At 39.1% G+C, this 566,466-nt stretch overlaps 4 protein-coding genes, 1 non-coding gene and 2 pseudogenes across 11 annotated transcripts; 4 read left to right on the top strand and 3 right to left on the bottom strand.

Annotated features, from left to right (window-relative positions):
• Positions 1-42,891: 42,891 nt before the first annotated feature.
• On the top strand, positions 42,892-147,219 carry SENP6 (SUMO specific peptidase 6). Of its 2 annotated transcripts, XM_070418218.1 has the most exons (24): positions 42,892-43,319; positions 70,159-70,252; positions 72,230-72,290; positions 83,335-83,477; positions 84,379-84,483; positions 88,873-88,893; positions 98,027-98,097; positions 99,481-99,623; positions 102,411-102,702; positions 108,055-108,284; positions 113,113-113,283; positions 116,926-116,959; positions 117,579-117,773; positions 119,282-119,508; positions 120,955-121,061; positions 121,184-121,300; positions 131,270-131,392; positions 132,874-132,966; positions 138,536-138,966; positions 140,591-140,694; positions 142,668-142,756; positions 144,246-144,314; positions 144,406-144,556; positions 146,715-147,219. In XM_070418218.1, exons 1-24 carry the CDS (start codon positions 43,268-43,270, stop codon positions 146,922-146,924), a joined length of 3,333 nt encoding a protein of 1,110 aa, XP_070274319.1. In that variant the 5' UTR covers positions 42,892-43,267; the 3' UTR covers positions 146,925-147,219. The 2 variants fall into 2 exon arrangements, with proteins under 2 accessions (XP_070274319.1, XP_070274320.1); XM_070418219.1 differs by lacking the exon at positions 88,873-88,893 and having other exon boundaries at positions 42,893-43,319.
• On the bottom strand, positions 80,603-82,054 carry LOC139012786 (heterogeneous nuclear ribonucleoprotein A1-like; annotated as a pseudogene).
• On the top strand, positions 93,341-93,443 carry LOC139013335 (U6 spliceosomal RNA). The gene has a single exon (XR_011471989.1). It is a non-coding gene; the product is annotated as a U6 spliceosomal RNA (small nuclear RNA).
• Positions 147,220-172,571: 25,352 nt separating the features above from the next.
• Positions 172,572-319,333, top strand: MYO6 (myosin VI). 6 transcript variants are annotated; one of them, XM_070418211.1, is made up of 36 exons: positions 172,572-172,754; positions 234,528-234,670; positions 239,492-239,561; positions 243,532-243,605; positions 246,838-246,967; positions 248,857-248,962; positions 251,386-251,441; positions 253,701-253,798; positions 254,131-254,295; positions 258,701-258,781; positions 261,367-261,547; positions 270,135-270,279; positions 272,348-272,505; positions 273,674-273,765; positions 274,897-274,969; positions 277,194-277,321; positions 278,752-278,847; positions 279,158-279,331; positions 282,448-282,486; positions 283,870-283,963; positions 291,430-291,560; positions 291,655-291,732; positions 293,450-293,579; positions 295,832-295,922; positions 296,712-296,862; positions 298,392-298,600; positions 299,723-299,801; positions 300,696-300,856; positions 303,221-303,247; positions 303,655-303,684; positions 306,640-306,678; positions 309,859-309,962; positions 311,174-311,305; positions 314,285-314,311; positions 316,797-317,015; positions 317,541-319,333. In XM_070418211.1, exons 2-36 carry the CDS (start codon positions 234,554-234,556, stop codon positions 317,738-317,740), a joined length of 3,885 nt encoding a protein of 1,294 aa, XP_070274312.1. In that variant the 5' UTR covers positions 172,572-172,754; positions 234,528-234,553; the 3' UTR covers positions 317,741-319,333. The 6 variants fall into 6 exon arrangements, with proteins under 6 accessions (XP_070274312.1, XP_070274315.1, XP_070274313.1 ...); XM_070418214.1 differs by lacking the exon at positions 303,221-303,247; XM_070418212.1 differs by lacking the exon at positions 314,285-314,311.
• A 5,049-nt stretch (positions 319,334-324,382) lies between these two features.
• IMPG1 (interphotoreceptor matrix proteoglycan 1) lies at positions 324,383-451,325 on the bottom strand. Its single transcript, XM_070419095.1, is given in 20 exon segments — positions 324,383-324,460; positions 325,865-325,904; positions 332,394-332,435; positions 332,437-332,572; positions 333,067-333,075; positions 352,215-352,434; positions 354,836-355,349; positions 391,328-391,410; positions 392,336-392,412; positions 394,036-394,152; positions 394,155-394,279; positions 395,424-395,444; positions 399,593-399,651; positions 405,480-405,632; positions 409,421-409,500; positions 410,094-410,158; positions 416,632-416,660; positions 416,929-417,095; positions 423,603-423,836; positions 451,259-451,325. Coding segments are annotated over 20 exon segments (2,316 nt in total).
• Positions 451,326-460,577: 9,252 nt separating this feature from the next.
• On the bottom strand, positions 460,578-489,531 carry LOC139012868 (E3 ubiquitin-protein ligase TRAF7-like; annotated as a pseudogene).
• A 14,023-nt stretch (positions 489,532-503,554) lies between these two features.
• BCL2L10 (BCL2 like 10) lies at positions 503,555-504,166 on the top strand. Its single transcript, XM_070419094.1, has one exon. The coding sequence runs from the start codon at positions 503,555-503,557 to the stop codon at positions 504,164-504,166; it is 612 nt and encodes a 203-aa protein (XP_070275195.1).
• Positions 504,167-566,466: the final 62,300 nt, after the last annotated feature.

Here is a 566,466-nt window from a genome sequence, read left to right as displayed (position 1 = left end):
ATTCATTCCCATTTCACTTCTTTGTTTGCAATTAATTAAGCAGTAGAAGTTATTCAGTAATAGGTAGAAGAGAGGCAAAAAAAAAAAAAGAATAGAGCAAGCAAGTCTCAATTTGAATATATATTAATGAAAAATCAAGACACTGAAGTATACTAATGTGCAAAAACATAAGGGAGAGCATAAATAGTTCTAAGGAAGTCTATGGTTGGATAAATAAGAGAGATGTGGTGAAATCCAAGCCCTTGTCATTAGTATGTAAATAGCTCTGTGAGTCAATTTCACTGAAAGATAACTAGGTAGGTTGACAGGTTTATATCCTGCTCTCTTTCTGTGATTAATGAGATTTACAAGAAGCTGAATCAAGCCTAAAATAGATCCTATACTACCAAGATGTGGCTGAGAGGGCTGGTTGTCTACAAAAACCCATTCTCCCTTTTCCCATAATAATTAATTACTGATTACCAGCTCCCAGTATTTCCCAAATTCCCTTGCATTCATACGTGGCCTCGTGACCAAGTTCTTTTCACATGAGCAGGAATGTTGTGTGCCAGTTCTCCATCTGGGCCTAAGACAATGGGCATACATCCCTCCCACTCGTGTCCTTTTCCCACTGGTTGGAACCTAAATGTGGAGCATTTTAGTTTGACCATCCAAACAAAAACATTAGGCTCATAGATCATGGGGCAACCAGGTAACACGATCCTGAATCCTGAATCTGAGTGGTGTAGATCTGTCCCCTGAATTCTGGACTATTTATTATGTGAGAAAGAACGTTCTCTCTCTTTTTTTAAAAAACCACTATATTTTGGGGTCTCTTTTTTACCGAAGTTTAGCCATACACTAATTCAGGAGACAAAGTATGCTATAAGGGGAAGGGTATACACTGAGTGGCCAGATTATTATCACCACCTGACGTTTGTAGGCAAATTAGCTATACTTTCGTGCTGGAGTTGCTAGGCCAGACCATTATAAATAGGGAGGCAGGTTGTTTACCACGACAGTAGAAATGATTTTTTTTCTGAAGATATGGGTAAACCATGTGATTTAATAGCCTTTGAATGTGGGATATATATATATATGTGTGTGTGTGTGTGTGTGTGTATATACATATATATATACTGTATATATATGTAGTGTTCAATAACAATGTATTCTAGTGCGAGGTAAAATTAACTTTTTAATTTTGGGGTCTCTTTTTTTTTTTAATATATTTTTATTGATTTTTTACAGAGAGGAAGGGAGAGGATAGAGAGTTAGAAACATCGATGAGAGAGAAACATCGACCAGCCGCCTCCTGCACACTCCCTACTGGGGATGTGCCCTCAACCAAGGCACATGCCCTTGACCGGAATCGAACCCGGGACCCTTCAGTCCGCAGGCCGACGCTTTATCCACTGAGCCAAACCGGTTAGGGCTTGGGGTCTCTTTTTTACAGAAGTTTAGCCATACACTAATTCAGGGGACAAAGTATGCTATTAGGGGAAGGGAATAGTATTCAATAACAATGTATTCTAGTGAGGGGTAAAATTAACTTTTTAATTTTCCTAGCTATCTTTTATTGAACCCTGGGCAGACAGTGCACTAGGGTAGAAGCCACACTAGTGCTCATCCCCCATTCTGTGAACTTTTCAGTGTACGCTGTTGAAATTCCAGCTGTCAGTACCTGCATCCCTGTGCTTCAGTGCTCCTCTTCCAGCTCTGGGCAGGCACAGATTAAAGTGCTAAGGAGTTTCCATCCCAGGAGCAGCCCTCAACCAATGACCTACCAGGAGTTGGTGTATTAATATCCCAGCTCTCTAGCCCCGTGGGCCAAATAATTCTAAGGTGAATACACCATTTTTCTGAGGTTTCCCTACAGAATTGAGCTCCAGGTTCCCTTTGTGGTAGCTGGCTCACCCATGTACCCTTTATTAGTTGCCTCCCTGTCACTCAATCACATCCTCTACTTCCCTACCATCATTCTCTGAACTTCCCAAATAAACTAATTTCACTCAAATTTTTGCCATGGGGTCTGTTTCTAGGAGAACCCAAATTAAGACCATCAGCTACTTCATAGTCACATCTCAGCCAAAATAATTATCCAGCATTGCCATTATTATTAGGTAGTACTGTGCTATTTTTGTGCCTAAAGAAATCAAATTTCTAAGAAGTAAGTAACTTGACCAAGGACAGTGTCAGAACTAGAATTAGAACCCAGGACTCTGATTCGAAAGTTTTTGCATCTTCCAATAAACTAGACTCCACCAGAAGTGAAATTTTTCCAATTATCTATTGATGCAACTTTCAGTAGATGATAAGATTGATTTTATGGTTAGAAGATATATTTCAGGTAAATTAGACAAAATAGATTCTACATCAGCCTATATAATATTTTGTGTTAAACAAAACACTTTTGATAACACTTTTTGTTAAACAGATTTTTTTTAGCTTAAACAGGAAAAAAAGGCAGTTTTCAACTACTTGCTAACATAAATTTATTTAGCATTTTTAAAATTAGTTAAATCCTGACTAGAGCTAATTCTGTTGAACAAATCTGCTTCTTAATATGGTGTGCAACCTCGTTCTACTTGCTTCACTATCAAGACTGGCATAGAGAAAAGGATAGTAGGTGAATGAATACACATCAAGGTGTAAATAACTCATTAGGCTTAGGGCTCAGGAAATTTTTTATTTGACCCAAGAATTCAACCTATCTACCTATGGAATTCATAGAATTTTGGTTTTAGAATTTCAGATGTCAAAATCAGAGAAAATAAGTTTCTTTATCCTTTTATTGTATTAGCAATTTGATCCATGTTTTCTTTTAGATTTTAAGTTAATCGTCTGTCAAGAAAACCCCTGTGAAGTTGTCACACACAGGCAACACATTGGGTTAATATAATGTTGTAAATAGTGTGGAAGTATTATAAGATCTTAGAGAAAAAAGGCTGTCTGCTTATTCTTCACTGCCACTAGATATAATCTAAACATTACATTCCTAAAAGGATATGCAATATCATTTACATTCAGTCTAGGCAATGGCATTCCTCTCTCCCGGTCTTAGCTGAACTCTGCGGCATGATCTTAAGCTTTGGATATTTGAGGTAAACAAACCCTGTGGTCATGCCTACTTCAACTGAAGCTAATGTCAATATGGACGGGCATGGAAGAGTATACTAACAGCCTAAACACACTGATTATCTTCAGAAAATGTAATGAGTCAGTTCCTACCCTTATTGATGTCAGGTTTTTAGAGGGAACATTACATCACATAAAGTCTGAGGAAGAATGGAAGCCAGAATAAACAGACATGCATGTTAGGAAGTCTTAGTCTCACAGCAGACCCAGTTTAGCTAATGGAGTCATATTCATATAAGTTTTACCCAGACTTACTATGGTACTAAAACAGAAATATGCACATTGGAACTTACTTATCTAACTTATAAAAGTGTAAAAATATTTATGTACACATAAAAATAAAGGGACTTTGCCTGTCTCCAGAAATGTACATGCTTTCTCACTTGTCCAATGACCACACAGGAGATTATATAAAATTGAATTAAATGATGAAATGTTTAATGTATATATACATTAGATATGTAATTCATATACATAAGATGAAATGTATTTCATCTTAAAGATGTTTTGCCTATTTAACAAACTCAATATTTATTCAACATTCTACAGCATCTGTAATTTTAAGCCCTGAAGACTTAAATCTTATTTCATTGAGGATGTCATACTGCCTGATTGAGGTTTAAAATAAAGTTACACATCAAAAACTATAATAATGGGATAGTGGTATTGTGAGTATGTGGTGTGTTTTTTTAAGTTCTTATTTCTTGATTGTACAAACAAGTATTTATAGGTAAAATGATACAATTTCTTAGATTTACTTCAAAAATACTTCAGAAAAATAAAGGTTGGAGGGTATAGATGAAACAATGCAGAATGTTGATAATTACTGAAGTTTGATGAGTATAGAAGGGCTCGTTATATTCTTCTTCCTCTTCTGTATATGTTTAAAATTTCCATTATAGCCCTGGTCTGTGTGACTCGGTTGTTTGTTTGTCATCGTATGCACTGAAAGGTTGCCGGTTCAATTTCTGGTCAGAGCATATGCCAAGGTTGTAGGTTCGATCCCCGGCAAGGGGTGTGCAGGAGGCAGCCAATCGATATTGTGCTCTCACATCCATGTTTCTCTCTCCCCTCCTCTTTCTCAAAAAACCAATTTAAAATCTTTTTTTAGATTTCCATAATGAAAGCATAAAATATCAATGATATTCTAACTAAATAAAAATCATATAGTCTCAACTTAAAAGTTAGGAACAATAACTGTGAGATACATCAATATATACAGTATCAGTAAGAATGATACAATTTTAACTGGTATGTTTAAAATTACTACATTAGTTAACATCTGTGATGGTATTAATTTAGCAAATTTTTCTTTAATATGTTCAAATTATATCTTAAAGTATTTATAGAAAGTTAACTTTTGGAATAAAAATAGAACCTTTTTAGGAAGCTAGCTTACAGTACTCTCCTGTTGATCATTTTCCATATTTTTGGAGGCGGCTTAGAACCTTGGACATTCTGGGTGAAAAGGCAGCCATTCCAGAGAAATCCCAGACAGAGATGCCTCCAGCAGCTCAGTAACGCCCCCTGCAGTTTCTCTTTGCACAGGAGACGTTCTGGACATTTTTCTGACAGAAGGTTTTTAGGCACTAATCATGGATACATATTTTCAAGTACCTGGGCAATAATAGCATAACCACTAAACCACATCTCTTTGTTTTGTAGTATGGAAGAGAAACAACACTATGAACTCATTGCAGATAGGGAATAACATTTTCCTAGTTTAGATGGATTTGGATAATGGGGTTTGGTGGTTCTATATTAGAGTTCACCCACAAATTAGTAAAAATAAATAAATAAAATCTTAAATCTAAGTACATTTGTTTTTTTCAACAGCACCAGTTGCTTCCCTACCTTCCACTAACCTGACTTCCGCCGCTTGTTCTTCCACAGATGAACGCTACCTGAGTGCCACCTGGTGGCTCTCCCCTTCCCTGCAGCGTGATCTTCCTCCGACCCTCTGGCAGGAGGGAACTCATCCCAACCTAGCACTGCAAATGCTAAGTTAGACTAAGACATTAAATATCGGGGGATAAAAGGTGACGGAAAAAATAATGCCACATTATCTTGAGTTTTAGAGCCAAAATCAAGGTTAAACATATACTATTTTCTAAAAATAGAATAAGACATTATTTGCCAGATAGATTATCTACTCAAACACTGTAGAATTCTGAACCTCATAACGCAATTAAAAAATAAAATAAAATAAAATAAATAACACAATAAAATCCATATTTTGAAGTATACAAATGGCTCTGTTCTGTTAGTCAAATACTTTCTAATACAAAAATTGAAAGGAAAAACAATTAATAGTATTTATTATTTTAAAATAACCTGTCATATTTTAACATCTTAATTTAGTAACATGAGTCATTAAAGTATCATGAGATTTGGGACTCAAAAACCCGGTATTGCATGTTCAGTGTGATCTTTGGGTGAATGGATAAAATTGTCCCTGTTTGGAATAGAAGAAGATGACTTTGAAATATTCACTGTCTTTTTTTTTTTTTTTCCTATAGACTTTCTCGTATCTTCCTTTAGTCAGCAAGAAAGTTCTTAAGTCAAAGAACAAGAAGGGGAAAGTCAATATTTAGTAAAGTTTTGGTTTGTTCAACAACTTACAAAATGGGTTTTCAGGGGAGCAGCACATAAAGTCTACCCATATCAACCCATTGGGGGGAAAAGAGTAGAAGGAGCCAAACAACTTCCTCTGCCCAAGAAAGAGGAGATGGTGTCACCAGGACTCTAAGGGGGCGGGCATGAGCTTGGGGAGGAGGAGGGCCTGGAGAAGTGTGGCTCACGCTCAGTGGACCACATGGACAGGAGCAGAGTTAATATTTTTAATTGTGGTGAAACACACATAACATAAAATTTACCTTTTAACCCTTTTTAAGTGTACACTTCAGTGGCGTTAGGTACGTGCACATTGTTGTGCAACTGTCATCACCATCCATCTCCGGAACTCTTTTCATTTTGCAAAACTGTAACTGTACCCATTAAACATTAACTTCTCAGGTAAATGACAATGTAATATTTTGAAACTTTAATTCAAAAAAATACTTTATTATATTTATTAGACTCTAAAAAGAGGAGTTTTAGGTTCACAGCATAATTGAGAGGAAGGTACAGAGATTTCTCATGTGCACCCTGGCCCCGCACATGCACAGCCTCCACCATTAACAACACCCCCACCAGTGGTAGTTGTTATAATTAATGAACCTACATTAACACATCATCACCCAAAATCCACTCTTGGTGTTGTACATTCTATGAGTTTGTAAAAATGCACAATAGCATAGACCTAGCATTATAGTATCATTCACAGTATTTTCACTGCTTTAAAAATCTACTGTGTTCTGTCTATTCACCTCTCCCTCCCCTCTACCCTCTAGCAACCACTCATCTTTTCACTATCTCCTTTTCTAGGATGTCATACAGTGGGAATCATACAGTATTAAGTCATTTTTCACTTAGTAATATGCATTAAGTTTCCTAATGCAATATTTTTTAAAGGTCAAAATTAATGCCAAAAAATATCCAGGATAAATAAAATGTCAGATTTAAGAACCAGATCAGTATTAGTGGCCAGGCCAACCATCTTCACACTTGCAATCTGATCATACAACAGACTCTGTCCTCTAGTATAGATCAGAAATTTTAATAGGGGGATTAGGACCTCTTATCTTGTTAGATCATTGCTTTCTCCTTCTGAAACTCTGAACAGGTTTTCTGATGCCCATTTCTTTCCCGGAGCCATCATCTTGCCAATATTTTCTATTACTCTAAGTACCCAAGGGGCCACAGGCATCTTCTATCTTCCTTTTTCACCAAATACTCCATCCTGCATCAGACACAACTTGTTGCTCTTCTCATTTCTACATCTCCCTGTTCTCAAAGTCATGTACATCTCTTAGGACCAGCTCAAACCCTGTATGTTCCATGAGCCCAAATGTTCCCAGTTTGAGAGGTTCTTTCCATCACCCACATACTCTTCACACTTTTTTTAAAAATATATTTTATTGATTTTTTACAGAGAGGAAGGGAGAGGGATAGAGAGTTAGAAACATCGATGAGAGAGAAGCATCGATCAGCTGCCTCCTGTACATCCCCCACTGGGGATGTGCCCACAACCAAGGTACATGCCCTTGACCGGAATCGAACCTGGGACCCTTCAGTCCCCAGGCCGACGCTCTATCCAGTGAGCCAAACCAGCCAGGCATCTCTTCACACTTTTTGAGGTCTACCTTGTTATTACAAGTATGATCACATCTGCCTCTAGATTAGTTCTTCTGAACCTTGACTGCAATTAGAATCACACTGAGAGTTGTTGTTGTTGTTGTTGCTTAAATGCTAGGGACCCAACTCCCAGAGAATCTGATTTAATATATCTGGAATACGGCAACATAGATTAGTAACTTTGTAAAACTCTCCAAGTGATTCTAATTTAAGCCAGGTTGCAAACTTTGGGACAGATTGTCAATTCCTGAACGGTGACTATGTCTTCTCCATCCCTAAGAAAGCATGTTGTGCTGGACATACTATGATCTCAGTGTATGTGGCAAAAATAAAGCAACTCAAGAATCTACACATTCCTTATTAAATGAGGCAAGAATTGGTCCAATTGCCGCAACTTATAAATACATTCCCATGGTCTGCTAAGAGTATGCCATTGCCCCATTCCTCAGGAGACTAGCTAGGGTGCAAACAGCTCCTTTCCTGCACAGTTCTATGCAACTCAGTAAAAGAGTTCAGCATACCCGTATTTTTTAAAATAGAGAACTACATTGTGGTATACGCACATATATAAAACAACACGTGTAAAGTTAGAAATTACAGGATTATTTATAATAGAAAAGTAATGGAAATAAGCCAAGGCCTACTTATTTACTATGCAAACAAAAAAATAAGAGAAATCTCTATGAATTGATATGGAGTGATTTCCAGGACATGTTTTTCAGTAAGCACATTAAAGTTTTAAAAGTCTATTATGTATTACCTGTTATGTAAAAAAGAAAGGGATGTCCTAGCTAGTTTGGCTCAGTGGTTGGAGTGTTGGCCCACAGACTGAAGGGTCCAGGGTTCGATTCCGGTCAAGGGTAGCAGGTTCAATCTCTACGCCACTGGGGTCTGTGCGGGAGGCAACCAATATATGTGCCTCTTTCACATTGATGTTTCTTTCTCTCTCTTTCTCTCTCTCTCTTTCTCTCTCTCTTTCTCTCCCTCCCTTCCACTCTCTCTAAAAATCAATGGAAAAAATATCTTCAGGTGAGGATTAACAACAACAACAAAAAAAGAAAGGCAAATATATGTTTGTTTGTTCTGGAAAAAAGAGGAAGGAAGTGTAAACAACAACGTTTATCTATAAAGGATGGGTGGGAATGGAATGGAAGAAATAAGGTTAGGAATGACACTTCCATGAGCATACTTACACAGTTTCAACCTTTGAATCATGTAAATATTTTTGCATAGTTAAAAATTAAATTAAGTGAGACTGTAAAAATAAATCATCAAATTGAACACAATGTGCCCCATATGTGCCCTGATGGGGGATCGAACCTGCAACCTTGGAGTATCAAGATGATGCTCCAACCAACTGAGCTACCCAACCAGGGCTCAATGTGCTTTTCAATTTAATTAAGTTTAAGCATTGTCTTCTATTACAGTGAAATGGAAAATTGAAAACAACCTAAATTTTAAATAACATAGGCAGGGTTTCATGAATAATAATATATCCACCTAGTGGAATAGCTAATACAATTGTTTTTTCAATAAGTAAATATTTTTAAGTGCCAACTTGTAAATTTAATTCCTTGGTTTATGGTATTCATTCAATATTTTTAATATGAACTTCTGAAAATCATGATCACTGATGTATAGACCATCCATTAACTAAAATATATATTCCAGATTCTATGTGGAATCTGTGTCCCATCACCACAGGATGAGGAAGTAAGAGGACAGGGCAAGTGGAGACACGGAGCAGGAGGCTGGACTTTAGGGTCGAACCCGCAGTTGAGCACCAGCCTTACTCGCTACAAGCTGTGAGGTCTCGAGCAGTTTCCCTCACCTTTCAGAGCCCGAGTTTCCTCATTTGTAAAATAGGGGTAATTATAGCAACTGCTTTATAGAGTTACTGCCACAATCAGTGAATAAAGCACTCAATGCAGGGCCTGGCATGAGGAAAAGCTAAATGCCACTCCCAAAGATTGCAGGTGTTTATCTATATTTTAAAGTGTTGTGCTACCTAGTTTCAATATCATGCTAATTACAAAATAATGTAGCCCAATAGATGTGAAAGAGGCTCTTAATTTTTAGGTGACTGGTGTAAGTGTTGATAAATACAAGCATTTGGGTTTTTCTTCCTACTTAACTAAGTCATAAATCTAATTTTGCAAATCAAACAACCTCATTCAGACCTCTTTACTAATTTTCAGATCCAGAATAGAGCAACAAATATTTATCATGGGTCATTAATAAACCAAAAACGACAACACATAGAAAAATAATGGGTTACTAATAAGCCAGCAACAACAAATATAAAAATAATGGAATAAAATAATAGGTGGAACCTCTTACCACAGCCACTGTCACTGCTTTCCAGAAGCTTCTGGGCATTGTATTTTGCTAAGAAATTCAAAGACGGAAAATATTAGAAACCGTTTCTCTTTTAAGTGCACAACAGAAAGCTGTTCGAATGGTCTTTCCCTGGTGAGTTCAAAAACAAAACAAAATGAGAGCACACAAACATTTTCCTCCAGTCTGCCATGTTTCACTGTATATCCAGCACATCTGGTAATGTTACTTTAATTACGTTTGATTATGTTTTTTGTGTGGGAAGTATTGTCTCTTACCAAAGCATGCTCTTTATTTGGTCAGACAGGAGACTCAGAGAAAAACAAGTAAGACAATTTTCATTTTCTTACTAGTGGGAGTCAAGTCTGCATTGAGGAAATATTTGTCATGCCCACCACATTTTTGTCATGTCTCACAGAGCCAGTGTACAGCTTTGAAGAAAGAAGAATGACTGCTATGTATAATGCTGGAGAAATACTCTCTGCCACCCGTCTTCCCTCCTACAAGACAGCCAAGCCAATCTTTCTAAAACATAACTCTTCAATTCTGATTCTTGCTCAAAATTTCCTAAGGTCTCCCTTTACCTCCTGCCTGAAATCCATGCTTTCCAACTTGCCTCCTGTGATACCCTTCCGAAGGCACCCCAATAATAAGGCCAAGCTAGTTCACCTCTGGAACTTTTGTCATCCTGTTACAGCAGCTTAGAATGACTTTTATCCAAATTCTAATCATCTCTCAAGACTCAGTTCAAGCCCTCTCTCATTTATAAAACCTTTACCACTCCTGTGACTCACACATTAACTCTCTCTAGATGCCCATAGCAGCTCTAGTCTGAATTTTTTTTTTCTTTTGACATTTAATGAAATACTCCCTTGCACCCTTGCCTTTTTTACGAGCCAACTGTTGGAAATAGTAACTGTATACCATGGAAGCAAAAATGATTACTATACTGTGGTAGATTATATTATTGTTCAGAATTATTCACTCCCTCCTTTTTTGCGTCTAAGATATTTCCCCATGCCCATTGACTTTGGGCTTGAACATTTGACTTGCTTTGGCCAACAGAATATTTGCTATATATCACTTCCAAACAGAAGCTTTTAATGAAATTGCAACATTGCCAAAGCCTCCTCGCTCTGTGCTCTCTGCCAACAGAAAAGCATGTTGAGCAGAAGGCTTTCTTCTTTAGCTTCGATTCCAGAATAGGGAGATCTGTGGAGCCTCAGCCTGCAGTCTGGAGTAGGATTACAACATCCAGCCAGTGGCTGACAATATGAACCTGAACAAGAAATACAAATTTGCCTCTGTAAATCACTGAGAATTTGAGATTGTCATATAGTGAAAGCTGATTGAGATAATACCTAATGTTTTGTAGCCACAATATCTCATTTAACTGACACAATAATCCTGCTACATGCATTTTTATCCTCATTGAACATATGAGAAAACAAGGATAAGAAAAATAAAGTAACTAATCTAAAATACACAATGCTATTAGATTTTTAGAACCAGACACATCTAGCTTTGAAGTTAGATTCTGCCACTTATCAAATATAGTATCATAGGCATGATGCAATCTCACTAAAATTCGGTACTATGTCAAATAGAGATAATACTTAAGTTCCCACAGTGCACTTCTGAGGGCTATTGGAATGATTAAATTAAATAATGTGTGTGAATGAGCAAATGATTTAATAAATGAGTGAATCTCAACTTATATCACCCTTAAATTAGGCCCTAAGATAAAGGCTCAGTGTGGGTAGGTTAGAAAGCATGTATGGAAAGAATGAAAAGTGAGATAAAAAATGAGAAAAGTCTCCAGCTGGTGAGGCTCAGTGGATTGAATGTTGTCCCATGCACCAGGAGCTCACTGGTTCCATTCCCATTCAGGGCACATGCCTGAGTTGCAGACTCTATTCCCAGTGGGGGGCATGCAGGAGGCAGCTGGTCAATAGTATTTGGTTGAGGTTTCTCTCTCATCGATGTTTCTATATTTCTCAATAAAATCAATAAAAACCTATTTTTTTAATGAGAAAAGTCAATAAGATGATCAGGTTATGATTCGGAAAAACAGGCTTAATTCCACTAAGGTAACATGTGAACTATGTCTCCAGTGGCCAAGTAAGATTCTGTCAGGCCCAACCATCACAAATAACAACTACAAAATCCAAACCAAAAAATAAAAAATAAGCAAAAACTGAAAAGTGAACCAAAAAAAAAATGCAAAGATTCAGGAAGAATCAAAACTTAGAGTTTCCCATCATAGATTTTACCCTGAGGGCAGGCTAAAGTTGGTAATCCATAGTATGCCTAAAACTCTAACAGAAAACAGTCTTTCTGGCCTGAAGAATCAAAGAATGGAAGCTGAGCAACCACTGATCCTGGAAAGTTGGGAGGGTGGAATTTGAGAAAAAAATTGAGCCAGAATGAGAGAGCCTTAAATTCTGTTTATAAACTCTTCCCAAGTCTCTGAACCTTACATGAACCAGGCAGACTCCAATACCTCAGCTAAGGACAAAAGGAATGAACAGAGATTTGAGGCTGCCCGTGAAAAAGTGTTTACAGTTCAAGTATGGCCAAGGTAATTTCCCACTTAAAAAACAACAACAAAAAACATACAGCTGGCGTGGCTCAGTGGTTGAGCATCAGCCTATGAACTAGGAGGTCACAGCACATGGCCGGGCTGCGAGCTCGATCCCCAGTAGGGGGCGAGCAGGAAGCAGCTGATCAATGATTCTCTCCCATCATTGATGTTTATATCTCTCTCTCCCTCTCCTTTCCTCTCTGAAATCAATAAAAATACATATTTTAAAAAATAACACTCTTTGGAGAAATATAATCACATCTTCACTATGTAACATTCCACAGTGTCCAGATACAATACAAAATTGCTTGACTTAAAGAACCAGGGAAAGGTGACCCATTTTCAAAAGACAAGATGGTGAGTGTGTCTGAGCAGCATGACAAGTGTACCTTACAAACCTCCAGTCCCCCAACCTTCTCTGATCTACAGGCAAGCTTTTCCATCTATGCTAGAGAGGCTCCCAAGAGACTTGTACATTCTCTGGCTAGAGTGCTTAAAGGTGGCACCTCTTGGCTACAGATTAAGCTCCTCTTTGTATCTTTTCTTCCTTTTTCTTTTCTAAAATAATACAAATTCAAATTCATCAACTCTTTACTCTTCTAAGGATCCTTTACACAAACAGTATCAACCTCTTTTCACATTCCACCTCCCTTTGGCTACTATACTATGTGCTGGTTCCCCAAGTTCCTGTCCATCTCTTCTCTCTGACAGAATGCATTTTGAGAACAAGGGCTCTGCTCAGTTTATCTTGATTTTATTACTATTTAATTACTATCCCCAACAAAAAGTCTCAAAAGAGTATGCTATCTTTCCTTCTCTTTCAAACCTTAGATGTGATGTTGTATAGGATCCAGATGACCATGAGCACAAATAGTACAAGAATTTGTAATGTTTTCTTAACTGGTAGCCAACTTTAATTCTTTCAAGAATCTCTTCCCCCGAGCCCCCACCTTCTCACCCCCGCCCCCACTCCCACCCAGCAATAGTTCTATGTGCCTTTTGTTTAGTTAAAATTCCTCTGTAAGGAAACATTCCTGCTTGGTAACTACTAATCTCCCTCTTTTACCAGAAGAATGTAAATAATCTCCTACCACACATTTTCTTGCATCTTACATCTTCTGAGTCATAGCCTAATTCATCAAATGTATGTGAGTATGTAAGTTTGTCTAGAATGACATGTCTATGCTGGCCATCACTAGATCAACTCAAGGTCTCAAAAATGCTCCCAGTGAGAATATTCCACCTGCTGATTTAAACAGGCAAAGTGTACCAAACTGCACCTTACTCCAAGTTAATACCAGCATGGTTATATCTTATGTCTCAGAAGTTGCCTTGTGCCCAGGTCTTGGTGTCTATTGTCACGGGTACAGGTGACACTTCCCTCCTCCAGCATTGCCAGGTAATTCCCACTGAAGTCATTCCTTGGGGTGAACTTCTACCAGCACAGAGCACACAATTCCCAAATGAAATTTTCCAAAATGAACTGTTAAGAGAAACATTTTCTGATTCATCGTCCCAACATATTCTGACAAAGTTAAAAATCATGACACTTGTACAAATATACAATAAATATGTCAAATATTTTACTTAATGCATTAATTAATGAGAGAACAATTAAGGTGTTAAAACCAGTTCAAAAAAGAAGCCAAAGAGCAGACACATATAAGCAATCAAGAATGTTGAAACGAATTTACTAGTAGATGCAAAACTGGCCTCCACCACACAAAACTCACTTGAAGTACAATAGGCTCCCCCCTTATCAGCAGTTTCACTTTCTGCAGTATCTGTTATCCATGGTCAACTGAAGTTCAAAGATGTTTATGTCACTCACCTCATTTTATCTCATCATGTAGGCATTGTGTCATCTCATACCATCACAAGAAGGGTGAGTACAGTACAATAAGATATTTTGAGAGATCACATTTACATAACATTACAGTATCTACACTAATAAAAGAGAAAGATGCAAATTGACCATACCTCCGTGACACCCACCAGCCAATCAAGGGTGAGTATGCAAATTAACCCAACAAAGATGGCAGGTTACTTTGCATACGCAGGTGCCAAGCGGCCTGGGACAGGCGCCATGCCCGCAGGCTCCCAGGACCATCGTGGTCAAGCCACACCCTCAGGCTCCCAGGACCATTTCCAGCTGGGAGGCGAGGGCGGCCGCGCAGCTTGACAGCAGACAGCAGGGCCTGCTTGGCTGTTGCCATGGTGACCCACGAGCAGGCAAGCGCGGCCCACAGACAGCTCCCAGCACAGCCTGCTTGGCCATTGCCACAGTGTGGAGCAGGCAGGCCCTGCAGAAAGCAGAGAACCACGGGGAGCTGGCCTAAGCTGTCAGTAGGACATCCCCTGAGGGCTCCCGGTTTGGAGAGGGTGCAGGTCAGGCTGAGGGACACACACACACACACACACACACACACACACACACACCCGTGCACGAATTTTGTCCACCGGGCCTCTAGTATTGTTATAATTTTTCTATTTTATTATTATTTATTGTTAATTTTTTATGTTGCTTAATTTATAAATTAAACTTTACCATAGGTATGTTTGTTTAGAACAAGACATAGTGAAGGAGAATATAGGGGGCAAACTGGGGGGAAGGGGGACTAGCAATCGGGATCTGTGCCAGTGACCTGTGTCCTAGTGCACATTCTTGTTAGCCTATAATTAATTCACTGCCCCTTCCTTAGGCAATAATTTGTTTTCCTAAACACTCCCAGTTTACAAAGACCACAAACCAATAATTTACCAGCTTAGCCAGAGGGGAGGTCACTAGTACCACCCAGACCAGGCCTTTAGCTGTAATCTTACTTCCCCATTCTAACTAACTTAGGTAGGGCTGCAGAAGCCCAGAAGCAAGAAAACAAAGAATTTAGAAATATATATAAGGAGTAATTTCATTGTATAAGTTTTTCAGGCTTTGGATCTTCAAATTCCCTGAGCCAGCAGCACTGCTTTTTTTTTTTTTTTTTTAATATATTTTATTGATTTTTTACAGAGAGGAAGGTAGAGAGATAGAGTTAGAAACATCGATGAGAGAGAAACATTGATCAGCTGCCTCCTGCACATCTCCTACTGGGGATGTGCCCGCAACCCAGGTACATGCCCTTGACTGGAATTGAACCTGGGACCTTTCAGTCCGCAAGCTGACGCTCTATCCACTGAGCCAAACCGGTTTCGGCTAGCACTGCTTTAAATAAAGGGTTTTTCCTGAATTTCCAAGCACTCATTGTGTATTTTCCAGGCACCTGGTAAATTCTGCAACAATCCTACATAATAAAAGCCTAATAGGCTAAGTGTCCAGTTGTCCAGTTGGCCGTTCAACCAATCAAAGCATAATATGCTAATGATATGCTAAAGCCGCTCAACTGCTCGCTATGATGAGCACTGACCACCAGGGGGCAGATGCCCCTACCGGTAGGTTAGCTTGCTGCTGGGGTCCAGGCAATTGGGACTGAGCAAGATGGGCTGGACATGCCCTGGAGCCCTCCTGCAGTCCCTCCCCGGCTGGCCAACCTCCACATCCCTCCCTGGCCCTGATCATGCACCAATGGGGTCCCTCAGCCTGGCCTGCGCCCTCTCGCAATCTGGGACCCCTCGAGGGATGTCAGAGAGCCAGTTTTGGCCTGACAGTGGAATGACCAGTCGCTATGACGTGCACTGACCACCAGGGGACAGACACTCAATGCAGGAGCTGCCCCCTGATGGTCAGTGTGCTCTCACAGGGGAAGTGCCACTCAGCCAGAAGCGAGGCTCACGGCTGGCGAGCTAAGCAGTGGTGGCAGGAGCCTCTCTCGCCTCCGCATCAGTCAGACATCCCCCGAGGGCTCCTGGACTATGAGAAGGCGCATGCTGGGCTGAGGGACACACACCCACCAAGTGCACGAATTTTGTGCACCAGGCCTCTAGCAATATATATAGGGTTTGGTTCTACCCACAGTTTCAGGCATCACTAGGGATCTTTTGAACATATCCCCTGTGGATAAGAGAGGACTGCTATATTGTTTCTCCAATTACAGAATGTAGAATAGATTAGTTTAAAAAAAAAAAAAAGAGGTACCAATAGACATAAGACACTGGGGGGTAGGGGAGGCCAGGGGAATGTCAAGGGGGGAGGGAGGAGACATATGTAATACTCTTCGTAATACTTTAAGCAATAAAACAAAATTTAAAAAAAAAGAGGTGAAAAACCCTGTAGAAAAAGATAACTTGGGAGATAATACCTAGTGTTCATTGAAAATAAACCCAGTAATCTTTTTTAGCTCGTTTCAAAGATTTTCTGTAACAATCTCTCTGTCCCCCACTTGTGATAATAATCTCAAAAATTATTTCTGCTTACATAAGAAAGGACTAGCCTCATTATGTTTGGCCTAATTATTTACATATGTGCAGCAGGTATTAAGATTGCTCTGAGATTGCTTTGAAAATCTAGAGTAATATGACTTTGAACAAATACTAAAGCCACAATATTAACTTCTATCTGGAAATTTTCATAAGGAATCTTGAACTAGATTTCTAAAAAGCCTCTCTTTTGCTATCCTGAGGTTTTGAAATGAACCCCAGAAAATTCTCTTCACCATATTACACCTGCAATATAAACAAATTCTTGAGGTCCCTAAAATTCTCTTAGGTTCCTGGCCTAAGTAACCTTTCTTACCTACTGTGAAGCTGGGATCCTCTAAACTAGGCACCTTAGAAGATTTTATAGGCATTCTTCCATATAGTAAAGTCAATTTTTTTCTTAAAGTGGCTTATCATACTTGATTAAATAAGCATCATTCTCAAATAAGGCACTCCAACTGGGGCCTTGGTTTCACAATCGATTTGTTTAATTATATCTGGTAAAAAAGAATACAGGTTCAGAAAGAGAGAGAGAGAGAGAGAGAGAGAGAGATTTATTGTTCCACTTATTTATCCATTCATTGTTTGATTTTTGTATGTGTCCTGACTGGGGATCAAACCAACAACCTTGGCATATTGGGACAAATCTCTAACCAACTGAGCTATCTGACCAGGGCTAGAAAAGGACAGATTCTTATTGAACACTTGCAATTACTTTGCTATAAAATGTAAGGAGACTCAGAAATGTTGTTATTGCATTTTTTTTATCTTTTTTTGGAGATATAATTCCTTTTTTAAAAGTAGATGATTCAACAGCTTTGGGCATTCACAAAATTATGCAAGCATCACCACTATATTCCAGAACACTTTCATCACTGCAAAAAAAAAACACTCCATATCTATTTACAGTCACTCTCCATTTCTCCCACCACCAGTCCCTGGCAAAAATTTATTTCTGTTTGGGGAAATTTGCCTTTTCTGAAAATGTTATATAAAATTAATCATACAGTATGAGGTCTGTTGTGTCTGACTTTTTCCACTTACCATAATATTTTCAAGGTTTATCCTTGTAGTAGAATGAATCCGTACTTTATTTTTTGTATGTGTGGCTAAATAAGATACCATTATTTTTGTATCCATTTAATACACTTTGTTTACCCACTCATCAATTGATGGCCATTTGGGTTGTTTTCAATTTTCTGCTGTTATGAATAACTCTTCTATAAACATTTGTGCCTAAGTTTTTGTGTGTACAGATATCTTCATTTCTTTTGTGTATATACCTAGGGGTGGAATTACTGGGTCACATGATAGATAACTCTATGTTTAGTTTTTTTTTAGGAACTTCCAAATTATTTCCCAGTGATGCACCATTTCACATTACCACCAGCAATATATGGTTCCAATTCTCTACGTCTTCACCCGCACTTGTCATGTTCTGTCTTTTTTATTCAGTGAGTGTAAAGTGGCATCTCATTCTAAGTTTGATTTGCATTTTCCCTATTGACTAATAATGTTAAGCATCTTTTCATGAACTTATTTGCCATTTGTACATTTCCCTTGGAAATTAAAAATGGTTGTACATCTGAGAACCCAAGGAAGTGAAAAGACAACCAACAGAATGGGAGTAAATATAATATAAAATATAATATTTGCAAATCATACATCTGTAAAGGTCTAGCACCCAGAATATGTAAAAAGGTATTATAATTCAACAATAAAAACCAAATAACCCAATTTAAAATGTGCAAAGGATCCTAGTAGGCAAATTCTTAAGAATATCTTGATGGCTGAAATGGTAAAGTTTATATTATGTGTATTTAACAACAATGTTTCAAAAGAGAAAGAATAATATCTTGAGTTTTCTGGGAACCAAGATGATCCTTTCCCCTGTAATCTGTCTGAACTGCGTCTCTCCATAACAGGTATTTTCTCCATGTGTTTGTTAAACCCAGGATGTGAGAAGAATGTAGGTACAGATGGAAGGCCAGGGTGAGCTGGAGAGAGAAGTAAGCATATCAGAAAATCTTCTCAAACCAAAGCCTAGCACAGTGTAACATATAAATAAATACTTGTTGAATGAACTAATGAACTACTGCTCATCACCATTTATCACTGTTTTCATAGTTGAAACACTGATCCTTTCATCCAGTATTTATCCTGCTTCTCTGATCCATCAATCAGGGATCAATCTGTCATAAGCCTTGAGAGAGAAATTTTCTTGGTTTCCATTTGGGAGGAAAAGTATTCAACTAGTTCCTATATGAAAGATTAATCTGAGAGACTGACTTACTCCCATCTCCTGCAAAGATTAGAAAAATTTGTTTGAGCCTCCAGGAATTCTCTCGTAAATTCTGTGGGCACTTCTCATGGCTGCAACCTTCCCTCCCAATCTGACAACAAATACAGTTTAACCTAAAAATTTCAGAGGAAGACAAAGGGAACATGTTCTATCCTCAGTGACTCTATAAAAAACACAGTTATAAGAAATTCTGAAAACAGAGAGCAAAAAAGCTTAAAACTCACAAATAAACCCCAAAAGATTTCCCAAATGTACTAACATATTTAAGTAATGCAAATCTGACACCAAGTGGTAAAAAAAGGTATAAGCTCTTGGACTAAAAAATTCTATAGCCTCCAAAATATATGTAATCAGTATTACGTTACTAAGACTCAACGTCAATACCATCTTCCCTGTAATCATTTCTTTAAAAAAAGAACACTAGTATTGCTTCCTACATTGCATTGCTGTGAGGATTAAATAAGTTAATAAAAGAACATTTTAATACCCAGCACACCGTAAGTGCGACTAGTAAGTAAGTCTTATTACCTAATTTCATGGCTAGGTGACAGTGACACTAAGCAAGCAGTCCTTGTCCTAAAGATGCAGCAGTGGGGAAAGATAACAAAGAGAAAAACAAGTAAAACAAAGTATGATCAGGTGCGGTGACAGACATGTTCAGGAAAGGCACACAAAAACGGAGAAATCGATTCCTTCTTTAAAAATCGACCCTTCCTCAGATACAGACCTTGAACAACAATATTAGTCATTTGTGACCCTCTCACTGGCCATGCGTAATTGGCCTGGATTGGACAACCTGTCTCAGGAAAGGCCCATCAAAGGCCCTTCTTCTAGAAATTTGTATTTGAAATTTTGATGCATTCATTAGTGTAAGATGTCCCCTTGAGCTGAGGATATAAAGTGTTGCGTGGTAAGGTTGCCATGTGCACAGAGAACTGGAAAAAGCCCGCCCACAGAGAAAAACAAACCAGAAGCACAGAGAGAGGCAGAGATGAGAGTCCATGTGTCTCTAGAGAAACTGAAGGTTCTTCTTTTGAAGAAGAAGCTGTTCATGTCCTAATGGTTTTCCAACACTTGGTTCAAGATCTAAACGTACGCTGTACTGCAACCTGCTATGACTTTTAAGGAATAACCCTATGTCGATAAATTTGTCCTCCTTGCTAAATATTACCTTAAGGTGTTTGTTATTTTTCACTAAAAAAGTCTTAGCTTAGTCACTGGAGAAGCTGAAATATTAACTTCCCATCCAATATGTTCTCCGATAATTCACATTTTATTATTTTAATATTTGGCTACCACTGTTACATAATGTAATTTTATACTATGGGTCAGATTTGTTTTTCACCATAGAAATGGCTGTATGTAGTAGGATGTAAAAGGTTATTAATCTTGATTCTTTGATTGAGAGGGAAACCAATTTATGCAAACCTACATTTTACTTTTAACATTTTAAATATATAAATAATCACTTTGCAGCATATGTGTGTATCAATCATCACATTACACCCAGCCAGTGTAGCTCAGTGGTTGAACGTCAAGGTATAAACCAGGAGGTCATGGTTTGATTCCTGATCAGGGCACATGCCCAGGTTGTGGGCTCCATCCCCAGTAGCGCCTGTGAATGAGGCAGCAGATCAATAATTCTCATCATTGATGTTTCTATCTCTCTCTACCTCTCCCTTCCTCACTGAAGTCAATAAAAATATTTTTAATCATTACATTGTACACCTTAAAGTTACACAATGCTATATGTCAATTTTGTCTTTTCTATTTCTTTAAAAAAAGAAATTTGTATTTGAAATTTTGATGCATTCATTAGTGTAAGATGTCCCCTTAAAAAAATGTATATTTTTTTCAAGTATAGTTGGCATTCAATATTATACAGCATTAGTTTCAGGTGTACAGCATTTATATAACTTACTAAGTGATTTCCCCCTCAAATAAGTTTAGTACCCACCTTATGTCAATTTTATCTTATTAAGCTGGACAAAATTTCATAATTAAAAAACACCCTAAAAATAAATATATGAAAATAAATAAAAATTTACAACTATTTAACTTGAACACTTTTAGTTTATTAAATTAATATATGGGCAAAATATGCAAGTAAGTCTTACAACACAAATATATTAAAGTGCCATTGACAGAAAAGAAAAAACTCATCTAGCGTAGACATCAAATAAGAAAGAGTGTTAAATTCCTGGCAACCAGCTCTCCAGCTTATGCATGAGTACTATGGTCATTATGCTTAAGAAAAAAATATATAAATCAAAATTTGTAGGTAATTTTAAATTCAGAATGCACAGAAAGTTTTAAGAAAGAAATCATCTAAAACACCACCACCAAAAGAGATTTCCTTTGTCTATTTTTATGCTGAAATATATTTTTTACACAGATCATTATAAATTTACAATTTGCCCTGCCTGCTCTTTTCCTAATAATTTCTGAACATTTTCCTCATTATTAAGCAATCCCCCAAATATCACTTTTGATTATTTAAAGATGAGGGGTGATAGGAAAAAGAGAGAAGTTGACCATATAATCTGAGCCTCGTTCAGCTCCCACAAGTACCCCATTTTTAAGATGCTCTCATGCTTTATAAAAACTTTTAGAGACATAAGTCTCTAAGCCAGGTATGGTAACTTTCCACATACACCCACATTCCCTTGTGACATGCATCAGTAGGGATAGCATGCAGGGTCACAGGGGTGGAAGAGAAGGACAAATGAAAAGAATCAGGAAGCAACATGGCTGATAACTTCTACTGTAACTACAATACCTTCAAAATCAATGGAGATTCATCTCTATAGACTTTCAAAAAATATGTTTTTATTGATTTCAGAGAGAGGAAGGAAGAGGAAGAGATAAAAACATCAATGATGAGAATCATCGATCAGCTACCCTCCAACCCAGACATGTGCCCTGACCAGGAATCGAACCGTAATCTCTGGTTCATGGGTCAACGCTCAACCACTGAGCCACACCAGCCAGGCAGGAAGATTCATTTCTACCCTAGAATTCCATACCCAGCCAAACTTCCAAACAAGTATGAGGATAAACAAATGCATGTTTAGACATTTGATATCTAAAGAAACTGATCTCCCAATCACTCTTTGTATTAGTTATCTACTGGTACATAATAAATTCCCCTAAAGCTTAGGAGTTTACAGCAATAAACATTTACTATCTCCCCATTTCTGTGGCTCAGCAATCCACAGGTGGCTGGGAGTTCAATTCAACTTTAAAGTAAGCACTAAGTTAAAGAGAAATATTTTCTATTTACCCACATTAAAGTAAGTTTAATGCTATATAAATAGATTAGGGACCCAGTGTCGAGTAACACTCCCTCCACGTTCTGCGTGGAGTAGGGTTCGGTATCTGAAAGAGGAGCCACACAACAAATGAGAGAGAAATGACACAAGATAATTTTGCAATATCGGGGGACCAGGCAGGCAAGTCCCGAAGGACTTCCACCTAAGCTCAGGCCGCTCCAATCTTTTATTGAGGTCGGGGTAGCCTTAGGTAAGGAGGTTTCAATGACACACAGATCAGCAATTTCCAGGAATAGACAAAGTATCTGATTAGCTCATCAGTAGATGATTTCCAGGAATAGGCAGAGTATCTGATCAACAATAATCAACAAGGATCTACATAAGTATCTAAGGAATTAAAGGAATTAAGGTGGGGATGATGCTTCAACTATTATTACCTAAATTAACTGGGTGGTTCCTAGATTAACTGGGTGGTGCACAGTTCTGACCTTTGCTAGGACTTCAAAGGTTACTAGCTTTTGGGGGTCTCTGTCTAAACTCAGCTAGTGAAGACAATGAATGGACTCCGGCAACCCAGTGCATGAATTCGTGCACCTTGAAAGAACTGTAGGCTGTGAGGTTACAGTGGGCACTGGGGTGGGTCTCGGCCCCTCCCACCTTGACCCCCAGTCCCCTGTCTGCCGGCAGCTCTGCTCCCACCACCGCTGCTCAACTTGCTGACGTGCTGACGGCACCGGCCCTGCTCACACCCGCTGACAGCACAGAGCGATTGGGGCTGGCGCCAGCAGTGGGTGCAAACAGGGCCAATGCTGTCAGTGTGAGTGGCAGCTGCTGCCCCAATCGTCCCTCAGAAGCAGGGGGAGGTGGAGAAGCCCTGAGAGGTAGTCGGGGCAGCAGCTGCCGCTCGCACCCACTGATGGTGCCGAGTGATCAGGGCAGCAGGTGTGAGTGAAAGGGCGAGGGCTAGGCCCTCCACCTTGGCCCAGGGTAAGGGCTACGCCCTCCACCTTGCCCCAGGGTAAGGGCTACGCCCTCCATCTTGCCCCAGGGTAAGTGCTCCATCTTACCTTGGCCACGTGCTTGGCAAGGAGCTTCTTCCCAGAAGTCTAAGCCTCTGCTAGCCACACCCAGGAACAAGACACCGACTTGTTCCTGGCCAATAGGCAGAGCACAGTCCTTTCTCCTCCCCTTACTCCAACTCCCCCTATATAACCCGTCTCCACACAGAGTTATCTCTCTCTCTGCTTCCTGCTGCTGTGTCGGCAAGGTGGGGGAGCCGAGCTAGCTCGAATAAAGACTCTTATGCTTTTGCATCGGACATGGCTGGCTCCCTGATGTGGTTTTTTGGGGATCCTGAAATCTGGGCATAACAGTGAGCACGGGGCAGGACTGCGGAGTGCAGAAGCAAAGAATTTTTAGTAACCACCAGAGGTTCACCCTGATGACAGAGACTGGCACCACACCTTGGTCTGGTGCCCCCGCTCACCTGCTCCACCATCCCGCTGTGGCCAATGCCCACCATGTTCCATACTCTGACACCTGCTGTTGACACCCGCCATGTTCTGCATGCGCCTCCTGGTGGTCAGCACACGCCTTAGCGACTGTTTGTTAGGTTGTTTTGTTGTTCAGTTGTTCTGCTGTTCAGTCTATTTGCATATTAGGGTTTTCCATTTCAACTCCTTCCCTGCGCAGGGTAATCAGAGGTGAAAGGGATGTTGTGTAAAGGTACATCAGAGTCGGTGCCCAAGGAGACAGGATGCAAAGCAGGGAAGGGAGGCCAGGACGAGGCTCACCAGTGGGGTGAACATTGGCACCAAAAGATGCAGGACAGGGTGGGGGGTTGCATGGAGATGGTGGGTGAAGGAGACAATGAGATTGGGAGATGGACACAGTGATAAAATAATAAATCGATGGAGACAATCAGCATAATATTGAAAATAATGAGAGCCTGATCTCTCACTGTTGGAGAAGGTACTTAAATACATGGAAAGAGGGAAGATCAGAAAAGATCTTGATGTGTTGAACTGGAATAGGAGGTATCAGTCTAAATGTTAGGGTTTTTCTTCAGTGGAGCTATAGTGAGACTATTCCTTCCTCAGTGGGCACCTGAGCCAGTTGGCACTTATGATAGTGCCTAGAAAAAATCTTAGTAACAGTAGAAAAGGGTAAAAAATATTTTTCTCTTGTAAAAGAAAAAAAACAACCCTCAAGTAGAAATTGAATTAAGAAGAAAATAAAATAAAAAGATAAAACACTGTGCTCATTTGCATTAAAATTACCCAGAGAGAATAAAAATCAATACAAATATAGCTTACTTTAGTGTAATAATTCAGTATATATGCAGTGTGTTATACAATATAATTCAGTGTACATGTCATGCTGGTAAAAATTATAGGAAAAAGAGTGTGCACATAGACCACAAGAAAAATCCTCCAGTGGAAGTTGAAAGCAACATTTTGTCTGGCAGTAAAACTGCACAGCTGGTGCCTTTGGAGGAATAAAAAAGAAAAATATTTTTAAAGCCTAGTGATTTTTTGAAGGCTCTCAAACAACTCCAGTTTTTAAAAGACATTTTTTGTGAACTTAAAACCACATATTCTCCATTTTCCTCATATATTTAAGAATTCCAGCCAATATTCCAATAGGATTTTTATTTTAGAATTTTAAAAAATATGATACTGAAATCATATATTATGAGTAGGGAAATATAAAGAGCAATGTGGGAGGGAAAGAGCTATGCCAATAATTCAAATATATTACAGAATAACAATAATTTTAGAAATGTAATATCCTTAGAATAAAAGACCATTAATGGGATAAAATGGAGAGCACAAAAATAGACTTTATTATAGAATCTATATATATAAAAGCCAAGTGACCGAAACGCCGGAATGACTGGAATGACCGGTCGCTATGATGTGCACTGCAGCGGCCAACCAGCCCAATTGGGGCCCCAATTACCCCCCCCCCCAACTTCCCACGGCCCATTCTCCAGGCTGGCCTGGCCCCTGATCAGGGGTGGGGCCAGCCAGCCAACCTTCCCTGGTCCCTCCCCTAGGACAGCCTGGCCCCCAATCGCCCCCCCCACCCTGATTGGGGGCAGCTGACCTCCCATGGCATCATGAGTGGGGCCAGCTGACCTCCCATGGCTCCTCCTCCGCTGCTGGTCCGGTCCCCACCCTGAATTCGTTCACGGACCTCTAGTTCAATATAAGATAAAGGAGGAGTTATAAATCAATGAGAGAGAATATTTTAAAAATATGTCAATTTGTGAATTTTAAAAAAATGTGAATGTAACTTACTCTATATTTCCAAATAAAATTCAAACAGATGAAACACTAGAACCTTAAAAAATCAAAACCAAAGAAGAAAAAAAATCCAGAAAATAAAAGTAAACATTTGTCAAACATCTGGTGGCACTCATTAAAAACATAAGCAACATAATATTGACAATATAAAAACATTACACATATGCACCTAGAAATATTAACTGAAATGTAAAAGAAATTAACAAACTGGAAACATAATTTTTAACTGCAAAGATGACAAAAAAGGGGCTATTTCTTTACAAAAATTTCATACAAATCATAATAAAACCACATAGCACATCAGCATTTATGGAGACATAAAAATACCCAATAAAAAGTCAGAAAAATATCCTCACAATTAGCCAAAGAAATTCATTAATTTAAAAGGCAACAGTTCCATATTAAGAAAATAATAATAATAAGCCAATATTTATGGCACACTCTATTTGGAACCCCTCAATAAACGTGCCTTGCTATATTCATGCCCTTGTAGAGTCCTCTCTTACATTGACTCTCGCTTCAGCCATGTGACTTGTTTTGACCAATGAGATATTAGCAAGAGTGATGCAATCAGAGGCATGATTTTAAAAAAAACAAACAACTTGCATATTGGAACTTGTTTTCTTGAAACACTCCCTCTTGGAAGTCATCTGCCATCCTAGAAAGAAAATTAAGCTGGACCACTGAGAGATTAGAGGCTATATTGAGACCCTAGGCCTAGGCAGTGGTTCTCAACCTTCTGGCCCTTTAAATACAGTTCCTCATGTTGTGACCCAACCATAAAATTATTTTCGTTGCTACTTCATAACTGTAATGTTGCTACTGTTATGAATCGTAATGTAAATATCTGATATGCAGGATGGTCTTAGGCGACCCCTGTGAAAGGATCGTTCAACCGCCAAAGGGGTCACGACCCTCAGGTTGAGAACCACTGCTAGAGGATGAGAGGTCATCTTGGACATTTCATCATGTGCTAAGCTCCCAGCTCAATGAAGCTGCATAAGGAACCTCAGCTATACTATGTACAATAGAACCTCCTAGTCAGGCCACGGAATTTTAAGAAATAAGAAACCAACCCTGGCTAGGTAGCTCAGTTAGAGCATCATCCCAATATGCCAGGTTGTGAGTTTGATCCCCTGTCAGGGCACAACAAGTTGATTTTCTCTCTCTCTCTCTCTCTCTCTCTCATCAATCAATAAAAATTTTGTATAGGAAATAAGAAATCATCATTGTTTTAAGCCACTAAGTTTGGGGGTCATTTGTCACAGAGCAGTAAATAACTGATACAATTTTTTTCATATCACCAAACAAATTTTTTAAAAGATACTATACATTAAACTAAAAAGCTTCCACACAGCAAAGGAAATCACCAACAAAATGAAAAGGCAACCAACCAAATGGTAGAAAATATTTACAAATCATATATCTGATAAGGGTTAATATCCAAAATATATTTTTAAAACTCATACAATAGCCAAAAAAACCCAACAAAAACAATTTAATTTAAAAATGGGCAGAAGATCTAAATCAGGGGTCCTCAAACTATAGCCCGCGGGCCACATGCAAATACAAATATTGTATTTGTTCCCGTTTTGTTTTTTTTACTTCAAAATAAGATATGTGCAGTGTGCATAGGAATTTGTTCATAGTTTTTTTTTAAACTATAGTCAGGCCCTCCAACGGTCTGAGGTACAGTGAACTGGCCCCCTGTTTAAAAAGTATGAGGACCCCTGATCTAAATAGACATTTTTCCAAAAGGACATATACAGGGTATTCCCCCAAAAAATGTATATCAGTACACACATTTGAGCTGACAGTTCAATTCTTTCTTTTTTAGATTTAACCCATTGGAATTAATAATTATTCAAAAGTGTATATAAATTTTTGGGGACACCCTGTAGATCACTGACAGGTACATGAAAAGGTGCTCAACATCACTAATTATGAAGGAAATGCAAGTTAAAACCATAACCAGATATCACTACAGGCCTGTTAGAATGGCTATTATCAAAAAGACAAGAAATAACAAGTGTTGGTGAGGATGAGTAGAAAAAGGGAACACTTATGCACTGTTGATGGGAATGTAAATTGGAACAGCCACTATGGAAAACATGACAAAGTTTCCTCAAAAAAAATAAAAATAGACCTATCATATGATCCAGTAATTCCACTTCTGGGTATTTATCTGAAGGAAATGAATACACTAACTCAAAAAGATATCCTCACCCCCATGTTCATTGCAGCATCACTTACAATAGCCAAGACATGGAAACAACCTAAATGTCCAACAATGGATGAAGAGATAAAGAAAATTGTGACACTCATTAAAATTCTCTATAAGTTTGGGTGTTTCTTATGTCGACAGTACCAGCAAATGGGTGCGAGATAATACACACAAGTAATCCTGCTGATGAAAATATTGATCTTTTAAAAATTAATAAGGTTGCCGAACCGGTTTGGCTCAGTGGATAGAGCGTCGGCCTGCGGACTCAAGGGTCCCAGGTTCGATTCCGGTCAAGGGCATGTACCTTGGTTGCGGGCACATCCCCAGTAGGGGACGTGCAGGAGGCAGCTGATCGATCTCTTTCATCGATGTTTCTAACTCTCTGTCCCTCTTCCTTCTTCTCTGTAAAAAATCAATAAAATATATTAAAAAAAAAAAATTAATAAGGTGATCTTCTACTAAGTGCATACACACACACACACACACACACACACACACACACACGAGTCTGTTATGTGCTTGGCTAGAGTATTTTGAGAGCTGCAATTATTAAATTTCCAGAATTCTAGAGAAGAGAGACCACATCCTGGCCTGTGGTAATTTAACAGAATTTGTGCCGGTCAGTGTGGGGGAAACATTGCTGCAGCTCTATTAAAACAAAATGTAACAAAAGGAAAAAACCTCTGATGCTTTTGTGATCATTAAGAAACTATTGAGCCCTGTTGGGCTGGCTCAGTGGGTAAGCATCAACCTATGAACCAGGAGGTCACGATTTGATTCCCAGTCAGGGCACATGCCTCCGATCCCCAGTGGCAGTCATGCAGGAGGCAGCCGGTCAATGATTCTCTCTCATCATTGATATTTCTCTCTCTCTCTCCCTCTCCCTTTCTGAAATCAATAAAAATATTTTTTAAAAAGAAACTACTCAGTATTATTGATTTAAAATTCACAGAAGTACTGTAAAATGTTAGTCAATGAAAATTTAAAATCCCAATTAAGATGTTAGCAACCAGTAAGATTATTTCTCTGAAGAAATGTTGTATGTTGGGTGAGGTAATGCTGGTGTCTGCCAACCAAAGCACATTTTTCCTCTATTGAAGACTGATCTCTATTAGTTTAAGCAGCCATGAATACTTGGGAGAACAATCACATTAAGATTGATCACATTAATCACATCAGTAATAAAAAACAAACAAACATCGGTATTAGTAATAATAATCCCAACAGCTAGGAGTCTGAAGAATATTTGGAGTTTGTTTCTACATGCATATGTGTATTTATGACTCATCCTATCACATGACACATTACAGAATGGACTCAACCATATAAGGCTGTAACTTCAAACCACCTAAATGGGCTTGTTTTTCAAAATACCAAAAGACCTTGTAATACTACTATGTCATCTCTGATACTTTGGTAAGAATATAGGAAAGTTTCCTAAAGGATTCCAACATTTTTGTTCATTTAAAGCACTTGGGTAACACATATTAAATAAGAAGTAGAGCTGAATTAAAAAAACAAAACAAAACACAAAGATTGAATTCCAATAAATACAATCTTACCTAATAATAGACAAACATGCAAATTGACTGTACTTTTGCTACACCTTCAGCCACGCCCACCAGCCAATCAGAGCAACTATATGCAAATTAACCCGACCAAGATGGCGGCTGGCAGCCATGGAGCTGGAGCGAGCAGGAGGCTTGCTTGCTCCAGTGATGGAGGAAGCCAGCCTGCCACCGGCTCTGAGCTCCACTCAAAAGCAACAAAGTTTCAATTATAGAAGGTAAATAAACCCCAGATACCTGCTTCCAGTTGCCATGGCCACAGAGCTGGAGCGAATAAAAAACAAAAACAAAAAAAGGAAAAGCTGGGAGCTTCAGTCGCCAGGGGGCTTGGTCAGTCTGAAAACAGCCATCAGCCCCTCACCCAGGCTGGCCAGGCACCCCAGTGAGGACCCCCACCCTGAAGGGGGTTTGGGCAGCCTGCAAACAGCCATCAGCTCCTCACCCAGGCTGGCCAGGCACCCAAGCGAGATCCCCACCCTGATCCAGAACACCCTTCAGGGCAAACCAGTCGGCCCCCACCCATGCACCAGGCCTCTATCCTATATAATAAAAGGGTAATATGCAAATTGACCCTAACAGCAGAATGACTGGGAATGACTGGTCACTATGACACACACTGACCACCAGGGGGCAGATGCTCAATGCAGGAGCTGCCCCCTGGAGGTCAGTGCGCTCCCACAGGGGGAGCTCTGCTCAGCCACAAGCCAGGCTGATGGCTGCCAGTACAGCGGTGGTGGTGGGAGCCTCTCCCACCTCCTCAGCAGCGCTAAGGATGTCCGACTGCAGCTTAGGCCTGCTCCCCGCTGGCAAGTGGACATACCCCGAGGGCTGCCGGGCTGCCAGAGGGATGTCTGACTGCCAGCTTGGCCTGATCCCCCAGGGAGCGGGCCTAAGCCAGCAGGCGGACATCCTCCGAGGGGTCCCAGACTGCAAGAGGGCAGAGGCCGGACTGAGGGACCCCCCCACCCCTGAGTGCACAAATTTTTGTACACTGGGCCTCTAGTATAAACATAAATACAAATATTAACACAAGAAGTTAAGCAGGCAGCATGGTTAGTACTTTAAGTCAGTATGATTTAGGATTCCTTTGAGTTTGTTCCATGGACACATCATATAGTATTTAAAATAATTTTTTGGCTAAGAATTTAATTTTGGTGACTAAAGGTTAAAGGAATATAACCAAAGATGTTAGAAATATCTGAAAAATATAAGAATACTCATTGAATTGTTTTGGTCATACTAAGTAGCAAAGAAAAGTTTATCTGAGCTGTATATTAAACATTACAATGTCATCTCTTTTTTCCCCCCCATTACTTTTCAGAGAGAGTGGAAGGGAGGGAGAGGGAGAGAGAGAAACACATCAACTGGTTGCCTCTCCCCCACATGCTCCGACTAGGGGCAGGGAATGAATTCACAACCCAGATTGGATGAAACTTGCACAGCAGCCCTTGGGTACATAGGGACCCATGCTCTAAACACTTAACAACATGGGTTAGGGTGCAACATCTTTAGTAACAGCAAGATTACCTAAAAATAAAATGAGTATTGAGATTCCTCTAGTGTTTTTATGCTAGAACTAGGGGCCCAGTGCACAAATTTATGCACCTTGAAAGGAACTGTGGGTTGCGAGGTTGCAGTGGGCACAGGGGCAGGTCTCGGCACATCCTCTGCTCCCCTGCCGGGCCCCTCCTTCCATGGTCCCCAGTACCCTGTCTGCCAGCAGCCCCACTCCCACCCCCACCACTCCCATGCACTGATGGTGCAGGCCCTGCTCACACCTGCCAACGGTGCAGAGCGATTGGGGCCAGCGCCAGCAGCGGGTGGCTGGCACCGTCAGCAGGTGCGAGCTGCGGCTGCTGCCCCGATTGCCCCTCAGGAGCAGGGAAGGTGGAAAAGCCCTCAGGGGCAATTGGGGCCGGCAGCCGCTGCTCGCACCTGCTGACGGTGCCGAACTATCAGGTCTGGCGCCGGGCACTGGCAGCGGGTGCAAGAGCCAGGCAGGACTGCAGCGCGGGAGCAAAGAATTTTCAGTAACCACCAGAGGCTCGCCCCGATGACAGAGACCGGGGCTCTGCCTTGGTCTGGCACCCCCATTCACCTGTTCCACCATCCCACTGCGGCCACACCTGCCATGTTCCACACACACCTCCTGGTGGTCAGTGCACATCATAGTGACTGGTTGTTCAGTTGTTCTGCCGTTGAGTCTATTTGCATATTAGGGTTTTATATAGAGATTTTTGGATCTTCAAGTCCAATGAACTACTATTAAATATCTTCTATGTTCAAGATACTGTACTGTGAAAGACATAAAGAAATCTTTAAAAATATTTTCTGTCCTTAAGAAACTTACAATTTATTTATTTGTTTATTTATTTATTTTTTGCTTAAAGTATTACAAAGAGTATTACATATGTCTCCCCCCCCCCTTGACAATCCCCCAACCTCCCCTACCCCCCAGTGTCTTATGTCCATTGGTTATGCTTATATGCATGCATACAAGTCCTTCCGTTGATCTCTTACCCCACCCCTTCCCACACCCCAACCCCTCCCCCCGCCAGCCTCCGGCTGTAGTTTGACAGTCTGTTCGAGGCTGCGCTGATTCCAAATTGAAGCTATTTGATGTCAGTTGATCATATCTTCATTGTTTTTATTATTCTTTCAGAATAAAATATGGATTCAAAAAAATAAAATATAATGTTAATCATTTTAGCATCAACTATGCTTCAGTCAATAGTTGAGATGTGACATTCAAAAAATAATGTCAAAAAGTATTTTTGGAGAGTGTACTCTAAATAGTAGAATTAAGATATAAGTTTTAAAAAAATAGAGGCACAAGTATAATTTTGAATGTGAGAATTTTATTGATTTTTTTACAGAGAGGAAGGAAGAGGAATAGAGAGTTAGAAACATCGATGAGAGAGAAACATCAATCAGCTGCCTCCTGCACACTCCCTACTGGGTATGTTCCCGCAACCAAGGTACATGCCCTTGACCGGAATCGAACCTGGGACCCTTCAGTCCGCAAGGCTGAATGTGAGAATTGATGCTGGTTTTTTTATTGTTAGTCACAAGAAGAAAAGGCAATGTGCATGCATCATTACAAATATATTACAGCAAACTGACAACTGAAATAAGTAAACACCTAGGGGCAATGGCTCAGCAACATTATTATTACGTATGCAGTGCATCAATTTGAAGGAGGCGAGAACTACAGAAGTGCCCGGGGAACTTTTCAGATGACTATGACACCATCAATTCAAAATTACTTTTTATTAGATAACATGTATACACAACATACAAAAACCAAAAAGTGTAAAAGGCTACACAGTACAGAGTACATCTCCCACCTTAGTTCCCTTATCAGAAGGATTAACCAGTTTTTTATAGCTAAAACAATATTCTTCTATATGACTTTTCTTCTCCAAAACTTTTTTCTCTTTCTGCACTTATATTTCTGTTGGCTCCAGCCTTTTTAAAAAATATATGTTTTTATTGCCTTAACCGGTTTGGCTCAGTGGATAGAGCGTCGGTCTGCGGACTCAAGGGTCCCAGGTTCGATTCCAGTCAAGGGCATGTACCTTGGTTGCAGGCACATACCCAGCTTCTTCTTATTAAAGACAACAAAGGCAGCCTGACCTATCCACATGATTTAAAAGAAATGGATCAAGTACTTAAAACTTTTTCCAATTAGGCTGATTTCATGATAATAGCCGGTAAGAAGGAAATAGCACCCACATCCTGTTGGGGAACTTTTTCATGCCTGGCCTCAGGGTAGAATACTCTCACAGTCCAAACAGCTTTACCTTTTCAGGGTAGATATGACTGGCAACTGACATGGTTCTTAATGGCTCCTCCAGGACTCATCTCCATAGTCCCCTCCTAGGAAAGCAGCTAAAGAGACAAGGTAATCTCACACCAGTAGCTATAGGTCAGATTTTACAGAATGCTCTCTAGCTTTTTCTATCAGAAGCAGGCGCTTGATCTACTCTGCCAAGTTGGTTACATAACAGGCAAGGGCCGTTGCAGAGTGACAACACATTCAACACCAAATACCCGAATGCTTTATCTTACTTAGGATGACAAAGTTCAGTAAAATGTCAAAGTTCATGAAATACTTTCATGGGCATGAAGTGCTTGACCAGTACAAATGTTCTCTCACTCACTATGTAATACACTCCAATCCAAAGCATTTCAAACTAAATTATGACTTTTTCTCAAGAGGAGAGCATCATAAACATTTTTAAAGTAATTTCTCATCAAAGGCCTGACACATCTTCCCTTTTATCTACCCAAATGAGACAATTTCATAAGAACCTATGTCTCCAATTTACCACTTTATGGATAACTGCTGGTATCTGTTCTTAACATAATACTGTTTTCTTTTATAATACAACTAGAGGCCCAAAGCATGAAATTCGTGCAAGGGGCTCAGCCCTTGCAGCCACAACGGCTTGCCTCAGCCCTCACAGGCCCAGCTTCGTCCGGAATGTCGTCTGGTCTAATTAGCATAGTACGCTTTTATTATTATAGATGAAACCAAGACTGTAGTACATGCTAGTGTTATAGGCTTAATAGTCACCATGTAAGTTCTACACCTTTAATAAACCAGGTTTCCAATATTATCTTTTCATGTACATGTAATACAATATTGAGGTAAATCTAATTTTTCCACAATTATTTTCTAGGTAAAGAACATGACTTAATTCAAGATAGCTGTTATTACTAGGTAGATCCATATGAAATACCAACATCTGACTTTTTCTTTTAACCTACAAAAACAGCAATTTAATTTGATTCCACCTAATTCCATGATGGTTTTAAGAATAATGTATATATCCCTAACTGGTATGGCTCATTGGATAAAGTGTTGACCCACGACTGAAGGGTCCCGGGTTCAATTCTGGTCAAGGGCATGTACTTTAGTTGCAGGCTCGATCCCCAGTAGGGGCATACAGTATGCAGCTGATTAATTTTTCTTTCTCATTGATGTTTCTAACTCTCTATCCCTCTCCCTTCCTCTCTGTAAAAAAAATCAATAAAAAATATTTTTTTAAAAAGAATAATGTATATAGACCTAATAAACATCATAATAATGGAGAAATAGGAAATAGAGGTATCAACTGCAATAATCTCAAATTCCATTCTGATCAATGTATAAAATACATAAAATTGTTTTCCCACATCTAAGATTATCAAAATTATATGGTTTTTGTATCTAAAATTTTAAACACTTAACAATGGATCATCTAAAGGGCTAACACATCCATTAGGCATAAGGAGCCACAGTGCCTGGGGCCCATGGTACGTTTAAGGTCTTATGGAAAAAAACATTTTAGTGTTATTTCTTTTAAAATCAGAAGAAAAATTAACTTGATGATAATAATAAATATATAATAATGAATCCAACCTGTATTGTATCTTTATACCAAAACAGCTTTAAAATTAATGTAAAAATAAAAAATATAGTTTATATGTCTAAAAATTATTTAACATATTTCTTGTGGAAGAAGGGCACCATGATGGCAAAAATGCCCAGGGCACAGGAAAGTCATAATTGAGCGCTGATCACCTGAAAACTTGACTGTAAATGAATAAATGTTGACATTGGAGGTGTCTGGTAGGAACTATTGTAAGAGATGTGTACTATTTTGAGGACATATTCATTTACAATTTAAAAAATATTAGCTTGAGTTGCACTTAATCAAAAGTTTTAAATGTTCAACATTAGAATTTTAGTTACTGAACTGCCTGATAAAATATTACAGAAAAAAAAAATTGAAATGAAAGAGAAACAGAAAGCATTGACTAAAAGAAGTGAAAATAAAAAAACAAGCATAAAGCATTATAGTATTAAATAACAAAAACAAGGTAATCAAGAAATTGAAAGTTAATTGCAATATTATAATGTAAAAATTATGTTAAAACAGAAACATATACAGCACTTATAACAGAAACTTATACATTATTCTCATATAACTCTTGTTAAAGAACAAAAATAAAACCTAGTAAATTTTTTTAAAAATATATTTTATTGATTTTAGAGAGGAAGGGAGAGGAGATAGAATGATGAGAGAGAATCATTGATTGGCTGCCTCCTGCATGCCCCTACTGGGGATCAAGCCCGCAACCCAGGCATGTGCCCTTGGCCAGACTCGAACCTGGGACCCTTCAGTCCACAGGCTGACACTCTATCCACTGAGCCAAACCAGCCAGGGCAAACCTAGTAAATTTCAAGGTCTAATTGGCTTTATTGAAGAATTCATGAATTAGGTAGCATCCCATCTAATACATAAAATGGTGCTCTGAGCAGCTATACAAAACAGAAGACTTTTATAGGTAGAAATAGGGCAGAAAAAAGAAGGAAAAGAAAAAAAGAAAGAAATAGGGCAGAAAAGAAAATTAAAAGAGTGGATTATTTCAGGCAAGGTTACGTTCCTTTCATGGAAAGCAGTGGGTCTTATCTGGCAGATCACCTCACAAATGCTGACCAGGAAATTCCAGATTGATTGGTTTAAATTTTAAAATAACAATCCTGGCCCTGGCCAGGGTGGTTCAGTGGTTGAAATATCCTCCAGTACACTGAAAGGTTTCAGGTTTAATACCTGGCCAGAGAGTATATGGGAATGTAAGGGGGAGTCGGGAGGGGGGGGGGGGCGGTGTGAGTTAATAGATGTCTCTCTCAATTCAATACAAACATATTCTTGGTGAAAATCAAAAATAAGTAAATAAAAACAATCCTGGGAAGGCTGAACCTGAAATTAGGTTAGGTATTACGTTTTGATGGAGCTTACCACTCCGTTTCGGGTCTATTCTTTCTCTTTAACACTCATTGTTTATTTCCCCTTACACAAATGCACTTAGCCCTTCAAACACTATCAACCAGACATAACTTGCAGAACCTGCTATTGTCTTCTGAAATTTGCATTTAGCCATGGCCTAACTATATGCTGCTTCTAATGGTAGTGTTGAAAAGAACATAATTGATAATTGTGTTTTCAAAGAAATATATGTATTAAACTGGGTCACTGGTTACATAAGCAATTTTATATACAACATTTTAAATCTGGCTGAAATAGAGGAAACAATAGCTGTGATAACAAAAGAAATATTGTAGCCATAAACAGAGAGGAAGCTTTGTTATTATGTATCTATTACCAACTCAAGACTTCCTCCTGGTCTCCTCAAACAGCTCAAGTTGTTTCAGCATTGTGAACTTCAAAGCCAAACTAGCTCGACCTCTGGATTGCTGATCCTTTTTAGGGTGTCTTTCCTAGATTTCTATCACAATGTCACTTGGGGCAAAGACATTTTCTGGACCTCTCAGAAGATTGGTATTAAATGGTCTCTAAGAAGTCTGAGCTCTAGAATTCTGGGATTCTGAATTTTCCTTGGGAAAGATTATTTTAAATATGTTGTATTCATTTGTTTATTAATCCAGCAGATAAGTATTAATCTACTGATGCAAGACTCTAGTCTAGACAAAAAGTGCATTGAAGATGGAGGGTAAAACACATTCAAAGGCTCTGAAGTAGAAAAAATGGCAAAGGATTTGAGGAACTGGAAGAAATAAAAAGTGGTTGGAGCTTAATTAAGGTGAAAATGCTGCAAGATGAGGTTAGTGAAGTAGATAGCAGGGCCTAGTAGATCAATTTAGGATTTACGACTTTTTTCCTAAGAGCCAGGGAAATTTGAATGGTTTTAAACAAGTGCTTTGATATGTAATTTTTTATTGTGGCTTTTGTATGCGAAATCACAGAGAATAAGAAATGACTCATTTAAACCTGTTATTATAGTAGTTTGGCTGAGAAGTGACAGTGGCTAAGGCTAAATTGGGGTCATTGGAATTGAGAAACAAAATGAATAAACTCAAGATATAGTCATAAAGTAAAATTAATTTAAAAAGAGAATCAAGAGTAATTCCTAGTTTTCTGGTTTGTGAATTAGTGTCAAAACTATTCCCTGAGCCCAGCCGGCTTGGCTCAGTGGTTGAGTGCCGACCTATGAACCAAGAGGTCATGGTTCGATTCCTGATCAGGCACATGCCCGGGTTGTGGACTAGATCCCCAGTAGGGGGCGTGCAGGAGGCAGCCAGTCAATGATTCTCTCTCATCATTGACGTTTCTATCTCTTTCTCCCTCTCCCTTCCTCTCTGAAATCAATAAAAATATATTAAAAAACCACCACCACCACAAACTATTCACTGAGTGAAGAGTGCCAGGAGCAAAGTAGTTTTGGGAAGGGTCTCATGCTCTTAGATAGTTTCAAAGGATCTTGTACATTGTCTCAGTCCTGTTTTCTTTGAATTCCGCTTGCATGGGATGCTTGCGTAGCCTAAAAAAGGTTGTCATCACCATTGATCTTTCTTTTTTGTGGGACTCAGACTACACAGAAAACTGAGGTGATTCTTTTTTTTTTTTTTTTAATATATTTTATTGATTTTTTACAGAGAGGAAGGGAGAGAGATAGAGAGTTAGAAACATCAATGAGAGAGAAACATCGATTCAGCTGTCTCCTGCACACTCCCCACTGGGGATGTGCCTGCAACCAAGGTACATGCCCTTGACCGGAATCGAACCTGGGACCCTTCAGTCCGCAGGCCGACGCTCTATCCACTGAGCCAAACTGGTTTCGGCCTGAGGTGATTCTTAATATGGATATTTCTGAATACATGTTTTTGATGCAACTTAAACAGGGCACAGCTATATATTGCCTGCAAAGCTCTCAAATGTATGGTATGGTCAAACATCCTAAAAATTATAAAGAGTAAGATCCACTTTCTGTTGCAAAGAAGACAAATTCTAGTGGATTGAGGAGAGTGGGGATCTTGAGAAGGCGAGAAGGTATGAGAGCAGCGATTTTCAACCTTTTTCACCTCAGGGCACACAAACAAATTACTAAAATTCTGTGGCACATCAGAAAATATGTTTTATGCCAATATGACAAAAAATAGGTATAATTTTGATTCCTTCACACTGGATGGCTATTGTTTTGTTGGCTGTTGTCATTTTTTATTTTGACGATCTAAGGAAAAAGAGATCAGTGCTCCTTACTAAACAGGCAGGTATTGCATGTTTTAAAAATTATTGTGGCACGCAGGTTGAAAATCACCCCTGGTTTCTGGCAAAAGAGTGCCTAAAACCCTTGTAATTACCTGAGTGAATGTGTGAAAGGCACATCTCTTGTTATTCACAACAAGCCCCTTTCAACCACACCTGAGTGCATGCTAATGTGGTGCTCTGAGTGGGCTCCCAGATAGCTTCAGGATGGGGTCTGGTTGCCAGAGGAACCAACCAGGTGATTAGAGGTTTAGAACTTTCCACCCCAGCCCCCTAACCTTTGAGGTGGGGAGTGGGGCTGTGGATTGAGTTAATCATCAATAGCCAATGATTTGATCAATTATGCCTCTGTAAAAACAGGAAATGCAGGGGTTCAGAGTGCTTCAGGGTTGGTCATCACCATTGAATGCATCCACGTGGCAGGAGGGTGGCACATCCCAAACTCCAAAGGGACAGAAACCCCTGCACGTGGGATCCTGTGGGCCTCGCCTTTGTACCTCCCTCTTTATCTGGCAGGTCATTTGTAACCTTTACAATAGCAAGTAAAGTCTTTCCTTGGATTCTGTGAGCCATTGTAGCAAATTATCAAACCTGAAGGGGGAATCAGGGGAACCCCAATTTGTAGCCAAGTAAGAAAAATAAGTGTAGGCAACCTAGAAACCCACTATTTGCCACAGGTGTCTAAAGTAAGCGGCAGACTGTGGGACTGAGCCCGGAACCTGTGAGGTCTGCACGAACTCCAGACAGTAAGTGTCACAGATGAATTTAGAGTACACGAGGGGATTGAGTTAAAAATAATGATGGACTCAGACTCTAATTTTTTTCCTGCCTCTATTTTTAAAAAATCTTTATTGTTGATAGTATTAGAGATGTCCCCCTTTTCTCCCCATTGCCCCCCTCCACCTGGTTCTTGCCCCATCCCAGGCCTTCACCACCCTACTGTGTCCACAGGTAAGATCTTCGGTTAATCTTTTCCTATCCCCTTTCCCCTCTTCCCTCTGAGATTCATCATCTGCTCCATGTTTCCATGCCTCTGATTCTATTTTATTCACCAGTTTATTTTGTTCATTAGATTTCTTGTTCATTTATTTTAATTTTTAGATTCAATGGTTGATAGATATGTATTGTTGCCATTTTATCTCCCTCCCTCTCCTCCCTTCTCCTGCTCCTCCCCTTTAAAGAATAACCTTCATCATGTAATACTGGTTTGGTGGTGGTGAACGTCCTTAGCTTTTTCTTGTTTCCTGCCTCTATTTTAAGAGTAGGGAAGAACAAATAGAATGGGTGAGTACAGATGCAGGTAGTATTGGTAAACAAACAGAATATTCTTTTTTGTGCCTTATATTTCTCTTTGAAGTAGGAAACAAGGAATTCTGATGAAAGTGATGGGGTAAGGATTGGAGAAGTTTGTTATAGTTGCGGACAGCTGGCGAGCATGTTGATTTGAGAATCTGGTAGAAAGGCTGTTCATATTCTGAGAGGTGACAGCCATGATGTTATAGGGAACCAAACTCTCTCTTGCATGACTTTCTTCAGGGATGTTCATCCTCCTATGTATGTCCCAATAGGGGATGTAGATGACAGGGCTTATTCAGGGTGAGGATTTTAGAAGAGGAGAGCAGAAAAGGGCAGAATGGCAAGGAAGTTGAGCATATAATCAAGAAAGAACAAATGTAATAATGTACTATGGAATCTAAACTAGATGGGGAGAAACAAAATTAGATGGGAAGAGAACTAAAGATAAGAAAAAAAATAGAGGAGCCAAGGTTTAGGGATTACAATGAGACTGGAAATAGTCATAGTGGTTGTGTTTGGCAATGGGATGTTTGAATTATTGAGTGTGCAGGAGAAGTAGGTCCAGGGTTTAATCTTGGGACCAGAGTAAGTAAAAAGACATGGGAAAAGATATGACGTTAGGGTTAGAATTTGGTTGGCAGGACCCTGTTTTGTTTTTTCCAAATTTTAATAAAATAATTAGAAAAAATTAAGAAGCTTATTCTATCCACTGTAATTACCCATCCATTCAAATATAAAATAATGAACTTTTCTCCATTATATTTTTTATGCCAGGATTAAATTGTGTTTAATATGACAACTAAAAGTTATCTGATATCTGACTGTAATTTGTTAAACTTAAACAATAAAGACATGATAGACTTTTAATAAAAATTAAACATATAACTCAAATAATTGCTTTTATAATTAGTCATATTACTAAAATTTTAGGGACATTTTCAGTAACATCTCTGAGCTTCAAAAACGTAAGTATAAAGAAGTACTAAGTATTTGTAAATATACTAAATGTGTGTATATAAGTATTTGTAAATATACTAAATGTGTGTGTATATATATACACACACATTTAGTATATTTACAAATACTTAGTACTTCTTTATACTTACGTTTCAGGGACATGTCCTAAATTCAAAGTTTTCTAGGCAAGGCCCTGAATATATGATACTATCAATTCTTAGTTTATCATATTCATATAAAAGGACAGTGGTTTCAGCAAATATGTTTTTTTAGAGAAAAAGCATTATTTTACCGGATAAAAGTATCTTTAATCTTATACTCAAATATGAAAAGTGGTAATTTTGCTTGTAATTGCAAATTTATAGAATAAGTAGAGGCCCGGTGCACGAATTCATGCACTGGTGGAGTCCAACTGCTCCCCCCCCCAAATTGGGGTCGGCCGGGGAGAGGGGCCATTGGGGGGCCAGAACGACAGGGCCAAATCAGGCCTTTAGCCGCTGCAGTGCATGTCATAGCGACCTGTCGTTCCCGTTGTTCCCGTCATTCTGCTGTTCCATTGCTGGGCTTTTATATAGATAATTGAACTGGAAAGGAATTCAGAGATTGTTTAATGTAGTGTTTTTTTTTTTTTTTTAATTCTTTATTGTTGAAAGTATTACGTATGTCCCCATTTCCCCCATTAGCCCCCTCCAATTCCCCCCCCCCCCAACCTAGTGGGTTTGATAGTGTGGTTCCCTGATCAGCAAGTCTCATTTGGATCACCTGGAAACTGAAAAAATGCAAATTCTCAGGCCCACTCAGAACCACTGAAACTCTAGCAGTGGGGCTGAGCAATCTGTTTTAACAAGCCTGCCCGGGCGTTTTGCCATAGGTCAAAGTTTGAGAGCCACTGGTTTGATCCACACTTCTCTTTAAAGCTTAGGATTATGGAGTTCCATTGAGCAGCGGTTCTCAACCTGTGGGTCGCGACCCCTTTGGGGGTCGAACGACCCATGAAAATACATCCTGCATATCAGATATTTACATGACGATTCATAACAGTAATTAAATACAGTTATGAAGTAGCAACGAAAATAATTTTATGGTTGGGGGTCACCACCACGTAAGGAACTGTATTAAAGGGCCGCGGCATTAGGAAGGTTGAGAACCACTGCCATAGAGATGAGGTGAAATTAATAAGCAAAGCCATGACGTTGAAAGACACTAGTTTACATTGCTAAAAATGCATCTTTTATATACCTCCACCTTGTTTCCAGTGCATGCGTATTAGCTGCCTATGGCTGCAGAAACAAATTAGTAACTTAGCGACTTAACGAAAATTATCATGTTACAGTTCCGAGAGGTCGGAAGTGCATCTGCGCCCTCGGGCCATCCCGGCGCCGGCAGCGAGCCGTCTGCTCGCCTGAGGCAGGACGTCTTCCAATCCTGTTGTATTTTCCACATTTTCGTTATTGAACACGTCTTATTTTCATAAATAAGAAATGAAATAAAAAAGCAAGGAAAAGCACCACGAACACGATGCAGTCACCCGGCGTTAATCGCTGGCCTGACTTGTAAGGTAGGTTTTGGAGTCTCGGGGACATGAAACCCAGGCCTTTTTAATTTTTTTTTCAACACTGTCACCCGATGCGCACTGCAGAACCTTCTCTGATCAATTAATCTGAAAAGTCTTTAAAAAGGAGTGCAGACCACCCATCGCTTTCTGAACCGGCGCCTGCAGTGCCCCGCTCCCCTCCCGGGGCCGGTTGCGGCTCCGCGCCCAGGCCCCTCCGCGGAGAGGAACGGACTTGTCTCCTCTCACGGGCGCCGGTGCCGCCGCCGGAGCCGCGCTCCTCGGGCCTGCGCGGGGGAGGCGCCCACGCACCGGGCCGCCGCCGGGCTCACCACTTCCGGGCCGAGCGGGCGCTGGGCTCCACAGTCGGTGCTGAGGGGAGCGGCGCGGGGGCGGGAGCAGGAGGCAGAGGCGGAGGCGGAGGCGGCGGGCGGGCGCGGGAGCGGCGGGCGGGCGCGGGAGCAGGAGGCAGGGGCGGCGGGCGGCAGCCCCGGCGCTCGTGGGGGAGGAGCGGCGGCGGCGGCGGCGGCTCGGCTGCTGTGGCGACGGACGCGAGGCGTGGGCCGAGCCCCACCCGGTCCACATGGACAGTGGCAGCGGCCTCCGCTGATGCCTTCACGCCTGGGCGGGGCGGGCGGGCGGCCGTAGCGGCGGCGGCGGCGGCAGGAGGGGCGAGGCGCGCCGGGGCGCCTGACGGTAGCGGAGACCTCGCCGCCGAGCGCAGCGGGTGCGGCCATTTTTCCGCCCCGGGCCGAGGGGCGGCGTGAGAGGGCCCGCCTGCCCGCCTGCCCGCTCTCTTCCTGGGGCCCGCGGCGGGGGCGACTTCTCGGGCGGCCTCGGGGGCGGTGGATGGGGAGTCGTGGGCCGACAGGAGCCGGGCCTGGGAAGGGCCGCCGTCGTTGTCGCCGCGCTCAGCGCCCCGGAGGCGCCTGAGGAGAAGCCCGGCGCGGCAGGCCCGAGCGCCGGCCTTTGTGTAGGCCCGTCCGGACGCCGAGCGCCGCCCGCCCTGCGGCGGTTACCCCCCTGCGGCGCGGCCCCCCAGCCCGGCGAGCGCGGCGGCCCTGAGGGCTATGGATTAAGGCGGCGGCGCCGTGGGAGGAGGAAGATGGCGGCTGGCAAGAGCGGCGGCAGCTCCGGGGAGCTTGCTTTTCTGGAAGGTACGTCCATGTCTGCCCTGGCGGGACCCCCGGGGTCGGGAAATACGGGAACATGGGGCCCGTGACCCCCGGATATTCGATTGTTCGCGCCGGGTAGGTTCGGAGGGCGGCGGAGGCGCGGGGGTGGGGGCCGCCGGGGCGATGTCGGGGCGGGAATGGGCTGCGAGGGCGCCGGCTCCGAGGCCGTGGGTGCGAGCGGCCGGGGCCGGGCCGGCGAGAGGGTGGGTGGGTCGGCCGCGAGCCCGGGTTGCACGCGTGAGGGTCGCATTTTTGCATGTGGTGGGGGCGGCCTGGAGGGTGAGAGCCGCCCGCGTCCGGGCCTCGGCGGGCGTCCGTGGGCAGTTCCAGTGGCTGCGGTTGGGTGAGGTGGGGTCCGGCCGGGGAGGGGGTCGCCTTCCGGAGCGTGTCCTGCCCTCCGCCGCCTGCCTCCGCCGAGCGGCCCGCTTCCCTGTGCAGCCGGCGTGCCGACTAGGCCCGGCCGCCTCGGGGCTGCTTACCGACTGCGTTTTGCCAAAAATATCTCACCGGGTGGCTTACGTGGAGGAAGAGAATGAGACTCGCAGCCTCAATTTTGGGGCGGCCACCGAAGCTCGTGGGCCCAGTTTGGCTGGTTCCATGTTTGATCGCTGGGGCGGGAGAGGGAAGCAGGGGCTGTGGGTGGACGGACGCGGGTCTTCGGGAAAACTGCGTGTCAGTGATCGGTGGGGATGGTGGGGACCGGGAGCAGTGTTGGCTCTGCCGGTGGAAGGGCCCCCCAAAACACAGCCGGATGCGTTGTGACTGTGGACAAAGAACTGTGGGTTGCTGGCGGCTCCGGGGTTTGCAGGGTAACTGGGCGCACACGGTGTTGAGGGAGATGGATGCATCTGCTGGTGGCCGGGCTTGTTAGGGTCGGGTAATTGGCAAGATGATTTTCATACGCGGTGTAAGTAATACTTTAAAAAAACAACAACAACGAATTAGAAACGTTTTTAAATTAAGAAAGTACTTATCCGTGGTGGTAATAGGTTCTTTAAGAGGGTGTTGGGGGATGGGTATGCCTTGCGTATGGTTTTATGGACGAGGCCTGGAGACAGGAGTAGCTACTCAGCCTTAGTCTAATGAACGAAAAGGGACTAGGACAGTGGTTCTCAACCTTCCTCATGCCGCGACCCTTTAATACAGTTCCTCATGTGGTGGTGACCCCCAACCATAAAATTATTTTCGTTGCTACTTCATAACTGTAATGTTGCTACTGTTATGAATTGTCATGTAAATATCTGATATGCAGGATGTATTTTCATTGTTACAAATTGAACATAATTAAAGCGTAGTTATTAATCACAAAAACAATATGTAATTATATATGTGTTTTCCGATGGTCTTAGGCGACCCCGGTGAAAGGGTCGCTCGACCCCCAGGTTGAGAACCGCTGGACTAGGAGCTGTAGGTGGGAGAAGAAACCTTAATTTACTTAATTCTTCTTCCACGCACGCATGGCAGAGCAAAAGGAATCTTACCTTGCTAGGAAGCCAACCTTTTTCTCTGAAAGTGATGCGAATTTAATATGAAATTTCGAGTAAGAAGATGTGGGAAGCGTGTAAGTTTTTCTGGGTTCATTTAATATTACCTCCATTCTATCTTTGTTCTGTTTTGAGCAGAATAGGTGCCTGTTGGAGGCTGATAGTGATGCAGCTTGCGCTGCATCATTTTTTGTTTCGGTATTGGTACCTCAAAAGATGTCTTACTGTTGCGTATTATATTCTGTATGCAGATGGTTGTACCTTTATGCTGTGTTAAGGTTTGGGCTTCTGTATGCTTCTAATTCAGTTTAAGTTTTTTGTGTTTTTTTTTTAATATATTTTTATTGATTTTTTACAGAGAGGAAGGGAGAGGGATAGAGAGTTAGAAACATCAATGAAAGAGAAACATTGATCAGCTGCCTCCTGCACACTCCCCACTGGGGATGTGCCCGCAACCAAGGTACATGCCCTTGACCAGAATCGAACCCGGGTCTCTTCAGTCCCCAGGCCTACACTCTATCCACTGAGCAACACCGGTTAGGGCTCAGTTTAAGTTTTGACTGTGAACATGGGATAGAAAGAGCACAAATAGCCAGGCCGGTGTGGCTCAGTGGTTGAGCAGTGATCTATGAACCAGGAGGTCACAGTTCAGTTCCCACTCAGGGCACGTGCCCGGGTTGCAAGCTTGATCCCCAGTGTGGGGCGTGCAGGAGGCAGCCAGTCAGTGATTTTTATCACCTCCCTCCCTCCCTCTCCCTTCCTTCTCAAATAAAAAAATATATATATTTTAAAAAGAAATAGCACAAATAAAGCCAACAGATACTGGGCAGATGTGAATTTCAAACTATTGCTTTTAGTTTATTCTAACTTAAAGATATATGAATGTCCAGATGATAAATTTGAGTGTCGTCATGTCTCCTTCAGCATTCTTATAAAGAAAGCAAATGGTTACTTGCTTAGAGAATGAGCTTAAGGGAAAGCAAGGATTTCAGTTTCTTGTTGGATTTTCATATATTGTACTGCATTTTTTGAAATAAAAGAATAATATTCACTAATTGTATTTTTTTATTTAATTCTTTTGGTTTTTTGCACTTTTAATAAGAAAATACTCCACTGTAACTTGCCACACATTTTGTATTCTTCATAGGTCCTTATGTTTTAATATTTAAACATCTCTATATAGTATACTTTTCTTACTCTCCAGTAGACTTCTTGAAAAACGGATGTAGGTTTTCATTCACACATTAAATATTTGGAGCCTCTTCTGTGCTAGACTCTGTACCAAGATGACTATAACAGTGTACAAGATAGTTAAAGCTCTGCTTTCGTAGAACTTACATTTTAGTGTGTGTGTGTGGGGGGGGGGGGGGGCTTAATAAATAAACGGTCCATTTAGAACAGTCTTACCCCAAGTTTTCACATTGGTCCCTTTACTTTATTCAGATCTTCTCAGACCTGACAACCTACTTAAAATGCCATGCTGCCACACACACATACAAACACCTGGTATTCCCTTTACTGTTGTATTTTTCATGTTTTTCAGTCCTAGTAAAAATAAGCTTCATCAGAGCAATGACTTTGTTTCTTCACCGTCATATGTCTTACACCTGGAACATACTTGTTGTTAATGAAATAAAGAAGATAACATGATAAAGGCTGTAAGAGAAATATACTTATAGAACAAGGAAATAATGGTAAAGCCATTTTACACAGTGTTAAAAATTCTGGAAAGGCCTTCCTGAGGAGGTGACACCAGAGTTAAGGTAACACCTTCTCTATGGGCCACTTCCGAGAGGATGATGCCTGTACAGGTTCTGAGAGGATAATATATGGTTTCATTTGTTAAAAAGGTCATGAGTGAAATGCAAGCAGAGTGATGTGAAAGAAGCAGATCTATCATGCAAGATAATAAATTTTTCATTTTGAGAAGTGGGAAGTTACTGAGTTTGGGGCAGAGGGGTGTTATGATATAATTTATCTCAAAAAATCACTGACTGCTCTGGAATGACTTAGAAAAGAGCAAGAGTAAAAGCAGGAACATGAGTTAGAATATTTGTAAAATGTAGTTTAGGGTTGGGATAGGATAGTGGCAGTGTAGATTGAGGAAAAGGAGTGGAGAGACTGCAGATATGTTTGGATGTAGAGCCAACAGGATTGTAATGGATTGTATACCAAGGGTCAGAGTAAGGGAGGAATCAAAGATAACTCCCAGCTTTTATTTGAGATGTTGGGGGTTAATTTCATTTACTGATGTGGAGTAGACTGGTAGAGGACCTAGAAGTTAATAGCTCTGCTTTGGTGAAGTCAGTTTGAGATGTCTATTCTAAATTATGTCTTACATTCTTATACCCACTAAGTAAATGCTATTACCAACCATTTCCTTTTCTGGCTTCATTAAGGAAAAGGAGGTTTACTGTCAACTGTTGTCCATTATTTTGTGCATGAAAATTGTGTGAATTTAATTAGATCACAGCTTGTATTGAATTTTTTTCTTTCTCTTCTTTGACGATTTTTTCTGTTCTATTCATATAGGTTGCCTTATAACCCCCTTTTCAGTTGTGATAGTTTGGCAGGTTTCTCTGTTCATTCATTTAACAGATATTTATTGAGCAACTCTAATGTTGTAGGTATTATGCTGAGAGGCACAATGATGGGGGTGGGAGAGGGGGCGGTGAGAATGGTTTCTTCATGGAGTTTCTAGTCCAGAGAGGAAAGTCAGTGGTCAAATAATCACACTTGTAAATGTAAAATTATAACAAGTGCAGCAAAAGAGGATTATTCATAATAATGAGAATTTGATCTAATCAGGGCAGTTGAAGAAGAAAATGTGGGTAGACAGTGCTTTCCAGGCAGAGGGAATAAAATAGAGGGAGCATGGCATGTTTAGGAAACTAAAAGGAGGACAGTGTGGTGCTAACAAGGAGAGTGGTACAAGATTGGAGGTGCCATTATCAGGTTTGTTTTTTAAAAAAAGGTCACTGGCTACCACATAGAGAAAGCTTTAGAGAGGAGCAAAAGATTATCAGCCAGACTAGTTACGAAACTGTTGCAGTATAGGGCAGAAGTGATGTTAGCTTGTTTTTATAACCTTTCTTTTGATATTTTCCCCTTCTCTCCTCTGTGGAACCTCTTAAGTTTACTTTCTCTCACATTTGTTTCTTCTTTTTTATGCTGCACTTGTTCATATCTAGTTTGCTTTCCCTTTTCCTTTTTTCTTTTACCAAATAATTGCTCAACAATATTTTTTTCCATTTTTTTCTGCCTTCCCTTTTATTCATACACTAGAGGCCCAGTGCACGAAATTCGTGCACAGGGGAGGGGGGAATCCCCCTCAGCCCAGCCTACACCCTCTCTAATCTGGGACCCCTTGGGGGATGTCCGACTACGGTTTTGGGCCTAAACTGGTAGTCGGACATCCCTCTCACAATCCTGGACTGCTGGCTCCTAATCGCTCACCTGCATGCCTGCCTGGTTGCCCCTAACTGCGCCCCCCCCTCCCCCCCCGCCACTGCTGGCCAGGTCACCCCCAACTGCTCCCTCCCTGCCAGCCTGGTCACTCCTAACTGCCCCCCTCCCCCCCACTGGCCTAGTCACCCCTCACTGCGACCCCCGCCCCCCCCACCCCCCCGCCAGCTTAATTGCCCCCAACTACCTCCCCACCAGCCTGGTTGCCCCCAACTGCATCTCCCCCCTGCTGGCCTGGTTGCCCCTCATGGCCCCCCTGCTGTTCAGTCGTTTGGTCATTCCTCACCAACCCCCCTGCCGGCCTGGTCACCCCACGCAGCCTGCTTGTTCAGTTGTTGGGTCGTTCCTCACTAATCCCCTTGCCTGCCTGGTTATAGGCAGCCATCTTTGTGAGGGCGTGAGGGTTAATTTGCATATTACCTCTTTATTATATAAGGCTAGAGGCCTGATGCACAAAATTCATGCAAGGGGCTCGGCCCTCGTGGCCCCATGGCCCTGCCCACTGGTAGTTCTGGGAGGTCGTTTGGAAGGTTGTTCTGCCATCCAGTCTAATTAGCACATTAGCTCTTTATTATGTAGGTAGGATACACACACCCACACCTCTTTGTTTTCCTATTTATTTGGGCTCATCTTCCTTTGTGGACTTTGCCCAGTAGGCTGAAAAGACTGCAATACCAGTATTGTCCTCTTTACCAGCAAAATTGCTTTTATCTCCAAATGAAAAGTGTCTTCCATTTCCCCTAAGCCATACTTAGCCATACTTAATTGGTTGTAAATACATATAATTGTAGTTCAACTCCATTAGTTTGTCAGTTTTACTGGGGACAGTAAATACTTCACAATACCTCTTAACTAAAGCACAATTTCTCCTAGATGATTTGTATTCCATGAATATGTGAATAGTTTTAATTTATCTTTATTGTTGAAAGTATTACACATGTCCTCCTTTTTTCCCCATCATGGACCCCCTCCACTCTTCTCCCGTCTATAAGTTCTTTGGCTAATCTCTTCTTGAGCACTTCCTCCGCCCCCGCCCCCCGCCTTCCCTCTGAAATTCATCAGTCTGTTCCATCGTTCAATGTCTCTGATTACACCACTTTTAAAAACTACGTCATGGTGTCATTCCTTATTTACTCCTTAAGTATATGTATTTCCTGGTTTCATCCCAGTTGAATTTATAAATTCTACTTATCACTTGATTTCTTGTATGCACATGGAACAGTTGAGTAGAAACTCACTTGAAATGGAACTGATTTTCATTAGAAATTCACTAAGAAGATGAACTCAGAGACCAGAATGCTGGAATTAAACATCTAGCTCTACTACTTACTAGATGTGTGATCTTGGATAGATTATTTAACCTCTGTGTTTCCATATGTGTAAAACAAGGATAATAATTGTAGTTACCTCATAAGGTTGCCATGAAGATTACTGGTAAATGTCTTAATATACAGTGGGGCCTTGACTTACAAGTTTAATTCATTCCATGATGGAGCTCGTAACTCAAATTACTCGTATGTCAAATTAATTTTCACCATTACAATGAATTGAATGCTGGGCTGATGTTGTGGCGTTCACTGTGACGTTCGCTGCGCCAACTAGCAGTGGGGTATCTGAAGCTGGCTAATAACCCGAATTTTAGCTCGCAACTCAAAGCAAAAAATCGGCCGAGAGACGGCTCATATCTCGAAAAACTTGTTAGTCGGGACACTCGTAAGTCCAGGCCCCACTGTATATAAAACTAGAGGTCTGGTGCATGAAAATTCATGCACTGGAGGGGGGACCCCTCAGCCCGGCCTGACCCCTCTCACAGTCCAGGAGCCCTCAGGGGCAGAAGGTGACCCAGTGATCAGGGAAAGGCTACGCCCCCATCACACCTCTGCTGCTGCCACGGCTGGGCAGCCGACATCCGAGGCTTACCTGCGCCTCGGGCCGGCCCTGGGGGGCTGAGGGGACTGCGGGACTCTGGAGGCAGGTGTGTGGAGTGGCCCCGGCCTTGCTGTGCACCTGCCACCCCGGCGGGGCTGAGGGGACTGGGCGGCACCATCTTGTGGCTGTGGGCACTGCCATCTTTGAGGGCGTGGCAGTCAGCATATTCCCTCCTTATTGGCTGTGGGCACCACCATCTTTGATGGCGTGGCAGTCGATTAGCATATCCCCTCCTTATTGGCTGTGGGCACCGCCATCTTTGTGACAGCATGAGGGTCAATTAGCATATTCCCTCTTTATTAGATAGGATTCTTAGAACAATTCCAGGCATATAATTCTAAGAACTATATGTTAGTTGGTATTACTATATTTCTTTTCTTAGCAGGTAGGAAAAGAACTTTCTCTTGCCTTCCTTCTCTTCCATCTTGCCGCTTCTTTCATTTGAATTCTAGTTTTATTGTTTTTCTTTAACTTACTACCTTTCTTTTTTCTAAGTATTAGTGGATTCTCTGTTTTGTGACCCATACCAAGTTAGTGGGGAAATTGGAATTGGAACTTGGGACCTGACTTATAGACCTAACCTTCAGCATTTCCTTTCTCTCCCTTCTTTGTCCCTTTGCTTCTACATTCTTTCTCTTATCTACTTTACCTTTGGGAGGAGGGTTGGATAAGAAAAGGCAAAATAACAGGGAATTATGAAAAATTATCATTTATTGATAAACAGAACTCTAAGAAAGCAAAAGCAGATCTCTTAAGGCCAACCCCAAAAGTTATACAGTATTACTTCTGCCATATTCTGTTGGCCAAAATGTCATAGAGCCAGCCCAGATTCAAGGGGAGGGGAATTAGATTCCACCATTCAAGGGGAAGAGTGGCAAAGAATAAAGTCATAGTATTTCTTAAAACTTGAAAATGACATTTCTTATGCAATCCAAAAGTTTCTAATTTCTGGACAGTTTAGGAGGCTAAAAAGAACAAAGTAGGCCACACAATTTGTAATTTGTTTCAAAGGTGTAAATAAGAGCATAAACAGTCATTATTTTTTACTTCCAGTGTTAGAAATTGGGATAGTCCTAGGCAAATTGGGATGTTTAGATATTCTGCCTTGTCCCAAGTTAACAGCTATCTTGAGGCCATCTGAAACTGCAGGCTTAAGTAGCAAAAACAAACAAACAAACAAACAAAATACAAGCCAGCCTGGCTAGTGTTGCCCAGTGGTTGAGCATTGACCTATGAACCAGGAGGTCAAGATTCAATTCCCAGTCAGGCCACATGCCCGGTTGCAGGCTTGGTTTCCAGTAGAGGGCATGCAGGAGGCAGCCAATCCATGATGTTTCTCATCAATATTTCTTTCTCTCCCTCTTCCTTCCTGTCTGAAATCAATAAAAATATATTTTAAAGAAGCACACACAAAAAACCAAGCCATATTCTTATCTTTGGAGTTTTTAAAATTTTTTTTGGAGTTTTTTTGATATTTCAAATAACATTTCATCTTAGTTTTGAATATGGGTTTTTCCCCCTCCAATATTAACTGCTTACAATCTTTGAAACAGAGCAGGGAGAGAAAAGTGCTGGTGTCCACTGTATAATAAATTTCAGTGGTTTGTTTGTGTTCTTTTTTTTTTGCAAAGATTGAGGCCATTTTTTAGGAAATGAAGAGCTAGAAATTCTCCAAGACTTGTTTGTAGACTACATAGTAATCTATTGTCTTGCCTCTATTCAAGAATCTGTAACTTTCTGCCCCCACACTTTGAATGTATGAATCTGCCACTAAATCTTGGGGACATCATGACCATGGTTGACTTTGCCTCTCTGCCTCCATAATTCCAATGAAGCGGGGTTCCACATATTTTGGCATTTAATCTTTTTTCTTCAGTTCACTTTGGGTCTCCATTCTCTATTATAATCACAAGAAATATTAAAGAACTAGAGGCCTGGTGCACGAAATTCGTGTGCTCTGGGGGGGGGGGGGGGGGGCTCCTCAGCCCAGCCTGTGCCCTCTAGCAGTCCAGGAGCCCTCAGTGGATGTCCAACTGATGGCTTAGGCCCGCTCCCTGTGGGTGAGGCTCCTGCCACCACCGCTGCACTTGCCAGCAATGAGCCCAGCTCAGGTCTTCTGGTTGAGCGGCGTTTTCCCGTGGGAGCACACTGACCACCAGGGGCAGCTCCTGCGTTGAGCATCTGCCCCCTGGTGGTCAGTGCATGTCGTAGCAATCGGTTGTTCCGCTGCTTGGTCGATTTGCATATTAGCCTTTTATTATATAGGATCCCATATTACTTTAATGGCTCATTTCCCAATATATGACAGTCACTTTTTAAAGTATGTTTAGGCTGCCTGGCTGGTGTTTCTCAGTGGTTGAGCATCAACCTATGAACCAAGAAGTCACAGTTTGATTCCTGGTCAGGGCACATGCCCGAGTTGCAGGCTAGATCCCCAGTGTGGGGTATGCAGGAGGAAGCTGATCAATGATTCTCTCATCATTGATGTTTCTATCTTCCTCTCCCTCTCCCTTCCTCTCTAAAGTTAACAATAAAAATATATTAAAGTATGTTTAGGCTAAAAATTTAGTCTTTTGGTATTACCCAAACAATTTAAATATTTGTAGAAAACGTAAAAACCTACGTTTTCAATAGTTTATCAATAATACTACTGAGTTCACAAACTATGAGAATAACAAAAGACCTACTCTTTTACTTCCTCTTAAGTTCCAATTATTGAATCATAAATGGTACACCATTTGAGATGATATTTTATGCAGAATATTTGGTGAATTATATTGAATTGTTAGTATGATTTCTTCAGAGTTTTTAATCAGGATAAATCCTCTTTCATTTTTCAGGGTTACTGAGCTGTAGAATTAGGTCTTGATGTCACTGTTTGTCTTCAGATGGTAATATGACATAATGGAGATTAGTATGGTCTCTGAAAGTTGAGGAACCCAAGCTCAAATAATAAGCGACTTGCAGTGCTAGAAAACATTTATATTTAACTCCACCTGTGCATGAAATGTAAATGTAGAGATCAAACTTGTTTACATATGTAACACCCAGTATAAGATGTAGAATCTTTTTCAAGATTTTAGAAGTTTCTTTCATCCCCCCTTTCTGACTACTACCCTCAGAATTTCTTAATTTTCTGACCTTTATAATCATTGATAGTACCATCAGTTCATGAAATTCATATCAATGGATTTATGTGATGTATTCTCATTTGTGTCTCACTTCTTTGCTTAACATAATATCTATGAAAATAACCCTTATTTTTCTTCTTATCAGGATTTTATTCTTTTTTTGTAGGTGTGTGGTATTCTGTTATTTGAATTTACTACCATTCTTCCATTTTCCTGTAGCCATATTTATAAGTTGTTTCTAATTTTAAAATATTATGAATAAAGGTACACTAAACATCCTTTCACATATGATTTTGAGGACCTATATGCTCATGTCTTTTGGATATATAAAAGCAGTAATTTTAATGATGCTATAGGCATATGTTTAGTTTTAGTAGATACAGTTTTGCATCCTTTTATCCAAGTTACACAACCACCTGCAGTGAATGAGAGTTCCAGATCCTGCAGATACTTGCCAATAATTAATATTATAAACCTGTTTAATTTTAGCTATTCCATAAGTAATGGAGGAATAAATTTGAGTTTACCTGGAAAGATGATATTAAATATATTTCACATGTATTTTGAGATTTGGATAATATTTATTAATTCTTGTTTACATTTGTGTTTTCTCTTGCCTTGATTTTCCTCATATTGCTGAAGGATATTTTAATTGGAAATAGGACTCTGTTGACAGTTCTTCTATTTTTTGAACTTTATGGTTTCTAATGGAAAACCTATTGTCATGAGAATTACTTTTTCCTTATAGATACAGTGTTTGTCATTCAGAACTTTCAAGATTTTTTTCTTTGTTTTTATTTTTTAGAAGTTTGACTATGATGTGGGTGTTGCTGTCTTTGGGTTTATCTCATTTTGTATTTCCTCACCTTAAAATTGAGGATTTCTGTCTTTTGACCAATTGGAAGAGTTTTCAGCCATTATTTCTTCAAGTACTCTTTCAGCTCCATCTCCTTTAATTTCTTCCTGGACTCCAAGTGTTACAGTTTTATTTATTTGTTTTTTGTTGTTGTTGTTATGACTCCACTGGTTCCTGTGGTTCTGATCTTTTTCTGTTGTTTTCAAGCCCATGTTCTCCCTATTCTTATTGGATATTTTTATTGTTATATTTTCTAGTTCCCTGAGTGTTTCCTCTGTTCCATCCATTCTGCGTTGAGCCTATTCACTGTGTTATTTATTTGAATTATATTCTGTACTATAATTTTCATTTGGTTCTTCTTTATAGCTTCATTTTCTTTGCTGAGACTTTCTATTTACTTGCCATAACCTTCTTTTTTTCCCATTTAAGCGACTTACAGTGATTTAAGGATGTTCAAAATCACTCATGTAAAGATTGTTTTGATGGCTGCTCTAAACTTATTATCAAATAACTCTGTCATCTCTACTATCTCAGTGTTAGTATCTGTTATCTTTTTTATTCAGTTTTAGATCTTTCTGCTTTTTATGAATAATTTGATAATTGAAACCTAGAAATTTTGAGCATTATGAAACTCTGGATCTTTTTCAACCCTGTGTTATCTGGCTTTGCTTTGATACTGCTCTGGTAAGGGAAGGGTGAGATGCCACCTCATTATTTCAAGAAGAGAGTAGAAGTCCAGGTTCCCTACTTGGCCCAAGGTTTGTAGGTATGTGTGTTGGGGGAGGGGGAAGGGTATTCATTATTGTTATGAGATGGTAGGAGTTCTGACTCCCTGCTATTCTTCTGCCAATATCTCCCCATGTGAAGGGATAGGTCTGCCTTGTTTCTCTTTCTTACGGTTTCCGCTTACATGACCCAGGACTGACTCCCACCAGGCACAGCCAGACCCGGGACTGACTTCCTCTGTACTGGCTCCCACCCTGCCCGGGACTGCCTCCCACCCTGCATAACCCACCACAGCCAGGGCAGCCCAGCACTGACTTCCGGTCTGGTCGAGCCTTAGGTCGTAATGGTCTTACACCCTGGGTCTTTATTATATAGGATGATTTAACTTTGTCACAATAGCAATGAAGTCTGAGAATCTTTTTTGTTGTTTTTGTTAAGTCCGAGAATCTTGAGCATTTCTTTACAATTTGGATATCAATTCCTGAGTCTCCTCTGTCCGCACCATTTCCAGTGTTTACCATTTCTCAAGTTTATCTTTTAAAATAAGTTTATTATAGAACTGTCAGTTTTCTCTGTCATGTTATGCATTTGCACTTTGATAAAGTGTTTTATTGGTCTATCTGATTGAGTGCTGAGTTCCCATGTCATCTTGATAGTCCTCTTCTCCTTTCTTTGTAGCTAAAAGAACATTTGGAGCCACTTGGCTTTAGCAATCATTATGGAGTTGTTAATTTACTGGCTTTGGAACTGTGTGTGCATCAGCTTGAGCTAACTGTATTTTAAAGAAATTGAGCCCAGCCGGCGTGGTTCAGTGGTTGAGCTCAATGGTATGAACCAGCAGGTCACGATTCGATTCCTGGTCAGGGCATATGCCTTGGTTGCGGCCTTGATCCCCAATGTGGGGGTGCAGGAGGCAGCCAATCAATGATTCTCTTTCATCATTGATGTTTCTATCTCTCTCTCCGTCTCCTTTCCTCTCTGAAATCAATAAAAAAAAATTTTTTTTTAAATTGAGAACCAACTCATCACTTTGGGATAAGGTAACACCACTTGATATTCATATTCCATAGAAGATCAGTGAGCTTCCAGCAACACCAATAGCACCAAACTGCTGCCTTATGATGGCCTCAGATAGAACTAACTGCTTATTGGTAAAAGGTCCATAGATATCCACTGGAATGAAGTTCATAAAGCAGAAAACACTGCAGAATAAATAGCTGGATCCTGAGGCAAAAAGAATATTATGGTTTTGGTGACTCACAGAAGTCTAATTTATTTCCTCCCAAGAATATAATATATTCAGACTTCATTATGAGTTAATATTAGACAATCTGTTTGTCTTCTGTACTAAAGGATAAAGGTTTTATAGATTAGGAATTGGAAAAAATCATCTCAGGTGATTTTTTTTTTTTCTTCTTGCTTTATATGACATTCCTGGGAGTCATTTGGTGGTAGCTGGTCTGGTCTGGAGGTTTCAAGATGGCTTTATTTAAATGTCTGACCTCTGGCAAGTATGGAAAATTGTAGCCTAAAGGCCTTTTTATGTCATCTCTACATCAGGGTACTTGTAACATTGTGACTCAGGCCTCCAAAAGACAGCCTTTGGAGAATCTTGACAGATTTTTTAGAAAGAATGGGTCTATAGCGCTGCATTACTACCTAAAATTGCTTTACTGGGGTTTTCTGGTATTTGCATTGAATTCTGTATATTTCCTTTTACTGCTTTTTTATATTCTAAGTTGCAGAAGTTAACTTATGTCTTGGAGATCTTTTTAAAAATTTGTCCTATTTTTCATTATTGTAAAATCTTATCAATAATAGTTTAAAAATTATTAGGATAATATATTTAAATATTCATATTCTAGCCCTAGCTTGTGTGGCTAACCAGCGGTCACCAACCTTTCGGACCTCACACACCACCAGTGGTCCACGGACTACCAGTTGGCGACCACTGGCTTAGTTGATTGAGCTTCATCCAATGCATGAGATGATTCCTACTCAGGGCACAGGCCAAGTTTTTTCAGCTAGATCCCCAGTAGGGGGTGTGCAGGAGGCAGCTAATTCATGTTTCTCATATCAATGTTTCTCCCTTTCTCTCTAAAATCAATAAAAAAACATTTTAAAAAACATCTTACATACTACTTCCTAGCCTAAAGAAAACACCACGAATAAAGTTGAAGCTGGGGTAAACCCTTTCCTTTTGAGATCCTCTTCCAACCTACTTACTCCTCAGGGGTAAACACCATCCTTCATGTGGTAGTTTTCATTCCCATTAATTTCTTTGTACTTCACTCTTTTTAAAAAAATTGATTTTAGAAAGGGAAGAAGGGAAAGAGAAACATTGATGTTGAGAGAGATACAGATTTGCACATGGACTGAGGATTGAACCTGCAAACTAGGTATCTGCCCTGACTGGGAATCGAACACGCAACCAGTGTGCTGGATGACTCCAACCAACTGAGCCCACGGCCAGGGTTCTAGTGCTTTCATTTTTATTATCCTTTAGTTCATAGTATGAATATACTACATTTTTATTTATACATTTCCATTTGTGGATGTATGTTGTATCCAACTTTTTACTGTTTATATATATGTTGTTACTATGAATATCTTACTATATTTCATATTGCTCCTATCAACTTTTTTTTGGGGGGGGTCTTTGTTTTTGTTAATACCCGAGGATATTTTTCATGGATTTTTAGGGAGAGCGGGAGAGAGAGGGAAAGAGAGAGAAACATCGATGTGAGAGAAACACATCGATTGGTTGCCTCCTGCAAGAGCCCCAACCAGGGCCTGGGTGGGGAGGAGCCTGCAACTCAGGTAGGCGCCCTTGACTGGAATCGAACCTGGGACTCTTTGGTCCGCAGGCCAATGTTCTATCTGCTGAGACAAAGCCGCTAGGGCGCCACTTTTTAAAAAGTACATTTTCTGCTCATCTGTATATTTCTCTAGGGTGGAAGTCAGCAATCTTTTTCTGTAAAGAGCCAGATAGTGAATATCTTATATTTTGCAGTCCAAACAGTCTCTGTCACAATAACTCAATGTTGCCATTTTAGCAAGAAAGCAGTAATAGGTAATACATAAATGAGTGTGGCTGTGTGCCAGTTAAACTTTCTGTATACTGAAATTTGAATTTCTTATAACTTTCATGTGTCATAAAACATTCTTATAAAATTTTTTTTCTTTTTAAATAAGCTTTTTGTTAATCTTCACCAGTGGATATTATTTTCCACTAGAAGCCCGTTGCACGAAGATTTGCGCAGTAGGCCTTCCTTCCCCTGGCTGCCGGCACCGGTTTTTCTCCGGCACCCGGGACCCAGGCCTTTGGTCCAGCCGCAGCAGAGAAGCCAAGCCTCTTCAGTCTTCAGTCTTTGCTCTGTGCCTGCCTGTGCAAATTAACCTCCATCTTTGTTGGGTTAATTTGCATAGTCACTCTGATTGGCTGGTGGGCATAGCGAAGTGACACAATTTGCATGTTTCTCTTTTATTAGTGTAGATTACTTCTCAGAGAGAGTGGAAGGGAGGGGAGGGGAGGAAGGGAAGGAGAAGGAGAGAGGCAGACAAACATCGATGTGAGAGAGACACATTGACTGGTTCCCTCCTGCACATACCCTGACCTGGGGCTGGAAGTGAACACACAACCCATTGAACCTGTGACCCTTTGGTGCACAGGCTGATGCTCTAAACACTGAACTACCGACCAGGGCTAATTTTTTTTCTTTAACCATTTAAAAATGTAAAAGCCGCTCTTAGCTCATGGCCTTTATGAAAAGTTATTTAGTAGGCTGTACTTTGCTGACACCGATCTAGTGTTTCTTAGCAATGGAATTACTGGGTCATGTGCAATTTCATCTTCACCTAGGTATTGCTAAATTGATCTCCAAAGTTTTTTTAGCAGTTTTTAAGCTTTCCTGTTTATACACATCATTACAAATTTGATAATATCTGATATTTTAGTTTATGTCAGTTTGATGGGGTTATCAGATAGTTCATTGAGTTTCTAATACTCTGGTTTATAGTGAGGGGAAATACAGAGGGTCCCAAATTTATGATGGTTCAACTTGAATTTTTTTGACTTTACGATGGCATGAAAGTGATTTGCATTCAATAGATACCATAATTTGAACTTTGAATTTTGATTGTTTCCTGGGCTGGTGACATATTCCATATTCTCTGGTGATGCTGGGCAGCAACAGTGAGCACAGCTCCTAGTTGGGCATGCAGTCACAAGAGTAAACAACTGTGTATTGGTTGTTAGATGCTTATGCCCACCTGTGGACTAATATGAGTGTTCTAAGCATGTTAAAGGTAGACTAGGCTAAGCTACAATATTGGTAGGTTAGGTGCATTTTCCACATATTTTCAACTTAGAGTGGGTTTATTTGGGACATAACACCATTGTAAGTTGAGGAACAACTGTACAGCAAGTCTTTGAATAAAATTGTCTCGTTCAGTGTCATTTCATTATTATGTTGTGAAATGCTTTAGGAACTTTTTATTCTTTTTTGTGCATTTATTTGATACATGCTGGGGAGCACAATCTCAAATGTTCCTGAAACTTAACTTTTATTTATATCAGTTTGCCTATGGTAAAATTATACTATGGTTTTGTTCTGACTTTAAGTGAAAAACTTACTATATTTTTATTGCTACATTAAAAATGTTCACTTTTCATTCAGTATTCAAAAAATAGTGAGTGCCAACCTAGAGTTAAACTCTATTCTATGTTCTTGGGATACATGTATAAACTAAACAAAAACCCAATGAGTTGTGTTTTAGGGTTTTGTGTGTGTGTTTCTTCTATTAATTTCTCATTCTTATCTTCTCATTTTGTTTTTCTGGTGGAATGTTGAGATTTTTCATATACTCTGGATAGTAAATTCTGATTAAATTATATGGATTGAACATATGTCTTATGAAATTATTATTTTTTAAATGAATAGAATAAGTTTAAAATATTTTTTATTGATTTTGGAGAGGGAGAGCAAGATAGAAACATCAATGATGGGGGTAGGGCAGATTGGATGGGGTCAATAGGGGGGAAGGGGGATATATGTAATACTTTCAAAATATATATATATATAAAAATCTGGCATGTGCCCTGACCAGGAATCGAACCAGCAACTTTTTGGTGCACAAGATGATGCCCAACCAACTGAGCCACACCGGCCAGGGCTGTTGTTATTTTTTTAAAGTTTTAAAGAAATTACTGGAGAAGTCTTCTGGGTCTGAGTTTCTTTAGGGGAAGATTTGTAAGGATAAATTCCATTTCTTTTATTGATACCACAATGTTCAAATCTTTTTCTTGTGTCAATTTGGTTCTATTTATGCTTTCACGGGCAATTTAGGTTTTCTTTCTCTAGTCAACTAAGTCAACTCTTTCCCATCCATCAAATTTCCATCTTTCATAGATTTAGTTATATCACACATCTGCTGTTTACCTCCATTTCTGGATTCTTTTGTTGTTAAAGGTTTCTGCTTTTCCTTTTATTACTGTCATTTTAGTGAGTGTAGAGAAAAATGTATAAGTTTAATTTGTGATACTTAACTGTGTTCTCTCAAGGTTTATCTTTCTCTTTTCTCAATTTTATAAGTGGGGTAAAGTGCACATAATTTTCTTTTTAAATACATTTTTATTGATTTCAGAGAGGAAGGGAGAGGGGAGAGAGATAGAAACATCAATGATGAGAGAGAATCGTTGATTGGCTTCCTCCTGCATGCCCCACATTGGGTATTGAGCCCACAACCCGGGCATGTGCTCTGACCGGGAATTGAACCAGTGACCTGGTCATAGTTCGATGCTCAACTACTGAGCCACACCTACTGGGCGAGTGCACATAATTTTCCACTCTCATTACGAGTGTCAACCATAGCAGCATGTTGAAATGTGGTGAGATTTTCAGCTTTTGTCCCTGCTGTAAGTCGCTCTAAGCTTATGTTTTTAAATTTGTTTTGCTCTTTATATTTTTTCTCACTGGCAATTACCACTTTCATGAGGTTATGGTCTTTCACTTATTAATTTATAGGTTCTAATCGATTATTGATTAGGAAATCATATGATTAAATTTGTTAGAATTGTGTGTTTAGAACCCCAGTTCTTTTAGTGCATAAAATAACCTTTTCATTGTCTACTGGCTGTTGTGGTGAACTTGTCTTTCTTGTTTTTCAGAGCTTCTCCCATGTCTGCTTAAAGTTAACTAACCTAAAATAATCCGAATGCTAAAGAGACACATTTTGGGGGGTGATAAGTTCTATTCCCCTGCAACTCCTAGGCTATAAACCTATATAGCAGTACTGAATACTGTAGGCAATTGTAACACAATGGTATTTATGTAATGCATTGTACTATGACATTAAGATGGCTATGATATCACTAGGTGATAGGAATATTTTAGCTCCATTCTAATCTGGTATCTATCTATATAAACAGGGAATATGCTAATTAACCGAGCGTAATGACCGCTCAGGAGGAGGCTGCATCATGACCGCTCAGCTGAGCGCAGATGGGCAGGAGGGGACTGCATGCAGCCCCCACCCCAGCGGCTGCGGGAAGGCTGGGGTTGGGGACAGGCCAGATTGGAGACACAACACACAGGAGCACCTGCCCCCACCCCAGGGGACACAACGAGGTGGCTGATGCAACGTGGTGGTCAGGCACGGGTCCGGCCTCCAGTCGGGTTCCTCCTCGCATGATTTCAATTACGCACTGGGCCTCTAGTTTTATATAATCTGAATATATCATATGTGGTCCGTGACTGCATATGTTCTGAATAAAAACATCACTTTTGATGTTAACCTTGGACACCTGGCTGAGATAGTGATTATCAGGTTTCTCATTGTCAATTTACTTTATACCCTTCCTATAGTTAACTCTTTGGAAGTGAGTTACCAATCTAGTGTATATTGAAGGGAAGGTGAATTAAGTTCAATCTCTTAGAGAAGAGAGTTTATACATATATTATTTGGATTCTTCTTGTAAAAAAGACATGTATTTCCTCCCCATTTATTTATTCAATTCTTTATAGCATTATGGACTCATGAGTATTTATTTTATTTGGGGGGTTTGTCACATACTATTATTTATTTTTGCTAAAATTATTTCACTTTTGTTTAGCTATTGGTAAAAGGTGAAAGAACTATATGCTCTGAAGAGAAACCAGAGTATTGTTTAGCTATTGGGAGGCTGTTTCAGATTGGCTACTTTAACCTTTTGACATCTCCCCATCTTATTTTTTTTTAAGCACCTTCTTGCTTTCTGGCACACAAAAAATACTCCAGGATTATCTTATATTTTTCCTGCCTTCTCCCTAGAATAAATCGTTTCTCTTTGCAGCCCTGATTTCTTTTATTGGAGAATGGTATTTATAAAGCAAGATCTGGTTGTAGGTGTATTTGTTGTTATTCTCCTAGACCTCAGAGGACAGAGCCTTAGGTCTGTGTGCTACCACAGTATAATACATAACTACATTTGTTTCTGTATCTGTGTGTGTGTGTGTATATATATATCTATATCTATATATATGTATATATATAAAATAAGTATGAGCTCAGTATAAAATAAATATGATATCAGTATCTCATAGAGTAAGAGATACTGATATCTCTTACTCTATGAGATACTGATATCATATTTATTTTATACTTTAAGAGATACTGATATCTCTTACTCTAATGGACTCTGTTTCTTCTAGATTTCCTCTCACTTATTTATAACCTCTTTCTCTGACAGGGGGAAACCTTGCTTCCCTTATCTATTATTTGTCTAACCCCAACATACAAAGATATTTCAAATTTATTTTTTTACTTTAAAAAATTTTTTTATTGTTGATAGTATTATAGATGTCCTCCTTTTTTCCCCCTATTGCCCCCTTCCACCTGGTTCCCACCCTGCCCTGGGCCTTCACCACCCTATTGTCTGTGTCCATAGGTAATGCATATATGCATATAAGATCTTTGGCTAATCTCTTCCTGCCCTCCCCTCCCCACCCCACTTCGCTCTGAGATTCCTCAGTCTGTTCCATGTTTCTATGCCTCTGGTTCTATTTTATTCATCAGTTTGTTTATTAGATTCCTTGTTTATTTTGATATTTAGATTCAGTTGTTGATATGTATTTGTTTCCATTTTATTCATATATTTTTTTAAAAATATATTTTTGCCCTAACCGGTTTGGCTCAGTGGATAGAGCGTCAGCCTGCGGACTGAAAGGTCCCAGGTTCGATTCCGGTCAAGGGCATGTACCTTGGTTGCGGGGCACATCCCCAGTAGGGAGTGTGCAGGAGGCAGCTGATTGATGTTTCTCTCTCATCGATGTTTCTGGCTCTCTATCCCTCTCCCTTCCTCTCTAAAAAATCAATAAAATATATATTTAAAATATATATATATATTATATATATATATATATTTTTTTTTTCATTGGTTTCAGAGAGGAAGGGAGAGGGAGAGAGATATAGAAACATCAATGATGAGAGAGAAACATCATAGATCAGCTGCCTCCTGCATGCCCCAGACTGGAGATCGAGCCTGAAACCCAGGCATGAGCCCTGACCAGGAATCGAACCATGATCTCCTGGTTCAAAGGTTGATGTTCAACCACTGAGCCATCCTGGCCGGGCTTATTTTTCATATTTTTGATCTTCCTCCTCCTCCTCCTCTCCCTCTTCTTCCTCCTCCCCTTCTACATTTTATGTAATACTGGTTTGGTGGTGATGAACTCCTTTAGCTTTTTCTTGTTCGTGAAGCTCTTTACCTGACCTTCAGTTCTAAATGATAACCTTTGCCGGGTAGAGTAATCTTGGTTGTAGGTCCTTGCTGTACATCACTTTGAATATTTCTTGCCATTCCCTTCTGGCCTGCAAAGTTTCTGTTGAAAAATTAGCTGACAGTCGTATGGGTACTCCCTTGTAGGTAACTGACTTTTTTTCCTCTTGCTGTTTTTAAGATTCTCTCTTTGTCTTTAACCCTTAGCATTTTAATTATGATGTGTCTTGGTGTGGGCCTCTTTGGGTTCCTCTTGTTTAGGCCTCTCTGTGCTTCCTGAATTTGTAAGTCTATTTTTTTCACCAGGTATGGGAAATTTTCTGTTATTATTTATTCAAATAAGTTTTCGATATCTTTTTTTATAAAAAATAATATTCGTATTTAATCCAGGATACTAAAAATATTTTAATTACAGTATGTAATTGATATTGAAAAATTAGCATTGACATATTTTATATTTATTTTTTTATACTAGGTGTTTGAAATCTAATGTATATTTTATACTTAACAGCACATCTCAATTAGGATGCTCAGTTTTCACTAGAAATACTTGGTGTGTATTTTTTTTTTTTTTTAATCTTTATTGTTCAGATTATTACAGATGTTCCTCTTTGCCCCCCATAACTCCCCTCCACCCAGTTCCAACCCCACCCCAGGCCCTCGCCACCCCACTATCCGCGTCCATAGGTATAAGATCTTTGTCCAATCTCTTCCTGTACCCTCCCCACACCCCCTGCCTCCCAAGAATTGTCAGTCCACTCTATTTTCATGCCCCTGATTCTAATACATTCACCTGTTTATTCTGTTCATCAGATTTTTTTATTCATCTGCTTTCTAGATTCACTTGTTGATAGATATGTATTTGTTGTCACTTTGTTGTTCATAATTTTTTATCTTTACCTTTTTCTTCTTAAAGAATACTCTTCAGCATTTCATATAATACTGGTTTGGTGGTGATGAACTCTTTTAGCCCTTTCTTGTCTGTGTAGCTTTCTCTGACCTTTAGTTCTAAATGATAGCTTTGCTGGGTAGAGTAATCTTGGTTGTAGGTTATTGCTATTCATCACTTTGTATATTTCTTGCCACTCCCTTCTGGCCTGCATAGTTTCTGTTGAGAAATCAGCTGACAGTCATATGGGTACTCCCTTGTAGGTAACTGACTTTTTTTCTCTTGCCGCTTTTAAGATTCTCTCTTTGTCTTTTGCCCTTGGCATTTTAATTATATGTCTTGGTATGGTCCTCTTTGGATTCCTTTTGTTTGGGGTTCTCTGTGCTTCCTGGACTTGTAAGTCTATTTCTTTCACTAGGTAGGGGAAGTTTTCTGTCATTATTTCTTCAGATAGGTTTTCAATATTTTGCTCTGTCTCTTCTTCTGGCTCCCCCATAATTCGGAGGTTGGCATGCTTGAAGTTGTCCCAGAGGCTCCTTACACTCTCTTGATATTTTTGGATTCTTTTTGCTTTTCCAGTTGGCTTTTTTTGCTTCCTCATATTTCAAATCTTTGACTTGATTCTTGGGATCCTTTAGTCTACTTTTGAATCTCTGTATATTATTTTTTATTTCAGTCAGTGTATGCTTAATTTCTGACTGGTCCTTTTCCTTTTTTTTTTGGCATTCTCACTAAGATCCTTGAAGGTCTCACTAAGTTCCTCAGAGGTTTCTAGAAGATTCTTGAGTAACTTTATGACTGTGGTTTTGAACTCTATATCCAGTCGTTTGCTTTCTTCCATTTCTTTCATTTGTGACATGTTTCTTTGTCTCTCATTTTGGCTGCTTCCCTGTGTTTGTTTATTTGTATTGGGTAGCTGCTAAGTCTTCTTGAGTTGATAGAGTGCCCTTGTGTAGTAGGTATCCTTAAGGGCACAGTGGCTCAGCTTCCCCAATCACCTGAGGTGGACACCCTTGGTGCACCCCTTTGTGGGCTGTGTGCACAGTATTTGTTGTAGTTGAGCCTTGATTGCTGTGGTATCACTGGGAGGAATTGACCTCCAGGCCAATTGGCTATGAGGACCAGCTGTGTCTACAATGGGAGAGCTGCTGTGCAGGAGACACCCTTATGGGGCAGGACTTGCTTCAGTGGGGCTTTGGTGCTCACTGAGTCTGCCCCTTGAGTGTGTCACTTATGGATATGAAAAGTTGTTATCTAATATGGTCTCGCACTGACCACTGGGTACACTGGCTCTTGGGTCTCCAAGGAGGTGCAAAGTCAGCCACTGTCTTGGGCCACCCAGCGGGAGCTACAGAGAGATCTGCAGATTGCTCCTCTTCGTATCAGGTTTGGAAGTGTCCAGGCAAGGCCCAGCTGTGAAGCAAGGTAGGCTGCTGCTGGTGTTGGCTTTGGGGCTCCCTGACCCAACTGCAGCTTGTTTGACAGGTTTTAGGCTGAGAAAGGACAGGCCATTCATATACAAATGCTGCTGCGCACAGCTTGGATGGGGTTGTAAAATGGGTAGGGTGGGGTCTCGGAATTTTCAGGGGGGAGCAAACAGCAGTGGCTGCCAGTCAGTCCTGCACCAGGGTGGTCCCAGCACAGGAACAATGACCACTGCGAGCACCTTCATCTTGAAGGAAGCTGCCCCCGCATTCCTGCCCTGATGCCAGATAGTCCACTTTCTCCCCGTATGTGTCTGGATCCCCCAGAGTCTCGCCTGGCACTGGAGCTCAGAGCAAGCGGGAGCTTGTATCTCCCGATTAAAAAATTGGCACACTCGGGTGCCATCCTGTTTTGCGCCTCCGCACCTCCTACCAGTCTTTTTTTTTTTTAAATATATTTTATTGATTTTACAGAGAGGAAGGGAGAGGGATAGAGAGTTAGAAACATCGATGAGAGAGAACCATTCATCAGCTGCCTCCTGCACACCTCCTACTGGGGATGTGCCCGCAACCAAGGTACATGCCCTTGACCGGAATTGAACCTGGGACCTTTTAGTCCGCAGGCCGACGCTCTATCCACTGAGCCAAACCGGTTAGGGCAACATGTCTTTAACTGGTTTTGAAGTCTGTGATGGTGTGTCATCATGAAGCAAAATTACTTTGCCGTATCTTCTGTCACATTCTTGTCATTTCACGATCAAAGCGTGGTTCAAATTGATTATTTGTTGTTATTAATGATCAGTATTAATGGTTTCACCTGGTTTTAGAAGCTCATAATAAATACACCACACCTTCCTGATCCTACCAAACGCAGAGCATTGTCTTCTTTCTGAAGTGATTTGGCCTTGCAGTCGATGTTGATGGTTGACCTGGATCAACCCATCATTTTGTGCATTTGGGATTCTTAAAATAAATCCACTTTTCATTGCCAGTCACTGTTCGATGCAAAAAATACTTTTGTGCCGTTGAAGCAACATTTTACTGATGACTTTTTGGTTTTACATTTGTCTTTTGTTCAGTTGATGTGGCACCCATTTTCCTTCCTTTACAGTCTTTCCCATTGTTTGTAAACGATCAGAAATTGTTTGCTGAATAGTGTTTAATCTTTCTGCAAGTTGTTTTTGAGTTTGACATGCATCTTCACCCAATAACGCTTATAATTGTTGGTCTTCAAACTTTTTTAGTTGACCTGTACGTTCTTTGTCTTTCACATAGAAATCCTCACTTTTAAAGCATTTAAACCAGTGTTCACAAGTATCTTGAGATGGAGATGTTCACCATAAGCTTCCTGAAGTATTCAGTAGCATTTTTCTTCAAAATCATGAGTTAAAACTTTCCACAAATGCTCTTTTTTTGGCACGAAATTCGACATTTTTTAGTGTATGAATATCTATGATGTTAACACCTTCAGAAAATTTGACATATGAAGTTTTGAAGTTTGCTGTCAGTACAACAAAGTATCATACATATCAAATCGCATATATATAACATATGTGTAACTCCATCTATTGAAAAAATCTGCATTTTTAACCCGTATACCTAGTATACCTACAAGTGGGGTTGATGGATCATAGGGTAATTTTATGTTTAACTTTTTAGGCAACTGCTAAACTTTTCCCACAGTGGCTGCAGCACTTTACATTCCCACCAGTAGTGCATAAAAGTTTCAATTCCCTCCACATTTTGTCACTACTACTTACTATATTTCATCATTATTAAAAAGCCTTCCTAATGGGTGCGAACCAGTATCTCATTATAGTTTTGATTTGCATTTCTCTTATATTTAGTGAGCATCTTGTGAAACTTTTAAAATTATGGCCTTTACTGGGCCATGTAAGTTATAAAACATTTGGTCCCAAATCTGAGTAATTATGAGTTTATGGTTAGGAATTCTCTAGTCATGGGAGTATACACTTTCTCTACAGTTCAATCCAAAAATCCAGAGGCAAGGACAGGACATTATTATTATTCCCATTGTTGAGTTCTTCAGTGAGTTTCTTTGTTTTACCCTAGTTCACCCAATCAGAGTGTTGCCCTTCAGGTATTCTGGTATTCAACCTGACCCTTCATCTTGCTGTGTCCCCAAACTTTATATATATTGATTTTAGATAGAGATGGAAGGAGGGAGGGAGGGAGGGGGAGAGACAGACACATCGATGTGAGAGAAACATACTCCTGCACACTCCTTATTGGGGATTGGGCCTGAAATGTTGGAATGTACTCTGACCCTAGGAATCACATAGCAATCTTTTGGTGCATGGGACCATGCTCAACCACCTGAACCACACCAGCCAGGGCTCTCGGGCTCTAAACTTGATCTTAAAAACCAGGCTCTAGGCCATCAGAATTTTGTCATATGGCTTCAAATGACAACTTCAGAAGCTTATTTCTCCAGGTTCCCACTTACCAGTTGTTTATGACTTCAGGGGTTTTCAGCCATGCACTTACAAAATTTTTAAAACTCATAATGAGCATGTTTGATGTTCTGATATGGATGGAGGGTTTTTGTTGTTGTTTTTGATAAATCAAGTTCACCATATTGCCAACACAGAAATCTTTTGTTTCTCTTCTGTTAAAAGGCAGAGATGATGGAGGTAAAGAAAAGGTCAGTTAGTGGTCTGGATATGGTTCTCATAAGTAAGGCAAGCAAACTAACAGGCACTGATTTGTAGAATCAGTGATCAATTATGGAGATACAGGGTTGATTTTTTAAAATATCTCACACATATTCATGTGTACCTCCCCCCCCCCGCATTTTCATTGTATTGTACAAATTTGAGCTGCTTTTTCTAGCAAACTCACACATATGGATGACATTAAAGTGTTCTTTCTCTCTTTAGAGGAAATAAGGTGTTCATAAGCAATAATCAAGGCATTCAAATGAAAAGAAAATCTAGACTAAACAAAGAGCTTGGGGAATGCTCAATTTTACTTTATAGTTAACTAGAGGCCCAGTGCACAAAAATTTGTGCACTCGGGGGGGAAGGGGGTCCCTCAGCCCAGCCTGTGCCCTCTCACAGTCTGGGACCCCTCAGGGGAATGACCACCTGCTGGCTTAGGCCTGCTCCCCAGGGGATTGGGCCTAAGCTGTCAGTCAGACATCCCTCTGGCAGCCCGGGAGCCCTCGGGGCATGTCCACTTGCTAGTGGAGAGCAGGCCTAAGCTGCAGTCGGACATCCTTGGCGCTGCTGAGGAGGCAGGAGAGGCTCCCGCCACCACCGCTGTACTGGCAGCCGTCAGCCTGGCATGTGGATGAGCAGAGCTCCCCCTGTGGGAGCGCACTGACCACCAGGAGGCAGCTCCTGCATTGAGTGTCTGCCCCCTGATGGTCAGTGTGCATCATAGTGACCAGTCATTCTGCTGTTAGGGTCAATTTGCATATTACCCTTTTATTATATAGGATAAAGGCCTGGTGCATGGGTGGGGGCCGGCTGGTTTGCCCTGAAGGGTGTCCCGGATTAGGGTGGGGGTGCCTGGCCAGCCTGGGTGAGGGTCTGATGGCTGTTTGCAGGCTGGCCACAGCCCCTTCAGGGTGGGGCTCCCCACTGGGGTGCCTGGCTAGCCTGGGTGAGGGGGTGAGTGCCATTTGCAGGCTGGTCACACCCCCTTCAGGGTGGGGGTCCCCCCTGGGGTGCCCGGCCTGTTTGGGTGAGGGGCTGATGGCTGTTTGCAGGCTGGCCAAGCCCCCCAGCGGGGACCCTCACCCCATGAGGATGTGGCCATCCTGGTTGAGGGGCTGATGGCTGTTTGCAGGCTGGCCAAGCCCTTGGCCACCCAAGCTCCCAGTGGAGGCTGGCTGGAAGCAGGTATCGGGGATTTATTTACCTTCTATAATTGAAACTTTGTTGCCTTGAGCGGACCTCAGGGCCGGCCCGGGCTGGCGGGAAACTTGGCTTCCTCCATCGCCGGGGCAACCAAGCCTCCTGCTTGCTCCAGCTCTGTGGCTGCTGGCCGCCATCTTGGTTGGGTTAATTTGCATGTAATTGCTTTGATTGGCTGATGGGCGTGGCTTGGGGCGTAGTTGAGGTGCGGTCAATTTGTATGTTTCTTTTATTAGATTAGATATCTCTATTAATACTTATCTCTGTTTTTATTTCAGCTTTGACTAGATCCGAATCTAGGAGAGATGGAGGTTTTAAAAATAATTGGAGCTTTGATCATGGAGAAGAAAGTGAAGGAGATACAGATAAAGAGTAAGATTTTTTTTCCCCTCAGATATTTTATAAGAATGAAACTTTTCATTAGAAAAATAATATAAATTGTTTGCTATGGAAATATTTTTAAGAGTATTGTATTCTTAAGGAAATATTGAACTCTTTTATAATTGCATCAATGAAGAAAAAGCAGTTCTTTATTAGTAAATAATTTTATGTTATATTTATCTTTTGAAATGTATAAATAAGTGCATGTAATATGTATAACCATATGATTAAATATCAATCATACTACAGATTTACAACTAAATAATTGTTCCTTAGTAAAAATAAACAAACACGGGATTCTGTTCAGTGATTTGAAAAGCTACCATTTATCTTGAGTAAGTAAGTGAACCTAGATTAAGACCTCACAATTTTGTATGAAAGTTTAGATCCTGTAGTAACTTTCTTCCCAGTTACCCCTCACCATCCGTCCATCTTAGATCAGATTATCATCAGAGAGAGCAGAAATACTATAAATGATAAACACAGGTGTTGACCCAGACAGAAGCTAAGCAAAGTGTTCATTATATTTGTTAATGTACTTGGAATTACTTCTGTGAAAAATTTCAAATACTGGTTTTAATAGAACCTTTTGCATCATGCAGAATTTGTATTACAGATTCAGCATTGCTATAGTTTCTTGGTTTATTGATCTGATTTTTCCCTTAACGAGAACAAATAGCAAATTTATAGAAACACAAATATATACACCAAGTTCTACCAAAACTATAAATATGTTTTAGAAATTTTACACAAGAAGTCTTTCAGAGTATATTGGCTAAATATAGTAGGTGCTTCACTTCTTTTTGGGCAACAGCTCCATTCATCATTGCCATTTTATGTGCCTTCACCTATGTGCTATTGAACTGAAGTGAAGTTTTATTTGAAGGAGAGCTTAGAACTGGTAAGTTTCTCAGTTAAAATTGATATTTTATGGTCTTTTATTTCTGACTATTTTTCAATTTAAAATAGTTTTTGTTACAGACATTTAGTACATAGGTACTGTAACAAAGACAGACATTTTGAAAAATTGGAACTAAATCTGAAATTAAATTGAGTAGAAAGTATATCATTTTAAAAACATTTTTGTAAAGTGTGTGGAAGGAGAGAATTTTTAGCATTAAAAAAGTTGGGACATATATAAGCAGTAATGAAACAAACATTTTACGTTTTTACTATAAATAGTTAGGTTTTTACTGAAAGTAGCTTATAGAGTTGCCTTCACAAGGGTGTATTTTGAGTTCCTCTGTGAAAAGGTTTGTCATGGATATGTAAGAATTTGTCTTTTAAGGTGCTACCTGTCCTGTATGTTTCATTTATGAATCATACTCTTTGGTTCCTCAATATAAGTGGATCCTCAGTGGCTCTTGCTTTTTGAACAAGTTGATATTAACATGAACTGTTTATTAATAGATGTATCAGTCTGATTTTTAAAAATCTCAGGCCAGTGATTCTCAATGAAGAATTGATATTTCTTTCATAGTGGTAGAGATATAGCTATTTTACTGTGGTAATATTGTTTCTTTTCATTAGCTAAAGTTTTCTACCAGTTTGTTTCTCTGTCCTTTCCCCCTAATTTAAATCCAAGACAGAAAGTAAAAATGAGTGACCATATGTGAAATTCGTATATAAGACGACAAATATTTTATTCATTTATGGTGTGGATCAACAAACCATGATGCTTCACAGGCCCAATCTGGCCCACCACTTGATTTTTGTTAATCGTTTTATTGGAACACAACTACACATATACTAGTAATATATGATGGCTTTTATACTATAATGGAAAAAATGAGTGGTTGATATGATGATAGTATGGTCTATAAAGCCTAAAATATTTATTCTATTGCCCTTTACAGAAAAAGTTTGCTGATCCCTGAATTATTAGATGAACAAAGAGGATAAATCTGAATTTAATGTATGGGTCATAATTGCCATTTAAGGTTTCTTCCTCCCTTATTTTATATGCAGTGAGGCAAATCTACTCAGTATAGATGAAGATGAGGATTCTGAAACCTCAAAAGGAAAAAAGGCAAGTGTTGCTTTTTTAATTTAAAAAACATTTTTAGGTTATATACTAAAAATGAATATTTCAAAAGAAAATGTTAACATTTTAAATTAAGTCCCAACCTCTCTCTTTCCTATCCCAGAGGCAAATGATGTTCCCAGTTTCTTGTTTTTCCTATCAGATATTTATGTGTTAAAACAATATTCTTGTCTCACCTCCTTACACTTACATAATTGGTAGTATCCTATACACACTTTTTCTAATCGAAAAATGATTGTATCTGAAGACCATCCATGAGCGTTTATTAAGAGTATCTTCGTTCTTTCTAATGTACCATTTCATTTTATGATGTACTGTTGTTATTCAACTAGAGGCCCGGTGCACGAAATTCGTGCACGGGGCGGGGGGGAGGGAGGTGTTCTTTAGCCTGGACTGCACCCTCTCCATTCCGGGATCCCTCGGGGGATGTCTGACTACTGGTTTAGGCCCAGTCCCACAGGGGTCAGACATCCCTCTCACAATCCAGGACCACTGACTCCTAACCACTCACTTGCCTGCATGCCTAATGCCCCCAACTGCCCTCCCCTGCTGGCCTGGTTTCTCCCAACGACCATCCCCTGCTGGCCTGATCACCCCTAACTGCCTCTGCCTCAGCCCCCTACCACCATGGCTTTGTCTGGAAGGAAGTCAGCTGATCAACCTGATCTAACTAGCATATTACCCTTTCATTAGTATTGATACCACGTGGTATCAATTATGGTGTTATTTACCGCCCTCCCCCAAATAATTTTGAGTAAGTTAGCCTTCTGGGTAATTTTACCCACATACAAGTATATCTGTAGGATGAATATGGAAGGAGAGCTGCTGTATTAGGTCAGATATATTTCTAATTTTCTTATACCTGATTTATACTTAATTTATCAGCAGTGTCTGAGAGTGCCTATTTCTTCAAACTTTTGTTACAGTGTTATCAACCTTTTGATTTTTGCCAGTGAAAAATAGTATCTTATTTCTTTCTTCATGAATGAGGTTGAACACATTTCATATATGTAGTCCATTTATTTTTTTTGGATAACTGTCAATATCCTTTGCCCATTTTTCTATTTGGTCTTTAGGGTATTATTGATTCATAGGAATTCTGTTTATATTGAGTCTGAGATACACATTTTTTCACATTTTGACATCTGAAATTTGTCTAGGTGCGTATTATAATTTCATGACATGGTTTAATTTCAAAAGTTTCTTTGCATATTAGTACATACAATAATTATGCATCTTAGAAGGTCTTAGGTTTGATGATATACTGTTTTTTGGAGATACTGGCTCATTGCTTTGATACTAGTTGCTAATACCTTAAACCAGTTTTTTTCTTTTGTCTTTGCTTTTGGTGGTTATTGCCTTGGAGAAAATGTATTTTCTTATGTTGTTAAATATGTGTCTTGGGTTTAGTGTCTTAGTTCCTAATGATGATAACTTAATTACTTATTTGCTTTATCCTATTAGGTACATTAAATAATTTCACAATACCAATGTATAATAATAAAAGCGTAATATGCTACTTAGACTGGATGTCCTTCCAGATGTCCTTCCGTCCTTCTGGACAAAGCCAGGCTATGAGGGAAGCCCGGGTCCCGGGTATCAGAGGGAAGACGGTGTCAGCAGCTGGTGGAAGGAAGGCCTACGCTTGCACGAATTTCAAGCATCGGGCCTCTAGTTAAAATATAATTACTAATAAAACGACTTAAATTTTTTTTTTTTATCCTGTGCCTTTGTTGTTGTTTGGTGGCACCACCAGGTATATTCCACTAGGAATATATATTTAAATTACTGCTTTGAAATTATTTATTCCTGGTTGGTAATTCCACCAGCTAGATGAGAATGGGTTTTTTTTAAATTTTGTTTTGTTTTTTAAAATATTTTTATTGACTTCGGACAGGAAAGGAGAGGGCGACATAGAAACATCATTGATGAGAGAGAATCATTGATGGACTGCCTCTTGCATGCCCCCCACTGGGGACTGAGCCCACAACCGGCCTGTACTGTCAGTAACTGGGAATCAAACTGTGACTTCCTGGTTTATAGATCGATGCTCAACCACTGAGCCATGCCTTGTTTCATTTTTTAGCTTTGTTTTTTATTTTGAGGAATAGCTTTTTAAAAATAATTAATTTGTTTTATACTTATGAAAAATTATTCACATGGTTCCAAAGTCAAATCTACAAAAGTTTTATTCAGAGAAGTCTAGCTTTTGTCCTGATTTCCTCCATCCTCTCTCTTTCATCTCGAGGTAACCTATTGTAGTTTAACCTTCCATTATTGTTTTGCTTTGGTTTTTTTGTGTGTTTATTATAAGAATATACCACTCTTCTTGGAGAAAGTGGCTACACCGTTTGGCACCTCAATTTTTTGTTTACTTAACATTATGAACTGTAGGTCAGTCTCTACAGGAAAATATTTAGAGATTTCTCATTTATTGCTACCTAATGCTCCAGTGAATGGGTGTAGCATAGATTGATGTACCATCACTTGATAAGCAGAGGTTTTTTCCAATCTTTTGCTATTATAGCTAGTGCTTTAGTAAAGCCTTGAACTTACATCTTTTCATATTTTTACAGTTTATTTTTGGGATAAATTACTGAAATTACAGTGGAGATTTCAGAGGGTAAATTTACAGGTAATTTGGCTAGATATTGCCAAATGCCTCATTCGTAAGAGTTAACACTTGCCATTCAAATAGTAATATATGCAAGTTCCTGTATGGGTAATTTTACCCACACACCAGTATATCTGTAGGATGGATATAGAAGTAGAGCTGCTGTATCAGGTCAGATACAGTTCTAATTTTCTTATACTTGATTTATACTTAATATATGTGAGTTACTGTTTCCTGCAACCTTGGAGAGTATGTGGTCAAACTTAAATTTTTGACAGTCTGGTATAGCACCCTCTTAAATATTTCCCATACTTAGCAGTTGAATAGATTTTAGGAACTTTTAAATTTACTTTCTCCATCTTTGTAGAGGTTTTTCTCCAAAACATGTTTTGTCATGATTTAGGGAATTTAAAATTACGCTGAAAAACTAGAAGGTTTTTCACATTGCAGTTTTCTCTAACTTTTATTTTAACATTGCAATTTCTTAGAATGCTGCTGTTAGATATTCTTCAGGTGGACATTGAAATAGTGAACTTTGGAGAAAAATAAAAGTGTTCCATCACTAACTTCTATGACATTGGTCTTTGATTTTTTATTGCTTGAGATTCCCTTAAGCTTTTAATTAAGTATATGCCTTATTACACATTTTTAAAGATATAAATATTGATATTTTCAAATAAAACTGGTTTGACACATATATATCCAGTGATATCTAAAGATAATTATGAATTCATACTCAGCAACATCTATTTTAAAAATATTTTTTAAAGTGTACTATATCCTCTTTTAGTTGAAAATATTGTGCCTTTTTCTTCATAAATTTATATTTTCTTTCAATTTCTCACAGGATTTTGACTTTACATATCTATTTTAACTTCATATGATATATTTTTATGGGATAGAAAGATTTTAACTTATCCTATTATACTTTAATAAAGAGATAAATGTTAATAAAGAGATAATTTAACTATTATTTAATTTAACATTAAATAATATTCCTGTCACTAAATGACTCGTTTTTTTAATGGATTTAGTTACCTTTATCGTTATTAATAAATATTTAATCCAAAATTATATTACAGATATTAACAATTATTAAACATATTGCGTATAATTATTTTAGAAATACAGTGGGGCCTTGACTTACGAATGTCCTGACTAACGAGTTTTTTGAGATACGAGCTGTCTCTCGGCCGATTTTTTGCTTTGAGTTGCGAGCTAAAATTCAGGTTACGAGCCAGCTTCAGATACCCCACTGCTAGTTGGCGCAGCGAACGTCACAGTGAACGCCACAACATCAGCCCAGCATCACGTGTCTCACTTGTTCACAATTGATTTGACATACGAGTAATTTGAGTTATGAGCTCTGTCATGGAACGAATTAAACTCGTATGTCAAGGCCCCACTGTATATCTCTTAAAACAGATGAACTGATCTGTTTTATTCATTTAGTTCACGTATCCATGAATAAATATTATTTATTGCTAAAATAAAACTTTCAGCCGCAATTTTTTAAACTTTTTTTGTGTGTTTTTTTATATATTTAAGTACTGTGAAATCTTGGTCATTAATGAGTAGGGAAAGAATTATAGTATTATCATTTAGTTCTTTCCTTTTGAGTTAATTACCAAAAATCACCTAACAATCTAACATTTAAAAAGTTAAAACTTGTAATTAAGAGTCATTGTCTTTCTGAATTTGGGTGAAATATACTGAAAAGACTTTTTCAAGACTCAAGAAGTGGCTAGTAATATACTTGTTACTTTTAGATCGTATTTTTAACCAAATACTTTGAGGTCATTGCAAATTTTAATTATTGTTAAATTCAGGGTGCCTTTACTAATACAATATTTTTTGTAAAAATTTTTATAATTTTTGGTTTATGTATTTTCTTTAAAACTTGGACCTGTATATTTAATTCGTTTAGTCCATGCATAGAACTTATTTGACGTCAGTTCACACAGACTAGCCAGTCAATTAAATCATGTAATATTTATCTATAAAAGTCTGTTTTCATTTTTTATTTCAAATACACATGTTATTTTCATCATCATGACAACCATTTCACTTCAGAATCCTAAGGCAGAAAAATATGGCCTTGCTTTTGATCTGAGTTTGTTACCTGGTTATAGTAAGTCAGGCAGATTTCAGTTTTTTTTAATTTAATTTATTTTAAAATTTTCATAGATTTTGAGAGAGAAAGGAAGAGAGAATAGAGAAACATTGATGTGAAAGCCTAACATCCATTGACTGCCTCCTGCAAGCCCTCTACTGGGGACTAAGCCCGAAACCCAGCCTGGAATCCAACCAACCACCTTTCTGTGCACAGGGGCAAGGCCCAATCAGCTGAGATACACAGGCCAGGGCAATTTCAGTCTTTTTTAAAACTTATGCTTTCCTTGAGTTGTTCTCACTTGATATTTTCGTTGGGGCATTGCTTTTCTTGAAAAAGATTGGAGTAGAATATACAAAGATCATAAATGTAAATTTTCATTACTTTTGCTTTTCCATTTTGCAGCATAGCTGAATTAAGAAAATCCTACTTTGGTTCAGAATACCCAGTTTCTAACCCATGGTTCACCTTTAATAGAAATATATATAAAACAGGGAAAGATATGAAGCGCTACTATTTTATGTGCCAAAAGAGATTTCATATACTAATATTTCAAATAGTTGCTCTCTGGAGGTTATTAGATTCTAATACAAGTTGTGAAGATTATGTCTTTGTTTTGTAAAGTGGAAAAAGGTCTATTTTAAAAGGGAAGATGGAGGAAGGAGATAATTGTATGATGCCTCTTTTCTAGATGGGTGTTAAATTAATTTTAAGTGTCAAAATGGAGATTGAGGATTTAGGAGCTGATTTTCTTAAAACTATTCATGCCTATTTATCCTTTCCCAAAGTCTTTTGTTTATTGGGGAGTGGGAAGGGTGTGTTATAAATTCACTGTGGCTTGTACGTCATATATAGGTCCATATGGATCATTGCTTTAAACTAATATAATTCCTTTTCTCCATTTGAAAATGAACGTGGAATTAGGAGAAAGCCTTTATTTTAGTTCAGTGTCTTGGTATTCTTCCCCTTCTCTCTCACAGAATAACCTCTTGGTTGTTGGATTTCTATAGTTTCATTGTGCCTCTTTAGAATGTATGTCTTTTATTAGTTCTAAAAATATTTTAGCTATTATCTTTGTGGCTATTACCTTTCCCCTTTATTCTTTCTGGGACTTTTATTCAACATATTAAGATCATTTTTTTTCCATATTCTTTAACCTGTATTTTACATAGGAAATAAAAAAAGAAAGGATAAAAAGCATAGAAAGAAACCATCCTTGTACAATATTCTAGGTCATTTTCTCAGAGGTATCTTTTTTTTTAATATATTTTATTGATTTTTTACAGAGAGGAAGGGAGAGAGATAGAGAGTTAGAAACATGGATCAGCTGCCTCCTGCACATCTCCCACTGGGGATGTGCCCACAGCCCAGGTACATGCCCCCAACCGGAATCGAACCCGGGACCTCTCAGTCCGCAGGCCGACGCTCTATTCACTGAGCCAAATCGGTTTCGGCGAGGTATCTTCTAATTTACTAACTTTTATATTCAGCTATAATTAATCTGCCATTTAATCTATACATATATGTATTTTAAAACATTTCAATTACATCATTTGTAGAACTTCTATTGGTTCTCTTTCAAATTTTTCTTTTTTAAAATAATTATTTACTGTTTCCCTTTTTGTTTTAAGAACTTAAATGCCACCCAGCTGGCATGGCTCAGTGGCTGAGCATCAACCCATGAACCAGGAGGTCACAGTTTGATTCCCTTTCAGGACACATGCCTGGATTATGGGCTCGATCCCCAGTATGGGGCATGCAGAAAGCAGCCTATCAGTGATTCTCTCTCACCATTGATATTTCTCTCTCTCTCTCCCTCCCTCTCTCTGAAATCATTTAAGAAATATATATATATATATATATATATATATATATTTATATATGAACTTAAATGCCTTTAATGTCTCTAATAATTTAGTAGATTCTTTTAGGTTTTATTACCTGAAGTTCTTAGTTGCTAAATTTCCTGAATACTTGTTTTTTGTTAAATTCACTATGTGGTGTGTGATGATTGTGTCGAGGATACCACATATTGACAATTTTTGCACATTTAGCTGCCCCAATGAAATATTTATTCATGCAGCAGATATGTATTGAGCATAGCATTCTAAATGCTAGGGAGAAAAACAGACAAGCTTCTTGTTCCTGTGGAGCTTAAATTCTAGTAACTGGCTACTCTCATTAGTTACTTAATGATTAAAGTTATAATGTAGGGGTTGGCAAACCAAAGCTCACAGACTATATCCAACCTGTAATCTATGGTCTATGAACTGAAACAGTTTTTACATTTTTTGAATGGTTAAATCAAAAGAATACTATTTCATGACACTATTTCACTATTCCCTGACTGGGAATCGAACCAGTGACCTTTTGGTGCATGGGATGATGTTCAACCAACTGAGCCACACCAGCAGGGCTAGATGAAACAATTCTTTGTGGTTTTTTTTTGTTTTTTTTTTGTCATTCAGGAGGTTATTAAATTGTTTATTGATTACACATGAAAATGGATGATCACAAACTTCATACCCTTCTATAATTTTACCTGGTACTGTAATTCAGTTTCGATATATTCTATAGTCTGTGCCAACAATCATTAATAACCAAATAAACTACATGACTCTGCTTGGGTGACCCTTTTAATGGTGAATTCCAGATCATAGCACAATAACTTGTCAATTCAACTGCACCAAAGTTTCTGAAGACAATGCTCTGTGCCCAAGCAGGTTGTAAATAAATTTCAAATGGAACCCAGCATCACCCTGAAGGAATTCTAACTTCACACTGTTGGGGTAATTTACAAAGATGCTTCAGAGCAGACTAACTTTACACAGCACATTTTATTTTATTTTATTTTATTTTATTTTTTTATTGTCTGTGTCTATTGATTAGGCCTATATGCTTGCATATAAGTTTTTTGGTTGATCTCTCTCCCTTACCCCCACCCTCCCCTACCTTCCCTCTGAGGTTTGAGCACATTTTTTTTTAAAGACACACTTATTCAGCGTCATGATCAGACTATTACATTTAGCAATCAACAGCATGGGTGCAAAAAAATTTATATTAAAATTTTTTGTTGGAATGCTTTACACTCTTTTTTTAGTCATCGCCTGAGGATATTTTCCCATTGATTTTTAGAGTGGAAGGAAGGGGAAGAGACAGAGAGATAGAAACATGGGTGTGAGAGAGAGACGTTAATTTGGTTGCCTTCAGCAAGCACTGCGACCAGCACCAAGGATGAGCATGTAACAGAGGTACACGCCCTTGACCAGAATCGATCCTGGGGTCTTTCAGTCCGCAGGCCGACTCTATCCACTGAGCCAAACTGGCGAGGACTGCTTTACACTTTCTACAGAACAGAAATTAAAATAACCTGTTATACAATTAGTCAAAAATACAGTCCTCTGTTTTTTTTCCCATTCACGTGAGTATTGTCTAACACATGTCTTCTTTATAGCAGCTAGGCCCTATCACCACTATACCTGGTTTAGTTCACAAATCTGCTGTAATCTGTACCTTCCCTGTCACTTCTCTGGCTCTCCTCTCCTGCTAAGCTTTGTTTCCTGGCAGTAATTAAAACCTCCTGCCACTGACGTAGCTACTGCTGTAACCGCCATAGCTACCTTGGTTTTGTGATTTTATGGTATTAGCCTCCACCACAATAGGGGCCACAGCTTCTGCCTCCAAAGTTTCCTCCTTTCATAGGCCCAAAATTTGGAGACTGATTGTTGTAATTGCCAAACTCATTGTAGCTTCCGCCACCTCCCAAATTGCTTCCATCATTACCAAATCTATTATAGTCATCCCCGCTGCCACCATATCCATCACCATCATGGCTGCCACAAAAGCCACCTTAACCACTGAAGTTTCCTCTATGAACAAAATTGTCATTCCCGCTAAAACCACCTCTGTGACCACTTTCAGTGTTTATAGGACAACTTTGAGCTCTGGTTGGATAAAGCGCTGGCCATCTCTTGCTTAGATAGTTCTTTTTTTACTTCACAGTTGTGGCCATTCACAGTGTGGTATTTTTGAGTGACAATCTTGTCTAGAGTCATAGTCATCAAAGGTTACAAAAGCAAAGCCTTTCTTTTTGCCAGTGCCTTGGTCAGTCATGCTTTCAACCACTTCTATTTTCCCATGCTGTTCTAAATAATCTCTTAGGTGATGCTCTTCATTGCGTCTTTAATATCACCGACAAAAATCTTCTTCACAGTTACTAGTAAGTGAGCACCAGGTCTTTAAGAATCTTCTCTTGAGACCACCCTCTTTGGTTTCACAATTTTTCCATTCACCTTGTGAGGCCTTGCATTCATGGATGCATCCACCTCCTCAACAGTGGCATAGGTGACAAACCCAAAGTCTCTGGAGTGCTTGATGTTTGGATCTCTCATCACTACAGTCTGTGAGTGTTCTCCATTGCTCAGAATAGCTCCTCAGACTCTCATCGGTTATTTCAAAGCTGAAACCTCTGATAAATAGTTTCTGCAGCTGCTCCAGCTCTTTGGGAGACTCTGACTTGACGACTTCAGGAGAGGAGACACCAATGATGCTTGCTTTGGGGCATCCACTAGCAGAAAGGTTTTTTTGTTTTTGAATATAAGTTCATTGATTTCCGAAAGGAAGGGAGAGGAAGAGGGAGATAGAAGCATCAATGATGAGAGAATCATTGATCGGCTGCCTCCTGCATGCCCCCACTGGGGATTGAGCCCACAACCCAGGCCTGTGCCCTGACCTGGAATTGAACCATGACCTCCTGAGGCATGCTGGCCCGGGCTAAAAAATTCTTAAGAGGAAGGATTAACTTTCTAAAGGAATTTTTAGTATAGTTCCTTTTGTTTTTTTAGTTAGAGGAAGGGTGAGGAGTGACAGAGAGAGAGAGAGACATCTATTAGTTGCCTCCCACCAGGGATCAAACCTGCCATCTTTGGTGTACAGGACCAACTGAGCCACCTGGCCAAGGCAGTTCCTTTGATTTGAGATGTTCTGCATCCTGATGATTTTCAGTCTTTTGGGGAGTAACATTGCTTGTTTTTGCCTCTTGTTAACAATATTTATATTTCTACAAACAACGCTATAAAAATTTATGCAGTATATTTTGGGAAAGCATAGGCTTTGAAGTTAGATTGGTCTTTTTAAAAAATACTTATTTTTATTTATTTTTTAAATATTTTTATTGGTTTCAGAGAGGGAGAGAAAGATAGAAACATCAGTGATAAGAGATACTCATTGATTGGCTGCCTTCTGCTTGCCTTCTACTGGGGATTGAGCCCTCAACCCTGGCATGTGCCTGACTGGGAATCAAACCATGACTTCCTGGTTCATGGGTCAACACTCAACCACTGAGCCATTCTGTTGGGCCATTGTATTGTCATATTGTGATCTACCCAAATAGTGATATAGATATGTTTATATTATCATTTGAAAGTATGAAAACATCTCTGGTTTTGTGTTTATATAGAAACTTCCATGCTAAAGCCAAAGTCTTTGTCCAAGTTGAAGTAGAAGGCATATTTGGCTGTGCTTTCCTACAGGTATCAGCGAGGCCTGTTATTTAGGGGAAACGTGTATTTTTTGCTCTTGTGGGAAAGAGCTATGCTAAGATCCTTTACCCTTATCCCTTCTGTTTTTGTACTTTTTTTTTTATTATTAGAAGAGAAAGTTTATTTAGAAAGTTACAGAAGTAGTAGAAGTGAGCCAACTGGGCTGCATAGGCTCAGAAAATAAGTTACAGAAGCAAAAGAAGGGCTCTAGGAGTTTAGGAGAGAGAAAGGCAAAGGTAATCTGCCTGGGGCTTGGGGTAAGGAAAGGTGTAGGTGTGCTCTGGAGAGAGCATGCCTATTTTTCTTTTAATCTTCTCAAATATATTTGGAGATATTTAAATGAAAAGAAAATAATATTAGCCCGGCTGGCGTGGCTCAGTGGTTGAGCATCGACCTATGACCCAGGAGGTCATGGTTTGATTTTCGATCAGGGCACATGCCCAGGTTGCAGGCTGTATCTCCAGTGTGGGGCATGCAGGAGGTAACTGATCAATGATACTCTCTCATCTTTGATGTTTCTATCTCTCTCCCTCTCCCTTCCTGTCTGAAATCAATAAAAATATATTTGTAAAAAAGATAATAATTTCATAAATACCCATGTTCCTTTATGTGTGTGTTGTCCTTAGGAAATAAAAGCATAGTTAAATTACTCTTCTATCCATGCCATTGCCATCCTTCCCACCCCTCCGTAGTAGCTAGTACCACCTTTTTATTAAATTAGTTTTCAAATAGTTGTTGATAAATTATGGATTTGTTTTACAGTTAAATCGTCAATCTGAAATTGTTGCTACTGGTTCTGGTGATTCTTGGAAGATATATGCAAGACGAAACAAGTCTGAAAATTTTAAACCTTTAAAGGGCAACCCAATTGGACTTAACATGTTGAGCAACAAAAAGAAGTTGAGGTAAAGGCACTTCAACCTTTCTTAGTGGTTGTCTTAGTGAACCACTGTTACTGATATGACCAGCTGTTACATCTTCAAGAAATAGGGTTGAAAATCACTATTTCATTTCTACTTTGTCAATTTAGAGGCAGGCAGCTGAGGTACATAATAGCTAAGTAACTTTTTAGTCAGTGGCAGAATTAGAAGTAGAATTTAGGACTCATTATTTTCTTTACAATTAACTTTTTATTTTAGCATGTAAGAAAACTAATGCTCATGGTTTAAAAACTTTTTATAATAGTCTCATTTATAAATAGAGAATAAGGACAGAAAACATCTGAATTAATTTACTAGAAATCTTATAATACTAAGCATTTATTTAGAATTCATGATTTCTATTCTAGTGTTCTACTGTTTATCATCTTTCATAAACTGGATTGGAAACATCCTATCCTATATAATAAAAGTCTAAACGTAAATTGTCCCATCGAGTTCAACCAAGAATTCAACCTGGAGTTCGACTAGGGGGCAGGCCAACTGGCCAACAGCCCATGGCCCCTCCCCCTGGCCCGCCCCATCCCCAACCCCCCCCCCCCCCCCCCACACACACACACACACACACACTGATTGGGGGCAGGGCCTTCCCACCAACCGCTTGCGGCTCCTCCCCCCAGCCAGCCTGGCCCAATCTGGATAGGCTGGCCGGACCCCACCCATGCACGAATTCACGCACTGGGCCTCTAGTTCAGAGATAAAGTCAGAAAGTGGAAAACTCTTAATATACAATTTAACATGGCCAATTGGGTTTATACATTTTTTTAAGTGGTTTTCTGCATGCACTCAGATTTTAAAGGATTTATTTTGCATATGTATATGTAATTTTCCCTTGTTCAAATTACTCTTTTTTTTCTTGAATTTGTAGTGAAAATACACAGAATGCATCATTACGTTCTGGAACTGTTATTGATGGTAGATGTTTTCATCATGCTAACGCACAGACACCAGTTGTAAAAACAGCAGCTCAAAGGTACGGATTCTAATTGCCTTTGTTTAGTATACATATACTATGCCCTTTAATAGGAGTTTTTTCACTATTTTTTTAAAACCATTTTTTTAAATTTGTGAAATTTTACTATTGTTTGTAAAAATCATGTCTCTGAAATAACTCATGTCATAGAATTTTATTCTTTTATATTTGTTTTTGAATAAATCACAGAGACCTTTTTTATTATATTTTAATACACTTTTTTTATTGTTGATAGTATTACAGATATCTCCCATTCCCGCCCCCCTCCCAGACCCTACCCACCCTCCTCAGGTCTTCACTACCGTCTTGTCCGTGTCCATGGACTATACATACAAGTATATAAATTCTTTGGTCTATCTCTTCTTGTCCTCCCAACCTCACATTGAAGTATGTCGTATGCGTCCTTTAAATGAAAGCCATTTTATTGCATTATATTCCAGTTAAGTTACACTGATTTTATTACATTGGAACTTACAGTATTTGACAGAGAAGTCTTCAGCTGGTAGTTTAGCTCTGATGAGTAACACTACAGTTATTACCTTACTTTCTTTATAAGGCTCATAGGATTTTATAGTATCAAAGTAAATCACAATATTAGTTTTAAATGTTTTAGAAAATTTTGTGTTTTAGTAGTTTTAATAGATTTTGATGTTCTCATTGGCTGTGAAAGTACTACTTGAATCTTGAAATAATGGGGAAAGCTTGGTGTTTTAAATGCTTTTGAGGTTTTTCATAACCATCCAAAAATGATTATGAAATTTCAATTCTGAGTCAATTTCAGTTTACTAAAAATTCTAGGACACCAACAATTAAATAATCTCTTTAGTTCTTGCATTATGAATTGTTACATAAAAATTTTTATAACTAGTAAAATTTAAAGATTTGGTATATATGCTAGATGCTATTCTTCATTATTTAAAAATACTAATCTAGGCTGCTACTCATTCAGAAAATGTCCTATTACAAACCGTTGTTATGTTTACTATTTACATAGATTTTCTATAACATATTTTTTACTTAAAAATCTTAAATCTTTCTCATGTATTAGGATAGTAAAGAAAACCCGTTTTTACTAAAATATATCAGTTTTTAATCATATTTTTCACATAAAACATTTGGGAAATTCAACTAAAAAGAAAGAGAAGTCACTGCACATACCAAAAATTGGCTTGCTTTATTACAAAGTACACAAACAAATCCAGCTCTCTGGCCTACATGTGGCACAAACAAAAGACTAAATAAGAAAAAGAGAGTAATTAGGGGGAAAGAAGAAGGAGAGGTATAATTTTCTCACACATTCATCACATTGATAGATTCCACTGCTGGTAAAGATCTGTGTTCTTGATATTCTGAAAATGTGCTCTAAGTTGAAATACTAATTTATGATCTAGTGATATGTTCTGCAACCAAAATTATTGCTTTTGAAGTTTGTTAGTTTGGATTTATTTACACTATGACTTCTCCTAATTCCCCTTTTCTCATTGGTTATGTTAAAAAACTGACTTTATTCTGGAAATTGGTTTGTTTTGTTTTATTCCTGGTCTGCACACTTGTTATGCCATGCATGTGTACCATTACTCATGTTCATGAAAGATTAGATTCTGTTAATAGGAACTGATATTCACTAGTAAAATGTTTCTTAAAAATAAAAAAATAAAACTTGAGTTAGTTTATATTTAAAGAAACAATCCTGAGTTAAAGTACTTGACTAGAAAAACTAGAGACAATAAGGAAAACACAAAGTTTTGTCAGCAGGATAGATTCTACTTTTATTCTTATTTATAGAATAAACATTTCTTATACCTCCTATTGCAGCGTAACTATCATTAAAAATATTTTAAAATTCAGACAAGTCATTGAGAGTTTTTCCAATTTTCTTCCTTGAAAAACATTCATTTCATACTACATACCAGGCATAGGTGAGGTACAGAGTAGTCAAAGATGAATATGACAAAGTCCCTGCCTTAAAGCTCAGGTCTGATTAAGGTAGAGGTCAGAAAGCAAGTGAACAAACAATTGCATGGTAATTGCAGTAGTAGAGATTTACAAAGTATGTGTAGTACTATTTACATAAAAGGGAAGGGTAAAAAATTCACAAAGGAAATATTAAAGTAACTTTTGAGTCTACTAGATAAATGAGAACACTGCATGCAGTAGAAACCACATATTCAAAGTCATGAAAAAAAGATAGTTGCTTATTGGTTTTAATTAGTGTAGGCCTCAGCTGAGGGTAGCACACTGGCTTTTATAGCTTCTCCTAATTTTTATTTTTTCAACCCTTAATTTGAAATTAAAGGAAATGCCACCAGTTAGTAATTCACACATACAGTCTATTCTTCTTGGAGTGTGGTAGAACTTATCTCGTAAATAAATCAGACCTGCTTTTTGAATAAGATATGGAAACAAGTATGTCACACCTTTTTAATCTAAAAGAAATGAATGAAGATTGTTAAAGTATCAGATCAAATTAGCTACTCTATGGGAGAATATTACGATTCCAGCCTATATTCTTACTGCTATTTCAAATGTTAATTTAAATCATATTAAAAGATGGGTTCTTGATTTACTAACAGTGATGGAGGAGGAGGGTAGTATTTGGTATGGAAAGAAAAGCCAAAATTAAAAAAATGTATATAACTCGATACCATCTTCACCTCTAGTTTTCATCAGTCTTGCTACAAAAGCACATTTAGTGGTGTATGTTTTATTTACATTTCACTTTTGTTTGTTTGTTTGTTTTTATTAAGGGTAGGTAAAATGACTTGTAAGGCCCATAGGGGAAAATGAATATCTACAAAAGCACTTATACACCATAAATGGGAAAATGGGCTCCTGGAATAAGCAAGATTTTTTTTTTAATATATTTTATTGATTTTTTTTACAGAGAGGAAGGGAGAGAGATAGAGAGTTAGAAACATCGATCAGCTGCCTCCTGCACATCTACTGGGGATGTGCCCGCAACCCAGGTACATGCTCTTGACCGGAATCGAACCTGGGACCTTTCAGTACGCAGGCCGACGCTCTATCCACTGAGCCAAACCGGTTTTGGCAAGCAAGATTTAATTATTAATGAAAAGCACTACTTTGAATGAATTTTTGAAGTCCTAAATCAAGTCATGGACACCAGAATCTATCAGTCAGTCTTCTTTCCTTTCTTTCTTTATTTTTCTTTTAAATTTTAAGAGCACTGATACATCACTAGTTCAAGAATGAGATAGCCCAACAAGAATATAAGTTGACATTTTTACAAAGTCCTACATTACTAATTAGACTTCCTTCCCATTTGTTAAAAGCTTTTTTTTTTTTTAAAGTATGTAAGCTCCTCTAGGGCAGGACTTGATAATAAATACATATTGAGGAAATTATAGATGTTCCATGACTTATAAATTAGATATATTACATATTCCCTCATTTTTCTGTTATTTATAATACAACATAAACTTATTTTATACAGATCATTCCATTTTTTTAAATAGCCAAGGTAAAATTTGAAATATGGCATCATGTAAGTTTATAGTAATGCTTTTCTTACTATTGAAAATATATTTTAAAAATTAGTGTTTCTTTTCAATGTCGATTTTGTAAAACCAAATTACCATATTTCCTTTTTTTTCTTTTTTTTTTTCTATTTTGCCAGGATTAAATTGGTTTTACCTGTGCCACATGATAGGAATACAAGAGTTAATATGGGGACTTAAGGATTTTTCGAACTGTTTTGCTTAGTTCTGAATATTTAGTTCCTTTTATAGTAAAGAGGAATATTTCTAGAATGTGAATTTTATTCTAAATTGAGGGCTTTTATAACTTTACTTTTAAGTAATTGATGTTGATAGCTTTTTATGTTTTCTGTGAACTATGCAGAAAGGTGGATCTTTTATACATTGGGATTTTGATTAGAGGCCATGACCTTATCCCACGCCTTTCCTTGTATCCCAAACCATATACTAAGGCTTTGGTGCAAAAGTTTCAACCTTAAATTTATTTTTCTTGCTCAGAAGCAAATAATCACATCTAATAACAGGGTTGGAACCACTAAATTTTTGTTTAACTTTCAGGAAATTGTGTTGTTTCTTGAATTATTTATATAACTATAAAATAACATATATACTCAAATGGTGGGTGGTTAATTAAAGCTTTCAAGAATTTTTCATATCTTTGTATATCCTTTTTTCTTCTTTAAATATGTTTAGATATAAAGTATTTTCTGTATTGACAAAAATTGAAAAACAATTTATATATCTGACAAGATTCAAAACATAATATATAATGTGTTTAAAACAAATTAATCACATTAGAGTTTTGCCTTATTTTTACAGTTACTAAAACTACAGTGATATATCAAAAATGAGGTCTTGCCTCTTACATTTTTTTTCTTTTTCATGTTTTAAGCAGTCTGGACCAAAAGGAAAGGTAAGCTTAATATCGATGAAATTAGAGCATGGATATAATATTAAATACCAAATGATTTGTATGCTTTGAAAAGTATCCATTGATTCGAATCATCGTTAAAACTTGGTAATTATTTTAATAAAAGGAAATGTATTAATAGAAAAACATGATATTTGGCCATGTTGGTAATGTTTCACCATAATTCTTAGTATAACATTTTTTCATGAACGGTTATATACTTATGCTGATGTGTGACTTCTTTACTTTTAAAACTAGTATGTTCCAGTGCCTTAGTAGTAAAGTTGATTTTAGTTCTATTACTAAAATCTTTCTTATTATATTTTATACTTTGTAGTAGTGTGAGGGGAAAAAGGAATTAGAATACCTGAAGCTTGGCGTTAAAATTCTTAACATCAAATGTATTCCTATTCTGACCCAAAAATTTGTAACAGAACTTTATGATCATTGTTTGTTCCCTATGTAACAATACTGACAAGCGCATTGTTCTTTTGTAGAAATGTTGAATAATGTAAATAACACGGGAACAAATTTTTAAGAACACATTTCTTTTAATAGTGAAATGGCTGTGATTCTTCTAAGGCAAATGTCCATAAGAATAGTTTCTTTGCTCAGTGTATGGATGTAGAATATTTAATGCATGTGCATATTTTTTTCTTGCTTTTCTGAGAGTTCAAAAGCATTTTCTGAACCCTCCACCCAAAAAACAGGTTAACAGCCCTTATATTAAACAAATACTTTCATGATATTGGTGAAGGTCAAAAGAAGAGACAGTCTATGATTTTAACTATATAATTTTAACTCTATAACTTTATTTAAATGTATAGAGAGGGCAAAGAAGATAACGTGCAATATTTTATAAAACATATATTCCATCTTCATGAACACCAAGTTTCTGAAATATAAATTTAAAGATGATCTTGTCAGTAAAAGTTTTGGGCATATTTTATAATTCTGAAATATATCACAAATATATTACTTGCTTTAGATGAATGGATTGTGTAAATATTTTACTATTTACCTTCTGGCAAAGAAAAATTATTTTCCCATTGTGTCTTTTTGTTTTTGAGTTAATCATTATTCTTGTCAGATATAAATGAGTCATTTTATATTTTTAACTCATAAGTGACTATGTTTTGGAAAGCTATTAAGATGTTTTTAATAAAATTGCTAAAGAATGCACATTAAGTAACTCTTAATACAATTATATTGAAACAGTCTCTCATTTTATAAAAATATGTTCTTTCTTGTATGCTATATTATAAGATAGATAAAATATAGTTACTGTTACACTATCAGAATAATATAACAATTTTAGGTTATTTTTTTAATTTATTTTTTGTTATTGACAGTATTACAGATTCCGCCCCCCCCCCCTTTTATTGCCCCCTCCATTCAGCCCCTGGCTTTCCTGGCACTGTTGTCTAAGTCCATGGGATATGCATATATGCATATAAATTCTTTGATTAATCTCTTCCTGCTCCCCCCACCCCCACCCCCTTCACCTATGAGATTAGATTATTCTCTTATTCACAATAGCCTTGGAGGGTTTATATTAATTTTTCTTCCCACTGTTTTGGCTTCTTAGACATATTTCTGTAGAGGAAAGTTAGCATATATTTCCATAGCTATGTGCTAGGCACTCTTCTGGGAGCAGACCAAAATTCCTACTAGCCTCTTAAGCTTATATCCTTCTTTTTTAAAAAAATATTTTTATTGATTTCAGAGAGAGAAAGGGAGAGGGAAGGATAGAAACATCAATGATGAGAGAGAATTATTGATCTGCCTCCTGCATGCCCCCTACTGGGGATCAAGCCCCCCTACTGGGGATCAAGCCCGTAACCCAGGAATGTGCCCTAACTGGATTTGAACAGTGACCTCCTGGTTCATAGATCGATGCTCAGCCACTGAGCCACACTGACCAGGCTTACAGCTCACATTCTTGTTGGAATAATACTGAATAGGAGTCAGATGTAGAATTAAGTAACCTGCATTATCAATAGGTATATAACTTACTCTAAAATGGGTTTGGTAATTTATACCCAATTTTAAAGGAGATTGTGAGAAACAAATCAGATAATTATTTAAAACTTATACACTGTAAAATTTGAAATTGCTGTAATAGTAATAGCTACTGAAATTCTTTCAGTCTTTTATATTAAGATTAATGCCAGGGACTAGATATGCAGCAGCAACTGTTTTTAAAATACTTGTAGGGAAAACACCTGAGTGATTTAATTCAGTCGCTTAGTTACTGTTAAGTTGAATTTTGCCCATTAATCCTTTGGGGCCTTATCTAAAATTATTTTGCATTTAGCTTTGTCAGAGATTAACAGAAGAACTTTTGCATCAGTAGATTTTACTGTGTAAATTTTTTCACATAAGCCTTTCCCCCACTTGTGAACGCTGAGCCACATTTTTTTCTGATCTTTGAGGAGCAATGTCCCTTAACACATGAGGAACTATAAATCTCTGAACTAAATTTTTTATTTATTAAAGAGAATGGTTTATTGAATAAACAAAAAGTTAGGTAGTTGTAGAAGGTAATGTTTTCCCCAGTTTTTTCATTTGTACTGTATACTGGGCACAATGAGGTGTGTTTTACGTGTAAAACCAAGCTGGAATAAATAATAAATAAATAACAAGATTAAGAGCTTACAAACCAAAAATTTGCTGCCAGCTTCTTTGCTGTGGGTGACTTTGACAACTTGGGTGACTCAAATTTCTTTCTGACTCATAGACAAATGGGTTGTGAATACTGTGGCTGTTGCAGTACCAGGAATTTAGAATATTTAATCTATTAGAACTCTTTTGGTTTTGTTTTTTCCCCCTCCGTAGATAAAAAGAATCGTTAACCCATTATTAAATTGAAACATATGGTGATTTTCAAATTTAAACATGGTAGTGAATTTTAAAATAACAATAAGGTCTAAAGTTGAAAACCACAGTAAGAATATATATGAAATACTAGAAATGCTTACTTAAGGGGTGTGTTTGAAAAAGCAAGCATTATAATTAGAGATTTTATAATTTTTAAAACAATTATTATTAGAATCATGATGCATTTCTTTCTAATCATTTTCCCTAATGACCTTTTAACATACATAACACATAATAATAAAATATAACTGTGTATTCTGAATTTTCACCTAACAATATGCCCTACCATTTTTTCCCTACCATTAAGTTGGCTTCTAAAAATGATTTTTAATGATTTCATAATAGTTTGTCCTGTAGATAAATAATCTATTTACCCTTTAGCCCATTTCTGGTTGCTTTTTACTGTTATATATGACACATTGATGAACAGCTTTGTATATAAATCTCTAAATGCATCTAGTAAGATACAGCTCTGGGAAAGGATCCTTGGGGCTAGATTACAAATGTTTTTAATGCTCTTGATAAGTACTGCTGAAATGTTTCGCAGAAAGGCGATACCAATATGTAATAGCATTATAAATTGCAGTCTCATGGTATTTGAGAATAAAATTATATTCAGATGATACTGTCTTTCTTGTAATTATAAGAGTCACCTTGCAAATTACCACTTGTTCCGATCGATGGCACATGCACTTTCTGAACAGCACTTCAAAACATTCAAATAAGTGGAAAATTGGGTCTCTGAATGGTTTGCCTCAAAACAAGAAAAGTTCTATTGCAGTGGTTTCTCAACCTTCCTAATGCCGCGACTCTTTAATGCAGTTCCTCATGTTGTGGTGACCCCCAGCCATAAAATTATCTTCATTGCTACTTCAAACATTGTTAAGCAAATAGAAATATAAAAATTAACAACTAATAAAATGAAAGGAAACCGTGAAGTCTATTATAATAATTATGACCAAATTGAATAAATTTAATAAAAAGACAAACTGATGGGGTTAAATCCAGCTATTTTATGTTGTTACAAGAATGAGACATAAAATAATAATTTGTAAGTAAAGTGGTTTTAAAGTCACAATTATGCAAACAAGAAGAGAGCAGGAGTAGAATTTTAATAACAATGAAATGGTATTAGGGTAAAGAAGCACATTTTATAATGGACAGTCTTTAAGAGTATAATAACTAAATGTCATATAACATTTGAAATAAAATATGCAGGAAGTTTTCGGTTAGAGTACAACTTAGAGATTTTAATACATGTTTTTGAAAATTAGACTATAAGTTTAAAGTGAGTTTGGAATAAGGGATTTTAAATGAAAAATGAATAAATTGATTTATTTCATAGAAATTTATATCTTTTGAAATCAGAGCAATGAAAAGGTTGATAAAAATGAGTTATCATTAACACTAAGCTTCAAAAAAAAGCACCAGATCATGGTTTCTAATACCACTCTAACAAAAGGAATGTGGAGAAATGGCTGATTGTAGCGATGGGTTAAGAAAAACACAGAATGATTGGAGCATCTTAAGTGTCAGAAACTAAGCAAGTATTCAAAAGAAAAACAAAAGGGTACTTGTTTCAACAGCATATATACTAAAATTAGAACAATACAAAGATTTCAATGGCCCCTCTACATGGATGACATGCAGATAGTTAAGCATTCCATATTTCTGTAAATTTTATGTTATTTATATTTTATCAGAATTAAAAAAATAGCACAAAGGAATGAGTTTACATTAAAACAACACAGGAGCCAACTGGAAAACTCCCAAAGGCAGAAACTGAAACAATTGGATTATAAGCTAAAGTATAAAAAATATTTTTGAGTGGTATAAATAATTGAATACATTTATTATTGAACTACCCTAAGATTTTACAAACTGCAATAAAACGAATTGGAGAAGTGGACAGCTGTTTATTACTAAATTCCAAGAAGTAAGTGTAGATAACCCTCCCCTCTTCAGAAGGTGGACCTTAACTATCCTAATCCTTTGATGGGCTAGACTGACTGACTTGCTTCCATATAGAGCATGGAAAGGGAAAAATAGTAACTTCAGAGTGGAGAAACCTGGCAAACAGTCCACTTTTGCCAAATGATCAAGGTTAGCATCAACAGTGATAAAAAATCACATTGATATCATGTACCGCCTGATAGGTGATGAGAAGGGCACTTCACGTCTGTGATACTGTTACCCAAACTCACAGCCTCAGTCTAATCACAAGAAAAACAATCAGGAAGACCCAGGTTGAGGTGCATTCTACAAAATAATTGATCACTTCTTTTCCAGTGTCAGGGTGATGAGAAACAATATAAGACTGGGAAACAAAGAGGAGACTAAGGACACAGACTAAATGCAGTGTATCCTGGATTGGATTCTGGAATGAAAAACATATTAGTGAAATAGCTGATGAAACTGAATAAAATCTGGAGTTAATACTAGTGTGCCTGTATTGGTTTCTTTTTTTGACATGTATGATGGTAATGACGGCATTAACATTAGGAGAAAGACAGTAATGGATATGAGAGAATTGTGAATTGTCTTTTAAACTTTTCTGCAAATCTGAAGTTATTCTAAAATTGTTTAATTTTTAAAACTTGTATTGCTGAGGCCTGTCTAACCTTTAATGAACAGGCATTCTGATATTAATGTAAACAATTTTGCAAACAAAAGCTCTTTCAATTCATTTTATGTCGCTTGTAAAATGCTGCATCCATGAGGTAAGGTTTTCTCTAAAACTTCTACACAAAACACAAATCCTCAGAAGCTCCCCAAATCTCCTACCTTATATGGCATGACAGGGAAGCTTCTCTGCTTCTGCTTGGCTTGAGGTAAAAAAGAAATATCCACTGAGAAATTCAGTCCTAGACTTGAGTTTCAGATCAGTTTGGAGTTTGAAATTTTAGTATCTGTAGAGTGATGGAACCCTTAAACTAAGAAATTAACATAAAATTTGATCTTTTTTTCACCTAGCAAATCGTTTTAAAGAACACAGATAGTTTGTGGCTAGAAAGTTTCATTCTTTTTTCAAGTTAATGCTTTATCCTGAAATTTGTACATTTAAATCTAAGGCATGCTTTTATTTCTGTAAGTTATTCATTATAATTTTTAAAACAACTTAATTTGCCCTGTTCATATATGGAAACATAGCAAATATTGGATATAGAGTGGCCGTAATGTCTGAAATGCCCCGCTACTGAGGATCGAGCCCAAAACTTGGGCACATGCCCTGACTGGGAATAGAACCTGTGACCTCTTGGTTCATGGGTTGATGCTCAAACACTGAGCCACATAGGCCAGGCATAATAGTTTATTAACATTAAATTACAATACATAATAAAGTATGGATATTAAATAAGATATTCAGTGTGTTCCTCATTAGCTATGCAGAGCTCAGGGCACTTGATCAAATTGCAAAGAGCACAGTATATTAATGCAGCGTTTTCATCAATCAGCTATGATTTCATCAATCTATACACATTTGTTGTCTCAGTCACTACTGAATAAACCTGTGCTTATAACATTTCCCAGAATATCTATATTTTCAGATTTTTTGGCTGCTCAAACTTAAGTTGTTGAGAATCCTTAGCATATAAGAAGATCTGTTGCCCTGACCTTTTTTGCTCAGTGGTTAGAATGTTGGCCCACAGACTGAAGGGTCTTGGGTTTAGATTCCTGGTCCAATGGCACATACCCTGGTTGCAGGTTTCCCAGCCCCAGTACGGAGGCTGCAGGAGGTAACCAATCAGTGTGTCTCACATCAATGTTTCTCTCTCCCCTCCTCCTTCCCTTCCATCTAGTGAAAAAAATATCTTCGGGTGAGGAAAAAAAAAAAAAAAAAAGAATATCTGTTCACTGTTTAAAAAAATATATATTATACAGAGTGTCCACAGTTTTAAATAATATGTACTAATAGTGTTTGGAATATCATCATACTTTGCTTTTAAAATCATTGTTTCTGTTGCAATTTAAAATTGGTATTTTTGCCCAGCCAGTGTGGCTCAGTGGTTAAGTATCCCATGCACCAAGAAGTCGCTGGTTTGATTCCTGGTCAAGGCCCATGTGCAGATTACAGGCTCGATCTCCTGTAGAGGATGTGCAAGAAGGCAGCCAATCAAGGATTCTTATTGATGTTCTATCTCCTCCATTCCTCTCTAAAATTTTATATATATATATATATATATATATTTTTTTTTAAGTTGACAGGGTGGAAATTGCCCACTTGTACCAAATGCTGCTCAATAATGAAACAATCATTACTCATTAATATTAATGCAATTTAGCAGTATTCAGATTCTGGCATTGCTATTTAATAGTTGTGTGACCGTGGATGGGCAACTTAATTAACCTCACTGTGCTTCCGTTCCTCACTTATAAAGTGCTAATAATATTATATGTTTTATAAGATTATTGTGAGGATTAAAACATTTAATAGATGGAAAGCACTTAGAACAGTACCTGGCACATGGTAATCACTATTTGCTAACTGCTGTTACAAATATACTACTACCATTACTCTTATTATTTTCTTCCTTATGTCATTTTCATATTTTGTTTTCAATATAGGTAGTTTGACTTTTACAATACAGTATTAAATCTTTACAGGAAACTTTCTTTAGGGTTTTGTCTAATTTGGTATTGTTCACTAGTGTGAATGGATTTACAAATAATAGAATAACCGCTTTAATATCCTGATTAAATAAAATAGAAATAATTTTAGAAGCTTTTCTTTATGATATCAAAGTAGCAATTATAGCTCTCTAGTCAATTGCATTTTGCAAATCTTTAACGCTTTATTTATCCCATAATTAGCTATAGATTTTTTGCTTTGTATTTTAGGACCCTTATTTACTAAGGATTATTTTCAGAATCCTGAAAATCAATTGTATTTATTTTTATGTATTTGTATATATTTATATACAAATGTAATATATTTTAAATATGTTTTAAAAAGTATTAATTATATTCCCATAATGTAGTTATATTACAAGACTAAAATACTTGTATGATTGCTAGTTTTGTATATAACACTTTTTGTACTTATTTTGGGATTCTCCTCAGCCAATATCTTATTTGCCATGTATTCTTTTATTTATAATTAAAACAAGTGACAATGGAGTATTTTGAGTTTTTTTGTAATGTGTTATTTATTTTTTTGAATCCTTACCCGAGGATATTTTTTTCATTGATTTTTAGAGAGAGGGAAAGAGACAAATATTGATGTGAGAGAAACACATTGATTGGTTGCCTCCTGTATGCGCCTGACTAGAGCCTGGGCCAGGGAGGAGCCTGCAATCAAGGTACATGCCCTTGACTGGAATCGAACCCAAGACCCTTTGGTCTGCAAGCTGACACTATCCACTGAGTCAAGCTGGCTAGGGCATGTAATGTGGTTTTATTAACTGACTAGAAGCCTGGTGCACGAAATCGAAGCCTGGGGTCCCTCAGTCCAGTCTGCACCCTCTCCAATCTGGAACCCCTTGGGGGATGTCTGACTGCCTGTTTGGGCCTAACCCGGCAGTCAGACATCCCTCTCACAATCCGGGACCACTGGCTCTTAACTGCTCACCTGCCTGTCTGCCTGATCATCCCTAACTGCCTCTGTGTGCCAGCCCGATCACCCCTTACCACCTCTGCCTGCCGGCCTGATCGCCCCTAACTGCCCTCCCCTTGCCAGCCTTGTCACCCCAAATGCCCCCCAGCTGGACTGGGTCACCCCCAACTTTCCTCCCCCTACCAGCCTGGTCACCCTCAACTGCCCCCCTCTGTTGGCCTGGTCACCCCTAACTGCCCACCCTCCCCACTGGCCTGGTCACCCCACACAGCCTGCTGTTCAGTCGTTTGGTCCCCCTCACTAACCCCCCTGCCGGCCTTGTCACCCCATGCAGCCTGCCAGCCTGCTGTTTGGTTGTTACTGTTACTGTGACAGCGTCCCAGACAATTTGCATATTCCACTATTATTAGTATAGATTAAGAAGGAAATGCCAAAAGAAAAATTCTAATTTATGCATTTGGGGAACTACTTTGAAAGAACAGTAATTTGAATGCCTGCTATGGGGTTTGATAAACAAAAAGTCACTGACTTTAGGGATCTTATATTATTAGTATATTTTTGGGATACAGTTTTGTTATATTGTAGTATCAGTTTTATATGGCAAAGTAGCTATGCTTTTAAAGTATAAGTATTTCCTCATTTTTTTCATTTTGAAAAATATGTTTTTTGTTAGAATCAAACTATGTATATTCCCTTTTATAGGAAAGAATATCCACCTCATGTCCAAAAATTTGAAAATAATCCTGTAAGGTTAAGTTGGCCCCAAGGTGTTGGTAAGTGTGCAGTTTTACCTGTTACATCTGTAAAATGTTTTGAGTAGTTGTCTGAAAGGTAGAAGTAAAGATATGACTTTGGCTATAAAATATTCCCAGTTATAAATATGTAAAAAAACATTTTTTATAACTGACTTGAGAATTTACTTAATTTTGAATGAAATCACCAAGAATTGGTTGCACATTCAGGTGATTACAATTTGAAATCTTTATTATTTTTGGTTAAATTCAAGACTCAAATTCTTTTGGGTTATAGCATCAAAATTGTATTTTTTTTTAACTATATAAAACCATAGTATGCAAATTGACCAAAAGGCGTAAAAACTGGCAGAACGACTGATTGCTATGGTGCGTATTGACCAACAGGGGGCAGATGCTTAACACAGGAGCTGCCCTCCAGGCCCCAGTGGGGGGTGGGGCTGGTGAGTAGGCAGTGCCAGGCCAGCCAAGGCGAGTGTGAGCGGGGACCTCGATCACCCCGCCGGTCACCCCACAGATTGGCCCTGATCACTGGCCAGGCCTAGGGACCCTGCCCATGCACAAATTCTGTGCACCAGGCCTATAATTTTGTAATATTTTGTCATGTAACTAGAGGCCTGGTGCACGAAATTTGTGCACGGGAGGGGGTGTCCCTCAGCCTGGCCTGCGCTCTCACAGTCCAGGACCCCTTGTTTCTTAACTGTCCACCTGCTCCCTGCTCCTTACCACTCGGCTCGCTGCTTCTTAGTGCTGCCACGTGAACCCTGGCTGAGCTGTACCCCTGCGTTGAGTGTCTGCTTTCTGGTGGTCAGTATGCATCATAGTGACCGGTCATTCTGCCATAATGGTCACTTAGGCTTTTATTATATAGATATGCCTGTGGGATCTGGCCGAAATCGGCTCTCCAACATTCTCCGAGTTGTCCTGGATTGCGAGAGAGTGCAGGCCAGGCCAAGGGTCCCCACCGGTGCATGGTCCGGGCCGAGGAGAGATGCAGGAGGTTGGCCAGCCGTGGAGGGGCCGAGGGAGGGCTCCAGGGCATGTCTGGCGCCCATCTCTCTCAGTCCCGATCAGCTGGACCACGGCAGCAAGCTAACCTATCTGTCAGAGTGTCTGTCCCCTGGTGGTCAGTGCACATCATAGCAAGCAGTTGAGTGGCCTTAGCATATCTTTAGCATGTTATGCTTTGATTGAACGACTGACCAGTCGACCAGACTCTTAATATATTAGGCTTTTATTATATAGGATTGTCTGACTTAAAGTTCTGATTATTCTTTATTATGTTGAAACATTATTTTAACTAAAACAATTTGATAACATAAGTTAGTATTTTTTCATAACAAGGATCATGAGGAATTTATAAAATTTCATTTTAGTACTTTTGTTTTTGTCTCCTTCCTTTAGATCATATAATGAAGAAGACAGAAGAATCTGAATCATACTTGGAGTCAGAAATCAAAAGGAAAGTATCACAGAAACGTCACAGTACATATCAATCTACTACTCCTGTGTCTCCTGCCTCAAAAAAATCTTTATCTGATTTAGAGGTGGGTAGAGAAATTATTCTTTGTTGTTAATGAGATGGTATTTTTATTAATACTATTTTTAGTATTTATTGAATTGTAGGTGAACTTTTCTCATACTACTAGAAGAGACACAGAAAAGTTACATCAGTGCCATCCTGCAACATACTCCAAATAACTGCTCTCAACTAGAATTTTTAAAAAATTGATTTGAGAAAGAGTAAAGAAGGGAGAGAGAGATTTGTTCTACTTATTTATGGTTTCATTGATTGCTTCTTGGATATGCACTTACCAGAGATCAAACCCACAGCCTTGGTGTATTGGACAATGTTCTAACCAGCTGAGCTATACCCAGCATGAGCTTCAATCAGAACTTTTTAAAATGTATTTTTATTGATTTCTGAGAAGGGAAAGAGAGAGAGACCTGGAAATATCAATGATGAGAGAGAATAATTGATGGGCTGCCTCCAGCATGCCCCGTACTGGGAACTGAGCCCACAACCTGGTATTGTGCCCTGACCAGGAATGGAACCTCCTGGTTCATAGGTAGATGCTTAACCACTGAACCACACTGGCCAGGCAGGAGTAATGTTTTTAGAGTGGTTAGATCTCCCTTCTCATATATGGATCTGGTAGCATCCAAGTATAATATATCTTGATAATGACCATCTCATTCTATCATTTCATTGTCACAACAAATATTTGTTCACTTAATTTCCTTTGGTATGAGGCTCAAAGAATTAAAATATTTTTCTTTTATACTGAGTATTTCTCTTACAAAAAAAGATCAAATGGATAGTTGCCAGAGTGTAGGGGTAAGGAGGGATGGGTGAAAAAAGTAAAGGGGAATGTAGTTGATAATATTGTGATAAGTTTGCATGTTGACAGATTACTACTAGAATTAGTGTCATGATCACATTGTAAGTATCTCAGTGTCAAATCACTATATTGTACACCTGAAACTAATACAATATTGTATATCAGTTATATTTAAATTTAAAATAACAATCCTATATAATAAAAGCCTAATATGCAAATTGTCCCCTTTGGTGATCGTTCGATCAGGAGTGCAGAACATGACAAGTGTTGGCAACATGGCGCTGGCAGTGGGCACTCAGTTGCTGGGCACCCGCCAGGAGCTCGCCCCGCACCCATGCAGCCTCTTCTGGGTGAGCTGGGCTGAAGCCACTGGGACTGCAGGGGCCAGTTGGGCTCCTGGTGGGTTCACGCAGGAGCTGGTCTGTGAGGCCGGCCGGGAGAGAGCACGCTGCCAGCTTGGCTTCTGGGAGGACCACACTGCACCCTGGTCTGCAGCATCCAACCATGCTCACTGCATCTCTGTGTGGAGACTCTGGAGCTGTGACGCATACAGGTGGGGGCCCAGGAGCCCAGGTGCTGCCCAGGGTCCAGAGGTCAGCAGAGGCCTGCCCTTCTAAGACAGATGCTCGTGCTTTGATCGCCGGCCAGGTCTAGGGACTGCACCTCATGCACTGGGCCTTTAGTACAGTATAAATACATATAATACACAAAAAATAATTATTAATCTAAATTATATGTTGTTACAAAATTTGATAAGTAATTATTTGGCGTAAAGTTATTAGAAATGCATCTTTTAATTAGAGCCATTGACTTTTTCTCAATTACTTCATGTCTCCGTGGATAAATATATGTTATATACTGAGACTTGATTCAACATCTATTCCTGTTTCCTTCTTACAGACGTAAATGCTGAGGTAATAAGTACATAAATAAGTTTCAGAAAAACAAGTACATGACTATGGAAAGAATTATATTATAGTAATATCACTCAATACCTTGAACTTCTAATTTATATGCCCCAAATCACATGATACTCTGTCAGAAAACATTTTTAATGATATCACAATTGTAACATAGATTAAGCCTTCGTTAAAATATTTTTGTAGCACTGACTTAGAAATCAATTGTCTTGCAAATTTTTGTTAAACAGTACTTAAACTTATTTTTTTTTCAACATTTAAAGTTGTCCTTCGGTTTGATTTAATAGTTTTTATACCCCAAGAAATATACCATTTGTGATATTTTAAATGGAAGACAGGTTTAGCATTCTTTTTTTTTTTTAATGTTTTTATTGATTTCCTGCATACCCTCTACTATGGATCAAACCCGCAACCTAGGCATGTGCCCTGAGTGGGAATTGAACCGTGACCACCTGGTTCATGGGTCGATGCTTAACCACTGAGCTACACCGGCTGGGCTAGCATTCTTATTTTGAAGAGAAGAGCAGTTGTGGTAGGAGATTCCTTGACATAGCATAGTCATGTCAGATTTTTGGAAAGGTTATATGTAGAAATTGTGAAACTAGATATTGATCCCCTAAACACATTAAGCAACAAGCCTGTTTTGTCTTTCTTTCCATTTAGCCTGCAATATCCAATTTCACTGATATGCTGGCAGCACCAGTGACTGACCGATCCAGACAGAAAGTATAGTGTCAGTCACCGGTGACTGACATGGAACTTAACATGTTAAGATTATTTATGCCTTGTATGCTGGCATGAAGGGATCAAAAATTCCTTCAGCATTCTGCTGCTAAATTCTAACTAATATGACATATTCAGATTTTTGTGGTAGCCATGGTGATGATCATGGGAAGTGAGAGTTAATTTTGAAATATTGTATATATTTGTTCCATGATTTTGAAATAAAATGCCAAAGTCTTTTATTTTTTTGGAACCTAAGTTTTCTGAACAGTATGAATATTGTCCAACATGTGTCAAGAAAAAGAAATTCAGACCAAATGTCAAAGTTTGTGATATTCTTTTTCCTAAGGATTTGCCCAGAAGTTGCAGACAAGCTATAACTTTGAATGAATCAACTGGTCCATTACTGAGAACATCAAATCATCAGAATTCTGGAGGACAGAAGTCACAAAACACAGCATTAACACCCAACAAGTTTTATGGCAACAGTGTGGGAAAGGTTCCAATTGATATTATTGTAAACTGTGATAGACAGAATTATTTACAGACTAATGGGAAAGTCGTTTTACCTAGGGCAAAAGGAGCCAAGACCACAAATCTAAAAGAAAGGAAAATAAGCCTGTCAGGCCTAAATGATCCAAGTAAGTGTTTTACTCCCTTTGGTATTGCTTATGTCAGTCCAACATTGTAAAGTGAACATGAGTATATTTGAGAAGTATAGTTTTGTGTCAGTTATGTAATATTTTTTGGGTAGACGATTAAAATTGTACTCATAGTTAGCAAATAATAACTCTTCTGAACCTATACATCATAAACTAGAGTCCCGGTGCACGGATTTGTGCACTGGTGGGGTCCCTTGGCCTGGCCTGCGGGTATCAGTGGACCTCCACGCCACCGCAGCCTGGCCTTATGTGCCAGCTTTGTTGGGCTCTAGTCTGCTGTCAGCATCGATCCCGCACAGTATGAAGTAGTGCACGAAGCAACAGGCAGCCATGGAAGACCCCGGGCTGGTCACCATGCTGCTCCCGCTCATCCTGGCCCCGCTATGCTTGCCACTGCCGCTTGGGTATATAGGGGGAGTGTCCGCAGGAGAGGCTTGTGCCACTGCAGCTGTGCTCAACAGCCGTATACCCAGCGTCTGGGATCCATTGGTCAGCTGAGTGGCACGCCCGCTGGGGGAGCACACTGACCACCAGGGTGCAGCTCCTGCATTGAGCATTTGCCCCCTGGTGGTCAGTGCATGTCATAGCTACTGGCTGGTCACTTAAGCTTTTATATATATACTAGAGGCCCGTTGAATGAAGATTCGCGCAATAGGCCTTATTTCCCCTGGCTGCTGGCACCAGTTTTCCTCTGGCACCTGGGACCCAGGCCTTTGGTCTGGCCACAGCAGAGAAGCCAAGCAGCAAGCTCATTTGTGCCTGGCTTCTCCGCTGCGGCCGCAGCAAGGCTTGGCTTCTCTACTCCGGCCACAGTGAGGCTTGGCTTCTCTGCTCCGGCTACAGCGGAGAATCCAAGCCTCTTCAGTCTTCGGTCTTCAGTTGTCTTCAGTCTTCAGTTGTCTTTAGTCTTCAGTCGTCTTCAGTCTTTGCTCCGTGCCTGCATATGCAAATTAACAGCCATCTTTGTTGGGTTAATTTGCATACTCATCCTGATTGACTGGTGGGTGTAGTGGAGTGACACCAATTTGCATGTTTCTCTTTTATTAGTGTAGTCTAGAGACCCTGTGCACAAAATTTGTGCACTTTAGCTGGGGGTCCCTCAGCCCAGCCTGTACCCTCTCACAGCCCAGGAGCCCTCCGGGGATGTCCAACTGCTGTGGAGGTGTCAGGAGAGGCTCCTGCCACTGCTGCTGCACTCGCCAGCTATTATCCCGGCTTCTGGCTGAGTAGCACTCCCCCTGTGGGAGCGCACTGACCACCAGGGGGCAGCTCCTGAGTTAAGCGGGATCAGGCTGAAAACAGCTCTCCGACATCCCCCAAGGGGTCTCGGATTGTGAGAGGGCGCATGCCAGGCCAAGGGACCCCACCAGTGCACAATCGGGGTGGGGAGGGACACGGAAGCTTGGCCAGCTGAGGAGGGGTCACGGGAGGGCTCCAGGGTGTGTCCGGCCCATCTCGCTCAGTCCCGATCGGCTGGACTCCAACAGCAAGCTAACCTACTGGTCGTAGTGTTTGCCTCCTGGTGGTCAGTACACATCATAGCAAGCGGTTGAGCCACTTAGCATATCATTAACATATTACACTTTGGTTGAACAGATGACCAGACACTTAGCATATTAGGCTTTTATTATATAGGATATGTGTGTGTGTGTGTGTGTGTGTGTGTGTGTGTGTGTGTGTATACATATGTGCGCGCGCGCGCACACACACACACACACGTAATAAAAGCTCAGAACTTGGCCAGAGTTCTAGGTCAAATCCAGGTATTCCTAGCTTTCTAACTTCAGCCTGGTTAATTTAATCTCTCTGACCTGTAAATGGATACATTGCCTTGTTAATCTATACATATAAAACCCTAAGCGACCTAACGATCAGTCCACTGGACACTGTGATGCGCACTGACCACCAGGGGCATATGCTCCCACAGCCAGCCTCCCACAGCCAAGCAGCCCCAATTGGCCCCACCAACCTCTCATGGCCCCTCACCCTGGCCAGCCAGTCCTGATGGCCCCGAGCCTCAATCGGGGCAGGAGACAACCCCAATTGGCTCCAATAGCCGGCCAGGCTGTGGGACCCCACCCATGCACAAATTCGTGCACTGGGCCTCTACTACTAAATAAAATGACACATAAAGTACTTAGGATAGCCAAATAAAATATTTGATAGATAGAAAGGACTCAGTGAAAATTAGTTTCTTTACCACTTTTGTTTCTCCCCTAAATCTTTTTTTTCTTACTTCAGACACATGAGCATGAGTGTGTGTGTATATGGAATATAGTCCTGTTATATAATAAATAGCAAAAGAATGGAAACATTCAGACTGGTTGAAAAAACTATAGCATACCTCGTTGTAAGAGGGGAGAAATGACTTAGTATTTTATAAGTGATTTCAAAGTGATTAACCAAATGAATAAGGCAAAGTGAGTATCAATATATAGTATGCTACCCTTTATTTAGGAAGGATGGGAGAATGAATCTAGGTGTTTTGTTTGTTTGTTTTTAATGAAAAGGTATATCAGAAATTGAATTTAAAAGTGGTTGGAAGGGGAGGAAGCAGTCTGGGAATCAGGGATAGATGCTAGATGTCTACATATGTACTTGTTTTATAGATTTGACTTTGGAGCCATGTAAACATTTCACATAATTATAAAAGAAAATTAAATTGCAAATATTTAAAATCAAAACCAAAATGAAATAAATGAATGTCATTATATATCTATTGGTCGCTTGAACACACAGAAGAATTATTTCAGATGAATTTAAATTAAAAATAATATTGTGGTTGTGCATCCTAATGTGAGATATTTTAAGGTCAAACAAAACTATAAGGAAATCCTAAACGCAGTCACAAATATTGTTACTAATATTGGTATTGGGATTTTTAAACACTTGATAAAGCAAATAAGCCATTCATTGTATGATTGTCTCCAGAAAACAAGATTTTCAGTGTTAGAGGAAAAGGAATATAATAGTAAAATCAAAGAAATCAATATCTTGTAACTTCAAATTTGAATCAGAGATAAAGTGAACTTACTGCATATTTTTTCTTAAATAAGGAAATAACTATTTCCTAGCTTTACCCACAGAGAATGCCTAGAAATAGTAAGCAACTCTCATGTAGAAACAAACAACACTAGTTCCCATATTTGCATTTTTGAATATCATTTCCCACCAGAGCTCCTCAGAGAAATTGCCTACTCAAGATCTGGGACACGAATGTATTAATAAACCTAGATCATCTAGTGATATATGGAAGCTGTCAGAAACTACTATAGACACGTCAAAGGACACAAGAGCTAAAATGAAAGAGCTCCCATTGACTAATGAGGGGAATACTAAAAAACTTAATCTGTACCAGTACATTAGCTTCTCTCTCAAGAATATATTTTTAAAAAGATACTGTATGATGGCTATGCAGCCTATATTATGATATTATGATAATGTTGATATTTGATTATTTTATGATACATTTTAGTGTTATGCCAGTGTAATATTAAATACTTTTAATATCATTTGAATCTTTTCTAATGTTAATATGTTTAATAATGGTAAGATATGAAGAAAACTCGCACTTATTAGGCAGTTACTATGTATTACAAAGCCAAACTTTAAATAGGAAATGACATTCTGAGGAAGTTTTCAAGATGAGGGGAACTGGAAATTAATAAGGCTAAGTTGATGTGTGAAAAAATCCAAAATATTTTGTCTTCTTCAATCATGTAGTCTGATAACATAAGGAAATACATTCATGTGGTTCTTAGGTTTATTAAACAGTTTACTTTTTAGAGTTTAACCACAACCATGAATTAATTTCATAAAATATAAATTTGTTCCCTTGTGCCAAAAAAAAGAAAAACTAAGTACTTTCCATGTAAGTATGTGAAAAACAAAGTGTTATATTTTAAGAGCGTTTAATATTAATAATAAAAGATATCATCACATGCTTATATTCCCTGCTTTGTGGTAAAGATTTATATGCTAATTTGTTTAATTTAGTTTTCACAATCAAATGAGGCAACCTAGGCTTAAGGAGATGAAGTAAATAATATATAGAAGTCTATGCATTTTTCAACAGGTGATCTTTGTATGCTTTTTCTGTGCCTGGCACTTTTTTAGACTTTTGGAGTATAGTTGTTGTAAATAAGCAAGTGCTCATGTACTTACTTTAGATTGTGTGGTTGAGCAAAAAGTGATTTTTAATACTTGATGCCAAAAGTGCATCAAATACTGACAGGAACAAGCTTGTGGGTATTTGAGGAACAGAATAAATGGCTAGTTGGTCTGGAGAATAAAGGAAGAAAAGTGGAATAGTATAAGAAAGTCAGAGAAGTAGTCAAGGGCCAGATTATGTACATTTATAAACCAGAGTAAGGAGTTAGGATTTGACACAAGTGCAGTGTGAGTGACTTTGAGGAATTATGATATAGGTTTGGTTTTGATAAGATAGGTAGGTAGGTAGGTAGGTAGGTAGGTAGGTAGATAGATAGATAGATAGATAGATAGATAGATAGATAGATATGCGTAAGCAACTGAACTACCATATGACCAGTTGACTGGTCGCTATGTGTGCTCCCACATTGGGACCGCCGCTCAGCTGACCAGCAGGCACCAGACGTAGGATTCACAGAGAGCGCTGCAGAGTGGCAGCGAGCCTACCGAGCAGGAGCAGCAGGGCCAGAATGAGCAGGAGCGGTAGGCAGCTTAGAAATGCTGGTTTAGGCCCAATCTCCACATACCCCACTAGTGCATGAATCCATGCACCAAACCTCTAATTTAATAATAAGTACAAGGTATAAGAGTAAATTACCTTCATAATGTCTTTTCTTGCCCATGCTCATTTATTCATCAAGATTAATTGAGCATTAGGCACTGGTCCAAGTTCTTCCAAGGACCAATTAGTGATTTCCTGTATGAGATAAAATTATGTGGTCACATAAAGTTTCACACATATTTAAAATTCATGCTATTTGTGAACAATTTGTATGCAGATTATCTTTATACTTTAGCTTTTGGGAACTTTGAAATGGACCTACTGATTAAAAATTTAAACATAGGTGTATGTTTCTTTGTGGGTGATGATGATGGGCTATAGAATTAATTTCATACTTGTATGTTATTTAAAAAAAGATGTCAGTTCCTATGCTTTATTTTTAAGTGTTTTATAAATTTAACTTTTCACCAGATAGAGTGGATTATATCTTCATTTGTTTTTATTAATCTCAGATCTGGAGGAGATCCAAAGCAGATTTGGTATATTCCCCATTTTGGTAATATATTTATATTTTTAACTGCCAGAAATGAAATACATGAAGTATTTAACATTTTTTATAGTCATTTTGTCCAGTGATGATGATGATGACAATGACAGGACTAACAGAAGAGAGAGCATATCTCCTCAACCTGCTGACTCAGCATGTTCTTCCCCAGCACCATCCACTGGAAAAGTAGAAGCAGCACTAAGTGAAAATACCGGTAGAGTAGAGCATGAACTAAGAAGCATTCCAGCAGATTCAGAATTAAATACAGTTCCGTTGCCAAGAAAAGCAAGAATGAAAGATCAGGTACTTTTTACATTTATTGATATTTATATCCAGATTATGTCTCACCTTTGGGATGGATGTATTTATTTGTTCGGAGGGTAATTTGGCAGTGTTAATAGGGGAAAAAGATGAATTATTCATTAAGTGGGGCTTAAAAGGCCACTTGGAAGATTATTTGGAAGAACAACCCTTTAAATCACAGGTTAAAGTGTAAACAATTCAGCAAGAAGAGATGTTACAACAGCAAGTAAGTATTAACAAGTTTTGTATAATTTGGGAACAGGGAGAAATCATTTTTAACTTGGTTGTATTCAACTACATTATTGTTCTACGCTTATAAAATTTTCAAAATGTTCAGATGGGAAAGATAAAAATTATGGCAAATAGACTCAGAGCAATATTTGTAATGCAGATGACATATATTACGTTAATATCTGTAATAGACTAAGAACTCTTAAAGATTGAAGAAAAAAAGAAAGTGAAAAAAAAGGAATAGACAAAGAAAATTCAGATAATAAGCTACCACATGAAAAGTACAAATTAGTAAGTTAAAAATGACTTCTCTCTGTTCCCAAATTATACAAGTATAAAATATATTTATTTATACTTACATGTTGCTGTAACACTAATTTCTTCTTGCTGAATAGATTACACTTTAACATGCGATTTAATGGATTGTTCTTCCAAATAATCTTTCAAATGGCATTTTAAGCCCCACTTAATAATCCTATTTTAGACAAACTTTCAAAATGAATACAAAATCAGTTAATACAAACTTCTGGCAAGAATCTGAGGAAAAGAGTACTTTTGTAATTTGCTGATGGAAAAGAAAGGTGTTAGGATCTTTGGGGGAAGCAGTGTAAAAAATATCTATTGAAAAATTTTAAATGTGTATGGAATGACCAAATAATTCATTCCCTAGACTCAATTTCAAAGGAATCTTCCTCTCCAGTACATAAGAATGTATGTATAAAAATGATTCTTGGCATACAACTGCATATAAAATCATTGCCCATTAATATGGAAATGGATGAAGAATTTATGGTATATCCACACCATGGACTATTGTGCAGTCACTGACAAAAAAAATTAAAACTATATTAATGACTTAAAATTTTTACTTGGTACTGTTAAATGGGAATACCAGGATGCAGAAATATGTACATATTTTCTTATTTTTGTAAATTACTTATAAAAAATATTTTTAAAAACCTGTAAAAAATTATATATGGGGCCCTGATTTGAAGTGTGCTCCTCCTGTACACCAAAAGTATGGCAGGTTCGATCCCCAGTTGGTCAGGGTGTTGGGGGGCGGTTCAGGTTTTGAACAGCTGATCAATGTTTCTCTCTGTCCCTTTCCACTCTCTTTCTCTAAAAATTTTTTTTTAAATCAAAATATATCCTTGGGTAAGGATGAAAAAAATTATACATGGGTTTATATATACATGTCATGGATTACAGGAATATAGATAAAAATATGGGAACATACATATTTGGTTGTTAAGGTGGAAACCATAAGGAATTAAAATAAAGAGCAATTATAAAGATAAAAGAAAAAATAAGGATTAATATTTTTAATATAATCTTGAAGGATGCCTTTCCAAATGTGTCTGCACAAGCAATAATAGCAAATGAAGTGATGAATATATTTGAGTAAATGAGAAATACAGAACAGTGTAGCAAAACATCATAAACATAATTTGATAAGTAAATGCAAATGAAGAAAAAATAAGGAACTGTGCGACAATGTGAGTTGGTCCTTTATATATTTTTAATTTCTTAAAAAAATCAAGAAATAGAAACAAAGTATAGAAAAATGACTAATGGAAATGAGTAGAGTTCAAACTAGTAGTAAAGTATTGAAAATGAAACTAAAACAATATATTTTGTTAACTGTCAGTGCTGAAACACTTTTCAAGTATAATAGTATCTCATTTTGGATAGTGTTTGGAGGAATGGAGTATTGAGTATGTAAATTGGTAACATAATTTCTGGAAGGCAATTTGGCAAAAATCATATATATCTGGATTTAGCTGTGAAAATACTTCTTGGAGAATAATGTGTCATGCAAAAAGTCCAGAAAGAACTCAGATGTCAGCATAGTAGAATTCAATTAAATAAATAATGGATTTCCATGTGATAGAATTTGTGGGTGAGCAGATTTCAGCTGGAACATTGAACAATTAGGGTTCCTCAGAGATCTTTTAGAGCAGGGTTCCTCAAACTACGGCCCGCGGGCCACATGCAAATACAAATATTGTATTTGTTCCCGTTTTGTTTTTTTACTTCAAAATAAGATATGTGCAGTATGCATAGGAATTTGTTCATAGTTTTTTTTAAAACTATAGTCCGGCCCTCCAACGGTCTGAGGGACAGTGAACTAGCCCCCTGTTTAAAAAGTTTGAGGACCCCTGTTTTAGAGGCTCCTTGGAAGGGTATGGACTGCCCTAGTTCTAGACTCAGTCTCTACTATGGATTTAGCTGGAGCACTTCTTAAGTTATTTATCTACTTACTAGAGGCCCGGTGCACGAAATTTGTGCATGGGGTGGGGGTCCCCCTCAGCCTAGCCTGCATCCTCTACAATCTGGGACCCCTTGCGGGATGTTGGACTGCCGATCCCTGTGCGATTGGGCCTAAACCGGCAGTCAGACATCCCTCTCACAATCCGGGCCTCCTGGCTCCTAATGGCTCACCTGCCTGATTGCCCCTAACTGCTTCTGCCTGCCAACCTGATTGCGCCCCTGCCAGCCTGATTGACGCCTAACTGCTCCCCTGCTGGCCTGCTCGCCCCTAACTGCCCTCCCTGCAGGCCTGGTCTCCCTCAACTGCCCTCCCCTGCAACCCTGGTCACACCCAACTGCCCTCCCCTGTCGGCCCAATCGCCCCCAATTGCCCTCCCCTGCCAGCCTGATTGCCCACAACTGCCCTCCCCTGCCAGCCATCGTGTGGCAGCCATTTTGTGACAACGTGATGGTGGCTATCTTGTGGTGCATCACGCATGACGCCACCTAGGCTTTTATTATATGGAATTATTGAGCTAAATAACATGTCATTTGAAGAAATAATTCTAAAGCTAAAAAGAGTTTTTAAATCTATATTATATGTTACTATTAATATGTGGGAAAATATTTATAATAAATCTGTTAATAAGCCTGAAAGAGCAGTTTATAGGAAAAAAATGTGTGTGCATCACATTTTGTTTTATTTTTTTTTCCTGTGACATAGATCACAGAAATGTCTCTGTAGGTATAATGAGAATAGTGCTTATCTCTACGCATTGAACATTTTTCCCTCTTTTTTTTTTTTTTTTTAACCAGGATAATGTTTTATTCTTGTGTTGATAATGAAGTTTTTAACATAATTTTAATTACTTTAAATTTAAATTATACTTATGTTAGAAGCCTGGTGCATGAAATCGTGCATGGATGGGGCCTCTCTGGGTGGCTTGTGGAGATCAGGCCAAAACCCGCAGTCCAAAGTTGCCTGCAACTCCTACCTGCTGCTCCTGCTCATCCTGGTCCCACTGTGTCTTCTGTGGGCTTGCGCCCAATTAGTCCCAATTGGGAGAGGCTCGCACTGCCACAGCAGCGTTCACCATCCATGAGCCCTTCGTCTGGCGTCCTCTTGAGGGGAGTGATCTTTGGAACGGACTGAAATCTGCTCTCTAACATTCCCCAAGGGGCCCTGGATTGCGAGAGGTTTCAGGTCAGGCCGAGGGACCCCACCAGTGCACGATTGGGCCTGGGAGGGACCACAGGAGGGCTCCAGGGTATGTCTGGTCCATTCCCTCAGTCCCAATCAGCCGGACTCCAGCAGCAAGCTAACCTACCAGTTGGAGCATCTGCCCCCTGGTGGTCAGTGCACGTCATAGCGAGCAGTTGAGCGGCCTTAGCATATCATTAGCATACTACACTTTGATTGGTTGAAAAGTGGACCAGTCACCGAACAACCGGACACTTAGCATATTAGATTTTTATTATATAGGATAAATATTTTATGCCCTGGCCGGTGTCACTCAATGGTTAGAGAGTTGGCCTGAGCACTGAAGGTCTTGGATTCGATTTCTGGTCAAGGGTACATGCCTGGGTTGTGGGTTTGCTCCCCACCCCTGGGCGCATGCCAGAAGCAACGAGTTGCTGTGTCTCACATCGGTGTTTCTCTCTCTCTTCTCTTGCTCTCTCCCTCCTTTTCTCCTTCCCTTCCTCCCTTCCACTCTCTGGAAAAGCAATGGGAAAAATATCCTCAGGTGAGGATTAACCAATATATATATATCTATTTAATAAATCAACTAGTTAAAGTTTAATATATAAAGAAGCATCCTTTATTAATGCAAATAGCCATACCCTTAAATCACCTGTTTGCTAAAGAATTGTTGATTTAACCCCAAGTTCTACAACCACTACTACTGTTACTAGGTAACTTATCTAGTATTTTATTGTGCATGAAGCACTGTGCTAAGCTGTTTATAGGCCTTAGCTCATTTGAGTAGATACTCTTCATATTTTACAATTTAGGAAACCAAAACTTACGGAGTTATTAAGTTTACAAAATCAGATTAAAAGATGTGTGGCTGTGATTTGAAACCAAGAAGTCTTATTCCCAGAATACCAGTTTTCACTTTTGTGCTATTCTTTTAAAGTAATAACTAGATAAAGTATAGCTATATAACATTGAAGAGTTTATTATTATATAAAATCAAAATTTTTACTTCATCTGACACCGCTGAAGTAAAATTAATCTTATGTTTTGATAATTACATTTCTCATATTGGGTCTTCTGCATTTATATATACTTAGTTCAAAGCCTTGTTTTAGTACTTTATTAAGTGAAAATTTTTTTCTTTTTCAGTTTGGTAATTCTATTATCAACACACCTCTAAAACGTCGCAAGGTGATTGCTCAAGAAACTTTAGTTGATCCTGTATCTTTAAGCTGCCCAAGTTCCTATGGCAGTGTCATTTTAAACTGTCGAAGTATACGAGTAGGGACACTCTTTCGGCTATTAGTAGAACCTGTAATTGTAAGTACATTCTTCTGTGTTCATTGTACCAACTATAAGATTCATAATTCTGTGGCTAAGGCTAATAAGTAATACTTTAAAATATCTGAGTTAAAATACTTGATAGAATATTAAATTAAGATGTTGTATTTATTTAATAGTATATAAACAATTATAAATAAATCCTCACCATAAAAGTCAGTAAAAACTTTTTTATAATTCATTGTTCAAGGTAGTGACATATTCATTGTGGGAAGATACTTAGTATTTTAACTAAGTTAAAAACTTTCCACTTCTTTTAAACAAAATAAATTTTTATTGATTTCAAAGAGGAAGGGAGAGTGGGAGAGAGAAACATCAATGATGAGAGAGAATCATTGATCGACTGCCTCCTGCACATCCCCTACTGGGGATCTAGCCTGCAACCCAGGCATGTGCCCTTGACTGGAATCGAACCTGGGACCTTTCAGTCTGCAGGCCAATGCTCTATCCACTAAGCCAATGCAGCTAGGGCTACTATTTTATTCTTAATGCCAACTCAATGAAAACAGTATTTTAAAGAATATAGTGACAGAAAGAAGAATCCAAAAGTTTTGGAGTCTGCAGAAAAATGTCTTAAAGCACTAAGACTCCTAGAAATAGATTATTGAACTACTATAGCCACTCAGAAGGCACTGGTTCAGCCCTAACCTGTTTGGCTCAGTGAATAGAGCGTCGGCCTGCGGACTGAAAGGTCCCAGCTTCGATTCCGGTCAAGGGCATGTACCTTGCTGATCGCTGTTTCTCTCTCATTGATGTTTCTAACTCTCTATCCCTCTCCCTTCCTCACTGTAAAAAACCAATAAAATATTAAAAAAAAAAAAAAAAAAAGAAGGCACTGGTTCAGTATCCACAAAACCCAAAGGACTTTTCCATAGTCCTTTAATTTTTATCTCTCATATGTGTTTTCTTACTATTTTACAGCTACCAATCCAAATCAAATTTGCGTTTTCTGTTTGAAAATTTAATGTATGAAAATTTAATGTAATCTCCTTAACTAGCTTTCTTAGTCATCATTTTTCTTCTTCTCTAATATGCTCTATACATTGTTGGTAAATTGATCTTCCTTTTGCACTGCACTATTTTGTAAGCCTTTATAATTCCTTAACTTGGTGTGCCTGGCTATCCATTTCTAACCTTTTAAACTCTGTCTTGTAGTATTCTTCTTTATACATAAAGTAATATCTTTAAGAAAACACATTGTATTAGGAAAGTTAAAAGATTGCTTTATTATTATGTAAATTATGGTAACTAATAGCTATTTTCTAGGATTTATGATTGTAGAATAAATATGATCAAAAGCGGGGGGGAACTTTATAGGTTAAGTTTATAGGAGAAAACGAAATGTGGACCTGATTTCTTATGCAAGAAAAGCCATATGGGAAAAGAGCAATCTTTTTTCCATCAAAAAACTCTAGCTTCTCATTATTTAAAAACTAGAATGATATTAAATACTCCAGAGATCTAAAGCAAATCATATATAGACAATTTATTATTGCCCAGCAGCATTGTTATATAGCAGGGTTTTCAGGAATTTACGAAGCTTCTGTTTTGTTTCAAGCCTTCATGGTAAAGATTATCTTTGATGGGACTGTCAGATAATAAAAATGTTATACTATGTCTTATATATCAGAAATTTCCAGGAATATCTTATAGGTTTTATGACGTTCCCCCTACCTTATTCAGAGCACCATTATTCAGAACTCCTTAGTATGGTAATTAAGGCTGTTAATTTAGCCATTTAGTTGAAAGTTGCATAGTCTCAAGGCTATCTAGCAAGAACAACATCAAAATTTGAATGAATTTTTTTACATGAAAGTTACAGATTAATATGTATATGATCTACTGAAGAAAAACTGAATTTAGTTTAAAAAATAAAAGGTAGTGTGTATAATACAAAATATGTTACTATAGGTTTTTTTTTTTAGTTAAAATGCTAAATGAAATATTTCAGCTAAAAAGTAGTTGTGCTTATGATTTGGAAATTTGCAATCTGTTATTAATCTTCCTTGTACCATGGGATTTAGCCAAAGAACATTTTTATAAGGTATAGTGGATCTGTAATTTCTTCAGATTGTATGTTAAAAGATGATTTGACATTTTCTTTCTGTACATAACTTCCTTTATGTTTTGCACTGAAACGATATATATCTGCCGTGTCATTATTAATCTAAGAAACAGATTTTAAGTATTTTACAGTGGAAAGACTTGACACACTGCCTTCAACAAGTGATTAAGCTTGTATCAATAGTGGGGCTGGCTGGCATCATGTGCTTTCGATGTAATGCAGTCCAGAGTGTTGTACATTTTTTAGAACCTAGCGTGGATTTTTCAAAGGCTATTTATAAAAAGCAGAAGGAGGTTTCTCTCTGTAATAGACAGTAGTAAACAAAAGAGAGACTAATGTAACATTGCCTTGACAGAATCATCAGGGGAAATTTAAGGCAAATATAAAGGATAATTTTGAGCAGTTGGGGAAATTTGAGTATGAACTGTATGTTGAATGAACTTAATTTTGATTTTCTTAGATGTTGTAATAATGAACCTTTCTGCCTTTATACAGGTTTAGCAAAAGAGAAATGACTCTGTGTGTGTATGTGTATGTGTATACATCTATATATGTATAAAAGCCTAAGCAACTGAACAACCAGTCGACTGGTCGCTATGATGTGAACTGACCACCAGGGGGCAGACGCTCAACGCAGGAGCTGTCCCCTGGTGGTCAGTGCGCTCCCACAGTCAACCTCCCACGGCCGGCCAACATCCTGCAGCCCTTTCCCCCGGCAAGCCAACATCCCGCAGCCAACTTCCTGCAACCCCAATTGGCCCCGATCGCCAGTCAGGCCAAGGGACCCCAACTGTACACAAATTCGAGCACCAGGCTTTTAGTATATACATAAAGAATGATTAAGTGTAGGAAGATACTAAAGTTAGTGAATCGGGGTATGATTATTCAGGTATTTATTGTAATACTAGAGGCCCGGTGAATAAAATTCATGCACTAAGGGGGAGTCCCCTCAGCCCAGCCTGCTCCCTCACAGTCTGGCACCCCTCGGGAGATGTCTGCCTGCTGCTTACGCCCAATATCCCCAGGGATAGGGGATAAGCCAGCAGTCCGGGACCCCTCGCTCCTTACCACCTGCCTGCAGCAGAGGCAGGGAGATGCTCCTGCCACTGCCGTTGGCACTTACCAGCCATGAGCCCGGCTTCTGGCTGAGTGGCGCTCCCCCTGACCACCAGGGGGCAGCTCCTGCATTGAGCGTCTGCTCCCTGGTGGTCAGTGTGAGTCATAGTGACCGGTCACTCCGCCGATCGTTCTGCCATTGTGTTGATTTGCATATTAAGGTCTTATATAGCATTTTCGCAATTTCTCTTTGAAATTATGAAAAAATAAGTCAATAGTATAAGAATATTCTCAGTATTTGAATCAGAAAGGTGAAGCCTACCTTTCTGAGAGGTAATTTGGAAGTGGGGAGGTTATCTTGTTTTATATTTAAGCACGTGGTAGATGATTTGTTTCTTCTGCCCTCTGTAATCTAAGTGCCGAATAATGTGTCATTTAGGTTGTTTGTAGCAAAATCCTCATAAATCTAGATTGGCATTAATTTGTTTTATTTTTTTTAGTTTTGTTTAGATTTTATCAAGATACCGCTGGAAGGTAAGCTATAATATGTCTTTATGCTAACTTAAACTTTTTTCACACTGAAGCACTTTACAGGAATGAAAGATTAAATTAAACATACATGATTAGTTATTAGATATATTTTAACACATTGTGGACGGATCATGAGAATTCTCGCTTCATATTATACAGTGTTTTACAAAGTATCATACTTTTAAAAAGATATTAACTTGTAAGAACATGTAATAAATAACTTCAAAATGCAGTGGGTATTTAATTTTAAAGCGTGCCTTTAATATTTATGTAAAGCATTTTTTGTATTCGTTCAGTAGAAACTTACCTGGGCACTGGGTAAAGCTAGCAATAAAACTACTGGTCTGCAATGTGTTAATAGTGTGATTTCGTTCTGTAACATCACAAAATCTATGTTTAATTGTAAGTATACTTCATTAGAACCCGCTTTTGGAAAAATAATGCAGAAGCTTCTTTAAGACAGTTATAAGGATTTTTCTTCATTTCCCACTAGAAGTTACTATTTACAGAGCATAATAAATGTGTTTTACTTTAAACTTGTATTTTCTCACACTCTTCTTCATTTATGAATTTGCTGTTTTAAGAATTGATTCATTTTCCATTTCCATTTGTTTTCCTCCAGAAGCAGAAGCTGATCCAGTAGGCTTTACTTTAAATACCTCTGATCTAACTAAATGTGAATGGTGTAATGTCCGTAAATTACCAGTCGTATTTCTTCAGACAATACCACCAGTTTATGAAAAGCTGAGCATGCTGATACAAATGAGTATGGATGATAAAGTTTGGACTCATTGTAAAAGAATGCATAAGTTAACAAGTAAGTTATGTAGATTGGATTATAATAATAAGTATAATCCATTGACTAGCAGAATGTGAATATACTTTGATAGATCTTTTATGTATATTATATTATACTAGAGGCCTGTTGCACGAAGAGATTCATGCAATAGGCCTTCCCTTCCCTTGGCTGCTGGCACCAGTTTTCCTCTGGCACCCGGGACCCAGGCCTTTCGCTCTGGCTGGGCTCTGGCCAGAGGGTCCCCCCCTCCCCCCCCCGCCCCCCAGCTGTCAGGCCTCACGGGCCATGAGGCCTCGCTGCTCAGTGGGCTTCGGGGCCATTTGGCTTCGCTCCACCGCTTGGAGCCTATGTATGCAAATTAAATGCCATCTTTGTTGGCGGTTAATTTGCATATCACCCTGATTAGCCAATGGGAAGTGTAGCGAAGGTACGGTCAATTACCCTTTTTGTCTTTTATTAGATAGGACTAGATGCCCAGTGCAGAAATTCATGCACTGGTAGGGTTCCTAGCGGCTGGCAGCCAGGTACTCCCTCCCTTCCACTGGCCGCCTGCCCCGTCCCCTGGTTGAACTCCTGGATGAACTCCCGGTCAAGGGGACAATTTGCATACTATGCTTTTATTATATAGTATTATATTATATTTATTATATTTATTATAAGAACCTTGTAGGATAGATATTACTTTCCCCTTTTATAGATGAGGAAAAGCCCACACATGAAGTGGAAGTTCTAATGATAAAACAGGTTTGCTCATTGTTTTCAAAATGCTTAAAACTCCAAAGGTCTGCACTCTTTGACCTTGTATTATATGAGAAAAATGATTTTTTTTTAAATTTTCAATTACAATTTGCTTTCAATATTATTTTGTATTGGTTTCAGGTGTACAGCATAGTCCTTAGATAAAATGAACTTTTTAAAATGCACTGATAGGTACTAAGTACAACCATATAAATCTGGAATCCTTGAAACTTACCCTGAATTAGAAGTTTGCAAGTTCGTAGAATGTATCTTCAATCTCTATAATAAATGATATGGTTCTGATATTTATGGCATAGCATGAATATTTGTAAAATAAATACTTTTCAGCAGTAATTGCTGCTTCAGCTTAAGAGTTTGCACATTAGTGAATAGCAGTCTTTACAGCTAAATTCTCTGGCTCACTTGGAAATTTTATTTGTGTTTGATAAAATTTTTAATTTATACATATGTAAAACTATAAATATATTTTGATCCTATTAGATGAAGTAAATCAGTTATACCCACGAATAGATTTGTTCTTGAGCTACTGCTAGAGTAATATGTTCTGATTCCTTTCTCTTAATAATTTAGGTGACATTGTCAGGTAACATTGTCACTGGTCTTCATTTTATATTTATTTTATATACTCTGCCAAATATTGTTTTGAACATTGATACAGGGATTTCTGGTGATGTTCTTGGAATAACTAATTGTTACTCTTTTTCTAATAACTTCCTATATACTTATTTTTTTCTTTTAGACTTATAGTTATATTGATTTCTTTTCAGATTTGGAAGAACAGTATATAATTTTAATTTTTCAAAATGCCCTTGATCCTCAAGCAAATACGGTATTTGAAAGTATCGTTACTGAAATTGGTATAAAGAATAATGTATCCAATTTTTTTGCGAAAATTCCCTTTGAAGAAGCCAATAGCAGACTTGTTGCCTGTACAAAAACCTATGAAGAAAGGATCAAAGGAAGTTGTGTGCAAAAAGAAAACAAAATTAAAAATGTAATTATGCTTTTTAATTTTAAAAATATAATCTTAAATAACATAGCTTTAAAGGGAAATATGTTTTATTATGATACTATTCATTTCAGAGTTAGATTTTTTAAATTTCATCTCAGAATTGTTTGCTTTTATATGCAATTTGTAAAATATGTTGTGTCAAAATATAATGGTGAATAGGTGACTTTGTGACAAAAATAGTACTTGGTACAGGTCTTAGAAGCATTTTTAGTTCCTTTCCATACTCTATTCTTTTTTTTTTTTAATATATTTTTATTGATTTTAGTGAGAGAGGAAGGGAGAGAGAAGTATATTTTGACTGCCTCCTGCACATTCCCCATTGGGGATTGAGCCTGCAACTTAGGCAGTTACCCTGACTGATAATCAAACTGGTGACATCTCAATGCATGGGTCAGTGCTCAACCACTGAGCCACGCAGGCTGGGCTCCATACTCTATTCTTCTTTTCTTTTCTTTTCATCTCCTTTTTCTCTCTTTTTTTTCCTCTTTCAACATACATACACATTACTGCTATATTCTAGTCTGTTATTGCCCTGCTGGTTTCCAGTGATGCCATAGGCTTCAATAAAAATAAAGGAGTTTTGGTCCCTGATGTAGACTTATGTAACATGTACATACATGGTTGAAAACTTGGGAAATGAAGAATACCTACCATCCTGACGGTCAACATATGTATCCAGTTCTAGAATAACTAATATAGTAGGTAGCTCTGAAGCCACCTGAATCATACAAATATAACTTAAATACTCAAAATTTGTCCCTTATCACAGCAGCTGAATTTTACTGACTTAATTTATCGGGAACACAAAAATCTTTCTACCTGGCTACACACTTGGGGATAGGGCTATCCAAGGCACAATCTTAGTGAAGTTGACAGGGCCTCACCAGAGAAGTTGAGGAAAAGAGCAGAATAAGAAAGGGGAATCATTCTCCTTCTTTTGAAAAATTGTCTGCAGGAGATAATTCTGAAGGCAAAAAGAGCAGCTAGAGCCATGAGGTAGCTGGGATGGGCTTAAATTTCAGTGGAAGACTCTTCCTTTAACTCCTTGACTCTGGAGAACTGAAGCTGCCTTAGCCTCTGCTCCATATGCTATGGATTGCCTTGTCTTCCCTGCTAGAAGAAAAAAATACTATATCTGTTCTTTGGATTTTATTAACATAACCTAATTTAATATGGACATAGAGATTTCAGACAAGATACCAGAGAGCATTTTTTCAAAAATTCAAGAATATCAGTGTACCAGAAATTATAAATAAATAAATAAGTGGACCCTTGTTTTTTCCTGTTTCTTTTTTAAAAATCATGCATACTTTTTAGATTCATATTTTTAATCCTTTTTAATTAAAAAACATTCTTGCCTTGTGCTTGCTCTTTTTATTGAAAAATTTCCCAGTTGACTTTGAATTATTATTTAATTTCCTTTTCCAGGTGCCCCTGGAATCTAGAATACAACTTAGAAGCAAACAATTTCAGTTTTTTGATGATGACGAAGAAACTGGAGAGGGTCACACCATCTTTATGGGTCCTGTAGAAAAGTGAGAGAATTCCTTCACATTTGCAACACCCTTAAATTTCTTCTCTGTTTTACTGCTTTTTGGTTACATATATACACACACAAATATTTGATAATCTGCTTTTTTAAAAATTTTTGTTACAGGTTGATAGTATATCCACCACCTCCAGCTAAGGGAGGCATCTCTGTTACTAATGAGGACCTGCACTGTCTAAGTGAAGGAGAATTTTTAAATGATGTTATTATAGACTTTTATTTGAAGTAAGTTAACTTTCTGTTAACCTTTTAGCAACTCTTTAGCATTCTATAATGTGTATCTTTGTTTTCTGAGTCAAAACTTTCTTTGTTTTGAATGCCATCATTGCCATTTAGTGTGGGAAGTTATTTAATGTCTCTACCTGTGGTTCCTCATTTTAAAAATTATATCTAAAAAGGTTGTAAGGATTAAATAAGATAATACATGTTAAGCACTAGGAAAAGTCCCTGGCACATGCAAAGTGTTTTTAAATGACAGCTTATTATGTTGTTATTTTTTCAGTGTTTTAAGCCTTTAAAAATTGTTACTACCCTAGGGTAGGTATTAATTTTTTGAGCAAGCACAAACGTATGATCTCACTCATTTCCTTCAGTAAATGTTCAAGTGCCAGCTTATGTACCAAGAACTTGTGTTAGAAGTTTATTCTTGTAGGGAACACAAATATGGGATTGAAGCAATAATAGAAGACAAAGTAGAAAAAAGAATGTTTCATTCTCTTTGGAGATTGGGAAATATGAGGGACCAAGGAGCTTCCCTGGAAGAGCTTACATCATGACCCAGTATACACATGCATATACATGTATGTGCAGTGTGTTTATACATGTATAAATTTGTATGTGTTTACTGGTTTGTGATATAAAATGGTGTGTATATGAAACAAAACAACTTAAATACCAGTGTGCTTAGAGCTTTACAATACTTTCTAGTTTATTCAAATGAATCTCATAACACAATTTTTTAGAAATCTGACTATTAAAAGCTGCTGAATGATTTTATAGCCTACTAATAGTTGCAGTCCACTGTTTGGGGAAAGAAAACATTGTTATAACGAGTGATAAGTATTGATGAGAGAAGTCATATCATAAGTGTATTTCCTTAATATCATTTTGATAAGCATTTTTATTATGGAATTCTAGATGAGAAATGATTTAAAGAAATTTAAGTGATCTAAGAAGCCTAATTAGGTCATTTTTGTTTGAGGGAAAAGGAAATAATAAAATGTTTTTAAGAGGTAGAGTTGTTTAGCAGGACTCCAAGCCTGATTGAATGGGTATTAAGAAGGATAAAAATGGGTGCCAAATAACTCCTAGTTTTCTGACTATAGAGACCTGCTAAATGATTTTGCCACTAATTGAAGCAGTGAATGCAGAAGCAGAATAGGTTTGGGTAGGGGAGGGGGAAATACCCCTTTTAGATGTCTGATACAGCAAAAGGGAGAGTGCCAATAAACCGTTGAATATATGGTTCTGGATGTCGTTTGAGTTTTGGCTGGACATGTGGTTAGGAGGCTTTACTTTACAAGTAGTAGTTTAATTATGAAAATTGATCAAGCCCTGGCTGGTTTGGCTCAGTGGATAGAGCGTTGGCATGTGAACTGAAAGGTCCAGGTTTGATTCCGGTCAAGGACACTTGCCTGGGTTGAGGGCTCATTCCCCAACAGGGGGCATGCAGGAGGCAGCCGATCAATGATTCTCTCTCATAATTGATGTTTCTATCTCTCCCTCTCCCTTCCTCTCTAAAATCAATAAAAATATATTTTAAATAAATACAAAAGAAAATTGATCAAATTGTTTAGGTAGGGATAAAAAAAATGAGAAAAGGCTATAAGGACAGAACCTGGATAGTAGAGTTAGATAGGGAAGACAGAGGCTCCCATGAATGAATTCTGAAGGTATTTGAGAGGTTAAGAAGAAAAATCCAAAGAGAGTAATGTCATAAAATTAAAGGGAGGTAAATGCTGTAAAGCTGGACACATTTAGTGGTATCAACAGAGGTCAAGGCAGATAAAGGCTAAGAATAACTTTGAGGTCACAGTTACCCTAAGCTAATTAGGGTCCAGTATACATCCGGACTTCACCCTAGTCCATGGGGGATAATGAGGTACTCATCCCCATCCCCTGGAGGTAGTACCAGTGGAAGCCTAGTGGGAAGCCTTCCATCCCCATCCAACAGTAACATGGAGCCCCTCCATGTTAATGGTGCCTAGTGGAGAACCTAAACCTCCACCCTACCTGGGAGTCATGAGTTGGTGCCCATTTCAAACACAAGTGTGGTGCCAGGGAAAGCCTGCTAAAACAAGAATTAAATGAAATCCTGAGTCTTACAATGCTCTCAAATGTCCAGATTTTAAAATTACTTGTCTCACCCAGAACTAGAAAGATTTCAAACTGAATGAGAAAGAACAGCCAATAGATAGTCAACACCAAGATTACACAGATATTAGAATTTTTGGACAAATATTTTAAAGTACCCATCATATAATTTTTAATGAACAATTATGAACACATGTGAAACTTTGTAGGTGGAATAAACAACACAGGCCAAGTGTGTCTTATCTACAAAAAAACTCACTTCAAAATAATTACATATATATATATGAAAAGGATGGAAGAAGATAGAGCATGCAAATATTAATAGAGAGCAGGAGTTACTCTGTTAATATCAGAGAAAGTAAACTTGCGAGCAAAGACAATTAATTACCAGGGATAGAGCGGGACATTATATAGTGATAAATGAATGAATCCATCAAGAAGACCTAGCTGTACTTATTGGGTATGTGCCATAAAACAGCTACAAAATATGTGCAGCAAAAACTGATAGATCTAAAACTGGTGAGGAACTTTTTTCTGCCAATGGCCATTTAGATATTTATAACATCATTCAAGGGCCATACAAAATTACCAAGTTAAAATTAACCTCCTATATTTGGTCAAACATTTAATTAACTCATCCCTGATGACTTGGCAGGGCCAGACCAAATGATTTCACAGGCCTTACACAGCCTATACGCCGGACATTCCTCATCCCTGATCTAAAAGGAGAAAGTGAAAAATCCAAAAATATAACTGGAGAATTTAATTCCCCTCTCTCAACAATTTGATAGAACAACTAAACAAAATCAACAAGGATACAGAAGAATGCAACAGCACCATCAACCCGTAGGCTTTACTTAACATTAGGGGGTAATATTATACTCCTATTTATGTTAACTATACCCCCGTTATCAAAGATACTGTTTTTCCTTTTGAAGAGTTAATGGTAATGGAATATGTTTCAGTAAATTATAAGTGTGTTACAGATTTGCTGACAAGAGAAACTGCCCTAGATATTAAATGCCTAATTTTGCAGATGTAGATCCCTTTGAGATTAAAGTCATTCAATGACAAGTTCAGACAAAGCTCTTAAGCAAAATCAAAAGATGTTATCTCATACAAATATCCAATAAGCATATGAAAAGATTCTTGACATTATTAGTCATCAAAGAAAATTCAAAACCAAAAAGAGATGTCGCCCTACACCCATTAGGATGGCAACTATATTTGAAAAAAAACAAAAAACTAAAATAATGTGGACAAATGGCACCCTGTGTACTGCTAGTACGAGTGTAAAATGTTACAGCCAATATAGAAAATAGTATGTTGGTTCCTCAAACAATTAAAAATAGAACTACCATGTGATCTAACAATCCTATTTCCGTGTATTATCCAAAAGAATTGAGAGTAATGTTTCAAAGAGATTTTTGCACACCCATAGCACTATTCATAATAGTCAAGAGGTGGAAACAACCCAAACTGTCCATTGATAGATGGGTGATAAGCAAAAGGTGGCTCAGTTGGATTGGAGCATTGTCCCGCACACCAAAAGGTTGTGGGTTTGATTCCTACCTGGGTTGTGGGTTAGATATCTGATCAGATGTGTACAGGAGGCAGCCAATCAGTGTTCCTCACATCGATGTCTGTCTGTCTGTCTCTCTCTCTCTCTCTCTCTCTCTCTCTCTCTCTCTCTCGCACACACACACACACAATGCATATCCTCAGGTGAGGGTTAAAAAAAAACAAACGGAGCAAACCTGTCACATGCTACAACCTGGGTGAACCTGGAAGATATTATGGAAAGTGAAATAAGCCAACTACAAAAAGACAAGTACTATATAGTTCCACGTAGATAATTTGTAGTCAAATTCATAGAAAATGAAAGGAAAAATGGTGGTTACCTGGAGCAAGGAATTGTCATTTATTGGATATAGAGTTTCAGTTTGCAAGTTTAAAAAGATCTGTTTCACAACAATGGGAATATACATAACACCACTGAACTGTACACTTAAATGGTTAAGATTGCAAATTTTACGTATTTTTCCATAATTAAAAAAATGTTATCTCTTTTTTTATTTTATTTTTTCTTTATTGATTAAGGTATTACATATGTGTCCCTATCCTTCCATTGCCCCAACCGCCCACTCATGCCCTCACCTCCCTGTTGTCTGTGTCCATTGTTAGGCTTAAATGCATGCATACAAGTCCTTTGGTTGATCTCTCTCCCTTACCCCCACCCTCCCCTACCTTCCCCTGAGGTTTGGCAGTCAGATCGATGCTTCTCTGTCTCTGGATCTGTTTTTGTTAATCAGTTTATGATGTTCATTATGTTCCATAAATGAGTGAGATCATGTAATATTTATCTTTCTCTGACTGGACTATTTCACTTAACTCTTAATCCTACTATTTACTTAAACCAAACTATTGAAAAGTCTTAAGTGAATATATAGAACAACACTGCTGTTGTTGGATGAAGTGTTCTGTGAATGTCATTTAGGTCAAGTTGTTTGATATTGGACTTATCTTTGTCCTTATCTGATTTTCTACATACCTATTCTATGAATTATTGAGAAGGTTGTTGATTTCCAGTTTTAATTATGAATTTGATAGTTTCTCCTTTTAGATCTATCAGTTTTTGCCTTATATATTTTGAAGCTCTGTTGTTAGGCACATACATGTTTATGCCTTCTCAGAGATTGATCCCTTTATTATGTAATGTCTCTCTTTATCCTTGATAATCTTTCTTGTTCTTAAGTCCACTTTGTTCAAAATGAATATAGCTATTCCAGCTTTCTTTCGGATTATGTTTACATGGTTCTGTTTACATGCTAATGTATTTCTTTACCACTTTACTTTTAACCTTCTTAAGTCTTTTTATTTAAAATGTTTCCGTTTTTGAAAGCGTATTGGTGGATCTTAAAACTAAGTTGAACTACTAATATTTTATTTATATTTTAGTTTATTTTACTTCATACATAAATAATATATAATTTACATTACAGTAAATTTTATAATCATGTGTTTATACTGTTGAAATTCTTTATATTTTCAGGAGACTCCTTGACATTTTATACTTACACTTTAAAACAAAATTTTTATAGTAAACTTGATTATCTACAAGTTCTATCTTTTCTAATGTAAATCAGTATTCCAAATAAAATTCTAGCAAAATCCATGACTTTAAAATTTGTATATAGGGTGTCCAAAAAAATGTATATACACTTTAACAGCTAATAGCTCAATTTTGAAAATGAAATGTATGTTAATAAACACTGGCCTTTATAATTATTCAAAGTGTATGTATACATTTTGGGGGGGGACACCCTGTACTAGTAATATTCTTTTATATATAATATATTTTTATTGATTTCATAGAGGAAAAGAGAGGGAGATAGAAACATAAATGATAAGAGAGAGTCATTGATCAACTGCCTCATTCACGTCTCCCACTGGAGATCGAACCCACAACCCTGGCATGTACAATCAGAATCAGACCATGACCTCCTGGTTCATAGGTCGATGTTCAACCACTGAGCCACACTTGTGACATACTTAGAAGTGAATTTTAAAAGGAAAACTTTTTAAAGCTTCACTGTTAAAATCAGTTATTCGGCTGTTACCAAAGCTTGCTCGTTATTTTCTAACTCTACAAGTTAGAGACAAACTTTTAAAGTTTGTCAGTATTATAAGATTTAAAAGGTCATTGCATCTAAAGAATGTTAATAAAATGCAGAGAAGAAAAGAATTACTTTAATAAAAATTACTTTCAAAGTCACATATTACTAGACTAGCTGAGTAACCTTAAAATAATCTTTTTACTTCATCCTATAGTTAAGTCATGATTTGATTGTTAGAATGTTCACTTTATGAAATACCAAGTGGACAGCTTTACCATGACATTCAGTATTTAAATGATTTATATAGAAAGGAAAAAAAGTGCACCCAAATGGATGAAATTTCCACAAGATTTTTGTAATGAACTTAAAATTTCCCTTTAATTCTATAAGAGACATGGCTTTTCTAATTACAGTTAATAGTTCTGACATATGTACATTATACATTAAAAAAGCTATATATAGTCACAGAAATACCAGTGGATGTATGCCAGATCAGAAAGACAAAACACTTTACAAGGCATGGATTTGTTTACATATGAAGTTAGAGTCAGTTTTCTTAAATCACAAATAACTTTTCTTTTTTAAGTTGAATTATCCCTCTGTTTATTTGACTCACTTTTACAGAGCAGCCACTGAAGTTTGGGCTGGTGAAAGCTGCATGGTTCACCAATTATGATATAGCCCCTAAACTCAAATCTAGTTCATGGCATGCTCTGTTTTGAATATATTATTGTAAAATTCAGTGATTGATTTAAGCTGTCATGTGATGATTCACTGTATTATAATTTCTTTTGTGGGGGCACACTGACTTGCTCTAAAGCAAGAAATTTTGTAATTGGGTCCTTTTCATCAGAACTTGAGCTTCAGAATGATAATATTATGCTAAGGGACATGTCTCTAGGTGTGCCCTCAGGGACATTTGCTGTTTCTATGTAAGATTTCATAAGGCTTTCCGATTATCCTCATTTTAATAAAATGCATATGGTCATTAGCTTAATTTTGAATAGTTCCTTTGAGGATTTGTAACAAACAAATTTAATATATCATAAATTTCCTTTGTGATATCAAGGAACCATTGCTATTTGTTTTGAGGTAGACCTAAAGAAAAAACAACTAAGGCAAGGAAAAATTACAACCAATATAAGATCCCTTTAAAGTTGCATTGTTGCAACCTTAACACTGAATAGGTTTTTTCTATTTCTTTTTTTTAAGTAATATATGGCTAAGTCTTTTTGATTTATTAACTGAATTATTTAAAACTAGAGGCCCAGTGCACGAAATTCGTGCACTGAGGGGTGTCCCGCAGCCCAGCCTGCACTCTCCAATCTGGGACCCCTTGGGGGATGTCCGACTGCTGGTTTAGGCCCAATCCCTGTGGGATCCCTAAACCGGCAGTCGGACATCTCTCTCACAATCAGGGACTGCTGCCTCCTAACCATTCACCTGCCTGATTGCCCCTAACCACTTCTGCCTGCCAGCCTGATCGCCCCCTAACCACTTCCCTGACAGCCTGATTGATGCCTAATTGCTCCCCTCCTAGCCCAATAGCCCCCAACTGCCCTTCCTTGCTGGCCATCTTGTGGTCACATGGGCGTGGCCATCTTGTGCAAGGGTGTGATGGTCAATTTGCATATTATCTCTTTATTATATAGGATAAGCAGCACATAAAAACAATCTACACTAATAAAAGAGAAACATGGTAATTAGCATGCAACCACTACCCTTTTCATTGGCTAATGAGTGAGTATATGCAAATTAACTATCAGCCAAGATGGCGGCCGGCAGCCAGGCACTGAAGCAAGCATGAGGCTTGCTTGCTGCGGACTCCAACGTTCCCCGCCTCACTTGCCGGCCTCTCAGCTGCAAGTCTAAGCAACTATGTACTATGTTGCAAATAAGAAGCTAAACAAAACACCAGAAACCAGCCGGACTGAAATCCAGCTGGACCGAAACATTGTATCAATGTTTTCAGCAGCAAGGCCTCAGAGCTAAAGGTGGCCCAGAATAAAAAAAAGAAAAGAAAGAAAAGGAAACAAGGAGCGGTTGGAAGCTTTAGTCACTCGCCAGCCGGAAAACAGCCCTCAGCCCCTCACCCAGACTGGCCAGGCACCCCAGTGGGGACCCCCACCCTGATCCAGGACACCCTTCAGGGCAAACCAGCTAGCCCCTACCCATGCACCGGGCCTCTATTCTATAAAGTAAAAGGATAATATACCTCCCAGCACCAGGATCAGCATGACGGGGCAGCGCCCAAACCCCCTGATCGCCCTGCGGCTCTGTGTGTGACAGGGGGCGAGGCCACAACCTCCCTATCTGCCCTGCTCTGTTCGTGACAGGGGAAGGCGCCCCAACCCCCTGATCAGCCCTGCTCTGTGCCTGATAGGGGGGAGCTCCCCAATCCCCTGACTGCCCTGCGGCTCTGTGTTTGACAGGGTGCGGTGCACCAACCCCCTGATCGGCCCTGCTCTGTGTGTGACAGGGTGCGGCGCCCCAACCCCTCCCCCCCCCACAGGCCCTGCTCTGTGTGTGACAGGGTAGAACCATAACCTCTCCATCGGCCCTGCCCCAAGTGTGACAGTGGTGGCGCCCCAACCCCTGATCGGCCCTGCTCTGTGGGTGATAGAGGGTGGCGCCCCAACCCCCCTCCACGGGCATTGCTCTGTGTGTGACAGGGTAGAGCCATAACCTCCCCATTGGCCCTTCCCTGAGTGTGACAAGGTGCAGCGCCCCAACCCCCTGATCCGCCCTGCTCTGTGTGTGACAGGGGGCTGTGCCCCAACTCCCCTATCGGCCCTACTCTGTGAGTGACGGGGGGCGCTCCTCAACCTTCTGATCGGCCCTGCTGTGTGTGTGACGGGGGAGCTCCCCAACCCCCTGATCGGCCCTGCTCTGTGCATGACAGAGGGTGGCGCCGCAACCTCCCCATCGACCCTGCCTTGAGTGTGATGGGGCGGTGCCCCAACCCCCCAATCGGCCCTACCCTGAGCGTGACTGAGGGTGGTATCGCAATCTCCCGATCCGCCCTGCTCTGTGCATAACGGGGCAGCGCCCCAACTCCCCAATCGGCCCTGCTCTGAGCCTGACCAGGGGCTGCACTTAGGGATTGGGCCTGCCCTCTGCCACCCGGAAGCAGGCCTAAGCCAGCAAGTCGTTATCTCCCAAGGGGTCCCAGACTGTGAGAGGGCACAGGCCGGGCTGGGGGACCCCCCGCCCCCCGAGTACACAAATTTTTGTGCACCGGGCTTCTAGTAGGTATATTAAGATACTAGAGGTCCGGTGCATGAAAATTCATGCACTGGAGGGGGGGGTCCCTCAGATCAGCCTTCCCCCTCTCACAGCCCAGGAGCCCTCAGGGGTGGGAGGCGACCCGGCAATCAGGAGAAGGCAACACCTCATCATACCTCTGCTGCTGCCACTGCCGGGAGCGCAAACCTTGGCCGGCCCTGGTTACCTGAGCCTGCCGCTCCGGTGAGGCTGAGGGGACTGGGCGCCTCCATCTTGTAGCTGTGGGTGATGTCATCTTTGAGGCCGTGGCAGTCAATTAGCATATTCCCACTTTATTAGATAGGATAATGGACATAATATACAATTCACTCATTTAAGGTGTACAATTCAGTGGTTTTAGTATATTCAGACATTTGTGCAATCATCATCACAGTCAGTATTATAATATGTTCATTCCCCCAAAGAGCCCCAATAACCATTAGCAGTGATTCCTCATTTTCCTCCAGCTCCAGTTCCAGCATTAGGCAACCACTAGCTCTTCTCTATCTATGTGGATTTGCATATTTGAACATATATACATGGAGTTATACAACATGTGCTCCTTTATGACTAGCTTCTTTCACTTAGCACGGTGTTTTCAAGGTTCTTTTATTTTACAGCAGGTATCGGTGCTTTATTTCTTTTTGTTGTTCAGTGTATTTCATTGTATGGATATATATCACATTTTATTTTTCCATTCATTAGTTGATGAGCATTTCTGACATTTCCACTTTGTGGCTATTATAAATAATGTTATGAATGTTTATGAATGTGACCTTGCTTTAAAATATTAGATCTTTCAAATCACAGTTTTACTCTCAAATATACTCTTCATTACTTGAGAATTATCTGGTAGTTATTATCTAGAATATGAAGTCAACTCTGCTTCTTTCAGTTGTAAGGAATAGAAATTGATGGTGGCTAAATAGATTACTGCCTGCCTGTTAGTGTGAGGTAAACTGCTATATTCACTATATTGGAATTATTTTTTATAAAATAGATATTTGGTGCTTGAAAAACTGAAGAAAGAAGATGCTGACCGAATTCATGTATTCAGTTCTTTTTTCTACAAACGCCTTAATCAGAGAGAAAGGAGAAATCTCCATGAAACACCTAATCTATCGTAAGTCAAGCTCTTTGAAAATGTTGAACAGATGTAATAAGTTGCTGAAATTTAACTCAGTAAAAAATCACTTATTTGTGCCCTGGTCAGTGTGGTGTAGCTGGTTGAGAGTTCTCCCATGCAACAAAAGGGTCCCACGAACCAAAAAGTCACCAGTTTGATTCCCAGTCAGGGCACATGCCTGGGTTGCTGGCTCAATCCTCTGTAGGAGGCAGCTGATCAATATTTCTCTCTCTCTTTTCCCCTCTCCCTCTAACATCAATGAAAACACATTTTTTAGAAAATCACTTATTTGTATTGAGGCAACATAATCTGTTATTAACAAAATCATAATATTGGATTGTATCCAATATAAAATGTGGATCAATATCCACAATATTCTAAAATCTTAAGAATATGTAGAATTCACAAAGTGTAATATTTAGATCAGTATTTTCCCAATATGCCTGATGATTTTTAAAAAATTACTTGGATACTTATCAAATATAGATTGCTTTATTTTACCCTAGATATTCCATACTATCTATGAAAGAAACCTGTGAATTTGTGCTTTTTTTTATCCTCACCTGAGTATATTTTTCCATTTATTTTAAAGAGAGTGGGAGAGAGAGGGAAAGACGGAGAGAAATATTGATGTGAGAGAAACACATCAATTGGTTGCCTCCTACACTCGCCCTAACCAGGGCCCTAGCCAGGAAGGAGTCTGCAACCTAGGTACGTGCCCATGATCGGAATCCAACCCAATACCACAGGCCGGTGCTCTATCCAGTGTGCAAAACTGGCTAAGGCAAGCTTGTACTTTTAGTAAGTTCTTTGGATGTTTCTTCTCAGATAAGTTAAGGAAATACTATTCTACATATTAGGCCTGATAGGCCTGTGTACTTTTATTTATAATTCTCCTTTAATGATTGCATCCAGTTCTAATACTTACTTGGTAATTGATCAAAATATACACATAAAGAGTTGGTATTTTTTTTTATCATAAGTTGCTATTAAATGCTTAAATTGAAGGCTGATGTGGATAACACAAATAGTATTATCCACTAGTTCAGTGATTCCTAATTTTCATCTTAGAGTTGATGATAGTGATTGATTTTGACCAGTGGTCATAGTGTATTCTTCTTCATCTACTGTAAGATAATGTTCACTTTTCTCGCTCTTTCTTTTGCTGTTCTCATTGGTTATGGTCTGATTTGCTTCTCAATCTGATTGCTTGTGCCATTTCTGCAGTAATAAACACTAATAGCACTGATTTACTCTAGTATATAGTAGCAGGAATTAAATATCTCTTTCTTCCAGATTCAGTGATGGGTAGTTTCTAGCTCTATCTCAGATATTTTGTTTTCTTTCTCCAGCTTGTTAAATCATCTTTTACAACTATTCTGTTAGCAGCTTAATATTTGTAATTTATAAATTGTTGCATATAAGTTGAAGCACTAGGAACATTTCAGAAACTTGATAGTCTGTGTCTTGTCTTACAGAATACAGCAAAAGCGGCATGGGAGAGTAAAAACATGGACCCGGCATGTAGATATTTTTGAAAAGGATTTTATTTTTGTACCCCTTAATGAAGCGTGAGTAAGAATTCCCTTTCTGTAAATGTGACAATTTTTAGAAAATGTGTTTAGGATGTGAAGATTTCATCCATTTTAAACTTCTTGAAATTTGTTCTGTATGTCTATACTTATACTGCTTTTTTAATGATAATTGATGCAGTTTTCCAGTAAATCATATAAGATACTGAATTTTACAAACACTAGATGAGATATTTCTAATTTTGTTTTATTGGTCAATGTAGAATAATGTTAATTTTTAAAATGGTGCTGCTTGTGGTCTAGCAAACATCACATAGAAAAAGCTACTTTGTCCTAGCCAGTGTGAGCGCGCATGTACAGTGCGATTGAAACTTGTGGCCCATGTGCAGAAGTCAGTATTTTGTGGAAGAGCCACAGTCAAGGGGCCAAAGAGCACATGTGGCTCTCGAACCACAGTTTGCTGACCACTGCCCTAGCCGATTTGGCTCAGTGAATAGAGCGTTGGCCTACAGACTGAAGGATCCCGGGTTCAATTCTGGTCAAAGGCACATGTCCGGGTTGCGGGCTCTATTCCCAGTGGGGGGCGTGCAGAAGGCAGCTGATCAATCATTATTTCTCATCATTAATGTTTCTATCTCCTTCTCTCTGAAATCAATAAAAATATGTTTAAAGAAAAAGGAAAGGCTACTTTATACAGAAAGATGATTAGGTCCCATAGAAGACTTTGAATTCTTAGTTTAAAACACTTTTAGGCTCTTAACCAAGAAAAAGAAGAAAAGGTAGGTAGCTAGATTTTTGTCATTTTCTCAAGTTGAAAACCATGCTGACTACACAGTTATTTTCTAAGTAAAAGGGGGTAGTTAAACATTTTGTGTTATTTTCCCCCAAAAGAGGCATTGATTTATAGGATAGTATTATTAGACTTAAATTTGTTTGTATTTCTTTTGTTGTTGTTTTCCAATGCTCTCCAATCAAACATCCCCAGGAATACACCTGTAGTTGGATAATTTTGGGCTTATTACTTGTATCAAAGGAGAACACATACCATAGACAACCATGGAGCCTCTCAGTGCAAGTGTGTTTGAAAAAGCCTATAACAAAATTTGGGCTTTAGTTTGGTGATTTGGGGAAAGATCTAAGAAAGCAGTGGTTTGCTTGGGTAAAGAAGTAGCATTCACTCATTGGGCAAAAAAGGGAATTTTGATATTTGGGGGGTTGGTTTAAGTGACCTTGTTTGTCTCTACTTAGACAAATTATGAAATGGCCTAGCTTTGCCTCATTTTATTATGTTTGCAGAGTAGCCTTGTCTGAGGTTGATGTTCTGTGAGATTTATGTCTAAGTCTAATAAGCTTAGCTGTGCCAGGCTAGCTTCTGAATATTTTTTTTCTCACTATGAAAAACAAATTCACCGTACAGTATAATCAAGCTATATTTATTTAAAACCCTGCTTTAATTATAACATTTGTGCTCTCTAATTAGCTCAGCCAAAGATAGGTAGACTAGGTCAAAATATTGGTTATGGCGGTAAAGCCCAACTTTAATATATGTATACATATATAAAGTCAAACACTTTAAAATTAATCTTCACTTTCTTCATTCTTCTCAAAATAAGGTTTCTTGCCATATATTTGTTATATAAAGTAATATGTGAGCTGCCTAATAGGTGAAATGGAGAATATCTACTTAAATAAAAAGGATGGGTGGTGTTCATCACGACTTGAACCACAGTGACTAAGCAGAAGGAAGTCAGTCCCTCAGGGGTTGTCTTGGCAACGGCTGTGCCCTCCCCTGAGCTGTTTCCCAGAGCTGTTTCCTATAAGGGCAGGGTTTGAGGCAGGAACCTGCCTTGGGAGTGTGGAGGCATATCTTTCTAAAGTGTGCCGCGCCAGCACGGCCAGGGGTGAACCTGAGTGAGGGCGGCTGAAAGGCTTAGAAAAGACAGACAAGAGAATGAAAGCTAGGTCTCGGTGGGATGCTGCTTCTCTGAGAGACAGCTACCATGCCCACAACCATGCCTTTATTTTATAGCAGATGCTACGAGGCAAAGTAAGGACGTGACAAAGATGTTCACAACATTTTCCTGGGATTCAATCCTACTCAGCTACATGCACCTGAACTCTATCAAGCCTACATGACTCAGGCATGTGCGGCCATGTGTTCGGACCATAGGTTCAAGCTTACAACTACAGCTGTTGCCTATAATTGTGCTGGGAGGGCCCTGCCCTCCAAGCTGGGACTTGCACATGGCAATGAGAGGACTGTGCCCTCTCATCAGTCCAAGGTTTGAACCTGTCCAAAACACTGTAGCGGCTCCCCACAATAAAGTTTTAATTCTGTTTCTTTGTTACTAATGTTGTAGCCCCACCCCATAATAAAGAAACTATTTCCGGAGGATGAGGCCCAGGAATCAGGATTTTAAAAAGATTCCCAGGTGATTCTAATGTGCAGCCAAGGTTGAGAACCACTGCTATAGATAATATTAAAAATATATCTAAATGTGCAATTCTTTGTCCAAAAAATGAGCATGTTCAAAAATTAAATGAAGAAAATTTGGATATACTCGATGGAGATTTTCACACATATTTGAGTGATGATTCCATTGATTACACAGATGATGCTGAAAAGGAAAATTTTCCCATCAAATTTCTTAATAGTATTACTCCTTCGGGAATGCCATGTCATAGATTAAAATTGAAAGTGGGTGCAATCATCATGCTATTGAGAAATCTCAATAGTAACTCCGGTCTTTGTAATGGTACCAGATTTATTATCAAAAGATTACGACCTAACATTATCGAAGCTGAAGTATTAACAGGATCTGCAGAGGGAGAGGCTATTCTGATTCCAAGAATTAATTTGTCCCCATCTGACACTGGCCTCCCATTTAAATTGATTGGACGACGGTTTCCCCGTAATGCCAGCATTTGTGATGACTATTGATAAATCACAAGGACAAACTCTAGACAAAGTAGGCATATTCCTACCTGAACACGTTTTTGCACATGGCCAGTTATATGTTGCTTTCTCTCAAGTTTGAAGAGCATGTGATGTTATAGTTAAAGTTCTAAGTACTTCATCACAAGGGAAATTAGTCAAGCACTTTGAAAGTGTTTTCACTCTTAATGTGGTGTACAGGGAGATACTAGAATAAGTTTAATCACTTTATCAGTCATTGTTTGCATTACTGTTGTTTTTTTATCATGTTTTTGTTGTTTTCATGTCATGTTTTTGTCGTTTTTATATCATGCCTCTGTTGTTATATCCTTTTGTTACTGTTTATTAATAAATTTATATATTATTTTCATATACATTTTACTAATTTTCTTTCATCTCTCACACTTCTATTATAGAGAAAGGGCAAATAGCAATATTAAAATATCTCTGCTAATTAATTCCCTTTTAAAAAATATATATTTTATTGATTTTTTACAGAGAGGAAGGGAGAGGGATAGAGAGTTAGAAACATCGATGAGAGAGAAACATCGATCAGCTGCCTCCTGCACACTCCCCACTGGGGATGTGCCCGCAACCAAGGCACATGCCCTTGACCGGAATCGAACCTGGGACCCTTGAGTCCGCAGGCCGGTGCTCTATTCACTGAGCCAAACTGGTTAGGGCAATTAATTCCCTTTTAATGTGCATGAATTTCATGCACGGGGCTACTAGTGTGTGTGTGTGCGTGTGTGTGTGCGTGTGTGTGTGTGTGTGTGTGTAAAGCCATTTGTCAGAAATGAATTATACAAATTTTAAATAGAAATATAATTTTGAAATACACACAGTTTGGCAACAGAGGCATATCCTTCTTAGTCACTCTATCTGATGTGGATAGAAACTATGATCAGTAGTGAAAAGTAGAGAATGAATAAAGATGTGTAGCCAGAAAATGATTCTGCAAGAGTACTATGCCATTTGTGCATGGAAGAATAGCCCTAATTCATGAGGGTGCATTTTGTTTTATTTTTAAGAGGTAAGCCACAAGTATTTATACACACTGATTATATTACATAGACTGCCATATATTTGTCATTTGTTTTATTTTGAATTTTCCAATTAAAAACTATTTGTTAAAAATTGTCCCAGTAATTGACAAGGGGCAGAAATTTGATATTTGGATCTAATCCATCTTCAGATACATCGAATTACCTGTTTTAGCCTCTTCTCCCACTGGTGATTTAAGCTCAGTGTAGCTGCTATTAAAAGGATCATTAAAGCAAAATCATGGCTCTTAGAGGTTGAAAATGATCTCAGCTGTTTCTTCCAGCTTTCTTCTGTCAGCTAGGTGAAGAAAGAATTTTCCTACTTTTTCAGTGAGGCATTAAAAAATTTATAGCTTATGTCTACATTGTCATAACTGAGAAATGTTAAAAACAGTGATAAACTTAGGTTATTGCTGTAGGTTGAGAGTCACTGTTTAATCAACTTTAAAACACATTTTTTTCACATTTTCACATTTCTGAAATTCAGATGTGACATACAATTAGCTGTGTCTTAGAGTTCAAGTGAGAAAGTTGGTGTGCTGCTATTTCTACCACCCTAGCCTGACCTAAGTCCACAGGATACTGAGGACTAGTAATTAAGGAGAGAAGCATTCCTCCACTTGTCCTTTATAGTACTGAGGATGAAGCCAACCTCTGATCTTTCTATTTAGGCTGTCCAATGAAGAGACAGTGCTGTTTTGTAGTATTGCCTTGGGGTAATTTAACATTTTGCAGAAATGAGAATGTAGCATAACTTTCATTCTCATCACTAGATTTACTTTTTTCATTCAAAAAATACCTGTTGAACATCCTACTATATTACAAATATTGTGCTCAGGCTAGTAAGTTCTCTAACATCTATGGCCTGTTCCTTTGATTTTAGCATGTAATACTACCTAGCAAATAGTAAGCCCTTAATAAAATTCTTCATTAGATTAATCACTATTTGCCAATGTTAGCTGTGTAGCTTCTTACTTATGGCTTATATCCTGCTGTTAAGAGCTGTGGTACCTGAATTCAGCTATATCACGAGCACCCACTTGATAGCTGGAACTCTACTAATATTTTCAGTTCTTTTATAATCATTACATTGGATATGTTATTTCATTTTAGTGTATTTACATTTCAATATAGCATGAGACAAAGGATTATTCGATACTTTCAGTGTTAAGCAATTCCTACCTTATTAATAAGAGACACACAGACATGGTTAAAGTTTTTTAAAAGCTATATATATGTACAATATTTAAAAACTTCAAAATTATACAGTCTGTTTAAACTTCTGAAGACATTTTAATCTTAAGACTAGATAGATTTCTATCCTTTGACATAAATAAAGCAAAAGGAAGGTGAATGGGAATGATGAATTGGCAGTGATATCATTTATATTTTGTTAAATTACCTGAAAAAAAAATTTTTTTTCATTCCACAAGCAAGAAAAGGTTTAAAGGATTGTTTGCAAAAGTGAATACAGGCTACAAAATTCTAACAAAACTTAGGTTGAAAAAATTGGGCATTCTTAATAAATTTCTTCAGAAAAGCTTTAGAAAAGCATTTCAATTGATATTTATTGCCAAATATAATAAACGTTTCTAATAATATATTCAGTAGTTTCATTTGTTTTTTACAGTGCACACTGGTTTTTGGCTGTTGTTTGTTTCCCTGGTTTGGAAAAACCGAAGTATGAACCTAATCCTCATTACCATGAAAATACAACCATGCAAAAATGTTCAACTGTAGAGGACAGTTGTATTTCTTCTCCTTCAGCCAGTGAAATGGACAGTTGTTCACAAAACTCTTCTGCCAAGCCTATAATTAAGAAGATGCTAAACAAAAAGCATTGCATGGCTGTAATTGATTCAAGTGCTGAACAGGAAGAAAGTGACTCTCGTTATCGGAGAAACATATGCAGTGGGAAATGTAGTCTGAAAAAAATAAATCATACTGCAAGTGAAAATGAAGAATCAAATCAAGGAGAATCTGCATGCCAGAAAATTGTTGATAGGACTACAAGTGAGAATGGCCTACAGAATGAATATTTAAATTCTATGCACCATACAGGTATGTTTCTAAATGTTTTGAAAGAATCAAGGAGTTCAGAGTAAATTGGATTTTTTGTAATCAGGATTAAGATTTCAGGGTATACCTTTTATTAAAAGTCAGATTTATTGAAGTATAATTTACCTAAATGGAACATTTCGTCATTTTATAAGTATAGTTCAGTGAGCTTTGATAAATGTTTATAGTCATGTAATCACTACAACAGCCGAGATTTAGAACCTTTCCATCACTCCAAAAAAAATTGCCTTGTACAGTCTATTCCCCTCACCTCTACAAAGAGTGCAGTTTTAAAATTGTAGTACAAGGTCTACATTTTCCATTCATAAGATCTTGGATTTATTTTCATTTTAAAGGAAATTTATTGTATTCAGGATAAACAGTAGTTGTACAGTCTTACACCTGTAAGGTGAATTAGTTCAGTCTTCTTACTTTACAGATGGGAAATTGGAAATCAAGTGGCCCGAGGCAGAAATTAAAGGTTTTCCTCCAAAATAGTTGTTGACATTGAAATTAAAGGTTACTTCCTTATTCTTCACTCTCCTTCATTTTTCCAGTGTGAAGAAGGGCACTGGTGCAGCCTGTCTTTATTTCCCTTCAGTTTTTATAAATTGTGGCTTGGTTTTTTTCTTGAATCAGTTCCATATTTCTAGCACTTGTTATGGAAATCTGAGGTTTCTATTCAAATACTTAAATTTCATGTGAAGTTGATTGTATAATTTTCTCTCCATCCCCAGGGTAAAAAAGTCTACTCCATTAAATCCATACAATGCTATAGTGTATAACTTGTAAACTTATTAAACTGTGAATAGATCCTAATATATTTTTTTGGAGGAAAAAGGTCAGTATAAAGCATAGAAAAATGTATGTAAATTCAGAAAGAACCGATCAAAAATTGTGAATACTGAGCATACTCTTGGTACTTTTACCAGTTTATTTTAGTAAATCAGAAGAAAGCAATGGGACAAAAACCTAGGGCTTCATATACACAAACTCCAGAAATTCCTAGTGGCCTTCTACTACAAATTAATGTTCCAGTCTTTAAAGTTGTAGTAGCAGTTAAAGTTGAGTAAATATTCTCACAAATGCTAGTGGAGACTGCAGTAGGAATAATCTGTTTTACGTAATTTGCCTTTCAATATTCGTTTATTCTAAGTATTTTTTAATTATAGTTTGTGCATTTGGTATTTGTTTTGGCTTTTTTTTTAGTATGTGTGTAATATCTTTCTTAAAGGAAATTAATTTACCTTTATTGTGTGTAATACACTGATAATTTTCTATTCTCTTGAATTAATCTAATAGTGGTAGTGCCCCACAGTTTGAAAAAAAAAATGGTGCTCTACAGTATGTGTGTGCATTTTTCAAGAATGAGGTCCCATAGCTTTCATCAGATGCTTCAAAGGGATCATTCACCAAGAAGCACATTAAAGAAGAGTTTCTCTAGAGGTAACCTTACTACCTCAGAGAGGATGGTTAAGCAGTCTATCCTATATAAATTGAAAACTTCACTAAAAATTAGGATACAGAAAGCTTATAAAAATTTTTGCGACATGATTAAGATCTCAGTAATTGATTTCTGTTATATGCATGGACTTTTTAAATTATATAATGTTTCTTATTAATACAGATGGTTTAAGCAAAATCAGACTAAACTATAGTGATGAATCAGCTGAAGCTAGTAGATTGCTTGAAGATGAACTCATTGACTTTTCAGAAGATCAGGATAACCAGGTAAAACTTACTTGACAAAAAGTTCTGATGTTTTATCTAATTAAGTGTTTTTCTTTGGAGTCTTACAGGTAGTTTCTTCAACCAGTAACTCATGCATCTGGACTTCGTTTTCATTTTAAAACACAAATTAAGTTTTCAGGTCAGAGGTTGCTAGGATAAATGTGCTAGTGCTGTTTTCTTTTAGTTTTGAGCCACCCTCCCCATCCCCCACCTCCAATTGTGGATGAAACTAATAATACCCACCATTTTAATAGAAAATAAATTTTTTCAAATCAACACAGCCACCACCCCTACCACCCTTTCTCTTCCTCTTTTAAATTGTTTATGGGCTATATCTAACCTTTGGTCTAACTTGACATTCAGAAGACAAATGTTTAACATTTTGATTATATTAAACTAAAACTGTATTATATTCTTCCACATTTTCAGTGATTTTGGCAGGGGGTCGAATTTAATATATATGGCAGGAGCAAATAATACTTAGTTAAAACTAACATAGGTCTACTCTGATATTTATTTAATGTCTCACTTGCTCCAATAAACTTTACTAACACCAAGAATAAAATATATTATTTAAAATATTTTATAATTTCAGTTAAAAATGGCTTTATATCTAGAGAAAAGTTTATAAAAATCCTATAGCATACTATTTCTTTAATTCTTTAACTTTTTTTTTTTTTAATATATTTTATTGATTTTTTACAGAGAGGAAGGGAGAGCGATAGAGAGTTAGAAACATCGATGAGAGAGAAACATCGACCAGCTGCCTCCTGCACATCTCCCACTGGGGATGTGCCCGCAACCCAGGTACATGCCCTTGACCGGAATCGAACCTGGGACCCTTGAGTCCGCAGGCCGATGCTCTATCCACTGAGCCAAACTGGCTTTGGCTTAACTTTTTTTAGTTAGGACAAACTGAATTTATTTAGTAGTGAAGATAGCTTTATACTGCACAAATTTTCTTTCTTGCTTCTTTTGTGAACAAAGCCATTGTTTGTGATGTTTAAATGGTCTATATGACTATAAAACATAGTTTTTCTCTCAAAAGTATACAGACATATATATGGGTTATATATAAGGCTTATAATGAGCACTCATGCTTCTTTGGTCGTAGCACTTATTTCATTTGTAAGGTTGCCAAAAGCTTTTCTCATAGAACAAAATAAGCTTTGTTTATTTATTTATTTATTTTTTATTTTTTTAATATATTTTATTGATTTTTTACAGAGAGGAAGGGAGAGAGATAGAGAGTTAGAAACATCGATGAGAGAGAAACATCGATCAGCTGCCTCCTGCACATCCCCCACTGGGGATGTGCCCGCAACCCAGGTACATGCCCTTGACCAGAATCGAACCTGGGACCCTTGAGTCTGCAGGCTGACGCTCTATCCACTGAGCCAAACCGGTTTCGGCAGCTTTGTTTATTTTACATGCAAGATAATTTATAGAATAAGACACTGTCATTAAGCTATCTTCTCTCAAATGAAGTGGATATATGGTTTTGTTAAGGAGAACAGTGTTTGCAAAAACCCTTGAAATATTTCTGATTTTTAAAAAATTTATATAAAAGAGTAATAAATAAAAGTTACTCATGTCCTATTATGAAACAGTTATCTTAATAACTAGCTAACTTAATTTTTATAGAAACACCTAAAATCAGAGCAGTGGTATTTGACCAGAGAAGAAGCAGTCGTAATATATTGTCTTTAAAAATGTATTCTAGATTGAGCATATGATGTAATAATTTTTCAGATTCCTTTGATTTGTAGTTTCTTTTCATTAAAACGTCAGTGTTGTGATATTAGATCATTGGAATCAAGTGACATCCCAATTTTTGTGTTTGATCACCTGACTAGAAATGTTTTTGACATATTTGTTATAAAAGATTTCTATCCTCAATAGTTCTACTTTGGTAGGTTATTAGTTATTTAGATTGTATATTTTCAATACTAACAGCAGGCTCTCTCTTATAGGATGACAGTAGTGACGATGGATTCCTTACCGATGACAATTGCAATTCAGAAATAGGACAGTGGCATTTAAAGCCTACTATCTGTAAACAGTAAGCATTGACTACATGAAAATCTTTATTTATGTACCTTCATAAAATAACATGACTAGACAGTTTTTTGTTTTTGTTTTTTAAATATTTTTATTGATTTCAGAGAGGATGGGGGGTGGAGAGAGAGATAGAAACATCAATAATTAGAGTGACTCATTGATCGGCTGCCTCCCACCCACAATGGGGATCAAGCCTGCAATCCAGGCATGTGCCCTGACCCAGAATCAAACCGTGACCTGGTTCATAGGTCAATGCTCAACCACTGAACTACACCAGCCGGGCTAGACAGTTTTATTTAAACAGGTACTAAGCAAAAGTCACAATGGCTGTCAGTTTCATTGAGGAAAACTGGATCATGCCCAATGTCCAAGGATCAAATGGAGAGAAAGAATAATTACTTTAGTCCTCTATTTTTTATGTGTGCATGCATGCACACACAGACATTTCCACCCCAAATGAGAGTGACTTCGTTTTGGTTTTCGGAAGTAATACTATATTCTGAGGTCGGGGCTCCAAGCTTCTTAGGTGATGACGTATTGCCTATTTGTAAACCTCATCTTTTTTGGCTTCTTTTTCTTACCTTTTTTTTTTTTTCTTTGTAGAAAATGTTGGTTAAAACTCCATTAACAGCTTTTGAAAAGCAAACCTCATTTATAAAGAAAAATATAGAGACCTTGAACAGTTAAGAGATCTCCAAATCCCACAAAATTTTAACCAGGAAGAACCTAGACCCGTGGTTGGCAAACTGCGGCTTGCCAGCCACATGTGGCTCTTTGGCCCCTTGAGTGTGGCTCTTCCTAAGCCTTAGAGTACCCTAATTAAGTTAATAACAATGTACCTACCTATATAGTTTAAGTTTAAAAAATTTGGCTCTCAAAAGAAATTTCAATCGTTGTACTGTTGATATTTGGCTCTGTTGAATAATGAGTTTGCCGACCACTGAACTAGACCTTTAAACGTTCCAGGTCACTTTGCACTACATTAGACTTCCTTACCTTTACTTGGGTTTATAACAAAATTTTGAAGGTTGAGTCTTATAGTGAGTGTTCAAAGTGGAATCACTGGATTCTAAATTAATTCTTATATGTGATGATTACCTGTTTTGTTACCTGTAATAGGTTTTAGTTAAAAGTGTGATTATTTTCTTCTGCTTTTGGTGGAATATGGGTATTCAAATTTTCAGAATGGTTTTGACTTCCTATTAAATTTTGAAGTATTTTTAGAAATCTATGGAACTTTATTGAAATATATTGACAACTAAAATATGATTAAATTACTACTTTATTATTTGGTATTTAACATAACAATGGCTATTTGAGTATTATTAGGGTATGTATGTCTATAAGGTTTATTCCTGCCACCCTCCCTAACTTTTACTTAGGCATGCAAAAGGAAATATTGAAGGTTTTAAATTGTATTGCTAATGCACATCTCTTTATGCTCTTTTAACATTATAAGGTGTTAACATTTGGTCCTTTCTACCATGCAGACCTTGCATCCTACTGATGGACTCACTCAGAGGCCCTTCTCGATCAAATGTTGTAAAAATTCTAAGAGAGTAAGTTCAGAACTGCACCTCGTACTTTGTATTCTGTTAGAAATAAAGAACTATATATATGCATATTCTTACTACATATTTATTATTGCAGGTATTTAGAGGTGGAATGGGAAGTTAAAAAAGGAAGCAAAAGAAGTTTTTCCAAAGATGTTATGAAAGGCTCTAATCCAAAAGTACCCCAACAAAATAACTTCAGTGATTGTGGTGTATACGTATTGCAGTATGTAGAGAGCTTTTTTGAGGTGGGTTTCAAATTGTTGGATATGAGATAATAAATAGTAAAAATCTGTTTTGGCTCTTACGTTATTATAAAATAACAGTAAGTAAATATTTTGAAGAGTTTGAAAAACTATCATTTCAAAAATTATTCCAAGGAGCAAAAACTTCCAAATTGGAGAATTTTTAAGACATAAAAAGGTTATATATTTCATCACATCCAAGCCTTGTGACATCATTCCTCATCACTAATCAACTCCCCTTCCCCCTGGCTCTTTCTACCTAAAGAAATCTCTCCCATGATGTGGATTGCCCCTTTCACTCTCTTTTCTGCTCTTCACAGATATATTTCTAGAGATGTATTTATATTCACTATCTTCATTTCCACAAATTCTACTTCTCAAATCTCTGTAATCTGGCTTCATCCTCACTCTTTTTTTTTTTTTTTTTTTTTTTTTTTAATATATTTTATTGATTTTTCACAGAGAGGAAGGGAGAGAGATAGAGAGCTAGAAACATCGATGAGAGAGAAACATCGATCAGCTGCCCCCTGCACATCTCCCACTGGGGATGTGCCCGCATCCCAGGCACATGCCCTTGACCGGAATCGAACCCGGGATCCTTCAGTCCGCAGGCCGACGCTCTATCCACTGAGCCAAATCGGTTTCAGCATCATCCTCATTCTTATATTGAAATTGTTCATGACCTCTAAGCACCATTTGAAACTGACCATTCCTTCCTCATAACACTTTCTTCCTTTATCTTAAGAGATGCAATAACACTCATGCATATTTCTCTTGGATATTCTTTACAGTTATATTGACTCCTTTTTTTAATTCACTATTCAGTGTACCATAAATGTTATCACTTCATGTTAAATATGTTCAATTCTTTATTTCTGATGCCACTTTTGAAGTTCAGTATACTAGCATCACTATTCTAAACTACTGCCTCCTACCTTCTGCTTTTCACAGTTCTTTTCCAGAAACCCAAATCTAGTCATGTTACATTAAATCTTATAATGGCTTCCTGTTGCTCTTGGATTAAAGAAAATTCATGTGGCCTGCATGATCCAACTACTGTCCAAGCTCCTGACCTCATTTCCTACCATTCTCACTCTAGCATTCTGTATACCAGCCACCTGAGTGTCATTCAGTTTCTCATTGTGTCATGTTCTTTCTCATCTCTAGACCTTGATACATAGTTCTTTACCTGAAATATTCTTTCCTATTGCTTCTATCATATTTTTTTTTAATATTTGGAATCTCTTCTAGATCTCAAATCATGGTTATAATTAAGTGAAAGGCTATAGGAGCAATTTCTTCGACATTTATTTAAATCGATTTCTACATAGATGCTGTTCTTAAGTTCTACTTAGTTCCACCAATATGGTTATTGATGGGCAGAATGTTTTTAGTACTCTACCTTTTAAATACAGCTTGGCTAAGTACAGCAGAATCTCATTTTAAAAAGCAATTTCTTTGGTGTTCTGGACCCTGCCTGTCTCCCTCAGCATATTATCCATCTCAAACCTTTGTGGTTTTTGGAAGGGGGGAAAATGCTAATGTTTAACCAAACAGATTTCAGGCAGTAGCTGATGCTTCTATCATTTCTTATTTGGCTAACTCCATTAACTTCAGGTCTTAGCTTAAATATTACTTCTTTTTGGAATTGTGTTTAGCCCCCACATTTGTATAGGACTCTCTGATTCTGCTGTCACAATATTTGTCATATTCATTGTTTTAATTGTTATCTGTCTATCTAGACTAGAGTCAACAAGCCTTTTTATAAAGGGCCAGATATTAAGTAATATTTTAGGCCTTGCAGCTATACAGTGTCTGTTCCCATTCAGTTCTGTTGTGGCAAGAAAGCATATACAGACAACATGTAAATGAGTTAGTGTAACTGTGTTCCAACAAGGCTTTATTTACAAAAACAGGCAGTAAGCAGAATTTGGCCCACTAGCTGCCATCTGCTGACCCCTGATCTAGACGACCATCTGTTGGCAGAAGTTATCTATCTCCTGTGCCGAGCAGAATGCCTGGCATGTTGATAGATAATGACTGAATACATAATAACTGAGTTGTTGATTTTTAATTTTTAATGTTGGAATGCTTTTGTGTTTTAACTTAAGCTGTTATTCCTTATAATTTTCTAATATGCATCTAACATTTTTATTTTCAGAATCCAATTATCAATTTTGAACTACCTATGAATTTGGCAAACTGGTTCTCTCCCCCAAGAATGAGAACAAAAAGAGAAGAAATTCGAAACATAATTCTAAAGCTGCAGGAAGATCAGAGTAAAGAGAAAAAGAAGTATAAGGACACGTACTCAACAGACACATCTTTGGATGAAGGAACAGAACAAAGTATCGACAGTATCTCAGATTGACCATTTCTGATTCTTGTCAGTGTTGTCCTGAGAAACAGGTGACTTTCATCTTTGGGTACAGACAGTAAAGAACTGAAGTGCTCACTACTTGTAATGCTTGTATAAATGTCATATAATTAATTTCCAGTGGAGTATGTATTAAGTTAGTCTGTAAATATGTTAATGAGGCCAATTTTTCCAGCATTTATAATTATTTTTTTTTCACTTGTTAGGAAGCTTTTGTTATGTATTTTCTGTTAATAGTATTGAAAACTGCAACTTCTAAACACTAAATAAATAAATATTTATAGGAGGACTTGATTAATTTGATATTCTTTAGTGAATTTGTATTAAATTCCTCAGTGTGTGTGGTATATTTCATGGGAATATTCAAGTATCTATGATAATTTTTTGACCTTTTGCATTTCTAAAGTAACTTGAAATATGAAAATAAGATGAACTCTAAGGCATTTTGAACAAGAAAGACATCTTTATGTGCTTGTAAAGCAGGGGAAAAAACAACAGCTTTTTAAATTCATATATTCCCTTGTGTCCAGAAAACTCCAAAATGGAATAAATATAATTTTACATAAATATTTAAGGAGAAGTAATTCAAAGAATAACCTTGAATTAAACTAAATAACTGTGCTTTATCATATATTATTGCCAACTACATTTCTGAAGACGTCTAAGGCTCAGGTTAAAACTATTTTGATAAGTGCAGCTCGAATTTCAAATATCCCATGTTATCTTTCTATATTATAGCTTAAAATATTCTACAAAATGTGTGATATAGTTAATTGGTAAACATTTATAATCTGTGAACACAGCAATTTAAATAGGAATTAAATATTTTTTGTAATGGCTTTTGCTATTTTTTCATTGCTCATTTTGTTCTTGTTATTTTGATAAAGTATCAGACTTTGCACATGAGTTTTTTAGTGTAAATTATTTTTACATGTGAAAGTAATATCTTTTGATCAATTGCTTAATGCAGGGAAAAAAATCCCCTACCTTGAATTCCCCTTTTAAATTCTTAAAATGTGATGGTTTTGATGACAGATTTACAACTCATATAGGAATCTTGCATATATCTGCTGCATTTCTTTTGAATTAACTTTGAGACTCAAAATATATATTTTAAAAGTCATTTTTTGTTAAAAATGAATTTCAGAATGCACATATGTATAACAAAAATAGTTGAGACTATAAGGAAAGCCATTTTTATCAGCATTTATTTTATTTTTAGTCTGGCCATTTCTGGTATTGTGACCAACATTTTAGGATATTTTCTTGAATTTAATAAAGTCTGTGGGTGTGTTTGGGGTAGATGGAGGTGTTAACAACAACTAAAAATTGAGACACACTCATTAAGGGAAACCTTAAAATGTAGGTTTACGGAAGATCATCATTAGTGCTTTCAATTATAGTTTTGTTACTTTGAACTATGAGAACATTTTTAAATTTCTGATTACGTTATCTTTTTTTTAGAAATGCCCTAGAGCTATTAGCCCAAATATGAAAAAATGAGTTTAATCTTACTATTTACTGAATATGGACAAAAAGAATTGGAAATTATTATTTTTTAATTCCTGATAGCAGTAAACAAAATTCATATATTTAATTTTTTTAATATACTGTATTTTATCAGAATTTGAAGTTACTGAAAAAACTATTCTAAAATGCTCGTTTTTTGTCTTAATTTCTGATGGTTTCCATTTTGCATTCTTAATCTTGTTAAGAGAAAAATATAACTTGTCCTTTATGCCATCTCAAGTCAATCACATTTTGACATGAAACATATAGATTGATGCCTGTCAGCTTTCTCTAGAGGTAGAGTATTCAGATATTTGATATTTCTCCCAATCCATGTAAAATTCTATTTTTAAAAATTATGCTAATGACTTTGTTTTACATATACTAGTATATACTGAAATCTTTGGAGACTTCGAGGGTGAGCTCCAAAACTAGACTTGAGAATCTTTGGTGTATATGCACATTTACTTGATGATTATGTACTGTGGTACTGCTATATGTAGTTTAAAGTGGCTACCAGTCTTTTTAAAATGTGTCATTAGTATTTGGAAGTTGTGAAACAGAATTTTAAAGTTTAGAGGTTTGTTACTAGACACTGAAACTGCATGACAAGTATCTGGTGTCTTAACTAATTAGATCTGTTGTATTTGCTTTCTTGTTGGATAGAATAACAGTTAATCATTTTTAGAAGAGTTTTAGATTACTTGCCATAAAATTTGTATGTGTCTCAGCTTGTGGTAGTTTAGGAGCAAAGTTGGCATTTAACTAGTTCGTTCCCTTTGGTGATGTTGTTAAGACAGGTGAAAACTTAGTGGTATTGTTTCAAATTCACATAAATCTAAATCAGTTAAGCAGAGTAACCTGTGCTTACACTACTAGTCAATTATATGTAGGCGGTTTTATTTGAAAAGGTAAAATAATTATCTAAATTATATCTTGTTTTAAGTCACCAGAATGAATTCAGTATTCTTTTCTTTAAAAAACTAAGATCTGTGAAGATTGTAAGATATAACATAAAACAAACAGCTTTAATTTCCCAGACATCACAAATTATACTTAAAGTCACAGACAGTTCACTGAACAGAAAGCATTAATGAATATATATATATATATATATATATATATATTTTTTTTTTTTTTTTTTTTTAATCCCCATTCGAGGGCATGCTTAAGAGAGAAATAACAATGTGAGAGAGTAACATCGATCAGTTTGCTTCACCTTTCGTATGCTCCCCAACTGGGGATCAAACTCGAAACCCAGGTATGTGCCCTGACCAGGAATTGAACTAGTAACCTTTCAGTGCATGGATGACACTCAACCAACTGAGCCACTCCAGGCAAGGATATATTTCAATATATACATATATATGATCAAGAGTTGGTGGAGTAAAGCTACTGGAATATGATAGAATAACTTAGAAGAAACAGAACCCTTAAAAGATAAGGTAATGTAGTGCTGTATATTTAGAAGAGGTATCAATAACAAGGTTGCTCTAGAGATTACTTTGAGGACAAAAAGATTATTGTGGAGGCATGCTACAGACTGTGTAGCCAAGTGAATGTAAATGTATAGTTTACAGTAAGAACATAACAGGTAACCCTGGACTGTATTGGGAAGTGTAATCTAAATGCACTGAAATACTACAGTAGGACTTTGGGTTTTTTTCTAATCATAGGAAGGAAAAAAGGGGTTATGAAAATGCTTCAAAACTAACCACAGAGAAAGAATTGGTTGATCAAGTCAAAGAAATGTGTACCTTCGGGGAAAGTAGTTCTACCATCTTAATTCTAACAGACCAGATCAAGGAATAATGATAGGGTACCCTAAACTGCTATTAAGGAAATCAGAGTGCACTGTACTCAGGAAACTACCATAGACCCATGGCCTGAAACAGACCAAAAAATTGAAAGCTTACAGGTCTTCACTATATTGCAAATAACATTTAAATTGTCCTTATTGCAAATGATTACAGTGAAGAGCATATTATCCAAAGCAATTATTTTTATCTAGGAATAGGTATCAAAATCCTGGGAAGCTCTTCAAAAAACACATACCTCATGTCTTAACCCCAGTGAAGCCATGTATTTTCAAGTAATTCTGATATGCATCTTCTGTGTCAAGCCACTGATTGGAAAGGATCAATATATGTCCCTGACAGTTTTTAAGCTGCTAGTCCCAGAGGTAATAAAGTTTGTATTTTACTCTCTTAAATGCTTTAGATACCACTTTGCTCCCACCCCCCACCCCCAAATTTTCATTAAGAACTTGAAGAAGTTATTAAGTTGCTGTTACTAAGTCTTGAAAGATTATAAAGAAAATTATGTAGTTCTAAAGATTCTGGCCCTATCTGGTTTGGCTCTTCATAGAGTGTCAGCCTGTAGACTGAGGGTCCCAGGTTCAATTCTAGTCAAGAGCACATGCCCAGGTTGCAGGCTCAATCCCCAGTGGGGGGCATGCAGGAAGGAGCCAATCAGTGATTCTCATCATTGATGTTTTAGTCTGGAGCCCTCTCCCTTCCTCTCTGAAATCAATAAAAATATATTAAAACGTTTTTTTAAAGATTCTGCAAATTATAAAATAGCAACTCTTGAGAAGATGTGAAAGTGAATTATTAAATGGTGGTGTGTGAACTCTTAATGGTCACTAGAAGTTAGGGAACCACTACAATAAAGGTTGCTTTATATTTTTATTAGAATTCTGGACTAATAAATCTAGAATGCAGCCGGACTAGCAATTCTCAAAATGTGTTTGATAACTCTGGTTCTGTGGTCAAGTAAGTGTAAAATATTTAAACCAAGTTAAGCCAGTTTCTTGGAACTTTTAATATGCTAATACAGAGCAATTTAATGAGTAGAAAATATAGAACAGCATGGATAGATACAGGATTTGGCTATATCTTCCTTTTTCTCTTCTGGTCTGGTTCTCTAAACTGCCTTATAAATGCTCCACAGAGTTAACTATTGGGGTGTTTGTGAACTGAACTTTAAGAAAGGGTACTTTTGAAACCTCTCTGAGGTTGGTTACTTATTTACATTTTATTTCACTAATAGTTGGGTATATGATTTGGAGACTTGAAAATAAGTGACTAGTGTCCTGGGAAAATGAAGTCAGATTTGATGATACTCATCTTTTGTCACTAAGTCATCTAAACTCATCACAAGTAGAAATTGTGCAAAAATATGAATGTGAATTGAAGGATTATCTGTCAGCTTTTTCCTCTGTTTATATCTTAACTGATATCTTATACCTCTCCCAACTTCCACGCCATCACCCTTTACTTTAGAATTAAACTGCAGCAAACTATATACCTATAAGTTTTCTTTTCCTTCTGAAGAAATCTGTGCAAAATGGCACTTTTAACTTAATACACACACACGCACACACACACACACATATATAATTTCTCACTAGAGGATATATTTATATATTTTTATTGATTTTTAGAGAGAGGAAGGGAGAGAGGGAAAAATAAAAACAACATTGATTGGTTACCTCCTGTACACACGCGGATCGAACCCGAAACCTAGGTATGTGCCCTTATGGGATCAAACTCAACCTTTTGGAAGGCCCTCCAACCAACTGAGCCACCTGGCCAGGGCGACTTTCAGTATTTTTAATCCCCCAAATAACTGAAAACAAGTTGTTTAATCCTGTTATGAGACTTATTAAATTTATCATAATTAGCTACATACATGTTGATAGGAGAGAACTTGATCCAAAACAAATTAGATGAACTTTGTAATAAGTGTTGGAAATTTAAAACAGCCAAAACTATAGAATGTTACTAATGTCACCTTAATAAATTTAATACAAATAAAACAGCCAAACAGCTATCATCTCCCCTCATGGTGCTTCCTTATGTGTAATGGGTATGACATCTGTTAATCAGCCTCAAAAGTTAATAATTTCAAATAACTGCCTTGCAGGAAAAGTACAACATGTATTTAAAAAAATATAGCCTCATCTGGAATACTGAGGAAGTCTTCCTTGAAAATGTGACATTTAAACCATTGGGAGACATAAACTAAACAGTCTGAGGTGGGCAAGAGAAGAATTGTGTTTATAGTTTGTGCAAGGGCTCTGAGTCAGGGAGGTGTGTGGCTTTTCCTAAATGATAATGGCTTCACTTATTAAGTATGTATTTTATGCCAAACACTGTTGTAAGCTTTTTAAATGTATGAATTCATGTATTCACCATGACAATAATATGAGGTATGTAGTGTTGTTATACCCAATTTACAGAAAGACAAACAGGCCCAAAGAAATAGTTTCTCCAACAAGACTGGGCATTGAACACACCTTCTTACCCTAGAAACTATGTTAACCTGGCTAGATAAAAGAAGATGGAAATAAGTAAGATGTACATATTTTTTTAGAGATGCAGTGTGAGAGAATATTGTTTACTTTGGAAAATGGTTATATGGATTCTTTGTTATCTTTCAGTATGTTTAAACATTTTCATAATTTTTAAAATAAAATTAAAGAAGGCCTGTGTAACTGGATCTCAGAATAGGGTGAATGGGTAAGCTGGGACCTGATCACGCAGGGCATTGAAGCCATGTTCAAGATTTTGGTCATTATCCTAAAAAATCACTGATGCCTTTCAAGCAGAGGAATGACATGATTGACTGTGAATGCTATAAAGATCCTAATGACAGTAATGAAAGAATTACAGGGGGCAAGGATTAGTGCAAACCTCTATAGTAATTAAATTAGTCATGAATAGTTACTATAGGATAAAAGGTCAATTATGCCTATGATTATAGGATGCTAAAAGACATAATTTGGATATTTCATTTGAGATGTTCCTTTTAAAAACATGCAACAATCGGAAAGTTCCTTTGCCTCAGAACTTTCTTGTTTTATGAATAAATTATTGTCAAAAATACTTAAATGTAAATGAAATATATAGTTGAAAATTGGACAGAAAATTATTAACTGAAGCTATTGATAGATAATTGATATTAGAAACAAAATTATAAAGCATGTGAAACTACCAAAGGAGAAGCATTACATTTTTTTAAAAAACCCAAAGTGTTATATTTTTGAAACACATATAATAAAAAAGAATGTATAAACTAGCATAAAATACCAACATTTCATCACAGAAAAAGTGTTTTATCAATGTAAAATTAAACCAATTATACCAGGTCATTTGTTGCCTGACATTTCCAAACCCACATCTTAGGGAGGATGGAAAGAAGGGAGGGAGGGAGAGGGAGCAAGCATCTGAAACATAGCTAGTCCTCTCCCATCCCAGTCTCTTTCGTCACAGCTAATTGGACTTAGAATTGACACCTGCTCTCAAGGAAAATTAGTTTGTAATGATATGACCTAGGAGATTTATTTTTAAAAAAGGAAAGAGTCAATCAGATCTGATCATTGGGAATTTATATTGAAAGTAAGAAATATTTGCAAATTGGATGTAGCAGAGAGAGGAGAGGACAGTGTGTTAAAATTACATTCTAAGTTACCTTATTTTTAAGATAATCCATATAATATATATATACATACATACGCACACACGCACATACATATATATTTTAACCTCTGAATTAAGCCTACATCTTACCAACTAAGGAATGCATTTGCATCAGAATCACCTGAAAGACGATAAAACATATTACTAGGCCCCATCCCCAGTTTCTGATTCAAGATTGTCTTCAGTGGGCCCTGTAAATGGTCATTTCTAAACAAGTTCCCTGGCAAGATCACACATTGAGAACCACTGTTGTATTTCTTGGCAGCATTTTTAGTCAGGTGTGTAAAAACCTTTTGATGCAGGTAACGCAAAGAAAGCACCAAGCATCAAAGAATCTTGGGTTTAATGAGGTACTGTATGAAATTATCACATCTACTCAATAATATATGTAATTATAATTAAACATGTAAATAACTCAAGCATGTAAACACATCACACAGCTTTGCTCTTTGTTAAAATTGTTATAGCCTGGATTCTTCTCTGCTTTATCACCTATTTTAACAACTTTGTATTCTTTCATATTTCCCCCCATATTCACATGATCTTTATAGTAATATATGCTTAAGATGTATTGTTTTTCTTATAAAAACTGGGGTAATATAAACATTTTTCAGCATCTTTCTTTTGTCTCTCAGCAATATCTTGTGAAAATCAAGACATCAGGTATAATCAAAGTCAGTTATATGATGGACCACAATATATTTAGCCATTCCCTTACTCTGTCCTGATTTGCTTGCTTATGCTATAGTAAAACTCCAAAATCTCAGTGGTTTATCCTCCCAGAAAAGTTTTATTTGGGGGGGGGGGGGGGGGGGGGGTTCATCCTACATGTCCAAAAAGAGGAAAGCAAGGGAGTCGTTACTCTGCTACCCAGACTGATAAAGCCCTAGGTTGATACAAGAAGTTTCCATGGCCACTACACAGTGGGAAGGGGATCTGGTGAGCAGAACACTAACTCAAAGCTTCAACCCAGAAGTGACACATCACTTCCAGTCACACTGAACTGGCCTAAACTAGTTAGCCAACGTTCCTAATTGCAAAAGGAACAAAAGTTCACACCATATTTCCAGGTGAGGAATATTTTTCAGCAGTGTGTCTACCACGCTTCTGATGGCATCCACTTCATTTCCAGGTTTTTGCAAACATGAGCATGTAATATATTGCTCTGATTTTATCTTTTTATATACTGATAGTTTCATTTCTTTGGAATAGATTTCCAGGGAGTGCTGGATCAAAGATCATATGTACTTTTAATTATTACAGATGTTATCACCCTGTTTCTTAAAAGGATATAGTATTTCACATTTCTTCCACCATTTCTTTTTAAATACAAATTTTCCTACATCCCTAGCAGCAATAGATATTATAGCTCTTTTTAATTTTATAAGTCTTGTGCATGTAGAAGTCTTTCATTATTACTTTGATTTGCATTTCTCTTTTGTTTAAATTTATCTCTGATTAAATTTATTTTATGACAGATGTACTTACCATTTGTCCATTTTTCCATTGACTTGGTAGTTGCCTTTTTTCCTTCTATTAATATTAAGCCTTAGACATGTTACATTATCATCTGTTATAACTAGCTTTTCATAACCTAGTATTTGTCTGTAGACTTTATAGTATATAGAGGCCCAGTGCATGAAATCCGTGCATGGGGGATGGGGGGCGTGTCCCTCAGCCCAGCCTGCACCCTCTCCAGTCTGGGACCCCTCAGGGGATGTCCAACTGCCAGTTTAGGCCCAACATCCCTCTCACAATCCAGGACTGCTGGCTACTAACCACTGGCCTGCCTACCTGCCTGATTGCCCCTAACCGCTTCTGCCTGCCAGCCTAATCTACCCCTAACCACTCCCTGCCAGCCTGATTGACACCTAACTGCTCCCCTGCCGGCCCGGTTGCTCCCAACTGCCCTCCCCTGCAAGCCTGATTGCCCCCAACTGCCCTCCCCTCCCAGCTCAGTTGCTACCAGCTGCCCTCCCCTGCAAACCTGATTGCCCCCAACTGCCCTCCCCTGCCAGCCCTGTCGCCCCCAACTGCCCTCCCCTGCCAGCCCGGTTGCCCCCAACTGCCCTCCCCTCCCAACCCAGTCGCCCCAACTGCCCTCCCCTGCAGGCCTGCTTGCCCCCAACTGCCCTCCGCTGCCAGCCATCTTGTGATGACGTGGGGGTGACCATCTTATGACGATGTGAGGGCAGCCATCTTGTGACACAAGGGCGTGAGGGTCAATTTGCATATTACCTCTTTATTAGATAGGATTTTCCATACCAAAAGTTTTATTTTTATGTACTTTCTGAGTTTTCAATCAGTTAAGGGGCTTCTTCTTGACTCATGATAGTACATATAGTCACATACTTGCTAGATTTTTTTAAATTTCATTTTTAATTACAGTTTACATTCATGTGTATTAGTTTCATGTGTATACATAGTGGTTAGACAATCAAATACTTTACAAAGCACAATATTTTTTTTTAATTTATTCAAACGAATTCTTGTGGATAGCAAAAGATATGGGTGTTATATACTTAATTTTCTTCAAAATAGTCATTTGTGTCAGCATCATTTATTAAAAATACTTTGGGCCACTAAAATGATTTTCCATCTTTGTCATATAGTAAATTATGTTACTAATAAGTATTTCTGAAATTTCCATTTGTTTCTTTAATTGGTCTATTCATTACTTTATTTTTCTGAAAACAGTAAGGAATAGTGAAAGCTGTACCCAAAGAAAGTTTATGGACTTAAGCACTTTTATTATTAAACCCAAAAATAAAAAATAAAGGAACTAAAGCCTCATGTTAAAAATTAGAAACAGAACAATAAAACATTTTTTTTAAAAACTAGGAAAAAGAAATTAGGGAATATAAAAATCAATGAACTACAACTTACTGCACCACACTACCATACCCTATCCAAGAAAAACACAAGCATTTGGTTTTTTAAACATAAATTAGATAAACACCTAAGCCTAGTCATGGAGAAAAGACGAGAAAAGAAAAGTAAAAAGGTGAAAGGAGACATATCACAGATACAGAAAGGCTTTAAAAATTGCCTTTAACATTCAACTATTCCATGCCATAAAAATGGGTGAAAATCTCCCAATTTATGAGGCCAGCATACTTTTAATAAAAAGTTGTAGTAAAAATGGTGTCAAAAAGGAAAATGAAGGTAACATATAAGTATATTATGTAACATATACTTTGAGATTGACAAACCCTAAATAAAATATTGGCAGTTACAATCCAGTAATGGCAAATACATGATGCCCTATAACCAAGTTCAAGGATGTTCAGTATCAAAAAATATAGTAATTATTATTTCAAAGATTAAAGGCAATTTTTATGACAAAAAATTCAGTTATTAATAAAAATATTTAAATGATAATAGAGGAACTTGTTAAAATATGATATAGACTAACTCCTAGTAACAAATATATTAAATAGTGAAACAACCATTAAATTAATATCAAGCACTAAACAGGCTCTCATACTATTCAACATTGTTTTCACACTTGGAGCAGATGTAAACAACACAAGAAAATAACATAAAATTTGGAAAATAAGAGATAAAAGGTATGGTTTTGCTGTGTAGGTGATTAAGAAAGTTAGGAAACCTGTTATAAAGGAAGAAGAAAATTTGTTACATTGCCTGGATAAATACACAATGAGAATCTAGGAAAGAAATTGTGTGTGTGTGTGTGTGTGTGTGTGTGTGTGTGTGTGTGTGAATTATTCACAAGAATGACCAAGTACTATAAAATACTTAAGAATCTATATAATAAAGAGCCAGGGTCATAACAACCGAAGCCTCAACCAGACCAGAAGTCAGTGCTGGGTTGCCACGGCAACCCAGCACTGACTGGGGCCACTGTGGTTGCCCCACCCAGCACTGACTGCCAAGGGTGCTGCGGATCAGGCCTGGAGAGAGGCTTGCAGAGAGAGAGGCAGGGTATGATCCGTAGCCTCTGTGGCAGCTGTTGATCAGAACTTGCCTCTCTTTCTTTCCCAGCCTGGCCAACAACTGCGCCTCCATTTCTCTCCAGGCCTCCACAGGGTCTGCTGATCAGCCCCGCATTTCTGATCAGGCCCTGTTGATAAGCCCAGAGATGCTGACTGGCATAGAAACTGACCAATTAGAACCAAATCTGGGTGGATGTAAGGAGCCAATGCTGCCTAGGAGGCAGACCTTTTGACACTGACTGGAATAGAAACTGACCAATGAGAACCAAATCTGGGTCAATGTAAGGAGCCAATGGCTGTCTAGGAGGCAGAGCTCTTGATGCTGACTGGCATAGAAACTGACCAATCAGAACCAAATCTAGGTCAATGGTGAGGAGCCAATGGCTGCCTAGGAGGTAGAGCTTTTGACGCTGACTAACATAGAAACTGACCAATCAGAACCAAAACTGGGTCAACTGTGAGGAGCCAATGGCTGCCTAAGAGGCAGAGCTTTTGACGCTGACTGGCATAAAAACTGACTAATCAGAACCAAATTGGCCAGCAGAGGAGGGCAGTTGGGGGCGAGATCAGGCATGAAGGGGAGGGCAGTTGGGAGCGAGATCAGACCAACAGGGGAGGGCAGTTAGGGGCGATCAGGCAGGCAGGCAGAGAGGTTAGGGGCGATCAGGCAGGCAGGCAAAGGCAGTTAGGGGTGATCAGGCAGGCAGGCAGAGAGGTTAGGGGCGATCAGGCAGGCAGGCAGAGGGGTTAGGAGCAATCAGGCAGGCAGGCAGGTGAGTGGTTAGGAGCCAGCGGTCCCAGATTGTGAGAGGGGTCCCTGATTGGAGTGGGTGCAGGCTGGGCTGAGGGAACCCCTCCTTCAGTGCACTAATTTCGTGCACTGAGTCTCTAGTCCTATATAATAACAGCCCAGTGACCATAATGGCAGAACGACCAGAATGACTGCTTGACCAGTCACAATGAGGTGCACTGACCACCTCTTGGTCCCTTTCCCCAGGCAGCAGGCTCCCATCACCTGATGGCAAACGGGAACCCAGGGGTGGGTGGCAGGGAATGCAGGCAGTGCTAGGCCAAGGCCCTGCCCTGCTGGTCACCCCACACACAGAGGGCAACCTGCCGTAGGCGTGGGGCCTGCGAGTGGGTGGGAATGGTTGACCTCTTGGTTCCTTCCCTGGCCAGCAGGCTCCGATTGCCTGATCGCCTGATGGCAAACTGGGAACCCAGGTGGGTGGCAGCGGGGGGTGGGGCAGCCGCTGGCATTTAGGGAAGATGGCCCTGATCGCAGCCTAGGCCTAGGGACCATACCCACACACAATTTCGTGTGCCAGGCCTCTAGTAAATTTAATAAAAGCACATAACCTGAATGAGAAAACTACACTATTTCATTGATTAGACCTACAGGAATGGAAAGACATAGATAATCACATTCTTGATGGAAGGGCTTAATACTGTAAAATCTTCAATCCCTTCCTAATATGTAACTGTAATTGAAATTTATGTTATGCCAGTAGCGTTATTATTTTAGATTTTAAAATCTCAGAGGTTGTATAAAAGAAAAAACTGCCTGAGAGGAGTCAGAAAAAAAGGAAGTCAGTAATCCAATTGTTCATTGTCACCAACCCTCTACCTGCTGTGATGGCGAACCTTTTGAGCTCGAGTGTCAGCATTTTTAAAAACCCTAACTTAACTCTGGTGCCGTGTCAATATAGAATTTTTTTGATATTTGCAACCATAGTAAAACAAAGATTTATATTTTTGAGATTTATTTTATATATTTAAATGCCATTTAACAAAGAAAAATCAACCAAAAAAATGAGTTCGCGTGTCACCTCTACATGCGTGTCATAGGTTCGCCATCACTGATTTAGGTTGTGAGCTTTAGAATAAATTAATTGCTGCTTGTTATCTGAGCAGTATTTGAAGTACTAATTAGCATGTTATAATAACAGTTCTTCATTTGTTTTTAATCCTTAAATCACTAGACACTTGGCTATAAATAGGATAACCACAAGACTCCTGGAGAGAAATTATTCTCTAGACATAGCACTGGTCATGATTTCCTCAAGTCACCAAGTAACCTAAAAGCCCTGGGCAAGTCCAGGTTCATGGACTGGAGACTCCACCCATTCTGGGATAGGAAATGATTGTCAGACTTTTCCTGTCTTTGTCAGGATTTTTGACAATGACATCACTGATAAATGTTTTAAGTTTGCCCCCCTATAAAAACCAGCCCCCTCCCTCACTACCTTTCGATTTCTGCCTACCCCCTCACATTTCTCTCTCTCACACACAAAACTGAAAGTTTCAGAAATATGCCACACTTATTTGAAAATAATGAATTTTGGAAAATTGGGAGGATATATATCAAGGCAGATTGTTTTCTAATTCTGTTTAATTGTTATTGGCATGATCAAATTAGCATGAGCAATACATTTCTTTAAAAACATTTGTTTTAAAATATCCAAAAGCAGCCCTAGCTGGTTTGGCTCAGTGGATAGAGTGTTGGCCTGTGGACTGAAGGGTCCCGGGTTTGATTCTGGTCAAGGGCACATGGTTGGGTTGAGGGCTCGATCCCCAGTAGGGGCATGCAGGAGGCAGCGGTCAATGATTCTCTCTCATCATTGATGTTTCTATTTCCCTCTCCCTTTCTGAAATCAATAAAAATATATTTTAAAAAATGTTTATTGTTGAAAGTATTACATATATCCCCTTTTCCCCTATCGACCTTGTACATAAATTCTTTATAAATATTGAATCACCTGTGGAATAGTGATTTAAATTTAAATTTATGTTCCATGGAGAATTGGGCAAATCCCCTTCTGTTCTATAACTAAGTTCTAAAATGTTTAAAAAAAAAATTCAATTCTGGCCGAAACCGGTTTGGCTCAGTGGATAGAGCGTCGGCCTGCGGACTGAAGGGTCCCGGGTTCAATTCCGGTCAAGGGCATGTACCTGGGTCGTGGGCACATCCCCAGTAGGAGATGTGCAGGAGGCAGCTGATCGATGTTTCTCTCTCGTTGATGTTTCTAACTCTCTCTCTCTCTCCCTTCCTCTCTGTAAAAAATCAATAAAATATATTTTAAAAAAAATTCAATTCTGAAGGACCTCCACTGTCAAGAGTATGGACCTGACAAAGCTCAAGTTCATTCAGCTCAGTCATTTGCACAAATGTTGACAGTGTGCATGTGTTTTATGTCCCAGCTGACTCTGGATGTCCAAAGATAGTTAAGATCTCAGCAAGCTAGCTCCCAGACATGGAAATAAAACATTCAACAAAAGAAGAAGGATGCTAACATACATATCTGCACAGGGTATTTCAGTAGACGTTAAATCCAATTTGAGTGTTGAATTATATTTGTGATATTAATATAAATATGGATCAACTAATCACTGAAATGATTAACTTTAACTTGTCATCAATTTGAGATTAATTTATAAAAATAGAATTTTTCAGAAACAAACACTATTAATTTTTGTTTTATTTTCTGGACTATATATACGTAGGCTGCGGAGAACTGACCTTTCCGATTTGTTCTTGAAATTTTTATGCAAATTATCTAGTTATAACATATCTAATCTAATAAAAGACAAACATGCAAATTGACCATACCTTGGCTACACCTTAAGCCACACCCACCAGCCAATCAGAGAGACTATATACAAATTAACCCAACCAAGATGGCGGCTGGCAGCCACGGAGCTGAAGCGAGCAGGAGGCTTGGTTGCTCCAGTGATGGAGGAAGCCAAGCTTCCCAGCCTGCTCTGAGCTCCACTGAAGGCAACAAAGTTTCAATTATAGAAGGTAAATAAATCCCAGAATAAAAAAGAAAAAGAAAAAAAGGAGAGGCTGGGAGCTTCCGTCACCGGGGGGCTTGGCCAGCCTGAAAATGGCCCTCAGCCCCTCACCCAGGCTGGCCAGGCACCCCAGTGGGGACCCCCACCCTGAAGGGGGTGCGGGCAGCCTGCAAACAGCCATCAGCCCCTCACCTAGGCTAGCCAGGCACCCCAGCGGGACCCCCACCATGATCTGGGACACGCTTCAGGGCAAACCAGCTGGCCCCCACCCATGCACCAGGCCTCTATCCTATATAATAAAAGGGTAATATGCAAACTGACCCTAACAGCAGAAAGACTGGGAATGACTGGTCACTATGACACACACTGACCACCAGGGGGCAGACGGTCAATGAAGGAGCTGCCCTCTGGTGGTCAGTGCAGTCCCACAGTGGGAGCTCTGCTCAGCCACAAGCCAGGCTGATGGCTGCCAGTACAGCGGTGGTGGTAGGAGCCTCTCCCACCTCCTCAACAGCACTAAAGATGTCCGACTGAAGCTTAGGCCTGCTCCCTGCTGGCAAGTGGACATCCCCCGAGGGCTGCCGGGCTGCCAGAGTGATGTCTGACTGCCAGCTTAGGCCCAACTCCCCAGTGAGTGGGCCTAAGCCAGCAAGTGGACATCCCCCGAGGGGTCCCAGACTTCGAGAGGGCACAGGCCAGGCTGAGGGACACCCCCTGAGTGCACAAATTTTTGTGCACCGGGCCACTAGTATCCTATCTAATAATAGACAAACATGGTAACTAACCATACTTCTGCTACGCTTCCCATTGGCTAATCAGGGCAATATGCAAATTAACTGCCAACCTAGATGGCGGCCGGCAGCCAGGCAGCTGAAGCGAACAGGAGGCTTGCTTGCTCCTGTGATGGAGGAAGCCAAGGTTCCCCACCTGCCATGGCCCAGCTCTGAGCTGCACTCTAAGCAACAATGTTGCAATTATAGAAGCTAAACAAACCCAGAAACCTGCTTTCAGCCAGCTGGCCTCGAAGCTGGAGCCACAACGAAGTTTCAATTACAGAAGGTAAATAAATCCCAGAATAAAAAAAGAAAAAGAAAAAAAGGGGAGACTGGGAGCTTCAGTTGCAGGCTTGCCCCGCCTGAAAACAGCCCTCAGCCCCTCATCCAGGCTGGCCAGGCACCCCAGTGGGGACCCCCACCCTAAAGGGGGTGTGGGCAGCCTGAAAACAGCCATCAGCCCCTCATCCAGGCTGGCCAGGCACCCCAGTGGGGACCCTTACCCTGAAGGGGGTGCAGGCAGCCTGAAAATGGCCCTCAGCCCCTCATCCAGGCTGGCCAGGCACCCCGGTGGGGACACCCACCCTAAAGGGGGTGCAGGCAGCCTGAAAACAGCCATCAGCCCCTCATCCAGGCTGGCCAGGCACCCCGGTGGGGACACCCACCCTAAAGGGGGTGCAGGCAGCCTGAAAACAGCCATCAGCCCCTCATCCAGGCTGGCCAGGCACCCCAGTGGGGACCCCCACCCTGAAGAGGGTGCAGGCAGCTTGAAAACAGCCATCAGCCCCTCACCCAAGCTGGCCAGGCACCCAAGCGGGACCCCCACCCTGATCCGGGACACCATTCAGGGCAAATCAGCCAGCCCCCACCTGTGCACCAAGCCTCTCTCCTATATAGTAAAAGGGTAATTTGCAAACTGACCCTAACAGCAGAAAGACTGGGAATGACTGGCCACTATGACACACACTGACCACCAGGGGGCAGACGCTCAATGAAGGAGCTGCTCTCTGGTGGTCAGTGAGCTCCTACATGGAGGAGCTCTGCTCAGCCACAAGCCAGGCTGATGGCTGCCAGTACAGCGGTGGTGGTGGGAGCCTCTCCTGCCTCCTCAACAGCGCTAAGGATGTCTGACTGCAGTTTAGGTCTGCTCCCCGCTGGCTAGTGGACATCCCCCGAGGGCTGCTGGGCTGCCAGAGGGATATCTGATTGACAGCTTAGGCCCAATCCCCTGGGAAGCAGGCCTCAGCCAGCAGATGGTCATCCCCCGAGGGGTCCCAGACTGTGAGAGGGCACAGGCTGGGCTGAGGGACCTCCCCCACCCTGCCGAGTGCGCAAATTTTTGTGCACCGGGCCTCTAGTATACTAATAAAAGGGTAATATGCAAATTGGTCACGAGGCCCTAACAGTCACAACCGGATATGCTAATTAGTCATGGCCAGTATGCAAATTGACCACACTCCAACACAATAAGAGAAGGATATGCTAATTAGCCCTGATATGCTAATCAGCCATGACCAGTATGCAAATTGACCATCATTCCAACACAACAAGATGGCCACCCCCATGTGGTCAAAGATGGCCACCACAAGATGGCCTGCAGGGGAGGGCAGTTGGGGGTGACCAGGCCAGCAGGGGAACAGTTAGGCATCAGTCAGGCTGGCAGGGGATTGGTTAGGGGGTGATCAGGCAGGCAGGCGAGCGTTTGGGAGCTAGCAGTCTCGGATTGTGAGAGGGATCCTAGATTGGAGAAGGTGCAGGCTGGGCTGAGGGACAACCCCCCAACAGTGCACGAATTTTGTGCACCGGGCCTCTAGTATATTTATGTTTTCCTTCCTTGAAATTAATTCATTTGTTTTTATCTTTTCCCAAAACTTCTTTAATTTTATTTTATGTCTGATTTGTAAAATTAAATAATATTTATAAATTCAACTGTAATACTTTATTCATAATATGTAATAAAAATAGTCAACTACTTTTCTTATATTTCTGGAAGTAGTATACAGCTATAGCAGAAAGACTTCTAGACTAGGAAAAATTTTTAGAAGTTATGTCTTATGTAAGTTACTATGAATTTTTTAATATTCATATTTCATCAAAACTGCACATAAAAGGAAATTTTATAATTGTTGTGTATTAATCTCTATGTTTAAAACAAAGGTAATTTCAAATGTTTTATAATTAGTTTTATTTTTAAAGACTTACTTTTTTCTTGTTTAAATGTACTTACAAACTTTTCCAGCAAGTAACAAGTTCAAGATTGTATGTGAATGTATTCTTTTTAAAGTATTTGTTTACATTATTTGTACATGGGATTGATAATATGCTGTTTATAAACCTATTTTTAGTTCGCAAAATGCTTTCATTTTTGCATGATCTTACTTAGTCCTTTCTCGAAGGAGAAGGTATTATTATCATTGCTATTTTATTGATGAGTAAATTGACTCTTCATGAGATTAAGTGACTTATACAGGTCACAGGCCTGGACAGTTAGGCCTGGACAGTTAGGCCTGGAACCTGGTTTCTCCTCACAATATTCACTTCATATTAAATACGGATTAATGTAATTCTGCACCTTCAGAATGGCCTTCACTCATTTGCTTTCTTTTAATATCTGCTATTTGCCTAGGTTACATTTGACCCATTTAAGTTTAAAAAAATAATTGGCTTTTCTCTGCCTTTCTTCACATTACTGCACTCGGACTGAAGATCACAAGATATGGCAAATTAGATGAAAGTTCATTTTAAACTCATTTGACAGTTCAATTAAGTGTTTGACGTGAACTTTGGTTACACTTTTGCTGTTGTTTCAGTTTTAATGATAATGACACTAAGAACAATTCAGGGAAAATTAGCGGGGAGTTTAAATAAGAGAAACTATAGTTACAGTAATTTCTTGGGGCTAGAATGATGAGATGTGCAGTGATCTGGTTAATGAATTGTTTTTTTAAAAAATATCTTTACAGCCCTAGCCAATTCTGCTTGGTGGTTAAAACATCGGCCCTCGGACTGAAGGGTCTTGGGTCTGTTCTCTTCAAGTGCAGGCTCGATCCTGGGCCCCGGTTGGGGCATATGCAAGAGGCGGCCAACTGATGTCTCTCTCTCACATCAAGGTTTCTCTCTATCTTTCTTCTTCCTCCCACTGTCTCTGAAAATCAACAGAGGGACTATCCTTGGTTGAGATTAACAACAACAACAACAACAAAGTATCTATTGACATTTTAGCTTTAATTTTAGTCCTTTATATTGAAAATATTTTAAAAGTATATTCGCCTACTTTCTAGAGTAAATTCAGGAATGATGTTTAAAACATCACTCAGTCTTTTTACAGAAATTATTTAAGATTTTACAGTGACTACGTTAAACATTAGTGGTTTTTCTAAAAATAAAATATGGGAGACGCAGATGGTGGTGGTATGTGAGGATCAGCTAAGCTAATACCCTAAGGAAAAAAATCATGACAAACTCTTTAGTGACCCGCTTATTTCCTGTAATTTGTTTTCCTGTATGTTCCAGATGATTACCTTCAGTGCAACTTGCTAATAACTGAGGCAATGATCAAAACTTCTAAACTTCTTTTAGAAGTTATAATGTAAATAGTCAATTATTTATTCACTAAATAAACACTTGAGCACCTACTCATTTTTTTTTTGTAAGATGAGAATAGCGATAGAACTTTTTTTGTATTAATTGGTGTTCTTGGTTGAAGATAACAGAAAGAAACTCTGGCTGAATTATCCAGGAAAAGAATGCATTGGTAGAATATCATGTAGCTCACAGAATCACTGGGGATGGTGGAGAACTAGGTGTGTAAAATGTGCAGGGCCATCATTTAGAATGTCACTGTTGGCACTGTCTCGACCAGACCCTGGTTGCTACAATTACCTACACTACTGTGAGTTATCTCTACCTCTATCTCTATCTCTGCATCTTTGTATCAGTTTGTCCAGATTCCAAGTTTCAGGTGAGAGCATCCAATTGACTTAACCCCTAGTAGCCAGATAGTGGGGAGAAAGACTTTGCCCAAACTCACTTGCCAAAGTGTGAGGTGGGCCCTGCTCCCACCAAGACTCAAAATTAAGAATTCGCCACAAATAGGATGGGACTTCAGAAGCTAGAGAGGCAAAAAGCAAATGCTCACCATACTACCTTCAAATGGCTGTGAAAATTTAATGGGATGATATATATATATATATATATATATATATACATATATATATATATATATATATATATATATATAAAGAGCTTAACAGTGCTGGCACCTAGTAAGCATTCAATAAATTTCAGCATTGTTATTATTAATTCGATGAGACAAGCAATTGCTAATTTCTAGGGATAAAAAGAACAGGGCAGAATTTCTTTAAAAAGCTCAGTATTTTTATTTATTTATTTATTTAAGTGTTTTTATTGATTTTTAGAGAGAGAGGAAGGGAGATAGAGAGACACATCAATGATAGAAACATTGATCGGCTGCCTCCTGTATGCCCGCTACTGGATTCAGCCCACAACCCCAGCATGTGCCCTGACTGGGAATTGGAATCAAACCAGGGACCTCTTGGTTCTTGGGTTGACACTCAACCACTGAGCCACACTGGCTGGGCAAAAGCTCAGTATTTTAGAGAGTTGTTATGGAGCAAAAAAGTATAAAAACATAATTATAAAACCACTTAATAAGTGCTACAATATAGGTATGAAATGGGTACTCTGGAAAGTAGGGAAAAGAAAAATCAATTTTGCCAGAGTCAGGACAGAAAAAATAATACATTGAGTTTTGAAGATTGAGAGGAAGGCCATGAAGGGCTTGGTATGTTTGAATTCCTATGATGTGAGTAGGTTCGGGATTTTGAAGGATTTTATATCTCTCTATATAAAAGCCTAAGCAACTGTCTGACAGTTCAACCATCTGACCAGTAGCTATGATGTGCAATGACCACCAGGGGGCAGACGCTTAATGCAGGAGCTGCCGAGCTGCAGTGACTTGGCAGCTGTGGTTCTCGGGTGATGCACCCGGAACCGGAGAGGAGGGAGCCCGATTCCGGGGTGGATCACCCGAGAACTGCTCTTTCACAATCCGGGACCCATCAGGAGATGCCGGAGAGCTGGTTTCGGCCCAATCCCCGCAAGCCAGGCCGAGGGACCCCACTGGTGCACAAATCCGTGCACTGGGCCTCTAGTATCATATAAATGAGTTTTGTAAAATGTTTTTATTCATTTCAGAGAGTACAGGAGAGGGAGAGAGAGATAGAAATATCAATGATGAGAGAGAATCATGCATTGGCTGCCTCCTGGGGATCGGGCCCACAACCTGCACAGGAATTGGGAATTGAACCCTGATCTCCTGGTACATAGGCCAACACTCAACCACTGAGCAACACTGGCCAAGCATAAGTTTTTTTTTTTTTTTTTAATATATTTTATTGACTTTTGACAGAGAGGAAGGGAGAGGGATAGAGAGCTAGAAACATTGATGAGAGAGAAACATCGATCAGCTGCCTCCTGCACACCCCCCCACTGGGGATGTGCCCACAACCCAGGTACATGCCCTTGACCGGAATCGAACCTGGGACCCTTCAGTCCGCAGGCCGACGCTCCATCCACTGAGCCAAACCGGTTAGGGCAAAGCATAAGTTTTAATTGATCTGAAAGTCACCATGACTTGAGATAGTGGATGACATAATTAGATTTGGAGGGGGGAGTGGTGAAAGAATGGACTACACTGAGCAGGGGTCATGTCAAGAGTTAAAAGATGATGGCCTGCTCTAAAGGAGGATGGAGACATCAATTTAGAAATAATTTAGGACATAGAATGAACTGAACTCAGTGACTTCAAAATTATGAGTGAGGAAAGGAAAGAGTTCTGGGTGACTTCTTGAGACTAGTAGCTGGTAATACCATGATTTTAATAGGGTCCATTGGCAAGGGGATCATTTGAGGCAATTGGGAAGGAAAAAAGAATGAGTTTCTTTGGGGTGTTTTGGCTCCCTTACTTTAGGAGTTAGTAAGAAAGATGCAGTTGAAGCTGTTAAAGTAGATATCAGCCAGGGAGACAGTAGAGACTCTGTAAATGACTATGATATAGATTTTTGTAAAAACGATGGAAAAAAATTATAAAATCTTGTATATGGCTTAAGAGGGGGGACAGTACAAGGAGACTCTGAGAAGAGTCTTACAAATATTTAATGGGTGAGAACAAATTAGAAAAACCTACAAATGTAAATATGAAATAATTGTTAAGTGCAGATTTGGATGCAAATATGACACAGTTATATCCACCATGCTTAACAACAGTATATGCAATTTTCTAAAATTGTCAGTTCTCTTACTGTTTGTTCACCCATCTGTCCCATTTATTCAATAATCTATAATAATGAAAGCATAATATGCTAATTAGACTGGCCACCCTTCTGGACGTCCTTCCTTCTGGACAAAGCCGCAGTGGGTGGGGGCCCAGGCAGAGGTGGCAGAGGCCCCTGGCCCTGGTGGCAGCAGTGGGCAGGGGCCAGGGCCAAGGCCCTTGCGCAAATTTTGTGCATTGGGCCTCTAGTCCTATATAATAAAAGCCTAATATGCTAAGTGTCCGGCAGCGGAAGGAAGGCCTATTGCACGAATCTCTTTGTGCAATGGGCCTCTAGTCTATATATATAAAAGGCTAAGCGACAGTCCGACCATCTAACCAGTAGCTATGATGCACAATGAACACCAGGGGGCAGTTGCTCTGACTGGTAGCTATGACATACACTAACCACCAGGGGGCAGATGTTCAACACAGAAGCTGCTGAGTTGCAGTGACTTGGCAGCAGCAGTTCTCAGTGATGAACCCCAGAACCCGAGAGGAGGGAGCCCGATTCCAGGGTGCATCACCTGAGAAACTCCCTCTCACAATTTGGAACCCCTTGGGGGATGTCAGAGAGCCAGTTTCAGCCCTATCCCTGCAAGCCAGGCTGAGGGACCCCACCTGCCGGAGGGACCCCACTCACTCTGCAGACAACCTTTGAGTCATGGTGCTGCCTCAGGTGCAGTCGGTGGGGAGGGACTGTGGGAAGTTGGCTCCAGGGCGTGTCTGGCCCCTCTCACCCAGTCCTGCCCACAGGCCACCTTCTTATTAATTTCATTTCAATGTGCACAAATCCATGCACTGGGCACTAGTAGGCCTATAACTTCTTCGGTTTATCTCTTCTCCCCCCCCCCGCCCCCCCCCCACACACACACCCAGATATGTCAGTCTGTTCCATGCCTTGGGTCTTATTTTGTTGGTCAATTCATTTTGTTCATTAAATTCCACAAATCCACAAATGTGATATTTGTCTTTCTCTGATTGGCTTATTTCACTTAGCATAATAGTCTCCAGGTCCATCCATGCTGTCTCAAAGGGTAAGAGATCCTTCTCTTTTACTGCTGCATAGTATTCCATTGTGTAAGTGCTCTGCAGCATTTTTATCCATTCACCTATTGAGGGGCACTTGCATTGTTTCCAAATCTTAGCTAGCCTATATAATAAAAGCCTAATATGCAATGATGTGCACTGACCACAAGGGGGCAGATGCTCAATGAAGGAGCTGCCCCCTGGTGGTCAGTGTGCTCCCACAGGGGGAGTGCTGCTCAGCCAGAGGCTGGGCTCACTAAGGAGCAGAGGGCAGGTGGGCAGTAAGGAGTGAGGGGTCCTGGACTGTGAGAGGGATGTCTGCCTGTAGGCTGACGGATAACCCCTGAGGGGTCCTAGACTGCACAGACCAGGCTGAGGGACGCCCCCCAAGCGCACAAAATTATAGTTGTAAATATTGTTGCTACAAACATAGGGGTGCATATATTCTTTCTGATTGGTATTTCAGGAGTTAGGATATATTCCCAGAAGTGGTATCGCTGGGTCAAACAGCAGTTCCATTTTTATTTATTTATTTATTTATTTATTTTTAAAAATATATATTTTATTGATTTTTTACAGAGAGGAAAGGAAAGGAGTAGAGAGTTAGAAACATCAATGAGCCGAAACCGGTTTGGCTCAGTGGATAGAGCGTCGGTCTGCGGACCGAAAGGTCCCAGGTTCGATTCCGGTCAGGGGCATGTACCTTGGTTGCAGGCATATCCCCAGTAGGAGATGTGCAGGAAGCCGCTGATCGATGTTTCTAACTCTCTATCTCTCTCCATTCCTCTCTGTAAAAAATCAATAAAAAATATATTTAAAAAAAAAAAAAAAGAAACATCAATGAGAGAGAAACATTGATCTGCGGCCTCCTGCACACTCCCCACTGGGGATGTGCCTGCAACCAAGGTACATGTCCTTGACTGGAATCGAACCTGGGACCCTTGAGTCCGCAGGCCGATGCTCTATCCACTGAGCCAAACCGGTTAGGGCAGCAGTTCCATTTTTAATTTTTTGAGGAAACTCCATACTGTTTTCCATAGAGCTGCACCAATCTGCATTCCCACCAGCAGTGAACTAGTGTTCCCTTTTCTCCACTTGTTTTTAGTTGTATTTTAACAAGAGATCCCTACTCTGCTAGCCAAACAAAAACAGTTCGAGGATCATGTAAGACATCTTAAGGAGTTTGGACTTTGTACTAAGGGTAATGGAGTGCCACTATAGGAGTTTAAAAAGAGGAGTACATAATCAGACTTTTATTTTATGAAACATAAACCTGGTGGCGTTGTAGAGACTGGATTATAAGTGGGTAAGACTGCAGCCCGGAAAACTTAGATTTGGTTAGGTTGCTAAAACAGTATGCAAGACCTAAAACGGTGGCTTGAAACTAGACAATAAAGAGGGATTGGAAACATAAGAGAGATACGGAACTAGAAGCAAAAGGGCTCAGTAATGGATTGGAAGTGGTGGACAAAGGAAAGAGAAAAAAAATCACACGGCATCACAATAAACTGTACAGGCTTCTATTGGTCTGTCAAAGCCTTTTAATCTCACATCCAAAATGAAGTCAAAGCAGTGAACTGAAGTTCTCCTCTCCTCCTGTTCTCTCTCCGCCACCCCGCTTCGTTTTAAAATCTAGTTTTATATACTTAAGATTTACCTCCTGGCAATCTGGAACTAAACTTCTGAGATTGCTGTAAATTATTTCCTTTCTTGGTTTCTCTTCCTCTTTCTTACTTCCCTATTTGGTCAATGTTTTAGTTGTATCCTAAAATATCTCATCCTACCTTTTCCACCAAAAGAACTGCAACATCTGAATTATCTGAAACTTGCCTCTTCTCAGAATCTTGTCGATTTCCTTAAGTTTTCTAGTTGCTACTCGGACATGTTGCAGGAAAAAAAGTATAATTCTTATATGTAGGTATCTTTAGCTCCCCCCGCCCCCCGCCCCCCGCCCCCGCAGCGGAGACATTTAGCATTATAGTAAACGACCATTTTATTGTCTTAAAAGACGCGTCTTTTCGTCGTAAAGGCAATGTAGGTTTTCATACCATCCAATTTGCACAGCTACTTCATATTTAATTTTCAACTATGACTCATTGGCATGTCATTTACAGAAACAATAACATTTAAACGACAGAGAAGATCGGAGCTTTAATAAGTCAATGGGGGGCGGCGGAGGCCGAGGAAATACAACATGTTCATCCCGGACCCCCTGCTCCCAACAGCAGAATCCAAAGTCTGTCGCGCAGGAAGGTGCTCCCTCCCCAGCGCAGCCCAGCCCCAGCCCCTTGCAGTGCAGCCGAGGGAGCCGCGGCTCTGTCCTCGGCGACAGCACCTCCTCGCTGCGGCCCGCACCACTCGGGGTGCTCGCCCCTCGATGGCCAGCGCTCTCCCCCGAACACCTTCTGCACAGTCTCCGTCTCCGGCGCAGAGGACTCGCCCTGCAGGGCTGCAAACCTAACAGCTGAGCAGGCCCTTTCGCGGGGGCGGGACCAGGATTCAGCTAGGCCCGCGGCGGCCCCTCCCCGCGCCGCCGCGCCCACACCGAGCCCGAGGCGGTGGCCGCGGAGCTGGGCGAGCGGAGGGGCGGGGCGGCGGGGCGGCCCCGGGCGCCGAGCGCCCCCTCCCGGAACGCGGCCCTGCGCCCCCGCGCGCGCGGCCGTCCCGCCCCGGCCCGCGGCGCCCCCGCCCCCTCGGGCGCTCCGTAGCCGTGACGTGCGCGCGGCGGGGCCGGGGACTCGGTGGGGCGCCGGCTGGCGGGCGGAGAAGGACCGGGATCTGTCCGAGCAGGAAGCGAGGAGCCGCCCGGTCGCCGCCTCCGCCCCGTCCTGGGCTGGTCCGCGTCACCGGCCTCTCCGCTCCCCTCCTCACCTCCCGGCCCGCCCTCCAGCCTCCGCGGCGACAGGCAGCCCCGCCAGCGCGCACCTGCCTCCGTGTCCGCACAGGTGAGTGTCCCGGAGCCCGGCCCCTCGCGCCCCCCGTCCTGCTTGGAGGCCTCGCTGAGGCCGCCCAGGTGGCCCACGGCGCGGTTCCCCTCCGGGGACTCCCATAGGTGAAGCAGGTGATGGGTGGGCCCGGGCGGCGGCGGCTCGCGGGGCGCACGGCCGGCTCTCACTTCCAGCCGCCGGGAGAGTCTCCTTTCACGGGGTGATCATCACCCGGATACCTTGGTGCGTCGTCTCTGGCTCCAGGTAGGAGCGGAGCACTCAGGTGTCCGACTCTGACTCTCCGTGATAGTTTTCTCTTTCGTAAACAAGTTTAAAATGCGGGGCAGGAATAATGTCGTTTGTCCTGGGGTGTGAGGATCAGCTGACTAATAGTTTAATCATGTAGCAGATCAGGCTGGGACGGTCTCCGTCTGTATGTTCAGTCTTTAGGTGGACCAGTCCTTTGAGTATGTTAATTTGTAGGTTGCCTAACAATAGCTTTTTAACATTTGTTAATTGACAAAACTCCGTAAAACAATGGAAATGCTCAAATCTGGGATTTTTGGAATAGGAAGTAACTTTTATTTCTGGAGCACCTGTCTCAGGAATATGTGCATTCAGTTTCAGAAGCACGTTACATTGTACCTGGCGTGAAGTGTGGGGTGAAGTGCTTCAGGGAGAGCCTACAGGTATGAGCGAGGAGCTTAACAGACTGGTGTACGTGCTCAAGTCTCATATAACATGCTGCTATGCTCTGGGGGTGTAGATGCAGAATATTTAAACAGTCAGGGTTTGAGAGTTTAAGAAATTCACGTTCTTAAGATTTAGCTGACACCATTCACACCATAAAATGTGAATCTTGAACTTGGGCTGGTAATGGTCATGGTACAAAGGTTGGCAGCAAAATGGCATTTCTGTACAAATTAACTAAACTTCATAGAGGTCTTGGGTTGTGGTTTTCAAATTGGAAATTGTTTAGTGAAAAAAAATGACCTTGGTGTCTTTTATCATTCACTTTAGAAACACCACAAATTGAGCTATAGCCAGAGCATGAAACAATGCAACTCTTCAAAATAACTCATTGACTTTTAAATATCCAGCTCATTTGGGAGCATTTTCAGTTGCGCGGGAATTATGTGCACAGTGGTAAACAGAAGTCATTTTAGTCTTACGCAGATTTGCCTGTTGCGTTTGTATGTTCTATGTGACACGCCATTTATTGTTCTTCCAGCTTTTTAAGTTACATTTTTGTGTGCAAAAACTAATTTTAAAAGGGAGTTACAAAAGTGATGAATGACTTTAAGAAAAGATAATCATGATTAAAAACTCTATATAATATATATAACAAATATATTTTTCATGAGTGTGTACAAATACAAGTGAGAAAAATGTAATAAGATATTGCAATATTTAATGTAAATTTATGAGGTATTTAAAACAAGATCATAAATCATAACCCATGGGGCTTATCTGAAATGGATTTTTTCATCTGTTTATGTTTATGTGATCAAGTTTTAAAATAACAGTGGCCAGGAAATCTGAGAGAGGCTGAAGGCTCTTTTCTCATCCTGTTGTGACTTTGCCTGGAGACTGTGGTGGATCATGTAGCCCATTGTTTAGACAACTGGGCTGTCTCCGGGTTCTAAAATACAACTTTCTTCAGAAAGTTTTAGAACTTTTGACCGTGGGAGCACCTGAAACATTGTTGAAAAAATTTACCAGTTGTCCCTATATAATGATAATCGAATCTTCATCGTTGATATGTAAAAGGTCAGTTTTTAAAAGATTTCCAGCCTTTGTGAAATTTTCACTTCTCTATGTTAAAACATTTTAAGTAAAAGATTGAAAAAAGCATTGCAACTTTAGTACATTTCAGACAAGTTCATTGTGATCCCCCTTAATGAGATACCTCATAATTTGTGAACTGGCCCTTTAAGACTGTTGTCACCCATTTATTAGGCATCTGCCATAAGCAGAGCACTAACTGAGGGACTTGATGTACAAAAGAATTCAAGGTTGGTGGTCTTGTCCTTTTACACATGAGAAGTTTAGGCTTGTCTCTAAATACTAAATATTTGCTCAAGGTCATGTAGCTCCAGAAGGACAAAGGCTGGATTCACACCCAAGTCTCGAAACCCCTGTCCTTTTAGACAGACCTGGTTGCCTTGATCTCAGTTCATTTGGTAGACTGTTCAAATAAACCTGCAGAACTGACACTGTGTTAAAGAGTGTGGCTTGAGGGTTGAAGAAGGCACACAGGAGTGACGATGAGATAGGCCAGGAATGTGGTTCTGGAACTAATTTTGAATTCATGCATCTGTTTCTTAATTCTTAAGATGACAGCTTTGAACAGTAATATGATGTTGCTTTATCATTTCTGGTGTAAATTCCAGAATATTATACCTTTTGTGCACTTTTTATTTTGATGGGTTTATAGGAACTAGAATTAGGTTGTAATGTAACACTGGTTTTTATTGTAGCTAAAATGAATAGTATAATGTTACTGCTTAGGAGAGAACTTAAAAATTTTCCTCAAATTAGACAGATTGTTACCTGTACATGCAGTAGCTGTCCTTTAAATGTTGTATAACTCTCTAATCCTGGTGGGGGGGGTTGAGGGGGGAAAGACTTGCTTTCAGAGTATGATTAAATTGTCAACTGTACTATTTAGACAGGTTTTTTTTTTCTTTAAATTTGCCTTTTAATTTAGATATGGCTCATGTTTATTTCAGAAATGTCCCTTGAACTATAATAACATAATGAGCACACAAAGTTCATCTTTTATAACAAAGTAGGCGTCATTTCAGCGGTAGAATGTAATTAGATAAATGATAGGAAGAAAAATGATAAGAAGGCTGAGTTGCGTGACTACTTTTACAGGTGTTTCATTATTTGGTTTGAACTATTAAGAATTTTACATCTTGAGGATACTCCACCATATCTCAATATCGCAAGGATACTCAACTGTAAATACAAAACCATCATCCAAGGGCTTAATATAAATTATTAATGGATGATCTGTAATACACCTGTGTGTGTGTGTGTGTGTGTGTGTGTATCTCTGCAGGTGTAGATAATCAAGAACTAACTAAATTTAAATACGCAGAGACATAAAAAAAAAGATGAATAGAAACATTTAAAATCTGAAGATGTTTATATTAAAGGTTAACATACCTTTGTTTGGTGTTTTATTGTTTTGGAAATTAGTTTATGTGTATTTGGTCCTTAAAACAACTTGATGAAGTAGATGTGGTAAACTTATTCCTATACTGAAGATGAGTAAATGGAGACAGAAATTAAGTACCTGTTCAAGGTCACATATGTGGCTGCTTAGAAGCATAGCTGAGAATGGAACTTCTCTCTGTGTATTCCGTAGTGATCTCTCTTCCCCCAGTTCTCCATCTCTTCGATGTTAGTTATGGTTAATCTCTTAGCAGTGCTTATTTCATTTTATGGCTTTAATTCAGATGGTCACTGAAATGCTCATTGTTAAATACTCATTGTTAAATAGTTTGTTTTTAAAGTAAGGTAGAATGATGAGGGTGATGTATCATGGAACCACTTTAACATTAACTTTTCTAGTTGAAGAGTTTTTAAAGAAAATTCAACAATTAGTTAAAAAGAAAGAAGAAAAATGTTCTGAGGGAATTTTGAAAATAACTTACAAGTTATTGGCACATTGTTCTTGATCTGATGATTATACTTGTTTTTTGTAATAATGAGCTAAGGTGTGTCTTCATTGGTACCTTGATACCTTCATTCATTTAACAAATATTTGAGTATTTACCATGGGCCAGGCATTGTTCAAAGTGCTGATGATGCAGTGATAAATTAAGACCAAGTCCCTGTACCATGTGACATTTTATTATTGTTTTGAATTAAGGTAATTATAGACTCTATACTAGTATGTAATCCACAGGGCTGACTCTAAAGTTGGGAAATAGACACTTGTCAAAGTGGTACAATTTCAGGGCTACTAAAAGACTCATTTGCTCTAAAATACTCTACTCCTGTCATTCAGTCCACTGAGTTACACACTGTTACCAGTGTACTCCTGAAAATAAGATATGTTCTATCTTTTATCACAGTCCCAGGACACAGAGCTGTGAGAAAATAAATCAGACCTTGTACTGACTGATATGTTGAATTTTGTAAGAGAGGTGGTTGGCAAAGTAGAATTTTAATAGCAGTTATTGTTTATTGAGCTCTTGCTCAGGTCCTATGTCAAACAAGTACTTTAACTCATTAGCTCACTGTGTCATTTCAGTGCACTTAGCTTTAGGACCCTCATTTTACAGATTAGGAGACCGTAGCGCAGAGATGTTAAATTTGCTCAAGCCCAAAGCTCATACTTGGAGCTGGATTTTGGATCCTTTGTAGTACTTGGCATGTGGTAGGTACTCCTGTGGAAAGAGTGCTGGTATACATACAGACTTGTGCCGTGTGGTGGCACACCATGTAGGTGGCACACCTTGGTGAGGGAGGGATGGGTGGGGAGAGTCAAGAGAGCTTGTTGGGTGAGTGGTTGGAGTTGGGGAGGGACAGGGAGGGTTATTGTTTTGCTTGGCCCTCAGGCTTAATCCTCCTTAAATGCACAAATGCTTGGTTGTCCAGCTCCTGGGTAAGAGGACAGGCAGACCTGAGGTGATCCTGGTTTTGCCACTCATTACCATTGGTCAGGTTACTTCGTTTCTCTGGGCTTTCGTTTTCTCATTTGTAAAATGGAGGCAACAATGCTACCTAACTGGTGTAGTTCTTGTGAGCACTGAACTAGCTGATATTACATGTAAAGCACGTATCATACTGGCATTATTATTGTTACTGTGGTTTGGTTATTATCTTTTTTTCTTTTGGACAATGTTTAATGTGGAATGTGAATTCAAAAGAAAAAAAGCAATATATTGGAAGTTTGGGTGGAATCTTGAAGTTGGCCAGTTTTAAATAGTTCTGAAATTTAGGTGTGCATCAGAAATACCTGGGGGACTACTGAAAACACGTATCAGAGAGGTGTGGGTGGGGCCTGGCGTTAGCATTTTAACAAGCTCCTAAGTTGATTTATTTGCCTATCAAAATTTGAGAACTGTTGGTTTAAACGTTTTTTTTTCATCCTGTACTTAGAGAGGGCTTCAACAATAACAACAACAAAATTACTTGGATTAACCCGGTAGATGAAAGGGAAATATCAGTTACCAGAATCTCTTCATTGATTTTTTTTTAAAGCTTATTTCAGCCTTATTGCATTTATCTTGAGAGAACAATGCAGTGTGAAATTACACGCCTAAATTTAATTGTGATGAATATTTCAGCTTATTAACCAGCTTCATGTGGAAGTAAGCTAGTTATATTTAATTTTTATATAATTATACAGATAGCAGTAGTATATAAATAATGTCCATATAGATCTTAAGTCCTTTTTAAACTTTTTAATTGGATTTCTTTAAATAATAGACTTTTTACTAACCAGACTTGGTATTGTTGGCTGCATCAGGCAAGGTACCAGCAAGAAAAGAAATTTCATCCTTGATGGTGCAAATGAAGAGATTGTAGAGGTTAGGGAACAAACAAGGGGTGGTGAAGCACCCAGGGAATAGCAACAGCAAGAAGCCCTTAATTCCCCAGAGATGAGCAGAGCAGAGAGCGGACATTGTGGAGGAGGGCCCAGGGGAGCTGGCTTTGAGGCAGGCAGGGAGGGAGGGGCTGCTCCCTGCCCCCTCCTCCCTCTGTTTGTAGGTCTGGGCCAGTGACTTCCATTTCTAGCACCCAGTTGGGGAGCCTAGGTCCTGATCTGTGCAGGTTCATCCTCCCAGGCCAGGAGCAGAGCAGAGCAGGGATTTTGGGGTGCTGTGGAGCAAGTGGAAAATAACTAGGACGTTGATTAGAACCTTCGGGAATTTGTAGTATTTCCTCAGTGCATTTAAAACAGTTTTTAGCATTGTGATACATCTGCAAAACGCTTGAGACTACTTGACTTATATATATGCTTTTAGAAAATAGTGCACTTTCTCATTTAATGGAACAATTATTTTAGGAACTTTTGGTGATTTATATAACCAACCGAGTGAGAACCATAATTTAGGTTTGTTAACACAATGCATATTTCTTAATATATTGTTAGGCCTTAATGAGGTTTTCTGACATTTTCTTCATTGGGTAGTCTTGGGTTGATAGAATAACTGTTTTTCATTAAAAAAATACTTTAATGACTAAGTTTCAAAAATTCTGGCTAGAATAGTCCTTTGCCTTCTGGAATTTATACGTCTATTCACTTGGACTCTTGATAGCAGAAAAACCAGAACGTAGGCTTGATGTGGTAAATAAGACTTTTATGAAATGTTCTTCCTCCCCGAGTCCTGTTAAAGGCATTACATTTTAGTATAAATCTGTTGCAGTTTGTTGCTATTCAGCTGTCTTTTGCTAAGAATTTTACCTAGTTAATCTGAGTTTTGGTTAAGAGTCTTATTAATCCATGCTCTTTATTTTGGACAGGTTGTTTAGGATTACTAAAGAAAAGGGTTTCTCTCCTTAAAGAGAAGATATGAAGGTTCTTAGTATCTGAGCAGTACCTCCCCCAAAGCGATTAGATTATGGCTTGTCTTTTTTTCGCTTGGGAGTTCCAGGGAAAAAGAAGTACAGAATTTTACTCAGACTCAGCAGCAGCCGTCTTGGTCACAGCTTCCAGAAAGGGAAGAACCATATTGTCTGGGGCTGAGCAAATTATCACATAACAACACCTGACTGTGAGACTTTAAATTACAAATAAAGGGTACTTCTAAACCAGTGGTTCTCAACCTTCTGGCCCTTTAAATACAGTTCCTCATGTTGTGACCCAACCATAAAATTATTTTCGTTGCTACTTCATAACTGTAATGTTGCTACAGTTATGAATCATTATGTAAATATCTGATATGCAGGATGGTCTTAGGCGACCCCTGTGAAAGGGTCGTTCGACCACCAAAGGGGTCGCGACCCACAGGTTGAGAACCGCTGTTCTAGATGTAAATATAATTGGGTCATTTTTTAAAAAAAACAAATACGTTTTTCATCTTGTTTTTAAAAGAGTATGGTGGGAGAAGAACAGTTTTGGAGTAAACCAGTATTTTGGGTAGTAAAATTATGCTCAGAGACTGATTTTGTCTTTGCCAGCAATTTATTTAACCCAGTGAATTTCATAAGCCAGTAGCACACAGGATAATGCCGCTTTTTAAAAAAATCGAAGTATAGTTGATATACAATATATTAGTTTCAGGTGTACAACATAAGGACTCAACATTTCTGTACCTTACAAATTGATCACCACAAGTCTAGTAACGAACTGTCACCGTACAGTTATAGCGATATTATTGATTATATTCCCTATACTGTACATTACATCTTCATGACTTATTAGGATAATGTCTCATAGTAAGCCTGAAAGAAATAACGTACTCCGAGGCAGTGATAGCTTAATTACATTATTGTTTCATGCAAGGGGAGATGAAAGGAATAAAGTCAAAATTCAGATTACTAGTAGGTGTCCCTTTTTACATGAGTAGGCACTCAGGAGAGGTAGTTGGCCAATGGAGAGCTGACACCAGCTGCTCTTGTTGCTAGAGCACGTTGCTAGGGAACCATGCTCCCATGTTGATGAGGGGGATGATCTTTGCGGGGGCTGCTTCTCTGCTTTCACCACTGTCTAGGAGGAATTGCCTCATGGAGACAGGAGCTAATGCCCCAGTGATCTTCAGAGAGCTCTTTACATCAGCAAAGTGTCACTTTGCCCAGACCCAAACTCTCCAATAGTCCTCATAAATTCTCTAAATGTCCCCTTGCCATAGTTGCTTCTCTCCATGTTCTTATGCTTAAGCCCCCAGTGGGGACCCTCAGCAGCTGGGCTATTGAGTGATAATCAGCGACAACAGATGAGATGATGGCATCCTGACACATTCTTCTATCCAAACAACTTCTGAAAACAGCTTTTATTTGTCTTGTCATAAACACATGGATTAAAACAACTTTATTAAAGTCATAAGCAAGTGAATTTGAAATCATATCAAACTAATACACAGCAACCAAATAGCACCTGTGCTCAGAAATCATACAGTTAGATATTTTCTCTGTAAGTGGGCTTTTTTTTTAAAGGAGAGATTTCAAACTTTTGTGGTATCTTCAAAAAAACATATTGTTCATTTTGATTTGACACTGATAGAATTAGTATCCCGCAGGAGAGAATTAAGGCTGTTGGTTTTTCCATATTATGCTCTTTGAATTCCCTGATTTGAGGATTGAGTTATTCCTGAGAGAGCTTTTCTCTGGTTCCTTGTTATTCTTTTTCTAAAATTAGATGAAATAGCTGTGTTTTGGTTTGTGGGCATGATTTGCTGTCTGTTATCCTTGTGGTGCTTTGGGGAAGAACAAAGTGTATGCATATGTATGTGTTTTGAGGAGAAATGTATTAGTTTCTCTGCTTTTCCTGTCTGTCACCGTTGACTTGAAGATGAGAAGAGCAAGATGACTGATGGAGCTATTATGCTTGTGTTTGAGTTTTTAAACAAAACTGTGGCTGTGTTGGCCATTGAGTTAATGGAGACAAAGCGTAAAACTAGTCATCATGTACTCAGTGGCTAATTGAGGAAGTTTATATTAGTTTGAAGGATTTTCTATCAGATATGGTGGGGAGGGGAGAAGAGGAAGGGAATTGAATGAGTTTGAATATCTGAACAGATTTCACAGCAGATTTTTAGAAACCAGAAAAGAATATTTCAGTTAGAATTTTGTGTTACATAGAGATATATTTTACTGATAAGTTTGCTGTTTTGAAAAGGGGGTGCAGCATAAGTTAAGACTATAGAAACCACTTGTTTAATTTGGTGACTCAGTGGGTTACTAACAAACATGGGGATAGCCTGATGGCTACATAATGTTAGTGTGTCAGGAAATGGGCTATTATTTATTAGAGGTGTGCTTCTGGAACTGGTCCAGAATCTCACAGACTCTGGTCGTGTTCTCTAGGGCAGCGGTTCTCAACCTTCTGGCCCTTTAAAGACAGTTCCTCATGTTGTGACCCAACCATAAAATTATTTTCGTTGCTACTTCATAACTGTAATGTTGCTACTGTTAGGAATCGTAATGTAAATATCTGATATGCAGGATGGTCTTAGGCGACCCCTGTGAAAGGGTCGTTTGACCGCCAAAGGGGTCGCCACCCACAGGTTGAGAACCGCTGCTCTAGGGTCTGGCTGTTTGGCGTACAACATTGACAAAGGTTCGTATTTTCAGTACATACCGACAGCTGAGTAGGTCATCAGGATTTAACAGTGAAAGGTTTATATTGCCGGTTGGGAGTTGGCAGTATGTTATAAGGATGGGTTAAATGAGTGATCCAGAATGACCCTAGATCAGTAAATCCTAATAATTCTTGAGGACCAGCAGTGTGCCACCACATTGAGTGTTTCATAGTCATTTTCTCATTTAATTGTAATGTTGACCCTATGAGGTAGTTCTTATCTCATTTTACAGCTGAGTACTGAGGTCTAACTAACTTGCTAAAGAGATACAGTAGTGAGGGGGAGAGCTGAGAAGTCCCCAGGTGATCTGGATTCAGAGCCTTCGTCCCATTTAGGATTTGAAGTTACCTCTTTTTTTTTTTTCTTTTTTCTTTTTTGGTGTTCTTTTAAAGCAGTGGTTCTCAACCTTGGCTGCATATTAGAATCACCTGGGAATCTTTTTAAAATCCTGATTTCTGGGCCTCATCCTCCGGAAATTCTGTTTCTTTGTTACTAATGTTGTGGCCTCACCCCATAACAAAGAAACAGAATTTCTGGAGGGTGAGGCCCAGAAATCAGGATTTTAAAAAGATTCCCAGGTGATTCTAATGTGCAGCCAAGGTTGAGAATCATTGCCCTACAGGATTCATTAGTACTGTTTTTCTGTGCCTAATCAAGGATGGTAACATCATGACACTCATGCAGCTGTTGCCTGCTTTCAAGTTTAAGGTAGAGAACTCCTCAGTGATACCCTCTTTTATCCTCACCCTTGGATTTCTGTTCTCCACGGTGCTCCAGCTACCTCTGCTAGTTGGTGCGAGAAGGGAGATTTCTGGCATGCAGAGTGTAAACTATTACTTATGGCTTTTACATTCCATAACAACTACCCATTTTAAATTCATAGTTCATAAATTTGCTTTAAATGTATTCTTGTCAAGTTTTGTGTAAATTAAATGAAGAATTAAATTATAATTTTGTCTTATCCTGGAACACTTCATATTTATTTAAAGGACTCCAATAGTGAGTGCTTTTGCAAAGGGAAGAATCCTTTGGTAAAACAAATGATTATTTTCTAAATTACAATAATAAATATGGATCTTGCACATATTACCTTTATAGAAACATAGGTCTGGCTGTATATACATTTTATATAAATGTGCCTAAATTAAGTTTGAGCTCATATTTTGCCTGATATTATGAAATAAAAGGGAATGGATAATCAGTTTTTTCTTAAATAAATGCTACTTGTTGGATTTGCACTAAAATGTACTTTAGTAGGCTTATCTACACTAAGAGTAACATATATATATATATATATATACACACACACACACACACACACACACTAGAGGCACAGTGCATGAAATTCGTGCACTGGGGCAGGGGGTGTCCCTCAGCTCAGCCTTTACCCTCTCCAATCTGGACCCCTCGGGGGATGTCCGACTGCTGGTTTAGGCCCGACCCATGGGATCCCTAAACCGGCAGTCAGACATCCCTCTCACAATCCAGGACTGCTGGCTCCCAATCACTTGCCTGCTTGCCAGCCTGATCACCCCCTAACCACACCCCTGCCATCCTGATCGACGCCTAACTGCCCCCCTGCCAGCCCGGTTGCCCCCAACTGCCCTCCCCTGCTGGCCTGGTCACCCCTAACTGCCCTCCCCTGCCGGTCTGGTCGCCCCTAACTACCCTCCCCTGCAGGCCTGGTCGCCCCTAACTGCCCTCCCCTGCTGGCCATCTTGTGCCCACATGGGGGTGGCCATCTTGTGAGAGGGTGTGACAGTCAATTTGCATATTATCTCTTTATTATATAGGCTATATTTAAACCTCACCTGAGGATATTTTTTCCATTGATCTTTAGAGAGAGTGTGGAAGGGAGAGAGGAAGGGGAGGAGAGAGAAAGAGAGAGAGAAAAACATCGATGTGAGAGAGACACATCAACTGGTTGCCTCCTGCACATGCCCAGACCAGGGCTGGGGATGGAACCTGCCACCAAAATATGTGCCCTTGACCGGGAATTGAATTGGAGACCCTTTGGTCTGAGGGCTGACGCTCTAACCACTGAGCGAAACTGGCCAGGGCTAAGAATAATTTTTTCAGTGGTAGGTTGAGGTTTAATAAATAGCACAACAGTAAATTGTTTGGGTCATAAAATTTATTAGGTAAATGCTAGTGTTCTGTATAAATGCTTAAGTCAGTGTTTGATGCTATTCTGATCTAAATTCTCTGAAAATATCACAAATTTTAGAGAGATCATTTTATTAAAAATTGTTACAGTTGAAAGCAGACAAACTATTGTTTGGAAAACATCTTCATGTGTCCCTGGCTAAAATAGTTGTTTCTTGTACCTAATACTATGCTAATGAGGCCATAAACCCAGATTCATTGTAATCTATGTTCTGTCCCTAAACATTCAACGGAGACTTACTACTCTGTAACCTCCTAATTAATAGATTTAGTGGCTTCATTTAGGTCATTATTATTTTCCAACCTTTAAGCTACTGACCAACTAATTCTCCTTAAGCTCTCTCTTCTTAGATTCTGTGGTCATGCACTCTCTCAGGTTTCTGACTTTTCCTTTTTTATTTTTATTGTTTAATTTTCTCTCTTTGCTGTTCATGTCTCATAAAATCCTGTATTTTGCACTTTGCTCTACTCACTCTGTTCTTATTTTTGATAATTATCTCAGTCCTGTGGTTCCAACTCTTATTCATATGCAGATTAATACAAAATTTCTTTCCATATCATCTTAACCAGCATTTCTAAACTGATATTCTACAGTAGCGATTTTTAACTGGTGTGCTGCAAGAATTTTTAAAACATGCAATACTGACTATTTAGTCAGGGCCACTGACCTCTTTCCTCCTGAGATTGTCAAATAAAAAAATGACAATAGCCATTAAAACAATAATTGTTCAATGTGAAGGAATCAAAATTATAACTATTTTCTGTTGTCAGATCGGTAAAAAATATATTTTTTGTTGTGCTGCAGAATTTTAGTAATTAGTTTATGTGTGCTATGAGATGAAAAAGGTTGAAAATTGCTGCTCTACAGACATCTTAAAATTTCACATATTCCCATCACACCCACCTCTTTTTAGAAACTTGCATTTTCTTCCTTTTCCCTTATGATGCTCTCATTACTCTATTGTTCATGCTCAGAACTTTCACTCATTTTTTCCCCTCTTCACTTGGCATGTTTGTCAGGTGTCAGCCCCTCTTTTGCTTCTGGAAGGTCGTCCTTCACTCCCTATGCCCTCTGACCGAAGCAGGCCTTATTAGTTTTCTTTCCATATACACCTCCCTATATTTGGCCCTTCAATGTATGGTCAGTCTATTCTGTGCATTGCCATTAGGGTTATATTTCAAAGCAGAAATGTGACTGTAATATTCTCTAGCTAAATAAGAATCCATATTAGCCCTTCATTAATACATTTAAGAGTCCAAACTTTCATTGTGGGATTTGAAACCCTTTGTAGTCTAATCTCTTGGCCCACTTTTCCACCTCAGCCTTGTCACTCTTCTGCCATTATACTCTAGCCCTGTTGACCTATTCCTCAAACATGTCCCCGTTCTCTCATCTCCCTAGTTTTATTCAAACAGACTTTTGCCTTTTGGTCAGTCTTACCCATTTTTCAGGACCTGGTTGAATAAATCTTTCTAAGTCACTTTTCCAAATTTACTGTTTGAAGTTACACCTATATTATAATATTTATCACAGGTTATGTGACATGTATCTTTCTTTTTTTAAAAAAAAATATTATTTTATTTCAGAGAAAAGGGAGAGGGAGAGATAGAAACATCAATGATGAGAGAGAATAATTGATTGGCTGCCTCCTGTACACCCCACACTGAGGATCGAGCCTGCAACCTGGGCATGTGCCCTGACTGCGAATGGAACTGTGATCTCCTGGTTCATAGGTCGATGCTCAACCACTGAGCCAAGCCGGCTGGGCTCTATCTTCTTTCATTTCTCTACTCTCACTAGATTGTGAATGACTAGAGTGAGAACTGTCTAGCAAAAGATTTGGTAAGGTTTTATGAAGATCAGTGGATCTCAGGTCTTAGTACTCCTTTGCACTCTTAATTATTGAGGTCTCTAAAAATTTTGTTTATCTATTTGGTTTTATTTATCAACTAGAAGCCCGATGCACGAAATTCATGCAAGGGGCTTGGCCCCTGCAGCCACAGTGGCTGCCTCTGCCTTGGCCCCTGCCATGGCGGCTTCGTCTGGTAGGTCATCTGGCCTAGTTAGCATATTATGCTTTTATTATTATAGATATTTACTGTATTAAAATTTAAAAATTATTTAATTTATTTTAAAGCAACAATAATTAATAAATGCATGTTAACAGAAATCACATATATTTTGAAAAATAACTATTTTCAAAAATAAAAGTTAATGAAGAGAGTGGCACTATTTTACATTTTTATAAAGCTCTTTACTGTCTAACTCAATAGAGGATAGTTGGATTGTCCTATCTGCTTATGCATTTAATTTGTTGCATTATGTTTTGGTTGAATTGTATATGAAGAAAATCTGACCTCACACAGACACATCATTGAGAAAGGAAGTATTAATTTGACCTTTTCAGATAACTCTGTGTATTCTTCTTTGATCCTTCACCAAAACTCAGCAAGTGGTCATTTCTTAATGTTCCAAAGTAGAATCTTTAACCATATCAGTGAACTTTTTGTACTGTGTTATATTACAATTCGCTGATCTGTTTAGCACTTTGGATCTTTTACCCATGCATTATTTTATAACATGATGTATTGGTCATTTGGAACATTCTATTTCACTGAATTATGCAGGTTTTCTAAATTTATTTAATATCCAAATCATATTTTGCCCTGGCTGGTGTGGCTCAGTTGGTTGAGCATCATCCCATGCACCGAGAGGGCATCGGTTCGATTCCTGGTCAGGGCACATGCCCAGGTTGCACACTTGATCCCCAATGAGGGGTTTGCAGGAGGCAGCCGATGGATGTTTCTCTCTCTCCAAAAAAAAAAAAAAAAAAAAAAAAAAAAATCCATAAAAACATTTAAAAAAATCATATATTTATCTCATCAGAAAAATCTTTTTAAGTATTTAAACTTAAACAGCATAAGCTATTATGCTCAGGTCAGATACAAGTTTTCCCAGATTCTACTTTTTTGTTGTTGTTAATCCTCACCTGAGGATATTTTTCCATTGACATATTTTTTTAAATTTTTCTTATTGATTAAGCTATTACATATGTGTCCTTATCCCCACGTTACTCCCTACCCCCCCCCCCCCCTACACTCATACCCTCACCCCCCTCCATTGATATTTTTTTAAGAGAGAGTGGAAGGGAGGGGCCCAGATTCAGCAAATACTTGTCAGTTGTTTTCCTTGAAGTAACAGGCTTCACTCAAAAACAAATGAACAAACAAAACCTGTTTGCCAGAAGCCAGAGTTTCAATAACTATAGTCAGTCATTCTCTTCAGTGAAAATGGTGTTTCATGAAAACTAAGAAAAGGTATCCAGTTCCTGAAGGCTAGAACTCGAGCATCCACACATATTTTCCTTGAGTCAACTATCATACTTTGTACTTTATGCACAATTTCTATTTTGTCATGTATTAAAAACATGTGTATCTGAGGGTGAAGAGCTAATAAAATCAATATATTTTACTGCTTCAACAAAGGTATTAAGTGAGACAGCATTCTTTTTACTGTGACCACTGGTATATATGGTTGGTGCCACTGCCTTGATTCTAGGTAAACTGGTAGAAGTTTTACCCACCATTGGATCTGCAATATCAGAGCAAATGTAACCACAGTGCAAAAAGACAATGTGTTCAAAATAATTTTGACCTTGTTGACATTCTGAAAAGGTCTTAGGGATCTCCAGGGGTTTCATTGGCCACACTTGGAGAACTGCTGGTCTGGAAAATTGTTGACTTGAGTTGGGAATGTGTTCAGGTTTCCTGTAGACCACACAAGTAGAAGCCTAGAAAGTTCTAGTTAGACATTATCCCAGAGTTAATTTTATTACAATTCTTTATTAAGAAGTTGAGGAAACAGGTTTAGAGAGGTTAAGAGACTTGGTAAAGTTCATTCAGCTAAATTACTGGAAGAACTGAAAAGATAATTCATATGGCTTGATTAATTCAGAGTTCATTCTTTTTCTATCAGTATTGTGCAGTTAAAACTTTTAAAGGTCATTTCAGACACATTTTATATAAAACTATGTCAAGAAAATAAGCATTTCCTTTTATGCAATAATATGGATACTGTAAAATAGAATTCCTTAGAGGATAGATTTTTTTTTAATTTATATATTTTTTTAATTTTATTTTTTATTGCTTAAAGCATTACAAAGGGTATTACATATGTGTCCTTTTTTTCCCCCGCCCTTGACAATACCCCGGCTTCCCCTACCCCGCAGTGTCTTATGTCCATTGGTTATGCTCATATGCATGCATACAAGTCCTTCGGTTGATCTCTTACCCCCCTCCCTCCTGCCCCCCAACCCTCCCGGCCTTCCCGCTGCAGTTTGACAATCTGTGTGAGGCAGCTCTGCCTCTATATCTATTATTGTTCAAAAGTTTATAATGGTCTCTATTATCCATGAATGAGTGAGATCATGTGGTATTTTTCCTTCATTGACTGGCTTATTTCACTTAGCATAATGCTCTCCAGCTCCATCCATGCCGTTGCAAATTGTAAGAGTTCCTTCTTTTTTTACAGCAGAATAGTATTCCATCATGTAGATGTACCACAGTTTTCTAATCCATTCATCTACTGATGGGCACTTAGGCTGTTTCCAGATCTTAGCTATGGTGAATTGTGCTGCTATGAACATATGGGTGCATATAGAGGAAATTTTTTTTTTAACTCTATGACCCAGAACTCTAGGACCAGCTTTCATCTATTTTTTTTTTTTGTAAAGGTTACACATACTTATTACTGAACCAGTCTAGTAGCGTAGAAAAATGTTAACAGAGAAAAGTATTCCAATAATTTTCCAATAAAACATGTCCAACTGTTTAGATAGTAGTGATCTTTTCAGTGATGTGGTAAGTTGTAATCAATCCAGACACAGCATAAATATGTGAGCCATCTCATGTGCATTTCCTTCTAGACTTAGTGTGTTCTTCTCCAGTTGGAGTCGTACTTGATTTTATTATCAGTTTCTATCTGAATCCATTGGGGAATGGGCCGATTCTGCTTCTGTTTCTTGGCCAGGAACCTCTTGATCCTGAAAGTCTTGTGAGAAGAAATGGTGAAGAGGAGTCAACCACCAGCTTTCATCTCTTTTTCTCACCTCCTTTCTTCATCTAGATCAGTGGTTCTCAACCTTCCTATTGCCACGACCCTTTAATACAGTTCCTCATGTTGTGGTGACCCCCAATTTCATTGTTACAAATTGAACATAATTAAAGCATAGTGATTAATCACAAAAACAATATGTAATTATATATGTGTTTTCCGATGGTCTTAGGCGACCTCTGTGAAAGTGTCATTCGACCCCCAAAGGGGTCTCAACCCAAGGTTGAGAACCACTGATCTAGATGAATGTGAAATTGCTTGCTGTAATCAGTTGGCAGGTCACATGAGAAATTGAGATAATGCAGCAATTCATGGGTGATCATTGCTTAAAAAGCCCTCAAAATATACCCTGATAAAACTCAGTATAATCAGTTTGACATTTAAAAGAAGAGCATATTATGTATAAAAGTGAAAAATAATTGAGCATCTTTTAGAGATTATTTCTTTTAAAAATAATTTTATTATGGAAAGTTTCAAGCATATTCAGAAAAGAAGAGGAGAGCATATGAACCACTGTGTTTCCATCACCCAGATTCAACAGTTAGCAACCCTTTGCTAATCTTACTTTATTTACCTTTTTTAAAAAAATCAACAATTATTCCGTCTCCCTCTGGATTATTTTAAATCAAACCCAAGCTAGCATGTAATTTTATCATCTATAAACATTTCAGTTTATAGAAGAGATTATTTCTTATAACTTGTATTTAGGCATATATAATGAAGTCAGGACTTGATATCTAAAATAAACTTGGATTAAACTTTCAGTAGTCTTTTATAGCCTAATTAACAAAAAACAAACCAATGAAAACCTCCCTTCCATCCTGCCATGATCCTTGTTCTGTTGCCTTATTTCTCTTTCCCTTACCCTAAACTTCTTGAAAGAGAAGGCTTGGTTCCCTGTTTCCACTTTATCTCCTTCACACTTTTCACTGCAGTTATCATTTCTGCTTCAACTACTATTCTGAAACTGCTCAAAGATGACCAGTGCCCTTCCCATTTTCAAATCTGTTGGCCTATTTTCAGTTGTTTGTAGCCTCTCCTGAATCATTTGATGATGTTGACAACCCCTTCTTGTTGCGACTTCTTTCTCCTTTGGCCTAGTACTCTCTCCCCAGGGACTTTCTGTATACTTTTACCCATTGTTTCTCATTCTTCCTTTGACATGTCAGGTTTCTGGCCTTAATCTCATTTTCTTTTACTGTTATATTAGTACTTTTTTATTCTGTCAGACTTGGTGCCCCCTTTTTAAAACAATTATTTTACAATACTCCATTTACTACACTGAAATAAAATTAGTAGATAAAAGCCCGGTCAGTGTGGCTTAGTGTTTGAGCATCGACCCATACACCAAGAGGTCTGGGGTTCAATTCCTGGTCAGGGCACACGCCTAGGTTTAGGGCTTAATCTCCAGTGGGGGACATGCAGGAGGCAGCTGGTTGATGTTGATGTTTCTCTCATCAATATTTATCTCTTTCTCCCTCTCCCTTACTCTCTCTCTAAAATCAATAAAAATATATTAAAAAAGAAATTACTAGACAAAAACTTACCAATGTGCATGTATATGTATATAAATATACAAGTCAATACGCATAACATAAAAAAATATACTGGACTAACACAAAAGCAAGTAATTATAAATTATGTGTATTTATCACAGTGATTAAATCTATTAATGCTTATGTTAATAATATTTATATTGCCTGGCTGGTTTGGCTCAGTGGTTGAGCCTCGACCCAGGAGCCCAGAGGTAACTGGTTACATTCCTGGTTGGGGCACATGTCCTGGTTGCAGGCTCAATCCCCAATAAAGGGCGTGCAGGAGGCAGCTGATCAATGATGTTTCTCTCTCATTGATGTTTCTCTATCCCTCTCCCTTCCTCTTTCTCTAAAAATCAATAAAGGAGAAAATACTCATACTTAGCTCTGGTCGGGTGGCTCAGTTGGTTAGAGCATCATCCTATACACCAAAACGGTTGCAGGTTCGACCCCTGGTTGGAGTGTGTATGGGAGGCAAATGATCTATGTTTGTCTCTCACATCGATGCTTTTCTCTCTCTTCTCTCAAATCAATAAAAACATATCTTCAAGTGGGGATTAAAAAATAATATTAATTTTATAAATATATAAATTTGAATTTAATTTATTTATATATTAATATATGTATTTCAGTATGTGGAAGCTTAGGTAATTCTATGCTATAAGACAGAATAAAGTAATGAGATGCTAATATCCATATGTATAGTCATTAATGCAGCTGCTGCAAATTAAACTAACAAATAGGCCGGAACCGGTTTGGCTCAGTGGATAGAGCATCGGCCTGTGGACTCAAGGGTCCTGGGTTCGATTCCGGTCAAGGGCATGTACTTTGGTTGCGGGCACATCCCCAGTGGGAGATGTGCAGGAGGCAGCTGATCGATGTTTCTCTCTCATCGATGTTTCTAACTCTCTATCTCTCTCCCTTCCTCTCTGTAAAAAATCAATAAAATATATTTAAAAAAAAATAAACTAACAAATAGGTATGTTATATTGATGATTCACATGTCATGATCAGTATTGCTCTCTAATGTTTTTCCAAAATGACGAACACCTTTTGGTAAGGTTCCAAATGAAGGACAGTCTTCTTTCAGTTTATATGGTATTGTATTTCTGGAAAACTCAATGTGTATTAAAACAGTGCAAAAATATTTTGTATATAGGTATACATTTATTGGATTAGATTTTGGGCTCACCTATCTTTTTTAAGTTTGCTATTCATGTTACCTTCTATATATCATTAATGGCATCAGGATAATTTGAAATAAAAAGTAAAAAAGTTTTTATATCCCTTCACACAGGAGCCATATCAGTGTAGACTGTCCTAGAGGGCAATTACTTTGGCTGCAGTTTTATTGAGTCTTCTTTAATTTATTCTTTAATGTGTATGATTGTCTTCAGGTGAGACACTGAAGCGTTTAAATTCTGAGTCAAATATATAAAGAATTAGTGAAATAATAAAGACATTCATACTGGCATACTGAAATTCTAATAATTTTAAATAGCGTACAGTCATTTAAAAAAACCCACAGATTCCACTCCAACAGATTAATAGCAGTTTATTGCATTTTTAAATGAATTTACTACAGAAGCAATATTTTGGCTCCCCAAACATTTTACTGTCAACATTTTAAAAGTCATATCTGTTGCAAGATGCATAAGTAACTTTTTTACCAGTGGTTTTAGATTATTTTTAAAAAATATATATTTTATTGATTTTTTTACAGAGAGGAAGGGAGAGGGATAGAGTTAGAAACATCGATGAGAGAGAAACATCGATCATCTGCCTCCTGCACACTCCCCACTGGGTATGTGCCCACAACCCAGGTACATGCCCTTGACCGGAATCGAACCTGGAACCCTTGAGTCCGCAGGCCGACGCTCTATCCACTGAGCCAAACCGGTTAGGGCTAGATTATTGATATACCAGTAATCTGGTGTACTTTGGATCTGAATATAAATACAAAAGTTTTTCTTTGTTTCATGAGAGAGTTGTGTCTCAGATGTAGTAGTCTACTTTTTACCTTCAAGGTGACTGTGAATTTGAGGATGAGCAAAGGTTAGAAAGAAATTATTGCTGTAAAATACATTGTTTTGCCATAGGGAACATAGATTGCTATACAGATGTATAAAGAGATATCATACTGAGATACCTATTTGAAAACATGGCCAGAAATAATTTTCTGATATTGTTTATTAGTATAGAGTTAAGTACCTGTTGTTCTTGATGTAATAATCTGAACTTCTAAACTACCCCCTTTTATACCTTTCATTTTTCCCAATAACTATTATTTGAAAGCTAGATGTCTTATAATTGAGTTGTCTTTACTGATTTATTTTGATGTCAAATTGATAATTTAGCTGAACCTTGGTGTATATCAGTGTAACTAAAGAGTCCTAGTGTTGTTAACAAGAATAGTGTAGATGGCTTTGCCCAAGAAATTTACAGAAATGTAAACATATATATAAGACATATATAAGTTAGCAATGCTTTTTCATAAATAAGTTTTCCTTGTAAAAGGATTCTGCAATGGGCCCCTCATTTTTTGTTTTTTGTTTTTGTTTTTGTTTGTTCGTTAATTCTCACCCCAGGATATTTTTTCCATTGATTTTTAGAGAATGTGGAAGGGAGGGAAGTTGGGAGGGTGAGAGTGGAGGGAAGGGAGAGACAGAGAGAGAAGCATCCATGTGAAAGTGACACATGGTTTGGTTGCTTCCCACATGTGCCCTGACAAGGGCCGTGGATCAAACCTGCAATCCAGGTACGTGTCCTTGACCAGGAATCAAACCCGGGACCGTTTGGTGCATGGGCTGATGCTCTAACCACTGGGCCCTTTTATTGGCCTTTCCTAAAGAATGTATATATTTCCAAGAGAATGATTAATGAACAAAAAGGAAAGAGATGAATGAATATGTTTTAGCTGAAGATGCAGTCTTTATATTTGTACACCAGATGCTAAATGTATTTCTCCATAAACTTTTAAGGGGAAAAAAATCAGCTAATAGAAGTTACAAGCTAAAATTTAAAATTGCCCCAAATTGTACTACTAGTATAAGACAACATGAAATCTTTACATTATTTCTCCCTGCAATAAAAACGAGACTTTCTAAAATAGTTACTGTATCAATATGAAAGTGATTGAATTTCCATTTGTCACTGTTAGAAGTGAAAACATAAATTCTAGGGTTGTTCTCAAAATCTTGATGCCTAGGCCACAGCCTACACCCATTACATCCCAGATTTTGGAGGATGAGACCTAGATATCAATACTTTTTAAAAGGTCTCTAGATGATTCGAATGTACAGTTCAATTGTTTTTACCTTTTTATGTTAAATCTGTGTGAATAAAACTTTCAAATCCCGAGGAAACTAACAGTGGTGATCAGACTATAAAAGAACATTTACTTGAAAAGTCACAGATGTAGAAGTCATTTGTAGAAGAAATGGGCTTAGGGAGTAAGTTATAGAGGTAAAGAAAGGGCCCTGGGAGCTTAGAAGTGAGGAAGGTGGAGGTGATACACCTGGGGAGAGAGGGTTGGGGGGGGGAAGGTACAGATGTGCTCCTGGTAGGGAGAGTGGGCGGAGTCCTCTGTTCTAAAGGTTTTAAGGGTGAAGATTTTAGGGGAGGTCCCTGGGAGAGATGCCATCAACTTGACTGGTGTGTCCTTTCAGGGCCATGGTCTCCACTGATTGATTGGTTGGCACCAGGGCAGGGGGTCATTATTCCTTGCAGTTGTCCCTGAGGTCAGCCTTGGCCATGGCATTGCTTGTCTGGTTTTGTTGGTTTTCTGGGCCTGCAGCTGAAATACAACTGAGGTCTAGATGTGCTCTCTAGGGAGGAAAGGTCAGGGGTCCATACCACATGACCAGCGATATTCTAGGGGAGAAAAGGTCACCCCGGGGACAAGGTCCTATGCTACAATTGTCCTTTGCTAGGCACCCAGGGCTTTCTGCCCTGGTGACCTTCTGTACTTGGCCTGTCATCCTTGCTCTGCTCAAGTCTGCCCAACTGCCTACCACTTTTTGCTTATGTAGACTTATTTGTGTAATTAAAATTAAGTATGTATGAAAAGTTTAATTTCACAGAAAAGTTTTCTCTATGTACTAGTATTACTGTAATTTTACATTTATACTGAGTAGGTCTAATAAATGCATGCATTCACCAGTCACCTCGAGGAAACAAGTGCACACAGTGGGGGCGTGGCTTAGCACACATGGGAACATTGGCCAGCACTAGTTAAAACCGCTGCAGAAAGTCACAGCAAGTGACAACAGAACCAGTAACCGCATGCGATGTGGTATGACCACGTGCTAATCATTCTCCAGCATTGTTTATGAGCCGTGACTCTTGGATTTAAATATGTGGACTATAGTCGTAGATATGTAATATTATTTATGTTGGTTAAATTACCTCAGTGTTTTTTTCCAACATATGGCCTATTCACTAAAATTTGTTAAAAATAATAGTGAATTAATAACAAAAAATAGCCTATTAATTTAATTATAAGCAAATCTTGGTTAAAAGCATTTTAAAATGAACAGGATGTTAATTTTTCACATATGACATAGGGATCGGAATTTTTTCCTGTTAAATCCAAAGTTGAGGTCCGCAAAATTGAGGGATTACTGTAACCTTCTTTTGTCTCTTGTTCTTCATGAAGAGTCTTTATGTCTAACCTAAAATGCTCTATCTTTATATTTTGATAGATGGCCTACATCTTTCTGGAGATGCAGGCCATTTGATCATTGGTGTATATGTATACACACCCACCCCTAAATAAACACATTTTTTAATCCTTATCATTCATGTAATTGAAGACAAATTATTTCTTTTAATCAAAATAGCTTGTTAGGTAATTTTTTTTTTTAATATTTTATTGATCTTTTACAGAGAGGAAGGGAGAGGGATAGAGAGTTAGAAACATTGATGCGAGAGAAACATCAATCAGCTGCCTCTTGCACACCCCCTACTGGGGATGTGCCCGCAACCAAGGTACACGCCCTTGACCGGAATCGAACCCAGGACCCTTCAGTCCGCAGACTGACGCTCTATCCGCAGACTGAGCCAAACCGGTCAGGGCTAATTTTTTTTTTATTTTTTTATTATCCAATCAGAGAATTCTCTATTGTGACTGCTATTTTGTGTTTTAGTATAAAGGAAACATTTTACTTTAGGAACCATTGTTTTACTAATGTTGCTGATAAAGAGAAGGCAGTGGTGAGGAAATGACTAAAACCAGTCCAGACACTTCAGGATGGAAACAATGGAGATGGTAAAAGAGGTTGGATTTTGGATATATTTTTTTCCCCTAACTTTACTAAGCTGTAATTTATCTATAATAAGATATGCCCAATTAAGAAAAACAGAAAACAATTCACAGTATGGAGCACTGAGATTCTGGACCGTCTGGAAACTGATGGGATCAAGAGCACTGAGAAGAGTTGGGGCAAGTTCAGGTATAGAGGAAGTTACAGAAGTGTGTACAGTTGGAGAGGCTGAGTTTTGAGGGACTTTCTTTATACCTTATTGCCTTTTTATCCCCCTCCCTTCCCCCCTTTCATGTAGACATTTGGTCATCATAAGTTTTTACCTGATGGAGGTGATATTGGGGCTTTTATTGGAGTGCTGATGTTTGGAGACAGTATTATGAACAATGTTAGTGATGTTGTTATTTTAGTGATTATACGGATTATGAAAGCAAATTGTTCAACTACCCTGTTCAAAGATTGGATTTTAAATATGTTTACCTGACTATTCAGAAAATATTTAAATTTATTCTGTGAGTTAGGAAAGTAACTATAAGTTTGTGTTTTTTAAATTAAATTTTTTTGGTGACATTGGTTAGTAACATTGTATAAGTTTCAAGCTTATCTGTGTATTTTTGATAATCACTTAAAAGCAGACTATGTAATTGTAATAATTATGATATAGAATCTGTAAGATGTGGATTAATACAACTGATGCAGACACTATGCTAGTGACAGTGGTGAATGGTAAGAATGATACAGTCTCTTTAGCAACTTGAAATTTCACATTCTGGGAGGGAAGGATGTTTACATATGAAGGATATTGTAAACACTTGATTGAATTTGCCCAAGTTTTATACAAAATTATGAATATTCCTTCAATTATAGTAAGTAGTAAATAGGAATTGGAATGTTTGGCTTAGTACTAAATTTCACAATAGACCCATGGTGGAGAAACTAGGGTTCAGAGCAAGAGCTGAGTTTTTGGAGGAAATTTTAGGGAACTGGAATTGATTAAATTGAAAATAAGAAAGCTAATGGGGTGATTCAGACGTGTTTTCAAATACAGAAGATAGTGATAATATATCAATCAGAATTTTTTAAGGAAAAGAGGAAAGCTTGATCATCAGCTGCATTCTGAGGGATTTAGACCAGTTTGTTCATTCATTCATTGAAAACTGCCTGCCTGATACGTGGAAGCACTATGCCAAGTTCTCAAGACTCATCTGTGATCAGTGCAGACACGACTCCATCATCATTAAACTTATATTCTGGCAGGGAGACAGACCTTAAACAACTCTTTATCATCTGGCTGTACTTCAGAGGAGCTGTTCTGTGGGTGCTATGAGAGCACATGATCGTGATAGGGAAAGATGTGAGAAAGAACAGTGTAAGGTGGTGGCAAAACAGGATGGCTATGGGATACCTTGTGACTAACCAGTCTTCTTTTAAGGACCCTCCACACCCCACATTAACTCATTTGTTCATTTTGGAAATTCCACACAAGAATCTTTTATTTATTTTTTAAATCCTCACTCAAGTATATGTGTATTGATTATTTTAGAGAGGGGGAAAAGAGAGAGAGAAACATCAGTTGGTTGTCTCCCCGACTGGGGATTGAACCCGCAACCTAGCTATGTGCCCTGACTGAGAGTCAAACTCGCAGTCTTTTGTATACTGGTCGATGCTCCAACCAATTGGCCAGGGCAAAAATCTTTGCTATTTCTGTCATGTAAAGACAATCACTATCGTTGTTATTTTTGTGGGTACTTTAGTATTTTTTTTAGTGTGTATGCCTGTGTATTCCCCCCCCCCCCCCCGTGTATTCTTTATAAAAAGGCTTTATTTGGAAAGCCTTAAAAATTTAATGCATTTTTATTTCTATACGGTGATTTGGGAAATTTCATTTCTGTATCTGTAATTTATGATTGCGGGGTTCTCTATCGCTGTGTATAAAAAAAAATAATTATCTTTAGACACTTTGCCATAGCCCCACTTAAGACCTGCTTAATGACTTCTGTAGAGGAATGTGTTTATTGAGGTGTTATATATAACAGGCAGTATGTTTATTGTGTTTTAATTTTTACATAATTAAATGGTTATGAATTATGTATTCCCCCCCAGGAATATTATTTAAAAGCATGGTAGTTAAATATTTTTGCGCCCAGTAGTATTAGTAAATTCATATTAATTATAGCCCTATAGAAATGTAAACAATTAGGCCTCCCTACCATAATACAGTAGTTTAAATAAACGTATCATTTATTTTTGACATGTTCTTTTTATATATCCATGTGCCTTTCTACTACTATATTGCTGATATTCTTCTATATTCTACTGGATTTTTTTTGGTCACTTCTAGAGAATGAATGTAATTTAGTGTTTTATGTAACTGTTCATTCTTTAAACATTGAAATATACTAAAGCAACTTAGGTGTTTTTACTTTTCATGTGTCAACTGTCTTCTACCTTTTAAAAAATGACTTATTAAGTGACTGTTAGAAAATTTCATGGTGTTTTTCTTCAGTGAGCAAAATCAAGGAAATGGAGTTTCCCCTTAGCTTTTAATCCCCTCGCTTCTCCAGTTTGTGAGGTGTTTCTTTAACATTTGGGTGGTTTAGATGGGAGATTATTTTATTGTAACTGTATGTTAGATTATACTGTAATATTATAATTTGTACATTGTAAATGAGGTGATGTTTTTGTAGTCCTTAATTATGTCCCAATAGGACCAATGTGCTTTCTCCAGTACATATGATCCTCCTAGGACTTGGAATTTGCTGTTGCTGGGTTGCCAGTGATAAGGTTAGAGTCTGCATAATAACTGGGCTGGGCAAATTCTTGTATGGCTATTAGCAGGCGTGGAAGAGTGCGTGCAGGTCACCTCTGGGTCAGGAACATGTACAGAAGGTAATGCTGCCTTAGATCCTGGCATGGGGGGCTGGCTGGCCCTTGTCATTGAACTTTGAATGCGACACGTTGGCAGCTGTCCAGATTGGAATTAAGCCTTCTCAAGTTCCAGGCCTACCTGGGCTCCTCTGAGGGCAATGTATGGGGATAGCAGCACCCCGGGTGGACGCCTGGCTTTGCCAAAGATCGGTCTCCCATCTTGAGAGCTGTGCTGCTTATCTACTGACAGTCTGGGAGAAGATTTCCAAATACAGGTCAGGAGGTATATATGACCTGTAAAAGGATCCTCTCCTTTTCCAATTAGGTTATTCAGGGCTCGAGCTGTATTCGGTTGTTGGTTTAATGTTATTTTGTTATTGGTTAACAATTTTTATGTCTAGTCAAAGTTTAGTAATACATTTGTTTGAGGGAATATGGCCTGTATCAGAAATTCATACTGCTACCCTAATAAAGGAATGGAAAATGGCTTTTTAATGGAGTTGACTGATGCATTCTAGGTATCAGTAATTAGTAACATGTGCAAGGTAGGTTGAATACAAGGTGGCTTGTTATGTAGAACACATTGGTGTTTTGTTTTGTGTTCCTGGATTGTGTAGCATATCACTGCTTTAAGATTTCATTCTACTCATCTATTCATATTCTGTTCAAAATGGATTTCCTTTGTCCTGCTCCTTGTCCCTAATCCTCCCCTTTCCCCCAACCCGGCAGTCCCCCTTTCTGTGATTACGTTGTGTTAGCACTTTAAGTGTTGCTGTACAACAGTTTCCTTGTCTTTTCCTTCAGTAGATTGTAAACAGTCTGGTTTTATTCTTGTGTGTTCAGGGCCTAGTACTTTGCCCTGTTATAATAGATGACCAATAAATGCCCATTCAGTGAATAATTTCATTGCAAATTCACATAGCAAATGTGAATATATTACCTACTACTTTAAAAATTTTCTCAAATTGTAAGTTCTGGGTCACCTCATTCACATAACATCTCTTAGAGGTGGTGAGATTGGAATTGTCAAAGGCCTTATGAGCCCTAGTACCAAGAATATTGCTAAAAAAAAAAAAAATTACCCCCAAACTAGTAGCAATGGTAAGAAAAAATCTTTTAGGGAAGAGGAAACTATAGCTGAAAGGATGTCTCTTAAGAACCGTTTCTTAATAATTTGGGAGAGTGTGGTACAGGATGATTGCCTGTGATGAGATCATTTTCATTTATGAAAAAAATTTAACCTTGGCTTCTCATAACTATTAGAGCTAGAGCAATTATTTTGAAAAATCACAAAGCTAAATTTAGTAACTTGGGCATATGCCCATTTAAAAAAATATGTTTTTATTGATTTCAGAGAGAGGAAGGGAGAGGGAGAGAGAGAGAGAAACATCAATGAGAGAGAATCATTGACCAGCTGCCTCCTGCACATCCCCTTTTGGTGATAGAGCCTGCAATCCACTGTGCCTTAACATGGAATCTAACCGTGAATTCCAAGTTCATGGGTTGACATTCAACCACTGAGCCACACTAGCGGGGCCATATTCCATTTTTTAACTTCCACCCTGAGGTTTTGTGTACTGTTTTTTTCTGGCCTCAGGGTTGACTAAGTCTGATTGAGTATGAAAGTCTGTTACACTTGTAAACACATATACAATTGAAGGACCAATTTGAATCTTCATAGAATTTGTTTTACTTTTAGATGAAAGTCACTTTAAAGATAATACTTTTTAAATTATTAAAGCAATAGCTATCTTTCAGAAAGTTTGAAAACTCTGAGATGTGTAAAGGACAAAAGAAAAATTATTTATAATGCCACCACTTAAAAATAAGAAGTGTTAATACTTTATATACCATTTATATAAAGTAGATACACTTTATTAATCTATATATGTAAAAGGCTAAGTGACCAAAGGTATGTCTGTCTGACCATCTGACCGACCAGCCAGCCGGTACATATCACACGCACTGGGAATTTAAAAATAAACGTTGACTCACGCATGTGTGATACATATCAAGCTCTCGCTGGCGCCAATCGCATGTGACCAACTGGCTGGTACAGATGATGAGCAATTTAAAAATAAAAGTTTAGAGAAACCAAGATGGCGGCATAGGTAAACACCTGAAATTGCTGCCTCGCACAACAACTTCAAAAATACAACGAGCCGAAACCGGTTTGGCTCAGCGGATAGAGCGTCGGCCTGCGGACTGAAGGGTCCCGGGTTCCATTCCGGTCAAGGGCGCGTGCATTGGTTGCGGGCACATCCCCAGTAGGAGATGTGCAGGAGGCAGCTGGTCGATGTTTCTCTCTCATCGATGTTTCTAGCTCTCTATCCCTCTCCCTTCCTCTCTGTAGAAAATCAATAAAATATATTAAAAAAAAAAATACAACGAAAAGACAAAACGGACATCATCCAGAACCACAGGAAGGCTGGCTGAGTGGAAATTCTACAACTAGAAGGAAAGAGAAAAGCACACTGAGACTCAGAGGAGGTGTGGAAGTAAAGTGAAGAGGTATGGAGGCACGCGCGGAAAGGGCTGGCAACTGAGGACGCGGTTGTCTTTTTCAATCGGGAGGGAGACACAAGCTTCCGACGGCCCTGACTCCAGTTCCAGTTGAGTCTCTGGGGACCCAGACTCATACGGGGAGAAACTGGACTGTCTGGCAGGGGGCAGAACTCAAGGGCAGCTTTCTCTCAGAGGTACTTGCAGCGATTACCTCGGGCCACTGAGACCTGGGACCTCTTAAGGCAGGGCTGAGGATCAGCCATAGCTGTTTGCTCTGCCCTGTTGATTCCCTGAGACCCCGCCCCACCCAAGCTGTGCCCAGAGGCTTTTGCATATGAATGACCTGGCCCTTTGCAATCTAAAATTACCTAACAAACTGCAGCTGGGTCAGAGAGACCCAGATCATCCAAAAGAAGGCCTAAGGCCCCACATCAGCTTGCATTCCTTCACAGCTGGGCCTCATCTGGGCACCTCCAAACCCCAAACAAGGAAGAGGAATCTGCAGATCTCTCCATACCTCCTGCTAGGTAGCCTCAGGCAGAGGCTGAATTAGCACCTCCTTAGAGATCCAAGAGCCAGTGTACCCAGTGGTCAGAGTGGGACCATCCAGATTACAACTCCTCAGATCCATAAGGGACACACTTAGGGGGCAGACTCAGTGAGCACCAAAGCCCCACTGAAACAAGTCTTGCCCCATAAGGGTGTCTCCAGCACAGAAGTTCTCCCACTGTAGACACAGCTGAATCTCACAGCCAATTGGCCTGGAGGTCAATTCCTCCCAGTGATACCAACTACAATCAAGGCTTAACTACAACAAGACTGTGCACACAGCCCACAAAGGGGTGCACCAAGAGTGTCTACCTCAGGTAGTTGGGGAGGCTGAGCCACTGGGCCCTATAGGACACCTAGCACACAAAGCCACTCTACCAATACAGGAAAGCAGCCAAAATGCGGAGACAAACAGGTCACAAATGACAGAAGTGGAGGAAAGCAAACTACTGGATATAGAGTTCAAAACCACGGTTTTAAGGTTTTTCAAGAGTTTTCTAGAAACTGCTGATAAATTTAGTAAGACCCTCAATAAGTCTAGTGAGACCGCCGATAAATTTAGTAAGACCCTCAATAAGTCTAGTGAGACCCTCGAGGATATGAAAAAGGACCAACTAGAAATTAAGCATACATTGACTGAAATAAAGAGAATATTATGTAGATATCCAACAGCAGACTAGCGGATCGCAAAAATCAAGTCAAAGATTTGAAGTACGAAGAAGTAAAAAACACCCAATCAGAAAAGCAAAAAGAAAAAAGAATCCAAAAATATGAAGATAGTGTAAGGAGCCTCTGGGACAACTTCAAGCGTACTAACACCCGAATTATGGGGGTGCCAGAAGAAGAGAGAAAGCAAGATATTGAAAACCTATTTGGAGAAATAATGACAGAAAACTTCCCCTACCTGGTGAAAGAAATAGACTTACAAGTCCAGGAAGCGCAGGGAACCCCAAACAAAAGGAATCCAAAAAGGACCACACCAAGACACATCATAATTAAAATGCCAAGAGCAAAAGACAAAGAGAGAATCTTAAAAGCAGCAAGAGAAAAACAGCTAGTTACCTACAAGGGAGTACCCATACGATTGTCAGCTGATTTCTCAACAGAAACTATGCAGGCCAGAAGGGAGTGGCAAGAAATATTCAAAGTGATGAATAGCAAGAACCTACAACAAAGATTAGTCTACCCAGCGAAGTTATCATTCAGAATTGAAGGTCAGATAAAGAGCTTCACAGATAAGAAAAAGCTAAAGGAGTTCATCACCACCAAACCAGTATTATATGAAATGCTGAAAGGTATTCTTTAAGAAGAGGAAGAAGAAGAAAAAGGTAAAGATAAAAATTATGAACAACAAATATATATCTATCAACAAGTGAATCTAAAAATCAAGTGAATAAAAAATCTGATGAACAGAAAAAAATAGAAAATAAAAATAAAAGTTTACCGTATGAATCTTCTAATTAATTTTCTTTCAATGTGCATGAATCCATGTACCAGGCCACTAGTTATATATGAACGTTTAATAAAAATGTTTATATAAAATTGAAAATTTCATTTATTAGTTAATTCTTATTGCCAAATCAGATAAATAATATGCTCTTCGAGGTTTTTTTCTAAAAAAAAATAACTAATTTATCTGGAACTTACTTTGGATTATGGTTGCAATGTAATTTTAAAATGATAATATTTAGTCTTTTTTTTTTGCCATTGAGAAAGAAAAAACTGATCCTTTGAATTATTAGGGCAGTGTTTTTTTTGTTAATCTTCACCTGAGGATATTTTTTCCATTGATTTTTAGAGAGAGCAGAAGAAGGGGGGAGAGAGAGAGGAGAAACGTCGATGTTAGAGGGACACAGCGATTGGTTGCCTCCTATATGTGAACCGAGTGAGGCGGGGAGAGGTTTGAATCTGCAACCCAGGTATATGCCCTTGACTGGGAATCTTCCGAACCCGACACCCTAACCACCGAGCACACCAGCCAGGGTGGGAAGTTTTTAATAAATTCCTCATATTCTTTATTAAAGCTCCATAAAATTTTTGAACAATATTTTTTTTACATTGTGTTCATTTTAAATAATTAATAAGTGAATGCATTTATTTGCCAACAACAAATCAAAACAATTACAGAAATAGTTCATATTTCCCTAGACCTGGTTGCTCATCATTTGAAAACTAAGCACTGTTTTCATTTTGGTATGTAAACTTCTGCATCTTTTACTATTATTTAAAGTTTTAGGTTTATAGAAAATGTAGTTTTGCAACTTTATTTTTTCATGTAACAATAGGCCTTAGGTGTTTGTATTGAAAGGTAACGTTCCACCTCCCTGTTTTTAACTGCTGCATGGCTGTCTGTAGTCTGGATATTGCATAACTTATTAAACTATTTTCTTACTGTTAGGCATTCAGATTGTTTGCAGTTTTTCTCATTGTGGTACAATAAATATCCACCAAGAAGTGCTGTTTCAGAGAGTTTACTAGTTTATAGTCTCACTAACGGAACAACTTGATGTTGTTGAAAACATCACTGTGATGGGTGAAAAATGCATCTCATTATTGTTTAATTATATAACATATATTATAATATTTTTCTTAAGGGGAAAATCAGAATTTAATGATGAAAATGGGTAAAATATGGTGTTCTGGCATAATTTTTTACAGAGACATGGCTGGCTATTTGAAACATAGATTTTATGATTGAAAGGCAAAAAGCTGAACTTAGGATTTTATATAAGGAAGCACTTAATTTTTTTCTCCAATTCATTATAGTTAGTTTTTATTTGACTCGAGCTGTAACACAGGGAGAAGGTATTCTTTACTTTCCAGTTTCTAGGATCAGATATTTTAAAGTTTAAGACCTTGAGAAACATTTCCAAACTCAACAAAACACAGTTTGTTTAATAAAATAGGGATCTAATGCACCATATTATGTTCTGATTTAGAGGAATGGAGAAATAAAAATTAAAATGGTCTGGAAAAGAGGCAAGTAACGGATTAATTAGAATTTAAATATATAACTAAGGGTGTAGTTTTTGCACTGTTAAATTTAAGTATTGACCAAAGCGATTACTGGTCAAGTTGTTGGAGTTAGGTAATGCTCCCACACCCACATCAAAATTACAGCTGAATGATAGAATCACCACTCTTGAGAACCGTCTGAACAGAACTCCTACAACTAGGGATATAAAGAAGAAGCCATGTGAAGAAAGACACAGTCCACTTGGAAGGGGCAGGAAGAAGAGGGAATTACTGCCCCACATCTCTCGGGAGGAACCGCATCCTCGTGTCACCCACTCGTCTGTATGGCTTTGCTCCTTGTTCTTTCTGTAGAACAGCAGCCTTCTTTCGGCAGTTCTGTTTTGTAATTGGCTTTGTTTTCACTCTGTATATATAAATCTGTGGTTTTGAATAATGACAAAAAAATGATCATAAAGCACCTAGCTAAGTTTTAATTCACAAAGTTGCCTTTCATTAGCGAAACTGTTGTCATGTGTCAGGTTTTACTTTAGGAGCTATATGTTGTGTTCATTAACATTTTTGAGTAATGGCAAAAATCATTATCAAAATAGGACACTTTAAATATGTATCTTAACATTCTACTTAAGCATATTATGATTTCTTTTTTGTTCTTTACAGAGACAAGGTAGGGTATGTGCTAGATTTGAAATTCTGTAGAGACGAACTGATAACAGTATACGCCTGCTTCCCCAGAAACTTTAGTCTGAGCATCAGACATTGTATGCTTTGTGCAGATTCTGACCTAACAGACAGCCTTGTTTAGCCATTTCGGTTGAAGAGGGCATTTACTATGCATCTGTTAAGTAAACAAGATTTAATAATTCCCATCACTGCATTAAGTGATGGCAGTATATGTGTATGATTCTTGTCCTCAAATTCTAAGGAAAGATTAAAATTCAACAAAGAAATACAAAACAAAGCAGAGAGAAACTAATGCTATATAAAGTTAATAGCAGGTGCAGAGGAAGGAGCACCTGATTCTGAAAAGATTTATGGGGGAAGACTTCAGGGAGGTAAGATTTGCATAATTTTTGAAGTAGTGAGCAGAAATGCAGTCTGTGAAGAACAGGGGAGAGACCTGGCAAGAGGAGTGCAGATTGTGTGTGTGGAATGTTCAGGGTGCTTGGGGCACATGCTCAGCGCAGAAGGTTCCCCCGTAGAAATTGGCCCATTCAGTCTAGTGAGAGGGATGCCGAGCGCCTTCATCTCCAAAATGGAGTTGACGTGTTGATCTGTGCTGGGTGATAACTCAGCTTTCCAGGTTTTCTAGATTGCATGTGTTTCCTCTAGTGTCATTTGGAGAAACGGTTTCTATTCGAGATAAGATAAGACAAAGAGATGGGGGAGTGGGGTGTCACCTAAACCGTACCAGGACAGATGAGGAGCTGTGCTGGAGTTCCTAGCGAAACTAATTATTCGGAGTAACCTTACTCCAAATATTAAAGTGAGGTGAGTCTTGTAAAGTTAGGCAGGATAATAGAGGTAACTTTGGGATGGATTTCACAGTTCTTTGACTTAGTGGAATTTTCATAAATACAAATCCTTTGCATTTTGAATCTGAATTTGTACTGGGCATTTTGTTTGAAGGTAATAATAGGTTGAAATGCAATTAATATTCATTAATTACTTTAATTAATATCAGTTCAAATAGCTTTATGTTGTTGTGGATTTATCTTGGTTTCTGAGCCTTCTTTTACTCTTATACTGGTATTTAGGATGGCGATGGTATCTTGTCTTCCATAGGTTCTGAGTTTTATCTTTTCTCTAGCTGGTTAAAAAAAAAATAGAAAGAAAAATGATTAGTCACTGACTATGGTGTTTTTCCAAATCTCCTCTTAATTTCCCTTTGCCTACATTTATTTAGTTTACCGTGCTAAGCCAGTTACTGTTTTCTTAACCAGTTTGTGGCTCTGGTTGCTACAGTTTTCATCCTTCTCTGATATCCCATCCCTCGATTCATGTTTCCTCTCTCTTCTTTCCCTTTTCCCTTTTAAGGCTGTCTTCCATCTGTCCTTGTTTCCTGGCCCCATATCTGTTATTTTTGTGCTTACTATCTCTTACACTGAAAACAGATTCTCTGTCTAAGGATTCTTTTTGAATCTTCTCTGAAATCTACTTGTTGCAAATTTAGCTTTTGACAGAAGAACAATTGATAGTCTCTGATATCCCTGGATTGTTCTTTCTGCAAAGTTCCTGTAGTTTTCTCCCAAAGTTTTATTTTTCTTTGTCCTTTGGGAAAGAGCTTATTGGTATAAGGTCTTTGTTTTGATTTCAAGTGAGAATTATTGCATAGATTACATGATTGAGTTCACTGACCTGGGAACCTCACTTGTGAAATGAGGACTTTGAAATAGCCTTTAAATGAGGCTTTCAGGATTTCTCCCTTCCTGTCTCTTCCTGAATGTTGGTGACAGCTCACAGGGTGGAGCTCTTTATTTTAATACTAGAGGCCCAGTGCACAAATTCGTGCATGGGTGGGGTCCCTCGGCCTGGCCGGTGATCGGGGCTGATCGGGGCTGTCTGGGGCTAGCCAGGGCCAGCTGAGCAGGGGAGAGAGGGACCGTGGGAGGTTGGCCCATTGGGGCTGTCTGGCGTTGGGGAGGGACCGCGGGAGGTTGGCTGGCCATGGGAGGTTGGCTGTGGGAGCGCACTGACCACCAGGGGCAGCTCCTGCATTGAGTGTCTTCCCCCTGGTGGTCAGTGTGCATCATAGCTACTGACCAGTTGTCTGGTTGTCCGGTCGTTCGGTCGCTTAGGCTTTTATATATATAGATTAAAATATTCTAGAGAGGGGGTAATTTCCACCTCTAAGACGCCATTTGATATTTTATTTGTTGTTGTTTTAAACATCCTACTTGCCTCAGTAAAACTGATGCATACCATAATTAGACAAAGCCTTGGGCTGTGTCAGGAGGTCAATAATATCGATTATTTTGACAATAAAGGCACTTTTATGGCCATTTTTATTGTCATTTAGTGTTTGCCAGCTGTTTTGAAAGAGTTGGAAATTACCTTCCAGATTGAAACAGTTACTTGAACCTTACATATATTTGTGAATCTTTTAAGTGGGGCAGAGGAAAAAGGCAGGCTTAGTTTTAGGGAGAAGTCAGAGTTCTGCCTAAAAGTAAAAAGGGTTAGAGGGAGAAGGTTTGAATATAGGTCTTGTTCATTAGAGTTTGCCTTCAGTGGAATCATGGTGGGAAGGACTTTTTGTATGCGTGGGTTGAGAGATTCTAAAGGAGGGTGACTTTATTTGAAGGGCAGTGGGTTAAGATAGAAGTTTGAAATAACTAGGGTTGGGCATGGGGGATGGAGGTGAAGGTGGAAGCCAGAGTTAGGAGTGAATTAGTAGAATCAGAGTGGGGAAAACCAACAGACCACACGATGTGGCAATTAAGGAACAGAGCAGAGTGAGAGGGACACTTAAAGGAGGCACAGGAAGTGGAGGATAGAGCAGAGGAATGAATAAAATACCAACCTGCTTGAGATGAAAACTGTTGTAGTTTGAACCAGTTCTAGACAAACTGAAAGCTGTTCGTTGCTTAATTTGTTCATCCTTGAAACTGTTAGAGGAGGCACATGTGTGATCAGGTAAGGAGTCATTTTGTAATTCATTGTGCATTAGTATTCAGTGCATACTTTCATTCTTCAGGTATGGATTTGTCATATATGTATAACATTTTTCATTAAGTAAATTTTCATTTATTCATCTAGTCATTTAGTCAGTGACTATTTTACTGAGTGCCAGCTATAATCCAGGCTCCTACAGCTCAGGAAAAGGGAGAGAGAAAGGTCAAAGTCCAGTCTGTTCTATTGCTGGGTAAACAGAGGAACCAGTTCAGTATAAAGTGGAAGTCTTATTGGTTCATATGGGGTTTCCCCCAACAAGTTAATCCTTTGAAGCACAGAGTGGTAACCGTTCTCATTTTAAGGAAGAAAGTGCTAGCAGCATATAAGCCGTAAGAAAAGCTGAAAATTCTGTTAAAATGCCTTCTTTGGGAGAAAGTAGTGTAGTGCAGTAATGAAGAATACAAATTGTTAACTTGTCACATGTATGCATCTTTTTCTTTGTAGTTAGTTTTTCCCCTTGTTTTAAGTTCTTCCCTATTCTGAGGTCTAGAAGATGAATTACTGGATAAACTTCTAGAAGCCTTATTGTTTGCCTTTCACATGTAAATTTATTATTTTTTTAAATATTTTTTATTGATTTTTTACAGAGAGGAAGGGAGAGAGATAGAGAGTTAGAAACATCAATGAGAGAGAAACATCGATCAGCTGCCTCCTGCAATCTCCTACTGGGGATGTGCCCGCAACCCAGGTACGTGCCCTTGACTGGAATCGAACCCAGGACCTTTCAGTCCGCAGGCCAACGCTCTATCCACTGAGCCAAACCGGTTTCGGCCACATGTAAATTTAAAATCTCCTCTACCCCCCTCCCCAACACCCACACACCCCAGTGTGTAATTTTTGGCCACGATGTGAGGTGTAGGCCTTTTATTTATGTATGTATGCATCTATGGATGGCTGTATTTATTTATTAATTATTTTTTAAAATATACTTTTCAGAGAGGAAGGAAGAGGGAGAGAGAGAAAGAAACATCAGCGATGAGAGAGAATCATGATCGGTTGCCTCCTATATACCCCCTACTGGGGATCAGGCCAGCAACCCCGGCATATGCCTTGACAGGGAATTGAACTGTGACCTCTCGGTTCATAGGTCAATGCTCAACCACTGAGCAATGCCGGCTGGGTGGTCTTATATTTAATTTTTTCCTGAATGTATGTCTAGTTTTCCTAGTAGCATTTGTTGAAAAGGTAGTCTTTCCTCTACAGCTCCTTCATTCTGCCTTGCTACTTTCGTTGTAAATCAAGTATGTATGTGTGTGTGTGTGTGTGTGTGTGTATGTGTGTGTGTGTAATATATGAATCATTGTTCTGTTTCATTGACCTGTTTGTCTATTCAGGAGCCATTGCCACACTGTCTTATTATTGTAGCCTTATAGTAAATCTTATTTTCCCATTTAGTTCTTTGAGATTGTCTTGGCTGTTCTTGCCCTTACATTTCTCTATAAATTTTAAAATCAGTTTGTCAAGTTCTGGAAAAGAAATCAGTTGTAATTTTAATTGAGATTGCATTGAACCTAGAGATTGCTTTGGAGAGAATTGCCTTCCCATTTAGGATCCTAGTGTATTGCTTAATTTACTTAGGTCTTTATTAATTTCTTTTAATGATGTTTTATAATTTCACAGTGTTTTCTGTAGTATTCTTACATTATTTTTTTTCTTCTTAACAGCTTTATTTCCTCAAGTGGAAGCAAGTTTATATTTTTCTATTCACAAATGGTTACACAAATTCTTATACATGATATCACTTAATCCTACCCAGCAATAAAAAGGGTCTATTGATATATGTAACAACAACCTGGCTGCACCTCAAGGGGCATAGTGCTGAGTGAAAAGCTGGACCAGCTGTGCTAACCTTAAACCAAAAGGCTCTTTATAGCATCAACCATCTTTTCTGGGAAATGTAACTCTGTACTTGCTCTTGTTACTACACTGAGATCTCTATGCATCAGAAAGTAGAAAATATAAACATTTTTACCTCCGTCGCCTCTCACCCCCCATCCAGTGAAAGCTCTTTATCAGGTTAATTGGGTGGCTCTGAAAAGAGCCTTTATTCTCAGGTAGTCTTAATCCTTATTTCTTTGGGGGGCAGCCTTCTTGGGCTTGGCAGATTTTGGCTTGGCTGCCTTGGGCTTGGGGCTTTGGCCTTGGCTGGACTTTTAGTCGCCTTCTTGGGTTTGGGCTGCTTTGACCTTTTTCAGACTCTTGGTTACTTTTTTGGTCCCTGCAGCTACCGCCAGCTTCTCAGTTTTCTTTGCCTTCTTCTTCGCTGTCTTCTTGGCGCTCTTCTTGGGGGTAGCTGACCCCGTGGCCTTCTTGGATTTCTTGGCTACTCTGGCCACTTCTTGAGCATGGCCAGTGACATGCTGCTGGGCTCCGTGGAGGTGACCATAGCCTTGGCGATGAGCTCAGGCACCAGAGGCTCAGAGGCCTTGCGCTTGGCGGCACCCATGGACTTGTGGACCTTCTTTTTCCTGGGTGTCTTCTCCATGGCAGGAGCAAGAGGTGTGGCAGGTGAGCTTTCGGACATGATTGTTGGTTGTGATACCTGGCAGTAAAAAAATAATGTCTTTGACTTAAGTCCATATTTTTTAAACTTTTACTTTGCTCTAGTTTCAGATTTCCAGAAGAGTTATAAGGACAATACTATATAAAAATTCCTGCTACTCTTCACCCAGATTCCTAGATGAGTACCTTTACCACATTTTATTTCTCCTTCTCCTTCTCTTTCTATATATAAACACAGCTGACACTTAAGAGTCTTTTGAGTGTAATTTACATAGTTACTCCTCCTCCTTTACTCCAAACAATTTTCATGTGTATTTCCTAATAACAAAATTATTATCCCACACGACCACAGGTCACACTTACCAATACTGTAATTTAAAATCTGTAGACCTTATTCAGAAATCATGATTTGTGCCAAATATATCTTTCAATGCAAAAGTAAATCCCAGATCAGTGCATCTGTAGTCATGTTGCTTTCGTCTCCAATCATCTGGAACCGTTCCTCATCTTCCTTTGTGTTTCATGACCTTGAAATTGTTTAATAATGCAAGCCTCTCTATTTGGGTTTGTTTAATATTTCCTCATGATGAGATTTAGATTATATATTTTAGCAGGAGTACCAGAGAAGTGATATGATGTATTAAGAAGAGTTTTGATTACTTGGTTAAAGCGGTATCTGCCTCCTTATATATAAAGTTACTATTTTTTGCTTTGTAATTAATAAGTATCTTTGACTTTGAATTTTATCAAACTTTTGTACTGTTCATGTTGAGTTCTAATGATTGATTTTTTCAAAGTCAAATTTCTGAAGGTATAAGTTACGTAAAATAAAATTCACTTTGTTAGGAGATCAGTTTGAGATTTAGAATAATTCTATTTTCCCCAAAAGTTCCCTTGTTCCCTTCAGTAGTCAATTTCATTTTCCCTTATCTGATTTCTGTAATTTTAGATTAGTTTGGCCTATTCTAGCATTTCATATAAATGGAATCTTAAACTGTATATTACTGTTATCTCATGTATTCCAGTTATAATGCTTTTGAAATTTATCCATGTTGTGGCTGTTAGTTCAATCCTACTTATTGCTGAGTAGTTTTTTCATTGTACAGATATTTATCTTTTCATCTGTTGATGGATATTGGAATTGTGTCCACTGTGGGGCAATTACAGAACTACTATGAACATTCAGGTATGCCTTTGTGTGAATGTTTCTCTTGGGTAAATAACTAGGAGTAGGATTTTAGGTAGTATGGTAAGCAATAAATGAGAGTTTCAATTGTTCTGTATCCTTGCTAACATTTGGTATTGCCAGTTTTAGACATTTTAGCCTCGCTTTGGCCAGTGTGGCTCATTGGTTGGAGTGTCATCCTGTATACCAAAAGGTTGTGGGTTTGATTCCTGGTCAAGTTCGATATCCAGGTTGCAAGTTCAATCCCTGATCAAAGTGTGTGTGGGAGACAACCGATGGCTGTTTCTCTCCCCCCTCCTCTCTCTCACATTCTCTCCCTTCCTTTTTTTCTTAAAAAAAAAAAAAAAAAAAATCCTTGGGTGAGGATTAAAAAAAAATTAGTCTTTCTAGTGGATTTGTAGTGGCATCTCATTTTTTTTTAAATACAGAATTTTATTTAGAAGCTCTTTATAGTAGGAAAAAAAATGAGGTAGAAAATGTATTCCCAATAAAATGGAATTTTAGGGCAACAAAAGTCTAAAAGGCCACAAAAGAGAAATAGCACCACTGTTACTTGAACAATGGCTAGTTATTTGCATTTTTGGCATTGTTACTCACTGAATCTGGGTTTTCCTCTGAATTCCACACAGAGCATTCACTACATAAAAATTTATCATAAAATACATGCTTTCTACACACATTTGAGGACAAACTACCAAATCAGTATAAATACGTCAGGGGCCAAAGGATCGGAATAGGCTGTGGACAAAGCAAATGAGAGTGTTAAGGAATGAAATATTTTAAATATCATTAATTAATTCAGACACGGTACTGTTTTTTCTGCAAAAGAAAATTAACATTTAGTAACATGCTAACGAATTTTATCTCCAAAGAGATTAGTGCACTGGCAAGGTATTCTGATAACAGTGGAGGGCTATGGACAGCAGGTACCCAGAACACCTTGCAGATCCCAAGGTAGTGATGGCCTTCTCTGATCACTCCCTTTGTCAGAGGTCCAAAAAGAACTTGTGGCACGATACCTGCCTGTTGAACTTCTGAGCAGCAAACTTTAAGGAGTCAGAGGGTTCCCAGTGGGCAAGGGAAGCAGAGAAACAAGTTAAATGTAAAGTTAAAAAACAATAAAATAGGATATAACCCCCATTCAAATCCCAGAGATGTGGGCAAGTACTCAAAAGTAGTAGTTACATTTAAAAATTGAACATACATAGAGAAACATAATACATAGAAATTTCAGGGCAATTGGAAAAAATCGTGAGAGAAATGCTCAATGAAAATCAGGCTGTTCAACTCAAAGACCTCTGTTCATTTAGGCAGCGATGCCTCTTAGCAGAGATGCAGTTGGTCAAGGACACCAAATGGCTTTCCAGAGCAACTTATTTATTTATTATTATTATTTTTTATTTTTTTGTAATGTGTTTTTATTGATTTCAGAGAAGAAGGGAGAGGGGGAGAGAGATAGAAACATCAATGATGAGCAGGAATCATTGATTGGCTGCCTCCTGCACACCCCCTATCGGGGATCGAGCCCACAACCTGGGCATGTGCCCTTGGCCGAAATCGAACCGAGGACCCTTCAGTCTGCAGGCTGACGCTCTATCCACTGAGCCAAACTGGCTAGGGCTCCAGAGCAACTTATCAAACTTTCCTTCTGGGCCAAGGTTAGGCCTGTGAAGATTCAAGCACACCTGCAAGGCCTGGGAAAGCAGGGTTCAAAGGTTCCAAGATCTGGCCCTTCTTTCCCAGATACAGGAGCAACATACAAACTCTTGTCTCAGTTTACATTTTATATTTTGAAAAATGGAATCATCATATTTTAAATACTTTAAGGCATTTATTTATTAAAATATTCTCTGGGAGGGACCTGGACAGTATTATGCTAAGCTAAATAAGCCCATCATAGAAAGACAAGTATCACATGATCTCACTCATATAAACTGAACAAAATAGATCCAGAGACAGAGAAGCACGGAACAGACTGATGAATCTCAGAGGGAAGGCGGAGTGTGGGCCTGGGAAGAGATTAATGAAAGAATTTATATGCAGATGGAGACTGAAGCCAAGAAATCAAGAGAAGATTGAGACTCAGGAGGGCAGCACTGGAAGAATTAGGAAAGATCATCAAGAGCAAAGATGTGTCATTAGAGACCAAGGCTAAGATCATCTACACTCTTGTGTTCCCAATCACTACGTATGGATGGGAAAGTTGGACAGTGAACAAGACTGATAGGAAAATGATGGGTTCATTTGAAATGTGCGGGAGAAGAGCTGTGCAGATACTTTGGACCACCAGAAAGATGAACAAGTACATCCTTGAGAAAATAAAGCCCGAAACAATGCAAGACACTGCTGGAGGCAAAAATGGCAAAACTGAAGTTGTCTACTGTGGGAATATTATGAGAAGACAGGAAATGTTGATAATTTTGAGAATGTTGATAATTTTGGGGAAAATGGAAGGCAGCAGGAAAAGAGGAAGACCAAATGTGAGATGGATTGATTCCATAAAAGAAGCCACAGGCCTGAGTCTACAGGAGCTGACCAGGGCTGTTGAGGACAGGACTCTGTGGACATCACTCATTCATAGCAGGGCCGGGAGTTAGAGCTACCTCAGGGGTCATAACACACACATTTCTGAAAGAGAAAAAAACCCCTTAACAAATAAGCAAAGATACACCATTGATTTACATGTTAGCATGTGAAAAAAAGTGCATATTAGAATTTTTGAGATATATGGTATTTCATTAATCCTCACAATAGCAGTTTTAAGTGGGTATTGCCCCCTTATAAATTACAAGTTTATGTCATGGTTTTCGGAGTAGCTCTTTAATCAGGCCTGTGGCTGTTGACATCTCAAATACTGGATCAAATGCAGAATTACACAATACTGTCATTTAATTACCCTGTATTAGAAATTTAGCTTATTTCTAAATTTCTTTTTTTTCTTTTTCTGTTTGTTTTCTTCTTTTTCTCCTCCTCTTTCTTCACCTTTTCCCTCTTTTTTTGTAAATACCACTTCAGAGAATATCTTTATAGGTAAAATTCTGATTATTTTCTTAACTATAGATATCTAGAAATACAAATACAAGATCTAAAATTCTAAATATTTTAAAGACTCTTGTTATATGCATATAGCCATTTTGCTTTTCAAAACTATAGTTACCCGTTTATATTTTTCATTACAGTGCTTAGAGATATATGTTCCATTGTAACTTCTTTAGTGTTCATTATTATTATTATTTTTAATGTTTATTATTACAATAAAATTTTTTCTAATTCTGCAGGCAAAAATGGTTTCTCACTTTAATTTGCATATTTTGCATACAAAATTGAAGACTTCATCACATTAATTTTATAGGAGCTTATTGGTGTATAAATTTCAGGTATTTTGTGTATGTGTGATTATATATTAAATACATATGTAATTATACATCTGTGAGGATATTTTTAATTACTAGATTTATTTTTCTTTTGCAGTAGCATAATAGCTATATTTTTAATTGTGAAAAATAATTGATGCAATTAGAAAACTTTGGAGTGCTAAATTTCTTACTTTGATCTGTGGTTCAGTTGTGGATTTTTCTAGGTGAAATTTCATGTTTTAAAGAATTAATGAACTTAAAATATATACTGCTTATGATCCAGTTAATGCTGGGATACATTTTAATTTCTATGAAGCCCAATTAAGTGAGAAATTATCTACACTAATAAAAGAGAAACATGGTAATTAGCGTACGACCACTACCCTTCCCATTGGCTAATCAGCATATCCTTATGCAAATTAACTGTCAGCCAAGATGGCAGCCGGCAGCCAGGCAGCTGGAAGCGAACATGAGGCTTGCTTGCTCCAGTGACTGCAAACTCCAACGTTCCCTGCCTGACTTGCCGGCCTCTGAGTTGCAACTCTAAGCAACTATGTACTATGTTGCAAATAAGAAGCTAAACAAAACCCCAGAAACCAGCTTTCAGCCTGCCAGGATCTCAGAGCTGAAGTTATACATTGTTTCGATTATAGAACGGCAAACAAACCAGATACGAAGCCTCAGAGCTAGAGCCAGAGCTAAAGCTGGCCCAGAATAAAATTAAAAAAAGAGAAAAAAAAGGAGCGGTTGGGAGCTTCAGTCAACAACTGCCAGCCTGAAAGCAGCCCTCAGCTCCTCACCCAGACTGGCCAGGCACCCCAGTGGGGACCCCCACCCTGAAGGGTGTGTGACCAGCTGCAAACAGCCATCATCCCCTCATCCAGGCTGGCCAGGCACCCCAGTGGGGACCCCCACCCTGATCCAGGACACCCTTCAGGGCAAACCAGCCGGCCCCCAGGCCTCTATCCTATATAGTAAAAGGGTAATATGCCTCCCAGCACCGGGATCAGTGTGACAGGGGGCAGCACCCAAACCTGATCGCCCTGCAGCTCTGTGTGTGACAGGGGGCGGGGCCACAACCTCCCTATCCGCCCTGCTCTGTTCGTGACAGGGGAAGGCGCCCCAACCCCCTGATGGGCCCTGCTCTGTGTGTGACAGGGTGCGGCGCCCCAAACCCCCCCCCCCCCCCCACGGGCCCTGCTCTGTGTGTGACGGGGTAGAGCCATAACCTCCCCATTGGCACTGCCCTGAGTGTGACAGTGGCAGCGCCCCAGCCCCCTGATCGGCCCTGCTCTATGGGTGATAGAGGGTGGCGCCCCAACCCCCTGATCCGCCCTGCTCTGTGTGTGACAGGGGGCGGTGCCCCAACTCCCCTATCGGCCCTACTCTGTGAGTGACAGGGGGGAGCTCCCCAACCCCCTGATGGGCTCTGCTCTGTGCGTGACAGGGGGGAGCTCCTCAACCCCCTGATCGGCCCTGCTCTGTGCATGACAGGGGGGAGCTCCCCAACCCCCTGATGGGCCCTGCTCTGTGCGTGACAGGGGGCAGCGCCCCAACCCCCTGATCAGCCCTGCTCTGTGTGTGACAGGGTGGCGCCGCAAACTCCCCATCGACCCTGCCTTGAGTGTGACAGGGGGCGGTGCCCCAACCCCCCAATCGGCCCCACCCTGAGCGTGACTGAGGGTGGCATCGCAACCTCCCGATCCGCCCTGCTCTGTGCATGACAGGGGACGGCGCCCCAACTCCCCAATCAGCCCTGCTCTGAGCCCGACCAGGGGCTGCACCTAGGGATTGGGCCTGCCCTCTGCCACCCAGGAGCAGGCCTAAGCCAGCAGGTCGTTATCTCCTGAGGGGTCCCAGACTGCAAGAGGGCACAGGCCGGGCTGAGGGACCCTCCCTCCCCCCCCAGTGCACAAATTTTTGTGCACTGGGCCTCTAGTATTCTATAATTTGTAAATTATATAAAATTAAATTATAATAGTATATGCTTACAATGTGATAAAATGTGCTATACTAAGTGGTAAAAATAAACTGGGGCTTAGTGATAAAACAAAGATTCTACTAAAAGCCTTTTCTCTTGAATTTATTCCATTGGGAAAGAGTACCTCGTCAAAGAGACTGATTTTTCAGCGGATTTAAGAATGAAAAAAATTATGTCCACTCTGATCTCTTATAGGGATCTGTTTGAATACTTGTAAAGCAGAATCATATGTCTTGACTATTTTGAAAAATTCCTTTTGAGCCACACTAACTTCTATTTCTAAATGTCTTTCAACAATATATATTGTAGTGCAAATTTGAATCTTTTTAGGGAAACAAAAAAAAAAACTGGGTGTTATGTAATATATAATAAAATGAGAGTTTTCCTGTGACATAATATTTCTACTAGTAGGCTCTGATCCAAACAGATTTTTAAAAGAAAGTAGAAGAGTTGGCACAGTTTAAATGAAAGCAAGTGGATGGACAAGGCTCTCCTTGTTCTGGTGGTCTGTGTTTTGTAGCTATGGATGAGTCACTTAACTTTTTCCAGCTTTTGTTTTTGTATTTGGAAATGAGCACAACAACTCGGGTCATTGATTGTTCACATTGTAAAAACAGTCAAATTCCGATATTCTTTGGAAGAGCTGGTGCACCTGTCACTCCTGTTATTTGGTTGTAAGGTTTGGCTTAAGATGGATTTATTTCCTGGCTCGATCCAATCCAGCACATTTTAAATGAGTTTGCTCTTTTGATATTAATGAGGTATCTTGGATGATGATATGGGTTATCAATATTTTGTTAACAAAATAAGATACTAGATTGTTTTCTAGAAGTTAAGTTGGACTGTATAATTATTTTCTACACAGTTAAAAGAGGAGAATTTGTGCCACAGAGATTAAGATCTCTAACATGCATTTTGGTCATTATTCCAAAAAAAATAACAACAGTGTTTTCTGTCAAGCTTATTTACAATGGTAGAGCTTATATGATATTTCTGTATCTGTTTTTATCCAGCTGTAGTCTCTTTATTTAGAATATGTTTGAGAATATTGAAATAAAGTAAAAATACTAATGTAGGCCTTTTGTGGGATTGCTATCATGTGGTGGCTACAATAAGTGAAGAAGGATGAACAGTAGTAATGGTTCTGCCTGCTTTGGGTACTTACGCTTTTCCTTTATTGTGCCCTTTTTCTCCGTATATAAACATTTCCAATTTTATATTGAAAGTTAGTGAGAATACAAGTCAGTGAGAACATAATTCATTTTACCTGAAATGTATTTTACGGCAAACTTTTAAATATTAAGTTAAAAAAACTCTTAACTAACCCTAGACGGGTAGCTCAGTTGGTTGGAGCATTGTTCTGTACACTAAAAGGTTGTGGGTTTGATTCCAAGTCTGAGTACATACCTAGGTTGCGGGTCTGATTCCTGGACGGGGTGTGTCTGGGAGGCAACCAATCCATGTTTCTCTCTCTCTCCTCTCTGTCCTCCTTTCTCCCTCTCCTTCCCTCTTCCTCTCTCTCTCAAATCAGTGAAAACATATCCTCAACTGAGGATTGAAAGAAATACTTCTTTTTTTTAAAATATATTTTTATTGAGTTTTTACAGAGAAGAAGGAGGAGGGATAGAGAGTTAGAAACATCAATGAGAGAGAAACATCGATCAGCTGCCTCCTGCACACCCCCCACTGGGGATGTGCCCACAACCAAGGTACATGCCCCTGACTGGAATCAAACCTGGGACCTTTCAGTCTGCAGGCCGATGCTCTGTCCACAGAGCCATACCAGCCAGGGCAAAAGAAATACTTCTTAAGTAATAACTGTGTTACTAAAGTAGTGGGGCTTTTCAAAAAGCAATGACTAAAATTTCAAATATTGTGAAATTGTCAGATAATAAGCTTTGTTAGACATTCCCAGTGCAATGATGAAAACAACTAAGTCAATTATTCTATGGAAATATTTTTCCTTGTTAAACGTTTCTTATTTGCATATATTTATCTGTTCTTTCTTTCCTGGTACTTCATTAAAATGGTAGTACAGGAATTTAAAAAATATATAAATCTACAGGGGCAAAGAGATTAGAAAAAGGAGGCAATAGTAGATGAGGGATTTCAGCAAGTTTGGAGAGAAGAATGTTATCTGACTTGGTTAAGCAGAAGACTGTATTTAAGTTCTTGCAAAGAGGAGATCAGAGGGTAAGGGTTGGAGGTTTCAGTTATTATATAAGGTGAGTTTTAAGACTCAGGGCAAAAGCTAGTGGGGTTGGTTGGAGGCTATAAGTGAAGAGGTTAGGCCTCCAGTTCCTTAACTGTCTTGCCAGAGACCCAGACACCTTTTTCTCTGGAAAACGGAACTTTACTAGAGGACGATGAACAAACACTAACGGTGGGAACATTCCCACAAAGAGTTTAGTACTGCCATGTTACTTTAGGATGAAGTTTACCAGGTGATAGTCTTGACCTACTTAAACAGAGCTTCCAGTTAGCTTTCTAGTGCCTTTTAAATGTGAATAGAAAATTAGATGAAAGCCTTCCATGAAAGACAAGAACAGAAGCAAAGTAGAAAAAAAGCAGCAAGAAAGAAGCAAAGACAATAGAGGGAAATTAAAAATATCATTATAAAAATAAAAAATGTCAATAGAAGGATTAGAAAGTCAAGTGGGGACATTTCCAAGAAGATGGACTGAACAGGTAAAGAAATGGGTAATAGGAAAGAGGAGAAAATGATAATAGCAGTCTCATAGCAGTGCAACATCAAATTATAAAACTTTTAGAAAGAAAGAACAAGAAACAGGAAGACATTTTAAAAGAAATAATAGAAATACTATGAGACCATTCCTCAGCTATGTACAGGGTGAGCAAAAGTAGGTTTACAGTTGTAATACAAATAAATAATACAGTAATTAAGAAATAATACAAGAATAAACTATAGTTCATGTACTCACAACTGTAAACCTCTTTTGCCAACCCACGTATATAATTTGTACCTCTGGACTGAATGTGCTCTCAGAGTGTGTAGCCAAATGAATTCACACACTGTACACCTGGCCATGTCATCATGGAAGTTCAGAGCAACCATGAAGGCCAGATTTTTTAAGCTTCTAGCTGAGAGGCAAGAAATAAAGAGGAGTATAAAATGATCAGAATCTGAAAGGCAGAGGCAGTTCTGGATGTACAAATACTTGTTATACCTTTAAAATCCTGAAGAAAAATGACTTTCAACCTAGAATCCACTTTTGTGTTTTTTGTGTATATGTGCGTTCAACCTATCATTCAAGTACGAAGGTCGAATAAAGACATTTTGGGGCATGAAAGGACTCCGATATATACCCACGAGAGAGCAGTGAAGGGCTGTCCCCAAAAGATAGCTGGGCAGCAGGCGTAGAGAGCAGCCATGCAAAGGGGGGGAGGGGGAAGAGGAGGCAGTCCGGAGGAGGGTAGAGGGGCCCTGTTATTGGTTACATAAGCCCTTTTTAATGGTATATTTGGCTTTAAAAACCCTGTTCTATCACTTTAATAAAAAAATTGAACATAAAGTGTATTTTCATGAAATACTATTATTATTGAATGGAAAGTGTGAGAAAATTGTATGTACTCAGTACTACTTTAATATTAAAGCCTGAGCTGAAGAAAAAAAAAAAAGCAGGCTCAAACTGTGAGTGTGATGAAATTCTTTCTTCATGAAGACTACTCAGTAGTTCTAACGGGTTCTATTCTGGGATGGTAATTCTTGTGAATTGAGACTAAAATGTAGCTGAGTAGAATTTTAATTGTTGAATAATCACAGTGTAATTAAGTCCAGAAGATGTATGAGATTATAAAAATAGTAAATGAGTGCTTGAACTACTCTGAGAAAGTTTTTGGATTCAATTGACCTTAATAACTAGGGACTTTATAAATAAAGTTGATACTGTAAAAACTTAAGATTGGATTTTGGTATAGGTTGAAAGCAGCAGTTGTAAAGGAAACCATTCATAGCTGTGTTGGTGGTTAGGAATAAAGACTGGCAAAATGCCCAAAGTGCAGTAGAGGAGAGGGTTTTCATTGTGAGATCTACTTAAAAAACAAAACAAAAGTCTGCTTACTTTTAACTCTATTTAGGAAAACTGGAGCCTTTTCATCCTATAAATAGCATTCCTTTTGGATGTCCTGCTTTATGAGCTGAGAAGATGTATGAAGCTTTGGGTTATTTAATCACTATTTTACATTTTAGAGTGATTATTTTTGTGAAAAGTTAATTATTTGGTTAAGTTTTTAAGTGCTTTGTCAAAATCATTGTAGTCATATAACACTTTTCATAGGGGGTCATAATAACACATAAATTGTGTTTGTCTCAAGTCTTGCTGTGAAAAATCAAAAGTCCAGGCAGATTTTCTACTCAGAGAACTCCCCATAGAGTGCTTGATTTATTTAGTTGCTTATTAATCTACTTTTTACTGAAATCTAAAAAGGAAAATTTAACTCACCTAAACTTTGCCAACTGTTTGGTAAAGTTGTGTTTTCATACAGAATGTTGGGAAGATAGTTCACATTTCTCATTTTGTAGACTGTCTGAACATTCTTGTTACATATTTTTATTGATCTGTCAGTTAAGAAGAAACAACAATATAGTGATATTTTGTAATTGAATCAATAAAGTGAAAATTTCCAATGAAAAGCTTCAATCCTTTTGGTTGTCTCTCTCTTAGCCAGTCATTTAAATGCAATAGTAACTGGAAGACAAAATTAACTACACTTACCATCATGTCTGCCTTTTAGTACAGACCACTTAAGCTAAGAAGTTGTAGTTTGTACTTGTTATTGAGCCATTAAATTTTTAAATCAAATTAAGACTTTACCAGCAAGAAATAAACATTTTAATGTTTATAAAAGTAGTAGTAAGAGAGTTTTCATAAAGCCTTTACTTTGGAACTAAGTTTATTTCTTATGCCATTAAAAAATGGTTAGGACAGCATAATATTATACAGCCAGGTCTTTTTGTCCAAGGGATGCCTGCCTCCTGAGATTGCCCTTTGGGTGTCTTTGATGAGCTGAATTGAACTTCATGCCACCATCTGTGAGAAGAATATTCAGTTCACCTTCAGTTCCTGTTTTTGTGTGATATATGCATGAACATATATGCACACACAACCCAAGTTAGTAGAGTTGAAAAAACTTAGTGTTATGAATTACATGAGAACTTAATAGAATATCTAGATTTTATTTGTTTATTAATTAAAGAATGATAGAGATTACAATGGAACAATACCTTCTACCCTTTCTTTTTCTTTTTAATTTTTATTTTTTTGTTAATCTTCACCCGAGGATATTTTTCCATTGCTTTTTTAGAGAGAGTGGAAGAGACAAGGAAAAATAGAGAGAAACATAGATGTGAGAGAAACACATCGATTGGTTGCCTTGCAAGTGCCCTGACCAGGGCCCAGGCCAGGTAGGAGCCTGCAACCAAGGTATGTGCCCTTGACCTGAATCGAACCTGGGACCTTTGGTCCTTAGGACCACGCTCTATCCACTGAGCCAAACCAGATAGGGCTCTAGCCTTTCCCTTTAATCTATATGTTTCTCAGAGTTTATGTCTCCTGATCATAGACCCCCCCCCCCCCCCCCCCCCCCCCGTTTTAACAAGTACTCTCTCAGAAGGACTGTGTTGCCTGAATTGGATTGGCTTTTGGGGTCACCTCTGTAAAATGGCCCTGCTGATTGTAGATGAAAATCTTTAACTTCTGTTTTGGGACATTTTAGGAGAGTTAAAATGCCAGAGATGTCACAGATGTGTTTAAAAGATTAAGGATTGTTCAGACATCTTATCACCTTGATTAATTATAGTGTACCATCTAGATTGTGGTTTTGTACATCTTTTAATCTCTGAAAAATCTGCATACCATTAGCCCAGAGCTTCAATTTATGCTGCAGGGTGTTGCAATTTGAGCGGAGTGGGCCATTTTACACAGGCGGGATCCTCTGGAGAAAAGGCCCTTTGATTTGAAGAACAACTTGGTTTCTTTTCATTAACCACTTATGGGGAGACCAATATTGTTTGTTGGTGGAGAAAGTGAATTAAAATTTATAGTCTTTACAAATTCCTTTTGCAAAAGACCAGAAAATTTAAGGAATAACTTTTAAATCTAGTAGTAATTACAAAACTAGTTAAGTTCTGGACATAATAAATAAGATTGGTCACAGTGTATGGAAAATTTAAATGACCCGGGATAAAATCTTGCTATTATATTCTGGTAATTTTTTTAACATCTGTAAGAAAAAATTTTTAAAAAATATATTTTATTGATTTTCTACAGAGAGGAAGGGAGAGAGGAAGGGAGAGAGATAGCTAGAAACATCGATCAGCTGCCTCCTGCACATCTCCCACTGGGGATGTGCCCGCAACCCCGGCACATGCCCTTGACCGGAATCGGACCCGGGACCCTTCAGTCCGCAGGCCGACGCTCTATCCACTGAGCCAAACCGGTTTCGGCTGTAAGAAAAATTTTGAGCTTCTGAAGTAAACTGGTATGTTTAGATTCTGAAGAATAGAGGGCTTTCTCTAAATGGTCTATATTTTGGCCAGGTTATATTAGTATACATTGTCTACATAAATTACTTGAATTATGTCTGAATTCATATCTTTTTTGTAGTAATAGTTTATGGAGGATTTTATATCTGAAATATAATCTGAATTATGATTTCTTCTCTGAAAATCTAATAAGATCATATAACCAGTTCTCACAATTCATATTGTACATATTTGGAGTGATTTCCTGATAGTATCACTTTTCAGATCATTGTATAAAATATTTTTAATATTTAATAACTATATTATAAACTTATTAATAAAACATGCTTTTATTTTTACCCTCTTTTTTGTCAGTAAGTTAATCTTCACTATACCATTTAAGTGTTCCAAGGCTGTTCCTAAGAATTGAGTAATGGACCTAGCTTAAAACTTCAATCAATACATTGGGCTTTCTAAGGTTATATTTGAAAGTACAATACTGTAACTTTTGTAAAAACTGGTCAGTCATCAGGACCATGGCTGTGAGCAACTGGACCTATAACTATTAAAATCAGAAAGAGTGTCATAGCTGGCCTAGATATTTTTTTTTTAAAGAATTTTTGTGACTTTATTTGAGTCAAACTCGATAATTGTGAGGGAGCAAAATCTCAACACATTGAGATAATGCTTCAGTGAATGGCAGTTTCCCCCCCCCCCTTTTTTTTTATTGCTTAAAGTATTACAAAGGGTATTACATATGTGTCCTTTTTTTCCCCCCGCCCTTGACAATCCCCTTGGCCTAGATATTTTTAAAAAATGTTTTTATTGATTTTAGATAGAGGGAAAGAGAGAGGGATAGAGAGAAACATCGTTGAAAGAGAAACATTGATGGACTGCCTCCCACAAGCCCTCTACTGGGGGTCGAGCCCGCAACTGTGCGTGTGCCCCGACTGGGAATTGAACCAGCGACCTCCTGGTTTATGGGTCGAAGCACAACCACTGAGCAACCCTGGCCAGACAACATTTTTCTCTTTTGATTTCTTAGAAAGAAAAACATTAGAATTCTGTATTTTCTCATCAATAGCTAAAGCTAAAACAGTGGCTGGCACATAGTAGGTGTTTAGTTAATATTCATTGAAAACTAATGAGTGGGTATCAAAATTATTTATTAAGTTGAGGTAGTCAATTTTTAGATCTTGTTAACTTGAGAAGTTTTCTTATTTTATTTCTTTGTTCTGACTCTGGACTTAGTGATAGGTGTTGTCTCCCCATTGTTAATGAATGTTCATTGCTGATACAACCAAGATATTCACAATAAAGTTTAATACTAATGGTTTCTTAAAAATTGATTTTAGAGAGAGAGAGAGAGGAAAGGAGAAAGAAACATTGGTTTGTTGTTCCATTTCTTTATCATTCATTGGTTGATTCTTGTATGTGCCCTGACCAGAGATCAAACCCATAACTTTGGAATATTGGACAACACTCTAACCAACTGAGCTGCCCTGCCAGGGCCAATACTATTGTTTAATGAATGCATAATACAGTGTTATATAAATTCAGTGATTCCCATACTTTGTAAACTAGCTGAACGAGATTAACTTGAACATATTTTCTAGGAAGGCATTTTAAAACGTAACTTAGTGACTAAAGAGAATCCTGCTGAAATATTTTTGAGAATTTTTGTGCACAAATAAGTTTTTTTTGGATTGAAATGCTCAGTGAAAGATTGTACTAGGTTCACACAACATCAGCAACAGCCAACTGTTATGTGGTGCCCAGTTCTCTCACGGTGTCTGGACACCAGGGAAGCTAATAGCCTTAGGACACACTGATACAGATGAGAGAAGTTGCCAGTTTAAAGCTTGTGTGCCAAGGGTGCACATAACATTCTTTTGATCAGCAGGGCTAGAGCCTGGCCAGATGAAAGAGTAGTCTTTTTAGAAGGCAAATTTGATACATCTGCATCACTCCCTTACCCCCAACTAGATTTTAAGATCCTGGAGGGCAGGGATTTTTGCCAATCTGTTTACTGCTCTATTCCAAGTGACCATAAAGATCCATGAGACCAGACCATGTCTCTATTTGCACGTCATTATGTCCCTAGCACCTAGAAGTATATGGTACATAGTAGATGGCTAAATAAATAAGCCAACATAATGATTGACCATGGAAGGCAGTCTTAAGCATTCGTCTTAACTCTTTAATGCCTTTTTTCTATCCTTTCTGGTATCTTATTCCAGCTCTTCAGACCAACTCTAAATTACTTTTAGCTAGTGCTCAATTTCTAATACCCTAGCTAATAAAATATAAGACATTATAATTATCACAGGTATAATTTTTAAAGGATAATCTTTGAAGGTAATGGTGACATAACAGGCAATGGCTCTTATTTTGTGGTTTAGATCTGCTCTTCCTACTCATAGCACACAGTCATTATTGGAATCGTCACTGGAGTTGCAGAGAAAAAAAAGAATAATGATGTGTATATATTAGTATTTATCATTCCAGCCTTCAGTATGTTTGCTTCGTAGAGAGCCTCTTGGGGATAATGCTTCTCACCTTTCAACAGGAATAAATGAAAGGTGCCCTGGCCAGTTTGGCTCAGTGGATAGAGCCTCGGCCTGTGGACTGGGGGGTCCCAGGTTCAATTCCGGCCAAGGGCACATGCCCGGGTTGCGGGCTTAGTCCCCAGTGAGAGGCATGCAGGAGACAGCCGATTCTCTCTTATCATTGATGTTTCTCTTTTTCCCTCTCCCTTCCTCTCTGAAATCAATAAAGAAATATATTTAAAAAAATGTTTAAAAAAGAATAAATTAAAGGTTAGCATAGTACGTCTGAAAGGCTACAGCTTGCCTTTTATATATTAATGATTACTTTTGGGCCTACTGTAAAAGTATCCGTTGTCAAATAAGTACTAAAAATGGTAATTTTCCTTTGATCATAGGATATTATAGAGCACTCCCTCTCTTTTCCTGAATAACTTAAGGAATTTCAAGGTTCTAGTGATTCTTACAATTCTTTTTTTTTTTTTTTTTACACTTTGTATTTCTGCAATGCATATGTAGTCAGCCTTTCATATGTTTTAGGTACTGGGAATTGAGACTATCTTTTAAAAATTCCCTTTACAATATCTTTTTAAGTACTCTTTATATGGAAACATGATTATAGAAAGTGTGAAGGGTAGAATAAGATAAGCTCAGATAAGAATCTAGGCCAGCTTCACCTGGTCCCAGGGCAGTAACTGTCTTTGATGGCAGCACTCAATGTGGCTGTCTCTGGGGTCAGACTGCTCCAGTTGGACTGGTAGTTTGCCTAAGTATAGAGTTCTAAGTTGGAAATCATTTCCCTTCAGTATTTAAAAGGCATCAGGTTGACTTCCTGCTTTCAGTGTTGCTGAAGCCATTTTGACTCATGATCCTTTGGATATGACCTGTGTTTTTGTCCTCTTTTTTCTCTTCCATTTCTAAGGAAATGTGTAGCATCTTCTCTTTATTTCTGGTGTTCTGAAATTTGAAACCGTCTTTTTTTCCAGTTATTGTGTTGAGGACTTATTGGGTATTTTGGCTAGACTCTAGAAAATTTGGGGGCTATTTTAAAGCATTCACCCCCCCACCCCCTTTCTGGCCTTTTAAAAAGAGGGGGAAGAATGTCTGCTCTTTCTGGTATTTTGATGCTGAATCTTGTTACTTGTCTTATTTTCATATCTTTTTCTTCTACTTTTTCTTTCCCTCCCGCCCCCGTTTTCTCTTTTTTTCTTGTTTTTTTTCCCCTGAAAAAATAAATGGCCTCAACTTTATTTTCTATACCTTATAATGAGTATTTTGTTATTATGGTGTTAAAGGAAAATTAGTCTGACACTTGTTAAAATGACAAGAAAGACTTTATTCAGGACTATTGCAAAAGGAGTGTATTGGTCTGCCATAACAAAAATACCAAATATTGGGTGGCTTAAACAGAAATTTATTTACTCATAGTTCTGGGGGCTCGAAGTTCGAGATCAGGGTGCCAGCATGGTTGGGTTCTGGTGAGGCTCTCTGGCTTTAGATGGCCACCACCTTGCTGTAAGCTCACATGGCCTTTCCTCAGTGTGTGTGTTTGGGGGTGGGGTGGAGGAAGGGGTGAAGGGGGAGAGAGAGAGATCTTCCTCTTTTTATAGGGCTACAAATCCTATTGGACTAGGGATCTCACCTTTATGATATTTAAACTCAGTTACCTCCTTAAAGTCCTATCTCCAAATATAGTCACATTGGGGGTTAGGGCTTCAACATATGAATTTCAGGAGGGTTACAATTCAATCCATAGCAGACACAGAAATTCAATCTGTAACGGGGTTATTACAATATAGGAAAGAGATCATGCTCAAATTCAAATACAGCAAAGACAGCTGGGGGATTTATAGCCAATAGGCCAGTGGATACAAAATAATTAGGAGGAAACAGCAAGCGTAGAGGATTCTTGCTGAATGCAAGTCAAAGGTAGGGGATGAAGAACTTGATCAGCTAGCAAGACTAGAGGGATTTCTCTACACTGGCTTATTCAGACCCAGCAAGGACAGGGCAGGCATGGAAGGCCTAGTTGAGACCCAGTCAAGACGGTTCAGAGGAGCCTAACTAAAGTTGGTCAAGGATAAAGTTTTTGTCAGCACCTTGCAGTTTTTACATGCATGCCTTAGTGGTTTTTAGTGTTTCTCATGTCAGAGACCCTCTATTTTCTCCAGAGAATAACCTCTAGGCATCTCTTGGGGTGGCGTGGGACCAGGAGTCATTTGCCCAGCAATGGGAGTGTGTGTGTGTGTGTGTGTGTGTGTGTGTGTGTGTGTTGGTGTTAGGAAAGCTCTTTCTCAAACAGCATACACCTAGTCTTCCTTATGTTAGATTCTGTCTTTGCATCCTTGGTTCTACAAGGATCTTTGTACTGTAGTTCTTATGTCTTTTGAGGTTCAGTGGTATAATTTGGGTTGTTTTTCCTCTTGCCACTCCTGGGGATTCACCTCTCTTGGGTTTGCTGTCAGTTGTCTCTTCTCTCAACCATGTGCTTTCCAACTTCCAAAATGTTGTTGTTGTCTCCTCTTTGGTTCTCCCCATCTTTGTGGACTGATGTCTTTTAAAGGAATTCCTTTACTGTAGATTAAAGGTTTGAAGAAGAATATTAGATGTGTGTCTTTAAATCTGTTATCTTTACTGGGATGTTGCAGCCAATGGTTCAGAGTGGGGAAGCAATTTGAATAGTTCAGGGGAATTTGCCATTCTTTCTCCACTTTGGGGGCTTTGCTTGCTCTTATTTCCACCCCCATATTTAATTATTCCTAAATGATTCCTCATGACTATTCTGTAATTTCCCTTTGAATTTCAAACTATCACAAGACCATTTTCTTGAACTTTACTGGTGGCTTCAAATAAGGGATGTGGGGAAAGAGGTGTGACTACCATCTATTGGGTGTCATTAAAATAGTGATCTCAATTTTATGTCACTTAATCCTTATAGCAATTCTATAAGGTAAGTGATACTATCACATATGGGTAAGGATAAAGATAAAGATCAGAGAGATTAAGTAACTTGCTTAAGAGCTAGTCAGACAGTGGTGGAACTTAGTTTCAAGTCTAGGTGTTTTTTTTTAAAATATAATTTTATTGATTTTAGAGGGGGAAGGGGAGGGAGAGAGAGATAGAAATATCAATGATGAGAGAGCATCATTGATCAGCTGCCTCCTGCATGCTCCCTACTGGGGATTGAGCCCACAGCCTGGGCATGTGCCTTGACTGGATATGGAACCGTGACCTCCTGGTTCATAGGTCGACACTCAACCACTGAGCCACCGTGGCCTGGCTCAAGCCTAGGTTCTAAGATCTTTCAACTCTTTCTAGTCTGCCATCTCCTTTTACTCTTCCCAAACTGTGAACAGTTTATTTATGCACTCAGTGAATACTGAGTTGCCTGCTCTGTGCTGGGCCTTGGGGACATTGAGAGTATAACCAGACAGTCAATGGGTCCGTGCTGCCTGTCACTACTTGAGCCAATTAAGCAGAGACAGGGTTGAATCATATATGAGCATTTATTCCAATACTGCCGGCAGTATGGGAGAGCAGCAGGTCATCCCCAAAAATCTGCTCTGCGACCCTCCAACTTCCAAAATGTTGTTGTTGTCTCCTCTTTGGTTCTCCCCATCTTTGTGGACTGATGTCTTTTAAAGGAATTCCTTTACTGTAGATTAAAGGTTTGAAGAAGAATATTAGATGCTCTGTGCTGGGCCTTGGGGACATTGAGAGTATAACCAGACAGTCAGTGGGTCCGTGCTGGGCCTTGGGGTCCAAATGGGTCCCACTCTGAACCATTTGCTGCAACATCCCAGTAAAGATAACAGATTTAAAGACACACATCTAATATTCTTCTTCAAACCTTTAATCTACAGTAAAGGAATTCCTTTAAAAGACATCAGTCCACAAAGATGGGGATTGGCTGCTTATATAGGGTAGGACAAAGATTACACAAACGGGGGCGGGGGGAATATGGATTATAGGTATGGGGAAGTAGGAGGCTGGGGTGGGACTCCATTATTTGGGCAACAAGGTTGTTAATATTTCCATGAAAATGGACTCCATTTCAAAGTTGACTCCCAGGTCCTGGGGCATACAACTCCCAGTTAGGTCAGAATGTCCTTTCTTTAACCAACACAAGACAAGCATGGTTAACAGAGCATGATTAATATTTCCCATAACCATAGCTAGTCCCTAATATTCTATTCTTTTTTTTTTTTTTTTTTTTTTTTTTAAATATATTTTATTGATTTTTTACAGAGAGGAAGAGAGAGATGGAGAGTTAGAAACATCGATGAGAGAGAAACATCGATCAGCTGCCTCCTGCACATCTCCTACTGGGGATGTGCCCGCAACCCAGGTACATGCCCTTGACCGGAATCGAACCTGGGACCTTTCAGTCCGCAGGCCGACGCTCTACCCACCGAGCCAAACCGGTTTTGGCAATATTCTATTCTTGCCCCTAACAAGAGGACTCTCCTGATGTTACACAACTGACATGATCAGATTTACTGTTCAGTAGGATTTCTGGTCATCTGTGCAGATTGGCAAGACTTGGAGTAGGCAGCTAAGTTCATTACAGAAGTCCTGGTAAAGGGCTGTCTTGGTTTTGACTAGGATGGCAGAGGAGATAAAGAGAAGTGAGTGGATTTAAGATACCTATTGGAGGTAAAACTGACATGACTGGGGGAGGTAGATTTGGAAGGAGATGGAAGAATTGAGGATGACTCCAGGTTTAACTTGAACTGAGTGTCTTTGGTGTCTTTACTGATATAAGAAAGAACAGGGTGAGGTGGTGAACAGAATAGTAATGTAGCAATAACAACGTTACCTATATTAGTTATACCCATGGGGAGGTGTCCAGTAGACAAGTAAACATCTGGGAACTCAGCAGTATTCTGTGTTGGAGAAAAAAATTTGGGCATCCCTCACATATAGATGATATTTAAAGCCATGGGACTAGATCTGATTATCCGGGAAAGTGTGTACGTGTCATAAAATAAGTCTGAAATAGTGTTAATGATTCATTTCTATAGAGAACCCTCATTTAATTTTTTAACTCGGAATTACACTTAAACCTAATAGCATTTGCTGCATGGGAAAAGCAAATCCCAACATGTAGCCATGGCATGAAGACATTAAGCAACGAGCATATTGCAAACATTCCAATAATGAACAGCCTTTTGATTGAACTATATATCAAATACCCTTGACTTTCATGGGAGACTAGAACTGAGAGTATCAACATGGGAAATCCCCGATTTAAAAATGCCACATAAGAGGAGACTTATGGCACACTCATGAACTCTTCTTTAAGTATAGATAAGTACTAAAAAATTCCCATTGAGATGCTAAAACCAGAGCATCTGGGATCACTCAGTAGCTGATTCCTTATTACACACTAGAGGCCCATTGCACAGAATCCTGCACAGGTTGGGCCCCTCAGCCCAGCCTGTGCCCACGGGGGATGTCAAACTGCTGGGTTTTGGCCTGATCCCTACAGCTTGGCCTGTGGGGATCGGGCTGAAACCTGGCAGTCTAACGTCCCCCCAATGGATGTAACAGTGCTGAAGTGGCAGGTGGCCGGGTAGGAGCCCCAGCCAGGGCCAGGCACAGCTCTGCTGCCGCTCATCCCAGCCCTCTTGCGCCTGCTGCTGCTGCCTGGTAGCGCTGCCATGAAGGCAGGAGAGGCTACCCTCGACATAGCTGTACTCACCAGCCCTGAGCCCAGCTTCTGGCTGAGCGGCGCTCCTGCTGTGGGAGTGCACTGAGCACCAGGGGGCAGCTCCTGCGTTGAGAATCTGCCCCCTGGTGGTCAGTGCGCATCATAGTGACCAGTTGACTGGTCCTTCTGTTCGTTCCAGTCATTCGGTCATAATGGTCACTTAGGCTTTTATATATATAGATTGTCTCATAGAGTCCAAGCTCATTTAAATTAAATCCCGCTGTGGCCCCCCACTCCCCCATCGCCTCTCTGACTGCAGCCCTGCTCCTGCCTCTGCTGCTCCCACGTGCTGATGGCACCGGTCTGCTCGCACCCGCTGAAGGTGTGGAGCGATTGGGGCTGATGCCAACAGCAGGTGCAAGTGGAGGCTGCTGCCCGGATCACCCCTCCAGTACAGGGGAAGGTAGAGAAGCCCCCGGGGGTGATCAGGGCCAGCAACAGCCGCTCACACCCGCTGATGCTGATGGCACAGAGCGATTGGGACTGGTGCCTGCAGTGGGTGCAAGTGGCAGCTCCGGTGCCGGCTACGGGTGCGAGTGGGGCCAGCACCGGCAGTGGGTGTGAACGGTGGCGCCAGCAGTGGGTGCATGGTTCCGCTGGGCACTTTCACCTGCTGCCGACCCCAATCGCCCCTCAGAATCAGGGGGAGGTGGAGAAGCCCTGAGAGGTGATCAGGGTCGGCAGCAGGTGCGAGTGCCGGGCGGAACCATGGTGACCAGGAGCAAAGAATTTTCAGTAACCACCAGAGGGTCGCCCATTACAGCGACCGGTGCCCTGCCTTGGTCTGGCAACCCCACTCACCTGCTCCACCATCCCGTTGTGGCTGATGCCCGCCATGTTCCGCGTGCACCCCCTGGTTGTCAGTGCACGTCATAGTGACCGGTTGTTCCCGTTGTTCCGCTGTTCGGTCTATTTGAATATTAGGGTTTTTAATATATATATATATATATATATATGTATGTCATGGACCCTTTCAGACTCTCTCAAAAGACAGAATTATAAATATTAGTTCTGAGAATGCCGAATTGAGAATGCCAACTGTTAAAGAAGCTTTATAGGAACACTTGAAAAATTGATCAGAATTCACAATAGGCAAAAACTGGAAACAATCCAAATGTTCATCAACATAACAGTAGGTAAACAGTTGTGGTATAGTCGTTCAGTGGGCTTGTGTACACACCAACATGGTTAATATTAGAAACATTCCTTTGAATGAAAGAAGCAAAACACAAAAGCAAATATTCTATATGATTTCACTTACATTAAGGTTAAGGAAAAAAACCCCCACTAATCTATGATGATAGAAACCAAACCAGTAGATGTCTGTGGGGAGTAGGGATTGACCAGAAGGAAGCATGAGGAAATGCTTCTGGGGTGATGGAGATGTCCTGTATATTGAGTGGGTGTTTGTTAAGTTGATATGTCCATTTGTCAAAACTCATCAATTTTTGTATACCTAGGATTTGTACATTTTACTGTACATAAGTTCTACCTCAGTAAAAAAATAAGAAACCAACAGAAACAGTATGCTGAGTGGTTTGTGAAGATGTGTATAGGGGACACTTGGGTGAGGCACTTCTGTAGTCTCAGATTGTCAGGGAAAGTTTCCAGAGGAAGTAATCTCTCACATCTCTCAAATTTACCCCTTCAAGTCTAAACCAACTTATGGTTCAACACTTAGCTGACTTAGCACAGTGGCATTTATTCCCTAGGATGACTGTTTAATTTTTGGTGCAATCAGAATTCTGTAGGTGGTGAAAGGGAGTGCTTTTATAAATCACACTGGAACAATAGGTAAAACCCGAGGCCTCTGTTCTCTGTTTCTGTACTGGTAAAAGTAGAGTACCCTGTTGCAATCACAACTGAAGGGAGGAGGTAGCAAAGCAGGTGGTACCTGAGGGTAGAGCAGTCTCTGCTTGGTCCTTATCTAAAGGTGGATGGGGGAGGAGGAGGCAGTGTGTGCAGCAAGGTGGGAGGGGCTGTGGATTACCTGTGGGAGGGATAGACACGCATTTCTATGAATTGTACTTTACATGTTAATTTTTTAAAAAGATATGTTATTTGTTTTTTATTTTCAAAGTTTTTCATGTTGCTTTATTTGTTCCTTTGAAACAGAGCACAGTGGATAACTCCCTTCAGAAATGGAGGACGGAAAGCCCGTTTGGGCGCCACACCCTACAGATGGATTTCAGATGGGCAACATTGTGGATATTGGCCCTGACAGCTTAACCATTGAACCCTTGAACCAAAAAGGCAAGGTGAGTTTCTCAGAAAGATTTCAAAATTTGGATTCTTTTTATCTAGGTGTCTCCCTTATCAATGAAGTAGATACTCCTAGCACAGTGTAATAGGGGAAATCAGTTTTCTGGTAAGTGAATCTTAGTTTTCTGGTGTGTTAATTTGATTAAATCAGAAGTACCCTTGGGAAAAATTGGTGCCTTAATATAAAATTACACAGAAATTCAGTGAGCCTTTCATTATCATTTTTTAAAGGGGAAAAAAGCATGATAAAATATAACATTCTTCTTTATATATATTACTAAAGTTGTTATATATGTGATATATGCAACATGTCACAAAGCAAAAATATGAAAAGTGAATGGCATTATATTATCAAATTTTGCTTATTGCTTTAGCTCCTAGACAATTCTCTTAGGCTTTTTATTAAATTTATTAACATGGGATTGGAGTAAATGTATTTCTAATAAGTAAAGATACTTAAATCTGAAACATACCAATCTATTACCATTTTTGTTCTAATGATAGTTTTTTAAAACAGTAAAGCATACTTTAATTTTGTAAACATGATATCTATTTCCTTTTATGCTTTGACACAGAGCAGACAGTATTACAAAATGGGAGTTTGGGGAAAAGGTGACTTGGGTCTCTTTCAGTATTTTGGAGACTGTCAGGTCTCTTTTTGTGGGAGATCTTTACAATTTTCAGTTTAATTTAATATTCCTGTTAAAGGTCTTCTGACTAAATTTCTGTTTACTTTTGCTCTGTGAATGTTCATGAATAATTTATATTCTGCTGATACATGGTTAACTAATGCCATATGATTGCCATCCTTCTGGGAACCTTAGGAAAACAAGGTGGATCCCTCATGAGTCTTTTCACAGAGAAAACTATTCTGTTACTGTAAACAACCTGGAACCTAAATGCATAATACATAATGTGGCATGTTAGAGGCGGCCAGTTAAAGATATCCTCAGGGAAGCAAAGACAAAGTGTTCCTAAGTTTTCTCTCTTATTAACAAGTACTTATTTGTACTTACAATGCAGTACATATTTAAGAAAATGAAAGAGTCAAAATAATAAGCTCAATTTATTTTTATTTAAACTTGGAGGGGAGGAAAAATTTTCCTAATTTGGGCCTAAGAATTAAACTGACATAAGACAGATTTACAGTAGAAAAACATACAATTTTTATTAAATTTTCACATGCACAGGGCAGCCTTCACAAGAACTGAAGAAGTGCCCAGAGTAGAAAGCTTTTATCACTTTTAGACAAAGAAACAATTTGTGAAGATGTGATAAGACAAAGGGGTTTGGGTTAGGGGCAGTAAATTGAGATTAGGGGCAGTAAAGTGCTTAGGAAGGTAAGGGTTACTATGACAAGGTTTGTTTGTATAGATTTCCCTTGGCCTCTGTTCCCCTCCTTCTGGTATAGAGAGGGCACCTTTCACATGGGATTTTTATGTCCTGTTTTCAGAAACAAAAAGGAGGGTCCGAGTGCCCATTTTGCACCTGCTATTTCTCAAGTTCCTTTAACTCAAAATAATTAACATGCTAAAGTAGCATATTTTGGGGTGACAGAAATTTAGTGAGCCTTTCATTGTCCTTCAAAGTCTTTTTTTCATTTCTGTTTAGCATACTTATAAGGATAGTAAATCAGAAGGCCAAAATGGAATGAAAAGTACACATGCTAGTTACGTATATTATGTTATTTTAGGTATATTCTGTTACATCCATAGATGACAACAGTTCAGTTCAAGCATAGAAGAAATTTCATTTATGGTATCTATGCCTTTTCACATTTTAAATATTTTACATGCTTTCAACTGGGCCTTATGAGTATTAATCAGGTACACACATTGAACCAATAAAAACACTTAAAATGTAAATTGTAAAGCCCTGAAAACTGTGGACCTGATAATTCTATAAACTTAAAGTTGAAGCTTCTTTTCACAAGCACTTTTGAGGTATAACAAATTCTTCATAATTGCTTTTAATCTTAATTTCCCCCTACTTTCTGATTGGGGTCTTAATAAATTGTAAAGTATAATTATAACCATGTGGTTAAAAGAGCCACAAGAGAAGCAGTCTTTTGCCTAGGTAATTCATGGTGTGGAGATCATCCACTTTTATTTTTATTTATTTATTTTTTTTATATATTTTATTGATTTTTTACAGAGAGGAAGGGAGAGGGAATAGAGAGTTAGAAACATCGATGAGAGAGAAACATCGATCAGCTGCCTCCTGCACACCCTCTACTGGGGATGTGCCTGCAACCAAGGTACATGCCCTTGACGGGAATCGAACCTGGGACTCCTCAGTCCGCAGGCCGACGCTCTATCCACTGAGCCAAACCAGTTAGGGCACACTTTTAAATATTAAGGAATTAAGTACATAAAGTGATGGCCAAATCTTGTAGTTAGTACTATTTGCTGATACAGTACAAGCATAGAAGAGGGAATGATTTAACTCTAGTGGGGAACATGTCTTTGATGATAGCAATGGCTTTTAAAGATTTAAAAAAATCTATTTTTTAAATAGAAATACATTGCATTAGGTATGTGTAGTGTGTGTGTGTATTTATAAGAAATAGATTTTACATGTCAGCAAGTATGTGTATTCATAAATGAAACAGAGTTGGTCAAATGAAACGTATGTGTATTCTGATATTTTCTAATGTTTTTTATTTTGTTAAAAATGCTGTCTTAAATGTCTAAATTGATTTCATGTTCCATATTTGCAGATGTCCCTTCAGGCTAGAGCCTAATGTAGATGGCATTTAAAGGTTGATGTTTTCGTTTCCCTGTCTACTTTGCTAGTCTTATCTTATGTTAACCAACAGTTGCCCCCTTATACTCTTTTGCCATATACTTATTCTTGTGTATTTTTTCTCTTTCTTGTTCATCTTTCCCCTCCACAGTGTTTATCAAGCCGCCCCAGAAACTAGGCTTAGCTGGGTGCTTTATGTTGTTGTTCACAGTGCTCTTTTTGCCTGGAATGCCACTCTCCATAGCCCTTTGCTTAGCAAATAGTTATTTCCAAGACTCTCATTGAGGTCACCTCCTTTATGAAAGTTTTCACAGATACCAGATCCCTCTCCTCTTCTCCTCCATGCACTGGAATTTACTGTTGATTACTCCTTCCTGGAGGAGTGGTATACATTCTTAACCTCCTGTAATCCTTTATTGGAGATATTTGTTTACCTTTATTTCTCCCTCCCTGCTAGAGTGTAATCTTCTCAAGTGCAGGGACCATTTTATTCGTTTTGTCATTGGAGCTGATGCAGTCTGATGTGCAGTAGATGTTTATTGCTGGTGATCATTGTGTGCTTTGTGACATGATCTTCTCTAGGTAGGAGAAAAAGCCTTCTTCCTGGGAGAGAAAACAATTGCCTTATGCTAATTTTATCATTCTCATTGAGTCGGTGGTAAAGGGGAGAAGACGAAGTGGAGTGGCTGGTGATAATTTGGAGGATGAAGGAGGGCTATCTTTTAGGATGCATTACTGGCCTTTCAGCCCTTGTCTTAACCTCCCCATCTAGGAACTCTCTGTGCTCCACCTCTCCCCCATTTTCTGACCTCCTGGAACTTCTTTTATTTCATGTGGCTCCTAACAGGATAGAACCAACTCCTAACAGGATAGGCCTTGCCCCATTGCCACATTCACAGTGGGCACATAGGACTATGACATTAGCCGTTTACTTTAGAATGCTTATTTCTGTAGAATCATTATTATAATTTGTAGATTGTTTTATATTACCATTAATATACTTAATGTACATAATGGATTAGGTTCAATGTTGTGATCTGTCCTCTAAACCTTTCCACATTTATAGCACTAAGAACATGTGACTGGATTCCAAATTATTAACTTCCAGAATATATAGGGCATAATAGTTTTCTAATTTGGGTATGACTAAATTGAGCTACTACCAGCAACCTGGATTTACTCTGTAAACTACAGTATAGCAATAGCCATGTCTTATATGTGTGTGTGTGTGTGTGTGTGTGTTTGTGTGTTTGTGTGTACACATATATTTATATGTATGTAAACCTACAAATATTTTAAAATAATTGAACCATTTTTTCCTTAGAGTTTTATTTAATATCGATGGAAACTTTAACCACAAGAGTAATTGTAATTGCTTGAGAAGTATAAAATTATAGAATACTGTTAGAATGGCCTGGTTAAAATGATAATTTTCTTTAGATGTAATTTGAGATCATTTTTTTCTCTTACAAGATACTATCTTAATTCTAGAATTTCTACCATAATATTTAAGTGTCATAACAGATATATACTATTCATGCATACCTATAATTTTATGGTCCAAATAGTTCTGGATACTCTTTATATTTGTAGCATATATCTATACAAGAATTTGTGTCTGTTTTCTTCAAACAATAGGATTAATTAAATAATAGCGTGTTCTGTTGGTATATCCGATAGATTAGATATTACTTTTTCCTTTTTAAAAATAAAATGGCTATAGTATATACAAACATTAAAATTTTTATTTTTTAAGTTGTTAGTAGCATACCCGTATAAATTTAATATTAACATACTTCCTGTTTTGTCTTAGTCTATATATTAGAGCATAGGCTTTTTAATTGATTTCCATTATTGATTTCATGGTCTTAGTAATAATAGATAAGGTTTTTTAAGTAAAGTTATTATTCTGTTTTTGGGTTAGTGACTTGTTAAATAGTAGGATCTTGTATTATGTTTTAATGAAGAGCATATTGTTGCCATTATTACAATGTATGCAACCAATTAAGCTTCTTTATTTTTCTTACTATTTATAAACCTGTAGTTTAATGAACTCTTGTTTTGTTTGTTAGACATTTTTGGCTCTCATAAACCAAGTGTTCCCTGCAGAAGAGGACAGTAAAAAAGATGTGGAAGATAACTGTAAGTATCAAGTTAAAAATAGTTCTCATCCCAGAAAAGAAAATTGTTCCTCCAAAACAATAAATTAGTGTTTATATTATTAGGTACACGATACTGGTTCAGAAGAAATGTAGCCCTTTGACATGAAGATTTGTGTGAATGGAGGAGCTCAAAGGCCCTAAATTTATTATTGTCTTACATTTGCACTTTGGTGAAAGAGTCTCTTGAATGTCTTTCTAGTGTTGTCTCAGTTGTGTAAATGTAGGGAATAGTAATAATTTACCTTGAAGTCTGATCTGAAGATCTCTTGTTAATGGTTTTGAAAATTATTTTGAATCTCTTCTAGAATCAGATGATATTTATAGTAGTATATGTTCAATAATTTGGAGGTTGAGTCAAGAGGACCTATTTAATGTCATTGTTTGAAGGAAACAAACATTTAAAAAAATATTGTGTAGTAAGTACTAATTGAAAAATTGATTCCAGAACATTACATTAAAATGAAACATTATTTTGACATAACTATCTTAGTGTGTTTGGTGGAAAAAATCTTTATTCAGTGAATAAGTCATGTTAATTCTTGAGTTTTCAAGATTAACTAGTAACCATATTTCATTTTTTATTTGGCAGTATTTAAGAGTCATGTCCGGTTGCCATGGATTTAATTAAACGTATCTGACATAAAAAACTCTCCATTTAAAAAATAAAGATGAGAGAAAGGAATCTATTTTGTTCTCGTTGAATTTCTTTGGAGTTCACATTTGAGGGAACCTGTAAGATCTGCATATGTGAATGGGCATTGTGGAGTAGAGTCATGGTAGAGCTGTGGACGCAGGGAGAGCCCGAGTTCAGATTCCAACTTGCTAGTAGGAAGCTTTGTGCCTATGGGCAACATATCTCTCCTCTTTCAGTTTCTTATCTGTAAAATGGGAGTAATAATGTGTATGTTGCATGTCTGGGGATGTTATATTCAAAGTTGTTGGCATATTTCTTAACCTCTGGTAGCTGTTATTTTAGGTGTAAGAGACTGAGAAAAAATGTGCTGTGTATAAATGTTCTTTGGCTAACCTCTTCACCTTCTTTTATCCAGTCCTTCCCATCCCTTGCCCTCTGACCTCGGTTAGTCTGTCCCCTGTATCCATGCCTCTGGTTTTATTTTGTTCATTAGATTCCACATATTAGTGAGATCATGTAGTATTTGTCTTTCTCTGACTGCTTATTTTGCTTAGCATAGTAATCTCCAGGTTCACCTATGCTGTCACAATTATTTCTTTTCTACAGCCATGTAGTATTGCATGGATAAATGTACCACAGCTTTTTTATCCACTCATCTACTGATGGGCACTTGGGCTGTTTCCAGATCTTAGCTATTGTAAAAAATGCTGCTATGAACTTAGGGGTGCATATATTCTTTCTGATTGGTGTTTTGGGATTCTTAGCATATATTCCCAGAAGTAGGATCACTGGGTCCATATCTTTTCTTAATTCGAAGGAAAGCTGCTATTAAAGGTGTTAGGAGGCTCCACTTACTTCTTACTCTGTCTTATCCTGTATAATAAAAGGCCAGCGACCATAAGTGTAACGACTGGAACAACCGCTCTACCAGTCGATATGAGGTGCATTGACCACCTCTTGGTCCCCCCTCACCCTTGTCCCCTGCTCACAGGCTCCAATTGCAGCATGGTGAACCAGGGTGGGTGGCGGTGGGCGGGACTGGGGACTGGTGAGTGGGCAGAAAATGGCCCTGATCACAGGCTAGTCCTAGGGACGCTACCCATGCACGATTTCGTGCGCTGGGCCTCTAGTTCTGCCATAAGTGGCATTAGAAAACAGTGAGCCATGTGTTTTTGGCAAGTGAATTGTCTGCACTGTATGAGTGTAGAAGCATGGACAGTCTGAGATTGGTATAGCAAGAAGCTCTTATTTGACCGAATTGATTAGGTCTTGAATTGTATGATAGGCATAATTCATTATAGGCATATATACAACTTCAATGAGGAACCAAGGAAACAAGCAAGTGAATTAGGCAGGGTCTTGCTCTCAAAGATTTGGTTTAGTAGCCAAAACCAGATATACAAAATTTCAAGTGCAATATTGGCAGTCTGTGGTCAACACCATAAAGAAAGTACAAAGAAGCAAGTAATTCTAGTGGTGGGGCTGGTGGTGAGAATGGGGAAATGTCATTTTTGAGACAATCTTTTGCATTGACCTTAATGAATAGGTAGATTTTTGACACCTAGAGATGTAGAGGTGGAGTTTAATGCATGGATGATATTTGGGTTTAATAAATACTTTAGTCTGTCTGTAAGTTAGATCATATTAAAGCAAGTTGTGGAAAATTATAAGAAAAGGTGAGCTGAATATGCAGCTTTAACATGGGCCCTGAATACCAGTCTTGAATATGGACTTTGGTAGATGATGGAGACCCATTGATGTTTTTTGATGAGGAGAAATATTTGATTAGGGTACCACTTTAGTTAATGTGCTGAGCAGTCTGGATTAAGGAGAAGAAAGGCTGAGGCAGTAGACAGTTAAGAGGGCTCTATTATTACAAAAGAGGTAATGTGACCTAAACTGGAACTGGGGTGGTGGAAATGTAAAGAAAGAGGAGACATACCTGAGATTTAGATTATGCTCATTTTGAGTGCCTACCATGAGTCTGGTACTGTGCTTCCTACACACGTTATTGCATGGTATCAAGAGTCGGAAACTGGTTTAGAGCAAGAAGGGAGATAAGAACACACAACCAGATCCTAAGTATTGACTAAGGTTTGTAGTCTGGTGGTGCTAATTGTAGAAACCAAATGGTTGGGAAGAAGAGTCGTTTTGTCTACTCTAGCATGTGGTGGAAATGTAGAAATGGAGCTCAGAGGACTGGAGGGCTGGGCGAGTAGGTTAGGCTTGGAGAATAGAATATGTCAGAGTGTGTGCATGTGAGTGTGCATGTGTGTACATATGTATGTATATTCTGACATATCAGTAGAATAAGCATCAGAAAAACAAGCTTTCTACCCTGATTCTGCTATTAACTAGCTGCATATCCTGGGTTAAGAATACACATATTTTCAATCTGTGGTTGGGAATTCAAGTATGCAGAGAGCTGACATAAATTATATCTGGATTTTCAATTGCAAGAGTAGTTAGCACCCCTCACCCCAAGTTCAGTGATCAAGTGTATAATTTCTCCAGGACTCTTTCTTCATTATATCACTTGTGAGGCACTGGCTGAATGATCTAATGGTCCCTTCCCCTTCTAAAATTTTATCTTTTGTGTTTTTCTATAAAATTCTAAGTGTCAGATTAAATTAGTGTCATCACCTTGTTGTGTCACAAGTGTATTAATATCAGTGCTATCTAAAGTCCTACCTTCTTTCCACTTGAATTGAGCACCAGTTTTTAACCAGCCTTCATTAATATGTACTCACCTGGTATTCACTAGATATACTCAGCTGGTTAGAAATTTATTGTTTATAAATATAACTGTAACACATATGTAAACTGGGTATAGTTTATTTATTGATTTATTTTTATTGATTTTAAAGGAAGGGGGGAAAGAGAGAGAGAGAGAGAAAGAGAGAGAGAGAGAGAGAGAGAGATAAACATCTAAGTGAGAGAGAGAGAGAGAGAGAGAGAGAGAGAGAGAGAGATAAACATCTAAGTGAGAGATAAACATCAGTTGGTTGCCTTCCATATGTGCCTCTGCTGGGGATCAATCCCAAAACCTAGGTATATGCCCTGACCTGGAATCGGACCCGAAACCTTTTGGTATATGGGGACGATGCTGCAACTCGCTGAGCTACATTGGCCAAGGCTTAACTTGATATATTTTAAATTGGCTTCTTGGGTTTACATGTACCAGGGTTTGAAAAAGATGTAATTAAATCTAGCAGATGAATTTTAGCTTGGAACAAAGTGATTCAGATTAAAATAGTGTTGTTTTACTTTATTTTTTTCTTCCAATATCTAATGATATACTCATTTAATGTCTCAGGTTCACTAATGTATTTAAATGAAGCTACACTTCTCCATAATATCAAAGTTCGATACAGTAAAGACAGAATTTATGTAAGTATTTTACCTATTATTTAAGTTTTTGTTGGTCATAGGATGTAAAACTTGAAATTTTCTAACAGGAAATAATATTTGATCTGAGCCTATTGAATAGAGTGAGATCTATGAGGATAAGGATTTTTTTCTAATTTACTGCTAGAACTCCAGGGCTTACAACATGAATGGTACATAGTAGGTATGTGGTAGATATTTGTGGAATAAAATAATGAATTCAGAGCATCATCTACTATCTTCCAGATTTAAAAATGTTTAATTTTATTTAAAAAACACTAATTATTTGGGGATTTGATTTCTTATTTTTGATATATATCTGTAGATCTGTTTAAAAATTTTAAAAGTATTTTTATTGATTTCAGAGAGGAAGGGGGAGAGAGAGAGAGAGAGAGAGAAAGCATCAATGATGAGAGAGAATCATTGATTGTCTGCCTCCTGCATGCCCCACACTGGGGATCTAGCCTGCAACCCGGGCATGTGCCCTGACTGGGAATTAAACTGCTACCTCCTGGTTCATAGGTTGACGCTCAACCACTGAGCCACACTGGTCAGGCTAGATTTGTTTAATTAATTCACTTTTCACGTTGTTCTGCAAAGAATTTAAGGCATCCTATAAAAAATGTATATTGAAATTAAAAATTTGGATGACAAAAAATGTAAATTACACTAAAGGCAGTACCTGAGGAAATAATCAAGAACACTGAAATGCTGCGCACACAGCCTAAATAGTTGTAGTATACCATTAGATCCTAAATAGATACCTACCTTAAAAATCTAGAATATTAAGAAATGGAAGAGAATGCTTTTAATGTAAATAGATTTGCACCAAATTATTCAGATGGATAATTAACTAGCATGTTTTAATTATAATTACTCATTGTGCACATTAAAGGTTTTATTCTAATATGACCTAGTTGTGGATTCCTTTGTTGGCTGGAGATAAATTACCCACTGTAGTTCTCCTGTTATAAAGATGGGACTCTTCATTATTTTTGAACGAAGAAAACACATGGCTTCTTTGACACCTCCTAGATCAAATGACAGTCTTAATCTTTTATAACACTATCAATTTGCCTAATTGTACTTACTTAATTCTGACTAAATTACCTTTAGTCTTTGCCATCTGTCCAAGTAGTGACAGCTGGGAAATAGAAATAATCTAGTCTTTCCCAAAAGAGTTCACTTGCCGTCTTTCAGTTCTACATAGCACAGTTTTAAGCCTTCACTCTCCTCCTTTATTTTTTTCCAACATCAACTGAATAAAGGATATACTAAGATTGATATATGGCTATTCTTCAGTAGAAATGTATTTAGAAGCAAAAGCCACTAAATCAGCAGACTGCTGTTGAGCACCGATGTGTGCTAAATGCTGTCTTAAGTATCAAAATAATACAAACTTTTAAAATTTGTTTGTTAAAGCAGTTTAACAAAAGTTGACTGAATATAACCAGGAAACATCATATTTCAGATAGAATTGGCCACTATTTTTTTTTTGTCTTATATTATTTGGTGGTGGTGAACCAATCTTACATATTTAAGCAAATTTTGATTGACGTCTCTTTCTTGAAGTTAGGAAACTTTTTTTATACCTTTACAGAATCATCATACTTCTTAAAAATTGAGATGCTTTGTTTTTATTTGGGATGATTATATTAAAGCTTAATATTCACGGGATTCTGCTTCCTATGTTGCAGTGGTACTATACATGACTATTAATACTGAGGGTTTACATGCAGCATTAATTGTATTTAAAACATTAGTTGTCTTTTTTACACATTGAGTTTAGTTGGCTTACAAATTTTTGCTGGATCGCATGGTTGAAAAAAAAATTATCTGTTTGTGGAATTTAAGTTTTTATTTCTCATGTATAATGTTTACTTCCTTCTGGAGAATTTTAGGTTTATTCATAGCTTTTTGACCCTCTGTTCATAAGATATGTATGCAGGCGGGCAAATGACCTCTGTTAGGTAGTGGCTGTTTGGCTTCATCAGCTCCTGTTTAGAGAACCAGTTTTTCCAAAGTTAACCAAAGCCAAGATTGGTATGTTTTTTCCTAGCCAATTATGCCTTCTAGTTGTAAAGCCATTAAAAATTAGCAACATATAAATATAGTTATTATTACTATAGTATATGTAAGAGAAAGAAGCGGTTTGGAATAAGAGCTTAAATTTTGATATTTTTATATTTCTCATCAACCAGAAGTATCACTATTCTCTCTTAGACTTGAGTATAACAACAGCTATCTCACTTTAACATTTTCATTGGTTACTGAAATCTCTGTTATTTTCCTTTTGTCTCCCATAGAGATATAATTATCTGGAATTTCTTATTTTTTACCCCACTCCAGGAAATATTTTTGGGAACAGTCTCTGAATTTGAGATTAGTAGTCTGAGAATTCAAGGTTTCCGCATCATTTCCCTTCCACAACTAGAAGTAGAAAAGAGAAAAATATGGTCCTGCCTCTCCTAGTTTGACCAGTAAACCACAACTAATTGCTAAGCCACAATTCTCTTTCTACCCGCAGGGAATTTTATAAATCCTATTGGTGCATTTTTTTGGCCTTTTAAAGCCACAGTTAAGTTCCAAATTCAAAAGCAAGCTTGAGTTGTTCATTAAACATTTAGCCCGGCAGTATTTAAGGTAATGGTTAGCATATGTTGTTTTGCAAAATCTGGGACCAAGTGATCACCACAGAGCTAAATCAATTTTTGTCATTCAGTGATGGGAATAGGCCTAGAGGATCCGATGAGCTGTATTAAACTCTTCAGTAATAGGGTGAATAAAATTGTCTAGGTGAGGAATATTAATGACCAAAACTTGGGCTGTAGGAATCCAACTGGGAGAATAGATTTCATAAGAAGAGTCAACAGAAGAAGGCTGAGCTAGAGGCTTAGAGACTCAGCTCTCTGTCTGTGAAGAATTGGTAGTGATACCATCAACCTGGAGAGCACATGGGAGGAGAATGTTTTCTTTGAGGCAAAAAAGGAAGTCAAGAGAAATAATCTTGATTTTGGACGTGCTGAGTTTGAGATGAGTATGGGATGAGAAGATACATTTATTGAGAAATATGGGTCCTATAGAGATCAGGGAATGTTTAGGGGTAAAAATGCAGATTTGGGAGTATAGCGAATTGAAAATACTTATTTGCTATATTTTCTCCCCTATGAGCCTTGTTTAGTTTTAAATGAAAATAGTAATTGGAAAATCCTGTATTTATGCTTTTCCTATTTAGACATATGTCGCCAACATTCTGATTGCAGTGAACCCCTACTTTGACATACCTAAAATATATTCTTCAGAAACAATAAAGTCTTATCAAGGAAAATCTCTTGGGACAATGCCACCTCATGTCTTTGCAATTGGTAAGTAATTTCAGTGCATCTTCGTTTTTATTTTTTCTTACATTGTATAAATTTACACAGTTTTTTAATAGATTAACAGAAGATATCATGAATTGAATATGTATTTTGGAGAGCCCGTATGCATTTTGAATATATCACCATTGTCAGTCGCACGCATTTTACAGGGTGGGGAAGAATACTTTATAACCAAATCATGGGGCAGTTGCATATCATTATCTTTGTTAAATGCCTGTGTCCTTTTAAGTGTGTCCACTCTTTAAAAGTAGGACATAACAAAAGCTGACCTCATGGCTCTTTTTGACTCCTCAACGCAATCCGTTTCAGTTTAGAAGTGTCCTCCTTTATAGCTTTGAGGCCTTGGCCTTCTGCTCTTCCCCAGGACATCACTTGTGAGCGTAAGAGCAGATGTCTGCCAGGCCTCACTTTACATCAGGGTTTTATAAAGTTGAAAGGACTAAAAATGGTGTATGCTTCATATCTCTGGGGAATCTATGGGAAGACAGCAGTATCTCTCTTTGCCTTTCTCAGGCTTTTTCTCATCTTAAAGCACTCCAGTTCTAAGGAACAGAGAGATGTTAGCTAACTCTTTGGATCCAGACATAATGAGCAGTTACTTAACTGATGATATGTTTTGGTTCTGATTTTTAGTGCAGCTGTTTCTCTTTGGGCTTGCACTTCATGCCTGTGTTTTGGCATAAACTAGGCCTCATGAACTTCCAGTTTTGGCTGACTCGTGTACTGTGTACGATTAGGAGACTGAATATGTCAGCCAAGTCCAGTGCAATGGCAGATTGACTTTTGATTCTAAGATGCTCTAATGAGGCCCAGAAATCAGGATTTTAAAACGATTCCCCGGTGATTCTAATGTGCAGCCAAGGTTGAGAACCACTGCTCTAATGGGTATTGGTATGTTTTCTGTCAGCTACCAAAATGGTGCAAAATCCTTAGAACCTGAATATGAGCAAATTCCTCGCTGGAGAGAAGTTACATGTTTAAAATGTAAATAAACTGGCTTTTATTTTTAGTTGTTTACCGCTAAAGAATGTATTTACAATGACTCCACAAAAGTGGGTGGAACAGATTGCTGAAAAATTGGTCAAAAGGATGGGTATACTCTTGCATGTAGTTTGCATTTGGTCCTTAGAGTAAAAGTCGCTAGTAAAGTCTGCTTCATTGGTAAGGATAGCAATATTTTAATTTGAGACCACTTTAACAGAATTAAATCATGCTCAACTTATATGTCTAGTCTTACAATTTGAGACACTTTATAGCATAAATAGTTGGAGTATAATGAAGATAGTTAAAAATTAAATATATATATAAACAATTGCAAATATGAACAAATTAAAGCAGTTAATTCTGCCTATTTTTGAAATGCTGATAAGTTCTACAAGATGTTTAAACTGAGTAATAGTATTACAGAAAAAACACAGATTTATTTTGCAATTATGTATTTTTTCCTCCAGAAGAATTTTTGGTTGCCAGATTTTTTTTCCCAGAGCTCATAATTGATAGCTCGTTAATGTCTTATTTTTCTCTGTGGACTTCATTAGTTATTCATAGTGAGCATTTTAAATCTCTGCAGATCTTCTCTGGTACTGGGAAGAACTGAGCCACAGCTCATAATATGGAGACATTCTAGTACAAACATAAGAGTTGTTTATTTGGCTTTCACATTTCTTAGCTGTCAGAATCATAAGCTGCCAGACCATTTAAAGCAAATACTTTAGAGATATTTTGAATACTTTTGAATGCTTTCATTTAATTATAAGCATGCATTTATAATTTCTTTAGGAGTAATTTCTCTTTGCTAGTAAATGAATTTTCTGTCATCTAGTAAATCTGTATTTAATGCACTGCTCATCATTAATGTGTTATTTTGACTCCAGCTGATAAGGCTTTTCGAGACATGAAGGTGCTCAAGATGAGTCAGTCTATCATTGTATCTGGAGAATCTGGAGCTGGCAAAACGGAAAATACAAAATTTGTTCTAAGGTGAGAAATATTGAGCTAATGTGGAATAAAATTTGAACAGGTTGATTTTTTTTATTGTGACAAAAATATATACCAAAATTTACCATCTCAACCACTTCTAATGTGTATAGTTCAGTAATATTCAATATATTCACATTGTTTTTCAGTCAGTTTCCAGAACTTATCATCTTGCAACACTGAAACTCCATACCCATTACACAATTCCCCATTTTCCTCTAGCTCAGCCCTTGGCAACCACCCTTATATTTTCTGCTTCTGTGATTTTGACTACTCTAGATACCTCTCATATAAGTAAATCATACTGTGTTTATCTTTCTGTGACTGGCTTTTTCCACTTAATGTAATGTCCTCAAGGTTCATTTATGTTGTAGCATATGTCAGAATTTCCTTCCTTAGTAAGGCTGAATAGTGTTCCATTGTATGTACATATTACATTTTGTTTACCCAGTCACTTATCAGTGTGCACTTGGATTGCTTCCATCTCTTGGCCACTGTGAATAGTGCTGCGATGAATATGTTATGAACAAAGAGATACAAGTATCTCTTTGAGGTTGGTTTGAACAGGTTGATTTTGGATTTCTTTGCATGTTTTATGACCTAGTTTAAAATAGTGGGCTGTATCCCTTTTATTTTATTTTGTTATTAATGTTTTAAATTTTATTGGGGTGACATTAGTCGACATGAACATACAGGTTTCATGTCTGCATTACTTATTTACAGAATCTGTACATAGGACCATGTGCCCACCACCAAACGTCAAATCTTCTCCTGTCACCTCATATTGGAACCCCTTTCTTCCCTCACCCCTCTCCCTCTGGCAGCCACCACACTGCTATTTGTGTTCATAAGTTTCAGTTTTATATTCCACATATGAATTACATCATATAGATCAGCCGTGGGCAAACTACGGCCCGCGGGCCGGATCCGGCCCGTTTGAAATGAATAAAACTAAAAAAAAAAAAGACCGTACCCTTTTATGTACTGATGTTTACTTTGAATTTATATTAGTTCACACAAACACTCCATCCATGCTTTTGTTCCGGCCCTCCCGTCCAGTTTAAGAACCCATTGTGGCCCTCGAGTCAAAAAGTTTGTCCACCCCTAATATAGATAGATCTTAGCTTTTTCTTTTTGACTTATTTCACTTTGCATAATGTTCTTAAGGTCCATCCATGCTGTTGTAAATGACGCTGTTTCAAGCAGACACCTTATGTGGAAGCTAGGCTCTGTAGATTGAAAACTATTTCTGACGTTATTCTTTTGAGGATACTGGAGAAGACCAGTGCTGGTTAGGCAAAGGGAAATCTATGAATATTCCTTCAAATCCAACCTTTACATTCTGTTCTCAATATTCCCCCGCAATTAGGATAGTTGAAACTCTTTTTTTACATTAGCTTATGATGACTGGCCTTATTTCTCCTTCTCCACAACCTTCCTCTCAGTGTATCCCCTGTGCTGCCATCAAATAAAACTGTACACTTAGTTTAAAATCATAGCATTTTAAATACAGAAGGAACAATAGTACTCATTATAGTTTAATACTTTCAATTTATATACTCAGGGATGTTAAGTCTAATGTTAAAGCTACTGCTAGGACCAGGGAATGCATTCTAAATTCTCACCAGGGTTGTTCTCATGTATTATAGTTCTTAGTTGATTGCTGCATGGTAGATCCCTTTTTCAAATTTTGCTATTTTTTAATGCAAATGTATATGCTATTTAGAGTTATTTATATGAAACCAATTTGAGTTTGTTATTGCCTATTATGCACGCGCAATTCTTGTTAAATGAATGCTCCCTAATACTCTTGGAATTCTAAGTGGTTAAGTTTCTTTTTCTCTTGTATGTAATAGTCATATAGTAAGTCTGTGGTTAATATACACCTTTGAAATGAACACGTAATTAAGAAACTGTAAAATTATGGTGTAAACTGATAAGTCAGAGGTTTTTCTGTTTTGAAATGTTCCAGGCAAGTAGTTGATCCGTCATGTTTTATCTTGCACTGTAACAACATGAAGAGTGGTAATTTCCTAGTTGTTCAGTGGCAGATTACTGTATTTTATGTAGCCAGAGAGATTGAATTAATAGGCTGTCACTAAAGCCTTTGTAATCAAATGCAGAAATGAATATTCCTGTGTGTAATGTATGGCATATTTAAAACCAGATGGTTAAAGTCAGAATATTCCCCAAAACAGGTTTTTAAAAATAATGCTGATTTAGATGTTAAAGGCAATCCAGATAGATTTAAATGTTTAAAGAGCTGTTACAGAATAGTTGCATTTAAATATAAATTTGTAATTTTTAGATAACCAGTTACAACAATGATCCAGGTTTAAATTTTCCATGTATTAAACAATATTAGAATTGTAATGTTAAAATTAAAATTTATTGTCATCTAAATTGTTATATCATATTTTAAACAGATATCTGACTGAATCCTATGGAACAGGTCAAGATATTGATGAAAGAATTGTCGAAGGTATTGTTAATTTTTAAAATTATTATTTTATGTTGTTAGATATGTACGAGAGAATCCTCTGTAAGTGGTCTGGCATGTTCTCCCAGAGACCCAAGATTCTTCCTTCAACAAATCTTTGCTCAGATACCATGTTTTCATTTACTTAATAGCTGTTGTCACTCCTTCCCCTCTACCAATGTAAATGCTAAGATGGCGGGAATTTTTATATATTCCAAACCTCTGGTGTAGTGCCTGATACATAGCATATCAGTGATCCATAAACAGCAGTGGATGGATGAAAGAAATGCAGGAAACACCTTTTGGGTGAATGAAGGAAATACAGGAAGCTCTGTAGCCTCCTGTTTTTACTTTGTGTGGTTTTTTTTTTTTTTTTTGTAAAATAGGAGAGAGCAAGAAGGTTATTTAGAATTGAAGTGCTTTGGGGGAAAATCATTTTGACAGAAGAGTACAATTAGAAGGCAAGGCTCTGTAAATTGATTAATGTTTCTTGATCTAAATGATTTTTTTACTTTTACTTACAATTCTCACTGTGGTATTGTGACACAACAAGTATGAGGGATCTCATAAGTAATGCTGTATTCACTGTAAAGTACCTACTTTAGAGAGGGAATTACCCTTTAAAATTAAATAAATAAAATAAAAACAAATTATGGGTTAATTCAATAAACTACTAATTAGTATTCTGATTTGTTTACTCGAGGTGCACACTTGCTTGAGAATTGAATACAAAGCAGTGCTGTATTGTACAACATGTAGTGTTCTCGAGTTGAGAAAAGTTGGAAAGTATTATCCCAAATATTTCTACAACCTTTTACTAGAGGATAGTGCATTTTAACTGGCAGGACACAGAAATCTTTTGATGCCATTTTAAATGAAGTTTGGAATAAGTATATCATTAATAGCATTAATACAATTTTCTGATGGCGAGGCCCTTATCCTATTTTTGGATATTTTATTAATATATTAAATCTTTCAGTAAAAACTGGTGGAGTCCGTAAAGGAGTTGGGGAGACCTGTAATTAAGTCCCTTTTTTTGCCAGTAGCCAGTCATGTGGCCTTCCACAAGTCAGTTGACTGTGTTGTGCAATAGTTTTTTACCCACCTGAAAGGTGAGGTATATATGCTAACATTGCCTTTAGTTTTACATGCTTTCTTACTTATTTTTCCAAGTGAAAAAACTGGGGAGTGATCTTTAAAAGGGTTTAGAGACTAGTTAAGCTTTCTACTGTGGCTAGAATAAGAGAAATGGACTTTAAAGTTTCATAAAAAATACTCTAGCGATAGACATTGTGAAGCGATTTATGAGGTGGTTGAGGGAGAATATGTGACTAAGATTGACACTAGTCTGGTGTGTTTACAGTTGAGACTCTTGTGAGTACAAGAATAGATTCTGGTAACCGTATAGTTGTGATATGTCTATAAAATAAAAACAAATCTTATCTTTGTTTATTGAGATTTACAAACTGTTGTTCTGAGAACCTTGTGTAGGTAATTCTATAAACTAGTTCATTAGTTTTGTTGGATATGCATGTAAAAATGTTAAATCTGGAGGTTTTATTAATATACTAGAGGCCTGATAAATGAAAATTCGTGCAAGAGTAGGCCTTCCTTCCACTGGCTGTCGGCACTGGCTTTCTGCTGGCACCGGCTTCCCTCCGGCATCCGGGACCGGGCTGCTGGCACCAGCTTCCCTCCTGCACCCGGGAACTGGGCTGCTTCCATCTTCTGGCCTCCGGCAGGTACCCAGGACCCGGGCTGGTTTCCCTCCAGCCCCAGCTTCGTCAGGAAGGACGTTTGGAAGACGTCTGGTCTTATTAGCATATTATCCTTTTATTATTATAGATAAAATATTTTAGACAAGTTAGTCAACTAATAATTTGTTGCGTGTATTTTGTCACAAGAGGTTTGCTATTTTTGATATTATTATCACTACTCTAGTAGGACTGATGTACTTGTGAAAATCTTAACATTTTTAGGGAATAATTTAAAAACTTGAGTTACAAATTTTGTAACTTAGTGAATTTTAAAAAATTCAGTCTTTCCCATAACATATTTATTTTTAAATATATTTTGAGTAATTTCCCCATCTCTTACACGTTAATAAGGCCTGATCAGAGAATAGTCAGTAAATATTTGTGGGAATTGGCATTACATGTGAATTTTCATGTAATATTTTTGAGAACAGTTTTAGCTATATCATTTTATAAATTTCCTTTATGCTAATTTTTTGATGGAATATTTTCATTTCTGTTTTAATAGCTAACCCACTCTTGGAAGCCTTTGGAAATGCAAAGACTGTTCGCAATAATAATAGCAGTCGATTTGGAAAATTTGTAGAAATACATTTCAATGAAAAGGTGAGAGTGAGTTTGGGGATGATATGTTTGGGGAGTGTTTTTGAAAAATACAAGGGTCTTAATAGAATTGGTACTGTACTTGAACTTGTGGTAAATTTGTTTTAGTGTCTCTCTGTTACTTTAAATAGATGGGATAATACATATGTTCACACTATGACCCCTATTAAACACTTGAAGCTTACATTTAGTTATCTGTTTTTCCCCCTTTATTTGATAAACATTACAACCTTTTTGATAAACAAATGTTTATTAGAAAAAATAAATACTTTAACATTTATCGGTTATACTTTAAGACTTGACATGCAAAAATGTGTTTCCTCTTTGTTTTTTAGAGTTCAGTTGTTGGAGGATTTGTTTCCCATTATCTTCTAGAGAAATCTAGGATCTGTGTTCAAGGCAAAGAGGAGAGGAATTATCATATCTTTTATAGGTTGTGTGCGGGTGCTTCTGAAGATATTAGGGAAAAACTTCATTTGAGCTCCCCAGATAATTTTCGGGTAAGTTGGATGAAAAAATTTCATGCAAGACTTGCAAATTGAATTGTCTTTGACTATAAAACTTATTTTAGTAGGTTTTGATAGTTTTGTGTAACTTACATTAAATTTTGATAGCATTATGTAACATGACATAATTTCTGTACTAAGTAGATTTCTATTTAGACTTCCTGCTGCCTTTATAATGTAACACCATATGAGGAATTATATAATGGTTAGGTAAAAGGGTAGATGTTAATAACCTTATCAGTGTAAGCTCAATAAGAAATTTGTACTAGTTCTATAATGTTGGCTTTAAAGTTACCTTTTACTTTTTGTAAAAAAAAAAAGTAAGCTTGACCACTGAATTAATATTAATAAGGGCCTATGATTTTATCTTCCTTAATTCAGTTCAACAACAAATATTTTTGTTTGCCCAGTGGGTGCCAGACATTGTGCCAGGGTTATAAAGATAAAATGAAACAGTTCCTGCTTCTGAGCAACCTGTTTCTGAGGGTCTGGAGACACACACACACACACACACACACACACACACACTGATGTGTTGAAATGATAAATAGATATGCATAGGATGCTGGGGATTTTGGAAAAGCTTAATGGAACAACTGAATCCTGCAGGATTTTCAAGTGTTGACTAGAGAAGGAAAGATGCAAAGGTTATTCCTGGTAGATGCAAAAAGATGAACAGAGAAAGGCAAGAAACAGTAAAGCAGGAAATGGTAAGAGGTGATGCTTGAGAGTTTGAACTTCTATAGTTAATAAGGAGCTATTTAAGGGCTTTGAGTATAAAATTGGGTGTCAGATCTATACTTTCCTCTGGCTTTAATATGGAGATGGCTTTAAGGGAGTAGAGGATGAGATGGATTGAAATAACAGCCAAGGATAAATTGTTTGGGAATCTATGGCTACAGGTTGAAGTAAGAATTGCTCAGTGTCTGAATTTGTTTTATGGATGGCAGGGTTACAGAGTGGTGGACGTACAAAATATTAAGAGGTAATATTGATAGGACTTGGAGACTGATTATGGTAGGGAGTAGAAAGAGTTTGGGATAATTTCCCAAAATTTGATTAGGAAAACTGAGTGGATATAAATACCATATTGGGGCCAGATGAAAGATTTAGCATATAGGATGAGTTCAATTTGGAACCTATGGATCATCTGAGCAGAGATGTTCAGAAGATCAGTGTCAGTGCTGGAGTGACAGGTTTGGGAGATGGTACTCTGGTGGAAGTTAGAACCATGATAGTGAATAGATGAGATTGTCCAGAGAGATTGTATAATGTAGAAAATGCGGAGGATGAGCAGATAAAGAGATGCCCAAGAAAGGAAGCTCATGCCCTAACCGGTTTGGCTCAGTGGATAGAGCGTCGACCTGTGGACTAAAGGGTCCCAGGTTCGATTCCGGTCAAGGGCATGTACCTTGGTTGCGGGCACATCCCCAGTAGGGGGTGTGCAGGAGGCAGCTGATCCATGTTTCTCTCTCATGGATATTTCTAACTCTCTATTCCTCTCCCTTCCTCTCTGTAAAAAATCAATAAAATATATTTAAAAAAAGGAAAAAGAAAGGAAGCTCAAGTAGAATTGTGAGGGAAGTACAGGAAAAATCACGAGTGCCAGGAATCACAAGCCAATTGAGTTTCAAGAAGTGGTGACTAGGGATGGCTAGCATAATTTACAAATTCTCAGCTAGGAAATAGTGTCCCTATACCTAGAGAGTATCATGCTAAGTGAAATAAGTCAGTCAGAAAAATATGAATATTACATGATCTCACTCATATGTGGGATCTAAGTAACAAAATAAACTGTTGTACGGAGTGGATCCAGAGACATGGAAGCATGGAACAGAGTGTGGAATCTCAGAGGAAAGGTGGGGGAGGGTGGGTGGATGGGAGGTAACCAATCAAAGATCTTGTATGCATATATGCATAACTCATGGATACAGATAATAGGGTGGTGAAGGCCTGGGGTAGGGGGCAGGGGTGGGCTGGAGGGGATCAAAGGGGGAAAGAGGGGGACATGTGTAATACTTTCTACAATAAAGAGTTCTCTGAAAAAAAAACACAAGAAGAAAATAGTATCCTTGTGAGAGAGATATAGGAGTCTTGGTATGGGGGTTAGAAATGTAGTGTGTATAAAATTTTCCAGGTAATTTTGATAGTCCTCTTTGGACAGTAATCCTCCATTTGAAAATCATGTATATATATATATATTCTCTCTGTGTGTACCTGTGTGTGCATGTGTATTTATCATAGCTTCTCTTTATTTAATTAGTTTCTTTTAATGTGTACTTGGAAATTTTAAAACTTCATTGTTTCAAAGTGCTTTATAACTGCATCTATTAAAATGTTCAGCCTTCTCTAGAACTCACCAAATTAATTGGAATTTGCAATTAGTTGACCACATTATCTTCATGAAAGTACAAGAGGCATATCTAGACAATGATTTTTAGAAAAGTAATATAAATTACTGTGAATCATATGAAATGTAATAATCATGATGTGGCTCTGTCCTCAATGAGTTAATGATAAAGTGATGTGACTACTCTTGTCTTAATCTAGCGTTTCTGCTTGGAGGCTTAGAGCATAGTTTTTGCATGTCTCAGAATGTACCGATTTTCCTGGCACAATCGTAGGCATCCTAAAAGGGCAGCTACTGAAATCCTTTACCAGGTCAGAGGGTTTCCTGCCTCTGTAGTGTGACTTGGGAGTCATGATTTCCTCTTTTATAAGTGAGTCCTTTGGTGTTAGGAGACTAGAGGAACAGCATTGCCTTTCGCCTAAATACATCTACTGTCTTGATATTCCTCTCATACATCAATAAATACACATACCTCTCTATTTCTCCCCCCAAATAATTATACCTTACAGTGATTTGGAAGTGTGTTGATAATTTCATCAGGTTTTTCTGTAGTTTACAGCAATTATAGATAAGGTGGTAAAGATAAAAAAGAACCCTACAGTAGGGTGAACACTTCCATAAAATACACACATATTTTGTAAAATAAAGGTTTAAATTCTTACATTATTCAAAATTTGCAAATATTTTTGTATATATTTTTTGTATATATTTTATAGTCATGCAAAGATCCTTAAGCATAAATAACGCTTTGATAGAATGAGGATAGATTCCAAGAATAGTTACAACTTTCTATTTACAGAAAAGTTGGAAGACACAAGTATATTTCCTAGGTTGTAATATTAATTAAGTCCATCTGTCCAATAGCCAAGTAATTGATAAAAACAATTAGGGTCGGGGGATAAACTCTTGCTACCAAAAAAAACGTTTGTTTGGGCTCTGTATGTTTAAGCTACGGTTATCTTACTAAATATTAGAGCTCTTTTTTGAAATAGTTCATTGAAAATACTTACCAGTATTATTCCCTCTCCGTTCTCTTTTATTTTCCCCCCAAAGTTTCTACAGTAGAAAGAAAAACTTATTACCAACATTTTCTGGTTTTTACCAATTTTAATATTTCATTATAATGGAGGAGGGAAGATAGATGGATGCATTGATCATCTAAAATATTAATTTATTTCAAAATTATTCAAAATTTACTATAATTTTTCCCCTTGGTATCTGTATAATGTTGTATCTTAAATCTTGGAATACATGCCATGATGCATGGAATCATAGTGACCTGATTTAAGAGCCGCTGAGATGTTTTTTAAAAATTTGCCATCTTGTTCCTTGTGCACTTCCTTCCTGCCTCTTCCCCCCACTCCCTTAAAGGTGGGTAAGAGATTCTCTTTGAGACCAATATAGTATTATATTCTTCCAACTACTTCCCTTGTTCTATGTTTTGAAAGCCTTTAAAAGGCTTCTGGGCAACAAGGAAAATCCCTGAGATAAAAGCTGAAACTGTTATTTGAATATGAAGGTTCTTATGGCAAGTATTGTAATTTATGTGTAGTCAGTGTTAACTGTCAGTCAATATGAAAGGCATATTTTAAAGAACTGGTTCTAAAAATAAAAAATTAAGAAATTCAAAGATAATATTTGTTAATTATTTAGGAATTGAAATATTACTTGAAATATTCAACCACACTGTGTGGGTCTTTGAGACTCACACATTTAGTAAGAAGGTGATTTTCATTACTATCTGTAGTAGGTATGAAGATATTTGACACTGTGAATATTTTAAATTGCTGCCCTTTAAATATAGAAAAGCTTTATGGTTTTGATTTTTATGTTAACCATAAAATGTAATGTGCTGTGAGGAATTGGGATTTTCAACATCCCTGGTTTGATTAGTAGGAGTAAAATGCTTATATAGAAGTACTGATTTTCCTTGACAGGTTATGTTTAGAAGTTCTTTACGGTTAGCGCTACTTGATAAGTTGTGTTGTCTCCTGAACTGTTTTCCTGTGGGTCATATTTGTTAATTACATTTTACATTTCTTTTTCTAGTATTTAAACCGAGGCTGCACTAGATACTTTGCTAACAAGGAAACTGACAAACAAATTTTGCAGAACCGAAAAAGTCCTGAGGTATAGTAGACTATTTTTTTTTAATTAAAATCTTTAACACCCAAAAAATTGTGCTAAAAGATACATTTTTTTTTTTTATTTTGGAGCCCAAATAAGTTTTCTTACTTTTAGGCTGGTACTTTTGAAAACTAAATACTCATCCAAGCCTCTCTAGAGTGTATGTAGTACTTGATGCCTATGCTGGTATCTACAGAGCTTTAGGTTCTGGCTCCTACACTGCTCTCCTCTTGTTCTTTTTTGCGGCAAGAGGGTGTTGAATTGCCTAAGAATTATCCTTTGCTAATATTTTTGAAACTTGCTGTCATATTACCCACTTGAGATTAAGTATAAAATATGTCTTTTATAATTGCCTACTTCAAGGCAGAAATAAGCTTTGTGGTAGACATTATTGTGAATTAATGCTTATATATTATTGTATTTCTCTTTAATACATATTTTTGTAATATATTATAAAAATTTTGCATGTAGGCTTTACTTAATTATTACATTTCTAAAAGTAATTATTTATAATTATACCATTAACTATTATTTAAAGAACATTAAATCCTTAATCTAAAAATTTACTATAACATAAATTTTAATATGCATTGTGTAAGTAATAAGTGGTATTAAACTGTATCTACTCAAGGAGTTTAAATTGTAAAATACAAAGTCAGGATTAATTATAGGGACTAGTCATATTGTCTTTATTAATTTTATTAAAATATTTATATTGAGTACTTAATTGAACACATTTTTATTGTACTCAGTTTTTAATGCTTCTGCATTTGAGAGTCAGATGCTTTTGACTCCTTTCAAAATGAGTGAGATGAATTATGTCTTTATTATATTCATGGAAAAGAACAGAAAACAATGAAAATCCCCATTATTTTGAATTCTAACAGTTAATTTTTAAGTTGACATTTTAGCTATTATTTTAGACCCAGATGTCTGAACTATAAATTATTAACTTTAGTTTGTTACATCCATGGTTGGAACTTTAAGAAGTAACATTAATGTTTATTATGATATCTTATTTTGTCACGATAACCTATATTTTTATACGGCATCATCAAAATATAGAAATTATATTCTTTCCACTAAGATAATGGAGACATTTCCTTTGGCATGGAATAATATGAGTAGAGAGGAAAGAAAATTGGATTTTACTCTTTAAAGAGTAACATGGTACTCTCCTATGAAGAAAATATACTCTTTCTGATTCTAGTGTCAGCAGACTTTGTTAGGAATCTTATTTATATTATTAAGTTTATATATAGAGATATATAAGTGAACAATGAATTAATATGTTTAAATTACTTTTTATGTCTTCTTTATCAGGAGGATGAGGTGATCATTTTGACTAATTAGAATCCTTTGCCTAGTTCCATTTGAGTGCCTTTAAGCTGTGTGTAATTTTTAGGAGAATGCAGTATTTTTAGTCTTCCATAATTGCAATGTATTCATTAACATTAGATTAAAAACAGTTTGTAAATGATGTAACCATTCAATTGCAAGACTAAAAATTCTGCGTGATGTGTGTTTTCTGTTAACTTTGGCTGCACGTGATTGTTTCCTTTACTGCTTTTAAAAATAAGATAAAATTTCTTTATCTAGACATTTTCCAGAAATTTCACACAAATATAATTAAACATTTTAGAGAATTTTGTGGAAGGCAATCAACTTTAGCTGAGAAGCAGTGGGCAACCGGAGGAGAAGAAACATCTCCAAGAGGTGTCTTTAATGGCCAATTAAATCTCATGCTGTTACCTAATGTTTAATTTTACTTATTCATTCTCAAGTTCTGGAAAATTTCTAGACCAACCTTTCTATGTCCAGTAACTTTTATTTTTCTCCTTTTAGTTTTTGCAGGCCTGATTTTTCCTTCCTTTTTCTGAGTTTGTTATAAGTTCTAACAATGAATACTTTAGATGCATGTTTTTATTTTAAGAGAGAAATAAAATTCTCTTCATTTTTTTTCTGATACATTTTCAGTTATTGCATAAATTCTTAGAGTAAGCATAATGCTTACTAATACATTTTACCTCATTTATATTTACATAGAAAGGTTTAAAAAGTAATTCTCAGGCCATGAAAACTTATTAGCCTGTTCACTATTTACTACTGTTGAATATTAGTGCAGTTGATGGCAGTTAACCTAAAGGGGTATAATGCTAAGTGTCAGATTAAAACTTTTTTTACAATTTTTTTGCCTCAGTTCATTTTGACCTATGGTTCATGTTGATTCATTTCAACCACTAATATTCCATTCTTTTTTATTCAATTTTTATTTTTATCTAATACCCTTGCATTATATGCGTTAGAGTTAATATTGTAATTAAATTGGAAAACATCTTATTCCATTTTTTACTGAAATTTTTATTGAGATAATTATAGATTCTTATGCATTTGAAAGAATTATAGAGAGATTCTGTGTACACTTTACCTAGCCATTCAGTTTTTGAATGTTAGAATATTAAAATTTTTCCATCAGCACATTTTATTTTTGCATGTTATATAGTGCAGCAGTAGACTTCGTGTAGTGTTTTTTTTAGTATACTTAAATAATGTAAGATGCAGCTAATTGATATCTTTTTATTTTATAGTATCTTAAGGCAGGTTCCTTGAAAGATCCTTTGTTAGATGACCACGGAGATTTTATTAGAATGTGCACAGCCATGAAAAAGATTGGTTTGGATGATGAAGAAAAGCTCGATCTGTTCCGGGTAGTAGCTGGTGTCCTGCACCTTGGAAATATTGATTTTGAGGAAGCTGGAAGCACTTCAGGTATCTTTGTGGTTTTTTGTTTCCTTTTGTTTTTAAGGAGTAAAACTAAAGGTTCTGTCATTTCTTTGTCATATGTAAGTTGAACCCGTGTGCAGGTTTGTTAATACCCTGAAATTTCTAGAATTTACTGTTGTATGGTGAGTCATGGAAATGAAGGATGCTGCATTGTCAGTCACTATTAGTTCTGATGAGGAATACACTTACTTATGAAGGACAAGTAACTGCCAGGGTCATATTTAGTGACATTTTTCAACTGATATTAAACGTTCCCAATAAATGAACAGAATAATTCTCTACCATCTGTTAAGGTATTTTGACATTTTTTAAGGCTCATTGATTTAAATTTGGATCAGTTAATTAGGGCAATTGAATATATAAAAGCCCAATTACTTTATTACTGGAGAATTAAAATAGGTTGAATTTTGTGCAAATTGAAAAGAGCATTTAAGTGCATGCATGATAGTAACTTTTCAACTCTCTTGGTATATAGCCTTACATAAAGAGTAAGAATTTTTATACACTCTTAAATTTGTTCTGTGAATACTGGGGTTGGGAAACTGTGGCCCATGGCTGAATCTGACCAGTGGCTTGTTTTAGTAAATACAATGTCGTTAGAACACAGCCGCACCTATTTCACTGACGCCTCGTTTGTTCCAGCTTTTGTGCTCCAGTGGCAGAGTTGAGTAGTTGTGACAAAGAGACTGTTGACAGCAAAGCCTAAAATCTGACATTAGGAAAAAAAGGCAGTTGACTCCTACATAAACACATTATTTAAAATCTTATACTGAGTTAAAAATATTGAAAGCACCATTTCATAGAGGAGTCAATACCGTGGGCTTTGGTGTCAGATCCCAGAAACTCTCTGAGCCTTGTTTTTTTTCATTTGTAAAATAATGAAGTAACTCATGAGAAGTGCTCTTAAAGTATCTAGCAATAGTGTGCATATAGGGAAGGGGTACAAGAGTGAGGAAAAAGAACATTTAAAAATGTGCCTTCTGTGTGCAAGATTCTATATAGACAGTATTTCATCATCATCATAACCAAAACTTGATAAAGATAATGAGGTAGGAGATATCATCTCCATTTTACACACATGCAACCTGTGTAAAATGGTTGTTAATGAAATTGTTGATATGAGAGCCAAGTTCTACCCATGTTTAAATGACTCAGTTAATTTTTCCTCTATGCCCCTAGTCACTGACCTTCCCAAATGTGGTGATCTGTGAATGAGCAGATTCAAATAGACATTCTTAATGACTTACAGATTTAATGTCCTGTGATGCTGTGAAGTCAGTAATATCAGGCGTAGCATAGTGTTTAATAGCATGTGCTCTTGAAGCAGACTGCTCACCCTGTGTTAGCTACCTGAGTGACCTTGGGCCAGGAACTTCTCCATGTCTCAGTTCCTTACCTGAATACTGGACAACAACAGTCCCTACCTCATGTTGAAAGGAGAGGAATAAATGAGTTAAATATTTTTAAAATGATGTGAATACTTCTGTCTGGCACATAGTAATTACAGTGTAAATATTTTTAATGAGTAAGGAAAATAAAAATACAGATGCCTTCCAGTTTAAAATGAGAAGAAAAAAAGCAAAACCAGGTATGTTCTTAGTGTGCATTAAATTTTTTTATTAGTTTTTCTGAGGGATTTTTAACATTTATTTTGGAAATGTAATTAACGTTAAAACACATTTTATTTCCTCTATGTCATTGTTATACCAAGGGAGCGTGTGGGAGCTCTAAGTAACACAAAAACTGTTTAGAATACTTAATGCACACTTTGGAATTGTTTTAGGAGTGATAAGTAGCATTTTCTTACCTCATGTTATAATCCTGAGGTAGAACATGCAAATGTACGTAGAGGATCATAAATGGGGCATGGTCTAGTATCAGGGGTCCTCAAACTTTTTAAACAGGGGGCCAGTTCACTGTCCCTCAGACCGTTGGAGGGCCGGACTATAGTTTAAAAAAAAACTATGAACAAATTCCTATGCACACTGCACATATCTTATTTTGAAGTAAAAAAACAAAACGGGAACAAATACAATGTTTGTATTTGCATGTGGCCCGCGGGCCGTAGTTTGAGGACCCCTGATAGTTGAAAAACACTTAAATGATCAAAAGGCACATAGCACATATTTACATTATCTTTAATTTTTCTTCTCAAACTTTTTTCAGTTGAAGGGAAAATGAGCAGAAAGCCAAGAAGATTGGAATGAGGCAATAAATTAATAGGATTAATAAAAGGGGTTATTTTTATTTTAATAGTTAAGATTTGATTATATTACTCTTCAACCTTCCTATGAACCTTCCTATAGACCTAAATGGTTTCTGTCTAATTAGAATTGATTTTTTTCCACTAGAGAGCTCAATTTTGGCATTTTCACAATCTGAGAAAGCTGTGAATATTTTTGCAATTATTTCATTAGAAAATTTATTCTCTAGTAGATTTTTAGAAGACACTGTTTCTGAAAAGTTTTTCATGATGGAAATGCAAAAAAAAATACCTATTGGGACTTTTTATGCTTTTTAAATTCCACATAGCAAAATTATATGTTATAACACATTTTTTAAATGTTCAAAGAAGTTCTTCTTTGGAAGGGGAGTAACATGAAAACCTTACATTATTTTACAGTATTTTACCTTTTGAAAACTTTTAAACTAAATATTTTCTTACATTAGCTTTACATAGTTCCTGGAAATATGTGAGAATCTTTGCAAAATAGTAAATTAATGAATTATCGATAGTCACTTTTTTTCACTTACATAATTTTAGATAATGCATATGTATGTAGAAACTTAAAATGAGTAGTAAGGTTATTTTAATAGAGTTAAAGGTTCAATACATTTAAGTATTCTCTCCCCTCTTTTTTTAACAGCTTTATTGAAATATAATTCATACCATACAATTTACCCATGCAAAGTGTACAATTCAGTGGTTTTTAGTATACTCAGTGTTGTGCAACCATTACCACAATCAGTTTTAGAGCATTGAAAGCACAGAAAAGAAACTCCATACCCTTTAGCAGTGGCCCCCCACCACCACATTCCCTCACAAATCCCTCAGCCTTAGGCAACCATTATTCTAATTTCTGTCTCTCTAAATTTGTCTATTACCACATTTCGTATTTATTTACTGTGGTCTTTTGTGACTTTATTTTTGTGCCTGTATTTCTTTTTACTGCTGAGTAATATTCCATTGTATGGATATGCCACATTTTATTTATCCATTCATCATTTGATGAACATTTGGGTTGTTTCCGACTTTGGCTATTATGAATAATGCTGCTGTAAGCATCCATGTATAAATTTTTGCATGGGCGTGTTTTTATTTCTCTTGAGTATATGCTTAGGACTGGAATTGTTGAGTCATAGGGTAACTCTATGATTAACTTTTTGAGGAACTGTCAGACTGTCTTTCAAAGTAGTGTACCATTTTACATTCTCATCAACAGTGTATGGAAGGTTCCTGTTTCTTCACATCCTCACCAACACCGTCTTTGTCAGAGTGTAGCCTTCATAGTGAGTGTGAAGTGTTTATCTCATTGTGGCTTTTGTTTGCATTTTCCTGATGGCTCAAGATGTTGAGCGGCTTTTCATGTCTTTATTGGCCATTTTTATACCTTTTTTGGAGAAATGTCTATTCATGTATTTTGTCCATTTATTAATTGGGTTGTCCTTTTATTATCAAGTTCTACCTGTTTTATTAAATACTAGAGGCCCGATGCACAAAAATTTGTGCACTCGGGGAGGGAGGGGGTCCTCAGCCCGGCCTGTGCCCTCTTGCAGTCTGGGACCCCTCGGGAGATAACGACCTGCTGGCTTAGGCCCGCTCCCAGGTGGCAGAGGGCAGGCCCAATCCCTAGGTGCAGCCCCTGGTCAGGCTCAGAGCAGGGCGATTGGGGAGTTGGGACGCCGTCCCCTGTCATGCACAGAGCAGGGTGGATCGGGAGGTTGCGATGCCACCCCTAGTCACGCTCAGGGTAGGGCCGATTGGGGCGTCGGGGCACCACCCCCAGTCACACTCAAGGCAGGGTCGATGAGGAGGTTGCGGCGCCACTCCCTGTCATGTGCAGGGCCGATCAGGGGGTTGGGGTGCTGCCCCCTGTCACTCACAGAGCAGGGCCCATCAGGGGGGTTGGGGCTCCGTACCCTGTCACACACAGAGCAGGGTTGATCAGGGGGTTGGGGAGCTCCCCCCTGTCACTCACAGAGTAGGGCTGATAGGGGAGTTGGGGCACCGCCCCCTGTCACACACAGAGCAGGGCAGATCAGGGGGTTGGGTCGCCGCACCCTGTCACACTCAGGGCAGGGCCGATGGGGAGGTTATGGGTCTACCCCGTCACACACAGAGCAGGGCCCGTTGGGGGGGGGGGTTGGGGCGCCGCCCTCTATCACCCACAGAGCAGGGCCGATCAGGGGGTTGGGGCGCCGCCACTGTCACACTCAGGGCAGGGCCGATGGGGAGGTTATGGCTCTACCCCGTCACACACAGAGCAGGGCCCATGGGGGGGGGGCGGGGGTTGGGGCGCCGCACCCTGTCACACACAGAGCAGGGCCTATCAGGGGATTGGGGCGCTGCACCCTGTCACACACAGAGCCGCAGGGCAATCAGGGGGTTGGGGCGCTCCCCCCTATCAGGCACAGAGCAGGGCTGATCAGGGGGTTGGGGCGCCTTCCCCTGTCAGGAACAGAGCAGGGCGGATAGGAAGGTTGTGGCCCTGCCCCCTATCACACACAGAGCCGCAGGGCGATCAGGGGGTTTGGGCGTTGCCCCGTCACACTGATCCCGGTGCCGGGAGGCCTTGCGGCTCCGCTGATTCCGGTGCTGGGAGGCATATTACCCTTTTACTATATAGGATAGAGGCCTGGTGCAAAGGTGGGGGCCGGCTGGTTTGCCCTGAAGGGTGTCCTGGATCAGGTTGAGGGTCCCGCTTGGGTGCCTGGCCAACCTGGGTGAGGGGCTGATGGCTGTTTGTAGCTGGTCACACCCCCTTCAGGGTGGGGGTCCCCACTGGGATGCCTGGCCAGTCTGGGTGAGGGGCTGAAGGCCGTTTTCAGGCTGGCGGGTGACTGAATCTCCCAACCTGTCCTTTTTTTCTTTTTTTCTTTTTAAATTCTGGGTCAGCTTTAGCTCTAAGGCTTGGCTCCAGCTCTGAGGCCTCGGCTGCTGAAAGCAGGTATCTGGTTTGTTTGGGTTCTGTAATCGAAACACTGTTTCAACTCCAGCTCTGAGATCCCAGCTGGCTGAAAGCAGGTTACTGGGGTTTTGTTTAGCTTCTATATTTGTAACAATGCTTCAAACTGCAAGCTCAGAGGCCGGCAGCAGCAGGCGGGGCACGTTGGCTTCCTCTGTCACTGGAGCAAGCAAGCCTCCTGTTAGCTTCAAGCTGCCTGGCTGCCGGCCGCCATCTTGGCTGGCAGTTAATTTGCATATCGCCCTGATTAGCCAATGGGAAGGGTAGCGGAGGTATGGCTAATTACCATGTTTCTCTTTTATTAGATAGGATATTCTAGATATAAATTTTCTTATCAGATCTATAATTTGCAAATGTTTTCTCTCATTCTGTGTGTTAGCTTTTCAATTCTTGGATAGTGTTTTTTGAAATACAAACATTATTTTTTAGATGAAGTTCAATTTATCTTTTTTTTCTTTTGTTGCTTGTGCTTTTGTTGTCATATCTAAAACACCATTACCTACTTCAATGTCATGAAGATTTTTATTTGTGTATTCTTCAAGAGTTTAATAGTTTTAGGTTACATTTAGGTCTTTGACTCATTTTGAGTTATTTTGGTGTACGGTGTGAAGTAGGTGTCCATCTTCATTCTGTTGCATATGTATATCCAGTGTTTCTAGGGCCATTTGTTGAAAAAACTATTATTTCCCCAATGAATTGTCTTGACCACCCCTTATTCATATAAGAGCTCATGGTCTGTTGTTCCTGAGGCCTGTCTATTTAATAGTTTACTAACATGTTATGATAAGATTCTCATTATGATTCTCATATTCGTTTTTAAAGAAGTCTTTTTTTTTTTTTAATTAAATCTTTATTGTTCAGATTATTACATTTGTTCCTCTTTTTTCCCCCCATAACTCCCCTCCTTCCAGCTTCCACCCCACCCTCCACCCTCACTCCCCACCCACTGTGTTCATCCATAGGTGCATGATTTTTGTCCAGTCACTTCCCGCATCTCCCACACCCCTTTTTCCCCCAAGAATAGTCAGTCTATTCCCTTTCTATGTCCCTGATTCTATTATAATCACCAGTTCATTCTGTACATCAGGTTATTTATTCACTTGATTCTTAGATTCATTTGTTGATAGATGCATGTTTGTTGTTCATAATTTGTATCTTTACCTTTTTCTTCTTCTTCCTCTTCTTAAAGGATACCTTTCAGCATTTCATATAATACTGGTTTGGCGGTGATGAACTCCTTTAGTTTTTCCTTATCTGTGAAGCTCTTTATCTGACCTTCAATTCTGAATGATAGCTTTGCTGGATAAAGTAATCTTGGTTGTAGGTTCTTGGTATTCAGCACTTTGAATATTTCTTGCCATTCCCTTCTGGCCTGCAAAGTTTCTGTTGAGAAATCAGCTGACAGTCGTATGGGTATTCCCTTGTAGGTAATTGAGCCTCTTTCTCTTGCTGCTTTTAAGATTTTCTCTTTGTCTTTTGCTCTTGGCATCTTAATGATGATGTGTCTTGGTGTGGTCCTCTTTGGATTCCTTTTGTTTGGGGTTCTCTGCGCTTCTTGGACCTGTAAGTCCATTTCTTTCTCCAGGTGGGGGAAGTTTTCTGCCATTATTTCTTGAAATAGGTTTTCAATATCTTGCTGTCTCTCATCTTCTGGCACTCCAATGACTCTGATATTAGACCGCTTAAAGCTGTCCCAGAGGCTCCTTACACTATCTTCACACTTTCGGATTCTTTTTTCATTTTGCTTTTCCAATTGGGTGTTTTTTGTCGAATCTTTGGTTTGATTATTGTACTCCTCTGGTCTGCTATTGGGTATAATATTCTTTATTTCAGTCTGTGTATGCTTACTTTCTAATTTCTTTATCGTAGCATCGAGGGTCTCATTAGTTTTCGTGAGGCTCTGCACAAATTTATGGCAAGCCCTCAAAATTGCGATTCTTAGCTCCATATCCTCCATTTCTGTCATGTTTCTTTGTCTCCGCATCTTTTATGCTTTCTTGGTGCACCCCCTTGTGGTCTCTGTGCGCAGTCTTGTTCTAGCCAAGCCTTAATTGTTGTAGTTAACACTAGAGGGATTTGCCCCCCAGGCCGGCTGGCTATAGGAATCAGCTGTATGGAAAACGTCTGCCTTCTGGGGAGGCGCTAATCCAGCCTTTGCCTGAGGCGATCGGCAAATGGCTGTGCGCAGGCTTTGGGCGGGCGGAGGGAGCAGTTATGGCCACGCTCAGTCCCGTTCCCAGAGGCTCTGCTTCTCAGAACCCCGGCAGCCGCTGCAAACCTCGGAGAGAAAGTTGCCCTCAGGTTCCAACTGATGCGGATAATCCCGCTTCTCCCGTTTGAGTCTGGGTCCCTAGAGACTCGCCCGGATCTGGAGCCCAGAGTCTGAGACTCACTCCCGACAGAAAACGACAACCGAGCCCTCAGCCACCAGCCCGCTTTGCGCGCGCACCTCGGTACCTTTGTATTTTCCACACTGCGCCGCCTCTGATCCTCGATTTGCTGTTCTCTTTCCTTCTAGTTGTAGAGTCTCTCTTCAGCCAGCCTTCCTGTGGTTCTGGGTGATGTCCGTTCAGTCTTTTAGTTGTATTTTTGAAATGGTTGTTTGCGGCAGCGGTCTCCGGTGTTTACCTACGCCGCCATCTTGGTCTCGCCCCTCGTTTTTAAAGAAGTCTTGAAATAAAAAATTTAGCAACATATTAGACCTTAAAAATTGGTAAAATATTTATTAATAAATAGTAATAATAAAGATAATAATAGTTAACCTTTATATAGTGATTTCTGTGTACTAGGCACTATTCTAACTCCATATGCAACTTTATTAATCTTTTTATATAAAACTTTATTAGGTAAGTATAATTATTATCCTTATTATATGGAGGAGGAAACTGAGCACAGAGAATAAGAAACTTGTTCAGGGTCACACAGCTGATAAGTTTTAGGGCCATATCAACCCAGAGTCTAAAGCACTATAGTATACTGTCTTCCAATATAATACTTTTTAAAACAGCCTCCACATGCAAGTCTGTAGATATAGTGTACATGTTATAGCAGTTGTCTCTTCACTCTCTTCCTCTGTCCCTAAGCAATATGAGCTCATAGATGCACACACATAAACACACTGACTTACTAAAGTGCTGTACAACACTTGCCACTAAAATTAATCCTTGGAGTTTTCTAGAGTTATATGAATTTTAATGATAAGGTACTATATTTCTCCAGAGATTTAATATATTAACAAGGATTGTAATTCATCTTTAGTATTTTAGTAAATGAGCCTTGTCTATTCCATAGTTTTATATAAGTGAAGTATACTTCTAAGAAATGAATCTTGAATATCTGGTTTACGTAATGTTTATTAATTTTAAATTAAAATATATTTTTATTAGGAGGTTGTAATCTGAAGAATAAATCGACTCAGTCTTTGGAATATTGTGCTGAATTACTGGGTTTGGATCAAGATGATCTTCGCGTAAGTTTAACTACAAGAGTCATGCTAACAACAGCAGGGGGCACCAAAGGAACAGTTATAAAGTAAGTTCCTTAGCTCATCGCTCTGTAAAAATCCTGCTGTGGGGTTTGTCAAGGAAAAACCTTTTCTGAGAACACTGGGGTTTAAAGTTCATCTTTATTTATGATTCATTGTTTTCATTACAATGTTCTAAAACATATACTTAATAGATCAAAATTCTGTGTATCTCACCACAGTAATCCATCATAAAATTTAACCCTGACTTTCATAGCTCTTAAAGGTGTTCCTTACAGATATATGGCATGGCACAACTTGGGAATTTATAATGTAGGAAAGAGGTTTACTTTTTTTGTACAACTATAAAAATACAGGGTGGGGCTATAGCAGATTTATAGTTGTGGGTACACGAAACAGAGCTTATTCTTGTATTATTAGTTATTAGTTGTATTTTTTTTTTCATACGAACAACTATTAAGCTACTCTGGCCCCACCCTATATGAGCTGATTATGTTAATAAATATGTTTTAGGCGACAGGTCATTAAATTTTTCCCCCCAAAACTATATATTTTGGGATATAATTTACTCTTTTGAAGTGTGAAATGTAATGATTTTTAGTATATTTATAAGGTTGTGCAATCATCACCATTATTTAGTTTCATAAGGCAGCTGATCATTTTATTTTAAAAGTGATTTTCCTTACAAATGGCATATACTAAAATTTCTGTTAAGGAGAACTTGCTTTAGTAAATATTTTACTTGGCAAATGGAATTTCCCCTTACATTTAGGATTCTTCATTTAGAGGAAATTACAAATGATAAGAAAATAAGAGACTAGTCACGACTTTTAAAATCAGTAACCACTAACTTCTAGTTTATATTTGAGCCTGTGTACACTTTTGGCTCCAAGTCCTATATTTTAAGTATCTTTGTTTTCAGTACTATAAAATAAAATGAATTATTCAGTAACTATTCTGAAGCACTATAAGATCTTTATTTGTGGGGTAATAATCAGATCCTCTATCCCTTCCGATATAAGGCAGGCAGTTCTAGCGACATACTTCAGAAAAATTTTCAACAAATTAAAATCAAAAGGGCTAAAAAAATCTTTTACTAGTAGCCACTCAGAAAATTACACTTTTGGAGACAGTAGCAAGATGTGCTTATTTATTTAGCCTTTTTCATTGCTAACCTAATTCCAAATTATTCTTGCTCTAAAGAAAACCTCAGCAAGGAGGAGGATGTATAGTAGTGCCTTAGAGTTGCGTGGTTCCTTAGAGATATTTCTGAGGCCCTAGGGAAGGCTGGTAAAAGGACTTGTAGGTGGTTCTCAGGTGTCATTTCCTCCATTTCCCCCCTTTTTTGGAGCAGTTCTTATGAGTTTTATGTATGCAATATTCACATAATATATTCACTTTGCAAAAGGGTTTCATTGTAGGAAACATGTTGGAAAACCACTGTTTAGGAGGGATTCAGTTGTCACTCATACCTGAATGACTCTTAAGGTTACTTCCTAATTTGACATTTTTTTTCTGGTCCTCCATGGTCTCCACACTTACTTTTATGACAGCATTGAGCATGGCATTTGGAAATTCTCTTTTATGGCCGGCTCTCTTCATCAGACTATCGTTTTCTTGAGGACAAGGCTATGTGTCTGTATCTGCAACATCTAACTAATGCTGTTATACCATGCAGTTACTTATATTAAATCATAGAGTTGGACATTTCGGATTTTAAGATGTAAATATTTTTTTCCTAAGCAATGTTTAAACAGGTTGCTGAACTTTTAACCTTATCCCAAATTAAATACAATTTCTTTTGCATTTAAGGAAAGTCAAAGGAAGATGATTCCTCTGAATAATTTTTTATATATTCTGCATGTACAGTGAAGTATAAATTAAGGTTGAAAAGAATTTTGAGCCCGAAGTTCCTTTACTCAATAATAGATTAAAAAAAAATCTGATTGTAGATAATTCCTTTAGTTCTTCTCTGTACTTAGCCCCGTTTGTCTGTGTATATCCACAAGTGACCTTTTGTAACTATTTAATTTGTTCTTCACAATTAGTAGGTTTAGATATGCTTTGATCTTGGGTACTATGAAGAATTCTCACTGATACAGTCTTCTTTTATAGGGTCCCACTGAAAGTGGAACAAGCAAACAACGCCCGTGATGCCTTGGCAAAGACTGTCTATAGCCATCTTTTTGATCATGTGGTAAACAGAGTAAATCAATGTTTCCCTTTTGAAACATCATCCTATTTTATTGGAGTCCTAGATATTGCTGGTTTTGGTAAGTATAGCTTCATTTATGAGTTTGTAGTTAGCTGTTTGATTTTTTTCATTAATTTTTCACACGTATTTAAAATTTAAACAGTGACTTTTTCCCGTGGCATCTCCCACCCTTCCTCTGTGTCACCCGCTTCTGCCCTTTCTGCTGTCATCCTACCCTCTCTCAGTACCTTCTGCTTGACGAATTTTCAGTTGTATGTCCTCACCTACATTTCATTTCATAATATTTAAGTAGGAAGTTGATGCTTAAAAAAATAAAAAGGAAAGACTCATGGGTTTTGATAAAATTAAAACATGTTGATTGAAACTACTATACAGTAAGTCCTCATTTAACGTCATCAGTAGGTTTTTGGAAACTGACTTGAAGCTACAAGATGTATAACGAAACCAGTTGAACTATAGGCTGATTGATATAAATAAGAGTTAATTAAGTTCCTAACCATATTTCTGGTAACAAAAACATTACCAAACTTCTAAATAGAGATCCCAAACACTTCTAATGTTAAACATTGAAGTAAATGTGAGCTATGCATACATTTAAGAATGTTTACATTTTGAGAAGGGCAGGATTTGTTATAATGTGATCCTTATTTTAAAATGTATAATAAATCATTACCTTTTACTTACCACTGACTGAAGATTTCACAGTCTTCAAATATTCGTTTCCTGGTCTGTTACCAGTTTTAGTATAGCACAGACAATACACAGAATCATAGCATTTTAGAGCTGCAGGGATCTTAGAGATAATGTAATACAATCCCTTAATTTTAGAAGTGAGTTAGTATCTATAACGTTTTTATAACTGTAGTTTTACAGATTACACAGAAAAAAATCTGAAACACTTGCATTTTAAGTAATTTTCTTTAATTTAGATTACTTTAACACCTGTGCTTAAATTATGTTAAAAGTTATGTTTTATATCTTTTGCTATGACATCTCATCTGACAAACATCTTTCTCTTAAGCAGGGTATCTTTAATACTTAATTTTAAGGACTAATAAAATTTAAGTCTTGAAACAAGAGCATTTGCAGAGTATAGAAATGTTTTATGTATTTTTTTAACCTAATCTTAAATTAAGCATTGATAAAATAAAATTTTATCCAAAGATAAATTTGTTAATATGAGGTTGATGTGATGATGACTCTTGATTCTGGTTTTATGTTTTCAGAATACTTTGAACATAACAGTTATGAACAATTTTGCATCAACTATTGCAATGAAAAACTTCAACAATTTTTCAACGAAAGGATTCTGAAGGAGGTAACTACCATTACAGTCTAAATTTACCAACTGCCTTAAGCTGGCTTGAGTTTCAAGGAACAGAGACATGCTGAAGTTACCCTGCTTGATGGGGTGTAATGAGAGGGGGCAGGGAATCAGGGCTGCCCAGCATGGGTCCCAGTGGCTTAGCCTTGGCTCAGGCACATCAGAAATGTTATTGGTAAGTTGAAGCTTAGGGACCCAATAAAAACCCTAACAGGCACCTCTTCATAAGTGGACGTCTACTGCTTCTTACTAGTGACTTTTACTAGACTTAAAATTCTGCTGTTTCTGTTTCTGTTGTCTTTACTATCTGTATGCTTCTCACTCAGCATATCCTAATTCTTCCTTTCCTACTTCTTCATTTACTGTTATGTATGGGTGCTTATGTACTACAGTGGCATGCTGAGTGAGTGGTTGTGACAGAGACATTATGGCTCTCAGCTGAATATATTTACTATCTGGCCCTTTACAAAAAAAAATGTGCTGGCCCCTGGTTTATTCTACTGACAGATTTGACTTTAAAATGGCTAAAAATGTTTCAAAGCTCTGGTCTTCCCTTGACTTTAAATGCTCAGACACAGAACTCTGTATTTGTGCATAGCTGCTCTCCATATTTCAAGAAAAGTGAGCTTATCTGCAGGAGGGAACATTTGCACGTATGTAAATCATATGTTTTGCTGGCAATTTAAGTTTTTTGTTGTTAATCCTCCACCTGAGGATATTTTTCCATTGATATTTTTATTTTTATTATTTTAGAGAGAGTGGAAGGGAGGGGGGGAGAAACATTGATGGGAGAGAGAGACACATCAATTAGTTGCCTCCCACATGTGCTCATGCGTACCCTTGACTGGGAATCAAACCCGTGGCCCTTTGGTGCAAGAGGGGAGAGAGAATGATGCTCTACCCACTTGGCAATACCAGGCAGTGTGAATTTTTTATTTCACTTTGCTTTAGGGGCAAGGATTTTGCTTCCCTGATGTTTTATATACTCCCCAGCCCCCAAAGTAGTTGGGTAAACCTTTGTACTCTGACTAATCAAATAAATATGATCAGAAATGGCACAAAACAATGAATCCAATTTCTGTCAATGGTATTTCCATATCCATGATTATCATTATTTCATTTTAGGAACAAGAACTCTATCAAAAAGAAGGTTTGGGTGTTAATGAAGTGCATTACGTGGATAATCAGGACTGTATAGGCAAGTATTTTTTTCACTCTACTTTTGGGAAATCTGGGAAGGTATAGTGAAGGGTTTTACTGGTGATATTTCTGTGCTCTGTGATCGATGCTACTAGTTATGAGGACTTATTGAAACTGGTAGTTGGAAGAGGTTTTATTTTAGTATTGTTAGGAAGTTATTTTTCCTACCAAGGCATCGAATTCAGATACGTTGAAAGTTTTCCTAAAATTTATTTACTGTGATGATATTTTACATTCTGTTTTTTCAATTATAGCTGATATTCAATGTTATATTAGTTTCAGGTGAAATATTTTCTTTCTCCAACAACTAATGTGAATAATTGCTTAAGCAGTAAAGGGATTTGTTACCTCACACAGGACGTTGTTAGCTTAGCCAGGCTCCAGGTGGGGTTTGACAGGGTTTGGCTCTGCTGTTCTGCAGATACTGTTTCTATTTTCTGCACGTTGGCAGCACCCTGTGGCTGGTTGCAAGTGGGCTGCACGAGTTCCGTGTGTCCCAGATAATACTGTGCAGGTCTCTGTTTTTCGTGTCTGTGTTCACTTCTTTGTCACTACCCAGCTAGTGCTCAGTCTTCCTTTTCGCTCCCCCCATCTCCAAAATGAGCTGTTGGTAAGCCTTGTTTGTAACCTAATATATATATATATATATATATATATATATATATATATATATATATTTTTTTTTTTTTTTAGAATTTATAACTCTGTGTAGATTAACCTATAAACTTACTTAGATCACCCTGGATGCTATAAAATTTGTGTAACCATATCCTTTGATTTGCTAAGTTTAGCAGAAGGACTGAGACTCAATTAGGTAAACTTCCTTCCACACTTGTGCCATCCCTGACATTGACAATTGCCAGACCTGCTGTGTAGAGATAAGCCCGGAATGATTTGCAGAACCAGGGTGCTGATCCGGCTCCAGCTGCCGGGGCTGGCTGAAGCCACCCAGGAGGACTCTGTACTGACTTCTTCATGAAATGTTCTCATTATACCCTCATGTTGTACTACTAACATCTCCTCCCAGGGGCAGAGCTTTTCCTGCCATTTTTAAAACATGGGATGCATGTCTAGATCTCTTTTCTAACTGGGCACGCAGAGGAGTGTCCCCACCTGTACATGCGATGATGAAGCTCACCTTGGTGTTTTCCCTGAATAAGGCCAGATCCGATCTTTTGTTCAGGATGTGCCCCACTGGGAAGCGACACCCCCCCCCCCCCCCCCCCCCCCCAGGTGTGCTCTTGCCTGCTGGCTTGCAATAAAATACACTCTCCTAAAATCTAATTGGAGTTGTCTTTTGGCTGACAACTACTGAGTTCATTGGACCCGGTTCCATCCAGTAACAGTTTTGAAAACTCATTTTGACAATTGATTCAGAAACTTGTGTGCCAGATTCGGACAAGATAGTAGTATTATAATCATTCTTTATAGTAGTATTACTTTTCAAAGCACTTCCACATCCTACCCAGCCCACTCCACTTGCCCTTCGTGGACCATATCCTTCCCCCGAATCCTGTGCCTTGGCTCTGTGGTTTGATGTCTTGTCTGGAACGCCTCCCTTCAGTCACTTTCACATCCTCTACATCAGTCAGAATACTCTCTTATTTATAGCTTAGTTCAGCATGACCCCTTTCACCACCACTAATTGCCCCCAAAGCATAATTTTTTGACCAGTTAGAATCTTGATTTCTCTTCATATGTTCTATAACTTTTAGAGTCTGCCCCATTCACAGTTCTTATATACTGTATTTAAGCAGCTTACATTTTACAGTTATTTTGGATAAGCAGGAAGTTCAAACAACATGAATGAAAAGAGCATAAGAATGTGCTGTCAGTGAAGTTTTGCTGGAAACCCTCTGAGTAAATATATATTAGTAGTTTTAAAAAGCTAAGCACACAAAAGCTTCTCTAGTTTTTATATCCTTTTGAATGTAAGATGTCATCTGGAAGAGGAGGAATTTCTGGCTCTTTAGCCTCTTGTCCTCACAAATGGAGCGGTGATTACATTAGTCACTTGCTTTAAGGAGTTGTTTTTCTAAAACCTATATTAAACATATGCTATTACTTTCTAATAAATTGAAAGATTTGAAATAAAATATACCTGCTCTGTATAGTTTTTGAGATTATACTTATTGAATCTTCTTTGTAGTTTGTGATTAGTAAATTGCCCACATCTTTAAAATATTATTTTTACCTTATCATATCTTACTTTTTTGAAATAGATTTAGTTGAAGCAAAATTAGTGGGAATATTGGATATTTTGGATGAAGAAAATCGCCTTCCCCAGCCCAGTGATCAGCACTTTACATCCGCAGTCCACCAGAAGCACAAGGATCATTTCCGACTCACGGTGAGTTTCCCATTCCAGGATTTAGACTCTGATGGGGATAGAAGCCTTTAGAAAGAGAAACTAGATATTAGACAATTAGAATCATAAGTTATGTAGGGCTTAACCTTAGGTTATTTTTAGGGCCAGATATAATCTTTTATATGAAGCATTTTGGAAGCTTTTAGATATGATACCAATATGAGATATTATAATTAGACTAGAGGCCTGATGCATGAATTTGTGCATGGGTGGGTCCCTAGGCCTGGCCGGCAATCAGGGCCGGCCAGGAGGAGGGATGGGGAATGGGAGGTTGGCCACAGGCCCCAAGGAGGGAGCCAGCCCTTGGCCCCCTGGGAAAGGGGCTGCATCCACCACCTACTCCTAGTTCCCTGTCCCAGCTCAGGGCCCTGAAAGCCCTGGTGGAGTTGGGAGAGGAGGCGACGGTCGCTGGGCTGGGTGTGGAAGGAATGGATGCTGGATGCCGGCATCCCACCACTGCACGGTTCCCCGCCTCCCCACTCCTTCCTTCGCTGCCACCGCTGCAGGCGGGTGGCAGGCTGATTGGGGCCTGCTGGCCTGGGGGAGGGATGGGGTGTAGGAGGTTGGCCGCCTGCCCCGAGGAGGGAGCTGGCCCTTGGCCCCTCTGGGAAAGGGGTCATGTCTGCCACCGCCCACCCCCAGTTCCCTGTTCCAGCCCAAGGCCTAAATGGTCGCCAGGTCGGGCACGGAAAGAACAGCTGCTGGCCGGCCGTGGGAGGTTGGCTATGGGAGTGCACTGACCACTAGGGAGCAGCTCCTGTGTTGAGCGTCTGCCCCTTGGTGGTCAGTGCGTGTCATAGTGACTGGTCGACTGGTTGTTCCTGTCGTTCGGTCATAATGGTCGCTTAGGCTTTTATATATATAGATAGTACAACCCTAAAATGATTTAGTTTCCTTCAGATAGATTCAGGCTGATTGTGTAAACATGTTAGGATGTTTGGTTTAAAACTGGGAGGGTCCCTGTGCTGATTTCAGGTGTTTCTTTAGCACATTGCTTCTCAAGCTGGCTGTACCTAGGAATCACCTGATGTAAATGGAATGGGCTTTGGGAGGATGAAAAGTTCTCTGGGGGGGTGCTAAGTCAGCAGCCAAGGTCAAGAACCACTGCTCCACAGGCAGGCACCTGATAAAATGCCCACTATGTTTTGCATATGCTTCTAAATAGTGTGGTCTATTTTTTTTTTTTTTTTTGGTCATACTCCTTTTTTCTTTCCTTAGAGATTATAAACAAATATTTGCTAGATTTCACTGGTACTTTAAGGTTTATAGATGTTACAAAAAGCAGTATAATTGTGTTTAATGTGAAACTTGCTTTTATAACTTTAAGTATTTCACATCCCACAGGTTCTCTAAAGAGAATTATGTAATATAGTTTTGGTAATTTAATAACTGATGTGTGTATTGTTTTTTAGATTCCCAGAAAATCTAAGCTGGCAATTCATAGGAACATCAGAGACGATGAAGGCTTCATCATCAGGCATTTCGCAGGGGCAGTGTGCTATGAAACAGTAAGTATGACTTTTACCAGGAGACGACGACTTGATGTTGCAGCTGCGCTGTACAGTGTGGTAACCTGTGGCCACATCTGGCTATTTGAATTTAAATTAAATTTAAAAATAAAATATAAAATTTATTTCCTCTGTATATTGGCTCCACTTTGTATGCTCTGTGTGCACGTTGGCCGGCCGGCGGTGACTGTATTTACAATGCAGATACAGAGCCTCTCTCCTCCTCAAACCTTCTCTTGGGCAGTGCTGTGTTAAGGGATATCATCACAAGATGGATTGAGTCGTTCATTCCTGTTTGCTTTGTTTTCAGACCCAGTTTGTGGAAAAAAATAACGATGCTTTGCATATGTCTCTGGAATCCTTAATATGTGAATCCAGAGATAAGTTTATACGGGAATTATTTGAAACATCCACAAATAACAACAAAGACACTAAACAAAAAGCAGGAAAACTTGGCTTCATCAGTGTGGGAAACAAGTTTAAGGTATGTGTGTTAAACATATTACTTGAAAAATTTTTTTTTTACTGCATTTAAAATAAAATATATAGCTTTATACTCTACACTGGATAGTGTAGGCACTGTCAAAAACCCCATGAGGAAGTTCAGAGCAGATCCTGCATTGTTGATAGGATCTGTATGCAACAAAACAAAACCAAACCAAAGCACACCCAAATAAGTGTAGTGATTGAACATACAGAAATTCTTGTAATTTTGTGAGTGTCTTCTTTCTCGGTGCTTAACATACCAGATTGCTTCTCCTAATGTTCTTGCTTCTGCTTACTGTCTGGTTGACCTTCAAACCTTCTCTTTCCCATGTGTTTTCTGTTTCCTTCCTCATTCAGCAGTTGTGTTTTAGCTGCGTAGTCAGTCCAGCTCGGGATGGCTGGAGAACACTAGTTGAGTTGAGAGGAAAAGCAGGCACAGCCAGGGGCTTCAGGTAAATGATCACCTTCATGGACTCTTATTTGTAGAGTGGCTGCCATGTGAAACAGAGGCTGTCTCAAGTTAATGATTATATTTATAATACATTTTTAGTGTGCTTTCTCTCTCAGTGCATTGTGGCTGTGCATATTATGCTAAAATTTGACTAAAGCTTTAAAAAATCTGTAAAAGATGAGTGCTCTGAGTGGCAAACCCTTCAAATTGCTTAACATTGAAGACCATTTCATGTGTTTTATTAATTTTGGATCAGGAATTTATTATTTGGGGTCTGACAAGGAATTATCAAATGATGTGTATTAGAAATGGAACACTATACTAATTGGTTCTAAGTGCTGAATATTTAGAATATAGAATAAGAATTTAAAAGTGTAATGACTAAAAGATTATAACACATAGAACAAAGAAATAGAATTAATTTCTCTCAAATTTCCATAACACATTGTTAGGTTTGCAAGAAAACTCTACATATGCTTTTCATTATGTGTACTTTAAATATTAAAAATGATGTAATTAGAAATAATATTTAAGTATCAGAATACTATGGCACTAACAGTGTAAGGCCTCCTGAAATCCCTTGTGGATTGAAATGGGCTCTAAATAACTAACTCGATAAAGTCATGTTTATAAAGCCATATATATATATATATATATATATATATATATATATATATATTTAAAGCCAAACCATAAATGTAGGAGAAAGCTTATAATACATTTTCAGGTAACTGAATAAAAAGTTTTTAATTTTGTTATAATCTCTATTTATTGATTATGAGTTTCTAATTTTCTTGAGCAATATTTTTTTCTCTTATTTGGATATTCTGAAATTGCTGAAAAGACATGTAACAACATTAATTTAGTGAAATGGTTATCATTCATTAAGTATTTTCCTACTATGATGGAATATACTAGTGTTGCTGGTGAGACCATACCTGAAATTTTATATAATATAAGTAAAACAAAAACATTCTTAAAATTCTTTAAAGTATTCTTTTATGTTGAGACTTGAAATGCCTTAAAATTGCTTTTTGCAATAAGATGTATTTTACACATTAAACTGCTGAAAGCCATAACTGAGTAACATCATTAATAATAAAATGTAAAATGTTTTTATGAGATACTTTAAAATGAATATTAATAGTAATCCTTAATTTTAAATTTAATAGAATAGCTCATTAAATTTAAGGTATGTGAGGCAATAAAAAAAACAACAACAGGCTAGCATTTACTATAATATTTTAGTTATCCAACATCACTGAGAAGCAGAACTTTCCCATTGGAAAGCGACATTTTTATGTTATTGAAACATAACTTTTACTGTTATTGTTTTAGTAAAAGTAATCCTTTTTGATGGAAAAATCATATTCTGTCATGATGTACATTATGCCTATGGTCCCTGACTACTGTTATTTGATATTTGACATTTCCCCCCTTTTCTCAATGCTATTAGTTAATTTTTGCTGTTCCTACTTTTCTGATTTGCTCTATCTCAATTTTTTTGGAGAATATTGTACTTAGTTTATGGATTAAGAAAAATGGACTTTGTGTTAGTTGTTTTCTTTCCAAATTAGTGGCTCTTATACTTGCCTTTCAGTTGTGTGATGGTCCAGATTGATTATATCTTAATCCTATGCTGTCTGAAGTATACTGTAATGTTTCTGGTAAGAGAATGAACTTTGGTGTTAGGCCCCACATTGGAATCTTGGCTTTGCCATGACTAGCTAATGTTTCACCTGTAAAGTGAGGCTAATGCAATATTCTTAATTAGAATTGTGCGGTTTAAACATGATAATGCCCATGAAAAGCTTTGAGAAATGCTTGACTCATAGAAAGCATTCAGTAAATTATACTTATTACTATTATTATTAAATATAGCTGTCATTGATCCAGTATGTTAATTTAAGAAATATCATCTTAATTTCTCTTTCATGTGCAGTATAATAAACATCTTAGTATAAAATTGATATTAGAATTTTATATAATTGATTTACTTTGCAGAGAAGTAAAGCAAATATACAAATTAAATTAGTACTGAATGAGAGTAAATTTTTGTGTGACAATATTATTAAAAACAGGCAGGCATAGCAACTTATAGTGTTCATTGTCAGTTTGTTTTGGATAAAGCTATCTAAGCTTTTAAAAAATAATTGAGATGCGAAATTTTAAAATAGTAAGGAGGGTTTCTACAGCTAGGCAGGATAGTTTCATTTGTAAGTGTTTTATAAAACAATCTAAATATATGCCATTAGGGTATATTTTAAACATGTCTTCATTCTTAATGGAGTGTGACACAAACTACACCAGCTTGCCACATACTTAATACTGCTCTGCTGATCTCTAACTGAATGCATGCCCAGCATTTTCATTCACATTTTTGTTGCCTGTACACTTTCCTTGTCCACCCCACCTGCGAGTGCACATGTATGATTGTTGGTATTGTTAATGTTCAGTCTCCTAATTATACAAGTTCTGTATAATTAAAATAAGTTGTTGTCCTTGGCATTATATTAGCCATATACCTTGCATGTTGCTGTCAAAGAGCTTGCCTACCAAAAATTGTTAAATCATAATGTGTTATATATCCATGTTATCGCACGTTATTTTATTCCACTGCGGAAGAGCCAGTATTAACTTGTGACATTTTCTTTCTTTTACAGACACAGTTAAATTTGCTTCTGGATAAACTTCGAAGTACTGTGAGTATACTTAAAAGAACAGGGTTTTTTAATGGTCCTCTTAAACTATTATTAAATATTTACTCAAACCAAGTAAATCTGGAATAATTAGAAATATATTTTAAACCAATTCCCCCATTAAAAAGAATGGTTTTTAAAATGGTTTTCATTTTGGTTAAGTTTGTTCTGAATAACGGTTAAATATATATGTGAAGTGAAATTATTTTATAAATATATAGAATTATCTGGATGTTATTAAGATTATCCTGTAGTTTAAGGAAAGTGAAAATAATTTATTATTATGGAGAAGGAAAATGTATTTTTTTTTTATGATTAAAGATAATGTATTGTTTAGATATGTTAAAATATTTTACAATGAAAGACTTTTTTTAACAGCAACACAATTTTTGGCACTCAAATAAAAATGTATTTTTGTAATATTATTAGTACATAATAGAGAAATTTATTTTAAGCTTTAAGTTATAAAAGTATGCTAAGTTTTCAGTTCATTACTGATTATTTTTTATTGAAAATCTTTACTTATTTTTTTAAAATTAAAATTGTTTTAATTTAAATTTATTGGGGTGACATTGGTTAATAAGGTCATATAGGTTTCAAGTGTACATTTCTTTGATACATGATCTTTATATTGCATTGTGTGCTCACCACCCAGAGTCAAATCATCTTCCAGCACCATATATTTGGCCTCCTTTACCCTTTACTACACTGCCCCACTTCCCTTCCCTCTGGTGACCACCATACTGATGTCTGTGTCTATGAGTTTCAGTTTTATATCACATATATTAATGAAATCATATAGCCCTTAGCTTTTTCTGACTTATTTTACTTAATGTAATATTCCCAAGGTCCATCCATAGTGTTGCAAATGCCACTTTTCTTTAAAAAAAAATTTTTTTTTAAAATTATTTCAGAGAGGAAAGGAGAGAGATAGAATCATTGATCGGCTGCCTCTTGCATGCCCCCTACTGGGGATTGAGCTCTTGATTAACCCAGGCATGTGCCCTGACGGAGAATCTAACCATGACCTCCTGATTCATAGGTCGACGCTCAACCACTGAGCCACATTGGCTGGGCAAATGCCAGTGTTTCATCTTTTCTTATGGCTGAGTAGTATTCCATTGTATATATGTACCACATCTTCTTTATCCAAATTTTTATTTATTTTTATTAAAGTATAGTTGGCATATAATATTGTATTTGTTTCAAGAGTAAAACAGTGATTATATATATATATGTATATATGTATATATATATCTTAGTGATTATTTTAAGGGGGGTTCATATATTGATGATAATATGTACTGAAAGTTACTGGTATTTCATAGAAATAGTAAAATGAGAATGTTATATATATTGTCTTAAAAAGTACCTTTATTCTCGCAGGGAGCAAGTTTTATTCGTTGTATAAAACCTAATTTAAAGATGACAAGCCACGACTTTGAAGGTGCTCAGATTTTATCTCAACTTCAGTGTTCAGGTATTTCCATATCTTTATAATCTGTATCAGTGTGTGTCAGGAGTCTAAGCCCAAATACAATTTAATATGTCCAGTGCTTTCAAATATTTCACAATTTTCTTGATTTTTAAGTGTAGTAAGATTTTTTTTTTTTTTATTTTAAATTAAATCTTTATTGTTCAGATTATTACATTTGTTCCTCTTTTTTCCCCCCATAACTCCCCTCCTTCCAGCTCCCACCCCACCCTCCACCCTCACTCCCCACCCACTGTGTTCATCCATAGGTGCATGATTTTTGTCCAGTCACTTCCCGCATCTCCCACACCCCTTTTTCCCCCAAGAATAGTCAGTCTATTCCCTTTCTATGTCCCTGATTCTATTATAATCACCAGTTCATTCTGTACATCAGGTTATTTATTCACTTGATTCTTAGATTCATTTGTTGATAGATGCATGTTTGTTGTTCATAATTTGTATCTTTACCTTTTTCTTCTTCCTCTTCTTAAAGGATACCTTTCAGCATTTCATATAATACTGGTTTGGCGGTGATGAACTCCTTTAGCTTTTCCTTATCTGTGAAGCTCTTTATCTGACCTTCAATTCTGAATGATAGCTTTGCTGGATAAAGTAATCTTGGTTGTAGGTTCTTGGTATTCAGCACTTTGAATATTTCTTGCCATTCCCTTCTGGCCTGCAAAGTTTCTGTTGAGAAATCAGCTGACAGTCGTATGGGTATTCCCTTGTAGGTAATTGAGCCTCTTTCTCTTGCTGCTTTTAAGATTTTCTCTTTGTCTTTTGCTCTTGGCATTTTAATGATGATGTGTCTTGGTGTGGTCCTCTTTGGATTCCTTTTGTTTGGGGTTCTCTGCGCTTCTTGGATCTGTAAGTCCATTTCTTTCACCAGGTGGGGGAAGTTTTCTGCCATTATTTCTTGAAATAGGTTTTCAATATCTTGCTGTCTCTCATCTTCTGGCACTCCAATGACTCTGATATTAGACCGCTTAAAGCTGTCCCAGAGGCTCCTTACACTATCTTCACACTTTCGGATTCTTTTTTCATTTTGCTTTTCCAATTGGGTGTTTTTTGTCGAATCTTTGGTTTGATTATTGTACTCCTCTGGTCTGCTATTGGGTATAATATTCTTTATTTCAGTCCGTGTATGCTTACTTTCTAATTTCTTTATCGTAGCATCGAGGGTCTCATTAGTTTTCGTGAGGCTCTGCACAAATTTATGGCAAGCCCTCAAAATTGCGATTCTTAGCTCCATATCCTCCATTTCTGTCATGTTTTTTTGTCTCCGCATCTTTTATGCTTTCTTGGTGCACCCCCTTGTGGTCTCTGTGCGCAGTCTTGTTCTAGCCAAGCCTTAATTGTTGTAGTTAACACTAGAGGGATTTGACCCCCAGGCCGACTGGCTATAGGAATCAGCTGTATGGAAAACGTCTGCCTTCTGGGGAGGCGCTAATCCAGCCTTTGCCTGAGGCGATTGGCAAATGGCTGTGCGCAGGCTTTGGGCGGGGTGGGATCAACAGGGCGGGCGGAGGGAGCAGTTATGGCCACGCTCAGTCCCGTTCCCAGAGGCTCTGCTTCTCAGAACCCCGGCAGCCGCTGCAAACCTCAGAGAGAAAGCTGCCCTCAGGTTCCAACTGATGCCGGATAATCCCGCTTCTCCCGTTTGAGCCTGGGTCCCTAGAGACTCGCCCGGATCCGGAGCCCAGAGTCTGAGACTCACTCCCGACAGAAAACGACAACCGCGCCCTCAGCCACCAGCCCGCTTTGCGCGCGCACCTCGGTACCTTTGTATTTTCCACACTGTGCCGCCTCTGAGCCTCGATTTGCTGTTCTCTTTCCTTCTAGTTGTAGAGTCTCTCTTCAGCCAGCCTTCCTGTGGTTCTGGGTGATGTCCGTTCAGTCTTTTAGTTGTATTTTTGAAATGGTTGTTTGCGGCAGCGGTCTCCGGTGTTTACCTACGCCGCCATCTTGGTCTCCCTCAAGTGTAGTAAGATTTTTATCTTATATTCCCTTTAATTATAAGAAAAGCATGCTGGCAATTATTTGAGTAATACTGGGGTATTTTTTTCATTTATTGTGAAAAAAATGCTTTAACAGCATTAAAGTAAAATTTAGGAAAACTTCATACATCTATAGCTCTCCCTTAAGTGGGCTCTTTCCTGTGGCCTTCTCAGCCCAGCAGTTCATTTCTCATTCCCCACCTAACTGGGTCAGGAGGTAGGTTTTGGTGTCTGCTTCCCACGCCACCACTTGTAAAAAAAAGAGGAAACAACACATTGTCCTTGGCTTCTGTGGAATTTTTATGCATTTGGTTCAACTATCACTTCCTCCCTCCCCGCTGCCCCATTCTAACCTTGCCGGATCACAAAAGTCTTAGGCACCAGGCTCACTAGTTTTCCTTTACTGCATGCCCATCCTTCATCCCCACCTGAACTACTTATTCCCAAGGCATCAGCCTCTCCTTTCTTCCCAGTCCATCTCAGGCTCCTGACACTTGCTTGAACTCTTTTGCCTCTCTGACTCCTTATTTTGCTCCTCTCAGAGGTGGGTCTATTATAAAGCTAAGGTCACTTATGCTTCAGGGCCCCTCATTTAAACAAGCTCCTTCCACAGGCCTGCACTTGACTTTGTATTTTGTAATTTGTAATTATGTATGTACCTTTTTCTTAAACTGCCCTCCCCCAGTTGTAAAAACTTCAGGGCCCCCAATCTGGATCTACCCTTGACCCCTCTCATAAAACTTCAGCCGTTGATGATTGTAATTCTGTCCTTTCTCCTCATCTGCATAGATAAAGTAGGAAGACAGATTGGCACCATTATCTATATACTAGAGGCCCAGTGCGCGAAATTCATGCACTTGGGGGGGTTCCCTCAGCCCGGCCTGTCGGGTAGCCCTCGGGGGATGTCCGACTCATCAGCACTGCCGTGAAGGTGAGAGAGGCTCCCGCCACTGCCACTGTGCTCGCCAGCCGTGAGCCTGGCTTCCAAATGAATGGCACTCCCCCTATGAGAGCACACTGACCACCAGGGAGGCAGCTCCTGCATTAACCGTTTGAGTCCCAAGCAGCGCGATTGCGCTGCTGAGATTTTATGTCGAGAAAACATACGATTCGTTTGAGTCCCAGTGGGTATTGAAAAAACACTGTCGAAGAATCCCAAACAGCGCAACCGCGCTTTCTCTAAATGAGTACGAAAAGACCCAAACAGTATGATAGCGCTTGTTTTATTTTAAGTCGAGAAATACCAAGCAGTGCGATCGCATGCTTGGGACTCAAATGGTTAAGCGTCTGTTCCCTGGTGGTCAGTGTGTGTCATAGTGACCGGTTGTTCTGCCATTCGGTCGATTTGCATATTAGGCTTTTATATATATAGATATAAAAGCCTAAGTGACTGGCCGACCCGTGACTAGCTGGTAGCTATGATGCACACTGATCACCAGGGGCAGACGCTCAATGCAGGAGCTGCTGAGCGACAGCAACTTTGCAGAGTGCCCTCTTGCACTCCAGGACCCCTCGGGGGATGTTGGACTGCTGGTTTTGGCCCGATCCCCGCAGCCCAGGCCGAGGGACCCCACCAGTGCGCACCGGGCTTCTGGTAAATGTATATGATCACTAACCTTTAAAGGGCTCTCAAACCCACTCTGCAGTTTCCCTGGTCAGCATACCCTGTTTCTCTGTGGAAACTAGTCAGCTATCCTGCTCTCCTCAAATTTCTGAACCATCCTGCTCTCCTCAAATCTCTCACCCATCCCACTCTCCTCAAATCTCTGAGCCTCTGACCCTTCTGCTCTCCTCAACGCTCAGCCTCTGTCAACAGACAGCCTCACCTTTTAACAACAACAACAACAACAACAACAACAACAACATCGCGAAGTTTTACCTGTCTGCTACCAGACACTTCTACCTACCTGTATTACCTTCCCTCCTGATACGGAGGTAGGACGTACCTCTCTTCCTAGTTGGACTGCAGTTCTTTGGAATCCATCCCTTCCTACCTTTTCCTTAACCTTCAATATTGGTTGTATGTAGTGAACTATTTCCTTTGAGCAGGAGCTCTTCATTACCATTTCAACATGCTGGAACCTTGTCTTAATTTCCTCCTGCCCACAGCGAGAAGGGATTCCAGCTGCCGCCCTATTTCGCAACTCACTTTTTGTTCTCCTGTTTTTCAATTTCTGTCCAAGAATAGTCTATTCTTCCTTCCTCAGTTTCTTGCCTTCCACTTGCTCTTTAACCCCACAGACTTCAGCTTCCACCTTGACCAGTCACCAGTGCCATCAACAAAATAATTCTTGATGAGGTCACCAGTGCTTTCCTTGATCCTAAATCAGATGTTCATCTTGCAGTTCTTAGTGAACTTCACAGCAGCATTTGACTCTAACCAATACCTTTACAAATCCTTTCTTGGCTTTTTTAAAAAAATATATTTTATTGATTTTTTACAGAGAGGAAGGGAGAAGGAGAGGGATAGAGAGTTAGAAACATCGATGAGAGAGAAACATTGATTCAGCTGCCTCTGGGGATATGCCCGCAACCAAGGTACATGCCCCTGACCAGAATCGAACCTGGGACCCTTCAGTCTGCAGGTCGACGCTCTATCCACTGAGCCAAACCGATCAGGGCCTTTCTTTTCTTTTGAAACAACATATGTCCTTGCTTTTGTTTTGAATTCTCCAGCCTTTCCTGACTTTTCTGCAGGGTCACTTTTTTTCACCTGGGTATTATTTACATGAGTTTTCAGGCTTTGGGTTAGGCATATTTTCCTTCTAACTCTTATGTATAATTTTCGATGGTGATAGAAATAGTCCATATCTGTGTGGTCCTATAAGGTAGCTACTAGGTACTATGGCTATTGAGCAATTGAAATGTGACTAGTATGAATTTGGTACTGAATTTTAAATTGTATTTAATTTTTTAAAATTTAAATAGTCACTTGTGGTTAGTGCAACTACAGAGCATGTGGCTAGTTGCTGCCTTATTGGACAGCATAGGTATACTCTGTCTCCCCAAGTCCCTTTGATGTGACCCCCGAAACAGTGTCTTCCCCAACTCCAGATTTATCTATCTATCTATATAGACTATCTATCTATCTATCTATCTATCTATCATCTATCATCTATCTATCTGTCTATCTATAAAAGAGATAATATGCAAATTAGCCAGGACACCGTAACAGCCACAACTGGCCCAGGAGGAGACTGCGTGCGCAGATGGGCAGTAGGGGACTGCGTGCCACCACCAGCCCCAGCAAGTAAAGACACACACACAGGGGGGCCCACCCCCGGCCCCAGTGGCTGGGGTGTGATGGCTGCTGGGGTTGGGGGTGGGCTGGGAGTGGAGACACAACACACAGGGCGGGTGGGCCCGGAGCGGAGACACAACACACTGGGGGGCCTGCCCCTGCTGGGAGACAGCATGCCAGCAGTCCCACCTCTGCGCATGAGCTGCAAAGGAAACACCTTTTCTGACCGCTCATTGGCTAAGCTCTCGGTACGCCACTCGCAGTGTTCTTGGTAACTTGGGTAATATGAATCCAAGAAGGTGATCTAGGTTTTTTTCACCTCACTCCTGGAGGAAAAAACGAAGGTCCGCTGCTGGAGGGGCTAAGAAATGTCATATCCTGAATATAACCAGCACCAACAAGCCCCTCACCAAACTCCCAGTGGAAGGTCATAGGAATTTCTGGAAGGAAGAGTCCATGGTGTGGTGATTTTTATTTTTCTAAGCATGAGAAGATCTTTTGAGTAAATTAGCTTGAAGTGCTAGGAAGCAGCCATTGGCTTGGTAATTTGTTAAGCTCCATGAAATTCTTAATGAACTTCTTCGAGCCAGTTCATATGTTGTCCACAATTACAGGTCAAGCCAAGGGACTCAGAAGTGGCGGATGTGAACATTTCCAAGGGTACTTGTGTATTTGATATAAATGGGCAAAAATTGTCACAATATCAGTCAAACCTTACTTTTATTTCTTCAAGCAGAGCCTAGAACTAAATTCAGTTCTAGAGATTTCTTTCCATAGGAATGATTGCTTCTCTGTGTTTCATTGATTAGTATAAAAAATTATAATAGTTATATATGTTCATTGTAACAAAAATGAAATAGTACAGAAAAATATAAGTAAAAAGTCTCACTTCTCAGGGGTGACCACTTAACTCTATGTCTTGGATATGTTTTTTATACTGGTTAGATAAGCCCTATTCTTTTTAATTAATACATCATATATGGTTGCAACATAATTTTTAATATTTAAGTTATTTTATTTTCTCTATTATAAGCAATGACCCAGTGGATATGTAGCCATTCTCTGTGCGTGTATTTGCCCACATGTGTGACAAGTTGGAGGATAGATTCATAGAATAGAAAGTACTGAGTCAAAGGGGGTAAATATTTCCAAATTGCCATCCAAAAGTGTTGCACTGGTTTATTCTCCCAATAAGAATGTGTGTGTGTTTTCCTACACCGTCGCAAACCCTGAGTATTATTGGTGTTTTATCTAACCTTTACCTAGCCTTTCTCATTAAAAAAGCTTAAAATTCAGTCTGACTGCTTAGAAAGGCTATCTTTCCCATGAGATGATTTAAAGATAAAAATCTGTTTTTTAAGTATTTTATAGTTTCATTTAGCTAATTTAAATTCTTGGCTAACAGGAATTTATTTTTATATAAGTGAGGTAAGGATCAGGTGTTAGTTTTGTTTTCTAAATGCCTACCCATTTGTCCTAACACTTTTTATTGAGTAATGTTATTTTCTCCATTGAGTTGAATAGTCCCAGAGTCTGAAATTCAGGGGTTGTTTTTGGGTGAACGAAGGTTTTTGGCATTATTTATAGTTGTTAAGCTTTTTCCCCTGACTATTTTATGCTTTTCTTGATATGAAAAGTTCACATGGACTCAAGGCTCAAATTAACTACCTACTAGAATTTCACTGAAAATAGATAGGCATCCTATACACTTTTTGCCCCACTAGACTAGTTTCTCTGAGAAATGAGTGAAAGGGGATTTTTATAGTGAAGCTCTGAGCGCTTCTTTCTTGTCCATTTGCTCTAAGCACCGGTGAGAGTTTGGGAATGTGTTTGACTACTTCTTGGAAACTGTATCAGGAATCTTGTTTTAAAATTAACCTCAGGATTTGGAAAGTGGCCTAATGCAAGCCTTATATACTGTGATTATGACACAGAGGTTTGTAGCAGTAAAAAAGATACAAACTAGATTTGAGCTTTCTAGAGACCAGGAGTTTGTCTCTAAAAAAGGGGTTTATGCACGATGGCTAAGTGAAATTTACTACGATATTTTGAGGTGGTGGGTAAGTTGGGACATAATAAGTATAAATATAATATTTCCTATGTACTATTTCCTTGCTGACAATTCCTATAAATTGTACCTTTCCAAACATTAATTTGTCAAGTTGATCATTTCCAAGTAATTTTTGACTGCTGTACAGTGATTGGCAATAATACGTATTTGTTTATGAATCTAGGTATGGTGTCTGTCTTGGACTTGATGCAGGGGGGTTTCCCATCACGAGCTTCATTTCATGAACTCTACAACATGTATAAAAAGTACATGCCAGACAAACTTGCAAGACTAGATCCAAGACTATTTTGTAAGGTACAAATATCACCTGAATTGAAATTTCTTAGCTATAGGTGTTTTTGTTATTAATTACTGGTTGTCATTTAACTTTTTAACTTTTCTTTTTCAGGCTCTTTTTAAAGCTTTGGGCTTGAATGAAATTGACTACAAGTTTGGGTTAACAAAAGTGTTTTTTAGACCTGGCAAGGTAAATACATTTTTACTTTAAACTTGAACATGATGAATATGAATATTTGGGGGGCGGTGTCAATGAATATTTTTAAGTGTTTAGTGATTTGAATTATTCTTGAATTATATGATCACCAACAGCATGCATATTATCAGTTTACAATGTGTAATACTCAGTACAAGTTTTACAATTCTTTTCAGCTTTGGAAATATTGAAATGAGAGCCTTGTTTGATTGGATTCTTTTGTTTGAATAAGGGTTAGCCAGAAAATACTTTTGTTTTAAACAAGTTGAAAGCTTTTCTAAAACATATTAATTCAGCCTTAATAATTAGAAATTTCACAGTACTTTTGAGTCTTCATTGTGTGGAAAACAAGTTCTATTAGAGAGTGATAGATGTACAAGGTATGGGAAATTGGCCTGGAGTTTGTGCTGACTTCTCTCAAATGCTAGAGTGAGTGAGTGTATAAATACTTTTGTATATAACATAATTTTCTTAGCCTCACCCACAGTTTTAGTATTTACAGGTTCTCATACTAGGTTACAAGATTGAGTAAAGAATATTTCAGAACTAAATATGTATAATATAGAAATACCTAAATGCTATTCAGAATCAGTTTATCATTTCACCACTTCTAACTTTTTAAATATTGATTGAATTGTATTTTCATAATTTTCAACACACTTGGTAATATGTAATAGTCAACTATACCTATTTGACTCATCAAAATCATTAATAAATATCTCTAGTGCTTTGAAGACTAAACTAATCATAATAAATCTGATTTTACATTTTTGGGCATGAGATAAAATCTATGTAATGCATTAGCAATATATGTACTTTCCTGTGACTATTTTTACTGCAGAGAACCCATATTATTTCCTATAAAAATTAAGAAAAAAATGAATATATAGATATTCATTGTTGGTTTAGCTATAATCATATATATTTCTCATAAACTCAACGTTTACCTTATTTTAGGACTATAGTAATATTTTAGAATTAATAACCTGATAGAGAAAGCACTTGGTCTTGTTTGCTTCCAGAAAAATTAATCAGTCAGAAAGAAATGTTAAAAGCACAAGGCATATGTTCACAGATCTTTAGTCTCATTATGTTACCTTTAATTTTGATTATAAGAAGCCATTATCTTGATAGGTGTGACACCTCAATGCATTATAATGGGATACAGCGATTTTCAACCAGTGTGCTGCAAGCATTTTTAAAACATGCAATACCTGAATATTAAGTCAGGGGCAATGACCTCTTTTCCCTTATATTATCAAATTAAAAAATGACAGCAGCCAACACAACAATAGCCATCCAGTGTGAATGAATCAAAATGATACCTATTTTTTGTCAGATTGGTAAAAGATACTGAGAATGTGGATGAGCCAATTTAGAGACATATCTGCCTTTTTAAATTCTTTTTTCAGTAAAAGCTTTTTGCTAACTATCTATAATTGTCATTTAAGATTTTTTTAGACTTTTAGTATTGAATCTGCTAACTATCAGTGAGTGTCCCACCTTTCCCCTCCAAGATCCTGAAGGAAAGAGGAAAAAAGAGAAAGGCAGCTATAAGATGCAGTGTATGGGGTTGGCTGTAGACCCCACTGAGGCTTGGGACCATTTCCAGAAAGTTCGATTTTGGATTTCAGTTCTCGTTACTTTGTATCTCTGTGTGTTTAAGCCTGTTTATTTTTTATTACTGATAATAAATTATTTTGTTTCCTAGTTTGCAGAATTTGATCAGATTATGAAGTCTGACCCTGACCATTTAGCAGAGTTGGTTAAAAGAGTCAACCACTGGCTTATCTGCAGTCGCTGGAAGAAGGTTCAATGGTGCTCGCTCTCAGTCATCAAATGTAGGTGTTTTCTTTCGCATCAGGATCTGTAACTAGTTTGGAAATGAACGGTGTGTGGGAATGAATGGTGTGTGTGATTTATAAAGTTGTCTTGGTGTGAGTGCTGGACAGCAGGGATGGCATCGCTTATTCACCTCGTTTTCCTGGTTCCTCGAGTAGTAGCTCATGGTCAGGATGTGATAAATGAGTGTGGACTTTCTTTTTTTGAGTGTATGTGATACTTCTTAATTTGAATGTATGATAGGAGAATTAATTTCATCATGTCCTAAACAAAGCAGAAGTCACTGTCTTGATTCTTTTCTCTCTCCCGCCCCCCACCTTTCCCACACCATCCCCTAATCTCTCAGACTGAAGCCAGAACTCTTCCCCCCTGTGTAGCATCATCAGTACAACATGCCAAAAATTTCAGGATTTTAATGGTTTCTCCTTTCTCGTTCCTGAAATCTTGTCAGTCAACAGACCCTGTTGATTCCTCCTCCAAATACTGTACTGTCTTCCCTCTCTATTACCAGTGCCTTAGTGGAGCCCCTCCTCTGCTTGTGTAGTAGCTTCAGTGGCTCCCAGATTGGTTTTCCTGAATTCCCAGAGTTCTCTCTCTAAACTAAAAGCCTTGTATGGAGGCTCCCTTTAACCTAGAGCAAAGTCTAAAGTCTTTCAAGATTACAAAGTGGGGCTTCAGCCCTTCTCCTGCCTCTGCTCTCTCAGATCCTGTTCTCAGACACTCTGCACTGGGCTGCTTTCTCTTGTGTTTCTGGCCAGGTTGTATGGACAACTTACCTCTGACCCCCAGCAAGGGTGAGGGGCAGAATTTTTTTTGGGTTCCTGAGGGTCTATGGAAACCTTTAATTGTAGGGAGCTATTGTGAGTAATTTGATTAAATGTATAATTTTCTCTCCCTCCAAACTCACCAGAGTACCTGGAACAGTGCTAGACACATGAAAAAGATTCAGTGTAAATTGTTCCTTATTAATAGAAAAATAAAACTGCTTTGACCTAATGAAAAGGAACTGTGCAAAGGTTATTACTGAGGTCTTTTGTTAGACAATTATGAATGTAGGTAAAAGGATTGCTATAATAAAAAAGGTGACAGAAACTCTTTCCCCCTCATTTTCCAAGTAAAATATAAACACAGTTGTCATGATAGTTCATTGCTTTCAGCTTAATACATTGCATGTTGATGGACAACACATTATATTAAAATTGGCTATACTGTACCATTTGTTCATGGACTGTATTGTGCAGTGGTGAAGTCAGCAATTAGTCAGGATCTTTGCAGGGTGATAGAGAAGCTGAACAATGTTTCAAGGTCAGAGCAGTCTAGGACATTCTGGGTAACTGAAGTTAAACCCTATCTAATAAAGACAAAATATGCAAATTGACCATCACACTGTCACAAAGATGGCGGCGCCCAGTCCCCTCAACCCCGCCAGAGTCTCACAGTCGTTTCAACCCAGCCAGGCAGGGTGAGGGGGAAGCGGGAAGCAGGTGCATGGTGTGACCGGACCCGCCCTCAGCCCCCCAGCCTCCCAGGACAGGCCCGAGGCACAGGCAAGCCTTGGATGGTGGCTGCCCAGCCACCCAGGGTGGGCCTGAGGTGCAGGCAAGCCTCGGATGGTGGCTCTCCAGCCGCCCAGAGCCGCCTGAGGCTCAGGTAACCAGGGCTGGCTGAGGCTTGCACTGCTGGCAGTGGCAACAGCAGAGGTATGATGGGGGCGTTGCCTTCCCCTGATCACCGGGTTGCCTCCCACCCTTGAGGGCTCCCGGACTGTGAGCAGGCCGGGCTGAGGCCACCCCCCCGCCCCCACTCCAGTGCATGAATTTTCATGCACCGGGCCTCTAGTATTAAATAAGTACCTTTACTGTAGGATTGTCAGAAACTTCACTCAATATGTTCATTGTGAATCTCCAAAAGTAGCATTTAGTTTTTCCTAAATTCATATGACAGATGAATCCTTTTTTTCAAGACATACCTATTAATGTTTCATAGACCAACATTACCTAGGACAGTTTGGGAAGCAGTGGTGTAGCATAACAAGGAAATAATACATTTAAAATGTAAATCTAGTAGTATACATGGTGTGCTTTTATTTTAAGAAGTATACAGAATTAAATGTTAAACTTCCTGATTTTGATGTCTGATATGAGAGTTCATGTTTCTTGAGAACTGCTTTGTGAAAGAGTGGTTTTTAAAAACGGTTATAGGTCTGAATTAAACAGAATAATTTTCTATCATATTTTTCTCTTGCACATAGTGAAAAACAAAATAAAATATCGAGCTGAAGCCTGCATTAAAATGCAAAAAACTATTCGAATGTGGCTTTGCAAAAGGAGACACAAACCTCGGTAAGATGAATGGTGCCTAAAGAATCCCTCAAAACCTAATTACTCAAGTATGAAATGAAGTCATAATGAAGAGCAGTTGGGATACTCAGAGTTTTCTCTTTTCTCATGTTCTTTGTAAAAAGATGTATTGCTCTGTTATTTGTATGATTTATTTGAAATTAGTTATTTAATTACTTCATTGCTAGCCTCATGCTACAAAAGGATTTGAAGGAGCTTACAGAAATTTAGACACAAAATAAATGGAATGAAAGAAGCTCTTTTATTCTGATTATTTTAGTGACTCTAGTTTCTTGACAAATGTCACATTGACATTGTTTTTAAAAACCTTATTAATATAAAAAAAACCTTATTAATGTTTTGACCATAATTTCTGGATTATCTGTAGCAATTGTCCTGCTATAAATTTAGTCTTTATTTCTTATTTGCTCCTTTTATTATTAATTGATACTCTTTAAACTTGGAGGTCTGAATACCTGTTGATCTTTAATGCCTTTTAAAGAGACTAGGTGACTCTTTCAAAGCCTTCTATAATTTGAATTCTCAAAACTTTCCCTGTGAATATAGAAGGCTTCAATCCTGTGGACAGGCATCAATGTCATTCACACCTATATTTGATTATTATTATTTTTTACCTTCAACAAGTTATCTTAAAAAAAACAAGAGTATACTGAATAATATGAAAACAGGAATAAAATATCCTGCTTAATATGTTTAGCATTTTATTAAAATGAAAAATCAACGTATAGCATTACATAGTGAAATTACACTGATGAAGCATTATCTTCACAGCATCGACGGCCTGGTTAAGGTCGGCACACTGAAAAAACGGCTTGATAAGTTCAATGAAGTAGTAAGTGCACTGAAAGATGGGAAACCGGAGGTGAATAAACAGGTCAAGGATCTTGAAATTTCGATTGATGCGTTAATGGCCAAAATTAAGGTATGTAATTTTAATCTAAATGGCTTTGACTTTTCAAAATAATTTAATATCTTTTGTTATTGGTGTTAAAATTATATAGGAAATTGCCTTATTGTGTTGAGGATACAAAGTGTTACAAATGTTGAGTCCCAGTGATGACAAGTGATGCTCATTATAATGCTCCCCTAACGGTTTGAAAATTTTCATAGCAGAACTTTAAAGTGAGCAAAGGTAAGCACTTTCATCTGTTGCTAGGAAAGATTTTTCCCCCCAAAATAGTAACCAAAATACTCTTTGTAAAATGCTAAAATGCTGTTGTATTTACTTTAAATAGTAACTAACTACTCTTTTGGTAAGCTTTTGCATAATCATTACTGAGAGAGGATTAATGCAAATTATTTTGTTTCATGTTTTTCTACTTTCAGAAACTAATTTTTAAATGATAAAAGTAATGTAATATTAACAATTTGGAGAAAATCACCAAAAAAAAACCTTACCAAAGTAACACATTTAACTATTTTACTGTTGTATATTTCCCTTCCTGTCTTATTTTATATGCACATATTTTTGCATAGTTTTTATCCTAATCTACATTTAGTTTTCTCTCCTGATCATTATGTCATATGCCTCGTTCCTATAATTATATTATCTTCATATAGGCTGTATCATAAATTACTTAACTGTTATGAAAATAGCAATTTCCCTCCAAATTTGTCAGAATAAATGGGGCCTTTTTTTGGTATTGATTTCCATTTATTTGATTATCAGTGGGATTGATATGCTTGCAATTACATTCCATCTGTCTCTTCATATCTTTTTCTGTTATTTTTTACGGTCTTAATGTTTTTCACATCTAGTTAAATGAGTCAGTGCAACTATGTGGATATAATACCTTAAAGCAAGCCTTTTATTCTATTTCCTGCAGATATTTTATGTAGACAGTGGTCAATCTTAGAGACATAATGGAGAAAGTGGAGCAAAAGAAGAATGAAAATGCTTTGGCTAAGCTTAGCTGATTTTACAAATCTGTTAAGAGCCATCCCTGTTTATATGGTATTAATCAATTAAAATCAATCAAGCCACATTTTCTGAAGGCTCTCTTAGGAAAGTCATCCAACAATTTGGGATATATTTAATAATTTCTTAAATATTCCTTAGGTACTATTTGAACATTATTATTAAAGAGTAGTAAACTCTGACAAAATTAATAATTTCTTAAAAATAATTGTTATCTACAGTATGTTACTTTGTCCACAGTACCTCTTTAGATATTTGATTACTTGATTAATAGGAAATAGATGTCGAGATTTGTGTGCAAAGGTAACTTTTAAGTGTACAAATAGTATAATAAGGATAATGGCCTTATTGCTTACCAACTTTTCTAGTCTTTGCTGTATATGTACATATTTATTTTATTATAAGGGCACATAACATTGAAGTTACCATCTTAACGATTTTAAAATGTACAATTCAGTAGTGTTCAGTATATTCACATTGTTGTACAGCAGAAGAGATAACTTTTTAAGTACATGTTTATTATTGTTTTAAAGTCCACTATGATGACAAGGGAACAGATACAGAAAGAATACGATGCACTAGTTAAAAGCTCAGAGGAGCTCCTCAGTGCTTTACAGAAAAAGAAACAGCAGGAAGAGGAAGCTGAAAGGCTGAGGCGTATTCAAGAAGAAATGGAAAAAGAAAGAAAAAGACGTGAAGAAGATGAACAACGTCGAAGAAAGGAAGAGGAGGAAAGGCGGATGTAAGGCATTCATATTGTCATTTTGAATTAGAAGCTAACAGAACAGTGAATTCTTGGTGGTGTTGGTTGATATCTCTTCTTATTTTTAAAAATAGTTCTTTATTTGAAAACTAGAGGTCCAGTGCACAAAATTCATGGACGGGTAGGGTCCCTTGGCCTGGCCTGCGATCAGGGCCAATCAGGTTCCCCGCCTCCCCGCCTCCTCCTTCCCTCTTTCCCTCAGCGCCCCACCGCTGCCACTGGTCACCCGCCATGTTCTGCGCTGTCCCCTGGTGGTCAGCTCATGTCATAGCGAGCGATCAAACTCCCAGTTTCCCAGTCAAACTCCCAAGGGGACACTTTGCATATTAGCCTTTTATATATATATAGATACCATAGTCATATGCTGCTTACTGATGGAGATATGTCTGAGAAATGTGTCATTAGGTGATTTCATCCTTGTGTGAGCATCATAGAGTGAACTTACACAGACCTAGATGGTATATAGCCTACTACACACGTAGGCTGTATGAATGGCATAACACCATTGTATATTCAGTTCATTGTTGACCAAAATGTTGTTATGCTGCTCCTGACTGTAATTTTAGAGTAAGTCTGAAAATGGGGAAAAATTTATAATAATAACATAACATAAAATGATTTTAACAATAATATGAATTTTGGTTAGATTCTTATACCGAGGATCTCTTAACTTCCTGTTAAAGCAGTGACTTGTGTATTATTTAATAAGCTAGAAAAAAGGCTCTTCTACTTTTCTGCAGTTTTAAAACTGGTAATGTGTTTTGAAAGATTTGCATAACTGGGTAGACAGAGGAACATGAGTTATTTAATTGGAGAAGGAGTAGAGCGAAGCACATGTAATCAGGACCTTGCAACGAGGCTTTGTAACCAAGTTACTCTAGAGATGTTAAAGGTTATGCAATATAATGTATTAGTCTTGTTTCAGAAGATTAATTCTCAGTAGAACTAGATTTAAAGAATGATAATGTATATGACCAGGAGGTTAATGTGAGCCCCCATTCTGTAACCTTTGTGAATAGTTTAAATTGCCTTCTGAAGGATTCCTGAGTTTTCTATAACGTTTTTGAAGTTTTCTTTTCTTTCTTTTTTTGTTTTGTTAAGGAAACTTGAGATGGAAGCAAAGAGAAAACAAGAAGAAGAAGAAAGGAAGAAAAGGGAAGATGATGAAAAACGTATTCAGGTATGTACTGATTAGACAGTTGAACTGAATTTCTATCAAAATAGAATCTACAAAATTATAAAACAAAAGAAGTGAAAGGAAGATCTTGATTTGTTAGATAGGCTGTCATTGGTTTATCTCAGAGATGAAAAGCAGTTTCTGAAATGGTTATGGGCAGGGACTTTGGAGTCAGGAACGTGAGTTAAGGTCCAGCCTCTGTCACTGACAGAAATGAGGACGTCGCACAAGTCACCATGAGTGACTGGGCCACAGTTTCTCTCTGTGGAATGTGGGTAAATAATAGTTGTGAGCATCAAACGAGTTAACACATGTTAAAGCATTTCAAACAGTGTTCAGTTCAATAAATATTGGTTTGTTATTATTATTATTATTATACCGAGGGGAATGCCAGATGAACATTTATTTAAAATATAATGTCAGAATGTACTTTCCTCCAGTTAAACAAATTATAAAATATTATTTTATAACATTGTAGACACTAATAGTAATAGATTAGGATAAGATTCTTTCCTCATCCCCATTTTTTAAAAAGTCCATGTCTGAGAGTAATTGAGTTTCTTGGCTTTATTAACTTATCCTGAGCACAACCAACACTTTAAATTCCTGACATCTGCTTGCCTGGTGTTAGTGTTAATGTGATACCTGGGATACTCCTGTGATATTTGGGACACTCATAGTTATGGAATGGTGGAACTATGGTTTCTCTGCCTTCTCTTAGATTTGGAAAGAGCAAGTATAAATTATAATATAGAGAGAATAGAGACTGAAGAGCTTTCTGGTTAGATGATACATTCCTTACTAAGGAACTTGTCTGGAACAATTTTAAGTAGGAATGGGGATGACCAAGAGGACATGTGGGGACACTTTGGTGAATCTGCTTTCTGTCCTTGGCAGGCTGAAGTGGAGGAGCAGCTGGCCCGACAGCGGGAGGAGGAGTCCCAGCAGCAAGCGGTGCTGGAGCAGGAGCGTAGGGACCGAGAGCTGGCCCTGAGGATCGCCCAGAGCGAAGCAGAGCTCATCAGTGACGAGGCCCAAGCGGACCTGGCGCTCCGCAGGTACTGGGCTGCTGGGTGGGGTGTGGCGCTCTCTCTGCGGTCTCCCTCTGTGCCTCTCACTTCAGCCTGAAGGGAATAGGAGGATCATATTCCTTAGGTCCTGGTATATTTTAAGTAAAATCATTTAAAACTTATTTGTATCCATTCTTATACCCAAAGGAACAAATGGATTTTATCAAATTTTTAAACTATTGAAAAACAAAACTGATACTTCAGTTTATGAGTACTTTAAGAAAACATATCAATGTTTACTCTGATAGTGCCAAAGAGTATTGTATCTTTATACATCTGGTTTAAGGTAGACATCTAATTTCTAAATACCTGCCATTAAAGTCTATAATGGAAATCAGTCACTTTATTATAATCCAGTCTATTATATTTGAGGTTGGTATTTATTATTTTCCTAATGCTAATTATATATATCCTAACATTTGAAATGTGGGGAAATTTTACACACACATACACACTCTATGTTTCAGAATAAATAGATTTTCTTTTCCAAGAAGGAAGGTTTATCATATTGAAATATTTTGGCTCCTGAGGTTTCTGAATTATCTCTAAATACTATATGTATTGGAGTGTGGAGGAATTTGGAAGTCCTTATTAAAAATTTCAGGAAGGTTTTAGTATAATAGATTCATTTTAAATTTACAATATGGAAATATTAGTTTTTTTGAATATTTGTAAAAACAGAGCAAAACTAGTTTGTGGAGTTCCTTTATATGTAGGTATATATGTTCTGTATGTATGGTGAGGCACATTCATATACAGTGGGGCCTTGGCTTACGAGTGTCCCGACTAACGAGTTTTTCGAGATACAGGCCGTCTCTTGGCCAATTTTTTGCTTTGAGTTGCGAGCTAAAATTCGGGTTATGAGCCAGCTTCAGATACCCCACCGCTAGTTGGCGCAGCGAACGTCACAGTGAACGCCACAAATGTTGCCCAGCATCACATATCTCACTCATTCACTTTAAGATTTGACATACGAGTAATTTGAGTTACGAGCTCCATCATGGAACGAATTAAACTCGTAAGTCAAGGCCCCACTGTATGTAACTATGCTTTTCAGAATGTTAGAGCACTGTTTATGACAAAATATAATAAAAATAGTAGATGTTGCTATTTCCTTGTGAAAGGAAAAACTTGTTTTATATTATAGAGCAGTGCTTAGATTTTATTTAGCTGAAAACAAGATAGGGAAGGAAAAGGGTATGTTAACTTACCTTCACACTTTTTCTAGTAAGTGATTATATTAGGGAGTTTTGGGGCCTGAATTGTGTATAGAAGTATATTATATTTAAATAAACTGAATAGGCCTATCAAGCACAGGTATTATAATAATTTTTTAAGCTGTTGGGTTTGAGTCCAATAGTTGGGCTCTTGGTTAACATTTCGCCATAATTAAAACATTCCCACCCATCTGTGGCTTTTGTACATGCAGACTTAGCTTAGCTGCTGTTCCATTCCTCCCCCCTGTGTTATGTTGCAATGGCCGGAAGTCTTTGGTATAACTGACCAGTGGGTTGGCCAGGCTCCTAAACAAGCCAGGCACTGACAGCTGCCATTCCTAACGTGTGAGGACAGACTGAAATGGGCAGAGCTGGCTTTAGTATGACTGAAAGTCATTTCTAAGGGGCTCATTAATGTAGTCATTATTGGTATTCATGGCTAAGCTTTTGTGTGAGCCTTTGAAATATTCAGCTATATCCAGTACCATCCCTTATACTATGTGTAAGATACTCGCTCATATGTGCACTGCTTCCCATCTTCAGAAAGATGCACTTCTTCCAGAGTGAGTGGTCTCGGAGAGAGTGGACCATTTAGGACCTTTGACAAAAATGACAAGTCACCTGAGATTTAGGTGAAGCAGAATTTACTAGGTAATGGGACCACAACTAAGTGATTAGGAGATATTCAAGCAGTTGTAACTTGAAGGGAGGAAGAGTTCGTTTTAGTTCTCCCGTGGGACAGGCCTGGAGATGCTGTCCCCCCATCTCTAATGCCCATTGAAGTCCTGCCTGTAAGCCTCTCTCCCAGGAAACTTTCTCTGACCTCTGGTCCTGTGAGTGCCTTCTCCTCTGAATCTCCTGGTTAGTGTATACTGTGCACTGGAAGCATTAGCAATGTGTTATGGATGATGTTCTGTACTGATGTCCCGTGTTTGATAATTTTATCTTACTCCAGGGCTTACATTAATGTTTTTAAATGTTTATTTTGCCTTTGTTAGTACTGAATTCTTTCTAACAATTTATGAGTAAGAACTCTCTAGCCCTGTTCTTAATGTGTTCTTGGGTTCTGTGATGTATTAAAAAATATATGTAGATGGATTCTGCTGCAATAAACAATTTCAAGTTACTTTTCCAGCTCGATTACCCATCCAGTAACTTCTAAGTAAGAATTATTTTTCACATGTATAGTATGTTTTAAAATATGGTCTCAATCAGTTACACACATGATCCTGGATGCAGAGTTATGATTTCACATAACAGGCATACCTTGAAGACATTGTGGGGTCAGTTCCAAAGAACTGCAATAAAGTGAGTCATAAACTTTGTGCTTGTGGAGGGTCTTGTCTTCAATTTGTGAAAAACACAACATTTGTGAAGCTCTGTGAAGCAAATCACAATAAAACAAGGTCTGCCTGTGTCTGAAATTGTGAGTAATCGCACACGTAGATTAAATAAAGATTATGCACTTTTTTAAATCAGTAAAGTCACCAAAACACAAGTTGGGCACAGTCCAGATTTTCACAATTCAGAGTTGGTTATGATATTAACAAAAATGTATTCTTTTCACAGAATTAATGGAGCAAGACCCAAAATGACACCGTACGTCATTTCGCTTTTTACAATTTGACTTAGTCATATAACCTTTTTTTTTTAACAGGTTATGGATATTTTTTAGGAGAAATAATTTCCTTATTTAAGTAAATTTTACATTATTTCCTGTTATTAAAAAGAATAAGATAACTCATTTTTTCTTTGCACAGGAAAAATGTTTAATGCTTCTTGTATGGTGTTCAGTCACAGTAGTTTATGATTTGGTTTCCTTCTTTGTGTTTTCTAACATTGTTTAAACACCCATTTTGTTTTATGTGTTTTTAATTATTCATTACTTATTGTCTTTATAGAAACAGATATAGAGATATAAGTAAGAATAAATAAAATATTTAAAGTAATTGAGTCATAATAGATAGCTTAGTTTTCAGCAGATGTGATAGTTTATTCTACTGATACCTAAAATAGTTTATAATCTGAAGTTATATATATAATGCTAATTTTGATGCTGATCTGTCTTTTTGTTATGAAAATCTCTCCACACAGAGAGAATCTAAGTAACATTTGGGATATGCTTGTATTTTATACATACTATACATATAAAATTTTGGAATATGCATAAAATCTGAATATTAACAGCTTTTAGGCCCCAACTCTTATAGTAATGGTTCTCAACTCCTCAGACACAGATACCAATAACAAACGTAAAAATGATGCATGTGTATATATAGTTCTCCAAACAATGCATGTTAAAGAGACGTAAAAGCATAGTAATTTATAATGAAGCAATGTTTATTTTAATATGAAAAGTGCTTGTTTACAACTATGGAAAAATGTAATCAAGTACTCAAATGTTTGTATGCATACATAAGAGCACCATGAATGCAACCACTTCAAACGCAAATTTATGTAAGAATATTACATCAGTCAGTAAATGCCATGCAGTTGTGAACAGTCCTTTGTAAAGTTCTGGACAGAGTTAAGTACACTCTCCTCTCCATTTTGCAATAGGTGCATCCTTACAGAAATTATCTGAATGTTAAAACCAGGCAAAAAAAGTTCTACGTGTAAAACTTTGTTTCCACGTAAAACTGTGTGTGTGTGCATTTCACCTCAATGTTAAAGTCCCATGAGGCATAGGGCAGCTCTTCCTTGTGCAGGACATTCGGCATCCCTGACCCCCCACCCCATCAGATGCCAACACCATTGTTCACCACAACGCACCAGGTTTTAAAAATGTTACTGAGTGGATGCTCTCACCCTCCATTAAAAAAACTTATATATAGTTACCAGTTGAGCTTGAATTCAGCCCTGTAACCGATGGTCTAAGGTAGTGGTTGGCAAACTGCGGCTCGCGAGCCACATGTGGCTCTTTGGCCCCTTGAGTGTGGCTCTTCCACAAAATACCGACTTCTGCGCATGGGCCACGAAGTTTCAATCGCACTGTACGTGCATGCCTGCACGTGGTATTTTGTGGAAGAGCCACACTCAAGGGGCCAAAGAGCCGCATGTGGCTCACCAGCTGCAGTTTGACGACCACTGGTCTAAGATGAAATTGTGAGCATCTGCATATACTAGCCTGGGAAAATCAGAAGGGAAAAAGCACCTGGATTCAGGAAGCATTTCTGTTCAGTATATTTGGTGTAACATAGGCCAGGTGAGATACTAAACCAGTAGAGATGGCCATCCAGTAAAGCATGGGGGTATACAGAGGAATTGTTATTCGATCAATATAGTCCAAGTAGTGAAAGAGCTCTGATTCCCTTGAAACCTGCTGTGGGAAGGGAATCGGAGGGAGCTTCAAAGCGGTGGTAAAATCAGAGGTGCTCTTGGGTACTGATAGAAACCTTGGGGTAGGTGATAATAGAATTAAAAATAGTTACCAAAATCATGCTGAGTTTGAACGTTAGGAAATCCTGACTAGCCTAAAGAGAGGTTGATACATTGCTCAATAGGCAGTTTCTTTAGATTACATTTGTGTTTTTTACTTTGTGTTTCTTGTCCTTGATCATCAGTTTTGAAAGATTTCTTTTTCTCTGACTGCTTGCTCAACTAGATCTCCATCAGTACCTGAGCTTAGCCAGTGTCCAGTACAAGGAAAGAGATGTACTAGTAGGAGTCCGGGAGTCTGGCTGGGCATCCAGGAAACCGTGCCCTAAGGCACAGCTACCATCTTTTGTTTTGATTTGTACTGGTTTATAGGATTTGGGGATTTACCAGAGTCTGATGAATAGAATGAGTGAGAAACTTATTAATTATGAAGGAAGACAGCAAAGGACAGGAAAATAGTAAGGCTAACAAATTATTGAGAAACATGATGAAACATCCATTCTATTTCACAGATTTAAATAAATATTGAGAAAGTTACACTCTTTGGGTAATAAGAGCTAAGTAAGTTTTGGCCTTTGGGAAAAGTTTGTCCTTGAAAAGTCAGAACACTTCTCATCTTAATATTTAACAAGCACTTGATGCATTTGAATTTTTTAGTGAAAATACACTTTGATCTAGAATTCTAAAACTTTGAATACATCAGAATTATTTAAACTCTGGCAATGTAAAATAGATCAACTTGTTTTACCACCATTATACCTTGCTAATTAATATTTTCTAAGCAATCCAGTGTAAAATTTTATATAGAATCTATATTCTGCCAAGTTTCCTGTCTGCATTTAGAACATTTTATTCTGTACATAAAAAATAATACTAAGAAGCATGGCTCTCATGAGATTTTATTTGAAAGTTCTTACTGCAAAAATAGGAAAGTTTGAATAACTTTAACTGGATCTAAACAAAAATTTTGCTGTATTTTATGGCTATGTATGTAAAAAAAGTATATTGCAGACTTTTACAAAGTAAAATAATAGTGAATGGTTAGTAACTCAATAATCGTATTGAAAATATAAATATTTTTTAAATATAAAATTTTATTTATGCTTTTAGATATTTTAAGTAAGTTATATGTAATTGTCTTTTATATAACTATGCTGTATTATCATTCTTTTATAGGGAACAAATGGCGAAAGAAATGTCAGAAATCTTGAGTAGGTTAGTGCAGTACAATTTGGGGGAATACGTGCCACCTCAGAGTCATATTTTTAAATTACTCATCAATATTTGTACCAGAATCTGTCATATGAATAATGCACTCTTTCCATGTATATTTTCTGTACAAGAAGTGTTCACTTCACTCTCACATAGAAAAAGATAAAAACCGGTGTTCCTGTCCGTTGGTGTTTCCCAGTAGTGAAACCACTGGCATTTTGAAACAGACTCTTCCTTGTTGGTAGTACTGCTGTGCCTATCACTGGCCCCCACCAGCTCAGTCTCTTAGGGGACCCTTTCTGTCTTCCTGATGTAATGAGTATTTTGAAACTCCCTCTAGGGGTGGTGCTGCCCCTGGCTGGGAACCACTGTGCCTAGTTGAAGAGGGGAGTCCTGCTCCCAAGGATTTTTACCCCACAGTACATAGTTTAAAAACCACCGATGAGCCCTAGCCGGTTTGGCTCAGTGGATAGAGCATCGGCCTGTGGATTGAAGGGTCCCTCGTACTGAAGGGTCCTATACGGTTGCAGGCATGAGGTAACCAATAGATGTGTCTCTTACATTGATGTTTGTCTATCTGTGTCTCTCCCCCTCCCTTTCACGCTCTCTAAAAACCAATGGAAAAAATATCCTTGGGTGAGGATTAACAAAAATAAAAACCACTGATGTAAAAACTGAGCCACCAAAGGCTATAACTTCCCAGCAGGACCTGGTCCATTACCTTTATAAGTGGATACGAATCAATAACATTTTAACTGTTAATTTTGAGCTTACAAAATTAATTGAAGGTGTCTAATATATTTTTAAAAATCAAAAGTCAATTTCCCTACTACTTTATTGTTTATATGAATGTCTGTTAATAAATTCTAAACAATAAATTACAGCTTTATTTTACTATTTTAATAACTCCAAAGGTGCATTTTAGTCGTGTATTTCTTAGGATGCTGAGTATGATTTTAAGTAGGTGTCTTTTTGTTTGAGGTAATATGAATTAAAAGTTAGTAATACCAAAATCATATTTTAAGCAACAATAATTTGAATTCAGTGTTATTATTTTTAAAAGTATTAAAACACACCTTATGTATATTGACACCTCATGTATTTTCTGACCATCTATAAATGGTATAGTAAGTAAATTCAGTTATTCTTTCAAAAGAAAATAAAGCAACATTAAAAAACCCATAATAATTTTCAGCTGTTCTTTTAGAAAAGACTCTTAGAAGAACTAAGAAGAAAAGAGAAGTTTTTGTTGGTTTATTGAATGGTATTTTAGTGCTATAAAAGGAAAAAAGAATACAGAATTTGAATAAATGTTAAAGCATAATTTATTGTTAAGGGTAATAGACCTTGCTGACACACAGCTGGCTCTTTCTGAGCAAAGCAATTTAGAAGAAAGAGCTACATGGGAAATTGCCAGTCGCACAGCTTATGAAAAATATGGATTCTTCAGTAAACCTAAAACAGATTTTAACCACAAAAAGCAGGAAGGACTAAATGGCCACACATTAGTTTTTATCCAGGCTTTTGTGTGTCGAACAATTTTTAAGTACGTAGGCTGAAGTATGTTGTGTTTTATTCTCTAAAATGAAAGCATAAATAGGCCTTGTAAGGAGGTACAAGTACCCTATTTCATTGGTAAGCTCACTATTGAAGAAATAATTTCCTTGATTTCAGGAAGAAGGATACATATTCTCCCACATCATTTTCCAGTCAGTCTCATTATCTCTGTCTTGACAGTCAGGATTGTTGTTATCTTTCAAAATGTAACATAATGAGAAAGTAGCTCCCTTTAGTGTTGTACCTTGATTGTTCCTCTTTGAGAGGACATTTTTGGAGAAGTGGATGATAAAGGTGAAATTCCTTGTTTGGTACCTGAGAAGCAATATTTTAGTTCTTTAATATTTAGTTCTTTTAATATTTGTGTCATCTTCTTTTCACGTCTTGAAATAGGATGTGTTTAAATTCTTCCTTCATTACTTTGTGCTTAAAAGTCCACTTGCACTTATTCTGAGTGTCTCCTCTGTGGCTAGTGTAAGCTGCTGGAAAGTAATGTTCATTATTACAGAAAACAAGTTGTTCCTGTATTTTCTGAATAATTATTTAAAATTATGTACATAGCTTAAGCCTGGAGTAGCACTACTAGGAAAAAAATGTCCTGTTTTATTTTAAATTTATTATTTTAGTATTTTATACATATTTTTAATTTTTAAAATGTGCTTCCTCTCTTTCTACTCAAATATTCCTGTTACTCTGGGCAATATATAACACTTGTGCCCTTTGAAATCTTCGTTATGACCTAAAACACCTTCCTTTAATTTACATATTTATTACTCACTAAATATTTGGGTGTGGTTTTATCTGGTTATAGAACAGGGGTGGGGAACATCTGGCCTGCTGGCCCTTTAAGGCCCAAGATAACATTTGGTCTGGCCCTGCCAGAGCAACCGTAGGTGGGACTCAAAATTGAATAAATCAAGGAGCTTTTTTCATAGCAACAAAAATTTATATTAAGTGAATTATATTACGGGAATGAAGTTATAAATATCCAGATGGCCCATGGCAGAAAAAAGGTTCCCCACCCCTGTTGTAGAACTTTTTTCTATGTGTTCTTTAACAGTGAAGTTAAAAGGTCACAGGAGTTTCCAGAACCCAGCAGCTTTTTGAGCCTTTCTTTAATGACTAATGTGGTGGGTTGCATTTTAGACATTTATCTGTAGACCCACTAAACACCCAGATGCCTAGGGAGATCCTGAGCCAGTAGGTGTGATTGGGGCTTGGCCATCTGTAGCTTCCAATAGTCTACAGGTGATGGTACTGTGTGGCCTAATGGCTCATAAACCAACCCTTAATGTGCTTCTGATGATGTTGTTCATGTATGTTGAGGATTTCTTTTCTAATTTTGAGGAATACATATAAATGTATCTTTTAACTTTAGATAAACCTATGGTACTAGAATTTGGAATCAGAAGTCCTCCTAATATAGCTATTAAGTGACACGGTGGAAAATTTTAATTTACCTGGGCATTCTATGGTACACCATTCCTCATTTCATCCATCAAAGATACAAAAATTACATTTTTCTAGTAATTATTTCCAGTTCTTAAATGTATGCTCACTTTCTTCCTTCTTTAGTTAACATTCATGTTTCTAGTTTAAATATGTAAAAATATGTAATAATTGCAGAGGTCCTGCTGTACAAGCCACCAAGGCAGCTGCTGGTACCAAGAAACATGATCTTAGTAAATGGAAATATGCAGAGCTACGTGATACCATCAATACTTCATGCGGTAAGTGTATGGAAAGGATGAAAAATGGGAAGGCTCCCTACCTAACAGGTAATAAATACCCAGCTTCAGGTGCTATTTTTAAAATTTGCATATGAATTAGTATAAGCCATCCTCTTTGTTACTATTACCTTGAAATGAAGACCTAATTTGCTCACAAAGCTAAAAGGAAGACATACTTAAATTAGTTAAATTCATTTTGCTTATCTCTTGCCTAAGTCAGAGAAGAAAAACAGAGCAATTATGGTCTGGGCTATATTAATGACTGGCCCATCTCATATTATTTATATAATTAAATACTTACCAGAATCTTTTGGGCCATGAATGCAGAGGAAAAGATAGCAGTGCAGTCCTTCCTTTTATTTTTTTAAAATATGTTTTTATTGATTTTAGAGAAAGGAAGGGAGAGGGAGCAAGAGATAGAAATATCAATGATGAGAATGAGTCATCAATCGGCTGCCTCCTGTACGTCCCCATTGGGGATCAAGTCAGCAGCCCAGGCAATGTGCCCTGACTGGGAATCAAACCGTGGCCTCTGGTTCATAGGTTGATGTTCAGCCACTTAGCCACACTGGCCAGGCCAATCTTTCCTTTTTAACACTTTTTTCTTCCAACAGAATAAAATACTATATCCAGAAGTTCCCACATGGTTGAGTTCTTGGTTAAATCATAATGTTGAATTCATAGTACTATAAATAGGAACTAAAGTGTCATCGTTGTACAGACTTCTCACTATGTTCTTTCCTACCTCACTGATTTTATCTGCATAATTACAAACAAAAACTGTGTTGCATATAAACCTAGCTTGCATTTGAATACAGTGACTTTTTATTCCTTTTCATTCTGTTGTAGTAGCCTGTGACCTTGGACAAGTGACTTAACCTCTGTAATTTAAGTTCTTCGTCTATAAAAGACCTGTTTAGTCCAACGTGTTTGTTTGTTTGTTTGTTTTGTTCAAGATTCTTATGTTGAACAAATTATATAAAACAGTAATAATGTATAATAAAATTCTGTAAATATAAAAGATAATATTACCATAAAATACTCATCTTTATCAATAATCAGCTTACTTTTAATTTTTTACTATTACTTTAAAATGAAAACTTTATATTATATACTGTCAGTATATATATGTTTATGCCACAGAATAATTATGCTAGACAACTAAATTAGAATGTTCTTTTTCTCTCTTTCTCTTTCTATGTAATTTGTAGATATTGAGCTCCTGGCAGCTTGCAGAGAAGAATTTCATAGGAGACTAAAAGTGTATCATGCTTGGAAGTCCAAGAACAAGAAGAGAAATACTGAAACAGAGCAACGTGCTCCAAAGTCTGTTACTGATTATGGTAAAAACAAATCTGTACTTTGGAATCTACTATACATAAGACATTTGGGTGAAGTGTCCAATATAAATTTTTTCTTATATAGAACTGTGGTCCACTGAAGCTAACACAACCACGATGGCTTATCGCTCATAGCATTATTTCTATTAAAAACATTTAAAGTCTTATTTGTTAAGTATTGAATTTACTTCTTAAGATACATTGTAGAGGTAAGAATAATCTTGTCTATATTGAAGAGGTTGTGCAATAATGTTGTAAATATGTATTTCCCCCCATATAAGTGAGAAATAGTACCTTGGTTTGTTCTAGAGTTTTGCCAAGACCAGGATTTGATATTTCTGACTGATTTCCAAAAAATGAATTTTGTTACTTTGTTATGCAAAAGGAAAGTTCTACTCTTGAAACTAGAAAATAGAGTAGGGTAGACATAACCTAGTGAAAGTATGCATTAGCTTTAACAGTAATTGAGAATACCTTTAATATTTGAGTAGTAATTTCACATATTAAATTTAATTTCGTAAAAGCAATAATTGGAATTTCGTTAGTTAACTTGCTACCTTTAAACTGACACAATTTATTAGCCTAATTTTGGTTAAAGACACGCTGACAGCATATGTAATGCCTTCTTATTTTGTAAAGGGGTACATTCCCAGCACTTGACAGTATAGTTTGGCAATGCATGACCCAACTTAGGGAATGAACTCTCAGTTATATTTTGCCTCCTTCACCTTCCTAGCAAATAAAAGGAATGTTTGATTAAAGCAGGGGTCCTCAAACTACGGCCCGTGGGCCACATGCAAATACAAATACTGTATTTGTTCCCTTTTTGTTTTTTTACTTCAAAATAAGATATGTGCAGCGTGCATAGGAATTTGTTCATAGTTTTTTTTTTAAACTATAGTCTGGCCCTCCAACGGTCTGAGGGACAGTGAACTGGCCCCCTGTTTAAAAAGTTTGAGGACCCCTGGATTAAAGCAGCGGTTCTCAACCTGTGGGTTGAGACCCCTTTGGAGGTCGGACGACCCTTTCACAGGGGTCGCCTAAGACCATCAGAAAACACATATATAATTACATATTGTTTTTGTGGTTAATCACTATGCTTTAATTATATTCAATTTGTAACAATGAAATTGGGGGTCACCACAACATGAGGAACTGTATTAAAGGGTCGAGGCATTAGGAAGGTTGAGAACCACTGGATTAAAGTCATTGAAGGGATGGACTTTTAATGTTTCCAAGTTGTTGCAGAAATAGAGGAAAATGTACTATTAAGAGAGATGTTAGTGCTGATGATGCTCAAGGGGTGCCATCAGTCAGGACATGACACTCTGGATGGGCAGTGAGAGGTCACCCGGAACTAGGAAACAGCAAGTGGAACACCCTCTCAACATTGACCTTCTCGTGACACCATTGCGTTCTCCAGGTTCAAACTTTGTCTCTGGGAAATGAGGAGCGAGTGATTCCATTGTCTGTTCACTGTCTGCACCCATTTGCAACCACAGTTACATTTGTTTTGTAAAAATCTCAATGGGTTATTCTTTTTAGCTCTAATTTTCTAATTATGATCTTTGGCTGATAGTCTTTGATTATGTTTTATTTGAAAATTTATTCATCTGAATGATTACACTTCTTTAAAAAAGAGGAATTAATGTTGCATTCACATTTTGAATGCATATACAAATGCTCCTTATATTTGCAAACCAAATTTTGATAGTTTCTTCACCCAACTTCACCCCAAAAGGAGCGAATAATCCATGGCTTACCTTGCTGGTGCTTATACTATTTTCATTCGTAATGTATATACACCATTTTGGAAGAACAAAAGAGTAGATTCAAAGTGCCATCCAGGTACAAATTTAGGAAGTTAGGGTGGGGGGGAAAAAAGGACACATATGTAATACCCTTTGTAATGCTTTAAGCAATAAAAAAAAAAAAAATTTAGGAAGTTTATGTGAACACATTCTATATGTAGCCTTCAAAGAATTTGATTATGGGCTCCTTTCAGGATGAAAGGTAACTTCTGCTCTGCAAAGCACTTTCTTATTTTTCTGTCTTGTTTTCTCATGTAAAACTCACACAGGAGCTACGGGTAAAAGGAAAGGTGAAGGACACCAAGACACGTAACAAGCTCAGTGGAGAAAATTCTATACTTAGGTGGTTTACTAACGGGGCAGCTGATCGGCCTTTAAGAAGAACTGCTCTGTAATTCAATACTTGGAAGGATTTTAATTCATTAATGTGAGAAAATAAAATTATAACAGCTGTGATGAACAAAAATATAATGAGGTTATTGCCTGTAAGAGTAACGCATGGACAAATCACGGTGATTTCTGGAGTTAGGAGTTCGGATCCTCAGGCTCTCATCACGTTTACTACAGACAGATTTTCAGAAATAACTTTGGTGCCGTGGAAAATCACCCAGTAAAAATTTATAATATTTAGTTGCTTCAAACAAAGACTTTGGAGAGTAGTTTTATTTCATAGTTCCTAAAATAAAAATGGCATGTGTTTAAGATTTAAACAATTTGAAGAAATTAAAACATCCTGGGTACATGTGAACATGGCAGGACGTTTTCTCTACTGCATATAACTTTTGGATGAATTTAGAATTTATCCTCTTTTTTTCCTACAAAAATGCTTGTAATGCCTTAAAGTTACTATAATGTCCATTATTAAGTGATTGTGTTGGATTTTTGTTTGACTATTACTGTGTCCCAAAATCACAAATGGAATGCAGTTTTTAAATTTCGGTCTTCTTTATATGTCCATCAGGCAGAATTTTCTAAAACATAATCAAAATAGTTAAAAAAAAAAAAAGAAAAAAAAGCAGTATCTACCTGTAGGTATTTGTCTATGGACAAGATGTTTACTTGTCAGTCACCACCTCAATTGATGGAAAGGCTTTACTATAAATTAGAAGAATGCTCACTTAACAGTTTTGGCACTTTTATCTTTTCTTCAACATAAAATATTTGTTCACAGATTTTGCACCATTTTTGAACAATTCACGTAAGTCAATGGGTGGTAACTCATGAGCTAACTGGAAGATGGGTTAAAAATACTTTATAAAGTACTAACTACTATTAAACATTGTTTTGCTACAATTTTTAAGTGGAACTATAGTACATTAATGTTGGTTTATCTGGACTAGATATATAATTTGAGATGATACTTTCATTTGGGTCACTCCAAAAAATAGTAACAAAATTTAAACTGTTGTTTTATAAAATTACTTCATTTTAAGAAATAACTAGAATTTTAAACTGTGAATATATACAATCCTTATTGTAGCAAAACTCTATCTTACTAAGCAGCTGATCTTTTAGAATAGACTAACTTTAGGTGCCGGTTTCAAACACTGTGGTGGGATAAGCATGTCTGTTCAAAGAGATTGGAGTTTTGTATGATAATACAAATGCAGATTTAAAAGGATACCACTTCATAGGAAGAAGAGATTATTCTGTTATGTTTGTAGATTCCTATGATGTACTATTTAAATATAATTTAAAAGATTTAAGTCATCTTACAGTAGGTTCTCGAATAACTTTGTTTTATTCACTGTCCTTCTGTCATTACATTGAAGAACTGCCATAGGAACTTACCTCTTGTTGATATCAATCAGCCTATGGTAAAGTTAGTTACATTATCTGTTATTTCACTTAAAGTCACTGAACCTATTGAAGACATTAAATGAGGACTTACAGTAATGCCATATTTATTTGCCAGCTGGTTAGGCTTGATTTTTGAAAGTGTTTTTAGTAATTTGTAGGGCTATATTTGAAACTTATTTCACGCTTTTGAAGATAACATTATTGGATGTTTAGAAGATGAATTTCCATCTTTTAACGTCTGTATCTTTGTACTTTCCCAGGTGGATATTGTCTCCCCAATACAATTTCAGTTCTCGCATTAGTAGAAAAAGCCATCAAAGAATTTATGTTGGGTTTCTTAATTTTATCAAGTATATTAAGTTATAGGAGACTCTTATTTTAAAGAAAAAAGTAGGTTAATTTAGCGGGTGGTGATCAGTATCATATTAAGTTTTCTATCAACTAGACATTGAATTCTAATTCACTGCTTAAGATGAAGGATTTTTTAAACCCTTTTAAAATATGTTAGTTTTGAGTTAATGTATTTTCTTCAAAGTAGGTAGTTTTTAAAACTTAAAATGGAGGCACTGAACTGTAAGTAGTTTTGGTGGAACAGGATCAAAAGAATAAATAAGCTTCTCTCTGTTAACTGCTAAAGGTCATGCGGCTTTTTAAAGTCACTAACAAAACTGGGCCTCGGTTTCATTCTTTCCCAGGCATTAGAGCTTTGCTAACTGCTGCTTGCTTTCTCTGGTTTGCACAGAAATAAATTCAGTCGCTAGAAAGCTTTGGCTGTTGGTGTAAAAAGTAGAATAAGAGTATTTTCATCCTTTTGGTATTTGGAGATTCTTACAAAAGCCATATGGCTGTTCTTGACTTATACATATTATATAATTTCTCACTGACATACTTAGTTTTTCAGTGAGATTATTAATTGAGCTGCAGTAAATGGTTGGTCCACTTTGAAAGTTGTAAGTATAAAGCATATTAAACAGACTTTACCCAAATTATGTTGCTGAAAATGTCAAGTCATTGCCCCAGAGAAATGTTTATATATGTAGATAAAATAAAAACCCAATTGTCTAGTAATGGAAATTGAGCAAGGGGAAAAAAGTTTATGAATAGGAGGGTAATGCCCAGCACTATCAGAAAAGCAAAGAGTTTTTTTTCTATTGGCAAAGGGGACCAAATATTATATACTTTTCACTTATTTTAGTGGATCTTACTCCAAGAGGAATCTGTTTTCAGAGTAAGTAAATATCTGAGGGAAAGTTCATATTTACTATTACAGTTTTTTTTGTCTTTGCTGTTGTCATGAAGTCATTTAAATACTATTAGTGAAATATATGTATTATTTTGGCCATTTTAAATCTCAAGATTGGCTAAAGAGGAAACTTTTGTCTTCCATCTTTTTGAGGAACTTGTGATTAATTGACAAATATCATCTATAATCCTTCAGATTTGTATAATTACTGTTTATTTTACCATAGATAGTCCTGTAAAAGTTACTCTTCTGCCTTCATTTGAACTCTTTGGAGGAAAAATATAAATCTAGTAAATAATACTAGTTTGCATTCCTGCCATGTGAGTTTATTTTAGGTTACTGATTATTTTAGGTTATTATGGCTGCTGCTTTTGGGGTGTATGCAGGGGTGTGTGTGTGTGTGTGTGCGTGTGTGTGTATTTGCAATATAAAGGAACTTCTTTAGGGAAAGAAAATTCTGAAGAAATTACACTGTGAATTGTATTCAATTATAGGCAGTTATTATTTGCATTTTGTTTTAAATTTACTAATAGGAACCCCTCTTCTTCCTTTAAAAAAAATATGTGGTGCATTTTAGGATTCAAGGCTGTTTTGTTATCCCTTGGGCTGCTGGTTTAACTTTTCTTGTTCTGTGTAATAGCTCAGCAGAACCCAGCTGCTCAGCTTCCTGCCAGGCAGCAGGAGATCGAAATGAACAGACAGCAACGCTTCTTCCGCATCCCATTCATCCGCCCTGCTGACCAGTACAAAGACCCGCAGAACAAGAAGAAAGGCTGGTGGTATGCCCATTTTGATGGACCTTGGATTGCCCGGCAAATGGAACTCCATCCTGACAAGCCACCCATCCTTCTTGTGGCTGGTGTGTATGACTCACAGGAAAAAAAATTATAAAGGAGGAAAGGATTATAAGCTCTGAATGAAACAACCTAATATATAATGTAATAATTCACTAAAAGTTCAGGATTGAGGGATGGAGTTTTGCAGTTAAATCATGTTTTCAGTTTGAGGTTTAATTTATTTATAATGTGAACTTGCTTGGATTCTGTCCTTGTAGAGCAAATAGAAACTTGTCTATGTCCTAAGAACCTTTCCTTGGTATATAATTATATCAGTTGATCTGTAACAGCTTAAGGAAATGTAGCATTTTTATTAGCCCTCATAATTTGTTTGATTAGTTGTAGTGATGGTACATTTTGAAAGGGTCTTTGGTGGAGGACAAACTTTTTCTCTGGTGAGTTTATTAAGCAGATTTCAATCCTGGGGGAAGAAAATCAAGTTTTGAAAGTTCTCAAATCTATGAGAATTGATAGATACTTCAGGAATAAGGATTGTAGCAGTAGTTCTGAAAGAGACATGGTAATTCTCTGCTGTCTCATTTGTGCAGGTAAGGATGACATGGAGATGTGTGAGCTGAACCTTGAAGAGACAGGCCTGACTCGAAAGCGTGGTGCTGAGATCTTGCCAAGACAGTTTGAAGAAATCTGGGAACGCTGTGGAGGCATCCAGTACCTTCAGAATGCAATTGAGAGCAGACAGGCGAGGCCCACGTATGCCACGGCCATGCTGCAGAATCTGTTAAAGTAGATGTTACACTCCGAGCTGGCAGCAGGGAGCCCCTGCCGCGGTACTAGGTAGGGTGTGTGCCCCAGAGATTTAACCATTCCACGATCATGTTAGAATTACTTCTACAAAGTGAACAGCTTTTATTAATCATGGCTTTTTGTTAATTTAAGGTTAATTATGGTAGTGACTTTGGGACCTAAAAATTATTTTCCTATATCCAGCTGTAACTGTTAAACCTCTTGTTATTCTCATACTTGTTACACTTGGACAGATTCTGATATGTCTCATTCTGTGCAGACTACCTTAAGTCCATTATAATTGTTCTCTAGGAAATGAAATTTGAAAAATAATTCAAAAGACTCGATTTGTAAGGATGGCACAGTACAATATAACTGGAATAATGAAACAGCTTAAATTTTCTTATAAAGATTAAGGCATTTAATATTTTGATTGGAAAAGCTTTCTACTTTCTTTACTCGCTTTTGCAGAAAGTCATGAAAATTTCCATCAAAGGTGGAAATTTTTATCCGCCCCCCGCGCTTTTGCAGTGTGGCTTAGTTTGAGTAAAGCCATTCGCCTGAAGTTCTAGCATTCAAGAATGAGCCTTATGTGATTGATGTACTTGATGATAAAGAAGGTACTATAGTGTTCTGCACGGATTTGTTTTTCTTTTCTATTACATTGTGTTGTTATAAGAATATTTTTCTTATATTCCATGGGCAAATAAAGGAAATTCAGGTCATGTAAGTGCTTAAGTTTTAGGATAATTTTTCTTTCATTTAGAAAAAGAAATAGGTTTTAGGTGGCACTGTGGCTTAACTCTACTGAACTCAAATATTCCTCCAACTTCATCTCAATTGTGATTTTTATATCAAAATCTTGTCCAAGTTGTTTCATATGATTTAGGCTAGTGTTCTGCTTCAAAACATCCTTGTTTTAAAAAAGTTCGTAGTGTCTTTTGGCCTTTGAGATTTTGGTAATTGTAGAGCTGTTTTATAAGCTTTGTAATTCAAAAGCCCTTGAACTGGGTAATTGCTTGTTTCATGTAACTGATAATTTAAGAAGTTTTCCCTGTGTGCTGTTAGTTTTGATCAAATGTCAGCAGTTTCTAGCCTAATATTTATGACTTTCATGTTAGGAATTTGGAGGCAAAAATACATCAAGGAATTATGTTGACATAAACCTAAAGAGTCTTGTTTGTATTTTAGAATAAAATTAGAAAATAAAATACTCTCTGCACTCTTTTTTTTCTGATTTCAAATGACACTAACTTTTGAACTGAGTTTTCAGTGATTTTTCCCCCCTAGAAAGTACCTCAGCTAGGAAAATATTTCCCAGCTGATTAGATTAGTTTTCAGCCAGTTTTTAGAATTGCCTCTCTCTTCAGATCTTTGTACAGAAATATTTACTTATTACAATACTGTGCAAATGATTGTCTTCTGTTAAAGAAATTAAATGGCCCTGCCTATGCCTCCGAGAATGTGAAAATGATTATCTTCTGAAGGATGTGTTACTCCATAGACTAACCCACCCCTGTGTCATTTGGTCCCTGCGATTGGTGACAGAAAGGCCTGGTTGCTGACAATAAATGACCTGTTCCCTCTCTTCTCATCACTCGCCTTTAATTGATGTTTTCATTTGTATACGATAGTGAATGGTAAGCTTTGTTTCTTAACTAGGAACAAGTAAAGTCCTTGAAGAAAATGTAGTCACCAAATATATTTTTAAGGACTTGTCTTCAGAAACAGTTTATGTATCTCCCAGACTCATATAGCCACCAGATGGAAGACTAATCAACCGTACAATTATTATAATGAGAGGACTTAACATTTTGAAGAATTTGTAAGAAATACATCACAGCAAAGCACTGTTACAAGTCTTTTACTTTAATAGCTAGTGAAATTATAGTCTTAAGCCATTTTGTTGCTAATTATGTCACACGGCTGTCCTAGAACTTACCTAATTAAAGTAGTCTCCTGAGGTAGCTGTGGCTCCCAGGAGAACTGCCCTAATTCAGACAGACTCACAGTAACCTACATACGGACATGCACATACTCACAGAAGCCCCTCTGCCGGGGAACTTAGGGCCTCGCCAGCCTTTCAGGGAAAGAGCAGAAGTTGTGTTCTAAACGATGTTGATGCAACTGCTTGACGGTGTTCACAATCAGAGCCACAGGCGCTAGGTGGAAACTGTAGGAATTAAATGCCAATTCATATTTTAATCAGTCATTTTAATTGAGATGTAAAACTAGAAATTTAAGCCAGCACACTATAGTCATCCACTGTACGCCATAGGCGTCTGTAGACACAAGCGGCGGACCTTCCCCACACGCCACGTGCGACTATAAAAAAAAAGTTTTCCCTAAGTGGCAGCCCTAACCAACTTTAAAATCATTTTTTCATGAGAATTTTCAGCTGAAAATATTCAAGAACACCCGAATTGTGAGTAATACATTTATTTTTATAATATTCATTGCAAATTGATTTTTTAAATGAAATTCAAAATATCATGTGTAGGGGTTGTTTCCGTTTTGGACGCGTGGCAGTTAACTGGTTATGAACTATCTTCTTTTAATGCTTATCTCACTCAATACCAGTTCCTTCCTTAGTGAATGCTCTGCAAAGGTAGACAAGCATAAAATACTTAAAATGAGAACACAAAATATTTTCACATCAATTCAGTTATAATGTAATCCCTAATTCCACTACCACATTTGACGTATGTCCCTAACACACATAAAAGAAAGAGTGAGTTTAGTTGTAAAGTTGAGTAGGTGGCACCTCCTCGAACAGTTATGTGAGAAAGAAAGACTGCATCTAGGAGCACAAGCCCACACATAAGACGTTCAACTGTGACTTGAATTCCGCTCTCTACAATGATGTCTCATAGATGACTCTTTCCAGTAGCATTGTGAACCCTTTTGTTCTGCCAGCAACCAAGAAGTTGCCACCTGAAGTGGAAAATAGGTGATATTTGCAGAAGCGTAGCTAGAGAATAGAAACTCCCAGGCAAGGATAATAATGAGGACCTATTGTTTATAGAGCCTCATTAATCGAATTAAAAAAGATATTTTCACTCACAGGTTACTAACTACGGTCCTCGAGGGATCCAAATGTGCAGATCTTTGGTTTTGTTACCTAAAGTACTTATATCAGTAGAACAAATATTTATTGAACGGATCAGTCAGTCAATTAATACAATGTTAGAGGTAGATCTACTTCCTTTTACAGAGGAGGTAACAGAGATCCTGAGAGGTCAAGTCATTTAGTTCTAGACTGTGAGAGAGAGAGAGTGAGAGAGAGAGAGAGAGAGAGAAAGAAATGCCTTTGCTCCAATCAGGTGGAGAAAAAAGGAATCAAAACGAGCAAACACTTTGCGTGGCCCCCTGAGGGTTTACAAAGGGCTGCCTCCCTGTCCCTCCACATTTTCAGAGGTGACAGGTTTTCTCTTTCACAACCAGCAGTAAGAAGTATTGATGGTTTTTATTCATCACAGAAGATAAACAAGGGAGAAGAGGGCAGAGGATATCTACAAAGGAGAATAAGGACAAGCTGGGGACAGCAGTTGTAACAAAAATGAAAGAGAAGAGCAGTGGTGGAGGAGAAAGAAAAGGGTGTGCCTCTGAAGACTACACCCCCAGGTTGAAAAACACTGATACGTTTTGGGTGACAAAGCACTTCTAGATCTTTGCTAAACTTCAGTATGTAAGAGCAGAAGCTATGGTTATTAAACTTGGACCAGAATAGAGCTGGTATATATGTCCTTAGCATGTAGAAGTGGCACCGCCACCCTGGAGAAGGCCAGCGAGGAGCAGACATTCTGTGGGTAAGCCTCCAGGCGGAGTCAAATGGAGAGAAAATGGAGAGACCCTCACAGGTAGAGCCTGCCTGTGCCGGGACCAGATCTATGAATATAAGTTCAGTTCAAATTAGTGTATTCTTCCTTCCCATCACTGATCTAATGTGTGAAGTAAGTTGTCTTACTTTCAGTTGTCATCCTTTTTAAGAAGTTTTTTTTTTCAAAAGATAATCGAAAAAACACACATCAAAAAGAACCTTTAACCCTAATTAGTACCTATGCAGAATGTCACTTTCAAACCTCAAATAGGTTTATTAATTGGCCATTTTCTTTTTACTTTTGAAAATTCATCTCATTGTAACTGATACCTAATTTTTCCTCATTTCCTTAAAAATGTATATCTGATACTTTCCTAAAATACTGATGTACTGGAAATAAAAACAATAAACGCTTTCTATGTAGAACTTCCTCCTGCATCTTGTGCTTTTAATACAGTTCCAGGTGCAATCAGTTTTTAAAAGTTGTCAGTGTTGCAGTTGTTGCCCCCTGTCTCCGATGGAATAATGTGACAATCTGGGACTCTGAAGCTTCATCCAATCACGAGAGCTGGAACCCCTGCGCTAGGTGCTGTAGGAAGAGGCAAGGAACTCAGGTAATCGAAGCTTCCTGGAGCTTTGGCCCAAACTCCTAGGGGTTTTCCATCCAGGGAACAAGCAGCTATGTGAGCCACAACTCCTCGGTTGCCTAGATGAGAGAACATTCCCCAGGCCCTTACCAATCGGTGAGGTGACACAGGATGTAAAAGCTGGGGACCCAAAGAAGAGTCCTTCCAATACACCTGGTCTACGTACGCTACTTCATTCCTCTCATTTGGGACCTACCATGACCCAGGTGGTCTTCTCAATGTGCAGGGACTTAGCTGTCTAGCCTCCACAGCCCTTCCCTGGCTGGTTTGATAAGACCAGTCTAAAGAGTGGCTGATCCTAAGAATGAGAGGCATTTGGCTCAAACACAATGGAGGGTTTACCTATTTCTCTTTCCCCATCAAAAACCACCTTCTCTGCAGTAGTTAGAACACAACTGAGATGTAGACAGTGAAGGGCACGTAATGGGAGATGAGAGTATTAGGTTTTCATTTTCTCTTGATGAGTTTTTTTCATGAGCGTTCGGTTCACCTATCTTTTCTAACAAGCATGTTTTCCTCTGGGAAGTTCCAGGGATGTGGAAGTGAGCAGGTACATCTCCTGCCACCATTCGTTGCTTTGTGGCACTTTATTGCCACATCACAGTTTGAAGTCCTTGTCAGATATCATAGCTCCTCATTTTGGGGGAGGATTGGGGTGGGAATAGGGATGAAATGTATACATTTGTGAGACCAACATGAGGGAATGTTAAGGATTTGTAACCAGGAGCACATATCACTTCCCCACAGATTGTCTCTATTGTTGAGAAATATTTGGTTTTGTTTTATTTTTGAAGCTTACTGCTACAATGTTGCTGTCAATGTTTAATATTTTGCTCTCTTTTAGCTGCATTAAAATCATGCTTGACATCATTCATTCTCATCCATAATGCAAACCCAGGGACTAGCTACTAAAACACAGACACATTTTATTATAAATCGATGAATGAATATATGGTGCTCCTGTTTTATTGAAATTAAGGTTTTGCAGCAAATATACTTGATAGTAGAACATTTGAAAGAGATACAGAGGAATTCATGTTTCATTAAGCAGCACATTAAAAACTGCCTCAACTGGATCGCCTTGATTCAATCTACCTAAGCATACACCAGAGTTAGCGTAATGGAGTTAATAGATTATAGGAAGATGTAGTTCATCTGTGGTGGAAACAGGAATTGGTTATGTCACAAAGTACAACCTTATTTTTTCCCAGTATAGTGTGTTCCTTTAAAATAGCTTTATACAGTAACAGGAAAAGATTTTCTATGGTGTGTATATCTTAACTCCTGTTACGTTTTCTTTTAAAGAAATCAATCAAAAATTATTGGCAACAAAACAACCTACCATGTAAGCAGTAATCCTATATAATAAAGATGTAATATGCAAATGGTCTTTACACTGTGAAGTGTAACAACCGACCCAGAACCATCTGATCACTGATCAGCAGGAGGGTGGGGCATCGAACTACAGGAGAGGGGAGGGCAGGAAGCTATGGGGGTGGGGGGAGCTACAGGAGAGCGGGGCAGCAGACAGAGAGCTACTGGAGGGCGGCATCGAGCTACTGGCGAGCTATTGGCGCACGGATCCGTGCACAGGGCTACTAGTTTCTCATAAAATTGATGTGCCTAAGAACTGAAGGTGTATGTGTGTGTGACAAATATTGAAGTGTGGAGCATATATACCCTCACCAGTGTTTACCTACTATATATGTCCATGCATGTAGAGACCTGCATCTCCTTGCATAAGTAGTCAACTTTTATGTACATTCTAACATCTGAAGAGCTTTGCTTCTGATATATTGTTCACCTTCCACCCCAAAAACAATAGGTTGCACTTGTAAATGATCTATGAGCAAGATTTTCAGGGCAGCTGGAAGCAAACCTGGTTTACTGTTTCCTTCGCTTCATCCAGGAATAGCCAAAACGTTTCACTGGTTGTGTTTTGGATTTTGATAAATAAGCATCCCTTCCTTCAGAAGGTACCAGGCATCAGTGCGCAGGCTTCTCTATTTGAAATGTGGTGCGTGCTGGATCTCAGTGTTGTCTGTAGGCCTGGCTTCTGACAACCAGTGAATATGCCTGCCTACGTTTTCAGAATTTTGACAGTGCATTCAATTTTCCTTGAGAAAGCAAGCCATGTCTCTTGAGATAGATTAAATGATAACATGTACATTTTCGGTTTTTAATTTCCTTTCCCATCTTGATGGTTAAATTCTTCATATCCTACCGTCAGTGATTCAGGATTTCTTTTCCTGGTTACCTGGAAGAAAAATAATTTTAAGAGCTTAAGAAATGCCATCGAAGAGCAAATCAATGACTCATTTAAAAATTGCCTCTGCTGATGGATGAGAATATGCTTGCCATTTAGGCTATCTTTTTTGAAAGGTTGAAGATGCTTCCAAAATATTTCTAACTTTTTAACCTGCTATAAATAGATTCCATCTCTTCTTAAACCAATTCACATTCTCAGGCTGAACTTTCTTTTGAAGCAGGGGTAGCACATAGTTTGTGAATGAAAGTCACCAGGTTCCCTTCCAACCATAGCAGACATTGTTATTCCACGTTGCTGCTTCATTTGAATTGTGGTTCTTAATTCTACCTGACACTTCAGGATTTGGTTGGTGTTTGCTTCATCCTGGCCATTTTGTTAATATTAGATCCCGTGTCCCATTGTCATTTTATGGCTCGAGTCTGCACTTTATCTGGCTTTCCAACTTTCTTTGTTTCAGGAAGTCAGAATGGCCCACATTATTTCCAGTGTGTACTCGGACACGTGCTACTATGATTAGCATTGATGTGGCTGTATATTGTATATTGATTGCATATTGACCATAATAACTTGTTTCAAGTGTAAGCTTTGATGCGGCTCCATCTAACACTGTGGATCTCAGGGAGGGTGGACACTGGTTGATGATCATTCATTTTTACCATCAGAGACTAGGTATAATTTTTGAAACTAGGTGATTTCAGGCTAAACATTTTCCAAGGTATTTTCCCCAAAGACATTTTGAAAAAGCTCAATGTAGGCTATATTTAATCTGATTATAGATAAATTATTTCCCTTTGTCAGATACATTTTTTTTTTTTTTAGTAAAGTAAGTTGATGAATGGATGAGTAATTTACAAGAGGTAACTAGGACACTGGAAGGAACATTTATCTGAGGATGAACTTTTAGGAATTTTTGAAGTTGCTCATTCACAAATCACTTTTTCTACATATTTATTTTTCTACATATTTTGGTTTGGCTGATTATTTGAAATCAAAAGAAGGTATTTTATAAGTACGTGCATAAAATAATTCAGTTCCAGGAATGTAAATTATCAGTATGAAAATTTCAACCATGTTAAAATGCATTGATAAATCACGTGTATATTTTTATAAGAAAGGTTAAAAATATTATAAAATCCTCGGATTATTTCTGTTATTTTATAGTTTTGCCTACACATTTCAGTTAATGCCAATCTTCTGTCTCTACCCTTCCTGCACCAGGAAATGCCTTTCTCCCCCGCCGCCCCCCCCTCCTTGAAAATGCTAAATCAAAAACCCTGGCAAGGAAAGGAAAAGTGCTTTTAATTAATTCTATTTAAAATAAGAGGCTCAGAAATATTTTAAATGTCCTTCAAATTTCAGTAATTAAAATCAACATTTAAAAGTATGTTTAACACTAGTTCCGTGTGCTTGATTTTTAGAGTGACCTGATGACCTACAAAAGAAAGCAAAACATGATATTCTATTTCCCAGGCTTATTGGCATTAACAGCAACTACGACTTCCTTCTCTTTTGGTTTGAAAATGATGAGTGAAAATGGGCCGCACGTTTTGCCAATGCCTTTGTTAGACTTGGAGGAAGTGTGCTATCAGGATCCCCCCCCGCCCCCCCCCCTCCCCCCCGCCCCGCCAGGGTTTTGCCTTCTAGTTGGCTTGCTGTTTCCCAGGCAGTGGCCTCAGAGGGTTGAACCAAGCTCATGGGAAAGACGAATGATAAGTTCATCTTGCAAGAAGTGGAGTTATTTTTCAAGTCAAGTTCTGAGTTGTGGTTACTGAAACAACTCTGTAATATTTTGTTCATGCAATTTAAAAATGAAACATTTTAAAATTTTATGTATATTATTCCAGACTTCTTTCTATATGTACATATTATGTAATTACTGAGGACAGTATATACACATTTTACACTTTGCTTTTTTCCTCTTCACCTTATAAAATGGGTATAATATTTGGGGGATACTTTCTGACATATGTTCCCTTGTCAGTAAACTTCTCTTTCTCTGAACATTCTGCTCCTTATAACTTCAGGGAAAGGGGGAAGGTGGGCATCACTATAGGAAGGAGGGAAACTCATCTTGGTCCAGTGCTTGATGGGGAGAAGGCAGAGGAGAGAGGTACGGTTCTAGGAGGTTGAGTAACAAGCCCCCTGTTCCTCCTACCGCCAGCTAAGGCAATCTTTTTGCTCCAGTTTGTCTTGGTTGGGTGATTTGGAGGCTTTGAGACTACCCGGGGAGCGGCAGGTGCTGAGGTGAGAACTAAGAGTTCACAGCTGAGGAGAATACGGGAATAGAAACTTTCCCAAGGACCTGGTGAGATGAGGAGAGACCTTGCATACAGATCGCAACTTGGAGAAGAGAAGGGAAGGGGAGAAGATCTCTGAGCCTGACTATACATTTCAAGAAAACTGAGATGCCTGAAGCGATTGCTTAAACTGTTAATCAGATGAAATCTTAAAAACTGGATTGGACTATATTAAACTCCACTTCCTCCCAGCTCCCCTTCTTTAACCCAGCAGTAAAAGGGCTCAAAAGAGAGTGGGGAACAGCTACTAGAGGGGCAAAAGGACACCACATCTGAGGAGTAGTGGGTGAGTAAACCTGTGATCTTACTGTGGTTAAAACAGGTTCTTTCATGTTACTAAAACCTCTTCATAAGAGTCACTTTGTACCATCAGGTACTTAATCTGGCCCCTACGTTTGTAAATGATTCTCATTGTAAATGTCACAAAGAACACAGAGTCCTATTAAAGGACAAAGTGAAAATTTTTAGATCTGAAGAGGAAGTCATAAATAATGTACTCTCTCAGATCTAGATTTGCATTTTCTGAGTATGTATGATGACAGTTGTGATTAACAAAAGTAAAAATCCTTAAGCCAAAAAAGGGAACTTTGAAAATGAAATTTTGTTTATTCTTAGGGAATTTGGCCAAGTAAGTTCCTAGAACAACTGAATATATATATATATATATATATATATATATATATATATATATATATAATCTAAAATTGAGGAAAATGGGAAATGTATGCACTATGCTCATAGATATTGAATGTGAAAAAGAATAGGAGTGATTAGAGTGTTGGCCTGTGTACTGGAGGGTCTAGGGTTCGGTTCCCAGGCAAGGGCACATACCTTGGTTGCAGGTTCGATCCCTGGCCCCAGTTGGGGCGCATGTGGGAGGCAACCTATCGATGTGTCTCTCTTACACCGTTTCTTTCTCTGTCTCTCCCTTTCCCCCTCCCTTCCACTCTCTCTAAAAATCAATGGGAAAAATATCCTTGAGTGAGGATTAAAAAAACAAAACAAAAGAATAGGAGGAAAAATAAAGGTGAAAATATAACAAAAGACAGTGACTTGTCAGTAGAATGACAAAGATCTGAACCAACTGCAAAGGCTCCTTGTGCATCAGTGGACTCATCTCAGTCAGGCACTTGCCCACCATGTAACTCTCCTATTTCCTTCTTCACTGGGTAGAAGGACAGAAACGCAGCCATGCTGACGGTTCTGTAGAGGCTGTTGCTTTCAGAGTTGCAGCACTTAGTGTCTTCACCTGATTTGCTTCTGAGTTGAGGTTTAAGTACCAAGTAGGGAATCTATTTTCCTTACAGGGCTGCCTTTTGTTGATAATTATCGAACAGCTCCAAAGATGCTAGCAGCTGGTAGCAGCTGGGAGTTTACGCTGAGGGAGCCTCTTTTTTTTTTTTTAAATATATTTTACAGAGAGGAAGGGAGAGAGATAGAGAGTCAGAAGCATCAATGAGAGAGAAACATCGATCAGCTGCCTCCTGCACCGCCCCCCCCCCCCCCCCCCCCGGGGATGTGCCCGCAACCAAGGTACATGCCCTTGACCAGAATCGAACCTGGGACCTTTCAGTTCGCAGGCTGACGCTCTATCCACTGAGCCAAACGGGTTAGGGCGAGGAGCCTCTTATTCACTCCTTACCTTAACCCGCGAATGTATTCCTATTACTCCCATTGATACAGATGAGAAATTTGAGGTTTAAAGGGGAGGGAGAAGTTGCTCAAGTTCACTAGTTAGGGGCAGAGCTCGAATTTGAACTTGGGTATAGCTTAAAAATCTCTAATCTTAGTCAGTGTTGTAATGTATGTTAGATTCGGTAATCTGATCCCCATAAGTAAGTTGCAGTCACATAAATGATGGCATCTGTGAGCAACGGACGTAACTGCTGGGAGGGGGAGCAGGTGGTGGGGATCCGGGAGGGACTCAGCTCTGCTGTGCTCAGAGTTCTGCTCCACTGAGAGTCCTTCTGAAGCAGCTCATGGGGCGATGGGGCGATGGGGCTTGGCCTCTTGTTGAGGATTTTCTTTTCTCCCCAAAGGAAATTGAGTATCTTCCTCTCCCTCCTTCTGGTCTTTCTCCTCCCTGCCTCCCTCCCCTGCTTCCTCACTTCCTTATTATCTATTGCCCAGCCCCTCACATAGTGACTAGCACATGGGGGCTCAAAAATGCTTGCTGAATGGAATCAGTGAAGGGGCATCTTATTCCTGTGTATTTGAGCCCCGGAAGGTCATGCTATCTATTCCCAGAGGCAGGCACAGGTCAGGGAGTAGAGCCCCGAAAACCTTCCTAAGAGCTGTCACTTCCCGATCAGCCTGTGTCCTACCCTATTGACTTCACTTATGACAACCTAGAATAATAAGGGATATTTCTTCAGAGGGATGTTTAAAATGACAAATTGCGCAGCCATCTGCAGCAAATAGGGCCGATTAAAACAAAAACGGAATATATTACTGCTCATAAAAGCCACCTGCAAACCCCTTCTCCTTATTCATCTTACTAGGGTCTTGCTCATTCACTGTTCTCTGCCTGCCACCCCCGGCCCTTTTAAATTACACAAGAGATACATGCACATATTCTCATAATTAAAAAACTTGGACCCCATTTCCACTCTTTTCCATTGTTAACTGGAATCATAAATGAGTGTGTCTTTTAAATCATGTATTTACTATGCTTTTAGTTACAGATTTGCTTGAACCATACAAAACTGCCAATGTTGGATGATTTGTTACCAACAAAATAGCAATGCCATGTGCTTGAACCTAATATATTATAAATACAGAGTTTTGTTATTAATTTATTACATAAGCAGGACCTATGAACCTACAATTCACATTTCTCGTTTAATGAAATGTCTTGGTTTTTCCCCTATGGCAGCTCCAGGAGAGCTGTATTATTGCTTTTAACGGCTGTGTTCCATCGTGACTAATATACCACGTGACTAATATACTATGATGATTGAGCTATTCCTCCATAGGTGGGCTGTCCAGTGGTTTCACCGTTCAAAGCAATGACGCTGTGCACATTTTTATGCACATATATCTCAGTGCACAAGTGCAACTATTTTTGCAGAAATAATTGTCCAAAAGTAGACTATCTGAGTCTAGTTAAGATTTTTATAGGCAGTAACAAATATTTATTTAAAAAGTTTTTTCCTATTTACACCGCCATCAGCAATGCTTTACAGAACTAGTTTTCCCTGACGTTATCCACTCTGGGTATTATTGACCTTCTTCTGCCAAATGCATGAGTAGTAAGTTATACTGCCTCATTGTTTCTGGATTTCCCTGATCATAGTGAGATTGAGCCTCTTTTCCTGTTTTGTTGGTCATTCGGATCTCTTCTCTGTGTTTATTTGCTCATTTTAGTAATATGAAGTTTGCCTAGTTGACACATAGAAACTCATTATTATACATGTTCAGCCTTTAAGATAGAAGATAGGTTATAAATGCGTTTCTCTTATTGTGTATATGTTAACTTTATTTACAGTGTTTTTTCTCTACGGAAGCCCTCCTCTTAATGTCTTCTGGGATTGATGTCTTAACTAGGGGAGGCTTTTTAGCCTAAGACTATAGAAAAAATATTTTAAATATTTTTCTCATACTTTCATAGTTTTGATTTTAGGTTTGAATCTTTGATATAGAATTGATTTGTGTGTAGTAAGAAACTAATTTTATTTTTTTCTAAATGGAAGGCCAATTGTACTTGAACCATTATCGATCAGCCCATACTTTCCCTACTGATTTGAAGTGCTTGTTAAATAAATTCCTTAATATGTAAGGACTTATTTAGGTCTTGTATTTGTCCTATTAATCTGTTGTCTATCTCTGCATCTCCCTCAGTGTTCTAAATATTATTTCATGAGTTACTATCTTACAGAGAGGCCTCCCCATCATTGTACTTTAAGATTTTTTCCTGGACATTTTCATTTGCAGAGGAACTTTAGAACCAGAATGTGAAATTCCATAAAGAATCCAGTTGGGATTTTAATTGGTATTAATTTAGGAGAAAACTGATAGCATCACCATAATCCTCACGTGCCTCAAGGGACACTGTGCTTTATGTGCTTTGTGAAGATGTTTCATAAACATAATTTCACTATCCCTTGCAGGAACCCTTATCCAATGAGGAAGTTGAGGTTTAGAGAAGTTAAGTAATTTCTCCAAGTTTACTAATCACTTGATTAGTAAACTGCTAAGCCAAAATTTTAATTGCACTTTGACTCCAGAATATTGCTTCTTAACCACTATTGTATAGTTGTCTTTTTTTTTTTTTAAATATATTTTATTTATTTTTTTACAGAGAGGAAGGGAGAGAGATAGAGAGCCAGAAACATCGATGAGAGAGAAACATCGAACAGCTGCCAGGTACATGCCCTTAACCGGAATCGAACCCGGGACCCCTCAGTCCACAGGCCGACGCTCTACCCACTGAGCCAAGCCGGTTTCGGCTTGTATAGTTGTCTTTAAAGTGTGAATAATTTAAAGGAACAAGGTATGTTTCATCAAGAAAAAAGCTAAATCTCTTTTCTTGTTGCTCGAGTGTGGAAGCAGATTGCCACGCGTCCCCTGGGTTGGAAATTAGGGACTGTGGTTACTAGAATGAGTAAGAGAGCAGTAGAAAAACCAGGATAGCCGGATAAAGACATAGGCCTGGTGATTACCAGTGAGGAAATGTTGGCGTGTGTATGATTGGAAGCTCACGGTGGGGAAGGACGGGGCAGGCTCACACAGAAGTCTTGGGAGGGCAGAGTCCGCAGTGTGGATCTTATCTGGGTGTCACGGGACTTGGAGGAGAATGTGTTCCCTGGTTGTTCATCAGCTACCTCCATCCTAAAGTCTGGTTCATGAATAGAAGGCCAGAGATAGCTCACCTTCTTTTCCTCCGTCTAAAGAGCTTCGTTTAACCTTTCTGTCAGAAATGAAGAATTAATTAAACATATCCTAGCACATCCATAGGCTGGACTACCCTGTAAGCATTGAAAATGATGCTACAGAAAATATTTAGTGACATGGAGGAATGAATGTTCTATGTTAAAAAGCTGACTGTAAAACAAGAAGCCAGGCTGATTTCATTTTGCTTTAGAAAATTCTATATAGATGTCCTACGTACACATGTGCATCAAAAGAAAAGAGCAGCTAATATGACTTTTATCATTTTTCTCAATTTTCTATATTTTCTAGTTTTCTTATAATGAAAGCTATTGTGTTTGCAAAGAGAGGAAAAGACAAGTATTACACACACACACACACACACACACACACACACCAATTAAGGTATGGACCACGTGGTTTTCTCTCTTAAAGCTAACACAGGTTCTTTTTTTCCCCCTTATTGGTCTTAATGAAATACTGTAGGAAAGCTTGAGCAGAGGTCTCCAAGTGTGACTTTTGGACCAGAAGTGTCAGCCTCACTGGTGCCCTACCCAGACCCACTGAGCCAGGAACAGGGCCGGGCAGCACCCAGCATGTGTGCTTTGGCAAGTCGCCCTCCAGGAGATTCTGACGCTCGCTGAAGTTTGAGAACCATGGGTTTAAAGGTCCATATGCGTTCATGCTAATGCCAGGTTTCTCAGAATTACAGATAACAAATTCCTGGGTCTATGAAGTTGGTGTGCTCGACCCACCTGCATGGAGCGCCCTTTCCCTGGATGACCTCACATTCCTCTTGGGCCCAGGCCCCCCTGGTGGTCCGGGGCCCCCTGGCTCTCGTACCCAGGTAGGCAGCGACACTCTGTTCCCTCGGTCCACTCGTTCTGTACACACTGGGCAAATTCGCCACAGGCCAGGGGTTTGCAGGGATCTGCTGGGCAGCTGTAAGAGATGGGGCAGATATTAGTGAAAGAGTGGAGGCCGAGCAGGGGAGCTGGCAGAAGTCAAAGGAAGGGAGCAGATACATTGGCTCTCACCCCATTTTGAAGTGGTTTGTACAGTAGTGATAACAGACTGGAGGGGAAAGGGAACCGCACGTTTCTGTATCTTTGAAAAATGAGTTGATAGACACATATTTAGCTGCAAATAGAATTACACACAAACCTTGTGCATCAGCATGGCCTGGAGGCCGTGTTAATACACAGATTCCAGCCCCCTCCGCACCCGCCCCCCGAGTTTCTGATGTGTTTTAAAGGAGGCCCCAGCGGTACTGACATCTGGTTTGGAGCACATTTTGACAACCACTGCATAGAAATTTGAGTTTTGATTTGCTAGTTATTTTTTTTTTTTTTAATATATTTTATTGATTTTTCACAGAGATGAAGGGAGAGAGATAGAGAGAGTTAGAAACATCGTTGAGAGAGAAACATCGATCAGCTGCCTCCTGCACATCCCCCACCGGGGATGTGCCCGCAACCCAGGTACGTGCCCTTGACCGGAATCGAACCTGGGACCTCTCAGTCCACAGGCCGACGCTCCATCCACTGAGCCAAACCGGTTTCGGCAACTAGCTAGTTATTTTTTAAGGTAAGTATTTTCTGCGGAGATAAGTGTAAATGTATACATTTAAGATCAGGCGTTCCTTATAAAGTAGTAGTCATTTATGAGGACATTTTGGAGAACTCAGGATAATTTTCTAATTTAAAAAATATCTTTCTCTTAGTCCCTTACTGATCCCTAAACCCCTAATGCCAGAGATTCATTCTTTTAGATTAATTGTTTTTCCTCTATTAAAATTCAAATAGACTTCTAGTCTGTTCTCTTTTTGTCATTAATTGCTCTCTTTCGCCCTATTCTTAATTCTGTAGGGTTGTCTCAGATTGTTTGTAACGTGGATTATAAATTGAGAGAATCTCATGGTATTTAGTCCTGGAAGGCCCGTGGCTCCGGCAGCCTCTCTGTCTGTATGAGCTGGCACACTGAGCTCTCAGGCGGAGAAGCAAACGGCGGAGGGCAGAACCACACTGGGGCTCGGGGCCTGAGACCATTGTTCTTTCTACCCTAGAGGGTTTCCTGTTACACCAGCCATTTATCCTTCAGATTATTCTTTCAATAAACACATGTTACGTTCCAGGAAGGAACTAGGGGACCCGTAACTGTGTATAAAGTTGTTCTTGCAAGAAGCTTAGGGGAAGGCACAGAGTGCTTATATACAAGAAGCCCAGTACCTTGTCTAGCACAAGAGCCCTACACATGAGCTCCCATTATGTTAGAGAGGAGATCACCATGGGAGGGGATGGTTTGAGCTGAGTAACGTGGGTTGCATCCGTATGTGCAAAGGCCATAAAAGCATTCTAATTGGACCAGCGGCATGAGCAGAGGCACAGAGGCGAGAGAGCAGCAGACGTGAGGATGGAGCAGGGGAAGCCCAGTGTGGAAAAAGCAGACATGTGGACAGAAGGAAGGGAACTATGACTGGGAAAGTTAGAGCCAAACTCTGGGAGGTGTTGAATGCTGTGCGTAGGAATGTGGACTTTCTAGGCAGGTGGGAGCCACAATGGATTTTGGGCGAGGGAAGAGTATGACCAGTATTGTGCTTTAGAAGATCTGTAAACAGAACTTAGAATTTTCAAAATTAGAAGCATTTCAGTGATCATCTGGTCCAGTATTTCCCAAGTGGGAACATTTTCAGAACTCAAATTCAGCAGGACTTAATAAGTTTTATACTAAAAAGAGGTTTGGTAGCTAAATGGTGTTTTTTTTTTTTAAATGCAGGGTGAAAGAAATATAACAGGTTTCTCTCCCTTTCCTCTGTTCTCTTTTACCCTTTCTCTCCCTCCAACCTCACCCCCTTCTCTTTTTTGCTTTTAAATCCCTAGTGGTCATAAATAAGCTAATATCTGTTGTGGATCTTTGATCAGAGAACATAGAGGCTTTGCCAAATTGACCTCACAAGCTCTTTAAATGGGTTGTTGGGGGACACCTTGTGGGGTGAGAATTTCAAAGACCCTCTTTGTTCACTGTCCTGATCCAGCGCCTCCTTGTGGTGGACGAAGGAAGAGGAAGAGAGATGAGTGAGGCAAACCTAAAGCTGAGGCAGGAGCAGGCCCTGGAGAACACAGTTTTGGGTTTCCCAGCAAGTAGATCTGTTAAAAGTCTATGTGAAGCTGTATTTCTCTGCAGCTCCAGGGACCTTTATGGACAACCAGGCCTGGCTAAAGTGAACTGGTTTTCTCTGCCTCACAGCTGGCCATGTTATGGGATCCTTATCACTGTTTGGAAAACTCAAATTTATCCTGATAACCCAGATGATTCACACTCAGGGCCTGGTTTAATAAATAACAGCTGTCTTGAAAACAGAAGCCAGGAGGGAACAATCAGAGCTCTGTTCCGCTCCCTGCAGAGGGGAAATACAGTTTACTTATGTGGAAAGCTGACGGAATGCACGGATTCTGCCCTGCTAAGGACTCATAGGAAATGTGTGATAAGCAAATGAGTTTCCTGTTTGAAAAAGGTTTCTGTTTCATCATGATTTCCTTCAGCCCAGCCAGGCATGCTCTAGGCAGCAGTAAGCTGAACTAAACACCATAAGGTAAGGCTGAAGAAAGGACAATCCAAATTTGGGGGCCGGAGTCAGGTATAGTTTATCAATCACTTGCTTTTCCCATGCTATTTATTCAGGACCAGTCTACAGACAGGAAGTAGGAGACTTAAAATCACACAGCTGAGTTTTTGTTTGGGGTGTACTCTTCCTGGAAATTAAGAGAAGATCCATTTATTCAACAAATACCCATTTGGCCCTTCAAAATCTTCAGCACTGGGAATTTCAGACAAACGAATTGCTTTCAATTTTTATTTTACCCACGTGTAAGGTTTTACATTTTAGATAAAATTTTAGAGCGAGAAGCTATTTCAGAGACCTGCTCACTTTGCAGATGAGGAAGCTGAATGGGTTGTTGGGGGTCACTTTGTGGGGTGAGAATTTCAAAGACCCTCTTTGTTCACTGTCCTGGTCCAGCGCCTTCTTGTGGTGGACGAAGGAAGAGCAAGAGAGATGAGTGAGGCCAACCCTAAAGCTGAGGCAGGAGCAGGCCCTGGAGAACACAGTTTTTGGTTTCCCTGCAGGTAAATCAGTGAAGCTGAGTGTTGCCAAGATCATGCCTGTTTGTGCTCAGTCCCTTGACTTCTGCCCCAGCCCCTTGCGGACTGTGTGAGGCATTTCTGGGAAGGAAAGAGCCCTAAGGGGGAGCTGGTGGACCACAGCATAGCCTAAAAAGCTAATTGCAATCAATTAGAATCGTAACAGAAGAGACCATTTATAACAATTTGTGAAGCAAATCATACTGCTTCCACTTTCATACTTTAAACATATTTTCCCTAGGTATGTTAACGGTCCTTTTAATGCACATGTCGTTCTTTGAGGGATACCTCTAACTTTGGGCTTTAGGCAAAGACTAAGGCCTGGATGGGATCTTATTCTGGGGAGGAAGCACCACGAAAGAGAAGCGAGTGATTTTACAATGAATCAAAGTTTAACCAGTAGAAATTTCTTAAGAAAGCTTTCCCAATGTGTCATATCCCAAAGATAGTTCTTCTTGGAAGGATGGACACATTCATGTGTAGGCCATACAACTAGTTGCCTCTTCCTTAACACATCCCCAGGAATTTACTTTAAAAAAACTAGTCTACACTCCCACTCTTTGCTCTTGATTTGGCCAATATTGACAATGTAAGCATTATGTAGCAACAACCTGAAATGCGCTGTTCTGAACGTGGTCTATATCTTGGAAAGAGGAAGGACAAGGAGATGTGAGATCAATAGTCTATGAGAACAATTAGATACAATTTTCTAGAAAAATATTTTCAAGTATAATCAAGTTGTGTATGGATTTGAGGAGGTGAAATCCTCATGATTATTGTATGGACTAGTCTATAATTGCCTTGGCTTCCTGGATTTGCTTAAAACCCCTTCTAATAGATTTTTTTTTTTTTGGTGGGCACTATGCAAATATTTCTCTATGAGGCTATACCACACCCACCAAACACCTAGTATGGTTAGGGGCACCGTCTGGGCTTACTACCAGTGCTTGCTGACAAAGTCACTTATTTTTCTGTCCTTAACCCAACTGGGTAGCTTTTCTGCAGATCAAGTTTGACAATCTCTCTGTAGAGGCAGCCCAGGGCATTTGGCCTGAGAGAGTCCAGTGGTGTCAGCAGCTGCTCATTTGCAAGTGATGGGAAAGGTCCAGGTCCATCCTGCATCTAGACGTTTTTTTCTGGCTTCGTCTTTAGCTTCCCATGTGAATTCTGGCTGTAATCACAGCATTAATGTCATCTATGTCAGGCCTTGTCCCTGATGTGCCCCAGGGATCATGATCCTGAACCTTCACCAGGAACTCCACAAGGAGTACAGTGACAATTATTTATGTAGTAGGAAAGGAAAGAACCCCAAGGGGGAATTGGTGGACCACAGCATAGACTAAAAATACCCCCAGTGGATGCCTGAAACCAGAGATAATACTGAAACCCATATATTCTATGTTTTTCCCTATACATACCTATGATAAAGTTTAACTTGTAAATTAGGCACAGGAAGAGATTAACAACAATAACTAACAATAAAAGAGAGTAATTATAACAACATACTTAAAGTTATGTGAATGTGGCCTCTCTCTGATAACCAATATGATAATCAAGACAACTCCTAAGTGACTAAAGGGTGGGAATACACTGGACAAAGGGATGATTCATGGACAGCTTGAGATCTCATCATGCTACTCAGAAAGGTGTGAAATTTAAAACTTATGCATATTTTATTTCTGAAAAGTTCTACTTCATATTTTCAGACTGCAGGTGACTGTGGGTACCTGAAATTGCAGGAAGAGAAACCGTGGATAAGGAGGGACTATTGTATGAACAGGGAGTTCACACTTATTGAAGGTCATTCTGTGGTTGGTACTGTGCTGGACACTTTATTTTTTATTACTATTACTAGAGGCCCGGTGCACCAAAATTTGTGTACTGGAGGGGGGTATCCCTTAGCCTGGCCTGACCCCTCTCACAGTCCAGGAGCCCTCGGGGGATGTCCTACTGATGGCTTAGGCCCACTCCCCCCTGAGAAGCGGACCTAAGCTGCAGTCTGGCCTCCCTCTGCAGGAGGCAACCACCCGATCAGGGGAAGGTGATGCCCCCATCACACCTCTGCTGCTGCCACTGCCGGCCGCTGTGGCTGCCTGAGCCTCAGGCTGGCCCTTGTAGTGGCAGCTGCCATCTGCGGCCTGCCTGAGCCTCGGGCATCCGCTATGGCTTTGTCAGGAAGAACATCCGGAAGACATCTGCTCTAATTAGCATATTACTCTTTTTATTAATATAGATTTTTCAACTGGGAAAAGATTTATGCAGAATAAACTCCAAATATGATAGATTTACACTGAACTTAGAAGGATATTTGTAAAAACAAAGCTAACATCAAATAAATAAATAAATATTTTAAACACATAATTTCAAGGAGAAATATTTTCAGTCTAATCATAGTAATTATATTACTTTGTGTTATGGCCAAAGGTGATCCTGAGTGGGGGGGTGAAAGGATTGAGAAAAGACAGACAAGAGAATGATAGCTGGGTCTCAGTGGGACGCTGCTCCCTGATGAGGAGACAGTGCCAGTGCCCACAAGCCCTGTCTTTATTTTATAGCAGATGCCACGAGGCAAAGTAGGGGTGTGATCAAGTTGTTTACAGCATTCTTGTGAGTTCCAACCCTACTCAACTACATGCACCCGAACTCTATCACAAGGCATGTGGGACCACGTGTTCGGACCATAGGTTCAAGCTTACAACCACAGCCGTTGGCTATAATTGTGCTGGGAAGGCCCTGCCCTCCAGCTGGGACTTGCACGTGGCAATGAGAGGACCCTGTCCTTTCATTAGTCTGAGGCTTGAACCTGGCCAAGACACTGTAACCATGCCCCACAACTTTGGAAACATATTTAAATGCTTATTTAAACTAATATCATTTGCAATCACCTGTGTATTTTATGTATAAAATGAATGACCAATTTGACATCAGTAAAAGCAACCTGCAACATTATAGAAGTTTAACCAATATTAATTTCAACTGTTATTTTGCAGTTCTTAACTATGACTTAGTTTTGTGCTGAACACTTTAAACAAGTCTTCATGGATATTCACAACAACCCTTCAAAGTCGATATCACTGAAAATTAAAGCCCATTCTAACTAGAAAGTGTAACTCAAGATTATCATCTGTCTGTCTGTTTACAGTGTTTGGCTTTGACATCGTTCTAGTGGCTTTTAAATATGGGGTTTTCAGGAGGCAATTCAGGCCTCCAAGGGCTAAAAGGAGGCCAGGGACAGTGAGTCCTCCCCGGCCACTGCCAGCATCTCCACCCTCATTCGTTTTCATATCAGACTTTCACAAATGCTTCCTTTGAAATGAAGGCTTTCCCAACTAAACAGCAGCTGGGAAGCATTGTCTGCCACCGCTCCTTCCTGAGGCAGAATGTTTCTTGTTTCCTTGTAGAAAGCACAGTCTGACACCACAGAGGCTCCACATTTGTTTCTGTTGTTCCTTTGTGACATCAATGCAGATGGCTGGAAACGAGAGAGTTGCATGTGGGGCTTGGAAATATTGCATTGCTCTGAGATTTCCAGTGTAAGCACATTTTCTGTATCAGTTTCTCCCTCGCATTTGCTTTTATACTGTCTTCCAGTCTGCATTTCACAGGTCCTTAAGAGCACTTCCACTTGGCTGACGGAGGGAGGATGCATGTCCCTCAGCTCTCCATCATGTGATAAAAAAGCGTTCAAATGAATGCCCCTGCCTACAGGGAACACTTCAAGGCATTTTACAGTTACAGTTTAAAAGACGATAGTCCTGGCCATCAAGAAGGTCACAGTTCAGGGCGGCCATAGGTCCCTGATGGTCTAAGACGGTCTTTCCAGTCTCCTGTTTGCGGTTCCAAGTGCTCTCATGCTTCTCAGGCCTGAAAATGGGCCTCTGAGGGTCTCAAGTCTGCATTTCACCAACTTCAGTTCATTACCCCCTCCCCTTCCCTTGCTCTACACCTTGAGTTTGTGTATGGATTGCTTTCCTGACTTTTATCCTCCTTTGCCATTACGTTGTCATTCTCTGTCCTTTCATCATCTCCTTCTCAGCACTTAGAGTTTGCCAGGAAGTGAAGCATCTCTGTTGGCCGGTCCAGTCCCAGGGCAGGTTTCAGCCCAGCTCGCCTGTAACTCAGCTTCCCCTGGACTATGGGCTGCCGGCCTACTGGTTCTTTGTGGACTTATTTCATTCCGATGTAATGAAACCTAGTGTTCACTAGGTGGCGCCCAAAAGCAAAAGAAGTAGGAACAGATTTAGGGGATGAAATTTTAAGAGTCCGATTTCTGTCTCCTTAAAAGCCACTGTGCGGTGCGCCTTGGTGAAGGGGAGTGAGGTCTGGAAGGACTTGGCGCGGTGGCAGCTCCCGGGGCCGCTGATGGAGGCATTATTATTGCGCGATTACCGGCGCAGGGCAGGTCTGGCTGGTGGGGGAAATGTGCTGGGAATTCCTGGATCACCTTTTCCCATTTCAAAAGGGCCGAGTTAGGGCTCTGGAGTTCCGAGGCAGGCGAAAGCGCTGCCCGTGGTGCCCGGAGACACCAAGCACCGCTCCAGAATGGGGCGAACAGATCTCCGGCGAGTCAGCGCCAGGACAAACCCGGCCACGTGCGCGCTTCTGCCTGCCGCGGAGGAGCGGAGGGGCCATTCCTTGGGCTGGGCCATCAGAGAATGACAACCCTACACATCCCCCATCAATGCTAATCTGCGGGCGCAGGCCTCACAGCCTTAGCCCACCATACGTTTAGGGGCTCACCAACATGCTTTAAATACTTTAAAATAAAAATTTTAATGTAATCCAAACTGGATTATATTCTTCTCTATACCAGCACAGTCACAAGATATAATTTTCAATATTTTAATTAACCAATATTATTGAAGGCAAAAGGGCCTGGAGCCCAGCCGTGGTCAGTCTCCAGGCCTCAATCTCCCTGTAACACGGCGCTGGCGAGCTGCTTCGTGATGGAATCAACGCGGGCCTTCTCCTGAAGGCTCACCTGAGACGTAAGGCAGGGACTCACCCTGCACAGAGGCCCAAGGGGCTTACTCTCTCCAGTCCTGAGAACATTCTGGGATTTGACTGCACCTGCAGAGAGAGTGAACGGGCTCATCCCTGCTCTCAACGCTGAAGCCTGGAGGAAAGCACCCTGGGTGGGAAGGGTCGGTGGCTGTTGGGGTGTAGGTTAGCATCTTTAGGTCTCATTGGTCCCTTCTATAAAATGGGGCATTTAAGCCAGGTGATCACTAATATCCCTCCAGTTCTAGGTGTTGTACCTGAACAAAGACAGCAAGAGCATTAGCTGTCATGCTGGCTGTCCCTCCAGAATTGCTGATTCAATGAATGCAATGATTAAAACCACTTAAAAATCTGCATTTAAGTTATTGTTTCATTATTTTATGTTATTTTATGATTGGCCAAAAATGTTTTGCTTTTGGCTTATTGCTGAAGGGTAGGATTCAAGGGAGAATAATTATTCAATGACAGCACCACTCATGTGACTGGAGATGAATACGTATTTGTGGAATTGAAGAAGCTACCACCTGTACTTATAAAGGGGACATCTGGAAGTTTGGGACTATTGTTTCTGAGAGTGAAGTTGGTTTTTGTCTGTTTTTAATTTGTTTATTTGGCATTTTAAGAATGTGATGAAGTTTTATAGGAAATTTCACTTGGTGAAATGTAGAACGTAACAATTCATGGAGGATGAATTAAACTGAAAGGTGTTGTCACTTTTTCTAAATGGATTCAACAGCCTCTGTCTACCCAGCCGGAGGGTGGATAAGACTCCTTTTTAGGAAAAGGCAGTAGATAGAGCAGAAGGGAGCACAGGACACTGCTGCCAAGACCCAGCTGCAGCGCGTGCTGACCGTGTGACCCGTCAGAGGGAAGGCCCTCACCCTTCTCGGAGTCCCAGCTTTCCCAGCTGTGCTATGGGCAGGACTGATAGTCCCTACTGTACGTAGTTATTAAGATTAAAAATAGTGTCAACAGAAGCTATTACTGTTTTTGTTGTCATTATTGTGATGAGTGACATCTACCGCCTTTTGAGAGCTGGTGACCAAACGGGAATCTTATAAATTATGCAACTTTCCAGAGAAAATGATTGTTTATCCACATTCTGGCTGGAAGCATCCTAGATGCCGACTGTAATTAATTTCAGTGTTTACTACTCGCCAGCTTTGTAGTCTGCCCATTTTTGAGGAGGCTTCTTAGGAATTCAAGGAGAGAATCAGCTAGAATAAGTAGTTTTGCATATTTGAAATCTTCAACCTGCACAGCTAACTAGAATGAAAGCCCTACATGCTTCTGAAGAATTTTCATAGCAGCCTCAAGGGACGATGGCTCTAGTTGCCAGGGATGCTGGCAGAATACTGAACAAGCCGTGATTTATTTGGGCTTTCAGTTGATAAATCACAGATAGTTCTAACATTGGTTTATACTTTTTATATCACAGATTTATTCATTCAGGGAGTTTTCAAAAGGTGAACAGCAAGCCACACGCAGGAATAACAGTGTGTCCCTTCCCACATGCCGGCACCTCTGCGGATGCCATCCGGCTGAACTGATGGCCGACCCTCATTTAGAGGACGCGCAGCTGGGAATTCAGATGCTGCTCTGAATGTGGAATGACACTCACCGAGAAATCTCAGGAGAATTTTCAAAATCTCTCTTCTTTTTATTCCAGAACTAGTCATGGAAGACTATTCCCTCCTCCCCGTATGACTACCACAAACCCCTTTTCCACCCTGACCTTAGGCCAGAAGAAAAGAAATGGGAAACACTGGATTGGATTTTATTTCAAATTTGTAAGTGGAACTGAACAATGGGTCTGTCCTGGCATTGCCTGTAAATGTAATACAACTGGGGCGTAGAAAAGAAATGCTAATCCTTCTGACCAAGACTGTCAGACATTCCCCTCAGCCTGACTAAGCTTTACACAGGCTTCTTCGGACTCCGGGCCCTGGACTCCCTTTTCTTACAGCAGGTAGTTAGTTTAGAAACCCTGCAATTGCCCATTTATTCTCTGCCCCTTTCATCTCTTTTAAGCTTCCTGACAATATTGTCCAGGACTGTCTTTCTCCAGCACCTGGGTGCCATTCTTTTGAGAGGTAACCATCAGAGAAAATAGCGGCCCTGCCTCCCAGTCGCGGCGGAAGGGTGGGAGCCCTGCTCCAAGCTGCAAGACAGGAGGTGGACAGGGCAGGCTGACTTTCTCATTTTCCATCTCATCCCAGCCTCACGGAAAGCCGGCCCTTGCCGCTCCACTAGGTTTCTTCTGCAAAGTGTTCCAATGACCTCCGAGCTGTCAACTTGACCTCCATCCACGCTCACTCACAGCGGCAGAGATTGCTGACGTGTCTTTCTGCAGCACTTTCTCCTGCTCTCTTCAACCCCCACAACCCTGTTTCCCCACTAAGTGTGGGGCAGTCTCAGAGTTCCATTCCCAGTTCTCTTTGCCTCCTGCTCTACACATTGCCCTGGGCCATTTTTCACCTGTTCTCAGTTTTCAAGTTGTATAGTTGAAATGTATACTTTCCCAAATGTTTATTTTCAGTCCTGGCCTTGTTTCTGGCCTCTAGACACCTACTTTATAGACCAGAGGTCAGCTGATCTAATGTCCATTTTCTTAAAACTGGTCCACCTCCCCCCTACCAAAAAAAAAAAAAAGAACAATTTTTGGAGTATTTTTGTATCCTTAAGATAGTGTATTCATTTTTGCTTAATTTTGTTTGCATTTAAACATTTAAAAAAAGGAATTTATGTATGTACCCTTTGTTATTAGTTATATATTTTTCTAAGTATCTTCCAAATATGCAGTATTTTATGAATGATAAACAACTATACGTTTTTATTTTATAATCTTGAGAATACTTTAAGGACTGTTTAGTATTAAGTTTGAAGACTTTTTGAGTTTTACAAATTTTTTTAAAGTTCAACTTTAAAGGGAAAATAGCACACCTAAGTGGATGCAAATAGATTGAGCAGGAGCTCTTAGGCAACCTGGCTTTATTTTTATTAAAAAAAAACTACCATTTTTATTGATTTCAGAAAGGAAGGGAGAGAGAGAAACATTAATGATGAGATAGAATCATTCTTTGGTTGCCTCCTACATGCCCCCTACTGGGGATCGAGCCTCCAACCCAGGCATGTGCCCTAACCTGGAATCAAACCATGGTTTATAGGTTGACGCTTAACCACTGAGCCACACCGGCCGGGCATCACAACCTGGCTTTAAATGAGCTGGTTTAGCATGCTTCTCCCTTCCTTCTAGGCTGAGCTCCCATATACCTCCCTGCTGTGTATCCAAAGCTGCCATCACAGTGGAATAACTGAAGCTCTCTATCTCTCCCAGAAATGTCTGCATCTTCCCCCCACCCTTCTCTGCCTGGGCCCCATCATCATATACCCAGGTATCATTACTCCATATTGCCATCTGTCTAGGAAGCCTGCCACGGCATCCCCTTGCCTCTGTAGAATTAATTGCTCTCTCCTCTGTGCTTCATAACCTTTCTGTTCATATCCTGAGTATAGTATTTAGCAGACTGTATTATAGCTTTTTGTGTATGTGCATTTTTCTCTTGGTTGACATTTCGTTCCATTCACCTTTGGGTCCTGGTGGCTATAATAGTACCTGACTGTTGGCAGGTGATCCCTTAGTGCTTACTGACTGTCTGAATGAACAGACATCCAAATTACGGTTGCCTTATTAATTACTTGTCTAACTTTTCTATAACAGCAAAGACAAGGGCCAGAGGGACTAAGAGGCTGAGAAATCTTTGATGATTTAAGAAAAATCATCCAACATTTGGAAATGAAGGAGAAAAGCTGACCATATGATCTTCAATGTCACGCTAGAGCAATAGCAGTCCCCTTAGTAAACAGGGATCACCTATGGGCCAACCCAGCCAGCTGTCTGCTCCTTCACAGCCCACAAGCTCAGTATGGTTTTTAGGTTTCTCAGTGTTTACCACTTCATAATATCCCCAATTTTGCCTAAAATATTTGTTATCCACTTCTTTAAGAAATACTCGGCTGAGCCCTACCCTAGGAGGCAATAACTTTGTTTGACTTATCATTTACTATTGATTATGGCATTTTACAACTCTAAAAAGTTAGAAGATATAGAAAACAGATAACGTACAATGATTGTATTTTCTGTTTTGTATTCAGCTTAACAATCGTATTTCATAATTCTCCTTTGTTCTCTAGCTATATAAAATTCCTGTTTCACCTGGCTGGTGTGGCTCAGTGTTTGAGCATTGACCCATGCATGCACCAAGAGCTCACCCCTTCGATCCCTGGTCAGGGCACATTCCTGAGTTGCTGGCTCTCTCCCCAGTAGGGCATGCAGGAGGCAGCCAATGGATGTTTCTCAATGATGTTTCTATCTCTCTCTCACTCTTCCTTCCTCTCTGAAACAAACAAACAAACAAACAAACAACAACAAAAAAACCCAAGAAAAATTAATGAAAGCATTTGAAAAAATTTTTCTGTTTCCATATACCCTTTAAATCAGATTTGTCAACCTAATAATTCCCTTATCAGTTAGTTAAATAAACTTTAACATATGCTCCCTATCAGTATGAAACTCATGATTTCCATATTTTGAGGGTTATTCTTTGACAAGGGTTGTTAGGGACAAAGGGATAGTTAGGGACAGCAGCTCCCAGGCTAGGGGGACAGTGGACAGGAGGTGGGAGAGCCTCCAGTGTTGTATGGTTTTAGGGCTAATCTTCGTTTTCTCCCAAGAAGGTGATAAGAAAAGGGCCAAGGAGTAAGCCACCCAGGAACTCAGTGTTGCTGTATTTGGCCATCCTGATTGGGAAAGGGTTAAAATTATAGGATGCCGTTCCCTTTTCCAAGGATAGATTCTCGAGATTCTAGGTCCTCTCCCATAGATAAAGCTAGGCATTCATGCCCAACACGCAGTATTTCCGGCAGCTGCTCCTTTTCTCTCTAAAGATTTCCCCTCTCAATTCTCTTTCAAGGAGAGTTTTCTCAACAGATTGGACTAACGCCAGTGAGTTCAAGCAAAATACTGGCAAGATAGAATCTGGATCAGGGAAGTTTCTTATATTTGCTAAAATGACCTTCTGGTATTGTCTGGGTTTCTGATGATCAGTGCCCCTCAGAGTTCTGTTACTACATGCTGGGGGATGGGCACTGCCATGCGCCAACCCAAGTCTTAACCGCTGAAAAGACCACGCCAGGGAGAGAGTCTGGGGCTGTGTAAACTAGAATTTGAATCCTTGTTCTCTGGGAATCTGAAGTAATTATCTTCATTCAGGGTCCAGGAACCTGAGAGGCAGCATGATAAGTTGGTTGTACTTGGAGGACATTTTAATCAGCTTGATTGTCAGTCACCATGACAGCTTAGGCTCAAATATATCCCGGAAGGAAAACATCTGGGTCACTCAGTTGCGCTGAAAAATTAGGAGCAAAAGAGCTGTCATGTTCTAGATTTTTTTTTTAGAAAAGGGGAGAACAGCTATTGAAAATTATCTGCATATTTTTTCTTGTTTTAAAATCTAGACACCCATTTCTTCCATAATCAAAATACTAATTTTGTGTGTATTTCCCCAAACTAAAATTGGACAGGAGAACTGATGTTAGAAACACTTCGCAGGTTTATTTTAGAACGACATTTTAAATTTCAGGTTCAAGAAGTTTTATAAGCTCTGCAGATTCATAGAAGTGAGAAGTTAATTAGCTCTGCTCAGAAGCAATGGTTGTGAGTGTTTTGGGATTTTGGTCTGTCTCTGCCCGGATTGGAACAGGCTATAAACAGGGAGGAGGAGCTGTGAATAATGTGAAAATGAGGGTGGGGGGTGTTTATGAGTCTGTATCTGAGTAGGTCCCTGACCATGGCTCACTCTTGGGTGGCCACCTTCCTCTCCTCAGCAGCCCCCACCCCCCAATGGTAGCTTGTACCACTGCCACTGATACCTGGGTGGCTGGTGCCCTCCTCTTCAGCCCTGGTGTTGACAAAGATTGTCTACTTGATCAAAGTCTACTCAGACTCCCCTGAAATTTTCCACTCAGCCTCAACGTTTGGTCTTCTGTGTTTGTCTCTTCATTGCTCAGTTTTAGCAAGTCCTGCTAAATTGGTTTAGCTAGAATGCCCCCACCCCCACCCTCCATATCTGATCACCCTCAATACCTCAGCAGGTTCCTCATCCTCCACATCCCCCAGGTGATGTCTGATCACCCTGACCTGCCTTCCTCCAGAATCCTTTTAGGTCAGTTTAGCCAACCTCCCCACCCCCCATTCCAACTTGCTGTATTCAAAGTTGAGTCCATTCACCCTCCCTCACCCCAAGATCCCATTGCAGGGTACCTACACCTACCAAGACAGTCTTTAACAAGTACCATTGAATAATGGTTTCTTTACCAGTGCTGGTTGTCTTCCTGGCTGTGGCAGGAGGCTCAGCCCTCACAGTCAACTCCAGCCCAGAGGGACTAGAAGTCTCTGTATTAATCTCAATCACTACATTCCCTTTCTGCTCAGGCACCAGGCCTCAATGGAATTTAATGGAATGGAATGGAATTTAAAGGAAAGCTCAGGGCTTTCTGCATTATGGGCTCACTGAGTGATTCCCAGACTCACAGGAATTTGCCACCAAGTGCAGCCTATCAGAAAAGTGCTCGTTAGAAAGTCCTTCTGAATGAACAAGTCATAGCTTTGATCCCAGCATCGTTCTAAGGTGTCCCACATTGGCCACATTGGCAGATTCTTTGGGCAGGGACTGACTTTCGGACATTACCATGTTATATGATGATGGATGACTGCTTATTGTTTTGTATTAAGCATGTAGAAGATGGTCAAGGCCGGATCATCAAGCACTTGCTGGTTCTAAGTGGGTGAATCTATCCTTTGTCCTTGCTGAAATAACTAACCCAGGATTCCTAGCTGTCGGGAAGCCCACTCTAAATCTCACCTGTCCCTCCTGCTTGCTCCTTACATCCTGTACCCCAAGTCCAAAAGTTGATTGGAAGAAACTCTTTTGGGGCAGGTTGGCAACAGTGGCTTATCACACTAAATAGGAACCCTTTTGGATATTGGATTTATCTATTTTGGTTTATATAAAGGAGTTAATAAAGTCCATTGCTGTTTATTTTTAACTTTTATGAAATCCACATTTGATTTTCTAATTCTGCTGTCCTCAAGCCCTTTGGTTCAGGCAGTATTCATGTCCTACTGGCTCACTGCAGTCATTTCTTGGCAGAACTTTCCCATTCATTCATTCATTCTATGAATTTGCAATGTGTTAAGCATTTAGATTTTCTCACTCTCCAAGTATTTGGTAAAAAATAGAGCAAGGTAATTGCTCAGGTTGTCCAGCACACTCTGGCTTTCCCCTATTGTTCTCCTATTAAAAGATAAATTGGGCACGCTACCCCACTGTATACTGGGCAGCCTGGGGCATTATTAGGTAGCTCAGCATAAATTTGGCTCCAGCAGGGATCCGAGCTGATGTTAGCACCATCTCATTTCTACTGCCATTGGCTTCTTAGAGGAAAGCTATATATTTCTTATGAATTCTCATAAGAAATCAGTGAAAATAATTTCAGTTCCAACCTCCACACAAATACCTTGTCAGGGTACTTGTTATTGTTCTCACTGGTACCCTATGCAGGTCACAGATTATTAATCAAGTTAATAATGACGATGTTGCCACAATAACTAAACATTTATATTAGTCAACTGCAATTGTTGAGAGTTATGTTAAGTGTTGTAAATACAGTCCCCTCTGTATCTATGGGTTCTGCATTCACCAACCTTGAATAGAAAATATTTTTAAAAAAAAAGTTATGTTGTTGCCTACAATGGTTCCATCTATACCGAACATATACAGACTTTTTTCTTGTCATTATTCCCTAAATAATACAATATAACAACTATTTACATAGCATTTACATTGTATTGGGCATTATAAGTAATTTAGGGATGGCTTAAAGTACATAGGAGGATGTGCAAGGTCATATGCAAACACTATGCCAGCCTTCCTATATAATAAAAGCCTAATATGCTAAGTGTCCAGTCATCAGGTTGGCCATTCAACCAATCAAAGTGTAATATGCTAATGATATGCTAAGACCACTCAATTGCTTACTATGACGTGCACTGACCACCAGGGGACAGAGAGTCGACCGGTCAACCAGTCACTATGATGTGCACTGACCACCAGGGGGGCAGATGCTCTGACCATTAGGTTAACTTGCTGCTGGGGTCTGGATGATCGGGACTGAGCAAAACGGGCTGGTTATGCCCTGGAGCCCTCCCGCGGTCCCTCCCCAGCCCCAATCATGCACCAGTGGGGTCCCTCAGCCTGGCCTGCACTCTCTCGCAATCCAGGACCCCTTGGGGGATGTCAGAGAGCCAATTTCAGCTCGATGGCAGAATGACTGGTCACTATGATGCTCACTGACCACCAGGGAGGAGACACTCAATGCAGGAGCTGCCCCCTGGTGGTCAGTGTGCTCCCACAGGGGGAGCACCCCTCAGCCAGGAGCTGGGCTCATGGGTGGTGAGCACAGTGGCAGTAGTGGGAGCCTCTCCTACCTCCGCTGCAGTGCTAAGGATGTCCAACTGCCAGCTTAGGCCTGCTTCCTGGGGGAAGTGGGCCTTAGCCGTTAGTTGGACATCCCCCAAGGGCTCCCAAACTGTGAGAGGGCGCAAGCTGGGCCAAGGGACCTCCCCCCTGAGTGCACAAATTTCTTGCACCGGGCCTCTAGTCCTATATAATAAAAGGCTAATATGCAAATAGAACAGCGGAACAACAGAACAACCGGTCACTATGACATGCACTGACCACTAGGGGGCGTACGTGGAACATGGTGGGCATCAGCCGCAGCAGGATGGTGGAGCAGGTGAGTGGGGGCGCCTGACCAAGGCGGGGCACCAGTCACTGTCATTGGGGAGAGCCTCTGGTGGTTACTGAAAATTCTTTGCTCCCACACACCACAGTCCCACCTGCTACCTGCACCTGCAACTGCTACCTGCACTGACCCTGCGCACACCTGCTGCCAGTGCCTGGCGCTGGCCCCAATTGATTGGCACCATCAGCGGGTGCGAGTGGCGGCTGCTGGCTCCTATTGCCCCTCAGGGCTTCTCTACCTCCCCCCTGCTTCTGAGGGGAGATCGGGGCCGTCAGCTGCCGCTTGCACCCGCTCATGGTGCCAGAGCCGCTGCTTGCACTCAGTGCCAGTGCTGGCCCAGCTTGCACCCAAAGCCAGCACCAGAGCTACCGCTTGCACCTTCTGCCAGTGCCTGGTGCTGGTCCCGATCGCTTGGTGCCATCAACGGGTGTGAGCAGTGGCTGCTGGCCCTGATCGCCCCTGAGGGCTTCTCCACCTTCCCCTGCTCCTGAGGAACGATCAGGGCAGCAGCTGCCGCTTGGACCCACTGACAGTGCTGGACCCACTGACAGTGCCAGCCCCACTTGCACTCACTGCTGGCGCTGGCCCCAATAGCTTCGTGTCTTTAGCAGGTGTGAGCAGGGCCAGTGCCGTCAGCGTGTGGGAGCGGCAGCAGTGGGAGTGTGGCAGACAGGGGACCGGGGCCGTGGTGGGAGGGGCCAGGCAGGGGTGTGGAGGATGGTCCGAGACCCGACCCTGTGCCTACCGCAGCCTTGTGGCCCACAGTTCCTTTCAAGGTACACGAATTCGTGCACTGGGCCCCTAGTTTTATATAAAGGACTTGAGCATCTTTAAATTTTGATATCCTCAGGGGTCCTGGAACCAATCCCCTCACAGATATGGAGGGATGACTCTATTATTTTAGTTAATCCTCACACCTGTTACTATTTCCATTTTCCAGTTGTGAAAATTCAGTGCTGCTGTTAGCACACAGGATTCACATTCAGGAGCCCTCCAAGGGCAATGGCATTCTGTGCTTTTTCTCAATATCACCAGGGTCCCTTCCACATCCCTGGCCTCTTTCTAAGGCACCACTAGGTGGGCCTACTTTGAGAAGCCTGTCCCCACAGTAGCACCTGCATTCTCGCCGCTGCAACTTGGCTCCCTACATTTACTATCTCATGTTGTTGGGATGGGTCTGTAAGTAAACTGAGCTCCTGGAAGGAGGCAGGAAGAGGGCGACTGGGCCCTCACCTACCTTATGCTTTCCAAGTTCTCCCTATACACGTCCCTGTTATCATTTTCAATTGGCGGAAGAAACTGGTCTCCTGGTCTTAGCTGGCAAGGACCCCTGGCTCCTTCTTAGTTCTGAGAAAGTTTCCATGGGGAGAGGCAATATTTTATTAGCCTTTAGGAGGCCTTTGCTTTCTTAGGGGAGCCAGAGGGCTTGCTCAGCCACCCAGTTCAGAGGTAAACACTCCCAGGTTTAGTGCCTGAGGGCACTCTGTCATTTTAATGAACCTGTTTACCAGGTAGGAGGCAATTTTCTTAAAGTTGCACCAAGTTCTGCTCAGTGAAAGATAAGTGTCTCCCAATTGAGCCTTTTTGTTTGGATTTTGCCCAAGGCCTTTCTCTCTGCCTTCATTGTTGGTCCACAGAAAGCCAGAGAGGCTGTTCAAGATTCACTTTACTAATTCATAGCCTATCAGGAGGCGTTGTTTGTAGCCTGACTGTCGGGTTGCATTGGCAGTAGATGTGGAGCCTTGGACCCTTGCACTCCAGGGAGTGAAATAAAACAAAACAAAACAAAGCACAAACAAAACATTTTTTGCAATTGTTTAGAAAACAGAATTTTGAAACTAATGGTGGAGATAGTTCCCACTTTGGGCACAGCTGGTCACAATGGTAATTATACAGCTTTCTCACCCGAACAAATGTGCGCTTTCTACTGGGGAGCTTTGGGCTGAGCCCCCATATCTTTTAAGAGTTTTCTTCATACCAAACTCTGTTTTGATCTGAGATGGAAGCTCATCTAGGGTGCAGAAACCGGAAGGGACATTATTTTCTTCTTTCTTTCCTGATGGGCGATGTGGCTTTTTTCCAAGTTTGCATTTGGGTGGAATGATTATGTCCCCCCTCAGGATGCTGGTTCAGTTTCATCCTGAGTTGTGCTAGGAAGAGGTGATTCCCGTAGTTAACCATGACCGGCAGCTTTCTTAGGTAGGAATCCCCCAGGTTGCTGCAGTTCCCTGAGAAGGTGTTTTGGGCTTTTAGCAAAATGTAAGTTAGTTTGGTTGTGGACTATATTTTAAAAAATCTCTTAAACTCTGCATAAGTGTTGCTTTGATGGGGAATTAAAGCTCTCAGATTGTGAAGCAGGAGGTGCACTTGTTCTTTGCTTTTTGATGTAGGAAAAATTTAACCTGCATGTCTTAGGACTCTACCTTTTGCATATGGTGATCCATAGATTCCAAACGATTATTTTATCAAGTGTGATTTCAATTTGATTTTTGTGACCTTAAGGTCGAGTTGCAAGTTTACACAAACAAACTCCCCAAACTCCCGCCCACTTCTGAATGGAATTCTTTTACCTGGTTCAATGTTGAGAGAGTAGCTGTCTATTTCCAGATCAAGTAGTTGGGCTGCAGCAGAATGGAAATCCTCCAAGACCCGCTGCACGGCCTTGGTGAGGTTGTAGGGCACCGACTTAGCAAACCTCATTTTGCTATTCACAATCACACTTCCATTTCTGAAGTTAAGTATTTCAAGTTGCTTAAATCCTGTAAGATTGGATTGTAGATACGGGACCAGCTGCAAAATAAAAGATGGTTTACTCATAAGTATGTTCTAAGCGCTCAGCTGTTGCTAATTCCGTTCATACTCACTTCTCATTATCTGAGGCATACATTTCCACTTACTTGTTTATTTTTGTGTGTTTGGATTTAACGGGAGACCAGAGCACCGCTACTTAATGATCTATTTGCAGTGATCATGTCCCACATTTCCACCTTTCTGTCTGTGTATTGAGATGGATGGGCAGTGGTTTTGTTCAGAATGAATTGTGAGAACAGAGAATTTTAAAAAACCAGGCCAATGCTATCAGCAAAGCAGAAATGCCAAGTTCAGTTTTGCTTTTTTAAAAAATCCAAGTAAATAAAAACATGTTCCAAACTGAGCTCAGGAGTAGACTGCCCTACGCCTGTGTAAATGGCCTATCTATTTGGAAGCAACCAGCTTGAAATGACCCATTGAAACAAACAGCAGCTTAAACATCAGCTTGTCTGTTTATGCAGGCTGTGTTTCACGGTCAACACAAACGCGGTATGGTGGAAATAGCAGGGAACTGGCAGTCAGCCCTGGAATGTTCCCAACCAGCTGTGTGACCTTCACTGAGACACTTAGCATTGTGTTGTACCTCAGTGCCCTTATCTGAACGGTGAGGGAGATGAGAAAGTGGTTCCCTAAGAACCTTTTCCAAACTATAATGGAATAATATAAAAGTAAGCCCCAGGGCAATGTACTTCAGGCTTCCACACCTGCCACTTGTGAGCCATGGCCATCCATGAGATCTCTTTTCAGAAATGTTTGAAACTCAGCAATACCTGCCTTGTTCTGGGCCCGGAAAGTGAGCCACTCATCCATGAACTGACACCCATGAGCCCAGGGAGCACACAGGTGCAAGCTGCAACCTCCCAGCACAGCCCCGCCCGGCTTTGATTTCGTCCCTGTGCCTTACCAGAATTTTGACTATGACCCTGATCCCCATTCTTATACACTCCCCTTGCCTCAAGGTCATTGTGAAAATAAAAAAAAATGAAATGAAATTTTACACAGAGCTTGGAACTTCTTTTTCCAATTTAGGCTCTCTTGATTTTGCCTACTTAACTTTGAATTCATTCTTTGTGTCTTAGCTCTGGGGGGAATTCCCTGTCTTCACCTACTGTGCAAATGACTAGCTGCTCCTTTCTCCAAAATCCATCCTCTTTTTCATGAAAAAGAGGCTGCCTAGCTAGAGACCACATTTCCCAGCCTCCCTTGCAGCAAGGTGTGGCCACGTGACTAGTTCCCACCAATGGAATATGAATAGAAGAGATGTGGGCAACTTTGGTATCACTTGCTTAGGAAATTGCTTCCCCTGGGCTTTCTCTCTTTCCCCTTCTCACAAGTGGAAATGGTTGTAGTGACCCAGCTTTGACTATGAGGAAACACCCTTGGGGCTGACAGAGTTACAAGATGTAAGGAATGTGGGTTCCTGGATGGTGTAGAGTGGAGCTGTCCCACCCACCAAGTGAGAGAGAAATGAACTTGTATCTTATTTAAGTTACTATATTGTTGGTTTCTTCATTATGGCAGCTCGGCATGTACCCTAAGGAATACCCCTGTGCTAGGTCCACTGGGAGCCCATTCCCTGAGATTACCCCAATTACCTACTCACCTCATGGTGGGTGGTGCTGCGGGGTTAGACTGCACAAAGTCTTCCTTTAAAGTTCACTTGAAGAATTAGTTTTTATGTGGTTTTAATTTATATAAGAATTTAACTTCTGTGAAGCTTACAAATATTTTTTCTGTCATTTTCAGAAATTCAGCATTTCTTACTGTACATGCATTTCTTATCCCACAAATAGAAACAAAACAAACGTGAGTTTGGGGGGGGGGGTGTTTTATAATCACAGGTATATGCCATCATCTCATTTTCTCTGTTAGGGATCATGGATGATTTAACCATTTTTTAGTTAAAAACAAAAACTGAAGGGGGACTGAAAAAAGAGTGCTTACACCTGAGCTCTTGGCCTGCTCTGTGCTGGACCTTCCTGGCTTAGATCCCTGTGGTCAGTCGGCTGGAAAATAGTGACATTATAACTTGGGGAAAGTCTGCTCATCCTGCTTTTAAATCCAGAGCTCAGAACTCGAGTAGCTATGTATTATTCTTGGGAAAACTAAATTAGGAAAAACTATACGGAAAGGTTGTTCAGTATAAGTTTGTTCCCAGGAGTCTGGGTGGCAATGTCTGCTCATGTGTCCACCAGAGAATTCACTTGCCTCTTGGATCTGAATCCATCTCAACACTCTAGCTGAATGCCTTCAGCGACAGCCACATCAGAGGCTTGCCTCTTCCAACAGCATTGCTCAAGACAGCCTGTGATGATAGTATAAAGTAACAACAACAACAAAAAAGAAGAGACACAGAGAATAGTAAGTAGTGCCTACTCACCAGCTGTGTGAATCGTTGCTCCAGAGCTTGGTACTCCAGAGAGCTCTTGTTGAACAGGTTGTCAGAGAAGGGCATGTTAGCCACATGCAGACTGAAGAACACCACCAGCTCCTGGCCCTCGGCGGCGATGGTCACAGAGCTGGCGGTGATGTTCTGTAAAGCTGGGCCGGGAGTGGTATTCTCCAAGAAATTGTCTGGGGTGGAGACATATCCACTGAATCCTGGTGCCCCAGAGGAGGTGGGAGAATTAGATAGATCCGTTTCTTCTAAGTCTTGGGCTATATCTTGGCTGCCTGTGCTCAATGTGCTGTCTTCTGAAGATGCAGGCAAATGTGAAATATCCAGAGCTGATTGGCTGATGGCAGAGTAATCATCAGTGGGGATGGTTAGTGTCTGGCCAATGGACATTATGTGTGTGGCACTTTGATCAGTCAGAGAGAAGTTGTTTGATGCAGCCAAGAAAGGTAGAGTTTCTGATAGGGAGGTAGAGGCCATAGCAGGTGAGGACAAAGAGCTGTCCATGGAGAAAGCTCCTGAGACCAATTCATTACATCCAAGCATTCCCCCAAAGAAGAGAAAAAAATTCCAAAGTTAAAGTTAGCCTTTGAACATTTACATCAATGACTTAAAGTCATATTTTAAAAGAATAAGAAATTGGTACAGCAAAGGGCAGGCAACCCTATGTCTAAACCTATGGAGACAGCAGGTGGGTCCCGAAACCATTTCCTTCAGGCCCAAAACTTCCACATGCATAAGACAAAAAGATAACCAATTACCCAGAATTTCTGGAATCACACTCAGCCCAACACAGTACATCTGGGAACCAGGTGGGAAAAGCTGACTAGGTCACCAGCTGGTGCCAAACCACAAATGGCATTGAATATATCTGCATCCCACATCCCCCCTGGAATTCCTAGTCAACTAGCTGTGCAGTTTTGGGCCAGTCATTTTATTTACCTTCCAGTCATGCAAGCCTGTGTTTTTTTCCAGTTGTATCTTTTTAGGGATTCTAGTTATCCTATTTTGGTGGTTTTAACAATTAAAATTTAAATTATGTTTTTCTAAAACTGTATAATCTGACTGAATAACTTGCCAATTTACAAAATGATATTGAAAGAGTAAAGGTGTTGGTTACACATATAATTTGAACTTTATATTCACCATACAACTTGCTAAATATTTGGTAATATTTAAAGGTTTTGTCACTTTTACAAGATTATACCTTGATAATTTTTACCACGATTTTGCATTGCTTTCTTAGGTAAGTACACATTGAACTGCTAAAGTCCAATCCCACTTTGGTGATAAATTAAAATCCATACATGCTTATGAAAAGTGGTTAAATGAAACTATCAGATAAGAGATTGGTGGGTTATTAAAATATTCCAATAAACCTAAATGTAGGATCACTGACAATATTTAGGGCATTAGACAGATCAAAACAGGGAGCTTTCTGTGATTACTTCAGTGGTATTTTGGCAAATGTGTGGGGAAGCTGTACTGAAATCTAAATGTTAAGCATGATGAATGAACTGTCTGGGTGCAGATATAATCTTTGGACTCTCAGTCAGCTAATTTACTAGAGTGCAACCACCCTAACTGAAATTCTAAGTGATAAACAGCTCTGAGAGATGGAATCATATTAGGTTTGTTAGTTTCTTAAAATAAAACCTGCCTGTTGGTGAATTGTACGTAGCTTTCAGAGAAGCACCCTCTTTTCTCTAACCTGGGGAGGGTGCCTGGATGTGTCCACCCATAATCCAGTCAACTGTGAGAAATGATGTTTCTAACAGCCCAGATCTCTCTGCATTCACACTGCAGTTTTATTCAAATCCATTGCCATCAACTGAATGTTTGTATCCTCCCCAATTCATATGTTGAAGCCCTGATCTTCAGTGTGACAGTATTTGGGACATTATTGGGATTAGAGCCTTTGTAAGAACAGACATGAGAGAAATGATCTCTCCCTGTCTCTCTGTCTCCCTTTCTCTCTGTCATGTGAGGATACGGCAAGAAGGCCCTCAGAAAGAGGGTCCTCACCAGGAAACAGCTGGCAACTTGATCTTGGACTTCCATCCTTCAGAATAGTGACAAGTAAAGTTCTGTTGTTTAAACCACCCAGTCTATCATTAGCCAGATTAAATAGTTCCCTGCATTATGTCATGAACCAATAAAAATTAATTTCTAACTCTGTGGCAACTTGACATTAATCATTCACATCCAAAATAAACCTGTCCAAGTTATTTTCCTGATAAGAGCAGTTGGCTATTTAAATGTAGGGTTGCTAGATAAAATATAGGCTTCCCATTGGGACACACAAACTAAAATATTAATTGTTGCTTATCTGAAATTCAAATTTAATTGGGTAGCTTGTATTTTTCTTTGCTGAATCTAGCAGCCCTATTTAAATGTGATTTGAAAAGACTCCTACTCTTTCTTGGCTTGATATTGAAACTACCAAGGCCATTGTCAATTCCTTTGAAATAGAAGTATCATCTAAATCTTACCATTAGTTTAAATATATTTTAAGTAATTACATTTTCATCAGATTCTTTTTTTTTTTTAAAGGAGAAGCTTCTGGACAGCAGTATCCACAAGCTTTCTTTTTTTAAAAAGTATATTTTATTGATTTTTTTTACAGAGAGGAAGGGAGAGGGACAGAGAGTTAGAAACATCAATGAGAGAGAAACATTGATTAGCTGCCTCCTGCACACCTCCTACTGGGGATGTGCCTGCAAATAAGGTACGTGCCCTTGACCGGAATTGAACCTGGGACCCTTCAGTCTGCAGGCCAATGCTCTGTCCACTGAACCAAACCAGTTAGGGCTTCATCAGATTCTTATGCAGAAATTAGGTATGGCAGTGACACAGGTCATTTAGAACATGAAGTTTTTTTGTGCTGCAATGGAGAAGTCCTAAAGACCAAGGCCATTCATTTCATCATGAAGTATGCAGAAGAAACAGACTCAGAATAACTTGACTTTTTAGCTACTCTGTTCAAGTATGTGTGTGGGGGGTTCCTGTGAGGGTGTGAGGTATATTTATATGTGTGTATTATGGGGGGCTGATGAAAAGCCCAGCTGGTAGGTATAGAGTAGAAGGCTACTGTGGTCACTCTCTGGGCAGGGGCCCAATCAAAAAGCAAAGGCCACAGATGAAATAGTTCAAACCAAAGTAGATGAACTTAGGTCAAGCTGAAGCTCAAAGTGAGATAACTGGATAATGGGGGAAGTTGGGCTCAGTGTGGGCAGCCAGAACCCCACTAATAGACAGAGGAAGGCCAAGAAGGTGAGCAAGGTATGAAGGACAAGTGCAGATGAAAGGCTATTTTAAATTCTGCCAGAAAGGGTCACATATACACATATATACACTAAATCATAAGCATCAAGGGGTCACCTATTTTATGTTTAAAAATCTAAAATCTTATCTCAATTTTCAAGTGCCATGATCAGCAAATTCTTAATTATATATCAAATGAATGGATTCTTATCATAACAAGAAAATTATCTTCTTCCTTTTTGGCATATTATAGGGATAGAACAAGTGTTTATTATTCATTCATTCATTCATTCATTCATTCAACAAATGAATTGATAGCCTACTATGTGCCAGGCACTGTTCCAGGTGTTGGGATAAATAAAAATAAACAAAGGGAAATATATAGTATACCACAGGTGCTTTGGAAGTAAAATGAAGCAGGAAAGTGGCTGGGATTTCTGGGTGGGCAATTTATGAGTATATGTATAGTATCTGAGCAAGACCTGAAGGAGGTGAGAGAGTTTAGCCATGCAGCAAATGCAAATGAGAAAGCTAAAGAAGGGTGTCTTTCATGTTCTGGGAACAGCTGGGAGAGCGGCATGGCTATAATGGAGTGCTATACTATCAGTCCAAGTATGAGGGTGACTAGAGATATTTCAAGCACACAAAGTCTCCACAAATCCCTCCCAGGCAGCCTTTTCTAGAATGTGTTTACCTAAAAGGGTAAACCAAGAGATAGGAAGAAATGGGATATTGAAAATAAGTTAGGGAAATATCTAGGAAGATGGTGAAGGGGTATCTTAGGGAGTTAGTTAACCCAGGTGTAAAAGGCAACTAGTTAAAATTGGATTAGTCTCAAGAGACAGGTATATGGAATGCTCATATCACCAAGCCCTCAAAATGGTACCAAATTTTTAACTTGACAAAACTGCTGAAGAGTGCGCTCCACAGAGCAAAAGAATAAGCCCAGAGAGAGAAGGCCTGAGATCTAGGGATCTGGGACTCCAATTCAGGAGAAAGGGAATTCCAGGGATGATAGCAAAGCGAAGTTTCAGGTGACAGCTGTCCAAAAAAACCTAAAGAGTAGTAGTCCAGAGAGAAAGAGAAGGTCTCTGAAAATTGGAAGTGGTAAGTAACCTGATGTAGAAAACTATACTGGAAAACTAAAATGGAAAATTTGGGAAGAATTGGCAAATGTACAAAGAAAACTAAGTAAATGAAAAAAAAATAAAAGAAGACATTAACTCCAGGAAAACAGAAAGGAAACATAGTTAGAGCAAATAGGTAAACTGTGATATGTAATGTAGGCACTGACTATTGATTTAATAATAGTTATCACCATATTGAGAGGAGATAGTATTATAAGAAACTTAAATCCTTATTTAAAATAATAAAAAATCAAATAATACAGGAGACTGATAATGCAAAATATATATATTACTGAAAAATATGGGAAGAGCAAATACCAGAAGAAATAGCTAATGGGGTCAAAAGACACTACTTTTGGTAAGTGGGGCTGCACAAAGGGGAGGTGTGAGATAGCAAATGCTGTATTTGTCAGAACACTTTAATATGATTTGACTTTCAAAAAAATTAAATGTTTTATTTTGAGATAATTTTATATTCAAACTAGAAGCCCGGTGCATGAAATTTGTGCACTCAGGGTGGTCCCTTAGCCCAGCCTGTGCCCTCTCGCAGTCTGGGAGCCCTCAGGGGATGTCTGACTGACAGCTTAGCAGTGCTGGCAGAGACTGGAGAGGCCCCTGCCACTGCCGCTGCACTCCCAGCCGTGAGCCTGGCTTCTGGCTGCGTGGCGCTCCTCCTGTGGGAGTGCACTGACCACCAGGGCGCAGCTCCTAATTTATTGTCTGCCCCCTGGTGGTCATTGCATATCAGCCTTTTATTATACAGGATGCAGTTCTAAGAAATAATAAAGAGGGGCAGCAATAAAAATGGCAGAGCAAGCAACTCTAAAAGTCAAGTTTTCTTACATATTTGAAAGTTACAGGTAGTAAGTAGCTCTGAAGTAATATATACAGGATGGGACAAAAGTAGGTTTACAGTTGTTCATATGAAAAACAATGCAATGATTAATAAGTAATAAACTTTCCCATATTCACAACTGTAATCCTCTTTTTGTTACCCATCCCCCGCTACTCCCCCCACCCACACCCTCCCTCACGTATTAGGTCTTTGGCTCCAGTTCCTGACACAGAGCTCCTAAATTTCTGACCTTTGGGCAGTAACTGGGAAAGTATGAAGTCAAACCCATGCCAGGGAGAAACTGGGAGCTGTGCATTAAAAAAACAAACAACTTTTTATTGATTTCAGAGAGGAAGGGAGAGGGAGAGAGAGATAGAAATATCAATGATGAGAGAGAATCATTGATCAGCTGCTTCCTGCACACGCCCTACTGGGGAGTGAGCCAGCAACTCAGGCATGTGCCCTGATGAGGAATAGAATTGTGACCTCCCGGTTCATGGGTCAAATCTCAACCACTGAGCGACACCAGCCAGGCTGGGAGCTGTGCATTTTTGCCGGCTCCCTCTATGCCGGGCCTGGGGTATGGCCATGGGAAGTGCTTGCATAACCAGTTGAAACGCCCTCTTTGTTTCCTGTGGTTCCAGGGACTTGTGAGGGCCGAGCCCCATTGGCTCTCAGAACTGGGTGATTTGGAGCTAGTCCCTCAGGTGCAGCATAGAAGTTGGGAACCCCAATTCATAGTTGATTGATCAGACAAATGACAGCCTGGGACTTGCGACTGACATCTGCAGTGGGGGACAGTCTTGTAGAACTGTGCTCTTTACTTGTGAGGTCTGTGCCTGCTCCAGGTAGTTAGTGTCAAAACTGAATTGTAGGACACCCAGTTAGTGGCTAGATAATTGGAAAATTGATTTATATGAAAACAAAAACAAAAACCCAACCCTACACATTTGATATCAGAAGTGTTCTGAATAGGGAAATAGTTTTCCTTTTAGTAGCCAAGCCCTCAGGAGCTTTGGCGCCCAAGAGCCCTTATTGAAACAATTATCTGATGACAGATTCCAGCTGACTGAAAGATACATCAAAACAGAGGCCTCCGGAATGTACAAGCTGTGGTAGAAGGCTTGAGAGTGAGCCCTAAATCGATTTAAATGTGGAAATCTGTCCAGGAAGCTGAAGAGTTATGGTTGCAGAACCAATTTTAAATTTATAAACCTTGACAATGGTAAAATATTCACCTAATTACCAATACTTGGGGTGTGGGAGAATGAAGATGGTTGGATTATGAGTGTTCTGATAATTTTATCTTCCAGAGGAATACATAAAAAATGCTGCCTAATGTTGATACGTAGAGTATAAATGATAATGAGTCCATATTAAACTTTTAGGTAATATTTCTTACGAGCCTTTAGGGATCTTTAAAGAAGGAATATCTCATGAAGTAAGGAAATATTTATCTGAAAGTCAGCCATTTCTTAAGTGCCATTGTAGTTTCTTTTTCTTCTGTTAAAAACCAAGTAAAATTAAATGTAAAACATTTTTTTAGAATGGTATTACAGAAAAATTCTTTGTTTATATGCTGGGGTCCAATCCCAGCGGGTCCAGGGATCCCCAAAGGTGTGGACGGAGTCGGCGAAGAATGAATGACATGGAGGCAGTGTTCAGTTCATCAGCAGAGTTGGGTTCTCTAGCCAGGATCTCCAGCCAAGTTTTGTAGCCATGTTCTCTCGCTAGGTTCTCCAGCTAGGTTCTCCAGGTTCTCCAGCCAGGTTCAGTCACCAGGTTCTTTAGCCAGGTTCTATCCAGGTTCTTTTGCCATGTTCTGTCTAGGTTCTCCAGTGAAGTTCTGTAGCCAGGTTCTGTCCAGGATCTTTTGCCATGTTCTCTGGCTAGGTTCTGGTTAGGATCTGACGAGGTTCTGACGAGGAGCTGATGAGGAGCTGATGAGGAGCTGATGAGGTTCTGATGTTTATTGTCTAGTTACATCCGTATTTATACCAGCCGATTTTAATCCTGTCAATTTCTATTACAAAGGTTAGGGCGTTTCTTATCTCCATTCCAGGGAGTAAAGATTATGTAGCTTAACTACCCGCCTGGCACTTAATTAAGGGGTTGTATCCCCTCCCTAACCTCAGGGAAAGATCCCCACCTGGGGAAACAACCTTTCTCGGAGAGGTGACCTTGGTTAAAACACATGGCGCTAAAGGGAGCAAACATATTAAGAACAGTATGCTATATATGCCAGGTCCATTGAAACATATGCTGTGCAGATGTTTCTTTCCTGCAGCGATTGTGTCAAGCAGCAAGGATGGACCGGCTCCCGGCAAATTCCCCCTTTTTTATTTTTTAAATGATAGCGCATGCAAATCAGCGGCCACCTCTCAGATTGGGCTGTTTAAGACTCGGAAGAAGACTGGCAAGCAATGATAGCGAGCATAGCTATAAACATAGTGGATGGAGTGCACACGAAGCCTTGTTCCTGTAGAAGGTTGCTGGCCTCTTTAGTCAAGGGATTTCAGCTGTCCTCAAGTCGGTGGTTTGGTTGTCCTTGTTGATCTGGCTATCGGGCAGCGTCATTGGCGACGGGCTTCCCCGAAGCGTCAGCGAGTTGAAGGGCTGCATCAAAGGGACCATCAGGGCCGTGCTTGATGGTGGTGTCTGTGTCCGGGGAGGAGTCAGCTGTGCCCTCTGGGTCGGACAATATGGATGATACCGGGGAGGAGGAGGATGAGGAGGAGACGGAGGGTGGTGTGACATAAGGTCGGATTAGACGGTCTGGAATCCACACAGGTGAGTCTGTATCCTGTGGAAATATACAAGCAACTCCTCTCCCCCAGGTTAAAAGTACATCAGGTCCCTTCCAGGCTCCTGTAAGTAAGTTTTTCCATTTGACGAAATAAGTGAGTTTCTGCTAAATGAAAGTTTCTTTTACTGATTTACTCAGAGTCCTCGGACTTGGCTGAGAGAGTAGCTTCCACTTCTTGCTTTTCTACCATCTGTTGGGCCTCAGTTGTTAACTTCTTCAGCTGACCCCATGTTGGCACCTCAGTCCCTTGCATAGCCTTTCTTTTCTTCTTTTTTCCACTTTTCTGTCATCGGGACAACTCTAAGTCTTTGGAACGATGGGACAAGGAGCTTCTCTGGGTCCATTGTGGTGATGCATGTAATGCATTTACTCAATCCAAAGCAGGCATTTAAAAAGAAAAACCCCAAATGCTCTCTTGTATCCATTTTAAGGGTAGGACTGGCACTTTCCGCTATTACCTGAGCCCTGATCTATCACCCCAGGGAGAGCTTTCCAATCCTGCACTTTTCCGGGGTGGAAAGGCTGCAGTGGGGTTAAGGATAAGGCTCCTTGGGCCTATCTTCTCCCATGCCTCTACATTTACCTTTCCGGCACCTTTCCTTCCTCAGAAAAGCATGGACATACTTCTTGTATAAAACGTTCCGTCTGACTGGGAGTAACCTTAACTCCTCTGCTAGCAAGCATATGTGTTAAAAGATCAATACAGAGTCTTTTTTCTTTAGACTCAGTATGGCACATCTTCTTAATCTAAAGATCAATACAGAGTCTTCTCTCTTTGGACTCAGTATGGCACATCTTCTCAATCTAAGTTCTGTACTATCCACCTTCTTACCCTACTTATCCTCTATAGGGAGGTCTGTAGCACCCTGGTGGAGTCCTATCCGTCCCGAATGTGGGGGTTCTCAATGGGGGTGGGGGGCTTACCTAGGGGAATCCTGTTCCAGGGGTTCCCAAAGGTGTGGACAGAGTCGGCGAAGACTATCCACCCTCTTCCTACGGTGGAGTCCTATCCGTCCCGAGTGCAGGGCGCTTAGTCCAATCCCAGCAGGTCCAGGGGTCCCCAAAGGTGTGGACGGAGTCGGCGAAGAATGAATGACATGGAGGCAGTGTTCAGTTCATCAGCAGAGTTGGGTTCTCTAGCCAGGATCTCCAGCCAAGTTTTGTAGCCATGTTCTCTCGCTAGGTTCTCCAGCTAGGTTCTCCAGGTTCTCCAGCCAGGTTCAGTCACCAGGTTCTTTAGCCAGGTTCTATCCAGGTTCTTTTGCCATGTTCTGTCTAGGTTCTCCAGTGAAGTTCTGTAGCCAGGTTCTGTCCAGGATCTTTTGCCATGTTCTCTGGCTAGGTTCTGGTTAGGATCTGACGAGGTTCTGACAGGAGCTGATGAGGAGCTGATGAGGAGCTGATGAGGTTCTGATGTTTATTGTCTAGTTACATCCGTATTTATACCAGCCAATTTTAATCCTGTCAATTTCTATTACAAAGGTTAGGGCGTTTCTTATCTCCATTCCAGGGAGTAAAGATTATGTAGCTTAACTACCCGCCTGGCACTTAATTAAGGGGTTGTATCCCCTCCCTAACCTCAGGGAAAGATCCCCACCTGGGGAAACAACCTTTCTCGGAGAGGTGACCTTGGTTAAAACACATGGCGCTAAAGGGAGCAAACATATTAAGAACAGTATGCTATATATGCCAGGTCCATTGAAACATATGCTGTGCAGATGTTTCTTTCCTGCAGCGATTGTGTCAAGCAGCAAGGATGGACCGGCTCCCGGCAGTTTATGAAAGTATTTCTACTAGCCTATCTTTCAAAATGTATGGAGAGACATCTGGGATGATAGATATCATTTAGTTTTTTCTAAGTAGCAACATTTTATTTTCCCTTTTTTTGGGGTAATTTTTTCCATCCTTTAACATTTTATATAATGAGCATATATTATTAAAAAATAGTAGTAATTAATATTTTAAAAATGACTATTGTTTAATCATTCAACATAATATACATTTTTTTTGTGGTGGATAAAGTTTGAGGTTGCTGAAATCTCCAATGTTATTTCTTCTGCTCCATGAAATACATAAGTATACATTACATAAATTTACATTTGTATACATTTAAAACGTTTTACTCATAGATGTTATTTTTAGATTTTTGTAAACTTCAGATAAAAAATAGCTCCTTGGGTATCTGGAATAAATGGAAAATTGCAAATGTATCTTCATATTAAGTAAAAGCCTTAAGCAGAGCCGCCATAGGAGCAAAATATTTTACACCAAATCTTTATTATTATTAATAACATTAAAATAACATCTGGATTAAAACTGAACCAGGTAAGAAACTTAATTCCTACGCCCTGGAGGACATCATTGTGCTTTCTTACTAGTTTAATTAGATGTTTCAATGAGGTTATAGCCGCAAAATCCTGTCTTAAAATTTTGAGAGGCTAGATTGAGGATGAGATGGAAAGGAACTAACTTATTTGGCACCTGTTATGTTCTAGGTACTGTACAGGAGATATTTTTTAAGTTTCCATTTACTTTAAGTCATTTTATAAGCTTCCAATTGATTATACATTCTGCACTTCCTACTTGGTGTGAAATAGTGGAGTCTTCAAACTATCTACCTAATTATGTCTTCTTAAGTGAATAAAGTGGATCACTCAGAGAGATAGCCCAACGCTACAAAGATGAGTGTCCTCTTGACCAGGGGTCATCTGTAGAATGAACTATGCACGTCTACGTATTCTAACATGAGGCATTTGTCTGCTCAAATCACACATCAAAAGCACATTTTTTTCTCTCAGTCTGGTATATTACATTTTTACTTCACTAACAAAAATGCTGAGTCTGCGAAATCTTACTAAACTTAAACCCTACCTCATCCTCTATAATAAGAGCTAATATGCTAATTAGACTGAACAGCAGAATGACCATCCAGACCACGGCCCAGCCAAGGCAGCTGGGGCTGCAAGGGCCGAGCCCCTTGCACGAATTTCATGCATTGGGCCTCTAGAATAATATAAAAACTACGGAGCTCAGAGCTGCGTCACCCTGATTACTTTCTCTTCGTCATGAGTAACAGCATCTCTAACAGCTTTTAATTTAAAATCAGCCCTATGTAAGGAAATTGTGAATATGCATTTGGAAAAAAAGCCCATCAATGTCTTTCCTTGATTTGCTGGTGTCCATAATAAAATTTGTTATTGTCTTCTCTGAAGAAGTGAACTTTTTGGGATAAATGAAGTAATTTTGATATGAATTTGACTTATAGTGATGTACCTTTTAATAGTATGGCCGTAGTTCAATTCTGAATCATTTATTCCAAAATTATAGAAAAGGTTGTGTTTTTCCAGCTTTGACTTGCAAGGTGAAATAATATATTATTTTTTTCTATTAATAAATTCATATCTAACTAAGGAAATAATAAAGATTTTTTGTTTCTGATTGTTTATTGCTAGCATATGGAAATACAATAGATGTGCATGTTGATATTGCAACCTGCAATCTTGCTAAACTTATTTGATCTTTTTTTTTAGGTTCCTTGGGGTTTTCTACATAGACAGTTATTTCATCTTCAAATAAGTATAGTTTTATTTCTTTAAGATTCTTATGCCTTTTCTTATGTTGACTTCTTGTGCTGATTAGGACTTTTAGTCTGATGTGGCTAGAAGTGGTGGGAGAAGATACCCTTGTCTTTGTTTTTTTATTTTTAGACACACTTGTTCTGTTGCAAATTTCAGGGAGAAAGCTTTCTGTATTTTACCATTGCATATGATATTAGCCATAGTTTTCTGCAGATGCTTTTTATCAGGATGAGGAAGTTCCCTGCTAATTTTGGTTTGCTGAGTTTTTTATTGTGAATGGATGTTGAATTTTCTCCAATGCCTTTTGTGCATCCATGTGGTTTTGCTTCTTTAGACAGTTACACAGTAGACTGCAGATTGCATTGATTATCTAATATTGAACCAACTTTGCATTCTTAGGAGAACCCATGTTGGCGAATAAAGATTAAGATTACATAAAATGTGAATTTGAGATTGTGAAAGGCACATAAAACCTATCATGGTATGGTAGTTTCTAACATGATCATTGATGATCCTTACTTTCTGTTATTCATATCCTGTATAGTCCCCTCCCACATTGCATAAGGCTGTTTTCCATAGAATGCTATGGAATTGATGATGTATGATTTGAGACTAAGTCATAAGGTATTACTTCTTCCACCTCACTCTCTTGAATCAATTGTTCTGGAGGGCATTAGCAGCCATATTATGAGGACACTCAAGCAGACATGTGCAGAGACTCATATGAGGAACAACGGATGCCTTCTTGTAGCCAATTTGCCAAATACATGAGTAAGTCACCTTGGAAGTAAATCTATCAACCCTGTTAAGGACTATAGTCTCAGTTGACATTTTGACTGCAACCTCATCAGAGCCCAAACCACTCAGCTAAGTCATTCCTAGACTTCTAACCTAAAGAAACTGGGAGAGATAATAAATGCTTCTTTTGAACTAAGTCACAGAGTCATTTTATATGCAGCAATAGATAGCCGATACATATAAAAATCCTTAAAGACCTGGCATTGCAGGATTTAAGTCTACGAGTCTCTGACTCTGGCTTTTATCAGAATACCACAAAGAATCTAGCCCTTGTTTTCAGGGAGCTTTCAGTTTACAGGCATTAAGTATATAATCACAAAGTCTATGCCAAGTGCTGTGAAAGAGAACACCCATGGTGCCTTCGGAAGCATAAAGGGAGATCCGACACTTATTAGCTGGTGTATCTATGTTTGCGAAATGAGGCTGGTAAGACCTGCCCTTTTGGCTTTAGGCACGTGGTGAGGAGCACAGCCAAATATGATATAAAAAGGCAAACTTTAGCAAGAGCAGTTCTTTGAACCATAAGCTGTGATTGTTTGTAGAAAACAAACTAGTGGTACATTGGAGATGCCAGTCTAGTTTCAGGAGAGAGTCTCTTTACAGAACCACCTTAAGCAATTTGGATTGTGCATAGCTAAGATAAAAGCAAGTATTAAGTTTTAAGATAATACAAATATTTCCATGCACATTTGGAAAATTGTTTACTTCACAAAAAGTTTTCTTAAGGACATCATAAAAAACACTGGAGGATTTTCTGAATTGCAAATAAAATAGGCAACAGTTTAAATGAAAATAAAGCTGATTTAAAAGTCAAATAAACATTTTAAAGAATGACCAGATACTTGGTTTGTATGCAGAGTTGTTTACCTACCAGTAAATGAAAGAAATGCAGTACGGATAAGGATTTTAGAGGAATGCTGGAGCACTTTGCGTACAGTACTCTGCACGTGCCCAATTAGGACTCATGTTTGCTCTTTGAATGAGAAGCTGACAATTGGTTCAGTTAGAGGTGGTTGGTCAGTGGTGTGTGTCAAGCTCTGGGAGCAGACAGAGAAGATGTGTTTTAAAACAGGGCTCTGTCCACGTCCCAATCATATCTGGAATACAATAAGTCCTGTTCAGATCTTCAACACATCTCTGATGTCTTACAAAAGTTAATGTGGTTTTAGTTTGTGTTGGAAAAATATTGTGAAAGAATGTGAAATGTATTTAAAAGATGCTGGCATGGCTCAGTGGTTGAGCATCGACCTGTGAACCAGGAGGTCATGGTTCAATTCCCAGTCAGGGCACATGGCCGGGTTGCGGGCTCAATCCCCAATCTGGGGTGTGCAGGACGCAGCCGATCAATGATTCTCTCATCATTGATTTCTATCTCTCCCCTCATCTCTGAAATCAATAAAAATATATAAAAAAAATGGGTGTCTTTTCAAGGGTATACTGAGCACCAGCCAGCAGAACTTTGGGGATTATCTAATTGTAGAAAGTTCTGTACTTTTCATTGTCTTTGGGCTATTTTGTAACCCATAACTATAGAAAATGAATGGTAAACTCAATAATTCTAGTCCATAGAGATGTAAGTAATTTTTGTCCGATGAAGATGCCATTGATTTCCCTCCTGTGAAAGGCATAATTTCAAATGTCATATTTTACTGCGAGGTGGATTTTGACCAGTTTTGCAGCGATTTGCAAATTTGAGTCAGCATTCCTGATTGCCTGACTCAGGGTTTGGCAAATTTTTCTGAAAGGGCCAAATAGTAAATATTTTAGGCAAATAGTAAATATGGTCTCTATTGCAACTTCTTAACTGTGCTGTTGTAGCTCTACAGTAACCATAGGCATGGCTAAGTTCCACTAAAACTTTATTACTGGGTGAGGAAATTGAAGTTTACATAGTTTTCACATGTCACAAAATATTAACATATTTTTCATTTTTTCCAACCTAAACAATTTAGAAATGTAAAAACATACTTCACTTGCTGGCTGCAGAGAAACAGCAGTAGGATGGATTGGGCCCACGGGCTGTAGTTTGCTGACTGCTGGCTTATATTTTGTTTGTTTTAGGATTCTCTTTTAACCCGTTGTAACATTTCACTGAATCCATCATTAATTTAATGAGTTAAATAGAATCTTCAACATGTCTTCATTTCATATTTGAATGAGAACCAAGATTTTACCCTTTAAAAAAAGTATTCTTTAACATTTACCAAAGGCAGTTAATAAAATTCAATTTAGATATTTGGAGAACATGAATCAGAAGGCTGAGAGTCTCTACCCTGAGTGGATATGAGAACCCTGGGAAGCTTACAGAACTCGACCAGTGTCTGGGCTCTTCCGCAGACAAATTGAACGAGACCATCGGAGGCCCTTGGGAAGGCCCTACATTTGTGAGTTTGAAAAGAGGCATGGTGATGCCCAGGTGCAGCCAGGGTTGAGAACCAGTGCACTTGGAGACCTGGTATATAAGAAAGTCTTGGTAAATCAAAGGCAAGTTGCTACTTTAAGATGTACAACATACAGTAAATTATGAATAGAATGCCTGTGTATTAACAATGTTGTGTATTAATATTCCTTTAGTTTAAGGTATAAAGAAAGATCAAACTATCTGAAAGAGATTATAAGTTGACTTAATCAGTCTCTTCTTAAAGTTTTTCTAATTGTTTGGAAATTGGAACATTAAGATTATTGCCAAAGACTTAAGCATATATTTTATTTATTAAAACCTTACTTCATTCCATAAGGAATTCGAGGTGGATAAAAGTCCTAATGTCCAATAGGAACCTGTGAAGCCTTGTGATTTCCACCCCATCTCATGGCATTCTTAGTAGTTTCGATGGGGAAGATGTTGAGTCTTTGTTAAGCAGGAACTGTTAATACTCCCAATCTCAAAGTTTTAAGTGATTTCATGGTATACTCACTAATTAGATGGCTTTGCTAAAAAATACCAAGTAATTTTATTCCTATCTGACATCTTATACTTTGCAAAGTATTTCTACATATATTATCCAAAATGATCTTCAAAGGTTTTAATACATACTAGAAGCCTGGTGCATGAAATTCATGCATGGGGGTGGGGGTGGGGGGAGAGGGTGTCCCTCAGCCCGGCCTGTGCCCTCGGGGGATGTTCGACTGCTAGTTTGTGGGAGGCGACAGGCTGGGCATTCGCTGGCCAGCCCCGCCCCCTGATTGCCACCACCACCGTTGGTCACCTCCCTCTCTGGGGGCAGACGGTATGGTTGTCCGGTTGGGGGCAGCTCCTCCTTTGAGCGTCTGCCCCCTGGTGGTCAGTGCGCATCATAGTGACTGGTCATTCTGCTGCTTGGTCGATTTACATATTAGGGTTTTATTATATAGGATTATAAAAGGTATTTACATTGCATACAAATTTGTAACTTATTCCCCATATCTAACCAAACCTTTTCCCACTATTTGATTCAGCATCAGTTACTTAAATACTTAATAAACCTTTCTTTGCTTTGTCCTGGTTCTCTTTCCTCTGCTTCTATGTTGCTGTGTCAGGCCCCTTTCTCCTGACTGTCTCATTCACACGCAGTGCAGCTCATCTGCAGCTCCAGGGAGCCTTGGCATCCAAGATTATGCATTTTTGTGCTTTCTCCATCCTTCCTTTTAATGGGTCCCAATGCACACTCTCATTGCTGGCATATTGTGTTATTGCTTTCTTTTCCCTATGCTCATTTAAAAATGTTTATATACAGTTGCCTATTATCAGCTCTTTGAGAAAGGCAAGGTAGGCACTGTACCCCATCTACAGATAAAGAATCTGAGGCTGAGAAAACCTACAAGTCCTTCTCAAAACTAACTTATGGCAGGCTCAGCATTAAAACTCAGTTTTCTTAACATATCCATTTCATTTCTCCACAAAAGCCAAACGCTGTTCATGTTTCCCTCTTTGTCGGGGCTTCATGCATTCATTCATTATGCATGCTTACATTCATTCAACAGAACTACCAAATACCTACCATCTGCCAGGTAAGGCACTGGGACAATAGTAACGAGTAAGATAAACACTTCCCTGGTGCTTATAGTAGCTGAATATGTGGCAATAGCTCCAATTTATTGGGCACCTTCTGTGTAGGTCATCATATCTAAAGGTCACATACAAATTATGAGGTACTATCACCTCCACTGCGCAGATACAGAAACTGAGTCGTAGAAAGATGAATAAACTCTTAATATAGTGCCAGTGATGAGGTACTTAAGACTATATAGTTACTGCGGCAATACACCCATGGTCTTAAAGAACAACAGGTATCATAGCAAGATGCTGGATCTAACATGTGTTGTAAGGAGTTGGAAGGAAAGAGGGGAGGGGGGCATCTGGTGAAGGGGCGCTGCTGCCTCACAGCTGCTTACAGCACAAGCCATGACCCTGCCAATCAGGGCCACATGGGTCTACTGATCTGTGATATAAAACAAAAGGACCAGCCTTTCACTTTTAAATAATGAACCTCTAAGTCACCAAATCCTATTTTCCCGGTGATATAACTGTCTTCAAGTGCTGGGAGTGGGAGGCCTGCTGACAGGTCGCCCCTCTCGGTTCCGTTCCCGTTAGGGAGAGTCCGTGAGCTGGGACATGAGCCATCTCTAAGCAAGGGGGCAGAGAGGCCTTTTTACATTGAAAACACAGACTTCAGGCTTGTGAGTTAAGGAAAATTACATCAAGTGCATTTCACAGTTGTGAGTCTGTTTATATTCCTCAGAAAGCATCACAATAAAAGAGCAATTGCATCTTATTAGCAATAACGTTTTCTCCGAAGAGCTGCTCACCCTGTTTAAACCCCAGGTCTTGAAGAGGCTGGTGCAGAAATTAATGAACCAAGTGGAAATGGAAAGATTGAAGAGCCACGGTACTTGTGAGAAGAATAAGCAAGTTGAATGCAGTATGAGAAATGGGCATGTGAGTCCACAGTGCATTGGCGGACTAGCTGCTCAGGTTCCCACATGAAGACCATGTCTCATGTGTTTCAAGCAACATAATTTCAGACACAATTGCACACTTCCAGAATGGGGACTTTAAAAAAAGAAGTACCACAATATGAGCAAATTTGAAGGAGAAATTGGGTTTTCAAATGCTAAAAAGAGAACAAACTATATTAGATATTTATAAAAGGTCTACTCATCCTGACTTAATATTATATATCAAATCCTGTGAAACATTTTCCCAGAAATTTTTAAACATGAATAGCAAGGTTATCAAGAAGAGGAAAATATATCAGGGTTGGGCAAAAGTAGGTTTACAGCTGTGAGTAAATGAAACACAGTTTATTTTTGTATTATCATTTATTAATTATTGTATTGTTTTCCATTGAAATAACTATAAACCTACTTTTGCCCCATCCTGTATGCAAAAGCTCAAATATGGAAGAGACCAAGATACCCGAAAGAGAGATAGTAAAAACATCCTGACTTGGACAATGGCTAGATATGAGTGGTGTGAGAAAAAAAATCTGGGGTGACTTATAGGTGTCCAGCCTGGGGAGGGGCACTTTCATTGATGGTGGTTGTCTTCATTTGTGACAGGGGCTATGGAGGGGAAAGCCTCAGTGTTTCTCAGTTATTATCTAGGAAATGGAGAGAATAGCAGCTATCCTGTGCATTTCATGGCATGCTGGAGAACTAAGTTAATTACATAAAAAGGCATGAGGGAGCTTTGAAAATGTTAAAGCCCGAATGTAAGGTATAGTGGCCTTCATCGCTGCGGAGCAGTGGTTTTCTCAATGTGCCTGAGGCCTCCCAGTTGCATTAGAATCACCTGAAGTTTGTTAGAAATCGAATTTGCCCCACCCCAGGCCTAGTGAATCAGAAACACGGGGAAGGGCCCAGCAATCTGTTTTAACAAGCTCTCCAGGGATTCTGTGCCCAGGAGAAGTCTGAGAATACTGGCAGGGGATAGATAGATTTTCCAGTTTGTTGTGGGAAAATTTATATTGACTGAAGTCCAGTGATGCAGTTGAGCCTGGATCTGCCCCAGAAGAGGCTGTAAAACATGTTCTCCTGCCCTAAACCCTCTTAGTTCCTACTTTATCCACAGGCGCCTCTTTCTTATATTTTGCTGGTAAAGACTTGGGTCAAGAAGAGTTATGGACATTTAGGTTGAACACCAAAATCTGTTGAAGTCCATAAAAGGGGAACTCTTCTTTAAAATGAATTTAATTAGCCCTAGCTGGTTTGGCTCAGTGGATAGTGTTGGCCTGTAGACAAAAGGGTCCCGGGTTCAACTCCAGTCATGGGAACATGTCCGGTTGCGGCTCGCTCCCCAGTAGGGGGCGTGCAGGAGGCAGCTGATCAATGATTCTCTCTCATCATTGATGTTACTATCGCTCTCTCCCTGTCCCTCTCTTTTCCTCTGTGAAATCAATAAAAATATATTTAAAAAAATAATAAAATGAATTTAATTAAAGGCAAAGAAATTCAACTTTAGGCAGTAGCTTTGAACTCTGAAGAGGAAGAAATCTGTAATGTGGTCACATTGAAGTTCCTTTAGGAAAGTTCTTCCATTTGACATTTAAAATGCTTTTTATATCAATGAATGCCACTTTGGAAAAAACATGACATTTTCTGCGGTATATCTATAGAACTTGTTAAAAAAGCAAACACATGTTAAAACGCATGTTTGAATTTCCAGGATGTTGTCAATTCCAGCTGGTTAACATCTTGCTTTGCTTACTTCTTAATGGAACATAAATCCCTCACAGGGAGAGCACCAGTATGATAGTTTTTAGTGGCTTTTGCCAAGTTATGGTTGCAAAAGATATTTGTATTTCAGCCACTTAAAAACAACCCATTCCTGCCTCAATGCATGCTGAAAGTTGGTTCTGACAATACATATTTTGAGGCTACTTCTGGATTTCATCATATTCTATCAGCTATCAGAGGGAATCATCGTGTACAAAGAAGAGAAGAATGTAAGAGTCTGTTTCTAAATTTCTGTTTTTAAAAGATAGTTTGGAAGCATGGGCTTTTGGGGGGATACATGAATAGTGCCAGTTGGAATGATTTCAAATTCAAATTTCTAAGCCCCACTGATCCTCAGGTGATTTGCAAAAAGCACCCGCACTGTCTTTAGTGGATTAGATGTCTGGTTAATTTCAAGCTCTTGGTATTGTCAATTCTATCTAAAGTATAATATTTCAGCTGCTTTAATTTTACACAAGATTTTGAAGAATCTGCAAGATTTATTAAGAGTAATGAACTATATCTGAATAAATTATAACATTAAGCTATTAAAAAATTCAATTCCATAGGCCATTGTAGGTGGTGTAGGGGTAAGATTTGTAGTATCCTGCTAAGGCTGAAAGCATAGGGAATGTGACAATGAAGAAGAAATCCTGAATAATTCATGCGAGAGTTTATTATTTACTATCTGAATAAAGAAAATGTATTCAAATTCTCCTAACCTGTCATGAAGAATGCCTGAAGCATTGCTATCTTTTTGAGCAAATCATCTCTTTCACTTTTAATGGAACATTTTAACCATGGTGAGGAGATAAAGTGTTACACTGATGAGGTTCACATTTTGTATCTATGACTCTGCACCAGCCAGAGCACTCTATGATTCTCACTGTCACCAAAAACAATGCTGGAAGCATCCCCATATTTAAAATCCAGGACCTCATCATTGTCATTAACATTGATCCACCTTCTATCACCCATCCCTCCATCCATTTGTCTGACTGGGGTAGAGGAAAACAAAATCATGGAAAGAGTTAGTATAAAAAGTTGGAGAGCCCTGGCCAGCTTGGCTCAGTGGATAAAGCTTCAGCCTGTGGACTGAAGGGTCCCAGGTTCGATTCCGGCCAAGGGCACATGCCTGGGTTGCGGGCTCGATCCCCAGTAGGGGGTGTGCAGGAGGCAGCCAATCAACCATTCTCTCTCATCATTGATGTTTCTATCTCTCTCTCCTTCTCCATTCCTCTCTGAAATCAATAAAGAAATATATTTAACAAAAAAAAGTTGGAGAGTGTGCCCTGACCAAGTGGCTCAGTTGGTTGGGGTGTTACCCCATACATACATACACACACACACACACACACACACACGTTGCAGGTTCAATTCCTAGTCAGGGCACATACCTAGGTCAGGGAGGCAATCAATTGATGTTTACCTCTCACATCGATGTCTCTCTCTCTCTCTCTCTCTCACAGAGAGTGGAATTGCTTCAATTCAAGGGCAACTAAAATGGATAACTATAACTGATAAATATGTATTTTCAGAATTGATAACAAAACTGATAGATTTAGGTACACAAGGAGATATTTTCCTGGGAAAGCAAGCAACTTTTAAATTACTGAATACATAGGGAGAAAGCCTCTTGTTTTTAATGAAGTGGGAACAATAAGGAGATACTTTTGAAGTACAAAGACCTGTGTGTGGTGGCTCTCACAACATTGGAAATGAAGTGGTTGGATAGCAAGAGCTCTTGGTTGCTGCCAGGTGAGTCATATTTCATGATGTCACTATAAATGCATATTGCTTCTTGCTGGTGGGACCCCTTAATGGAATGGGCTCTGAGCTGACCTGGTTTGGTTTCTCTCAGGCAGCCCTTGCCCTTCCTTTTGCTCAGTTTTAGGGATGTGGGGGCGGAGGGTGATTCCTGTAGGTTGCATTTGAAAGGCCTCTGAACCCTCTGGTTTCTGGCTAGGTTTGGTCAACAGGAGCATTGGTGGGCAGGGGTAGAAAAGAGTGGGGGCTATTTCTCCTCCTCCTTCTGTGCCTCAAGACTCTATTCTGGCAACAATTCATCTCCTCTGTGTCTCCAGTTCCCTCTGGATAGGCACTCCAGGCTTCAGCTTTCCTCAGGGGAGCTTCCCCCTGGATGCTGGTAATACCTTCTCCCTCTTCTGTCTCTCTAGGCAGGAGTGGTGGCAGCACCTGCTCTTCCTGATCTCTGGGAGCTCTCTTTCCTATCTGGCTGGTAAGCTCCTCCTCCAGCTGAGTAACCCACTCCCTGCATTCAATTCTCTAGGCACATATCTAGGTCAGGCAGGCAATCAATTGATGTTTGCCTCACATCAATGTCTCTCTCTCTCTTTAATATTAGTTTGAAACATTAAAAACTGCTGATATTCAACTGTTTGACCTATAAAAACGGCAATCTCATGCCTGAAGTAGTTTCTTGGGTTTTTTTGTGTGGTTAGATTCTGACTTCTATGGGTCAACTAAGGAAGGGAACCTTCCCACCAAAAAGGGGAAGGCCTGGCAGAGGAGATGCAGTTGGCAGAGGGCACAGGGGCCCAGGATGCAGCTGGGATGGGCAAGCAGACAGAGAGCAGCAGAATCACCAGGCCAACCCAGGCAAGGCACACGGCAGCCAGCATTTTCCAGGTCGGGCCATATCAGAGCCTATAATCTTAAATAGACTGGCTGAGTCATTAGGGAAGGGGCAATAAAAAGCTGACTCCAGAACCCTACTGAAAAGAAGTTATATTTCAATAAACGCATGGAAAAATCAATACATTTCTCATCCAACATAATGCTTGAGTGATTTACCACAAATTATCTTGTCATCCTTTTAAATACCTTATCTATATTGTTTATGTTTTTGTTTGGACTATTTTACTTCTACTCCGATATCTGGCACCAACTGCTGGACAAATTTTCATGAGCAGTTCTGCTTATAGAAGGTGCTTTTAGCAAGACTTAGTTCTGTTTGTGCTGAATCTATTGGATCCTGAGGCAAAAGGAAAATTGTGTGCCCCTATATATACTTAACAAAGTATCCTCCTGTATTGTGAACCAAATAAAGAAAGTTAATAGAACCATTATGGTAAAAAAACAACAACACCTCACCACTGAACCACACCAGTCAGACTAGATTAGAGGTCTTAAAATTATGTTCAGTGGGTATGTCTCAGTGGCTGAGCATCGACCTATGAGCTAGGAGGTTCGATTACAGGTCAGGGTACATGCCCTGTTGTTGGCTCAATCCCCAGTGTGGGGTGTGCAGGAGGCAGCCGATGAATGATTCTCTTTCTTTTCTTTTTTCTTCTTTTTTAAAAAAATATATTTTATTGATTTTTTACAGAGAGGAAGGGAGAGGGATAGAGAGTTAGAAACATCAATGAGCCAGAAACATCGATCAGCTGCCTCCTGCACACCCCATACTGGGGATGTGCCCGCAGCCAAGGTACATACCCTTGACCGGAATCGAACCTGGGATCCTTCAGTCCGCAAACTGACGCTCTATCCACTGAGCCAAACCGGTTAGGGCCAATGATTCTCTTTCATCGTTGATGTTTCTATCTCCCTCTCCCCCTCCCTTCTTCTCTGAAATCAATAAAACTATATTTTTAAAAATCCTATCTAATAATAGACAAACATGGTAATTGACTGTACCTTCACTACGCCTCCCATTGGCTAATCAGTGTGATATGCAAATTAACTGCCAACAAAGATGGCGGCTAATTTGCATACTGCAGGCAGGGCGGGCCAGTGTGAGCTGCCCCCGTATGCCGCCTAAGCCCCGCTGCCAGCTGGGACCCCCGTGTGTGGCCCTGGGTGACGGGGCTTGCTGCCTGGAACGCAATACCTAAGCCCCGCCCCCAGCCGGGACCCCCGTGAGCGGCCCTGGGCAGGTCGGCTTGGTGGTGCGATCGGCCTGAGGAAGCCCTATTCTTGCAGGAATCCTCCTGCAATGGGCTTCTAGTTATTATAATAAAGTCTGAGGAAAAACACCTGCTCGATCAAATGCTGAGTACGTTGGCTTTGGATTGGTGGTGAAGTCACTGCAAACAAAGGCCTAGATAGGAATCTGCATAAAGATACTTCATTGAGATTATAGGTTTGCCGAGAAAATTTGAAATGGGAAAATGCCTTGAGAGTAGAAGAGAATGACACTTGTAATACAACTTGTTCTTTTTAAGCAAAGTGGGTATCAAAACTGAGGGCTGAAAATGACCATTGTGGGGACATTGCTCCAAGCTGCGTAACATGTCAGACTGGATCTCTTCACCAGCCTGTGTTTCATAAGAGGAAGCAGACAACTTAGCAATGAGGAGAGAAAATGAGACTTCCCGGGGGAGAAATTCACTAGTTTATATGTGAAGGCTATAAACTTAAAAACAAAACAAGCCTACAAACCAACAAAACCTCAGATGATTCTCATGGAAACAGGAGAGTTTCATATCTTTTGGATATGATGAAGCATGGATTAAATTGTTCCAGAAATGAGACTTTTTACATAGAACTAAATATAAGAAAAATATTCTCAAAATCATTTTTTCTTTTTCCTTAAAAAAAAAAAAAATCCAGGAATTCTGGACACTCATAGATGACTCAAGTAGCAGTTCCATTTTCCATAACGACTATTAAGGCAGTTAGGGCCTAGGCAAGGCAGTACTCATTTCCTGGTTTTCTTTGGTTATGCTTAACTTTCTCTTTGCCTAAGAAGAACAAACTTCATTGACAGAGGCGTTAAGTGAAAAGGCTCAGCTGGGATGAAACACAGACTGTCAGGCTCCCACAAGTCTTACCCTCTCTGTCATCCCCAGGAGGATGGGCAGGTCTTCTTCCTGAACATCAGTCTGTTGGTAAAGTCTTGCTTAAATTTTCACTCTTATTTCCACGGGAGCCATTAAAAGGACTCTGCCCCTTAGAGCAATGTGGGAATCATGAGTAAAGTTTACAAGAGAGTTAGCCAATCACAGGCACACGGCACGGGAGCAGTGCGGCTTTGTCCTACTTAAAAGATGAATCTGCTTCCTTGAGTTAATTCTGCTTTTCTCCGGGAGAATCGAAGATGGCGGCATAGGTAAACACCGGAGTTTGCTGCCGCAAACAACCACTTCAAAAATACAACTAAAAGACAGAACGGACATCAACCAGATGTCCGTTCTAGCTGGCTGAGGAGAGACTCTTCAACTAGAAGGAAAAACAACAGCATTACGAGGCTCAGAGGAGGCGCAGTGTGGAAAATTTAAAGGTACGGTGGTGCGCGCGCAAAGCAGGCTGGTGGCTGAGGGCGCGGTTGTTGTTTTCAATCAGGAGGGAGTCTCAGACTCTGGGCTCCAGATCCGGGCGAGTCTCTGGGGACCCAGACTCAAACGGGAGAAGTGGGTCTGGCTACGGTCCCTCCGAGGTTTGCAGCGGTTGCTGGGACAGAGAGGCGGAGCCCCTGGGGACGGACTGAGAGCAGCCATAGCTGCTCCCTCCGCACGCCCTGTTGACCCCGCCCCGCCCAAGCCCTGCGCAGAGCCATTTGCTGGATCGCCTCAGGCAAAGGCTAGATTAGCACCTCCCCAGAGGACAGAAGTTTTCCACACAGCTGATTCTCACAGCCAGTCAGCCTGGTGGTCAAATTCCTCTAGTATTAACTACAACAATTAAGGCTTAACTAGAACAAGACTGTGCACAAAGACCACAAGGGGGTGCACCAAGAAAGCATAAAAGATGCGGAGACAAAAAAACATGACAGAAATGGAGGATATGGAGCTAAAAATCGCAATTTTGAGGGCTTGCAATAAACTTGAGGAGAGCCTCACGAAAACTAATGAGACCCTCGATGCTATGATAAAGAAACTAGAAAGTAAGCATACATGGTCTGAAATAAAGAATATTATACCCAATAGCAGACCAGAGGAGCACAAGAATTAAACCAAAGATTTGAAATGCGAAGAAGCAAAAAACACCCAACTGGAAAAGCAAAATGAAAAAAGAATCCGAAAGTGTGAAGATAGTGTAAGGAGCCTCTGGGACAGCTACAAGCGTACCAACATCAGAATAATAGGAGTGCCAGAAGATGAGAGACAGCAAGATATTGAAAACCTATTTGAAGAAATAATGGCAGAGAACTTCCCCCACCTGGTGAAAGAAATGGACTTACAGGTCCAAGAAGCGCAGAGAATCCCAAACAAAAGGAATCCAAAGAGGACCACACCAAGACACATCATCATTAAAATGCCAAGAGCAAAAGACAAAGAGAGAATCTTAAAAGCAGCAAGAGAAAGAGACTCAATTACCTACAAGGGAATACCCATAAGACTGTCAGCTGATTTCTCAACAGAAACTTTGCAGGCCAGAAGAGAATGGCAAGAAATATTCAAAGTGCTGAATACCAAGAACCTACAACCAAGATTACTTTATCCAGCAAAGCTATCATTCAGAATTGAAGGTCAGATAAAGAGCTTCACAGATAAGAAAAAGCTAAAGGAGTTCATCACCACTAAACCAGTATTATACGAAATGCTGAACGGTATCCTTTAAGAAGAGGAAGAAGAAAAAGGTAAAGATACAAATTGTGAACAACAAACATGCATCTATCAACAAGTGAATCTAAGAATCAAGTGAATAAATAATCTGATGTACAGAATGAACTGGTGATTATAAAGAATCAGGGACATAGAAAGGGAATGGACTGACTATTCTTGGGGGGAAAAAGGGAATGGGAGATGCAGGAAGAGACTGGACAAAAATTGTGCACCTATGGATGAGGACAGTGGGTGGGGAGTGAGGGCGGAGGGTGGGGCGGGAACTGGAAGGAGGGGAGTTATGGGGGGGAGGGAAAGAGGAACAAATGTAATCTGAACAATAAAGATTTAATTAAAAAAAAAATTCTGCTTTTCTCCTTTCCCTGAGCTCCTTGGCGCTCTTTCCTACTCCTGGCCCTCCATCAAATGTTAATCTTTCTTAATGATTCTCCCAGGAAAATGCTTGAGTTGCAGCCACAGCCTCCCTTTCAGGAAGCCCCTGCATTTCTACTCTTCTATTCCCAAGGTCTCTACCCTTGTTCAGCTTCTGTTTTGTTGTCCTCCAGATCCCCCGATTAAAACAAATATTTCCCACAACTAAAAGGTCCTTTTAGCTACTTCAGTTGAAGTCTTTCTATCTCATTTCTCCTCTCCTGGCCTTCCTCTTCCTCTCCACTGCCCAATCCTCCCAGCTGTAATATTTCTTGCTCCATTTTTGAATAAAGCATCATGTCTAACTACCTCTATTTAAATTTCACATACAAAAGATGTTTATAAAAAGTGGTGACCACAATTTTCTTAGTACCCTTGAGTGTCTCTGGCTTTCAAAGTTGAAGAAATTTACTGGAAGATCATTCAGGAATGTCACATAAAGACAACTGAGAATCCTGACTAAAATTACTGCATACATTCATCTAAAGACCCAAGTCAATGGTAATTTGTCATCCTACAGGATGAAAATCTGGATTGAGAATTTAAAGATATAATTAAAAAAACACTCACAGATAAATAAGTACTTAATCTGACAATACAGAAAACTTGCCAAATAGCAACGGAGAGTTGTTATTTTTCTATCTCATTCATTGCCAAACAAGAAAAATAGAAGAGAAACTGAAAATTCTCTTATCACTTGTTTTGCTCAATGGTCAAAAGATGTTAAATTCTCTCTGAGATTAATCAGATCTATTTAAGCATGAAGATCTCATTTTCCTGACATTTACATTTTTTAAGGTCAGGTGGATGATGTGACTGGTCACTTTGAGCAGGAGGGCATGACAATTACAGAAACTTGCTCTGTGACCTGTGTAGACTCCCCTTCTACTAGTATAAGCTGACCACTGCCTGTAATTTGTAATCTACTGATGCTTCGGAAATGCAGTTTCACCTTCTCAAAACTTAAAGACTAAAGGAAATTAGTCATGAGAGTTTCCATCCATGCCCCTCAATCCATTTATAAATAATCTTGCTATTCCTAACTTAGCATTGCTAAGATGTCACTTTCTCTCAATGCAAGAGTTGTTTCTTTGATTAAAATGCTGATCGTATTATAAAACTACAATTCTCCATAACAGGACCCATGGTGACATTCCTTCCCCATAGTTTCAGAGTTGGCTCTGTCTGGCCTCAAGCCATTTGCACAACCGTTGCTTCCCATTCTCTGTAGAAATGGGCAAAAGTAGGGCAGAAACATTTGCCTTCCCATCCAGATTCTGATGTTACCTTGTGTGGGTCAAGATAAGCGTAGCTGGCATGGCTCAGTAGTTGAGCATTGACCCAGGAGGTTATGGTTCGATTCCTAGTCAGGGCCCATGCAGGCTTGATTCCCAGTGGGGGTGAGGGGCGTAGGAGTGTGCAGGAGGCAGCCGATCAATGATTCTCTCTCATCATTGATGTTTCTATCTCTCTCTCTCTCCCTTCCTCTCTGAATCAATAAAAATATATTAAAAACACACACAAAGAAACACAAAAAGATAAGGGTACATGAAGCAGAAATCCTTGTAGCTATGAACACTTGAGAAGTGCTATCCAGTGGGCATAGGTGACTGGAATGAGTGAGATGCCACTTTGACCAGCTAGCCATGTTACCTCTGTGCTTCTCTCCCCATGGCTTTCTTCTGGGCAACTGTCTCTGTGGTCTCATTCCATTTCCTGCACCCTCTTCTTCTACCAGGGGCTCCTTCCAGTTCTCCAAATGCTGACTACCTATTGTTACTAATGACAAGCACACCTGCTACACTGTGACTGAGGGCAATCCGTCAGGCAGCCCTGCGTGCTCTTTGTGCCAGATGAATTGTTGAGCTATGACCTGATTCTGCCTCTTCTAATCCTGGCTTTGCATTTTTTTCCTGCTGTCCTAATGTATGAAGCGCCCCCTCTTTCTTACCTACCCTACTGAGCTCATCCCAGACCTACGGTGATGGTTAAGTTTATGTGTCATGTTGGCTGGGCCACAGTACCCAGATATTTGGTCAAACATTATTTTAGATGTTTCTGTGAAGGTATTTTTACCAGTAAGATGAGATGAACATTTAAATTGGTAGACTTTGTATAAATTAAATTAACCACCATAATGTGGACGAGACTCATCCAATCAACTGAAGTTCTTAATTAAAAAAAAAAAGACTTCTCCAGAGGGAATAAAAATTCTGGCAGCAAACTTCTTCCCTGAGTCTCCAGCCTGCTAATGCACCCTGCTGGTTTTGGACTTGCCAGACTCCACAGGAGCCAATTCCTTAGTCTCTCTCTCTCTCTCTCTCTCTCTCTCTCTCATCATCATCATTCTCCCCCCCACCCCAACACACCCCATATTGGTTTTGTTTTTCTGAAGAACCCTGACTAATACATATACTGAACATTTACCTTACCTCTATGTAAAATCCAACTCACTTCTATATAAAGTTCAAACCATTTAAGTGGGCCCTTCCCAAATATATATCAAAAACCCCTATTCTCTGACTTGTACTGATTTTTCAAAGAAAGAAAGAAAGAGGAGAATGGGAAGGAGAGAGAGAGAGAGAGAGAAAGAGAGAGAGAGAGAGAGAGAGAGAGAGAGAGAGAGAGAGAGAATGCTGCTCATCGTGTTCCATTAGGTTTTAAATTCCAGGGTGTCTCATGTACAGCATACGTGACGTGGAAGTGTTCAACCACACGGTGATCCAGACTCTTCTCCATCCACCAGTAGCCAAAGTTGTCTCCGGTTTATTTTATTTAAAAAAATAAATCTGTGTCTCTTCTTTCTTCTCTCCTCCTTCTGCTCCTCCCCTCATTTCTGCCCCCAAAGCTTCCCCCCAGATGTGGGACAAACCCCTCACTGCCCTGCTTTTTATGCACCAACCTGTGGCAGATTGACTTTCCTAAGCTCCATTGTCATCACCCCCCTTTACTTCCTGAAAACTCAGAAGAAACTCTCCCCCCAACTTGAAGGCCCTGCTTAGTACATATCCTTTCTCTACTTATTTATCTGCATTCCTCTCTGAATCTCACTCCACCCTCTGCCTCTTTGCTTATGAAACGTGTTCTACCTGCATAGTCATTCCCTTCCCTTCAGCAAAGTCGTGTGCACCACGGGACCCACTGAAAGCTCCAGGGATGCCTTCTTTGATGCCTCTGCTTCTCCCTGATGTTCTTCTCCTCTGATCTAAGCAGTTCTATATATATATGTTTAGTCTACATAAAAAATTCAAAGTAGTCTCTATATTTTATAGATAAATCTTACATTGTGCTTATTTCGTGTGTGTAGGTCTCAAATAGAGAGAATAAATGGAAAGTGCACTGTGGCTCAGGGTAAATGTAATCTTTTCTCAGAGCCATTCTCTCTGCTTGCTGAGCAATGCTAATGCAGTGGTATTGAGTTCCCCGCATGGCATTTTAACTTATCCCTAAATCTAGGCCTTGGAAACATCACAGGCATCTGTGACGGTGCACTCTTATCCTAAAGATGCGATTGCGTTTTTGACAGCGATGTATTTCCTCCCATATTTCCCCCATCAAGGTCACCTTAATCTCTTTCTTCCTTTTGTCTTTTTTTCTGAGCACTTTCTCAATTTTTCACATTTGGTAAATGAGGGATGTTTTTAAGCTAAGATTTCTGTTAAAATGGCCATAATGGCTTAATTTTAAAATGCATTTAAGGGTTTATTCATGCAGAGACATTTTCCTTGTCATTAAAGCTATTTTTCACAAAGGGACGATCCAGGGACCAGTGCTCAATAGGTTTATGCTAATTGTTTCAGCTCCCCCCAGTGGGAAAGGACACAGAACTGAGCCCCGAGGCATCCAGATAATGCCTGCGGGGCTCCTCAGGGCTCTGTGGTGTGGAGAACCCTTCTCCCTGAGCCTGGCACTGCGGAGGGGCTGGCATCTCAGCTACAGGGGGAGGATACAAATCCAAGAAATGAGAAGGGATGGAATGTAGATGCTAAACTGAAAGTAAAATAATATGACAGATGCCAAAACCCTAGAATTAAAAACCCAAACCACTAGGCTTTTAGAATGGAACCTCTAAATTGGGATGGGTAGCCCGACCTATGTGGCTCAGTGGTTGAGCGTCCACCTATGAACCAGGAGGTCACGGTTTGACTCCCTGCAGGGCACATGCCTGGGTTGCAGGTTGATCCCCAGTAGGGGGTGTGCAGGAGGCAGGGGATCAATGATTCTCTCTCATCATTGTTGTTTCTATCTCTTCTCTCTTCCTTTCCCTCTCTGAAATCAATAAAACAATATATTTAAAAAATCATTTAAATTGGGATGCATAGGAGGGTCAAGTGCTATGCTACTAGCTCTATAGATTTAAAGTAACCTTGGAAATAGTTTCCTAAAGCTGGTCTCAAAGAGAATTTCTGAGTCCTCATAAATCATTATATTTATCTATTCATGTGGCATAGTTTCCTGTATTTATCGACCTCTCCTTTTCTCTTCTTTGTAAAATATTGGACAGATCAATAAAAAGCACTGCTAATAATGGATACTTAGCCTTCCTAGTTGTGGAAATGTGAGCCAACCAAAATGGATGGAAATATTAAAAGGGACCATGTCACAGATCCGAGAACCAGTGAAAGCTGACATTTCTTGGCAGTGCTTACTAGTCTCACGATCATAAAGTGGTAACAGGAAGGCAATATTTTGGACAGTGAGAGGCGTGGCCAAAACCAGTCCCTGGTTTAGTGCTGACACTGCAGACACATATATTACCCCGTCCCACGGATTAGCCTCTAACAGATATTGCTCATTAATCAGGCCAGCCTTCCTTGATGAAGCTATTCATGGCCTCAGAATTCTTCATAATGGTTTACCTCTTAAATACTACTCAAATCAATCCACCTCTGTCAGCCTCTCTTCTATCACTCAAGTCCAAGTTGTCACCATTTCTAGCCTGGATTGCTCTTCTAATCGATTACTTGTATATGCCCACCTCCAAATAATTCTCCACAATGCAGGCAGAAGATCTATTCCAACTTAAATTACATGTGTCATTCCTTTTCTTAAAACTGTTTAATGATTCTTGACAAGGCTTATAAAGCTCTGTTTCTAGACCTTCATTGTTTTCTACTTCTAATTCTTTGTGCTCTGGCTACACTGGGGTTCTTCACTTCCCTTCAATATGCCAGCTTCAGCCATTCTCTTCTGCCCAAACTCCCCAATTTACCATCCTTCTCCAATTTTAATGTTTGCCGTCCTGCCACTCAGATCTCAGTTTAAATATTACTTTCTTAGGAGAATCAATGGACTTTATAGAATTAATAATAAAGAGTATACATATTTTGTTATTTATAAATTGTGTGCTATAATATCCTCTGTATCAGCAAACTTTCATAATAAATTTATATATATATATATATATATATATATATATATATATATATACTATTTTTTTTGAGATTGGTTGTTCACATTCACCAGCGCACCACGGATAAGCTCCAGCAGCCACAGGGCGAATTGGCTGTACTGGTTTCCATTCCTTCCCTGTTTCAGTTCCCTGTTACTTTACTGCATTTCCTGGGATCACCCCTGCAGCAAGCTACTTATGATCAAATCCTCAGCTCAGGGTCTGTTTCAGGGAAGACTCAGACCGTGATGGTCATAAACTGTGTCTGCTTTATCCCCTGCACCTAATACGTACAACTTAAATAACTGCTGAATGAATAAACGAATGAGCACAGCATCCCAGAGATCCACTGCCACTTAAGTGAACCTTTTTGACTCTGGTTAAACATTATTTTTGTGTGTCTGTGAGGGTGTTTCTGGATGAGATTAACATTTCAATCAGTAGATTAGTAAAGCAGATTGCCCTCCCCAATGTGGTGGGCTTCATACAGTCCTCTGGAGACTGGAATAGGACGAGAACGGGTGAGTAAGGGAGAATCCATGCTTTGCCTGGCTGTCTGAGCTGGGACATGACCTTCTCCTGCCTTTGGCCCAGAACTTGGACTGAGACTTCTACCATCGGTTCTGCGGAGTCTCCAGCTTGCTGACTGCAGATCTTGGAACATTTCAGCCTCCCTAACCACGTGAGCCAATTCCTTAGATGAAACCTCTTTATACATGTATAAGCGCTCCCATTGGTCCTGTTTCTCTGGAGAACCCAAACTAATACAAGGGAATAAAAAACAAAATTTTTGACAGCGGGATAGTTCTGCCTAAAGTTTGCTTCTTCACCACTTAAAATGTTGCAATTTATTAAGGCTGACATTTCAAATGGAATGTCTAGCAAGTGAAAAAGTCTGTAATTTGGAAGAACACTAAAGAGCTTCTCTTTTGATAGATGAGATGATCGTTCTAATAGGCAAAAAGAAAAATGTATTGCTGCCTACACACACCTAAAACAAACTATACAGAAATTTCTATCCTAATGGTTTAATATTATTTTTGAACAAATTGAATGTATGTGGAGGAAGAATGTTGAGTTTCTCCTATATGTTTATGACTTTTATTTATATGAAACAGGAGTAATTTTAACAGGTAACTGGCCCTGCAAGAAAGAATGGGTTGGGATAAACTGCCCTAAAATATTAATAATAGAAGACCTCAGAATTCTATACAAGATACCAATTCATTTAGTGTTCTAGGGGCATATTTTATCAGTACTTTATCTCAGGAGGATTAGCTACTACATTAAACTGCTTAAGCCGAGAGAGTTCTATGAGCACTTTACTAAGATTTTAATGGCTTCGTGGGCGTTTGGTGACACTAACCTTAAAAATCTTCCAGGCTAAAATTACCTCAGTAATTCCATGGTGCAGAACTCTGGAGTCTTAGTTGTCCTTTACCTGTGCCTTGGTGAGACCCAGAACTGTTTCCATGAGGAAGGAACACTCAGTCTTGTCTAGAGTGTTCTCCCCCCTCCCATTTCCATGTATGTAACGGAAATGCCTTTTTATCAAGAATTTTTCCTAGTTAGGGACTTCATTTTTCATTAGGATAAGTCATTTCTATCCCCACTTGGGCTGATTATGAAAGCATATGGATCTGCCTTTAATTGGCCACAGAATATTTGTACTCTAGGTTCATGTCAGCAAATATAGTGCTTCTTGGTCAATACTAATCAAAAACTCAGTTATGAGATCTAATATCTATTTATAGAGCATTGACTGAATGTTATGAAGCACATTTATTCCTCTAGATACTCTAAAATCAATCCTGGAATTAAGGTGGACTGTCAGAACCTAGCCCCTCAGAGAAGTGCTGTAAATTGGGCTCTGGCATTCATTACACATCTCTAGTGAGGGCCTTAAAGAAAACACCTGACAATGATTTTATACAGAGGGAGGTTAATGGCAGACAGGATTCTCTTCCTTATGAGGATTCTTAGGAGAAATTCTTTCTCCTAAGCAATTACCATGCTGAAAGCAAGCACACGAAATTACATGACTTGTGTTATCCTCATTGCACAGTCTGCTAAGAAGCTCCCAGCCAAATGCATCAACCACCTAAAACAAGTTGAAAGAGCTTTATCAAGTTTATTTTGTACACAAGTTTCCCTATATAGTCATCTGATTTTAAAAAAGACATATCGAGGTGAAACGTGACACAAAATTCGCCACTTTAAAATTAACTATCCAGTAATTGTAAATTTGTAAATTCATAATGTTGTAAATTCACCTCTACCTAGTTCCAAAGCATTTTCATTACTCTGTCATCTGACTTATTTTTGTTTTATCTTTTCTTCCATTGTTATTCAAGTCTTTAAAAATAAAATCTTATTGTATTTTATGCATGTCTGTAATTCATCACAGTTTTTTAAAATAAGGTAGGATTTTAATAAACAAATTATAAAAAAACCAAAAACCTAGTGACAGGCCCCAGTGCAGGAGACTGAGGAGGAGTCAGTCAGGGAGTAGGAGAACCAGGAAGGAAGTCACTTGTGAGAACCAAAATAAAGTTTCATGATGAGAGTGGTTAACAAGCACCACACACCAGAAACATCAAGTAAAATGAAGATGGAAATGAGGTTGCTAAATGGATTAATTAGGAAGCCATTTGTGAAAACTCTGTCCCTGTAATCTGTGATTAGAAGTGAAAACTTGTGAAACTTTGTGGTGATTAGGAAGTGAGATAGTAAAGACCCAGAAGTCTATTAAAAAAATAAAAAATAAAAAAGACAGCATATGAAATAGAGAAAGAAGAGGCTGGGTTTGAAGGCAAAGTAAGTTTGAGAGAATATATATTTTTAATGATGAGTATATATATATATATATATATATAAATTTATATATATGTTAGATATATATATAAATTTAATGATGAGTATATATATATAAATTTATATATATGTTAAATATATATATAAATTTAATGATGAGTATATATATATAAATTTATATATATGTTAAATATATATATAAATTTAATGATGAGTATATATATATAAATATATATAGTATTTTATATATATATAATACTAAGCCAAACATAGTATAATACGTGGAGGAAACTTGAATGACCTTGGTTTTGCAACCAGCTGTAGTGTGACCTTGAGCAAGGACTTCACATCTCTAGGCTTGGTTTTCTCATCTGTGAAACACAGTAGCTTAACTAGATTACATCTATGCTATATTCATGAATAAAAGGAATGTATACATAAAATGAGAACAGTAAAGCAATTTTGAAAATACAATACTTTCATCATAGATATACTACTATTTTTATGAATCTATCTGAAATGCTGATCTTATAATAAGTTTCTATGATATAATATTGTTATTATATCCAGTGAGCACTTCATATCAATTATTTCACCAAAAGATTAATTTTGTTTTATCAAACTAACTTTCAAATGATTTAAAAATCAATATAGTGGTGGTTGATGTGAAATGTGGTTGATTAAAATTGGCCATAAATTCTTTGATAGCTCTCCAATCAAGAGATAACTTGTGTGTTCCCTCCTCTCGAATCAAGATGGGCTCCCTGGCTGCTTCGTCACGAGAAAGTGAGCAAGTGACACTATTTCTTGGCCCTTAAGAGAGTGACAGCTGTCTGTCTCTTGCAACGCTGACTTTATGCATCCAGCTGTGATGCTGTGAGGAAGCCCAAGCAGCCCCTGGAGAGGCCTAGATAGAGCAGAAATGAGAGCCCTGCCAACAGCTCTGGCTGAGCACTGATTTGCCAGCCAAGTAGAGAACATTCTGGAAAAAGATCTTCAACATCAGTGGAGGTACTCTCATTTACATAACGGGGCAGAGAAGAGCTGTTGCCATTGGTCCCTGCCCACATTTCAGATTTATGGGAAAAATAAATTATTGTTGTTTTAAACCACTAACTGCAGAATTGGTTTGTAACAAATGTTGGTTAACATGTATTCACTGGTAATCATGTAAATAAAATGTAATCTGTATAGGTGGTTCTGCTATTGTGACATGTATGTGTTTGTGAAAAACGTAGTATTCCATAAAATTGCATACTAACTGCATACAGGTTTATGAGGAAAATAGGATTGAGATGGAACACTCAAAATCTGTAGACTTTTGTAAAGAAGAACTCTAACTAAGACAGGAACAATCCTATTAAAAATATCAGCCATAACACATCTCCACCGACATTTGCACTTCGAACCACAATGTATCCTTAACCACCTTGTATCTTGGGGTTCATGTTTCCTTAGAGACATCTTTACTTACAATTTCATCACAGAACTGTATAAAGTGGAAAGTTTAGGTGTTTCTGAAACCACTGAATCAGCTACTTCTTGCACCAAATAGACTCTTCTTCAGAATTTTCAGGTGGGTTTTTTAAAGATCTTCATATATTATTAAAGATTTCTCTTCAATTGTGAGCATGTTTGACCCTATTGCCTCAAAAATGAACATGTTTGGAAATTCAGAAGTGAATCAAGAAGATTTAAATGTTTGCTGACACCCTTATGGATCAATTACATATGACCTAACCGGTGCTAAGAAACACACGTAGCAGAGCAGACAGTATCAAATGGTCAGCCTGTATGTGGCAAGTAGGAATCCATATACTGATTGTGAAGGCCTAATCCTGTGTTGCCATAGTCCCTCATTGTGGACTCGGGCCTTATGACCTACCTTGTCCTGATGGACTCTCAGATTTGAAGCCCAGTAGGGAGGGCTGTTCTGTGTGGGTAACTGTTGAGGCTGCTTTGGTTTGAGTTTCTCTTCCCAGGTCCATGAGGAAGGGGTGCTAGTGCTCTCTGTGATCCTGGGGACTAGAGCTGAGGGAAGGACATGCAGGGTGTCTTCCTTTTCAGAGGAGGGTGGGTCAATGGACTGCTGTCCTGTCGGCAGTGCTGGGTGAGGAAAGCTTCTCTGGGCCAAGGGGGGCTTTGTCACTGGTCTTTGAGGTAGGGTCATACATGGATTTCTCAAAGAGGATGTTGTTATCTAACATAGACTTTGTGGGAAGGAAAAACTCACCAGGTAGACTGTGTCCTTCTCTGTCCACTGTCTCGAGCCTGGGTTGACCAAGAGGAAGTTCTGGACTCAAAGTAGCATCCTGGAGAATGAATTTAGAAAGACATGTGGAGAAGGGACTTTTTTTTTTATATGAGAAGGGCTATAATATATATATTTTTCATTTAAATTTAAGCAAGTCAGTTTAGTTGACTTGAATCTACTGTGGATTCTGACATAGGTTCTGATAGAGAAATACGTCCTAAACAGGATGCATGCACCAATACAGTGGTAATATGAACTCTATTGGGGTGGCTAATTGACTCTGCCTATGCAGAGTGAACTCATAACTGAAATACTTTGAATTATGTCTATCATGTTTGAATTTATAAATTCTAAAGAGGCAATAAAGCTTAGTTAGCACTTTCATTTATGAATACCCCAGTGACAACTTTTGGCATAAATTAAATGAACATAGCTTTAAATGAAACATAAAAACTATTACTGAATTTATTATTTTTACTTTCTAAGATGCTATTTTGTACTTATGAGATCCCCATAAATAAATACCAGTACATAGATAAGACCTTAAGAACCAATTTATAAATTATGTTTATTTCTGGAAGTTAAATAAAATATTCTGCTTTAAGTATTTCAGTTTATGAACATGTGTTTATTTTATCAAAAACAGCAAATCTTGACTCTAATTGAAACAAAGATATGACTACATTGAAGGAAACTTTAAATTTTAGGGTGTCCCTTAAAAAAGTATACACACCCTTTGAATAAGTATAAAGGCAGTGTTTATTAGAAGACATTTTATTTTCAAAATTGACCTAATAGCTGTTAAAGTGTATATACATTTTCTGTGTTTTATGAATACAGATACAGAAAGTGGGTAATCAACTACTGCCTATAAAAAGCACTAAGTACTGCAGAGGAGAGTTTGCTCTGTTCAGACTTTTTTGTTGTTGGAATATTTTTGAGGCCTTGTTTCTATTTGAAGAACAAAAGGACAACAAACTCACCTTTGTGAAACCAGCAAGGAGTGTAGGCAGCACTGACTGGGTGTTGGGATCAGAGCCAGGCAATGACCCAACAATTTCTGTGGATGAAAAATCACAAGATTTGAGTGTTTTTTATTTTCTCACTTTCCTTTTTTTCTCACTTTCCTTTGTGTTTGGGCAGTAAAACAGTTAGGGTGGAAAGTGTGGCACTAACCAGTTCTTAAGGAGTGGTGCAACCGATCATTAAGAAGTCATCACATAAGCTAAGGGTCATTGATCTGAAGGATAAATTGAAGGACAGATGCAAGGGGTGTGTCTTGCATGCTTACGTGATAAGAGCAATTATTAAGGTGGATTTTTAGGGTGTTTAGTTTTATTGTACAGATTTGGACTAAGCAGACAGGCTGATTGGCTAGGCCAGTGAGGATGAAAACATCACTGAGCTGACAAAACCTAACAGAACTGGCTCAAATAAATACTGCAACCAAGAACCATTTGCAGAGTCCTACTTTTAAACCAAAGCCTGATTCTCAGAACCTCCTAGAGCAGTGGTTCTCAACCTTGGCTGCACATTAGAATCACCTGGGAATCTGTTTAACATCCTGATTTCTGGGCCTCATCCTCCGGAAATTCTGTTTCTTTGTTATGGGGTGGGGCCACAACATTAGTAACAAAGAAACAGCCTATCCAGAAGATGAGGCCCAGAAATCAGGATTTTAAAAAGATTCCCAGGTGATTCTAATGTGCAGCCAAGGTTGAGAACCACTGTCCTAGAGGATTCAACAAAGAGACAAACCAGATGGTCTCTGAGATGAGTCTGAAGTTCACCTTTTCTTGTCTAGGAGATTCACTTACCCTGCGCATTGTACCAAGAGGTTTTTGTGAAGCTTTTCAGTGCTGAGTTTGACTATAGACGCCAGAGAGACAGAACTGGAAGAGAATGCTAGCTTCATGCCATGTCACACTAAATGGCATTTCGGTTGTCCATCTATTAAGCCAGGAGTACTGGGCCTACTTAGGAGTTGAATCCCAGGCTCCTGGGTCCCTCCAGGCACCCACTGAAGATTTGAGTGTGCCTGATTATCTGGTTGACTTTTTTAGATCCACGCTCCTCTTCTCTTCCCACTACTTTCTGCTCCAGGAGGTTGTCTTATATGGGATATGTCAATGATTGCTTGCCCTCTGTTTTTTGGGATGGCTTAGTTCATTAGGCAACCGTTCAGGCTAGGAGGTCGTAATGGGCCCATGCTGCTTCTAGGCCCAAGGAACTGTCCTATTCCTTTGGACATTAGGGAAATCTTTATAAATAGTCCCTTTATCAAACTAGTCTCACATAACCCTAATTTGAATGTGCCATCTGTTTCCTTTTGGGACTTGATCAATTTCCTAATAAGGGAATCTGGGTTTTGCCAGGGGAACAGAACTGTCCAAGGGTTACTCTCTCTCCCTGGGCTCTACTGGGTGGTCGAACTGGACTTGACTGACATTCTTGGCTTCTCCTAGAGCTATTCCTGGTGTGAAGTGGTCACCAAAGACTCATCAAATGAGATACAGATTGGAGTGAGGAAAGACAGAAATGATACCATACATGATGTGCCTGTCACAGAAATGATAGATTCTACAAGGCCCAATAAAAATTACAGTGACCATGACACATTCACAACTCCTAGTCTCTCTGTCAGAATGAGGATAAACCCAGAACTATGAAATTGCCAACTGACCGTCAGTGAACTGAATTGTCCCCACGTGCAAGGATTTTTCTTCCTGTAGCGCTCTGCTGATCAGCTTTTTGAGGTCTAAAGCTGTGAGATAGGTTTCTTGTTGCTTGTCTCTGTCATCCCATAAAGGACTCCTTCACTTTCAATTTTGTTGGAATCAAAAGACAGCAGGTCACCTGCAGGACTTTTTGCTTCTGCACTGTCTCTCTTAAAGATGGCCATAAGTCGCACCTCTATGGAGCTTGAACTGTAGAAGCAGAGGACACGTCACACTCAAGGCCATTGTTCTATGCCTTGGTAAGATGGTTACTATGATGCTACAAAGCTTCAGGACAGCTGCAACCTCTTGAATATCCCACTTCCAAAGTAATTTCAATGTTTATAAAAAATTTGAAATGTGGCAAAAAATTGACATGTATTTTATGTAGTTTTTTATATGTGTTTTAGTTCTAAATTAGAATGTCAGGATGAGGGTTAAGTCCACATTAAAGAGGGAATACTAACCAAATCAAGAAGATATTTCTCTTCTACTTTTTTTTCCAAGAAGTATTTACAAATTAAAAATTAAAAACCCTAAATTAAACATAATCTTTCTCCCAAGGTGCTTTAAAAATAACATCTTGGAAAGAAGGTATGAGAAAGGAGAAAGGGAAGTAGCATATGATTAAGTGTATTTATTATAATATTTATTAACTCAATGCCTTTTTGCATGTAGAAATAAAATCAAATTCTCTGTAATTATGTCCTCTAAGATCAGGTTTTACCTTCTCGTTTAAGTCCACTCAGCGGGATGCAAAGTGTTTTAAAGGCCAAAGGAACTGATAATGTGTATCCTTGGCAGTTCTTTGGGCCACACAATCAGTCAGTCTGTAGTTCATTATCTCACTAGTCAATTATAGGAGCCAAAGCTGGATTCTTATTGCTGAGCTTTCCTAGATCTAGTGGGTCCTTTCCCAGGTCAAATGACCTTGCAACCAAGGAGCAAATTAGTTTCTCGGCTTTAATCCAGACAGGTTAGTTTCATGTACAAGTAAGTATGCATTCAGGCAGACAACTTCCTATCATAAATGACATTATTGTGAAGCATGCTTGCATCACCCTTATATGCCTTTATGTTTTTCTAATTAGAATTTGAGTTTTATCTCATGGAGTGATTTTGAGAGTTACTCCTTGCCCCCCACTACTGAATAATGGGTCAGTTACTCCCATTTAAATAAGAAACCATTAAAAAATCATTGAGTTATCCTAGACTTTATATGTAAACATTATTTGCAAAAGATAAGTATGTACATTTATGGGGAAAAAAGTACTATATTTCAAAATATTAAAAGAAAAGTTAAAAATACTTTAAACAATAAAGAATTTAAATTAAAAAGAAAAGTCCAAATTACCCATCTCTTTCTTTCTTTGGTCTTCATTTCATCATGCACAATGGTAACATGCAAAGAAGTAAAAATTTTTATGAAATTTATGGAGACATTCAATGTATCATTTCATATACAAAAAAATTCTTTCCATTATCTTCCAAATTTGTCCAAAGCTTTGAAGGAAATGTACAAATTATTATCAGAATTTGGATGGAAACTTTGAGAACCATATACATCTCAGAAAGTAAACATCATGATCTGATGTTTCCGATTAGGATTTGAGCTTTACTTCAAAGATTATATGTACTTTTGGTCTTCTTAAACTCTTTGAGTTGCTCATATTCCTCCTAAAAAGACTGCAAATATATCCTATACATCTTTACAGTTTTTGGTGGTGCTGGTGCCAGGAAGTTTTTAAAATGTATTTTATAAATTAATTTCTGAACCCTGTGAATAGCATTAAATGCTTAGTTTAATTCTGAAGGTAATTTATCTGAGGCTGGACTCTGGAGCTGTTGTTTTGTTGAAGATTGTTTTTTGAATTGCTGTAATCAGTAAACCTTGAGGGAATGGTACAATTCACCATGGACCTGGTTGCAAGAAAAACAAACAGCTGTTAACTGAATGGGTGGTCTGCGTCAGGCAATTCACTTGCATCCTCTTTAAATCTCTTCAACAGCACAATCAATCCTATTTCACAGAAAACAGGTAGAGAGGGAACTTGTCAGTGGAAAGAGGCAGAGCCAGGATTCAAATCCTGGCCTGCCTGACCTCAAGCCTGACCACCCACTCATGCCTGCAAAAAGGTCATTTAGTCACTAAACTGACAACTACACTTTGGACTCCTCCAAAATAAACATATGAATTTAATTTAGAAGCTATATTCAGTTTTTTTCATTGCAAATGAGAGTTGCCAACAAAGGCACTCTACACGGGGGATGGGGTTTCATGTTGCTTCATCCCTTGATGTAACAGGACTGAATGGACTCTGCTTTCCTTCTGGGAACACAAGAGAGAATCTATGACCATCTCACTGGGATGCTCTGAGGGAAGGGAATTCTTTCCGTACTAACTTGACATTCGTCCAGAGCTGGCCTCCTGCTTTCTTTCAGTGATAGTTGTAATCCATGATGCTGCTGAGAGAGGCCAAGGCTTTCGGGGCTAAGGCCCCAGTCCTGCTCATTTTTAAAGCTTGCTTTATTGAAATATAATTGTCATGAAACAAACTTCACATGTTGAAGGTATATAATTTGATAAGATTGACACTCCTGTACACCAGCGAATCAATTATGGCAATCAAGATAGTGAGCACATTTCATCACCCAAAGGCTTACTGGTACCCCTGTGTAATCCTTCCCTCCATTCCTTCTCTGCCTCACCCTCTCCAAGCAACTGCATTTTTTTTTTAGAGTTAAATGTAAGTGGAATCATAATGTACTCCCTTTGATCTGTCATTGTTCACTTAATTATTTTGAGGCAAATCCATGTTGTGTATTCCAATAGTTTCTTTGCTGAGTAGTAGTCTATGGTAAGACTATGCCACAATTTGTTTATTTATTGCTCTGTTGATGGACACTTGGGTTGTTTCCAGTTCTTGGCTATTACAAATAATGCTGCTATGGACACTGGTGTGCGAGTCTTTGAAGGAGAATACTCTCCAACAAGATCGAATGATTGTTAATAGCTTCCCATATAGGCTTTAAGAGATACAGCAATATATAATGTGAATCTTTCACCGTTCATCCCTTTAATGGTGTTAATAATAGATGTCCTAACTAGTTCCCAGTTGTATTGAGATAATCGAATGAGGTTACTGATATAAAAGCACTTATTACATTGTAGATCAGGTTTTATACGAATGAGTGGACGTGAAGACAGTACTAGGAGACATAGGGTGTTAGGCCTTCTGTAGGGACCTGGCTCCATGAGAAAGCAGTTTCCTTCATAATGAGTTTACTTCACAATATGCTGAGTATTGTTATTAATGATGAAAAGTTTGTGGTACTCACAGCATAGCATTTATTGTATTTGGGTCAAATGTGTTTTTCTTCTTGGAGACTAAATCTTTATTACATAATAGAAATCATTGGGAAAATGTGATCAAATTTAGTTTACACGCATCTTTGGAATAAATAAGAATAAATTCTTACAGAGATAAACACATGGGAAAGATGCAGCTTCAAGGGATATATCTTTAAACTTTTTACCTTGAAAATTTAATCAGCCTAACATTTTTATTTTGCTCTGAAATATATTTTTTATTATTATTAGTTTTCATTTATTTGAAAGGAGGAAATAATGAGCACTTGAACATTCACCAAAAAAGTCCCCAAAACGTTCCTATCATTTAACAGCTTTAAATTAAAAATTTGTTCTTTAACTGCAGTGGTTTATCCAGAAGACCTTGCCATCTATGCAGAATATCCTCCCATCACCTTTTATTTTTTTTTAATCCATCTGATTTCACATGGAATACTGTGGGGCGGCATGTTGAAATAAAGAAAAACAAGTCTGTTTTGGTAAATAGGAAGGGTTTCATCTTTTATAACTTTCACATTTCAATGTTTCCTTCCTCTGGAATTATGCAGATCAGGGGGCCTGATAACTTCAAAAGAAATAAACTGGTGGAGCTCCCCCAGAAGAATGCTTTGTGAGTGTGTGGCGCCCTGGCTCTGGGCACCTTTTTGCTTTAAGACGATAGACGGTAAGGGAGCCGGGAAGGACTTGGGTGACTCCTGCTTTACCCACTTTACAAGTCCCCTCTGGCATGGAATCACACTCTGTCATACCAGGGCTGATGTTTACCCTGCGGAGCACTAAGAAAAAAAGTAAAACATAGGTGGCCCCACTTGTAGATGTTTTGAATAATGAGAACTTAAGAAAAAGATGCACAAATCTTGCCAAAAATTATGAACCCACATTAGAATGTTGAGGTGCTAATGGATATAGACCTGCCAAGGGAATATGATCGGACCCTGCTGCAGTGTGGCGCTATTTGATTATTTCATTTCTTTTATTGAAAATTTTCACTTAACAACTTTTATAATTATTATAATACTTTTTCATTTAATAGTTTTTGCATGGTACTATATATTATTATGGTTCAGATGTCAAAATAACATAAAATATTTTGGGAAGTTCTGCTTCCACCCCTATCTCTGTCCACCCCATTCCTCCAACCCCACTCCCCTGTAGGCACCACTGTTATTAGCTCTCTTGGTTCAGCTTGATTTGTTTATTTTATTTACTTATTGTTTCAAATTTTAAAATTAATTAATTGTTTATTTTTTAACTTACATTGATTGGGGTGACAGTGGTCAACATGATCATACGGTTTCAGGTGTGGGTTTCTATGCTACAAGATCTGTATATTGCACCGTGTGCCCACCACCCAAAGTCAAATCTTCTCCTGTCACCATACATTAGGACTCCCTTTTCCCCCCAACCCCTTCCCTCTGGCCACCACCACACTTGATTGGTTTAAGCAGTGATGATCTTTAGCATCGATAGGCAACCAGGCAATCAGACACCTATTGCTACTTTTTTTGACTTGTCTGTACTGAGGAATTTTTCTAAGAGTTTTGTTAATAACATTGCCAAGGATAGCAGGTGAGCTTTCTGAGAGAAAGCTATGTTTCTGATTCCAGAGGGAGAAAGGAACGCAGCTCCTGCGTTACCCCTTAAAGCATCACCTAGGGCAGCGGTTCTCAACCTGTGGGTCGCGACCCCTTTGGGAGTCGAACGACCCTTTCACAGGGGTTGCCTAAGACCATCAGAAAACACATATTGAATATAAAATTACATATTGTTTTTGTGATTAATCACTATGCTTTAATTATGTTCAATTTGTAACAATGAAAATACATCCTGCATATCAGATATTTACATTATGATTCATAACAGTAGCAAAATTACAGTTATGAAGTAGCAATGAAAATAATTTTATGGTTGGGGGTCACCACAACATGAGGAACTGTATTAAAGGGTCGAGGCATTAGGAAGGTTGAGAACCACTGACCTAGGGTCAGGTTCTAATTAGATAATTCCTTTAACTGAAATGTATTCAGTTTTTGGGATTTGACAGAGCTAAATAATTGGGGGGAAGGAGACTTTATAATCCTCATGACATCACCTTTAAAAGAGGCTAGGAAGAAAGTAACTTAAAAATTGATGAGTCCTGCTCTCTTACTTACCTAAATCCTAACACATGAATTTCTTTGAATCCTGGAATTTTCTTAAATACCTTTTGCATCTGTAGAGAGAAAAAAAATTATGAAATACACCTTGATTCTACTGGGTAAGGTCTTAACTAACAGAAAGTGACTAAATACTTTTGATGAGTTAGGGGAAAAAAATAAAAATGGATATAATGATTGAGGCCAGATTTATTCTTAGTTATTTCAGAAACCTGGAGGAAAGTGTTTTGCTATTTATTTTAAAGCTGGAAAGCTGTAATTGGATAGTTCTGACTTGCTTTAGTGGTTACTTTACATAAAACATGAAACAACTTCAAGTTGGTACTTGGAAGAAAATCTTTTGGCCGCAGTATTTTTATCTATACACACTGAATAGCTATAATATTTTCTGAATTGAGCTATATGATTTGGAAACATCTACAGTGTTAAAGGAATTATTAAAGTCAAATTACCTAAATAAAATGTTAGTAGCAGATTCTAATGTAATATATTACATTGGCTCTTAGATTTATGTGAAATTACAATACATTTTCTCATTTAATTTGACCTTGCTAATGAGGCATATTATCAGAATATTTCACAATTGTTATACTCAATTACTTCCCAACCTACGATAGTCTTGCTTCTGCCCCTCAATCCCCAGGAGGGAAGGTTCTCTCTAGGCCATTGTCCCACCTCTCTCCAAATCCTAAGACATTTTTATTTCTTTCTCCGTGGTTCCCCTGCCCTTTTTTTTCTGGTTCTTCTCTCATCTCTCTGACAACTCTGTCAGTCTTTATCCTATTCCTGTCTTCACTCTCCATTGAAGCTGTAAGGATTCTGCAAGTTTGCGTCCTCAACCTCATCTCACTCACTCTCCCATTTATTCAGTTAGCTCGACTATGGACTCTGTGCTAGGCTCTCCTGACACTACCTATCCTACTTACTTGTATGAAGCCTGGGAGGCAAGCAAAACCAAGAGGAAGACATGGCAGTCTAGCAGTGAAGCGTGGGAGGGAGAGCAGGGTGACCGTGAGGGAGGCTGAAGAGGTGAATAGGGCCTTGGCCTTGTCCTCCCTTCCCTGTGCCCACTTCCTCTGCCTCTCCTTGGGGATCCCGTTTTCTCCCAAGGCTTCAATGGCCACCTGACATACAACTTGGAATTCCCAACCTTTGTCACTAATTACATAGTAGCAAACCTGGGTAATTCTCTTCCTCCAAGTCTGCCTTTCCTCCTGGGTGCTCTGTCTCAGTCAGGATTGTGAACACCCTTCACCTTCCATGGCAGAGACCAGCATCCTGATACCTCTCATCTGTGCCCCTCACATCCAGTCACCTCGCCTGTTTGTTTGAATCCTAGATGCCTTTTGTTTCCATCATATTCTTCTTATTCCCATGCCCCTCCCTAATGCCCTTTCTGTATTACCAAAATGGTTTTCTGGGTGTGTGGGGGGAAGGGAAGAGAAATAATCCCCTTCTTCTTCTTCTTCTTCTTCTTCTTCTTCTTCTTCTTCTTCTTTCTTCTTTCTTCTTTCTCTCTCTCTCTCTCTTTCTCTCTCTCTCTCTTTATAAGTTGGGGTGGGGGAAATGGGAAGATGGCTCCTTGACTACAATATTTTTCCGAGTTGATCATTCCATATCTGTCACTCTTCACTAAAAATCTCTTGATGGGCTGCACTGCCCATTGACTAAGATCTACTAGTAATACTTCAGAATGGCATTTAAGGCCCTTCACAGTTTACCCTCTCTCCCCAGGTACCTTACCATTTGCACTTTCTGCCATTTACCCCCTTGGCCAATATTGTCTCCTCTAGTCACATTAAACTCACCACTGTCCCTCCCCAAATACACTGTGTACTTCTTCCAGACATCCATACATTTTTTTCTTTTTAGACCAAGGTGCATCTTCCACCTTCTGTTCATTGACCACACCTCTCCCCCGACCCATGTTTCAAAGCCAGCTCCAATATCTTTTCTATTGAAAAATATTTATAGGGCCCTAAAGTCAGGTTCAGTTATTTCTTCTCCCTACCACTCTAGGACATATTATTGTATTTTCCATTAAACTGCCTGGGAGGTGCATGTGTGTCCCTCACAGAGATTATACTCCTTGGGCTCAGGGATCATGTCTTATTCATCTTTATTTCTCTCCTTCCCAGTGCCTATCAGATTGTCATCCACATAGTAGGGACTCAGCACATTTTGTTTAATCTTTTCTGTCTAAACTCACCAACATGCCACTGCATTGTCACTGTATCTAAAATTACTGCCAAATCCTCATTATCTATGCCAAGGACTAGAGCGGTGATGCACAGATAATCCCCAAATCACTTACATTGGGCTTTGGAATGTATCATGGATTTTTTTTCTCAGCAGATTTATCTTCTTAGTCATATTTTCTTGCATCAATTTAAAAATACTTTGTGTGTAGCAACGACAGTGAGGAAGATAAATGAATAAGCTTGAGTGATGAGGAGATAAATGTATAAGCTTGAGTTCAGATGTTGGTTCTCAACTTTCTAGTTGTATGACCTTGAGTTTATTAGTTAATTTTTTGAATCTTGGTTCCCTTAACCGAAATGAGGTAATAACACCTATATCATAAGGCTGCTGTAAGGAATAACTAACACGTACCTGACACACAGTGGGGAGAGAGGCAGTGATATTTTGTCTATTTACTAGTCTCCTACTGGGTTACTAGCTCCTTGATTGCCCCGGTATCTTTGACTTCCTCCAGGGCCACACAGCACAGAGGCTGGCAGGGGCAGAGTAAGCCTTCAGTAGTTGTTATAGAAAGACTCAGTGCGGGGAAGGACAGGAAGAGGGTCCCTATAGTGGTCAGCGACAGGGGGCCTGGAATAAGTTTCTGTGGTGTCACTCCTACCCCACCATGAGCTAGCTAGGAGACTGGGTTCTGCAGAGCTGGTCTTTATTATGGGGCAGGTGGAAGAGAGCTGTGTCCATGCTTCAGGTCTGCTCTGGTCTCCTGTGACAAATAGTTTTGAGCCACAAAGTTGGTCATGCCATCCCAGTTACCCCACCTAGGACTGGATGTTGAAGAATGAGCTATAGTTTCTGGAGCAGAAGATTCAGACCCCAACTCATCTCTCTTTCTCGTCCAGGATACCAGAGATGCTGTGATGCATGCAGATACAATCAATCAAGCACAGAATGGCTCCCGTGGAATCCCACAGCTATTAGCTTAGGCAGTAGGGTGCATGGCCGGGAGAGCAGTCCTCCCCTCCTGGGTGCTCACGGCAGCGGCTCCAGTGGCGGGGGGAGGTGGGGGTGGTTTATTGCCTGTGCTTGTGTCCTCTTTGTGAACCTGCCTCTGATGGATTCAGAAGCAGCTTTGCTTAGGAGGGTGCGGGAGGCATCTAGGGAGGAGATGACAAAGGCCTTCAGTTAATTCTGGTAAATAATCTTCCGGGAACCTTCCAATCATGGAGCACTAACCACTAAATTACTAATTAAGTGTCCAGTTGACCTTATTAATAACACTAAATGCACAGGGGCCTCCCGGATTCCGCCGGAATGTACGTTAACGGGGCTATAAAAAGGCAGCTGTGTGGAGTTCTCCTGAATGTTTGCACAGGAGAAAGCATTCAGACAACAACTACGCATTCCTTTTGACATCTGTATTAAATTGCTCATTAAGTTTATTGTGGAAATTAAATTACTGCAAAGCACTGCCCATTAATTCCCGATTAGGTCCAAATGACTGTGCTAATCCAAGTGCTGGGCTGTGGTGAGGCTGGTTGGTTATGTGATGGCTGGCTTTGAGGTGTCCAGACTACCCAGGGGCCTGGGAGGGAAACAGATGCTCGAAGCAGAGGGGGTCCATCTGAGAGAAGCCAGAGACCCGTGCAATGGAACCAGCAGGTCTCTGCAACCAGGCCAAGTGAGATATACTATTCTTTGACTAATGAATATTTCAGAGGCTAGAAGGGCATGTTTATTTGATAATGATACAAAATCCTCTCCCCATAAATATGTGTATTTGGGAAAAATAGGATTTAGAGCATAGTGGCTAAGAGCAGGGGTTCTGGTGCCAGGCTGCCTGAGTTTGAGTCTTGGCTCTGCCAGTTATTAGTATGACATTGTTGAGCATTTAGTTAATTTGCTCTTGCCTCAGTATCCTGACTTGTAAAAAATATAGAAATAATATCACTTAACTTATAGATTTGTGTGAAAATGAAAATGAAATAAAACATTAAGACCAGTACAGTGATATTATTTCTCTACATAGAAGTAGATTTGGAAAAGGACTTCGAGGTCATTTTTAATTTCTAAATGAGGAATCTAAGGTCAGGGAAGTGATCCCCAAATCTTTATGGCTATTTCTTGGCAGAAACAAGACTACAACTAAGATCTTTAAAAAATTATTATTTAATTGTATTACTCCACATCAGGTAGTTTTAGGTGCTTAGAAAATTCACAGGTGAAGTGAAGACAGTCTATGGCCAATTATCCAATTCTGACATTACCCTGACTATGCTAAGGATTTGCTGAAGAGAATATTTCAAAGAGCAAATAGAAAAGATAACAGACTATTTTAAAAATGCATTCTAGCTAATAGTCCATGTCTAAGTACTTTTCTGGTTCGTAAATACCCCATGCTGATGCTTTCTCTTTGAAGTTTGTAGAAATGATGTTCTACATTTTATTGACTATGCTGATGCTGGGAGAGGTTGGAGGTTACGAATGTTTTTCTCTTAGCTCTTCTCCAGTTGACAGGGGGTAAGCACCGGAGTATGAGACGTAGAGCCTGTTTGTTCCCTGGCCTTGCTCAATAAGATGCTTGGGCTGTCCATAAACATAGTTCACAGTTCTATAATCTCATGGATGCTTCTATTTTCAGTTGAATTTCTACAAACAGGTACTGAGTAGTCACTGCATCTCAAGCTCTGTCTTAGGAGGTAAGGCTACAGAGATGAAAGCAAGTTTCTGCCCTTAAGGGGAAGCTCATAGCCTGGTGTTAGTGAGGGTGGTGGGAGGGCAAGGAAGGAGAATGGAGACAACAGAGGTCATAGACATATAAACAAACAATCTCAAGATAGAGTAATAGTGTTATGACAACAGTGGGCCCCAGGCGTTAGCCCAGAGGAGTGAACCCAGAACGGATAGAGAGAATTTTTCATGATGTTTGCAAAATGAATCTTAGGGAAGGGCATTCCAGATGGAGGAGGCGTTACTTATAAAGACTAACGGTAAGAAAGTAGAGTGCAAAGGAGGGGGATGGTAAGGAACTGGTGTTAAGATGAGGCTGGGAAGAAAGGCAGTGTCTTATGATATTCAGCTGCCATGTTCAGCAGACTAGTTTGGATTCTCCTGCAGGGAATGAAGAGCCGTTTAATTTGATCAGGGATAGGCAGATAGGATGATGGTCAGAGATGGGAGAGACATCTTGGGGCAGGTCCTTAGTTTAGTGCTGGATGCCATGGATGACATAACTGCCTTCTGCCTGTCATCCATGAAAAATGCCATGGCTTTAAGCTGCATCAGATGGCAAAAGTGGAAATATTATGGCAGACAAGGTAGTATGGATTCAAAATTCATATTTCACCCCAGCATGTTCCCTAGCTGGTGTCCACATGAACATTTTAGACATCTAGAATATCTGCTCAGTGGCTTTCCGCTAAATGCGATTTAAAACCTATTACTATGTGAAGAAAATCTAAATGTAACCGACTTGTAAGGTGGAAAAGCTGGAATGGAAAACTTCCCTGGAGAGCCACTTTTTCCTAACATGTTGAGACCCATTGCAACTTTCGGTGTATTTGTTTATTTTGCAATGGTTAAAAATGCATGCCTGATCACAAGAAGGTGGAATTATTAACCAAAAAGGTTTGTTTCCTGTTGGCTCCCAGATTCTGAGTCTAGACATGAGCTGTGGTTCACTCACCTGGAGTTGAGACTTTGCTGCCAGCTCCTGGTAATATGGGGAGTGGGCATCAGCGAGCTCTGCCTTGAACTTCTGGTTTGCCAGGGAGATGCTCAGCCCCACCTTCTGCTCCGGTGGGCCCTCGGACACCTCAGAGGATTCCATTTCTCTGTCCTAAGTTAAAAAGGTCTTCTATAATATACATCACAAGAAAATGGTAATATTATATAACATATATTGACTTTGTCTCAAGAATTGGATTATGAAGGCTCTAGTATTTTTAGAATGAAAGTCCTATTAACTAGAAGTGGCCTGTGAATTTCACTGAGAGACAAAGCACCAAAGCTCCAATGAATGAGCTACTTAGAATCTTTGAGAACATAGTCATTTTATGACTGTGCTCTTTCTTCATGAAAGCATTCACACACACACACACACTCACACACACATACACTCACACACACACACACACACACACAATTCATATATATCGCTGGAGCATCAGTAGGATTGTGCCACACACTTTTGTAACTTTATAAACACTCTTTGATAAGGATTGGATTATACAAAATAACCTATGGACGCTGGTATTATTTAATATAACCCTTTTTAGAGAAGAGTCTAGACTGGTTTAATAAGACTCTTTGTGCTTAAATTTTATACTGAAACTGGTTAGAAAGCACTGTCAAGTCAAGAGAGGGTGTGAAATCTCTCTCAGAGAAAATGGCATATTTGGGCCACCTTTGAAAGCATGTGGCTGAGAATAGCAGTGCTGTTCTGAGGATCACAAAGGGCTAGGGTTCATCCTTTTTGTCCTTTGGTTTGAGAACAAGCAGGAGTCTTTCATTGTTCTCCACTCACGTGGGCTCCCAGGGCACAGAATAAACCTGGAGTTGTGTTTCAAACTTGGGGTTGGACAGATTTCCAGTCTTGGGTACCCACACAATCCTGAGATCTGCACAGCTTCCTCTCAAGAGTAAAAAATGTGTCTGTGGAAAACCAACTGCCTCTGGTAACGTAGTTTCTTAGAGTGATAGTAGAGTTGTGGAAGCCGAGAGACAGGCACAATCAATGGAAAATGCCATGAGAGGCAAAACTCATCTGGGTGGTGGTGATGTAGCTTCGCCTCATTTCTTATCACAGACTCCTTCTTCCACGGGCAGTGAACAGCAGAACAGCCTCTCACTTTAATAGGACACGCGGAGGATGTATATTTACACCTACCAGGATACTGGTATTTGTTTAATGGGAAGGTTTCCATCCATCCATCCATCCATCCATCCATCCATCCATCCATCCACTTGCTCATTTAATCATTCAAATGATACACACTGAGCATCTGCGTGGGTGTAGCACAGTGCTAGGACCTATGGGACATTGGGAAAAAAATGGCATATGGTGTTAGCCTCTAGAACAGCGGTTCTCAACCTGTGAGTCGCGACCCCTTTGGGGGTCAAACGACCCTTTCACAGGGGTCGCCTAAGACCATTGGAAAACACATATATAATTACATATTGTTTTTGTGATTAATCACTATGCTTTATGTTCAATTTGTAACAATGAAAATACATCCTGCATATCAGATATTTACATTACGAGTCATAACAGTAGCAAAATTACAGTGATGAAGTAGCAATGAAAATAATTTTATGGTTGGGGGTCACCACAACATGAGGAACTGTATTAAAGGGTCGAGGCATTAGGAAGGTTGAGAACCACTGCTCTAGAAGCTTACCATTCCATTAGGCAGATAGGAAGTTCATAAGAGACATTTCAGTAAATCCTTTAAACGTATTAGTGAGAAGTTTTGTAACTTACCTTCAACCATTTATTAATGTTTTATGCCTTTCACCCAGCACCCTCAGTGACGTCCTCATTACCTATGGGATAGAACCCAAACTGTTTTTCCTGACATTTGACTCGCCACCATCTGATGCCGATCTGCTTGAACAGCTTTGGTCTGTCTCACTTCTCCCTGCCCAATGCAGGGAGCTCCATTCACTCTTGCTGAGGACTATACTGCTGTGCAGTCTCCTGACTGAAGACCCTCCTCACTGCTCCACATGACCCCCTCCAGCAACAGTGCGCGCGCACGCACACACACACACACACACACACACACACACTTTACTTCATATACACATTCTTTTTTACTTCTTACTGATATCTCCTAGTCTTATAGTCCATTAAAAGAACTATCCCCTCTGACCATCTAGGTCAGAAAACTTTGCCTTTCCTCTGACCTTCTAGAACAGCGAATAACATCTGAATTGCTCATTTGGTACCTATGATGTATTCACCTAGAGCAGGGGTGGGGAATGTAAGGCCTGGAAAATCATCTGGTCTGGGACTGCCAAGGCAACCGCAGGCAGGACTCAAAATTTAATAAATCTAGGAGCTTTACTTTCATAGCAGCATAAATTTATATTAAGTGAATTATATTAAGTGAATAATGTTATAAATATCAAAATGGCCCTTGGCAGAATAAAGGTTCCCCACCCCTGTGCTAATCTTGTCATCCACATATAATCTCCTTGAGTCCAGAATGATTTTCACACTTCATGGACTCTCCCAAATAAAAAAAAAACACACACATGAGGCCATTTATGAATAAAACTCTCAGTAAATATACATGATTTGGGGTCAGGTCCTTTGAAACCTGTCCCAGCCTATCATTAGTCCCAGTCTATATATCTGTCATCTTCAATCATTGCACTTAGATTATTTTGTTGTACTTATTTGCATTATAAATTTCCTAAAGGTAGGAATTTTAGTTAAATATTTGCTAAATGAAAGAATAAGTAATCTATGCAGTGGGTAAAAAGGATGTTAAGAGGAGGATGCGATGAGTGTGAAATAAAATATTCAGGAGATATTTACTGCAGAATGAGGGATGTATATTAAATTTTAAAGAAGGTGGGACACAGGTAATGGGAGAAAAGAGAAGGCAAACTGTAGTTATCTTATAAATTTTACAGTGAATATATTTAATCTCAATAATTTTTTTCAACAGCACTTTTCACTGTTGATGGAAGAGCATTTTTGAGAAAAATAAAATCCTTTTATTCTTTGTACATAACCATACTCCCACCAAATCTGTGGCCATCTGTCCTAAAGGCCAGGGAGAGAGTGGCCAGCAGGATTCCCATCCCTAAATTTTCATGTCGAGCTGGCGAGACTGAACATCCTGCCCGCACCATCTGGAAGAAGAAAGGGCTAGAGAAGTCTCACAGGCCACAGGGGCTGGTGGAACTGGTCGCAGTGGCCCTGTAAGGCTGAGAGGATTTGCTGCCTACCTTGTGTTGCCACAACTCCACCACTGTTTCCTGCTTCAGCCCTGAGCGTCTGGATCAAAGCCTTTGGGAAGGTTAAAGATGCCCCCCCTTTTTTTGATAACCAACATTAAATTCTGTAACAATTCTCTCCTCCTGCATGCTTTTTTGATTCAAACAGAGCAGTTGCCAGTGCTCCTCTTTGCCTGCGAACACTGGTTTTATTTTTCCCCATTTGACATGAAGGATTTCGATCATTTTGATATTTATATCACCTTTTCCTGCTGGACATGACTAAGCACAAAACTTCTACCTTTGCTGTCAGCAGGAGATTACACTTCAGTGGAGAAAGAACCTGATTGACTGGAATTCATTCATTCATTCATTCATTCTAAAGCTTGGTGAGCACCTGCTGTATATAATGCTCTGTTAGGCACTGGGAAAAGAGCCCCTGCCTTCCTGGAGTTTATAATTATGTTGCTTCTTGCACTTCCTCACACCTTACCCCTAGTTTTCAATGTATTTTACTCCTCAGTCCCTAGGAAGAAGTGAGCATACTGAATAGAACAAAGTCAATGACTCTTCACTAGAGTGATAAAAATGCAGTACTAATAATACTGAATGGCCAGTCCATTTTACTAAGACAAAAAAGGCCTGTGAGGAGCTGGATTGACTCTCAGAACTTCTTACTGTTGTAGGCATCTTGGTGTCATTGAGGAGTGTGTCCTCAGGAGTGAGAGGGAAGGGCCTGAGTGAGACATCGGCAACATCTGTGGGAATTTAAAAAATAGCAGGCACAAAAATGAGACTAGAGGAGTTGACATTGGAACAAGGTAAAACATTTCACATGCTTTTTCTGTCACTCTGGAATTTAAATATGTTAGATCCATGCTGAGCTCATTTTTATTTTAAGATCACATAAATATGTTCTTGAGCAAAATATAACTAATACTATTCCTCCCAACTCGTCTTCCTTTCTAGGACCAAGTTTGGTGCTCTCTCAGGTATGTTTCAGTTAAATGGTTCTGCCTACGGAGACCTGGTTAATTTTTCTTTTGGTGACTATATAAAGGACGCATGGACAGAGGTTTATCCTGAATTTGTTTGTTGGAAAGTATTGGTAATTACTGCCTCTAAGTTGTAGAAAAATGGACAATTTGTTTTTGTTTTTGTTCTTTTCTAGATTTTTCAAGTTTCATAAAATAAGTTTAAATTACTTTATAAGGTTAGACATACAAGCTAGTTTTGAGAAAGTACATTATAAATTTTGTCAACTTCAATTAAGGATTGCTTTTCAAATAGCATGCTTTCCTGATGATTTGAATTAAGGTTCAGAAGCAGATGGAATAAGACCTAAGCTTACCTGTTGAAAACACGGGGGTTTTACCAGGCTCTCTTAATATCTCTTCTGTGGATATTTCATCTTTTCTGTTAGGAAAATAGAGAAGAAGTGGTAAAAAGGAGCATGATAATAGGGGGAATGCATTTAAATTCATCTATATAGAATAAACCTAAAAATTAAGAGGAAAAATTATACTTTAAAACTGGTTTACTTATTTTTTCATTGCAGAAGTAATCTTCTAATATATTTTAATTGAAGAAAAATTCAAACAACCCTCCCCAAATGGTTGTTTGACTGCGGGGCTTTTCATAAGCATGTTGGCTTTTCGTGGTCCCAGGGAACTTGTCCCTGATAGCAAAGATGGTTTTGGGGCCTGATGTTTTATAGTCCTTTCTGCTTCAACTGTGCCCTTGACATCAAAGATAATTGATGACTTGGTCCATGACTGAAATATTCTTGCTAAAATCTCAGACTTTCAAACCTACAAATGCAGAGAGTCAGTAAGTTTATCCAATAAAGTAACTTGTGGCTACAGTAATGGGATAGCGAGAGAGTTCTGGATAATGCAGTTGTATTAAATCTCTATTCTGAACATAACCATTGCATGCATTGTGAGTAGGTTCACAGTGCCATGGAGTGGCAATGCAGAATATATTCTAAGGGCAGATCCAAGGCCATGGTTATAGAGTTGTTTGCATGTAATGTCAGCTTTATTTAGAAAGGAATAGCAGTAGTAATATCTTTTGAAGCTTACTATAAGATGTGTTACTGTGGAAGGAACCAAGATGGCGGTATAGAAAAACACTGGAAATTGCTGCCTCCCACAACAACTTCAAAAATACAACTAAAAGACAGAACGGTCATCATCCAGAACCACAGGAAGACTGGATGAGTGGAAATTCTACAACTAGAAGGAAAGAGAAGACCACACAGACTCAGAGGAATTACGAAAGTGAAGTGCAGAGGTACGGAGGCTCCAGCGCGCGCGGAAAGGGGCGGGCACCTGAGGACGCAGCTGTCTTTTTGAATCCAGAGGGAGTCACAAGCTCCCGACTGCTCTGAAATCCCGTTCCGGGAAATCTCTGGGGTCCCAGGGCTCATATGGGGAGAAACTGGATGGTCTGGCAGCAGGCAGAACTCGGAACTTGAGGGCGGCTTTCCCTCAGAGGTGCTGGCAGCAATTACCAGGACACTGAGACGCGTGGCCCCTTAGGGCAGGGCTGAGAATCAGCCATAGCTGCTTGCTCCACCCTGTTGATTCCGAAACACCGCCCCTTCCTGGTTGCGGCAAAGGCTTTTGCATATGAATGCCCGGGTCCTTTGCAAACTGACAATTACCTAACAAATTGCAGCTGGGCTAGGCAGACCCAGAACTTCCAAGAGAAGGCCCAAGGCCCCACAGCAGCTTGCATTGCTTCACAGCTGGGCCTCATCTGGGCACCTCCAAACCCCCAAAAAAGGAAGGGGAATCTGCATATCTCTTTGTAGCTCCTGCTGGGTAACCTCAGGGAGAGGCTTAATTAGCACCTCCTTAGATCCAAGAGCCAGTGTACCCAGTGGTCAGAGTGGGACCATCCAGATTATAACTCCTCAGATTCATAAGGAACACACTCAGGGGGCAGACTCAGTGAGCACCAAAGCCCCACTGAAGCAAGTCTTGCCCCAGAAGGGTGTCTTCAGCACAGAAGTTCCCACTGCAGACACAGCTGATTCTCACTGCTAATTGGCCTGGAGGTCAATTCCTCCCAGTGACACCTAAAACAACCAAGGCATAACTACAACAAGACTGTGCACAAAGCCCACAAGGGGGTGCACCAAGAGTGTCCACCTCAGGTAACTGGGGAGGCTGAGCCACTGGGCCCTGTAGGACACCTAGCACACAAAACCACTCTACCAACACAGGGAAGCAGACAAAATGGGAAGACAAAGAAACAGGTCACAAATGACAGAAATGGAGGACAGCAAACTACTGGATATAGAGTTCAAAACCACGGTTCTAAGATTTTTCAAGACTTTTATGGAAACCGCCGATAAATGTAGTGAGATCCTCAAGAAATCTAATGAGACCCTTGATGTTGTGATAAAGGACCAACTAGAAATTAAGCATACACTGACTGAAATAAATAATATTATACAGACTCCCAACAGCAGACCAGAGGATCGCAAGAATCAAGTCAAAGATTTGAAATATGAAGAAGCAAAAAACACCCAACCGGAAAAGCAAAATGAAAAAAGAATCCAAAAATACCAAGATAGTGTAAGGAGCCTTTGGGACAACTTCAAGCGTACCAACATCAGAATTATAGGGGTACCAGAAGAAGAGAGAGGGCAAGATATTGAAAACCTATTTGAAGAAATAATGACAGAAAACTTCCCCTACCTGGTGAAAGAAATAGACTTCCAAGTCCAAGAAGCGCATAGAACCCCAAACAAAAGGAATCCAAAGAGGACCATACCAAGACACATCATAATTAAAATGCCAAGAGCAAAAGACAAAGAGAGAATCTTAAAAGCAGCAAGAGAAAAAAAGTCAGTTACCTACAAGAGAGTACCCATACGACTGTCAGCTGATTTCTCAACAGAAACCATGCAGGCCAGAAGAGAGTGGCAAGAAATATTCAAAGTGATGAATAGCAAGAACCTACAACCAAGATTACTTTATCCAGCAAAGCTATCATTCAGAATTGAAGGTCAGATAAAGAGCTTCACTGATAAGAAAAAGCTAAAGGAGTTCATCACCACCAAACCAGCATTATATGAAATGCTGAAAGGTATTCTTTAAGAAGAGGAAGAAGAAAAAGGAACTCTTACCATTTGCCACACCATGGATGGAACTAGAGAGCATTATGCTAGGTGAAATAAGCTAGTCGGAGAAGGATAGATACCACATGATCTCACTCATTTGTGGAATGTGGTGAACATCATAAACTGATGAACAAGGACTGATCCAGAGACGGAGAGGCATTGATTGGACTGTCGGGCCTTGGAGGGAAGATAGGGGAGGGTGGGGGTAAGGGGAAAAGATCAACCAAAGGACTTACATGCAAGCATGTAGGTCTAGCCAATGGACATGGACAGCGGGGGTGGGGGGGGCATGAATGGGGGGGTTGGGGGTGGAGTGGGTATAGGGACACATGTGTGGTGTCTTAATCAATAAAAAAATATATTTAAATAAAAAAAAAAAGATGTGTTACTGTAAGCTATTAGGTCTCAAAGGATTGTGTCTGTTTGTATAATATACAAACATTGGTCATGGTTGACCAAAATATTTGATTCAATTTTCTGGCTCATGATGATGAAAGACCAAAGGGAATGGTTAGGTGCTCTGTTGTTGTGGATTCATATAGATTTGCCATATAGCCAATGGGACATATTTCTGCCACATTCAGTTCTGCCAAAGTGCTAATAGGGGTAATGTACAAACTATATCAATCAGCCTGTCCTGGGCTCTAACCAATCAGAATGAATGTCAGTTGTACTGCTATTCATGGATGACTATATTGGTGCACATAGGCTAAATTAAACTCAGATTTTATAGTGGAATTTGGAATTAGCTATTCTTGCTTGCTTTTGCCAGTATTATGCTATGTGTTTAATAGTTTTTATGGAAGTAATACTTAGTCAACTCTCATAATATCATTATAGCATTTGTAAATTTGTAAATTATAGCATTTGTAAATTTAGATAAGTTTCTTTCTTTTTTATTTTATAGATCTTTCTTTAAAGTAAGGTCTCCTTCCTCCTGTCAGAACCTTGGCATCATTGTTTTACCTTGTACAAAAGAAAATAACCAAGAAGAGTAGTTAGTGAAATGCTGGCTATTGCAATAGCTACAAGTCAACAGGCTACTTTGTGCAGGTGTGATTCTGCCACTACACTGGCAATCTAGGCCATCACGGAGGATCTACAATTTGGCAAGCCAGGCTGCTGGGTTCTTCATTATTTTAATGTCATTTGAAACTGGCAGATTGATGGACTAGTCAGGTGAGAAATTTTTCTGTTTTGTTTTCTTGGAAATGTTGGAAGTAAAAGAGCTGCTTCTGTCCTTCTTTCTCTCTCTTTTTTCTTTTAAACAACAACTTGGTAACCACAGGTAATGTAAAATGTTCGTCTCTTCCGTCTTTCTCCCTAGCAATGCTGGCAGGCACAGGAATAGATGGAATGATTCTATTTCTTGTCTAATTCTGGCTTGAATAATTGTTTCCTATATTTTAAAATGTTTTTCTATAGAGTCTTGCTACATTCTGTTGGATTTTTTTCTTAGGAATGGTCTCTGCTTTCTTTTTTGGAAATGTAGGAGTCAGTAAGTATTATTCTATATTTAAATCAGAGGAGCCAATATCTTTGTGTCTTGTGAACAATAGTACTAATATTTTCCTAAGTCACCTTCTTGCTTCTGGCAATAACTTTTAAAAATTCACAAAAAAGTGTAGCAAGATAGACATATTGAGGTCTATTACATATTATAAATATATGAGGACTTTGCTCAGTTCCGTAGCAGTTGGTAGAGAAATATAAAACAGTTCCTGCCCTGGAGATGTTTACACTCTCACAGGGAAACAGGGAAAAGCAAGGAGATGCTAAATAATAATGCAACAGACAAATAGAACACATAATTCCAAGCACGGGGAAATTACTGCAGATGAAGACATCCTGGGGAGGTGGGACTGCCCTGGGAGCTTGGAAGGGGAGCAGGGTTTGGAGAGATGGAATGGGGAAGGCAGGTTCTTCCAGCCAAGATACAGGGCCTGGGGTCAGAGTCTGGGAGGAGGGGGGTGTGGTCTGTGTGCCCTGGGGAAGGGCACAGTGGCAGTGGTGGGATCATGGGAAATGAAAGGCAAAGTTGGAAAGGTCAGGTCCTGAAGGGCCTAGATTAGTTAGTTTGGACTCTGCCTCACTGAAGGTCCTGGCAGCTAACAGATGTCTCACTCAGACTCTGAGAAAACTGTAATAAAGGGATTACTTGCTAAACTGTGGGACAAGTCTAAGAGCAACCACAAGTGAGGGTGCAGAACCCCGGGGCTGGTAACAGTGGCTGCTAGAGCACTCTGGCCAGGAGGGGTGAGAGGATGGAACAGGTACCACAAACTAGAGACAGAGAAGGCTGTGGCGAGGGGTGTCCGACAGGAACTGAGCTGAAGCTGAAGGAGACCAGTAGCCCTCGAAGACTTTGCAAGTTGGGGTGAGGGAAGGTGACAAATTTGCTCACCTCATTCCATTCTTCCTCCTCCTGATATTCTGTTCCCCACTGGCTGGCCCTATCCAGCAGTTAGAGGGCACAGAATGCCAAGGACTCAGTCCCTGCTCAGACTTCTGCACAGGGTGGGTGAGGAAGTGCGGGGAGTGGGTATTTACAATGGCAAAAGTAAAGATGTGTGAATCTTTTGAAAGCCATTGAACAGGACTCAATGTAGGAAAAAAAATATTTCAGACATATTAGTCCTCAGCAGTTATAAAAATTAAGGTAGGGAAGAGGTTAGAGCCAGCAATAGCTGTTAGGGAGATCAGATTTGACATTTTTCACAGTGTAAATCAATAAAGTCCTGGACCAGATGGTTGGCAAAGGGAGTAGAAATAAAGGAACAAATGTGAAAAGCATTATAGAGAATTGTCAGGAATCCATACAGCCTCTCTTTGTAGTATCATTGTCTTCATACTTAGACTTCTGTTATAAAATATATGTAATTTGTGAGGTTATAATTGGCAATGACATCTCTCTTCTTTAATCATTTTATCTAATATACTTTTCCTTTCCCTTTTTATTTTTACATTTTGATTTTCGCATTTGATATTCTGTTCTTGTTGAGGATTTAGCTCAGTGCTTCAGTAATTTAGTTTGAGAAACACTAACACTTAACAGAATACCAAACAAGAATTCCAAATTCAGATTGCTTGTTGATCTTTTAAATATCTTCCTGATGTAACTAATAATTTATCATGAATTCTAAAAACCATACTATCTTAATTGTTTGATATCTTATAAGTGAAAATACACATTAGATACTTATCACATACTTTTATCTGATAATAGTGCAAATATACTAAGTGTACCCATTAATAATGAGGATTAATTATTGACCGGTTAATAATGTGTATTAACTATTGATCGGTTAAAAATGTGGATTAATTATTAACCGGTTAATAGTGTTCTTTTTTTTTGGCACGAAATTCAACATTTTTAAGCCTAAAAATATGTATGATGTTAACACCTTCAGAAAATTTGACATATGAACTTTTGATGCTTGTTGTCAATACAACAAAGTAGCATACATATCAAATCGCATATATATCAACATATGTGTAACTCCATCTATTGAAAAAAAATCTGCATTATTAACCGGTACACCTAGTATATCTTAGTCTATAAGATCTAACCATTTCCCTTTTATACATTCATTTATGTGTAGCACAATAGAAGTATAGATTGTCTGTCATGTCAGACTAACCTACACAGACTTCAGAGGCTGACATAACATCATAAAGATACAATAGCTGAGTCACTCTATTATGTTAGCTTTCAAAAGTCAAGAGCATGCAGCACTCTATTTTGGGTACTTACCTCTCAGGGAAGTTACTCTGTTTTATTCTCTGCAGAAATAGAAAAGTAATTTTACCAAGAGATAATGTCAACTGAAGAGCTAAAATCTATTTTCATCCCCTTTTCCCTTTAACTTCACTTCAACCCTCACATACATTGTTATTTTGCAAGAATACAATTCTTGTTGGCCTTGTCAGGTATTTCCAAGGATATCTTCCACCAACCCTTCTGCCATGGAAACCGAGTCAAAAAAGGGTGGGGGTTGAAGGTGTGGGAGCTATCTGGGCAGCGTTCCAAACATACAGTGTTCAGACTCACCTGCTGAAGAAGATCCAGGTGCTCCTGGGAGTTGCTGAAATTTTTCCCAATGTCAAAGAGGCAGAAAATCTCCTGCTGGCAGGTGCTGACCCAGTCCTGGTATTCCCCTGTGTCGGGGATACGATCCAGAAAGATCCGATAGGCTTCCCACACTGCTTCCTGGCATACTGCAATGCAGTGCCATTAGGAGTAGAAGATCCCCTCTCCCCACCCAAGCACAGGCTTATAACATGGAAAACTTTTGCATGGCTTATGCTGACACACTTAACTTATAGCCCAGAGAAATGAATTTATTTAACAACTATTTATTGAGCACCTATATGTGCTATGGAGAAAAATAAAAGAAGGGAGATAGGGTATTTGGAGATAGAGAATTTGAATGTGTGTGTGTGTGTGTGTGTGTGTGTGTGTGTGTGTGTGTGTAAGGCTTCAATTTAAAATAGGGTGATTGAAGAAAGCCTCCTTATAAAGGTGACTTTGAGCAGTTTGGGAAAAGACGCCAAGGCTAGAGAAATCTATGAGCATGCAAAGAACTGCAAGGAGGTCAGTGTGGCCAGAGCAAGGCTGAGAGTAACAGAGGATGAAGACTGAAAGATGTGGAAAGGGGAACACAGATAGTCGTCAAACTGGGCATAGGTACTGGCTATATTTGAAGGTTTTCCAAGGGATGAGCAGGCACACAAACAGTTTAAATAGAATTAGTTTCCAGTCTCAATTTTCCCATCATGCTTTCCTAATAATGGTCTGCCTAAGGGCACACTTTTCCTTCTTCATTTTCCCTTTGATCACCATCTTCCCCCATTCATTCATCCCTAATCTTATTGGGCCCAGTGCCCCTAGGCTGCCACACAAAGGCATGATTTGAAACAAACCATAGCTTTGAGGTTAAGAAAGCAGGTGAATTTAGTCAGAATGGATTTTTGCAATTAGGGTGATTTCCATTTCTTTGCTTTTAACACATTAGGAGTCCTAATGGAGTCAGCATCTGATAGATCATTAAAAATAACAATGACAGCTCATGATGTGTCTGTTAGCATATAATGGCAAGGGAACTTAAAGAGTCAGGATATTACTGGAACAAAACTCCCTCTGTTCCCATCTACTTATTTATGTAACAAGTTTTCTCAGCATTTAAGTGAAACTGGGTAAAAGAATAGGGATAAAATGGATGCGAAGCCCTGTCTTATTGTAGCAATGCATGATATGAATAGTAAGTAATGGCACATGAGCTAATGGAGGGACACCACCAAAGCAGCCCCGTCTATCCAGAGGCCGAAGCTAATGCAGCTTACGCTCGAGTCCTTCACTTAAATTGGCCTCTTCCAGGGCCTTGCTCCTGGTTTTGTGTCTATAAACATTAGTGCCCACAAAACCCGTGTCTGGTCTTAGACCTATCTGTTGATAATGACTTGCTTAAAATTTTTGGTGAAATTTGTATCTACTTGTTTTGCTAAATTATATATTAAAAGTAATCATAAATGTAACTGAATCTAGAAGAAATTTCTTTGTACACATAAAGTAACAGGAGAGAATAAAATATTTCAATTTATGCATATATTTTTTGTTACTGAGACATATTTCAGAGCAACCAATAACAGGTTTTCAAGCTTACAATAAATTCCAATGAGATAAAACTCTGAAGTGGGAATGGAAGTGTGGGTGTGTGGAGAAAAAGGAGCCATGCGATGTCTCCTACTGTTAAGAAGAGTTCCTTCATGTATTTGTTTAGAGTATTTGATGGAAAGTAATGAGGGGCTGTGGTAGATTCCACTGGATATATATGAATGCTCTAATTCTTATTTTGTTTTCAATATCAATTTTCACAATTCACCAAAAGTTACACATATCCAAGCATTTAAATTTAAGATAAAAACTTTAGAAGTCAACTAAAAAGCATGCAAAAATGTGCATAAAATTAAAAAATTATTTTAGGGGACTAAGTGAAAAAATAGATATCTTCTGTTATAAGCAGTTATAGTATGTTGATTTTTTTACTCTAGAGGAAAGGAGAGCAATTGGAGGCTTTGGGGCAGAAGCCGACATCACTTGATTTTCTGGAGAAACTGTTTGACTGCTGTGCTGAGAAAGGGATTGTGGGAAGAACCAGGTGAGAGAAGAACAGTTTAGAGACTCATGGTCCTGGGCTTCATTCTCCCTCACACCCCACTTATTCTATGTCTGGATTTCTTTTATCTTTCTGTTTTAAGAGACAAAGAGAATTCCAGGCCATCAGAAGCAACCGGACTAGAACCCACAAAGCTGGGAGTGGGTACAGTCCTACCACTTCAAATGAGCGTTGAGTTTTCCACATTTGGGGAAGTGCAGTAGTGACCTGGAGACCAATATAATAATCTCTCACTGGAGAACCCATGTTTGTGAACATGATCTCTCTCCAGCCAGGCAAGAATCAGAGAGTTTTAACGCATTTCCTGATAGCAATCATCGTGAAGTCTTTTGATCTTCACCTCCAGTCAAGAGTCTATGTGCCATGCAAGAAGGAACCAACATTTGTTCAAACTCTAAGAGTTGTGGGTCTAGTCCAAGCAAACCAGCTGCCTTGCTATCCTTCTCACCTACATACTTTACACTCTCTTGGGGGAAGCTACTTTGTCCTTCCATCTTTTCCCAATGAGAGCAGTTAGTTTAGTTCAAATACCTATTTCAGTGCCAGATATACAACAATACATAAAATTAACTAGCCGTGCCTTTGAGAGCTTAGTGTGAGTGACTTTCACTAACAATATCCACGAGAGAAACATCTGGGAGACACAATGTGACATTCCTTCTGTTTACCAGTTCAACACACTCTTGCCTGTGTTGCTTTTGGTCTGAGATTATTCCCTTTAAAAATATTTTTATTGATTTCAGAGAGGAAGGGAGAGATAGAAACATCAATGATGAGAATCATTGATTGGCTGCCTCTTGCACGCCACCTACTGGGGATCAAGACCGCAACCCAGGCATGTGCCCTTGACCAGAAGACCGCTGCTCTATTCACTGAGCCATGCCAGCTAGGGCAGAGTGTCTTTCTTTTATTTCAGTCCAGTTTAAGGCTTGTTTTTGGTGCCTGCATCTTCCTAGCTCTACCCCCTTTTCCACCTCAATGACACATAACAACCCTACCCCCACTGAAACCTACTTTTCACAAAGACTCTGAGTTTCCCCCCACAAAGCACAATTGCCTGAAGCTGCTTGAAGAATGCCCTCCTTGGAGCATTGTAGTTTATAGGGATCAAAATATTAGGATGAAACAGGGAGTAGAAGCTTTTCTTTGGACTCTTTTTGGGAGGCAGGTTTTTTGGTGATTCTTCTGATGTCATTTTCTTGGCCTCCTGAAAATGCAACACAAACCAAGAAGCATAGAATCCTTCTGGGACTGGGAGAACAAGAGCACCAGCCCATGACCCCTGGGGAAAGTCCCTTGTCCTTACCAAGATAGCATAAGAATAATCCTTACGTGAGGCCTCAAAGGATCTTGGGTCTGGGAGGAGTCTAGAAACTACTAAAAGTTGGATTTTTCTACTCCCTTGATTTACCTGTTCTGTATCAGCCTTTTCTGCACCTACTGGAAGGATTGCCACAGGGGTTTTGGAGAAATCCAGAGCCTTGCCTCCAAGTCTTCCCACAGTGGCTGGCCACGGCCTGAAATCTGACCACAGAGCCTCAGACTTTCTGCTGCAAGTTACTCCCCAGGCTGTTCTAAGATGTAGGAAGAACCCCCGGGGAACACAGGCCTTGGAGGCCAGACCTGTTCCTAGGTCAGTGATGGCGAACCTATGACCCGCGTGTCAGAGGTGACACGCGAACTCATTTTTTTTGGTTGATTTTTCTTTGTTAAATGGTATTTAAATATATAAAATAAATATCAAAAATATAAATCTTTGTTTTACTATGGTTGCAAATATCAAAAAATTTCTATATGTGACACGGCACCAGAGTTAAGTTAGGGTTTTTCAAAATGCTGACACGCTGAGCTCAAAAGGTTCGCCATCCCTGCCCTAGATAGTTCATTATATTTGGAAGGATGAAGTTAGACCAATGGTGTGTGAAGATGCCCACCGCAGGAGTGGGCACACTTTAGATGGAAAGGTAACACACTGAAGTGGGAGTCAGGATGCTGGGCTCTAACTGCTCCGTGAACAAAGGGGGCCCTAACTGAGCATGTCCCCTCACTTTTCTGATCTGTACAATGGGGGTGTTAGCTAGGTGATCTTCAGACCAGTGCTGCTAGAATGTGAAAGTGCAAATGGGTTACCTGGGGATGTTATTAAAATGAAGATTCTGAGAGTAGGTCTGGAGTGGGATCTGGGAATCTGAATGTCTAGCAAGTTACCTGGTTGGTGATGGTGAGGCTGCTGGTCTGTGGACAACAGTGGAGTAGCAAGAACTAGAATTCCCTCCATCTTTAACTTTTTCTAAGTCACACATTAATGTGAAAGAAAGATCTAGCTTTTGATATTGGGGTTGGGAGAAAGAGAGAGAGAAGGAGAGACATAGAAGAATGGAGGAAGGGAAAGAGAGGAAGAGACATGGGGCAAATGATGTGAAGGGAGGCAGTCACAGAAGAGGGAGTTTACGTGGGTGGGAGCACAGCCCCGCCCCTGCCCTCCCCGGGACACTAGCAGAAACAAACTTGACGCTGTCTGAGCTTTGGGAAGAGCATGTTTATGATTCGACTGCAAACATTTTCACTTGTGTTGCTTTAAGCACTGGGAAAGGAAATAGCTCAATATTCCATTTGATTTGGGGAATGCAGGAGCTTTCTCTTCCATTTGAAGGATGTCAACAGATAATTTTGTAAAAGCAGCTACGAGAACAGTAAGTGGGTAACTCTGTCAAAGAAACACTGCTTTGTAGCTGGACCTTATTTCTAGTTTATGAACTGAATTTGTTAGACTTAAGAAACCATGTTGATGAATAGTAAAATTTCATATCACCCAGGGGCAGCCATAAAGATAATGGACTGTCATTGCCATGGGAAGAAAAACAGTGGTTTGATTCATTTAGGGAAGCAAGAATGAAAGAGGAAAGCCTAGTAAAACTAAAGAGCTAATAATAAAGTTCAGAGCTAAAAATTTGGATGCAGCAATAAATAGTGTTTTCTATAAATACTTGTGATGAATCCTATTTGTGAATGTCATAAAGAATTAGAAGTGTCATGAAATAGTTAGCAATAGTTGTGTTCATATTCAATGTGATGCATATACTATATTTTTATACTTGAACAAATAAAATGGAATTTACCTATATCATCAAATCAAAGTGTAGGAACATTCAAAATGAATCATTTACACATGTCACTCTCTTCTTTGCCTCCTGTGTTCTTCACCAGCATTTCGTGAGAATGAGCTATGCAGAAGGGCTGTGCTAGGATCTCAGAATATTCGCCTGGTGCACTTGATTCTCTATGATTGGAGTACTCCTTCTGCTCTGATCTCTAGTCAGTACTTGCCATTTCTCCGTGGGTGTGACTTCTGTCAGAAAGCAAATATCTTTCTACTTCTACATAAAATGAGACATGTGAGAAACATAAGGCTTGATGTTTTTTATACTGTTAGTTAATTGTGCGCCAAAACCCAATAAGAGCTCCCCAGATTAGTTTAAACTTGCACCTATTACAGATGTAAATACTCAAGAACATGTTGGGATGTTAGTATCATGAAATGCTTTTCAGTGGTCATGATGTGTAACACATCACAGGCTGGAAATGAACTAGCTCGCTTTAGTCAATGGGCTTGAAATAGATCAGGGTGACTGTGCTTTCTGGAATGGAAGCAAACATCCGGGAAGATCAAGGTGGAAATCAGTAAACCGCCTCAGCTTTCACATGTAAGAGGAACTGAGTTTAGGCTTCAGCTAGACAAGATACTTTGCATTATTTGGAGCTACCTGGGGAATTAAATAGCAGCTACTAAAGATCCCTTTTTTTTCCTTTCAAGAAAAAGCCATGGAAATTTTTCCAAGTGAATGACTAGGGCAGCCACTGATGGCTGTGGTATAATTGAACTCCATAATGACTCCCAGGGACACAGTAAGAATTCTGCAGGGGTAAACATTGCACTGGAACTCTGCTGGAAATCACAGTAATTATGTTGTGGCTCCATTAACACCCCTGCATTGTACCTTGGTAACCCCTGTTGACTTGTGGCTCCTCTGCACTTGGACGTGCCTCTAGGTTTCCAAGCCTCAGAAGTTTTTGCTGAATCAGCAGTAAACCCCTTAACCTTATCACGGAGGGAGAGAGTATCTGGATTGTAATGTTGCTTTAAAAAAATAAAATGTTAAGTCATAAATCAACTTGCTCAGGTTCCTGACGTTGCAATCATCCCTTGCTTCTTATTTCATAATAACAACATTGAAGTCCAATATTGGACTTTGGCAAAAATAAAAGAGGTAAAACTCAGAGACCAAGGCTTTCCTGGTGACTTGCTGACTGCCCTGATGGTTCTGTATTGCACAGGACAGTATTATCATTATTATAAAACATAAGAGCAGATACCTATCATTGTTTTGAATGTTTATTATTCATTACTCTCCGATTAGTTGGCAGATTTTTATAACTCTTGTGACTAAAGGACAGACTGGAAGTTCTGGGCTGGATATGACCCCTAGATGAATAAAAGGGAAGGGATGGAAAGAAGAAAAGGCTAAGCAGGTTTCATCTCTTTTCTTACCTCTCAATCTGTAATAAGCTTGAAGGCTGGCTAGAATCTGTTTCATGGATTCCTGTGGACAGACTCTAACCCCAGTTGGAAAAAATGCTGATCTTTTTGTTCGATGCTTTGCCAAATCGAATACTTGTCTCATGGTTGACACTTTATACATTTTTGCAGGACTTTCAGCTGTTTCGATTCTTGGGGCATTGTCTATGTCTTTAGTTTCAGAATGGTACATTTTGATGGAGAGATCTGTAAAAGAAAAGTTGAGTTCCTAGTGAACACATACATTTATGCGATATATGTGAAACATGGTAAATGAATGGCATCAATGAAAAATTGTAATCCTCTGCTTTATGAAAATTCTACTTTGGTGCAACTGCCAAATGTAATGTTCCAATGACAAGGCACTTTCAGAAATAAGGGGATAGTATGAGCTGATCAAGTATTTAAAAAACAACAAGACACCAACATCTCAAATCATCCTGCCTTTAGGAACTGCCAAATATTGAAACCATTTCCCACACATCTTTCTAAAAATCACTCCCCACTTAGCTCTCAAGCTTCCCGAGAGATGCCTCTTTTGATAGACATTATAATTCAAGTGGGAAGTGATATAGCGTAGTGATACCCGGGGGTATACTCTCGATGATGAAGTGGAGTGCTTCTGAAAACCTGGGGGGGGGGGGGGGCAATGCAACAAAACAGCCTTCCTGCCGATTAGTGATAGGTGGCAGTCCTACGATTTCCTTATGTGTGGGGCTCAGAGGGTGTCAATCTGGTTGAAAGTGAGGGAGGGCCATGGCACGTCTTACAGTTGCATTTACAGAGCAAGCTTGTGATTTTATGCAGGGTGATGAGGGGAAAGGTGAAGGGGCCAGCTAAGAGAGGAGGCTGGCAGAGGGTCAAACTCCCCATGCCATTTCTTCTTGCTGGCTCTGCTGTGTCTAGACTTCATTTTTAACTCCCTAGGCTTACATTCAGTGAGTACTTTTTTGTTTTGAAAATTTTCATAAGTATTATCTCATATCATTCTCACAAAAGCTCTACTATATAGATGAAACAGATACTATTTTTCTCAGTTTACCACACAGTAGGTACTGAGGGTTAGAGGTATTAGGTCATGTTAATAGTGTAGTCAAAACTTGAGACCTCCTCTCCCACTCGATCTCTGTCCTCTTATCCATTGCACCATTTAAGAAAGGAATCCTTGATGAACAGTTGGGACCACTCACTATGGCTCCTTGGGAGCAGAAGCGTGTGACTTACAGAGATTTGTATTCTCATTCTACTAAAGAAGGCTCTTGAACAAATATGTTTTGAAAAAAATCAGGCAGAAATCCAAGCAGAGTGTCTGGAGAGCAACTCACATCTTGTTGCAAAGCATGAAAGGTCCTCCTTCATTCTGGGGAGAGTCCTAGTGGGAACACATAATCTTTGTCACTATGAGGAGTGTCAGAGTACTTGGTCAGTTTTGGGCAGTGATAAATTCTTCGGAATCTCCAGAGAGGAAAGGAGCTGAGAGGTTCATTTGCTCACTCAGCTACAAACACGAACACATCATAACCTGAGTGGAACGTGGAATTGAGTCTCCAGGGGACTCCAGTGTGCAGACAGGTTGGGGAAGCACTGTTTTGTGGGTCTGTAAGGGTACTTTCAGCAGAAGAGGAGAGATCATCTATTTCAAACTGGCTTAAACAACAAGGAAGTTATTATTTCATACAAAGGGAAGCAGAAGGTAGGGGATGCCTGGTGAAAATGAAGTTCTGCCTCTGCCTTTCTGCCTTCCTCTCCTTCCCCTTGCTCAGCTCCCTCATGTGGTGACTGTCCCCATAGGCTGGCTACACCGAGTTAAACATGCTTGCCCTTGTTCATGTTGAAAAATAGCCTTTTCCTAAAGTATGGCTGATTTATGCTGCGTATCTGGACCGACACCAGTTGTGAAGAAATATGGCAGGGCGGTTGGCTTAGCTGAGGATCACAGGGCAGGGGACTGAGATTACCCCCAGTAGCTCATTCTAGCTGTGGACTGGGATCAGGTTTCCCTGAGTCAGTTTGGCTGCACGGCGAAGTGGAAGGTGCCCATTCAACATCAGGGCAAAGTGCATGAAGGGGCACAGGAGCTGAGTCTACAGTTGTTAGTGCCCACAGCAGTTGGTAAAATGGAAATTTTAGTTTAGGAATGTTAATCTATTTATATAAAAGCCAAGCGACCGGACCAACCGGAATGACTGGTCGGTGTGATGTGCACTGTGGCTGGCCAACTGGTCTGACCAGGAGCGGGGCCGGCCAGGCAATCTCCCGTGTCCCCTACTCCCAGCTGGCCCGGCCCTGATCGGCCCTGATTGGACCCCACCTGTGCACGAATTCATGCACCAGGCCTCTAGTTTTTAATAACCCTTTCACACAGTTATCAATTACAGTGTGGTAAGTTGTAGTAAAGTTTTTGTAATTATATTTCAATTACCATTAAGAAAAAGTGTGCCTCATTGAATAAGTCTAGGCCTATCTGGCATGGTAGACACAGATCATGGGGAAACCAGGCTCCCCATACACCCTGCATTGTTTCATTTTTCTCTCAGTGCCTGCCTGAGTCCTGCTGTTAGACTAGACCTGCTCTCACCTCCACCATCACTTCCACAATCCTTTGGGGATGGCTCTGTTCAGTCCTTTGGGGATGGCTCTGTTCTTACTTTTTTTTTTTTTTTTTATGTTAGATGTCTCAGAATAACTTGTATTTACTCCACCCTGGCTCTGGGAACAATGCCCCAGACCTGGAATTTCCCTGGTTGGATCCCTCTGGATCTTAACACTTTGCACATATTATGGCTTGCTCACATAGGTCTGGGTCTTTGGATTTCACCCTATCAGGATGAGAATGTAAAGGGGTGAGATGTTTCTTAGCATTCCCATGAGTTCTGACTCATTCTCTTTCCCCTAAGAGGCCAATTTCCCCTATTTTCCGCGTGTGAACATACCCACACAGCTGGTTGTCAACAACAAAGGTGAATTAGTGTGACATGAGATTCGGTTTGCTTGGGATTTCCTGATTTACTGCTGTTATACTTTTATTCTCAAATGTGTCCTTGTTTGAAAAATAACTTATATAAGCACCCAGGTTTTCATGTCTCCCTGCTGGAGGAAATTCCAGGTTAAAACTCTACAAATGGTTGCCTCCTTCCTCTAGGAAACACCTTGTTCCATTTTTGAATATTATCTCTGTTTATATAATTCTTTCCTTTTAGCTGAAAGTTACCTTCCAGTGGGTCCCACACATTAGTCCTATTTCTGCCTTCTAGTATAGCAAAGACTTAGTTACAGATACCTCCATAAACAGTTCTTATGTTTTCCCTGTATTAGGCAGTTCTCTACTTTAGGCTATCCTCTACCTTTCTCTGGTTTCTTGTATTACATGAGTTATCAGTTACCTTAGCCTGCTGTTTTTCTCTAGATTATATAAAACCAACCACAGGGAACTCCTTGTAATAATATTATTGCCTGAGAAGGATCAGAGTATTTTGCCTGTGTCCCCACCCAAGTCATTGCTAGAGAAGATATGGGGGCAAGATCTCTGAGAACAGGGACTTCTGGTTACCTGGGTCCAAGGATATTTATAGGACAGGTCACAGTGACAAAGTCTGTCTTTCCCAAGGATTTCAGATAAAATAAATCAATTTTTTTTAAGAATTACAATATGGAATGTTAAAGATTTTAATGAGGTAAAAGAGCTGTTATTTATTGGAGCTAATGAAAGCACTTGTGGGTAAAGCAATTAGATCATATTAGATGTTGCCCTCCAGTGCTGCATAAATTGTAACCTTGATATTGAACTGAATTCTGATTCTTTGGATGTATTTTCATGAGTTAAAATTTTAGTTTATATAAGTATTTGGGGAAAAATAGATAAAAGTTTAATGAGAATAAATTGATAGTTGAAAGACCTGCTATTAAAAGGGAGCATATTTAATAGAAGAGTGGAAACATTTTCTGAGGAAGAAATATTTCTCTAAGATGATGACAAAACATAAGTATAACCTGTATGATGATGAGTTAGCTGCCATCAACAACTATCTCCAGATGAAGTTCAAAGTTAGAAAAAAAAAGAGGGGCAAAGTGATTTCAGAAAAAAATAAACAATAAAAAAAACTCCTGACCTTTCCAGAATTCAAGCATATTGGAAAATTTTAGTTAAATAGATTATAAATTTGGACAAAAACAAATGCAAATGTACTATATTATATTGTATGTTAATCACCAGGAAAAATATCCTTAAACCAATAGTTTTAGGAAATAGTAATATTATTGAAGGAGGCAAAGACAAAAATGGAAATTAATACATTTGACTAGTCAGAACTTCTAAATACAGATGAACAGCTAATACGGTGGTTACTGTCTAAATTTAACATAAATATGTTCATTATTTGTGAAAGAAAAATACAGTAGCAACACAAATCATACTGTAGATCACTTAACTATTCACAATGTTTTTATAGCAACAATGGTAACCAGGGCACTGGCTCTGTGACTTACTAGCTGTGTAACTTGGAAGCACTTGACCTCTCTGTGCCTGAGTTTCCTCACCTGTGAAATGGAGGATAGTAGTGCCTCTCCCACAGGATTCCTGTGATTCTAAATGAGTTACTGCATGTGCAGGCCTTAAAACAGTGCTGGGCCCAGTGTAAGTGCTCCATAGAACTCCTTCCCCTGGTAATCCATGCACTCGCTTCCTGGCATCACAGTTCCTTTCTAACACACTGGTCTCTGGTACTGCTGTCCACAGACAGACTGTGTCTGTCCTGATATTTTCCTTTGCTTCCTGCAGGGCTCATTTCAAGTTTGTCTGCTATTTAATACTGAAGGGCCCTTCTCCTCCTTCTTCGTTTGTTGGGCTTCTACTTTCCCTTTAAGGGCCAGCTGCTAAGCTTTCTCTCCTTCTCTCCTAAGCTTTCTCAGATCTTATGTTCAGAGTTCATTCATTGCTCCCTCCTGTTCCTCTAGCATGGCTCATATCTCTATTGCATTTACTGACCCACCATATTGACCAGGTGCCTTCTATGGTAATGGTGGTAAATTAGATGAACAAAGGTCATGGAACTTGTGTTGTAGTGCTTGCACAGAAATCCTATAAAATAAAAGCTAATACGCAAATCGATCGAAAGGCAGAACAACTGGTTGCTATGACGCACCAGGGGACAGATGCTCAACACAGGAGCTGACCCCTGGTGGTCAGTGCGCTCCACAGGGGAGTGCCACTCAGCCAGAAGCCAGGCTCATGGCTGGCGAGTGCATCTGCGGTGGCAGTGCGAAGGATGTCTGACTGACAGCTTAGACCCGCTCCCCACGAGCCTCCCTGCGAGAGGGTGCAGGCTAGGCTGAGGGACCCCCCTGAGTGCCTCTAGTTTGTTATAAATATAGGAATTTACCTCTTTAGGCTGTAAACATCTTTGTATTTGCAAGCACCATGTTTAGACTACAAATACCTCAGTATTTTAATCCTGCACTATCCCAACCCACCTTGGTACTTGCCTAGCACAATGTTTTATACACGTCAGATATGCAATACATATTCACTATGTGAATTAATAAAAAAGTCCTGTGGAAATAGTAATGGGTCAGTTACAATATAGAAATGAGATTAATTTAAAAAAAACATTAGACCATGAAAAATAGCTTCATATGTCCTATTCATCTATATTATTGCAACCTCCTATTGAAATTTCTACTCTCTTCTATAGTGTCTAATTTCAGAGGTTTTGGACATAGCCATCTTATTAAAGATAATATCCTAAGTGAAAAGACAAAAAACTCCTTTGTGAGAGAAAATCAAAAGAACAGAAAAAGGAGATGGTTTAGGCATAAAGTATATTTTAGACAAGTCATCATTCCCAGAATCTTTCACTCTGTCCAAGAGCAAATAAATAATAAATGGAACCAATTAAAAACACGGGCATCAATGAGAGAAAATATTAATATTGCCTGGCCTTTCAGGATGACAAGCCCTCCACTTCCTGGCCCCTCCATTATTGTACTTGATAGTCAAAACCATAAGCATGGTTAAATCCAACCCTCTGCTTACTCCACACCTGCACCCTTGTAGCTGAACAAGGCTGGAGAAAAGCAACCAATAGGACTCACTTTAAATTTATGATCCTCAAATTATATTACACTACACTTCCCTGGTCCATTGAGTTTCCAACTCTCTTGGAGAACTGCACACACATTTTCTCAGATTTCCTGCCTTTCTTGCCAATTCTCACTCTCAGCTGATGACCTTGCTTCACATTTTATTGAGAACAAGAGGAGCTTGAAGAGAACTTTCTGAATTTCCAGCACTGCATCTGCTCACTGGCTGCATCTGTGCTGAAATGCTCTGCTTTCCCTCCTGTGACTGCTTGATGAGTTTTCCCTTCTATTTAATTTTTTAAAATTGATTTTAGAGAGGGAGAGGGAGATAGAAACATCAATGATGAGAGAGACTCATTGATCAACTGCCTCCTGCACACACCTCACTAGGGATCAATCCAGCAACCCAGGGATGTGCTCTTGACCTGAATAGAACCCAGGACCTTTCAGTCCACAGGCCAACGCTCTATCCACTGAACGAAACTGGCTAGGGACCCCTTCTATTTAAAAAAGATTCTCCCTTGATACCACTTCCCCTCCAGCTACTGACCAATTTTTCTCTTTACTCAGCAAAACTTTTTGAAAGACCTGTCTTTATCTCCTTTCCTAAAAAAAAGCAAGCTCCCATATGTGTGAGGATTCCTCTGCTACCACAGGCAAAGAGCTACCAACATTGCATCCCTTCCTTCTCTCCTCATGTGATGTTTCACCAGAAGGTGTCGCTATCTAACACATAATGTACTGAACGCTTGATGTTGGAAAATACAGGTAACTCCATTAATCACTTTGAGATTGGAATTGTACATATTGAGTATTGACAGTTATTGATGGGGTTGGTGGTGAGGGTGGTGATTTTGCAGCAAAAAAGACATTTGAGAAAGGGCTGAGATTTAGCATGGTGGGATGGACTCCAATTGAGCTAGGTCTAGGAGGTTCTCATGAAAGGCCTGGTAGATGGTAAATATTTAGGTGGGCAGAAAGGAGGACAACAGGTCCACTGGCAGGTCAACTTGCAGCAAGCTAAGGAAAGTGGTTGACACTGAAGATTTAAGGGTTTAAATTAAATTTCTTTAGTCAGTCTATCCTGGAGCTGACCCAGATCCTGCAAGCAGTATAGCTATGACAAGTTTGGAAATTTCCAGATATATAGAAAGGGAAATTAATGAAACAACAGCTAGATCCAAAAACTAAATACAAACATTACTTTATTCTGAGAACAAGTTAAATCTGGCCATAGGTGGAGTGGCAGGTCTGGAAGACTGGGCCTTTGACCCTTCATTCATTGTTTTAAATTGTCTAAGCATTGCCTAAGGGTGTCTACTAGCTAAAGTGAATGCCAGCCCTTCATTCAAAAGTATGTTTTCCACTTCAGGTTCTAGGCTGACGGCCGCATGGCCTTGGTGTTGACTGACATCCTGGAAGCCAACACAAGCCTCACCATCTTGCTGCCATGTCACTGAAGAGTATATTTTAATCTTTTCTGCATCAAAGTTAGCTTCCAGTCATAGGCTGCTTATAAAGTTTCCACTTCAGGGCTCAGCCTTGCCCATGAATTAGTTTCTTTCTTGATTACGAGTTTAGTAAAGTGGATCCTTACTAAACTCTTTGGACCACTCCTCACCAAACTGTTTCTTCCAGAGGAGTATTTTCTAGCCATCGAGCTCTGCAGGCTTACAATATAGGATTATTGTATACATATAGTGACAATTATAGACAACAGGAAACTGAGAATGGGGCTTTCCCAGAAGCACTGTTATGAAAGCAACGGCCACTGGTATAAGTACTTAGCAAACCCATTATTTTTTTCCCAAGGGAAAAGGCTGTAATGGCTTAATGAACAAATTAACAGTAGAGACAAAATTTACTGGCATTCTTACGAAACAAAAATCTCCATTTGAAAAACAGAACTCTGTAGAGAGATTATGGATAACATTTCAGGGCCTAATTAATGAATGAAAGTTTTAAAAAATAATAATTGAATCCTGCATAAACTTCCCCACCTTACCAAAAAACAGCCAGGGATTGTGGCCTTTATGCAAATGCTCAGCTTGTTTGTGATCTATTGTATCTGGTCCACCCCCACATTAGTAGAAATGCTCAATCACAGAAAAATTTTCTCACAGAGCAAGGGCAACTCAATGGACGTCATGTTTAACATATCTGAACATGCCTCAAAAGTTCTGCAGAGATACTGAATGCCTGGTGTAATGCTGTTCCAGAACATTCTATGGATTTCAAGCCCACCGTTTTTTGCACAAAGATAGGAGCTTCTGTACTTTGTTTTCCCATCTCTCTTCCTATATACAGTGCCCAATAAACCCCCACAGTGTCCACCCTGTGGAAGTGTGCTGGAATAAGTGATAGAAAAGAGGATTATAGAAATGAAGGACACTTCCAGTGGTTTCCTTTAATGACAGATGAAGAGAATACTCTCTCACAATCATCAGACCAATGAGCAATGATGCCAGGGGGATGCTGCACACGGCCCTCTCTGAAGCTTTGGAAACTTGGGTGCCATTGTTGCTTTCCTTAGCCCCCAAACTGGTATTCGTTGAGCAACACCCCTCCCCAATGAGGGTGAAAATTGGTGTTTCCTTCTCACAAAGATTAGAGCAGTTGCATTATCTTCCTTCTCATTGAAAAAATTAGATTTAGCCATTAAACTTGATATATCAGAAAGGAAAGGGTTAAAACCTTAGAGAACCATTACAAGAAATAAAAGTTGCTAACTCCTGTTTTCTATTCTCTATACATATGTATTAAGTCCCTCTTCTACCTCACTGCACTAAAACAAAGAGAAAAAAAAAAAGAAAAAAAGAGGAAGAACCAAATTTAAATATGAGTTACTGAGAAATTTTGCTGATGGAATAGGCAGCTTGGTGAGTGGGTAGGAGCAACACTGAAGTTCAAGGGAGAAGTAGAAAAGCCAAAGGAGGTTGTCTCCTCTGTCAGAGGGAGTGGTTCTCTGAGAGGGTGGAGTGGTGAGCTCTCCATGACTGGTGAGTGTCAGGGCGCGGAGAGGCAGGAGGTCAGCAGGGCCTCGTTTTCACCTGAATCCAGAACAGCAATGGGTGCTGACTTCCATCCTGTTTGTGGGGCAGGGAGAGGCGGGCATACGGAGAAGGGGCGTAGGGAGGAGCGTTCTCAAACATGAATGGCCTCTCTATGTCCTGGGAAATAAGAGACACACAACGGAGGTGCTTGTCATGGGGTGGCTTGAAGGTCTCATCCAAGGTCCTAATGCAGCCTCTTGGCCGAAGTCCACTCAGAGCCAACTGTCAGTCTCAGGGGAGCTGTTCCTCTCGCAGTTCCATAACCATAGGCATATGGACTCTCATATACCTTCCAGGTATGTGGTGTTGTGTCCAAGGCTGTGAGTAACCACAGGATCAACACTGAGGCTTCTTCATGGAGTGCTAAATTTGCCTGAGAATTTTAGCAGAAAGTTTAAAATGTTAAGGATTGTAAATGCTTTTCACATGAATACATACACAAGATCAGCAAAATCCTTTCTCCTCTAAATACTTGAAAGTTAGAAGAACAGGGTATTTCTATAAGCTGTGATTAACTGTAAAGCATATTGCTTTGCAAAAAAATGGTGAGCGGAGTTGGTATAGTGCTGAGGTCAGGTTGAAGAAGACAGGATGTGAAACAGAGTGAGAACAATTATGTTCAAGTTGCTGGCCAGCTTAGCTAAGGCTCATTTTCAGGAGCTGACAAAGAGAAACCAGTGCTTCCTCCAGCAGCTGAATTTTTTAGTACCCTGCAGATCACCCTGATTGGGCAGCTACTGCCTCTGTATACATGTAGGACCAACCCCATTAAGCCACGTTTCATCATTTCATCCTTACATTGACTTAAATTCTACTAACCTTCTTCATTGCTTCTGCTTCTTAATTTTTAACCCATCATGTGTATTTTTTTTTTTTTTGCACCATCTCCATAGATTTCAAAATGTGGAGCTTAAATAAATACATAGGTGATGGTTAAGAGATTCAGAATGGAATTTTACAAGTAAATCTGAGATATGTGGATTATGAATTGTAATTGTACCTCACAAATGTATGGGATATTATAGTTTTCAGAGCATTTTTATAGCTTGGCTTGACACAATAGTGGGATGATATGAATGCCAAAGGGTTATGCTGGAACAGTACCAGGTCACTCATAAGCTGGAGGCAGATTCAGTCCATGATCTGCTTGGAAATGTGTGGGGAAACAAATAGCAGGAATTCAGAGACCTGCCAAGAGCCTATAAAAAAATCTCCCCAAACTCAGGAAGAAGCTAACTTCAGAGGCAGGGGTGCGCTAAGAAAATATCAGGGAAGAGGAATGAAGACTTGCTTATGGGACACATGAATGATATGTGTCACTTGCCTTCTGGTTCCAGCTGTGCTGGGTTGCTGGAGATGGGGTATCCCTCCCTGTAATTCCTAGGAGTGCTATATATTTGGAGAATATTTATCTTGTTAAATTCTTACCATATCTGAAACACTCATATCCCAAGCAGGTCTAATTTAGCTCAGCATCTTTACTTTTTGAATCTTTTTTTTTTTGGCCAGGGTTTTAACATTATAAGCCATGCAATACGCTACTTTGTAGTTTAGTGCTTTCATGTAAACCTGATGCTGGAATATTTTGGGAGTTCTGAGTAAAGAGAATTACATGTATAGCATTGGTGCAATATAGCCACAAAAGAATGATATTTTAACTACTCAAGGAGAGCAGACTAAACAGAAACAGCTGCAAACCTCTACCTGGTGAACTTTCAGATGCGTAAGGACCTATCATAGTTCATGTAGAGAAGAAAAACTTCATTTTGAGTACCTGAGCCTTCTGCCTTCCTAAGCCACTTTCTGAACTTGGGCAAATAATCCCCATATGCTTTAAATTTCTAACCTAAAAAGAATATAATAATAATTCTGACACCATAGTTTTCCACTAATGTTTGCATGTGATATAGTTTTGTTTCTTTTTAAAGATTAAATGAGAAAATAGATGTCTAGAGTTTTGAGGAAGGTCTTGCACATTGGTAGCTGTTATTATGATCTGGTACCTTTTTATTTATTGTGAAATTTACAAATAAGAGGAAAATAGGATTGCCTGCTTTAGCAAATAAAATATAGAACCCCCAGTTAAATTTGAATTTCTGATCAACAACTAATACTTCTTTTAGTATAAGTATGTCCTGTGCAATGTTTGGGACACACTGAAAACAAATGAACAAGTGCTACTGTTAAAAGACAAAGATTGTCAGACTGCATTAAAAGAAAAACCACTGTATACTGTTCTGATGGAAATATCTAAATGAAAAGATATATAGAAGATGACATTAAAAGGCTGAAGAAAGTTATAATCCTATATAATAAAACCCTAATATGCAAATCAACCAAACAGTGGAACAACCGGTCGCTATGATGCACACTGACCAACACAGGAGCTGCCCCCTGGTGGTCAATGTGCTTCACAGAGGGAGCACTGCTCAGCCAGAAGCCCGGCTCATGGCTGGCGAGCCCAACGGCCATGGCAGAAGCCTCTCCTGCCTCCATTGCAGGTGAGTGGTAACGAGGGAGGGGTCCCAGACTGCAAGAGGAATGTCTGACTGCTGGCTTAGGCCTGATCCCTGGAAGGATTGGGCCTAAGCTGGCAGGTGGACATACCCCGAGGGGTCCAATTCTGTGAGAGGGCATAGGCCAGGCTGAGGGACCCCTCCTCCGCCACCTGCCGCCCCTGAGTGCACGAATTTCATGCACTGGGCCTCTAGTATGCAGATAAAAATACTAATCAAAGGAAAATTGGTATAGCTATAAAGTATCAATATAAATTCAGAGTGCTGCTAGTAAATGTTTAATAACCAACTCTTGGGGATGGGCGAGAGGGCCTGTTTTGCAGCATTTGCCAATTTCCACATGTTAATACTCCTCCATGGCTGATTTTAAGCCACTGATGTGATGTTATCGAACACTGAGTTGGAAGAAATGTGTGCAATTGAGTCCTGTAAGTTAGTATGGGTCAGTTCCAGCACACCAGTGGGTGAAATTCCTTAGTTGGCAGAAAGCATTACAAACATGAAAACAGTTACATCATCATAATAAAGATAAAAGTTGCACCCTAACTGGTTTGGCTCAGTGGATAGAGCATTGGCCTGCGGACTCAAGGGTCCCAGGTTCAATTCCAGTCAAGGGCATGTATCTTGGTTGCAGGCGCATCCCCAGTGGGGAGTGTGCAGGAGGCAGCTGATCAATGTTTCTCTCTCATCGATGTTTCTAACTCTCTATCCCTCTCCCTTCCTCTCTGTAAAAAATCAATAAAATATATATAAAAAAAGATAAAAGTTGCCAGAAAGATGTGACAAGTTAAAATTTTATGTACTTAATAATAATCCTTTCTCAAGTTCTCATGGGACATCTTCAAAAATAGACCACATATTGGGTCACAAACAAAGTCTTCCCAAATTCAAGAAGATTGAAATCATACCAAGCATCTTCTCAGACCACAAGGGCATAATATTAGAAATAAACTACAATAAAAACAACCCAAAATACTCAAACACTTGGAAGCTGAATAGCATGTTATTAAATATTGATTGGGTTACCAATGAGATCAAAGAAGAAATTAAAAACATCCTGGAAACTAATGACAATGAAAACACAACAATCAAAAACCTTTGGGACACAGTGAAAGCAGTCCTGAGAGGGAAGTTTATAGCTCTACAGGCCTATCTCAAAAAACAAGAAAATATGGTAGTAAATCATCTAAATCTACAGCTCAAAGAATTAGAAAGAGAGCAACAGGAAAAGCCCAGAGTGAGCAGAAGGAAGGAGATAATAAAGATTACAGCAGAAATAAATGACATAGAGACCAAAAAAACAATACAGAAAATCAATGAAACCAAGAGCTGGTTCTTTGAAAGGATAAACAAGATTGACAAACCTCTAGCCAGGCTCACCAAGAAGCAAAGAGAGAGGACCCAAATAAACAAAATCAGAAATGATAGAGGCTAAATAACAACAGACCCCACAGAAATACAAATGATTGTTAAAAAATACTATGAACAACTCTACTCCAACAAACTAGACAACCTGGAGGAAATGGACATATTTCTAGAAAAATACAACATTCCAAAACTTAATCAGGAAGAATCTAAAAATCTCAACAGGCCAATAACAATGGAAGAAATTGAAGCAGTCATCAAAAAGCTTCCAGCAAACAAAAGCCCAGGACCAGACGACTTCACAGGGGAGTTTTACCAAACATTCAAGGAAGAACTAAAACCTATCCTCCTCAGACTACTACAAAAAATCCAAGAGGAAGGAACACTTCCAAGCTCATTCTATGAAGCCAGCATCACCCTAATACCAAAACCAGGTAAAGACAAAACAAGGAAAGAGAATTACAGGCCAATATCCCTCATGAACATAGATGCCAAAATCCTCAACAAAATCTTAGCAAATCGGATCCAGCACTACATCAGAAAGATCATACACCATGACCAAGTAGGATTTATCCCAGGGATGCAAGGATGGTACAATATCCGCAAATCAATAAACGTGATACATCACATAAACAAATTGAAGGAAAAAAACCACATAGTCATATCAATTGATGCAGAAAAAGCATTTGACAAAATTCAACACCCATTTTTGATAAAAACTCTCAGCAAGGTGGGAATAGAAGGATCATACCTCAACATAATAAAAGCCATATATGACAAACCCACAGCCAACATCATACTCAATGGACATAAACTAACACCATTTCCCCTAAGAACAGGAACAAGACAGGGATGCCCACTCTCACCACTCCTGTTTGACATAGTACTGGAAGTATTAGCCATTGCAATTAGAGAAGAAGAAGAAATAAAAGGCATCCAAATTGGAAAAGAAGAAGTAAAACTGTCCTTATTTGCAGATGACATGATATTATACTTAAAAAACCCTAAAGACTCCATCAAAAAACTATTAGACTTAATAAAAGAATTCGGCAATGTAGCAGGATACAGAATTAACGCCAAGAAATCTATGGCATTTCTATACACCAATAGTGAACTTGCAGAAAGAGAGACTAAAAAAGCAATCCCATTACCATCGCACCAAAAAAATTAAACTACCTAGGAATAAACTTAACTAAAGAGGTAAAAGACCTCTACTCAGAAAACTACAGGTCGTTGAAAAAAGAGATAGAGGAAGACATAAACAGATGGAAGAACATACCATGTTCTTGGATTGGTAGAATCAACATCATTAAAATGTCCATACTGCCCAAAGCAATCTATAAATTCAACGCACTTCCCATTAAAATACCAATGGCCTTCTTCAAAGATCTAGAACGAACTCTCCAAAAATTCATCTGGAATAAAAAACGACCCCGAATAGCTGCAGCGATCCTGAGAAAGAACAAAGTAGGTGGGATCTCAATGCCAGATATCAAGCTGTATTACAAAGCCACTGTTCTCAAAACTGCCAGGTACTGGCACAAGAACAGACATATAGATCAATGGAATAGAATAGAGAGCCCAGAAATCATCCCCAACCTATACGCTCAATTAATATTTGACAAAGGAGGCAAGAACATACAATGGAGTCAAGACAGTCTCTTCAATAAATGGTGTTGGGAAAATTGGACAAATACATGCAAGAAAATGAAACTAGACCACCAACTTACACCATACACAAAAATAAACTCAAAATGGATAAAGGACTTAAATATACGACGGGAAACCATAAAAATACTAGAAGAATCCAAAGGCAACAAAATCTCAGACATATGCCAAAACAATTTCTTCACCGATACAGATCCTAGGGCATTGGAAACTAAAGAGAAAATAAACAAATGGGACTACATCAAAATAAAAAGTTTCTGCACAGCAAAAAAAAAACCATCAACAAAACAACAAGAAAGCCCACTTCATGGGAGGACATATTTGCCAACATTATATCTGATAAGGGCCTAATCTCCAACATTTATAGGGAACTCATACAACTTAACAAAAGGAAGATAAACAATCCAATCGAAAAATGGGCAAAGGACCTAAATAGACACCTTTTAAAAGAGGACATTCAGAAAGCCAAGAGACATATGAAAACATGCTCAAAGTCGCTAATCATCCAAGAGATGCAAATCAAAACAACAATGAGGTACCATCTCACACCTGTCAGAATGGCTATCATCAACAAATCAACAAACGACAAGTGCTGGAGAGGATGTGGAGAAAAAGGAACATTTGTGCACTGCTGGTGGGAATGCAGACTGGTGCAGCCACTATGGAAGACAGTATGGAGTTTCCTCAAAAAACTGGAAATGGAACTCCCATTTGACCCTGTGATCCCACTTCTAGGAATATATCCCAAGAAACCAAAAACACCAATCAGAAAGGATATATGCACCCCTATGTTCATAGCAGCACAATTCACCATAGCTAAGATTTGGAAATAGCCTAAGTGCCCATCAGTAGATGAATGGATTAGAAAACCGTGGTACATCTACACGATGGAACACTATGCTGCTGTAAAAAAGAAGGAATTCTTACCATTTGCAACAGCATGGATGGAACTGGAGAGCATTATGCTAAGTGAAATAAGCCAGTCAATGAAGGAAAAATACCACATGATCTCACTCATTCATGGATAATAGAGACCATTATAAACTTTTGAACAATAATAGATACAGAGGCAGAGTTGCCTCAAACAGACTGTCAAACTACAGCAGGAAGGCCGGGGAGGGTGGGGGGGGCGGGGAGCAGGGGGGTGGTAAGAGATCAACCAAAGGACTTGTATGCAGGTATATAAGCATAATCAATGGACATAAGACACTGCGGGGTAGGGGAGGCCAGGGGATTGTCAAGGGCGGGGGAAAAAAAGGAGAAATATGTAATACTCTTTGTAATAATTTAAGCAATAAAAAAATATATTAAAAAAATAATAATCCTTAAAATATTTAAAACAAAAGTTGACAGAACAATAAAGAAAGTAAAATCACCAATGATAGAAGTTAGATTTTAAGAAATCTTTCTTGGTAATTGATAGAGCAAGAATATGAAAATTTATGAGGATATATAAGTTTGAAAATATAATTAAACTTGATCTAATGAATATATTTAAAACATTTGAAAATAAAAATATATGTTCATATTAAATATAAAATTTATTTGCAAGCATAGGGAGAACATGCACAAATCTATATCTTGGATTATAATACAGATACATTATGTTCTCAGACTTACAGGGAAGTAAGCTCAAAATCAGTTTTAAAAACCAACTGGAAAATACCCATATGTTTGAAAATTAAAAAATAATCATACCTTAAATTAACTCATTAGCCAATGAAAAAATCATGCTGGGTATTAGAAATATTTTTATCAAATGATAGAAATACTGCATGAAACTTGTGGGATATAGCTAAATCAGTACATGAAAGGTACATTTACCCCATTAAAAAGCCTATATTAGAAAAAGAAAAAGCTAAGTATTAATGAGCTAAGTATCTATCTCAAGAGGTTAGCAAAAGAAAAAATAAATTAAAAATACAAGAAAAATAAAGATAAGAGTAGAGATTAATAAAATATAAAGGAGAAAATAATAATATAAGAGAGAAGAAAAGGAAATATAAAGGCCAACATTTTTTTTCCTTTGAAAATACTAAAAACAAAAAACAAGATTGGTTCAAGTAAGAAAGAGAAGACACAACTAACTACTATCAGGATTGAAAAAGGAGGATATCATTATACTTTCTGAAGACATGAAAAACACAACAAGAGTATGTCATGAATAATATTTTGTTAATAAATATAAATTTTTATATGAAATTTATATGAATAAATTCTAGAAATATATAACTTAACAGAAACTAATAGAAAAGATAGAAAGCCTAATTATTTTTATATCCTTTAAATTTTTCAGTTAGTAGTCAAATGTCATTCCATAAATATAACTCTCTAGTCTCACCAGAGAGTTCTATTAATCATTAGAGGAAAAATGAATTCCATTTTTATACGAACTCTTACAAAACCTGACAAGGAAACTATGAAAAAAAATATCATGCTTCAATCTCACTTAGGAATTTGAATTCAGCAATTTGAAATAAGATGTTAGCAAATGAAATCCAGCAGTGTGTGAAAAAGGTCATGACCAAAATGGATTTATGTCAGGAATATAGAGTTGGCTTAATATTTGAAAATTAATTAAGGTAATTTATCACATTGATGAATTAAAATGGAAAAACCATTTGGCAATCTCAATAGATATAGAAGTATCCAATACATTTTTATATCTATTCATGATTAAAACTCTTAGGAATAGAGAATAACTTAAAAAAATGACATAGGGTATTGACAAAAAAACGAAACAAACTCATCTAAAACAAGCATCATACTTAATGGTGAATTAGAAAAGCATTCCCTTCAAGATCAGTATCAAGTTAAGGATGCAATTAAGATTGTTCAGAAAAGATATGGTATTTAAATACAATTACTTTTCTATATAGAAAAGGTAATAAGAATGCCATTTACATGATCACAATTAATATAATGAAGCTAGAGTCAAGTCCAAGATGTGGAAGCCCTTTATTAAATTAACTAGAGGTCCGATGCATGAAATTCATGCAAGAGTAGGCTTTCCTTCCCTGGCTGCTGGCACTGGCTTCCCTCTGGCACCCGGGACCCAGGCTTCCCTTGCAGCCCTGGCTTTGTCCAGAAGATCATCTGGAAGGACGTCCAGTCTAATTAGCATATTATGCTTTTATTACTACAGATTGCACAGCTTTACTGTAAGGTACTAATGAAAAGAAAGATATTCCATGTTCTTAGGTAGAAACACAACATTATAAAGGTATCAATTCTCCCCAAATTGATCCATAGATTCAACACAATATAAATCAACCTCAATAAGGTGTTTTGTGGAACTTGGTGAACTAATCTTAGAGTGTATTATGGAAGAGTGGAGGGCCAAGAATAGCTTAGATGCTTCTTAGAAAGAGAACAGAGCCAGGGAAACATGGTTTCGAGATATCACAAGATATAAATCTATAATAATTAAAGCAGTGTGGCATTGGCTCAGGGACAACAAAGTGGACAAACCCATGCTCATGACAAAAGGAGTACCACAGAGCAGAGAGAAAAGGAGAAACTATCCAATGGATGGTGCTAAAACAATTGGTAATCCATATTAAAAAATTGTTTTTCTACTTCACACACACATACACATACAGTAAATACTAATGGCTTAAATATGAAAGGCAAAACTATGCAACTATTATAAGACAATATATTTTCATGTCTTGAAATAGGAAAGGATTTTTATAGTAAGGCAAAAAAAATCCCACAAAACATGAGGTTAAAGGCTAAGTTCAACTACATTAAAATTAAGACTGTTCATCAGAGGTGACCGTTGAGAGAGAAAACAATAAGCTGCAAAGTTGGAGAAGATATTTGCAAGGTTTGCAAGAACTGCAAAAGAATTGACATCCACAACTTTTATCGAACTATTCTAAATCAGTAAGCGAAGACATATATCACAATGTAAAAGGGGCAAGATACGTGTGTAAGCATTTCTTAGAAGAGGAAACAAAAAGGACCCAAAATATATGAAAAGATATTCCACTTCATTATTAATCAGAGAAATACAAATGAAAATCACAACGAGATACGATTATATACGCCCCCCCCCCCCCCGCACACTGGCAAAATGAATAAATAAGTGAATAAATATGTAAATAAATAAACATATTAATAAAGTCAGGCAATACCAAGTGTGGGTGAGGATTTGGAATAAAAGGAACTCTCACTCAAAAGGGCAAAAAACACTGAGAAAAACAGTTTGATATCATCTGGTAAAGTTGAAAACATTATGACATACTGTTTCTCTCCTATATAATAGAGAGAGAGAGAGAGACCTAGATGTTGGAGAAACTCCTGCCTGGTGTGAGCACCAGGATACACATACAAGGGTGAAGTCCATCAACAGAAGAATGACTCTGTGGTTGTGTATCTGTACGAGGCCATAGCATGTCTCAGATGCCTCTCAGGAGGCCCTCTGAGCCTCACCTCTTTTAGACTAGCTCTTCATATGCTCTGACCTGCTACAGGAGACATAGGCCCATAGCTCCTTGCCTCGTGGCTTTGTCTGGGTATTTGTTTCTCTTGCCCCAGGATTTTCTGTGGCTGCAGAGAGGTGAGAAGCAGCAGGACCCCGCTGCTGTCCACAGCTGAGTACACTAGAAGTATAGGAAAGTTACTGTCCTGCGAGGCAAACCTTTGAAGAGATCCCTTGTAAATTCTTCACCATTTACCCCAGGTTGTCGCCCTCATGGGCTGTCTGGAGGTCCTGCGGTCCTGTAGACCAGCAATTGGTTACATTTGATACAAAGTGGTGACCAGTTGGCAAGGCATCTTTACGTTGGTTTGCACTTGTTCACTGCCTCACTCCTCAGTTTCTTTTCCTTCTGGTTCCCTGAAAATGCACTCCTTAATGAAGAGTAACAGAGAAGCTTTTGCCTCAGGGTCTGCTATATGCAACAATGTGGATGAATCTTAAAACATAATGCTGAGCCAAAGAACTAAGTCATAAGAGGACACATACAGCATCATATTGTTTATATAAAAATCACAAAGAAAACAGAAATGCATTATTTAGAGAATACATCTGTAGCTGGAGACACTAATGGCAGACACGTTCATGACAGTGGCTACTGCTGGCACGGAGCAAAGGGAAAGAGATCCTGGCAGAGCAGATGGGAGCTTTTAAGATACTATTGATGTGTTATTATTTATCTGGGAGGTGAGCATGTTATTGTTGTTTTATAAATACCACAGGTATGGTTTGTACACTCTTGATGTATGTTTCCCAAGTAAGAAGTTTTATAGAAAGCAATGATGACAGCCCATGGCTGAGACTCAAGCAGTAAGGCTGAAAAAGATGGTAGCGGGCAGGTTATACCAGTAAGAAGCTTCCAATGAAATTATTGGATTTTATTCCAAAGGCATCAGGAAGCTTTGGAAGTTCTTTTCTTTCCTTTTCTTTTTCTTTCTTTTTTTTTTCTCAAGAGGGGGAATATGGTGTACAGTGGATAACAGAATTAGTTAAAGCTAGAGAAATACAAAGATATTTATGAGATAGTATTGACAGGATTTGCCACTGAGTGACTATTCGCACAGGTTTAGGAAATGGAGAAGCCAGAGGCCAGAACCTGAGAGAAGGTTGTTATAATAGGACCCCAGGAAGTGGGGATGAAAAGGTGAAGCTCAGTTAAGGACACGTTTGTGTCCTAAATTTGACAATGCAGTTGTGCTGAAACAGGTCCATGTTGGCGCCAGCTCCTGAGAGCTGATTGTGCACGCCAGATGATGTCATGTTGGCAGCTTGAATTTGGCCATGGCAGGACTAGTTATTTGCATTGTGGATATTGGCAAACAGCGTGGTTAGGATTTTCACTCCAGGGAGAGATGGTTGCTAAATATTGATCAGCACACCATTTGATAGGATTTGGTAACAAATTACATATGAAGAGGAGGAAGATGTTTTAAATAATACCCACACTCCTGACTTTAGAGCTAAAAGCTGACAGCATGAAATGAGACAGAATGCAAGAAGCAGAGTGGTTTGGGCCAGAAGGGGATGCTGATGATATTATGGAGAATAAAATAGAGGTGGTCCCTGTCCTCATTAAGCATTTGTCTTTTAACAGCGTGCTTCAGAGCATTCTGTGTAGCTTTTTCAAAATACCTATTCCTGTAACCTATCTATGCCCTAATATAATCAGTGCTGTTTTATCTAAAATTGTTTTAAAAATGAGACAATATAATAAAGAGAATGATTACATAAATCATTCTATGAGCCCTATTAAATAATGAGACCCCTCCCTTCAGACTGGAAATAGATTTATGATATAATTTAGTAAAAAAGAGAGATTAAAACAAATCCCCTGTTGGCCCATCATATAATGACCCATATATCATATCTTTACCGAAGAGCAATAGATCATGCTTCTCAAACCTGCCCGCATAGTAGAATCACCTGGACGACTTTAATAATAATCCCATCCCAGACACATTAAATAAGAATCTTTAGTGCAGGAGCTCCAGCAGTGGTGTCTGCACCAGTGTTGAGAAATGTTCCATGTAAGCCTTTAGGCTGGGAAAAGTAAGTCAATGGAAAAGGAGACCGGCAGAAGGAGCTCTTGGGGGGATTGGTTATAAAAGGAGTTAAAGTCATAGGTAGATAGCAACAACAGTAGCAAAAACATGAAATCATTTTATTCTCTCTGAAAGAAGAAAGAATGAGAAGAGTTTGGATAAAGATTCAGAGAAACTTTGAAATGGAAAGAAGAGATGTCAAATGAAGTCAAATGCCTTCAATCTTCTCAGCATGTAGGAGGCAGTGGTAATAGTAACGGTGGTAGTCATCATAGTCATCTTAGGAGCTAGTGTTTATTGAGCATTTGTGTGGAAGGTACCTCATTAAGAGCTTCATAAACATTAGTTCACTTATCTTCCTTACTGCTCTATGGGACAGACACTGCTATTATTATTCCCATTTTATAGACGAGAAACCATAAAATGGAGATAGATACGAGACAGCAATTTGCCAAGGCCACATAAGTGACAGAACTGTTCTGTGCAGCTGTGTTCTGTGTTGAATGCAGTCCTATGCAAACCTTAAAGTTTTTACTCTTAACTGTACTGTTATGTGAATGAGGGAGAATTGGGCTGCAGACTTAAGGAGAGAGGGAAGGTTTGGAAATCAGACTGGGAGACTAAGTCAGGGCATCAAGGATGGGTATCACTGTGGAATGAGCTGGAGGGCTTGATTAAGGTTATAGCACATCAATTTTTTTCATGGAAGCACTCTGTTTATTTGAGATTCTCTAATATCATTTGGCAGCTTAGGAATGGGAGTGAAAAAAGTGAAGACTAAGATTACCCAGAGTGGAATTACCAAGCAAAGGGGGCAGAAAGTTAAAGGCCAAGTTTCTATTGTAACAAGAAGACTATTGAGTCAGGTTCAGGAGAGCACCCTAGAAGCTGGGATTAATGTGTAGGACACTGATATTTGGATGGGCTGAAAACTGGAGAAATTAGAAGAGGCTGAGGGACTGGTGGGTCTTGATGAGAATATAATCAGATTCTCTGGAAGGAAGAGGAATGATTAGAAAGGGGTGTTTCAGAGTTGTATATCTCGAGTCTGAAAATATTGCCAACTTGGAGGTAAAATTTCAGTGTTTGATAGGAAGGCATTTTTGGTTCAGAAGAGGCTTTCCCACTGTGTCAGATCACATCCATCAGGCCAGGCACTTCCTTTAGATACAGAACGCAACCTTAAATAAGCCACTTGTCACTAAACGTAGACTTTAATGGTGGGCATTTAAAGTGACATAATGAATAAACGACTCCACTTCTTTGAGGAGTTCCAAGTGTCATACTTCTTTCTTAATGAGTAATAGAACTCCTAAATTTGGTGCTTCCATTTTTTATGGTAGAGCTGAATAATATGGGTAAATACATGCATATAAATGTTAGAGATGGTCCAGAATCAGTGATCACCTAGTGTTGTCAGCAGATGAATGTTGGCTTTTGAACTGATAGTAAAAACCATGTTAATTGCACTCCATATGATATTGGCCTAATTAATAGACTAAGTGGATATTGGATAGGACTAGATACAGCTTAAATCTCAGTTTTGGTTCTAACATTCTCACCTCAAATGATTCTCTGCCTTAGGTTCCTGACTAGACATGAGCTGAGTCTGTGAACCAGCAAAATCTCAGAAAGTCAGATTAATTAAAATATGCTCGAGCTTTTATAAGGAAAGTATCAATATGATTGCCACCTGCAAAGTATTATGATCAGGTCTGAACTAACTACAGTGAGTTAGTAATAGTGCCCTTGGGTTTTATAGTAGGGCTTAATTAAGTGTAACTTTTGTTTGTCATAAATACAGCAGGAACCTTAAGACAGACAAACTAGCCCTACATATGTTATTTTCTATATGAAATTAAAGTATTTCTGAAGTGGAAATTTTCGTTAATTTTGAGGTCTTGACTTTTCTCCACAAAATTCCATCTGGTTTAGTTTCTTTTAACCTTTCTCCCGGGGGAGCAGTTATGAAAATAGATGTTGGCTGCGGTGGACAAGGGGACTAGAGATGGTTGAATGAAGAAAACCAAGTTGGAAGGAATTAAGATGACTTTACAAAGGCAAACATAAAGACAGTGTTTCCTCAAAAAATGACTGCTTGTTCATGGGATAATATTTATCTACTGATACAACCATATGCTTAGAAGCATTTACCACTGTTCTGCAGCTCTTTCATGTTCTTTCCCACATTTACTGTGGCCGGTAGAGAGGTGCACCCGTGGGCGCACATTTTCAGCAAACAGTTATAGCAATGCATGTGTAGTTCACACTCGACTGCCATTTCCATAAACAAATTCTCATTACCATGGCTATGCAAGTCAACCATGTCAACTCATTGTAGGCTAAACTTTGCCTTGGACCCAGAGCAAAAAGTACATCACTATCCATTATTGAAATGGTTCCCTCTGACTTGGTGCTCTTGATTTGTGAGGTTGAAATCCCAGTGACACTGTCTGTCACTCTCACTAGGCTCACACCCAGCAGTTGCTGAAGACCTTCTGCTTTGGAAGGTTAAACCTCACGCTGCGGTCCGAGGCTTTCTCCTTCCTTTCAGCAAGCTGCTTTGAGGGGTTCCAAGGTTGGTACCCCTCAACTGCAGAATGTCATTCCTACCCTGAAACAAGAAGAGGTGGTGTGGACTGAGACCTCAGATACCCTGCATGGAGTCTGATACTTCACAACATAGTGATGAGGTCAGGATTTCTTTTTCCTTTTAACTTATCTTTATTGTTGGAAGTATTACAGATGTCCTCTTTTTTCCCCATTGACCCCTTCTAGCCTAACCGCGCTTCCCACCTCAGGCCTTCATCACACTATTGTCTATGTTCATGGGTTTGCATATATGCATAGAAGTTCTTTGGTTAAACTCTTCCCACTCACCCACCTACCCCAGCCTTCCCTCTGAGATTCGACAGTCTGTTCCATGTTTCTATGTCTCTAGATCTATTTTGTTCATCAGTTTATTTTGTTCATTAGATTCCATATATGAGAGAGATCATGTGATACTTATCTTTGACTGGCTTGTTATTATGGTCATTACCACATACATACTGAATTATAATATAAACCTAGATACTATTGTGAAAAACAAACTTTGTTGCCTGAGATTATTTTAAAACAGTGGTTCTCAACCTTCTGGCCCTTTAAATACAGTTCCTCATGTTGTGACCCAACTATAAAATTATTTTCGTTGCTATTTCATAACTGTAATGTTGCTACTGTTATGAATCATAATGTAAATATCTGATATGCAGGATGGTTTTAGGCGACCCTTGTGAAAGGGTCGTTCAACCGCCAAAGGGGTCACGACCCACAGGTTGAGAACCATTGTTTTAAAACAACATAAAAATCTGTGAACATGATTGAGGCATTACAGGTATACAGGATCTGAGTTTCCAGAGAGGGTTAGCATGCAAATATAGTTGATATGTGAGGTGGCTGCATGCTCATGATTGACAGAAATGGCCAAGAAAGCAGTAGGTCATGTCATTGCTTCTTAATTAACTCACACATATAATAGTCCTTTAATGTGATCAGTGAAAAAAGCATAGAGGAGCCACAAAGCAGCAATTGCTTCTTTATTTTTAAGTAAGTATATAATCTAATAAATGGTTTGAAGCATGCCACTAATTGGATGCAAAGTATTTTTAATTTACACAGCTTTGATTTTAAGGACACCTTCTCAGATATAATTGAACAAAAATAACCTGCCTTGAACCTTTCAAATTACACTGTCTTGAGACTGTAACAGAGATTAAAAAAAAATATAGGAGCTGCAAAGTCAGTGTGACTGTCACTAGGCAGCTATCTCAGATATACAAATGGACCCCTGTTCTCTTCTAATGGAGCCACAATGAGGGAATATACCTTAGAGGAAATTTTATGAAAAGAGAATATATCCCAGTAGTAAAGGATTAGCAAGAAATGGAGTGGCTTCAAATGCAAATTTCCTGACATTTCACAGCTACTAAAATAATTACCTACCTTGGTGAACTAATAATAACTTAGTTAAAAGTTTCATTTAGTATAACCAAATGTAATGCAAAAGGCACATACTGTGATAAACACCATTTCCATTCTAGGGCTTGCTAAGGGTGGCTTTTCTCTCTGCCCTTTATCCCACACATCAGAATGTCACAAGTGATTAGATGAAATGATTTATGTGAAATGGAAAGGTAAGAGGATAAAACAGTGCTGTACACACCCAGTGCAACTGGTATCCCCAATATGGATACCAAAGAGAGGAGCCTTGGTATCTCCATGAAGTAATCGTTCTTTGAAACTATTCAACTATCTTTGTTGCACTAAACAATTGTATTTAATGAACGTTTTAAAATCAAAGCCATTTCATTTTTATGTATCAGTAGAAAAACTACATTCAGAATCTAGAAAGCTTAAAGAAATCCTTTGAAACAAGGATTGAATCCCTTAGTATTCTGTATTGGGTACATGTAAGCACTCTGGGAATCAAATGGGGAAGGTGGGGAGAAGTAATTTGACAATATGAATCAAATACCATAAAACTGTTTATATTGTAATTTTAACTTAGTGGATTTATGCTATCTTAAATACCGAGAGAGGCTTATGCACCAAAATGTTCACCAGAATAATATTCATGACAACAAAAACAATTAGAAACAACTATTTCACTTTTGTTGAGTATTAACGGAAAGGAACATTATACAACCTATAACATGATTCTTGTCAAAACTAGATAGCAATGCAGGAGATTCCTATGATGTACTAGAATTACAAAAAGCCTGGTATAAAATTGTGTGCAACAGAACTGCAATCATGAAAAAATTAAGTAAGCATACATAGACTGAGGAACCATATGAAGGTGCTAGCATACACTGTGTTTGGATGGAAGCACTATGGGTAATTTTTCACATCTTTTTTATTTTTCAAATAATTTATATTAAAAAAACCAAATTCTTGAATTGTAACACCCAATTGTTATGCAAGGCAAACTAGTTGTACTACATTGAAATCTTCTCTCTCCTAAAACCATTTTCTATGTAAATACATTCATGATGGGTAATTAGTCACAAATGGGAAACCAGTCTGGCTGAAGTAAATAAACTCTAATTAATGTAGACCTCACTAATTGAAGATTACCAGAAATTCAGATTTGAGATTCTTACAGCATCAAAAGCCCCAAACAAGTATCATGTTAGAATTTTTTATTTTATAGTTATAATATTTTGTTTCATAGAAATAGGAATACAACAAATTGTAGTTTTTTGGTGGGCTTATGTTATTATACTTTCTACATATAATTATGCAATTTGCAGTTGTTTGTAAGGGCTGATATATAATATACAGATAGAAAAAAAAAGTGAAATTATTAACATAATTAAGTAAACAAACAAACAAAAAACCAAAGCTGATTTGCCTGGTCAAATTTGTGAAACAGACAAATTGACTTGCTTAGCATATTAAATTCAGAATACACTAAAATACCACAATTTTTTAAATTAAAATATTTTTGCTAAATTAAACATTTATATGCAATTGACAATTGAAAGGGGAGGTAAGTAAACTTTTGCTTCCCCCACTATCATTTATGTAGCAAAATATAAAGGGAATTTTTATATAACATTTTCCAAAAATTTTTTTCTCCCTACAAATGCAACTACTAAAAATTATATGTAAAATAACTGACAGAATCAGTTACTTTGTGACTTATAAGCACACAACTATTTGTTTGCACTTTTCTATGGACATTTTTAAACCAATAGTTCAATTAACATGTTAATTGTCTGAAACTATGTCATCCTTAAAGAAGAACTGAAAATTATTGATTTCAAATGTCTTAAAAATATCATGTTTTAAAAATCAAGCTGATTCTTTAAAAAAGTGAAGCTTTCTTCAAGTTTTAAAAAATACATTGTTTTTAAAAATATGCCTGTTTTGTAGTTTGCTTTAATTTTAGATTCATTTGAAGATTTGCCGTAAGAACATTCAGTGCCTAGTTTTTATATACATAAAACTTCAAAAACTACCAAGTTTCTGAGTTGGTTGTAATCATAAACTCTGAAGCTAAAGCAGATTTTCTATTTTCTAAGGGAAGCAACTCATGATTTAACTGTGAGAAGGCAAGAAATACACTTTTTGTCTGGTCATAAATGAAAAAACAGTAATTATATTTTTTAGATTTTATTTGTCAATTTTAAGGAGTTGGATGCATTCGTCTCTCCTATTTTGTTAATATAAATTGCAATTTAGGATTATGTAGTAAATATTTAATAAAGTAAAAACCATTTTGGACAATCATTTAATCAATCATTCAGTATTTATTTAGGGCCTCTCATATACTAGCCCTCTGAGATACAGTGCTAACCTTGTCGATTTTGAATGTTCATTTCTGTAAATAGATTTTACAGGTAAGCAATTTAAAAATGAACAAGTTTAAACAACGTACCTTTGTTTCCTTGAACTTGGAGAAAAATCCAAATAACAAAAATAGCCCTTTCGGTTTCCAAATACATTCTGACTTTTGTGCATCGGTAAATCGGGCAACAATCACGGAAGGGCCCCAAATCTCATTAAAACAGAAAAGGACAGAAATATGGGAAAGAATTAAATACTGATGCAAGTTGAGTGAGGATAACCTTCCTGGTTTACCTTTACGAGGGTGCGGATTTATGAAGAACACGAAGCAGTGTCTGTTTCTGGAGTAATCTGCTTATCTGCTTCTCAGGTGTAAGCTCTGCAAAAGGGCCAGCTGGAGGAACCTTTATCTCATTAGCCTTCTGGAAGAGCACCTGTCCGCCTAGCCCCAGGACCCCAAATGCCATTATAAACAAGTGTCCACAGACAGAAGGATTGCTTTTTTTCTTAGTTATTCACCTGTTACAGTGACACAGAGAGCCAGGGGACATCCTGCCACATGCAGAAGAAGGCTGACAGTTGGGGTCAAATGTGTTCCAAAATGACACCCACAAGGAACATCCATTGAGAGAGCTTAACTGCTGTCCCTGGAAGTATGTGGTTATTCAATATGTGTTAGTCTCCGGAGGCCGCAAGACTCATAGAAATGTACTGCTTTGTAAATTGCTTTCTCTCTGGCATTACATACAAATGACTTTTTGGTTTGTTTTAAGTCTGGTTTTAATTTTTTAAAATTTGTTACTCGTGCACCAAGTAGAATCAAATAGTTCTACAAAGTTTGTGAAAAATAATGCTTCCATACCTCCATTCAAAGGCAATCACTTTTTAAAAAAGACATTTATTTATTTTTATTTTTAAAAGATTTTAAATTTATGTTTAGAGTGAGAAGAAGGGAAAGGGAGAGAGAAACATCAATGTGAATGAAACACTGATAGGCTGCCTCCTGCATGCCCCCTACAGGGGATCAAGTACACAACACGGTATGTGCCCTGACCAGGAATCAAACGGACAACCTTTTGGGTGATGCCCAACTAGCTGAGCCACACCAGCAGGGCCAAAGGCAATCAGTTTTAATTCTTTAAGTTAATTCTTTAGTATTCTCATTCATACCTGGAAATAGTATGCTTCTATTACTACTTTTTCATTTTTCACTTTTAAATATTTTCAAATAATGAATATTGAGAATATCTTCTCTTCCACACACACCCTTCCCATTCTTCATAAACATGTACTTGTCCCATCCCTCCATCCACCTCAGTATCACTGTATTTTCAGTTTATCAAATATTCAGTTTAATATCATTGTGACTGTATACATGCTACATAGCTGAGCTATGGAGTACACTGTAATTACTAATATGTATTGAGCTCTTATGTTGTGATAGGCACTGTCCTTATATATCTACATAGTTTATATATATATCCAATATACATACATACATATATATATTACTTAATGCAACATTATGAGGTAAGCAGTAATTATTATTATCTCTGTTTTATATTTGAAGAAAATAAGGTATATGTGGCAGAGCCAGGAACTCAAAGAGATTGGTTCAGGACCCTGATACAGGTAACCATTACCCCTCCAATGCTTTTTGCAGTTGTCTCATTTATTTCCCCTTCATTTTCTACCAGCAAAACCATAAATTCTTTCCAGATGCTAACCCAGATGTGTAAATTTCCTCCTCATAAGGTCGTCTGTTTTTCCTAGGACTTTCTTACCTTCTCTAGGCTGTATTAATGTCTTGTTACAGTCACAGCAGGCATCTGAAGATCTCCCTTGACAATCATCCTGGGGATTCCTTTTACCTCTTGTGTTGGATCCCCTGTTTTCTGGATCCCATGTTGCCTCCTTTCTGAACCTAATCTCTTGTTTTAGCAGAGCACATGCCCCAGTAGATTACAAAAGAAAATTCATAGATAAATTTGGGCTCTAATGCTTGAAAATGGCTTCTGTCTATCCTCATCCTTTGATTGATGGTTTGGCCAGTGTTATAGACTGAATGTTTGTGTCCTTCCCAAATTCAAATGTTGAAAACTAAACCCCCATGTGATGGTATTTGGAGGTGGGGCCTTTGGGAGGTGATTGGGTCATGAGGGTTAAGCCCTCATGAATGGAATTAGTTCTCTTAAAAAAGAGGCAGCAGGGGGCTCCTTTGCTTTTTTTTGTCATGTGAGGCACAATGACAAGATGGATCTCTATGAACTAGGAAGTAGACTATCATCAGACACTGAATATACCTGTACTCTAATCACAGACTTCCCAGCCTCTACAACTGCAAGAAATAAAATTCTGTTGTTTATAAGCCACTCTATGGTACTCTGTTAAAGTGACTGGAAAGAACTGAGACAACTGGATACACTAGTAGAATACTAGGTTGGACATAAGTTCACTTAAAATAGTGAAAACATTAACCCACTTTCTTGTAGCTTTTTTGCTGCTAAAATCTGGAATCCTTTTTGTTCTTGATTCTTTGCATGAGATCTTTTCTTTACTGGACGCTCATAGAAAACTTTTCTTTGTCCCCAGTGTTCTGATATTGCATGGTGATCTTGCTGGTTGTGGCTCTATTTTAATCCATTGCATGGGGGGCATTTAGAGGAACTTTAATCTGGGTATTTATGTTCTTCAGTTATTGAAAAACTTTTAGATATTTGATTTTTATATCTCATTTTCTATATTTTCTCTTTCTGGAATCCATATTATTTTGATGAAGGCATTCTTGAACTGGTTCTTTAACTTTTAATATCTACCTTTTTCTTCTATTTTCTTCTAACTCTTACTCTTTATGCTCTGATTTCTAGAACATTGTATCAACTTAATATTTTAAACCTTTGATTTTTATATGTCTACTGTCATTGATAATTTTTGGGGAATCATTTTTGGTGGTTTTGTGTTTTTTCTTTGCTTTTTTATTTTATTTTATTTTTATTTATTTATTTATTTTTAAAAAATATATTTTATTGATTTTTTACAGAGAGGAAGGGAGAGGGATAGAGAGTTAGAAACATCGATGAGAGAGAAACATCAGATCAGCTGCCTCCTGCACACCCCCTACTGGGGATGTGCCCGCAACCAAAGTACATGCCCTTGATTGGAATCGAACCCGAGACCCTCCAGTCCGCAGGCCTACGCTCTATCCACTGAGCAAAACCAGCCAGGGCTGCTTTTATATTTTAATAAGATACTGTTTTAGAATTTTAGGGAAAGAATTTAATTTCTTTAAAAATATTTCAGTTTCAAAAATTATTTTCTTCTTAACTAGTCTCTATTTTATCCAAGCTGCATTTTAAAATTTATTTTTTATTTTTTATATTAGAAGCTTTTCTTAAATATCTGGTAATCCTTCACTGACCATTCACTTATATTTAAGTCTGTGAATAACTGACTGAAAGCTCTGTGCATGAGACTGAAATTTGTTAGCTGTGGTCTTCATGTAGGTTAATCAGGCTGGGCTACTTCCTTCTTAGGGTTCTAAGATAAAATACAGGATGCCCAGTTAAATTTAAATTTAAGATAAACAAAAAATAATTTTAAAATATAAATGTGTCACAAATATTGCATGTGACATACTAAAAATTATTTGTTTATCTAAGATTCAAATTTAACTGGGTATTCTATATTTTTATTTGCTACATCTGGCAATCCTCTTTCTAAAATACCTGAACTCAGTATCTTTAAATATTTCCTCTGCAGGTGGTCAGATATTCCAGAAAAGACTACTAATCTCTTGATATTAGGATAAAAACCAACTCTCATTGTATCAGCACATAAGCTGAGAATGATGTCTGGGGCTTTAATATTCTTATGACATGTATATTTTAACTTAATTTTTCTACTTTCAGAGAAATACCATTACTCTCACATCTGCCAAATATTTAATACTCCAGACAATGTTTTACCCTGACAGAAAAGAAACCTTCAGCCTTCTGTTGAGTGGCCAAGAGGCAGTTACATGAATGAATAGAATAGGGAAGGGAATTTGGAGCTCAAACTAATTATTAGATATTTCAACTTATCCTTTTATTTTTAACCCAATCCTTCTATGTAGATTGGGTTTGAAAGGGCGAAGGCTACGCCCTCCACCTTCCCCCAGGGTAAGGGCTACGTCCTCCATCTTACCTTGGCCACGTGTTGGGCAAGGAGCTTCTTCACGGAAGTCTAAGACTCTGCTAGCCACACCCAGGAACGGGACATCGACTTGTGCCTGGCCAATCGGCAAAGCACAGTCCTTTCTCCTCCCTTACTCCAACCCCCCCCTATATAACCGGTCTCTGGGAGGGGTTCGGTCTCTCTTGGCCACTTGGCTAGCCGATGTGTCGGTGAGTCTGGTGGATGGAGAGCTCAAGTTAGCTTGAAATACAGATTCTTATGCTTTTGCATCGGATTGGATGGCTCCCTGATGTGGTTTCTTGGGAATCTTGAAATCTGGGCATAACATTTGGGGGCTCGCCCGGGGTTCCCAAGACCATGTAGGGACTCCCCCAATTCGTAGAATCTGCGTGGCCGCGGTAAGTGTCTGTGTGTTGTGTTTGTCTGTTCTGTGTGCTTTATCTGTTCTGTGTGAGCTCACTTCTGAAATCTGTATCGCCCACATTGACCGTGGACGCACAAGGGGGTCAAAGGGCGGGAGGAGTCGGGGGACGCCTCGATCCTCCATCTGTATCTGTAGGGGTGTAATTTTGCTTCCGAAAAGGCGGAAGGTCTGTAGAAACCCCAATCTGAGACGAGGTGGGTAGTTCCCGCCGGTTTGGCGTAAGCCATCGTCTGTCTCTTCCATGGAAGTGGAAGGCTGTTTTGGGCCCTGTTTGTGCCTGTTTCTCTGTTTTCTGTGGACTTACTGGACGGATGTTATGGGACGGACTCAGACTGCTCCTTTGGGTATTGTGATTGATCGGTTCGGGGAGATTGCGGGAGGCTTTGGAGCTCCCTCAGGAGTTGGGAAGTTGTTGAACTCTGAATGAATGTCTGGTGGAAGTGTGTGAATGTAAAGGCAGGGAAGGTGAGCTGGGAATCACTGTGCCTCGGGCCGCAGGAGAGGAAAGATGCGCCTGGATGCAGAGGCTGAAGCCGGCGCGCAGAGGCTGAGGCCAGCGCACTAAGGCTGCTTGCTGCGCAGTAGGGGCGGGCGCCCGGGGGCAGGTGTGCAGGAGTGCGGAGCGAGGTGACCGCAGCCCTCGCCCCGGAGCCCGGCCGCGCCGCGGGCCCGGGCGGCTCGGCTGTGGCCGCGCCCCTGGGGGCTCGGCCTCCAGCCCGGTCGGCGGCGGGCGCTGGGCCGGAGCTGGAGCTCGAGCGGCGCGGCCTGGAAGAGGCCGGAGGCCGGGAGAGGCGGCGGCAGCCTGGGCAGCCCGAGCCCCGCAGCTTGGACCTGCGCTCAGCGCCATGGGTGGCGGCGCGCCTTCGGGGGGCGGCCCTGGGGGCTTGGGCCGGGCGCGGACAAGCTCGTTCGCGGAGCCTGGCGGCGGCAGTGGCCTGCGTTGGCCCTGGGCTTGTGGCAAGTGAGTGGAGCCAGGTGGAGCGCGGGGGGCGGGGCCGGCGCGTCGCTCACGGGAGGCGGGAGCAGCGAGGCCCCAGTCGGCATCGGGTCAGGGGAAGGTCCCCCGCGGAGCCTGAGGGCCGGACACCCGGGAGGCCGGGGGCGGCGGCGGCTCTGGATGCGAGCCGGCCTCTTCCCATGGAGATCGCCCCAGCTAGAAATGTAAAAGTTTTAAAATGCATCTGGGATTTCTGTGCATGTGTAAAGGGAAAGCACAGAATAAAAACCCGAGACTGTTTTGGCCTTAAAAATGGCAGAGATGAACCTGACAAAGAAATGTTCGGATTGAATTGGGAAAAATTGTGTTATTGTGGTAACTAAATGCCTTTGCTTATTGGTACAGCCACCATTTTGGGCTCCAAGCCTTGGCATCCGCCACGTTGGCCGCATGGTTTGCCGCTCCCCTGGGGGCCGCCATCTTGAAACAGCAAAGGCCCCGCCCTCTGATTTACTCAGGGGTGGAGCTTCAAGGCAGAGTTTTATGTGGCTGCAAGCGTGCTTGCTTCGAGGATTTATTTTTAAACTAATCTCTTAAATCTAGAAAACCCTGCTTTCCTTAAACTAAGGACAATCAAAGGTTATGTCAAAGTCTTTAAGAGGGACTGATAGCAGTAATCTAATTTCTAAAGTACGATTATTTCAGGTAGAAACTGGTTTCTGTAAATTGATCTGTCCTTATTGAAATTTGAATGTATTGTTAATCTGAGGAATGTTAATTATTTACATGTCACCTAAAAATTAAGGCTAAAAGTTCTAACTAACTAAAAAGCATGGCTTTTGTGTAATGGAAGGAAAGAAATGTTAAATGCACTGGTGGTGGATTTGGATTTGTTTGTTTGTTTGTGATAAAAACCGTTTCTATCTGAATAAGACATAGGTCAAGAATCCTGTCCTGGGATGTGGGAAAGGGAAAACCCCCACATCTGTTCCTGTCAGGCCCCCATCAGGGGACTTGGACGGTGTCCCTGTTATCTGCTCAAGAGCCCAAGGCTGTAAAAATACTTGTTCACTGAAAAGGTGTAAGTATAAATGTTTATTTGATGTTTATAAGCATCTCTGTTGTTTACTGGGAACTTTGATTTTCTATGTAATATTCTGTGCTGGGTTGGGATTTTGGAATTCTAGTCTGATTGGGACATTTAAGGATGGGGCTCACAGTTCCTCAAGGCAAAGACTTAATGGGCCCTTCCCCCTGCCTGTAAAGGAAGACAATGGGCCTTGAAATCTGTAAAGATAGGCGAGAATGAAGCTGGTCAGGCCCCACCCCCTATCATTCCTGACTTTCTTGCTGCAAGAATTGTCTCTTTTCTTGAGAGGGCTCCAGAGGGTGCACGAGGACATTTGGCTGCGCCTCGGCGCCACCCAGGAGACTGGCCCAACCCCAACTCCTCATCAGCACAGACCAGGAGATTGGGTCTATGTCAAAAGGCACCACCTGGAGCCTTGATGGAAAGATCCCTACACCCAACTCCGTGATGCTGACGACCCCCACCGCTCTCAAGATAGACGGCGTCGTGACCTGGGTCCATCACATCCACGTCTGGTCAGCAGACCCATCCGAGATCCGGAAAAACTTCGTCATCGATCGAGAACAATGCAACCTGCTCAAGCTATGGCGTGCTCGACCTGCCTGATGCTGGTAACATTGAATAGACTTAGATAATGCCTGCGTCTTCATGGACATGGCTCCAAAAAGACAAGGACAATTCATAGGAAGGTCAAGAATAGACTTTAGTATCACATGTTTAGTAGTAGAAGATGTAGCTGCCTAAAGCGGCCATGATGCCTATATTATGTTTATATTGACCTTTAATTCTCTTGCAGGTTTGAATGTATGTTGGCTGTCCTGGAAGGGTACTATGTGGGGTGAACCCCAAAAAGTAAAGGGTGCCTAGCTGCCAAGAGGGCAGGTGCCCACCTGGGCAGGGAACAGTGCCCATCAGGTTTTGGTCTCTGTTGAGAGACAGCTAACAGTTGGCAGCCTGTGTACTGCTTGCAGGCCTTTGTGACCATGCCCATGTCAGGGGTAGTCTGAAAAAAGCCTGTTTAGAGTAGAAGGTCTGAGGCATGGTTATGCATAGAAAGAAAGTTTAATGCCAACAATTAAAAGGAATTGGCAAGGAAAGTCAGAAAATCTTAGAGTAGATCAGTATGTCTTTCTTCTTATGTAATTCCTCCGAAATTTGGCAATGCTAACATGGCAATACGTTTCTTTGCATAGATTCAATAAGACCGGTTCCTAATAGTGGTTTTATTAACGGAAAACTTTGACTGGAGTATCATATTTTAAAGAGCCCTGTCTAAGCTCTAAAGACTTGAAGCCAGTAAAAATGCCACGAAGAAAGCCTGGTATCCTGCTTGGAAGCCCTGAAGATGGCTGGCGCTGGAGCGTCAGGCCCATGCCCTACCATCACTGGCGGTTGGTAAGAGTAGAAGGGGAGCAGTAGGGATGCCTCTACGTTCCTGCGGAACCCCCACACACTCTGGACTGCAACGGGTAGGAGGGCTACTGAGATGGGCCTTAAAGCCTGGAGCATGGGCTCAGGTGGAGTTGCTGCAGGTGAGGGATTCACCTAACTCAGCAAATACTGCAGGCGGGCCTGATGGCAGCTGGATGGCGTGGCTTCCTGGCCCTACGGGGCACATTAAGATTCAACCATGAGATTCCAGCAAAGGTAGTCAGTCACCATTCTTGTTGTGTTTATGCAAACATCAGGACAGTAGATAAATTAATCTTGATTTGGCTTTTTGATAGCCATGGGGGAATTTTAAGAAGAAAAATCCTATTTCAATAAAAGTTGTTAAAGCTAAAATGATTTCTTCCTCTTCCACCAGACCATTTGTTAAGATATGCCCAGTACGGGCCTCTAGCAACGGTGGAATGGAAGTGCAGTCCGTCTCATGATTGAGCCGGAAGTTCCAAGACAAAGGGGGGAATGAAAGGGCGAAGGCTACGCCCTCCACCTTCCCCCAGGGTAAGGGCTACGTCCTCCATCTTACCTTGGCCACGTGTTGGGCAAGGAGCTTCTTCACGGAAGTCTAAGACTCTGCTAGCCACACCCAGGAACGGGACATCGACTTGTGCCTGGCCAATCGGCAAAGCACAGTCCTTTCTCCTCCCTTACCCCCCCCCTACCCCCCCCTATATAACCGGTCTCTGGGAGGGGTTCGGTCTCTCTTGGCCACTTGGCTAGCCGATGTGTTGGTGAGTCTGGTGGATGGAGAGCTCAAGTTAGCTTGAAATACAGATTCTTATGCTTTTGCATCGGATTGGATGGCTCCCTGATGTGGTTTCTTGGGAATCTTGAAATCTGGGCATAACAGGGTTGTTTCTGAACTTTTTCTACTGTCAGTTTAAGATTTGCCTCTCTAGGTCTGCTACTGAAACAGGAATTTTAGGGGAACAATGGCAGGTTTAGGGAATTTTTAGAATTGGGGTCCATGGGAAAAACATAGGGCTACAGATTGGGAGAAGGTACATTTCCATAATACAAGAAAGCAGCAACAGTATATTTCCATAAGACAAGGGAACTGGAAGTAGCCAAAAAAGGTCTATACTATTTGCAAAATAAAGAAGGAAGATAGCTCAGAAGGAATAGGAGGACAATGAGGGAGGAGGGCCTCAGGAGTCACTATAGTAACCAATTCGAAAGGGAATATTGACCAAATCAGAGGGGATGTCAGGACACAGGAACTATAGCCTTTATAAACCATGGAAACAGGACTTCGGTGGACCCTTTCCCCCTCCCATGTGGGAGTCCATTCTGTGGGGCTATTTCCCTCTGCCCAAATGGGAGTCTGTACTTGTTCTTCAATAAATCTCCACCTTTGCTATACTACCCTCTGTCCATGGATTCATTCTTCGACTCTGGTGGACAAAGAATCTGGGTTCCAGTACAAAAATTCCGTATCACTACCATCCATCCATATTTTAAAACTTTGCTTAAACATACATGTCCAGCTTAATAAAATTATTATAAAGTGAAACCTAGCTATATATAGGTGAAAACATAGAATATTAAGAGCACCCCACCATGGTCTCACTCACAAACACAAACTTTTCTTCTCCATTAAATATAATTATTTTTGGATGTCTATGATAATCATTTATTTGCTTTTTTTAATTCGTTTACTACTTAACTACACATCTGTAAGTACTGTAGTTTACTTCTTCCTACCCTATTGCTATTTATTGAAAAATTATTATTTTCCATACTGCTCTGAAGTTCCATAAAATCTTTCATATACTCATGTTTTTCCAATCCTTTTGCTCCCTCCTATTTTATTATATTGACTCATCTTTTATTTTACTGTTTTCTCTTCAGCTGGATATAATGTACTTAATTTTAGTTATTGCTTTTTTAGTTCTGGGGTTTCAATTTGGTTCTTTTTCAAGTCTGCTTCATCATTTTAAAAAATAGTTTATACCTCAGTGCTAAAGTTCTAAAAAATCTTGTCTTTTATCTCATTGAATAAGTAAGAGTACTTTGATAATTCCAAATTCCAGAGTTCTGGAGGTTGTTTCCATTGCCTTGCTTTTTCTGTTTTTTTTATTTTTTTTTATTTTTTATTATCTTATTTCCTTGTATAAGTGGTTATTTTTATTTATTTATGCCAGACATTATATTTTAAGAGTTGTACTACAATAAGCAAGACAAAATGGTATTGGTAAAAGATATACATGAATATTAATGGAATGAAATAAAGAGTCCAGAAGTAGACTCACACAAATAGTTGATTGATCTTTGACAAAGTTGCAGAAGCAATTCAATGGAGACAGGACTGTCTTTTCTACAAATAACATCATATGCCACTGCCCACCCCCCCCGCCCCCTGTCCAACAAACAAAAAATAGACCTAGAAACAGATATTACACCTTATACAGAAATGAAAAATGAATCACACACATAAATATAAAATGCACATAAAAATTCTAGAAAAAAATATAGAAGCAAATTTTTAGGCTTGGTGATGAGATTTTAGATACAACATAAAAGCATGATCCATGAAAGAAAAAAATGACAGTTTTTGATTTTATTAAAATAATTAACTTCTGCCCTAAGAACTTCTGCTCTAAAGAGACTGTAAACAAAATTAAAAGATAAGCCACAGATTTGGAGAAGACATTTACAAAATACAAAATATACAAAGAAAATGTAAAACTCAACAATAAGGAAATCTAACAACTTAGTTAAAAATGAGTCAAAGATCTGAACTATAGCCCTCTTCAGAGAAGGTATACAGATGGTAAATAAGCATATGAAAAGATACCCAACTTCAGCATCATCATGCAGAAATGCAAATTGAAACATCAGTGAGATATCACTGCATGCATATTAGAATAACTAAAATGAGGGGAAACACTGGCACTACAATTGCTGGCAGAGATTCAGAGCAACAGAAACTCTCATTTATTAGTGTTGGGAGTGCAAATTGGTACACGTACCTTAGAAGACAGTTTTTTTACAAAACTAAAATAGTCTTTCCATACAATCCAGCAATCACTCCCAGGTATTTACTCAACTTATTTGAAAAGTATGTCCACACTAAAACCTGTACTTGAATTTTGATAGCAATCTTGTCATAATTGCCCAAACCCAAATGCAATCAAGATGTTCTTTAGTAGGCGAGCTAGTTAATAACTATGTATATCCATGACAAAATACTATTAGCAATAAGAAAGTATGAGCTATCATGCTGTGCAAAGACATGGGTGAATCATAAATGCACATTGCTAGACTAAAAAAGCCAGTCTAAAAAGGCTGCATACTTTATCGTTCCATTTATACGATACTCTAGAAAAGGCAAACAGGTAAAAAGATTAGTAGTTTCAGGCACTTTGGGGTGTGTGTGCTTTGAATAAATGAAGCGTGGGAGATTAGGGTAGTGAAACTATCTAATCTAATAAAAGAGAAACATGGTAATTAGCGTACGACCGCTACCCTTCCCATTGGCTAATTAGCGAGATATGCAAATTAATCACCAACCAAGATGGCGGTTAATTTGCATATGTAGGCACAATGCAGGGAGGCGAAAGGGAAAGCACGGAAGAAGCCCCCTGCCACTGACAGTGATCGGAAACCCAGGGGGGAGCTAAGAGCCGGGGGGCAGGGCAAAATTTTTTTCAATTTGCCAGATATTCTTTTAATGAGAATTATAAAAGACCAAAAACATTTTTTTGCAAACTGCCTTTTTTTAAACAAATGCTTTGCTTTTAATTACAAATACTGTGAGATGATGCTTTCTTTTGCAAAACCAATAAATATGAGAACAAATTTTAAACATATGTGATTTATCCAAGATATGGGGGGGGGGGGATTTTTTTAATATATTTTTAAATATCAGTATATCCTACTACCTTTTAAAGAATAAGTTTGAAGGCGTGACTCAACTGGAAAAAAGAGAGAAAAAGGCCGACCGACCATCTCCTAGCTGTTTTAAGTAGCTTCTGATCTTTCTTCCGATGTTACCTCTCCTTTCTGGAACCGCCATGATCGGAGAATCGGGCCGCCATGATCGGAGAATTGGGCGCCTTTGCCGCACTGGCCAGTGATAGCGGGAAGTAGGGGTGGAGCCAGCGATGGGAGCTGGGCAGGGGCAGAGCCCGCGATCGCTGGGCGGCTGCAGCTTGGCGGGTCCCCTGCCCAGGCCTAATGCCTTGGCCAGAGGCGTTAGGCCAGGGCAGGGGTGGAGCCCACGATCCTGGGGTGGCTGCAGCTGGAGGGGTCCCCTGCCCAGGCCTAATGCCTCGGCTAGAGGCGTTAGGCCCGGGCAGGGGCGGTGCCAGCGATCATGGGGAGCAGGGGCAGAGTCGCTGATGGTGGGAGCTTGGGGTCCCCTGCCCAGGCCTAATGCCTTGGCCACAGGCGTTAGGCCTGGGAAGGGGTGGAGCAGGAGGTCTCTTGGAGAGCTGTGAGTCCCCTGGGTGAGAGGCATTAGGGCGGAGCCGTCAATTGCAGGGAGCAGGGGCCGAGTTGGCGATGGTGGGGTGCTGGGGTTCCCTTGCCCAGGCCTAATGCCTTGGCCAGAGGTGTTAGGCCTGAGCATGGGCAGAGCCAGCGATCGTGAGCAGGGGCGGCGTGGGGGATCGTAGGGAGCTGGGGGTCCCCTGTCCACCCTGATCCGGGACACCCTTCAGGGCAAACCAGCTGGCTCCCACCCATGCACCAGGCTTCTATCCTATATAATAAAAGGGTAATGTGCACATGCAACTTTTTTCCAAATATATTTTATTGATTTTTTACAGAGAGGAAGGGAGAGGGATAGAGAGTTAGAAACATCGATGAGAGCGAAACTTCAATCAGCTGCCTCCTGCACACCCCCTACTGGGGATGTGTATGCAACCAGAGTACATGCCCTTGATGAGAATCGAACCTGGGACCCTTCAGTCCGCAAGCCAACGCTCTATCCACTGAGCCAAACCTGTTAGGGCGGTAATGTGCAAATTGACCCTAACAGCAGAACGACTGGGAATGACTGGTCACTATGATACACACTGACCACCAGGGGGCAGATGCTCAATGCAGGAGCTGCCCCATGGTAGTCAGTGCACTCCCACAGCGGGAGCTCTACTCAGCCACAAGCCAGGCTGACGGCATCACAGAGGCAATGGTGGGAGCCTCTCCTGCCTCCTCAGCAGCTCTGTGGATGTTCAACTGCAGCTTTGGCCCGCTGGCAAGTGGACATCCCCCAAGGGATGTATCACTGCCAGCTTAGGCACAATCCCCCGGGGAGCAGGCCTAAGCCAGCAGGTGGACATCCCCCGAGGGGTCCCAGACTGCGAGAGGGCACAGGCTGGGCTGAGGGACCCCCGAGTGCACAAATTTTTGTGCACTGGGCCTCTAGTTTATAATAATAAAAGGGTAATATCTAATTAGACAGGACATCCTTCTGGATGTCCTTCTGGATGACCTTCTAGACCAGTGGTTCTCAACCTTCCTAATACCATGACCCTTTAATACAGTTCCTCATGTTGTGGTGACCCCCAACCATAAAATTATTTTCATTGCTACTTCATAACTGTAATTTTGCTACTGTTATGAATCGTAATGTAAATATCTGATATGCAGGATGTATTTTCATTGTTACAAATCGAACATAATTAAAGCATAGTGATTAATCCCCAAAACAATATGTAATTATATATGTCTTTTTCAATGGTCTTAGGCGACCCCTGTGAAAGGTTCATTTGACCCCCAAAGGGGTCGTGACCCACAGGTTGAAAACCATTGTTCTAGACAAAGCGAGGGCTGTGAGGGAAGCCCAGGTCCCGGGTGCCAGAGGGAAGCCAGGGCTGGCAGCCAGGGGAAGGAAGGCCTACTCTTACACGAATTTCATGCATCAGGCTTCTAGTTTTATATAATATTGTAATGCCTGACACCATAAATTTCTCAAAACTGTGAACTTTACAGCAGAGAAGTGAATCTTAAGGCTTGTAAATTAAAAAAAAATTCTTTAGGTCACACCTAACTATGCTAATAGTGGCAGTGCAGGATGTGACAAAAGAATGTGTATAACACTGAAGGGAATGGGGGAAGCTGACCTAAATACATTTGGAAATGAGTGAAATCTGTGAGACTGGAGGCAAATGGAACTGTACATATGCAGTGTACTCTAGTTGAAAGAATTGCTTTGGGGCTATGAGTTAACAATTCTGAAACAACTATAACATGCAAACTGGAACTGAACAGATAAGCAAATGGATGACTGATGGTGGGAGCCAGGCTTCTCACTATTGAAGTGGGAGGTTATAGACAAGCAAGGGAAAGAGGCAAAAATAACACTACCCCATAATGGTAATGGAGTAGAGACATCATTATAAACTCACATTTAGTTTAATATAGGTAGATACATATATATGTAGATACTAATATATACTATATAAGCATATATTAACTTATATATTCATTGTATGTTATATATATATTTATGGATATGTGTATGTGTACTGGTTAGTATACACATTTTTCTTTTTTCTTTTTTTTTTAAATATTTTAATAATTTTTATTTCTTAAAGTATTACAAAGAGTATTACATATGTCTCCTTCCCCCCCCCCCCCCTTGACATTCCCCCGGCCCCTACCCCCCCGCCCCCCCCACCCCATGTCTTGTGTCCATTGGTTAATCTTATATGCATGCATATAAGTCCTTCAGTTGATCTCTTAATCCCCTCCCCCCAAACCCTCCCCAGGCTTCCCACTGTAGTTTGACATTCTGTTCAATGTTGCTCTGCTTCTGTATCTACAGTATACACATTTTTCCTTTCTCTGTCAGCTAAGAGATCCTTGAAGCAATGAGACCCTAATAGTAATGAACACAGCACCCAAATCATTGTTCTTACCATTCTTCAATAAAATAAAGCAGGACTCCCTGGAGAAATGGCTGGTTCTAAAACTGGGGCAGGCCATAATCATGATGAACCTGGAGTGTCTTGTAGTGCTAGATAGTAAGGAGGTGCTCAAACACAACAAAAAAACAAAATTGAAAAACTCCACAATGGTGGGGGTATGTCAAAGGGACATAGAGTCCAACTGAAAGGCTCCAAATGGCCCAAACTGAAGCAATTTGAGGCATAAAATAGTGTTCAGTTACAACACAAAATGTAACATAAATATCCACAAGTTTATAGTAATGCAGATACATTATTGAATAAATAAATAGGCAAATATCCTGTGCAGAACAATTCTAAGAAATTTATGTAGATAATTCACTTTCCAGGAAGGGAAGTGTAAGTGTGACCTGCAGACAGTGACTTCCTCTAAAGCAGTGATTTCCAAAGTGGGCGCTACCGCCCCCTGGTGGGTGCTGCGGCAATCCAGGGGGGCGGTGATGGCCACAGGTGCATTTGGGGGCATATATCTTTCTGTTTAATTGCTATTAAAATTAAAAAAAATTAATTTCCAGGGGACGCTGAGTAATATTTTCTCTGGAAAGGGGGCGGTAGGCCAAATAAGTTTGGGAACCACTGCTCTAAAGAGTACAATACGGAAAGGGGGAAGAAAACAGGAACTTTATTAAACAAATATAATCTTGATCAAGGTCAACACCAACAGTGAAGTTATGTTATTAGTCTGCTCCCTTCATAGTGTGTTTTGGGATGGCACTTTACCTCTGTGGTCTTCCTCCCAAAGAAACGTAATGCCAGTCCAATCATGAGAACACCATCAGACAAATCCAAACTGAGGGACATCCTACAGAATTACCTGATCAGGACTTCTCAAAACTGTCAAGGTCATTGACAGTGAGGTAAGTCTGAGAAATTTCCAGAGCCAAGACTTACCTGAGGAGACACGATAACTAAATGTAATGAGGTGTCCTGGATGGAATCTTGGAACAGAAATAGAACATTAAGTTAAAAAAACACACACACCCAAACAACAGCAGCACAACCAGTGTGGCTCAGTGGTTGAGTGTTGACCTATGAACCAGGGGGTCAGGGTTCGATTCCTGGTCAGGGCACATGACTGGGTTTTGGGCTTGATCCTCAGTGTGGGGCTCGATTCCCGGTGTGGGGTGTGCAGGAGGTAGCCGATCAATGATTCTCTCTTATCATTGATGTTTCTATCTCTCTCTCCCGTTCCTTTCCGAAATCAATAAAAAAATATTTTTAAAAAACAGTAACTGAGAAAATCTGAATAATGTATGAGCTTCAGTTAATGATAACATATCAATATTTGTTCATTAAATGTTCATAATAACAGGGGAAACTGTGAATAGGGTATATGGGGACACTTTATCTTTACAATTTTTCTGTAAGTTTAAATCTATTCTAAAATGAAAACTTTATTGTAAAGTATATGCTTTCAGAAAGAATTAGAAGTGTAGGATTATCTCCTTCTACAGAGGATTTCCTTTGCTTCTTCCAAGCACTGGGGATTACCAGCAAGCCACCATCAGCTTAATGAAACTTCTGAGTTGACGATTCAATAACACGGATAATTCAAAGGTGGGCTGTACTTGGTGGAGGCATGGTGCACTTTGTGTTCACCTTTGTTCCTAAAATGCAGCCCTTTGGGGCTTCCCCGGGCTTTACCCTGGATGGCCCCGACTCCAACTTTTGTCCCTTTTCTACAAGAGATTTTCAAAAGCACCATTCAACCGTTTTCTCTCGTTCAGATCCGCAAATGCTCTGGGGCAAAAGTGGCCCCCAAATCTAGGCTCACTTGCCTTAATTCTGACATCTGATAAATCTCCATTCTAAATGCTTCACTATTTGTACACTCTCCACTCCCTTTAATCAGATGATTTAATATTTCATCCAGTTTTTCCACATTTCCTTAGCAGGAGGATTGCTCCAAGTGACCTCCTCGCTTTATCTATTGCAAAAATTCTCAAACTATTACGGCTCTCTCCTTTCTCATTCTGTTGATTGTTATGGTTTCCTTTAATATTATTTTCTGGGGTTATCCAGAGGTAGCATAGGGTAATGAGTTTTCAGCACTCATCTTTAACTACAGCTTATTTTGAGGATATCTAAAGAAAATTAGAATCCTCAAATTGGTGTAGGATCTTACTCAGAGCAATATATCTGAAAATTAAAAATAAACTAGGTGAAAGATGAATCTAAATAACGACATCTAGAAAAAGTGATATGAGGACTTAGAATACATACATGCTTATATATACAGGGGTTGACAAAAGTCAGTTTACAGTTGCTAGTATATGAAACAATTCTTGTATTATGATTTATTGATTATTGTATTATTTTCTATGTGAACAACTGCAAATACATACATAAATATTTCTAATATGCATTTGTATGGGCTGGACAGCTGGTCGGTGCTAACAAAATACTTTCTCTCTAGGAGAGAAAGCAACAATTTCAAGCTATGAAAACAATTTCCACTTAATAGACTTCTTAATAAAACATGTTGCTTACAGGAAAAGGTGGTATAAATGAATTTGTGTTCTTCAAAATATCCTATATCATATATATGACTACAAAGGCACTGAATTTATATTAAAATGACAAATATTTAAAAGTTTCTCTTGATAGCACTACCTTATTAATTTTTTCCATTTTTAATTTAAAATCTGGGGAACTAATGTTCATAACTGCCATTTAGGAAGCAAACAAGAATGATAAACACTCACTGTTCTTGAAACAATGCTTTCTGGGATCATTGGGTCTTTCTCTGAGTACTGTTGTGCTTAATTATGGGTCACTGTTAATTAATCCAGAAGTGCTCTTTAAGCTGGTTGACTGTCAATTGTAATTATATATTCTTAAAGAGGTAAGCATTCCTTTTTATTTCCTGGCAGAATTTCAGTGGTGCACTTAAAATGTACAAGGTAGGGGTAAAGGGCAGTAAGTATGTCCTTGCAGATGTACTCGATCCGAAATCAGGAGAAATGAAAGATGGTTGCCAAAATGAATTTGTTAATATCATAAAAAACTATCCCATCTGTTAATCAACAGATATATATATATATTTAGATCCTACAAAATGCTGAGCTCTCAATTAGGTGCTTTGAATGCATAGATGGCATTTTCCCAGCACCTCTGTGAGGTAAGTACTGTTTTTATTTATGCTTTACACATGAGGAAACTGGGGCTCAGATATGGTAAGTATATTTCCTAACTATCTCACTAGTAAAAGTGAAGCAGAATTTTCAATGTATATCTCTCTAATCCCAAAGCCTGTCTTTTCTTTATTGCTCTTCATTATGTTGCCTCTAGCATAGGGAAAACAGATGCTAAGAAAGTAACTGATATTCATCAGACAAATTAACAAATAATGGGTTCTGGGAACCAATTTCAGTGTGTGTGTGTGTGTGTGTGTGTGTGTGTGTGTGTGATGTTTCCCCCACACCAACAAGCAAGTCTCAGACACAAGCTGGGTATACTATAATTCAATGCCATTTGGACGCTCTCTACCTGGAGATAGCATCAGAGTCTACAGGTTAAGGACTCAGCCCTACACATCTCCCCTCCCCACCTCTCTTCAGACACCTATAGCAATTCCAAGTTGTCCCTTGGGCTCTGACCGACTGGGTATAGATTGGAGGTTCCAATGACCCCTTCTCATGTTTGATTAATTTGCTAGAGTGGCTTATAGAACTCACAGAAATGTTTTACTTACTAGAATAGCAGTTTATTATGATAGGACATAACTTAGGAGCAGTGAAATGGAAGAGATGCATAAGGCAAGGTATATGGAAAGGGCTTAGAGTTTCCATGCCCTTTCCAAGTGCGCCACTCTCTCTAAATCTCCATGATTTCTAAAGCTTTCTAAATGTTGTCCTTTAAGGTTTGGACAACCAAATAGAGGCTTCACTACAAGGGCATGATTGATTACATCATTGCCACTGTGATTGAACTCAACCTCCCATCAGGGGTCAAGGAGGTAGGACTGAAAGTTCTACCCTTTAATCACATGGTTTGCTCCCAGTCAACTAGCTCCCATCCCTAGGTGGGGTCCTAACTCACCTCATTAATATAAAAGATACCTTGCTGCTCTTATCAGTTAGGACATTCTGAAGGGTTTTAGGAGCTCTGTGCCCTAAACCAAATATATCTTTCTTATAAACCAGCATATCACATTAGAATAAAGAGAAGCCAATGAAAATGTGGGTTCACATCCAAATTTCACTGTTTGCATTGGTCTTTCCCTCTACATTGCATCTAGTTATTTGACCATTGTGGTTTAGGAAGCTACATAAGAATCTGGACAGTTTGTGTCTCTGGAGTCATGTGCTCTTTTCTTTGGTAGATGGACTACTGTCCACTTGGTGGTCTAGGTTTCCTTTTTCTCACACTACTGGTTTACCTCTGCAATTCAGGCAGGCAAGGGGGGTTCTTGAGATATTTTGAGTCACCATCAAAATGAGTGACCAGGCAGGAATAGCTGGACTACTCTTGGAAAGAACCAGTCCTAAGCCAGGTAGGCAGTGCCGTAAGTATTAAATCTTTGAATAGGGAGAATAGGTTCTATTGCCTTTCATAAAAACCCAATGTCCTCACCTGTACTTCTGGGTGTCTTGAATACATGTCTTTCTTGTTAATATAAAATTCATCCTCTGTCATTCAGAGAGTTTTGCCTGCGTGATCACCCATATCTTAGGAAGGAGGGGATATAATATACAGAAAAAAACAAGGGTAATGCCGATTAGAATGTCATTTAAGGTGGGCTGCCATCTTCTGTACTTATCCTCCAGATAATCATTTCATTTTGGCATTCAGCTAAAGACTACAGAATTAAATAAAAGGGCTGCCTCCAGCAAATGAGAGGAGGAGCAGCAGATAGAAACTGACAAAAGCTGACTGCATAAGGGCAGGAATGAAGGGAAGCAATTGTAGGGCCTAGGATGAGAGTTTTAATGGGGATATGAATGATAGCAACCCAGTGAAGGAGGCTCTGAATCCTCATCTCTCTTCATTATTTTCTCAGAGACCTTTGTGATGAATCCTGGGAGAACTTGAATGACCCGATTCTCTTGTGGAGGCAAAGCAGGTCAGCCTGTCTCCACAGGTTGTTAGCAGAGAGCTCTTCCCTGTCTATCCTCTCTGCCCTTCTGCAAGTCCTTGGTAATAAGTGTAGTAACACAGAAAAGACTGAACTAGTCCCTCCCTGGGAAAAAGAATTATAAGCTGAACAGTAGAAAAGTAGATAACTTTTATATCTTAAATGCATGCATCTAATTTGTTTTTACAGTCTGTGTAGCTTTTATTTCAATCAGGAAATACTCAAATCTATATACATAATCTAAAAACAGTAGAAAAGGTGAGCAAAAGGCCACAGTCTATCTGGGGTGGGACAGGAGGGTGGGTTGGCCAGACTTGTATCTGGCACCCAAAGAGCGGGGCCTAGGCATTTTCCTGGCAGCAGCAATGATAGGGCCAAGCAGAGGGAGGCCTGCTGGCAAAGGGCAGGGAGGCAGCTGCCTGGCCGCATGAGCCTGCTCACCTGTCCCCCAGAGAAGGCAAAGGCCAGTTTTGTCCTCTCTATGGTGGGTCCGGCCTGGACTCTCTGTTGGCAAGTCCAAACTTTCACAGTGCTGTCCACACTGCTGTGAAGAGCTGGTCCTGGGACACGGCACTGCATGCTGATCATGTTGTTTATACTTCAAACTCTGAGGGACTGTAGGATGTGCTGAAGACTTTGGTTTCATCTGGCGTTGAGATCACTGTCAGGGCATACATGGCGCCCACATGGCCCATCCCATCATGTTCTACACCTACTTGAACTTGATGTCCCACAAGTGGATAAATTTCTCCCACGTGCCCCAGACAAAGTGATTCCTTATGGTGACAGAGTAGACACTGCCACTGACATCTGCTGGACATGGATGCAGAAGAGGGTCTGGATGTCCCATAGCTTGATTGTCTGGTAGGAGCCACTGTACAAGTAGCTTTGGGCAGCCACCACGGCCTACACCCAGTAACTGAGACCAATGAGCTCCTTCTTCAGCTTCAGCTCGGTGCCCGCCATGTTCCAGACTTGGTGGCTTTCAAAGAGCTGCTGAAGAATACGCTGTGCGAGGAGACCATTGTGCACTCAAGTTGTTTGGGCCCAGATCATGTTCACTGTCTCCAGGTTCTGGATGTCCCACATGATGATGGGGTAGTCTGCAGGGCCATGGTAGAGCTTGAACCCCTGGATGTAGAGGACAAGCACAATGCTGTCATGGCCCTCCAGCACTTGTAGGTGGTACAGGCATCCCACACCTTTATGCGCTTTTCAGAGGAGCCATTGAAAAGCAGGTCACCCACAGAATAGATAACAGGACCCTGGTGGCCCATCAAGTTTCCTTTGTACTTGAGGGTCTGCTGAGGGTCATAGGATCCTAGGATGCACATGTGTATTGATGTGGGACAGGTTCTCATTCAACAGGGATGTGTCCCTCCAGAAATCCATGAGGTCCTCACTAAACTTGTTCTGGTTTTTGTCCAGGACATCAGACTTGAGCTCAGGGCTCTTCTCCAGATGGCCAATCTTCTTGAGAGCTTGCCAAGCATGAAGCAAAGAAAAGCAACCTCCTGGTCCTTCTGGACCAGTGTCACATGTATTTTGTGGAAGCTGTGGACTATCTGTTGCGGGAACTCCTTCAGGTACCTCTCATATGTGTCCTGGTTCCCAGTGAATGTGAACTCCACCTGGAATGGTACACTTGCTGTGCTCTCACTCCTTGAAGTGGGCCTCCAGGTTCATGTTGTGGATAAACTCAGACAGAAAAAAAATCAAGACTGTTTGCTGGTCTGATTTTTAAATGCAAGTTTAAGAAAGTATGATGGAACTTGGTAAAAGTTTTTCTTTAACCTTTCTTCCATCTAGTCATGCTACATGCTAAATAAATGTTGAATGTTCCAGGGAGTAATAGCATAGACTCCTCTAGGCACATAGGAGGAACACTGCTGTGAATTCAGAACTATCCATGGGTTGTTCATCCTTTTATTGCCGAGGGAATAGAGAGATTTTTTTTTCCAATATGTTAATATCAATGTGTTGAATTTACTTGTGGTTGGTTGGGAATTTCTTTTGGATTTAAAAATGGGTTGATTACTGAATCTTGGAAAATCAAGGGTTGTTTTCATGTATGAATACATACATTTTTAACAACTCTTTTTATTTTTTTTTAACTGTAGGTAAAAAAATGATCAGCATGGCCAGGGAAGATTAGGAGCAATAGGTTAGAAAAATCTGCCCGTCTGGATTTATTTTGTGTGGACCTCAGTGGCTCTGCTTAACTTTCCATTTTTCCTAGGGTTCTTTAGGATGGTGATGAGCACAATTCTAATGAGCTGGAAACTTCTTCCTCAGCTACTGTTTTGACAGGTTGTGTCTAGCTTGAAGAGACTGTTATTGAGGTTAAATAGAAGATATGCAGCATCCAGAGAAAGCTATAGATTAGTATATTAAAATGTGTCTGCCTCTTCTGCTTTCAAATAACTGCTCATGGCAGTTCTTGGCCTATTTGTTGACAAATTGCTCCAGAATGACTTAGACAGAGGCTGTGTTGTACACACTTTAATTGGCTGCTCTGGCCCCAAAACCCTGATCAAAAATTTTTTACTGATTCATTACTGATTCCATCCATGAGCCCAACATTGCTATAACTCTCTTCTTAGTGCATTTGACCCTGTAGGCATATTAAAAATCATAAAATACATAGATATGCTAAATGAAAACATCTTTATGTATTAGTAGGATCAAAAAGAAGGGAGAAATAGAGTGGGTTTCAGAATGAAGCAGTGTGGTAGAGACAAGTTTATTCAGGCACTTTTGCCTTTTGCCTATATAAAGAATACTAGCATGGCATTTTGATTACTTGTTTATAATATGTTTGGTCAGGTGCTGTGCCCTGGCACCAGTCCCAGCTTTGGTAAAGATTATGAACTTTTATGCATGAGTGATAGCCAAACATTTATCTTACTTTAAAATTGGAGGACCTAAAATCCTCTTAAAGCCTGTTCCCAACTTACAGATGGCTTGTATTTTCTTCAATGGTTCTTCACTTAGCTATTCGGAACTCGAAAATCAATTCTTTATAATAGTATTGTGTGACTTTTTTCTCATAGTAGTCTAAAAGCATCTATGATATACACCAGGGGTTGAAGAATATTTTCTGTAAAGGGCCAGGTAGTAAATAATTAGGTATGAGTATTATAGCGTCTCTGTTGCAACTATTCATGTTGAAAGCAGCCATAGACAGTTTCTAAAAACATGAGCATGGCTGTATTCCAATAAAAGTTTATTTAGGGACACTGTAATTGCAATTTCATATAATTTTTCACATGTCATGAAATAGTCTTCCTTTTAAAAATTTCTGATTGTTTTAAATTGTAAAAAACATTTTTAGCTCACTGGTCATACAAACCTAGGCATCAGACCATACTTGACTCCTGGGCAGCAGTTTGTAGACTCCTGATATGCACAGAAGTGTGCTGCCCATATACCACTAAAGAACATATCTGTTCATATGTTAAAAGATTTGAGAAACTTGAGGAAGGAAAAAGTATTTTATGTCTAATTGGAAATGTCAGAGACACATTTGTTACAAAATGATCTAAGCCAAGTTGGCTGTGCATAATCAATAGTTAGGTTTTTATTGGCAAATGTGAGAACCAATATTATTTTGATGTAGGCGAGGGCTACACGTCTCTCCCAACCCCATTTCCACATCCAATGGGCAGGTTACAGGGAAAGCAAGTCTCACACCAGATTCTGTGTGTCCATAAACATCAATTAGCAAGTGGCACCAATGCAATTATGCACGCTGGCCTTGCAGTTTCAGTGTAGCCCCACCCTTAGGCACCAAATACCTTGCATGAAATGTATATTGGAGAAAGACAATGTTCTACAGAGAAGATTCAGATAACCTAGGAATCAAGTGACAGACCCAGGGCATAAGAGAGAATGCCACTTCAAGGGTATAAGCTATTGGGTGACATGTTTATATGCATGTAATTGTCGAGGTACTCATGATATTTCCAGTGAGTCTATGTCTTGCATATCTCTCATTTAACCAATGAAAAGTCACTTATCATATCTCTTATGCTAATTAACAAAACCTCTAGTACTGACAGAAGATTAAAATAGTTAAAAATGCTTGTGGTAGCTGCCTCTGGAATACAGGCTTCTGATTAGCATCATTCAAAAACTAACCAACCACCCATGGAGTGAGCCTGATTAGGCACCATCAAATATAAGTTAAGATTTAGGTGTGGGTTCAAATATATATACACACACAATTTCTATGCACAAGTACTTTAAAATGATTTACAGACAATATAATATTCTTCTAGCAGACAACTACTACAGCAAAATCAGTAATTCTTTTCCCCTTCCCAATCTATCCACCACAAACTGAGAAGAGGGCCCTTAGGTCGCATGGTTGGTTTAGTTTCCCATTGGAAGGGGCAAGGAAAGGCCTGGGTCGGAGCAAGGACAGCAGATTTAAGGAACTGGAGATGTGAAATGTTTGAGGACAGGGGACTTTTGTAAGTAGAAACCTATGGGGCTTTACCACGTCTGGTGCCCCAGTTTTAGTCTAGTGAGCCAGTTCAAGATGGTGATGGAGGGTTCTGATTCATCTCCTCCTATAAAGACAAATGAGTCTTCTGTTACATATGGAGCAACTTACTATGAAAAAAACACACACAAAACAAAAAAACAACAACACACAAAACCAACCACCCTAAAAACTGGCTGAGCAACTGATATACATTGGGTGGACTGGGCTGGCCACATCCACGCAGGGACACAATCTTGCCATGGACCCTCCTCAGATGCAGTGAATGAGTCGGGAGGGATCCCCAAACCCAGAGCTTCTTCCTGAGGAGCAAAGGACCTGAACCCGACATCGGGCACCCCTCGCTTTTAAGACCTGCACCTGCGAGACAAACCCTCCAAACACCTAGTGCTGAAAAGCCGTGGGGCTGGCGTGGGGCAGACGCTCGCAGCGGTGAGCAATGGAGAGCGGCTCCTAAAGGGCCTGCACGCTGCGCGCACCTGGCGCAGGGCTGGGCGCATGAGCGGCCACGGCGGCGCGGCTGGTGAGGGAGCTTCGAGTGCTTTCTGGGCCACCCAGGACCGCCCAGGACCACCCAGGACCGCCCAGGAGCGCCCAGGACCGCCCAGGACCACCCAGGACCGCCCAGGAGCGCCCAGGAGCGCCCAGGACCACCCAGGGGCAGCATCTGATCTGAGTCACAGCCCGAGGCCTCTTAGGTGCGCTCCAGGAGGACACTGGTGAGTACCATGTTTGAGCTCTCCCCATGCCTTGCTTTCTTTTTTCTTTCTTGCCTGGTGGGCGCCATCTTCCCGCGCTCGCTGGGCCGGGCTCCCGAGGGCCACTGTCTCCCCAAGCGCAGCTTTTACACACGCCGGGGGCCCCGCTTTACCGTGACTTTGGTGGCCGGTAGGGCATGCGCCGGTGGGTGTCCCAGGACTGTAACCAAGGGCCAAAACCACAAGCCGACTACCATTCACATGTTAGGGGCTTTGCTTTATATAGGTCTCTCCATGGAATAGAACACACTGTCACACCGTTTTCTCTCCTTTCCTGACCCCGAAACGCTACTGAGGTTTGTAAACATTTTTTTTTAAAGCTTTGTGAAGTGGAAAAGAAGACTGGGTGAAAATAACAAACTAAAATATTGTTGCTACATTTCAAATCACAAGCTGACTGTGATGGAATTGTGGGCGATTCTCCCTTTCCATATCCATAAAGGGTTTTTTTTCCCTTTTCTTCATGCAGTATGGCATTAATTACAATGTTACCAGACTGTGGTCCTTCTTAGTTTTTTCTTTCTCTACAACCACATATTTACAATTTTATTTATTAAATTGTGGACTATCTAAAACGTATCCCAAAATAGAATGGATTAATGACTGATACTGCTTTAGATGTGTTCCCACTTTCTTGTCTCACTCCTACATTAGTTTGAAGAAAATCTCATGTTTGTTTGTTTTTTTAACCTATAAATATTTTAGTTTGGGTCTCTAGAAGAGATAATAATCATAATTTTAAAAAATCCATAATTTTAATATTACACCAAAAATTTAACAATAATTCTGAAATATCATCAAAAATCCAGTCAGTGTTCATATTTCTAATTATGTCATGAGAGCCACAAGTTGCAACTGGTTGGTATGTCACTTAAATCTCTTATTTAAAAAAATATTTTTATTTTTAAAATATGTTTTTTTTGATTTTTTACAGAGAGGAAGGGAGAGGGATTAGAGAGTTAGAAACATCGATGAGAGAGAAGCATCGATCAGCTGCCTCCTGCACACCCCCCACTGGGGATGTGCCCAAAACCAAGGTACGTACCCTTGACTGGAATCAAACCTGGGACCTTTCAGTCCACAGGCCGACGCTCTATCCACTGAGCCAAACCGGTCAGGGCCAATTAAATATCTTTTAGTCTATAATCTCTCTCCTTCTTTTCTTTCTCTTCCTTGTCATTTACTTAATGTAGATACTTCTGTATTTCTAGGGGGTTTTCTGTAATCTGGATTTTGCGGATTCATATAATTTTGAGAATTCTCCTTTATTTCTTTTTTCTTAATATTTTCATTATATATTCATTGTATTTCATGTTGAAGGTTATTTTTAAATACAGAGAAGTATAGGAAGAAATATTTTAGTTCCTCTTCAATTGTTAGTGGATAGTCCTGCCACTAGACCTCTTTCAGTTGTTTGGTTAATGAATGCCCTTGAAGTTGCTCTCCTCTTAAGAATGAAACTGTCTCAACAAATACCGTCCCTGTTTTTCTTCCTCTGTCATTCATTAAACCAGTAGTTCTTAGTGGGATAGTACTGTACTCATGGGCTGTTTGGGAAATTTGTTGGGTTGTTTCAGTGGTCAAATGAATTGGGGTGGGGGAGTTAGTAGACTAAGCAGGCGAGGGCTGGGGAGGTTAGATGTCCTGCAATATTTGTGGCACAGTCCTTCACAGTGAAGGATCATCCCATATATTGCACTGCTTTTGAATGTTAACCTTGGGTTCATGTAGATCAGTGGTTCTCAACCTGTGGGGCGCGACCCCTTTGGCAGTCAAACGACCCTTTCACAGGGGTCGCCTAAGACCATCCTGCATATCAGATATTTACATTACATATTACAGTCATCAAGTAGCAACGAAAATAATTTTATGGTTGGGTCACAACATGAGGAACTGTATTTCAAGGGCCAAAAGGTTGAGAACCACTGATGTAGATGAAAGTTGTTTCTAATTACCCGAGACTGGACTTCAGTCCTTTTTACCTATAACCACAAAATAATTTTTTCATGGTTTTTACTATACATTGAATTTCCTACAAATACAATTACTGGGTAATTTGAGTGAGCTGGAAATCTATTTTGTTTGGATTTTTCAGTTTTAGAAAACTACGAGTAACATTGCCACTCAGAGTATTTGAGTTGCCAACACAGCACACTTGTACTAGTGTGCTTTTAGGCTGTTGCCCTCACAAGGCTATCCATTAAGTTCAAGTACATAGTGGTTACTTTAGTACGTCTTCTCATCCAGGGCAGTGCCTCCCAAACTTTAATATTAGGATGCTATTGTAGTTTGCCCAAGCACCAATGTTGTGAAGTAATACTATTTATTGTAATTGTCATATCTACTACTTCTTATCGTTAGGGCATTATGTAAATTATTTCATAGGTTATATTATCTGTGGATTTTATTTTAAGATGGCAGTTGAGGGACTACAAAATAATTGTTATTCAAGGGGGGATTGGGTCTGATGGGATTGAGCCTTACAGAGTTGGACTGATGGGGAAAGTCAAGGCTGCACTGACCAGGCAGGAATCACCAAACACGTGAAACGTTTGAACAGTGGAGTCTGTATCATAATAGCTGGCGCTTTAGGTAGTGCTTGCTTAATATTCCAGGAACTCTTCTTTCTAAGTGCTTCACCTAAATCAACTTCTTTAATGCTCACAACAGCTGCAGGAAGTCAGTAGGAGCTATCACTCTTGTTATCTCATAAATGAGAAAACGAGGAACCCAGAGGTGAGGTAATTTACCCAAGGTCATATAACTAACAAGAGCCAGAGTTGGGATTCAAACCCTGGCAATGAGGCTACAAAGTATTCTTTTAACCACTGCATTGGATTACTTTTCTTATGAAGCATAATTCACTGAGCTTTTTTGGAAGGAAAAATGTAAGCATATTGGCAGAAAATATATAGGTGATAGTTTAAAAGAGAAAATTGACATGCAAATTGTGCTTTTTAGAGACTAGGTAAGCTGGGTTGGTGGTAGGATGGGAAAAAAATATTTAAAGTGCCTACTAGTTCCCTGGAGGAGCTCAGTAAATATCTGTTGAGTGAGCGAATGAATTACTTTCTAGGATTGGCTGCAGTCACCTTAGAGTAGTGGAGAATAAAATTATGGAAGAGTGGTTATTCTCAATTCTACCAAGGATAGTATATTCATAAATAAAATTTTAGGTGCAAAGGAGAGACATTAATTTATTACATACAATAAATGATTTAGGGGGGTTATTAGGGTTTAATTATCTCATGCAACCTGTAAAGCTTTAAAGCCCGCTCTTTACCAGCAATTTTCACTGAGCTGCTCACTAAGCAGTCATCTTGGAAGCTGCTTCATGGTTATTATGGAATTAGTTTTAGAATTGCACTGTTGGGTCCATTTGAACATCACTTTATCCCTTAGTCTTTTTATGGCTGACCTGGACTTGTTCCCCAGCACTTGGTTTGCCAAGTCTACTACTTTGATGCCATTTTTTGGATAACTTTCTGCTTCTGACTATTGGTTTAATTTTTTATTGCCAGTAACCCCTTTTGACATGTGAGGCTAATAATGAGTAGTGATGTTCATCTTTGACATGTCTCTGAACCCTTCTATTAAACTATGTACTAAAACTTGTGGGGAATTCATGTCAGGTGTGGCTCTGACCTAGGATTGGTCTCACCTAGAAAAGTCTTCTCAATGCAGTCAGAGGCTATGGCTCTAAGTTACTTCCTATAAAAGATGAATCTCTAGCTTGCTTTTAAAACATTTTTTTCTTTCTAGTCTTTATAAGTGTTCAGTTTTACATGCATCATACCCTTCATTCTCACAAGATATTGTGAGGAAGAAAATAGCAACTCCTTAAAGATGACTAAACTAATTTCCATGGTTAAGAAACTTGAAGTCATTTTTCAAAGTCAGCCTTCCTATGTAATTTGTCATCATATCTTCTCAACTTTAATTTTATCCCTTCATTTCTATTCTCACTGTAACTACCCTAGAATAGCATCTATTAACTTCCATTTGGAGGACTTTAACCCTAGTCTTACTGTTTCTAGAATAAGTCCTCTGACTTCCAAGCTCTGTACTTCCCTGTAGTTTTTCTTGCCTGGTACGTCTTCCTTATTTTTCTTATATCTCTGCCTATGCAGACTACACCAGTCTATCAGTATCTACTCAGTACTTTGAGAACTTGTGGACTCTTACTGAGCTGAGCAGTCTATCCCCTGTCTTCACACACCCTGTGTATTTGTACTTTTCATGACATTTACCACCTTCATTGTAATCATTTCTGTGCGTGCATTCCCTAGCCCTAGAATGCTAATAGAATCCTAACCCCCATGGTCAAGAATGATGTCTTCTACTTTTAAATGAACTATAGAACTCAAGACAGTTCTTTGACTATGTCAGATATTCAACAAAGGTTGGTTGCGTTTAAAAAGCATCCTCTTAAAATGAACATATGCTTATAGACCTTTAGAAAAAAGCACTTGAGCATTCAGACATCTGTTTAGTGGTTCTCACCTGGGAGTTCCTAAGAGTCTTTAAAGACGACAGCTGAGGTCCTTGAGCTGCTTTCAATATTTTAATAAGCTAAATGAAATCACCTGTAATGAGGCTGGGGGCTAACTAAAATATCACGTTTCTTTATTTTTGTTTGTAATTATATTAATTCTGTAATATTAGTAATTAATCTCTAAGTCTGGGATTGTTTTGTATCAAGTAACAGAATATACTTAAACTAGTTTCAAGAAAAGGGGAAATCTAATATAATGATATAGGAGTATCTCATAAAAGCCCAAAGTAGGAAATGCAGCTAGGCCTCATGGAGGATTGAAACCTGAGAGAAGAAAATTACCAAAAATGAAGGCATCTGTCTTAAGAATTCTCCCGTGGGGCCTCAGGTGTCCCTGCTCTGTTTGCTTGTTGGCATCAGATTCGTCCTGCTTTCTGCAGACCGGGTTCTTAGGCTCTGCTAGCGCATGGCTGTTATAATGTCTATTTTAAAACATTTCAGTGAAGACAGTGTGTATTTATATACATACATATATACACATACACATGCATATATGCATATATACATATTTGTATTCATACATCAATATATACAGAGTTGGTTTACGTCTGAGGGGCCATTAGTTAAATTTTGAAGTATATACACTAGTTAGCATTTGAAAGAACATAACCAGAAATCCACACTCCAAAGACAGTTACTACAAGTGTCAAACATATTTATCTCAGCTTAGCTCTACATAGTTTTTAAACTAGCCCTAAGGGCATTAGAAATAACTTTGCATTAGTGAAATGTGTGATGTGAAACATTGGGGATTGGGTAAAAATACTGTGTATGCAACTCTTTTATATCAGAAGGTATAAAATTACATTTTTTGGCGGGTCATTTCTTACCTTAGGACTCAATTCGGCTCTGTTTCTGTCATCCAGTTGTGGTGAGACGTTTAGCTCAGTCCTGATGCTGAAATATTATTGCTTGTGTCTTCAGTGAAAGAACCTAATAGTTATAAATGGCCAACTTATTTTTGGGCAGGTTGCAATGAGAATGTATCATCATGACTCCAAAACTGATCTCATCTCAGCCTTTAAGTCTACATAAGCATGTGGGCCCTTAGATTCCAGATGACTGGAATATCTTAGTTCTATTTCTAGTTTCTCTGGAAAGAGAATTGACTGGCTCATTTTGGATAAGGTGCTCTGGTCTAATCAGCGGTGGCCAGAGAAGTCTATGGGTTGTGCAGTAGTCAGCAGTGCTAAGGAAAGCCTCTCACCAGGAGCTATGGATGTGCACACTCTGAAAGAGGGGTCCAGGCTGGGTTGTGGGTGAAGGGTGGGTTTCATAGGAAGCAATGTCAATGTTTTGAGATCTTATGTTAATCAGATTCAAAGCTATCTATTTCTTTGATCCCAAAAAGGATATAAAATTCTTAAAAATTCAGCACACATTTTTTAAAAGTAAACTATATTTTGCTGACAACAGGGTTGATTGGCAAAATAATAATTAAAGGGATTTTTTGATATGCAATACTTTTTTATTTTAATACCTTTGTTAATGAGGTGAATTGTCCAGAGGAGTGGGGACTAGAGCCAGTGATGGCGAACCTATGACACGCGTGTCAGAGGTGACACGCGAACTCATTTTTTTGGTTGATTTTTCTTTGTTAAGTGGCATTTAAATATATAAAATAAATATCAAAAATATAAATCTTTGTTTTACTATGGTTGCAAATATCAAAAAACTTCTATATGTGACACGGCACCAGAGTTAAGTTAGGGTTTTTCAAAATGCTGACAGGCCAAGCTCAAAAGGTTCGCCATCACTGGACTAGACCTTGGAAGACGGAAGCACTTCCATGGAAGGCAGGGAGATAGACCCCTTGTTCATGGGACTAGGGGCCCACGTGGGAGAGAAGGAGAAGGATAAGAAAAGGAGCGAGCGGGGCCTCGCTGACAGACAGGCTATTTTCATATTTATATCTGAGGCCAGCTCTGCCTGCTCACAATGCAAAGGGCAAACAATACCCAATTAAATTTTTCTTCCATGGAGAGTGATTGTGACAAGGCCATGGAACAGAGCAAGTGTTTGTTGTGCAAAATTTGTAGACCAACAAGGCTGTTTCTATGGGCCATCTGCTGGGACATATAGCTCTGTTAGTCAGAATCCTTGTGTAACCTCCATGAACCTCCATCTATAAAAAAGGGGTTGCTAAGTAAATTAATAGAGTAAGCAAGGGAAATGTTATGCTGATTGAGAGCAAGGCCTTCAGCTGAAACATTTGCATTCAGACAGTGGAAATGCTAATTATAAATCTGCTATCAGTTAAAGAGCGTTCACAGTTTGCCTTCCTGTGACGGTGCTTTCATGCTTTGTTCTGAAATGTTTTGAAACCAATTGCCTTTAAGAAAAGTTTTCTTCCCTAAAATTTCCACCAAGTTAAATGACCTTTTTCCCCCTGTCCAATTATGAGTTACAGAGATTTTACTGTATTCAAAACCCTTGCATCCAAATTGTCAGCAAATTTTAGAGAATCAATGTGGTGGGGGAGGGAAGAGAGGCAAGAGGCTAAGGTAGGAGGGGATGAAGGAAGGAACTTGGCAAAAGGGAGCTCAAAATGGGGAAGACAGAAAGGTAGAGGAGAGGGAAAATTGGAAAAAAGTGTTTAGCAGAAAGAAAGTGAGTTAAAGAGAAGAAAGGAAAAAGGAGGGACCTGGAAGAAAGGGAGCAGTGGCAGTGCATGTGGGTTTGTTGAAAATGATTGGATTATAATGTTTATTAATCATGTGGAGGTCAAGTCAAAATAGAATTAGTGGTTGAACTCGGAAAGAAGAAAAATCTTTCAAACTTGGCTCTTGTTACTGCTGTGGGAAGCGTCAGAATGGTGCTGCAAGCTGGGTGTCTGCATGGAGGCTGCCCTTGGCTCTGTCCTTCCCAGCTAAGTGGGTTAACTACCTCCCCTCACACCTAGGGCTCCAGCCAGACCTCTGTTAATCAGGCTTCCTGTGGGCAAGGTGATTAGTACTAGCGGATTTTGAATGTAAAGGAAGTGATACGACTTTGGACAAAGGACAAAGGGTACTCCTTTAGGAGCTGTCTCTCCTCATGCCATTCATTCTCTCTCTCTCTCTCTCTCTCTCTCGATTCAGAGGTACAGAGTTGCTCTAGGAGAGGGATATGCTTGGTGGGAGTACAGGTAGCCTCGTAGTTCTACAGTTTATACAGTTTATAGCCATTACGAAAAAAATCAGACTCAAACAGGAGCATTCCTCAGTTTTTCCATATCTGTGCACTTCTAGATAGTTATAAATACCAGACATTATTTTCCTTAAAAACATCTTTATTGTTAAGAGTATTATATATGTCTTTTTTTCTCCCATTGTATCCTTATAGCTTGCTCCCACCCTACCCCAGTGGTTTGAGAGTTAAAGGCACATTTCATGTGACTATTTTTCTTTTCCAAACTGGTTCTGTCTGGCATGAGTCCTCCCCTGAAGTTGAGGACTAGGTAGAGGACGAGTTCTCTTTGATCATTGAGATTGGTTGTGAGTTTTCTAGGGAAATCCCTATGCCTGAAGAGGTCACTTGGAAGCAGAAAATTAATGACAACCACCTCTATTTTTCTTGACAATTCTGACTAGACTTTTTGATGGACCAGGGCTGTATTAGTCCATTGTGCGTTCTGCATTCATTGCATAGTACCTGGGTTCTAGGGCCCATTATGTTAATGATGCTTAATTTTATTTTGGCCTCACTTTCCTGTCAGAAATTTCCCCTGCAGCTGGTTTTATTATATTTAAAAAATGCCATCTGTCTGTCTAAAAGTTTCCCCTTTCTTTTGGACAGATCTGTATAGGTTTCTTTCCCACGGCTCTATTGAACTTCTCCAGGTGCAGACAATAGCCACTGTACGGCTTCTGTCCAAAGTCCTATTTTTTCACATTGTTGCTGTGCAACTTATTGGTGGAGTTTGTCACTATTAACCTTGGGTTTTTGTTGCAGCGATTAAGCTCCTTTATTGGCTTATCTAGCATGGCACCAGCATAATAGAAATCACATCCTCATTTATGTGCTTTCACCCCTATATCTACAGCACAGCTTTTGAGGTTTTTTCCCCTCCTCATAGTACCTTGGAGAGATGTCCTTGAGCCCTTTGTATTTTGCGCCTGTATGTTTTTCTGCCTGTGGTATTCTTCTTTACTCCTGTGTTACATGACCTCCAGTGACCTCTGTACTATTGTGTTGGTTCTAGCCAGTGCTCACAGTGGCTTCAGATGTATTGTTTAATTGCCTTTTCGGCTATTAACATTTTTGGTTGTAACATGTTGGAAATGCAACACGGAAAAATGTGGCAGTGTTCTGGGTGTTCGCTTTTATTCTGGTTTTCTTTAGTTATTTCCTAGGAAGACTTCTCCTTGCCTTTGAAAAAATGCACTTTGTTTCCTCCTAATAATTTCAATCATTCTTTATGTCCTTTATTCTCAGCTTATAATTTTCAGCTCACATGTAAAGTGTATTTTGGGGGATTTTTTTTTTAAAAGAGAAAATGCACATACTAAAACTTGTTTTGTCTTCTTGCCCTGCCCTTTCATTATTCTGACAGACCCATTTCTCTTCATGCTTCAAACAAAGCAGAATCAGTGCCACCTATATTTGTGGATGGATAACTATTGAGAGGTCTTAAATGTAGAGGATTAATCACCATCATTCACTCATCATTTTTCTTAGTGTGCCTTTTCTATCCCTACCATTTGCTGTGGAAAAGAAAGGCCACAAAATTCATAAACAAGGCAGCCCTGTATGTATATCTGCATTGTAGGAAGGAGAGGGCTTCACCAGCCAGTGGCTGGGGGTTGTCACACCTAGTTCCCTAACATGATAAAATAGGCTTTCTTTGGTGCCAGAAGAGAGCCAGTACTACCTACGAGATTTGTTTTAGGGTCAGCAGGGGAGAAGTTGTGTTCATGACTGTTACATAGGGAAGATGATATATTAAGATGCTCATCAGAGTTGGGCAAAGTGGGTCTTGCTTCAAAAAGGCTATTTGAAAGCATTTGTTGGCAACATTGGCAACAGGTTACAATATTTGTCTGGTGAGATATTTAGGATCTGTAAAGAGGTTACAGTATCTGTCAAAGGAAGTAAGACATGAAATCCCCTCGTTAGTTAAACTCTTTACTTTTGGAAGATGTGATATGAGATTCTGTTATTGTGGAGGGGGTTGATTTATCATCATATTATACTAGGTTCTGGGAATGTGATGGTGAGCAGAATTCCACAGAAAGAATGTAAAATTATAAGAGAAAATTAAATCGCTGTTGCACCTTTAAAAGTGATATATGAAATCTTGGACAGTATTAAATTGCTCATTGCCAAATCCAGGGGCCTTTACTAAGTTATTTCTCTCCTCATTGAATATCATAGAAACAGCTGCCAGTATGGAATGTTTTAAAGTTTTTCCCTCTTTTGATTCTCCTGTGTCTGTCGCCCTTCTTCCTGTGCTTGCTTCCATACTTTCCGCAGATGCTGAATGGAAACCCTGCCCAGGGTTTTGTACTAGCTAGCTCCTCCTTTCTCTTTCTATTTTAATCTGGATTTTCCCTTGATCATCAACATTTTGGAGACTAATTTTTAAAAACTCATCTTATTTTCTTCCTTTAATGTCAGTGCTTACTGCCATTATTGTAGATTACAGCATTTCCCAGTTGGCTGTTTTTCTTCATATTTTCCTACACAGACCAAAAAACAAAAATTGCCAAACAAGGCTTCAGAGAAAATTACCCTTGTTACTGTATGCTCTTGCTCAAGAATCTTTCTAGGTTCTCTCTTACCCACACGTTAAAGTACTGCTTTCAAGTATTCTCTGAATCTGCTCCTTTTGTTCAATCCGTATCTGACCATATTCTCATTACTGTCCCATATACACCCTGCACTACACCTGTCCTTAGCACAGGCCTTGCCAACTCTGCCTCTGGCTTAGAAATACTTTTTTATTCTCTTTATAAACATATACTCTATATAAACTCCATATCCACGCATGTAAATAAAGAGGATATCAAGCCCTAAGTCTTCCTGACATTACCCTGATTACTTTAAACCTTTTCTTGTGGAAATTCTGAAACTTTTTTTTTCCCATATGAGTGATTAGAAACATAAAGTAAGGACAGAGTAAAGGATTTGTTGCAGAGAAGAATTTTGCCCTGTTCGTGATAATGATTGGATGGCTAATTTGTTTCCTTATTTTGAATCTCTTAAGATGATCCAGTAGTTGATGTTAATTGATTTATATCTTTGTGATTTCATTTGTGCTCTACTTGGAAGATTCCTGCTAATTCTGCTGAATTGCAACTCTACTGAATATGTAGACTATGCGATCATGAACCACTCAGGCAGGGTCAGCTACTTAATTTGGGGGTCCCAGTACAAAATGAAAGGGCAAGGCCCCTTGTTAAACAATTATTAAGAATTTTAAGACAGAAACAGCAGAGCATTAAACCAAGAGCAGGGTCCTGTAAGCTGCACAGTTTGCACAACTATGAAGTTGGCCTTCTTCATGCCTATGTATATTTGACTAGTGATTCCTTATTAGTAGAATTTATATTTCTCATGGTTAGAGGCTCCAAGTCAATGCATAAAGTATATTTATGTTATTGAGTTCTTAAACCTGTAACTTTGAGCTCCTGAACCACTTTATGATATGAAAATTTAAAACTTTGTAAGTGCATTGTGAGAAATCCGCAAGTCTTAGAGGACAGAGGTCAAGTTGACTATATCTTAAAATAAGTAGCAAGTCCAGCATGTCACACAATAAGGCAAAATAAATATTTGTGGAGGGGCAGTAGCTTGTGTTTTGGGCTTCATACCAGTGTGCTAGGAGCTTCTAGACTAGAGGAAATTACCTTGAGATATTGAGTGGCTATTAAGGTCTTTTGACTGAAAGAGGCCATACTAACTGAAGGAAAAGGTCTGGAGAGACTAGAAGGATTCCCAGATGTGTTCTCCACATGCTGCTCAATGGGCAGGGCAGTGGCAATATTTGGGCATAGTTGTCAGGGATAGTGGAGGGACAGGGCGGAACACTGAACACACAAATTGGGTAGGCATTGTGGGGTGACTACTGAGAAGAGAGGTGGAATTCAGGAATGGAGGCCAGGGACTTGGACGAGCTGTCATTCTGTTACTGGTGGAAATGGGGTTCTTTCATGGAGTCACAAGAAAAGCATTTTGGGAACCGTGTGTAGGAGGATGAGGTTTAGTGGTATGTATGATTTATTGAAGCTGTCCCAGGTTTAGCTCCTTACCACTGTGGAAGAAGTCCAGCCTTGTCTTCATCAAGCCCTGAAGAAGGTCCAAGGTTCAGAAATTTTGTGCCATTGGTTGTCTGTGCCAAAGCTTAGTCCAGTTCAGTGTTTGTCCCCATGGCTAGCTTAGTCTCTGTGCCTGGCTGCCCTCTGGCCAGAGCTGCATTGCTGTACCCAGGCTCGTGCTTGGATCCTGCTCTTGGGCATGGCTGCTAGATCTGTGTGGCAGCTACAGAGAGAGAATGCATGGACAAATGCATTACTGAGAAAGGCCTTTGTTACACTTTGATTGTTACCTCAGGTTTTCAAACTGACCTCTCTCTTTCCCAGTCCTTCTCAGGCTTGTGCTGGGCCCTCCCTCTAACCAATCCGATTCTTTTTCCAGGCAACATTCCTCTCCTTATGGTCACCATCTTCTACTGTGCATGTGTCTAGCAAAGGTATTTCTCCTGCTATTTTTATTCCTCCCTTGGTAATCATGGCTAATGGCTGGTTGTACCCTGTGGAGATTGGAAAGCTTGTCCTTCCTCCCTACATGGGGTGGATGGAGGGGTGTTAATCCCTTTGGTGGGGCAATGCTGCTATCCCCTGGAGTGTGTGAAGCTATAGCTCCTGACCTAATTAAGCATAGCCAGTTTTGCTCCCTAGTTTATTAGACTTAATGTCTGATTCCCTTTGCTCCCTTCCTTTATTAATACTAACTAGCTACCTACACTAACAATTCTAAGAGGTTGAATGATCCTGAAAGGACAAGGTGGAGGTCCTGTGACAACAAAATCATGCTGTCATTAGTTTTGTTTATGGATGGGGACTGAGAAGTATAAGGAGCATAGACAGGATGAACTCACTTGCCTCAAAGAATGCTATATGTGTGCAGGGTGTTTTTATTTTTATTAGTCCATCCCAGAACTCCTTGTTATCACTGGAGATTGATATCCCATTTAAATCTATACAGATGTAACAAGTGTTTCTCTAACCCCAAGTTTTAATAGAGTCACAAAACCAGCTCAGCCTCATAGATTTCTGGAAGTCCAGTTCTCCATCAGTTCTTTTTGTTCCCAAGAAGATGGTGAAAGGACGTACCGCATTCTCTGGAGGTGGTGGATGTTCTTTGCTGGCCTCCCCCTCTGCTGCTTGGGCCTGGGTGGTGCTGTTTCCTCCCCCTTCCAGTATTTCCTTCATGGTCATTTGTACAACTGATGCTGTTTCCACGGCAATTTCCACTCTTATGGCGGCCACCATTGCCATCTAGGTGGTCATCACTCTACCTTTATTCCTGGGTTCTGAGTCTTTCACTAGCCAGGGCCCTGTGCCCTGACAGCTGAGCTTGACGTGCTGCAGATTTTGTGCACACCTGGGCCTGGGTGGCCTGGACGATGACCTACTGCTCTGCTCTAACCTGTCCGGGGACTATTGTTTGCTCTGTTTTACCCTCTTGAGCAGCTGGAATTGTTTGAGTTTGAGAAGCACTAGGTTTACTTTTATTTTTTCTTTTAAAAAATCCGTATTATTTTTAAGATTCCTGGCACCGCATTGGCCAGGGCATGAATATGCTACTCTTCTGCTGGCCCTGTGGGGGGAAGTTCTTCTTGAGCCTCTGTGGTTGGCCATCAGAGTCCATCTGCCTCAGAATCCCAACACAAATGTAGGGATGGCCATGTAGATGGCACGGGGAGGGACAGTAAAAGTGGACATTTCAGTGGCGTCATGGGCAGATTTAGACACACTTATTTTGGGGCTTTTCCCACACAGGAAATTTAGGAGAGTCACTGTCCAAATTAACTTAGCAGGGAGTTGGGAGACTAACCTCAAAGATGGTTCTGAGTAAATTTGAACAATGCTGTTATCTTATTTCCAAGACAGTTTGGAAGTTCTGTGGTTGATTTGTGTTCTGAAATCTATGGTTGCTGACTGTAGCCAATTATACTGAGTGCCCGGTATCACAGACAGAGGAGGAAATACTTGTGGAACTTTACCTCGGGAGGGATCTATAATTCAGTTCCTCAGGGCTGGTGCTGGAGAACATCCTGGTAATTTTGAGTGTTCCTCCAAAACCTTTTTGTTTTGAGAAGGTCATAATCATTGGAACCTTTTATTATATTGACCTACTTCCAGGATAAACTTGAGCAAATTGATTTTCTCTCTTCAAAGCATAGATTCAAAATTTTTTTTCATGTTTTTATATACTAGTCATCCGCTTTTGCAATGATATAACACCCATCCCAGTTTATTTCATTTTTGTTTTATCTTCCTTAGTACTGTGGAAGCTCCCTGAAGGCATGGATTATATTGGTCTTTTTCACCATTGCATCCCTAGCATTCAGTAGAGTCTCTGATAAGCAGGTGCTCAATAATCTCTGTTGAATGGGTAAATAAGTGAATTATAGTCACCCCGCAGTGCCTTGGATTAAGACATGATGGGACATGTCTGCAGGACTAGAGGGACAGGTCTACCTTATTCACTGTAGGGAAGAAGAAACCTCTTTGGAGGGAACTCAAGTCTAAACTTTGCTCCAAGGACTAGCATCTTAAAAGAGGAAAGATTTTGATGATAGTGGATGTTATATTCAGGTTATACCCTGTTGGAGCTTCCTTGGGCTGAGCTCTGGGGAAGGAGAGCTTTAACTGAACGTGAATGAAAACTAAAGGAACTATATACATCAGATATCGGCTGCATGGATGCCAGCAGCTTTCACAGTGACAGCAGGTGGCATTGGAGTCTCTGCAGGGTTGGCAGAGGGCAGTTCTGTGACACAGCATGGTTAGTGGGCCTGTACTGTCAGCACCTGGGGTGGGCAGCATCTGCTTGGATGTCCTGGGCATCAACAATTGTGGCACTGCCTTTAGTGAGCAGAGCAGAAATATCCATTTGATACCACTGTGGTTGCTCAGAAATGTTAGGAGAGAATTTGAGGGGGACTGAGTACTTGCATGTCAGCTCTGGGCAGGGGACCTTGTAATTTTGAATGGCTATTTTCCTCTCCACTCCCTCCCCCCCCCTTTCCACTCTGGAAAACATGAATTGATAAACAGAAACTAACCGGTGAGGAGGGATGGAGTTAATCTCCATTTGCAGTTTCAGCACAGGGAGCTTTGCACCCTAGTTCTGGAATCTGCAATGCCTCCAGATCAGCAAACCTCATTTACTCCCTCACTCCAAAAAATACTTCCTTTATTGAAAAAAAATCCCCAGTGTATCATAACTAGTAAAAGAAGTCCTCCTGCAAACCTCCCTTGTTTACCTGGAGAGAAATTGAACAGCTTTTGTGGTTAGGCACAAAATACTATAGTGCAAAGTATATAATGTTGGGACTCCACATTCTAGCAGGAAATCATTCCTCCTGATAACCTTTTCACAGTCTTAAATTCCCAACTTCTCTTCTGCTTGAATTTATTTCTGCTGTTCATTTGGGTTCTGATATGTAGAGCACTCGTTCCCCCCACAATGGAGAATCTCATTTAGCTGACTTCTCTCAAATCTGCCACACTGCTCATTTATTTTTACATGAATGTGATTCCTTTACAAATTTTCATTTTATATTCCCAGAGCCCAGTGTTTAGCCTCATGCACATCCAATTTCATTCTCATCAACTAGCCTACTTGCAGCCTGCAGAGCTCGGTCACTTCTCCCAGCAGCCCTTTTTCTTGGGCATGTTAACTGAAAAAGGCTATAAATTCTCCCACCCCAAGAAATTGGTCAGGTGCGCTGTATCCACCAGACTTGTCATACCATGTCAGAGTTAGTAAATCAGAAACTGTAGACACATTCGACTTCAAGTTACAGAAGGCAAACAGCTGCATATTCTCTGATCCTGTTGGTTATGAATGTTTCCAGAAACAAACAAAAAATAACATTTCTTGAAATTTTGCACGGCAAGAAAGTAAACACACTGGCTCTCACCTGAAATCTCCCCTTCCCCTGTTTTCAGGGGAGTTAATGTGCTCTGCCTATGAGTGACTTAAATTTTAAAGCAGCAGTCGCCAACCTTTCGGACCTCACGGACCACCGGTTGGCGACCGCTGTTTTAAAGAATAAATGACCTCTGTTTAAGTCCTTTGTTTCTCCTCCATGATATTTTCCATCAGACAATGAAGACAATGACTGAAGAGGATCCGTATTATTAATGATTAATTATTTGTTGTATTGACTCTCTAGGTCACTGATTGAAAATGATTGGATCTTCTCTATATTCCCCTAGTATCTCCCCCTTCGGATCTGCAGCATACAGAATTAGAATGCTGTGACAGGGAGTTTTAGGAAACTCAGAGCGAGTGGAATCCTTTTGGTATGTCATCCATCATCTTATAGTCTAAAGAATAGACTAGACTTTATTGTGGCTGTTTTGTTTTTGTGTGCAATACTTCATTTTTTCACCTGTCCACAAATTAAGCACAACTTCACATCAGAAAGGGGTGTGTGTGTGTGTGTGTGTGTGTAATCATCAAATCAGGTTATTGGGATTTTACAAAGTGGTTGCTAATAGAAATTATAGGAATTTCTATAAGAAACTATAGAAATTGCTAATGAAGTTGCTTGTCGGGGAACAGTGTATGCCTGGTGACTAGAAGGTTGTTATGCACTGTTCAAGCTGGATCAGGTGTGTGTTGAGGTTAGGATGAGCCAAGATGCTAATGTGGCTCAGGCACTCTGATTAGTCTGTCGAGGATTAGCCAAAGTGAAAGATAGAAAATGAACGAAATAAGGTGAAGTGTAGTGTGGCCCTGTCATCTAGGGAGGAATGTACAACAACCCTCTCCAGCAGTTCATGCGCCCTAGATGGCAGGGATGTGGGTTAAAACTATGGTGTCAGACTCCTGAGGAGGGATGGGAAGCTTGCAAGTCAGAGTTCCTAAAATTGGATCCTGATTTTCCTTCTAACTGTATATTCCTCTAGTCATGTGTCTGGGTAAATAATACTAGCTGCTTAATAGGCATCTTCCAAATGTATATACGCTCAGACATGATAGATACTATTTCTTGCTCTAAAACGGCTGACATTAATTGGTAGGTTTTGCTCTCCTAAGACATGACTTGGGATCCAGGCATTTCCTAGAGATGGGTCCCAGGCAATTAATTGTAGCTTGAAAAGCATCATGGTTGATTCTGGTTTTCAATCCCAGTGGGTAACAAAAAGGCCAAATAGGTGTCCAGGGAAGAGCATTTTATATAAGAGCTCTTGAAACTGGTTTTTGACTATAAGTTTGAATTCTTCCAATATTAGTTATTCTAATTCACTTCTCTAATATAGTATCTACGGTGGGAATACAAAGTACAGTCTCTTTTGTCTGCAAAGATGTGAATCACCCACACCCAACATTATATGCACATCAGGATTCTGAACAGTTTCTCAGATCTTCACGACGACTTTTTCTGAGGATGGCATTGGTTTTATCATTTATCTTCTTGCCAGAGAAACAAGCAGGATTTAGGCTTCACTGTTCCATATTTGGTCACAGTCTTAATGTTGTTCTTCTCCTGAATAAAATAATTATACTTTTTGTAACCCTTACTGAGTTACTGTTGATCTGTGATTCCAGAGACAAAAATTGTTTATAGATTAAATCATATGATCTCTATATATCAAAGATTTTTCAGATTTATTCGGAGTATCTTGATTGCAAAAATAGTTTTAGTCAAATCAAGCAGGAATAATCTGCTAGGGAAAATTATTATTTTTTTGAGCATTTAATTATTTTTTTCTTAAACTAAAAAAATGTCAATTGCAGTTGACATACAATATTATACTATTAGCTTTAGGTGTATAACAGGAAACTGACTTTAAATGTAGTAAAACAGGGCTGTGTCTTGCCCCACATATTTAAGCTTATTCCTGAGCGATTCTAGGTGAAATGGACCTATGACTTCCTGCAAATAGGATTCCAGGTGCTGATGGCATTGGCTGCCTTTTACACTGTGGGAACTAGTTTAGCCTTGTCAGGAAGAACATCTAAATAATTATTTCAAAACATAAATCAGTATTTTAGATAACTTGGCAAAGAGATAGATTATATTTTACAATATTATGCAACAAGTGATTTCATTTGGTTAACAGTAGGTCCATTTTTGATTAATGTCTTGTTAGACACTGGAATTCAACACTGTCCAAAATTGCATTGTCTGGCAGTTTCACAATTCCATGATTGTAAAGGTGGTAACTTCAGTTTTCAAAATCTTCTAGGCTTCTTCCATTTCATCCATATTTTATAGAGTGATGTGCAGTTATATACACTGAGAAATTTGACCTGCGTTGTAGCTTATCTCTGAGAAAAAGCTTGAACCGAACTGTGGGCACTGCCATGGCCTTTTAGATCTACAACTAGTCCAGACTACATGTCAGACCCAGCACTGGCCCTACTAAAGGAGCATCTTTGTAATATATACACCAGCTTTCTAATACCAACGGACAGTCTCTGAATCAACACAGAATAGCTACTCTTCATGATCATTCCTTCCTATAATTCTCATTATCTAATATCAACACTCCTCAAAAACCTGGTGGGAAAATGGATCTTAGAGAGCAATAGTAAAAGAGAAGTTAAGCTGTCATTCTCTGAAATATATCCATGTATTAAGACATATCATCAAAATGCTACATCTCTAGATTTTATCACAATGCCCTGCCCTTCATTTGAATTTCCTTTAAGAAATAAAATTTTTACTTTCCATCCTTAGCTTTGTCAAAGGTTATTAAAAATAACCATAGGTAGAAGTCCTTTGTAATAGGCTTTGTTAAATGACTTTTGAGAATGTGTCCTTGATACTTCTCAGTCTCATATAAATATCCTTGTGACAAAGCCTTCTTGGGAACTGACAAACAGCTATTCATTATTCTATGAAACTATAACTCTATTAAACTTATTTTTATAAAATCTTTACTTTGGCTTCTAGGAAGTTCCATCATTAGCCAATTATTGCAGCTTTCCTTAGTCAAATTATCATTGTTATATTGTTTCCCTCTTTTATTTAAATTTAAGTATAGTTGGTATACAATATTGTATTAGTTTCAGGTGTACAATTTAGTGATTTGACACTTAAAACCTTATGATGTAATCACCCCACTAAGTCTAGTAATCATCTGTCACAGTGCAAAACTTACCACAAGATTATTGTCTGTGTTCCCCTTCACCTTTTCACTCATCCTCCACCCCCTCCCTTCTGGTAACCATTCTTTGGTCTCTGTTTCTGTGACTCTGTTTTTGTTTTGTTTTGTTCATTTGTTTTGTATTCTTTAGATTCCACATATAAGTGAAACCATATGGTATTTGTCTTTCTTTGGTTATGCTTTTCTCCATGTTTTAATTTACTATATTTTGCTTTTATATTATTAATTCAAATGTTAAATTTGGTAACATTTTCTTTTGCTTTTATGTTATTTATTTTACTCATTAATTCAACAAATGCTATTTAAATTTCCACTGTGTTCCAGGAACAGCGAACAGTGCTGGGCTTGGGTGGGGGGTGAGGTGGGGCTAGAGAATTGAACATGACGACATTCCGATTCCGTGTGTATTAGCACTTAAGAGTGTTCAGTTCTTACTTTTATTGTTAACTGCCTTAAAATATTTTGGAAGAATTTAAGTAAATGTGTACCCCATCTCTCTCTGTTTTTTTCGTGACACCCTCTCCTGCAAAAATTTTCTCCAGTTAGATCTCAGCATCTGCAGAGCATGTCAGATGATTGCTTCTAGGCGTGTGCTCTCAAGCCTTGTGTCTTCTGTCATTTTTCCTTCTCTGGCCTCTTTTTCATATTGCTCTTTGGAGTCTCATGAAGGCATCTCTGCTCTGGCTCCCTGTTCTTGACTTCGCTCTCTCTAAACTACCCTGTACCAAGGCCACTCCGAACAAAAGTGGTCTGTCAATGTGGGTGGAATCTCTTTGCCTCTCTTCCCCTCCTCTTCACCTCATTCTGTCACGATAAACCCCCAAATGTTGCCTTGCTTGCTCAGGGTTGTTTAGAGGTTTCTGTGAGAGAACCACATCTTTAGTTCTTCTGTGCAGCTCACTTTCCGGGACTCTGACTTTTGCTTCTGGCTATCCAAGTCCCCGTGAACTCCTAGTCTCTCCTGGGTTTGTATTTTATGTGTTGTGTTCTCTACAATTAATTAAATGTGTTACATGAGTATATGCTGAAGTGGGATTTCAGAACTTTTCCTCTACTGTGGTCAAAAATCTTTCCATTAGCTTCATCCCCGTTGGTCAGTACTTCGAATAGTTTGGGTGATGATATTTTCTATCACAGTTACTGAAACCGTAGACTAGGAAAATTAACTTCATGGTTTAGTGACTCACAGGAAAAACACACGAGCATCTTTCCCCAGCCCTTATTTGCAGCTCAGGAAGGCAACTCTTGATTTTTATTGATGAGCTGGCTTTTGTCGAATCTGTTATTCTGTGGTAATAATCATGACACCACAAGGAAAGGCAGTCAGTACACTCTGTTTCTAATACACAGTCAGCAGGACAACGTATTGCCTGCCAGGAAGGTGAGAGGACTTGTAATAGTAGCATTAAGTACAGGGAAATAAGCATGATGCCAGGGAAGGGAGAAGTATTCAACTGACATAAGCAGCAAGGGAAAGACTCTTGCTTTATAGCAAGAGGTAGAGGCATTTCAAGTGCTCTTTTGGTTATCTTTTTGGTCATCTGCTTGGAGCTTCTAGGAGACTTGCCAGAGGCATTTTGCTAAATTATTTATTAATTTAATGTCAGAGGTGTAGCAAGACTCTGAATTTTGTAGCCAAATCAGAGTACAAATGATGTCTGGGAGGGAAATAAGCTGAGAGGTAGCTATGTTTTAGGTAAGAAATCATTATGAACCATGCATGTAACAGCTCTTTCCAGGGTTCTAAACACAGCTTGCATTTGGAAATACCAAAGGGCCTCGATGCTACTGCCATCAGTCAGGATAGCAGGCCCACTTTGAGTTTATGAGATGAGATTTATTTGACAGGAACCCGACCATGCACAGTTGTTGGGGGGCTGGGAAGTGAAGGTCTGCACGGAGGATTAGAAAAGGAGTCGCTAACCACCTGGTGGACCAGCATGAGTGGACTGGTTGCAGGAAAATCTGCTAAGCAAGCACATCCAGCTGCTGAAGTGAGACAGTGAAGGGGCAGCTCAGGGAGTGACTCAGGGGAAGCACCCGCTGCTGTGTGATTACCACTTCCCTGCAGCTAAATGCTAGTCCATGGTCGGCAAACTGCGGCTCCCGAGCCACATGCGGCTCTTTGGCCCCTTGAGTGTGGCTCTTCCTAAGCCTTACGAGTACCCTAATTAAGTTAATAACAATGTACCTACCTATATAGTTTTTTTAATTGATTTTTTACAGAGAAGAAGGGAGAAGGATAGAGAGTTAGAAACATCGATGAGAGAGCAACATTGATCAGCTGCCTCCTGCACACCCCCCCACCAGGGATGTGCCCGCAACCAAGGTACATGCCCTTGACCGGAATCGAACCTGGGACCCCCCAGTCCACAGGCCGACGCTCTATCCACTGAGCCAAACAGGTCAGGGCCTACTTATATAGTTTAAGTTTAAAAAATTTGGCTCTCAAAAGAAATTTCAATCGTTGTACTGTTGATATTTGGCTCTGTTGACTAATGAGTTTGCCGACCACTGTGCTAGGTGACTAGTAGAACCAACATTGGGAGGACAAGCTGCATGTAGCGTAGAGGAGAGATGAGACTCACCAGGCACTTCTTTGTCTGTTCTTACACTATCTTACCACCAAGACTTCTGAGGATCACAGCTCTCCTTTACTTCTGCTTTCCAGTCTTGTGCACATTCCTCTTCAGGCCAATTCTAACTCAGAAATATAGAGTAGGAAACACTATGAAACACGATTCCCAGCTTGATCAAGTTGACACAAGAAAGTCCAGCAAACTCTTTCAACCATACAAGATGCCTCAGCTCTGTTCAGAGGATGCAACATCATGGGAAGAGTTGCAGTATTCATTTGCACACTGATCCCCACAAGTCCATGACCGGTTCACATCTAGTTCATGTATCTAGTTCATACCTAGTTCATTGTGCCCAGATCATAATGGTAATCTCTAGCACCTGTCTTCCTGTCTGTTAGAGTAGTTGCATAAGTACACATTGAATGAAAAGAACTCATTCTAAGCCAGAAGCCCTGAGTTCAGTTCTGTTTCTGCCACTGGGTCAGTTATCTGTCGCGTGGCTCTCAGCTTCATGCTTGCCCTTTTATATTCTCCTCTGTATGCACATGGTTGGAATTCGAAAAATCATATTTCCTAGAGACCCCTGACTTAGCCAATGGAATAACATGCATAAGGTTTTAAGGTGGGAAAAAGGCAGAAGCTGAATTTTTTTCTCTCCTGCATCCGAATTTAGCTGTTGTAGGAGCAATGCAAACAACTATGTCATTTAGCAGTGAAAGCAACCAGCCCAGCAGCTTCAGCAGAACTGCTGGCTTCTGATATCTGGTGAGGAGGCAAGTGGGTTCCTGTGCTTTTGCTCTGTTATGCAGTGTCCATTGGTTCTGGATAGCAACACTTTCTTTTCTGTCCCTCCAGCTCTAGTGATGGTAGTGGCTCACTGCCATTGCTAATCATCTCCCCTTTTCTACTCTAGCCCTTCCAATGCTTTGGTAACCAATTCTTTGTATTAAATCACCTTTGACTGAGATAATGACTGTGGTTGCTGTTTCTCTGGATGGATATATACTGATGCACCTTCTACTACCTTTGAAACTTTGAGTATTTGACTCTTTGCTACCTCAACTGGAAAATGAGGGAGATAATCCTCATGCTACTCTAAACATCTAATGCACTAATGTTTGTATAGGTTCCCTGAATATTATAAACTACTTTGCATGTATAAATGGTTGTTAGATAACATATATTTTTGTGGAGGGAAGGTACTATGGTGTTTGAATGCATGGTCTCTGCCTGGGTTCATATTCACTGAAGCTACTGTTCAGCTATTAGAAGTTGGCTGAGTAGAGTAGTATACTTCTCCAAGCTTCCCTAGGTAAAATGGGGTGATAATAGCACTTATCTAATCAAATAGGGGGTTTGAAATGAGATATCACAAATAAAGAGAATAGCTCAGTGACTGGTACATTATAAAAGCCCAATATTTTTATTATCATTTTGTGCAGGTGGTGGCAGTAGTGGGGTAGTAGTCTATGGGAGAGAGCCATACAATGGATCCAAGAGAGAATTAGCAACCAATCTGAACAAATGGTAAAAAAACAGATTAATGTAAAAGCAATTTACTTCTGTAATCTAATAGACAAAACAGAAGTGAATAAGCTTGTATGGTTATAAGAAAAGAAAAAAATAAAACCAGTTCTTTAAATCTCAGACTATGAAAACATTGATTGTGTTTACCTTTATAAGTAATTATAACTTATTGATCACTGAGGATGTATATATTAAGTGTTCATTGTAGATACATTTAAAAGTATACAAGCATAAAAATAAAAGAATAAAATATTCTAACTCTAGTACCTGGATATGATTATGCTAATATCTTATTATAGATCATTCTAATCCAGACCCTGTTTAGTGAAAGCTATACACATGAGACAAGTGTATCTTTTCCAGCAACTCTTGTTTTGGGTATTGTATGAAATATTTGTTTCCTTCAAAATAATTAGATAGCTTAAGAAAAATGGCCTAAGTGCCTACTGAAGGCATGGCTCTGTGTCTAACCTACAATCATGCCTTCAAATTAGGACCCATATTTTTAACCACTTTATCCAACTAGAATAAAAAAAAAAATTAACATCAATGTTGAAATTGAAGTCCTCGATGCTGCATCTCTTCTGAGGCAGAGATAGCTAGCTAGCTGTTGCCATGACCTGCACGGCGGGGTTCAGGATCTGCAGGAGGGGCCGACGCACGAGTGAAAATGCTAGACAAAAATATGAATTATTAAGGGGTGGGGGCCAGGTGGAGTCTCTTTCTTGAAGAGGCACACCGAGTCCTGGCCTTGTCCACTTGTATTCAGTTTTAGATACACATCTTGCCCTCAGTAAAGCACGGCAGTTACGCAGCACAGTCTCAGAGGTCAGTAAAGATCAGTAAGGTCCAGTAAACATTTACTTGGAGGCTCTCAGGCCAGGAAATTGCTTTGAGCCACCACAATCTCAACATGAACAATCGGTGCCTAGCCTAGCGCAAGCCCTTCTAACACTCAAGGTTCATGGGCCTCCCGCGTTCCTTGGCGCACGTTCATGATAGTGCTGGTATGCAGTGGCTTCGGGCAAGCTGTCTAACCAGAGAGTCCTGCTTCTGGTGACAGCAGGAAGCAGCTGCCCAGGCCTGGCTGCATTTCTCAATCCCTCTTTCATCTAAGGCAGAATCAACTATATGCCTGGTTCTTACCAATTATAGATCTCTATTGCTTTTGGTCTAATGAATTGTTGCTTAACAATCTAAAGATTGCTTGCTTTCTCCACTTTTTCTCTCTGTCTGGACCCTAGGGGACAGTGGAGCCATCGATAGAAGGTGACTAAGTCTCTGAATCACTGTATGGAGGAAAGTTTTGGCAGACCAGTAAAACAAGCATTAGGCTGATATAAGTAAGAAATAAATTTCTGTTGGATTAAGTCACTGAAATTAGCATTATCTTAATATACATCTCATGCCTACATTGCATATTCTTTCTTCATCCTCTTCCTTCTCTTCAATTTCTTCCTTGTATGTGTTGATCTTTATATTTTCCACAGCTCCTAGCACACAGTGCCTTCTAGTAGGCACTTAATTGTTGTTAATTAAAATTAGACATGTTTCCTGGACTAATATAAATCCTTAAAATGAGCTTGAAACAGTTTCAAGGCAGCATATGGAAAAATGCAATATTCTTGTGATATAGTACAGACTGGGTAGAAGAAAAAGTTTATTATAACTAGAAAAAAAATTCATGTAATAATAAGTTCAAATGAAAGATTTATTTTCTATTTCTAGGAGGCAGTTAAAATAAAAGATTGGGAAAGATGGCATTTTTCTGTGACAGGGAAGGCCTTAAATAAAATTGAGATAGCTTTCTCTTCCATTTTCATTCTCTTTCTTACTGACCCCTTTCTTTCTTGTATTTCTCCAAACTTTTTATGTCCTTGTAAAAGAGAACATTAGAGAACTTTCTTCAATTAACCCAGTGCATTTGACAACCATCTTTCCAAGGGCCTGTTCCTGCATTTGATAGGCACACTATGTGGTGAACATTTCTGACCTCGGGGTAAGGCAATGGCCTGCCTGGCCTATGAGGGGGCATTTTTCAGCTGATGGGCCTGCTGGCATCTCCCCTATGAATATGCAAATATTTCACTCCAGATATGAAAGATCCCATCTAACTCAATCATGCTTCAGATCTCAGAGTGGAGCTTCTGTCTGAATTACTTGTTATTTTAAAACTGACCCTCAACAAGAGGAGAAATTGTGTTTTGTTTTGCTTTCTTAAATAGCTTTTAGTTCTAACACTAGAGACCCGGTGCATGAATTCGTGCTGAGGTGAGGTTCCTTGGCCTGGCTGGTGATTGGGGCCGAAGTGGGGGGTGGGGACGGAATAGGGCCAGCTGGCCAGGTCGAGGGGCCGTGGGAGGTTGGCTGGCCGCAGGAGGCTGGCTGTGAGAGCACACTGACCACCAGGGGACAGCTCCTCCATTGAGCGTCTGCTCCCTGGTGGTCAATGCACATCATAGCAACCCGTTGACTGGTCGTTCGGTCGCTTAGGCTTTTATATATATAGATTTAATTCACTAATGACTACAAATAAAATATATTTATTTTTTATTATGCAAAAAATCTAAAGACTTTCTGGATTGGGTTGATGACATGAAGAGCATTGCTAGAAGCCACAATCAATTTGTCTGGCTTCATAGAATGTTTTATTATATGATAATCATCTAAAGAGAACTTTAAAACATTTAGTCTCAGGATCACCCCTTAACCCTGCCTGCAGAATCAAGTTCTGCAGAGTCAAAGGACCTTGAAAATGATGGCTAATTATGCATTCTGTAACAACTGCAAGTTTCCTTTGTGCATCTTTGCCTGTGTAATGGTTTTGCTCAGGTGATGAAAAGTTCAGGATATTACCACCAGGGGTACAGCCAGATACCTAAGACAGAAAGACAAAGGCTGGTTCCTGTGTGCAGGGAACTCTGAGCGATTGCATAGAGCCAGGAATACTATATTGCAAACAAGGTGTCTAATAGTTTTATAATAATTGGCAATCTTGAGGCATGACAGCATGTGTATATTTGTATTTTAGGTCATGCATCATGTCTTTTTCAACTTTCTGTCTCCAGTATTTAGCAGGAAATGTAGAAAATAGTAGGGTTTCTTTCAAATGTCTGCTACATAAAGAACTTGGATTCAGAAATCTTGGGTTTCAGTTTCTGTGTGTTGCTTATTACTTGTGTTTCATTATTCAGCATCTGATTTTTTCTTTCATTCTACCACCATATATGGAGTACCCATCGTGTATCAGATATTGTGCAATATGCTGCTAAAATAGAGCTGAATGAGAAATAGTTATTGTTGCTCTCTCAGTATCCAAATGGAGGGGCAGGAGGCAGACCAAGCTTGGTGCCATGTGATGAAATTTGTGAAAGAGTGAGTAGAGAGGAGGCAACCTGTTTCTGGAGAAGGTGAATGAGGAACAGTCAAGGATGGTTTCTTTTAGGAGAGGTGATGCTTGAATGGAGTCTTGATAAATGAGTAGAAGTCAGCCAGGTGGACAGGAGTTAGACTAGAGGGAAGGTGTTTAATGAAGAAGGAACAACTTATGCAAGGGAATAGGGTTGGTGGATACCAGGAAAGGAATGTGATGTTTTAAAAAGGTATGTGTGGGACCCATCACAGGAGTTACCAGGAGACAGATCATGACCTTTTATGCCATGCTAAAAGGGACTGAACTTTATCCTAAAGTTTAAAGATGGGACGTGACATGGTGGAATTTATGAGTTACTTAACCTCGTAAGACTTTTTTTTATCCATAAAATACAGAAAGTATTAGTTATCTCTCTGAAGGTTACTGGGAAGATTGGATAAGATGATACGCTCGAGAATATCCTATAGCATATGACAGAGATGGTAACCAGTATTACTAATGCTATTCATGATGGACTTGTTTGTCTGAGAACTCTGTGTGGGTTGCCATTTAGTTCTCACAGCAATGCACTTGACCATGAATATGTAAGTGGGACACTTGCTGCTTTGAGTTGTTTCCTAGTAATAAGGGTAGATTTGACCTGATTTATTTTCATTTAAAAAATTCATTTCCCTTGAGACGCCAGGCCATGGAGGACGACGAGTTGAAGTTGCGCACCCGACGGCTGCTGACCGAGTTCCTGGAGCACCGCGCCCGAAGGCGAGGCACCGCCCCGCAGCCGCCGTCCACGCCCGAGGCCACCGTGATGCGCTCCCTGGCTGCTCATTCGTGGCTGGGTACCCCGCACTCCTGGTCCCGGAGGCAGAGAAACCGCCTCGAGCAGATGGTCGACCAGATAGAGTCGCTGGTTCCAGACGGCACAGACCCCAACTGGTTCAGCGTGGTGGCGCTCGTGTCCTTCGCGGGGGCCCTGCTGGAGAGACCGCCGCCAGGCCACTCGCAGGCACGCAGGGAATGGGATGCCACCGTTGACCAGGACTGCCAGCGCCTGGTCACCTTCCTGTGCAGTTGGCTCACGGAGACGCACCGCACCTGGATGGAGGCGCAAGGTGGCTGGGATGGCTTTTGTCACAACTTCACGCCTGCACCGCCACCTTGGGGCAGACTGCTGGCTCCGCTTCTGAGGGCATGCCTTGTCCTCATAATCTTAATCTGCTCGTGGATAAAAATCATGGTTGCAAAGTGTTTAACCAGTTTCCGCCTGCCTACCTGTGACCAGCCAAGTGGATTTGAGATGTGAACAAAACAGAGTAAAGCTCCTTCTGAGGCATTTTTACCTGCATCCCTGTAAGGACTCCTCCGGTGATAATTCAGCCAGTGTTTTAACTCCTGACAAAAACTTAAAGGTGTGTTAGGACAAAGGCACCTGAGTGGCTCTTCTCTGATTGGGGAAAATGGGAATGCAAAGGCTTATTCCTCCAAAGAATTATCAAAGAAACGGCATTTCATTAATGGGAAACCCGGTGCTACTTGCTACGTTTAGATAAATATGAATATGAGACTCTCATCTCTCCACAATTTCATGTGCTACTGCTGGTCAGTTTATCAAGGCAATGGTTCAGGGGTGAAATGGTGAAATGATATGGGAAGTGTTCCAAGTACCACCCTAACAAAGAATGTAGTAATAACCCTTTATAAGAATTCTTTCTAAAGCCTTTGAAATTGAATTTTTGTGTTTTAGAGTTAAGAATTTATATTGCTGACTTCAATAAATTGTTAAATGTCTTCAAAGTTTTAATAAATTTACGCATCTTTTAAAAAACTTCATTTTTCCTGACAGTTGTTTTAGAAGGCCTGTAAGTGAACCAGAGTAAAGAAGAAAGAAGTGGTTTATTTTACATTTTTCTCCTCCAAAATCACCTACAGTTAGCTGTCAAAATAGGCTATCTGGACCCTATGGTTTTTTTTTTTTAAAGATGGGCTATAAATCAAATTATTTGGTGAAGAGGACAAAGAAATAAGTAGTATTAACCAATCTCTTCTCTTCTCTCTCTCTCCTGTCTCAAGACAAGACTCGCACAGTGTATGGCTGCTTGCATCATGACTAAGCTGTGAGGAAGGGGTCTCTGCTCAGGCTCCTGTTCATAGATGGTTTCCAAGTTTGAGCAGGAAGGATATGTTAATTAAATAAGGCAAATTTTATTCCTGGGCTATGTCCTGTAATAGTGCTGCCCGCCTATTAATCAGAAGATCTCCTCATTGTTTTATCATCCCAAGGATTGATCTATTAAAAGTAGTTGATTATTTATCACCAGTTTATTTTTTGTACTAGTTATGAGAAATGAAGTATAAATATTTTTGGTTCATTTTTGTTGTTGTTGTGTGAAGGGAGATAAAGGTTAGTAAATAAGAATCCAAAAGCAAACGATTTATTTTCTAAGTAGTCACTTTTGTTTAGGTACTATATATGTCTATCTGATACAAACCTTTATTCGGGGTGAAACTTATTAACACTTTGGGAATCAAACTTTTAATCTTAGCTCCAATAGCATAAAACAAAAACAGTAACACAAAGGACTTTCAAAACCTGGATTAATGAATCAGTTAATTAATTAAGAAAAAAATAATGTTGAAGCCAAATTATCTTTTATCATAGAAAATCTATTCAGAGTTCCTGGACCTCAAATAATAAAGAGCATGCTACCTAACTTAATTCATTAAAAAATTATGGTCAATTAGCTTGCATTGCATTCTGAATGATAATTATTTGTCGATGACATCCATTGTCTATGTATAGTCTATGAAAGGACATCAAGATTTTAAAGCAAAGCTATAATTTTTAGTTGCATTTAGCATAAATAAGTGACAACTCAAAAGATCCTACATACAGTGGTTCTTGGATAAAAAATTTTTTCATGATAAAATTACATTTTTAATAAAAGCTATTATTTGTGGTAGTTTTCTGTATAAGGAAATTAGGAAGTAGGGTGTACTCTGCATTTTGCTGCTATGTGTCTAGGTCGGTATTAAATTGCTCATGCTCACTTAATGTCTAGACTTTATTTGTTCAATTGTAAATACAGACTTCTGTGGTGCTTTTTCATTTCCAGCAGTATAATGAACTTTGATTATATTTCTTTTACAGTGTCCATTGAAATGTTTACAATTTCAAGGTAATAGAATTAACAATAACTTTCTTTGTTACTTTTCTGTAGTTAAAAGCAGATATCCACTGTGCATGCTTTAAAATTTCTCACCCAAGGTTTTGAAAAAGAAACTGCTTAATGGAGGTTATAAATTTGCATATAACAGTATAAAATAAACTTTTGATGAAGAGACATGGATGGCACATGAAAGTCTGGTAAAGGACTGACTTCATCATTTCATCTGCAGACCTCATTGAACAAGAGTATTCTTCAAACCATGAATAATCATGTAGACCATTTATCTTAGCAGTGCCACAGGGAAACAAAAAGGAAAGCAACAATGTCTTTTGAAGTCTGGCCCATTTGATAGGAACCACTGATCTGTTTATGACACACAGACTCAGTGCAAATGTGTGTCCAACAGTGTTTCAACACTTCACGGACAGCTAATTTGCAGCAAAGATATAAACTTGCAGATTGTATTAATAGGTGAGTTTTTGAAGGTGAACAAGCAAAGCAATACTTGGTGTTTATATGTTCAATTTGTAGTTATGCGATTTTTTTTTTCTCTCACTTTGAGTACTATAGGCAGTAAAGTTCTATTCCAGATAACCTTTCCTGAAAATCCAGCATACTTCTCTGACACTTACCTTAACACTCTTTGTCAAGTGGATACAAGCATATTATTTTTAATACTAATTAGACCTAGTGAGGAATTCAGAAAAGTGAACCAATTAAAAATCAGAACTTGTATTCTGGTTATTAGGACGTGCATATTTGAGGTCAAGGGCCACAGATGAAACCTTTATAAAATCTTGTTTGGGGTTTTGGAATTTCACAGTCATTTTGGCTTCATGTGGATGCACGAAAACCATTGCAAAACAGAAAGATAAGAAAATAATTTGATTTTTAAATAGGCTGAAAATATGAAACACAGCTAAAAAAAATTCTTGCATAGAAACAGCACAGAAGAAGCCGTTTTTCTAATTTGTATTAAAAATCTAAGGTGTCTTACTGGCCTTTTTGGTTAGAATTCAAGTCACTTGTGCAGTGTGATAACCGATTCATTTAAATTATGATCAGAAGGAATGTAAAGGCAGGCTGATTATAAGAAATGTTTTATTTTCTTTTTTTGGAACCACTTAAAGTTCTATAGAAACTTGGACACTTTGCTTTTGGATGAGTGAATGATTCTGCGTGATATCTGAAATGATGGTGATAAAAACAGATAGGCATATTACTTATTTCCCTGACTTTCTGTGGTTGATGGCTTGAGTTTTCTGAGCTGTGAAGGTGGATAAGTAAATGTTGTTGTGTTTTGGTGTATGTGTAACTGGTGTAGCATACCTGCACAGAAATTTGTCTGGCTAGGCAGAGTTCCCATACTGGGGCTCATGGCCTGGTTTGTCTACTCTGTTGGCTTATCTGGTTTCCTTACTGCAAGAGTCAGGAATGATCTCTTCATTTTAGTTCTGCCTGTGACTCTATGGAGGGATGCTTTTAGGTGAGAAGTTTGTGGGAACAATTGAAAAGCCTGGTGGAGAATGCCTGAATCCTAACTGTAGGATGAGAACTCTGTTTATGTACTTAATTTAAGACAACTTTTCCATTTCAGTGTGATTCCATGCCTCCTTTCCCAAAGAACAGTTAACAACCAAAACCCTACCAGCTTTTAGCTAATTTATTCAAGTTTGTCTCTGAATATTTTTTTCCTTCACTGCCAGGATTTCTGAATTTTTCCTGTGTTCCATGCAATTTCTGACACTTGCCATTCCAAACCAAATTGGCACTTATATCATAGACCTTCTGTGGAATTTATGAAAAATGGTCAGTTCCTCATATGTATTTGTTCAGTTTCTTTAAAAAAATGTTTTATTTCATATTTCACAAAAAAGTTTATATAAGACAAAGTAAATAGGGCAGCTTTCAATAGCAAATGAATGAGACAGTAGTAATTTAAACTGTAGTATGGAAGCATATTTAATGCATACTTGAATGTTGTATATAAATATTTTTTTAAAAATATGTTTTTATTGATTTCAGAGAGAGGAAGGGAGAGGGAGAGAAAGAAAAAACATCAATGAGGAGAGAGAATTATTAATCGGCTGCCTCTTGCATGCCCCCTGCTGGGGATCGAGCAGCAACCTGGGCATGTGCCCTGACCGGGAATCAAACCTTGACCTACTGGTTCATGGGTTGATACTCAACCAACTGAGCCACACTAGTAGGGCGTGTATAAATAATTTTAACTATGCAGTCCAGGTTCCAGGTTTTTAAAAAAATAGATCTGTGTATATAAGACACTTATGGTTATTTTAAGAGTGGTAAAGCCAATGTCAAGCTACTTATATATGAGTGCCATTACAAATATAGGATGTTAACTAACAAAAAAGTAATCTTCAAAGACCTTCTCTTTGTCTCATGCTCACACCTTTGTAATCTCACTCCATTTGCTAATTTCCCTTCCTGGAGTACTGTTGAGTTCCCTATGCATCTCACCCATCTCCTTTATCTGAGCTTTCTCATACATTGCCATTCTCTTCCTCTTGGAAAAAAAAAAAAACAGTACAATGATTCCACAGATAATTTGCTATCACCACAATCTCAACGATAGCAATAACACCCATTCTTATGCCCGGCATTGAAAATTCAAGTGCTTTTTCACGGACATAATGAATTGAAGTTTAACTGGGGCCCAAGTATCTCAGAGTTTACTTTAAATACCTTGTCTTTATTTGTGGTGTTTGTAAGGAGGCATTTTCTAAAATGTCTGCCATAAATTACTATGGCCTTTTTCTTTTTTTCTTTACTAAAGCAGTATTTTAAAAACATTTTTTCACTGTGATTCACACTGAGAAACACATTTTACATTGTAATTCATTACACAAATATATGTACATATATTAATGAAACGAAAGTGAGTTAATGAGACAGTATTCATCATTGTGATGCACATGTACTCACTTATTTTTCTATTCTTGTCTATTTTATTAAGAAACATGGTTTGATTTCATGACCTGCTTACAGGGCAGAAGTCTCGAGTAATAAGTGCTTAGAAACACATCTTTGCCTGCTGAGTGCTCTACACCGTGAGCTCTCTGCTCTTTCACCTGTCTCCATGAGAGGAGTCCACCAGCTCCTTCCTTTTGGCAGCAAGGGTGACTTCCAGAGTTGGGTCTAGGTTGAATGGCTTTACTCTTGCCTAGAACCACAGACATCATGACACCTGCTATGAAATTTGCCAAGTATCCCTCTGTGGAAATGCTATAATATTCTCAGCAGCTCAATGTTCACTTGGAACCATTTCACCCATCCATTGTTGTTTGGACCCTACATGGGCTCTGTGACACATTGTCGCCTTTTCTGACAGTGGTCCTACTATCCTCATGTTGAGTCAGGGATGTGCATGGGACAAAGTAGGCTAATATGCTCTAGATTCCATTCTGATTTTAAAATGATAAGCCATGATAGATGATGCCAGGGAGAACACATCCTCCCCCCTCAGATTTATTGAGATATTACCGGCATATAATGTCATATGTAATAAAGCATTGTGATGGTTTGATATATGTATATATTGTGAAATTATTGCAACAATAAGGTTAGTTAACATCCCCATCTCCTCACATAATTATCATTTTTGTTTTGTGTTGATAACCCTTAAAATTTACTCTCATCTTTCAAGTATATAATACATTATTGTTAATTACAGTCAACATGCTGCACATCAGATCCTCAGAATGTATTAACTCTATAGCTTGAAGTTTGTACCCTTTAACCAACATTTCTTCATTTCCTTTACCTGCAACCACTGACAACCACCATTCTCCCTATTTCTACGAATTTGGCTCTTTTAGATTCCGCATGTAAGTGAGATCATACAGTGTATGTCTTTCTCTGTCTGACATTTTTCAGTAGCATATTACCTTCAAGATTCATCCATGTTGTCACAAATGGTAGGATTTCCTTCTATTTTTTATAGATACATACACTTACACACATACACACATATATAATATATGTGATAAATGTGATATACTGTATTTGCTTTACCGATTCATCTGTTGCTAGACCCTTAGGCTGTTTTCGTGTCTTGGCTATTGTAAATAGTGCTGCAGTGAACAAGAGGATGCAGATGTCTCTTCATGAGAGTGATTTAATTTCCTTTTGATATACAGTCAGTTATGGGATTGCTGGATCATATGGTAGTTCAATTTTTAATTTTTTGAGGAACCTCCTTACTGTTTTCTGTAGTGGCTATACAAATTTACATTTGCACCAATAGTTCCTTATATATCTTGAAAAAAAACCCCAAAACCCTTATCATATAAATGATTTGCAAATATTTTCTCCCATTCTGTAGGTTTCCCTTTCAATTTGCTGATTGTTTCTTTTATTGTGTAAAAGCTTTTTAATTTGATATAGTTCCACTTGTTGATTTTTGTTTTTGTTGCTTGCACTTTTGGTGTTATCTATATCATAAAAGGCCTGTGGTCGTGCCGCCGTCATAGTCACAACGTCACCACCGAATGAGCAGCAACTCTCCTGGTGGGTGGGGCAGGGCGCGAGCTACTTGTGGCAGAGGGCAGGGCACGAGCTATGAGCAGCGATGGGCGGGGCGGCCAGTTGAGGCAAATGGAAGCGAGCTACTCACGCATGATTTCATGTGCTCTGGGCCTCTAGTATATATAAGTATATATATAAAAAAAACCATTGCAATACCATTATCAAGGAGTTTTACCCCTGAGTTTGTTTGTTTTTCTAATAGCTTTAGTTTGGGGTCTAATGTTTAGGTCTTTAACCCATTCGAGTTAATTTTTGCGAGTGGTGTAAGATGGTATAGTGGTCCAACTTCATTCTTTTGCATGTGAACATCCAGTTTTCCTAATACTATTTTTTGAAGAGACTGTTGGTGCTGGCAAAGAGAAGTTTTAAAGACTACAAAAAAAAGACCAGCATGGTTGGAGCATGTAAAGTGAAGGGAGTAAGCGTCAGATGAAGTTAGAGATAGAGGCCAGGGTAAATAATGCAGTGACAGACTCTGTTAGGAATTCTGGTCTTTACTCACAGTGATGGAAATCATGAAGAGCTTTTGGAGAAAGAAGCTGGAGTCAGAGGGGGATATCACCAGTTTTGCATGAAAGGTCAGTTGGCTTACAGTGTGTAAACTGTTGGAGGAGCCCAGAATATGTGGTAGTAAACGATGCCGAGGTGATTTCCATAGTCCAGGCAAGCTGTGAGGACACAGGATTAGGGAGGGGGTGGTAAAGATAAAGAGAAATGGATGTATTGACAGATTTAAAAAAAATTAGATAACATCATTATTATAAATTCCCCTGTGGTTCCCCGTGCCCCCCCCCCCCCCCCCGCCAGAAAGGACTATTATGTCTTTGGTGGGAAAATTCTCACAATATAAGGCAATGTTTAGGGTTAGCCCAATAATTGTGCCTAAGACAACTAAAGTAAGTATTTTCAGTATAGAAACTGACCCTCGTTTTGCTATAAAATTCTTTTTCTCCATCTGTCTGACATATTCATTTTGAGAGGTTTTATTTTTCTTAATTTTTTGTTAGACCTGACCAGTTACATGCAGAATAACTCCAGAATATCATGGAAAATCCAAAGTGTATTGACAAGTTGAATGCCAGTTTTATGACACACTCAACTTGCAGGAGGAAGAGAAGCCTAGTGGTTAAGACTAAGAAAGGTGTATGGTTTGGGGCAGAGAGCCTGTGGTGGACTCAAAAACCAACTAAATATTTCCATGAGAACTTAGAGGAACATAAGCTTTTTGACCCTCCAGTTTATAACTGGTAAACATAGAAATACTAATAGTTACCTTTCAGGGCTGTTACATGGATTAAATGAAATAATGTATATAAAATCCCTGGTTTAGCTTGCATAGATTATTATTACCTCTGGTGCATGGAAATATGCCTTGGGAAAAGAGCCTCAATGTATTTGAGGAACATACAGGTGCTATAACAGTTGAGTCTATTCAAGTACCTTGATAACTGTTTTTGAAAACTTTCGGAAGCTGTGAAAATTGTACATACACAAATCTTATATTACCCAATGGTACAAAGATCATAGACACTGGAGTGATATTTTTCTATTGTGGTCTACCCATGATATTTATCATTTTGAGGCATAGAAAAAAATTGCATGAGAGAGGTTATCTATTAAAAAGTGAAAGAACAAAATAAAAAGATGCCATGTAATTACAAGTTTAACACTAGTAGAACCTAAAGAAAGAGAATAGGAAACTGTGGAGTTATGGGAGCTTAACTATGGGTTAACAGTGTGGTAGTATTAACCAGGGGAAAAAGAACTCAAGACAAGAACATGGCTCTAATATTCTATGGCAGTTAATATGCAGTTCCTATATTTGTTCAGTACTTTAATTTTATTGTAAGGGGCTACTGCTTAATTGATGTGATCCATCAACCAGGGCTAGAAAAGGGTTTTGCTAGGCATGCAATTCCTTTGGGTTGGTATTTCTTATAGGGATATTTGGTCATATTGCTTTAACTAAAATTATTTATAGTTCTGGTGATTAAAATTGGTATATTTAGATCAATCAATGCTTTTTCCCAAGCATGATGCTGTAATTGCTGTATGGCGAACCAAAGGAAGCCAGATGGAAAGAGGAAGTGGGCAGATGAATCATCACATGGACAGACTCAGATCATGGCCCAACACCCACTGTGACCAAGTGGATGGGCTCTAGTTAAAGGCTGTCAACCCAGACTGCCTCTGGGTGGAATTACTTAGTCTGGGGAAGGACACTCATTACCTGTGAGCCACCGATATTAAACCGCAAGCTAGTCATTTAGGCAGAAACTGGAGTTTAGGAATACATAGGTTGTAAAGAAAGCATTGGAGCTGGACCATTGTGGCTTAGTTGGTTGAGCAGCATGCTATGCACCAAGAAGTCATGGGTTCAATTCCCAGTTAGGGCTCATGCCTGGGTTGCAGGCTTGATACTCAGTAGGGGGCGTTCAGGAGGCAGCCAATCATGATCATGTTTCTATTTCTTTCCGTCTCCCTTCCTCTCTATCTAAAAAGCAAAATAAATCAATAAACACACACAGTCAATGCAACTTTTACTTAAACAAAAACACTGTTCAAATCTTATTTCTTTTCAGAAGTTTTTCTGACCCGTATAGACAAATGTAATCACACCTGATTCTCCTGTTGTTTTTTAATACTGTACCCCCCCCCTTGTTTAAGAAATAATCTACAGTGTCATATTGTAATTCAGTGATCTATTTATATGTGCTGTTTCAGACTCTGAGAAATCTAGGCTCTGGTGATGGTGGGGTTATCCCATAGGACTCTATAGAAGCTAATTAGGCTGAACTGCTTAGCAAGGAATCATGGTATACTAGAATTGAAAAGGACTTGAGTAGGAGCAATGAGAAAACTTGGGTCTGAGCAGACTGAGGGCCAATTACAAGTTTTCTTCTCGCATTAGATTTATCTTCCTTATCATTTGTGATTTGTCTTAAAATTATCATGACTTTTCTAAATACTGATATGAGGAAATAACCAAAACACATGTTGGTTGGTACATGTGACTGACTTTTAAACTTCAACAATTTGATCCAACAAAAATGATGGGTACATAATCAAATGTTAATAATTAAAATGTGACTATGGATCCATCCAGAGAGATTTTGCTTAACGAATATCTGTGGGGGTTCCAGACATCAAACAGGAACTTGGGATGTGCTGAGAAGGGAGCTGTGATGTGGGAACTGCAGGTTTTTATATGATGGAGGCATATATGGGGATGCTGCATGTAGATTGACGAGTCAGGGTAGGATTCCCCCTGAGGGAATAAAGAACCTAAAGATAATCTTCAGGTAAGACTTAGAGGTGTGGCATAGGAAAAGTGATGGGAGCACATCTATCTCCCTGAAAACACTGTATCATACATTTTTGTTTAAATTTGTAGTTGGTATACATTCTGTTGAAGTTATTTTATTTTTTTAAACTTAAAAAATATTTTTATTGATTTCAGAGAGGAAGGGAGAGGGGGAGAGAGAGAAACATCAGTGATGAGAAAGAATCATTGATCGGCTGCCTCCTGCACAGTGGGGATTGAGCCCACAACCCAGGTATGTGCCCTGACTGGGAATCAAACCGTGACCTCCTGGTTCATAGGTAGGCACTCAACCACTGAGCCATGCCGGCTGGGCTCTGTTGAAGTTATTTTAAAGTTCAATATGTACCTGGTATTTTACTCTCGCTATAAGTATATATATATATAATATATATAGTATATAATATATAATATGCATATTATATATAATATACATATTATATGTATTATACATATTATATATATTCCTATATAATAAAAGGCTAATATGCAAATTGTCCCCTTGACCAGAAGTTCGACCAGGAGTTTGCCCAGGGGACGTGGCCGGCCAGCCAACCACCCATGGCCCCTCCTCTGGTGGCCCTGCTCTTGATCGGCCCCCCACACCCCTATCAGGGGAGGGACAGGCCGGCCAATCTCTTGCATCCCCTCCCCCTGGCTGGCCCTGTTCAATCCTGATCTGGCCCGACCCCACCTGTGTATGAATTCGTGCACAGGGCCTCTAGTGTGTGTGTGTGTGTGTGTGTGTGTGTGTGTGTGTGTGTGTGTGTGTGTATTATCCATACTTTGGATACTTTACTCAAAACAATTTTCAAAGCATGATTTTCCTAAGAATATATTAATAAATCATAAATAATCATTTAAGTGACAAATTACTAATTGCTATTTTACTTCTCTTGTCAGAAGACATTAAGGATAGCCCAGAGGAAAAGGGTTAGCTACTGTCATGGTCATTTACTACATGAAATTTAAGTTAGAAAGACTCATTGTGGAACATTGAGGATCAACTAAAAAAATTTTTTTCCTAGTTAGTTTCTTTACACACACCGAAATCATTAACTGATGCTAGTTTTAATATTATAGTCATGTTACAGCTATAAATGATGCTAACATATTTTATATTTTTCTATTAATACATTAAGCGCCCTGTCAGTCACCGGTGACTGACACTATACTTCCCGTCCAGAAGACAAAACAAGCTGGGCACGTAACATGTTAATATAAAAATTATTAATTGAATAATATTTTTCCTGATGCAATTTACATAAAAATAAAGTTGGAAAATAGTTGGCATGGCAGCTTCAGAATGGGTTTGAAGGGGCACCATTTATACAGGTCTATCTTTCTGTGGTCAGCTTCCTTCCTGCTTCAATTAGCTAGAGTTTCTCTTTCCCCAGCCACAATATTCTAACAGAAAAGTTGTGGCTGGCCCATCTGAGCTATTGTGGTTAAATTATGCTTATGGCTACTAATTGCTTAAATTTATGATAATACAAATTACAGTTTCAAATTAACCTCGTCTTGGTGTATGCTCTTGTCTTAAAGGGATCTAAAAAGCTCTTATTACCACTTTTCCTTATAACCACATGTTGACATTCGAAGTACTTCTTGCAGCCTGACTTTTCTAAATGCATTGTGTGATGGTGTTGCCATTACCCGTGGCTGATTTAGGATATGAAATGGCTCTTGGATCCACATGCAGATGCCATGAAGGCAGGGAGAGGAGAAAGCCCTATGTCAGTGGTTCTCAACCTTGGCTGCACAGTAGAATCACCTGGGAATCTTTTTAAAATCCTGATTTCTGGGCCTCATCCTCCGGAAATTCTGTTTCTTTGTTACTAATGTTGTGGCCCCACCCCATAACAAAGAAACAGAATTTCCGGAGGATGAGGCCCAGAAATCAGGATTTTAAAAAGATTCCCAGATGATTCTAATGTGCAGCCAAGGTTGAGAACCACTGCCCTATGTGATGGCCAGCTCATGGAGTAGGCTGTCCAGGAGGGCCCATCGTCTCTTCTGCTTTTGCAGCACTTTGAAGTACTGTGTGGGGCGCCCTCATAATAAAAACATTTTAACCCTCTGGATTTTTATGCTTCTGTCTCAAAGAGTGCTAATGTATTTTAAAAGTTATTTTTATTAAGCATAATTCACCTGGGAAATAAGTTGGTGGCAAAAATGTATTGCTATTTGGCTTTTCTCTGAATGCCAGTTCCCTCTATCTTCATTCTTCCAGAAATTTAACACAGAACAAGTAATACTTTCCTTAATAATTCTCTAGAAGCTCTTGTTGGTGCGGGGGGTTTGCCTATAAATTATTCCTGAGAATAACCTCTCAGTGTGAGTGGCATGATGCAGTAATTTGTGTTTTTACTAGATGCCTTTGGTTGTTAAATGAGGATTAATTCTTATTTCTCATAACTATACCAATTATGGGGAAACAAAATCAAGGGCCCAGAATAAAATGAAAGTTATTTCACTATACACCTAAATTCTCTCATAAAAATCTAAGTCAGTTTTGACTTCTTTTGGAGGGCATGGTTCTGTGAAGGTGGAGGAGCCTCCTGTCCTGAGGATCTAAATAATCTGTGTTACTTCTCAGGTCCCTCCTAACATCTGTGAGGCCCAGAGCAAGAACACAGATAGATGCTCATATATCATACGTCTAAACAAAATTATTTAAATAAAGCTGGTATTTAAATTGAATTTTAAAAATCTTATTAAGCCCAGCCTGTGTGGCTCAGTGGTTGAGTGTCAACTTACGAACCAGGAGGTCATGGTTTAATTCCCAGTGAGGGCACATGGGATTAGTTGTGGGCTCAGTCCTCAGTAGGGGTTGTAGGAGGCAGCCAATCAATGATTTTCTCTCATCATTGATGTTTCTATCCCTCTATCCCTCTGCCTTCCTCTCTCTGAAATCAATAAAAACGTGTTTTAAAGCATTATTAATTTTTATTTAATATCTTATCAAATAATTTGCAATTTTAGTCAATGTACATTTACTTGGCAATGGAAAAAAATAGTATATAATTTTATGGAGTCCAGGCTAGAAATCTCAGAATTCATGAAATGGATATGCAAATTGGTGATATAATGTCCATCATGGTAAAGGATGAGCAAATATTTCAAAAAATGTTTTATGCTAGGAAAAGTAAAGTAGTAGTATTGTATATATTTATGAAATCAGAAAGCTCTGTTTAGGTCAAACTATTTTGAATTAATAGCAAAGTTATCTGTTATTATAATTGTAAATTTATAGAACTATGACTGATTCACATAAATCATCTCATGATTATAACTTAATTTTTAACTCATAGTTACAACTATCAATGGCTTAACTTTTCTGCATTTGACCTAAGAATGGAAAAGACAAATAAGGAAATAGTGACAAAAAGATCATTTCTTTAGGTTGGCCCTGGGACAAGGATTTGAGTTTAGGTAGTTTCAGTTGGGAGGTGACCCCAGGGAATGATGTTAGGAAAGGAAGGAAGCCAGTAAGTGCATTAATAAGCCGATTGCCACTGTGGGCTACTGGGGCTCATTGCCAATGTAGACCTCTTGGATACTGTGTAAAGCATTCCTGGGGTGTCCCATAAGAGGGACAAGCAAGCTGTGGTATTTATCCATTAACTCCTGTGCATCACTGTTTAGGACTCCTGAAGGCATTAACTGTCCAGCACTTCTGGCCTTCCTGTTGCGACATGCTTCTTCAGTCAGAGAGATTCCTCAGGCAAAGTTATAGCTTCTTCCACCAAGAAGGTCTTGGCTGAATAGGATGACAAAAGCCGAAGAATATGGGGAGGGCAGAAAATGTCGGATACAGAGGGAATCTTAGGAAAGAGGAGAATTCTCAGAATGCAGAGAGAATGAGAAAGAAGACATAAAAACAGGAAAAGAACAGGGAACTTTCATCAGATGTGACCAAAGATTTCTATCTTCTTTTTACTTAGACTGGTCCCACGTGAATGAGGGCCCACAGAGTTCTATTTGAGGTAGTAAGGAGCAGAGGAGAAAGAACGACCACTTGCTACTCTGGAGGTTGTGCTTCCACATTGGGATTAACCAATGTAACATAATTATAATAAAGTCTATGAATTGATTTATAGGCCAAATTTTTATCAATTTCATTATATTCTCAGTTTGTGATGGGTATGGTGAGTGTAATAGAGAAGCACATTAGCTACAAAAGAGTTAAGAAAATTAAAAGTAAAAGATGTAGAAATTGGGATACATTATGCCACCCAAGAAATTAGCATTTAAGCACTTTCTTCTTGAGCATCATTGATAGGGCTTTGGTAATTTAACATATAAATAAGTCAGGTTAACTTCATCAGGTGTAGATAAACTAATAAGTAGTTTTACAAAGACGAAGTGATTTTTTTTTCAGATCAGTTTACCTGGATTGACTGTTGTGATATTATAATTTATCATCAGACATATTGTTGGTCAACACAAACAGTTATAAAGAGAGAGAGGTCAGTGAGTCTATTGGTAGAAAGAAACAGACCAGAATTTTTGAAAAGTAATTGCTTTATTTTATGAGGTTAGTTTCTTTACTGTTTACTGAAGTCTGAATTGTCTGTGAAAACCTAATTATTGACCATGCATCAAGGTAGGTCAAATGATACATTTTGAATGCTGTATTCCTGGTTTTGGAAAAGTTGTAGTGATGTGTCTTTTTTTTTCCCCAATTACAGTTTACATTCAGTATTCTGTATTAGTTCCAGATGTACAGCATAGTGGTTAGACAATCATGTACTACAGTGATGTTTCAATTTGAATAGTATTATTTTGGAGAGAGATACTACTTCAAAGTCCATAGTTCTAACCACTGTAGAGATATTATTTCAATGACAATACAATTCCTGCTACTTCGGACAAAGTTTTGGCTTTTTTTTTTTTTCAACTGCAGAAGTCTGAGTATGGCTTAAAGAAAGGGCAAATCTGCATGATGAAATTTAGCAGTGCCATTAAAATTCTGTAAGTCTGCTAAATAGTTTGTTCCTTTTCAGTGTGAAGCCCTTCTAATAAGAAGTGCAAAGGAAATCATAAAGCTTTAGAAAGACTTAGAAAATATGACCCATGAGGGAAAAGGTAAAAGAATACACATTATTTAGCCTCAAGACTAAAGGTCATTTTCATAATTGTCTTCAAGTACTTGTATAGCATTTACCCAGTCTGATACTCTACTTCCACCTCCACCATTAAGCACTTCTACCAGAAGTACCTGATGCAGCCTCTTCCTGAACTTTTTGGAGATTTCTGTGCTATAAATTAGGTTGATTGTCTGCTTTCCCTGTTACTGGTTTAGGATCTGCCTTTCTTGACTCTATGGTTTTTTAACTTTCAACATTCTGTTGCTGTGTTCTTTAGTATATTTAGTACAGTATTGTGTTAGTTCAGTTTGCTATAACAAAGTACCATAGACTGGGTGGCTTACAAACAACAGAAATTTATTTCTCACATTTCTGTAAGCTAGGAGTCTGAGATCAGATGTATTTATTTGTTAAAAAAAATTTCTTTTTCTGTGGGTTTTAGTAGTGTCTCAGGAAGGAGAAAGTTTAGATAAAAGTTTTCACATTTTAACCCAAAAGATTCTATTTTTGTTTCTTAAATTTTTGAAATGTGTAATAAACTTTGAACTATTAAAATGATGTCTGACATACTTACAAGAGTGAAGTTCTAAGAAAAATTTATTTATTCAATTTGTTTGTCTGCCTTTTTGAGTTTAACATATTTGAGAGTGTCAGGTATATTGAGTGAGTAATTATGATTTAAATTGTCTACAGGGATTTGATTAATTATGTATGTAAGTGGTATTGAGTTTTAAAAGGATTTAATCTGTTAAAATTATGAGTTATTATACATTATTCAAAGAACAAGTGAATTTTAGGTTTCTATTTTTAGCCAAAAGTTCAGAAATAAAATATTTCAATTTATCATTGGTGTTAAGTAAAATTACATTTTAAAATGTATAAATTTAATAAATTAAATATTAATCAAAATATAGAAAATAGGGAAAATTTCTTCCCATGCATGAAAATCTGCCCCTTCCACTCTAGATATTAAAAGACCACTGAAAACTATTTATCACAGGTGGTATACAATATTGTCCTATCTAATAAAAGACAAAAAGGGTAATTAACTGTACCTCAGCTATGCTTCCCATTGGCTAATCAGCGAGATATGCAAATTAACTGCCAACAAAGATGGCGGCTGGCAGCCATGCAGCTGAAGCGAGCAGGAGGCTTGCTTGCTCCAGTGATGGAGGAAGCCAAGGTTCCCTGCCTGCCGCGGCCTGCTCTAAGCTCTGAAAGCAACAAAATTTTAATTATAGAAGCTAAACAAACCCAGATACCTGCTTTCAGCCAGCCTCGGCCTCAAAGCTGGAGCAAGCAGGACGGCAACAAAGTTTCAATTATAGAAGGTAAATAAATCCCAGAATAAAAAAAGAAAAAGAAAAAAAGGAGAGGCTTGGAGCTTCAGTTGCTGGCCAGCCTGAAAATGGCCCTCAGCCCCTCACCCAGGCTGGCCAGGCACCCAAGTGGGACCCTCACCCTGATCTGGGACACCCTTCAGGGCAAACCAGCCGGCCCCCACCCGTGCACCAGGCCTCTATCCTATATAGTAAAAGGGTAATATACAAACTGACCCTAACAGCAGAAAGACTGGGAATGACTGGTCACTATGACACACACTGACCACCAGGGGGCAGATGCTCAATGTAGGAGCTGCTCTCAGGTGGTCAGTGTGCTCGCACATGGGGGAGCTCTGCTCAGCCACAAGCCAAGCTGATGGCTGCCAGTACAGCGGTGGTGGTGGGAGCCTCTCCTGCCTCCTCAGCAGCGCTAAGGATGTCCGACTGCAGTTTAGGCCTGCTCCCCGCTGGCAAGTGGACATCCCCTGAGGGCTGCTGGGCTGCCAGAGGGCCAGAAGGATGTCTGATTGCCAGCTTAGGCCCAATCCCCCGGGGAGCAGGCCTAAGCAAGCAGGTGGTCATCCCCCGAGGGGTCCCAGACTGCGAGAGGGCACAGGCCGGGCTGAGGGACCTCCTCTCCCCGAGTGCACAAATTTTTGTGCACCGGGCCTCTAGTATTACAATAATCATAAGGTAAAAAAAAGAAGTATAAACATTGAAAAGTAAAAAGTAGCTCAGCTGATATGGCTCAATGGTTGAGCATCAAGCCATGAACTAGGAGGTCACAGTTGGATTCCTGGTCAGGGCATGTGCCTGGGTTGTGGGCTTGATCCCTAGTGGGGGATGTAAAGGAGGCAGCTGATCGCTGATTCTCTCTCATCATTGATGTTTCTATCTTCTATCTCTCTCTCCCTCTCTCTTTCTCTCTTTAAAATCAATAAAAACATACCCCCCCCAAAAAGGTAAAAAGTGGGTCATATTGTTTGAGAATAGTTTAATTGCCTACAAAGAAATATAAGATAATCAAAAGTAAAACTATTGAAACATAAATAATACAATTAAGATACAATGGTTAAAGCAGGTCAGACTAGTTCTGAGAGTTTGCAGTAGTTTACGGTTTGAGATGAGGTTAGAATGGACTGGAATGTGGGCAGAAGCCATAGAGAGAAGTGGATGCAGGATAGAAGAATGTTTTGAGGTGAATAGTAATTGGTTAGAGGCAAGATGTGGGACATGGGGAAAAGAAACTTTCATGAATGGCTCTGAGGTTTCTGGCCTAAACAAATTTGGGGATGGCAGCGCAGTTACTGTTTCTAGAAAACTGGAGGAAGACTGGATTGACTCTGGGTGGAATCAGGCCATTAAGAGCTCAGTTGCAAAAATGATTTTTGAGTTACCTGTTGGGTGTCTAGATAGAAATAATATAGATATGGAGTTCTAAAAGATGGTCTGCACTGGCAATAGATTTTCTTTCAAATCTTGTGGAGAGAGGAGTTTGTCAGCTCAATCAGGGAAAGAGAAAACTAGAGTGAGAGGAAAAAGCATGTATATGGTTTTCCACACATAATGGTAAATTAATTAGTAGGCTGTAAAACCTATAAAAGTGATAAATATTGTAGAATGGATTTAAAATGCATTTTTTATCTTTTTTGTTGAGAATATTACAGATGTCCCCCCCTTCCCTGCCCAGCTCCCCCCCGCCCCCCCGCCATTTCTCCCTTCTACCTGGTTCCAGCCCAACCCCAGGCCTTCCCCACCCTATTTTCTGTGTCCATGGGCAATGCATATATGCATATAGCTCTTTTAAATTTATCTTAATTTATTAGATAACACAGGTTATTTTGACAAGTAGGAAACATTTTTGAGACTTTCTATTAACCACTTGTGAGCATGGCATTATGCTATTAACGTCCTGTACAAATTAATTTAAACAGGCACAATCTGTGCCTTCTGTCAGATTTAAAAATTTTCCCCCCTCCTCCTCACATGTAGAACTACAAAGCCAGAAGGAATCTCAAGTCTTTATAATCCAAGCTCTAGTCCCTTGCCTGAATCTTTGTGTAATATTTCTAACAAGTGGTGGTTGACCTTTTTGCTTGAACACTTGTAGTGACGGGGAACATTCACATTCATAAGAAAGTTTATGTAATGAATATAACTTTAATTGTTTCTAAAAGTTTTTGGCCTTATGTATCTTTCAAATATTTAATGACCATTAATGTAAAGTATCTGATACACTCTCATAACTTTAGTATCCGACGTGGTGGATGTCTGAGTTCTGTCCAGTACTCTGCTCCCTTCTGTCATTATATCTGAAATTGACTAATAATTCCCATCTGAAATTGACTCTCTGTGTGAACCCCAATACTCCGGATATGATCTGATCAGTGGAAATTTGGACACTGAATTTCTATTAATGTCTTCAAGATTGTGTTGACTTTTTTGGGGGTAGCTTCCTTATAATATTATCTCATACCGAACCTTGAAATCTATTAAAATCCTTTTATCTACCAGCTGTTAACCATGGCTGCTCCCTTCAGAACTGTACATTTGATTTTTAAAACTTCATTAGAGGGCCTTGCTGTTAGCTTGTGAAATTTCATGTTGTTAATTTGGCCAGCCCTTGCAGTGTGTAAAGAATTTTTAAAGCCCGGTTTTGTCCTTTATTGCGTTCGTTGGTATTACCTGAAATTTTGTAAGCAAAGTTGACATTTTTGTTCAAGACATTTTCATATACGTTCTTTCCCTTAGTGCTCACAACTCTGAATGCAGTGTTTATGACAGGGCTTTCCCACCCCTGGAGTCCGTGTAACGGGGAGGAAAGTGGGATGTAATTCCAGTTCCATCATTCACTCTGCCTCTTTTTCCTCATCTGTAAGACGGGGAGGATAATAAGTGCATTGTGGATTTGTTTTGAGGACAAAGTGGAAAAATTTCCATAAACCACTTGGCACTGCTCATAAACACGTATGTCCTCAGTAAGTATTAGCTTTTAGTTTAAGTAATTCCTTTCCTGGTGAAGGACTGAGGTCTGGCAGGTTTAACTCACTTTTCCAAGGTCACAAGCCAACGAGGCTTAGGCCACAGGTGTTAAAGTCAGACATCATTGGATTCTAACTTTGGGCTTACCATTTGCTAATTACATGGTATTGGATTAGTGGCTTAACCCTTTTTAGGCATAAGCGTCTATAGACACTTTAAAAATCATTTTTCCTGAGAATTTTCAACTGAAAATATTCAAGAACACCCGAATTGTGAGTAATATATTTATTTTTATAGTGATCATTGCAAATTTATTTTTAAAATTAAATTAAAAAATATCATGGCGTGTGGGGTTGGTTTCCATTTTGGACAGTAAACACCCTTACTTTTAGTTTTCTCATCTGTAAGGTAGAAAATTTAATATTGCCCTCAAAGATTGTTAGGATAATTCAATGAATAACATGAACAAAATTTATAATGTCTGGGTCTACAAATTATAATCCTCTTTCCTATATTTATTAACCCCCCCCAAACCCATGGGGTTTAAATTAGATAAGCTCTGAAAAGCACTTAATCTATAGCCTGGCACATAGAATTCATTCATAAATAAGAGCTAGTTTTATAACACTTTATACCGATGGCATTTGAGGAAATCAGAAAATATTTCTCCGAGCTTTCCCTATTGTTTAATGAACAGAAACAAATATATAACTTCCAAGTGATTTAATTCTAATTTTCTTTTAATATTTAAATATTTTAAATGGAAAAATATTCAGCAATCTGAAATAGTAGAATCAAGTCATATTCATACTGTACAGGTCCTCTAGAAGTGGAGGGGAGTGAAGGGGCAAAATTGACTATTGTAATTAGAAAAGATATATGAAGGAACTTCCACTCAGGATGGGCAGTAAAGGATTAGTCCTCTCTGACATATAAAGGTAGTCATCAAATTATGAATGAGTTGGTGGGGAGAAATAAACTTGAAAGAGGATTTGAGCTTTTATTTAATTAAATATGTACCTGAAAAAGACTGTAAAGTGGATTTAAACTAAACTATAAAATAAACTTACATTTATATACAATACTAGAGGCCCAGTGCACAAAAATTTGTGCACTCAGGGGGGAGGGGGGTCCCTCAGCCCGGCCTGTGCCCTCTGGCAGTCTGGGACCCATCAGGAGATAATGACCTGCTGGCTTAGGCTTGCTCCCGGGTGGCAGAGGGCAGGCCCAATCCCTAGGTGCAGCCTCTGGTCAGGCTCAGAGCAGGGCTGATTGGGGAGTTGGGGCACTGCCCCCTGTCATGCACAGAGCAGGGCGGATCGGGAGGTTGCGATGCCACCCTCAGTCACGCTCAGGGTAGGGCCGATTGGGGGGTTGGGGCACTGCCCCCTGTCACACTCAAGGCAGAGTCAATGGGGAGGTTGCGGCGCCACCCCCTGTCACGCACAGAGCAGGGCCAATCAGGGGGTTGGGGCTCCATACCCTGTCACGCACAGAGCAGGGTTGATCAGGGGGTTGGGGAGCTCCCCCCTGTCACTCACAGAGTAGGGCCGATAGGGGAGTTGGGGCCCCACCCCCTGTCACACACAGAGCAGGGTGGATCAGGGGGTTGGGGCGCCGCACCCTGTCACACTCAGGGCAGGGCCAATGGGGAGGTTATGGCTCTACCCTGTCACACACAGAGCAGGGCCTGTGTGTGTGTGTGTGGGGGGGAGGGGTTGGGGCGCCGCCCTCTATCACCCACAGAGCAGGGCCGATCAGGGGGTTGGGGCGCTGCACCCTGTCACACACCGAGCCGCAGGGCGATCAGGGGGTTTGGTCGCTGCCCCCTGTCATGCTGATCTCGGTGCTGGGAGGCCTTGCTGCTCCACTGATCCCGGTGCTGGGAGGCATATTACCCTTTTACTATATAGAATAGAGGCCTGGTGCACAGGTAGGGGCCACCTGGTTTGCCCTGAAGGGTATCCTGGATCAGGGTGGGGGTCCCGCTTGGGTGCCTGGCCAGCCTGGGTGAGGGGCTGATGGCTGTTTGCAGCTGGTCACACACCCTTCAGGGAGGGGGTCCCCACTGGGGTGCCTGGCCAGTCTGGGTGAGGGGCTGAGGGCTGTTTTCAGGCTGGCGGGTGACTAAATCTTCCAACCTGTCCTTTTTTTCTTTTTTTAAAAAATTCTGGGCCAGCTTTAGCTCTGAGGCTTGGCTCCAGCTCTGAGGCCTCGGCTGCTGAAAGCAGGTATCTGGTTTGTTTGGGTTCTATAATCGAAACACTGTTTCAACTCCAGCTCTGAGATCCCGGCTGGCTGAAAGCAGGCTTCTGGGGTTTTGTTTAGCTTCTATATTTGTAACAATGTTTCAAACTGCAAGCTCAGAGGCCGGCAGTAGCAGGCGGGGAACGTTGGCTTCCTCCGTCACTGAAGCAAGCAAGCCTCATGTTCGCTTCAAGCTGCCTGGCTGCCGGCCACCATATTGGCTGGCAGTTAATTTGCATATCGCCCTGATTAGCCAATGGGAAGGGTAGCAGAGGTACGGCTAATCACCATGTTTCTCTTTTATTAGATAGGATTTCTGACATGTTTTACTTTGAACCTTACTAGGGCAAAGGAGGTTCAAGGAAACTTCACCAGTTCCTCTCTCAGGTGTTACGCTTGTGTGGAGACAGGGATGGAATGAGTAGTATCACCTATACCAGTGATGGCAAACCTATGACATGTGTGTCAGAGGTGACACGTGAACTCCATTTTTTTGCTTGATTTTTCTTTGTTAAATGGCATTTAAATATATAAAATAAATATCAAAAATATAAGTCTTTGGTTTACTATGGTTGCAAATATAAAAAAGTTTCTATATGTGACACAGCACCAGAGTTAAGTTAGGGTTTTTCAAAATGCTGGCACGCCGAGCTCAAAAGGTTCACCATCAATGACCTACACTGTATTTAATGAGTACTTACTAAGTGCCAGGCACCATCTGTATGTACATTTAATCCTCACAAGAACCCTATGAGGAAGTACACACTATTTTCATTTCAGTGTGAGGAAACTGAAGATCAGGGAACTTAAATAATTTTCTTGAGGACACATGATAAGTCAGTGATGAAGTTGAGATGGCTGAGAGCCAGTCCAGAGACTCTGCTGTCAGTCCTGTGGATGTGGGACAGACTCCTACCACAGCCAGAGAGAAGAGGTCATGGAGAGAAGACAAGGTTTGAGAGATTGCTCAAGTTGTCTGACGGTCAGTCTCTGGCCAGTTCTGGGTTTTGGCCTTAGTCCTGAATCCAAGAGTGATGGTATAATTCAACATAAAAAAGTGATGGTCACTCTGGCTGTTATGACTCAGTTGGTTAGGGTGTTGTGCTGTAAACCAAATGATGGCAGGTTTGTTTCCCAGCCAGGGCACATACCCAGGTTGCAGTTTCAATCCCCAGTTGGGGACATCAGAGACAACTGATCGATGTTTCTCTCTCCCACTTTCTAAAAATGAATAAAATTTTTTAAAAATTAAAAAAAGAAAATTTAAAAAAGTGTGATGTGTAATTTTTTCAACATAAACACAGCCCTTTGGGATTTTGGCCAGCTATAATCAACCTGTTGTGTCTTTTTATGCACAGTAGTTCAGATGGGAGATGAGCATTTACAGATCAGAGTTGTGCTGCATTTTTTTTGTGAATAATTCTCAAAGCTTTTCTATTTGTGGCTTGATCCCCTCTAAAATGTAATTCAGTCCTTTCATTTTTTGACATTTCCTGAGATTTTTCACTTTTGTGCTGATTTGCTTGTCTTTGCTTCCTGCCCTGTGGAGTGTGAGGAAGCATGGTGAGCATTTGAGTCAGAACAGTGCACTAGGCACCCAGGTTGCTCATGAACAGCCTGCCATTGGGGTGCCTTGAAAAACGGCCCCTTAGGATTGGAAAAGTCTATTTGGGTATACATTGTGTTGCTGGGTACCAGCTGCAATTAGCTTTAAAAAAATAATAGTTAAGGGAAAAGTGAACTTTTCCCTTGAACCAATTATACTGCTTAATAAACAGTAGGAACCACAGACTGTCTTCAGCTTCATTCCATGGGATGAAAAGCAAAAATCAACAAAACCAGACAAAACAATAAAAAAGAAAGTAAGCAAAACAAAAATCCCATATCTTCTCTGTACTGTATTGATTGAAGAGACACTGTAACACAGGTAACATCATTAACCCATGTGAATAGAATCATAGAGATTAAATTTTATTAAACTTTATTGATAAGATTAGCTCTTTTGGTTGTAATATTGCCTTGTTGCCTCTTGTAATGTTTTTCTTGTAATGGTCTCCTGGATGGGAAGGTTTGCTTGCAGTTTGGACAAAAATGGCATGCTAATTTTATTGGTCCATAGAAATCTGGAACAATTAATGAGTTTACAATGAATTTGCTAATGTATAACACCTTGAAAATTTTACACAGAACTGGATTATTAATGATCATTTAGTAATGGAAATAGTAATGGTTTCTTCTTGACACTGAATTACTTTAAGAAAGTATTAGCTTTACAACCTAGTGTCACTGGTAATTAATTAAGGTTACAACTAAAGCTGTGAAGAAGTGCGTCTCTCAGATGGGATACTCATTATCTGCTGGGGAAAGATTTGGATGAAATAGCTGATATTTAAAGAATAACTTGCCTGAAAAATAATCATTCACATAGGATAAAAGGGTTATTTTCTTCTAGGAATTTTACAGTTTCAGGTCTTACATTTAAGTCTTTAATCCACATAAACATCAGGGGACTTTGAGGAGCAAACTTTATTACTCACAGTTTCTGGAGGTACGTGACATGCCTGAGGGCCACACAGAGAGGCCCAGTTAGAGAGAGAGAGATTGCTCTGCCTTTATTGGGGTCTGAGCGTGGGGTGTGTGTGGTTTCATGGATTCATTCTTTGTTGGTTCACTTAAAGCCTAAGAGCAGATATTACGGTGCAGGAAGAGAGGAGTGAGGTCATTTAAGTGGTCTGTTATCAGTTTACTCGGGGCTTTCTCAAAGAGAACACATCATGAGTAAGGGTAGCCTCTCTCCTTAGCTCAGTGGTTCTCAACCTTCTGGCCCTTTAAATACAGTTCCTCATGTTGTGACCCAACCATAAAATTATTTTCGTTGCCACTTCATAACTGTAATGTTGCTACTGTTATGAATCGTAATGTAAATATCTGATATGCAGGATGGTCTTAGGCAACCCCTGTGAAAGGGTCGTTCGATCGCCAAAGGGGTCACGACCCACAGGTTGAGAACCGCTGCCTTAGCTGGTTGTTTTGCTAGTAGCTGTGTTAAAGGGAAGCAATATATTTATTCAAGCTTTTAAAATGGGTGCCTTCTCAATCAAAAGGTTAATGTCTGGCAGTTATACTACAGTGTGTCAGCAGTTCTTTTTACTGTGGTATGGATATACCATACCCTTTTAATTTTAATCATTCTACTGTTGATGGACACTTGGATTGTTTACAGTTTATGGTTATTATGAATAGAGCTGCTTTGAATATTCTTGCACGTGTCTTTAGGTGGACATAGGAGTTGAGTATGCACCTAGACGTAGAATTGTTGTGTGGTAGAGTAGGTGTATGTTTCACTTTAGTAAGTACTGCTAACCGTTTTTGCAAAGTAGCTGTGCTACCATACACTCCCCTCAGCAGTCTATGAGAGATCCAGTTCTTTCTTATCCTCTCAACTCTTGGAATTGCCCGTCTCTTTAATTTCAACCATTGTGATGAGGGCTTTGGTCTCAATTTTCTTTTCACTGATGAATAATGATGTGGAGCCTTTTAAAGTCAGCATTGGCCATTTACGTATACTTTTTGGAAATGCCAGTTTGGCCTTTTGCTCAGTTTGAAATTTGATTGTCTTTTTCTTATTTCTTTGTAACAGTTCTTTCTATATTGTGGATATCACTCTTTTGGCAGATGTTTCACTCACTTACTGATATCTATTAATTATATTATAGTTCTTTAATGACTATACAGTGGCCCAATAGAAAAATATAGCATAGTTTTAAAAATAAAATAACTACCACTATTTGGAAATTAGTTATCATTTTATGAAATAAAACAATGCAAAAATTTTTTTTCTAGGACTTGTTCCCATTTTTAAGTTAGGAGTCTTTGAAAGTCTCTATAAGCATTGCCTCTAGATAAAAATGTGAAATAGATGTGTTTTAGTTTTGTCTTATTTCCTTCTCCTTTTGATGTTTCCAACATCTGTTTTTATAAATCACCTCTTTATTTCATTAGGTCTTAACTCTGAAGTAATATGTTCACGAATAAGACTGAATACTTCAAGAATGATTCTAGCAGCACAGCTATTGCATTTATTGTTTATTTCAGAGGAGCTTTGGAAAATTATCTTGATCAGGAAAGACATGTAGGGTGTACTACATCCATGTGAATACATAAACATCTACAAAGTAAAGCCACTTTCTTCCATAAAATAATACAAACATATTCTCTGTGTAATGGCGTATTTATCTATAGTTACCAATGATTTCAATTAGAAACATAACTTGGAATTCAAACTCCTTACTGTGGACTTCAAGGTCCTGCCTAGTCTGTGCCTCGCCTATCTCTCCAGTTAATCTTATACCACTTTTCTCCTTGCTCACAGTTCTCCAACCAGACAGGCTTCTTCAGGTTCTGAGATAAGCTCACTCTTGCCTCAGACCTCTGAATTCTTAAAACATATTTTTATTGACTTCAGAGAGAGATGAAGGGAGAAGGATAGAGAGATAGAAACATTGATGAGAGAGAAACATCGATTGGCCGCTTCTGCACATCCCCTTCTAGGGATTGAGCCGGCAACTGGGGCATGTGCTCTCACTTGGAATCGACCCAGCAGTCTCTTGGTTCATAGGTTGACACTCAACCACTGAGCACACCAGCTGGGCAGAGACTGCATTTTGAAGATATTTCCACAAAAGAATAAATGGCTTCTTCTCTCACTCTTAAAAAATCATTTGTTCTTAAATCAATGATCACAGTCTCAGAAACAAATCCTTTCCTGCCAACATTATCTAAAGGCCCTGCCTCTCTCTGCCATTATATCATCCTGTTTATTTCTTTCAGAGTGCTTACCACTATCAGAGGAAATCATGCTTATGAATTTGTTTAATGGTTCTTTATGTGTCCCACACTTCTAGAATGTAAATCTAGAGAGATCATATCTGGTGTTTATAACATTGATTGACATACGGTAGGTTCTGGTAATTTTAGTTGACTGAGTTGAATGAATAAATTATGAAGACAAGGACAACATGTAGAAAAAGTTGCTTTCAGGACATTCCAAATTGCTAATTTATAACTGATTTTGTTGAATTGGTATTTAGCTAACTCATGTGGATGGGCCTTATTTCTGCCATGAGGGTTTAAGTTCATATGTTATATGCTCCTTTGGAATCGTTCAGGGTATTGAGCCCTGTGTAGTTTCCCTTCATCCCCCACAATAGAGCTGTTGCTTCCTCCTTTAGACTCAATATAATTTGCATTCAACTTTATTAAACTATATTCACACTATTATACTTACTTATGTCTGTCTCCTCTGTTGTTTTCTCCCCAAGTCCTTCTCCTGCCTCCATCTTCTTCAATAAGTTCCTATGAAAGAAGAAACTTCTGATTTATTCTTGTGTGAATCTTCAGTCTTTGACATAGTGTCTAACACAGTTTATATGTTCAACCAATGTTTGGTGAATAAATAATTTGTTTTCAGTAAATATTTGTTGAATTGTCAATACAGTATTTTTTTTATCACTGAATACTTGAAAATGAAAACTTAACGATCTTTTTACTAAACTTAATATAAACTTCTTGGCTTTCAGTAAAGAAGAAAAATCTTTTATTTTATTTTAGAGCTCTTTCTCGACAGTGAAGATTTTTTCTTCTCTCACTCTTTCTTTTTTGGAATGGGAGGAGTGTGTAGAGCTATATTCCTCTGCAGTCCACCTATTGCAAGCCATTCTACTTTCATGGTATTCTTGTAGGCAAAATTATACACCTTAAAAATATTTTTTCATCCTTACCCAAGAATATGTTTTATTAATGTTTAGAGAGAGAGGAAGAGAGAGAGAGAAAGAGAAATATCGATGTGAGAGAGAAACATTGATCAGCTGCCTCCCTCCCACATGCTCCCCAACCAGAATCACACCTGCAACCTAGGTATGTGCCCTAACCAGGAATTGAACCTGAAACTTTTTTGGTGTTCAGACAGACACTCCAACCAACTGAGCAACCCAACCAGGGCAAAATTATACACCTTTTTGGTATGCTTTTGGTTTTTAAGAACCAGGTGCTTCTGAGAAAAGGAGTTTCTGCTTTTTGAAAAGAGAGTAACCACAAAAGATTGAATTTGCTCCTTATGAAATTAGTACCTATTGTTGTTTGTAGGGAAGGTATATTCCCAATTACAGGTAACTATTCCTCTAATGTTTAATTTAATCCACAAACTTTCTTTTCTAGTGACAATCACCAAGTATTAATGAGCACTTTGGGAGTCTTAGAGTTATGTCTGTGGCTCTGAAGAATACAAAGCAAAAAAAGAAGACAAGATCTCCAGTTTTAAGATCTCCCTTAGATGAGACCAGGAGCTAAGTTGTGCTGTTTGTACTGACATCTTGCTTCGTTAAGGTTTCCTTTAATTCCAAGGGTGTGTAAATATGACAAGAACTGGTCTTTAAGAATAAGTTATTTTGGGAAAGTGAACAGTATGATGTTTCTTTTCTTAATTATTTTATCATATCATATTTCTCATGCTGCTGGTGCTTTCTAGGGCTTCTTATAATTGGCCATACTTCTCATATTTTATAAGAACAAAACTGTCTCTCTAAAGTAGGAAGAGTACCAGTGGCATTGATCGGACCATTTTCCCCCCAAATGTGGATAAATATGGACCTGCCATACATGTATTCTCAAGATTGAAAGACTATAGTCAATGTTCCATGATAGCAGGTATATTAAAAATGCATGCAATAAAGAACAAAGTTGGAGAACTAACATTACTTAAAATCCAGACTTATTATGAAGCTATAGTAATTAAGATTGCATGGAGTTGATATCAATAAAGACATTACTAGATCATTGGCACACAGTAGTCCAGAAATAGACTCAATGAGGGTATTGACAATAAATTTTCTACAAAGGTGCAAAGACGATTTGGTGGAGAACAGTGTTTTCAACAAATGGTGCTGGAACAACTGGATAGTGATGTGTAAAAAAAAAAGAAAAAGGAGTTTGAACGATATGTATACTAAAATTAATGCAAATGATATTCAACCTCATTAATAGGAAAGTGCAAATTAAACCACAGTGGAATATCACCTACACCCATTAGAATAGATGCAATTAAAAAGACTAACCATACCAAGTGTTGGTGAGAATTATCATTGCTGTGGAAAGGTAAAAATGGTACAACTATTTTGGAAAGCAGGTTGGCAGTTTCTTAAGATATTAAATATATACAAACCACATGATCCATCCATTCCACTCCTAGGTATTTAACCAAGAGAAATAAAAACACATGTTCCTACAAAGACATGATGGTTTCACAGATGTATACATATGTCAAAGCTTGTCAAATTGCACACTTCCAGCATGTTCAATGTAATGTATACCAATTATATCTCAGTAAAGCTATTAAAAGAACAATTAAAATAAAATCTATTCAAGATAAAAAGAGCATAAGTAAAAAAGGATCTAGTAGTGATGTTTAAACACTTTAAACATTGTTATATAAGACATTCATTACCTCATAGTATACTAACTGTTGGGCATAGGAAGTGAGGTAGGGAATTGACTAGATTACCCTGGGAGTTTAAATATATTTGGTAAAAATAGCACTGACCTATTATGGCAGCCCTGGCTAGAGGATCTGGAGAGTTAACCTCAGAAGTCAGGAGAGTTAGAGTTATGAAAATTAAACTGGGTCACAGGCATTCCTTGACACTTTATGAACAGTGGTTGTTCATAATAATATCGGTTAAATCATCTCAAATAATTGTTTAGAGGCTCTTTGTCAACCAACCTGAGTAACATGACAAATATGCTTTGTTTCAAAGCAGGCTTGTGCCTCCTCATATGGGAATTGGTGAAAGGGCACTATTCATTGAAGACCCTCAAAGTCAGAACTCTTAAAATTACTGAATGAAGAAAGTTAGTATGGGGTAACCCTCACATAACCATCTTGTTCTATTTACTTGACTAAATATAATGCAGAATCATCATTTTTAGTGAAAGTAGGGGTGCCAGTAGGCAGTGAGATAATCATAGGGAAAAATCCATTTTTTTTTTCAGGAGTGATGTAATTTCAGCTGTCTTGGATATCATGCAAGTTAACATTAGCATCTGGATGACAAATGAAAAGTTATTGAGTTGTGCTATTCAGAATGGCAGACCCAAGAGGACAGGGGCGGTTTGTTTTGCATAGTTTGTGACTTTGAATAAGCTAATCTTCAGTATTGGAAAACTTGATTTCCATATGTGGAAAAAAACATATCAGTTAAGATATGTATAAATTGAATAAAGGAATGGAAGTTTGTAAAGTACTTTTGCTTACCTGCCACCTCCCTGGAGTTGATCCTAATAGGTATAATTTGTAGAACAATATTGTCTAAAACTGAAGAATTTTGGTTAATAAGTGGAATATAATATAGTAAATTCTTCCTGAGACAATTTAAAAATACTTGAGAAAGTCTAATTATATTAAATGAGTAATTTAACTGTAGGCTTTTTTTTCTTTAAACTGTATACCTTTGAACAGAAGCATAAATAAGTAACCTATGAGATAAGTGAGTCTGAAAATTTAAACACACACATATGAACTCTAGAATGCAGCACCTTCTCCCACCTTTCCCATTCTTTTTATTTTTATTGATAAAGTCTCTGTTTCATTTTTAAAAAGTTATGGGGTTGAGGATTTGTAGTATATTCAAAACAGGAATATATTTAATCTTTTTCAGCAGCCATTTTTACTTTTTGCTAAAATATAGTCAGAAAACAAATTCTTCTGGATCAAATTTTGAGAAAAGTGACAGAAAAATTTATTATTTAAAAAATCCTTTAGATCCTTTCCCTAAAGTTAAATTATGATACGAAAGAAGAACTTTAGATATACTCTCCACATTTTTACATGATGCATCTAAAAGTGATTACATTACTTCTAATTATGAGAAATAGGATTGCAAGGTGCTTCTTGGCAGTAGAGTTATGTTTGCAAAAATAGACCAACTCACTTAGTGCCATTACCTTAAAAGAGACAGTCTGATTATGCTAATCTTTTCTAAAATAAGTTTTATCATGTAGTTTCTTTGGAAAGGAAAAGAATTATGCCTTGAAATATGGCAAATTCAGGGCATATAGTATGTATGTATATACATATAATATATAGGGTGTCCCCCAAAATGTATACATGCACTTTGAATAATTATAAAGGCAGTGCTTATTAAAATACATTTCATTTTCAAATTGAGCTATCAACTGTTAAGTGTGTATACATTTTTTGGGACACTGTATATATGTATATAATTACATATATATAATTATATAGATATTAGAACTCTAATTTGATGGTGATGGATGAGGATCAAATAGAATCTTTTCCAAGTTTCTCTCTTCCTTAAGTGAAATTACTGACATCTGTACCTGGCTGCTCATCTGTATGCCGTGACTTACCTCCTAGAACAATCTGACATTCCTTCCCACGGCCTCTTATCCTCTCTGCAGTATACATCTTTTGCTTCACCCAGATGGCTATCCTACACTTCTTCAGAGAACCACTTCTGTTGCCCAAGTTTTGTCTCTCCCCAAATGCCCTTTCCTGTCCTTCAGGTCAAAGTCACATCTCTTTTGACAAGCTCTTCCAGTGATTTCTTCATTCTCTGCACTCTGTCACACACATTATTTGTAACATAATCCTGGCACTTGATTTAATGTAGCATAATTTTTTTTTAGTTAATCAAATTCTAGTGTGCAAGAACCTGAAGGCATCGGGACACAGAATTGTGTATTCAGCATCGTTCTAACTATGGATAGAAAATGCAATTAAAAAGGGATCAAGGAAAGGATTATGAATGATCAAATGTCTTGTATATATGTGTGTGCTTTTGGTATCTATCATCTATCTATAGACACACATATGTAGTTTTTTTATAAAGAGCACATATATTCTGAGGAAAAAAAGTGGAAAAACTTAAAAATAAATAGAAAGAAGTGAGTCTGTCCAGACAAAGTATAATCACTGACTCATGCGATCTTACAAAACGGTTAGGGCTAGGCAGTATATTTTAAAAATTTAATGCAAAATGAAATATTTTTTGGAACTTCCATAAAAGTAGGTTAGATTTTTTCATTAACATTGTTTCATATTAGGATGTACAATTCCACACAGATTATTCTAGCTACTTTAAGGAGAAAATATCTTTCCTATAACCTGCGAGTAGTTGGGTAGAGAGCAGGTTATTTTAATCCCACATTGGCTATTTGCAGAGCTGGAGGGGGAGGGAGGTCTGAAATCAGTCTGCCAGCTCCTCTCTGCTGTGGTGGGTGAGGCACGAGGCCTCCCTCAGAGCATATGAAGGGATCTTTCCATGTGGAAGGGAAGCTATGGAAAAGAATGACAAGATGGGGGTGAGGGTGGAGGGTGGGGGCGTGGAACATAAATTGTCCTGCAGAGTAAAGTGAGAAAGTGGAGCTTCTGGAAGGGAATCCAGGAAACAAGCTGGGAGATGGGAGGGAACTCTGGAGTCTCATTGCTTTAGTTGACAAGTATTTGTCAAGTGTCTAATATGGACAGGCTCCATTCTCAAAACTGGAGATTCTTTGGTGCACAAAGCAGATAAAAAAATCCCTGCCCTAGTGGAGTTTATATTCTAGTGGGCAAGAGACTAAAGTCAGAGTTTTTGTTTTTGTTTTGGGGTGGGGGTGCTAGAGGACTTAAGAGAGGGGATCGCCTGTTCAATGTTTTCTGCACTGCTGCACGAGGCCCCCAGATTTCCAGCAAAAGTGTAATGTTGACACCTGCTGTGTGAATGCGATTTGGGGTTATAGTTGGAGCTGAGACCATCTGGGGAAAAGAGATTGAGGCTATAGAGCTGGCAGCTCAACCAGACACCACCGCGGAGTCCTTCCAGTCCTGTGCTCATCCGCACCAGTGACTTCACTGCGTCCCACACTCCCTGCCGTCGCGATGGGTGAGCCACGGCTGCTGGGACCCTGAGTATCAAAAACAGGTGAAAGGCAGCTGTCCTCCCCCTGTTGCATTCTAATCTGTTGAAGTTACCCTCACCACCTTGCCCATGAAGTGATATTTTGCAGGGTTAACTGAAAAGAGGTTATTTCCATTTTAATTTATGTTTTTGCCCCTTTATTTTCTCTGCTTCAAACCCTTCTTTGGCTTTTCCCTACCCTCAAGATAGGGGCCCAATCCTTACACAAGATACAAGGGCCACACAATCCAATGCCCACCGACTCCACTTTGGCTTCACTGGAGTTTAATCTCTTAATCCTTTTGCCCCTGCCTGTTTAAGTCTCAGTTTAATGATCCCTCCTGGGAGGAGCTTCCTCGGACTTCCCTAGGTTAGACCTCCCTGTTAAATGCTCTTACACAGAGCCCTGTAGGTCCTCACACCTTATCCCACTCCTAATAGCTTGTTGTGTATGCCTTCTCCTTTCTGTGTTAGTTTTAAGTTTCAACTGTTCACCGATGAGCCTCATCTTGCTCACCACCATAGCTTCACAGCTCAATCTAGTGCAGAGTAGGGCCTTCATAGCACAGACAGCAGTCCCTGGGGGCCCGGAGGCCATTTCCAGAGACCGACTCCAGGCTGTCTTCAGAATCTACTCCTCTGACCAAGAGCCTTTGTGCCTGGGCAGCTTTTCTCTCCTGGGACAGCTAAACTCCCAGGAGACTCCTTTCCACGTCACACTGATGCATTTCTACATGGTTTATTTTGGGATCTGAATGGGACCCTGGGTGCAATGCAATTCATTTGCAAATGCTCAGCACACAAAGCACCAAATGTCCACAGACTGATCAGAGTTAATCACGGAGGACTGGCAGGTCTGCAAGAACAACAAATAGTGCCCAGACCTAAAGGACTTCTTCTTAATTAATTCTCAGGGCAACGAAAGCAAATGTTTGCCTGCAGTAACTCATAACTTTGGCCTTGGGGTTTAGGGATCGTCAGTGTGCGGGCAAATTACTTGTATTCAGGTAAGGCCCTGAATTGTGTCACCTGTGCAGTTTCCTTCACTTATGTGTCTCCCCGAATTACATTACTCAGTTTAACACGCTGTTCTGTTTACTCTCCACAGAACTGACTTCAGGGGAGTCAAATGACTTTGCTGCTTCTCACAATTCATAAGGCTTCTTCCTTTGATTTCTGCTCCCTCTCCTCTTGCCTGTCACGCCTGCCTCTCCACCAGTGACATGCCCCTGGCTTTATTTTTATTTTATATTTATTCACTTTGTTGGTCCACGTTCCTACAGAGAACGTGTTCTTTTTATACAGACTCTGGCCTTGACTCTTTTCTGTTTTCCTATCGGAGGTTCTGGAATCCTTGGGGATCTAGGAGGCAGAGTGGGAAAGAGCAAACTGTGGGGAAAACCTTCAGCTGCACAGCCAAAGGCCCTCGTCTGTGTGCCTAGAGAGTTCTCCACATCCACCTTTTCAGCTCTACCTACACACACTGGCAGCCATGCTGTGCCGCAATTTTGAGGGCCATGTGTGCTGACATAGAAAAATACATCTACATCAAATTCTTCCTTCTCACCACTCATAAATTTGAACAGACTGGTGAAACTAGGCCCTGGTTACCAGAGGAGAATTTGGGTTGGTCTGTTTTTACTAAATACTAACATAAGATGTTACAGTAATTCTCTTTTATATGCACTATCAGGCCATTCAACATATGCCAATTATGCTTACAAAAGTGGAATTTGACTGAATTATTTTATATTGTACAGAGATATTTTTCTAGAGCCGTTAACTTATAAGAGGGGAAAAAGCTGAGAAAGTCACACATTTCTTTCTCTCCTTCTTGAAACAGCATATGAGATCTAATTTGAATAACAACTTTAAGAAATTACATGCTGTTTCTACTTGAAGTTATACAAAAGCTTTGCCTCTTCTCCTTGTTGGTCACCTCCGTTGTCATGGCAATGATTGAGATTTCACAGATGCAGCAATGCATTTGCTGAGCAGGAAGATAAGACTATTGTTTATGACAATAATGATCTAAAAACAGGTGTCATTAACAGAAGACTCATTGCCAAACTTGTTAGAAAAAGCACGAAATGGAATTATTGCTATCACACGATATCAGGAAAATGTTAGAAGAAACGTAGCATAAGTGTGAGCTCCGAGTGTACAGAGCTTTCTTATGTGGGCTAATTCAGGGTAAATATAAAAATTTATATAAACATAGGGGTCATTGAAATTAGCCCTAGTAGGGACCTTAGAAATAATCTAGTATAAACTCTTGACTTGCTCTAATGAAAAAAAAAGGCACTATTTCTCAGCCAGCTGCATGGTTAATATCCTGTGGGAAATCAATGAACCCTGGAAATTTATGTTGGTATCAGGAGAAATGCAATGTAAGTGGACATCATAAGGTTTCAAATTCACCTTTTATTAATGAGATAAATGTATTTTCTTATAATATCTCTGAAGCTTCTGATTGGAGCACACGTTTTTATGGTAATGAGCCCTTACATCCAGGGAGGTAATCTCAACTGAGCAAAGTAATTGAGTTTTTAGTACAATTTCTCTTGCCTGTGTCAGATAACTAATTATTTCTCCCTGAAAAATAAGGTGAAGTTGAATCAAATTACATTATTCGTAAAGGTATAAAGAATGACTTTGAGTTAAAGAGCAGGTGCTGATAGCCCACTAAACCCCTTCTACATTCTTAAAAATCATCTAAATAAAATTAAACTTTTGGAATTACTTGAACATAAATGGGCAGGCAAGAGCCTTTCAACTTCAAGAGAACTTGGGATTTAGTGAAGTGCTAATGAATAGTTTGTGAACCAACAGTAAGTCTGCCAACAGTTTTAATAATGTCCCTGAAATCCTGGGGCATTTCTTTTCTTGCAATATGATTATTATAAGGCTGTACTTTCTTTCAGTGACTTCCCCAAGGTTTAAACATTTTCTTCTCTAACATTTATAAGACATTTTCAACATACCAGCACTAATAGCTTTGCCAGCCTCAGAAAGTAAGTGATATTTTCCTGTCAATTGCTATTGTGGAATTCTATTAGCTATGTCTTGGCATTATTTCTAAGAGCTTTTATTTGTCATTTTAAATGTATAGATTTTCCTCTTACTGATGAAGATAGGGACAGCATTTATATGTATATATAATAGAATAAAATTCATAATTCTGCATTAAGTTATAGAATGCAATTTTTAGATATTGAAACCAGCAGGAAAATGTGGACTGAGGGACTTGCTATATTGTTTTAGATCAAAGGTAACACTTAAGAGGAATTTATTTAGTATGTAGAACCATTGACATTAACTAAAATTTCATTGCAGAAAGTAGAGGAAGTGTGAGAGGCAGGAAAATTTTTGAACTGTTGCATAATTATCTAATGAAGGAGTACAGATATTTAATATTATGATACCAGATATTTAGTTGATGGGTTAATTAAAACCATAAACTTTCAAATGCCATCGATTTAAACAACCTATGGCTGTACGTCAGCTGAAAGCATGTCAATAATTATTATATTTAGCTTAGCACACAGTTCTGTAGGTTTTCTTTGGCAAAAAGAAACAGTGGTGTGTGTCTGAATATCTGAGACCCATGTATGCACAAAAGACAATTGAACAAGGGTCCTCAAACTTTTTAAACAGCGGTCCAGTTCACTGTCCCTCAGACCGTTGAAGGGCCAGACTATAGTTTAAAAAAAAACTATGAACAAATTCCTATGACACTGCACATATCTTATTTTGAAGTAAAAAAAAAAACGGGAACAAATACAATATTTGTATTTGCATGTGGCCTGCGGGCCGTAGTTTGAGGACCCCTGCAATTGAATATAGTGGTTAAAAGAATAAATTTTGGAATCAGAGAGAGGGTTCTAATCCAGGCTTGGACTCTTACATGTTCTGAAACTTTAAGTAAGTGACACTCGTTATGCCTCTCAGTTTTGATGCTTTAAAATAGGAATAATAGCCCTAACTGATTTGCCTCGGTGGATAGAGCAGTGGCCCGCGGACTGAAGGGTCCTGGGTTCGATTCCAGTCAAGGGCATGTATTTTGGTTTTGGGCTTGATTCCCATAGGGGGTATGCAGGAGATAGCTTATCATCTCTCATCAATGTTTCTAACTCCCTTTCTGTAAAAATAAAAATATATTTAAAAAAATAAATAAAATGGAATAATAATTTCTAACTAATAGGGTGTTAAAAAAAGTTCCTTGCATGTAATAGGTACTAAACAGTAGAAATAATGGTTACTATTTTGAATGATATAGGTTTAGTCAATCTTTGTATGATGGAGTGGAAATATCATACCCATTTTCATTTTAATAAAAACCATTTTTCTAGGAAATAAATGAGGAAGAACTATGACTCAGATACTCAAATTTACAAAATAGACTTTTGGATTACTATATAGAGGCTTATTGTAACCCTTATAAAATATATACATTATATTCTTTACTGTATAACAAACCTTATCATGTCAATTGTAAACTTACCTGGACAATGGACGATAAAGAATTTTGAGCTTTCTGCTAGGAAGCTTGGTAAATATCTGAATATCATTGCCACAAGTCAAACATTCAAGAAAGATGACCCAACTACAGTATGGTGCCACTTTTTGAAGTAATTGCTACCCTGGCTCCTAGATTACAATGCTCATTTCTGGACTGCTGACTCGATCCATCCTACATGCAGTGGTATGCCTGTCAACTGGCTCTCTCAATGACAACTACTGTACCAAAAATGACAACAATAACAGCAAAAACCCAGACTTGTAGCATTTATCAATTTTCATGGTGTAAATATTTCCACCATGGCTGATTTCAACTATAATTTCTAAATATTTAATAATCACCTCTTCAGTAGGAGCTAGCTCCTCAAAACGCTGCACACAAATTCTATTCTGCTCACCGCAGTTACAGATTTTTTGAGGACCATCCTTGCTAGCCCATTCCTGTCTGTCATGGGAAGCTCTTTGCACCCACGCTGCCCAGGGATGTGAGACAGGCTTACTGTGCCATAATGTGTCTCAATTTGAGAACTAAATTTGATCCTCATCTCAAAATTTAAAACTATTGGAAGGAGTTAATAATATTTCCCTTATTGGAATGTTAAGGTGAGTACAAATTCTTGGACACTAATTAGATGGACCCACATAAGAGAAAAAGTTAGTTAATTACTTTTTTGGAATTTATGTTCATGGACCCTCATGGAAATTGAAAATGCAAAGACATGATGATATATAAAAGATGTTTCTTTGGGTATTTATGATTCTGAGCAGGGAGCAATTTTTAAAAATATATATTTTATTGATTTTTTACAGAGAGGAAGGGAGAGAGATAGAGAGTCAGAAACATCGATGAGAGAGAAACATTGATCAGCTGCCTCCTGCACACCTCCCGCCGGGGATGTGCCTGCAACAAAGGTACATGCCCTTGACCGGAACCAAACCTGGGACCCTTCAGTCCTCAGGCTGGATGCTCTATCCACTGAGCCAAACCAGTCAGGGCAGCAGGGAGCAATTTATTTGCATATGTAGACACTATGCACACACACACACACACACACACTATAGTATATATCTATATATCATTATGTATAATTACATATACATAATTATATCCTATATAACAAAAGCCTAATATGCAAATCTACCAAACAGCAGAATGACTGGTGGAACAACCGGTCGCTATGACATGCACTGACCACCAGGGGGCAGACGCTCAATGCAGGAGCTGCCCCCTGATGGTCAGTGCGCTCCCACAGGGGTAGTGCTGCTCAGCGCTAAGGATGTCTGACTGTGGCTTACACGGGAAGCAGGGTAAGCCATCAGTTGGACATCCCCTGAAGGCTCCTGGACTGCAAAAGGGTGCGGGCCGGGCTGAGGGACACCCTCCCCCCGCAACTCCCAGTACACGAATGTCATGAACTGGGCCTCTAGTATATATATCATATTCCATGGTGTCCTTGGTAATAATTGAATTAGCTATAAACACATATCTTTATCAATCTGATATGTTTATAATTCTTACATTTATAAATACCATTAATTTGTGAATATATGTTACCTTTTTTTGGTTAAAGTATTATAATTGATGCTATTCTGGGAGCAAATTAGCACTAAATTGCTAATGTCTGATGTAAAAGAATGTTAATTTTAAAGAGATATAATTGAAATAATTGAACCTTTCATTATAGTTGAATTTTTCTCTTGTCTCTTTTTAATTTTTTCAGCAGTAACCATAGATTACAGAATTAATTTCTTTTACATTTTGTGGTTTGATTAAATGCCCTTAAATGGTCTAGAGAGAGAATTGAAAATAAACCATCCAGTTCCTTTAAAGTCCTGGAGTTGACTCTGACAGGGCTTTCTTTCTAGGTTGGCTTAGTGGAAAAGTTAGGGGTATTGTTAGGGGCGGAAATAGAATATTGGGGACCAGCTATAGTTATAAGTATTAACCATGCTCTGTTAACCGTGCTTGTTTTGTTCTGATTAAAGAAAGCCCATTCCAACCTGGCTGGGAGTTGCATGGGGGACCTGGAAATGCAGCTGTCCTCTACATCCGGAAGCTGCCTATTATCATAGTAAGATTAACAACCTTGTTGCAGAAACCAGAGGCCCAGGCCTTTGCATACCCCCAGGTCTTTGCATTGCCTGTCAACTGCCCATTTTGCATACCTATTCTTATACCTTTTGCTGATTTCCCCATGGAATCTTTGTCCTTCTACACAATATATGCAGCTAACTTATGTTGGGGGGCAGAGCAGATTTTTTGTGGATGACCTGCTGCTCTCCCATACTGCTGGCATTATTGGAATAAATGCTCATATATGATTCAATCCTATATCTGCTTAATTGGCTCAAGTAGTGATAGGCAGCCCAGACCCATTGATTGTCTGATTACAGTATGGATTTGAGAGAACAAAGCTTAGTCTAGGAATACTCCTTTTGTACAGAATTAGAGATTATTTCAGTTATCATTCACACGTCTGCATTAAACATCTACATTATGCAAAGCACTGGACTGGGAACTCGGGAGTGGGTGTTGCTATTATTGTAACCCCATGATTGCTACTGCAGAACTTCACCATATGTCAAAACTTCCTTACTCTGCTAGTTTTAGTTATGCCGAGCTATTTTAAGAAACTGACTGGTGATGCACAGCAGAACTCACTGGAGAATCTCTAGGAATAAAAAGGTGCACAAAGGAAACAGATGAAACCAGAACTGAGAACTAGATCTCAGTGTCTCACTTGGGCCTGTGCTTCCTGTTTCAACCTCCCTATCTCTGTGAGGATTCTTTATAATGCAAAGAATCTTCAGCTTTAAAAAAGGAATATGAGAGTTAAAATGTATAGCATCAAAGAGCCAGGAGAGACGTAAATATGAATTTAGGTTAGATTCCCCTGGAAGAGCGCAGTTTCCATAGCTTGGTGCAGGTCTCAGTATGAGCTGAAGAAATGAGACACTGCAAAAGAAAGAGAGACGTTCGGTTATTTTTGTGAAGCTGTTAATAGTCATAGTAAATAAGTTTCCTCTGAAGCAAGAGTCCCTGCCACAGGAAAGAAAGGCAGCATCTCAGAAAATAGAGGTGAGGAGAATTTAAGAACAGAAGACGTTACCTTGGCTTGGCTGGTGGAACATCATCCCATACACCGATAGGTGGTAGGTTCGATTTCCAGTCAGGGCCCATACCCAGTTTTCAGGTTGGGGCCCATGTGGGAGGCGACTGATGGATGTTTCTCACATTGATGTTTTTCTCTCTCTCCCTTTCTCTCTTTAAGATAAAAAAATATATTTTTAAAGTTTATATTAAAAAAAGAATAAAATGAAGAAAAAATATTCTAGGTTATTTTAAATTTAATTTTTGGGAGTTGGGATATCTGCAATTCTTATATACATAGCTGTAGTTAAGTATCAGGAAGATAACAACATAGAAAGAAACTGGAAGTCTTGTTATTAAACCATTTTCAATGTTACCTTTTTGCTACAGTATTATTTTTTGATCTATAGATTTTCATCCTTTTTTTTTGGCCATTAAATGAAAGAGTAAAGCTATGTGTGGATTATAATGCAATATCTTGGACCCCATCTTCAAACTGTGGAAAAATTTTAAAGTTTTTAACTACTACATCCCAAATTTAAACTCATATGTTGTAATTCACAAGGAAAGAAATACTCATGATGCCCAGGCCTCTATGCAAGGCAGGAGCCAATGCAGGCTTACTCAGGTCATTTGGTGAGATATTTTCAAGGCCACTGATCCAGTCTAGAGAAGGAAACTAACAGTTACTGAGTACTTCCTAGATGCTAGATACCATGGTAAAGTACTAATATATCTGAACAACAGCTCTATGGAGAAGGCTGTGAAATCATAGCTACAGAAAAAGGGAATTAAATGTTTGGAGAAGTGAAGCAGTGTGACAGATTGCACAGCTAATGATGGCAGGTCCATATGGGCTTTACTGCAAATGCCAGTGCTGCCCACTGGAGAGCAGGTGTACAGGTGTAAGCTAATGGGCTTGACAGTTCTCGTTATACACATTAGTTTATTAGATTCTGGGAGGTAGGTATTGAATGAGGACACCAAAGCTAGGTATGATTATGTAACTTACTATAAGCTCCAAGTGGCGGAGCTAGGTACTTAGATTCATACCCAGTGTTGGTCATTGCCATAATCTACAGGTGCTTCTTAGAAGTATAGGTTATCAAAAGCTAAGATTACAAGTTTTTCTGTCCATTAAAATCTTAGGGTCAATATGCATAACCTATGGACACAGACAACAGGGTGGTGAGGGACTGGGGGGAGGGAGAGGATGGGAACGGGCTGGAAGAGGTTAATGGGGGAAAAAAGGGAACCTATGTAATACTTTCAACAATAAAGATTAAAAAAAAAAAACTTACGGTCAATTGGTTCCCTAAATTGGCTTTATATAACCTCATATCCCTTCCCTCCCGTTCCCTCCTCTTCTCTCCTTTTCTCTCGCCTGCCTTCTCCTCCCCTTCCTTTCCCTCCTCTCTCCTCCCTTCCTCTTCCCTCCCTTCCCCTTCCCTTCTCACAGATGCCCAGGGATTTGACTGATTTAGCTACTTTTAAGGCACCACTATGATTTATTTCTTTCAAGAGCCAAGAATAAAACAATTCATAAGTTTTAAATTACATGCCATTCTGAGTAAGGCGATGAAATCTCAAGACATCCTGCTCCATCCAACCAGGGACATGAGTCATCCCTTTGTCCAGCACATCCGCACCATATATGCTATTTGTTCTTAGTTATTTAGTAGCTGTCTCGATTATTAGAGAAAGAGAAAGACCACATTCATCACATAACTTTTAATACAGTATACTGTTATGATTGTTCCATTTCATTATTAGTTCTTGTTAATTTCTTACCATGCCTAATTTATAAATTAAACTTTATCATAGGCATGTATGTATAGGAAAAAACCCACAGTACATATATAGGGTTCAGTACTATCTGTGTTTCAAACATCCACTGAGGATCTTAGAAAGTACACCCCCCCAGAATAAGGGGGGACTGCTGTATTCAGACCATTCCAGCCCCTTCCCCCAAAGCAGTGGCTGACATCAAAGGCATGACACTGAACGTGAATGTAGGGTGGGTTCTGGAGGCACCAAATAAAAACACTTAGCAAATTCCTGGAGAGGGAGAACTGAGCTCATGGCAACTATTTCCTAGAAACAGGGTGCCTTTGAGTAGAGGAACTGTAATGGGAAATTTCCCCATCCCTCTAGCCACTAAATGTTATGAATAGAGGCTTGAAAGTGTGATATTTTACAGAATTTATTTTTCCTTTGCAATATTCAGGCTTAATGGCTATTAGTTATATATTCTTCTTTATAAGCCAATTATAAGTTGTGACCTCTTTGACTCAAAATGTATTCACTTGAATTATTAATTTTGGCTTGTGGTAGTTCCTGGCCTTTGGAAATGTCAGAGATTTCCTAGGTTTTAAAGTATGGTCTGTCCTCTCTTTTCTACTTCTATCCTCTATATTATTTCCTTCTTTCTTTGGGACAAATTCTTCTTTGTCCCAAATCTTTGCATTAACAGATAGGCTTTGCAGAGATTCTCACCCTATGACTTAAAAGACTTTTCTCAACAAAAGTACATTCTGCTTAAGGGGATTTCTTGTAGCAGCTGCTAGAACAATACTTTCCCCATATTTTAATAAAGTTGACTCACTTTTTGAATCTCATCTTTAGGGACTGCAGGTGGGAATGGGCCAGTTTAACCTAAGGTTAGGTGTGATGGTGTTTCTCCAATAGCTATTTACCTGGCTCCACCCCTGTTCCATTCTTTGCTCTGTGGTACCCCAGCACATGGGCCTCCATGGGCTGCATGAGCTGGGCTCTTTGCACCCTGGCTTCCAATTAGGTCTAGCTAGTAGGAGATATCAGGCATAATTTCAGCATTAGAAGAAAAAAGAAGTTAGGTAGTTATTCCTTCTTATCTTTCTTTGCATGCTATGGTCTGACAGTGGCTACATTCCTCTAAGGCACAGGTGGGGAATGTTTTTTTCAGCCAAGAGCCAGTTGGATGTTTATAACATCACTGGTGGGCCATACAAAATTATCAAGTTAAAAATTAGCCTGCTATATTTGGTCAAACATTTAATTAACTCACCCCTAATTCCTTGGCAGGGCCAGACCAAATGATTTTACAGGGCTCATACGGCCCATGGGCCAGATGTTCCCCACCCCTGCTCTAAGACTATATATTCTGTTGGGATATACCAGTATAGCTGTAGCTTTTCCCAGGCTCTAGTAACACCATTACCTTTCTTGTGCCTGCAGTATTAATGATGGCTAGTCTCTGACTGCTTAACCACCCCTTTTTGGTCCTTAAAAATTTCCCAAACCTCTGCATTAGTTATCTCATCACATGTTCTTCAGCTAAGCTTTTATGAGTATATCAACTACTTCCTGTTGGGAGTATGACTGATAGAGTTTGAATTTCCGAGACTGACAGCACTATCTGCTACCTCTGCAAAGACTAGAGAACTTCCAGTTCTGAAGGTGACACCCAGGTGCCAGATGCCAGCTCCAGAAACATGTCATGCCACGGTGACCAGTAAGATGCTGATTCTGGAGCTTTCCCCATAGGTGGGGACTCCAGAACCACACTGGACATGGCGGCCACCCACCCCATCTAGATACAACCTCTTTGTGTGATTCAATTTTGAATGAAAGCCTCACACAGGCGCATCTGGTGGTAGGCTTTAAATCACCTGTAATCACTTAAGCCACAAGGGAGGATGAAAAATTTTTCTTTGGATATTTATGTTTGGGGAAGGATTTATACATATATCCAAATGTGGCAAGGTGTTCGGAAAAATTGGTACCTATACTTGTTTTATTGTTCTTATTCTTATCCTTTAACTCTCATATTTATTCAATGGACTCCACTCATATTTAACCTTAAGTTTTTCTGTTTTTGTTTTCCCGATTTCTCTTTACTTGGTCCTATTGCTCATTCTTTAGTACTTTCCTTTTACTGTTGAATAGTCTCAGAGGCTCCTCCAGAAGCCACCATTTAAAAATACCTCTTCACGCTAGACTTAGAGCTCCAGTACGGTTGAGGCTTGGTTTCTATCCTAATTGAGGACTCAGGCATGCTCTTTCCTTGTCAAGTAAAGACCTAAATTGAAGACCCAGGGAATGTAGAGCAGTGGTTTTCAAAGTGTGGTAGGAGGAGACCTTGGAGTCCCTGAGCTCCTCACAGGAGGTCCATAAGATTCTTCTTTTCTCTATGTACATATCAGCACAAGGCTGAATTTCTTTATATACTTTAATTGAAATAATATATCATCATAGAGTGACTGCAGAGCTGATATGAGAATTCAACTCTGTTAAGCCAGACATTAAAGAGTTTTGAAACAATAAACAATGTCATTCTTCTCACAGTTTTTTTTTGTTTGTTTTGGAAAATATGGTTATTTCTATATTTATTGTTATTTTAAGTAAGTAAACATTTAATAATCTGTTCTATATAATCTATAATAAAAGTGTAATATGCTAATTAGGCCAGACGTCCTTCTGGATGTCCTTCCTTCTGGACAAAGCTGCAGTGGGCGGAGGGCATGGCAGAGGTGGCAGAGGCCCCTGGCCGCAGCAGCAGTGAGCGGGGGCTGGGGCCAAGGCCCTTGCACGAATTTTGTGCATTGGGCCTCTAGTCCTATATAATAAAGGGGCAATATGCAAATTGACCATCACTCCAACACACAAGATGGCTACCCCCATGTGGCTACAAGATGGCCTGCAGGGGAGGGCAGTTGGGGGTGACCAGGCTGGCAGGGGAGGGTAGTTGTGGGGGACCAGGCCTTTAGGGGAGAACAGGGGCGACCAGGCCGGCAGGAGAGGGCAGTTAGGGGCAATCAGTCCAGCAGGGGAGCAGTTAGGCGTTGATCAAGCTGGCAGGGGAGTGGTTAGGGGGTGATCAGGCTAGCAGGCAAAAGCGGTTAGGGGCAATCAGGCAGGCAGACAGGCAGGCAAGCAGTTGGGAGCCAGCAGTCCTGGATTGTGAGAGGGATGTCCGACTGCCCGTTTAGGCCCAATCCCTGTGGGATCAGACATCTCTGCAGTCGGACATCCCCCGAGGGGTCCCAGATTGAAGAGGGTGAAGGCTGGGTTGAGGGATACCCTCCCCCGCCCCCGTGCATGAATTTCATGCACCAGGCCTCTAGTATTAAATAATTTAATAACTAGCTAAATAAACAAATATTTAAAATTTTTCTCAGCTTTACTTTCTAATAGAGTAAATATCAATAGATAGAATCCACATAAACAAAATCTCTTAGGGTCTTCAAGTTTTAAGAGTTTAAAGGGGCCTTAAGGACCAAATATTTGAGAACCTCTGACATAGAATGTTGTTTTTTTAGTCTTACTTGGATACAAACTTGGTAATATAAAATAGGCTTTTCTATGACTATTACATTTTGGAAGCACAAAAATAATTTAAAACACAATTTCATTTTTATCAGTGGCCCATGTGCTCTAATTTTTATCATACTTAGTCCTCCAAATCCTCAAAAGATAAAAATAATCAAGAATATCAGAAATCTCAGATTCCCCATTTAATCAAATCAAATCAATCTACTATTAAAAGTAGTCAGGGAAAATACGTCAGACCTTCATTTGAACTGTTCAATTGGACAATTTCTTTAAGTCCACATAACCTTCATAACATTACCTGTATCTCTACAAATTAGGTCACAAATTTCAGTTAAAACAATATTTAAAATCCATGCCTGGGCATAGCTTTAATTTACTTGATTTGTCTCCTCTCTTGTTAAATAAAGTGTAACTAGCTACTATTCCAGTTATTAACCAATACCTTTACCAGTTAGTTTTGTATTTCTTGACAAAATCCCAGAATATTATATCAATAAAAAAGCAGATGCATATGGTAAATTTAGAGTTGTCCTTTATCTTTTCTTTATAAACTCCATTGTTGAGCAGGTGTGATGTCACTAAACTGTTTGCATGAATTAAACAGCCATGTCAGTGTCTCTAACTTTACATCATATGGCACTGTATACTCAGATAATGATGGTGGAGAGAGAAGAGGGGTTACATAATAAAAAGATTGAGCCAAACTATATTCTGGGAGGGCCTACCAATTATGGCTGTCCACAAGCAGTTATGCATGCTCATGTGACTAAGTTATCACCAATAAAATGTGAATTACAGGGATATTAGAATCCATAAGATCATTTCAGTGGTTTGATCCCCTGAATAACTGTTTAGCAGATTCTATTTCTCAATTACTACATGAAGAAACAAACTTCCATCTTTTGCATTTCAATTTCTTTTGTTACAGCAGCTTGGACTTCAACTAATGCAAATTCAGAATAAATTATAGAATTTCAATGTAATATCTCTAGGCTAACAAATATAGGCAATTAAAATTATACTAAAAGGTCCAAATAATAGACTTGATTAAATTAATCGTATAATTAAACTTGTTTGTTCTTTTATCTACCAGTAGGGTTTAATAACTAAGAGTATTAGTAAATTGTGAACATGTCAACTCCAGAGCTAAACAGAAATGGATATTAAAATTCCAGGTTCTAGGAACACCTGAACCCATTATAATCCACTTAAATTGAATTGAATTCTCTGTGGCTATTTCACAGGCTTATTTTAACTCACCTTGGGAAGAAAATCTTAAGAGTGAAATTTTCCTAAAACTTCTCTACACCTTCCTTACCCCAACACATACACTAAGATGGAATGCTGTTTTTCATCCCCCATACTGGATGTTAAGGCTTCATTGTGCTAATGGCTCCTTCCTCTGGGGAATAGTCTGGCTTGCTGAACTTCAGTCTCTGAATCTTCAGGAAAATAGACTCAAGGTAGAGAATTTTCAGTTCCTGGAAATATGCAAAAACAAGAAAATAGAGCTCTTGACAGGAAGGTCCAGATACCAGTAACAGTCAGGGCAGGGGCCCTCAACATTTCAACCTGTGGGATGTATTTGATAGTCTCATGTGTGACACTCTCATGGGCTCACTGAGCAGTCATTACCATTTTACTAGTCATAACCTCTTCTTTTCCCTTTTCATGAAACCATGTCAGAATGCAAGTGAGAATAATCTTATTAGGCCAGTAATATCACAGGTGCTCTAATTTATTACACAACTAAAATATTTAAAATTTAATACTTTTAGTTATTATCAGCTCCAAATTATTTCTTATATTTTCCAATACTGAAATAACCATCATGTTGTCAAATCCTGTGACTGAGTTCCAGACTAGGTAGATTCTGGGGTTTTAAACACAGAGTCAAGGAATTTCCAATTAATTCATTCTCAGTATTAGGAAAATCAATGTTGCAGTTTTTAGGATTTAAAACTCATTATAAATGAAATTGCCTGCCATAATATATGATGCACACAATAAATGTATGTTGTTTACACATAAAATGGTCTTTTGTTTCAATCTCTTTCATACAGTGATTGGTGGCATTTAAAATGTGAAATATATATATATATATAAAAGCCTAAGTGACCATCCGACTGTTGAACCATCTGATCATTCAATATCCGACTGGTAGCTATGATGCACAATGACCACCAGGGGGCAGATGCTCCGACCAGTAGCTATGACACGCACTGACCACCAGGGGACAGACGCTTAACACAGGAGCTGCCAAGCTGTGATGACTTGGCAGCTGTGGTTCTTGGGTGACACACCTGGAACCAGAGAGGAACCAGAGAGGGGATGTCAGAGTTGGTTTTGGCCTGATCCCCACAGGCCAGGCCAAGGGCCCACCAGTGCATGAATCAATGCACCAGGCTTCTAGTTTTTATATAATATACATATAAAATGTGAAGGTTCAAGAAACAATACTCGTGAGGCAATTCAAATGTTGAACAATGGGCTGTGTTCAATGAATGTTTAAATTCTGGGAGTCTGTATTTTTTATAAATTATTTCAGTTCTCTTTGCTATCTGATTTTAAAATGTCATTCATTTAAAAATGGCATTATACTTTTAACCTCAAATAAAAATGAATTTGTATGTACCTTCTATAAATGAAAGCCTATGAAGTACACTTAACTAGGATAAGGCTAGTCCAGATTAGCCTCTTATTTTGTACTCCCCATGTTACCTTATCCTTTCCATTTTCTAACACTTATCACAACTGTCAGAACTGATGTCCATGGGGACGGTGACTATGCCATGTCACTGTCTCATTCCTCTATTCCCAGCAGTTAGCACAATGGCTGCCACGCAGCTAATTTTCAGTAAACAATGAGTTGGAATAAATCTAATTGATCAGAATTAGGTCTTCAATAAATACCTCTTGAATGACTAAGATTCAGTTATCTGGAAGAGCTCATAATTTAATAGAAGCAACAGGAAACTCAGATTCAAAACAGTAAACTCACTAATGCTCTGTTAGAAGGTTGAGCTGTATTCTCTCCTTAGCCTTTGATGGGCCAAATGATAGGCCCTCATGTTCTCTTTCCTATGCCCCGTAGATTAGAGCTAGTTGGAAAAACAAATCTAGATTTTTATTTTGGTGCCTGGTGAATTGGATATTTAAAATCATAAAATTAAGTTAGTCATTACATTTTCGTGAATCTCAATTTCCTTTCTCTAAAATTAGGGGATTGTGTCACATCTCTTGGTCAATTATGGATGTGAAGTTGTTGACCACATGAGCTTTGACGGCTCAGTCACTGTGGAGATCCCTCTGGCAGAAGAAGGCGCTAAATATAGAATTCTTCTGGGTTCTAGTTCTTCAATTTTCAAATGTATTCAACTTAAAACTCATAGTTACAACTCAGATATGAGACTTATAGCCTTATTTCTCTGCAAGTGAACTCAGCCTGTCTCTGGATCCCGTTTTATTTGGAGTAGGTGATTAATTTCTTTTAAGACTATGTCCTTCCAGTTTCCTCAGTCCTATCCAGATTATGTCAGTCTCTTTTTAGTAAATACTCAAGCTTTTAGGCTTTCTCCCCACCTCCTTTTCTTTTTCTCCTTCTAGGAATTTTCCTTCCAAATAGACTGTCTCTTAAGGGGAGAATGGCTCTTTACAACCATTTCCTAGGTAAAAGTGTTTTCACACTCAAGGTATGGTGTATATGGTACTGACAGTTGAGGGGAGATGAAGACCTTTAATGAATTTTTTTGTTTTATTCTTGTGATATAAAGAATGATTGTGATAGTGAATTGAAAAACACTCTTCTGAGCTTTATGTTTAAGCAAAAATAAAAATAGGGTTCTTTTTGAGATATCTGAAAAATCCCATTTAAATCATAGCAAGGAAAGTACCATAATATCAGAGTATTAAAACATTCCAGAAGAGTTTATACACAACTTAGTTAATAACCAAATATAAAAATATGAGAAGCAAGAAATATTAAGTAATTTTTATTGTTGTCAAAATTCTACAAGTGGATTTTAACATTTGGGTATCTATTATATAAACATACTTGAATTAAACACATTAATATATAGGGTGGGGCAAAAGTAGGTTTACAGTGAATACACGAAACAGAATTATTCTTGTATTATTTATGAATTATTATATTTTCATGTGAACAAATGTAAACCTACTTTTGCCCCACCCCGTATTAATGGGTTTTATAGTCTAAAACTAAGTATAAATAGGCATACTTTGGAGATATTGCGGGTATGTTTGAAGACCACCAAAATAAAGTGAGTGACATGAATTTTTTGGTTTCCAAGTGTATATAAAAGTTATGTTTATGTTATACCATAGTCTATTAAGTGTACAACAGCATTATCTATAAAAAACAATGTGCATGTCTTAAAGAATACTTTATTGCTAAAAATGCTAACCATCATCTGAGTCTTCAGTGAATCATAACCTGTTTGCTTGTGAAAAGTCTTGCCTATATGTTGATGGCTGCTGACTGATCAAGGTGGTGGTTGCTGATGGTTGTGGCAAAGTCTTACAATAAGACAACAATAAAGTTTGCCTCATTGATTGACTCTTCCTTTCACCAGTGAGCTTGGTAGCATGCAATACTGTTTGATAGCATTTTACCCACGTTCGTCTTTCGAAATTGGAGTCGATCATCTTAAACCCTGCCACTGCTTTATCCAGTAGGTTTTTGTAAAATTCTGGGCCCTTTGTTGTCATTTCAACAATCTTCCCAGCATCTTCACCAGGAGTAGTTTCCATCTCAAGAAACCACTTTCTTTGTTCATCCATAAGAAGCAGCTTCTATCAAAGTTTGTTCATGAGATTGCTGCAATTCAGTCACATCTTTAGGCTCCACTTCTATTTCTCTTGCTATTTCCTTCATATCTGCAGTTATTCCCTTTACTGAAGACTTAAATTCCTCAAAGTCATCCAGGAGGGTTGGAATCAACTTCTTCCAAACTCTTGCTAGTGTTTATATTTTGACCTCTTCCAATGAATCATGAGTGTTCTTACTGACATCTAGAATGTTGAATCCTTTTTCAGAAGGTTTTCAATTTGCTCAACTCAGGGTTGCCACAAATCTTCAATTTTTAAAAAGCAAAATATTTGTGAAGTGCAATAAAGTGAAGCACGACAACATGAGGTATGCCTGTCTAATAATACTTTATATGAGTGCAGCGTAAGTATAGGAGGATAATGTATGCTCTAACCTCTTTTCAAATTCTACTACCTCAGGTAGAAACTTTTCTTTCCTCTAATGTCTCAAGCACTGTCCTTAGATGGTAGAGTCATCCAAAAACTATGGGATAAATAGCTAGAAAAAAAGAGGGAGTCTCATTGTTCTGAAGGAATGAAATAGAGGACAAGGAGAGAAGACTAAAGAACAGAGGCCAATATTTCTTTCTTTTCTTTTAAAAAAATATTTACTCATTTTAAGAAAATAGTAATTTATCTGTAGTGTCCTCTCTTCAGCTCATAAATCTTCAATCAGTGGAGCTCAATATTCAACAGTTTTTAGAAATGTGGTCTTAGGTAATGGCATTTTAGCTGATTAATTTTCAAGTGGTTTGGGTTCTGTATTAGGTGTTGAACTATGTGTATGTCAATTACTCAGATGCAAATGAGGGGAAAATTCAAGGAGTTTAGATGAAGACTCTGCTTAGGTGTTAATCTTTTTAAACCCCTAGATGTCACTCATATAAAACTCTGTTGCTAGTTAGAAATAGCTTTAGGAATGCTCAAATAATTTCACATTTATTATAGACCATGCCATTTTATGTTTTAACATCCTATATAATAAAAGCCCAGTGACCATAACGACAGGAATGACAGCTCGACCAGTTGCTATGAGGTGCATTGACCACCTCTTGGTCCCTTCCCCCTGACCCCCGGCCTGCAGGCTCTGATCTCAGCATGGCGAACGGGGAACCACGGGGAACCACAGGGAACCACGGGGAGCCAGAGTGGGTGGTGCGGCGGGGAAGGACCAGGGACTGGCAAACGGGCAGAAGATGGCCCTGATTGAATGCTAGGCCTAGGGACCCTACCCACACATGATTTCGGGTGCTGGGCCTCTAGTTAATTATATATGCGTATTTAATTTCTATTCAGGAGACCTTGTTGATGGGATCATCACAAAAAAGCCAAATATTTTTTATATATTTTTATTGATTTCAGAGAGGAAGGGAGAGGGAGAGAGAGATAGAAACATCAATGATGAGAGAGAATCATTGACCGGCTGCTTCCTGCACACCCCAAACTGGGGATCGGGCCCACAACCTGGGCACGTCCCCTGACTGGGAATCAAACTGTGATCTCCTCCTTTATAGGTTGACACTCAACTACTGAGCCACGCCAGCTGGTCCTGGGTAGTTTAATCTCAGCTAAAGGCCCTCAGAGGAATTTTTTAGAGGGACGGTAATTATCAATCCAAATAAAGTTAAGCTTACTTTCACAATTTCTTAAAAAACCTCAACTTATGAAAAATAGGTAACATTTTCCTAGAAATATTCCACACCTGGGTAGCTTTTCCACAGATTTCAGGTACTCCATCTGTATATTTTTTGCTAGATTCTGTAATTTCTACTTGCCTTGGGGTTTCTACTCTTATCTCAATGTTCTTTTCTAATATGTCAACTTGTCCTCCACACCAGGTATATCACAGCTATTTCTAATAATTCTTCTTATTAGTTCCCAGTATTATAAAGTTTAACCTCCTTGACACTTCCTACCAGAGTTCTTCCAGTTTACTTTTAACCTGCTCCAACAGATAGAAAGTAAGATATATTAAATTGTGGCAAAATGTAAAATCTACAAGATATAAAATGCTGTAGTTAAGTGACAGACATAGACACAAAGTATTTATACCTTGAATTTGAACTCTATTTCATTTCATTTAATAATACTTTTCTTCAAAAGGACTTAGGTAGTACAATTGGGAAACATCATTGATATCTGCACATACTTACTTTTCTTAGAAGTCAAAGGCCTGGATTTGGCTGTGGTGTATATTCACAACCTTCTACATTATGAGCAGCACTAGGACTATGAAGTAATTGGGAGGAAAGATTAAAATTTGGTGAAACTTTTTACTTATATGCCTCATTACTCTTTGACTTTCAAAAGACAGAGATTTCAAGTGGAAGAAGTGAATGGCAAATAGCTAATGATGTTCAGAAATATTATCAACACCTACACTTGGTGTAAATTAAACTGTAATAGTCTCAACCCTGCTTTTTGTGTGACTTTAATGATGCGTGTGTATATGCCTTACTGACAGTCTTAATGGGAGCAATTGGTCTTTTTGTTCTGATACTTTTTGCATTTTCAGGAAAGCATAGACTAAATTGTACACAAACATAGCATTGAAAGATGAAAACTCAATCTCGTTGTGAGGTGTGTCCTCCATAGGAATTATAACAAAATTGTCATCTAAATAAAATAAGACTACGAAAAATGTATGGGTATATGGGGATAGCATTATAAACTGTTATGTGTACCTCAGTCTTTTGTTGGTTATGCTATTAACTGCTTTTTCCTACAGTGGTTCTGAAGGTTGTCCCTACTTTCAAATTTATCACTTTATTATGAACTTATAATTTATAGGTGGAAACTAGACACATATTCATGAAACAAACATTTAGTAGCAAAAGTCAAAAATAAGGGATACAAACAAGTACTTTGTGTTGGTATGTGGCACTGGTTTGTTATAGCTAGAGAGGTCTTCAAAGAAGGCAGAGATGTTTATAGTGGCCTTTAAGACTGGGTAGACTTTGAATAGATGGCGAGAAAGAATTGCATGTGGGGTTGGGGAGGGAATGGACATGAGTACTTATCAGCATGGATGCTGTTGGAGTGCTAGGAGATGACCTGGGAATGGAGAGGTGAAGCCCTCTGTCTAAACCAGCCGTGGGCAAACTACAGCCTGTGGGCAAACTACGGCCCACGGGCCGGATCCGGCCCATTTGAAATGAATAAAACTAAAAAAAAAAAGTCTGTACCCTTTTATGTAATGATGTTTACTTTGAATTTATATTAGTTCACACAAACACTCCATTCATGCTTTGTTCCGGCCCTCCGGTCCAGTTTAAGAACCCATTGTGGCCCTCGAGTCAAAAAGTTTGCCCACCCCTGGTAAACCAATTGGACTTCATTTTATGACCAATAACAAAACACTGGAAGTTTGAACAGAGAATGACAAAATGAAAGGAATATTTTGGGGATGTGAATTTTGAGCTTATAAGAATTGTCTTAACTTTTCTATTCCGGTTGCTTATAAAAAACAAAGTTGGGGAGAGGGAGTGGGTTGCAAGGAGACTTAATTCTTACTCAAAGAGATACTCTTTTAACAGGAGGAAGGAGCTATGAAGTCAACTACTCAGGGAATTCAAGGCTAGAGAGAGATATGACTAAAGTTTAAAGTTACAGAGAGAGAAGTGGGCTGAGTAAGACCCTAGGCCAGATCTACGAACTCTGCTGAGTTTGGTTTAATTGTGTCTTTAATTCCCTGCAGTCCTCCCACTATCCTTAAAAAATGTGCCTTACACTTATGGGATCTTAAGCAATTACTTAACAAATCTATTATTACCAAGGCTTCAATGCCTCATGTCTGCAGTTTGTCATTTTTACCAGAAAGTAAAAATAAATAAATAAATAAACTACCAAAAATATTTAGTTCTGAAAATTAATAATAAAGGTGGAAGCTTCTGCTTTCCTGAAAAGCCAAAATCCAGTTTATGATGTTCTTTGATTAAAAGTAATAATAAAGCAACACATTGTTTTAAAATATATTATCTCATTTGGTTCTCAGCATGGCCCTCTGAGTCAGGCAGGGCAATGTTCCTGCTACTGGGAGAAAACGGAAAGGCAGAGTGGTTGTTTTGTAAGCAGCTAAAGAGAGAAGTGAACAAGGACTTGTGATTCCTCATTGTCAGGTGCTTCTGCAAGTGGTATGATATTTGTTATGTTTGGCTCTGTCAGTTCAAGATGTACATTTGCTTTCCTTTATCATCATAAAACTGAGATATACTTATTTCCTTGATTTCAAAAATTGCATAAAACATCAATATCATATGACTCACCTAAATGTAATAATTCCCCATAGTATATGTCAATATTATTCTTATTTTCCCCATTGAATAATCTGTCAAAGAGATCCCTAAAGGAGAGTTTCTTGAAGCAAGTAACTTTCTTCAGAAGATGGAAAGAATAGATTTTTCTGGGATCCTGTCATAGAGGCAAAGACATAAGAAAGAGATGTCAGAATCAGGAGCACTACAATCATGAACATTTTGAGGGTCCAAAACCAATTTTAGAAATCATTTTTACCCAAGATGAAAGAAAGCCATGAGATTGCGATATCAGAAGCATTTTGCAAAGGTCTTGTCCATTGTTTGATGTTTTATTTGGCTCAGGGAGAAAATGGTCGTTTCATCTTATGGCTGAGCTCACATATAACAGACTAGGAGCTTTTCCAAAATAGTGTGATTTAAAGGGTCTTTTCCCCCAAATACGAACATATATAGGCATGTACAGACACACTGTATATGCACTTAATTTCTGACTGCCTGACTGTTGTCATCAATCTAGCTGTATGTATGTATGTAGTATGTATGTATGTATGTATGTACTATGTATGTATGTATGTATCTATCATCTATCTGTCTTTTTATTATCATATATCTCTTTTGTACCTAGACTACTATAACCCAAAAAGCCACTACCATGGAGTTGGCATTTTAGGTTTATAAGTTACTTATTTACATATGAATATAAATGTTAAAAACATTAATGGAAGTAGTTCTCTTTGCATGAAAATTGTTATAACCAAAAGACAGTTAAGTCATGCTATAAGGTTTGAAAGAGAGGGACAGATATATTGTGGCAATTAATGAGGGTCATGGTGGGAGCTATGTGTGTATGTGTATAAATGTCTGTATGTGATATTACATGGGAAGCTAGTAAGTAGCCTGAAAGTGCTGTGGAAGAAAAAAGACAGGGACATGGAAAGGCCAAAGGGAAAGTTTAACTTCATCTTTTCATTTTAGTTAGCCATGTTTCGAATGTCTTCTGTAATTATAGTCCAAAGGTGAGTCCCTTTTTCAGTGGTAAGATTTTGGCCATTATTGGTAACCAGTGCTTTCTGGTGTAGTCCTGTATACAATAACTAGATATTTAACTTCAACTAATATATATATATATATATATGTGTATATATATATATATATATATATATATATACACATATATATATATATATACACGTACACATATATATATTTATATCTCAACCTTTGTATTTGTGATGGATATGTAAATATAAATAAGCTCTATCTAACATGGGAACTTAGCACCATTACTACATGGATGTCTTTGATGTAAGATGAATGTAGAGTTATATTAACTATTGGAAAACATGAAATGCACTATTGATTTATATTCTCAGATGGTCAAAGAGTTGAGGAAAGATGTTGCCATATGAAAGAAGAGGAGTTTGGGAAATAAAGAAATCAAGCTTTTCTCTTTCTTTTCCAGGAAGATTACAGCTGGAGTAATTCTCTAGTGATCCACAGATTTTAGAGTGTGTCTGCTGACACCAATAAATGGAAGTTCTGTAGGCATTTTGAGAAAAATACATAATCTTATTTCACTCTTTTGGCTCTTTAAACTGAAACCTAGCAGAACGTTTTGCCTCTAATATTGCTCTTTTTCACCTTAATATTACTTAAGTCCTATTTTAGCTTAGTTTTTTTCAAAGTTATAGAGCCACTAGTCAATCAAATTGCACCTGCTTTTCAGTTTCATACAGTAACATATGGAGCTAGATGTCTTTCAGCCTGAGAAACAGCAGTTTCCCCGTGATGTGGATGTGACCTGAGGAGGCTGATTTTGCTAAGGAGAGATTTTCTGAGGCCTCATTAAAAAAAATACCTTATACTGTATTTGTGTATTGCTTACGGTTTTCACAAAATGGTTGTCTCACTTTTTTTACTTGCATACAAACTGTAACCTGAGAGAACTGTTACTTCTGTTTTACACTTGAGGAAACTGAAGGTCAAAGAGGATATGTGGCATGCTGATTCACTGAGCTGAAAGTAGCAGTGCTGGGACTCAGATTGGTTCTTTTCATTTCATGTCCATTGTTTTTTCTACAGACCTTTACTTGATGACTCACCAATGCTTGTCAAAGAGTGTGATGAGCCCTAACCGGTTTGGCTCAGTGGATAGAGCGTTGGCCTACAGACTGAAGGGTCCCAGGTTCAATTTCAGTCAAGGGCATGTACTTTGGTTGCGGGCACATCCCCAGTAGGGGGCATGCAGGAGGCAGCTGATCGATGTTTCTAACTCTCTATCCCTTTCCCTTCCTCTGTAAAAAATCAATAAAATATATTAAAAAAAAAAAAAGAGTGTTATGATAAAGTCTTGCTTTTCAGGTCAACATACTACATGTGATATGTAAACTTTACTCATATTAGGAAGTAACAAAAATTGCTTTGTAATTAATTTAGCATTAAGAATGGGTATCAAAAATACTTTTTTTGTTTGTTTGTTACGTAGGCAAAGTATGTTTCTTCCATGCCCAACTGGATCATACCAGCACTACTAAGAAATCAGCTTTGGTCCAGCCAGCGTGGCTCAGTGGTTGAGTGTTGACCTGTAAACCAGGAGATCACAGTTCAATTTCCGGTCAGGGCACATGCCTGGGTTGTAGGCTTTGTCCCCAGTGTGAGGTGTGCAGGAGGTAGTCAGTCAATGGTTCTCTGTCATCATTGATGTTTCTATCTCTCTCTCCCTCTCCCTTCCTCTCTGAAATCAATAAAAATATGTTTAAAAAAATTAGCATTGTACTCACAACATTTGGACTAGAACTAGGAATGTGAGGTCCGAGAAATGGCTGAATGTACCCTGGAGAGCCAGAGTGGTTTAACTTGCGGAATAAGAGAAAATGGTCTTTGGGGATGATTACTCACCTTTTTCTGTTTTAGTCTAATATGGGGCAGAAAGGGAGAATATTTTGGCTTAAGTGATGTCTTTCTTGTCAAATTTTCTGAAGTTTCACACTGTTTAAAATGTGTTTAAAATTTAGGATAATATCTGATATTGACTTGGATGGAATTAGCCAACATTCTGTAGAATTACAATTTACATATTTTTTGTGGATTTCTAGCTCATAAAAATTATTGGTGACTTTAATTATCAATGATTTTTACCTCTAAATTTTTAGATTATGTCATAACATATTATTAATAATCAAATCAGTAATATTTTGATCAAGTTGTCTTTTGTAAGCACAAAAATGTATCTCATGGCACGTTCCTACATATTGGTTAATATTTTATTTTCATTAGAAAACTAAGAAAAGGATGCATTTCAGGTTGGCTACATGGTTGAATTATTACATTTCCAAATAGACAAAGACAGAGCAAAGCTTTGCATTTGACTGAATGATAAAACACCAGTCCTCTTACAGATAAAGAATAATTAAATGTGCTGCTGGAAAATTTTTCATTGAAAGCTATTTCTTGTTGTTCAGAAATGGTACTTGGGGATCATTTTTTTTAGGTTGTTGTTGTATTTGAACTCAGCTGAGATTGACAAAGATTTTCTCCTTAATCAAATTTTACTTGGGCTCCTCTGAACTCTCTTCTCAACTAGGCCCTGACCATTGGGCATCCCTGGTTATGCATTGTCCAATTTTAGCAAAAATCCCATTAATTCAGTTTGCCAGGAATCTCCAACCTTGATATCTGATCACCCTCAATAAGATCAGGTTCCTTATCCTCCACCGTCCCCCGGGTGATCTGTCTGATCACTCTTGCCTCCCTTCAGCAAAAAGTCCTATTAGGTCCATTTGGCCAGAATTCCCCTGGACCCCTGATGTTTCCTTTTATTAATTTTCCATCCACTGGCCCCTACTCTGCTCCTTGGCTAAACATTCCCAACTCTCCTTGTTGTATTCAGAGTTGAGCCCAATCTCTCTCCCCTACTGAAAGCCCTGTTGCATTGGTCCCTACTCCTCGTCTCCCCGAGTAAAGTCTGCCTTACTGTAGTTTAACAAGTGTCATGAATATGTTTTTCTTTAACAAATAAAATATTTGAGCATTAATCCGAGGCCAGACAGCTACTTTTGCTGTTAAATATATTGGTAGTGAATGTTAAATCATTGAGTTCACTCAAAAGCAGAAACTCAGTCAAGAAGGCTGCGGCTTTTTGGTGAGTTTGGTGAACAATGTCGGATCAGTTCATGGAGAGAATAAAACGTCAGAATAAGAATTTAGACCTGTGGGAGAAGAGGAAACTTTTCTCTTCAAGGTTCATTAGGCTGGTCTAATGATTAAATCTACACGAGACAGATTAACAGTAAAAAATAGCTAAATTTAATTACATACGTATGGATGTCAGAGACCCCACATGCATGTGAGGTTCAGAGACAAAAAGTCAAAATGAGGTATATTTGACATTCTGAGCTAAAGCTAAGGTACGGCACCTTGGGGCTTCAGAGGGTCACTGCAGGATGATTAGAAGAGCAGATGTTCAGTATTTTGTAGTTTGCCCTGCCCTATAGAGATAGGTCACTCTGTACTTTGCTGAACTCAGTTTGCCCCCTGTGTTGGCCAGCCTCTAATGATCCCTCCTTCCTGGTGTTCACCCACTTGTGTAGCCTCCTCCCACCATGTACCATGGTTGAGCTATGTGACCAATACTAAAGGCAGAGGTGAGGTTTGTCGCTTCTAATATTAGGTTAAAGAAACCCTTCAGCTTCCATCTTGAAAACTTTCTCTTGCTTGTACTTTCTTTCTTTTGGATATTTCATTGGGGGAGGGGTAGTAGAGGGGGGATGAGGAAGCAAGCTACCATGTTGTTGTGAGTTGTCCTATGGAGAGGCTCATGTTGTGAGAAACTGGAGCCTCCTATTAATAACTAAGGAGGCATCGAGACCTTATAACAACCACATGAGCAAGTTTCAAAGTGGATTCTTTAGTCAAAATAGACTCCTGAGATGATTGCAGCCCTGGCTTGTAGCTTGTTTGCAACTTCATGGAGAGCCTGTGTCAGAACCACCTAACTAATCTGCTTTCATATTTCTGAATTTCAGAAACTCTGAGCTTGCCATTTTAAGTTGCTACCTTTTGGAGTAATTTCCTATGCAGAGAACTAATATACCCCTGACCAGGTCCTCTTCTTGGATTCTTGCACCATCATCATCGGCTCACTTTCACAAGCTAACATCCTGAGAGTCATCCAGGATACTGCTTTTGCCTTCACTCTGCCAATCAATGGTAAAATTCTGTTAAATACCGACTGTGTACTGCGGACTAATTTAAGTACTGGAACACAACAATGATCAACAACGAAAAAGAGATGTCTCCTTGTCTGAAATTTGTATTTTAATCGAGGGATCAGACAATAAACAGCGAATAACAGACTTGTCTGATGGTGGTGATAGGTGCAAGGTGAAGGGAATAAGGGTGGTGAGGGGTGGGGAAAGCTAGTTTATGTAGGAGGTTCAGAGAGGCATCTTTGGGAAAGTGTCATTTGAAAAGAAATATGAAGCAAGTGTCTATATGGGTGCCATGCAAAAGAGTGGTCCAGATAGTGGGTATCATGAGTGCATAGGCCCTGAGACAGGGGCGTGCTTGATGTGTTGGAAGAACAGCAAGGAGGCCCTGTGGCTGGATCAGAGAGAAGGAGGAGAAGTGTCATAGGGAATGCTATTTGAGAGGTAGTGGGTGACCTTGTAGGCCATAGAAAAGATTTTGGATTTTACTCTTAGTTAAATTAGTTGGGAAACCATTGGAATGTTTTGAGTACAGGAGTAACAAGATCAGGTTTAGGTTTCAACAGAACCACGATGACTGTGGTGTTGAGAACAGATATTGTGGGAGGGCTGGGAGTAGAAGGGAGAACAATAAAAAATAGTGGTGATGGAGATTTGAGTGGTGGATTTAGAAGCAGTCTGACATGGTCAGATTTTAGATATATTTTGAAGGTAGCACTGACAATTAGCTGATAGATAGGATGTGAGTGTGAGTGAAAGCTAAGAATCAAAGATACCTTCAGATAATGTTCAGATGCTCTGATGAACCCGAAGAAAGGGCATGTTGTCTACTTCTGTCCTCCCAATTCTTGGTCCCCACCCAATTACCCTTCCCTGCAACCCACCATTCACTCCTCCCTTGTCCCACGTAACTCTTCAGAGCTCCTGGATAAATTCTTGAGAGGCCCATTCAAAAATCTGGTAATAGTGGCTGAAAATTCCAATAATATAGATCTTTGAGGTTATGTTTAAGTTATATCCCAAGTTAAATTAGAGAGTATATTCTATATAATATACCATTAAATGCATTTTAATGTATAAATAATGAGTTATGACAGCTTATATATGTTAAGCACTTTTTATAGATTATTCCTTGACTTTTTGCAGCAACCCTATCAACTAGGTACTGTTTTCATGACAATTTTATGGTCTAGAAGACTGAGTGTTTGAAAAGTTAAAGTAACTTGTCCATGTTCATTCAGATAGTAAATGGTGGGAACAGAAATTGTATGTAACTCTGTCTGATTCTATAAAGTGAGTCATGTCTTTTAATATGCTCAGTTATACTGACAGTGAGATTATGTCTCTCTGTCAAATAATTGTGCTAAAGTTTTACATTTGAGAATTGAATACTCCTTAGTTGACAAGGATTAATGATAATGTGCTAATAGAGCCTCAGACAGATGACATCATTGCTATGTATACACTAAAATAACTCCAACTTGTACAGTGATGGATTAATAAGAACTGACTTAACAATAAGTATTGCTCTACTATCTAGTGTTTATTCCCAAAGATTCCAATTTGCTTGGAGTTACTGCTATGAGACTTGTAAAAACTGCTCCAGTTGTGAGTCATGAATATTGAGTAACCAGATGGGTAGGTTAATGTAACATTTCCTATCTGACCACTCATTTTCTAAATTGCTATATTGTTGTAAGCTCACCCTGGTATAATTTACATTATGAGTTATCAGAACTCAATCACCCAAGTATTTTTATAGAGAAAATGAAGTTCAAAGGTCAAGATAAGAGAAATGCCTATGCTTTTAATATTTCTTTGGTGTTTGATTTTCTCAGATATTTTAAAATTCACTACAGATGCTATTTCATTATTTAATCCAAATAATGATAGTAATGCGAGTTGATCAATAGTCTATTTGCCTTCTTTTATTATAAAATGTTATTAAATAAGTACTTTAAACTCCTTGGAAGAAAATCACTATTACTGTGATGATGATTACTACCATTCTTGGATCATTTTTTTCCCCTTTATAGGGTATAAAGAAAATATCTGGGAAAGGGGAAATGTCTATACTATTTCTCATATAAAATCAGTAAGAAATGCTGTTACTTTTTCAAGATCCATTGACAGAATATTTGAAGTTATTTTCTGCCTCTAAAGAAATCAGGAACTTTCAATGATAAGACTCTAGTCATCTTCTTATGGTAGTAAACTGGTTGTTCTGTCTTAATCTTAACATTTTTACAACGTAGTTAAGTATAATTATATCCACATGGAAGATACATTTGAAAAATCAACATGGACATGATGAATTCTACTATTTGCATTCTGGGTTTGAGCACTTGCTCCTCCACAAAGTAAAGAGGGCAGAGGAGACACAGAAATGGCCTCAGAGGCCATAGCTCAATGTTGCAGACTTTCCTTCTTTCATTTCTCTCCGAGTTTGACAGAGATGGCAAAGTTCCATTTAGTTGGGCCTGGTTGCTTTTCATTACTCTTTTCCCAAAGATCTTTCTCTTTTCCTGAACCTCTTTCCAAGAAGAGTTTTGACTCGTGAATTTTAGGCACTGTATCCTCTCCACAAATTCCTGAAGAAGCTGATACATAGATCCTACCTTTGTACCTTAACCTTTCCTTGAGTTTTCCAAAGAGGGAATGACCTGGAAAGGGATGGGTGTTGAGTTGTACTAGAAGATTTCAATGGAAGGAAGGTAAAGAAAAAATGATGCAAAATATGGGGCCTTTCCTT

The sequence above is a fragment of the Myotis yumanensis genome, unplaced genomic scaffold, assembly GCF_028538775.1.
Source record: "Myotis yumanensis isolate MYYU_CA2020_CCGP unplaced genomic scaffold, mMyoYum1.0.hap1 SCAF_6, whole genome shotgun sequence".
In the NCBI taxonomy this organism is placed as follows: Eukaryota; Metazoa; Chordata; class Mammalia; order Chiroptera; family Vespertilionidae; genus Myotis; species Myotis yumanensis.
The sequence above is the reverse complement of the archived record's forward strand: the minus strand, read 5'-3'. Positions and strand labels throughout refer to the sequence as shown.

Bases quoted from the DNA above. Each gene is read 5' to 3' on its own strand.
- SENP6 (XM_070418218.1), top strand. From the start codon at position 43,268: ATGGCGGCTGGCAAGAGCGGCGGCAGCTCCGGGGAGCTTGCTTTTCTG. The intron at 98,098-99,480 runs GTAAGTGTGCAG...TCCTTCCTTTAG, and splicing joins AAGTTGGCCCCAAGGTGTTG to ATCATATAATGAAGAAGACA. The intron at 144,557-146,714 runs GTGGGTTTCAAA...TTTTATTTTCAG, and splicing joins ATGTAGAGAGCTTTTTTGAG to AATCCAATTATCAATTTTGA.
- MYO6 (XM_070418211.1), top strand. From the start codon at position 234,554: ATGGAGGACGGAAAGCCCGTTTGGGCGCCACACCCTACAGATGGATTT. The intron at 300,857-303,220 runs GTACTGGGCTGC...TTACTTTTCCAG, and splicing joins GCGGACCTGGCGCTCCGCAG to CTCGATTACCCATCCAGTAA. The intron at 314,312-316,796 runs GTAAGTCAATGG...TCTGTGTAATAG, and splicing joins ACCATTTTTGAACAATTCAC to CTCAGCAGAACCCAGCTGCT.
- BCL2L10 (XM_070419094.1), top strand. From the start codon at position 503,555: ATGGAGGACGACGAGTTGAAGTTGCGCACCCGACGGCTGCTGACCGAG.